Genomic DNA, 487,587 nt, shown 5'->3' with positions numbered 1-487,587 from the left:
TTTCAAAGTAAAGAATACCCACGATGTGCTGCGACCGGCCAGCCAGGATCCCACAGTAACTGACTAATACTTATGTGATCCTCCTCGCCGTTCTCTGCACATGAGGTTATATTGAATGTAAACAACACACATCATAATGCTTCAACATACATTGCCTTCGTACGTTGCATGTTCAACATCACCTTCCTCCTTATGTTACTTTACAGAAAAAGAAAAAACTGCATGCTAACATACAAGTTAATACACTATAAAATCTTTAAACTTTTCTTTTACTTTTCACATGACCCAGCTGGTGTCCTGTATTCTTGACTCCAAGGAAAAACAGGATTCGAGAGAACAGTTGCAGACATCCCCGCATTAGCACAAACATTTAAACCTTGTACCTGCGGATCAAGCACAGGTTGCAGTCGCGGCTGGGGGGGTCGCACGGGGGGAATTCGCGGAGGGGTGTCGCGCGGGGTGGGGAGTGTTAAAATACATTTATTAAAAATCCTACCTGAGGTCCTCAGCATGTCCGCGCCACCTCGGGTCCGTCCGTTGGCGCCTACAGCCCCTCTAGTCTTACCGCTGACCGCCTCTGCTCCTGGTCCGCGTTGGCGCCTCTTCAAACTGGATGGAAGTTGAACAGCACGTCGTCACGTCACGTCAGCACTGCAGTGGCAACCCCTCAGCCAATCCTGGCACTGCTGCAGCGCCAGGATTGGCTGAGGGCACAGCCTACTCCTCGCCCGCCACCTGCCCATTAGGAGACCGAGGGGCTCCTAATGGGCATGCGCAAATCTGTGAAAACACAAGTGCGCATGACTGGGCACGGGTTAAAAACTAGCTCACCATGCCCACTCATGCGCACTTGTGCTGCAGTGCTGCCTGGTCTGACAATGCTTGTCAGTCAACAATGACGCCGGACCGCCCACGGTCCGACGTCATGCTGACTGACATGCATTGTCAGTTGAGTTCTCCCCACCCTCGGCATCGCGAGGGAGCTACGGGCGGGGCATCGTGAGAAAGCTACTGGCGGGTGCGCGCGGGCGTGGGGGCTATGCCCCCACGCCCCAATGGACGCACCGCGCCTGTGCTGATAGTGAGGCCTGGAGGGAAGATCTTGGCAGTGAACATGGAGAATTAATGGTCAAAAGACGACTTCTGTTCATCATGTACCAAAACAGAGTGATGTTCAAGGTGGCAAATGACAGCCCAAATTCCGATGGGAAACTGAGGGGATGTTGCAGATACTCTTCTCAAGTAACTGATTGGTTGGTTCCGATGTTAGAGCACACTGATGCAGTCCCAAGGATAGCAATCGTAGTTGTAGATAGCAATCGTAGATGTGATGTCAGTAGTCTCAAGAAAGAAATAGTTTGATTTGGGTTCCGGGGGATTACCTAGTGGATGAAAGAGGCATGAGGAGAAATACAGGATACGCTGCCTCGGTATTTGGCAACCACAAACATTAGGCCCGGCACTGGTTCTTTTACACAGTAAGCCCTGCCCGACAGCACTGTCTTGAAGTGATGCAGTCGTCTGTGATTGGTTTATAAATTGGTATCTCGTGCACTAATGTGATTATTGCATTGCAGCTATTACCTGGCAGAAAACAATTTAAAATAGAGCTCTTGGATATGTAACCACACTTATTTATGTCTTGGGAGAATATTATTGTGTGGTGCAAAGATCAAAATAAACAAGACCTCATAGTTTCTTGACTGTGAAAGATTCACATCAACAATATACAGAGAGAGTTTGATCAGCACACACTAATAGTAATGAACAACTTCACAGAATGATTTTTTTACGAATGTTCCTTTAATCTTTATTCTTATTTTCTTCACAGGGTGGCCAACGCGTTTCGTCCTTTTATAGAACTTCTTCAGGGCTCGTCCAAAATTCTTTCAAGTACACAAATATATGTGCTCCACAGGTTCAATGAAAGACAAAAGGCTTCTTCTGAGCGCATTTGGGGCTTCACTGGACCAGTTGTATAGGTATGAGGTATAACTCAGGTGCTATTGTCAAGTTGAAAAATGTGCTAGGAAAGAGAATCCTATTCTGAGCACACATTAGGTTCCAGAGTTCCGCTATTTACGTATATGGTATACTGACTGCCATCACATTCCGGTTTTATAGGTCAATGTCGACCTCTGCATCTATTAGATGGAATTCAGGGCATATGTCAACCCTTCTACAGCTTTTCACGTCCTTTGGTGATTGGTTTATAAATTGGTATCTCGTGTACTAACATGTGATTATTGCATCGCAGTTATTACCTGGCAGAAAGGAAACATACATTTTGCCGTACGATTTTACACTAAGATAATATCCAATGTGTCCACTTTTCACCTCTTGTTTACAGTTTTGAGTCTGGCATTTCTTTTTACAACTCATTAAATTATTGACTGATGTTTGGGGTACCGGAGGTGCTTCAGCACCCCTACATAACCTACAAGTATTTTGATGCTTTTCTTTTGCCAGCATTTGCAGTGATTTTATATACAAATTGAAATATCAGGCAATATTTCTCATGAACTGCAGCTAGTTATTTAATCATATAGCCCAGTGGTTATTCACCTATGGTCCGAGGACCCCTGGGGTCCACGAGGCCTACTCAGGGGGGCTGTGACTGTTTTACAAGAATACATAATATTAAAATGATTCAATTAAAATGAATGAAGTATATACAAATAAGGGAGCAACAATGACCATTTGAGGACTTTTGACATATTTTGTTAGGAATTACACAAAACATTTCAATATTTGAGCCTTTTTGGTGTATACTTGTTTTCGTATTTTGTGTATTGTTCTGAGGCTCAAATCATAGACATTGCTTCGGCCAGGGGTCCCGGTTTCCATTGATGACTCAGTGGTGGTCCACACAAATCAAGAAGTAAAGTACCACTGGTGTAGCCCTGTCTTTTATTAGCAGGATGAATGTGAAAGGAGACTGCAGCACCTGACCTTATGACCCAGAGGTCATTAAAACATGTTGGAAAAAAAACGAAACTTAAGTATTTTCAACTATCCAAGAAGCATACTGAACATATGACAAAGAAAAATCAGTTAGATTCAAAATCAACCAAAACACTCACAAGGCTAAAATTGCTGTGATTTCTTTCTATGTTGTTATTGTCTCATTTTCATTTAAAATGAATGTGTTGATAAAACCAAAATTCACCGTATTTTGGTCGAACAGGCAGTTTCTTCTCCTCATTGACAGAGTAAATCGCAGCTCCCATCCGACTTCCGAATACTAGCGTACCTCACACTGCCCAGCCACGATCAGACGTGTATTTTTGAGAATGAGGTTCAAAACCTACCCTTGGACTCTGCACTGCCCCTCTGGGGCACTCACTCCTCGGCAGGTGTCAGAATGTTCACAGCCCCTGGGCCTTTAGTGGGGTGACACTGGCGGCCGGCACCCTGCTCTGAAAGGGTGTTGCGCCATCACCGCCCCTCAAACAATGCTCGGGGATGTGCAGGGCAGCTTTAAATCTCACCACACAACCAGGAGAATAGCTGTAAAGTGGCAACACCTTTCCACGGCCCACGTGTGATTCCTTCACTGTCTCCTCATTATTTCCCAAACAATGGGGTTCGGTTGATTATACAACCTATTATTAGAGTTTGTTCGGCCTATTATTAGACGTCTGGGAGGAATAAAAGGGACCGGCTTCCTGGTTAGCCCTCTTTCAGCCGTATCGTCGTCGGGAGGAACGGCCTCCCTCAAAGGTTCCTGCAAACACCGCAGCGCGCGCGCATTGAGGCTGTTCCCTCGCGAGGATGGGGTGGAGAAACCTGTCTCTACCTGGATGCGTCAGGTGCTATCGAAAGAAAGACAAGGTATGTGCCTTTTAAACATGTTCATTGACGTTAATGGAAAGCAAACGTTTCTGCGGAAGGCAGCTTTGAGTCTAGGTTCTAGTTTCCAAACTGTTGTAAAAACAAAAATGGTTTGTAAGTTTTATGAAAAGAATTCTACTCTAGTTTGACCCCTTTCAAAAATAAATACATATGGGAGCACATATGCAATATATACTTAGAACGCCCCATTATGTAATATTCTGTCAGGGTGGAAATTGGATTTACTAGAAGAATTAGTGCTGAGCAAACAGGGCTGTGCCCAGTTCGTTCACTGTACCAGTGTCTTCCAACCTCACCGCACTGAAGGCCCAATTACATGTTTGAATGCCACACGGGGTTTCCTCATTGACTCATTCACCCCGCGGGGGCGCGTGGGACCTGAGGGCGGCGCACTGACTCACCCAAGCTGAGGGAGGTGCACCCAACTGGCTGCACGTAGTTAAAGTGGTGGCTGGTCAGCTCCCCACAGTCACTTTTCATCTGCTCAGAATGCCGCCGTTCCTTCTTACAACTGCATGCCCTCTTTCGGGGCAGATTCACGTTTCCTGGTGCTTCCCTGCAAATCAGCAGGGATGCGCCAGGAACGATGCGTGACTCAAGTTTAGCCTTGCGCCACCACAGATGCGCCGCATTGTAAATGCAGCACATCATGGCACAAGGATAAACAGATGCGTGTCGCACCTGCCAGCGTAAGGTTGGCGCAGTGCTGGAGTTGTGTCGCGGGCGCGACGCTACTCCAGCGCTGTTCCATCCTGGCCTATTCTCAACATAGTGCTTCAAGCAGGCGCAAGGTTTTGACGCAGCGGCGTCGGAAATGTGACTGAGTGAAATCTTGTAGATTTCACTCAGGCACTTTTCCGAGGCGTTCCTGCGAAGGAACACCCCCCTCTGTGCCGGAACACCCACATGAAGCCTGACGCAGGTTTCATGTGGCGCAGGGCTTTACAACATGACGCATCTCCCTAGATGCGTCACGTTGTAAATAGGGCGCAAAGTGGCGCATGGTTTACGCCGCCACTGCATCACAGCAGTGACGCAACGGCGGCGCAAATGTGGCGTACGGGGCTCGTAAATCTGCTGTTTATAGCTTGCATCGGCTTCTATGGAAGCTGGATGTTGGTTTAAAGAGCAAAGGACCAAGAGGATGGAAATGCGCAGCGAGGCCTGGAGAGCAGGGGGAGCAAGCAGCGCTAGGGGGTAGTGCTCTCTTACTAGGCACTACTGAGGAAGATACAGACCGATGACGGTAGCCAGGCCTAGTCATGTAACCAGCAGCAAGGGAGGGGATGGGAGGCGGAAGTAATACGAGGGCTCTTGATATGATTTCCATATAATAATAAACATTTAAAGAACACTGCGCTCAATGTTGTGAATTGTCTTTTGAAAGCGCGTTCCTATTGTGTCTGCTTTTTTAAAAACCAGTTCCGGTGATCAATGGAATCCTGCCTCTAATACCGAGTTTAGGCTTAACGTGCTGAACTATGGGGATGCTGCCCGCACTTTAACCACCGGACAGCAACGCCATGCGGAGTTAGGAACACAAAAAACACCACCGACAGCCTTGTGCAATTACCAGCTGGCCAGTTATAAATGGTTTCTACTGGATTCAAGTGAGAGATGGGCTCAAAAGTTAAAAAAAACACGTTCTACCAATGAAAAAGAAATAGTAAACGAAACTGATAGACACCATTGGATAGTGGATACCAACAACCAGTCCCAAGAGTCAAATAGAATCACCCGAGCTTTTAACCACGTCTGAAAAACGCCCGCACTTGAAGGCTGAATCCAGTAGACACCACTAGTGACTGGTGAACTGGGGTTTGTAACAGGCAGCAGCTTCCTGCTGTGATTCACACTTGGGTAACGTAAGCCTGAAGCACCCGATTGTTAGCAGTTTTACATAATGTGTGTCGAGTCAGCGTGTGTGGATTGTATTACGGCACCTTGGCCGAAGATGTCATTGACTAAGTTTTCAAAACAGACCGGTTTGTGAAGTAGTGCTGCCCGAACCTCCTAGCACTGTATATTTGAAAACCTAAAAATAAAAAAAAGTATTTGTCATGACACCATTAGAATTAAGAACATTGCACATGCCCTCAGAGAGTGCCAGGGTCGGCTTTAGCACTGGTGGCGCCTTGTGCGACAATGTTTGTGCCCCCCACAGACTTTCTCACTACTACCCTTTAACAGTGCCCCCTCAAGTCTCCATAACCTCTCTCTGATGTATTTAATTATTTATATAGCGCCACCTATGCCAGTGTAGGGTGCCAAAGCACTTTACATCACATACACATTATACAGAAACAATCAATCAAATGTGTGTAAATCAGTGTATAGGAAATGTTACATAAGCTAGAAGACTACAAGGTGAGTCACATGTCATCCATACTGGTAGGCATTATAGTTTAAGAGTTCTTGGTCTGGAGAAGCACAGACTCAGAATTTAAAATATAACTCCATGGTTGGGGGCTACATTTAATAATACGTTTTAAAAAAATCCAAAGTGAACCCTTTTTGAAACATTAGAATAAAGAAAGACGGAGGAAAACATCACAATGCTCTAATCTATACCGTGCAGTTGGCATGCAGCTCTTTGATGACAGTTATTAGCTCCCTGATCCATGTTAGGATTTTAACATGAACACTGCTAGTAACAAAATGATCTCTCTGACAAAAAGCCCTGACCTATTTAAACTATATGCATTTTGTGATCTGCATGGTACGGGGAACATCCTTTACAACGCAACTTTTACAACGCACTACACTTACAACGCAATTTTTACAACGCAACATCCACTACAACGCATTCCATTACATCGCATGACACTACAACGCATTTTTAAAAACTACCTTTACAACGCATTCCATTACATCGCATACTACCTTTACAACACATACCATTACAACGCATAATGTTAAATTGCATTTAAGGTAAGTAAGTATTTAAGGTAAGTATTGGATAGTATAGGGGTGCAACAGTAGGGTAAGTGTTGGAGTTAGAATAGTAATTTTTAACCCCTACACTATCCAACACTTACCCTACTGTTGCACCCCCTGGAGTTAGAGAAGTAATTTTTACCCCTATACTATCCAACACTTACCCTACTGTTGCACCCCCTGGAGTTAGAATAGTAATTTGTACCCCTATACTATCCAACACTTACCCTACTGTTGCACCCCCTGGAGTTAGAATAGTAATTTTTACCCCTATACTATCCAACACTTACCCTACTGTTGCACCCCCTGGAGTTAGAATAGTAATTTTTACCCCTATACTATCCAACACTTACCCTACTGTTGCACCCTCTGGAGTTAGAATAGTAATTTTTACCCCTATACTATCCAACACTTACCCTACTGTTGCACCCCCTGGAGTTAGAATAGTAATTTTTACCCCTATACTATCCAACACTTACCCTACTGTTGCACCCCCTGGAGTTAGAATAGTAATTTTTACCCCTATACTATCCAACACTTACCCTACTGTTGCACCCCCTGGAGTTAGAATAGTAATTTCCACCCCTATACTATCCAACACTTACCCTACTGTTGCACCCGCTGGAGTTAGAATAGTAATTTTTACCCCTATACTATCCAATACTTACCTTAAATGCAATTTAACTTTATGCGTTGTAATGGTATGCGTTGTAAAGGTAGTATGCGATGTAATGGAATGCGTTGTAAAGGTAGTTTTTAAAAATGCGTTGTAGTGTCATGCGATGTAATGGAATGCGTTGTAGTGGATGTTGCGTTGTAAAAATTGCGTTGTAAGTGCATGCGTTGTAAAAGTATGCGTTGTAACGTCATACATCCGCATGGTACACATTCTTTGCAGGAGGCACATTAACCCTCTGTGCTACCATAAAATGAGTTAAAACTCCCACTTGACAAAACTCCTTCTCTCTCCAGGAAGAAAATTAATCACTGAGTTATCATGACATTTTTATTTCTGTATGAAAATTGGGGAGGCCAGCACTGCAGCAGCGGGTGCTTTTAAAGCCACAAAATAATTCCAAACACGGCGCCCCCTCGAAGAATCAGTACCCAGTGCGGTGACACCGGTCGCACCGCCCTAGAGCCAGCCATGGAGAGTGTCACCACAGCAGAATAAAATAATGTATTGCTATAAGCATTGACCTGATGCTAAGAGGGTTTCTGTTCCACAAGCGTAAAATGTGCCTTGCTGACTGCCGAGCCTTCCGAAATCGTAAACATCTGTTTGCTTCCCCCGCTAGGCTGGTTCAAGCACAGTTTATTAGATATATTAAATATAGCTAGCTCTATAATTATCTTAGTGCTGTGGTCATTTTTCTCCTGTTTCTAACCATGTAAATGCCTTCTTTAGCATGTCTGTTTATATGTTCGCCTCAGCACAACATGCATACTTCAATATTATCAAACAGAAATAGTAACCTGGGGCCGGGCAGTAACAGGAACGCAGGGCTTTAATGGCTGCTGTCATTCCTGGTGGTAGGCTGCACACCAGCTACAACACTGCACCTATCAAAGCGACATGTCCACAGAAGCACCTCCTGGGAGACCTGGGGGGACACCTGGGGTGTTAAACACCCTGGTACCTCTAGGCATGATGGTGTGGATGGCTGCAAAGGGTGCTGTCAGGGCAACACAGCGTCACAGTACAGAATCCTCATATGAATATTGAGAGATATGTCTTTATCTCACTAAGAGGTTATCAATAAAATAGTTGCCTAGTTGGAAGTGTATTTTTCATACTTCCAACATAATGACCAGGTTCCACCACATTGCATTATTTTACACAACATAGTGGGCATTTCGGAAGCATAAAATGCACACCTAAGACGGCCCTTGTGGCGCACTATGCTTCCTTGTGTCATGCCACATTGCATCTGGCCGAAGGCACTGGGGACAGCCCTAACACCCACCGACCACGCACACAACCTGGGAATCATCCTCGACTCAACGCTCTCCATGACCAAGCAAGTTAACGCCATCTCCCCCTCCTGCTTCAACACCCTCCGCATACTCTGCAAGTTCTACAGGTGGATCCCAACAGATACAAGAAGAAGAGTCACCCAGGCCCTCGTCAGCAGCAGACTTGACTACGGAAATGCCCTCTACGCGGGAGCCCCGACCAAGCTCATCAAACGACTGCAACGCATCCAAAACGCCTAGGCACGACTGATCCTCGACGTACCACGCAACGGCCACATCACCCTCCATCTGAGAAACCTGCACTGGCTGCCCGTCAACAATAGGATCACCTTCAAGCTCCTCACCCACACACACAAGGCACTCCACAAGACCGGCCCAGCCTACCTCAACAAACGACTTTCCTTCTACACCCCCAACCGCCAGCTCCTCTCCAGTGACCTCGCACTCACCACCTTCCCGCGCATCCGAAGAACAACCACCGGCGGAAGGTGTTTCTCCCACCTCGCCGCCAAGACCTAGAACACCCTCCCACTTAACCTACGACAGACACAAGACCTGCTGACCTTCAGGAGGCTACTCAAGACCTGGCTGTTCGATCAGTAGCGCACCCCCCCCCCCTCCCCAGCGCCTTGAGACCCTCAAGGGTATGTAGCGCGCTCTACAAATGTTGTTTAGATTTGATTTTGATCTGGAGGCCATCTTGGAAGTATAATAAACACTGAAAATTGAGCTGCATGGCACTCTTGGCTTTGCCAATGCTAGTGCAATTCTAGAAGCACCCAGCATTGACAGGGCCAAGAGTAATGAGTGACAGGTGAGTGGCAGACGGTGAGAGAGGGTCATAGAGGGAGCGGGACAAATGCGAGTGAAGGAGAGTGACAGACGGTGAGAGAGGGTCATAGAGGGAGCGGGACAAAGGCGAGAGAAGGAGAGTGACAGACGGCGAGAGAGGGTCCGTGAGGGAGCAGGACAAATGCAAAAGGAGAGAGACAAGGAAGAGAGAGAGTGAGATCATGATACCAAGCTGCATTAATATTGATGTCGAAAGGGTGGGAGAGTGAGACAAAAGGGCGGGAAAGAGCACAGTTGTGCACTCAATCTGGCGTGGTGGGGGGCCGGGGGAGAGAAAGAAGCAAGGCACGTGATGCACTTATATGGAAAATACTAGCAACACTCGATGTTTCAAAAATGAAAAAATAGTCCACCCCCATCAGCAGCAGAACAGTACACTCACCGGATAAACACAAAGACAAAACCTAAATGTTCAAGAGACAGGACAAGCACGAGCATAGTGAAGAAAGCTATAAGAACGGGAGTAGAGAAGTTTAATAGACAAGGAAGTCAATTAATCAGGAGTAACTGTAAGGCACATAGAAGGATTGAAGTACAGAAGTATTGCTCTCGGTGCCATCTGCAACAGGCAACTAAAGCTCTTGAGAGTGACAACAAGGCTGCAAACCCGTGCTATGCTCATTTCTCGACTCAAAGCTATTTTTTGTTTGTTATCCATGCATGTTTTTGATAAATGATTTGATTGTGAAGTCTTCCAAAGCCACTTTCCTTGCAGTATGTAGACACTCCAAAAGGGCTCGAGGACAGAACTGTCTGTTTCTTGATTCAGGTCACCGTTCATGAATATTAAATATGTTTCTGATAATAACAGGCCCTGTTGGACTACTCCCAGGGTGCCTCTGGCTTGATTAGGTTGAGCATTCAAGACCTCTTGTATATACTTTAGTATATACTTATATGTGTATGTACTTTGTGGGCTCTGGAGATCTGCCCTTGGACTTGTCTGCTTCCGCTTAGGGACTTTTTTTTCTGTTCAACTGCCTCTATTTAACTGTCTTAACAGAAAACGACCAGCAGAGGTCAGTAAAATACCATAATTTCTTTCTGCTTAGGGACTTTCTTTTTAAAAAAATTTCTGGCAACTGCCTCTATTTAATTTTCTTGATAGAAAACGACCAGCAGAGGTCAATAAAATACCAGAATTACTTTAGCATTCTCTAGATTCCAGTCTATAGCAATTGTCTTCCATGAGCACCCATAGACAATACATTTTTTTGCAAATCTTGTATTTTCAGTGATATGAACAGCAAAGGGACTATTAAAAACAGAGGTTTGGACTATACAATTTCCTGCTGAAAGGCAATATTTCCCTCCGTGAGTTCCCATACCTGGCGTGTCATGCAGTTTGGTGCTTATTTTCCCTCCATGTTAAAGAACAGTATATGTTTCAGCACCCAGGTTAATGTGCTGCATAGCTAAACACATATAAATAAGGTCCCAAATGCGAGACCAATTGCAATGCAAATGCTTGTTTTTTTTATGTACTGCTAAACCCAAATCATGCTTTTGCGCTACGCTACCAGTCCATTTCGGATCATGAATAGAAAACGGGCATTCACTTCTCACAAATGCATGCACACAAATGATGCCTTTTTAGGTCGAGCCGCCGCAGTGCATGCGCTGTGGCATGCTGTATTGGAGTATGGAATAGAAGCTCCCCGCCCATATTTGTTATTGGCTTGTGTCATTGTCCTTTGTAAATACTGGCTTCTGATTTATCAATAGCCTTGTTAGTCCCTTCTAAGTACTGCCTTGTCTTCATTTGTAACCCCCCACGAGGACTGTCCCTTTTGCTTCTGTGTTACACAGTATGTCTTCTTTACTCTGTAAGCACTATGGGGCATATTTACAAGGCGGCGATAGAAAATTATCGCTGCTTTTGCGGCCGTTTTCGTCCGAAAAGCGGCGATAATTTTATCGCCTAATTAGCAAGGTCACGCTAACGCGTGAAATCTTGCATTAGCGCACATATTCTTAACGCCCAGCTTTGCATCTCTAATGAGATGCAAAGTGGGCATTCCTGACCTGACATGACAGGAGAAATGTCGCTAAGCGACATTTCTCCTTTCATCAAGCCCCACGCTATGAAGCATACCGGCAAGAAAAGTAGCGATAACCCCTGTTATCACTACTTTCCTTACGCCTGCTTCAGGACTGACTTAGCCATGATATCCTATGGAAGGTGGATATCATGGCTAAGTTTGTGAGGCCCTATCAACAAGCTAACGCCACATTTCGTAAGATTATCGCTGGGTTTCCAGCGATAATCTCACGTTAGGCAGTCAGCGCTAGGATTTTTATCGCTTTTGAGATAAGCGTTGCTAATAGCACGCTATCTCAGCGATAAAAATCCACGTTAGCCGGCGATAATTATCCTAGCGCTAAGTGCGCTTAGCGATAATTATCGTCGGTTGTTGCTGATATGCCCCTATTTTCTTTCATGAGTTTCTCCTACTGAAGGTACAACATGCTTTCCTGCAAGATTCAGTGCACCATGCACGCTTTCCCTTTCCGAGCAGCCAGGACAATGGTGGCCGCTTCTTTGAATAGGTCTCGCCTTTACAAGAGTTTGAGCTATTGTCATTGTAAATGACAATGCCTTTTATTTATGTGTTAATTAGCAAAACAGATATATAAAAGGCATTGTCATTTACAATGCCAATAGCTTAAACTCTCGCAAATGCGAGACCTTTTGCATTGCAAATGCTTGTTTTTAAGAGTGGGGAATCCCAGTTCTGATCTCAACCTTGTTAGCAGCAGGTGCGCACAGAGATGCTCGCTTCTGTTGCAGCTGGGTTCTGGACCCCCTCTTCGCAGCAGCGTGTACCTGGTGCTGTAACACCCGCAGCAGTGTTTAGGGTCGATGCCCATACTAGCAGCAGCAGGGTGCTTGTTTCTGGGTCAGGTGCTGGCAGCCCGAGGTGTACTCAATGCTGCACCTCACTCTGAAAGCAAATATGGTCTGCTTCCATGCATTCTTAGCTCTGGCGTTGGCCAAAACTTTGTTTTTATTATAACAATACATACTTACAGGGGCTTTCAGCCACCCCTCTTCATCAACTGATTTGCTGTAGCATCCCTCACAATTTACTTCCGCCCACCACAGCATGTGGCAGCGGGATCCATTGGTTAGCATGACTGTCTGTGATGTGGCAGCGTCATCCATTGGCTCGCATGACTGTCCGTGATGGCATCTTGCTCTTGCACATTGTGCTCATCTGCCCAAAGATTAGTCCTTTTCAACGGCAGGAACTACTGGTGCAATGTGTGCATTTACTATACATTTGTGTGCATGTACATGTAGCTGTAGTCTAGTGGAAGACTGTGAAGCAGGAACATGCCAGCCATTGTTATGTATTCTGGATTCTGATATAAAATAAGAGATATTAAAAAAAAAAAATTGTGTCAGTTACATGCGGAGTGCTGCCTATCTCTGTTGCCGCAGATTACTGCTTGATGGGACCCGAGAAGACAATGTTTGCTTTAATACAGTGTGTGCCTTCATAGGAAAAAAATGTTCATAAAATAAGCTTTGGCAAAGTCAAAATGTTGGCAGTCAAGGCCACCATTTATTGTCTTTGCCAATGGTTGTTTAACAGGCTGGGTGTTCCTTTTCCCACTGTCCACACCATTAGCCGTGCGAGTGTTTGGTACTGTGCCCTATACTGGCTGCAGAAAGGGTCAGCTCTGTACTCGTTTTCTGTTGGAATTGGCAGCTGTCTGTATATTTACCCTGGCAGCAGTGGGTGAGCCTATGCCATACCTCAGAATGGAGAAAAGGGAGTACTCGAGGAACTCTGTCAGCTGGTGCGCCTTGCCACTGCCAGTGGTGGGGTGCTCGGTCTCTGCGCTATCCCGTCTGTGCTTCCTTCTGTACATTTAACCCGCGGAAGGGTGCTCAGTGCTGCACCCTTTCTCGGGAGTAGGAGCAGCATGTAATCGTGTTCCCAGAAACAAGAAACTAGACAGGTTTTGTGTTTCGGAGTGAATGGAATGGGTGCCGCAATATACATTGGCCGCAGCATGTGGAAACTGGTTCTGTAACCTGTCCTGAAAGGTGCGGCGTAACTGGATCTGAACTGCGTCCTGACAAAAGCAGTTTAAAAAAACAAAAAACAATATTCTTTGTGAAGTACGAACTCCTGGCATATGTTGTGCTAAGAGTAATACAGTTTCTTGTCAGCCAGAGGTGTGATTAACGTGTGGCTGGTCGTGGCTACATTGGTGTGACTGGTGTTGCCACTTGATATAGGATAGCACTAAGTCGCCTGTGGCAAAGATGTGGAGACCGAAGCAGTGGCTGTACTCAGCACTGGACCCTATCCAGTGGCAGAAAATGCTCCCTTGATGGTCCCTGCCAGCAGATTTGCTTGGCAGAGTTTTGAGTGGCAGCTCTTTGCCATGTTGACTGAAGCAGCTCCAGAAACGTAAACAGGCGCATCACACCACGGGGGCAGCATTATGAGGGTAGCTGCACACATAGTCACCTGATACTGAGCCTGGAGGTGACCACAGTGGTTCGTGGACAGCTGATGGCATTAATTGTTTATACACTGAGGGAGCCGAACCCCAATAATTTATACAGCACGATTCCTACCTCAGACAATCCGGTCCGTTGTTCTTCTTGTTAATCTAATAGTAACACCCCCCCTTCTCAACATTAAACATCCTGGTTTAGCAGAGTAAAATTCAAATAGGAACTGAATCCGCTCAGTAACTGAGTTCTACATCGATAGAGCGTTTTGAAGATGTATTGCAGAATGTTTAATGTAAGAGGTGAAGAAAAATGCATAGATTGCCATGAAGGCTCGGATACGGAACTCTTCATCCCAAATCAGAACAAATATCACTATTTAAACATTTAATCTCTCCAGATTAGGGGTTTTAATTAATTAATTTATTTATTTTGAGTGTTTTGTATAGCGCGAACAAGACCCTTTCGGGTATCAGAGCGCTTTACTAGGCAGATATAGGTGGTAGACATAGGTGTAAAAAACTGTGAGTTAGATAGATACATAAATGTTATCAAATATAAATAAACACATATATACATGAATACAAAATAGTTCAGGCGAATTTGGCCAAAAAGATGGCTTTCACCTCTTTTTTGAAAAATTTCGTGGAGGGGTTCCGTCTTGTGTCAGGAGGCAAAGCATCCTGGGGGCCATTCCTGAGAAGGTTTGGTTATATGTCTTCTTCTTGGAAAATCGTTGTGGTTTCAATAGAAGATTATCGGAACTCCTGGTAGTTCTGGTACCACCCGATGGAACCAATTTCTCCGCTAGATATCTTGGGGTTTTGTGGTGCAGTGCCTTGTGTGTCATGCAGGCCATTTTCAAATGGATTCTGGCTTCGAAAGGTAGCCAGTTCAGGGCACAAAGGTCAGGGGAAATGTGAGAATTTCTTTTGGAGCCTGTGATGAGTCTAGCGGCTGCGTTGATTGAGGCTCTAAGAGTGGCTGTAATAGATCTGGGAAGGCCGCAGAGAGCGACACTCCCATAGTCCACTCTGGGAAATACAAGAGTCTGAACTGCCTGTTTAAAGTAATTTGCGGGTATGAAGGGTTTCAATCTTCTCAGCATATTCATCTGGAAATTTGCTCCTTTCGTTGCTGCGCTGATGTGTTTCTGCATAATAAGCTTACTATCCAAAGTTATTCCTAGTGATTTCACAGAGTCTACAATTCGGGGTTGGCCGTCGAGTGCAGTTAGATGCTTCATCCACTCGCGATGGTGTTTGTTTGGCTGGGGGGGCGATTAGAAGGAATTCTGTTTTGAGGGTGTTTAGCTTTAAGTGGTTTTTGGTGAGCCAGGTCTTTGTTTTCTGTAGCGTTGAGTTAAGGGATTTGATGTCTTCCAATGAGTGGACCCTAATGTAGAGTTGTGTGTCATCTGGTACATGTGATATTGGACATTTGAGGCGTTGAGAAGCACGGTGAGTGGTTCCATAAACAGTTTAGAACTATTCCAGATAGTCTCATTCTATGATTCAGGAGGTCTAGTAGGTTTTCGTGTTTGACGGTATCAAAGGCTGAGGATAGGTCGAGGAGGATTAGCAAACAGGCTTTGTTTTTGTCCAATATAATATGTGTCATGGCTGATTCGGTGCTGTGCCCGGACGAAAACCAGATTGGAATTGATCAAGCAGGTTGAAGTGTTCTATGTGATTGCTAAACTGGTTGTAAACACACTTTTCTAAAAGTTTGGCCAGGGTAGGGATGTTGGATATAGGGCGGTAGTTATTCAGGTCAGATGGGTCCGCCGAGGGTTTCTTCAGGATGGGGGAAACCTGTCCAGTTTTGAGGATAACTGGGATGGCTCCTTGGAGAAGGGAAGTGTTTATTATCCTAGTCCAAAGGGGGACTAACATTGGAATGAAGTCTTTTAGGTGGGTTGCAGGGAGAGGGTCAATAAAGTGATTGGAGGGATTCAGAGACGTGAGTGTTTTTAGGATATTTTCTTCGCTGTAGATGTCGAAGGCGATCCAGGAGGCATTGTTTTTGAGGTCATGTTTTGCGGGACAAGTAAGCAAGGTCGTCATTGATGTCAATGATGTTGCCATGGGTGGGTCAGTATGGGATAGTGGATCGTTAAGGAGTTCAGTATTTATGTTGTCGGTCTTGGTTGTGAAAAAGGAGGCAAATTCTTTGCAATTGGGGAGAGTTTCTGAATCAATTTGGGGGGTGTGGGCGAAGCCCTTAGATCGAGATTTGATTATTTCGAATAATCCTTTGGGACGATTCTTGGCCTGGTCTAAATGTTTGCTAATAAAGTCAGCTTTAGATCATCTCATCTTTCTGTAATAGGAGTTTCTTGTGCTTCTTAGTAGTTTGAGGTGGTCGGAGGATGGTGCAGCTCTCCATTGTCGTTCAATTGCTCTAAGTGATCTTCTGTCTTCATTTAGAAAACCGTCATACCAGGGGCTTCTTACTTTAGAGGTGACTCTTTTCAATTTTAGGGGAGCTAGATTGTCTAATGCCAAGTTCATAGCGTGGAAATAGTGATTAGTCAGATCGTGAACATCCTCTAATTCAACAGGTGGGGACAAGAGGTTTGGACAGGCGATTAAGAGTGAGACAGGATTTACGTTATTTAGATTTCTCTTCCAGATTTCCGATCTCATGGGTTGTACAGAGAGAGGTTTAATAGCTACATTGATATGGAAGGTGATGATGTAATGGTCGGACCAGTCACAAGGGAGGATCGATTCCAGCTGGGTGGAGTCTGTTTTGGAAATGACTAGATCCAAGGTTGAACCTTTTTCATGGGTGGGATTATCACAAATTTGGGACAGGCTGAGGTCGGAAAGGAATGCTTTGAGGCTATTTACCTCTGGGTCATCAAGGTCGGTCCAGTGGAGGTTGAAGTTACCCAGGAAAATCTGAGAGTTCTGATGTCCATCATTAGTAGCTAGGATATCCATTATGTGTTCAATGAAGGTCAGGTTATTGCCTGGTGGATGGTAAAATGCATGTAGTGAGCATATTGGCTTGTTATGGTTAGTGACGTCTAAACATAGGTATTCGCAGGACGAGAGGACAGGTGAGTTGGAGCGGGTCACAGCGAGGTAGTTTCGGTGAATGCAGGCGATGCCCCCGCCTAACCTATCAATTCTATCTAGTCTTGTGATGTGATAGTTTGGGGGAACTAGAATGTCTAAGATAGGTGTGGATGCTTCATTAAGCCAAGTTTTCATTAAGATTATGAGGTCAGGTTCATTGGTCAGTATGAGGTCAGCTATTTCTGCAGCATGGCGTGCGGCCGACCTACAGTATAGTAGGATACATTTTAGACTGGTATTGGTAGGAGTAGTGTCTTGAGATTACTTTCTATAATACCTATGGAAATATGTCTTATAGCTCTAGAGGCATTGGGAGGGATAGATTGAATTAGGGATGATACCTGTGTGTTATCCGTGGGAACAAAATGAGGGGAGGGTTGGGGGTTTATAAGAAAGTAGTAGGGAAGTTAGATCCTTCGTTGAGAGTGGGTTAGTACTTCTGATTGGGCGGGATGAAGCATTGGGGAGAGGTAATATTTTCCATCTGTCGAACTTCTGTGGCGGGGAGTTACCTCGATGCTGATGCGTGATTTTTTCATGTGTCTTGGGTTGTTGCCGGAACAGGTCATGGAGTGTTTGAATATCCTGTTTGTTTTGCTGTAGGGATAGTACTATTTCGTCCAATCTAGGGTCCGGTGTCAGAGAAATCGTGTCCATATCCTGGGCTGTAATTAGGTGAGGAGGAGGAGGAGATCCCACACAGGTTATTATTCGTGTGGGGATCTGTGACGTTGGGTGAACCGGTTCATATGAGGAAGTTTTATCGGGGTGTAATCCGTGGCAGGGGGGAGTAGAGAAGGGAGGTGGGAGAGAATTGGTGTGAACTGTGGGTGGGCGGATGGTGATATTCAACGTGAGGGGGGAAGGAGAGGGTGGGACCATTGATCGATCGGGTGTAGGGGTGTGGGGGGGCAGGCACAAAGTTTGTGATGGGATTGCTGAGCATGGATCTGAGGGGAGTGTCGGAGGGAGAGTGTCTAGGTGGGGAGTCAGCTAGGGAGTCGGGTGGGGAAGCGGCTTGATGGGGAGGCGGGATAGTGGGTTGCAGCCTTGGTTTTGATGAGTGGAAAAATGTTGTCTAGTACCTTTAGGGTCTAGTCTGATGCTTGCATGAGTATGATCCCATTATAATAGATGGTAATTGTAGCCGCCACGTTGTAAAATGGGGAGGGAATGATGCGTAATGTAAATCCATGTGCTGTTTTTTTAGAGGATGCAATCGAGAATAGGGCAAGGCAGGCTTTCCGCCATTGGGCTCTTCTTTTGGTATAGAGGATGATGTCATTCGTTAAATGCCCTTTGTTATTGGAGTAGTAAGGGTCGGAGATAGGGGTTTCTGGGTGTGATTTTAAAAGGCTATGTTTGTGGCTTTTTGCTGCTTTTTTTGTAAGGTTGGGAGGGTAATTAATGGCATAGGTGTGTAGACCCATGAGTTCCATAGTATAAGTGTAGCTTTATAAAAGGGGTATAGGATGTCAAAGGGTGAAATCATGAGCAGACAGAGGGTAAATTAGGTGATATAAAAGTCATTCTAAGATGGCTTCCTATTTGATTCCATAGTAAGTTCGGGGTTGTTGTCCTATCGCTCTTTCCATGAATCAAGTATCAGTGTGTATTGTCCTTTTTCCCTTTCTAGAGAGATCATTAGAATAGTTGGTCCTTTCTTTCTGTTTAGTTGTAAATTGATCATGGTAGTCCTACTTCTATACCCATGAGTTGATGTGGATTAGGTAGTTCTGTTTCCAATCAGGTAATTATGAGTGCCATTTTGAAGGGAGGCACTGCAGGTAAATTATTCCTTGGGGTACAAAATGGAGGCGTTGTACTGGAAAACGGGCCATCCAGGTGACCACTGAGCAAGTGAGGCACTCAGCATAAAATACACAGTGATGTACAAGAGCATTCGATCAAGACCCCAAGGTCTTCGGAATACTGCCAAGCAGGATTGGTTGCTCATTACACAGGTCAGCGCTCTAGTGCCATGCAATTGTAAGCAAAGTGCATCTCAGTCTCCTAGAATCATGAGGAAAGCAGCCAGAAGTCAGCGAGTTGCAGTTCCGGGACGAGTCCCTTGCATTTTCCGCCGAGAGCTCAGACCCTGGGGGCTCACGCCCAATGAGAGGGAGGGAGGGCTAGTCCAGACGGTAGCGATCTCAACGCGGTGACTCCCGTGGGTTTAGGGTCTGTCTATGAGTCTGAGGGGGATCGTAGGCAGGGGGAGCAGCGCCCAACAATCTAACCTTAGCTCAGATCGCTGGCGCTGCACACCATGGTTCTCAGACGTGGTGACGCGGAGCTAGTGCGCCGGGAAGAAACCTCCGATGGTGAAATCCCGTGACTTGTAGCTGCAGGTATATCGTCCCACGGCGCATTCACGTAGGCCCTCAGTCATTCACTGACGCTGCGGGAGAACTCAGTGAAGGGAGAAGTTGTTCACCGCCAGGGTCTGGGCTCTTTCGATCGTAGGCATTAAACGGACCATCTCTGGCAGATAATCGATCCTCCACAAGGTCAAAAATCTTTCCGTGGCAGAGCACTAGGATCCGTGACTCCTGCCTTTGTAACGGTGCTTTGGGGCGACGGTCTCGCTCGGGCTATCAGGGATATTTTAGCAAGTTACAATCCCTAGCCGGCGGAGCTCATTCCTTGAGCTCTTCACCAGTTGCCATCTTGTCTAAGTAATGATTGCAGCAGTAATGAATAAATAAAGCAGTCTCTCCAGGTTTCAGGTAGGCTTTCTGGAGCCCGCCCTCTGCCGGGGTGGATATATTAGCAAAACTTATTCAGCATGACTTAATGAGGGTTTGGTTGCATTGGCAAGTCAAAAACAACTTTGTAATAAATAAAACTCTTAGCACTAACCCATTTCTTAAGGTAATAGGAAATCTTCAGCGTACAATACATTATGAAACATTTCTTAAACAAAACTCCTAGGATTATGATTGTATGCAGGTCTACATGAGGACCAGGGTCAAGACTGATTTGCATATGGCTGGATCTGAAATGGAGTAGCGAAGTGAGCTAAAGAACGATGATGGATTCAACCCAGATCTGTGACTGTTGGTGAGTGTCTGAAAAGTTTCAGCACTCAGTCAATCCTCTCCTTGTGTTTGCAAAAAACTTTAACAACCTTCACCCTCTGATTATTTTTAAATAATCACTAAAAACCCAGTTAGTAAACTTTATTAATCAGCCATTAGTTAGGAGACGTCTTTATCTTCTTGGGTAGTCTGACATTCTCCTCCATCATTTTTAATTGTTGACACACCTAATCCTTTTTAGTCTTCCATTTCCAGATCCAGTGATCTTTTCTTCTTTTTCAATACATTATTCGTACTATTATATATACTAATTATACACTCCAAGAAGTATACTAAAAGCAATAAAAATAATTGCACAAATCATTTTGATTATTACAAGTGTAAAGACTGATTGAAGAGCACCACCACTAATATTACCTAACCATTCACCTACTTTACTCAAACTCCTTCTTAACTCATTTATTCAGGATCATAGAGCTTCAAATAGACCTTGGCTCCTCCAAACATCTGATCCCATGAGTTAAATTAGTTATGTTAGTAATGACACAATCATCAGCTCCACTAATATTAAGAAAAAAAGTACATCTCTTAGCTTTAATTATGTAAAAAACGTAGCCTACTTTCACCAACAGAGGGGCATTCTGACGCTAAACCGGCGATAATGGGCTTGATAATATGCCCTGGAGAATTCCCATAGAAGCCCATGTTCACACCAGAACATGGGCTTCTATGGGAATTCCATAGAGCATAATATCAAGCCTATTATCGCCGGTTTAGCAGCAGTTTTCTGCCGCTACACCGGCGATAATTTTTAACGCCGTCCTTGATAATATGCCCCAGAATATCTAAAGTGAGACGATTCTGCATGACCCTAATTGCTACCATTTCTACATGTACTAACCTAAAAGACCCTGCTGTATCTGTAGCAAGTCTATCTACTTCTGTAGACAACCATCTAATTTTCACGTAATTCATTGCCTCACCTATAGAAGGAATAAAAACCCCTAAAACATCTGAAAAGTCTAGTCCAAAACTTTGTTTCACTCTCCTCAAACTATATTATCACCCAACTCATTTACATGATAGATTCTAGGAAAAAGTAAAGCCAAATAACATAGTCACCCAATTTCTTGGCAGGCTAAAATAAGCAGTCTGCCCACAGACATAATAGATTCCTCTCATAGTGAGCTCCCCTCCTGATAAACGTTTTCCACTAACTTCATAAGATCTGCCATACACACTCCCACCTACACACTCTACTTTATTATTTTCCATAGGTCTACACCTCACCATACACATTTCATATTTTCCTTTCCTGGCCCATTTTCAATTTAGGATGTAAACCTGAAAACCTTATGACTTCTTATCTTATTTCTTCCAAGGTGATTTTCTTCTGTACTAAATTCCTTAGTATTTTCACTCATCTCTCATTATATTCTCCAATTAAATACCGTTTCTCATTTCTCAAGAGACACAAATAATTTGTATTCGAGTTAGTATCTTGCCTGTTTTGAGCAACCACTCTCAAATACTCACCATACATAACTTTTCTATTATTCTCATTGATGAGAAAATTCTTTAGAGACACACTAAAATCAATCAAATAAGGTGAAAAACAATATTCATGATTAAAGATTGCAAGAAAAATATCACATGATAATGCTGATATAGGAAGGTAAGTACACACATAATCAACATTATTTCAACATATTCCCTAGTCATTAAGATAAAACACTCATGAATGCCCTTCATGTACTGGCATCTTTTGTTTAAATTAATCTTGATTAGTTCCAACGTTAACATTGCTATTTATATTATCTGAAACATATCCAACAGTAATCCGAATGTACGCCAACAGACCAACTAATGCTAATAGTAAATGCGTATCGTTTTAAAAATTAAAAATCAACAAAAAAATGCTTTAAAACAATATTTTCAACTTTTTTTTCTTATTTTATTAAGACTATAATCCCCCCAAAAATTAATTTGCTGCAAAAATCAGTATTAGTTTTGAAGTCCTTTTCAAATGTTCATGCATTGAAATCAAAGCAATTTTGCCATAAATCGGGTAAACTCAGCATCTTATTTCAGTTTTCAAAATAATTCTTTCTGTTTCAGTCAATGTCTCATCTGATCTAAAATCACTGTTATTCAAAATCTCTATTTTTAGTTGATTCTTCCTCAGTCTCAGTCTCTGAGTCACTCTCAAACTTATATCACACTTGTTCACCAAACAGTAACCCTCCTCAAATCCATCTGCTCCTTCTTTTTCTGGTACAGTGGCTAAATACACCCACTCAAGTGAGACATATTTTCAATTCGAACCTCTCCTTCTGGTTTAACATTTAGATACTGATGATTCACTCCCACCTGTTTCTGAATTCAGCTCTAAATTTATCTGTCTCTCTAAACCTCTTTCTGGCTTACAGTGCTCTCATTTGCAAGTTTTCTTCCATGGAATGTGTTAGAAATGGGGGTCTCTAGTTGACCTTTGTCCACGTAGGGACCCTTACTTCTAGTCAGGGTAAGGGGGATACACACTTTAGATAACTCCAGCTCACCCCCTTGGTAGCTTGGCACGAGCAGACAGGCTTATCCCAAAGACAATGTGTAAAGTATTTGTAAAAACACTCACAGTAACACAGTGAAAACACCACAAATAGACACCACACCAGTTTAGAAAAATAAAGTATCTTTATCTAAACTAAAGAAGACCAAACCAACAAAAATCCAATCATACACATATTCAGAGAAAAATGTCTTTCAAAACGGATGTTACCAAAAATAAACTGGTAGACTCTGTATTTCTTCAGGCAAATGCAATTTCAGAAGTTTAAATCCCCTTTGGCACTGACGTATGGAGCTCCTGGAGTTACTGGACCCTTCACTGCTCTAAGACTGGCTTAGCGGTCAGCGACAATGTAAATATGCCCCCAAATGCTTTGTAAATAAGAAGGGATGCGTAACACAGGCCCCCGGTATGGTCAATCCCTTATATCCAAGAACGGGTCATTGGGGTCACCAGGAGAGGAGGCCCCGTTGTTAGATGGCAGTCAGAGCAGTCCCTTGCAGACCCGCAACCCACCCCAGGTAGCGACACACGCAGCGACTCAGGACTTTGGTCCGAATGTTACCTGGGGGTTGCTCTTTTCTTTCTCTCGCGGCTGACGTCCTGCTGGGCAGTCCCGTCGGCAGCAGCTGATCGATGCAGGGGAATCCCAGTTGCCAGGCAACACCTCGTATCAGCTCAGGTTACGGCGCTGCTCCGTTACTTGCAGTCGACTCGGGTCGGCGGCACTGATGGGCAAGCAGCACTTTCATAGTTCACGGCTCGGGCCAGCGGTGGTGAAAAGTACGCAGCACTTTGTTGATCATGCTACAGGTCACAGTGCTGGCAGGGCTGTATACAGACACACGTACACAGTGCAGGCTTCACGGCGGTCTCAGGGCAGGCACGTTTATGTCCCTGTGTTTCCGCAACAGGAGGCCAGCTCAAACAGGCCGTTGGAGACTTTTCTTCAAGTAGAGGGTGGACCCAGCACACAGCAAAGTCCCTTGTTCTTTCCTCAGCAGCAACAGCAAACTGCAGGCCAGCCCCAGACACACAGCAAGGGTAGCACTTCTCTTCAGTCTCTTCAGCTGTCCTCTTCGGCAAAGGCTCCTCTTGATCACGAAGTAGTCTAAAATTCAGGGGTTTTAGGCCTGATATTTATACACCAAAATGTCTTTGATCCGCTCTGAGCCCAGTCCAAACCAGTTCTGGGGGGCACTCTGCCAGGGCACAACATCTTCCTTTGTTAGTGTGGGCTAGGTTCTTCAGATACACCAAAGAGGGGTGGAACCAGCATTGTGGAAGGCAGGCACAGCCCTATTCAAGTACAGGTGCTACTCCTCCCACCCCTCCCAATGCAGATCGGCCTATTCAGCCTAGTGCTGACTCACCCAGACTCCTGGAGTCACGACACCTCACCAGCCCCTGTCACTCCCAAAGCCAGACAGTCAATCCACAACCAGGCAGAGGCACACAGAAAGGTTGAACAAGAAAAATAGCCACTTTCTAAAAGTGCGATTTTCAAACACAGAATTTAAAATCCATCCTTCTTAAAAGATGTGTTATTAAATTCTGAGTTCAGGGATACCAGACTCCAATTTTCTATCTCACTCTATGGGAAGATATGCTTGTAAAGCATTCCCCATTCTGTCCTATGGGCAAGATAGCCTTTCAATAGTGGAAAACGAAATTGGTACTATTTCACTATCAGGACATGTTACCCAACTCAGTACATGTCCTACCTTTCACATACACTGCACCCTGCCAGGGGGGTACCTTGGGCCTTCCATAGGGGTATCCTATGTGCAAGGAAAGGGAAGGGTAGGGCCTGGCAAGTGGGTACAAATGCCAGGTCGAGATTGCAGTTAAGAAACTGCACGCAGGCACTGTGGTGGCCGGCCTGAGACATCTTTTCTGGGCTACGCATGTGGGTGGCTCAATCAGCGCTGCAGGCCCAAGGGTAGCACTTGGTTGACTAGCCCTGGCACACGTGTTGCAGTTTACTAGGGACCTACTAGTAAACCCAATATGCCAATCAGGGTGACCCAATCATAGTCACACTTTACACAGGGAGCACTTGCACTTTGACACTGATCAACAGCAGCGAAGTGCCCAAAGCATCTAAGCCAGCAAAACGAAATCCAGCACAACATCAAAAACACATGAGGTAGAGGCAAAAAGTCAGGGAAAACCACACCAAGAGAGCCAGGTCTAACACATGTCCCCTTCAGCTGAAAAGTGGGGAGAACTATCCACCCTCTTGGGAGTTCTCATCACTAAGGCGGAAGAATCTGGACAGACCGTCAGCATTGGAGTGTTCTGTACCAGGGAAGTCTATACCCTGTATGGAGATGGATCACCTCAACAGTTTCGGATTCTCACCCCTCATCTACATTAACCATCTGAGGGGCCTGTGGTGTGTCTGAACCCGGAAGTGAGTCACAAACAAGTAGGGCCTTAGCTTCTTCAGCACCCAGACCACAGCAAAAGCTTCTCTTTTAATTGCACTCCACCTCTGTTCCCTGTGAAATAGCCTCCGACTGAGGAAAGCTACAGGTTGGTCCATGCCCTCGTTGTTCAATTGTGAGAGTACTGCTCCCACACCATGCTCTGAAGCATCTGTCTGCACAACAAATTTTTTGGAGAAGTCAGGCACCTTGAGCACGGGTGCCGTGCACATGGCAGATTTTAGGGAATCAAAAGCGGTCTGGCAGGCTTCAGTCCAGATCACCTTCCTGGGCTGCTTCCTTGAAGTCAGCTCTGTCATGGGGGCAACAATGGTGCCGTAGCCCTTGACAAACCGTCTGTAGTACCCGGTGAGACCTAAAAAGGCTCTCACCTCTGTCTGGGTCTTGGGGGGCTCCCAAGCCAAAATGGTCCCAATCTTCACCTGTAGGGGCGCTACCTGGCCACTCCCTACCTTGTGTCCCAAGTACACCACAGATCCCTGCCCTATCTGGCACTTACTCGCCTAGATAGTGAGGGCTGCCCTTTGCAGAGCCTTCAACACTTCACAGAGGTGTTGCAAATGTTCCTCCCAACTGGAGCTGAACACAGCAATGTCATCCAGGTAAGCGGTGCTGAAATGCTCCAGCCCAGACAACAGCCGGTTGACCAGTCTCTGGAAGGTGGCAGGGGTGTTTGTAAACCCAAAGGGCATAACCCGGAACTGGTAGTGCTTTTCTGGTGTTGTAAACGCTGACCTCTACTCTGCCCCCCTCGGTCAAGGCAATCTGCCAGTACCCAGACGTCAAATCGAATGTATTGAGGTACCTGGCAGCTCCCAACCAATCCACGAGCTCATCAGCTCTGGGAATGGGGTGTGCGTCAGTCTTGGTGACCGCATTGAGCGCACTGTGGTCCACACAAAACAGAAGTTCTGGAGTGACACTGGGTGCAGCAGATTTTGGCACAAAGACCACTGGGCTAGCCCAGGGGCTGCTGGAGGGCTCAATCACCCCTAGCACCAACATTTTGGAAACGTCTTCCTTAATGCTGGCCCTGACTTTGTCAGCTACCCTGTAAAACATCTGCTTCCCAGGTGGACTGTCCCCAGTGTCCACATCATGGACGCACCAATTGGTGACTCCTGGTGTCAGGGAGAACAGGGAGGCGAACTGTCTCAGCACCTGGCGACAGTCCCTCTGTTGCTCTGGGGTCAGGGTAGGAGAGAGGGTCACCCCATCCACCGACCTATCATGCTCCTTTGCTGACAGGAGGTCAGGGAGAGGCTCACTCTCCTCCTCCATTCCATCATCTGTAGCAAGGAGCATAGTCACATCAGACCTCTCAAAGTGTGATTTGAGGCGGTTCATGTGTAGGACCCTCAAAGGGTTCCTGGGAGTCTGTAAGTCAACCAGATAGGTTACCTCACCCTAGCGCTCCACCATCTCATATGGACCAGCCCACTTGTCTTGGAGCGCACAAGGCTCCACTGGTGCCATTACCCACACTTTCTTCCCAGGTTGAAATTCGACCAGAGTGGCATTCTGGTCATACCATCTTTTGATTTCTTCCTGGCTAGCTTTCAGGTTTGCCTGAGCAAGTTTCTTGAAGCATTGAGTCTGGTTCCTGAAGGCCAGCACACAGCTGAACACATCTTGTGGGGTCTTACTAGGAGTTCTCTCCCAACCCTCTTTCACCAGACTCAGAGGTCCTTTCACAGGGTGACCGTACAGTAGTTCAAAGGGACTGGACCCTAAGGACTTCTGGGGTACCTCCCTGTAGGCAAACAACAAGCATGGCAAAAAGATGTCCCACTTCCGTCTCATGGGTTCTGCAAGACCCTTGATCATTACTTTTAGGGTTTGGTTGAATCTCTCAACCAACCCATTTCCTTGAGGATGGTAAGGAGTGGTGAACTTGTAAGTTACCCCGCACTCCTCCCACAAAGATGTCATGTACTTTGAAATAAAGTTGGAACCCCGGTCGAAGACCACCTCTCTGGGGAACCCCACACAGGAAAAGATCCCGATCAATGCACGGCCCACCAGGGGGGCTGTGATTGTCCGGAGAGGGACAGCTTCCGGGTACCGGGTGGCATGGTCCACCAAGACCAAGACTTGTTGCCTAAGGCTGTCTTGGGTTCCAGTGGCCCAACAATATCAATGCCCACCCGCTCAAAAGTGGTGTTCACCACAGGAAAGGGTTGGAGGGGAGCCTTACACTTCCCTCCACTCTTGCCACTTGCCTGGCAAGTCTGACAAGTCCTACAATGTGTACCCACGTGCTTTCTCATTTGGGGCCAATAGAAGTGTGTGACAAGCCTCTGATAGGTCTTGTCGCACCCCAAATGTCCTGCAAGAGGCATGTCATGAGCCAGACCCAGTAGGAAGGTCCTGAAGTGCTCGGGTACCACCTGCACACAGGCTGCACAGGGCTCAGAGACCTTAGGCTCACTCTAGAGTAATCCATCGTTCCAGTAAATCAGATCTGATCCGAACTGATCACCTGCTGCCTGGTCTGCAGCCTGCTGCTGCATACCAACAAGAGTAGGGCACTCCATCTGCTCCTTGCAGAATTCCTCCCTGGAGGGACCCCCTTCCTGCTGCCAATAGGTCAACTCTGGCATGTCTCCCAGTTCGGCTACTTGTTCCCCTGTAGGTTCCAGGGCATCCCCCTCAGGTTCTGCCTCCTTCTCGACCGTGGGAACTTCGGGGTCTGGTTTCCCATGCCCCCTGCCCCATCTCTTTCTGGCAGGCACCTGGGCCACTGTTTCAGGCTCCAGGTTCTCTTGATTACCCCTACTGGCTGCCATTGACCGAGTGGTCCCACAAACCCACTTGGGCAGACCCAACATCTCCAAATGAGCCTGGCATTCCACCTCCCTCCAGGGGGAACTCTCCAGGTCATTTCCAAGCAGACAGTCTACAGCCATGGACGGGCTAACAACGACCTTCAAGGAACCTGAGACCCCCCCCCCCCATTCAAAGGGAACTAGCGCCAATTTACAACAGTGCTCAGAGTTGTCTGCTGCAACTACAGGGTGAAGTACACTGGGAATAACCTGCTCCTCAGTCACCCAATAACACCTGACAGATGTCACACTGGCTCCTGTGTCTTTCAGAGCCTCCACACTCCTCCCATTGATGGTTACTGTTAGACCTGACATCCTTGGCGTGGGTTTTTCCCCTATCTTTTGCCTCTGCTACATGGATTTTTGATGCTGTGCTGGATTTCGTTTTGCTGGTTTAGATGCTTTGGACACTCTGCCACTGCTAATCAGTGCCAGAGTGTAAGTGCTCCCTGTGTAAAATATCGTATCGATTGGATATACCTGATTGGCATATCTGTATCACCATGAAGTCCCTAGTAAAGTGCACTGTGTGTGCCAGGGCTGGTGATGACGGATGCTACTAGTGGGTCTGCAGCGCTGATTGCGCCACCCACCTGTGTAGCCCTAAAACAGTGTCTCAGGCCTGCCGCCGCAGGCCTGCCTGCAGTTCCCGGACTGCCATGTCCCCCTGGCCAGTGTCCACACTGGCCGGGCCTAACCCTTCCCTTTTCATACACGTCAGTCATCCCTATGGAAGGCCCAAGGTACCCCCCTGGGCAGGGTGCAGTGTATGTAGAAGGTAGAGCATGTACTAGTGCAGGTAACATGTTCTGGTAGTGAACACCGGCCATTTTGTGTGTTCACTACTGCAAGGCTATCTTGTTCCATAGGCTAACATGAGGGAGGCGGGTGCCAATGGCTATCCGCCTATCTTCTCATACGAACAAGATAAGACATGAGTGTTTGATATCCCTGAGCTCAGCATTTAATAACACATCTTTTAGGAGAGATTGTTTTTAAATCCTGAGTTGGAGAACAGTACTTTTTAGAGAGTAGCTGTTCTCTTGTCTGACCCTTCTGTGTGCCTGGGCGCGCTTGTGGATTGACTGTCTGGTTTGAGAGTGACAGGGGCTGGGGATCCCCCGGAAGGTTGGCTGAGTCAGCCCTCTGCTGAATGGCGACAATCGCAAGGAGAGTGGAGGGAGGAGATAGCACCTGGGATTGAATAGGGCTGTGCCTGCCTGCCACTCTGCTGGCTCCACCTCCTGCTGGGCGGCTGACGACCTTGCCCCTCGCTCTGAAAAGAATGTAGGAGCCAGGAAAACAAAGTGCTCCAGCAACACCCAGAACTGGATCAGACCGGGCTCAGGACCCACTTGCACAAAGACTTCAAAGACTTCTAGGGGTATAAGTACAAGACCCCTGACAACAGATTTTTAGATTCGACCATCGAGAGGAACCTCTGCTGGAAGACGGACCGCTGAAGAACTAAAGGAAGATTGCCGTGCTGTGTGCTCTAAAGGCTGACCTGTTCTGGCGTACAACTGAAGCTAAGGAGAAGAAGGGGTCCTGCTGTGTGCTGACCCTATCCACTTGACCAAACAAGACTTTGCTGTGTGCTGTGTCTTCAACTGAATCTCCAAGGGCCTGAGAAGAGTTGGCCTCCTGTTTCGCAACCCAGGGATAGAAAGGTTGCCAAGAACTCAAGACTCTGCTGTGTCCCACCTGCGCTGCTGTGTGCCGCAGGGACCGTGGACTGTTCTACCAAGCTTCTCAACATCTGCCTGCGAGGTGGGCTGGCTGCTCTCTGTCTTGCTAGAGAGTACCACACCGAGCCGGGCCCGACACCGGTTGCCGCATCAAGAAGATCGACGGGCTCATCGGCACGTGCCTTGCCGCGACCCGGAGGCCTGAAGCAGATCGAGAGTCGTATTTCCCTGCTCTACGAAGCCGGGCTGTGAGTGGCTGACTCCGGTGACGTCGACATCGTCACTGGGGGCTCGTCGAGGGAGTTGTGGAATCCTTGCACCGAACAGCCCGAGGAGCGCTTGTATAACGAGCGCAGTGACACCGCCGGAGCAACGTAGCCGCCTAAAACATCGAGAGCCTACAAACTGATTCATTCTCAGTGAGTATCGAATCACTCAAGAAACTAGAGACTATCGTCTGACGGTCCCGACCAACTAAGAAAGCGACTATTGTGTAAACCTGTGATGCTTGATTTCAACTGCGGAAACTAGATAAAGATATATTATTTTTGATATAACTCACCTGTGTGGTCTAAGTTTGTGGTGTGCGGAGGAGGGGTCATTGTGGTGTCTACGTGCAAATACCTTACACATTGCCTTGGGGATAAGCCTGTCTGCTCGAGCCAAGCTACCTAGAGGGTGAGCAGGGGTTATCTACCGTGTGTGTCCCTGTACCCTGACTAGAAGCAAGGGTCCCTATTTGGTCTAAGGTGAATACCTCTGCCAACTGGAGACCCCCAGATCTAACATTGGTGGTCAGCGGTGCGGATTAGAACCAGTATTTGCACTTGACCTGCAGTGACTCTTTGTACATCACTAATCTAGTAAGCAGTTGCATCGCACGAAGTTTTTGCGAAGACTATTCTTGGAGGATCGACGAAGCATCATGTCTCTGAACGGAGTAGGCGAGGAGCTGGAGTTGCAATTCGAGGTGAAAAAGTTGCTCGAGTATAAGAAGGAGCAACTAAAGCAATTCTGCAAGCAGCTTGGATGCCCAGCGAAGGGCAGCGCCAACAAGACGGAGCTACAGAAAGCTCTGAGGGCCTGGTGGGAGGCCAAGAATGGCGCAACCGAGGAAACTACGGAAGGGGATGGCACACCGGAGCACGGATTTGGATCCGATGATCTGCCAGTGAATAGGCCAGCGTCTAGGGCTGGCAGCGCCCATTCCAGTAGGAGCCTCTCTCCAGAGGAGCTGGAGGAAAACCAAAGGGTCAGAGCCCATGAGATTGAACTTTTTAAGCTCAAGGCTCAAGCGGAAGAGAGGAAACTGCGCCTTGACAGTGAGAAAGAGGCGGAGGAGAGGAGGAATGCTCTTGCGTTAGAAGAGAAGAAACTCCAGTTGGCTCATGAGTTGAGCATGAGGGAGCTGGACATTAAAGCCAAACAGGTGGCGTCCAGTCCGAATGGTGGCAGCGCACAACCAGTACAGGCGGGTAAAGTATACATACCGAAAGATTTGGTGCAGAATTATCAGAGGGGTGAGGATATCTATGCGTGGTTTAGATCCTATGAGCTTGCCTTGAAGATGAATGAAGTGCCTGAGAAAAGTTGGGGAGCGGGTTTGTGGAAGCATTTTGAGGCCTCTGGGAGGGATGTCTTAGCACCCTTAGAAGCAGCAGGGACCTTAACCTACCCCACGATGAAGGAGGCCTTATGCCTCAGGTATGGGCTTACACCAGAACAGTACCGACAGAAGTTTAGGAACTTCAAGAAACTTGATTCGAGTACGTGGGTGGAGTGTGTGAGTATGTACACGCGTGCACTGGAAGGTTGGATAAAGGGCAGCAAAGTTACTGATTATGTGGGGTTGTGTCACTTGATTAGTTGGGAGCACTTGAGTAGTCTATGTGTTCCAGAGCTGCGCCAGCATCTTTTAGACAGCAAGTTAACTGATCCCAGCGAGCTTGCTAAAGAGGCAGACCGCTGGACTAGCACCAGGGTCAACAAAGGGGTGGTAAGTATGCCAGCCAAGGGTGGACAGGGTCCCCAGCAGAAAGGTGGGGAGGACAAGGGTAACAGTAAGGAGTTCTCTAAAGGGCCCCAAAACAGTTCCCAGGAGAAGGAGTCCCAAGCCCCCAAGCCGAAGAGGTCTTGGCCCCCTAAGGGCAACAGACCACCGCCTACTTGCTATGCTTGTAGGGAAGTGGGGCACATCGCCCCTAAATGTCCCAATAAACCCCCAGCACCAGCTGCTGCTCCAGTCCCAGGGTTAGCTAGTGTAGCTTTGGGAGGGGATTTGATTTCCAGTGGGGAAGCGGGATTAGCTATGATGACCCTTGTCTCTTTAGGAGACCAAGAGATGGTCCAGGATACCTTGATACCCGCTAACACTAAGAAATACGGGCAAAAGGTGACCATCAATGGGAGGGAGATAGAGGCTCTGAGAGACACCGGGGCTAGTGTGACATCTGTCAGGTGTCAGTGGGTGTCTGAAGAGCAAGTAATTCCCAATGTGCTCCGCCCAGTAGTGGCAGCTGACACTTCAGTTCGCCTCTGCAAGATGGCGCGTGTTCCCTTTACATGGGGGGGAGTCTCTGGTACCTTGGAAGTCTGTGTCAGTGATGCCTTGCCGGTAGATTGTCTGTTGGGTAACGACCTGGAGAGTTCTCCATGGAAGGACGTAGAGCACAGAACTCACTTGGAGATGTTAGGACTGCCAGCGTGGATCTGTGTATCCACACGTGCCATGACAGCCAGTAAGGGTGGATTGGTAGAACTGGAGCCTGGAACGATGGCCCAGGAACCTGCCAGGAGGGGAAGGGGCAGAGGGCGCGGGAAACCGACCCCCACTGTTCCCACGGTCCAGGAGGAAGCGGAACCTGAGGGGGATGCCCTGGAACCTACAGGGGAGCAGGTGGCCGAACTGGGGGAGTTGCCTGAGCTGACCCATTGGCAGCAAGAGGGTGGCCCCTCCAGGGAGGAATTCTGCCAGGCTCAGAAGGAGTGCCCCTCTCTCATTGGTGTGCGGCAGCAGGCTGCAGACCAGGCAGCAGGCCTAGGGTCCAAGGAACATTTGATTTACTGGGAAGATGACTTACTGTATAGTGAGCCTAAGTTCGCTGAGCCCGGTGCAGCCCGTGTGCTGGTGGTACCCGAGCGCTTCAGGAACTTCTTACTGGGTCTGGCTCACGACGTGCCTCTCGCAGGACATCTGGGGCAAGACAAGACCTATCACAGGCTTGTCACCCACTTCTACTGGCCCCAGATGAAGAAGCACGTCGGTACCTTTTGTAAGTCATGCCAAACCTGTCAAGCCAGTGGCAAGAGCGGAGGGAAGTGCGTGGCGCCCCTCCAGCCGTTTCCTGTAGTGAGCACCCCTTTCGAGCGGGTGGGCATTGATATCGTAGGGCCCCTGGATCCCAAGACCGCCTTAGGCAACAGGTTTATCCTGGTCTTGGTAGATCACGCCACTCGGTACCCAGAAGCAGTCCCTCTCAGGACAATCACAGCACCCGTGGTGGGCCGTGCATTGATGGGGATCTTTTCCCGTGTAGGGTTCCCTCGAGAGGTGGTCTCCGACCGGGGTACCAACTTCATCTCTAGGTATATGAAGTCTCTGTGGGAGGAGTGTGGAGTAACGTATAAGTTCACCACTCCTTACCACCCTCAAGGAAATGGATTGGTTGAAAGGTTCAACCGCACCCTGAAAGGTATGATTATGGGCCTAGCGGAGCCCATGAGACGGAAGTGGGACGTCTTGTTACCATGCCTGTTGTTTGCCTACAGGGAGGTGCCTCAGAAGTCCTTAGGGTTCAGCCCCTTTGAACTGCTGTATGGCCACCCTGTTAGAGGACCTCTCACACTGGTGAAGGAGGGGTGGGAGAAATCCCGTGGGAAAACCCCCCAGGATGTGTTCAGCTATGTGCTGGCCATCCGCAACCAAACGCAGCGCTTCAGGAAGCTCGCTCAGGAGAACCTAGAAGCCAGCCAGGAGGAGATGAAAAGATGGTACGACCAGAATACCACTCTGGTAGAATTTCATCCCGGGCAGAAAGTGTGGGTGATGGCGCCGGTGGAGCCTTGTGCGCTCCGCGACAAATGGACCGGGCCATATGAGGTGGTAGAGCGCAAGAGTGAGGTGACCTACCTGATCAACATGAAGACTCCTAGGCAGCCCCTTAGAGTCTTGCATGTGAACCGCCTCAAACCCCACTTCGAGAGGTCTGAAGTGACGATGCTCATGGCTACAGATGACGGTGGGGAAGAGGATAGTGATCCACTCCCTGACCTCCTGGCAGCGAAGGAGCAAGACGGGTCAGTAGATGGTGTGGTCCTCTCGCCCACACTGACCCCGGAGCAGCAGAGCGACTGTCGCCAGGTGTTGGGTCAGTTTGCCTCCCTGTTCTCCCTGACACCAGGTGTCACCAATTGGTGCGTCCATGATGTGGACACTGGAGATAGCCTGCCTGTGAAACAGAAGTTTTACAGAGTAGCTGACAAGGTCAGGGCCAGCATCAAGGAAGAAGTTTCCAAGATGTTGGCGTTAGGGGTAATTGAGCCCTCTAGCAGTCCCTGGGCTAGCCCAGTGGTCCTCGTTCCCAAGAAATCTGCTACACCCGGTGGCCCGTCAGAACTTCGGTTTTGCGTGGACTACCGCGGGCTCAATGCGGTCACCAAGACTGACGCGCACCCCATCCCCAGAGCTGATGAGCTCGTGGATCGGTTAGGAGCTGCCCGGTACCTCAGCACCTTCGATTTGACTTCGGGGTACTGGCAGATTGCCTTAACTGACGGGGCAAAGGAGAGGTCGGCATTTTAAACACCAGAGGGGCACTTCCAGTTTCGAGTCATGCCCTTTGGATTGAAGAATGCCCCTGCCACCTTCCAGAGACTGGTCAACCGGGTACTGACCGGGCTGGAGCAATTCAGCGCCGCATACCTGGATGACATTGCTGTGTTCAGCTCCACTTGGAACGAACACTTGCAACACCTCTGTGAAGTGTTGAGGGCGCTGCAGAAGGCAGGCCTCACTATCAAGGCTAGTAAGTGCCAGATAGGGCAGGGATCAGTGGTGTATTTGGGACACCAGGTGGGGAGCGGCCAGGTGGCGCCCCTACAGGCGAAGATCGATACCATTCTGGCTTGGGAACCCCCCAAGACGCAGACAGAGGTGAGAGCCTTTCTAGGACTCACCAGGTATTACAGACGGTTCATCAAGGGATACGGCACCATTGTTGCCCCCTTGACGGAACTAACCTCTAGAAATCAGCCCAGGAAAGTGAATTGGACCGAGGCCTGTCAAACTGCTTTTGATGCCCTGAAAACTGCAATGTGCACAGCACCGGTGCTTAAGGCGCCTGACTTTTCGAGTGAGTTCGTAGTACAGACAGACGCTTCAGAGCAAGGCGTGGGAGCAGTACTCTCACAGATGGACGACGAGGGCGGGGACCAACCCGTAGCTTTCATTAGTAGGAGGCTACTTCCCAGGGAACAGAGGTGGAGCGCTATTGAAAGGGAAGCATTTGCTGTGGTCTGGGCCCTGAAGAAGCTGAGGCCCTACCTGTTTGGGACTCACTTCCGTGTTCAGACCGACCACAGGCCCCTCAGATGGCTAATGCAGATGAGGGGTGAGAATCCAAAACTGTTGAGGTGGTCCATCTCCCTACAGGGAATGGACTTTACGGTGGAACACCGTCCCGGTACAGAGCACGCCAATGCTGATGGTCTGTCCAGGTTTTTCCGCCTTAGCGATGAGAACTCCCAAGAGGGTGGGTAGTTCTCCCCGCTTTCAGCTGGAGGGGACACGTGTTAGACCTGACATCCTTGGCGTGGGTTTTTCCCCTATCTTTTGCCTCTGCTACATGGATTTTTGATGCTGTGCTGGATTTCGTTTTGCTGGTTTAGATGCTTTGGACACTCTGCCACTGCTAATCAGTGCCAGAGTGTAAGTGCTCCCTGTGTAAAATATCGTATCGATTGGATATACCTGATTGGCATATCTGTATCACCATGAAGTCCCTAGTAAAGTGCACTGTGTGTGCCAGGGCTGGTGATGACGGATGCTACTAGTGGGTCTGCAGCGCTGATTGCGCCACCCACCTGTGTAGCCCTAAAACAGTGTCTCAGGCCTGCCGCCGCAGGCCTGCCTGCAGTCCCCGGACTGCCATGTCCCCCTGGCCAGTGTCCACACTGGCCGGGCCTAACCCTTCCCTTTTCATACACGTCAGTCATCCCTATGGAAGGCCCAAGGTACCCCCCTGGGCAGGGTGCAGTGTATGTAGAAGGTAGAGCATGTACTAGTGCAGGTAACATGTTCTGGTAGTGAACACCGGCCATTTTGTGTGTTCACTACTGCAAGGCTATCTTGTTCCATAGGCTAACATGAGGGAGGCGGGTGCCAATGGCTATCCGCCTATCTTCTCATACGAACAAGATAAGACATGAGTGTTTGATATCCCTGAGCTCAGCATTTAATAACACATCTTTTAGGAGAGATTGTTTTTAAATCCTGAGTTGGAGAACAGTACTTTTTAGAGAGTAGCTGTTCTCTTGTCTGACCCTTCTGTGTGCCTGGGCGCGCTTGTGGATTGACTGTCTGGTTTGAGAGTGACAGGGGCTGGGGATCCCCCGGGAGGTTGGCTGAGTCAGCCCTCTGCTGAATGGCGACAATCGCAAGGAGAGTGGAGGGAGGAGATAGCACCTGGGATTGAATAGGGCTGTGCCTGCCTGCCACTCTGCTGGCTCCACCTCCTGCTGGGCGGCTGACGACCTTGCCCCTCGCTCTGAAAAGAATGTAGGAGCCAGGAAAACAAAGTGCTCCAGCAACACCCAGAACTGGATCAGACCGGGCTCAGGACCCACTTGCACAAAGACTTCAAAGACTTCTAGGGGTATAAGTACAAGACCCCTGACAACAGATTTTTAGATTCGACCATCGAGAGGAACCTCTGCTGGAAGACGGACCGCTGAAGAACTAAAGGAAGATTGCCGTGCTGTGTGCTCTAAAGGCTGACCTGTTCTGGCGTACAACTGAAGCTAAGGAGAAGAAGGGGTCCTGCTGTGTGCTGACCCTATCCACTTGACCAAACAAGACTTTGCTGTGTGCTGTGTCTTCAACTGAATCTCCAAGGGCCTGAGAAGAGCTGGCCTCCTGTTTCGCAACCCAGGGATAGAAAGGTTGCCAAGAACTCAAGACTCTGCTGTGTCCCACCTGCGCTGCTGTGTGCCGCAGGGACCGTGGACTGTTCTACCAAGCTTCTCAACATCTGCCTGCGAGGTGGGCTGGCTGCTCTCTGTCTTGCTAGAGAGTACCACACCGAGCCGGGCCCGACACCGGTTGCCGCATCAAGAAGATCGACGGGCTCATCGGCACGTGCCTTGCCGCGACCCGGAGGCCTGAAGCAGATCGAGAGTCGTATTTCCCTGCTCTACGAAGCCGCGCTGTGAGTGGCTGACTCCGGTGACGTCGACATCGTCACTGGGGGCTTGTCGAGGGAGTTGTGGAATCCTTGCACCGAACAGCCCGAGGAGCGCTTGTATAACGAGCGCAGTGACACCGCCGGAGCAACGTAGCCGCCTAAAACATCGAGAGCCTACAAACTGATTCATTCTCAGTGAGTATCGAATCACTCAAGAAACTAGAGACTATCGTCTGACGGTCCCGACCAACTAAGAAAGCGACTATTGTGTAAACCTGTGATGCTTGATTTCAACTGCGGAAACTAGATAAAGATATATTATTTTTGATATAACTCACCTGTGTGGTCTAAGTTTGTGGTGTGCGGAGGAGGGGTCATTGTGGTGTCTACGTGCAAATACCTTACACATTGCCTTGGGGATAAGCCTGTCTGCTCGAGCCAAGCTACCTAGAGGGTGAGCAGGGTTTATCTACCGTGTGTGTCCCTGTACCCTGACTAGAAGCAAGGGTCCCTATTTGGTCTAAGGTGAATACCTCTGCCAACTGGAGACCCCCAGATCTAACAGTTACCCACTGCCTGTACTTTTTAGTGTTCTCAGGTAGATAGGACTCCTGGACCATCTCTCTGACTCCAAATAAGACAAGAGTCATAACTGCTTATTCCTCCCCTTCACTAGGAACCAATTCCTCCTCTAGCGCTACACTCACTAAACCCGGTGACAGAGCGCCAGTGGGTGCTAGAGATTTTGTGGGGCAATTAGGGGCAATGTTGCCTCTCTCACCACATGAGTAACACTTGGGGGGACCCTGGTTGTCACGCCCGCCCTTAGGGGGGTGGGATGTCTTAGGCTTGGGGGACGGGACTCCTTTCCCTCTGAACTGTTTTGGGGCCCTTTAGAGAACTCCTTTTGGTTACCTTTGTCCCCCCCACTCTTCTGCTGGGGACCCTGCCCACCCTTGGCTGGGTTACCCACAATCCCCTTGTGGACCCTGGTGCTGGTTCAGTGGTCCGCCTCCTTAGCAAGCTCACTGGAATCAGTTAGCTTAAAGTCCAAAAGATGCTGGCGCAGCTCTGGAACACACAGACTACTCAAGAGCTCCCAACTAATTAAATGGCACAACCCTTTATAATCAGTTACCTTGCTGCCCTTTATCCAAACTTCCAGTGCACGCGTGTACAGGTTCACACATTGAACCCAAGTACTTGACTCAAGCTTCTTGAAGTTCCTAAACTTCTGTCTGTACTGCACTGGAGTGAGCCCATACCTGAGGCATAAGGCCTCCTTCATATTGGGGTAGGTCAGGGTACCCGCCAGCTCTAAGGGCGATAGGACGTCTCTCCCAGAGGCCTAAAAGTGTTTCCACAGGCCCGCCCCCCAATTCTTCTCAGGCACTTCATTCATCTTCAAAGCAATCTCATATGCTGTAAACCATGCATAAATATTCTCACCCCTCGGGTTATTCTGCACTAAATCCTTGGGTATGTACACCTTACCCCCTTGCACTGGCTGTGCGCTGCCACCATTTGAACTGGACTCCACTTGTTTGGCCTTAATGTACAGTCCTCTAATGCTCAACTCGTGTAGTTTGGGGGTCTCACTTTATTTTAATTCTTTTAACTCTTGTGTTTGCTCACGTTTATGGTCTAAGGAATTTTTTGTGTCCCCTTTGTATATATGCTGAATCCCTTGATTCTTCCGGATGTGTTTTTATTATTTGCCCAACACACCTCCAAGTTAGCATCTCCCCTCTCCTTTTGGACCCTTCCCAGGGTCTATTTTTCAGTTACCCAACTTAAACTGAAACCAAAATCTCTTTCTTACGTTTACAAATCATACTGTAAGATTTATTGTACATCAGCCAACGGAATGTTTGACTATTCAGAAGATGCTTTTTATATCACAGTGCACTTTTTAAAAATGTTTTATACTTTGGAAATGACATATCTATCAGTATCCTAAGTGGTGAGTGCAACATAAAACACTTAATAGAGATGAAAGTTTGACAAGCTCTGTTGTAAAATATTTGCATATTTTTACTATGAAAAATGGTGACAGTGATTGTAAACACAGTTATTACAAGGTTTTCTCCGACTGCTAAGCCTACTCAATGCTGGTAGTGAGAATGTTTGGAACTGTGCTCATGTTTTCGGTGGTTGTGTGGGGGGTGTAGGTGGTAGTGTCGGTGCTGGTGGTGCTACTATCTGCGTATAATCTCCTGTTGGCTGTGAAAATTAATCGTGGCATTTTGCACCTGTTGCCACTATCATCTTCATGGCCAAGTAATTGTGTCTTACACTCTCTTCTCTAAATGTTCCTACATATTCTTGGTAGTTTGCAACATTATCCAAGGCACGGGTCTGCCTGCCAATCATCAGCGGGAGTCCTTTAAGTGACTCTGCAATCACACTCAGAGTAGTCCCCATATTTATCCTGCTGCACTTTACTCTGCTGCTGCTAAAACTAATTCTCCCAGTGTCACATGAGAGATTTTGACGCATGAGGAATGCCTGCGCCTCACCAGGGATGCACTCTTCCTCAGATGATTGAGAGAAGACCAGAGTGCTTTCACGGGAGGAGTGTATAGGAGATTGTACAGAGAAAACTGTGATGTGAGTGCTGTGTGAAAGTGATTGCTGCATAGGCGGATTCAGCATCTGTGGCTGCTTGGCTAATGGATGGGGACTGGCAATCCTCAGAGGGGATTTAGAAGGATTACGGTTTCCCAGCTGTGATGTTGAATGCTTTACGATTTTATGTGTAGGGGCAACAATGCCCTCCTACTTTGTGAAGGTACTCCTCTTCTTCACGAGCACCTCTGACTGCAAATATTATTGCTTAGAGGAGGATTGGATTCTCTCCTCAGATTACCTGCCATCCGCCGCTTTTAGATGGTTCCGCATTATCGTCTGATAATTACAGATGAAGTCTATTACATCCAGTTATGTGTCAAATTCTCAATACAGTCTTTTATCAAACATTGTTCTGAAAGTAAGACAACAATCACTATTACGGTTTGATTCATGGATGAGATTATAATAGCTCAACAATGTGAACTCACCTGCTCCTACCAATGAATGACTGTTTTGGAGATCATCCATGCAGTCAGCTGTTAGACCTAAGTCCTTGTAGATGGCGATTTCAAAGAATGTCCACATCCAGCAGCTACAAAGATAAGATGTAGGTTCAATTGATATTGTCAAGCTAACAAAGTCATCATGACCACTCTTGAATATACATTAGATAGAAATGCATGAGCTTATTCACAACCATGAAATAAATCTTTCAATATTTTATATACTAACAATAAAAAAAGAAAAACAAAAGTTAGTGAAAGGACAAATGATGAGATGTAGACTTTAAGACAGAAGGTTACCTGAATTACCTTATGGACAGATGGCTAAGGGCCTAATTGCTGCTGCCAGGATGTACCCTGATGTCCATGCTGAGATCTTTTGAAGGTTGACACCACAAGCTTTGGCTTGACGGAAGCTGACAGGAGAAAGAGAAGTACATGGAAGAGTAAGTCATTCTAAATCAAAGAAAAAGATGTTGGGTATGTAGTTTCACTGCCCATATTGAGAGAGCATTCAAAGAAATAAACGGGACTGCCTTACATAGTCACGCATGGAACTGGAAAACTAAGCAGCTATGGAGTATATGAGGCTGGAGGGGAAGGGCTTATGATCTTAACCGCACCGCGACAGTGTTGCCCTGAAGTGGTAGCCCATATACCAGTAGGGAGTGCATTGTGGAGAGAACGTTTCTCTTGAGGTAGGTGAGATGGAGATGGGCTCCAGTTGGCCCTCCAGGGTGAACTTCAGCCAGCTGAATTCTGGAGAAATTCGCCATCACCTGCCTCCTCTCATCTTGATTTTTTTTTCTTAATGTGCCCCATGGTCCAAAACTGCTCCCTAATAATTTTACAGAGTCGGTGACCTCATACCACACGGCTGCCCTCTAGGTTCAGCTGAGGAAGAGAAGAGGCAGCCATGTAGTTGCTTTGTAGTATTTAACTTAAAATGTAACTTCACCAGTTGTCTTCTCAGTGAAATTTCACTTCCTATTCAACACAGGCAGCATCCTTGAGGTAAAAAGATGCAGTGGTGACTGCAGAAATAAAAAGCTGAGGAGGAAAGAAACAGATCCTTTGGTGTCGATAGTATTTATGTAGTTGTAAGGGATGGTGTTAAAGGTGTGTCTGATTTCTTTTGAGTGTATTGAATTTTCATGTTCACAACTATGCAGACGTCTCCAATTCACTGCCATGTGCGGGTCTACACCCTATGAGTGGAGCTTTTGCCCCCTGCATGGAGGTCTCCTAGTCACTACCATGCAGATTCCCCACCCTGATGGCAGAGTCTCCTTCTTAAATGCAGAGGTTCTGGCAGATGTAAAATGCAGTCATCAGTTACATTTAGTTACATTTAGTAACTAGCCGGTCATAGATTAAGCCAGTCTGCGCCCGTCCGCGCCAAGGTAGGGCCATGGGACCCTCATGCTGCCGGTGCTGATCCTTTACATCAGGGTCCGCTTCCATCAGGGCCTCCTTACTCTAGAGAGGTGTTGATCCAAATAGGGAAACAATTTGCCGACAAAGGAATACTGTCTTTTTCACCCTCCTCCTGCCCCAGAGCTGTTCTTTGTGATGATGTTTTGCATTGTGGGCTATTAAACGTCAGGTCTCTGCCCAAACACTGCACAGAGATCCAGATTCTTATTGACTCACATGCACTTGACATCCTCTTCATGACAGAAACCTGGACGCGTCCAGACTGTCTGGTCGATCCGGGATTCGCCTGCCCCTCTGGGTTTAAGTTTATTCACATTCCTAGGCCCACTGGCAGAGGCGGAGGCGTTGGAGTCATTTTCAGAGCCTCGTGCAGCATTAAAATCCTTACCCTTGACCCGATTCTGGGCACCGAGCTATTAGGACTCTCAATTCAGACCCATGCTGGAAGCATCGTCACAGGGATTTTGTGCTATCGTCCACCAGGGGCTTTCAGCCTTCAACAGCAACAAGCACTCATCACTACCCTAACCAATATCGCCATATCTCATCAGAAGCTGCTGATACTAGGTGACTTTAACTTATGGCTAAACGGCTGCCTTGATTCAGCTCTCAAGAACCTACTTTCGTTCTGTGACAGCTTCGGCCTCTCTCAGTTGATCTCCAATGCCACCCATAGTGCAGGGCACAGGCTTGACCTATTATTTGCGGCACCTGACTTGGTGGTAATGGGTGAAACTCTTCCAATGGACTGGACTGACCACTCATTGGTTAAATTCCTACTCCACAAATCAACTGACCCTTCCAAGGCCTCAGTCCCGGCCAAGGAAATTAAATGCAGAAACTGGAGGGCTCTCTCACGTGCTTTTCCGTCTGGTGAACTGTTCCATCTGCAACACCTTTTTGATGTGAACAAAAGCACAGTCAACAACTACCAGTCTCTTGTCTCTAGGATCTCTAGGGTGGTCGACATCCACGCCCCCCTTAAGAACCGGACCTGTAGGGGCAAAGACTCTGCCCCCTGGTTCAATGCCGACCTAAAACTGCTAAAGCTGGAATGCAAACAAGCAGAGAGAAGGTGGAGACGCGATTACAATAAAACTTGCAAAAACACGTGGAAAACCAAGGTCCACGCATACAAAACTCTTATCAAAAAATCCAAAGCTGACCACTACGCCTCCCTGATCTGTAACACCACCAACAATGCCAGGAGCATTTTCAGCATCCTTAATAGCATCACTAATCCGGAGTCCTGTAAAAATGTGATCATCCCGTCCCAAGATCTTTGTGACAATCTGGCCATCTTCTTCAAGGAGAAAATCGAACTTATCCTTAAGGATCTGGATACTCCTCTTAATGCTGGAAATCCCCCATCCTCGAACATTGTCACTCTGGAGAATCCAGCACCTCCCTTAAGGGTGTCTCCTGAAGAGTTCCTCTGCAAGTTTCCACCGCTCGCACTCGAACTTTTCATTAAGATGGCTAGAGGGATCGTGTCAGGGTCTCCACTGGACCCGGTACCCCCGAAAATCTGGAAGGAATTCGAAACAGAACTTTTTCCCCCGCTCCATCTAATTTGTCAGCAATCCTTGATGACCGGCTCTGTCCCCATCCACTGGAAACAAGCACTAGTCTCCCCTCTACTGAAGAAACCTTCCCTGGACCCTGACTGCTCAAAAAGTTACAGGCCCATCTCATTGCTGCCGTTCCCTGCTAAAATAGTGGAACGGGTGGTCAGCAACACCCTCTCCAACTACCTGGAACAGCACGCTCTATTGGATGGAGCCCAATTCGGTTTCCGGCCTGCTCATGGCACCGAAACTGCCCTTATTATCGCCATGAACGAACTTCAAAGGCGAGCAGACAGAAGTCAGGCATCTTTTTTGATACTGCTCGATATGTCTGCCGCCTTTGACACGGTGAACCACAAGATCCTACTGAGTCGCCTTTGGGAGGCGGGAGTGAGGGATACGGCACTGCAGTGGTTCCACTCTTTTTTGCAGGACAGGCAACAAGCAGTCTCTCTACCTCCTTTCCAATCTACCTTCTCCTCGGTAACGCACGGAGTCCCTCAGGGCTCGGCCAGTAGTCCTATACTTTTTAATATTTACCTTAGACCACTTATTCGTTTGATCAATAGTTTCGGTATCCAAACCATTAACTATGCTGATGACACGCAGATGATCCTCTCCTTGGAAGGTGAGGACTCTATCTCCATAGAGACCTTACACAATTGCTTGCTGGAGACATCAAGGTGGCTGAAAATGAATTCACTTCAGTTTAACGCAGGGAAAACCGAGGTACTTTTTAACTGGCTCGAGGACTCCCGGCCCATTCCCCAGCAATTTCTGGCCCCCGGAAACAGCTTCTAAGGTACAGCCTGCTGTCTCTGTCCGCAATCTAGGGGTCATGTTTGACCACCAGCTCAGCATGGAGACCCATGTTCAGAAAACCTCTGCCTGTTGTTATGCCATTTTGCGCTCTTTAAGGAAAGTTCTACCCCTCCTACCCACCCAGGCTCGCGCTCAAGTAGTCAGATGCACTATCCTGAGCAGGTTGGACTACTGCAACGCCCTCCTGCTCGGGGCCCCGGAGTATCTACTAGACAGGCTACAAAGAGTCCAGTCTGTGGCTGCAAAACTCGCCTTGGGGCTCTCGTCAAGATCTCATGGACCTTCCGCCTTGGCACAACTACACTGGCTTCCCCTTAGACAGAGAGTGCAATTTAAGGCCCTCTGTATTGTTTTTAGGGCTCTCCACGGTCTCGGTCCTGCCCCACTTCAATCCAAGTTTGTGTTGTACGTTCCTACCAGAAAACTCCGTTCCTCGGATGCCAAACTGGTGGTCATCCCCAGATTCAAGAAGGTACGTTCAGGAGGCAGATCCTTTGAGGTGACTGCCGCTAGACTCTGGAACTCTCTCCCCGCCGACATTAGACATACCGATGACCTTCTACTTTTTAGAAAAAAGATTAAAACATGGCTCTTCCCGGGCTAGCCCTAGCCCCCCCTGTCTCCTCCCCCCTTCCTCTTCAGACTCTGTCAGCGCCAGGATGCCTGTCATGGCGACAGTTCGCGCTTTACAAATTCGTAAAATAAATAAATAAATAAGATTATTCTGACGTGCAAGTCTACACTTTCGAGTAACTTTACACTCAGGTATTTTGAATAGTTCAAAGTAGTAAAGTACTCAGCAGTTTAAGTGTAAATTGCAAATTTAAATTATGACTCAGAAACTCAAGTTACCTTTGTGAATAGCCCTGCAGGAATTCCAAGTCTGAATGTAGATCAATAAAGAAAGGACCTTCTGTGAGAGGCTTACTTATCAGGACTTTCAATCTCTCAGACTCCGGTCTCTTGATGGCCCCGTTCCATCTGATATGTGTACTTCTCACAGTAAAAAAAGATGCCATTCTAGACTATGTTTACATAGCAAACTAAATATTGTAGCTAGTTTAGTGTGGCACCAATGCAGAGAGTGACCATCATCCTTTGTCTGCCAATTTCACATATGACCTAAAGAATGTTGTCAACATGGTGTACACAGGTGAAGTTTAATTTGTAAATAAATAAAAATAATAAAATAAGTGCATGTGGCCAACATTTTCATGCCACAGTCTACTTTCACCATTGGTGTCACACACTTCTACCATTGGAACTATTTAATTACATCACTGGCACTGTCCAAAGTGGAGATTAATTAATACCTGACAATGAGTGTTCCTGCAGCACTAATGATAACTATGTCCATCCTAATGTATGTAAGAGAATCTTGCACTGCTGTTACAAGTGACGAATACGGTTCTGTGTGTAGGTGGTGAGAGCGTTGTCTGAAGCAAGGGGCTGCCGTAGGATTTGAGTTGGCCAGTGCAGAGCACTTTAAGTTTAAGGGCCAGATGTACGCCCCTCGCAATTTGCGCTCGATTGCGAGACGCAATTTACAATGTCAGAGACACTGATTACGATTCCCAATGGGGTCGCAAAATGTGAGGCTCATGAATATTAATGAGACACTCACAATTTACGACCCCATTGGGAATGGCAGGCCCTCCCAGATATGGTGGCCTCCTGGGCTCAGCAGACCACCATGTCTGGGACAGCTTTTAAATAAAGCAGATTTTTTTAATGCAGCCCGTTTTCCTTTAAGGAAAACGGGATGCATTTAATAAAAGAAAAATTAAACACGTTTGTTTCATTTTTTAAGGGCAGGCACTTGCTGGTGATGTCAGCAGCTCTGGCCATTACACCACATCCTCTCCCCACTTGTAGGTTTTCATGGCTTCTGTTTTAGGCAGAACTAAAAGGAGGAATGGCCTTGTAGAAGCTGCCTCCTGACAAGAGGCCCAGCACATATTGTTTTACAAATTAACTACTGTGACAACTGCATAAAGAGTAGGTAGGTGAGCATGTACAGTGGTACATCTGGTCTTATACTGCCATCTGGAGGCATCCAGCTGACGCTAAACTAACTCTGAACACACTGGCATTGAACTGACATGGGGTAGCTTCTCCATTGGAGCAGAGAAGTGTCGCCCCACTTAAATTATCCCCAAAGTCCCAGAGATGAAAAATACAATTTATTGCCATTTCTTTTTCATCCCCTGTCCCGCGCAGAGCGTCAGGACGGGTGAGGCATGCTGTTTGACAGCAGAAGGTAGGAGGGTGGACTGTTTCTACACTGTTTAAAGTGTGCATGCCTTTTTGTCCAGCCATCTTGCGATGGCCTGCTACACATGTGTGTTTTGAACATCTTTAACCCAGCTGTCTTAAGACAGCTGGGTTAGAACAAGTGCAGGCCTCCAGAGCGCTGCGGAGTGCCGAGTGGGGCCGCTCTCTGCAGTCAGCGCTCTGCTCTCATGCTGCATGAGAGCAGTACCAGAATTGGTCAAGGGAGTTTCCTGGTGGCCAGGCTGCAGTTGAAGAAGGAGAAGAAGAGGTCCGGTGCAGAGGACTCAGTAAGTGTTTAATTGTATTTATTTTATTTGCGCTTGGGCATGTCGGCCCCCATTCCCCGTAGATGCCAGCCACCAAAATAACTGACAGGCGTCGCACTGCCTCTTGGTCCCGATCCTTTTTAGCTGTGAAGTAAATTATCCTGCTGAAACTAACAGGCGTTGCAATGCCACCTGGCTCCAATCCTTTTTTGAGAAAATAATTATCTCAACTGTGAAGTTGATTATCTCTGCCGGGAGTTGCGGATGTAAATAGACTCTGTGCAAATCGCATGGAGTGATCGTCTCGACTATGTAATCTGTGGCAGGAAAATCATTTCAACTGGGATCGTGTGGGAGAGTTTTAAGTGTGCTGGCATTGCTGAAATGGAAAACGACCTGTACAACACGGTCGTTACACCGCGGTATGTTTACATCACGGGCGTTCCAACCCAAGTTGTTACAATGACTTGCGCTGGATGGCGCTCTAAGCTAAGGAATAGTATGATTTACTATTCTAACACCTTCCCTACTATTACGTAGGCTGGAGTTGGAATAGTAAATTATACTATTCTTAAGTCCAGCGCCCTCCAGCGCAAGTCGTTGTAACGACTTGTGTTGTAACGAACTCAATGTAAAATACCGTGTTGTGAATTTATGTGTTGTAACGTCATACATTCTGCTGAAACAGACAGGCGTCGCATTGTCAACTGGCCCTGATTTGCCTTGGGAATAAAATTATCTCAGCTGTGCTCTCTGCAAATGGCTTTTGGGTCAGTGATATTTAGTGACACTACTGGAAGTCTTCCCAGAGGAATAGGGCAAAGGCACAGTACACAGCTGGAAGTAAGCTCTCTTGCTCTGTAGTGATTGTGAGCCACCTCCCTGTTCCTGCATACCCTACAGCATACCTGTTCCGTAATAAGGTAGAGAAGATAATTACAACCTGTTTACATTGCAAAAGAGAATTTAAACTTAGCTGTTGCTATATACCCCCACATCATACATACACAGCTGCAGCTGTTGCTATATGCCCCCACAGCCTACATACACTACAACAGAGTGCAAGTTTGATCCATAATTGAATTAATTGGGAGAACGCCACCATGGGCAAAGCCAGTAAGAAGAAAAAGACTATTGAAGCTGGCCCTTCTTTAGTTTGGGATACAAATTCCTAAGAAGAAGGGAGCTTGAGTGGGGAGCGCACTGTCCCAACTCTGGAAACAGTTCTACAGGCTATCGCTGCCTCTAGGGAAGTGCTTGAACTAAGAATAAATTAAATTGTAGCAGGTATGGGTCTGATGCAAGATGGTCAGAGGCAATTGGGCGAACATGTATCCACCACTGAATGTGCTTTGGGTGACCTCTCACCTGAAATGGCCTCACTGCAATCCAGGCTTTCTAATATGGCAAAAAAAGTTAAAATCCTTGGAATCTAGAGAAGAAGATGCAGAAAATAGAGCTCAACAGAATTACATCAGAATCACTGGGGTCCCAGAAAGAATTGAGGTCACTGCCGCAAATTTGATAAGTTTCCTTGAAACATGTCTTAAAGAAAAAGTAGCCCCGGAGTGCCTCGCCCTGCATTTTGCGTTGGAAAGAGCTCATTTTTCGCCCCCCCTGCGCCTGGAGCTGCTCCCAGATCGATAATAACAAAGCTCTTACATTACAGAGACCGTGATCATATCCTGGTGCAGGACAGGCTCTGTAGTGACATTAGGTTTGAAAACCATAGAATTATGCTTTTCCCAGATTTCATGGGAGATGTGCAAAAGCCGAGGGCTTCGTTTTCTGATGCAAAAAAAAATGCCTTTGCCTGCTTGGCATCTCATATGCTATGTTGTACCCTGACAATTGAAGGTGATCAATGACAAAGAAGTGCAGTTCTTCACATCTCCGCAGTCTGTTTGAGAATGGATATATCATCTTCCTCAGCAAAAACGGTATCTCAGGCTGAAGAGAGGTCAACGTAACCAACAAGCTCCTAAGAAGTGCACAAAGGATCCCAGGGTCCCACTCCATCACAATTGCAAGTGTTTTATGAACAGCAGCAAGTTGTGGAGGCAGTAGCTGCTTTCAGTGGTGGGGCGTCTGTACCAATGTCTGTTGGTAGGAGATCTGCAGCACCGTCTGTTAATGGGGAAAGTGATCTTCACAACTTATATTCTAATCAAACATCTGCCTCTTCTCAGGATTCTGCAGAATAATTACTTGTCAAGTACTATAAGAACCTGTTACAGATTTGGATGGGGGGGTGTTAACTTCTAGTGCTGGGGAGTTGGGCTAGTTATTTTAGATTTAGATTAGACAATGTGTGGTCTGTCGTGAATTGTCCCTGTGGTCTCTTAATATGGCGTCCCCTGTGAGGTACTACTTCGTCTCCTGGAATGTGTGGGGTCTTAAAAGCATGTCTAAAAAATACAATGTGTACTCATATCTTAAACAATGGGGTACTGCTCCAAGAAACCCATCTTAATGGTTCTGAAGGATCGACTCTGCACAAAAGATGGCTAGGCTAGGCATATGCCACATCTTATTTGGCCTTTGCCAGAGGAGTTTTATTATGGCTGAGGTACCCTTCCAGAAAACATCAGAATTAGTAGATCCAGAGGGTAGGCAGGTGGTCATCTATGGGAGGTTGGCTGGTTGCAACTTAGCTATTGTTAGTATTTATGGTCCTAATGTAACACAGGGGGAGTTTCTTGCAGACCTATCCAGAGGTTTGGGACCTTATCTAACTCAGACTGTGCTGCTACGGGGAGATTTTAATTATGTTGCAGATCCTGCGCTTGATCTTTCACAGCCAGCCCTGGGAGATTCCTGGGTATCCCGAATGGCTCATCCATTTACTATTTGGCAGTGGCAGTGGGGCTGGTAGATTCGTGGAGGCGACAGCACCCTTTGATGCTCGACTTCTATTTTTACTCAGGCTTGCATGAACTGCATGTTCGTCTTGACACTTTTTTGTGTTCCCTGACTGTACATGGTGTTATGTTATGTTAATGTTAAACCTTTATTTCTATAGCGCACGGCTACTCCGTGGAGTGTCCCGGCGCTTTATCGAGGCAGCTCAGTAAAACAAAAACATAAAACAGACAAAAGAAAAAGACAGAGACACCCTAAAGGTTAAAAAGCCAAGTCTAAACAGAAGGAGAGAAGAGGAGGACCGTAGGTCCAAAGGCAAAGAGTTCCACAACTGAGGGGCCCTCAAACTAAAAGAGCGACCCCCAGTGCGGGCCTTCCTCACTCGAGGAACCACCGCGAGAAACAAAGATTCCGACCGCAGAGATCTAGCTGGGCGGTAAAAAGACAGTCTCCGCTGTAGATACTTTGCTCCGACGCCAAAAAGCGCTTTCTGCGCCAGGGTCAGTGCTTTAAACATAATCCGCTTCCGGATAGGTAACCAATGAAGCGATCGCACCAGACCCGAAGCTCTCGCTCGCCTATGGAGGCCAAAAATAGCCCGGGCCGCGGAGTTCTGCACAACCTGCAGCCGCTGAACCAGATATTCCGGAAGACCTACATAAAGGACGTTCGCGTAGTCCAATCTGGAGCCTATCAAGGCTTGCACAGTGATCTTTCTATGCTCTTCTGTGAGTAAAGGCAGGAACTTCCGGAGCATCTTAAGAATGCCGATACAGGTACCCACCAGGCCAGAAATATGTGAGCTCAGTGACAAATTATTGTCAACCTTCACTCCCAGATTCTTAGCCACGAGCGATGCCTGGGCAGGGGAATCCATACCTAATGGCCACCAGGCCTGCCAGTCAGGGTCCAGAGAGCAGCCGAAAAACAACACCTCCGATTTACTGGAGTTTGCCTTAAGGCTGTTCCGCTGGAACCAGCCAAAGACCATCTCCAAGCAACCCCGGATGTTCTCTCCATCAAAAGCCTGATCTTTCCCACACGTGAAGAGCAGTTGAGTGTCATCAGCGTAGGATACGATCCGGGCCCCAGAGGACTCCACCAGTGCCGCCAAAGGTGTCATAAAGATGTTGAACAGAGTCGGGCTCAACACAGAACCCTGTGGAACACCGACTCCCAATGGCGGCATCTCGGCGGAGCTCGAAGAGGCCCAGACCGTTTGTCGGCGGCCCTCGAGAAAAGATGTAAACCAATTGAACACCGTCCCCCTCAGACCGATGTCATAAAGTCTGGAGAGGAGCACCTCATGGGGGACGGTGTCAAAGGCCGCCGACAAATCCAGCATGACGAGCATGGCCCTTCCTCCAGAATCCAGTGTCTCCCTGATGATCTCAGACACTTCCAGAAGTGCCGTCTCCGTACTTAAATTAGGACAGAAACCGGACTGCGATGGATGGAACAAATCATTGGATTCGAGAAAGCTAGAGAGAACGCCATGTACATGCTTCTCTGTAATCTTAGCCAAGGCCGGCAGAAGGGAAATCGGCCTATAATTGGCCAGAACCTCAGAGTCCAACCCAGAATTTTTGAGGAGGGGGATCACCATAGCTCTTTTCCAGGGCAGCGGAACCCTCCCCTCCCTCAAGGACAGATTCACCAAAGGGTTGACTAGTGGGTTAACCACGGCCGCCATCTTGGCCAAAAATTTGGCAGGACAAGAATCCAATGGTGAGCCCGATTTAAGGTTGGCCAGAAGAGCTAAAGAAACATCGGCAGAGACAGGAGGAAACTCAACAAGAACCGCACCCTGCGCGGACGGGGAGGACAATCCGGCCATTGGACTGGAACACACCTCCACAGACCTCACTGGGAAGGAGTCCTGGATAGATTTTATCTTATCCGTGAAGAATTTGGCCAGATCACAGACCCAGCGCTCCGATGGAACACTGTGGGACACGTTGGATCTGGGCGCCGTAAACTCCCCCACCACAGTAAAGATCTCTTTACAGGAGTTGGAGGCAGTCTCAATCCTCTTGGCCAGATAATCCTTTTTCTCCCGGAGAATATCCTGATGATAGGATTTAATCATTGTCCTATAAGCCAATCTAGCTTCCGGGTCATAGCGGAGGCGCCATGCCCTCTCGGCCACCTTACACTGGGCACGAGTAGCACACAATGCCTTAGTGAACCATGGGGCTGAAACCCTCTTAGCCATATCCCGAGGGGCCATTGCGGGGGCCAGATCATTCAGCCTCTCCAACAGCCATCCCTGCAAGGACTCCACATCCTGCTCTAAATCCCCTGAAAGAGGGCAAGGATGGTCCATAGCAGCCTGAGCCAGCAGCTCAGGTGTGACTCTGTGCAGAGCTCTGTGGTTCACAATCTTGAATATTTATGCAGAACCATTTCAGATCATAACTACGGCTCCCTGTTTTCCGTTTTTACTGATTTTTATAGATAAATACAGACTGAAAAACATTTATTTTCCTGTCTGTATTTATTTTTGAATGCAGATAAAAATGGAAATTGAGTTTTTTTTGAGTGATTAGAAAGGCTGTCAATCATCACTGCCAGGCCAATAGCTGCACAGATTGACAGGCAAGGGGATTGAAAAAATAAAGGAATTTCGGTAAAGAGCCTTACACAGAAGTAGATTTACACAACCTTGATACTAAAATTTGTATGCTTTCTTATAAGTGCATATTTTACCATCTGAGTGTGTGTACATCATTGAAACCTGTCAGGTGTTCAGGACATAGTGTACATTCACTGCTTAAATAAATGTAGAAGTATACACATTTCAGCTTCATTTTTTCACAAAACCTCAAATAAATATGGATAAATACAGGTAAAATTAGCAAAAAATAAATATGGATAATTACAGACGGCAAACACAAAAATATAAATACCATAAAACCGGGAGCTGATTCATAACCCAGTACTAATGCCCCTGAATTGGGAACACGTGCATTCTTGCATCCCGATTTGGCGTTTACGAGTGAGGGCACTAGAGGATCAGGTCTTTGGAAACAATATTGGAGAGGCCATAACTGCTTATTTTGTTGACAACGCAGGGACCGCTACTTCCCCTTTAATTGAGTGGGATGCTTTGAAAGCAGTGATTAGGGGTCGTTGTATTCCAGAGGTGGTTGGAGTGCATAAACATTAGTAAGTGAAGTAGGATCTCAGGAAAAATTACTCCGGAATCTTGAGCAGAGTAGACCAGGAAATCCTACTCTTAAGTATCCGTTATGGAGGCTAGGGAATTATTGGCTGCCCAAACTGAGAGACTGTGTTGTTTTGATTATAGGAACTATCTAATTAGGATGTATGCTGAGAGTGATAAAACAGGTTCCCTTTTGGCGTGGCTCATTAAACCAAATATTACGGACACCTTGGTTTTGGAGTGAGACTCAGACGGAGGTGAACCTCTATACAGCCAAGCCACCACAAACACAAGATTTTGTAGCACTAAACTTCCCTCTCTACATCAGCTCCTAGGTTACCCTCTAGGGCCATTGAAGATTTCCTGGCCATTGGCCAACTGCAGGTACTTTCATGAGAGAATGCAGATGCGTTGGGGGGTGAAATTACTGTGCAGGAGGTGGGAACAGCAATTAAAAGTATCACATGAGGGAAGGTTTCTGGAGCTGATGGCCTACCTGTGGAGTTTTTTGCTGCCTACAGGGATAGATTGGCTCCCAAACTTGTTGAACTTTACACTGCTGCTCAGGTATCAGGTCACCTGCTAGTATCTACATGCGAGCCTCTGGTCATCCCACTCTTGAAACCGGGACGACCATCCATTGATGTTAGAGCCTGCAGGCTGTTATTCATGCTTAATGTGTACTATAAAACTTTAAGTCGAATCCTAGTGGATCGCCTTCAACCTCATATGCCCTCTCTGATCCATATAGATTAAGTGTGTTTCATTCCTGGGCGTAAGTCAGCGCTAATTATCAGGAGACTCATCTCTCTTCTGAATGAAGAGTTCTTGGACAAACGGTTAGCAACTGTTGTGGCAAAAGATATTGAAAAGGCCTTCGAGAGTCTAAGTTGGGTATTTTTGTATCAGGTAATGGCTAGAATGGGCCTGGCTCCTTAGTTTATTTGTTCGATTAAGCTCCTTTACGCGGGTCCCACTGCATGGGTTCACTCTGGCAGAACAATATCTGAGCCTTGTGATATGGGGCGTGGAACTAGGCAAGGGTGCCCAATTTCTCCTCCAATATTTGCACTCGCAATGGAGCCTTTGGTCTGCTGTACTCATACTGGAGAGTTTTATCATGGGTTACAGGTTGAAGGGCTATCCCATTATATGGCGTTATATTCTGATGACATGCTATTTTTCCAGAGAGATGTTGGAGTGGAATTGCCAGGCAAATAAACTTATTGAGGTGCTTTGGGGCCCTTTCTGGCCTGTACATTAATTGGCTAAAATCCCATTTGAGTACACTTAGTGGTGATGTTATCCCTCCTATGAACCTGAGTGGGCTTACCTGGAGCTCTACTTGCATTAAATATTTGGGAGTTAAAATATATCATAATCAACAAGACCTACTGGGTGGTAATGTTGGAGCAGCTATCAGAGCCCTAAGCAATAGTATAAAGTTTTGGACTACTTTACCTTTATCTGTGAGTGGCAGAACAGCAGTGGCTAAAATGGTGATGTTGTAGAGATTGCTTTATTCCATTTCAACACTACCGCTGTTGGTGCTTCGCCGGTGGTTCAGGAATTTGGAAACTCTATTGTTGGAGCTAATCTGTGGGACGGGTAGACGCAGAGTAGCCCTGACTAAATTGCAGCACCCTATAGCAGAGGGTGGTCTAGTTGTACCTGATTTTGAGTCCTATTTTATAGCAGCTTAAATGCATTGGTTAAATCATGGATTTACAGTAGAATTAACCCTGGTGAGGATATAGTTGGCTCGCCGTCTGTTTTGCGGGACTTATTACAAGTCTTCTTGTTTCCTCAGTGACGGTTGCCAGTGGCTTCTCAGGAGCTCCTAGTAATACAAAAGTGCTTGAATCGCTGCTTACAGCTGACACGTGTCCCAGCGCACTATTCGCCTAATTTCTGACTTGGATGGATGAAGTCGGTGGCTCGCGTGGATGCATTGGGAAGTATTGAGAAGTGGGCGGATTATGGGGTTACTGGTGTAGGGGATTTACACCAAAATAAAGCATTACTTTTATTTGAAGAGTTTCCAGAAGTGTTTGATGTTCCTGGTGGCCAATTTTTGTTGCATAGGGCAGTGGTTGCCACGGTTGTAAATCACTGGGGGAATGGAGGGACTTAGGCTGTAACATCAAGTTTGTCAAGTACTCTTTACTACGACGGGCCATGTAAAAGCGGTTTTGTGCCTATCGTGCTATACATGCTGGTGTTCTGAACTGAAAGAGAAATGGGAGACGGACCTAGAACTCCAGATTACAGATATGGACTGGGAGAGGATCCTAGCATATTTCCCTGGTGTCTTGTGAAATGCCAGGTTTAAATTAATTAATTTTTACATAGAACATACCTTACACCTGGCAAAATCAACCAATTCTGTGACTACTGCTGTGAAATATCAGAGATGTGGGGAGTTGGGGGCAGAATTGTTGCACATGATTTGGTCCTGCTTGGGTTTAACTGGGTTCTGGGAAGCGGTTGTGAGTTGTGTAATGACATACCTTTACAGGTAATCATTTGTACTCCCTTAACCTGCCTTCTTGGGGGATATCTTCCCCCTACAAAGAGGAAAATCACTACTAAATGTATTGATTTGGCATTGATTCTAGGTAAAATGGAATTGGAAATGCACTGGAAGTCTGTGCGTGGCCATCGAATAACTATATGGAGAGAAGAACTGGTTAAATGGGCAGGACTGGGAAGTGCTGTGGGGAAAGATTGAAAATGCACCAGCATGGGAACACCTTGTGGACTATTTGTTCACCCCAGACACTGATATAAAGACACCAAAGAGCCCCCTGATATCTCAGGAGGATTTACAGGGTCGAAATAACTGACTTTGCATGAGTTCAAGGGTGGGACTTTGAACTACTGAACTTTGAGATACTGGCCATTAAGACTTTCTATATTTGGCATCTTTACAGGGGATAACAATAGGTTGGGGTACTCGTTGTTACTGACTGCTAGTAGGAAGCGGGAATAATTTGAAGGTCGTTGCACTATGTTTTACACTCTGATTGTGTTTATTGTATGTACTAGTGTTAGCTTTCAAACCCATCTATTACTTGAATTCACGTACTTGAACATTTTAAAGCTAAATGTTTAAATTCTTAGTTATTACCAAATATATGTATTATTTGAGAGCTAAATTTAAAACTATTATTTATTTTCTCTTCATTATATGTATTTGCTTGACAACCTTTTTCTGTGCACTTGCAGCTTCTGTTTTATGTTCAATATTGAAAATAATACAATTATTTCAAAATAAAATAAGGTTCTGTGCATAAGGAAACTTTGCACTGACATGTCAGTGCTATAGCTCTTCACAGTGTTCAGCGAAGCTTGCACTGTCCTTCACATCAGAAACATGAACATAATGAATTCCTTCACATTGTACAACACAATTCTTGACTATTTTTCCTAGTGAGAATCGTGATCTAAAAAGATGTATTTTCTTTTTAGGAGAGCCAGTATAGTGCTGCAGGGTTCTTGTGCTCAAATGACCTTTCCACCTGGTTCCATTTATTTTTTGGTTTCCATTTCTGAAAAGCATCGACTGGAATAAGTGGAGCAGGACACTGGAGAACCTTAAAACTGTCAACAGACACTCTGCCTCTTTGAACTCGTTTATTTAGCCTTGGTGCCTAGATTAAATATACTGCTAAAAGAGTCCAGTCCCTTAAATTATCTGCCGGTGGTGTCCGCCAGCAAATACTAGTGCAAATTAGGTACTGTGCATATGGCATACGACGAGTGTCGCACATGCCACTTCCAACGAATTAAGTAGATATCAATTAGAGCTGAAAAGCTTTTTGAGTGTTATCTATAGTATCACTTATTGTCTTGAAGTTTCATCTTGGAATAATTTGTTGATGGCATACAGAAAGGCCTAACAGATAAGAAATGATCCGCTGATGATAGAGAGCTAATTCGGCACAAACCCCCTGGTGAACAAAGACTTTCAAACTACAAAAGTCTTCCCTTTATAGGAAATTAAGAGCTTTACAAAGGCAAATTAAAAGTCCCATTGTTTACAAAGAAATGAGAGATCCGAAGTGGCAGTCCTGTGAGCTAATGTATGCAGCACGGTTGCAATACAGGTTGGTTTGTAACTTTCACAGTTGATCAGCAACAAGTTATATGTATGAATTGTGATTTGTCGGAGAATGATCTTCAATGCAATTATGTATATATAATTTCTTGTAAAAGATTATTTTGCTAAAAGTGTAAATATCTTTAAAGGGGTCAAGATATTCGAGGCCTGCAGACAAATGAATTCAGCCACGTTTTAGAAACACATCAATTCAATGGATATTACTGTTTCAAAGACTGGAATTAATGCTGTGCCATCCAATCTTTGGGAGAATTACATTCTAGCGTTGTACATTGACACCGTGAAAGCCGCTGACTTGTTGAAATATAATAAGAGCTATTGGGCGCTGATGCTGTCCGGTCAACTTGCACAATGCTACTTAGTCTTGCAAATTCCCAGGTGCTGCCATGGCTCCTTATTACATTCCTATTACAAGAGAGGTGGCACGGCAAAGCCAAACCACTGTAGAATGATAGAGCTACTCAATGCAGAGACAAAATAGTCTGCCAAAAGTATGATGGGCAGGGTAGGTCAGAAAATATGCCCGGGCACCAAAGTGAAACGGGATCCCATTAGCAAATCAGATAGCTATAAAAATGGCCCACATTGTGAAAAGGGGGCCCCAGGGGGAGCGGAGAAACAGTCTCCCCCTGGGGCTGTTCGTCCGAATGGAACGGGCCACGTTAGGGACGTTAGAGAGAGGCGCGCGCGCGCTGAGTTAATTTATTCAGGTGCGTGAAGAGTAGGGAAGCGCGAGCGAGGGCGAGAGGAGGAAAACGAAGTCCCACCCTCCCAACCCCCCAAAAAAAAAAAAAAAAAGCCACTATTAGACAGGTTACACTTGGGCAATGTTCATTGGTAAAGGCAAGGTTTGGGGTGTGTGAGGCAGGAGTGGTCTTACCCGGCATCCCAGGAAGATGGGTAGGGAAAAAGGGGAAGATAAGAATGACAAGGTAAAGGTAACACAGAGAAGTTGAAGGTTGGTTTAAAGTTTTGAAATGGGCAAATGTGATTTTAGAAATGGTTTTGGCTTAGTATTCTAAATTGTAAAGAGAAATAAATAAATAAATTTGCCGAGTTATTTGAGAGTTTACCTGTTCTAAATAAAGTGACCTTTCTACTATACAAAGATGTGTGAGGGTCAGTTTGTTTTGGGCGATCAAGGCAGTTTTGAAATTGTACAGACACTCTGTAGAGGTGGTTTGCAAGGTATGGGAGACTGCTTGCACTTGTGCTTGCTGCACACAATATTTGTGGTGATATCAGGGAAATCAACAGTAACAATCCGCACACCAGACCATAAAACAGTCACACAAACAGTCAAAAAACGCTTACTAGCCATTCGGGTACTGCCACATTGCCCTACAGGTCAGTCCACCACTGCTGTTGGGGGAACTACGGGTCTGCATCATCAAAAGTCATTCCTACACTATAAACAGAGTGTCATCCTACCCGTAGAATGACTGATAATATTACAGCCAAAGCTTTAATCATCCATAGTTATTGCATAAAACTAAAGTTTGCCTTTCCTGTAGATTATTGATGTTCAGTTGGATTAGAATAGGCTGTTGGGAGAACTGAAAAAATACATGATTGATGCTAGGGCAATACAGCTTTTACAAAATGAAACCTGGGAAGAGGTGGAACTAGATATTGTGAACATTATTTCCAAATGGTTACAGAAAAGCATTGTTTTAAAGTAAGACTGTGCACTTGCTCCCTCACTTTTCAACTTACACACATCTCCTTTACCAATTTATCTGGGAGAGAGAGTCACTAGTCCTCTCCCTGTTGAGACATATAGGATCTAATTTTCTTCAATATATGGATGATATTGTCATCCTCTCTCTCACCAGAATGGCCTGTCAAGGTATCATGTATGCTTTGTAAATATTCAATTAGTGTTGGGCCTGGCATTTTTGGCATGGGCCCCCGGGCTTTTTGCTCTGACCTCCTGTTTCTGACTGATGGATTTCGTTTTTGCTGCTTTAGGACTCTGGGAACTTAACTACTGCTGACCAGTGTAAAGTGCAAGTGCTCCCTGTTTAAAATGTAATAGTATTTAGTTTCTCTATGATTGGCGTATTTGATTGACTAGCAAGCCCTAGTACGGTGCACTAAGAGTGCACAGGGCCTGTAATTCAAATGCTACTAGTGTTCCAGCAGCACTCATTGTGCCTCCCACATGAGTAGCCTCACAATCATGCCATCAAGCTTGCCACTGCAGTGTCTATTTGTGCACTTTTAAACTGCCATTTCGACTTGGCAAGTGCACCCACTTGCAGAGCCCAAACCTTCCCTTTTATTATGTGTAAGGCACCCCTAAGGTAGGCCCTAGGGAGCTCTAAGGGCAGGGTGCAGTTTATTTAAAAGGTAGCTCAGATACTGGTTAATTTGACATGTCCTGGTAATGAAAAACTGCTAAATTCGTTTTTCACTATAACAAGGTCTATCACTCCCGTAGGTTAGCATTGGAGCTGCCTTGTAACACCTTACAGGTGTATCTTCCAATTGGGAGCTGATAGAAAATTGGAGTTTGGTGTCTCTGGACTCAATATTTAAAAATACATCTTTTAGTGAAGTTGGTTTTTAAATTGCAGTTCTGAAAATGCCACTTTTATAAAGTTGTCATTTTCTGTCCCCTCACAAAGCAGTCTCTACTCCCCTGTAGTGTGTCTGGAACCAGAGCCAGGAAGGGCAGGGTCTTGTTCACTTCAAAGATCTTTCTTTGAAGTTCGCCTACCTCAAAGGCTGAAATGGGTATAAGTACTGGACCTCTGACACCATATACTCAGAACACTTCTGCAGTGAGGACATTCTGCTGGGAAGAAAAGCTCTGTTGCTATCAGGAGGGACTGCACCTTTGCTGTTTGCTTGGCTGAGCTGTAGCTTCTGTCCTGGGAGTGAAAGGACTGGGTTTTGCTTTCTGCATCCTGCTTTCAAAGTTTCTCCAAGGACTTGAGTTGAGCTTGCCTCCTGTTGGAAGTCTCAGGCCATCACAAACTTCACCTGCAGCACCTGGGCTTTTCTGCTGAGAGCCCCATTCTACCAAGTGGTGTCAAATCCAGTTCCTGAGTCTTTGGAAGTGATGTTGCTATGTTCAACAAGAAGAAACCAGCACATCAATGTACATACATATTTTTTTTCTTTATTTAGTTTTATATAGCGCAAACTTGACTCGAGGGCATCAGAGCACTGCACAGTGTTAGCAGCATATACTTGAGATACATTTGGAGTAAATGCAGATACACAGTGTGAGATACATTTGGAAAAAATGCAGATACATAGTGATAGAAAGTGATGAGGTATACAAGGTATGAAATTGCATAAGCCAAAATATATAAGATACATTTGGGGTGCAAATAGATATGTGGTGACATTAGGTGACGAGGTGTACAAGGACATTGTGGGAAGATTGTGATATAATTTTGAGGTAGATAGGGCATACACAATACATATCGCTTTGAAGAGCACGGCTGCAATTGTACAAAATTGCCAGTGGAGTAAAATAATAGCAGCAAGACACATAGTATCAATAAATACAACAAAACAGGCTGAACAGACGTAAAGACAGGCGTTGTAGGTCGGTGGTAGCTGGGGATAAGGCCTCTTGTGGCTGGGGTACCTGGAGGCACAAATTTCCCCTGGGTTGTGGTGCACATATTTATTTTGAGGGAGCACGGATTGAGCCCGCAGGCTAGGCAGGAGCTTTAAGGTGGGTTTAGGTATTTGTTGAGGAGGAGGAGAAGCTTTAGTTTCTTCGTGAAATGAGGGAAGAGTTGATGTTCCCACAGGTCGAGGGCAGGGAGTTCCGGATTTTTGGCACATTACCGGAGAAGGAGCGGGTGCACGATTTCTCCCTCTTCATTTTTGGAACAACCAAGGGCAGTCTGTGTGAGCTTCACAGTGGTCTCTTTTGGCTGGCGTTTGATAGTTTAATTGTGAGGTAGAATAGCTTTTCACTGTAGAGTGCTTTGTGAGTTATACAGGCAGTTTTTAGTACGGCCCGTGCCTCGATTAGTAGCCATTTGAGTTGTTTGAGGTTGAGAGTAATATGATCAAAAGAGCCTTTCCCCCTATACAAGTCTAACCGCTGCATGGAGAGTGGCTTTCAGTGGGGCTAGGTAAGATTTTGGGGCGCCCGTAACCATTGCTTTGCCACACTTTAGCTTGGTTAAGACTAAGGATTGTACCGCTGTCTTTAGGTCTTTCGCTGTGGATCAAGGGTTTGACCTTTTAAAAATATTTTTCAGCATGTTGAATGCACTTTTTGCAGAGGCATTGAATAGGTCTTTCATGCTTAGCTGGGAATTGAGTGTAATCAACAGGGATTTAACAGAGTTGGAGATGGGCAGTTTGCAGTTTAGGGCTGTGAGATGTCAAGCCGGCATTCTCTGGGAAAGGTTTTTTCTTTGGGATGGATGAGAAGGAGTTCAGTTTTCCTGGGGTTGAGTTTGAAGTGGTTGCTGGTCAAACAGGCTTGAACTGCAAAGAGAGTGGTATTTAGGTGCTGGATGTCATCACTTCCGAAGTGTGACTTCGGAGACTGTACCGCTCTTCGACATCTTGCCGTGCCTGCAGAGCCATGGTCCCCACTCAACGCAACAACTTGCAATACAGGCACTATGCCGCCGCAGCGCCTCAAAAGAGCCGCCACAGAGGGAGTCCCAAGTACCATGTCACAGAAGTCCGAGACACCCGACTCCTCCACCGCACCTGTGGCCCCGTGGTGTGCCATTGAAACTGCAAAATTGATGCTGCGTGGCTTGACTCTCAACACTTCATCGACCCCGCACCACCAGCGGAACTGACATCTTGCCACCAATGCTGCATCACCTCTCTGTGCCTTGCAATGTTCCGAGCACCAACATGTCAATGACCTGCAACAACAGTAAGGAACAGACGCCTCACTGGCCGCAGCGACGCCGCAGCGCCGCCTCACCTCCCCGGTGCCTAGCAACATCGTTGTCCTGTCAACGTTTCCAAGGTACTGTAACTGGGGTCTGTACGACTCCGTAACAAGCCCGCGCCCCATCGAGGTCAGCCCCGAACTTTGAGATTCAATTCTGTCAAGCACATTGTTATAGCCCAAGTTGGATCTATTGTGTTTCTAAGCCCTATTTTCTTTAAGAGTTCGTATTTTGATTTAGGTGTGTCGGATTTTTGTCATTTTGGTCTTGTTTTACTTGGATAAATACTTGCTATTTTTCGAAACTGGTTAGGAGTACATTTGTAGTGATTTCACCGTGTTACTGTATGTGTGTACAAATAATTTATACATTTCCTCTGTTGATAAGTGTGACTGTTCTTGCCAAGCTAGCAAAGGGGTGAGCACAGGTTGTTATGAGGGTGTAATTTACTTACCCTGCCTAGAGTAAGGGTCCCTGCTTGGACAGTATGCAAACTACTGCCAACCAGACAACTCATTTATAACAATGAGGACAATAGATGAGGTTCAGACCTGGCATCCCTGCCGTGATTTTCCCTGCCTTTCTTGCCTTCTGACCTCCTGTTTTGCTGACCTCATTTTTGCTGGCCTTAGTATTCCGGGTACTTTACCACTGCTAACCAGTGCTAATGTGCATATGCTCTTCACCTAAAACATACAGCATTGCCTTATCCACAATTGGCATATGTAATTTACTTATAAGTCTCTAGCTAAGTGCACTACATGTACCCAGGGCCTGTAAAGTAACTGCTACTAGTGGGCCATCAGCACTGATTGTGCCACCTACTCAAGTAGCCCTTTAAACATGTCTCAGGCCTGCCACTGTAAATCCTGTGAATGCAGTTTTAAACTGCCACGTCAACCTGGTAAGTTAATCATCTTGTCTGGCCCAAACCTTTCCTTTCTAATACATATAAGTCAGTCCTAGGGAAGGCCCTGGACAGTCCTAGGGCAGGCTGCAGTGAATTTTAAAATTAGGAAAAATACCTGCAGGTTTTACATGTTCTGATGGTGAAAAACTCCTAAATTTGCTATGACATGGGGACAGGAAAACAGTTGATGTTTGGTGTCTTTGGAATTGCAATGAGAAATCATTTTATGGCAATACCGAATCCTAGATTACACTTTTGAAAAGATCACTTATAGAAAGTTGGCATTTTCCTGCCTTAGCCATTTAGTGTCTGCAGACTGTCTCTAGGTACATGACTGGGGGTAGTTGGCAGTTGGGGTTTGTGTATTTCTCCTTGACAGCCACACACAATAGAGAGCTTAGGTGTGCCTGGATGGGCCCCCAGTGGCAGGATGGGAGGGCAGATCTGGGCACAGCCTATTTACACCGAAACAGGCTGTTTTCTGCCTTCACATAAAGGATTGCATACCTCATAGTTAATCTGGAGCCAAGGCAGGGGAGCTAGGAAACCTGAGCACTAGAAGTTTCTCCTACTTCAAAGAAGGCACCAGGAATAAATATTGGACTTCCGAAATCAACTCTTCAGGTCACTCCTGGACCTGTGGACAGCTGGGCTGCTTTCCTACCAGAAGGTCTGCCACTTTGCTGCCCTGATACTCTACTGCTCTGCTGCCCTACTTTTTGAGAAGGAAGATTGGACCTGCAATTTTCATCCCAGGCTGAAGTGATTCTGAGGGTCGGACAGCTGACCTCCTGTTCTGAGCTACAGGGATATAACAAGCTCCAGATGGTGCCCTGTAACTGTCCAGCTGACCGGCTGCCTGAACGTTTAACTGGACATGCCTGACCCCTTCTGGCCTCTCTTGTAGTTTCAGACCTCCAAGTGGTGCCCCTCAGGCCCTGGATCCTTGATTTGGCCTCAGTTGAACACCCCTGAAGTTTTTGGGCTCTTGGCAAATATGAACAGGCCAGTTCATGCCAAGATCTTGCTGCCCACACCACCTACCAGCACAATGTGCCGGCAAAGCTGACTCTTCACACTACAGCTACCACAAACAAAGCCCAGCAGTGTGAGGTCCGCATTTCATGCCATAAGCATCGACAGATAGCGGTGACCACCAAAAGGAAGCCTCAGCAAGGACCATCTGTGGCACCAACAGGAACTTCACGCTACTGCGACAACCGTCCATGACGCCCAGCCTGCTCTTTGAGCTATATCGATGACCATCTGCAACACTCTCCCTGCTCCTTGTGGGCCCTTCCACCGTAAATGGAACTCGTTGAGCTGGACTTTGAAGGTACCTCTTTCAGCAGAACTAACCTGGGTACTGCATCCACCCCACACTCCATCGTGGTTGGCCTGAACTTGTAACTTTCACCCTGTCTTGCATAACCAGATAGCCACGAGTGGCGATTCATGCTTTTTGGTGCTATTTCACTTACATTTTTTAAGTTGCATATTTCCGGGTCTACTAATTGGATGTTTGTTGTTTTCGTGTCAAATTATTTAATTCTACTCTATTTATTAAATTTCTCTGAGATTTTTCTTGTGTCATGTTTTTACTTTATTACTGTTTAAGTGCTGCATAAATACTTTACACATTGCCTCTAAGTTAAGTTTAACCGCTCTGTTCCAAGCTACCAGATGGTTCAGCACAGGCTAATTTTTGATTGGCTTGTAATTTCACCCTGACAAGGATTGTGGTTGCTGCTTGAGTAGGGCTCCGCCCCCTCCCCCCTCAACCAGTAACCCAGTTTCTTACAGTGTGAACAGGTTCTGCCAAAATAAAAATATTTTCCTCCTGGAAATGTTAAAAAATGAATGCATTTAGGGCAATCCAACTGATTCCTTACAATTATGCACTCAGTAATGTATACCTGCTACATATCTACATTTGCTAGCTGGGTCAGTCACAGTTTTCTAGTAGTATATCACTGCTTCAGCAAATTTTCAAATTTCTTTGTGAGTTGAACCTATGATGCTAATCTTTCAAACTCATTGGAGGAAGAATCTAGACATTTAAAGGTATATTCTTTGAACACATCTGATGACAGATTACAGAAGTGACCCAGGGAATCAAAAAAGTATTTGTGCTCGCTTCTTGGACCCACAGCATGATCAGAATTACTGAGATCTAAGCTGAAGCAAGCACTGGTACAGCCAATAGGTCTGGATCTGCATGAATGGAAGTGTCTGGGTATAGTTGGGTGATGGTATATGTTGCCCCAGGTTTTCCAGAGGAAAAATCCCTTGACGAAGTAACATCCTAGACTAAAACAATATTGAAGCTGGGTCGAGGATCCACCTACTGAATAGAATTCATTTTTTAAATGTTATTACTTTTATTTGCAGTGTTATGCAGTGCACACTTGGCCACAGTGTATTAGAATACTCTATGTAAAAACAGGATTAAGTTACACATTTGTAGGCATGGCTACATTGAGTGATTTCCCCGGAATCACAGTAGGTTGAGCAATGCTAGCACTCAAAACTGGTTCCCCAATTCCAAAGTCTGCAGCTCTGGCCGTTAGGCTACATCTTTCTAATTCATTGGCAGAGTCAAGCAGCTCCCCCAAAAGAAGAGTGTTATGAAAAGGAGCCAGGTCATGGGCTTTGAACAGCCTGTGGTAAAATTAAAGAGCTTACACTGCAAAATGTTGCATAGTTAAAACTTGTGACTAAAAGCCAGCATTTTTGTTGAATCTTGAAGAAAGGCAATTTGTGTACCCATCTTTATGTTATGTTATGTTATGTTATGAGCATTTGTAGTGCGCACAGCTGCCCCAGCTAAGGGGCGTCCTGGCGCATGACAAGGTAAACATAGCAACACTCAACATAAAAACAGAGAAAGACAAAAAGAGCACAGCAAGTAAGGGGAAAAATTAAAATAAAAAGGTTTTTATAGCTTTATGGAACAAAAGAAGGTCTTCCATCAAGCGAATCTCGATCGGAAGAGAGTTCCACAGCACTGCTGCTTTTACCCGGAAGGACCGGCCCCCAACACGGCTGAGCTTAAACCTCGGGACCACCGCAAGCGCTTGGCCCAATGATCTCAAAGAGCGGGTTGGTACATAAGAGGACAGAAGATTCGAAAGAATCCGGGGGGCTGATCCCTTCAAGATCTTAAAGGCCAAGCATAAAACTTTGAAGTGAATTCTTGATTTAACCGGTAGCCAATGCAAGGATCGAAGAGTACTGGAAACAGAGCAGGACCTGGGCAAGCCAACTATGGCTCTAGCAGCGGCGTTTTGTACACGTTGAAGGCGAATAATTTCTGCCTGGTTTGCCCCTACCAGGAGGGAGCTGGCATAATCTAGACGAGATATTACTGTTGCCTGAACCACCAGCTGCCTGGTAGGGGGATCAAAAAACTTCAGGACAGGTCTTAAGCCTCGAAGGACCCCAAAACAGCAGGCCGCGGTTTTCTTAGAGTGCCCCACGAAGCTAAGAGTGGGCTCCAACCACACTCCCAAATTTCTCAACTCCGTTACCGGAATTGGAGCCGGCCCAAGCTCCGGTGGCCACCAACTATCCCCCCAGAGCTCCTTCCCCTTCCCGACAACCATAACCTCAGTCTTCTTAGCGTTGAGCTGGAGACAGTTTGCATTCATCCAGATCGCCACCGCCCTCAGTCCACTCTGAAACTTAGGGGCATCTTGCTCAACATCCCCGCTGATAGTAACCGCTAGCTGAGTGTCGTCAGCATAAGAGACCATAGTCATGCCCCACTGCTTGACGACATCAGCCAGCGGTCTCACGTAAAGATTGAATAACGTGGGACTCAGCGAGGATCCCTGCGGCACCCCCAGGCCTAGAGGATGAAATTTGGACTGGTACGGTGGTATGGCAACGCAGAAGGAGCGGTCATCGAGAAAGGAACGGAACCACTGTAAGGCGAGCCCACCAATGCCTATCTCCTCCAGGCGATGCAGAAGGATGCGGTGTGAAACAGTATCGAAGGCGGCGCTCAGGTCTAATAATACTAGCGCCGCCGTCTGTCCCACATCCAGCACCATACGCAGGTGTTCGGCCATGGCGAGAAGGGCTGTCTCCGTACTATGCCCAGCACGGAACCCATTCTGGGTAACATCCAGAATATTGGCACGGGTAAGATGGTCAGAGAGAGCCTGGTTGACGTGGGCCTCCACAACTTTTGCCGGCCAGGGAAGCAAGGAAAAGGGCCGGTAGCTCTCCGGTTTTGAAGGATCCAATGAGGGTTTCTTCAGGATAGGAGAGACCACTGCCCGCTTCCATTTAGCTGGAACCGTGCCCGTCGCCAGCGAGATGTTAATGAGGGAACACACCATGGGGCGTCCTACAAAAGACTGATCCCTAAAGAGGGCAGGTCTTAATGGATCCAAAGGTGATCCAGATTTAATTTTCTGGGTCACCCTATCAAATTCCTCAGGTGGAAGGAGAGGAAGAGAGTCCATAGTGGGGAGACCCGGGATAATATCCAGGGTCCCCAAAGGTGGCCCCGTAGAAGAAAAAGCCCAGTATATGCCTTGCACTTTCTCCAGAAAGAAGGATGCCAAAGCCTCACAGTGAGAGTTAGAAGCCAATGCCGGGGAGGAAATTCTTTTTGCCAAAAGATCTTTAAGGGCCTTAAATATAGATTTAGACGGGTTAGTACTGTTGCGGAATTCTAACGAGTAGAACGCCGCGCGGGCTCTACAGATGGCACGATGATAAACCTTAACGGAGGCCAAATACAACGCTTACTTAGCCGTGTCGTAAGACCTCCGCCACTCTCTCTCGGCCCGCCTACAGTTGCCCTTCAAAGCACGAAGGGCGCTGTCATACCAGGGGCTCAATTCTCTGGAGCTAAGTTTACTTGCCGTGATGGGAATCAGTGAGTCAAGCGCCATGGTAATCCATTGACAAAACTGGTCATAACCCGTTTCAACATTATCCAAAGGCCCCAGCGGATCTTCAGCCAAGACATGGTGTAGGTCCTCTAATCTGAGCTTGTTCCAATGCCTTCTAGGGACTGATCTAGACGGAAAAATAGAGGGAGCCTCAGGCAGAGGGACCCGGATAGCCACTAGAAAATGGTCCGTCCACCCCAAGGGTGATATGGAAGAGACTGTGGCTTCCGTGAGATTGGTGAAAAAGGGATCCAGCGTATGCCCTCCTACGTGGGTGGGTTGTGCTACCTCTTGAGACAGTTGAATGGCCTCAAGATCAGCTAAAATGTTATTGACAGCCGGCGTGCCCTGATTGTCAAAATGGAGATTAAGGTCTCCCAAGATAGAAAAATTGGCGCAGCCAATTGCCAAAGAGCTAACGGCATCAGGGAAAGCTTCTCTGAGCGCAGGAACGCTCGCAATGGCGCCCGCCGGGAGATCGAGAACCCAACCAAAGATGGCGCCCAACCAGGACTACCCCGTGACCCGGACCCACCAAAACGGCAGTGTTTTTATGCCAATTAAATGCGGTAAGAGGGAGGGAAGAACCCTACCTGATCCCAGATTAATAACAGGGGCAAGCAAATGAAATGAAAGAAAATACAAAAACGGGAGAATTTAAAAATCACACAGCGTTAGCAGCGCGAGCGCAGCTATACAATACCTTGTCCAGGCTGCCGGCGAAGAGAAAACCGCCTTAAATAGGTGTCCCGCGAGGCTGTCCGAGCGCAGGACCGCTCACAATGGCGCCCGCCGGGAGATCGAGAACCCAACCAAAGATGGCGCCCAACCAGGACTACCCCGTGACCCGGACCCACCAAAACGGCGGTGTTTTTATGCCAATTAAATGCGGTAAGAGGGAGGGAAGCACCCTACCTGATCCCAGATTAATAACAGGGGCAAGCAAATGAAATAAAAGAAAATACAAAAACGGGAGAATTTAAAAATCACACAGCGTTAGCAGCGCGAGCGCAGCTACACAATACCTTGTCCAGGCTGCCGGCGAAGAGAAAACCGCCTTAAATAGGTGTCCCGCGAGGCTGTCCGAGCGCAGGAACGCTCACAATGGCGCCCGCCGGGAGATCGAGAACCCAACCAAAGATGGCGCCCAACCAGGACTACCCCGTGACCCGGACCCACCAAAACGGCGGTGTTTTTATGCCAATTAAATGCGGTAAGAGGGAGGGAAGCACCCTACCTGATCCCAGATTAATAACAGGGGCAAGCAAATGAAATGAAAGAAAATACAAAAACGGGAGAATTTAAAAATCACACAGCGTTAGCAGCGCGAGCGCAGCTATACAATACCTTGTCCAGGCTGCCGGCGAAGAGAAAACCGCCTTAAATAGGTGTCCCGCGAGGCTGTCCGAGCGCAGGAACGCTCACAATGGCGCCCGCCGGGAGATCGAGAACCCAACCAAAGATGGCGCCCAACCAGGACTACCCCGTGACCCGGACCCACCAAAACGGCGGTGTTTTTATGCCAATTAAATGCGGTAAGAGGGAGGGAAGCACCCTACCTGATCCCAGATTAATAACAGGGGCAAGCAAATGAAATAAAAGAAAATACAAAAACGGGAGAATTTAAAAATCACACAGCGTTAGCAGCGCGAGCGCAGCTACACAATACCTTGTCCAGGCTGCCGGCGAAGAGAAAACCGCCTTAAATAGGTGTCCCGCGAGGCTGTCCGAGCGCAGGAACGCTCACAATGGCGCCCGCCGGGAGATCGAGAACCCAACCAAAGATGGCGCCCAACCAGGACTACCCCGTGACCCGGACCCACCAAAACGGCGGTGTTTTTATGCCAATTAAATGCGGTAAGAGGGAGGGAAGCACCCTACCTGATCCCAGATTAATAACAGGGGCAAGCAAATGAAATGAAAGAAAATACAAAAACGGGAGAATTTAAAAATCACACAGCGTTAGCAGCGCGAGCGCAGCTATACAATACCTTGTCCACTGTTGATGGATGTGTACAGTATGTGGTACAGTGCTGGCATAGTGCTAGCTCATTGCAGTGGCGAGTGAAGCTTATCGTGCAATTTTAGATGCACTGCTGCATGCAGAGATAGGTTTAGAACTGCTCTATCGGTAGGTGGGAGTGCATTACTTGTGCACCAAACTGTGTTTAAAGTTTGGTGCAATGCAAAACGTACTGGCACAATGCAAAGCATGCTGAGTACATCACTATGCAGTTTGTTAGTAGTGGGTATTGAAATATAATATAGTTGTTTTGCATGACCTGCACTGTGACACATCAATCAGAAATACCCTAAGCACCAGTTTCAGGCAGGACTGCTAAAGGGAGAAAATACGCACCCTGGAAATAGTACTTCATGTTCAGTACAAAGAGCTCTCAAAAACCTAGCACTTTCACAACTATTTCTGTTAAATCATTCCAACACTCAAAAGCATGCATGGGTTTCAATTTTAAATTTGTGATTTTAAAACATGCAACTGTATATTTTCAAATCCATATAAATGCTCGTACTATGTTTCTTGCTGCTGAGATCTGTGAGTGATTTTTAGATCTGTGGCCAAGATGGAGCACCAGTCCTAAAAGTAGACATCCGTGTTAGCAGTTAGAATGGACAGAGAGAGAGGAAAGCTTGGTGAGGCAAACTGGGAGGGCAGCACGTAACTTTGGATATGGCGGAGTGTCCTGGGAGCCGTCTCCTGGGCTGTGGAGCTCTGGATGGCAGGGGGTGAAAAAGTGGCAGGTGCACAAAATCATATGCAATGGATGGAGGTCATGCACAATACTGCAGGGTAATTAAAGACCATCTTAAGTAGGTGCAAGGGAGACAGTGTGATACTGAATTGGCAGGTGCCCATGGATATCAAAACAGGACTACAACTCATACTCTTTTAAGAAGGCCTCGGTTCTCCACTTACTTTGAACAATAGAAAATGAAGATCATGGCCATTTTGAAGAGCATCAGTTTTTAAAAGCATGAATATCACACCTAGCATTATGGAGGGTGACTGCAGTCAGGGACACTTAAGTATCTAGTGTCTGGTGTGCATATTCTTGCAGTGGCTTTTCGTTTTTGTGCAACTCTCCAGGGTATTATGCACGCCTGGACAGAAAGTAATTAGAAATGTTCCTTTTCCATTACAGAATCAAACCCATAAGTGAAATGCAATAATTGCTAAAGGTTGTAGCAATGCTAAAAGTCAAAATGTCAACACAATTTATGTTTCAGAATACTTCTCTGTATTACCAAACTGTTCTTCAGCAAACTCAAAGACCGTTTAAGGAAGCAACTTTATTGCAAAAAGAAAATCTGGAATTTAAGTAGCAAGGTCCTGGCTGAATTGTGGCAGGATTGCTTAGCATGAATGCAGTGAAACACAAGTAAAGTTGCATCCTCTGATTCAAGGTGGCCTCTACTTTTTCTAAACAACGTGAAAGCTCAAACACTGCTGGGGAATGTAGTTCATCATCAAGGCACCAGTGTAGTATATTCTCCACATTCATGAAGCCTTACGCAAGGCAGCACCGACATTCTGTGAAGACCACCAGCTTTTCCTTCTCTAAAGCTGAAGCCATAAGCAATAAGTTGCAAGCCAGACCTCCCTAAATGCTTCCTCTCAGTGGGCCCAGATCAAATTCTTGAAGCCATCCACTCACCCCTGTAGATGCTATGATCTATTCCAAGGTTTCAAGCTACTTTCTTGGGGCAATAATGAAAATGAGAGAGGCAAATGATAAAGTAGAAACATTGTCTACTGATCCACAAAGGCACTTCATAAGTTAGCATCAGAGTAGCAGCAACTGTAACCTTAGGGACAAAATCGCCAAGATGCAAGTCACAACATATCTTCCCGTTTCAAACAAAACACAACATAGTTTTCATTAAGAAGGTGATTTTATGGTTTGTTTAAAACGTAGGTTGCCCCTTGAGGACTGTACAAAATTTGGTGCTCACTTAGGGCCCGATTACGAGTTTGGCGGTGTGGGAGCGGGACCGCCATGCCGCCACCCTGCTCCCATACCACCAAAATCATGTGTGCGCTGCCCACCAGATTCTGACTTTTACAGTCACTGACAGGCGGTTCTTTAGCCGTGCCTCTGAAATAGGCACAGCAATGGGAACGTCAATAGCAGTACCTACACGACATGGACTGGTGCAGTCCATGCCGTGCAGGTACTGGGGTAGATCACACAGGGGGGCACAACATCTGTCCCCCTACATGTACCCCATGACCCTGAGGCAACAGGGGGCCCTTAAGGCCCCCCTTTGTTTCCTCTCTGCCACAGTTTTCACAGAGAAGGAACCGCTATAAATCCGTCGCAGAGAGGAAACTCGTAATATGCTTGACTGCACTGCGGCAGACACTCCAAACATATTGCAGCCTCAAGACTGCCACACCAGGGAACTCTGAACCCTGGCGGATGCGGCGGTACAAGGGCAGCCCAACTGCCCAAGTTGTAATCAGACCGCCGGTGCAGCGGTGTCCACACTGCCACCGGGGCTACGGTGGTCCACAGCACTGTATTAGTCATAATTAGACTCCAAGTGTTTACTGGAATTTTGTTAGTGTTTATTCTTCATGCAGATCTGTCCGGAGGGAGTTATGGGTGATTGAACAGAAGTAAAAGAAAATGTATTCAATATCCCCTAGGAAAGTTTGCTCCATGCGCAGCAAAATTTCTGAATGCAATTACTGCAAGTATGGCACAAAATAAGAACTTTATTCAGAATATTCAACTTTTAGTTTGGTCCAATTCTTTTAAATAAATTCTGATATATCTACATTATAAAAAAGTGCTCAATTAGAATGGTTATTGAGAGAAAGCCTTTTCTATATTTGGACCATTTATGTGCAGGAAGTTTACAAACCCAGATCGTGGACTCCCACACCGTCAAATTCATAATCAGGCCCTTGTCGGTAAATTGCACTGTGGATTATCCTCAATACAACATTTAATATGTATCACACCTTGTACTGTGACATCACAGATTTGCACACTGCCAAAGGACCTAGGTTTAATGGACACAACACTCTATGTACCAGATATATCATGTTTAATTCAAAATGGCAAATCCCTACACTGAAACAAATGTTTTAGTCACATAAATGTCATGATTGAAACATCTGTTCCTAAATCCTCACAAAATTGCATTCCAATGATCTTCAAATCTTCCACACATCCAACCACATTTATTTGTTATACCCCTAATAACATTTCCAGAACAATGTATTTTAATGATCTCCATAACCTGCTCTAATATTCTCTATTTCAACACCAATAAAAAAATGACTAAAATATATCTGCCGTTTTGTGTGACACTAACTTTACACTGATTCCACTTTCCTAAGTCCTTCTACTGGCATTCCGATATCCCCGAATTTAAGTTTTTGAACCTCCATATGTATCTGCCTGCATCTGGCTACAACTTTAGATCCTTCCATCTCTCATCAATGATGTCGAATGAAACATTTATAATTAAAAAAGAATAATTATTAATTAAAAATGATCTGTCATTAACAATATGCTCAAGATATTCGTTTATTCATATTATGTATCAACTTGAGTTTCTTTTTTTATGGCATTAGCTTCTTCCACATCGAAGACATGCATTGTTTCCTACAAGAATCATGCTACCTGACTTCTCATAGTTTAATGACCTCCAGTGTTATCCTTTCATTACCAGCTACACCATTTACATAAATTTGTTCCAAGCAATTGTTTCGTAACTCTTTGATATATTTGGTAAAATTACCCACCACACCGCAAGACCTCTGCATCCACACTGCTAGCACCGTGATCAACTTGTAATACGGCGTTCTTTGGACTGCCAGCGCTGTGAGCTACTGGCAGGGGCAGACATGATTCTCCGGCGGTAGTACCGCCAAACTCGTAATGAGGCCCTTAAGCAGCTTTCCAATTCAAACACACTCATTAATGCTTCAGTTCACACATTTTAACTAAGTGTGACTAATCCATCCCATTCCTCTTTCTTGTCAATGAAAGAATTGAATCAAAAACAAAAGGCAATGCAGTACTGAGTATAGAAAAAACTGAGTGTCACCCTCAAAGGCAAATGAGATAAAGATGTTTCTGGGTTCATGAAAGAAACCTTGAGCCCACAGGACAGTCAAGTGGTTCTGGTTCATAAAAAGAAATGTATTTCACTATAGATCATTTCAACAGGAGAGATGCTCAATTAATCCCAAATATTGTTAAACTGATTGACAAATTGGATGGTTCCAATTCTACCAGTATCTTCACATTACCAGTGGCAGCCTGTAGATTACTCTGACGAATGAAGTGAAGAAGTGACCATCAATCTCCACACTACATGAGCATTAACTATTTAAGATTATGTTTTCTGATTAAGAAGTATCCCAGCCACTTTCCATAAACTACTAAATAGACTGTTGGCTGCAATAGATCACTAATGGGTGGCATATCTGGATGATGCTAATGAATGTCTTCCTCACGGTGTTGGATTAGCACTAGAAAACAACCATATGAAGGTGCTAGACTATTGTTTGTGGAATGGCTTTTACTCTGTGCCCAAGAGTAAGACTTGTGGCTGATACTAGTGAGATCTGGTCAATGACTGACACCAGCTAATCCCTCTTGAACCACTCAAAATGAGTGAATTTAGATTGGAACATATAAGGGACATCTTCAAGGATAAATAGTTAGCTTTACATGTTATACATCATATTGAATGACAATTAGAGATTTTAGAGTCATTGTAGTGGGATACAAAGAATGTGAATTTTTATGTTGCTCTAAATAGCTGGGAGCATTCCGGATGTCCGTCCGATGGGAGGCAGGTCCAAAGTCTTGGTCAGCGACATAGAAGCATTTAGCTCCTCTGCGCCTGTGCTTGGTTAGAGGGAATATTACAGTTTTTATTCAATAGAACTGAATGGATAGAAGGGCCTGCATCTATTGTTGTATCTTTGTCTGTATGTATAAGTGGGCAGACCGTTCTAGGCATTTATGTATGAGGATGAAGATCTCAAAGAACAAGCCAATTAAGATTTTTCAAGTGTGCTGATATGTAGCATTTTTTCGTTAGGCCAAATGTGAGACTCTAGGGCTAGATTTAATGCAGGAAGCACCCTACTACATGGGAACAACTGGGGAAAGTCTGATGTGAATATCTGAGAATAAATGCCCTTGAGTACTAGCACTAAAGAGCAGTCACACCGTTGTGGAATTCATTCTGGAAGAATAAGTCTCACAAAGAGGTTAATAGAGAGTTATGTTGTGCAGGTTTATAAGAAGGTTTGTAGTAGCTTGGGCTGGTGTTTGATAAATGAGTCATAGTTAAGGATGAGTTGGACGCTTGATTTTAAGTGGCTATATGATGACTATTTGTCTTGGGGGCTTGAAATAAAGTAGAAGGAATTATAGAGAACAGCGCCACTCCTGCTTTCTGAGTGCCCTGATTATGCAGAGTAGGTGATTTTCCTAGGTAGGAATATGCCTTTAAAGCCTTAAGCATGGATAGCTGGATTCTTTTTTCCCCTTAAATGATGTTTATTGAAAATACAAGCAGCAACAAATAGAATAATTAACAATTAAATCAGAATTAACAATAAAGGGAAGTACTCATAAGGAAAAAAACAAACATATGGAATTAGGAATTTATCATTTTATGTAAAAAAGAAATAGAGAAAGAGAAAATAAGACAAAGGAATAGAAAGGGAGTAAGAGGAGAATGAGGGAGAGAAAAGAGAGGAGAAGAAATAAATTAAGATATTGGTGAGTGCAAAGAGAGGAAGGTTTTGAGAGTAACCAGAGTATATTAGAGTTAATCTTCTGATTTATTGTTAATGAAGATACAATATGTATTTTATGTTCATCACATATGAAATTCATCCACGTTAACACGGATGATTCATAAACATCTTTCCACCAAGAAAGTATAACTTTAAAAGTGAGTGCAATAAAGAGATCGAGCATTAGAAGTTGGGAGAAAGATTTTCAAAGGTAAGTGATAAAGAGCTTAGGAAAATATTCTGTAGGGTTAGTGGTACATTACAATTAAAAATCATTAAATAATGAGACCGAATTGAGGTCCAAAAAGTGTTAACATGAGAACAATTGTAAAACATATGCATTAAAGAACCATTGTATGTACAACATGGCCAACATATTGGAGAAGCAGATGAATTTAAATGTTGTACATAAGAGTGGCTTTAGGGATAGAATCATGGTGAATCATATCTAGAGGTATCACAGGTACAGGTGTAAAAGAGGTAGGATGTAATTGGCGTGTGAAAAAAAAGGAAAAATTAGGATATTAACTTGTATTCCTTCAAAAAGAAATAAGGTAATTGATATTGTAGCTGTGTGTATTCAAAAAGTACAATAGAGTTACCTGTCACAAATTGGTAAACAAACATAATAACCTTCTTCTTCCAGTATTTGAAGTAAAAAGATCTATGATAAAAATTAATGAATTTAATGTACCAAATGGAAGGCTATAAAAAAATATTGTTGAAAATCAAGATGACCAGAGAATAACAAATGAAGCAAATGATGTGAATATTTTAAAATGGGATTCTCGGAGGTTAAACTACAATTAGACATATGAATAACATCCTTAAAGGACAAATCATTTATTTAAGATCATTCAAATGTAATCCACTGTAGAGTAGAAGACTCTTGAAAATCATTAATCAGAGAATAAAACTGATCAGACTAAATCAAAAAAGCAGAGTGATAAATCTTAAAATCAGGAAATCGCACTACCCCTTCACATTTTGGGTGTTTGAGTTAGACTGGACACTTATTACTCCATAGGAATTTTGTAAAAATAGAATCAATTTGTTTCAAGTAATAATTTGGGATCTTAAAGGGTAGTTTAGCAATAGTGCAAGAACATGTGGTACAACTATCATGTTAACACTAGCATGAGGGGGAAGAATATGATAATTTTATAAATGAAATAAATTAGGACAAAAACCAAACTAGTGAAGGGTAGTAAACAAAAATTGCCAATTAATGTGGTCAAAAGCTTTTTCTGCACCAAGAGACAAGGCTGCAAGGGGAATATCACTTTTTTTCAGCAAAGCAAGAATGTTAGAAAACATGCTGACATTATTTGCAGCAAGTCTGCTCTTAATTAAACCAGATTGATCAGGCTTAATGAGAAGAGGCACAGCAGTTTCTAACGGGATGCTACGATCTTGGCAAAAATATTGAAGTCACAGTTGAAGAGGGAAATGGGTCTATAATGTTTGCAAAGAGAGTGATCTTTGTCTGGTTTAGGGATAGCGAGCGACAATCGAGGTTTCTAAAACTTAGCAACTAGCCTTTGAATAAAAAAGAAAAGAGTTAAAAAGCTCTAATAATTTGGGAGGAAAAATGATTAAAAGGAAGAAATAAGTTCATTAGAAAATCCATCCAGATCAGGTACAGTAACTCTTTTGAGGGAAGCTCTTTTCAGAGATTTGATTGCATCCAAAATCTCTTGGAGATAATGTCAGCTTTCAATTAATCAATTACATTTGAAAGGGAAGGAGGTTTGGCGAGACTGTTGAAAAAGTGTTGTATTTTCAGGTTCCAATGTTTTATAAAAGGACTGGAAGACATTGCAGATATCTGAGCTGGAGATTGAAGTGGTTTTGTTAGATTCATTGAGAATGCAGCAAACAGTCTTACGTTCTGTTTTTGTTTTAAAATAGCTAGCTAGCATTTTACCGGCTTTGTTTTGACCTCCATGAAATTTAGATTTAACTTGAAGCAAGATGCTGCATGCATCAATTGTTGCAAGTTTGTTAAGATTTATTTTGGCTCTGATTAAGTCATGCAACATTGAGGAAGATTTGGAGGTACAGTAAGGTTGTTCACGCATCTTAATTTGTTGAAGTAAAGTGAAATATTGATTATTCAACTTTTTTTTATTTCTGGCAGAATTAGCCAAGTTGAACGCTCTGAAGGGAGCCTTAAACGCATCCCAAATATTAGAAATGGATATGTCAGTAGATTTGTTCATTTGAAAAACAGTGACTTCATTTATGAAATGTGTATCTGATAGTAGGGAGTTATTAAATCTTCATCTGTAGGTTTTGGAGTCAGTTTGGTAGAAATCAAAGGAGGTTGGTACTGGTGCATGATCGGGTATAAAAATGTAGCTTATTTTGGAAGATTGTACAGCAGAGAATAGGGATTTTGTAACTAAAATATAATCAATTGTAGATAGTGTATGATGTACACTACAAAAAAAGTACATTTGAATTTATCAGGATTGTAAGTTTTCCAAGCATCAAATAATGGGCCAGATGTAATGGGCGATTGGAATGCCTTATGAGATTTGTCTGGGTTAAATTTACAATTAGGCTTTTGTCCATAAAGGGATTGAACCATTGGTTAAAATCACCTGCTATAATGATATTGGGGTTACAAATATTAGCAAGTTTTACTTGATTATTATGTGAACAATCAGGGTCAGGTTTGATTGGGCCATAAATATTAAACAGGGAAATATGTTTGTTACGAAAAATATTATTAACCAATACCCATCAACCATCTGTATCACATTCAGTAGATACAACCTGTACTTACAATGTTTAATGACAGAGAATACCAACACCACCTTTGAGATCAATAGCTAGAGAAAACAAAACCTGGCCAACCTACTGTCATTTCAGTTTAACCGACTCAGCATCATTACAATGAGTTTCTTGTAAAAAGGCAATTGAGAATTACGCTGAGATAAATGAGAAAGTAGCTTTTGTCTTTTAACCGGATGCCCAAGTCCTCAGACATTCCATGAGACAATATTAAACATATTGGATACATGAGGATAAGGGTACAGGAATATGTGACAAGCTGTAAAAAGGAAAAGTAAACACAATGCCACCATTTATTAAAAAAAAGACAGGGCATGAATGGGGTGATACATCAATACTTGATGTCATATAAACACTCACAGAATACGGATTGAAAGAAAAATAAGACATAAAGGAGAATAGAGACATAAAGAAGTAGCAAAAAAGGCAAATCAAGGATAAAAATCCAGATTTGAAAAGAGAAGCATTAACAAGCACTAACAACTATGTTGACACCATAAAAAGAACTACAGCAGAGAAAACGTAAATTAAGTTATGAATAAAAAGGCATTATTCAGGAAATGGGGAGGAATAAAGAGAACAAGTGCAAGCGAAAAGTCTTACGATTTTTTAACATTAGTATTCATAGCATGAGATGTAATGGACTGAAGAAACTTTCAATTAACTAGGTCATCAAAAGAACTTGAAGTACCCTCATAGGTAATTTTGCATAAGCAGGAGTGAAGTATGTTGTAGCGTATGTTCAGTTGCCTCAGCTGAGATTGCATAGCAAGGAACTCCTTTCATCTGGCATGTGGCACATTGGAGATGTCTAGAGAGATGAATATATTGTGGCCAGACCAAACAAGTTGATGTTTCTCCTAAGCCGCTTTTAAGACATGTAGAAGGTATTGAAGAAAAAGCGATATAAATCCTCGAGTTTTAGATGAATGAGGATTGAGTGAGCCCAGCCGATGGGCTCATTGCAGGTTAATAGGAGGAGACATAGGGAGGCCAAGAACTTCTGGAAGAAATTTCTTCAGAAAGTCAAGTAAATTAGGACCCTTAAAACTCTCGGGAAGACCATGCAGGCAGAGATTATTACGTCAATACCTATTTTCAAAATCTTCTGTATGGATTTTAAGTTTTAGATTCTCCTGTTCAAGCAAAGGAATCTTATTATCCATATCCTGAAGAGAACTAACACGCTGTTCCATTTCAAGCATTGTACCCTTCATAATAATCCATCAATCCTCAATTTGTTGACGTTTCTCATTCTTGGCACACATTAATAGTTGTAAGCCCTCACCTCATCAAGGATGGTGTCTAAAACTGGATTATGTGAAGACATAATAGGCAATGGAGGATCATTTTTCACCCTCTTAGATTTTGTGCTGGAGGCAGTTGCTTTAACTGTTGCAAGGAGGTCGCTGCCCATTTTGACATGGTGTGCAGGATGATAAAGTATTTTTTAAAAAGATTTTGTCCTACCCATATGATGTGATAATGACTCAGGCAGTGTTAGGGGATATGAAATGATATGAAATGTATGATGGCAGCCAGCTAGATTGATATTAATGGATATTTGTATTTTGAACTGAGGAGACAAATAGGTTGTAAGTTCACATTTTTTAAATGCCATGGAAGCTCTTTGAACCATTGAAGACTAATCGCCACCTGATTATGTGAAGTGAATTAGAAGAAAGAGCAAAGGAGACTTACAATATGAGTAAAGCTGCAGAAATATAGCATCAGTACGAAAATGTAGTCCTTGGTATTCCTCTGTAAATAGCCAGGGCATGTTTTGCAGAAAACAAGTGAAGGAGCTGAGTAAATGAAGTGCGAGTGGCACGCTGACAAAATGTCAGCCACTCGAGTCCAGGCAGAGAAACAGCAACCATGTGATTGCCTGGTAGAGATCAAACCAAGCTTGACGGCATGTCCGAAAAAGTAAGCACAGGCAACAGGTAGTAGTAGATGAGGAAAAGACTCTGTAACGCGCCGTTCTCAGAAGCCAGCTGCTATCTTGAATGGCAGGGAATCACGCCCCGAATTATTAGAATCTAAACCTCACTGCTCTGACATAGCAACAGTTCCCACTGTTGGTAAATCATAAATAATTCCAGGCTGCTCTGAAAAGGCTCTCTGAGAGTCTACCAGTACGTCGCTGGAGAGTAGAGTACAGCTTCAAGTGGGGAGGCCGAGGAAAGGCACAAAGGGCAATAAACATGTGTAGCAGGACACTACATTTGTTGTTTTAACTGTGGAATGGAAGATCATGTTATGTATGGCTCCCCATGACTTCTTCCTCTCCGTAGATGTTGAAAGCATGGGCAGATGATTTGGGAGACGGGGAGGCATACATGACACAAAATTAAGATGGGTACAGTGTGAAAAACAGGGATTTTATTTCTCCTTGGAGTTCTGAGTGACATCATACATAACTTGAGCTTTACTCTTGGTTATTTGAATTCACTTAAAACTCCTCTGTGACAAACATTCCATTTATTTACTATTACCCTTCAATGATTCTATATCACATGTGAATTGGATCCTTTATTAAATCACATTTTAGTGAGCCATAAACTGAAGGGTGGGTGCTGTTAATTATGTAGATTTCTTATTCCTTTAGAAATGGTAGTCACTTTGGAGTTCGTGTGGGAAAGGAGAGGATTTTATATTTGTTTTTCTGTAGAAGAAACATTGTTAGTACTTAGTTCGCATTTTAGAATTAGTTGGATTAATATATTCTGATTTTGCTTGCTTTTCAGGAGTTGCAAACTACAAACAATGAAGACACCATTGATCAGAATAACCCAGAAAGGGAAATTTGGTCCAATAAAGCAGATTATATTCTGTCATTGGTTGGATATGCAGTGGGATTAGGAAATGTATGGAGATTTCCTTATCTTGCCTATAAACATGGAGGAGGTACATTGCATTCTTATGTTTTCTAAAATGTTTTGTAAACTTTCATTGTTTTCCTTTTTGTAAACAAAAATCTGTTTTCTTTTTTTGGAACTTTTGTTTGTCATATTTTGATTAAATGTACAAAAAGATCATATCCACATTACATTGGAAATGTTACAAAGGCAAACCCTCTTGGGACCTCATATACTGGATAGAAATATCTGCTTACACCTATTCACAAGTGTCCAGAAGTGGAGTGCGGATGACAATGGGAATTGCCACCTTCCGCCATCTTCCAGTCTTCCCATGTTATGGCCAGAAGGACCTATCTCGATGCCCAGTCTGGAATCAGGTGAGAACCATCCATCTTCAGACCACAGAACTCCCTCCATCAACCCCATCTTTTCTCATATTTCTTGGGGCAACCCCTGGCAGTGCAGACCACCTTTTTGGCCCTCCATGCAAGCGTCCATCCCTGCAATCCACGGTTCCTTAATGGGGACCCCCATACCCTCGCCAAGTCCCTTTTAGCCACCACCAAGCAGAGCGAACAAAACAGTAGCTACTTACAGACCATGTCTATGTCACCTGCACTTCCAAAAGCACGAAGTGGGGGCTAAGTAATATCTCTTCTTCTAATAAGGCCTCTAGTTCTGTCAATATTGTAGCCCAGTATTTTTGTATTTCCAAGTATTCCCATATGGTATGCAATAATGACCCAACAAGTGCTTTGCAGTGCAGACAGGTGGATTTTGGGGTCTTCCCATCTTCTGCAGCCTGTCCCAAGCTATGCAGACCCTGATTATGATTTTAAGCTGTGTCAAGCAGAAATTCACCCTAATGGTCACCTCCCAAGGGTGCATTAATGCTGCCTCCTAATCCACATCCTTCATATCTCCTATGTCTCATTCCCAGCACTGCTGGGTGCCTCCAAGGCCTTAGGGCTATTGTTGAGGGTTACTCCATACATGAATGATATTGCTCTCTTCCCCTGTAGTCCAGTAAAGAGGTGGGACTCCAGTGGGGACTTGTTTGACAAGGAAGCTCAGTCCATCATCTCTCCATGGAGGGCATGTCGGAGATGGGTGTATTGGTAGTGCCGCATGTGTGTGAGGCCATATTCCTCTCTTAAAAAGGCAAATGATTTAAGTGCCCCATCAACCATCACATCCCTTAGGCAGACTATTTAACTTGTTTCCTGCCAACCAAAGCCTTGTAGCTTGCTTATTTCATGCAGAGTTTCCCTCACCCAGAGCGAAGTGGTCCTAGTGCTCTTTCCCTTCCATCCCATCTGGGACTTAGCTTTGCCCCAAGCTATCAGAGTCGCCCGTGCGAGCATCAAGAGGCCTGGTCGACCCTTTCCATCATGCACCCAGTACCTCCAGGTGCTCCGTCACTGAACTTCTGTCCAGGCATATCTCTGGACTGTCTCTCAGGGCACATGCCCAATCATTTTTCACCTGTATCTGTGAGGCCCAGTAGTATGCCCTAAACTATAGGAGGGCGATCCCTCCATTCCACACTAATCAGCAGAGGATTGGCAAAGCTATCCGAGGGCTCCCCCATCCCACAGAAGTCGCCGGACCTCCCTGTCCAGGAGGCCTAAGAACATTTTGGGTATGGAGAATGGCATGTTTTGTAGGACATATAGTAGTTTAGGAAGAGTGATCATCTTGAGAGTAGCGGCCCTACCAAGGAGCATAAGGGGGAACTTGTCCCATCTGGCCACATCTAAGTGCTCCAACTGTGGATCCAAGTTTTCCTCCCAGAAATGTTATGGGCCCTGAGTAATTTAGATGCCTAAGTATCTGAAGCCCTCAGTGGTCACCCATGGAGGGTGCAGGAATTTCTATACCTTGATCTCATTACCCTACTTGAATAGAACTGACTTGCACCAGTTTACCCTGTAACCAGAGTAATCTCCAAACACCTCCACCCTTCCCAGCTTGGGGTTCAAGGATACCTCCGGGTCCAGGATATACAGCAGGACATCAGCTGCGTACTAAGAGATCTACTGTGTCTGCCACACTTCCAGGCCACCTCCCATGTCCAGTGCAGTGAGCCATCAAGATAGAGGTTCCATGCACAAAGGGGTCAGTAGACTGCCCTGCCTGGTACCCTGCCCCAGCAGAAACAATGCAAAGGTCACACCATTTATCAGCACTGCCACCATTGGTTTTGTATATATGAGGGCCGACCAGCTACAGAGGAGTGGGCCAAAGTCAAACTACCTCACCACTGTGAAGAGTACAGGCTAGTGGATCGAATCGAATGCCTTCTCCACATCTGTGGAGATGACTGCCAAAGGGCGGGGGACATCTCTCACCTTGTCTAGCCAGAGGTGAAAGCATCTGATGTCCTGTCTCATTGAGCAGCATTGTATGAACCCCAATTGCTCATAACAGATCAGCGTAGCTGTCACCCCATTAAGCCAGGATAGTGGCGAAGAGCTCAGCATCAATGTTCAGCAAGGAAATGGGATGATAGTCAGACCCAGCTTTCTTTTATAATAAATTACCATTATCAGGGTATGCCGCAGGTTGGTGGGAGTATACCCCGGGCCCGGGAGTCCTCAAACACAGCTAAGGGAAGGGGGACCACCAAGACTACTAGCCTCCTGAATAATTCTGCAAGTAACCCATTGGCACCTGGGGCTTTCCCACTGCTCATGGCCCTTAGTGCCTCCAAGAACTCACCAAAACTGAGTTTCCGCTCCAGCATTTTCACTGCATCACTGTCCAGTTGCAGGAGTTCCAGTCCTCTCAGGAAACCCCCTATCTCTGCTTCCTCCCTATGCAGCCAGGGTGCTTAGCAAGACTGGTAATAGTGCACAAACGTCTGGACTATCTCATCTGTCTGGGCATTCTTATTCCATGTAGTAGTAACTATTTCCTCTATCCATCTAGCTTCCTCCTCCCTGTAGCTCAGCCATGCCAACAGGTATCCAGCATTGTCTCCAACTTCATGGATCCTTTGCCGCATGGAGCGTCAATGGCCGTGGGCTGACTCCTCTGTTGTATTGCGGAATCTGTTCTGGTTGCATTCAAGAGTCATCACGTCACCTCTTCCAGACACAGTACAATTTAATGCTCCAAGAGATGCACCAGCTCAAGTATTTTACCATGTTTGTCCCATTTCTTATGGGCTATCTTCATCTACAAACAGTCTCACAAGACCACTTTGTAGGCTTCTCATACCAACCCAGGCGAATCCACTGAGTCTTTATTTTCCTGAAAATACACTGTTGCATCCCGGATCTGTGTCACCATGGCTGGATCTTGCCAGTTACCAGGCATTAAGGCACCATCAAGGGCTGTCTAGTTGCCCTGTAGCCCCGGTAAAATCAGTAGTGGGGAATGTTCAGAGATTCCCTGCACCAGGTAATCTACCCCTTTGATCGGTGGTATTAGTCCTGTCGGCATGAACAGGGATCCAGCCTTGTGACTGTCCCAGAGTAGAAAGAGTAGGCCAAACTCCAAAAACATTCGAGAGCCCCAGTGCTGGGATAAATCACACTAAGCGCATGTAGGGGAGCCACATTGCCTTTTCCCAGTCACGACCTGTCCATGTCTGGAAACAGTACATCATTCCAGTCCCCCCCCCCCCCCACAAAAGGGAACATTCGGCCCGATTCTAACATTATGGGGCCTACCTTATCCAGTGCTGTCTTCTTGAGCCAGAGCAGGGCATCAACAGTTATGAGTGCGTAACCTTGATCATTCTTGGCTCCTTGAATCCCTAGCAGCATCCTTTCGGGGTCCTCCCATTTCCTTGTGACCTGAAAAGGGATACTCTTCTTTTCCAAGACTGTAACCCCAAATGAGCCCTTCACGAATCCTGTGTGGCCCAGCGATAGATAACAACCTCGCCCCAGAAGTTGGCAGTCATTACCCAGCAGGGAATTTCTTGTAAAAAGACCACATCAGGGGCCACACATTTTATGTACTGAGATACAACCATTCTCTTTATCTTGACCCCATTGACCATTCACATTCCAAGGAAGGATTTTCAGGGTCACCTCCACCCACATCATGTGGTCCTGGCCCCTGCATCCTCCGGGCTTCACCTTTATGTCCATCAGTGGTCGCAATATTTTTGTTGCCTGAGCTTCTGATCAGTAATTTAGCAATCCCCAAACTACCATGAACTACCCCTCCCCACATTTACTCTCTTTAAGCGGAAACTTGCTTATACCCAACTCAGGAAAGGTGTATCGCCCCCACACACAAACAACTCTGAAACTAACTTGAACTTAAGTAAACGGTTAGGGCACCTAGCTGCTGTCCGTAGCAACCCTCTAAGAAGAGTGCAGTGAAGGAGTGTCTGTGACTTACCAATGGTAGTTCGTGACCCCCAACCCCCCTGCCCCAGCTTATACAGGTGAGATAAAGCATATATGCTCCCCCTCCAATAGTCCCGGCACCTAGCATCAACGGGTATCTTATGGGATGCAGTGGGCTCCTTATACCAAAATCAGGGCAGGTGTTCTTGAGCCACTGTTCCATGTAGAATTCTGCAGTTGGCCCCTCTATTCATTCAGGTAGGCCTGTCATCTACATATTGATGTGACTGGAGTGGCCCTCCACATTTTCTGCTTTCCCTTCACCAAGGTCACTTACCACATCGCATATGCCACCTCTGTGACCCTGGAGGCCAGTTCCCAGTGATCCATCCAAAGCAGGCCCAGACCTAGGGCTAACTCATCTATCTTGGCTACCAAGGATGATTTCAAATCTGTGATAACTCCCAATATCTTCCCCACCTGGTCAGGGTTTGCCAAGGCGTCTCCCATCGACCTGAGCGTAGGCTCTCCACTCACCTCCCTGAAATGGTGAGGCTGAGATTGATGTACTTTCAGCGTGGGGGACTTATCTTGGCTGGCCTTTACCATGTTGGGGCAAAGTCAAGATTGACTCTGTCTATGGACCCCCAAACTGGGTTTGTTCCCCCATCTCACTTTAACCCGGAACAGTGTGCAATCTTACGTCTCAGTTCCAGCACCCAGGGTGCCCACTTCCTCTCTACCACTGCCCTCCAGCAGTCTTTCCAGCGGGCAACAATCCTCCCTGCTGTTCCGGGTTCAGGGGAGGGGTGCCGCATGTTTTGTGGCCTCCGAGGAGTTCTCCCTGGTTTCCCAAGCACGGACATGGCCCGACAGTCTGATGTGACCAGACTCCAGGTCTGGCATTTCATACTCCCTGCCGCAACAACCTTCAGGAAACTTTCGGCAAGGGGAGGGGACCCTCCTTCGCCCAGCCCGTCTTCCAGGCCTTGTGCCCCATGGCAGGGCAGGTCTGCTTTTCATGTCGGACAGGAGGAGTCGCCACTGCCCCTATTCCAGCACTGACAGGCAGCCTCCCACACTGCTGGAAATGGAGGGTTACACCAGCAGAGCCATAGCGCCTCCACACCCAGTGCGATTCAGCATCTCTCCGCCATCTTGAAGTAGGAGTGTCTCATCCCTCTCTTCAACCCTCAGTCATTCTGCCAGTATTTCTCTTCAGCAATGCATTCCAGGGACCCCAGGCAATGTCTCAGAGCCAGGGGATGTCTCAGGGGGAAGGGCTCACTTGCAGGATATCAGGCCGGAGCAGGGGTCAGCCACAGGAGAGCTTAGTACTTAGAAGACCATAGGGCTCCTCCTTCAAACTAACTGCATGTTCATAAATACTGTTGTAGCAGTATCATGTTACAATAAGTATCCATAAAAGAGTCCTAAAAACTTCTTTCATCCCTATGGACTACCCATCTCCGAGTCCTGGAAATTCCTTACTATCCCTATACACTACCAATTTCTGAGCCCTAAAACTCCTTACTACCCTGATACACTGGATATTGGGGACGAAAGACAAAGCCCTTACTTTTGTTAAATCATTTCTGTCAGACAGAATTCAGTTTGTTGCCGTTGATGATTTTAAATCCTCCTCCTTCTCGCTCCCTTGTGGCGTCTCCCAGGGTTTGTCTCTTAGCCCAACCCTTTTTAACATCTATGTAGCCCCTTTGGCCAAAGTTATTAGATCTTTTGGGTTCTCTGCTTTCACTTACACAGATGATATCCAATTAGGTATCTCAGTATCATCCATTGTTTTAGAGACAGCAAAGCGTTTTTACAGCTATATGCAGGAGATCGGAAAACGGCTCTCGCAAAATTTCTTAAAGTTGAATTCAGGCAAGACCGGAGTATTGCTCTTTGGAAAGGATCTTTCCTTTTAGTCCCAAGATTGGTGGCCACCTGAACTTGGCCAATTTCCATTGCCAGGTACATGGGTAAAAAACCTTGGAGTTATCTTTGATAATCAAAGGGCACGTAAATGCAATCACGTCTACCTCCTTCTTTTATTTTTTTAATTCTTTTTATTAAACATACTCAATATAGAGGTACAGTTCCACTCAGATCAGTTACAGGGAACACAGCAAAACCAAGGTATACAGACATTTTAGGATGATGCTTGGAAGTTACGGTGAGGGGGGACTATCACATTCGGGGTCACCTGGGGGGGGTGCATATGTTGCCACGGTATGTGTTCCAGGGAGCCCAGATCCTAGACCACTTTCGGGGACAACCCCTAGCCGCATATACTGTCTTTTCCCGCAGCATACACCAGTCAAGATCTGTCTCCCAATCCACGACCCTTGGAGCGAGTGTTGCCCCCCAGAGTTGAGCAATATTTCTCTTGGCAATCATGCAGCCCAATGTGACCCATTATATAGCGTGTGAGTTAAGGTCAGTAGGTTCTCAGATATTAAGGAGGCATCTGGGGGCCTCTGGCTGTATAGTGAGTTCCAGTGTTTGACTCATAATGTTGTGAATGTTGCGCCAGTAAGTCTGTATTGGGTCGCAGTGCCATATTATATGTATGAACATGCCTAGTTGGGTGCATCCCCTTCTGCAAAACCCATCCGTTGGACCACCCATGTGTATCAGTTGGGGGCCCGTGATGTAGACTCTATGCAATATATTTAGATGCACGAGATGGCGGCGTGCTGCGATGGCAACAGTTTTGGGGGAGGAGACTGCGATCTGCCAATATTCGTCGTCCAATTCAATACCGTCTTCAACCCATTTCTCTCGTAGGGACAACAATGGATCATCCATATTGTTGATGAGTTTCCTATAGGTTAGGGAAATGGCTTTCTCGGATAGATAACCATATAGTAGTCTGTCCTCTAATGGTGAATAGTCAGGTGGGGAGGTGTCACGGGGCAGAGCTGTTTGCAATGCGTGGCGTACTTGTAGGTAACGAAAACGCTCTGACTCTGCCATGGCATATTGACGCTGAAGGGTGTCAAAGGACTTAACACCATTTGTATCCCAAAAGTCTCTGATGTGGGAGATGCCAATTAGGTCCCATTTATCAAAACCCTGTGAGTTGCCCAGGTCCCCGAGTCTCTGGGGGTCCCACAGGGGTGTGGATAGGGTCAGTCTGTTGGTCCAACCCAGCGATGCAGTCGCCGCGTGCCAGATATGGACAGTGTGCTTAGTGGGACCGGTGAATGGGTATCTGTTGGGCTTAGAGTACAGGGCCCGGGTAAAGGAACCGTTTGGGAGGAGCAGTCTGTCCATGCTAAACCCCGGGTTGTCGGGTCGGCCATAGTTGCTGTGGTTTATTGCCGTTAGGTGTGAAGCCCAGTAGTATTGCTTGATATCGGGCAATCCAATCCCCCCATCGAACAAGTTGAGGGTGAGTTTTTGTAGAGCAATACGAGGCCTCCCGTCCCAGAGAAGGTCTCGTTTGTGCCCCTCTATTTGTTTGAAGTATGAGTTTGATACTGGGTCCGCCGAATTTTGAAGAACATAAAGGAAGCGGGGTAGGGACATCATTTTGAAAAGGGCCGCCTTGCCCAGCAAGGAGAGAGGGAGTGATTTCCAATTTACGATATCTTGCTTTAGTCGTTGTATTGGGGGAGCAAGGTTTTGGGTAAAACGAAGAGTTTTGTCCAGCGAAATGAAAATACCCAGATATTTAAAGCCTTCTGAGATTATTGGTATGGGGCAGTTTCGGGGTATTGGGGGGGCCTTTCCACACAGGACGTAGAGGAGAGATTTCTGCCAGTTGATGCCAAATCCGGAGTATCTACCAAAGACGGCGAAGATGTCAAATACAGCGATAAGAGATCTTTTGGGGGATGCAAGGTATAATAGTATATCGTCCACGTACAGGGATATACGGTCTTCCCAGTCAGCCGACCACCGCAGCCCACGGATAATTGCATCCCTGCGGATCCAGGCCGCAAGGGGCTCAAGAGCTAAAGCGAACAGTAATGGGGAGAGGGGACACCCCTGACGGGTCCCTCGGCTAAGTAGAAAGGATTCAAATTTCCTGTTATTTACAACTACCTGAGCCATTGGAGAACTGTATAGTAGCCGTACCCATTGATTGAAGCCCGGCCCAATTACCAACTTAGTGAGTACGGCGAAAAGATAGGGCCATTCAAGTGAGTCGAAGGCCATAGTGGCATCCAGGGAGACCACGATGGCGTCTTCACGCAAAGTCGATGCCCTGCCCAGGACCCCATGCAGTCTATGCAGGTTCAGAGCGGTGTTTCGCCAAGGCATAAACCCCGATTGGTCAGGGTGCACTAGGCTCCCTATCACCTTAACAAGTCTGTTGGCGAGCACCTTGGCTAATATTTTGGGCTCGGCAATCAACAATGAGATAGGCCGATAGGAGGCACAGTCAGTTTTAGATTTCCCTTCCTTCTGGATCGTGACAATGGTTGCGGTTCATTGGTCAAGGGGAAGCGACCCCTGCTCTAGACTAGTCTTAAACATAGATTTCAAATGTGGTGCTAGTCTGTCCGGGCGGAGCTTGTAGAGTTCGATCGGGATGCCATTGGGACCAAGCGCCTTGCCAGGGTGGAGTTCGCTAATTGTGGTTGCAATCTCGTCAGCAATAAGGGCGCTATCCATAAACGCGCGGTCGCTGTCGGATAGTACCGGCAGAGAAATGTTACGCAAGAGTTCAGATGAGTCTGCTTCAGTATATGGTGCGGCGGAGCAGTAAACTGTACGGAAGTGAGCTGCGAAGTGGTCAACTATGTCTTGAGGATCCACTATGGCGGATCCTCCAGAGCTTCTTAATTCAGGAACTAGTCGGCTAGCATGCTCCTTTTTGTCCAGCCAGGCGATTAATTTCCCGGCCTTGTCTCCCCAGTCGTATACCTGTCCAAGTCTATCTTGTCCTAGCAGTTTAGCACGGTCGGTGACCAGGGCCGCGGTATTCCTCCTGACGGAGTCGTAAGGCACGAAGAGTCTCCGGCAAAGGAATCAGGGCCGAGGTCATTCTCAAGCTGATAGATTTCTTGCTCTATGTCGGAGACAGTCGTCAGCTTGTCTTTTTTGGACCCCGCTATTAAGGAGAGGGCTTCGCCCCGCACTACTGTTTTGAAGGCTTCCCACAGTATCTGTGGGGAATCGACCGTATGTTCATTCTCCCGAAAATAGTTATCGATGGATTTAATCAGACCGGTCCGTATTTTAGGGCTTTTAAGATACCAGGGGTTAATTGGAGCAACGCGTCCCACCATGGAGTTGTCGAGGACAATGTGGACCCAGAGGGGGGAGTGGTCGGAAATGCCTCTAGCTAAGTGCCGTATCTCATGTATGTCCATCACCTGCGGGGCGGGGACAACAATATAGTCTAGTCGCGAAAGACTATTGTGGGCGCCCGACTGGAAAGTATGTTGGACCTTGTCAGGGTGATATGTCCTCCAACCACTCGCGGATCAGCAGCCGGGCCTGTGGTGGCGGCTACGGCCGCCGTGGAGATCTGGGCCGCTCCTCCCCTTTCAGCGCCGACGCCGCGGCCTGTGCCGTGGCTGTGACCCCCCCCCTGCTGACGCTGCCGGAGGGACTCTGCCAGCTCTATAGGAAATGGTGGCACTGGTGGTCCTGCTGAGCATCATCAGGAGCCGTGAGTAACCCCCGCTGAGTTCTGAATTGAGCGCGCCGGCCGCGGGCCTTCAAAATGGCAGCGGCGCAGCTCTAGTGGCGAGACCTCCCGTTTGGTGCCTGAATTGAGGGCGGCCTTTGGTGGTGGCCCACGGAGGGACCCACCTCTACTATAGCGGACACTACATCCGGATTAGAGCGGTCGGTGGGGCTGCCGGAGCCCTGCTTGAGCACGGACCTCGCTGCATGGTGCACTGGAGGGAATCCTGGGCCTACAGTACTGCTGCAGGTGCGGTATCGCGACACAACTCATCTGACCCGAGGCGCACCAACTGGCGGCGCTCCCCTGATGCTGGCGGCCTGCTCTGGGTTATATAAACAACAGGGGATTGATTAATTTAAGGTAAACAGAGGTTGGAATCCAAAGACTAGTAACAACACATGATACCTCTGTCACCATAAATCAAAAGGTCGATTTCTTAAAGTGGATTTTTATTTTCCACCTTGTACATGTAATATTCATGGACTATATTTCATCTTTTTCATCAAGATCTGTTCAGTGCTGTACAACTTTAAATCAAATTACAAGAAACATTTAGAAACACTTAACAATAAAGACCAAATCGACAATTGGACAATCATGTGCATCAACAATATTTACATGAAAAGACAAGGACAATTCTAAATTCTACTTTTTTGGACAATGGAATGTAGAATATTCAACAAACAAGGGGAGTCCTACACATTTCGTATAAAGTACCTGGGACCTATTCTTTTAGTCCTCACAGACTAACAGTATTTTTTGAGTGCCAACAGGAGGAAGCCTCCAGAAAGTAGGGAACAGGTTTTCGACACTATACTTGGGTGTCTGGCAAATGTTTTTTAAGGACTTGACGTCGATATTGTTCCTTGGGGTTCTTAGTACGGCTTGCCTCCTCTAGAAACCAACGCGTTTCGACCTTCTATGTGGCACTTGTTGAGGAAGGTCTTCATCAGGGTGAACACATGTTTGTGCGGAGGACTGGGTGTATCGTTGAGATGTCCTATAGGAGTCTGATATTTAAGTTTCTTACGGCTCCAGGGGTAGACGCTGTTGGAATTCAGCGGGAAAGGGAAGGGGAGAGGGAGGGGGGGAGCCTCCAGACAATGGAGGTTGAACACCCCGGTACCAACTTATGCCGGGGTCAAAAGCTCTCCTGCGAATCGGTGGCTTGAGAGCGGTGGAGCAGCGCTTCACTTTCTCGGATGGATAGCGTGGCAGTACAGCATGCAGCTCGGGGGCGACGGCAGGTGTCTTAGTATGCTTAGTGGAGAAGTGTGGCTCAATGATTGGAGCGGCAGACCCTGATGCAGAGGTCTAGCCCGGGACCAGGGTTCAATTCCCCGCCTCGGCGGGTCTTGGGCTCAAAAATTCCACGGACATGATAATTCTCGCCTCGGTGCCATTCCAATCATGGAGTCCCACTCTGCAACTCTGGGCAATAGCTTGCTTAATCTCCACAACGGCCCCCACAATGCTAAGGATGCCTGGCCTCCACCTTGGGGGTGCCCAGGAGTGGACGCCTCACAGGGAAAGCCAGGATGGGTTCCACAGCGGTATTCGTACAAGCGCCTTGAGACCCTTGTGGGTGAGTAGTGCGCTATACAAGTATCAATTTTACATTTACATGGCAACTGAACGGAGTGGCATTGTGGCGGCCCTGGCGTGTTGTGGAACTGCCGGTAACTGCTCACGGAGAGGAGACAGTGGTCTCACTGCGATGCTTTCTTGAATACACCCCACTCACTGACCTCAGAGCGAACTGAGGGGCGCCTAGTGTGGGCCGCTAGTGTGATACACCATCGACCCGGGGGGCGACTCCCCCCTCTTCTTGCCCGCGGCTGGCAGATTCGTGATTTGAGGGGCCCCTCTTCTGGCCCCCCGGGCCGTCTTCCCTATTGGTTTGATTGAAGGTGGCCTAGAGTGCGGTGCCCACTCCATGCGCCCGGTGAGGCTCATCCCTTGGGACTGCGGGGTACCTCTTGACCCGTGAACTGACCGAGCTGTCTTCCGCCTGCGGAGCGGAACTTCGAATGCATGGGCCACTGGTGCAAAGCTACCTGTGCTGATCCTGACACCCCGGTCGGGGAGCTGTGGGCTTCGCCTCGCCTGTCCGCCCCCTCCATTTCTTACCTTGCGATGACTCATACCTGGCGCCATGACGGATCATGTAAGGGGGTCCGGTAGCAGGGCAGCGAAGCTGGTCCAAACAAACAAACTGGACAGGTACACAATATCTAAGGACCTGCAGCGAGGGCTCCAGCCTGAAGTGGGCAAGCGGGGAGGGCCTGGATCTGAAGAACAGGAACTCTCCCTTAAAGATGTCATGGAGGCAATAACAGGGGTCAGGACCTCTTTGGACTCAGTGGCTATTGATGTCAACCTTATCAGGACCGATATGGGGAAACTTAATGAAAAGGTGAAGCAGGTGGAGATCATGACTGCCAGCCTGGTGAGTAACGTAGCGCTGTTGCAAAGGGAGGTACATGATCTGCGTGACTCCCGGAGCCTCACGGACCTCAAGTTGGATGACTATGAAGGCCGTCTTCGCCGCAACAATCTCCGCATCATAGGAGTTCCGGAGAAATCAGAGGGGCAGACTCCTGACCTGTTTGTCGAGGAACTTATCCTCAATCACCTGCGACCCAAGGGACTCAGTAAATTCTTTGTGATCGAACGGGCCCACAGGGTCCCGGGCGGCCGATCCAAGCCGGGTGCTCCCCCACGGCCCATGTTGGCCCGTGTCCTGAACTATCGAGACCGAGATGTGATCCTCCAAAATTCCACGACCGGCACCCCCCTCCGATATGAAAATGCTGATATCTCCTTCTTCCCGAACTTCTCGCAAAGGGTACAGAAACAGCGGAGACTATTTTTGTCTATCAAGCGCGTTCTGAGAGAGAAAGGCCTAAAGTACTCGATGCTGTTCACGGCCCGTCTCCGGGTTGAGGCAGAGGGGAGAGCTTGGTTTTTTGATCAGCCTGAGGACGTAGTTGATTGGATTGAGTACCGTGGTACTAAAGGCCCTGCGTTGGGGGGAGCCGGAGGCCCTGATGACGACCTGAGGAGGAGCCTTGATGAGGACAGGTTTCTTTGCAGCTTTGGGGTGTGGCGGGGGGATGGGCGGGGGGGGATCCATGGTGCCTCACTTAAACGGGACTACTTTATTAATGGACATATGTCAATTGTTTACTGGTGGTGCGACAGTGATGTAGCTTAGGGCATGGACACAGAGCTCCTTGCTTTTCCCCTTTGGATTGTTTTTTTCCTTCTTTCTTTGAACTTGTTAGGGCAACAGGCACTCTGCAAGTTGTTTATGGGCAGTTTCGAGCCCAGAGGGCAGGGCAGCAGGGCGGGGGGTTGTTGGGCTAGGGTCTTCTTTTTGCCTACCTGATTTTAGGGTTTTTTGTTTGTTGTTCTTGACATTATGATGATGGTGCAGTTTCTATTTTCGGAGGGTTTCACTGCTATAATCCGCACACGTGTCAATTGGAATGTGAACGGGCTGGGGGACAAAATCAAACGTAGTATAGTATTGCAACAGGTCCGGAGGCTGTCACCGGATATTGTTTTACTTCAGGAAACTCACCTCATTGGCCACACTTGTAAAGCTATGCACAGATGGGGCTATGCTATGATCACCCATGCAGGGTTTGTGTCTAACTCCAGAGGGGTGGGCATTATTCAAAATAAATCATTCCCTTTCTCACCTACTTCCACCTACGTTGATGACCGAGGTAGATATGTGGGTATCACGGGCACATGGGAGGGGTGAATCATCACCTTCATGTCCATTTATGCACCCCCAGGGTTGCAGGCCACCACATTCTCCGATCTCAGCGCTGTACTGTTGGCATTGCCGGAAGGGCACCTTGTGCTCGGGGGAGACTTCAACTCCGTTGTATCAGGTACACTGGATAGATACCCCCAACGAACGCTCCCTTCCACCGCACAATCTTTCTCTAGTTTCTTGGAGACGATGGTAGGCCGCGATCTGGGAGAGGCGCCCGCTCCCTTGTTGTTGATCGTCCACGCGCCGGGCTGGGATGGATGGGCTCCGCCAGTGGTCCGACACACGGGCTCGTGTCTGGGCGCTACGGATCGGTGCACAGGATAGTTGAGGGCTAAGGCGGACGAAGGAGCTCACATACTATGCGGCCATTCCCAATCCCTGCTTGGCCACGCCCCCTCTACCTCCTTCTTTACTATGAAACTTCTGAGAAAGATCTTTCCCTTCATTCCAAAAGACCTGCAGAAAACAGTAATTTCCGTGCTGATATCTCGTAAACATAAGAAAGAAATGTCTAAATAAGCTTCAGGTCCTACAGAACTCAGCTAGCCACCCGCCTTTTACTTGGCATATCTAAAAGAGAATCAGTATCAGCTGTCTTTCTGCTTCTCCAGTGGCTCCCTATTGAGAAGAGTATACAGTTTAAGAGCCAGTGCATTGCTTTCAGGGCTCTTCATGGGGAAGGCACTCAAGTGTTTAAGCTTTGGTTTCGTTGGTACATTCAGCCAAGATCCCTTTGGTCAGAATCAGTATGTAATATCATAGTCCCTAGACTAAAAAGAGCACAATAGGGCAGGAGAGGTTTTATAAGCAGCACTTCCCATAACTGGAACAGCCTTCCCTTATTCCTGTAAAAGGAAATGGACCTCCTCTTTTTTAGGAAAAAAACAAAAAACTTGGCTCTTCAACCTGTAGGGAGCTTCTTAATTCCAGCCAGCCTCTTGAGCTTGGCCTGCTCTGTTCAAATCAAATCAAAACCAGGCTTTATTCGATTTTAGGAATTAAAATCATAAAAGCAGACATATTAATAGAAACATCAGTTAAAAATCAAAACATAGATTACATATAAAATACGTCGTTACGCATCAAGTGGAAATATGTTCAAGGTAATAAAAATAAATTCATAAAATGCATGTAAGCCATAAAAAGTTTCTTAGGCAAATAGTGTCGCCCTGACTAGTTCCAACCTGTAACGGATTTAACAGTTTAGTTATTTAAACATTTTCTGACTCGTGGCACGCCCTTTAAAAAACCCATCACTGAACCAGTACAGTAGCAATTTTCCAGCTTCTGTAAGTACACAAGGGCTGGGCGGCATTGCCTCCATCCACCTTGTTTTAAGAAAGGAATCAACCATCTGCGCCTTTCGTTAACATAAAATTTACAGAATAAAATTACATGTAATGTGGATTGCGGTGAAATATTATCACATGGGCAGCAGCAAAGTTCCCTCGACCAGTCATTAATATTAGGGTGGGTAATGAGGCGATGAAAAGACCCAAATCTGAATCTGGATAACAGGTATCTGTCGTATCCTCCGGCGACGCATGATAAATATGGTTGAATCTCACATGTTACAGTAATAATTTGGTGATTAATCACCGTGATTTTGTTCAGTTCCAGGGCTAGCCTAATTTCTTCTAAATGAGTCATGCAAGTTTTTTTAAGATCCTTTCGATTAATAAAATTCATATTATCAGGTGAAAAGTAAAAATCTGGGCGTCCAATATCCTGCATGAACTTTTTGACATATCTGAGCCAGGATATTTTATCTACATTAACCAATCTCATGGCGTCCGTTAATACTTCCCTATTAAGACCGGTGCTAGCTGATGTCCAGATTCTGTGCCATAGCAAGATTGGTTGAATTTTAATTAGGTCGGAAATATAGACGACTCCTAGTTCACTATGGCAGTTAAAAACTGAGGTGCTAGCTGGAACTCCCAGGATGTACCTTAAGAACCAATTTTCAATACATTGTATCGAAGTACAATCCTGAAAACCCCATATGGCTGCCCCGTAAGTAGCTATACTTAGGCATTTAGCTTGGTAAATTTTTAGTAGCATTACGGGCGGCCGTTTCCCCAGTTTTATCGAGAAGTTTTTTAGAGCGGCAATAGACTTCATAAAAAGTAGGCTCCTAGCCTTAACTGCTGCAGTCCATGAGCCGGTTCTATTGAAAAGGACGCCCAGGTAGCTAAACAGGTTGGTGGTTTCCACCCGATTCCCACCCGCCTGGTAGCTTCTAACTTTATTTTTCATCCCCCCACAAGTCATGACAAAACTTGTCTTTGCATTCAGCTTTAGGCCAAGCCTGCTCTGTTAGAAAACGTGCGCGCCTAGACACCCAGGGTAGTAGTGCGCGTTTATTATACATTTTTATTTGATTTAATTTCATTGCCCCTCTTTAAGGCCTAAAAACTCCTTACTAAGTCTATGCACTACTCATCCCTGAGCCCTAAAATACCCTACTACCCTTATAGACTACCCATCCCTGAGCCCTAAAATTCCTGAGTACCCCTATACACTAGCAACCCAATAACACTAAAAATGTTGCTACTCCTATACCATGCCCAACCCTAACCTGCAAAAGCGCCTTACTAGCTACACACCCTTAAACATTTTTATATTTAATAATGTTGAAAGCATTAACCCACATTTCATTCTATTTTTTAAAAAGAATAATTACTATTTCATTCTTATTTCCATTATTTAACTTAAAGTTAAATTACTAAAAAGTCTTTTGTTACAAGTTATTCACTTTTACATTTAATGACTTAATATTAAATTAATTTTACCTAACAATTAATTAAATGTAAGTTACATTTGATTGAAATTTCTCTTAGCATCTTAAGTGTCCTAACCTTAATATATGTGAATGTTGGTTTGTGCACACACCCACACACATACACTTTAACGGTTTCCTGTGAAATACAGATTTCATCATCATAATGAAAGCTCCCAAACCACTCTGAATGGCTTTACCATTGCCTGGGCTACTAGTATCATGCGTTACAGACTGCCAAACTATGTGCTACGTCCTAGTAAATGATGGGGCAGATTTACAAGCCCCTTGCGTCTCCTTGTGCCGCCAGTGTGTCACTTTTGTGATGCAAGGGCGTCGCAAACAATGCAGCAAATTTATAACGTGATTCATCTAGGGAGATGCGTCATGTTGTAAAGCCCTGCGTCACATTATACCTGCACTAGGTATAATGTATACAGGCTAGGCATTCCCATGCAAAAAGCCATGTAGAACTGACGCAGTGAAATTTACAACATCACTCAGCGCCTTCAATGCCTCAAAATGTCTATGACCACTTAAACCAGGCGTAAGGAATGACACATGGCTTTTTGTATGGGACTAACCTATCTGTAGTGGCACTTTGCTGGAGTTGCATCACTTTCACAAGCAACTCCAGCAATGCGTCAATTTTGTGCCAACAGATGCGTCTGTTTTTCTGACGCATCTGTTAATCCTTGCGCCATGGAGCACAGTATTGTAAATACAGCGCATCCATGGTGGCACAAGGACATTTGGCACTGGCGCAAGGAAACTGACGCATCTATGCAGATGCATCAGTTCCTTGTAAATCTGCCTTGTTGTGTTTTTTAGTGAACATATTTATATTGATATCGATATGCTACCTACTGGCAGTTGCCAGTAGATAAAGTTAGGACGACGGGCGGGAATACCATCAAAAAAGCGCCGACCGGGACCGATCCACCAAGATCTAAATCAATTCCCAAGTTTCCATAGGAAAACTGTTTTTTGTGCCAATAACATCTCTCCATGAAATTTTCAAAACTAGTATGCATTTGAGCTCATCTGCTGTGTGAAAAGTTTCGGGGTGTTTTGTCAAGTGGGGCTGAGAAAAGGGGGGAGGGTCCTAAAACGCATTTTCCCCATGCAATTTCCCATAAGGATTTTAGACATGACTACAGCTCAAACTGCTGAAGTCAATGACACCAAATTTGTCACATAGCTCGCTCTTGGTCCAGAAAAAGCCGTTTTTGTAATTTGGTGCAAATCCTTTCAGTAGTTTTGGAGTTATTAAAGGAAAAATATATATAGATATCTAGGGACTCACATATCTCATGCTAAGATCTGATTGTCTGTCAACACTACAACCAGGAATTGTTCAGAGCCATCTTGGAACTCGAGACTGAGGCCGAGTCCCACCAAAAAATACACTAAAATAAACCAAAATGCGCAGGGTAGGAATACCATTACTTCCTAGGCCTGGTGGTGGAAAACCAAAAACATTCTTTTTAATCTTTACCTCGAAAATAATGCTGGATCCGTGAATCTTGACAGAAATGTTCCAGCACTTGTTTAAACTTCAGCCCCAGGGACACCTATTTGGTAGTGGTTCCTGGGAATCTGTGAAGAACACCCTCTGTAATTCTACTGGACCCTGTACAGAGTCCAAATATCTCTGACGTATGGCTAGGGATGAAAGATTTAAGCTATGGTTACTCATGAAACCAATGCTAAAAAGGCCTTAAACACTTTGCCCACTGTACAAAGAAGATGCACTGCTTAATACTTAATAATGTACCTTTAAAAAAGAAAAAACAGACAAACATCTCTAATCTTGTTGGGAACCACTACCAAATAGGTGTCTATACAGGGCAGGACCCTTGGTGGCCGTGTGACTACAGGGCTACCCTACGCATAGAGGTCCCACATGAGGTTTTTCCTCTCCTTAACTGGGATGGAGTGAATTTATCAACAGAACGACAGAATTAAGGAGCAGCTATCTGCCCTTATTGCACAATAGTATAGGGAACTTTCCTTGTACTTTCTTAAACTTTCCAGGGGGTATACGCCCTGAAGAATGTCCGTGCACCCTTTATGGGGCAATAAGGACAGAAACATGTTGGCAATAGGGTCCTAGGACCATAATATCCCTGGATACCCACTTCTTTTGTTGTTACTATCAGTGCCAGACCCAAGAATAAAGGGATACTGGGGTCTGACACCGTTTTTTAATCTTTAACCCCCTGGCCAAATATCATCTCAGTAAGTGCTCCCTAAAATATTGGTTGAGCCCACCCTGACCTTTAGGCGTCGGGGTGTCCCGATGATGAAGCATGACACCACTAGGGTGTGTGAGGGAATATAATAACAAAAGGACTTGCTTCCTTCCCCACACTTAGGTGGTGTTATATACTTCAGATAGGGCATACCATCATTCTGGTCCGTTGTAGTTAGCGATAGATAATAATTGCTGACTGGTCTACTACAGGAGTACTTATAGTGATCAAGGGAGGAGCTAGCCACAGGAAGTTTTACTGAGGGTGCCCGAGTCAGCCTGTGGGAGGGTGGGCACCTACCCCGTCTCCACAAGTATCAGCGTGAGGCCAAAGCGGCATCCGGAAGTCAGGCAAGCTTATGCCTGCTTGTAGGCGGGGCGCCCATGTACCGGTAAGAGCCCCACGAGTCGTGTCCTGCCAGGAGAGACGCCGCTGAGCTTCCCCCACGTTGGAGGAGTCCCAAGAAGGGGATCGTAGGAGGCAGAGAGCATCAACGAAGAGCCCCGGTGAGTGGGGCTCACAGTGGGCATTGTAGCACTGATGCTTCATCTTCCCAGCTGCACTGCTGATTCCGGGCAGCTGCAACGATGGGGCACTTTGTATTGCTACCTGCTGTAAAGATCACCATGTAAATTTCAGGCCCCTAAGATGCCTTGGCTGATAGTGCATCTGTTGTATAACTCTCCTGTCTCAGACGAGTGCCGCTATCATAGAACTTGAGACATGTAAACTTCTGGCCACAGATTGGAACCCGCACAGCATCTCACAGTGCCTTCAGCAGTGCTTTGTGTGACCTTCAGTTAAAATACTCGGTTCTTAGGGAGAGCGCAGCAGGTGTTTGCCTAGTTATTCAAGTCTTCTACTTCTTGTCATCTTGCTTATTATGGCTCCGTTCTTGTGCTAGCGGTGCGGTCGCTCTTCATACTGCTTATATATTGTATTCATTGTGTGCATCATCTTGAGGATTACAGTGAGTTACCGATGTGTGTTCGTGTGGAACAGCTCAGCGCTTATAGCAGGTGTAGTAGAGTATTGTAACTCTCTTCTGGACGGTCTCCCCAAAACTCATCTCACCCCCTTCAAATGATTCTACATTCAGCAGCGCTTTTTGTCTGCGGGCCGATAAGAAAAGACAGCATTACCTCCATGCTGACCACTCTCCAATGGCTGTCAACTGAAGCAGAGGATGTCTACAAGTCAATGTGAGCTAGAATGCTATGGCAAAATCATGAATAACCAATTAGAAGGATCTTGTCGTGAGGTACATTAATTCATGCTAAGTGCTATTAAGGTCTCCTGTGTCCAGCTTTCCACACACTGCCTGCCACTCATACTACCTACCTCCTCCATGTCCTTCTGCCCACACAGAGATTGGTCCATAGAAATTGTCTTCCACGCGCACCCGTAGATAATAATATTTTTCTCATATCTTGTATTTTGAGTGATATGACCACAGAAGGCCCTGATTCTATATTAAAAACACAGCTTTAGATTATACCATTTCCCGCTAAAAGGCAATATTTCTCTCATGTGTTCCCATAGATGGAGTGTAACGCAGTTTGGTGCTCACTTTCCCTCCATATTAAAGAACAGTACATGTTTCAGCACCCAGGCCAATATGCTGCATTGCTAAATACATGTAAGGTTTCAAAGACGAGACCGATGAATTGCAAATGCTTGTTTTTATTAGGTCGAGCATTCCAGACCTGTTTTTATTTCTCTTGTGGGCTTAAATCCATCCCACTCCCTTTGAATGTTTGTTTCAGTGTCCTTTAAAAATCCTTGCTTGCAAGTGCTCAGCCCTTCCTCTAATAATCACAGAAGGCATTTAGCAGTAGTAAAGTTAGGATTTTGTCTTAAGTCTGTCTTAAGTCTGTCTTAAGTCTGTCCTAAGTCTGTCCTAAGTTTGTCTTAAGTCTGTCTTAAGTCTGTCTTAAGTCTGTCTTAAGTCTGTCTTAAGTCAAACTTAAGACAAAATCCTAACTTTACTACTACTAAATGCCTTCTGTGAATACCAAAAGTAGTAGGACAGACTTAAGACAGACTTAAGACAAACTTAGGACAGACTTAAGACAGACTTAAGACAAACTTAGGACAGACTTAAGACAGACTTAAGACAGACTTAAGACAAAATCCTAACTTTACTACTGCTAAATGCCTTCTGTGATTACCAAAAGTAGTAAGTTTAGGATTTTGTCTTGAGTTAGTTCTGTGAATCGGACCCTCAGTACGTGTGTGGATAAATTCTGCAATTGAGGCAAGCATACATTTTAGGCACAGCATGCTGCACACAACAAAAGGAACAGGTTTCGGTGTGGGGCACATTAGCAGTTCTTTCACAATCCATCAAAAGTGTGGTTTAATGCACACAACAAGTTACTTTTGCACTCCTTGAAGCTAGCTGTCATAGGTGTGCTCCTACATAACTCCTACCAGATACTTAATCTACAGGTTCCATTGCTAACTCGAAGGCAGTTTTTGAGACAGCAGTGATAACATCCCCAAACAAACGTTGTGTTTTTTTGTGCAGACATAATTCAACAATAACCCACATAATTGTACTCAACAACACAATTACATAATACACCATATACATTCTGTCCACGCCACATAATTCAACATCATACCACAAAATTCAACACCACACTACATAATTAAACTCCACTACATAACACTCCATGACACAAAATTCCATTCCACATATTTACACACAGAATGGATTTCGGCGGCACGGCGTCTTGGGGCTAAGTTAAGGATTTCAAGGTCTCCATATAAGGTGGAGAGAACACAATTACAACAAGTCCTGGTAAATGCATTTTAGGTTTCGCCTATGTGATTAATACTAAGCTATATTTTTTTGTAACTTGTAGCTTGGTGAATAGTTGTGCAATATAAGTTACTGAAACTGACTTGTCGTTGTAGTACTATTAAACAGATTTATTGTTACTATTACAGTGTGGCACCGTTCAAATGAAGGTGGCTACAAGCAACCCATTTGTCTCCAACAATTACACCATGACAAGCTCAAATGCACAGTCTTTCAAAAGCCAAAGAAATGGGGGTGAAGCGCATGGTGTTCCTTTAGAAAACCAATCATAGCCTGAGTAAAGTGAAAAAGTGCAATAACTTAACTGCTTTAATGCCTCGTCAGGGGTAGCCAGCGCTATATAAATGAAATTCCAATGAAATGCAATCTGTTTTGCCATGGGCAGTGGCGCTACTTCTGAGTACCAATAGATGTTATTTGAGGTGTGTGCGATTTGCCTTCATGACATTTTTGCACTTAAGAGGCGTTTAAAGAGGATTCAAGTGCCCCGCTGTTAAACTTGATCCTCAACAGGTAGAGGCATCTGTGAGTTAGAGAGGAAACAGAAATTAAATGTGTTGTGCTACAATGATATGAAAGCATAAATAAAAAACAATCCTTTGTGAATGTGCAACATACAGTAACTACATACATTTAGTAAGGCAAACAGAAGGCAATATGGTAAATGGCAGAGGATATTAATGAAGTTTACTGGACGCATATGTGGCATAAATAAATATGTGCGATTTCTGTGAGTTTTAAGGGTAATATAGAGCAAATGCGTGTTGGGCTGATATTAGGCAAATATAAAGAAAAATATAATAACTATTGTCCGGGAGTAACATAGAGTAAATGCATCCAGATAATGTGAGATTATCTAAAGATATGAGGATAACCCCAAAAAAACACAGCCAAGAAAGACACTTTAAATGTGTTATGCCATAAGAAGATGAGTTAAAAGGCGTTGAAAGAGATTAATATTTAAAAGGTGTCAGAGACTGTAAGAAAACCATACAGCTGTTAAGGTCATTTGAGATCCGTGTTGACAGAATGAGATTAAAGAAATGAAGTCCTGCAATGTACAAAGCATGCAGTGTAGAAGCACACTTGAAATGTGTGCTGAGGGGAAGTGATAAAGTAAATAAAGTGTAGGAGAGACAAAGAAATGTAGCTGAAAATTGCTTAATTACATATGTTTGAGCTCCCTGAGGTGAAAGGGCAATGCAGTGAAAAATGAGTGTTGAAATATCTTTATTTATAAATTTGTATGTAATAACTGATGTCCGGGAGTTTAATACTCAACTGAGCTAATGGGCTAAAGTATCGTATGTTAGGTTATTCCTAAAAATTGTGAAGCAAAGTCTTGTGTTTTTATAATTCTATATTGTTGCTTTATCTGTTCATTGTTATGCAGCTTGGCGCTATGCTTCAACTGTGTGCTGAGAGAAAATAATGAAATAAAGAAAATGTAGCATAAACGAAGAAATATAGCTGTGTATGCTGGCACGAATAAATGTCTATAACGCATGACATAACTGGGGGATCAAATACGGCGCCAAGCATCTAGGCGGGCAAGGCAAAGGGTAAACAAGCATTTGCAATGCAATAGGTCTCGCATTCACACGGGTTTGAGCTATTGGCATTGTAAATGATAACACCAAAATAGGAAGCATAAGTCAAGATGAAATAAGAACAGCCCTTAAGAACAGCGCTAGTGTTAAAGCGGCTGGCCCCGATGGGGTCCCAATAGATGTATTTAAATATAATATGGATTTTTGGGTATCCGTTTTGCATAAATTGTTTAATGCTACAATTGACGGGGTGATACCTGCCACTTGGGCAGAGAGTCTGATAGTTCCCATGTTTAAAAAAGGGAATAGGAGTAGTGCCAGTTGCTATCGCCCAATATCTTTGCTTGACTCAACATCTAAAGTCATGGGTAGATTGTTGTTGGCCGGACTGGAGCAATGGGTAGAAGAAAAAAACATCTTATCTGCAGCTCAGTATGGCTTTAGGCGAGGTGTTGGAACAATTGAACAGTGTTTGAACTTAGAACTAATAATAGGAAAATACACCTTCGCAAGGGAGGGCTGCCTTCACCTCTGCTTTGTAGATTTGTCAAGTGCTTTTGACTTCGTAAATCATTCAAAGTTATGGGAGACGTTGGGAGGGATGGGTGCCCCCGAGGACATTATTAGCTTCTTATCTCAAATTTACGCTCGTCTGTCTGCAAAGATACGTTATGGGAAACATGGGGAATGCACGAAGCACTTTAATATTACACGTGGGATAAGACAGGGCTGTACTCTTGCGCCTCTTTTGTTTTCACTTTATATAAATGGTGTTGATGTCTTATTACAGAACTTGGGGGTAGATGTTACTAAGGTTGGTAATTGGCCCACGCCCCTTTTATTGTAGGTCGATGATGCTGTCCTAATTTCAAGGACAGCGAACGGCCTACAAACCTTGATGGACAATTTTACTAGTTTTATGACGGAATTTTTTTTTTAAATTAATTTGAGTAAGATTTTAGTTATGTCCTGTGGCAAAAGGAATATTAAAACAAAAACACATTATATTAATGGGACACCGATTGAGAGAACATTTAAATTTTCCTATTTAGGGATTCTTTTTAACAGTAAGGGTACTTGGAACACACATATAACTCTATGCAAGTTGAAATTCGTGAAATTAGTGGAGGCCATTTTTAGATTCTTCCCAAAAAATGGTAATAAACCTGTACAGGAGATTCTGAAGTTATACAGAGCAAAGTGCATTACAGGGAGTTGTTACGGGGGAGCCCTATGGGGCCAGGCAGATACTATGCAGATACAAACCCTTGAAAATAACTTTTTAAGACGCTTGCTAGCCGTACCTGCCTCTACTCCTTCGATTATTTTGCATAGAGAAACTGGAATATCATATATACATGACTTGATTAGTATGGCCGCTTAAAACTTGTGGCACCGTGTCTGGATTAGGGAAGAAACTCATTTTACGAGGGATATTATATTAGACTGTTTGTCCCAAAACCGATGTAAGAAAATACCTTGATTAAGTTATATCAGAGGTCTTTTAGAAGAATGCAATCTGGCCCTGAACTGGAATCAACCTGAAGATATACAAAAAATTAGTAAGGCTGAATTAAAAAGGAGCCACTTGAATGCTAGGACAGCGTCAAGAGACAAGGTGTCAAGTATTTGCCCATGTGATGGTAGGTCCAAACAAAGCACCCTTCATTTTGTACTTTTTTGTAATTTTTATACGGAAATTAGCAAACTTTTCTCCGTGCAATTTTTAAAGATAATTGCCTGTAGTCCTATAAAGCTGGTTTTAATTGTTTACAAAATTTGGAAAAAATATCTGTCTGTAATGCAGTAATTTGCTATATAATGTCGGACACTAAACAAAGGAATGAACTCGTTCACTTAGAAAACCTGAACTATGAAACAATATAAAGTGTATTGTCTTTATGATATGTATAACTGTATAATGATTATGCGTATTTTGACTATGTTATGATGCTATTTCTTCTTGATATTTTTGGGTCATAAATGGATTTAATTGTATTTTATAGTATGCTTTTATGGACATTTTCTATGATCCGAATAAAGCTTGTTTGATTTGATTTGACAATGCCTTTTATTTATGTTTTGGGTTTTAAAACATAAATAAAAGGCATTGTCATTTACAATACTAATTGCATAAACTCTCGCAAATGCAAGACCTATAGCATTGCAATAAAGGGCCTTCTCGACCGTTGTTAGATTGTAAACAACAGAAGAAGATACTTTGAGGACCAGCCTGTGACGTCTTCAAAGTAGTGATAAATAGTGCAGTGAAGATGTTTAAGTGTTGTAAAATACACAGACACAAAGGGTGAAGTGAGAGTTAGATATGATCCGAGCTATCAACACTAACAAAGCACTCCAACACCTTTCGCTCTGTGATTACACTGTTGTGGCTCAGGAGGAAGAGCGGAAAGGGGGGCTATTTCCTGCACTCTCCATGATTTGAGTGTGCAGTGTGGCATTGCTTGATTTCATTGCTATCTTTGGCCTTATAAAAAACACTCCAGATATAGTAGGACCCTGGCTTCACCTCCTGGAGCAGGGCGGGCTGTGCTTTATGGCAGGCATGGAGGGAAGCATTGTCTCGGAAACAGCTCCAGCCTCGTACAGTGCCCCTGCTAGCACTAGTGAGCGAGAGGCACTAAGATGGTGGTATTGGGATTGGTGTTGGTGGTATTGGTATTGGTGGTGCAGGTATTGGTGGTATTGGTATTGGTGGTGGTGGTAGCATTGGTGGTGGTGGTGCTAGTATTGGTGATGCTGGGATTGGTGGTGGCATTGGTGGTATTGGTGGTGGTGGTATTGGTGGAGGTGGTGCTATTGGTGGTGGTGGTATTGGGATTGGAGGTGGTATTGTTTCATGATATTGAGAAGCATGAGAACATTTCTACACATACTGCCGATGACCTGCCGCAGGTCCGTTGTTCACGCTTTAGTGCTATCGAGGCTGGACTATGCAAATAGTCTTTACCTGCACATCTGATCAAGAGATTGCAGATGGTGCAAAATGCAGCTGCGAGATCGATCAAAAGATAACCTTTTAGCCATCACATCTCTCCGCACATCAAACAGCTCCACTGGCTACCTGTAGCCAAACGGATTGAATTCAAATCACTGACGGTAGCTTTCAGGGCTCTGAGAGGCGACTGTCCCAGCTTCATTAGGACACGTATTCGTCCCTATCTTCAACAACGCTTGCTAAGATCAAACTCCCAGAACCTTCTCTGCGTACCTCAATACGCAAATTCACGTATTGGGGGCAGATCCTTCACAGTTGTTATGAGTAGATTATGGAACTCTCTTCCAGTCAAGCTTCACCAAATTCAATTGGAATCTGAGTTCAACGGTGAAGAACTGGTTATTCAACCAGAGTTAGTCTCTCTAGTTTTTATGCCTGCCTGCTTGTCTGCATTAGCGCCGGGACACCTCTGTTAGAGGTAGCTGTTGCGCTTTATAAATGTACTTTATTATTATTATTGGTGGTGGTGGGACTGGTATTTGTGGTGATACTGGTATTGGGGATTGTTATATTGGCGGTGGTGGTATTGGTATTGGTGGTGGTGGTATTAGTTGTGGTATTGGTGGTAGCATTGGTATTGGTGATGGTGGTATTGGTGGTGGTATTAGTGGTGGCGGTGGTATTGGTGGCGGTATTGGTGGTGGTGGTATTGGTTGTGGTGGTATTGGTAGTGGTGATATTGGTGGTGGTGGTGGATATTGTGGTGGTGGTGGTGGTGTTAGTGGTGGTATTGGTGGTGGTATTGGTGGTGATGGTGGTATTGGTGATGGTATTGGTAGTGGTATTGTTGGTGCTGGTGGTATTGGTGGTGGGGATATTGGTGGTGGTAGAGGAATTGGTGGTGGTGATATTGGTGATGGTGGTATTGGTGGTGGTGGTATTGGTGGTGGTGGTATTGGTGGTGGTAGTATTGGGGGTGGTAGTGGTGGTGGTGGTATTGGTGGTGGTGGTGATGGTATTAGTGGTGGTGGCGGTATTGGTGGTGTTGGTATTGGTGGTATTTGTGGTGGTATTGGTGAAGGTGGTATTGGTGGAGGCAGTATGGGTGGTGTTATTGGTGGTGGTATTAGTGGTATTGGTGGTGGTGGTATTGGCATTGGTGGTGGTATTGGTGGTAGTATTGGTGATGGTATTGGTGGAGTTGGTATTGGTGGTATTGGTGGTGGTGGTATTGGTGGTGGTGGTGTTGGTCGTGTGCTATTGGTGGTGGTGGTGGTATTGATGGTGGTAGTGGTGGTTTTGGGGACAGTGGTATTGGTGGTGGTGGTATTGGCAGTGGTACTGGTAGTGGTTATATTGGTGGTGGTGGTATTAGTAGAGGTGGTGGAATTGATGGTGGTGGTATTGGTGGTGATGATATTGGTGGTGGTGGCGGCGGTGTTGTTAATAAAACAGGCTTTTGAAACAACCCATCAGGTGGCTTTAGTACAGATGACATGTAACACAGATGTGCTGTTGTCAGCTTCAGCCCATGAGCACAGGATTATGTGCTGCCTGGAATTCCCGTGACTTAATTAGCTAATTATTTCTAAATCCATTTTACTAAACACTCCTCTGCTAAGTAAGAATTTAAATAGCTTAAATTGGTCTGCCTTGCTGCTAATCTCACGCCTACAAATTGCCAGTCTGCACTTTTTTTATTCACAATGATTTTATGGGGCCAAGCCTTAGGTATATCTGTATTTTAAAGCTTTTCCTTCCTCTTTTAATATAGCGGCTTTTACTTGTTTTAAACTGTCACTACGAAAATGTGTTATGAGATGTATGCTTGTAATGGTTTTAATTAACTGTACAATAAACTTACTTACTTACATTTAGGGGGCGGGGGTTTGAAACAGACACAAGATAATGCAGGGGTAATGTGATTGAAAGCAGTCACCCATGTTATGGGGGCAGCTCTGCTGCTTAAAAAACACAAGCGGTTTCATCTGAAGCAGCGTATGTCCGGCCTGCAGTAAGAGAAACTCAATAAAGTAAATAGTGCTTAGAGACTAAATAGAAGGTCCCGCGAAACAACCGAAGAGAAGGGGCCAGTCGCCATGGGAGGGTACAAATAAAGGCAACGCTGTCCTAAGGAGGGACTAACAAGCCTATTAACGAATCCGAAGGCAGCATTTATGAAAGACAATGACACAAGCCAATGAAAAATATGGGAGGAGAGTGAGCGCGGCTTCTCTCCCATACTCTACTAAAGCAGCCTCGCAGAGCAAACAGCGCATGTGCGCTGCTGCTAGGCTGGTCCTAAAAAGAGAAAACATAAATGGAAGCTCATATGAATCATTGAAATGCAGCATGCCCGGAAAAGTACAAAAAGCACCATGAATCCACAAAATAGTGCATTTGTGGGAGCTGTAGTCTGCTCATCTCATGTGAACCGCTAGAATAAAAGATAAACGCCTGACAACGGTGATGTGTCAAAGTAAATACATTTATTTATGAATTGCAATTAGCGTGGACATTGCCCTAAGGCTTTAAAGCACTTTACATGAGTCCAACAGTTGGACCTGTAGAAAGAGGCATACAGTAACTGTACCTTGCAATAATGTGCTGCCAGAGAAACCTGCCGATTTTGATGCTCACTGGGGCTGGGTCTTAAGAAAAATTAAAAGATACGGATCAAATACTTTGCTTGTAACCTAAATGTCAGGATCAATCTTGAAAGTACCTGACCAAGCAGCACCGGCAGCACTGCCTGTGTACGCCTCTCCACAGTCCTTGTTAACAGCAACGACAAAAAGAAGCAACATTGCACACTGCACGCTTCGATCTCCATGACAAAAATGACCGAACTAGGGGGGTTCACCTACGGCCCCACGTGTCTGGGGGGCAAGGCAGAGGGTAAACAAGTACAGCTCGTTGCAGAAAGAGGACACTATGATATTTCAGATGTCAACATGTCCAACAACACAATCAGGTGCTTCAATCCGGTGATCTGCAGAGTACCAAAATGGTTAGCTTCTGGAATGGGTTCTGGTGTAGTATTCATATTGCCCCGTCGTGATCCAGCACAATGTTTAAAATTTAAAAATAAATACCTCTGCAGGCACGCAGGGAGGAGGGTTGTGATAAGCTACTTGTAGATAGACGACCTGTGTTTATTTTGGCTGAGGGGTGTTTACGCTAGCAAACAAGTGCCAGCCTCTGTTGCACTTGGGTGAGGGCCTGCTTATGCGGGTGGAGGGGACTGGAGAGTGCTCATGCGCATTGCAATGCAAGGAAACGCTGGCCTCTGATGCCATCAAGTGGGTCCTTGTTGAATGTGCCAATGTGTAACTTAAATGGAGCTCATGTTGAGCATGTTAAGGTGGGACGACAAAAATAAAGAACAATTGATCTGCTGAGAGAGAAAAAAAAGCACTGTGAATGCAAAATCTTAAAAAAATAGTCCCACCAAAGTAGATGTTAACAGTATTTCGATAACAGGAAACTGATAAGAGAAGCAGACGAGGAACAAGCATTGTTAAATGCAGGAAAATATTGTACAGCCAATAAAAATAGAGGAAAAGTGAGTGGCAAGCACAGGAACCAATAAAAAGCCAGAAATGCAAGGGGGCGGGATGAAAGTCCATTTTAATTTTATATTAAAAACAATAGATTTTACATGCACAACGCAAGCGCTGTACAGGCAAAACCTAAAAATGATGAAAATATGGGTTAAACATTAAATATAAGGGTAACAAGGTGCTGGAGTTCAGCTATGCTGCAGAGGGACAACTGTAAGTAGCCCTGGCGCATGGCATACCCCGCACAGAAGCCAAAGATGGAAACCCAAGCTGCAGAAACATGCACTAAATGCTCTTTTCCCTCAATCTGCACAAACATAGATAGGAAAAACACAGTTCTATGATTCAGGCCCATTGGTCTTAAATAACTGCATGCACGCGCTACTCTGGTGTCTGCAAATTCCATTCTACAGCCACTCTTACTTTGAGCTACATAGATCTGTCTTGTTTAGAGTGTTTTTGTATTATTTTCAATTAATTAGATGTTGGAAGTTTAGGTTGTGGAGCTGAGCAATCATTAATGTGGGTCTATGTAAGCACCCATGAGTTGTATGAGGGTTACAACACACATCCTTAAAGTGCTTGATTCACAAAATGTTTGAAGCATATAAGCTACAGTAAATTCCACACCATACTCATGGAATCGGAATTTGGAAATTGTATGATTGCAAAAACACGTTCATTCGGTGTAGCAAATTTAGTGTTTCAGGATAGGCCCCTTCAGTGAGAGATAACCACACAGATTTATGTTTGTGGGTATTCATAACCTAGTATATAAACCTAAAACTTGTCTTCTGAAAGCAGGGCTCTGTTCCATTCCAGGTGGAAAAAGGGGATACAATCATATTTAATAGGAATATGCATTATGGGGTTTCTTCATTGACTAAAATTATTTTTTTTGTGGAGCACAAACAAAGACATTGAGCAAATGCACTAGTCTCCAGATTTACTCATGAAGTTTATTAATTTAGTGAAAAAACTGCATGGGTTACTATTTGGATTTGGTGCATACCTAGACATCTATAACTGCTGTGGATACGTAAGAGTGCTCCAGTAATTCTTAGTTAGCCCCATAAAGGTTGGAATCCTACTCCAAACTAGGAGTAAATCTACAAGACTTTCACTTCCAGTGTGCGGAAAGATCTGATTTGCACAGAAATGGTGCTGGACTTATTAGTAGCCCAGACTCACTCTTCTTAAAACACATGGATCCCAGGTTTAATGGCTGGAAATTTGATTAATGAATTGGCTGTATCTATAGTATGTATTAATGCATGTTAAACACCATGGGCCTGATTCCCTAATTGTATTTGTTGTACAAAAATTAGCACTACGGTAGTAATAGTTACTTACTACAAAATCCAATTCACAGACCTACAGGTGGAAATCTCCAAATGTCCTACAGTAAATGTGGGAGGGACCAAAGGGCAGGAAATGGGGAATACATACTATTAGATGCTACTAAATGGAAGGGGTTTCAGGAGGGCTAAATTAACACATGAATTTATTTTAACATTATTTACTGTGGCGTTCTGTTTTAAGTCCTGTCCTCAAATATTTTCCAAGGGAGTGTGTGGTAGGTCATGTGTGGTGCTGGACTTACTTCAGGTCTTAGCTGGATTACCATTACTACTGTTTTGGATCTTTTTTAGAAGTACTAACTTTATAAGTGCAGCTTGCGTATAGTAATGGTCTTATTCTTTTGTAGGTGGGTGTCAGTCCTTCTCTAAACCCCTCCTTTTCTCACAATAAACCCCTCCCATTTGTATTCCAGTGTTCCACCCATTCCCCTGGTCCCTCACACATTTGCTACTAAGTAATAAACGTACATGTATGAGGATCCCCCCATAGAAAAGAAAGGAGAGATAGAGATGGAGATTTACATGTGTGCGTCTGTGAATTTTGTAGTAGATAAATAGTATTACTGTAGTGCAACTTTACATACTACAGAAATGCAGTTTCTGAATCAGGCCAAAAGTGTCTACATTCTGAATTCAACACAAAATTTGTTTACTACTCTTTACCTCTATTTTCTCCCCTCAGGTGCCTTTCTCATACCGTATGTAATCATGCTGGCTTTTGTTGGATTTCCTTTGTTTTTCCTCGAATGCTGCCTTGGACAGTTTTCCAGCTCAGGAGCTATTGCAACATGGAGGGTTTTACCAATTTTCCAAGGTAAGTGTTACTAGATTATAGCTCATAGCTCAGAAACTATCTGTCCTGCTGCTATTTATGAATATTGAAATTACTCTCTCTAGATTTGAAAGTAGACAAACATGGGTCTTCACTTGCCAAAATCACTTAGAATGTGACAAACAATGTATTATGATGACTTGAAAGTATATATGTATACGTACATTCTTAACAATTACAAAGGTTAAAGTGACATTCTACCTAGGTTTTAAAATAACACAAAAACAGTTTGAAAACTAACCAAAATACTGAAGTTCATCTGTTATAGTTTACTGAGCTGACTCTACTGCTTATTACTTCAAATATTGCATCATTCATGATATGTTAAATCACATCACTGATGACATCTCTGATGACAACTCAAATTAAATAATTGATAATATCACAGATAACATCATAATCATATACAGAAGTGAGTTACTGTGTAAGCATGTGTGGGTGCATATCATGGAAATAGCATTAAGTCCTGGACTTAATTAAGTCCTAGAGGCAAGTGTGGTTGTGCATGGCAAATAATTTCTGGCACCCTGTTTACAAAACACTAAAGTTTGGGGTGCAATTAGCAATCCATGTTAAACAAGGTAAAGGCTGGGTTCACCCGAGTGCTTTGCAGAGGTATGTTTTAAGATAGATTATGGCTTAAGTCAAAGCCTGTTCTGAAAAATGTATGAGAAAGTGTTGGGAATTTGCCTTTTCGGAATGATCACCCAAGAATTTTCAGCTTTTACTGAACCCTATTCTTGCTGACATCAGAACTCTGTGCACTTTAACCCTGCTAACCTGAAGGGAAGTGCCTGTGCTCCCCCATTAAACATGGTTAAATTGGCTTATTCCTGATTGGCACATTTAACTTGCCCCTAAGCCCCTACTATATGGTGTGGACAATGCACTCAGGGCCTGAAAGTTAAATACCACTTGAGGACTGTAGCACCTATTGTGCCATCCACTAGACTGGCGATGCAAATATTGCCCCAGGACTACCCTCTGTAGCCTGACTACAGCAATATAAAATCTGCTGTGTGACCTGTCATAGTAACACTTTTTAACAGATAAAGACTTTTCTTATAAACATAGATAAGTCCCTTACGTAGGCTTGTAGCCCAAAAGGCAGGGTGCATTGTATTTAAAAGTGGGACATGTAGAAATATAACAGTACTGTGTTCCTAAGGTGACAAGACCCACAAAGCTATTTTCGCTGTGGCAAGCCTATCTGTCTTATGTTAAAAAAAAAAAGTGTGGCAAGAAATACAGTAATATTTTACCTCTGTAATGGGACCAGCTACAAAAATAATGAAACCACTATTTTTAATAGTTATTAAAAATACAATTCAATGGCATAATTGGATTTTTAATAAATATTAAGTACAAATAACTTTTAGAAAGTTACCTTTAACCTGCCTGGAGCTCCTGGAGGATAATTTGCATTAGCTCCGCTGCAACTCATAGCCTTTACTTGGCCTGAATGAGGTGTGAAATTCTTCCAGACAGTGTGCATAATAAATCAACTTGATAGGGCAACCTGAATTGGCAGGGATGACTTCTCTGAGCTCAGCCTAATATTCATAGTGGGGGATGTCGGCCTTCTTTTGGCACAGCAGTGTCAAATCCTGGCTGACAGGTCTGTCTAAAGCACATGTAAATTTTTTGTGCACGAAATGGATCAAACACGATATTAAAACAATGATTGTCTATCCCCTATGTGGGCTATGAGGCACCCTGCTTTGTTTTACTAGACTTCCATTTCCTGGTTTGTGTGGGTCTAGCATCAAACTGTTGTTTAGTGTTAGATCTGGGAGGATACTGGTCATTTCCCTATGGCAGTACCACACACAACCCCAACTCTCAGAGATGAAATTGAGTGTGGCTGAAATATTTTGCCATTTTTAAAATGCCCTTTGCTCTTGGCATTTTAGGCCTGTTTTCAGTAAAGCAAACAGGATCTGCTAAAAAAAAGTGTATATGGTTGCTCCTGGGACCTTGCACTCCATTTGTTAGGAAGTGTCCAGGAGTCACCCCCACAAACCAGCTGGTGCCAACCATAAATGTGGTACTCCAAGTACCAACCTCAGAACACTTTCTGGACCTGCAGAAGATCAGAGGAGGACTGGACCTGTTAGGAGCCCTGAAGGAGTTGATCTTCTCCCTCTTGTCCACAGGACAAAGAAGTGGACTCCAAGGGTCAGTTGAATGATCTCTTATGGCTACAGGGACACAACAAGCTAAAAAGGCCTTTTTTTCTGAAATATTCAGTTGACCAGTTTCAACGGGACCTGGACTGGTCATTACTATTAGCCTCAGTGTGGCACCCTGAGAGTTTCTAAGTGCCTCCCCTGAGGTACTGGGGGCCTTAGAAATATACACCTGTGGTTGTTTGGGCACCAGAAGAAACTTTTCCTAGAGAGCTTTAGGGGCCATGCAGAAAAAAATATCCAACTGCCAGTTCCACAGATTCTGATTGAATTTCATCTTCATTCCCCGACACTTTAAAAAAAACATCCGGTTAGAAATGGGATTTCTGGTTGGCTAGGGCTTGCGCCAAAGCCAGGCATAAACCACCAGTCTAGTCAGGGCTGGGGAGTTACACGCCAAAGATAACCCCTGCTCACCCCCTTGGTAGCTTGGCACGAGCAGTCAGGCTTATCCCGGAGGCAATGTGTAAAGCGTTTGCACGTGCAGACAGCAACAACACCCTAGGCCCACCACAAAAGAAACTCCACACAAGGTTATATATAAAAAAATTGCCTTTGTATTATAATAAACACATTAAATGATAATCACATAATTTACACTGTGCCTACTGGCACTGGGCAGAATTTTACAAGGGACTATTTACACAAGACAGGGCCACATGGACCACTGTCAGAATTAGCACAAATCACCAATTGTAAATGTAGAACATATACCAACTGTAACACAAATCAACTGTAGAGCACAACCAGTAACTACTGGCGCAATAATGACCTCAGCGTCATCACACTAGCATCAGGTATAAAACCTATCCTGCATCCATCACAGGGGCATAAACACATTATGCAATTTCTCATAAGTCTAACGGATTAGACCTAACCACCTAAGTATAACTACACTAGGGGCGTACATCACACAGGGAAGTATAACCTCCCTAACATCAACCTAAACAGGTGAAACAACCTCACAATCATAAGACCACATTTGGAGGTATAACACAGGGTGCGTAAAACATACTACATGAATTACATTTCCTAGCACCAAAATCACATTAGAAATCTAAACGCATTGGACACTAACATCCTAATGATAAATCACATTTAGGGCCAGGCGCCCTACAAACCTAACGATCCCCCTGGCCAACTGGCCATCCCAAAGAGGGGCTCAAATGCCCTGTGTCCCAAAAGTCAGGGCGCACTGCCTATGCAGCGCAAGTCAAGGGTGCGCACTTTTGCGTAGACCTAAACGTTGCAGCTACCCACTACTTGCTGGGCAGCTGGGAAAGATGGCCAGCGAAAACAAGCCCTGGCACTAAACGTGCATCTCAAGTCCCACTGGGGCTCTCAAAACAATATGGCCCCTACACTGCTCCAGGCACCGACAATGTGCCTCGGGGGAGCTCATCTGGGGCCGCCATCAGGCCCCACCATACACTGGAGCACACGGGCTCTCAGGCAAATGCACCAACAAAAATAACTTGCCCCCTCTGCTGCCTTTAAAGAAATATGGCCCACGTTGGAGCCACATAGGCTCTAGAAATAACATGTCCCCACACGAGGAACTGGCACCTAGCATTGGAGCCACGTAGGCTCTGTAAACCATAATGCCCGTCGTTGGAGCATCCCGCTGCCAGGCGGGGCCGCTCTTACTCTGCCTCTCCCCACCCGGACTCCTTCGTACCACTCACCGGCTGGGGGGCGGAGGCAGGACTCCTCCGGTCGTTGCCCTGCGTCTCCTCTTCACTCGGGGCTCGGGCTTCTCCCTCACGGCATTCACTGGAGAGCCCCCGCTCCTCGGGGACTCTCGCGCTCTCGGTGCATGGCGGGGGTAGCCTCTTCCTCCCATCAGCCGCGATCCCTTCTCACTCGCGGGGCTTCCCTCCTCCTTCGCGGAAGCCCCGCCCACTGGAAGCAGAGCCTTGATCCTCTTCCGGGTCGCGCTGGGCAGCGGCCCGGACAGATTCCTCTGGCGGCTCGGGCCGCGATTTCTTTTTCCACCAATATAATGCGGAGTGGGCACCCGCCTAAATTAACATATAAAGCGGGGTGGGCACCCGCAAATTAAAGTAAACAGAAGCGGGGTGGCACCCGCAATTTAGAATAAAGATGGAGCGGGGTGGGCTCCCGCTCGGCAGCCATTACGGGGGAATCCCTACGATGGGGATTCCCTCTACACAGACGGCAGCCCAGCGCTGCGGAGCTCCAGCGCTCCTCTGGCTCGAAATAAATCATGATAGCGCTCCCAGGGCGTTAGAAGAAGCAATTAATCGCTCACCAGGCGCTAGAAGTATGCAAAGGTCCTGGGACAAAGAAGATAAATCCAAGCAGGTCCCAGAAGTCCATCAGGCATCCAGGGGCTGGGCAGGGCCCAGGGAGGCAAGCCTTCCCCTGGGCCCCAGCAGCAACACGCCCCTGGCAGATTCAAGTCAGAACAAGAACATTTTCATGGGGTCACAGCCCCCCTTTTATACACCAAATCCTTTGTCTCCAAAGGTGCAGGGAAGGGGCGAACCAGATGCAACTGGTTCCTGAGCACTTTGTTTTGCTCAGCCCCTCTCCCTATTCACAGGACAGGCCAGGGACATTAGACGCACCACAGGGGGTGGATCCAGCATTGTGTGGGGAAAGCCCAGCCCTATTCAGGTCCCAGGTGTGCTCCTTCCACCCATCTGGCTGCTGACCTCCCCATTCACCACTGGGTGACTCATCCTGACTCTGGGGATTCCCTAGCCCATCACATGACCTCAGCCAGCCAATCGCCAGACAAGGCACTCATCTCACATTGCACACAGAAATGCCAACTTCTAGAAGTGGCACTTCCACACTAGGTACATTGACGCCGCACACATCATCGCGCAGCATTTCATCACACGAGACCGCACATACCAAACTCGCACCTGCACTCCCCACGCATCAGGAACTACCAGGGACACATACGTTCCCCCATGCATTCCTATGGGAGGGCAGGCCAACCTCACTACACGCACGCACTTTACCCTGGGACACAGTGGTAAAGTGCGCAGAAGCCAAAAATCACTAACATCAGGTCACCATAAAAAGCAAAAAGTTCAGGGGTGAACCTGCCTGAAGGGCGAGTCCAACACATCCCATTTGGGGTTTTCAGCTAAAAAACTCCAAACCTCCTGAGGGACCAACCTCCTTCAAGTATCCGGTCTTCAGGTCCACAATGGCGGCTACAATTTGAGCAGCAGCCTGCTTCAATAATGATTTATTTCTTCTCAAAAAGTGGCAAGGTCCCTTTCTGCTTTTGGACTTACAAACTAACTCTTTTGAACTATGTTTAGGTTCCAGACATTCGCGGACAGCAATCTATTTGGTGTATCTAAACAAGGCTTCATTGCAGTTAGCCCCATTCTGCACCAAGTTCCCAGTCTACCACTTTTACAGACTCTCATTGGCTCTTTGTGCTTTTTAGTGCTTTTTTCTCCCAAAAAATGTAAAGTGTTTATTTCCGGTTCCCATTATTGGATTTTTGGTGTAATTTTGTTTATTCATATTTACTCCATTTTTCTAATTCCGTTTGAGATTTTTATTTCCCAACACATCTCTGGCTTTGCGTGGCTAGGAGCCGGCTCTTCGCTTATATCCTATGGATTGATGCCGATGCATTGCCTGCTTTGCTCCTTGCATCACGCCCTCACCGTAGATGCAACCGCAAAACAAGTTACTGTTTCAGCAGGCCAAGGCTGATCCCTGTATCCTAACTGCGCTCCATCGCGGTCAGCCTGAATTTTGGATTTGACCCAGACCAGCATTACCAGATAGCCCTGGATGTGTAAAATTCTGCTGTTATGTGAAACCCAGAACCTTGAGCTGCTATTCTGTGAGCATATATGTGCCGCAGTAGGGCTCTGTGTTGTGTTTGGATGCTACTGGTTTAGCATGGCAGAACATGGAGGATATTACATTTGAAAAAACCACAGGCAACCAGTTCTGAAACCTTGGAGAGTGGATCTAAATCCCTTTTCTGGATAATGTATTTAAAAGTAGGATATCAACCATATTTGTTTATTATAGTTCCAAGCGACGAAGAAAGGGAGCGCTCTGTGGAGTACTCGAAAGATTGCTCTGCGTCCATGGCTGGTGTCTGCATGACAACTGTCTCCCAGATGTGAGGTCACTTAGTTTTTCACTGCATTTGGGGCTGAAAGAAGACATCTCTTCCAATACTCATGTTCATGTAGACTCTTCTCCATGAAGAAATGGAACTAGTAAACTTGCAAATACTTTCTTGAATTTTACTTTACTTTCCTAATCTTACTTATTTCAACATTTCAGAAGCGGCAATGCCGTCATTTTTTTTTTATTTTGTGCAATCTCCGTAGTGGCAATGTAACCATAGGTTTACATTCCTGATACTGACAATTGTGTCCCATGCATCATCATGTCTAGAAGTGTGAAACACTGGTGGGTCTCTAACTGGAGTTAGTGTAGGTGATCATCAACAGCAGTCATGGTTAATCTCCAAACTGTTGTCCATACCCAGTGCTTAGTCACTCAGCATTCCCAAGTGTATGAATACAAACATGCAAACCTTTTCTCCAATTAAAACTTTAATTTCTTAAAGAACTCAGATTTGTTGTCATGCTTTGCCGGTAACATTAAGAGGCGATATAGTGCACCTGCACCGATATTTCATGCAGCTGAACCTGATACATACAGATACATGTAAAATGAAACTCTTAACAGTTCCTGCTTGGCCACTGACATATAGGAGAATTAGGAGAATTAGTTAGAATAGTGAGCAGAGGTAAAGTTGCCTCTCATGCTACATGCCATGCTGCCTTGCTCCTATAACTTTTTCATAAGCACAACGGGGCATAATTATGAGCCCCTTCGTGTCGCTCCTGCACCACACAATGTGGGCCAGGAAGGCTTTCCATGGGTGTTGCACGGGTGTTCCCATGCAATATCAATGGATTTTGACGCATTCACAGATTTACAGGAAGGGGTATACCTGGGAAAGCACCAAAAAGATACACCTCCCTAGAAGAGGCCTAAAGAGGCGAAAATGTCTTTATTTCTCCTCGTTTTTCTTCTTTCTATGTGTGGTATGTACTGCATTCTGCAGCACACATAGAGAGAGGAAAAAGCCTCTCAGGATTGATTTTGAGCAGAAAGGCTCGTCATCCTGCAAGAAAACAGCCCTGCATACAACACAGGCACCCCAGGAACCATGGTACAAGGGTGCCTTCATTGGCGCAAGGTTGCAAACCGGCACAAGGGAAAAAGACAGGAATGTGCCATATTGGATAAGTACAGGGCCTTCTTTCCCTTTCCCTGTGACACAAGTCAGCGCAGTAAGGTGACTTGCTGTACTGCCCTGCGCCACAAAAGTCACACTATGCCCCAAAGTTGTTAACTTCATTAATAGTCACCTCACACTCATTCTGAAATATTTACTCTCCAAGAGGCCGCTCATTTCAGTGTGAACATTTATGGTATCAAAGGATGCATCAGTTATTTGTCAGACAACTAGAAATGTTCTGTGTTAATACATGCATGCCTGAATCACTCTATTCATTTACAAATTCAGGCATTTCCATTTGCAGCCCTCGGTCCTTTCTACCCAATAACGTGTTCACATTTACTCGAACCTTAAGCTAAAACGGTTCAATGAACCTTGACGCATGCTGGCACTCTATAGTTCAGAATTGGTATAAAGTCTTGCGCATGACATGAACCACATGACCAAGGACAGGTTATAATACTACCTTTGCACTAGGGAAATGCACTACAAAAATTTGCTCCTTTCAAACGTGTGACCATGCAGCCATACAAATAACTGCGGAGATGAAAGATGCTCTCCTTGCATCTTTTGAGACGGAAATATTGCAAACAGGAATTATGGCACGAAAATACACTCAGTAAGCCTAACGTAGCACCCAACTGGACCCTGGACTGATGGAGAAAGCTCATGTCTTTCGCTGACATCACAGATGCTCATAACTGGCTCATTAAAGGGGTGTGCTATCAGAGCCAGAGTTGTGTACACAACGCCAGCATATGATCAATGCAAGCCGGTGCGCATCCTCTTCCCCTACAGGAGTTAAGGGTGCAGTCGTTATTCAAGGAAATGCATTTACCACTCTGACTGTATCCGATTCCGGACAGGCCCGACCTGCAGACCAAAATGGACAGTTTGGATCAACAAATTGAATAGCTTTGTGCAACTGAAGTAGGGTCAGCATGGCATAGCTTGTTTATTCTTGTCCACTACTTGACTCCATCAAGAAATCAGAGAATGCACTGACTGAGGATCAGGCATGTAAGTTATTTACTCAAATAATCAGTAATCACATTTGTTATAAAATTATTGAATACCTCATATTTTTTATGAAATTTTAGGGAGAGAAATTGATATTGTATGCCGCCATAGCAATGCATTCAAGTGGTATAGGCTACGTCTAGTTCTTATAATCAGTGTTTTAAACTGAAAAAATAACTTGAAACAAAACGCACCAAAGAAAATTATATTTCCCCTTTCTTTAGAATGCAGTGAATAATGCGCCCTTACATTTTCTTTTGCAGGAGTCGGTGTCACTATGGTCGTTATTGCAACTATAATCGCAATTTATTACAATGTTATCATTGCCTATAGCGCCTACTATTTATTTGCTTCCTTCCGAAGTGTATTACCCTGGAATGATTGCGGTGATTGGGCAGATGAAAAATGCAGTAAATATGCTGGAGGTAAGCTGTAAAGTACTTTACTCTGCGTGAATGGGATTATCATGTTGGGGTGAATTCATTCCAGCAAAGAATGCTTTTGTCTTCCTACAAAATGTCAGTCAAGGAATGTCAACGCACACCATTTTGTAAAGATGTCAATACTGTTCCCACCCACTACAAGTGAAGTCATGTTTAATGGTCAGAATGCTGTTAGAACAAGAAATGCATCTCTACATAAATACATAACACATTTTGCAATTCATTGCTATCTTGATTGTAAGCAAAGATTGGTGGGAAATGATTGTGAACTCTCCCCGATTCAAAATCCTGCTTAAAATACAGTGCCTTGCGCATTCATGCGACATGAATGGATCAAACCGAGGTCAATAGGCGGCCCCTTGCAAAGGCTGCCATAGACCTTGGTTTGGTCCGTTCCTGTTGTGGGCACTAGGCCGAGCCACAAAGGTGGTGCAGCATTCTTATCAGCACACAAGTGGGTTGATGTTGGGTGGTAGCAATTTTGTGGATTCCTCTTGATTCTGGACATTTCCATCACAGAAATGCAAGGAAAACACGTGATTTCAGTTACAGTTTGAGGTTTGTAGCGCAAGGGCATTGTGGGTAAGAAAACCTCATGGGATCTACACAAGGCACTTCATCCTGGAATCATCTGGTTGTCTAGTTTTCAAAAATGTCTCTGGTTTAAAGGTTTGCATGGGTGGCACCACAGCAAGGCCCCAAATACCACCTCTGCCCCTATTGCTTATCTATCAATGTAGCGCTTTAGTACCTTGTGTGTCATGGTCTATTGGGCTAACCACACAAGTGGGGTACCATTCTTATCAGGAGGCATGTTGCAAATCAAGGTGGTAGGAAATTTGTGGCTCCCCCATATTCTAGAACATTGACAAAAATGTTTTTTTTATTCAAAGTTGGAGGTTTGCAAGAGATACTGGGTAAAAAAAACTGGTGAGAGCCACGCAAGGTACCCCAACATGGATTCCCCAGGAGTCTAGGTTTCAAAATTGTGCAAGTTTGCTAGGAATCCCTAGGTGATTGCTGAGCTAGGGCCCAGAATCCACAGCTACACACTTTGCAAAAACGGGTCAGTTTTGAGTTGAAAAATGGCAGGTATTAATGCACTCGGCCTATCCATACACGTGAAGTACCATTTTTACTGGGAGACTTGGGGGAAAGATGGCTGGAAGGAGGTTTGTGGCTTCCCACATATTCCAGAACTTTTCATCACAGATATGTGAGGAAATGTATTTTTCTTTAGTCAAGGATTGAGTTTTACAAGCCATTCTGGTTAAAAAGACCTTGTGAAAGCCATAGTAGCCACCCCACCCTGGATTCCCCCAGTTGTCTAGTTTTCAAAAATGTGCACATTTGCTAGGTTTCCCTTGGTGCCTTCTGAGCTAGGGCCTGAAATCCACAGCTAACTGCTTTGCAGAAAAACAGTCCATTTTGAGCGTAAAAATGTAATGTATCCTGTAGCAGGCACTAGGTCTACCCACACACATGAGGTACTATTTTTATTAGGAGACTTGGGGAAATGCTGAGTAGAAGGCAGTTTGTGGCTCCATGCAGATTCCAGAACTTCCATCACAGAAATTTGAGGAAAATTTGTTTTTAGTCAAAGTTTGAGATTTGTAAGGGATTCTGCGTAAAAAAAAACTGGTAAGAGACATGCAAGTCATATCACCCTGGATTCCCCTAGTTGTCTAGTTTTTAAAATGTGCAAGTTTGCTAGGTTTCCCCAAGGTGCCTGCTGAGCTACAGCTCAAAATCTACAGTTACTCATTTTGCAAAAAAACTGTTATTTTTTAGTAGAAAAATGTGATGTATCCATGTTGCGTTTTGGGCTTTTTCCTGTGAGGTACAGTTTTCATTGGTACACTTAGAGAAATGCTGGGTGGAAAGAAATGTGTGGCTCCCTGCAGATTCCGGAACTTTCAATCACAGAAAAGTAAGGAAAATGTGTGTGTTTTAAAAAAAATCAAAGTTTGAGGTTTCCAAGGGATTCTGTGCAAGAAACACATGGTGGGGGCATGGAATACGTACCGAGGCGAGATCTGTAGTCATCCACATAGCTCCATCGCTGATGACCTGCCTTCATCATAAATGTTGTATCCCATGATATACCACTGCTCCATACTTGTGAGCACAACGATTGTCACTATGCTAATTGAATTCTTCCTAACTGTAAATTATTCACCTGGTTCATGCAACTACACCGATTCATGTTGCTTAATAAAAAGAATTATAAAATAAAAAAAAATAAAAAACACACGGTGAGAGCCACAAAAGTCACCCACCCTGTATCCCCCCAGGTGTCTAGTTTTTGGAAATGTACTAGTTTCCTGGGTTTCCCTACGTGTCGGCTGAGCTAGGAGCCAAAATCCACAGCAACCCGTTTTGAAAAAAAGGGTTCATTTTAAGTGGAAACATGTGATGTATTCATGTTGCATTTTAAGTCATTCCCTGTCATGGGCATTAGACCTAACCACACAAATGCGATACCATTTTTATCGGGAGACTTGGAGGAAAGGCAAGTGGATGGAGTTTGTGGCTTCCCGCAGATTCCAGAACTTTCCACCACAGAAATGTGAGAAAAATTTCTTTTTCAGTCAAAGTTTGAGATTTGCAAGGAATTCTGGGTACAACTACCATGCAAGTCACCTAACCCTGGATTTCCCCAGGTTTCAGCATATTTACTGCATTTTTTCAGGTTGGCTAGGTTTTCCTAGGTGCTAGCTGCGGTAGGTCCAAAATCGAGCTACCCACAATGGAAAGAAATGGTAATTTTTCAGGCCAAAAATGTGATGTGTCCATGTTGTGCCCAAAGCCGTTTCCTGTTATGGGCACTAGGTCTACCCACACACGTGTGGTATCATTTTTTATGGAAGACATGAAGCATAGAATAGTAGAAAATATTTTACTACCAATTGGATTTTGCTGCATTTGTGCCTTCCAAATATAAGTCAGTGTGTAAGAAAGAAGACATTTTGAAAAATACCCTCTAAATCAAATGCTAGTATGAATATCCACTAATTCCAAGATGTACAAATAACCACTGCTCCTAAACTCCATATCTTGTGCCCATTCCAGAAATACATAGGTTTCCATGATACCCATTTTTCACTCTACGTATTTCACCATATGAATCAATCTATACCTGGTATACAAAGAAAAAACACTGTACGGTGCAGCTCAGTTGGTTTTGGGAAACTTGGGTTCTGGGAAAACCTGCAAACCCTATATATCCCCGCAGCCAGAAGGAACTAGCCGGCATACTGGTATATTGATTTTGTAAATTGGCCACCATGGCAAAAAGTCACAGATAAAGCATTGTCACAAATGGCTGTTTTTTCCTACTCATTTTCAATAGTTCTTCCTTTCAACAGTTAGTTTCTTTGGGAAAACCTTGAATGAACTACACATATGACCCCTGGCTGATTTCAAAAGTTTGTCTACTTTTCAGAAAACTATAGCTTTCTTGGATCAACCATGTGTTTCACACTGGTACACACTAGTTTGTACCACAAACTGGAAGTAGGGTGAGAGCACAAAAAAAGAAAAAATTGGCTACCTCTTTGAAAAATACTGTGTGGTAAAAACTTAGGTTTTTATATTCAGCTCTGCATGCTCCTGAAAGCTGGGGCGATGTTGACTTTACCGCAGCAAACTGTTTGTTCATGCAATTTTAGGAAAAGAACAGATACTCTATCTGGAGCACTTTTTTTCTAATTCTTCCCCAAAAATATTACATTTAGCAAGATTAAGCCTATTTTCTGTGTCCCTCTAGGTTAATCGACAAACCCTGAGTACCTTTAGAATTCCCAGGATGTTGGAAATGAGAACACAAATTAGCATGGACACCTTATGAGGAAAAAATAGTTATGCAGCCCTACCCCAAATAGCCAATAAAGGGCTCTGCAACATGGGGGGAAGAGGGGCAGGGGGCAGCATGTTAAGAGGTTAATTTGGTATGCTTTTTTTTGGTTCAGATCAGCCATACGCTTTCAATCTAATTTGAGACAGAATAATATATCACCATTGGCTCTTGGAAGCTAGAGTTAAGTGGCACTAAGGGCAGTGCTCGAAGGTGCAAATACAGATAAGTGACTTGCATATTCTCTGTAAGTTCTGAGCCTTATTCCCTTATCCTTGAATCACAATTTACCATTGGTACTGGAATGCTACCTGCTAGAGACAGAAGTTAACTACATTTATTCTTACGAATGTCTTTCAGATCGTGGTCCCAAACGTTCAGGTATCCTATTTCCTCTTAACTTCTAAGCCCTTGACATGTTTCACAACTATTCAGATATCAAGCTTGATAATGCTTGATGATTATTCTGAAATACGGTCACTCAGAAGAGAATTAGAAGAAACAAAAGGGTAAGTACTAGGGATACAGGGGAAACCGAAAAAGAAAAATTGATAGGTGATGAGGCATCTCCAGTCAGCACCTGCAACTCCACTTGCCCCACATGCTGTATTTTGTGTTCTGGTCCCACCTGACAACCTGCACAACAGCTGAAAATCTTGGGTAGGCATGTCATTATGGATACTATACCTGTTTTACCATCTCACATTATTTAATACCTCACTTAACAGGACATTCCCTCTTCAGATTTAAAAGACAAGGAAAGATCTCAAACTACTCAGATTTTATTGAAGCTCAAGAGAACTGGAGTATTTGCTCAGAACTAGTTAACAGCCCTCCAAAATGTCAAACGCGTTCTCCTTACTTGATGTGTCAACTTTTCCATGGTGCCTCTATCCCTTGATCCCCCCACTGTATCCCTCTCAGGAGTAGACTCTTCCAGAATTGAGCCAAAAATTTAATGTACCAGGCACTAAAAGCATATGCATAATTTTGGGAAAGTTCATAATTTCCAATTCCAGTGTGGGATGTCGAACACTACTTGGATTGTATCCAAGATGAGGCTCGTATCTGTGCCCTCTTTAATACTTTTTAGACTCTCCTCTGAGCTCTCCAATGTTCCCACAGCATTTTTTTTTCCTCAAGTCTCTCAACGGAACACTTACAGGGGTAAAGTTTTGAATGAATCCGGAACAGTAACTGGCCATGCCAAGGAATGAAAGCACCATAGAAACATCTCGTGGGGGATCAGAATTTGACAGCGCTTGTACTTTAGCCAGATCTGGTGTCATATCCCCATAAGAAAAGATATGGCCAAATAATTTTAGCTTTCTCTTATGGAACTCCCACTTATCTGCATTCAAAGCCCAAACTGTTTCAGCAAGTAAACGACATACTTGTGTAAGAGCTTTATCATGTTGTTTTTGTGTGGCTCTGAAAACCAACCATCTCTGTAATTTAATGTATTAATGACAGGCTGTATGATACACCGAATGACCTCTTGAAACATTTCAGCAGCGGATGACATATCTCAAATTAGTCTTTGGTATCGAAACAGACCAACATGTGTAGAAAAGATTGTAATGTACCTTCAATTTTGAAGCAAAGAGGTACTCCCCCATGCTTTTGTTATTTCCTTATCTTCAATCAACATGAACCCCATACATTGTTGTTTTCCTTCTTCCCAACCTTTCCATTTTCCCAGTGTTACATCATTCCCTTTACAGTACAATGCCACCTTCCTTTTGTTCCATTCTTCTCCGTTATGCAACGCCACATGCCACTCATGGACCTCTGGTACCTCCATGTGGTCCGAAAATCTGTTGATACCATCACTCCTTCTTCCCAACTCGATTTTCACATAATCACCTTTCTAAATCCTAACTCCATCCATATGGATGTCTATATCCATCCTTCCTACACTCTTCCTCATCCATTGAGGCTACAACTTAATGCTGGCTTCTCTCCCTCTCATTCTCACACATGGTGTTTCACCCAGCACACCATTTTTAGTGGTATTGTACACCCACATGATTCTCTCCACTGCCTCACTCACACCCTTTCTGCCTCTCACGGATATTAGTATCGTACCTTTAATCATACAGTTGGCCCACTCTACCACTCTGTTTCCTTGTGGGTTATATAATGAGGTGCGAATATACTAAATACCATGACCTTTCAAGAAGCCTACCATAATATTACCTGATAGCCTCTGAGGCGGAAGCCGGAGGTGTTTGTAACTCGCTCGCTTTTAAATTGTCACTTAAATAACTTGTATTCACTGCTCTTTTTAAGCATACAAACGCTCTGCCTTACCTACTGGAAGCGCTGCTGACACGCGCTAATCCAGCTCATCAGCCTCGGGGAATCGCCATTACCGAGAGCACGCCAAAGGCGAAGCCACGCCCCCTGCGAGGCCACGCCCACCGACCCAGCCTATAAACGCTCTTCTAGCGCACCGACCCTCATTCACCTGATAGCCTCTGAGGCGGAAGCCGGAGGTGTTTGTAACTCGCTCGCTTTTAAATTGTCACTTAAATAACTTGTATTCACTGCTCTTTTTAAGCATACAAACGCTCTGCCTTACCTACTGGAAGCGCTGCTGACACGCGCTAATCCAGCTCATCAGCCTCGGGGAATCGCCATTACCGAGAGCACGCCAAAGGCGAAGCCACGCCCCCTGCGAGGCCACGCCCACCGACCCAGCCTATAAACGCTCTTCTAGCGCACCGACCCTCATTCACCTGATAGCCTCTGAGGCGGAAGCCGGAGGTGTTTGTAACTCGCTCGCTTTTAAATTGTCACTTAAATAACTTGTATTCACTGCTCTTTTTAAGCATACAAACGCTCTGCCTTACCTACTGGAAGCGCTGCTGACACGCGCTAATCCAGCTCATCAGCCTCGGGGAATCGCCATTACCGAGAGCACGCCAAAGGCGAAGCCACGCCCCCTGCGAGGCCACGCCCACCGACCCAGCCTATAAACGCTCTTCTAGCGCACCGACCCTCATTCACCTGATAGCCTCTGAGGCGGAAGCCGGAGGTGTTTGTAACTCGCTCGCTTTTAAATTGTCACTTAAATAACTTGTATTCACTGCTCTTTTTAAGCATACAAACGCTCTGCCTTACCTACTGGAAGCGCTGCTGACACGCGCTAATCCAGCTCATCAGCCTCGGGGAATCGCCATTACCGAGAGCACGCCAAAGGCGAAGCCACGCCCCCTGCGAGGCCACGCCCACTAACTTCCAGCACAAATGTGTCGACCCCCCCAGCGCAGCGGACGAGCGCAGCGGGAGCGCCGTTTGCGCGCCGAAGGCGCGCCTAAGGCAAGCCCGTCTGCGCCCGTCCGCGCACGACCGGGCCTAGGGCCAGACCCCCTGGCTGCCAGAGCCTCCGCCAAAACCACATATTCCCGCCGTGACCTTTTAAGCCTCAGACCGTCTACCGCCCCCTCATGCAGATATATCCATGATATGGATGGACCCTTTGTCAGCTGCACGAACTGCCAGCCAGCTCAGCTTCAAATCCCGACACGAGTACTGAAGCATGCAACCCTCAAACTTGCCTCACTGAACTGTCGCTCTCTCCCTAAACACGCGCCACAAATCCACCACCTTATAGAAGACTGCGAGATTGACATTCTCTTCCTAACGGAAACGTGGCTCACCCCACACTCTGACTCGGACACAGTGTCAGCCACACCTCAGGGATTCCTCATCCAATCCCTCCCCCGACCACTTGGCAGAGGGGGAGGCATCGCCATTATTTACCGTGACTCCTTCACCTGCAACGCCAGCGATGCACAAATCCCAGACTCGGAAAGTCTTCAATTCTCAATTAAACTTGACCCTACGAACTCCCTTTCAGGGATTCTAATCTACCGTCCCCCCGGCCACCCCGGCCCTTTTTCCAATGCCCTCCTAGACATGGTAGCAACACAGGCTCACTCCGCCACGAACTTCATCTTAGTGGGAGACCTGAACATCCACTTTGAAGACACGGCAGATTCTGGAGTAGTCGACCTGATCTCCGAACTAGCGGTCTCGGACCTCCGTCTCATTAACTCAGGAGCCACCCACACCAAAGGCCACCTGCTGGATCCAGTGTTCACCAGCACCCTCGCGATGCAAGAAATAGACTCCATTCCCCTTCCCTGGACGGACCACTTCTTGGTCCTATTCCAACTCTCAGGACCCCTCAAGAAACCTCAGAAACCTCCCTCCTTCACTAAAGGCAGGACTTGGTCCAAACTACCTATTGAAGAATGGGCCAACACCCTGACATCTACCACCCCTACTCTCGACAATATCGCGGACAACGCCGATAGCAACTTCAGAAATTGGATCACGACCTCCCTTGACTCTGTGCTCCCACTCAGAATGCGCGAAGATAAGACCAACAACATCGGCTCTGCTCCGTGGTACACCCCAGAACTCCGCCAGCTCCGCAAAAACTGTAAAAGAGCTGAACGGCTTTGGAGAAAAGACTGGCACAACGCCAGCAAAGAGGCATACCACTCCTCAGTCAAAACCTATAAAACCGCAATCAAGCTCTCCAAAGCCTCTCACTATGACACCCGGATAAAGGAATCATCCAATTCCTCTAGGGAATCTTATCTCATTGTGAAGGAGCTTCTGAAAGTTCCCATCGCTTCCTCGCCCACCACCCCTCAGGTAGATAGAAGTAATGACCTAGCCTCATACTTCAACAACAAAATTGCCCGCATCCTCACATCCCTCCCTCCCCCCAGCTCCCCTTCCCTCAGAAACACTATTCAGCCCCCCGATGAGACGGGATTACGTCCCCAACTCGAGACATTCAAGCCGATAACGCCCAACGAGGTGGAAACGACATTGAATAAAATAAAAAGTGGATCTCCTTTAGACCCTGCACCTCTGAGATTCCTCAAAAACGTGGCCCCCGCTATCACCCCTACAATCACGGAGCTTATCAACTGCTCACTTGCTCAAGGATCAGTCCCCCACAGCTGGAAAAAGGCAGTGGTGAAGGCACTCCTTAAAAAACCTCAGCTCGACCCTACTGATATGGCAAACTACCGGCCCATATCACTCCTTCCAGGGATTAGCAAGATCACCGAGAAACTGGTGAATAGTCAACTCTCCAGATTTCTCGAGACTAATAACATCCTGCGGCAATCCCAAACCGGGTTCCGTCCGGGACACGGCACAGACACCGCCCTGCTTGCCGTCATCGAGGAAGCAAGGCGCATTCTAGACTCAGGGGGATCAGTGGCAGTGATCCTCCTGGATCTGAGTGCCGCCTTTGACACGGTCAATCACCGTGTCCTTCTTCACCGACTGGCTGCAGCAGGGCTCACCGGGATGGCACTCAAATGGATAGAGTCCTTTCTCACTGAACGCACGTTCCAGGTTTGGGATGGCGAATTCCACTCGGCCACACTCCCACTCACCAGCGGGGTTCCTCAGGGCTCCTCTCTGAGCCCCACACTCTTTAATGTGTACATGGCCCCCTTGGAAGATGTGGTAACACCATACGGGATAAAAATCGTGAGCTACGCTGACGACACACAATTGGTCGTCTCCCTCTCCCAACTTGACGACCACCCAGACAAATTACCAAACTGTCTCACCGAAATTCACGGGTGGATGTGTGAATCGTCATTAAAACTCAACGGTTCCAAAACCGAGGTGATGCTCATGGGCAAACAATGGGCGACCATCCCCCCGGCAATTTGGCCAGACGTGTTCGGGGAAATCCCCACCCCGAAACACGAAATCAAGACCCTCGGAGTCTGGCTAGAACCCGCTCTCTCAATGAAGACCCAAGCGGCTAAAACCGCCGGAATCTGTCTTGGGCTTCTGCGAACTGTTCGCAAAATTCTCCCCCTTCTACCACCCGTGTCCAGGAAACTAATAGTACAGGGCCTCATATTGTCACGGCTAGACTACAGCAACTTGGTCTACCTAGGTGCGCCGGAAGCCACCTTAGTGAGACTGCAAAGAACCCAGAACGCTGCAGCCCGCCTAATCATGAGCGTACCTCCTAGAGTATCCGCTAAACCCGCCATCAAGGCGCTGCACTGGCTGCCAGTCCGCCAAAGGGTGGAGTTTAAGGCCATGTGCACGGCCCATAAACTAATCAACGGATCGGGACCTGCGATCCTTAGGGGTCTGGTCACCCCCTACATTGCACCAAGGGCCCTAAGGTCGGAGAACGAGCACCTGGCCAACATCCCTAAATTCAAAAGAACACGCACTGGAGGCCGACGCTTCTCTGTGAAAGCGTCCACTGGTTGGAATTCTCTCCCACGCCCCCTCAGACTGGAACCCAACCACCTGACATTCAGGAAAAAACTTAAAACCCTTCTGTTCCCTAAATAAACCCCCCACCTCTCTCCCCCTCAGCAGGACTCAATATTAACAGCGCGGGGATGCCCTCGGGTCACCAGGCGCTATACAAATTGCTAAATAAATAAATAAATATTAGACGTGAGTTGCATTCCGTTGTCTGACACCAAGATTCTTGGACTAACTTTCCTCCTAAACACCTTTTCCAAAATTCTGACAACACTCTCCATCATTATATTCCTCACAAATTCCACCATCACCTACCTTGAAAACACATCCAACATCACCACTGCAAAACGCCCCTCTTCATTAAAATAATCCATGGGAACAAGTACCCAAACACCCCTTCATCTAGGGGCTTTTCCCTTCATTAATAGAACCCAAACCCTCACTTGTAATCTTAAACTGCTTCTCGCTCTCCATACACAACCCATACCTTTCCACCCACTCATTCACTTCCATGTCCCCCGCTTGTCACCAACATTTTTCTTTCAAGCATTTTTTTGTAAGCATTTACCCCAAGTGGCCTTCATGCGCCAACATCATCAGTTTTCTTTTCAAACTTTCTGGAGGTACAAATCTCTCCTGTGATTATTATAGCATCAGTGGCCTATTTTGTCAAATCATCTTGCAGTTTTTCATATCCCCAGAAAAATGGTTTAACATCTCCTTCTCACTTCCATTCTTCACAAATATTCTTTCCAAACTCCCTAAAAACCCCATCATCTCGTACAGCTTGCTCCAATTCCTCACGTGTGTTGGACTTGTATTCAACTTCTAGAGCATGCTCTAGCCCCGCTACATACATACCATCAAAGCGTCTGTTTAGTCTTCATTGTCCACACTTAATGGCAACCTCAACAAGCATTCTGCCCTTAAATTCCTCCACCCACCACATACTCCACAGCATATAGATATCCTTGTAGCCAGGATCCCAACCTGGCCAACCTAGCAGACACTTTGTCAATCCCCCCGGTTGCAACACCTTTAGCAATGGTATGTGGTCAGTATGGAAAGTGAAATAGACCCCCCATACATATGTGCAGAAATATTTCCTTCACCTCACTACTATTGGCACCTTTCGCACCTTCCTTTAACTTGATCTCATGCACATATCCCTTTAGGGTCCCAACACAATCACTGGATACCTCCCCAAATGTTCTCAATTTTATGTGCAGTCCCTACTCATCCTGCACCACCAACACTTATTTGTTAGAACTGGGGACCAGTATCACATGCAAATCATATTGCTGTATCCATCCAAAAATTGCTGGGCCCTCCCTGGACACATAAATTTTCCCTTCAGATATTCTTCCCTTGAATTCAGATTTTGCACAAACAAAACCCACTACGTGAATGTTGGCATCCCCATGTTGTTTGAGCTTTATGTAGATCGACTGCAAAGACACTCCATGCCACCCTTTTTCAAATATGTTTTTCAGGCCAATTGTATATATTGATCCAGTGGCGGCTGGAGACATTTGAAAGTGGTGTACGTAAAAATTTGGTATGACTTTTATGTAGTGAGCGACATGGGCAAGCTTAATAGACAAATGTGGGGTCCAGGCTGGATCCTCGTTCTGAGGAAAAAAATTGAAAAAATGTAAAGCACATTTATTTAGAGATAGTGCAAGGCTTATAAAGCAGTGGGACCATACAGTTTTGAAATATTAAACACATAAAAAACTGCCCTATATCTTACTGCATTAATATGTTCAACAGTCACTGTAATGTGCACATTTGTACACTTCAGACTTTTAAGGTGTGTGCTTGCCCAGTGTTTTTCACTGCATGCAACATCAACTATGGAATAAAATGCTCTAATCAGGCTTCGAGAAGAGCTCACAGCTGCTGATTGCGAACAGCCATTTAAGAAATATGTGAATGCAGGTCTTTAAGTGGGATGAAAAATGGGGGGACTCTCTAAAAGGGAACACGTAAAATCAATTTCTATGATTCCCCTAGTGTGCTACCTGACTGGTATTTTGATTTCCCTCTGTGATGTAATTGCATCCAGCTTTATAACACCACAACTGACCTACACCTAAAACCTGTCAGTACGAATGGCTTTGTCAATGGTTGTTAGCTTTTTAACATAAATGAGTAACAAGCCTTTGTTATAAATAATTAATCTTCAAAATGTTTCAATTCTAAAATTTCAACAGTATTGAAGCCTGTGGAACGAGTTTTGGTCTTCAGTTATGTGCGCTTTATGTTAGATATATATGTCCTTTTTCTCTGCACATATCGTCCATCTGCACATCTTCAACCACCTCTCTTTCCTCTTCAGCACCCTCGTTCCACCTTCCTCTAATTCACTTCCTTGCATCTCCCTCGCTTCCAAACATACACTGCACTCACTCCCATTTAAGCAATTTATTTACTTTTGCTTTTTCCCTGTAAATATTGTACCATTTGTGCAACCCCTCAAACACATTTTGACAAAATTGCAATTACAACTGGAATACATGACCATTGTTCTGTGTGCTATGCAGACAGGCACTTTGTTTTGGGGTCAGTGTCAAAGCTCTCAATCAAAGCCCCTCATAAACACCTGAATAGCTCAAAGTATGCACAGAAAACAAATACAGAAAGAACCACAACATGATTAAATAGCTAACTCTTGAGGAAGGCAAGATTAAGTAAAACTTGAAATAAGAGGAACTAAATTGCTGACATGCAGTACCTCAACATTTTTAACACTCATTGTTTGTAAATCAATCCATGCTTTCGGCATTAATGTTGTTAAGGGCATTAAGATGGGGCCAGTTTTAACTCCTGTATCCTGGTCAATAGTAGAAGAACCAACAACAAAATAGACAATGCTATCTGGTATAGGGTCCTCTGTTGCTTTACTAGATTCATTAGAAATGTAAGTTGCACAGTCATGCGCATCATCCCCCAAATCTAATATGGGATGGATAAAGAAGGTTGCAGGATGTACTGTATGACACTTCACAACCTTCAAATATGTTAGTGACAGTACCACCTCATATCCTGACACTCTCTGTTTAGTTAGAGTAGTTTTAGCCTTCTGAATGATGGCAAACACCGCATGCTCTGCATAGAGCGTCAAAGGTGCCCCAAAAACAGCGGGGGTGCTTTTCTGCACTGCAAAGCTGCAGTGGCAAGAGCTTGCTCGCAAGGATGATGTCCTCTCATCACTGAATACAATTGCCCCCTAAAATATACAATGGGTTTGTGTCCTAAAAGAAATTTCTGCGTAAGGACAGCTGTCATCACTTGACCATTGCAGTGACATAAGAGATAACACTCATGGTATAATTAGGAGTTCCCAAAACTGAAACATTTGTTATCTCAGTCTTCAATTTCTGAAAAGACTCTCTCACCTCTGATGTCCATGCTGTCTTGTCATTTCTGCCTTTTGGTTGCTTGATAGAAGCTAGCCAAGGTGCTACTAGGGTTCTGTATTCAAAAACTCATTGTCTCACATAATTACAGAGACCAAGAAGCTTCTGCCTTTCTTTAACATTTTCTGGCTCCGTCATTTGATGTATGGACGCTGCTCTTTCAGGGGTTACTCGTCGACCTGGAGCTGACAGTAGTTGCCCTAAATAATGGAATTCCTTTTAACAATACTGGACTTTGTCTCTCTCTACTTTGTATCCTCTCGGTGTAAGAGTAACTAGAAGAGATATGGTATTTTTCCTACACTGATGCTCTGTAGGACTGCAAACTAGTATGTCGTCGCCATACTGCGACAATGTACTGTCACACAGGAACTGTGAATAAATAATTTTTCATCACTGTTAAAAATGCTACAAGACTCACAATCCCCTTGAGGCAAACAAGAATACAAATACTGAGTCCCGCTATAGGAGAACGCTGTCAAATAAGGGCTGTCTGAATGAAGAGGAATGCTAAGAAAGGCATTCTTTAAATCTATAACAGAGAAATATTTAGCACCATGAGGAATAGAATAGGGAATTCTGGTACTTCTACATTGTTCAGGAGGCGCAGGTCTTGAACCATATACCAAGTAGTGCCCTTAGATGTCTTAATTGAGTAAATTGGAGTGTTATAAGGAGATACTCCATGATAAATTGCTCCTTGTTCTAGCGAAGCCTGTATACTAGGGATAAAACCCTCATATGCTTCTTTAGAAAGAGAATACTGCCTTACTCTGGCTAAGATAGCACCTTCCTTTACTGTAATAATAAATGGTGAAGCAGGACGGATAAGGCCTACATCATGGGGACCCTTAGTCCACAAAGTGTCTGATACTTGGGATAGATCTGCTTCCCTATCAGAATCAAAAGCTTTACCTGGTGTGGGCGTCCTTCCATCACTGTCCTCAATGGTATATCATCCTCAGAGACTACAACTCTTTTCTTGGAATCATCATCATCAAACAGTTGGTCATCCAATATCTATCTAACCATTTTCCCTGGCTCAATGAATATAACACATGTCCATAAGACATGGTTATGATCACTGGCTATCAGAGCGTCATAAGTAGGTGTCATGTCTAAAGCCTCTATTTGCAATATTATCTCAGTATCAGCCCTCCAAGAATCCTGCCCTTGTCACTGGAAAAGGAATTCTTTAGATAACTGAACCTCCCTTCCCAGTAACTTTGGTGTCTCGGCTGTGACTGTATAAACTGCTGTGGTAAATGCCTCCATATCACCAGGTCATGCTCTGATTTGATCACCAGTAGAGGAATCTACTGTTACTGCCATAATCCTGGAAAGCTGCAACTCCAAGGGTAGAACAAATCATAGTACCATCAGACTGAAAATGAATGATCATATTTAACTTGACCATAAGATCTCTCCCCAACAGACTGGCTGGGGCAGCTGGAGAAAACAGTAAACAAACATCAATGTTTTTTCCTTTTATTTCCATCTCTACTGGTTTAGTAAATGGAACCCTTATTACTTCTCTGGAGAATCCTTGTGTGATCTTGATCTATTAGAAATTGGAAGGTGTCTTTTTCTAATACAAGATCAAGGTGCTCCTGTATTCATGATAAATGCATATTTCTTGTTATTGTTCAAGTTCAAGTTTATTGCATAATTAATAAAAATGATTACAATTCACATTTAATACAATAGAAGTACGTGTTATAAAACTTACATTCGTAAGTATTTAGTTTCGTCTCTTTTTTTTTTTTTTTTTTTAAACCGTATCACATGGTCCCCAAGAGATTATTCTATTGGTTTCTAAGTCTTGGTCTAACGTGTTTGAGTTCAAGTCACGTGATTAAACGTCCGGCCTTGGTCACTGTTTTCCACTTTGAATCTAATGTAGAACTACTCATTTGTCCCGGAGTAGTTTTTTTACTTCAGTCATAAATTTGAGCCCCCGGCAGGCTAGAATGGAAGAAGAACCACTCAACCAGGATATTATCGCTTGCCGGCATGTTTTTAGGTTCAGGTTGATCAAAATAGCACGTAAGTATTTCCTTCTCAATGTCATTAGCGCTGGGCACACGCAGAACAGATGACTTAGGGCTTCGTTGTGGTATCCACATAGTCTACATTGAAGACTTTCTTTCTGGTATTTCCAAGACGGTCTTAAGTCTTTAGAGTAATGCAAACCCAATCTGTAGTCAATGAAGGTTTTTTTTAGATGTTGACTAAAGTGGGTTGCTAAGTAAGTCTGCGGTTTCTGATAGGTGTAGGAAGAAATTACGGTCCAAGCGTGGCGACGAGTAGCCAGTGTTGATTTATCCTCTAGTAAAGATTTTCTTTTTGCCACTCTATTGGCTATTTTACAAAAGGAAACATGGTCGATTGCTTTGTTCCAAATTTCGAGGAGATCAATTTCGATCAAACAGGAGTTCAAGTAGGTTGCCCAAGAATTTCCATTGGGCTCTCTGTCTTGGGTGCTTATCTCTTGCCGACAAACGTGGTCCATGGACTTAGGTTGGGCTAATCGAAGTTTGTGACACCATATTGCAAACCTTGACATTGAACGTAGGTGTTGGTTTTGTAATCCAAATTCGAGACGGACTTGGGCCGCAGATGCTGATTTTGGCAATTTGAACACAGATTTGTATATTTTGGTCTGTAGTTCCTCTAAGATTTTGGCCTCACCTCCCAGCCAGGTCACTAATCCATATGATAATGTGGGTTGAATTTGGGCAGACATTACCCTAAGGAGGTGTGTATAGTTTGGACCCCCCATTTTTAGTTGGAGCTGTCTGTATGCATAAATTAGCGTCTGGGACTTTGCTTTTATTGCCAAAATGTGTTCTTTTTTTTTAATTGCCTTTCCCGATCGTCACGCCTAGGTACCGATAGTGGTTCTGTTCTTCCAGTGCTGACTTGGCAATTGTCCATTTAAATTTGATCTGCTTGTGCTTCACTAGTCGGACTATTTTTGTTTTTTCCCTGTTTAGTTCCAATTTTTCTTGTTCCAAATAGGATTGAAGATTGTTTATTAGGCGTTGTAAACCTATTGGCTTTTTACTTAGTAAAAAAACATGTCATCGACAAACTGCAGTATTGGAATGTGGTCGTTCCCTAGTTTAGGTGCGTGACTGTTTGTATGTCCTAGGTTGCTGCCCAGGTCTGCCAAGAACAGGTTAAATAGGCACGGGGCCAGGACGCAGCCCTGCTTTAAGCCATCCTGAGTTTCGATTTTGGATGTTAAGCTCGATCCCTGGCCTAGTTTAACCCTTGCCCATGTGTCGGTGTAAAGGCAGATTATTGCGTTTAATAGCATCCTGGGCATCCCCCACTGTTTAAGCTTTTCCCATAATCTTGACCTGCTCACTCGGTCGAAGGCTGCTCTTATGTCTATGAAACACCCATACAGTCGTTGGTTCATTTTCTCGGCTCTCTCCATTAGCAGAGCCAGTGTCGTCAGGTTTGTTGATGTCCCCATCCCCTGTCTAAAGCCAGTTTGAAAGATGGGAAGTAAATTGTTATTTTCTACCCATTCTTGAACCTGCTCCAAAAGGCATGAGGCGTACAATTTTCCTTCCACGTCTATTAGAGAAATCAGCCTATAGTTCCCTGGGTTTCTTCTATTGCCCTTTTTGTAGATGGGGTGAATGATGTTTCCTTTCCACGATGTTGGCATGCGGCCAAGGATAAAAATTTGATTAACCAAAGCTGTTAGATGGTTAGACCAAAAGCCCTCGTTTGATTTAAATACAGCAGTCAGTAGTCCGTTTGGACCGGGTGCACCCTCGGGTTTTAATTTCTGTATAAGTTTTGTTACACTTTTGCAGGATGTCAATACTGACTGGTCGTGTTCCCGAATTTCGTTGTCCGGGTCGTTAAACTTTTTTAGTCTTTCCTGGGAACCCTCTTGATTACCCTGAACCGATTCTTTCGGAGCCCATAGCATGTTGTTAAAAGGTCTAATGTCCTTTGTTGCATAAAGGCTCCTTTTATGGTCTTCCCAGCCATCTGCAGTGATACCGGGGTCATGAGACATCTCTTCACCTTTGTTCAAATTGTTTATGATCCTCCAGAAATCCCGAGAGTTTTGCTTTTTAATGGCTAATAGGAGCTTTAGCCACGTTGATTCTTTGTGTTTGGCCTTCGCCGCCCACAGCTTTTTTCGGTAGTTCTTTCTCAAACTCCTTAACAGAGTGTGGTTTGATTTAGTTCCATGTTTTTTGGTTGTGTGAACGATCCGTGGCTCCCTGGATATTCTTTTTTTTTCCAGTCTTAATTCTTCAGTGAACCATGTTTTTTTTAAAATTTTTTGAGCTTTTGTGTATGGCTGGGAGAGCAGAATGCTTTTGGATTAAAACCTCAACCATGTTTTCCCAGTGTTTAACGTGGTCTCCGTCTTCTTGTTGTTCACGTTCTGACATAAATTTGCTTGCTGTTGCCTGAATTTCTTCGGTTTTTCCACCTCTCCATCTGATTTTTCGCAAGTTAAATTTCTCCGGTAAATGAGACTCTGGGCCCGATTCACAGAACTAACTTAAGACAAAATCCTAAACTTACTACCATTTTGGTATTCACAGAAGGCACTTACTCATTTTGGTATTCACAGAAGGCACCTACTCATTTCGGTATTCACAGAAGTTAGGAGCCCTAACTTTAGGACTCCTAAATGCCTTCTGTGAATACCGAAAGTCTTAAAGTTAGGATTTTTCTCAGTTTAGGAGTAGCAAAGTTAGGACTCCTAAATTTTGGACTCCTAAATGCCTTCTGTGAATACCGAAAGTCTAAAAGTTAGGATTTTTCTCAGTTTAGGAGTCCTAAAGTTTCCTAATTTTACTACTCCTAAACTGAGAAAAATCCTAACTTTAAGACTTTCGGTAGTCACAGAAGGCATTTAGGAGTCCTAAAGTTAGGAGTCCTAACTTTACTATTCCTAAACTGAGAAAAATCCTAACTTTAAGACTTTCGGTATTCACAGAAGGCATTTAGGAGTCCTAAAATTAGGACTCCTAACTTCTGTGAATACCGAAATGAGTAAGTGCCTTCTGTGAATACCAAAATGGTAGTAAGTTTAGGATTTTGTCTTAAGTTAGTTCTATGAATCGGGCCCAGGGAATTTATCTTGATGGACCTGGTCACCGTAGTTTTCATCCTGATAATTTGGGGAAAATGATCGCTTTCTGTACGCTGGACGATGTCGTAGTCTACTATGCTGTCTATAATGCTCTTACTAATTAGTGTAATATCAATGGTGGACTTGACTTTCCCGCTTGTGTAGGTTGGTCCTGTTGTCGAGTTTCCCCTTTTCTCCCTGCTGAGGATTGTCAAGCCCTGTGTTTCTAATTTGTTCAATAAAGTTGCTTCATATCCCAGTCCGGATTTTGTGGTCTGTTTGCAACTAGGTGTCCCGTCTCTTGTTAGATTGGAATTAAAGTCCCCTGAAATCATCAGTGGGCATTGCTCGTTTGATTTCTGTAGGACTTTAATAAGTTTGGCTAGTGTTTTCATTTTTTCTTCTTTGGTTGACCGGTCGGGATGAATATAGACGTTTATTGTTAAAAATTGTTGAAACAACTTTCTGGTAATTTTTACTACTTGAACCCAGCTTAACCCCACGTCCAACATCTCGGTTTCCCAGTTGAAGTTCTGTGATACATATGTCGATAGCCCTCCGCATGGGTGTCCAAACTTGGACGGCTTCTTGGCCAATATGTGGTGTTCTGCAAAACCTGAAATTGGAAGGTGTGTCAGGTTCCAGGTCTCTTGTAGGACAAGTATGTTGTGTTTTTGTAAAAAGGATTGGGCCTCGTGGTCCTGGTCCATACTACTAAAACCGTGTGTGTTCCATGAGCACAAATTAATTGTTTCTCGAGGACCTTTTTCGGTATGTAGGTTATGGATAGATTTGTTTAAAAATAATGTTGCGTTTCTTTTAGGGACTCTGTTGGTTCAGTGTCGAGGGGATCCACGACCAGTCCTGGACTAAACTAAGAGGACCTTTTTTGCAGGGCTGGGTTGCAGGAGTATACGTTGTGCCAGGGGTTTTCTCCTGGGTAGTGGAGCGGACACCTCGAAGACATGATTTGTACTTACGGCCAGTTGAATCAGTCCCTTTTGGTGAAGAAGTGCCTCTAGTTAGGGGATATGGATATCTAGGGCGTCTGTGTTGAATCAGAGTTATTCCCCAGTGCTCAAACGATCCTTTATTAGCAAAGATTTTTGCTGCTATGTCCTTTGAGGCCCAGGTGGTCACGGAGTCTTCTATATCTGGAGAGTGTTTGTTCTGTCGAAATTCCACGGCCACCATGTCTTGAGAATCTATTCCCGTTAGCTCTGGAATTGCATTGATTAGTTTTATTATGTTCCCTCTGTTGAGTGTGTCCTGCCTGCCTTTTGTTACGTATTCAGGTATAAACGATAGAATTGGTTCTATGTCGTCTTTGCGATTTATTTCACTTCCTCGGGAATCCGACTTAAGAGGTTCGCCTTCACTTGTTGGCCTAGTTGGAGCCTGTCCTAAACTTCCTACCTTTTTCTTATCCCAGAAGAAAGTCTGTTCTCCTTTTGTGTTTTGAAAGTTTTCGGCTTGTTCTTGGCTTTTGCTTTGTATTATGCATTGGCGTTCACGTTCTATTTTTATGATCTTAATTGGGGTCATGTCCCTTGTAAATCCCTTCACTCCCGTTGGTTTTGTCTTGGTTTCTGCTTGTACTCGGACCGAACAATGCCTGGTGCTTCCCTTCTTCGTAATCTTCAATGGGGTCAAATCAAGCTCTTGGTTGGCAGCCCTAGTTTCGTGTCTTGGTTGTTTGGAGATTTTATCGTGTGGTCCGCCGCCCCTTTTTTGCATCGTCTCTATGAGACGGTCCTTTGGAGGCAAACAGGCCTCGGTAGATGAAATTGAGTCGATTGAGAGTGAATGGTGGTTTACTAAGTGTTTATTTCGTACGTCCTCGACCAGCGTGGCCGTTGTCGTTGCTTGTTTTCCAGACCTTTCTGTCTTAATTCTGGGTGTTAATGGTGACGGACCCTGGGTTAAGCTCTCAGAAGGCGTAGAGTCTAGTTCTTGAAGTGACTCCAATGTCATCAATTTCTTGTGTGAAGGGCTTGCTCGATCCGGCTCGGGAGCCTTCGTTTTGTTGATCAAAATGTTCGGAGGGTTGTGTGACTTTACTAGTTCGGTTCTTAGGTAGTTCCTAAATATCGGAAAGAGGTGATCTGAAGCGGATGGTTGGTTGCTTTTTGTTTTTGACCTTCCCTTCCTAACTCGTTTCCTTTGCCTTTTTGTTAGTTTGAGTTGGGGTTGAGGGCTGAGATTAACCGGGGATTTAATTGAGTGAAGTTCGAGAATGGTAGGTTCCTTTGACTGGTTCTCAGCAAGGTCTAATTGGCTAAGTGATCTGTCCTCTCCTTTACTGAACTATTTGCTTTGAGTAGTTGAGTCAATACTTTTGTCTTCTCTAAGTTTGTTTTTTTTGTTGTCTGGTAAGTCTTGGTTGGTTTTTCTGTTGTTAGTTGATTTTACTACTCCTAGTATTTCTTTTAAAATTTCTGGGAGAGATGCTAATTTCTCGATAATACTCCCACATTCGCAATTAGTTGGTGAAGGGTCGATGTTTCGTTTGTTGGTTAAAAGTTTGTTTAAGGTGTGGTTTAAGGAGTTGTTTGAGGGACCCCCCGCACTTGGTCTGTTTTCCAAAATGGATATTATTGTGTCAGTCTTGGAGCTAATGAGTGCAATATGCTCTGCGATTACATTTATGAGGTCAATTTGGACGTCCATTTTGTCAGACTGGTAGTTGAGCGCCCTTGTAGCCTGATCAAGCGTACTTATTAGTGCGATCCCCCAATGAGCATTGGGCTCTTGGCTACCTGTGCGCCCGTCCAGTTTGTCTGGAAGTGAAGTCTTACTTGCTGATGAGATGGAAATAGGCAGCTGCATGTTTTCTTTGCTGGTTATTCCTCCGTAAGTGATGCTGTCTTCTATCCAGATTCTGTGGTTGTCGGTATTTTCCGCCAGATTGTGTGGTGTGGAGGCGGCGGGGCCCAACCTAGTCTCCTTGAAAGGTGGGTCCTGTGATAGAATAGACCCTTGTGCCGATATTTTGAGAATGCTTGTACTTATTGTTTATTGTCGTTTTAAATCGTTTGTTGCTTGAGGGGAATGTGACCAAACGTCCTCCCCTCCTGTTCTCAGTTTTTGTGGTTCGTTAATTGCTCCCTGGTGTAACTCTTTTGACAAGTCACCATTGTTTCTGTGACCGTTTGTATTCGTTGTATCAGAACTGTTGAAGATGTTCTCTAGGGAGTCGTTTCCTATGCTTGTCAAAAAAATCGGTGATGGTTGTTAGTCACTCTTCGTGACTCTTTTACTTGTTTGTATCTGGTCCTTTTGTCGCAAAGGTGTCGAGTTGATTTCGGGCGCAGGTTGATTTCGGTTGTGGACTTGGGCCTGCGTAGATACCAGGCAATTTCCTGAAAGTTGGTTACCCAAGTGATCTACAGGTAAAAATGGAAGAGCTCGTACTGTATCGTCAGTTGATAGTTCGGTTGGCCATTTGCCCGGGATTGAACTTGCCAAAGGTTTGGAAGGCTTTGGCTTGTCTGGCTGAATAGGGCTCTGTAGGTTTTGCGCCTCCTCTGTTGACGCGAAGAGTGCAGAAACTGGATCTTTTAAAAAAAAGAATTTGTTGATCCTCTGCTGTTTTCCTGGGTTATGACCAGTTTTAGCGGGTATCGAAGGTGTTCCCGCCGTCGTTGTCCTCGGGACTGCTAGCCCTCCCGTTTGTGCTGTTACTAGAGTGTGATGTTCGTGGAGGGTTGTGTCAGAGTTTAGTTTGAATTTTTTCGCCTTCTTGCCCCGTGAGGCTTTGCTCGGTGGCTCTTGCCTGTTTGTACCTGATCTCATTTCCTTAATGCCCGCTTGTGGCTGATTGTTGACTTTAAATTTGGTGCCAGCTACCGGCGCTCCAAGACGCCTTCGCTCTCCTGGGCACTGCGCTCCCAGTTTACTGCAGTCCCACTGTTTCGCCGCCTCCGCCTGTCAGCAGGGACCAGGACTTGCCACCCCAAGCGGAGACCACGGGCCACGGACTCTAGCAGAGAAACAAGAAGCCCCCCAACTCAGAGCTCAGTGGGTCGGTGGATCAGTGGATCGGTGGTGTCGTGGGCGGTAAGACCCTGACAACCACGGCGGCAACCGCTCAGCGGTGAGATCGCAAAGGAGGTCGGAGAGGAACTCCCTCGCTCCCACTCAGTCGGTCGCTCACACGACCTCCAACGTCTGACCTCTGGCGAGCCGCAAAACCTGGCCTGGACTGGGACCACTCAGTCGCTTCGAATGGGGCGAGGACCCGTTGGAAGTGTCCAACAATGTCGATCTCCAACGGCTTCTGCTGGCGCTAGGTGCTAGGTGATGGAGAGGTAAGTAAAGGTGCAGATATTACAGCTATTTCAATTATTTTGGAGCAAGGAGTGGACTCCACCGCTCTCTGCTCACCTCTATTTTCTTCTGCTTTCATCAGTACGCACCACCACTGGTCCCACTGGTGCTGCGGGGGCCGGTGCCAGGGGGCGCAAAGGAGCAGGACAAAAACCCCGGCTCGTGTGGCTCTCGTCGCTTTCTCTCTCTCTGCAGGATAAATCGTAGCTCCCTCACCAAGCCGCGCCAGCTGCCCCAGCCACCGCGGCGACACACCTGCCTCTTGCTACCGCTGCAAGGACGCTCTCGCGGCTCCTACCGCTGCGGGTTCTCGCCGCTGCTGGAAGCACTCGAGCTGGAATACTCGGCGGCTCTTCTTGTTATTGATAGCTACCATCACAGTGGGTTCCTCATCTGGTCGGTGCATCGCTGACAATACTGACACATAGAAATACTCTGAGGGCACCCTCATTGTGTATATCCTTCCACATAATTCACCTGGGAAGGATTTCCTCCCATTACAATTACACCTCCCTCTCCACTTTGAGGGGGAGTCCCAATTGGGGGTGTTTGGTAGTGTTGCTGTGGCTGAACTTGTTGTACCTGAGGCATTTCTGGTTGCTGCACATTTTGTAATGGCATTTGGAACACACATTTTATCTGTGGGTTTGACTGCGATTGTACTGCTATGTTGCGTGGCTGATTATAAACTCATATCCTTCCATTTTGCTCTTCCCATCTCTTAGTTCTGCAGTCTATAATAAAATGTTCATATCTCTGACAATATTTGGCGTATTTGATCCATTCTCTGGGGACCTATCCAACCTCTTCCTATTCCTTCTTGTCCTCCTCTACCCCTTTCATGTACCCTTACATTATCTTTTTGCTGTGGGTACTGCTGTTGTGTGGTCCCTGTGGCCAATCCTATAGACACTGCAATCATCTGAGTGGTGGCTGCTACTACAGCTCCTTCCACTGCTCCTTTCTTTGCCAACTTTTACTGCACTAACTGGGCTGCTGCTTTCTCTGTCACCTCCTGTTTGTTTATTTGTTTCTTCTTCTTTTTCTTATACAAATAGATGATGCATGCCTGTATCTCAGTCCAGGGCTTGGCATTCATGGCTTTGACTATGTTGTCAAGATTAGCCTGCACATCAGAGGGCAACCCTTTCTTTACTACATTGTAAAATAACACAGCATTTCCTCCCGTTACTTCTCAACCCTGACCTACTTCTTGGGTCAATTTTTCCATCGTTCTACTAAGAAACTGAGTAGGGTCCTCAATTGGCTGCATTGATTGAGCCATGAAGGATCTAATGTCTTGCCTGTCAGGATACATTTTTCTCAGCTGATCCGAAACTACTGTCCTAACCAAGTTAAAGGTACAACAAATACTTCACCTGGCCTTGATGCTAGAGGTTCTTTGGCCAGGGTTTACTATATTGTGCATCCTGGGGGCAGACTTACTGGTTCCTGCACTGGCCAGGAGGCCAGGAGTGGTGGCCCCTTGAGAGAGGTAGGTGCCTCAAAAACAATGCCGACACCTATGACTTCATCGGATTGTTCTATGGCTCGCCTTCCTGTTATTTGCCTGCACCCTGCTTCATGCCAATACGTGGTTATTTTAGCTATTGTCCCTATCCTGTCCCCTGGTGTTACTGAGATTTCTGGAACACTATTATATTGGTGGAATAACAATTTTAGACCCACACAGAATTTATATAATGGTATCATTTTTGTGCGTCGGCTGGAGGGAGGGTGGATTGCCCTTCTACCCCGCCAGTTCCAAGGAGATTGTATTATTGTCAACTTCCAGAACCCCAAAATTGCAGCTTAAATCATGTCCCAGGCTAGGTTAAGTTTATGAATTTTGAGGCAATAAAAGCTCTTCCAAATCACTTCAGGACAATCAGATACTTTGTGGTAACAGATATATGGCCCTTGTTGACCTTGAGGATACTGAGTATTTGCTAGTATCAAAGCAGCATCACCCAAAAGCCCGGTCCTGGTGGCCAGCCTTAATTTGACATGTCCACTCTTTACTGATTTAAGGCAGGGTCCCCATGAATGGGATCAGAGTCAACATGCTTTTTCTACCGCTTCATGTGGCTTACCAGTATCCTTGGTTACGTGTCTGTCTGGCACTGACTTAATTGGGAGACAACATATGTCCAACAATTGGGTGGGTAGCTGGCTGCCACTGCCCATTGCTAGTGTTGTAGCTATAATTAACCTTATGACTAATTCTCACCTTACTTTCTTAGCTGGAACATTGCTGGTTTGTCTCTCAAATTGTCCAATGAAGAATGGTGTAAATTTGTTAAAGCTTATGAAAGGAAACACAGGCACAGGACGAAAATGTGGTTTGACAGATATGCTTGTTTTAACCTGCCCGCATCTCCTTCTATTGCAGGGTGTGCCAGGGATGGCCTAGCCGCATGATTTAAAGTGGGAATTGGTTGTAAAATTGTACCCATCATGCCTGTAGGGGACTATAGGCACAGTTTTAAATCAAGGTGGGTTCCTAATTTTGGTGTAATAATGATCAATTTCTATAATAATTATTTTTCAGGCCAGGAACATGTACTCCTGAGGGGAGTTTTTACTCACACTGAAGGGATGGTGACTGCACATGTGATGTCCTTGGGTCCTTTTAACCTAATTTTGGCCGGAGACTTTAATGCAAAGGTGGGAACTTTGCCCTCTCTCTCATCTTCCACCTTTTCACCTGATCTAGATGAATTAAGTTATTTAGAACAGGCGAACATAGATACCAGGGTGTTAGAGTTGGCCCTTTTTGCAGGGTCCTCCCAAAACTTTTTGCCTTCCTCCGGTATTTTTTCTGACCTGTTGTTGGTGGTTTTAAGACTCTGGGCACTTCATCGCTGCTGTTCAGTGTTAAAGAGCATGTGCTCTCTATGGTAAACTCGGTAAGATTGGTCTACACCTGTTTGGCATATTTAATTTACCTATCAGTCCCTTGCTCAGTGATATCTCATATACCCAGAGCCAGTTAATTAAATGCTACTGGTGGGCTTGCAGTGCTGCTTGCGCCTCCCACCAAAGTGGCCTTTCAAACCTGTCTCAGGCCTCTGCCATTGCAGGGCCTGTGCGCGCAGGTTACTGCTGCTGTGACGTCGCACATAAAGGGGTTGCTACGTCCGTGACTACCCTTTTACTACATATCAGTCACACCTAAGGTAGGCCCTAGCTAGCCCAATGGGCAGGATGTGGTGTAAGTAAAAGGTAGGACATGTGCCTTAATTGTGTGGCATGTCCTGGTAGTGACAAACAGCCTATTTGGTTTCTCACTGCCGTGAGGCTGCCCTCTCATAGGAATGCATTGGGAATTCCTTGATATGTGTTTCAGTGGCAATTCCTGACATGAGAGGAGTAGCGCAATCAAGTTTGGTATGTCTGTAATAGTGGTGATAAATGCTGCATACTGGTGTTCACAGCTTTATTATCACTATTTTAGAAATGCCACTTTTAGAAGTATGCATTTCTGTGTGCTATGTGTCTTTGTGCCTACCTGTTGTCTATTGACTGTCTGGCCTGAAAGTGACAGGGGCTGGGGAGGTGCAGTTGCTCCAGAGAGTCTGGGTGAATCAGCGCTAGGCTGAATAGGCCTGATCTGCATTTGGAGTAGTGGGAGGAGTAGCACCTGAGCCTGAATAGGGCTGGCGTGCCATCCACAATGATGTCTCCATCCCCCTGTGGTGTGTCTGGGGCCAGGGCCTACACTAACAATGGGGAGTGCTGTGCACTTGACAAGTGCCCCCCAGAATTGGTTTGGACTGGGTCCAGGGCCCTGTACCAGGGCAGAACAAAGACCTTGGGTAATGTAAATATTGGGACTGTGACCCCATGTGAACTGATCGAACTTGGAACATAAGATACTGCCAGGAGGTACCGGCGTGGGACCCATTTGCTGTCTTCTGCTGGGAGGCCCTACGTGCTGTCCTGCCTGTGCCCTGCTCTGCCCTGTGGGATTTTTGGAACTTAGCACCGGGCAGAGAGCTTTATCGTGCTTGCCATGGGCCTGGGCTTGAAGCGCTGCAGGGTTCTTATGTGTTGACCCCTGGCGTGGGCTCGTGCCTCAGCAGCGCCTGGTGAGCACTGTGCTTTACATACTGCCCTAGAGCATGAAGAGCGCATTGTGCTGACTGCACCCCTCAGCAGTGTGCCGCACATTAGAAGCGAGTGGTGGGCACTTTTTATTTATATTTCCCGAGACAAGGGCTCCAACTTCGCTCATAACAAGCACCATGGCCAGGAAGCCGCCGGATGTCAGGCAGCGCTTGTGTCTGATTGTGGGCGGGGCCCACGGCCTTGAACAGAAACAAGCCGGGAACAGCAGCCGGAAGCCAGGCAAAGGCTAAGCCTGGCTGTGGGTGGGGCTCCCGTGAGGAAAGGGCCAACCCCCGTATGTTGCCAAGTTGGAAGTAGGTGGGGATGAGTGGGAACCCGTTCCCCAAAGAAGATGCCAGCGGAGCCCAGGGAGACTCTGCTCTGTGTCCTGCCCCTTCTGGCTCAACTGAGGGTAGCGACAACGCTTGTGGCTTTCCGGCCCGACGGGACCCGACTGGAGTCTTCCTATGACCAGTCAGTGAGGTGAGGAACAAGGACGGCATCGTGACTGGTAGGCCGCCCCCACAGAGAAGTTACCGGCGAGAGATCCAAGAGGGGTCTTCCCGTCAAACGGTGCAGAGGAGCTCAGGGTGAAACCTCGACAGAGGCCCCTGAGCAGAATTGCTCTACATTACTGGCATGGTTGCAGCTGCGCCGCATGATCGTGGGCAGCTGCATTCTTATCGCAGCACCAGGGGCATTCTTCAGTGAAGGAGATAAGGGTGAGCTTCCCCCTGCCCCCTTTCTTTTTTTATTTAACTTTTTATTAGCATTTACTTAATAACATATTACAAGCAGTTTACTCATCACAATAGATCTTTGAACAAATTATACAATTCAGTACAAGACTTTCCTTATACCAACACATTCCGGATTCTGTTTCAGATTATTTTACCAGCCCATGATCTAACACCGATGGGGAGGTACAAATATTGCCACGGTATGTATTCCATTTCCCCCACATCTTGTCCCACTTCTTAGGGCATCCTCTATTTGTGTAGACTGCACGTTCAGCCAACATGCACCAATAGACATCCCGTTCCCATTCAACTATAGTTGGCAACTTGGGAACCCCCCATCTGCGAGCGATGTTACGCGTCGTTAGCATGAAGCCAGTGGTTGCACATGTTTGGTCCATGCAATGAAGGTCTGCAGCGTCCAATATATTGAGAAGACATATCTTGGGGGATAATTCTAGGGCCGTCCCATACACTTCCCCGACCACCATATTGACCGCACCCCAAAATGATTTAATCAAGGGTCATTCCCAGAGTACATGATAGAACGTGCCTGTCTACCCGCATCTTCGCCTACAGTCTGTGGAGTTACTCTGGCCAATTTAAACCAATGCAGTGCATGTAATGTATGTGCAGTGCAGGATTTTCAATTGGACCAGCCAGTCGTGATGGTATGGCCACCTCACGTGGGGAAGACAGCGCATGGCGCCAATCCTCTTCCTCCAAATCTCCCACATCATCCTGCCAGCGCATATATATAATGGGTTCAGCGGTTCCCTGCCCCCTTTCTTGTGGCACTGGGCGGCGGGGACATTCTTTAGCAACCACAAGGGAGGTACGTGTTTATCCTCTGCCTCGACCGGATGCATTTGGGCCCTAGTATTGCAGTACATGTCAGGTGCCTTCACAAGGGACAGAGGGGAGACAAAGGTTACAGGTCATGTGCCTTGAGTTCAGGCAGTTGCCTGATGGGGAATGATATTTTCCTAGTATGTACAACTGGCCAGGGTGATACTTTGGTGCACTGTTACTAAATCTGTGAGTTGTGATGTTATGACAGTCGCCCAATTGGCCCTGTGGTGTATATAATCCCTGTAAAGTCATGCCAAGTGCCAGATGGCACAGTGTATATATGTGATTAGGTTCTAATGTGTTCTATAGATAATACAAAGGCTATTTTTATATAACCTTGTGTGGCGTTTCTTTTGTGGTGTACCTAGTGTGTCGCTGCTGTGTGAGTGTGTTGCGCAAATGCTTTACATATTGGCTCTGGGATAAGCCTGACTGCTCTGCCAAGCTACCAAGGTGGTGAGCAGGAGTTATCTTCAGTGTGTAACTCCCTTGCACTGACTAGAGCGGTGGTTTTTGCCTGGCTTAGGCTCATGCCCTAGCCAACCAGAAATCCCATTTCTAACACAAGGGATGGTTATTGTATGCTTTTGTACTCTCCCATGATCTAGTAAGTGTTACTGCCCCTTTTGTCACCACTAATGTTCTAACTTTTATTGTCAGGTGTCGTGATTCCGAAATAGATTATATCTTTGTTCCACGAAACCTGACCCCCATAGTTGTAGATGGAGGGTGCTTGTTTCAATTTTTAGGGATCATAACCCGCTATCCCTCATGATTGCTCTAAAAACAGGGATCAGTCGAACCAAGGGTAGGCAGCCTTTGACCACTGAAGACCAGGGTCGAAGGCTTGATTGGCGCTGTGCCACTATGCATAGTGTGTTGGAACAGCTGATTTGTGGTGACGCTAAATTGTAGGTGGGTGTTTCTCTAGTTAATCGAGCCCTTCTGACGTTGTGCTGAGCTCTGTTGACCTTACCGTGCACATTAGGTGGCTACTATCCAAGACCGTATATTCCAAGGGATATATTGTCAAGTCTTGGTTTACTAAAGCATATAGGTTGGCTAAGGATAAGTTGCGATGGGCCCTGAAGCAAATATCAAGGGATCAGGGGTTGATTGCCACTTGTAGGAGGGAATATTCCTTGGCTCAGAAAAAGAGAAAAGGAGAAATTTGAGATAAAAGTGGGAAGACCTGGTCAATACATGTAAGTTGAGGGCTACCCATGCCTTTTGGAAATCAGTGCATGCCGCCCTTACCAAGGTAGCTTCTGTGGACTTGATGGGTACCTACATTACTCCCGACAGATGCGTGGAACATTTTAGCCTTATATAGAAATCCAGTATATCTGGTAACGTGGATGGGCTGGCAGATGTCCCCCTGCAGCAGAATTTCCCATTTTCAGCCGAGCAAGTGTTCAGGACCACACAAAATAGTTTGTCTAAAAAGGCACCAGCCCTGAGGAGGTGCCAATGGACATCTTTAAAGCATTGCCAGAATTTTGGTCTCCTTTGCTAGCTAATGTTTTTAATTCTGTCTGCATGGCTGGGTTCCCCTTTCCTACATTCAATGTATTATTGAACTAGTCCATAAAAAAGGGTCAAAGCAAGATCCCAAGTGCTATCAGCCAATTTCTCATTTGGATTCCTCTACCAAATTCTTTGGCCGCATCATTCTGGATCATTTGCTTGAGTGAACCTCTGATGAAAATATAATTTCTCCTTTCCAGTAAGGCTTTAAGGAGGGCCTTGGCACTATTGAGCAGGGCCTAATCTGCACTTGCTTGACTGCAAATATAAACCTGTTCCCACGCTTCATTACACGGATGATGCCTTCCTGTTGGTCAGGGCGGCAAATGGCCTTAAATCCCTGATCTATAGTTTTGTTGCATTTATGAACAAACCCGATCTGCAGACTAACTTTACTAAGACTTTTCCTATGGTCTGCGGCCCTAACAATACCAAGACATGCTTAATCCTTATAGGGGGTAAGCTTATAGAGCGAGTCCATAATTACCTGTACTTAGGACTGACGTTTCAGGAGGCATGCACTTAGTCTGCTTATATTGGGAGTAGGATTAGCCACTACACTATTGATTTTGGTTCCATATTTTCATTACCGGCCATGATAGGAGGTGAATAATCACCCCATTATTGGAGATTTATAAAAGTAAGTGCTTACCATCCCTGACATATGGTCCAGTGGTTTGGGGATACAGAGACACTACTAGGGCACAAGCTGAGGAGAATAGATTTTGTCAGAGGGTTTGAGGAGTTCCTCCATCAACTCCCCACTTTGTTGCTGATCAGGAGCTTGATTTGGAGTTTGTAGAGGACCAATTAAAGAAAGCTCCATTATTGTTTTGGTGTGCTGTTTGGTCAAATGGAGAGTCCCGCAGTAGACCAAGAGGAGAATGCTCTCTCCCAAATACAGGAGAGAGAGATGTGGCTCTACCACTGCAGGTTCCAGGAGCGGCAGGCCCATGAGGGGATCCTCTTGGATATCTAGCAGTGCACCGGTGGCAGCTGGAGGCTTCATCCTGAGGGCAACAGACTCAGAAAGAAGGGTCTTGGGGGCTACCTGATATACTGAAGGATGGTGGTCTAGCCCATAATGGGACTATGCTTTTCCTAATGGTATGGATGCACATCTCTTGATCACATATTTTGCAGGTATTTCATTCCTATTGATGCTCCCTTAGTATGCCAAATAAGGTCTGCTCTTCTCCCTCTCAGAATATTTTTGCTTCAGAGACCTCAGTTTCTTTTCCTCATTATTTCGTCATTCATGAGTAATGCTTCAAGAGCAAGGTTTCTCATCTGGAAATCTGCTGACATGATTTCTTGAAACAGTTATTTACCCCAGTATAGTCAAAAGCCTTCTCACATACATATGGCTGTCTATGAAGATATGTGGAGTAAACCGCATTTTGTTTTTAAGATGCTTTGGTTCCCTTGGTTACGAGCCCACTCCTCCTAATGTGGAAGATGTGCTATAGGCATGCTTACAGGCCTTCTCTTTAGGCCATTCCTCTTAATGTGGCTGACTTGTGCTACAGGTATGCACACAGGCCTTCTCTTTAGTGAATCTGACAGGGAAATCTAGTTCTTGGCTGCGCAGCCTGGTTCTGTGCACTTGCACTTAATGTTCTCAGGCCTTTTACCTGCCACATCGGTCCTAACTGGTAACATGTGCCAGCACCTCTCTCCCATCTCCACCAAAGGGGCGGACATAAGCATTATTGATTTAGGGGTTTGGTTAAAAAGCCAAACAGCTCACTGACTTCAGACCTCTGCATGAGGCACCCACAGCCCCAGTCGTCATTAAGATTGGCATTCAGCCTAGTACATTTCCAAACATTGCTTGTCCAGGGGATAGGCTAACACCTCAGCACTGCCTACTGAAATCTAATATAGCCTCTTATTCATGGGTCTTTATTTTTCGATTCATGGGGATAATGCCCCATATGCATGTCCAGGGACTGCATGGCCTCTTGGAATGCTGCTTGGGGGTTGGGTCTTTACCTTCGGTGATTGGCTTTTAGATCAACAGAGGTATTCTACCAATCATTCTCACCATGTCCCAGGATAGGGGCTATTTATCATACATTTTTATTTGAGGGTCCAGCAGCAGAATGCAGAATAGATTCACTTTGTGTCCAACGTTCCTGCACCACCTGTAGACTTGTTTTGCTCTACTGAGTAGACCCTAGAAAGTGAAGAAACAGTTTTGTTTGCCTGAATACACACTGAGCGAAAGGCTGATCCATGTGGTCCCCTGACCACCTTGGAACAAGAGAGCTTCACTTCTTGCCCACGTATTAGCTTAATCTTAGAATATGAGATGTCCATAGTACTATGTGCTACCTGATCAAAAGTCTTCACAGAGACTCATTACCATTCATGTGATTTTACCACCTGGTCATTACTTTGGGTAACGATAGATCCAAATGTAGCGAGGCTTAATTTGAGTCTGTGTCTTTTACATAAAGCTTAAACAATATGTCACACTAACGTTTTCTAACTCCTCGATGCTAAACAGGCTATCTCTGTAAACTGGTCGCTAGGACTGGTCAATATTCCTATCTACAGTACTAAAGGATTTAACACTAGCTGGTTGCTTACTGGTGTCTGACATAGTTCTGCTTCCCTTACAAAAATATTCAATGTACTGCAGCTAAACACCACTATTTAAAAATAAAAACAATTTTTACTAATTTAGCACCAAATATCCATACTGAGCATTTGTGAAGGTTTGTGAAGCATACACCGCTGCTCACAGCACTTTCGCCATGTAGACATCTAGAGATTTTAATCTTCCCGGGTCATTTAAAGAATAGCTATGGCATCTGATCCCCTGGTGGAGAGCAGTCCATCGGTTTTAAAGATCCCAATCATAATATATGTGCAGGCAGTTTGAGTGCCTTAGTGGACAATAAAGGTGGTTAAATCCATTTGGTGAACAAATTAAATGATTTGCACGTATATAGGCAACCCATGCGGACAGCTTTTGTGATGACAAATGGGTTCCTAAAACCCTCTCTCCCTTACTATTTTCTCCCATTCTATGTCCTAATTCTCTTTCTTTCAACCTCTTCCAGCCTTTCTGTCACCTATTCACCCACCTAAATATGAACTAGCTATTTCACCAGTGATGTTACTGACTTTAATGTCCTAGAGAGTGTGGCCTATGCAGATTGCTAAAAGAGCCATGTCTTTAAGTTTTTCTTGAACAAGAGGAGATTGGAGGGAGTATGTAATTCCAAAGGGGGTTTGTTCCATGTAATCAGACCAAGATAGGAGAAGGATCTACCTACCACCTGTTCTGAGCTGACTGATTTTAAGAACTTTCACCAGATGTTCCAAAGACGAACATGGGGTTCTGGGGGCGACATAGTCATGAATCCTCTCCCTCAGATAGCCAACTCCTGAGCCGTACAGAGCTTTGTGTACCAAGACCATGGATTTAAACAATATGCTTTTTTATGGGAAGTCAATGGAGGGCCTTTAGATGAGAGGACATGTGTGTTCTTAGGAGGAGATTGAGATGCTTCCTGGCTGCTAAGTTCTGTACTACCTGAAGTCTGCCAAGGAGGTACTTTAGGAGACCTAGGTAAAGAGCATTTCCATAATTCAATTTCGAAGTTATTAATCCTTGGATAACAGTTTTTTGGAACACTCTGACAAAAAGGGCAGACATTTTTTCAGCATACAAAGAAGCACGAAGCAGGAGCTCGACAGCGCCCGGATCTGTGGTTGGAAAGAGAGGGCACTATTGAATTTAATTACTAAGTTCTTTATTGTGCCCTGCTGAGAGCCTGGGAGGGGAGCGTCCTCCTGCCAGAAAGATCTCCATAGGTCAGATGCAGATGAAGACCATGATCTCTGTCTTATCCAACAACTGAAACACCTTAGAGAGGCAGTTTTTAATAGCCTCCCCAGCAAACTCCTCTCCTTTCTCACAGAAGAGAAGCTGTGTATCATCTGCATAGGAGATTACATTAGCTCCTAGAGACTCCACTAATACTGCTAATGGTGTAAGGTAAACGTTGAACAAAGCAGAGCTCAGAGCCAAGCCCTGTGGTACCCCAACCATCAGTTCTCAAACTTTAGAAGAAAAAAGAGGCATCCAAACCTCTTGACTTCAATGCAGCAAAGATGTATCAGGGTTTATACTACTTGTAGTCCAAAGCTCAACTTTAAAATAAAAGTTTGGTAAATAGCATGCCTGATGCAACCAATCTTTTCCATATAAAATTAATTTAGCCACATTTTTCAACAAATGGATGTCCCCGTCACATCTACTGCAGTCAACCATTTTTGACCTCATGGTTATAGGGTCAAATCTTAGTTGGTCCACTCCGCGTTTCATCCTTTTCTGGCCGATAAAGATAACCACTAAGTTGGGTAAAAAAAATTCAGATTTTCATGATCAAGACAGATTTCTGGGTGAACGTACACTTTACAAATGTATATTATGTCATGATATGAATTACATTAGCAATACTATCCACTAGACTCTAAAAAAGTCATTTACATCTGTTGTTTGGACTCTGCCCCACAAATGACGAATGCCACAAGTCATAAGCTTCCCCTCCTTTTCTCTATGTCTAGTGCCAGTTCCCATTGCACATGATGAAAGAAAGAGCACAGCAGGTGATGTGTTCTCAAAATTTAGAGAGCAATTGTAACAAGCATTAGAAATGCAATAGGTCTCGCATTTGATTGAGTTAGAGCTATTGGAGTTATAAATGACAGTTTCTTTTTCCTATGTGTTTTAGAGTGTATGTATCTGGTGTTTAGAGGAATTACATGGGTTGAATTGGAATTGTTAGTTGTGGTATTGTGTGGTGTGGATTTTTGTTTTGGATTTTTGTGGGATGGTGCAAGGTGGAATTATGAGGATAGTAATTATGTGATATTGAGTGTACTAGAATTATGTGGACTGGGATTGTGTGCTATGGAGTGTAATTATGTGGAATGGTATTTTGTGTTGTGGAGTGGTATATAGTGAGTTTAATTATGTGGCGTGCTGTTGAATTTTGTGGTCTGATGTGGAATTCTGTGCTGTGGATTGGATGTATGTGGTGTGTTGTGCAAATTGGTTGTTGAGTTGAATTCTGTTGTTTGGTGTTGAATTATGTGATGTGATTCGGAAATGTGTGAAACCAATAAATGGTTAGCAATGGGTGGGCCCCAAGTCCCTTGTGCACAATATTTCTTGCATGCTGTTCTATACGAGACCCAACAAAGTAGATCAATTAGAGGGACAAGAACTTACAATAAACTAATAGGATGAAACAAGGAGTTGAACAGCATAATAAAGGGTACAAATTATCACTTTGCTCCAACTGCAGCAGAGACAAGAGGCAATCGGTAATTTAGTCCAGCAGTTCTGATTTAGAACAGAGGATATTATAGCCAACTTGGCATGGTACTGATATTTTCTGTAGACTGTGTAAATCCTCAAAGACCTGAACTGTACAATAATACGTTCAACGCAGAGCTTTCTTGTAAAGGCTCCAGATACAAAGCGAGATGCAGTGAGACAAATTAAGTCAGCCACTGGACATTACCTTGTGCTGCCTTCCAGTCAATCATTTTTAGCGCATCTGTGACAGCCATTGGCACATTAGCATGAGCCCTTACCCAATAAGAACACTTAGGCCTGAACTTTTACACCATGTCCTCACTTAACAGTTCACTTGCACTTGGCTTCCTCTGTAAAATTCAGCTTGAGTCTGATATCCAATGATGAGAGAAGCTATAGAACCCACATCTCTTCACAATTAGGCCCACTTAGCAACAACAGAAACAAGTCATGACATGCATTTTTATCAGGTCCAAAGTATCATTTGGAAAAATGCCAGTGCAGTTAATAATAGAAAATCTACACTGAATGGGATGTATATTATTTTTGTGACCAACATTTCGAAAACACTAGTTATGCCCAAGGGCATTTCTGAATATGATGGTCTGATTTACAACCATTGACAGATACAAAAAGTGCCTTGATGTGGCTTATTTTAGACAGTCAAGTACCTTCAGTGCATTCAGCTGTTACTTCATATCCCCTAAAGGAAAATATAAGATGAACACGTTTTTATCTTTCCAATATTAAGCCCAGAAAATAAGGTACACATGTCAGCAGTTGGTAGCTCATACCATTGTAGTCTATGTTTAGGACTTTCAAGAGATTTCCCTTAAATAGGCTTTTGTAATCTAAAAGAGGAAACAGATTAAAAACTGCATAAAAGTCAATGGTACTCCAGAAACATTTGTAAACATACACTGTGGGAGCTTCTGTTCCGCAGATGATGTTTGTTTTGATAAAATGCCATTGTTATATTTTATTCCTTAAGCTCTTCTCAAACAAACTTTTAGTATTAGTATCCGCCCAGTAAAACTCTGAAGGAATGCTTGTTATGCTTTACAGTTTAGCATTCCATGCTAGGGGTCCACCTCCCACCAGGTCATTAATATCACAGTTTCCAGTCCTGGACTTCAGTATGATATTCAGGGTATTGCAGTCTTTTATGCTTCCATTGAACTAATTAGACAAACTGACCTAAAATCAATGATTTGTAGGTAAAATCTTGAGAACGGCAGATGGTTCCTGAAGTACTTGAGTGAAGTGATGGCTCTATTCAATGAAAACATAGCACTGAGTAATTACTGGTACCTTTATGTTCATGAAGAAGGCTCATCACACTCGAACCTTTGCACATTAGATGTACACTTCTAATTTGATAGCATATTATGTTATACATTTGCTGGGGACCAATAAATCTTTCACAATTCTGACTTCTGCTCAATAAATCAGACCCATAGTATTGAGCCACCGAATGACGGCATCTTGTACAAGGTATTTGACCAGTTCCACATAATATTAAAGGAAACAAGGACTGATTAACCAAGCAATTGTTCAATCTTATTAGTCTTCTAATGATGTGTTTATCAATGGTCAATTTTCATCAGTAAGCGGTTTCCAAGAGAGCTTGCAGTTTCTGAAAATCAAACTATTGCATTCTCCAGGTTGTTCAGAGGTTTGATTCTTTAAATATTGTGGTTTTAGATTAAGAGTGATTGTTAACTTGCAGTGAGTTGCAGACACATTAGCTAACCCAGACAATACATCCGCTGGCCCTGGAAGTTACTAAGACGGCCAAGAAAAGACTGGTATCCTCTCCTTGGTACTCAGCAGAGCTAAAAACTATAAAAATAAAATGCAGACTCAAGGAACGCATTTGGCGATCCTCTTACAGTTCGGCGCATAAGACCGAATACGGCTCAGCACTAAAGGAATATAAGGGAGCAATAATATCAGCTAAGACAGCTCATTTCACATCTAAAATTCTAGAATCCACAAACTCCTCCAAAGAACTGTTCAAAACAGTAACAGCACTGTCTCGACGTCCGAGAGACACTGTCTTTGTCCCTGACCAAGCCTTTGTGGATAACCTTGCGGTTTTCTTCTAGACCAAGGTCAATATGGTCTATGAGGAACTTCTGAACTCAGTGGAGGTTAATAGTACGAACCTCCTAGAGACATGGGAAAAACACTCTTGCCAAGGTAGTCTAACCCAATTTACCAGTCTGGATGAAAAGCAAGTGGTAGACATACTTTCACTAACCAAGTCAGGGTCTCCACTTGACCCCTGCCCCCCATAAATTTTACATTTAGCTAAGGATGAGGTAGGCACAGCTCTGACCCCTTTGTTAAATCTAGTTATTGGAACAGGGATCTTCCCAGCAGGATGGAAAATGGCCTGTATTAGGCCTATTTTAAAAAAAACATCACTTGAACCTTTGGAGGCTAAAAACTACCGCCCTATCTCCTGTTTACCTTTGCCCTCTAAGGTCCTGGAGAAAGTCATTAACTTGCAACTGACTGCTTACCTTGAGGAAAATAACCTTCTGGATCTCACCCAGCATGGGTTCAGAGCTCGACATTCCACTGAATCAGCTCTGATCATGGTAACAGAGGAGATTCGAAGGGTGCTGGACGAGGGTGGCAGGGCCGCCCTAATATTGCTAGACCGCACGGCAGCTGTTGACACTGTAAAACATACAGTGTTACTAAATAGGCTGCAGTCCGTGGGAGTCAGCGGCAAGGCCCTGACCCTTCTCACATCTTTCCTCGACTCTAGGGAACAAATAATACATTGGGAAGAGCTGAGATCGGAACGGTTCACCCTCCCGGGTGGAGTTCCCCGGGGTTCGGCACTTTCGCCCACCCTGTTCAATATTTATGTAACACTATTGGCTAGATTGATTAAAAGTCATGGTCTAGTGCTTGTGTCTTATGCCGACAACACACAACTGATGGTGTCGGTCACTCAAAATGACAGTATGTCAGCCGAGCGGTTCTGTGATTGTCTTTCCTCTGTGATGTCATGGATGAATGTCAATTTTTTAAAACTTAACACCGAAAAAAACGAGATTCTGGAATTTGGCAAGAAACCTTCAATCCGGAGCCAGTGTTGGTGGCCCCCTGAAGCCGGTTCATGTCTGTCGCCGGTGTCTAAGGCCAGAAATCTCGGTTTCCTCATCGATAAGGATCTCACTTGTGCCCCCCAAATTAACCAAGTGGTTTCTGCCTGCTTTTTTACACTCAAGATATTGCGAAAAATTCTCCCGTTCATCCCGTTTTCCCTCAGGAAAACGGTGGTTGGCGCCCTTATTCTATCAAGGATAGATTATTGTAATGCCCTTTATTTGGGTGCTGGAATGACACAGCTCAACAAGCTTCAGTCACTTCAAAATGCTGCAGCTCGAGTTTTGTATGGTCTACCCAAGCATCACTCCACTTCGGCCAGCATTAAACAACTACACTGGCTTCTGGTGAGATGACAGGTGGAGTTCAAAGCTCTATGCCTAGTGCATAAAGCTCTGTATGGAGGTGGGGCGGAAGATGTACAATTATTATTCCCCCACTACATCCCATCGCGCTGTTTAAGGTCTATGGACACTGGGCTGGTCCTTCCTCCCAAGATGAAAAGGGTCAGTTGGGGAGGCAAACGATTTTCATTTTTGGCAGCCAAATTATGGAACTTCCTCCCCGTCTCACTCTGACTTCAGCCATCACGGACCATTTTCAGGAAAGCTATTAAAACCAGGCTCTTTACACAATGCTAATCACAGTGCAACTCTCAGACCACTCTACTTAGCGCCAAGACACCTCGGCATATGTGCGCTCTACACATACCCTCAGTCAGTCAGTCAGTTAGCTGCCAAGCCAGTCAATAAGACGTTATAAGCTTATCGTTGCGTGACACTGGGATATAGTACAAATCAACTTTGTGTGGGATACGATTCACCTTCAGCACTTACAATTTTGTCAGAGATGAGTAAGTTAAATAAAAAAAGGTGCAAGGAGGAACTCCTCCTAACTACTTTGCCAGTATGTACATATGACATATAGGGGCATATCAACAACAACCGGCGATAATTATCGCTAAGCGCACTTAGCGCTAGGATAATTATCGCCGGCTAGCATTGATTTTTATCGCTGAGATAGCGTGCTATTAGCAACGCTTATCTCAATAGCGATAAAAATCCTCACGCTAAGTGGCTAACGTGAGATTATCGCTGGAAACCCAGCGATAATCTCACGTTAGCTTGTTGATAGGGACAGGCAAACTTAGCCATGATATCCTCCTTCCATAGGATATCATGGCTAAGTCAGAAAAATACCAGACGTAAAAAAGCAGCGTTAACCGCGGTTAGCGCTGCTTTTTTTGTCTCTAACAGGGTTAGCGATATTCTTGATAATAGGAGAAATGTCGCTTAGCGACATTTCTCCTATTATTTTACTCTGGAAGGCCCCCTTTGCATCTCATTAGAGATGCAAGGGGAAGCGTAGAGTAAAAGGGTGCTAACATGCAAATTTGCATGTTAGCACCCTGTTGTTGATAGGGTGCTAGTTTTATCTCTGCTTTTTTGGCTTTTAAAGGCAACAAAGCAGAGATAAAGCCCTTGTTAATATGCCCCATAGTCTTTTCTAAACATTATGCTGACAGTTGAAGGGGTAATGCCTTATATAGTTGGATATCAGGGCAGCTTAAAGGAATTCAAGATTGTTTAGGGAGAGGCAATTGTAGTCAGGCATCGTGTCCAAGCAACGTAAGGACACATAGCAACCAGTTTAATGTGGCTGTGTGGCATGCCCAATATTGTGAAAAAAAATTAATTTCTGCTCCAATAAGTATTTCAAATGCTCACTCAAATTAGATTGGTTTGGCAGAGTGTATCATTAAAATAATTTAAATTTCAATAGAAGCAAGCAGTATGTTGCCTCAGTTGTCACTCCCCTCCATCCAAACAAGATCACCCTGATTTCCTCCAGACATTTCAGGTGTAATTTCAACAAAATATGAGCCAGGAAGCTGCATTAACAACATCTTCAGGCCCGAGAAGATGGCAGCAAATTACATATAAACATACATTGTAAATATATAAAGTTGGAAAGAGGAGCTAAACGGACTTCAGCCGAGCACTGCTTTGGCGTGCTCTCTGTGCACATAACATGCATTAATCAGGCTGCAGTGTGCTCCATAGCGAGGGAAGACCCAAGTTCTTCCTGGTTACTAAATATAGGGATCTGGGTTCGAGCGGAAGTCTTCTGAGGGAGGGTAGGCATCTACGAGGTTGAGCTTAAGCGGGCAGTGAGTGCATGGGTGGCACAACGCTGAAAACATTCCTGGCTAGCACCTCTACCTTGGCATACGAGTAACTTCTGGAGAAGCACTTCAAGATTTCCATGTCCATGCAGGGCCCTCGCCGCTTCCCCTAAACTGAGATCGCCTGCTCTGGATTTCCCAACAACTGCACGTGAGAGGCTTGAACTGTTTGAAATAGATGTCTGACCTCACGAGTTTTCATCAATCATATATATCAGGAAAAAATGTAATTTCGGTCCCAATTTACTGATGCTTTATTTTATACATCCTAATTATTTACTACTAGTGAACGGGATTGTTACTTTAGTCTTCTGCTTGGAAAGGAACATTTAAACGAAAGAGTTCGTCACAACAACAGATCATGAAAACAGGCGTAATAACATTGTACTTGGCCGGTGCGCCTCAGACTTTACCGGAAGTGAGGTATTGGTTGTGTGTAAGAGTTAGAAGACAACAAACAAAAGCGAAGCAGGAATTAACCAATGGTAAGTAGAGGCGGGAATAAGTTGTGTTTAGTGATTACAGCAGGTCTTCCAGACAGCGCATGCTCTGTAGGCTCGACCTAAAAACGGAGGAAGCTGCAAACAAAGATGGCTTAGCACAGCTTCAGTCAAACCAGCTATGCACAGCATCTGACATACAGAGCAGGCTCTGGGCACAGGGCCTGGCCTATTGCTTGACCCAAAAAACAGTTGTGCTCTTCCAGTTCTGGGCTGAGTGCAGCTGACTATAACAAGCCCCTGTTTCCCTCACTGTATTTTTATGGGGAGTGCGATTTAACCATGACTACTGATTAAATATCGCTCACTATAATCTATGCCTTAAAAAAAAGGATAACGATTCATGGCAGTCTTTGCAGAGAGCATAGAGAAGTAGATGTGAAAGAAAGTGCAATGTAACTATAGAGTTCATATTTTTCAGTGAATTTACACACACACACACACAAGTATACATGTACACAATATTACTAAATTACAGAATTGGCTACAGTGCCCCTATAGTTATGTTGTTATGTATAAGTTGTATGTGTAGGTCTACTGTGGTGCCCTTTGACAAGGGTATGTGACGTTTTCACATGACAAGTTTTATTAAAGGTTGGGGCAGTAAAAAAAGAAGGGAGCATTTTCAGTTTTAGGTCTAATATGAAGTATACCAAACGTGAAATGAAAACCTTAGTCTAAAAAGACCTTTTGTCAGTTGGTGTAAATGTGTTCAGTAGTTTTTGTGATATTTCCATTACACAAAATTGTTAGGCCGAGTTTAAAGGGTTAAAATTAGGTTTAGGTTTTGTTTACTTTCTTGCATAGATTGCTTATCACACACACACACGTATGTGTATATGTATCATCAGAAAGAGAGAGGGAGAGAGCTACAAGAGATACATACATGAAATGTAGATAGATATAGATTGATTGAGAGATGAACATACATAGAGATATGTAATTGCAGTTATAGCTCGGCGTGTATGAGTGATCATTTGCTGGCTAATGAAAATATTTCATTTTTACTAAATACAAATGTTGACCATGTACACTTTTTATTCACCTAAAACAAAGAGATTGGCACTGTACATGTAAACTAGATACAAATTATGTATTATATCATGCATGTCCATAATTTTGTCTTAATACAGTTCTATGTAATGCAACAGTAAATGTAACAGCAGTGACAGAAAATGTAACATGTACAAATGACACTGGATCTCTGGAACTCCCAAGCCAACAGTTTTGGAGGCAAGTAGACAATGTTTAATTAACCTTAAAACTGGTGTAAAAAGAAAGCCATTATCTGCATTATTTGAGTGCACATATCGGATGACATCTGAAACTCAATACAATCTTCATTTACAATATGTATTTATTTAAGAGTTTTGTGAAGCATGTACAAGGGAGAAGAAGCATCAGAGCCCTGTATGTTACCATATAAGAGAATGTATAGATGTGTTCAGAACAAGAAGATCCACAAGAAATGCCCATTCACTGTAGAGATTACATCATAAATACAGTTGACCATTTTCAAGGCAGGTACATCGAGAAAGAGCCAAGTGAAAATGACAGTAGTTGGTGACCTCCTGGAAAAGGAGAAATGGGGGGAGTGTGAAAGAGGCAATTGTAGTAATAGGTGAGGTAGGTAAAAATAGCAGTGTGATAAAGTGGCCTGTACAGAGATGTAGTGAAACAGGAGAAGAGAGGATAATGGCATGTGCGAGGAAAGGAATGGAAGAGGAAGCAGTACATTATGTTATATCCAGGGATATTAATGGCACTGGGGAAGAGTTAGATCCATGGGGGCAGATCGAGGTAAAAAGTGACGCTTTATCTCGGGAGTGGTCAGTGTTTTTCAAGGAAGGATTGAAATTAAGATTTTATATATTAAGTGAAATGTAGACTCCAGCTGACACATTCAAGTTATCAGCACATTCTTCTAGCATGCAGTATGCCCTTCCAAACATATGGGTACTGTTTTGTCAAGAGGTTGAGGAAATGCAGAAGGGTATCATGTTTACAACTGACATTGAATTTAGTGTATTGTGCTGTAGAGGCACGAGGAAATGGTGCATGGCACGATTATGATGTCGGGTGGATCGCAACCAAGAGGCAGTCAATGGCGGTCTATCTGACATCTGAGGCTGCGTTCTGACAGCTGGATAATGATGCTGTCGGTCAGAGCGCAGTGGGTGGAGGGACTGACTGATGTTTCCGACAAGGTCGGTAGGAGCGTAATCCCTACACTGGGGGCGGTGCCTACAGAAACACCACTGTAGGGATTACAATGTACCTTTTCCCTCTGCCTTTACATGGCAGTCCGTCGCCATGTAAAGGCAGACTGAATGGGACTTTGGTGGCCCCTAGCAAGGCCTGTGTCCCCCGTGGGCCTCAGCTATGTGGCCAGGAGGGTGCATGGATGTTTGGAAACATGTCCTTTTTAGGTCTCGCCTGACCCAGCTCATGCGCTGGTCTGGCGAGACTTATTGAGAGGGCTCCAAAAAGTGCTACCAGGCCAGCATAGAGCTACAGTGCACGTGCGCCGCGCTTTACTGTGATTACTTTCGGTTTTGCGGTTGCTTTGATGTTTGATCGTGATCGCGATCACTTCTGCTTTGCATAGCCAATAGGTCTCGCTTTTGGGACCTTATAAGTATTTAGTTATGCAACTGTTGCATGGCTAAACACTTATAAGGTCCCAAAGGCGAGACCTATTGGCTATGCCAATGCTTGTTAATTATGGCTTGTGCTGCAGCTCTTTTCTGGATTGCAACACAAGCGACAATTGAAAAAGGCATGTTTGCGACCGCCTTTACAGCGGTCACATCGTAAAAGGGCAGGTGGAGCCGACAACTACATCTCGGGCAGTATCCATCTCGATATGATGGCGGTGGGACACTTGTCCAACCACCATTATAATGACAGCCTATGTGTTATGAAAGCTTTTGTGGTGCGTTCATGTAACACCTCCTCAGATTCTTCCATAGCTCTAGTTTTGAAACATGGGACCTGGGCCAAAAACAAGAGACATCAGACTACCCAAATTGCAATAAAATACGAAAAATACAAACGCAGCCACCATATCCATGTTATCAGTCCATTTCTCTGCCATACAGGATGCCCAATGACAGGCTGGTTCCCTAGAGCTTATGAGACTCAAGGGCATTAGGACAATCTTTGTAACGAGGGCTTCCACTGTAATTGGAAACACAGGAATCAGTAACTACTGCAAAATCCTTTAAATTCCAAGTAGCTTTGATTTTCATTGGGCAGCAATGTCCAACTGTAAATGCTTGCTCTTGCAGGGTGGTGTGGGACAGAAGGCCTAGTTCATGCATCATGCATCGTATCCATGCAGTGTTATTCATTATGATTTTATTATCATTAAGGAAATATGAGCTGTAACCTTATTGAGTTCGCATGGAACTTACCAATCCTCTGAAAAACATATTCCAGTTACGCTGTCATTTCTTTGGGCCTTATTCATAAAGTTAACTTACAGTTTTGAGTAATTCACACTTATGTGCAAGTTAACTACTTTCTGCTTATTCACAAAATTCCGAATGCACATTACTACCAACAAAAATACAGTAGTAGGTCCAGCACCATACATGACTAACTACTGGTCCTGCAAAACACTCTGACAGAAAATAATGGAGGTAAGGAATTAAAATAAAACCCCATAGAAAATGATGTTAAATTAAAATTATTTAAAATGGTTGAACATATAAATGAAGATAATTCAAAGTTAAAAAAATATAAAAATAAAATATATTTATTATTCATAAAATAGTTTAGTTACACTGTTTTGAACAAAAAATTAATTTAACAATAATTTTATTATTATGTAACTGAATTAGTTTTACCTATTTCTATTCGCATCTTTGAATAATTATTAAAGCATAACGTTTTTTTTTCTTTAGCTGGGAGCTTTTTTTTATTCAAACTTCAGAAAATACTTTTAGTTTAATTTAAGGTAGTTTTGTTAAATAAACGTTTATTTCAAAATGAATTTGCTGTAGCATTTATTCTGTTCTACATTTAGAATAAATATTTCAAATGAAATTACATTGATAATAAATATAAAAATATGTATAATATTTATTTTAGAGGTAAATATATTTTTACATGTTTCCCTGTACTTTACCACTGGAAGACTCAGCGGAAATCTCCACATAGTAAATTATAGGGGAAAGTAGACAAGTTGGACACAAAAATAAATATTAACATTATTTTCATGTTAAATATTGAGGTAAATGTAATGTACAAATGTAATTTCAATGTAGAATTGTTTAAAAAAAATGCAATGGCACTGTCATAATTTAAATTAAAATATAAATTACCAACTTAAAAAACAAAATAATCTTTTATTATGCATCAATAATGATTAAATTGTTCCATAGAAACAATTACAATTGATTTAGTTATATTTTATCAAACGTATTGTTGCATTCATTTTATTTTTTAACTATTTAAGATAATATTACATAATTGTACATTTCTTATGGGGTTTTATTTTAACTCCCTAGCTATATGATGTTCTATGGGAGGGCATTGCAGTACCAGAGGTTGGCCATGTCTGGTGCTGGACTTACTACTGTGTTGTTTTGCTAGTAACTTATAATCAGATTTTTGGAATAAGCAAAAAGCAGGACACACTCAAAAGAATAAAGTGCTGGCTAAGATCCTTGTAAAACACACAAAGGAAGTAATTACTAACTAAAACTGATCAATCAAGCTTCATGCTCAATAGGAGTACTAGACTAAATCTTAAAGGTAGTATGAATATATGACTAGCACAGTAGAATAGCCAAACCCAAGTTCATCTTCCCATTGGATGCCTCCAAGTCATTTACCACGCTTGAATGACATTATATATTTGCAGCCCTCAAAAATATAGGATTTGGACCGAAATACTTGGCCTCGAGTAAGTTTAGCCATAGCCAGCGAAAGAGTGAACGGAGCACTATTGGATCTTCTGTATCTGAAGAGGGACACCAAACAAGGATGTACCCTGCCCCCCAAGATCATTGTCCTAGTGTTGCAACCACCAGCATGCTAGAACATGGAAGATAAGCTGGTGAGGGGCACTAAGGGTGAATGGTTGCTCCATACCTTTTATCATCAACAGAGGTGCATCGATAAACATCATGAAGGCAGAAAAATACAATGAACTGCCTACGGTGCCCCATCTCACACCGTCGGAAAGAAAGGTATACATGTAGGCTGCCTCCGTGCCACTGCAAAGTCAAGGATCATTTTTAGCAACACAAGAAGACGAAAGTACAAGCTCCAATTCAAGTTCTTCATGGTACTTCGTAAAGTGCATATTTACTCAGATTCAGTAATGCTGCTGACATGGAGCTGATTTCTATAAATTTTAACTTGAATGAACATTCTGAAATAGTGAGTCAGTTCCCCTAGTTATTTCATGAACTAGGAAAGCTTACGACAATGAAAGTGCAATTTCACATTAATAAGGACATTCATCCTGTTGCTCAATGACATCGTAAAATTGCTTTCCATCTACAGGAAGCTGTTGAGCAAGAGCTCTAAACGCTGTTAAAGCATGATATAATTGAAGGGTCTCCAGATCCGATGCCATGGGTTATGCCCACAGTGGTAGCGTCAAAAAGGACAGTGGAATTGCTGTGTACATTTTTGTTGATATGTGCCAAGCTATGAAGAAAATTGAGAGAAAATGACATCCAGGTCCCCACATTGTAGACATGATTACACGGCTGACTTGCGCCAAAGTCTTTTCCTGCCTTGTTCTGAACAAGGGGTATCATCAACTCGAGCTAGAAAAAAACTGTTGGTACACTACTACCTTTTCAACCCATGTGGGTTTCTTCAAATAATAAAGACTGAGGGCCTGATTTAGATCTCGGCTGACAGACTACTCCGTCACAATGATGAAATATATCCCATCCGCTGAAATATAAATCTGAAAGGATATAATGAGATTTATATTTAGTGACAGAATAAACCTTCCGCCAAGATCTTAATCAGGCCCAGAGTTTGGGATGTCATCAGCTGCAGAACCTTTTCAGGATGTCATTTGTCGCATAATACAGCCTGTCACACATGCTTTTAAATACAGTAATGATATACTGATATTTGGGGCCACTCGAAAGGAACATGGCACAGCCCTTACACAAGTATGCCATTTACTTGCTGTCGCAAGTCTCACTTTGAATGAAGAAAAGTGGGATTTAACAATACTAAAGTCACATTTTTGGGGCATATTTTCTCTGAAACGGGGGTGACACCAGTTCCGGCTACAATGCAAGTCTTATTATCCACTTGTCCACCACAGGATGTGACCATTCTGCAATCTTTCTTTGGCATTGTTAGTTACTGTTCCAGGTACACTTGTGACTTTGCCACAGTCAGTGCCCCATTGAGAGAATTAATAAAATGGAATGCTCTGTTCAAGTGGTCACATTAATGTTATCAAAGCTTTAAGAAAATCAAACATGCAATTGAGAACGAAACTGGAATGGCCCAATTTGATTCAAAACTGAGATTGTGGTAGATGCAAGCCCCATGGGGCTGGGTGCGGTTCTCACACTGCACAATGGACATGGCAAGGCTCAGAGACACATTGTGGCTTATACGAGCAGGAGTCTGTCGCAGACCGAAAGTGATTATCACCCACCTGAGAAAGAAAGCCTAGATGTAGTGTGGGCTTGTGAATACTTCCATGTGTTTCTAAACGGAAATAACTTCACCCTTGCCACTGATCACCAGGCGTTGCTCACCATATTTGGAAATCCGAATGCCAAGATGCCTCTCACACCGAGAGGTGGGGTTGCGACTGCAAGAATATAATTACACTATTGTGCATAGGCGAGGGAAAAATCTAAATCCCGCTATTTTTACGAGTACCATTGCAGAGTCACATTACAATGTCTAAAGAGGCTTAGGCATATATTACCTTTATAGTCAAGTCTAGTCAAGAACAAATTCTTGCTGCTACCAACACTGATCAAAATATGCTTGCCCTCAAGGACATCATTTCACAGCAATCCTGGAGGAAACATACTTACGGATGACTTTGAATACCAAAAGTTCAAAACTGTGAGAGAGGAACTTTCTGTTACTTAAGAAGGCATTATATCACGAAGTTTGAGAAGAGTCATTCCCAAGAGTCTGAGAAAAGTCATTGAACTATCACACTAGGGTCATCGTGGCATTGTCGCCACATAGAGATCTCTCCGAGACCGAGTGTGGTTTCCTTGCCTTGAAAGACAATGTGCAACTTATCTCCCCAAAACACAGCATCTATTAGTTATGCCTGATCTTTTGAAGCGAGTGTGGGACAGGACTGCAGTTGATTTCTTTGGACCTCTCAACAATGGACATCATCTCATAGTAGTCATTGATATGTACTCATGATTTACACCACCAGACATGACAAACTCATTGGCACATTAAATGATTTTTCTCATCATGGGATGTTCCCTCCATTCTTAAGTCTGACATCCCCCCGCCCGCCCACCCACGCTTACCTGGACTGACCACTTCTGCTCTTTCCTACATCTCATCAACTTTACACAACGAGATCTAGAAAATTGGTTCGAGCACCCCAACGACTCATTGAGGAACTATAATGTAGATAAGTAATATTTTTATTTTTTATTTATCAAAGGGGAGATGTAGTGTATTGTCAGTGTCAATAGCAGTACCCTTCTGGTCCCTGATGGACTCTGTTGGAGAATGACGTAATCGGTTGGGTGTGTCTGGTTAATGACACAATGCTTGCAGATAACAGTTACACTCTGAAGAATAAAGATGTGTACTACAGAGTGCCATGTGTGGCAAGGTCATTGGCAAGGTAGCATGCTGGGGAAGATGCTACACCCAGGACTGTTTCCAAGAGGGAGAGGTTGAAAGATTATTTTGCTTCTTTGTAGTTCGCACAGCTGAATAGAAAAGGAATGTGATAGAAAGTGTAAGAATTGGCCATACTCTTCAGATATAAAATGAACCGTAATACATCCCAATAGAGGCACAAATTTACTTACGGTGAACAAAAATGAGGAAAGGCTCAAATACTACTGTGGACTGATCCATGGCCTTATTGGCAATGTTTCCAGCCAATGGCTAAAGGATCCGGAGACAAAAAAATCGAATGCCTAAAGGAAGCACACCGAAAGCCAACTATATGTGTATATTGCATACAAAAAAAAGTTTGTGGCTTATGTGTCGCCCAGAATGAACTACTAAACCTCCTCACCAATTCAAGTTAGGAAGAATGGCAGAAATGTAGCCATTGGGTAATGCTGTGAAGTGATACCTAAACATGATGTACAACAAAAGAAGCCAATGGTTAATTAAAGACGACTGGCACAAACAAGTTAATGGCTAAAGAGGACCTACCAAAAGCCCCACTCTGTATATTATATGTTGTGGGTCTGCTGACATGAGATCATATAGGCAGCTAAAGATGTTTTCAGCCAAACTAAAGATGCCTGCAGCCAAACATGAAAAATAAATGTTTGTACACTTCCCCTTGATGTTTGAAGCCGACCTACTTTTAAACAACAAAGCTGCTGGGATTCATTGATAAAGTCTATATGTATAACTGCAAATAATTTTAGAAACAGTAAGTTTTTTTTCCCAGTATGACACCACATATCGCAATTCTGTCTCTTCTAAGTGCTGTAAATAATGGGTGTTACTGTTACCCAATTGTATGTTACTTAATTTGATAATCATGGAAGGATGGAAGGCTTTGTAAGATTTACTAGAATATTAACTTGTAACTTCCTAAGTGCCTCATTTCTCAAAGGTGGGTGTTTGGGTCACTGAGTCATTGGGTGGAGGCAACCTGACCAGATAACGATCTGTCTGTAGCATTCAAGTTATCTAATTTCATATTTATCTCCATGTATAACGATTTTTTACATATTCGTTCTTTTTCAAAACATTGAATTAAGTTTTGTTCATGGGAAAGCCTATTTAGGTGAATGACAATGTGCGAATGCATTTGTTTCCTAGTAATGAGGTACTTAAGCAATCAAGTGGAATAGAAGAAACTGGCCAAATCTTGTGGTACCTTGTCCTGTGCCTTCTTATGGCATGGATACTAATTGGAGCAGCACTGGCCAAAGGAATACAATCATCTGGAAAGGTAATGCACGTTCATATAATTAAGGTTTTCATACAGCGCTAAAAAACGTACTACAGTTTCCTAGTTGTTAGTTAACATATGTTACTACCTCAAAACTTACGGAAATCAGAAAATGCATATGCAATGCGCCGTGCAACGTTAAGTGCAATTATTATTTAAGCACTAACCAACACTATGGAATGCAAAACAAAATAATGTACAAACTGAATAGTGTCTGATAGGAAAATAAGCCCATTTCATAGTTCAATAGTGGAGCTGGAAAAAAGCCATAAGATTCATTAAATAAATGCATAGTTTCGATAGTTGCCACCGTCTATCTAATGATGTTGTGTTACGTTATGCTTATAATATTGAAACAGCAGGTACAAAGTGGCAATGACGAATACATAAAAACAACTTCAGTAGGTACAACACTAGCAGGCACAACACTGCAACTCAAGGTCGAGTGTATAGCACCTTCTGTCCAGCCCTCAGAGTGGCTGCCTATCGAACATCGGTAACCTTCTATATACTCTGCATAACCCACAGAGCTTAATGAGATGGGGGCTTGGAATACCTTCTGTAGCACATACCTCACTACAAGCCACGTGGATACCCAAGAATGGGACCAGATGACGTGTTTAACTCTGAGGAAGTCCCCATATCTGGTGTGTAACACAACACACTGTAAGTAGTGTTTTCTGCCACGAGATCCGGGACCCCTGGCAATTTATTACCTTCCCCTATTACGTCATGGCCATTACCATCATGATCATACGTAACGGGGTTGTTCCTTTGAAACCTCCGCTCGAGAGGACATTCCAACCACCCGAAAACGTAACAAACTCTGCTCCTTTCAATGCCATTAAAAACTTGGGAGCAAGAAATCCTGTGCCCTCGATCAAACTGATTCCAGTTATAAATCAGTAATAAAACCATCACACTTCCAGAGACGAACAAGCTGTAATTACGTCCACGTCCCTCTCGCTTATCTCTATTATGCAATGAGGCCCCTGTGCCTCGTAGACACCCCCACTACCAACATAAAAAGGTACTGCCCCCTCCACAATACATGTTCTTTTGTGTCTGTAGACTCCAGCGAAACTTTGTTTGGCGGTGTCAGTTGCTGCCTTTTCACTGCACTAGGCGGCGTGTGGCTGGCTTCCTGCTGCAATGTTGGTGGTGCTTCTGGGTTGGGTACGCGCTTTCTGGTGTGCCCTGACGTTCCTGGTGGTTTGCTTTCCTGCAATGTGGTGACGGCCGTTGTAGGGTCCGGCTTCCGCGATCTTCTCTCCTGGTGCCGGCTTCTTGTGGATTGCTGTGGGGGCATCTATCTTTCAGGTTAGGTGGGGAAGGGTGTCTGCATTTGGGTGTGGAGCCCCTCCCTCGTTCCCTTTTCTTGCCAGGCCGAAGGCAGTGCTTTAAATGGAAAAAAATAAGTGCAGGTACTCACCAAAAAGGAGCAGTGGGTGGAGTTTAGGACGGGCACAAGGGCGGGCACAAGGGTGGTGCTAAGGGGGAACAAGGGGCTGGGTTAGCTTTTTGACCGTGCCAAGGTTGTATGCACGAAATCTGCAGGCATTGTTTGAATGTGGGATGTATTTGTCCATTAGTTATCTCACAAATAACTATATATATGGCACTTACAAATAAGTGTTTATTACTATCCAAAGAAACTTTTCTTTTTTTAGCAACTTTAAAAAAAGAAAGTATTGAGGAAAACACAGCAAGTTCTAAATATATGCCTTCTTGATTTGCAGTTAGGTCCTTGCTGCAGGTTCATAAATCACTAAGCTATAAGACAGGGATGTTAACTTTTGACCTGCAGGTAACACAAGGCTCTATGCAACAAAACCTGTAATCAACTAAGCTATCTACATAAAACAGCTAATCTGCGATTTACATGTTGCATGCTGTGCTTTCCAGCATACACATTGATCCTCTATGCAATCTCATGGTGAGTTGAACCTTTGATTAGAATGTACACAGATCTTTCAAGCAAATGCATTAACCTCCAGAGTTATCCACTTTATTGTTACTTATGATGCCCCAAGCTCACTTACTTATGCTTTCTGGTTCTCATGATTGGTGAAGGCGCAACTGCAAAAAGCGAGGAATTCATCAGGCAGTCTTTTCATTCACGCCACTAGTGAGTGTTTCTGTCAAACCTGGAAACCAGAGATGCTTTCGAAGAGACATAGTGTGTAAAACTTTAGTGAACAGCATATTCTCTCTCTCTCTCTCTGCCACTGGATGAGAAATGCGGACACACAGACAATAGCGATGTTGCTGTTGGTTGCTCAGCCTTTCAACATTCCATTTTATGTGGTTGAAAGGAGTGGTGGAATGAGTAAACACGATGCAGATGTGATATCAGAAAGAATAAAGTATCTACTGGGCTGATCTGGCTGCACTATGTGTAATAAAAATATACACCATGATCCCACTTGTGTTAATTCAGCTAATAATTGATATTATAGGCCTATATACTTACTATAATAAATGTCGATGAAATACATATTGCAAAGAACTTTAAATAGTGTTCATCCGCTGCTCGCGTTATTATTCAGATGCTATTTCTTGCCACGTCACTGCACTTTTTAACCTTCCCCCGCCCTCCTCCATCTTGTTTCTTCTCCCCTCCACCTCTCCCCATCCTGTTTCTTCTACCCCCTCCCACTGCCATTCCTTCCATGTTTCTTCTGGCCGCTTCATAAAGCTTCTTTTTAACTGTCCCATTACAAGACCTATTGGCTTTGCCAATGCTTGTCTTACTTCTTTCTCCCAATTCAGTTTATTTGTTTTTTTGACAACTCAATAACCCCTTTATCTTTGCTGTTAAACGGTTGCACACTCCAATTTCCTACAGGGTGGTAGGCAGATTTACCCACTCCTGCTCATTTACGGTTAGAAGGTTTCAGCTTTAAATTGCCTCCACTGTCACTTACTATGACTTTAAGTAAACCTTCCCTTCTGAATACAGCATCCACAAAGTTCAGCTCAGCAAATATTTTACCATTTGCTTTGATTTTTTAATCTGTACATAAAAGTAGTACTTTTTTAAACTGAACCACTCGCGCTTGCAAACGGTTTGAAATAAAGTTTGTAATGTGAAGCTTTCCAAAGAAATGAGAACAGATTATGTATCAAACCTCAAGGTCTGAATACTAATGAGGTCATTGCATAACGGACTTTTCGATTATCTAACTAAAACGGATTCATTTTATCAACCGCCTAAAGATGACATGCAGCGTCAGCCTGCCTTAAATCGAACCGGTGGCCTACAGCCCACTGAGCCATCTGTCTAGTACACGAGTCTCTCCGGGAACATTTGCAAACCTGAGTTAGGGCCAGAGCTGACCATGTTTGTATTGGGGAACCAGGTGCCAATCAGGTGCCAATCTCCACTTTTTTCATTGGACTTACAATCTGTCCAAGATCGATAAAATAGGAATCAGAGAGTTTGGTAACTTGATCCCTTCTTATTTAAACATGCAAGAAGGCATCAATTTTGATGCGTGGCGGCGGTAAAAGCATTAGCTTACGTTCTTTTGTTATATCCTGAACAGTGCCTCCCACCGCCACCCATTAGATTTTACAGCCCCCTCTCAGCCCCACTGTGAAAGATCAATGGATAAGCGAATGAGTCTGCAAACACACCCCTGCTCTGATGACTTACAAAGCAGCTCACGCTGTGTCCTGGTGACGAGCTCCTGTGATTGATTCCGTGCAGTGCTTGATAAAGGTGCTGCCTTGGTATCAGTTGAGGGATTAGGAGAGCGATGCCCCAGTTATAGTCAGATCCCCATGAGTAACGGTACTCTCTTCGTTCAGAAAAAGTGCCGGTACTCAAGGGGAGAAAATGAAAAAGTGCCGGTACTCAGTACCGGTGAGTACCGGCCCATTTAAAGCACTGGCTGAAGGTCTGCGAGGCTTGCCTCTGGGCCGGCTTGTGGGCATGTGCGGGGACTCTGTTGTTCCCGCTGAGTCGTCCTCTCGCCAATTTTTCTTCCTGGCTATAGTTCGGCAGTGCCTTCCTACGGACAGTGGGGGGGGGCGTGGTCTGTTGCCGAGGCTGGTTTCTGACGGCCGGAGGTCTGCTGTGCATTTCTACGGCCAGTGGGTGTGTATCTCTAGATGGTGTTTCCCCCTGGCTGGGGTCGATGGTGCCTTTCTTCAGTCTGGGTGGGTGTGGCCTGTTGCCAGGGCTGGTTTCTGCCGAACAGAGTTTGCTGGGCATTTCTCCGGCCAGTGAGTTTGTCTGTCCGTGTGGCAGCGGCCCTCGGTTGGTCAGTGGGGGGCGTTTGATGGCACTGATGCGGCGCATGGCTCGGCCTTCTCATTGCTGTGCATGCGGTATTGGTGCAGGTTAGTTGTGTGCATGATGTGTCCTTGTTGCCCTAAATCGCGCCTCTTTGTTCCTGCGGACGATGTGGAGGTGGGGGACGGCTGCTCGGTTTTAGCATCTTCCAGGCTGTTGGGTTCTTGTCGGGGCACGTGGGGTGGTTGCCTCTCTCCTTTCATTGTGTGGCCTGGGGTGCAGGCATGTTTCTCCTGTAGCCCATGTAGGGGCGGCGCCTTGTCACAGTGGGGTGGGCTTTTCCATCGTTTGTGCTTGTTTGGTTCTCTTGGCCAGGGGTCTGCTGTGCCTTTCTCCGGTGGAGTGCTGGGGCCGGTTTCTCTCTCCGTGGTGTTCGGGGGGAGTGTTTGTGGATGCCTCTGGCTTATTTCTCTTTGGGGAGCCAGTGTTTGGTGCGTTTGTTGGCTGTTAGCAGTGCAGCAGCCGTGTGCGTTCTTCTTTGCTCCGGTCTCACCCGGCTGGTGGGCTGTGGTGCATTCTCTGGCCTGGGTGTGCTTCTGGGGTTCTTGGCCCTCTGGATGTCAGCACCTTTTTCTTGCTGTGCTGTGATGTCTGTCATGGGTGGACCCTCATGCAGCTCTCTGCATTGGATCCAATGGTCTGGCGCCTATCTCTTGCTTGGGTTTGGCATTCGTGCTGGGAGTCCCAGTCCTGCCATGGGGGTTTGTGCAGGCCTGCTCTGCTGCTGGTTTGTCGGCCTCTTGGGTACCTAGCGCTTGCTCCATGTGCTGCATTTAGTCCTAGGTGTTCCCGGCTCTCCCTTGTCTGTGGCATTTCCTGGGGGGTCTGGCTTGTTTTTTGGGGTCTGTCCTCGCCAATGGAGAGTTCCTCACGGACTTCCCAGACATTTCTGAGACTGGAGTCGATGTGCTTCTTTTCCGGCCATCCTCATGTGACGTACTGCTTGACTTGGGATAGTTCCAGGTCTTTCGTGTAGGCTTCTGCCCCGTCCTGGGCACTGATGGTGTGTTCATGATCTGCCATGAATGCGACGCTGTATTCATCCTAATCTGATGATGTGACAGGTTCTTCCATGGCTTCTGCCCTGCTCAGGAAATCCGCCACTCTGTTCTGCGGCCTCGAGATGTATTCCACGTCGTAGACGAAGTCCAACAGGCGCAATGTCATTCTCGCGATGCGTGGAGTGGCTGTCACGTTGCCGCTGGATGTGAGGACCTTGATCAGGGGCTTGTGGTCTGTACGGAGTGTGAATCGTGACCCCCACAGATACTGTCGGAATTTCTCCATCGCCCAGATGGCGGCAAGCATTTCCTTCTCAATTACACTGTACTTCTCTTCACTGGGGGTGAGGGATCTTGACGCGAACCCCACTGTGGTTTCGGTGTCATCTGAAGTCCTCTGGGAAAGGACTGCTCCCAGTCCCTTGTCACTGGTGTCCGTGGTAAGGATGCTGGACGCAGAGCCGTCAAACCCATGTAAGGGAACCGCCTTGCAGATGTCTTGTTTGATGGTTAAGAATTCCGCTTCCGTCTCCTCTGACCAGGTGAACTTATTCTTTTCCTTGAGCAGTTGGCATAGACTGTGCATCTTAGTAGCAAAGTTCCTGACAAATTTACTGTAGAACTCCGCCAGCCCCAGAAAAGAGTGAACGTCGTCTTTGGTTTTCGGGGAGGGAGCCGACATGATGGCCTCCACGTTTGCCGATTTGGGGGTGATTCCTGTGTCGCTGATTTCATGTCCTAGATATGTGACCTTGCAGAGACCGAATTTGCATTTCTCCAATTCGGCCGTGAGGCCGTTTGCTGCGAGCGTGTGTAGGACGGTGTGCAATACGTCGTCGTGTTCAGCTTTTGATTTCCCCATGACGAGGATGTCAACTTGAAAGTAGAGAACTCCCGGAACTTGGGAAACGGCCGCCGCGAACACAAGCCCAAAGGGCAGGCGTTTAAACCTGTAGCATCCAAAGGGTGTGATGAAGGATGTAAGTTTTCGGCATGACGGGTGGAGAGGTACTTGGTGGTAGGCGGCTTTAAGGTCGATGGTGGAGAACCACTTGATATCTTTGGTCTGGGCAAGCAGTTCGTTAATCTTGGGCAATGGAAACTTGTTCACAATAATGTTTTTGTTGAGTTCCAGGAGATCAATGCAAAGACGGATCTTCCCGCTGGGTTTGCGCGCCACTACCAACAGCGCAAGCCATTCGGCACATTCGATCGGCTCAATGATGCCGCCGTCTTCTAAATGCAGTTTAACAGGATGTTCCTGACTTTGTGGGTGACTGGTACCGCTCCATCTTTAAGAACGATCTTGTGGGAGAACTTGCACATTTTCCCAATTTGGTTGCTGAAGACAGTGTGGAATTCTGCTTGGAGTGAGGACGGCATGGTCGTGTCTTCCATCAGGAGTACCTGCGTGTCGCCATCGGGTTTGAGCTGGATGCTGAGCGCTTCCTGGTCGGCCCAACCCAGGACCGATGGGCCCTTCTTTGCCACGTACAATTTCGCTGTGGTGTGCCGTCCTTTGAACTCGAACAGGAGCTGCCGGAAACCAACCATGGGGATCCTTTCTCCCGTGTATGTGACTGGATGGACGTCCGTGGGGTGAAGCTGGTCGCCCACCACTCGGGCAAAGTCATGGTCCAAAATCTGGTTCTGGATGATGGTGTAGGGCGACCCGGAGTCCGCTACCATGATGATGTGGATGCCCCCTATCGACAGCTGGCATGAGGACTTTTTTGTTGCCACGCCTCCGATGCCCAGGATGTGATTCTCAATGCAAAGGATGCTTTCTGGATCCGAGAGATATGCTCCCTCTTGATCATGGGAGACGTCCTGGACGTATTTGACTGCAGCACTCCTGGGCCTCTGTCAGCATACCTTGCCAAAGTGTCCAGTGATGCCACTGAACAAGCATTTTACGTGGAACGCTGGGCATTTTTTGTCATTACCCATGTGGGAGTGGCTGCAGCATCTGTAGCAGGCACCTTGTTTACCCTGCAGGGTATGCCCGGGACCTCTGCCCTTAGACGTCGATTGAAAAGGTGAGGCGGAATCCGACGTGGTCTTTGGTGGTGGTACCTTGCGATCGGAGATTTTACACACCGTGGCTGGTGGTGCTGTGTCTTTCTTGGCCGCGAGAGCGCATCGCTTGGATAACTCTGCCTGTTTCACAATCGCTATGATTTCTGGAAGGGGCGCTTCGCCGCTAACCCAGAGCTTCTCTTGGACACTTGTGTGGGTGCAGTGTATGATGATTTGGTCTCGTATCAGGTCGTCGTGCAGGGTGCCAAACTCGCAATTGATGGGCAGTTTCTTGAGGGCCGCCACGTAGTCCTCCACTGACTCCGCTTCCGACTGTTTCCTTTAGAAGAAGTTGTAACGGTCAATGGCCGTGCATATCACAGGCTGGTAATGGCTGTCCAGGTCTTCGAGGGCGTGTTGGAAGACGTCGTCGTCGGTTGAGACCCTGGCCTTTTTCACCATCTGGTCATAAACACGCAGGCCCTCCGGCCCTAGATTTTGTAACAGGATCTTTTTTCTTTCGCCGCTTGCTTGAGAATTCTTCCTCGCCTTCGTCCTCCAACACTGAGAGGTAATTCAAGAAGTACCCCTTCCAGTCTGCCCATTTCATGGCCGGCTCCCCACGTTTAGGCAGGAAGGGCACTGGGTTGGTTAAGGAGAAGGTCTGAGCACACATGGTGCGTGTTGAGAGGACAGCCATGGAACCTTACGATATGCGTAGAACCCAGAGGCCACAGCTGACTTGGAGGAGGTACACCCCGGAGTGGTTTAAGAGGGCACCGCCTTCTGGGTTGCAGGCCACCACTTGCCGTGACAGGGCGCCCCTCGTACTGGTGGGTAAGGCTGCTGTGTGGCCACATGGTCACCTGGGCTGCAGAAAGCCAACTGGGGGCCCTTCTGTAGAGCAATCGGCAGAAGGGAAGGTGCACGCGGATGTGCACGCCGAGCTGACCGCTTGCTGGGGGTGGCTCCTCTTGATGGTGGGCCTGGGGGAGATTTCCTTTGCACACAGCTTTCCTGAATATTGTTGGCAATCCTAGTACCAAGGCCTGGCGGTAGTTGCCTCTGGTGCCCCACGCTGTGCTGTGCAGAGGCTGGCCCCACTAGAAATGGCACTGGTGGTGGTAACCCCTATTGTAGGCAGCGCCGAGTTAGGAGGAATGTGGTGCTCGAGCCGCGTGCCGAATTGCGTGCCGATTGTAGGTGGGCGTGGTCCACGCTCCACGCTGGACGGTGCGCCCGTGCTGCACTGGGATGGTGCTGTAATGAGGAACAGAGGCAAGGCGGAGCGGGAAAAGCAGTGCGCTCCCCCCCTGTCACATGTATGGTGCTGGCTCTCTGCTACCTGGATGCAGTTGGGCGGTAATGTTCCTTCCGCCTCGTCGCCACTGTGGGGTAGGGTTGTATGCCCCTCAGAATGACTTGCAGAGACTCTAGGTGAAATACTGCAACTCTTTATTTAGAATGATACTTTTTCACGGAGAGAGCCATCCTCCGTCTCACTGTGCCGCGGTCGGAATGATCGCCCCCGCGTCACGTCCCCCGCGCGCACTTGCCACGGGTCACGTGTTGCGGGAAGGCTAGACCCCAACACCACAGTGGGTGCTTGGCTCCTGGTCTTGTCAGCGGCGGTGCTCTGTTCAAGTTGCGGGGTGGGCTGTGCACGGGTTCCTTGGTTTTGGTGACTCCATGGCCTGTGGCTGTCCCTGGGCTTGTCGCAGTGCTTCTGAGTGTTGCTCTGACTGTCGCTGTGGCTGGATGGGCACTTTGGTGCTGTTGGATTTCTGGCACTTTGGTTTCGCTTGTTATGGGGGGTGCTGTGCCTCTCGGCGTCTGCAGTGGGGTTCTGTCGAAGGGGGATGCATTGCTTCTTGTCGTTGGTGTCTCTGTCCCTCTGGTTTAGACGTCCTTTCTTGTTTTGGGTATAGCTGTGCTATATTTTTTGGTTGTGGTTGGGTTTGGTCCTGGCCTGTGGCCTGTCCTTTTCCCCTTGGCTGTCGGTTTTCCTCTGTGTCCTGTTTCTGCACCTGCGATGCTGTGCTTGCAGACCTGTCGCTGCTTTTTCTGAGGGCATCTCCCAAGCAGCAAGGCACCCGTGCTCGATGCCGGGCAGTGTCTCGTGCTGGCCCTGCCCCTGCATTTCTGTGCTTCTACTGTTTTCAGCTTCCTGTGGGCTGTGGTGGTGGGTGCCTTTGGGGAGGGGTGCGCTCTTGCCATTGTCCCTGTTTGCGGCCTCAGTGTCTGTTTGGGCTGTTGGTCGCCACTCTGGGGGCCTCTCTTTCATGAGGTTTCTCCCTCTTGGGTATTGCGGTGGTCTTTGTGTTTTGCTTCCCCTGCGCACTGTCTGGTGGGGTGCCATTGGTCTTGATTCTGCCTGTTAGGTTGCTTCTTGTACTGGAACTCTTTGCCTGCTGTTCTGGGGGTTTGCTGTTGGATGGTGACTTGTCGGTCGTTTGCTGGGCTCCTGATTTGGTCTGGTCTGCCTTGCTGTGCCTGTGGGGCGTGTGTGATGGTTTCCCATGTGCTGTTGTCCCATCCTGTGGTCTTCCTGGGAGTTGCCTCTGCAGTTCTTGTAAGGGGTTTCTGTGTCCTGCAGCCATGCAACCCTGAATGCAGCTGCTCTCGTCTGTTCTCAGATGTTCAGCAGCGTCGGGCCTAGTTCATTCCTGGTTGGGTGGCTGCCAGGGTTTGCCGGGTGCTTTAGTTGTAGCTGCCTCCTCTGCTCTCCTGGCCTGTGGTCTGTGTTGTGTGGCTTTCTGTGGTATGGGTTGGGTTTCGCCCTCTTCGGTTCCATGGTGGGGCAGTGATCTCCAGCTCGTGCTTCTCCCGTTTGTGGATGGTTGGGGGCGGCGCTGTGGCCCTGTGCATTCTGCTTGGTTCCTTCTTGGCCCCTCTTGTTGCCACAGCTTCTTTTGGTCCGTGGGGCACTGGTGGCAGCCTCCTCTGCTATCCTGGCCTGCTGGTTCCTTTTGTTGATGGTGGGCAGTTGTGGCTGTCCCATTTTCCTTTTCTTTCCTCGTCCTTGGGGTGCCTGGATGTTTGGTGTCCGGTTGTTTGGTTTCTCTGGTGGTCTGGCTTAGTTGCCCACCTGGTCCTGTTGGTCTTCTCCCTGCACCTTTACACGATTGCCTGCCTGGGTCCACTGGGTTCTTCTTGCGTGCAGTTCCCCTTTCCTCTTCCCTCTGTGGAGCGGTTTCGGCCCGGATGGGGTTGGCAGCTGTTTTTCCACCATGCTGGAGGTCCCTCAGCCTATGCTCCTGGTTTGGGTTGTCCAGTGAGCGCCTGTCCTGTGGCTGGTTGGTTACAATGGTTCGTCTTCCTGGGGACTTGCATTTCCCTTTTGGGGGTGTGATGGATTGCTCGGGGCTCCCCGCTCTTCCTTCCTCCTGTTTTGGGGTGCCTGCTCCCTTGCCTCGGCGGGCTGCCTTGGCTCCGCCGGGTTTGGGTAAGGGGTGGGGGGTTTGCCGTATTCACAGGGGTCTTTTTGCCTGCATTCATTTTGCTGGTTGTGTTTCTGCGCATCCCAGTTGGTTAGTGTCTTCGGCTGTTTTTTGAGGGTTCACTGTGCTGTCTGATCCTTTTCTGGTTCCTATGTGCGGGCAGTTTCCTGTGGTCACCTGGGTGTGGGTTGCCTTGGGGGCTGTTCAGGCGCCTCCTTTCCACTGTTACCGGAATTTGTTTTTGGATGTTGGGGGGTGTCAGTGTGGGGGTGGTTGCCCTGCGGTTTCCTTGGCCTGCAGGCCTCTTGGTGGCTTCGCCCTGTTGACCTTGTTCCAAGGTTCTGGTTCAGAGGGTTCAGTGTCCAGTTGCTCTGGTACCTCCGGCCTGTCCTGTTCCTTTGGTCCCTCAGTTCATGCAGGGTTGGGGATTGGTGGCTGCCGGTGCCTTGGTCTCTCAGCTTTGGTCGTCACTTCTGTGCGTGCGCCCTTTGGGGGACTGCCTGGTCTTCTTGTGCTCTGCGTTGACTGTTGGTTGGAACTTGTTATGCCCTTGTGCATGTAGTTCCTTTCCGTTTCACTGCCTCTGCACTCCGGCTGGCCTTTGGAGGTTTTGCTGGGGTCTGTTGGTCTCCGTGGGTCTGGTCTCCCGGACCTTTGTGGGGTGTTCTTGTCCTCAGTGGATGTGTCCCTCTTTGGGATTTTCCACTGGTTTTGAGGACTCTCCGGTGTTCCCTGTTCTTTTTTTCATCTGTGGGAGTTGCACCTTCTGGCTCTGCTGTTTTCTTCCTTTTGTTTTCAGGTTGCCGTGTGTGTCGGCATGCAGGCTCGGGGGTCCTTGGCTTTTTGTCATGGGGGTCTTCTTCTTTCCGGGTTTGGGGATAGGCGTGCCTCTGTATTTTGGTCCACTTTGTGGGACTCGCCTGTCTTTCCTGTTTGTTTGCCCATCCTTTGGGCACATAGTTGTGATGCTCTGGGCTGCTGCTTGGGCAGTTGGGCGGGTTTTTCCTTGGCTTGGTATGTCTCATTGTGTAATGGAGACAAGCGAGAGGGACGTGGAGGTAATATTTATATTACTTACCGGTAATCACATTACTTCTAGTCCTACTCTCGCTTATCTCCATTACAACCCGCCCTCCCTCCCGGTGGTCTGGCCAACTGTGTCTACGGAGGCTTGGTACATAAGGTATTGCGGAGGGGGCGGTGCCATTTTATATTGGTGGGGGGTGTGTCTACGAGGCTCAGGGGCCTCATTGCGTAATGGAGATAAGCGAGAGTAGGACTAGGAGTAATGGGATTACCGGTAAGTAATATAAACATTGCATTCACTATCAACATTATCTGCTTGTTTTCATTATTATTATCCTTGTGCCTTTAAATGGCATGTAGCACCATTTATACAGGGCATAACATCATAAACTTCAACTCTAACCTTTCTAGTCTAGTCAGTCCAATATACAGTAACAAGATTTAGCCACCTGGCATCCCACATTCTATGCATTTTGAAAATGTAAGAACTGATGTAATATACTACAAAGGAGTTTGCAATTAGCTCAACAATAATAGATAGTATGCTACTGGTTATAAAACTGACTAAACGCCTTGATCTGGATAGTTGCAAAATTAAATTTTTAACCTCAACAGGGACCAATACGAGGTCTGTCCATGTGGCATGAATAATTCCAAACCTACCCAGTCACCAATAGTAGATTTACCTGTAAATTTGGGCATGTGGTATTATTGGCGGAGTTCTGAGGTTCCCCTGAGCAATGATGAGTTACAGTCAAATTTATATTTTCAGACTCCTCTGGTAAGTCCAATTCCCCCAATACTTTCAGCAGCAAGAGTACCCAGGCAACCACCACTGGGTTCACGAGCATCTCTGATTGGTGACTTAGACATCAGCAATATAATTCAGCGCCAAAAAGTAATGTTGCTTATTGTAGGGCATTGAGGCCCTCCTATAGGCATTGTTCTTACCGTTTCTCTCATTTTCCTTTTGCATGCAGTTAACACAACAGTTTTTTCAGGTCCTTTTCTCAATAACAAATGTTCACAGGCAGCATAGAATATGGGTTGCAGAATTTAAGTGAGAAGGGGGCATTATAAGTGATAAGGACTTAAGATAAATTGACTCTTCTTCTTGACCTATGTGCTGGCTTCAAAACCATCATCCGTTCCACAGTTGCGAATATTGTTGTAGACCACATGGTCATTAATGCTACAGTGGCCTGCATTATACTTAACCAACTGATTTCAGCAGATTATAAATGTCAATTTCAAGCCTCTCAACCTTCTGCAGGGAGTAATGTAATTTACCCTTCCGGCACTTAACCTCTTTAACCTACAGCTAAACCTCTTGGTGCCCTAAAGAACTCTGGGATCTAATATCACCCACGTGCTGATGATACTCGACTCCACCACAATATCTCCCCACCTAACTACATCTCAAGCCTTGCATAGAACTTCAATGCACATCATGTTTGGCATAGTCCACCATATGAAACTCAACCCAAAAAATAGAGTTTTATCTAATTGTTCCTATGCACTCCAAAATCCTTGTGCTATCTTCAATCAGCTTTTGCAACATCCTTGTCTGTAATATGATGATCAAATATAGCTCAAAATCACTAAATATCATTCTGGACAAAAGATAACTCCAATTTCATGTTAATGATATGGCTAAATGTGCACAATATCAGACAGTTTTAACTGGCTTAACAAGCGTACGCCTGCCACCACTGAAAGCGGCTTTTATGCATCTGACTGATTTGTTAGTGGTGGGAAAAGATTCAGTCATATCACCCCCATTCTACCCAGAAGAATGAAACGTATCGTGCAGGACAAGGGGAGGAGGCACCTGCAATACGGAAGAGCAGACGCTCAAATTCATAGGCCTAAAGCACATTACATTCTAACAGCAGTCCCCCCGTGATTAGTGCCAGTCTGACTGGGGAACAAAAAATGGTGGCACCTGACATCGGTCTGTGACAGAGGAGGGCCCTATGAAGTATGTTCAATTCTTTCACACCTCGTTCAGGGCCTGAGCCCTCAGAGGGCTTCAGCTAGAAGCTTATGGAAATTAACCTACAGAGGCATTAGACAGGAAAAAGCTAACTTTCAAAAAGTATTTTTGCTCATATGTATTAACAATCCAACTTCACCATTGAGTTGGACTTTTAAAACACATATAAAAATAAAGGTTTAATCACACTTCTAGCTGGTCCCTTCACTGAGATAGCCGAATATTTTAATATTGCTTCCCAGTGTTTCTCAATCGGCCAGCCTGCCTGCGTACAGTGAAAATAGCTCTTGGTACTTAGGGGCTCATTACAATGACAGAACAATTGCCACCGCCGGGCCGGCGGTGGCGATCATTCCGCCATCGTAATGAGATTTACCCACCGCCATATTAGGATGTCGGTGGGTATCACGGTGGACACAAAGTCCATCCGCCGCTTGTGTGCCGGTGGCAATCGTTATGATTGCCTGCCAGGCGGAGCTGGGCCACTAATATGGTGGCGGTGCCTAGCAGGCACCGTCCGCCATATTAGGATGTGGGTATTGTAGAGGCCTTTCCTGGTGCACTGGGGGGTACCATACCCCCCTACAGTTCCTTGCACCAAGTGGCAGGTACCGCGTGGTGCCTGCCACGTGATTCAGGGAAATGCTGTGCATGCTCTTTTTTACCATTGCGGACGGTGCTGCAGCCAGCAGCACCGTCCGCAATGGTAAAAGGCCAGTATGCGCCTGCCAGTATGGTGGGCGCATCCTAATTGCACTGGTGGGACCGCCGCACTTCTGGCGGGCTGTCCCGCCTGCCATCATAATTAGCCACTTAGTCACTGAAGGATTAATTAACATTACATTTGTACACGTCCTACTTTTAAATATCTGATACCGTGCCTTATGGGCTGTGAGCCCTATATAGGAACAACTTATTAATATATAAAGTGAGTGTTTTGACCTGTCAAAAGGGTTTATTTTGACAGGTTGGATTGCACTTGATACAATGCTACAGTCAAGCTACAATGGTAGGCCTGAAGCCATGTTTGCACTGACACTGTAGTGGGTGTCAAAATCAGTGCTGTACTCCATTTGTGACATTTAACTCGTAGATCGTGGGGAACACTTTGTATGATATACTAGGGACCTATAGGTAAGTTAAATATGCCAGTTAGGAGTGTACCAATTCAACCATGTTTGAAGGGGGCACAATCACACTTTACTACTGGTTATCAAGTTGTATAGCCAGCAAAAAGAGATAGGGCAAAACTCTGGGGCTATACCACACAGAAAATGATAATGTCCTACAATTAAGTTATGTGTAAACAACAAAAAATTTGAAATCATTCTCAGTTGCTTAAGCCGGATGAAGCATTTACTCCTATGGTCTGAATCAAAATGGATAGCAGCCTGTTTTGCCAGGCTATTCAATTTTGGACAAAAACTCATTGATGTTGGTAATATACTGTGTTCTCCAAGAGAGAAATCGTAGGTGAAATACAGTTATCCTAGAAATTATAATTATTTTTACTTATCCACCATTTTACTGCTGAGTGAGTAGACATAGATTTGGCTAACAAGAATCCACCCTTGTCCTTTAAACTAAACAAACAGGAGTTTTTAGCATATATGAGCGCCTTCAGACCATAAGAATGTAGCAAGGAAGCTATAGGCCTTAGATGATAGTTAAAAGGGAGACAGGAGATGTCCAATACCTCTAGCAAGACCTCAGGGACACATCTAATTCACACACCATGGCCATATACATATGCTGAGCAAATTGGGAGAGTGAGGCGTATTATTAGGAATATCCCGGAGTGACGGTGATATAGTCCATTTTAGTAGATCCCAGTTTGAAGATCTATCTGTTGCAAATTAATGGTGTTCAATGAGATAAGATGTGGCACCTAGAATTACAACATCAGATCCAACTCCCTTGTCAGGATCACATTTCTCTATTTCCATATGCACCTGCACAACATCATGGTTACTAAACAATCAGTGTGGTAATTTGTCCAATGCCTCTTCATTACAAAAGTGTTATTGGTTTCAAGCAAAAGTTAAATTGTGATTTCACTTTGTGTTTGTAATATGGTGAGTGGTATAATCATTATCCTGTATTATGATTGGCAGGTGGTGTATTTCACAGCTCTGTTCCCGTATGTTGTTTTAATCATACTCCTAGTACGTGGTGCTACCCTAGAAGGTGCTGTGGATGGAATTAACTTTTTCATTGGAGCCAAGTCCGACATCTCAAAACTTTATAACGCTGAGGTAAGGTTTAAAAGTGAATCTTAATATGTAGCTATCGTCAGTATATCAACTGTACTCTTGTTTGTGAAAACAAATGAAATTGTACAAATACTCATATAAACCAATTTTTGATTTAGAGTTGGAAAGATGCAGCTACTCAAACCATCTTCTCTCTTTCAACTGCCTGTGGAGGTCTTCTGGCTCTCTCATCATACAATAAATTTAACAACAACTGCTACATCGATTCCCTTGTCATCTGTTTTATTAACCTTCTGACTAGTTTGCTGGCTGGATTTGTGATATTTTCTATCCTGGGACATATGGCTTTTGTGTCAGGAAAAACTGTTGACACTGTAGCAAAAGAAGGTAAGTTATACTATCACCATGATTACAGTCAATGTAATATAATCTGGAGATATGTTGTTGCATAATTTGGGTACAGACAATTGTGTTTTCTTTTTAAAGTTTATGATTGCCATAACCGGACCAGGTACAGTTTCACAAAAACCCCATCCACGTGTTTTCGAATTGTCATGACAATTAAAAATATCTGTTTGTGGACCCTCTGAACTGATATGGGAAGCCAGAGCAAAGGATATATTTGTCCTACCTGCTTCTAAAACATATGCATGTGATTTTAAGTCATATGTTTTACTGCTGGCCTCTGTTGTAGGACATAGTTCTGCCTTTGTCTTCAAACAAAATAATAAGGCCCTTTTAATTTGTAATTTTGATAAACAAAAAAGCTATCAAACCAAATTTGCAATCGATCGGTAAACCGGGATGAAAATACCAGTGGCGAAGTTAGATTCCAGTTACCAATTACCATTACAGAAATTACGTACTAGATCTGAAATATATTCTGCTGACCTCAGTAGTAGTGCAATGCAGTGGCATACAAGTGTTTGGAATGATACTAACTTTTCGTGCAGTCTGTTCTCGTTTTGCCACCTCAAAGGACTGGCCACATAGTGCCTAGCTTGGAAGTGAGGAGCATCTTAGGGCCTGCCAAGTGGGACTTCTGTAACTGAACAAAATCTATAGAAATAAATTTACCCAATTCAAAAACAGAGGTCAGGAGATTCTGTCAAACTGTGCCCTGCATGAGGCATAGGGCAAGTGTTGGTTGAGGGGAGGAGTTTCCTGTTAATGCTCAGGGATGTCTTGGCTTTTTACTGACCCTCCCAGTGCAGGTATAGGAGAGATCTACAGTTAACACAAGGGGTTACTATTTTGGATTTTTATGCTTGGACTTCAGGGATATTTTGATGTTAGTAAGCATATATCCAGGAGAGAAAATGCATCACTTCGCTGAAAGACGCTAAGTGGGGAGATGTGATTTTGTTTTAGGATTTGTTGGAAATGTGCCCTTTCTGCAGAGTGACCCCATATTGTTTGGCTGTAGGACTCAGTGCATTTTACCCCTGCTAACCAAAGGGAAAGTGCATGTGCCCTCCCATGACAGGATGGCCCATGGGGTTGTACCCAGGACCTTACTGAGCTTCAAGGAATGCCTACCTTGCCACTGGCAGATGAAGCTCACCCCTAGGCTTGCCTCCCCTTTATCTCTCTTGTCAGGATGGTACCAAACCCAGTGGGGGTGGAGAAACTGTCCGGAACTGTTTTAGCTTGTGGACAAAGGCTTGCCCTCCAACGACAGGTTGTCAGTTTGTAAAAAAAAACAGGACCCCAGAGATCTCGCTCAGAACCCTCCTGGACTTGTGAAGATCAGAAGGAGGACTGCCCTGCTGTCTGAAAGATTGAACCTGCTTGCTTTGAGCAAAGGCTTCCAAAAGTGGCTCCAAGTGTCAGTAGGCATACCTCCTCTTTGAGCTACAGAAACAAAACAATCTTCCAGAGGCCCTTTCCCTGCAACTGCCCAGCTGACCAATACCAATTAGACATGCCCTGCACCCTGCTGCTGGCCTCTGTTGGAAGGTGTCCTAGCACTCAAGTCATTCTCCCCATGTCATAGACCCTGTCCACTCTGCAAAATCTGAAACTTAGAAACTGTTTGCCAACTTTCAGCTTGGAGAAGCGACCGAGACCGGGATCACAGTCGAAGTCATAACCATTGGCATCAAATTTACGGTTAGAATCAGCTTGCTGGTTTGACCTGCTGAAGGAGAACTAGCTCCCAGAAAGTTTTAGAGTCTGAACATAGAGGGCTTCATCAGGACTAATGCCGAGTAGCAACCCGTCAACATCAATGCCTTCCTAGGTACAACATTTGAACAATGCCTGCTCAGAGATTTGCCTCCTTAATTGACTACCACACCGGCACCCCGCTCTTGAGCAATCAGTGTCATTGAGCCCCTCTTCAATTTCAGCTTGCCCCTCGGATAACTCGTTGACAAACACTTTTTCTCTTGAAAAGTTTCTAAGTACAAAGTTAAATCTTTCCATAGGGCCGAACCCACTTCCTGTATCTAACCCGTGCTCCATTGTTGTTACCCTTAGCTCTTGACCTTGCCCCGGTGTACCACAACCAGTAAACTGCGGTTGGCGCTTTGAGCTTTTAGGTGCTATTTTTATCTCAAACTATAAAAATGCATATGCTTGGCTCCGCTTACTGGGTTTTTGTTGTATGGGTGTCATGTTATTGATTAAAACATTATCTATTTTTTCTAAATTGGTTTGAGGCAGTTTTTGTGTTGTGTTTTCACTTTGTTACTGTTTAAGCGCTGCATAAATACTTTACAAATTGCCTCCAAGTTAAGTCTAACTGCTTTTGTGTCAAGCTAACAAAGGGTTAAGCACGTTTTTTAGTAACTTTTGTGCTTTACCCTGACAATTATTGTGATTATCAATAGAGTGGGGCTCTCATCCCTCTCAACTAATAACCACATTTCCTATATTGATATTCAGCGGTGGGATTCAGCACTTGTGTTTGCGGAGTGCTACTCAGTGATTTGTGTAAAACCAAAAATTCCAAGTATAATCTGACATAAAAATTTATGTTTGATTTTCAAGTTTTCCTTGATTTATAATTGGCCAATTTTCATTTTACTTTTTCCGAATTAAATTCCTGCTTAATTCTTAGCAACCATGACTTTTGAAAGAATGTAAGGCGATCTCAGCAACATCATTGAAGGCTTCACTGTGGTAGAGCAGAAAAAGTAGTGGTAAGAGAGAAGGATGAAGCTATCAAAAGGCACCAAGAAACTGTAGCACCAGGCAGCCTTCACAGCCTGGGAAAAGGTTCGCAGGCTACATCACAGAGGCAGGAGGATCATGATGATGTTGAAGGGGAGAATAAAATGGAGAATGAGGGACATAATCTCCTGATCATGGCCTCAGAGCCAAAGGAAAGCCCACAGGCATTAGGCTTCCTGCCAGATCCAGGGCTGGGAGTATTGTACCCTAAAGTGACTTGACACCTGAAGAGTTAGAGGACATGGAGGCTGGGAGAGAACTGAAAATGCAGCTACCTAAACTGAGGCTGGCTGCTGAAGGTTAAAATCTGGCCATGGAGGAGAAGAGGTTAGCTTTGGAGAAGAAAATGGCCTTGCTAGCTCATGAAGTGTGTCAAAAGGAAATGGTCTAAAAGACAAGACCAGTGATTATGGTGGCATCAACAATCAAGTGCCTAAGGAAGCTAAACGGCCCCACAAACCCTAAAACCTGGTGCCTATCTATGTGGTGGAAGATGATATTGATAAAAGGTTTGAAGACTTTGAGGTGGCCTTAGAGATGCACAGAATTCCTGTGGAGGATTGATGGGCTAGTCTTTTGAAATATACACCCAATTCAGGGAGGGGTACCCTAACAAGCCTGAGAAAGCGGAACCAGATGAAGTATGCCCGAATGCAAGAAGCCCTGGTTCTGAAATATGGTCTTACCCCAGAAAAGTACAGTTTGAGGTTTAGAAATGTTCATAAGCCGTCTAACCAGTCTTGGATGGATTTTATGGTATAATCCTATGGCACTGGATGGCTGGGTGAAGAGCAGTATAGTGTGTAATTGTGATTAGCTGTACAATTGGTCTTTTGAAAGAGCAACTGTTTAGTAAAGATTTTCCAGAGTTGTGCCAACACCTAGTTTATTCCAAGCTCACTGTACCTAGAGTGGTTGCCAAAGAAGCAGACGTCTGGCTCAGAACCAGGCTCCAAAAGAAGGTACCTGACGGGGATCACCAAAAGGTTGAATAGGGTCCCTACCATAGGCAAGGGGGGAGCCAAGGAAAACCAAAAGAGCTCTGAAAAAGCCTCCAAAAGAGTTTTTAGGGAAATAATTCCCAGTATAAAAAAGATAGGTGGTTTTAATTGAAAGAAGCCCCTGTTCTACTTACAGCCCAAATACACTGAGTGTTACCAATATGGACACTTTAAGGGGGATCCCATTTGTCAGCGAAGGAAGCAACCCACCACTGGTGGGCCTACTGGAGGAATGACCAGTGTAGTTCTCAAGAAGGAGGTGTCCCCAGTTAGTGTTGGGGGTAATACAGGGGTGATCCTAGTGTCTTTGGGTGACAAGGACATGGTGCCAAGGTCTTACATACTTGACAATCCAAAAGGTATAGGCAGTGGGTCACCAACAACAGCAGAGGCTCTGAGAGACACGAGACCCAGTATGATTATAGTTAGGTGTCACCTGGTAGCCTCAGAGCACGTAGTCTCTGATGCAGTCCACCTGGTTGTGACAACAGACAACCAAGTGAGCCACTATCCAGTGGTTCTAATCAATTTGAATGGGGGGGGTCTCAGGATCCTTAAAGGTATCTGTAAGCCTAGCTATGCATGTTCACTGTCTGTTATGGAATAACCTAGAGCACAAAACCTAGAAAGAGGTGAAATTCAGATCTCACCTGGAGATGTTGGCATTTCCTGAGTGTGTGTGCTTGAACACACTGACCATGACAGCCAGACAGGGAAGGCAGAATGATCTAAAGCCTGGAAAATGGCCTAGGTACCTGCCAAGCAGAGGTGGGACAAGGGGCATGGGTAACTCACTCCAGATGTTTCCCCATCTGTGAGGAGGCTGATCCCCGGACCCTACAGGGGAAGACATAGCTTCCCTGGGACACCGCATAAGTTATCCAGGTGGCAAACTGAAGGGGGCCAACCCCAGCAGAGAGGGTCTATGATGGTAAGCCAAGGCCCAGGCAGCTGTCGACATTTCTAGTAATCATCTAATCCATTAAGAGAATGGTTTCCTCTACTATGAGCCTATGGTTCCTCAAATCCCATGTGTTGGTGGTCCCCCAGTGCTACCTGGCCTTCCCTCTGGAGTTGGCTCATAATTTCCCCTATAGAACATCAGGGGCAGGACAAAACCTTTGACCATTTGGTCACCCACTTTTATTGGCCTAGGATGAGGATCTAATCAGATGCATTCTGCAGATCCTCCATACGCTGCCAAGTCAGTGTAAAGTAAAAAGTAAAGCATTAGACCCCCTGCTTCCATTTGCCATTGTGGGAACACCCTTTGAGAGGGTGGGCATTGACACGTTTGGACCTCTCTACTGCAGAACTGCCTTAGGCAACAGGTTCATCCTGGTCTTGGTGGATCATGCAACACAGTGCCCCAAAGCCATACCCCTGACTTTGGTGACTGCTCTGGCAGTGGCCAGGGCACTGATGGAAATATTTATCCTTGTGGGTTTCCTCAAGGAGGTTGTATCTGACAGGGGCACCAACTTCATGTCTGCCTACATGAAGTCCATGTGGGAGGAGTGTGGGGTAACCTATAAGTTCTCCACGCCATCCTACCCCAGACCAATGCACTTTTTGAGAGGTTCAAGAAAACCCTGATAGGCGTGATTATGGGGCTGCCAGAATCCATGCGGTAGAATCTCGAATACCATGTCTTCTCTTTGCATTTTGGAAAGATCCTGGGAAGGGTGTAAGGTTCAGTCTCTTTGAACTTCTGTTTGGAAACCCTGTATGTGGACCTCTCAGCCTTGTAAAGGTGGGGTGGGAGCAGGCTCCAGAGAAACCCTCCAAGTTTTAGTGAGCTACATTTTGGCCCTCCAGTCTCATATGAAGTGTTTCTGGAAAGAGGCCACTGAGAACCTAGAGGTCAGCCTGGAAGCCTTGAACTACTAGCATGACTATGAAGCCACTGTGGTGGAGTATCGGCCTGTTCAGGAGATATCGGTGAAGGAGCCAGTGGACCTCCAGGCCTTAAAGGGCCAGTGGACCGGGCCCTATGAGGTGAAGGAACAGAAAAAGGATGTCACCTACCCGGCGCACCTCAAGATATCTAGGAACTGCATGCAACAAACCTTAAGCCCCACTTTGAAAGGTCCAAAGTCACTATGTTCTTGGTGACAGATGATGGTAAGAAGGTGAGAGAGTCCCTCCCCGACCTTCTGTCTTCTAAAGAATGAGATGGGTCAGTGAAGGGAGTTGCTCTCTACTCTACTGGCCACAGAGCAACAGAAGGAATGTCTCTACTTGTTGGCACAGCTCACCTCTGTTTTCTCAATGGCCCAAGGACTCACTGATTGGTGTACCCATGACACTGACACAGGGTACAGCATGCCTGTCAAGAATGCAACCCATAGACTTTCTGACAAAGTGGGGGCCACCATCAAGTACAAGGGGTTCAATAAGTTAGATTTGAGGTATGATTGAGCCCTCCTATAGAAAATGATCCAGTCCAGTAGTACTGATACCCAAGGCTGCACCACTGGGTGCCACCCCAGAAAACTGGTTCTGTGTGGACTACAGAGGACTCAACTCAGCCACCTAGACTGCTGCACATGCCCTCCCCTGAGCTCATAGAAAGGTTGGGAGCTGCCAAGTTCCTATGTACTTTTGATTGGACCACTGGGTACTGACAGATTGCCCTAACCCAGGGGGCCAAGGAGAGGCCACCATTCTCAACCCCAGAGGGCCACTTCAAGTTTAGGGTAATGCCTCTTGGGTTAAAGAATGCCCTTGCCACCTTCTGGAGATTGGTTAACATGTGGGTCAGTGCCAACTACCTGGATGAAACTGCAATCTTCAGCTCCAGCTTAAATAACCACCTGTTCACCCTCCAGGAGGTACTTCAGGCCCTGCAGCAGGCAGGCCTGACTATTAATGTCAGAAAGTGCCAGATAGGGCAGGGATATGTGCTCTATCAAGGACACCAAATGGGCAGTGGCATGGTGCAGCATCTCCAAGCCAAGATTCAGACCATCCTGCTTGGGAACCCCACAAGACAGAGACTGAGGTGAGGGACTTCCTTCCTAGGCCTCACTGGATACTACAAGAGGTTTGTCAAAAGCTATGGCACCATTTCTGCCCCCTTAATTAAGGTAACTTCTAAAAAGCAGCCCAAGAAGGTTATCTGGACAGAAACCTGCCCGAAAGCCTTTGACACCCTGAAGGAGGTTATGTGCATAGCACCAGTTCTCAGGGCCCCTGACACCTCCAATGACCTTTTCTCTCCAGACAGACACCTCAGAGCAAGGCATAGGAGCTGTGCTCTGTCAGCTAAATCAAGAGGGGTTTAGACCAACCAATAGCCTTCATTAGGAGGAGGCTAGTGCCCAGGAAACAGAGTAGGAGTGCAATTAAGAGGGAAGCCTTTGCAGTTGTCTGGGCACTGAAGTATTTGAGACCATACTTGTTTTGGACCCACTTCCAGGCTCAGACAGACCACAGACCCCTCACATGGCTAATGCAGATGAGAGGTGAGAATCCCAAACTGTTGATTTGGTTCATCTCCCTACAGGGAATAGAATTTATCATGGAACACCATCCTGGGACTGAACACTCCAGTGCCGACGGTCTTTCCAGGCTATTCATCCTTACTGATGAGAAATACCATGAGGATGGTTAAATCGCCCTACTTTCAGCTGGGGGGTGGGCACATGTTAGATCTGACATCCTTTCTGTGGTCCTTCCCCAAAACATTTGCCTTCACCCCTCCTGTTTTTTGAATTTGGTTTTGCCGGTAAGGACTTTGTGCACTTTACCACTGCTAACCAGGGTCAATTTATTTGTGCTCTCTCCCTAAAACAGGGTATAATTGCCCTACACTTGATTGGCATATTTAATTTACCTAAAAGTCTCCAGTATATGGTACTAAATGTCCCCAGGGCCTATAAGTTAAACACTTTAGTGGGGCTGCACCAACCATTTTACCATCTACTGAATTAGCCCTTTCAAATATCTTCCTCCGGTTCTTCACATTAAAAATTCTGAAAAAAATCCTTCCTTTTCTTCCTTTAGAGCAGCGAAAAACAGTAATTTCAGTGGTGGTAATCCCAAGGCTATATTACTGGAATGCTTTGTATGTAGACTGCCAGCAGCACTTACTGAGCAAATTACAAACTCTTCAAACTGGTGTGGCTCGAGTGTTGTTGGAGCTCCTACATTTAGCTCTATTTCACAGAGCATCGCAGACCTGCAATCACTACCTATCACAGAGTGGATTAAGTTCAAGGCCCTGTGTTGGGCCTATAAAGCCCAACACAAGTTTGGCCCTCGCTCCTTCCAAAAAATCTTTAAATAGTTTGTACCTACTCGCAGTCTACGGTCCACTACTGCTAACAAGGTAGCTGTCCCTAGAATTAGGAAGGCAAATTGGGGAGGAAGAAGCTTCTCCCATCCTATATGTATATGGTAGAATGCATTATCAGATCATCGCAGGGCGTAGCCCCATCTGTTAAATATCAGAAAACAAAAACGTGGCTCCCCCTCGAGGCCACTAATTAGGTCCCGTTTACCCAGCAATTATTTTCAGAATACTATATATTCTCTAGCGCCAAGACGCTATTTATTTTGGCATTCGCATGCTCTATAAAAATATTAACATAACATGTCTTGAACCTACCACTGCAGCCCGTAGTGCAGTTTTAAACTGCCAATTCGACCAAGCAAAATAAAACTTTTGTCGGGCCTAGGCCTTCCTTTTTAATACATATAAGCCACCCCTATGGGAGGCCATAAAACCCCATAGGATAGGTGCATCGTATTTAAAAAGTAGAACTTGTTTTTTTAAGTTTTACGTGTCCCAGTTGTGGAAATATGGATTTTTCTGACCAGTTATGTCCCCTATCTTGGACCCCAACGGTTCCATGTATGAATCACAAGTACATGTATGTTCCCTCCAGTTCCAGTTATGAAGACGCAAACACATGTGCGTCCACCGTCAACATGTCCTCTGTCAGATCCGCCATGAATAGGCCGGATATTCCATTCCTAAGTATGAAAGGCCACCGGCTTTATATGGTTCACTTATGCCATTTTACAGTCCAGGCAAGTAGGCCCTGACTTTGTCATCGAACTCTTCTTGCCTTCTGCCTCTGAAAGCTCCAGTCTGAGCCTGCATCTGTGACCATGAACTTTGTCTCCTTCTCTGCGCGGCTCACGAAGCCTGACATCAGCCTATTCTCTGCCAAAAACTGTATTTCACCTTCGAAATTATCTGCTCCGTTCCCTGCCCGATGCATTCCTGTCTAGTAGTTTAAGTAAACATTCTTCCAGCTACCGAGCAAAGGCCCGGCTTCTCTGTCTTTATGCAAGTAATTCATAGCCCTATTACTATGGAAGATTTCCGCCCTCGCATCTAGTGTAGACACTTAGACGCTTGTACACGCACTAACAGTCAGTATAGTCAGTATAGAATAAGATTCTACTCGAAGAGACCTCTCTTTTGGATAACATAGTTCTTTAAACATAGGATGTTAGATATGATTTGGGATTAGGTTGACTTGACCCTCCAGACTTCTGTCGCCACATGTAGAGCTAAATGTCAAGTCCCCTTCACCCCCTAGTTGCACGTCAATTACACGTCATGCTGCTGCGCGCGCATTTCTGCCAAGTATTTCTGCTGACATTGCGAAATTCTTTCATAGAACCACCCTCTTATGACATCACATCTGATGACGTTCTTTAAATCACACCCAGTTACGCCTATTTTTGCTACGCACGAATATATTATCCATACTATCAATTGTTACGCCTCTTGTATTTGTTTCACTGTAATGCATATTGTATAAAAGTGATTGATTGTCAATAACGTATGTACTTCACTTCCTGAACCTTCGTGGTGATGGAACTTGGAGCAACCGATTATAATCGACCATTGGAATAAAGCCCATTCCGAACCTCTAATACCACGGATTCTGCCTCTTATTTACTGAGCTATTTTATTATGTTTCTGTATCAAATTAAGTCCCGGTAATTAAATTATTTACCACATGAATGGCGCCCGAATAGGGACACTTTCTCATCTCACGCGCCGGCGGTGCGTTGCAGGCCCGGTCTCCTGCCACAGCTGGACGGACAATAACGCGTACCAGCAGGATTTCCTGTATCTCCCTCCGGTCAAGCGGGGGCGACTGAGGCTGCGATCAACACCCAGACGAGGCGGTGAGAAGTGCGAAGTATCCCGACCAGAGCCTAGCTGAGAGAGCAAGATCCGAGGTATACAGAGGCCCACCAGTTTCCGAAGTCCCGAGTCGAGTCCAGTTTCCGAAGTGTTCGAGTCGAGTCCAGTCCGGTTCAAGTTCAGTTCAGTTTCCGAGGCCTTCCGTTTCCGAGCTACCCGGTGAGTACCATTACTGGGGAGGCGTTCTGACGTGCACATAGGTTGTGCCGGTCAAGACGGGTTTGGGTACACAAATCCGGTCTGCACTGTTTCAGCAGTGTATCTGTACTGTTTAGCAGTATATCTAGTATATCAGTATATAAATTCAGAATAATTCAGTTAATGTCGAGTATTATGTTTAGTGATTAAGTTTTCCTTAGATCGTCATCATTATTGTTGTTCAGGTAAATGTTAAATGTTAAATGTTTTAAGTACGTTCTGCATATTGTGGTGTGAATGACTGTTCATTATTGTGTTTACTGTATTAAGTTTGTTCAAAATCAAGTATTAGATCAGTTTTCAATATGCCGCTCTTTTCGAAATTAAGGCAGATCACAACAAGAAAAGGGGTACTCGAAGAAGCCGTTCCTATTCCTCCTAGGGACACTCCAGGGTACTTCATGTATCATAAACATGGCTTAGACGCTATATTATTTCTTGATTTATGGGTAGACTACACCAAGGAATTACCAGAAAGTCAGAGGTGGCCCGCAGCTGGGACCTGGGATGCAGAGTGCATCATGAAAGTAGAGGAAGAGTTATGGAAAAGGAAAGTCAGACAGTCACAGAAAGACGCCATTGAGTTATGGCGTAAAGAATCTCATAGACGTACAGAAAAAGCACTCCGACAGGAAGAGAAGAATAAAGAAAGTTCAAATAAAGTCCGAGAAAATCTATTAATTGAAGAAGGTACACGAGTGAAATCAGAACAAGTAGACAGACAAAGAAATGCCCTTATGAATGGTATGTATCCCCTTCTGGCCGAAGGATTACCTAAGGCTACTCCGGAGATACCAAAAGACTTGCCAACCCCATTGTTTCCAATAAAAGCACATCCTAAGGGGCATCCTAGAACCGCAGAAGACGTTTTTCTTTCCTCATATTTAGATGACGCAGCTCCCGAGTATGCTAATCCCGTCCCACATAGACCGCCTGCCAGGGAGGTTCAACGCCAAGATCCAGTACCCGTATCTCTACAGCAACAAGTCCTGACACAAGTTCCGGCAAGCACATCTGTTTCTACATCTGTTCCTACAGCTACTTCTATAGCTGTATCCACACCTATAGTTGCTGTATCACGTTCAACGAATCCTTTCACGCCCGATACCCCAGACGGGGCTACGGGAGGTGCTACCAACATTTTTTCTACGCCACCCAGAATAAATAAACTTACCTTTCAAGAGTCAGCACATTCACGTACCCCCAAACTCATAAATGCCCGTACGCTTAAGGAACTTCTTGTAGATTGTAGATATGACCCTGTGCCCGGCAAAGAGGACGAAATGATCATGGCATCATTACGTATCAGACGAGCCGCGGTGTATTTAGGGAAGTTACCAGGAATGACTGCGCATCTAGATAATATATATCATTTTGTTCAAACAGGGCGAGATTCTGAATGTATTAACAGAGCTATGGAATACCAGAAAGTGGAGATACAGGGGGAACTGTTACGTTTCCTCATAAATTGTGTGATCAGAAATCAAGAACGACCGGGGGTAGACCCGGAAGCAATGCAAATTCTTACCAGATGGAGCCAGAATATATCAGAAGGGAGACATGATAAGCAAAATTGTATAATAGCCATGTGCCGAAAGATCCGTAAAGAAATAGAACGTTTACATGAAGAAAGATTAGCGGTAGACCAGTTCGAACAAAGCGAGGAGGAAGGATCAGGACTGCCCACAGGACAGTCAGACACCATAGCCTATGTAGGTAGAGGAAGATCTTGTAATAGTACTAGATGTCTTATTGACCCGATACGTCCGATATGTCCAGATAATAACAGGAATTTCCAAACACCTATAATTAATATAAGGTCTAACGAGCATTCATTCCAAGCAGCTGACAAATTACTCCGAGAACGAAGGGGTTATCATTTTCTCGATTCTATGGATGAACAAGAATTAGCCAGGTCAGCCGTCCATTGGGTTGCCAGTCCCGGAAAGTATGGTGATGATACAGTAGCGCACACATTTTTGAATCTCACCCCAGATGAACAGCGTTTAGCTGGGATTTATATGATTCAACAACTCCTTATACTATATCAGAGTCAGCATTCGGATCCTGGTCCCTTACCTGATATATTGACTGAATTACTCATGAATAGATGGAGAGGTTCAGGTACAAAATTAATTAAAGAAATACTAGAATCAAGAAAACAGTACATTCTTTTTGTATGCCCAGAACATGCCTCATTGCCCATCAAGGAAAGAACCACGTATTACATGGACAGACAGAATCCCTTACGAGAAGTACACCCAATAAAAGGCGAGGACAATGAGTTTAAACGCGTATTTGTATATACGCCCATATCGAAAATAGAATTGTTAGAAATGAAGAAAGTGGTACCCAGTCATGACAAAGACCTAGCAGGTTTTCACCGAGAAATTAAAGACATGTTACTCATGGGAGAGTATACCTATCCCGACATTATGACAATATTAAAGGTATTAATGCCTGCTGGCATTTATGAAAAACTCAGGGAAAAAGAGTGGGAGGTAGGAGACCAAAAGATAGAATGGTCAGCATTAGAAGCAGAAGAAAAGGCCCGAACTGCAGGAGCAGGACTTGGGGATAAAACTAAAGCACTACCAGGTTTACTAGTACAGGTACTGCCACGTTTATTAACTACGAAAAAGGAAGATTGGGGTACAATTTCAGCCTGTAAACAGAAGCAAGATGAAGACACTAGTGATTTCTATGCCAGATTTGAAAAATGTTTTGGTATAAATAGTGGCATAAAAGCAAGTAGCGAATCATACCCACATCTGTTTGTGACAAAATTAGTAGAAAATGCCTTGCCTCAAGTGAAGAACAGAGTATTAAAATTCGAGAGTACCTGGCAAGGTAACACCCCATCACAAATGTTACAAATGTTACAGTACCATCACAATAGAATTAGAGAGGAACAAGAACATGAACAAAGACGCATGAAAGACACGAAAATGAAAATGCTAGTCTCCCAGACAGTTCCAGCTGAAGGACATAAAAAGGGTACGACACATTCCAGTGATTCAACAGGGCCTGTAAAAGGGACATGCAATTATTGTAAAAAGCCAGGTCATTACGTACACGATTGTCCAGTTTTGAAACATAATATCGCCATAGGTAATACAAAAGAAAGACCACGGCCACCTAGACAGGATCAGAATGAACAAGGAGCCCCGCAGCATGCACAGTCCATGCCAGCTCCACCACAGTCTATACAGTTTGTGCCAGCTGCACCAGCGCTGCCTGTTGCTGCCACACAAACCACGACACGACAACTGTACCAGACCGCACAGTATGACTATCCTGATTACCAGCGATACGCATGAACCAGCCTAGAGAGGGAAGTTGACTTACCCCTTATCGAGGTCCCTGTAGACCAAGAAGGACCTTATGTACATAGTGAATTATTAGGCCAAGACAGAAAATTTTTACTCGATACAGGGGCAAGTCGAACAACTATAAAACGTAGTGAAGTTCCAGGGGCACCCCTCTCAGGCTCACAGAATATTTCCCTTGGTTTTTCAGGAAAACCTATTGTTAATGAAGTGTCACAACCTCTTCCACTTACGATAGGACCTTTGACCCGAACTACAGATTTATTGCTTACTAAATCATGTCCAGAAAACTTGTTAGGAATAAAAACACTGAAAGCTCTAGGAGCTATAATATGTTGTTCTCCGGAAGGAGTAAGATTGTTTTTACGTGATTTTAAAGGTCACTATGTGTCTAGAGACATGGATCCCCGACTGCAGACTTTACCTACACATCTATGGGCACAAGGCCCTACTGATGTTGGTTGCATGAATATTACACCATATCGAGTCACACTAAAGGCAGGAGTGGTACTACCACGAATGCGACAATACAAGTTACCACCAGATGCTGTAGTGGCTTTACTGCAAATCATTGACGAGCTCATTGCCCAAGGAGTGGTTGTGGAAACAGACTCCAATGTATGTAATTCACCGATAATTCCGATTCTTAAACGAACAGATCCGAAGGCCCCGCCAGTATATCGATTGGTTATTGATCTGCGCGAATTAAACAAATGCATTGTGCCACAATTCCCTGTGGTCCCAGATATCTCATCATTACTGACAGCTATTGATTCCGAAGCAACATTCTTTACTGTAATTGATCTCAAGAATGCCTTTTTCAGCGTCCCAATAGATCCGGAAAGCCAATATTTGTTCGGATTTAGTTTAAATGGACGTAGCTTTAAATTCTCCCGCGCACCTCAAGGATTTACAGAAAGCCCCAGCATCTATAGCCAAGCACTGAAACGAGAACTCGACAGTATCCACATGCCAGTTAACACTGCCTTGCTTCAATATGTCGATGATCTGCTGATCACCGCTAGAAGCGAACCCGAATGTGAGAAAGCATCACTGACAGTTTTACAATTTCTAGCCGAAAAGGGGCACAAGGTGTCCCCTTCTAAGCTGCAATTCTGTGTCCAGCGAGTTGTTTATCTTGGACACTCGCTGTCCAAGGAGGGAAGGCAGCTTACACCCGACCGCATTCAGTTAATAGCTAACATGCCAATACCAAAGACACAAAAGGAGGTGCGGGCTTTCATAGGCCTCACTTCATATTGTAGGCAGTGGATCCCTCAGTATGCATTTCTAGCAAAACCACTCATTCAATTGACAACACAGGAGGCAGCCACATCGACTGTTCTCCCTTGGACTCAGGAACATACACAAGCTTTTGAAAGCTTAAAGAAAGCTTTATGTCAAGCACCTGTCTTAGCAACGCCATGTTACAGTAAACAGTTTACACTTTTTGTTACAGAACGTGAAGGTACTGCCTTGTCAGTACTCACACAGGAACAAGCGGGAGCACACAAACCATGTGCTTATTTTTCTAGTACATTAGATCCCGTAGCTCAGGCTTTGCCTGCGTGTCTGAAATCAGTGGCAGCAACAGCTTTAGCAATCAGACAAAGCGATGCCATAGTGTTAGGACATCCATTGACAGTTCAAGTACCACATGCAGTAGAGGTCCTTGTGAATAGAACGCAAACACAACACTTGACTATAGCGCGACTTACAGGGTACGAGTTAACATTGTTTCAGCCACATATAGAAATCAGACGTTGTAACACATTGAATCCTGCCACACTTTTGCCAGTAATCGGAACAGACCCACTAGCCCATGACTGTATTGAAGTTATTACAATCACGACGAAACCCAGACAAGACTTAACAGACGTCCCATTGTCAGACCCAGACCTGACGTTGTATGTAGATGGTTCATGTATGAGAACAGGTACAGGAGAGTTAGTGGCTGCTTACGCAGTCACAACAGATACTGAAATCATTGAAACAAATCGCATAAATACCTTGTCAGCTCAAGCCGCAGAGCTCATCGCTCTGACACAAGCCTGTATTCAAGCCACAAATAAAAAAGTCAACATATACACTGATTCACGTTATGCATTCGGAGTTGTACATGACTTTGGCGTGCTGTGGCGAGAGAGAGGTTATTTAACTTCCCACGGTGCCCACATTCAGCACGGACCCCTCATTCATGCCTTATTAGATGCAATACATCTACCCACTGCAATATCAATTATGAAATGTAAAGCTCATACGAAAGTTACTGATATCATTTCTCAAGGCAATGATCTAGCTGACAGAACAGCTAAACAGACTGCTCAAACTCAAACATCCGACATGACAAAGACAATAGTCCCGACGCCAACACATTGTATGACGGTTAAAGATCCTACTCTTGACGTAATTGACATACAGACACATGCTACACCAGAGGAAATAAAGAAATGGACTGAATTAGAGGGATCCAAACGGATCAAGGATGGATGATGAAGGAAAAGTCTGTGTGGTTCCTTCCTGATTCAATGGTCCAGGTTATAATTAACACTGTACATAGTCCCGCACATCTAGGAGAAAAAGCTATGCTAGATAGCATTCAACACATTTGGTTCAATAAACATTTACGAGCAGCAGCCAAACAAAAAGTTCGTACCTGTATGATCTGTTGCCAGTTCAACCCAGGAAAAAGCGTTCCCGTAGAACAGGGTGGATTTCAACCTCCTGATCACCCTTTTGAAGTCCTCCAGATGGATTATATCCAGATGGAACGATGTAGAGGATTCAAATATGTTCTCGTAGTTGTTTGTGCTCTTTCCCGTTGGACGGAGGCATACCCGGTTTCAGATTACACTGCCCCGACTACTGCCAAACAGTTGGTTCGAGAATTCTTCCCACGATACGGTTTACCACGTGTTGTTCACTCAGATAACGGCCAGCCATTCTCATCCGAATTAATGAAACACGTTTCACTTTTGTTAGGGTATCAGTGGAAATTCCACTGTGTCCGACACCCCGAGGCAGCAGGTCTCGTAGAAAGACATAATCAGACTCTGAAAATTAGGTTGTCCAAAATATGCAGAGAGAAAGGTGTCGACTGGGTAGTAGCATTACCAGTTGCACTCTTTTACACAAGAATGGTAGCACACTCTCGAACAGGGCTATCCCCGTATGAAGTGATCTTCGGCAGACCACCAAATATGTGGGGGACGCCTATACCACGCAAAATAACTGATATTGACTGTAATATGCTGACAGATTACTTGGCTTCCTTGATGTCTGCACTACAATCTTGTCGTTCACAGGTAGCTGCAGCTTTTCCTGACAACACTGAGGTGAAGCCCCATGACGTAATTCCAGGCGACCTGGTCCTAGTGAGGAACTTTGATCGAAAGACTCAGCTGGATCCTAGGTGGAAGTCGCCTCAGCTGGTTTTGCTCACCACAAGGACAGCCGTGAAGATCGAGGGCAGAAAAGGTTGGATTCATTCAAGTCATATCAAGAAATTTCATGGACTACCAGCAGATGTGAATACCACACCTCGTGTGTCTTCACTCATTGACTCAAAACTTCCTTTTGTTGAAAAGAGTAATTCCGAACATTATAAACTAAAGCTCAGGTTCAATCAGTCAAGCAATTTGATTGTTTAAGTCCTCTCCAAGGTGAAGCGGTTGAATTGTCTCTGACATGTATCCCTTGGACCTGAATAGAAACCACACCCGAAAAATGTTGAAACGACAGGCGTACTGTAAATCACTGCGTAGTCATTGCACAGTGACGTTATTAATTTTGTTTTTCTTAAGTCTTTTAATAATTACTGCAAGTATATTGTTGCACATATATTATCCTATTTCTAGACATGTTTATAATATTACTACTGAACATTCTTTTAGTGAATTACCTCCGCTTGAGTTGTCTTATAGATTTGCGCTGCGCAATAACACGTTTATCAGTATGTTACATCATTCCCATCAGATTAGCAATGCTACAAATTGTTGGATATGTGGCCGAATCCCTCCCTATCAGAGTTATAAAGGAATTCTACCTCTCTTTCCATACCCGTTCACACACAACGGCTCCTGTGGAGCATGGTTTAGTTTAATTAATTCCCTAGATTCAAATTCTGCAGTTTATCAAGATAACTGGGTATGGGGAAAGTTGAACTTAGTTTTGCTTAAGGTCTGCTACCCTAACAAGGAGGGACTTCCCCAGAGAACAGGAACTGATCTAGAAAATGAAGTGTATGGATTAGGTAATTTTACGCTTAATCTTATGATCCTAAATGTTGAATCCGAAGCTACTCCAATTTTGCCCGCTATGTCAATATTTCCAGTAAAAGGTGAATTATGTGTAAGAAAGAATGGTTCCATACACATGGGCCACAGTAGATGCACCACTGTAGTAGACTTTAGTGATCAAGGCAAGTCTACATTTAGAGCTTCCCGCCATTCTTATTTCATATGTGGTCAGACGGCATATGTACGTTTGCCTCTAGATTGGGATGGTACTTGCTATATTGGATTCCTTTTGCCACCTGTTTTCCTAGCTCCTCCTGATTATCACAGAAATACTCATTTAGTATATAATAGAGTAAGGAGAGATCTCCCAATAGTCGATTACACTGAAACAGCATGGGAAAAATACACAGATTTCAATAAAGGTCTCTTTCCCTATATAGGTACCGTTACTAATAGTAAGCTGATACGTAGATTAACTAGAACCCTTGAAGCAGTAGTGAACGAAACTATTTCCGCCTTAGGCAATTTAACAGAAGAGCAGTCTGCCATGCGGATTGTTGTGCTTCAAAATCGTCTTGTCCTTGACGTCATCCTGGCCGATAGGGGCGGAGCTTGTAGGGTCATCGGATCAAGCTGTTGCATTTTCATACCAGAAAATTCGCCATCTGTATATAAAGCCATAACTCGCCTTCATAAGATTGTAAGCCAGATACACCAGAACCCAGGCACCTGGACTTGGTCCGGTTGGTTTTGGAGTGTATTATCTACCTTTGGATGGAAGGTCCTATCTTTCCTAGGTATTGGCCTTCTCATACTATTCAGTTGCTGTCTATGTCTACAATGTGGACCAGCGATCTGTGGTCTGTGTGCCACATCGTGTATTCCACCACCAGGATTTCATTCATCACGGAAGAAGAAAGAAGAACAAATGATGCTATATGAACAGATCAATGGATTGATGAAGATTGATATCTCTTAACGGGCAAGTAGGGGACAAGGAGGGAATGTGGAAATATGGATTTTTCTGACCAGTTATGTCCCCTATCTTGGACCCCAACGGTTCCATGTATGAATCACAAGTACATGTATGTTCCCTCCAGTTCCAGTTATGAAGACGCAAACACATGTGCGTCCACCGTCAACATGTCCTCTGTCAGATCCGCCATGAATAGGCCGGATATTCCATTCCTAAGTATGAAAGGCCACCGGCTTTATATGGTTCACTTATGCCATTTTACAGTCCAGGCAAGTAGGCCCTGACTTTGTCATCGAACTCTTCTTGCCTTCTGCCTCTGAAAGCTCCAGTCTGAGCCTGCATCTGTGACCATGAACTTTGTCTCCTTCTCTGCGCGGCTCACAAAGCCTGACATCAGCCTATTCTCTGCCAAAAACTGTATTTCACCTTCGAAATTATCTGCTCCGTTCCCTGCCCGATGCATTCCTGTCTAGTAGTTTAAGTAAACATTCTTCCAGCTACCGAGCAAAGGCCCGGCTTCTCTGTCTTTATGCAAGTAATTCATAGCCCTATTACTATGGAAGATTTCCGCCCTCGCATCTAGTGTAGACACTTAGACGCTTGTACACGCACTAACAGTCAGTATAGTCAGTATAGAATAAGATTCTACTCGAAGAGACCTCTCTTTTGGATAACATAGTTCTTTAAACATAGGATGTTAGATATGATTTGGGATTAGGTTGACTTGACCCTCCAGACTTCTGTCGCCACATGTAGAGCTAAATGTCAAGTCCCCTTCACCCCCTAGTTGCACGTCAATTACACGTCATGCTGCTGCGCGCGCATTTCTGCCAAGTATTTCTGCTGACATTGCGAAATTCTTTCATAGAACCACCCTCTTATGACATCACATCTGATGACGTTCTTTAAATCACACCCAGTTACGCCTATTTTTGCTACGCACGAATATATTATCCATACTATCAATTGTTACGCCTCTTGTATTTGTTTCACTGTAATGCATATTGTATAAAAGTGATTGATTGTCAATAACGTATGTACTTCACTTCCTGAACCTTCGTGGTGATGGAACTTGGAGCAACCGATTATAATCGACCATTGGAATAAAGCCCATTCCGAACCTCTAATACCACGGATTCTGCCTCTTATTTACTGAGCTATTTTATTATGTTTCTGTATCAAATTAAGTCCCGGTAATTAAATTATTTACCACACAGTATTGAAAAACTCCTAAATTCATTTTTTACTTCTCTAAGGCTGGTCTCACATTAGAGATCTTTGAGTTACCTTATTACGTTTAATAAGATCTAACCTTTGACTGAGAGAAGATAGAGATGTCAAATTTGCACTCAAATGATTTTAAGACACAATACCACTTTTAGAAAGTTGGTCATTTATTCTCCTAGCCATTTGGTGCCTGCTACCAGTGTCCTGTGTCACATGACTGAATAGTTCTGCTGATGGACATTGTGTATTCCTTCCAGACCGTGAGACAAAAGGGGACTAAGTGTTGGCAGGATGGGCCACCTTGCCAGGATGGTGGGGGCGGAGCTGTACCCTGTCCTACTTACACTTCAAAGGGCTACCTCCAGCACATCCACCAAGAAACCTGACACTGGCCTGTTGTCACCCTAGACGTCTTGGACCCTTGGCAGGGGAAGAAAGAACTTTCCAGAACTAGATGAGGGGGTAATCTAGGGAATACCCCCACTTCAAAGGCTGGCACCAGGTATAAATACTGGACCCTCAGAACGCTTCTGTGCGCTCCTAGACCTGTGGGCATTACAGAAGAAGGACTGCCTTATTCTCCCAGAGAACTGCCCTGCTGATTGAGGCTTGCCTTGTTTCCCAGAGGACTGCCCTGATACTACCAGAGGACGTCCTTGCTGCTTGAGGCCTACCTACCTGAGTGACTCCATGTGTCAGTTGACTGACCTCCATTTCTGAGCTACACTGACACAACAGGCTCCAGAGGCCTCCCTGCAACTGCGCAGCTGACCTGTTGCAACTTGACCTGTAACTGGACCTACCTGAGCTCTGCTGTCCTCTGCTAGAGTGTGCCCCTGATACCCAAGAGGTGCCCCCAGGTATTGGACCCTTGGCTGGTATAAGACTGCAATGCTCTTCAAGATAAGGAGAAATCCTGAAGTATTGTTCTCTTTGTGTCTGCAAAGGGGCCCATTTGCGCTGAGACTCTGCAACATGACGATCCCCAATGTGGAGTTCTGGTGTGCCCGACTCTTTGCACTACCCCGACCACCAGCGATGACTGGCAACACAAGATCTGCACTTCGCGCTACCGCAATGACAGCCCACTGTGACCACCAAAGTGAAGCTCCAGCAACAAATGTCCAAGATATGCGACTGGATCTTCACTCTCTAGCAACGATCATTCTCAACACCAGGTTTGCACTTCGGGCTTCAGCGATGACCACCTGTGACATTCTCCCTGCTCCTCGTGGCCTCCTCCACAACAATCTGGTATGTTCACACTAGACTTTGAGACTGTATCTTTGTTTTAGCTGGACTAACCTGCTCACTGTATCCGGCCCATGTTCGATCGTGGTCGACCGGAACTTCTGACTTACCACCAGTCTAGCAGTCCTGCCAAGTACCATGCATCAGGGGTTACACTAATGCATTTTAGTGTTGGTGTTCGTTTCACAGCACTAAATTGCATTAGTTAGGCATTTACAGAGTAACTTGACTATGTGGGGATCAATGAGGGTGCAGAGCGCAGCACATACTGTGTACTGCGGTGGCGTTCCGCATCAGGCTGCCTTCCAGGCAATTTACATCTTCATAACCTGTTGACTGCACCTGGATGAACTCACCTGAATGTTCTCAGATTCTCAGTGCACCTGAACTCGGTGTACTCAGCATAGGCTATGATGATGTGCATGTTAACAAAATAATGTACCTTCTACTCTGCTGCCATTGTAACAGACCAAATATTTCACATGTGCCAGAAATATTGCATTGCACATAGACAGAGAGGTCCAGTCTCTCAACACTGTGTGTTTGTGAGCATGAATTTCAGACAGCACTGCTCAGAAGTGGAGAGACTTAAACTACGCTCATTTGTTTTTTAGTTCTTGGATAGTGTTGCAGCGCGAATGTGATGCCATCGCTTTGTGAGGCATGCAGTATACACTATAGTGTGGAAGCTTCGTGGAATCTCCGCCCACTCTCTCTTCATTGGCTTAGGTTATAAATGCTGCCTTCAGATTGGTTTTAAGCTTGTTAGTCCCTCCCCATAACAACCATTTGTATCCTTCCATGGCTACTGGCCCCTTCACTACACAGACTGCTTTCTTCCCGTGCCCCCCTCCCCCCTCGCTTAGGTCTCACCTAGTGTTGCAGCGCGAATGCGCTGCCATCGCTTTGTAAGGCATGCAGTAAACACTATAGTGTGGAAGCTTTTTGGAAGCTCCGCCCACTCTCTCTTCATTGGCTTAGGTTGTAAATGATGCCTTCCAAATGGTTTTAAGCTTGTTAGTCCCTCCCCATGACAGCCATGTCAGTCATTTGTATTCTTCCATGGCTACTGGCCCCTTCACTTCACAGAATACTTTCTTCCCGTGCCCCCTACCCCCTCCCGCAGTCTGATGCCTTCTCGTTGCCCCCCTCCCCCCCTTGTGCCTCGTTGCTCGGGAACTAGCAGCCACGCGCACGCAATCCCTGCCTTTCAATTTCCAGGCAGTGCGTGTCTTCGGCATTGTTGTGTTATAGCATGCACTTTACAGTGCCCCCGGGGGCACAAGCAGGGACCAACTACAGTGCTCCTGTACTAGCACGCAGTCCCGGGGCACAAGCAGGCATTAACTTCTGCTTGCTTTTTTTGAAGTGTGTGTAAGGGATTTTTCTCGTAAGCAGCTGACAGGTTAGTGAATTAAACAACAGAAGAGTGAATCCTGAATTCAGAATGAACTAGTGCTCACTGTGTTTTAAAAGAACCCTCACTCACCAAACTAGTTAGTGACATGCTTCATCATTGGGTTCCCACCAGAGAGGCCGAGTGCCTCTCCGGTGTGCTGCGACGCCTGAACAACAGCGGAGCTGTTTTTTTCTGGGGAGACAGTGCAATAAGTGATGATAATGTGAAAAGTGAAGTTTAAAAAGGTGTCACAATTTTAACCAAAAACAATTTTAATGATGGAAAACTGGACACAGTTAAAAGCAAGTGTTGGAAGCGTAAGAACTAGTTATAATAGGCCAGTTGCATCCTAGATTAAGTGAAAAGAGGACAACATGTTTCTGCTTCTAAAGGGGTGAACAAAGCATTCGTCAGGACCTGGGGGGACTACCACGGCGGTGTACGCACGCTAAGGCGCACCCTAACCTGTGGAGTCTGGGACTGTTTAGACTTACGGTTCTAAATGACAATCAGGACTTCTGAAAGCTGCAATTTCTGTTGAGACAAAGAAAAGGAGATAGTCGAACATAATAATTCACAACACAAATAATGGTCAAGGAGCATGCCTCAATCGTTGGTGTGTACTCCAGAAAGTCGCATGCATACCATATATTGTGCTCTCACATAAACAGTGGTATGATTGTGCTAGCGTACAGTGATTCGCAGTGTCACTGTGTAAAAATGATGTCAGTATATTGACCGCACATCCCAAAGAATCGCACTCTCGCAGGTATATGCAGAAGAAATACCCAAATACATTGAAATAACAGTGGAAATCAATCGTAATGTAATTAGTTCAGAGTTTGGGACAAAACGATTGACAGATGCCGTCAGGAGATACTCAGTAAAGTAGGCTGAGTAGAACTGGCGAAGGCAGACTTTGCGCAAAAAACAAGGAAAAAGGCAGGGCTTGTCATACATAAAACAGACTGAGTTACAAAGAAAACGCTACTTGGGGGCTTACGTGAAGTACTAGTACACCTCACGGCATGAGTCCTGGTAGGGGGCGGGACTTGTAGTCAGACACTGTGTACACAAGAGGGAAAAGGGAAGGGAAAGTAATTAGATCCAGGTGAAAATTACCGCTATAGTCGTGAGAGTGCAATAGGCAGAGGCACTTACTTCGTCAATGTCTTCCGCCCGCCCGGTACCTGTCTTGACCCTTCAGAGGACTCGTATAGTGATGACCTTCATACGGGGAAGGTATCATAAAGGAAGTGGACGGTACTGGGTGGGAGTGTTCATATGGGCACGCTGACGCGATGACGTGGAGCCGCTTCCGAGGCTGAATCGCTAGAATGCTAACATATCGGTCAGCGTGCGGAACAAGGGTGAATAAGCCTCCTCAGCGTAGTGACGTAGAATCGCTGCGGGGAGAATACGGCTAAAAAACATGGATTATGGACAGCGTATAAAATAAAAATTATCTATTTTGAGAAACACTGATGTATATCCATTGATTTCTACAGGCATTTAAATTGTAACTGTACGAGTGGGAAACATGAAGGAAAAAGGGGGCGTGCAATGACACATGCACGTTTCACCATGATTGCGGGCTGCCGAAAAAGGATTAATCCCAAATTGCTCAAAAAAGGGATAAAAAAGATTGTATGCAAAGAAATTGGAATGGGAGCTGTACTATTCAAGCTACACAATGCCCATGCAGACAATCATCAGAAGGTTAGAGGTCGTGTGTGACCTGTGGTGGATAGGGGGATTGAATATCCCCTGCAATGAATGGAAAAGGCTTTGTAAATGAGGGTCTAATGTCTTAGGACTGAGCCCCAGGGGATGTTATCATTAAAACCTTGTATGTTAGTTGAAAGACGATAAATCCATCTTTGTTCCTTCTCGAAAAGAACGCTGGCTGATCTGTTACCTGGTGTGATTTGTTCAATCACAGTCCAGTGGAGGTCGTTCACAGTGTGGTTCATTTGTGCGAAATGATCGGTCAGTTTGGTTACGTTCTTTCTGCAACGGATGTTACTTCGATGTTCAACAATCCGCTGCTTAATTTTACGTGTAGTCGTACCTACATATCTGGTACCGCAAGGGCAGGTTAGGAGATAGACCAAGTTGGACGAATTGCAGTTGGTATGTGCGCGTTGAACCCAGATTTTACCGGGTTCCAGGTCGAGGGTCTTAGAGGCTGTGGTCAAGTGGCACACACTGCAAGAACCACAGGGGAAATGCCCTGTTACTTTTGGGAGGCCCAAAGAAACGAGGACAGAGGGAGTATTGTCATTCACTGCAAGCCTGGATCTCGTGTGGACCAGGGCATCTTTTATTCTCCTTGCTTTTTTGAAAGAAAAAAGTGGTTTCTCCCATTTGATGTTGTTGCTTTCCAAAATACGCCAATGCTTGCGGATTGACCTTGTCACTGCATTAGATGCAGTACTATACTTGGTGACACATGTGAGTGGAATGTCCTCCGTGGGTTTTGGTTTTTCTTCGAGTAAAGCTTCTCTATGCTGGTTCCTCGCCCTTTTGCAGCTTTTTTTGAGGATCTTCTCAGGATAGCCTTGTTTTTGGAGTTTCTCGGTCAGGCCCGCTGCTTGTAAACGGAAATCTTCCAACCTGCTGCAATTGCATCTTAGGCGAAGGTACTGTCCAAAAGGAAGATTCTCTCTCAGCGGTCTAGGGTGGAAACTGGAGAAAGCTAAGAGATTGTGTTTAGCGGTTGGTTTATAATGAGTTTTTGTAATCAATTTGCCCTCTGATTTTGTGATGACCAGGTCTAGGAAGATCATTTCGTTCATGTCAAAGGCATAAGTGAACTTGAGGTTTGGATCACAACCGTTGATCCATTCAAAGAACTCCAAAAGATGACCCTCAGGTCCTTGCCAAATCACTAGGACGTCATCTATATATCTTTTCGAAAAAGATATATAGGACGCAAAAGGGTTGTTAGCGGCCAAGATGTATCTTTTTTCAAAATCATAAACATAAAGGCCAGCCACACTAGGAGCAAAAGTACTGCCCATAGAAGTACCTGTGGTTTGCAAAAAAAGGCTTCCTTTGTATTCAAAGAAGTTTCTCTTGAGGGCCAAGGTGGCACACTCGACAATAAATTGTCTGGGTGTCTCGAAATCCCAAGTACTGGCTTCTAAAGCCTCACTGATAACCCTAATGGTGTCGTCCTGGGGTATACTCGTGTACAGACTCTCGATGTCTAGGGAGACCAAGAAGGTGGGATCCTGGTCCACCCTAACATCTTGGAGAAGTGTCAACAGGCTCTTTGTGTCTTTTAGGTAGGTGGAAGTTGCCTGAATCAGGGGTTTTAGAAAGAAGTCACAGTATTTGGAGAGCGGTTCCAAAAGTGAACCAATGCCCAAGACAATTGGGCGACCTGGCGGGGGGTTCTGTTCTTGTGGGTTTTGGGTAGGGTAAAAAAGTAGGGGATGGTGTCCTCACCTTTGTGAGGAAGTCTGCTTCACGTCGGCTTAGGTGTTCGTTTGCTTCAGCTTCCTCAACTAAAGTGAAAATGGTTGTTCTGAAATCTGTGGAGGGGTCAGCTGGTAAAGGTGTGTAATTTTTCTGGTCGTTAAGGAGATGTCTGCACCCAGTGTCGTAATATGCAGTGTCCTGGATGACCACCCCACCACCCTTATCTGCTGGTTTTATGACGATCTTAGAGTTGGACTGGAGAGATTTTAATGCCTCAAATTCGCTACCACTCATATTTTTAAATACGTCTGCCTCCTCGAAGGATTCTACGTCATTGAAGACTGCCTGTTTAAAGGCAAGTAATTCTGCTGGGACAGTGTGGGGTGGAGGTGTAAATGTGGATTTAAGGCGTAATCCTGTAACATTGGTGTCTGTTAGGGGGTCACTAGATTGCTGTTTTTCAAAAAAAGATTTTAATTTAAGCTTTCTGAAAAATTCTGCCAATTCACAATGAAGACGGAAACGGTCGAGGCGTGCCGTCGGCACAAAACCTAGGCCCTTTTCCAGCACTGTGTATTCTTTTTCGGTCAGAACCAGTGAAGAAAGATTGTTAACTAATGTCTCTGATTACTGGGGCCCGCTTGTTGGACTCCGGATTTGCTCCGTGTGTTGTTCCCCACAGCCTCGTCTTGGTCCCAGTGTACCTGGTTTGTCCCTCTCCTTTTCCCCCGACCTCTCCGGAGGACGGTACATGTTTTGAGGGTATTGAGGGACTGGCATGAAAGGAGGGTTCCAACCCATAACTGGGAACTGATGCTGTTGGTATTGATTTTGAAACATACCCCCATGGTCGGCCTCTCTGGTGGGAACCCAATGATGAAGCATGTCACCAACTAGGTTGGTGAGTGAGGGTTCTTTTAAAACACAGTGAGCACTTTTCTTTAGCTAGTTCATTCTGAATTCAGGATTCACTCTTCTGTTGTTTGATTCATATAATCCAGGGGGATTAGGAGTGGCTCCAGTAGCTTCCCTCCCTCTCTTGTTGTTGATTTATATTTTATAGGTTGGTGAATTAGGCAGACTATCAAAGGCCAACAACATGATTAGAGACTAGACCAGTGCACATCTAACAGCAGACTTGGGCAGGGGCGAACAGATGATAAACAATGCAAACCGGCGGGGGAGGGGCCGGGGGAGGATAAGGGGTGAGGAGGCCATGGGAAAAGTGTGGCAGCAATCACCGAAACCCCGGGTTTCCGAGTCTCCTGAATGGCACAGGAAATAGGATTTTCTCCGCCAGATGTGATGACTAGTGATGAATACATTATGAGTAACCCTGGGCAAAGCACTAAGCTACACTCGCGTAGTTTGTGAAGTTTGCGCTACTTCACACTACGCGGATTGCACGTAGCACAGTGCAAACATTTTTTGCTTGCTCGCGGACCTCAACTGTAGTTGGCGACCGCGAGCGAACAAAATGACATCCCAGCGAGACTTTTTCCTCATTCGCGATCAGCAACGTCAAGTTGCCGATCGCGAGCGTGGAAAATAAACCTCCCGGCGAGATTCTCAACGCGGGGAGGTCAGGTTTCTCATTGCTAGTGGTCACGTATGCTCGCGACCGCTCGCGATGAAAAACCACCAGTGCTGCTGCTCAAGTACAAATCTACTCAAGCGGCAGAAAACGACCGCTTGCACTGTGCAATATGCCGTTTGCAATGATTGCACAGTGCGGACAAGCATCCGGCACTGTGCAATCATCGCAAACAGCATTTCCTACCGCACTACGCAGTTCACGTAGCTCGCGTAGTGCGAAGTGCACTTCATGTAGCTACGCGTAGCGCTACTACGCGAACTACTCCCAGGGTTAATAATGAGAGAAGCAGGCGCTTGCTTCCTTTTTGAGCAATTCCTTGATGCCACTGTCCCACGAGGAAAGCCTGTCCTCTCCCATATATACTAATTACTGGATAAAACCGTCAAACATGGAGGTTGCTTTGTTTGGTTTTTGCTTTACATGTAGTGTTTCCTGTGCACTATAAAACCCAAAAAAACACTTATTGGCACTCTCCATTTAGGTTTTACTCGAGGCAAAACACCCATCTCTCAATAAAACGATAAAAATAATAACTTTATTCATATGGTTAATAAAAAAACATTTGAGTGTAATATTACAGAACACTAAAATGTGTCAAAACCGCAACAGTTAAATAAATTATCATCTGACCAACAGCAACCTGTGTGATGTAAAAAAAATTCAGGTTAAAATGACTTCACAATAAAAGGCAGATTCCATACGGAGCAAAAAATGTCCAGTTCACCTTCTACCTCTTAGAGTACAAAACACTAACAAAAATTAACCCTGGGCGTAGTTCGCGAAGTTGCACTACGCAAAGCTACGCAAAGTGCACTTCGCACTACGCGAGCTACACAAAGCACTTCGCGAACTGCGTAGTACCCTGTTCGCACTGTGCAAGATGTCAGTTTCAATTATTGCACAGTGCGGACAAGTATCCGGCACTGTGCAATCATTGAAAACGGCATCTTGCACAGTGCGAGCTGTAGTTTTCTGCTGCTCGGGTAGATTTTTACTCGAGCGGCAGATTTCTCAACGTGGACTGGTAGTTTCTCATACGCGACCACTCGCAATGAGAAACCTGACCTCCTCGCGTTGAGAATCTCGCCGGGATGTTAATTTTCCATGCTCGCGATCGGCAACTTGATGTTGCTGATCGCGAACAAGGAAAAAGTCTCGCCGGGATGTCACTTTGCTTGCTCACGGTCGCCAACTTGATGTTGAGGACCGCGAGCAAGCAAAAAATGATCGCTGCACTACGCAATGCTACGCTACGCATGTTTGCACTGTGCTACGTGCAATTCATGTAGTGCGAAGTAGCGCAAACTTCGCAAACTACGCGAGCGTAGCGTAGTGCTTTGCCCAGGCTTAACGAAAATGAATGCAGCAACAGCGGGACAGCAGTGACTTAATAAAACATTTCATCGGACAATGACTAAAAAGCAGTAAAAGCCATCATTTGGAGAAGTTAACGCTAATTAAATAGCAACAGCAGACAACAATAGCTTGATAAGACATTACATCATAAAGCATTAAAACCAATCGTATGAAGAATTAATATTTCATGCAAATGGCTATCTCAGCCGACTTGAATCCCCTGTTGTCTTGCTTTCGCTAATCTGTTTTCCACCAGCATCATAAACTTCGTAAAAGTAATGTTTAGATGCAGATTTTTCGGATCCAGGCACGGAATAGGTGCCTGTCTGCAGGAGAGTAAACCCTTTTCGTGTAGCTGTTTTCTCAACAGGGATCTCCGTTTAACCAGCAAACTAATAACCATGAGAATAAAGGTCTGGACTGCTGAATTGCACAGTCTGCAGTCATTCGCTTTCCTTAAATTTGATCCAAAGTGGAGCATAATCATTTGATCGTAGGCCTCCAAATCTTTAAAGCATGAACTTAGTTTAAAAAAAAAATAATAATAACATACTCCCAGATAAGACTGATGATTAAAATTAAAAGCTTGCATTGGAAATAGTACTCGCAAAATAAGTTAGGGCTACATATTTTGTATTGGTTAGTCAGATTGTTTTTTTTTCAAGACATATCGGCAACATCTGATTATCGTTTTCTAATGGATATGTTTTTAACAGCTCTGTAGGAGATAAATGAATGTAGGTCTAAAAAAACCACACACATTGCAATAATTGAGCCCTACTGTGATTTTTAGAACTTTAATACATGTAGTCGGCTCCAAAAATGTTGTATGGGCCCTCACAAGTTCCCTTTAAAATTTGAACTGGGGCAGAAACGAGTGTTACCTCCCGAGTGGAATTACGAGTCACTGTGTAAATCCACACCTTTGGATTTTTCCTTGGGCATATTTTAACAATAAAAAGCAGTCGGAAAATATCGGGGAAAGGTCCTTAGAACTAAGAGAAAACATGCAGAAATTGATGTGCAAAAACCAATTTCCACTGTTATTCCTCATTCGGCTTGCCTAAACTCATTAAGTTGTGGTAATACTGCAAGTAGGCTCATAGGTATGCAGTTCGTGTAGAAAAGAAAAGCAACGTCTAGAGAAGTCCTAACAAGTGGTGTGCGGAGTCAAGGGGATGGTTCCCTTTTGGAACCACCCCCCTTGAGTCCGCACACTACTTGACTTGTTAGGACTTCTCTAGACGTTACATTTCTTTTCTACAGGAACAGCATACCTATGAGACTACTAGTATTAGTTTGGAGCATGTATGCTGGATCTTGATGCGCTCTTGGTCCCCCCTCCCCTTTGTTGTAATTGTAGTAATAATGCACCCAGTAATTACTGCATTCCTGTGCTATTGGGTATTCTGGCCAGTGTATCACCGCATCTGGAATCGTGTGCAACCCGCAATGAGGGCCTTAGTTCCTTATTTAGAGCTGGGTGGATTATTGACACCTGCCAAAAAGTGGTGGATGTACCAACCATTGTATTAAGAGTGCCTTAATGTCAACAGTGGCATAGCACAAAATGATGGGGTCTCCTAAAGAATGTATTGAGAGTTCTCTGAGTCCCCCATATCTCCCAGATATTCATTGCCCTTGGTCTAAATTAGGGTCTCCTGAAGGTTTGGGGTGGGGGATCTTGAATGGGTGTGGCCCTCTGTGCCACCCCTGGATGTCAGTACTACTCTAAATACTGTGGATAGGAGATCTTCCAATTTTTGGCATGTTACGCTCTGCTCTACTCCAACGAAGGCTCTTCGGCTTACATTGTAGTCTTCTGAAATGAAGTATCTACCTATTCATTTTCTTTGCTTTTGGGTATAATTCAAAATTAGTGGATCTCTGTGAATCTTTGTGAAATGCTTATGATATTAGCACTGGAGTTTCCTAAAACAGGGTTTTCACTACTATCCTCTTGCCCTGCACCAAGGGTATTCTGTGGCTTTGTTAGACTCCAAGGTCGGTCTACCGGGCCAAAACCTTGCTCGAGTTTCAGCATACCCACATATAACACACATTTACATAAAATTAATGTAAAAGGAGTTTTAAACATAGCTTGTGAGGCCCCAAAATGGAATTGCGGATGCTTGTTTTTGGCCACTGCATGCCCAGCTTTGACTTGCAGACAACAATCTCTCAGTTTGCAGAGGCTGCGCAGTTTTAATTTCCTTTTGACACTTATTTTGTTTTCTCATATGCCGGAGGGCTTGGCCAATGCCATTTTAATTATCATGATTTCTAATCCTCATTTGAATGCAGGTGCTTTATTACTTAAATTCAGTTTTAACGATGATTAAATGTTCTCCTTTTTAATTTTCCCTAAAGCTACCTGGAAGCTGGAGTGGCTGAGCTGTATCGCTGTTAAACCCATCCTCCTTTTCTTTTTGTAATTCCCTTTATTTTACTTGTCATTTCTCATGATGACGACGGCCTTTACATTTTTTTCATCCCTCCACTCACTTATTGTCAAACCAATGTCAGCACTTCCATGGATGGACTACAAGGCCATTTAGTTTTCGGTGGGTCTTCTTAATGTTTTTATGAATCGTATACTCCCAATATTCTTGTGGCATTGACAAAAGGTACCTCTGACCAGCTTAATAGGACACTAATTCTACATTCTGTTTCCATACCCTACTACCACCTTGCAGAAATTTATTGATTTGATCTCTGCAGCCTTATTGAACTGATTTCTGTTACGATTTTTATCCCTCACCTTACTTGTCCTTAACACCATGGCATTCTCCAGGGCTTACAAAATCACACCAATTTTGTAAATGTGCTATCCCCTCCAAAGCATGGATTGTACCAGTGCTTCCCAAACGTTTAAGAACCACGACCCAATTTTTAAAATAACAAACTTTTGCAGCCCACCTAATGTTTATAGACATGAGGCAGGCAATTTTTGAAGTCGAGCATTCGAGACCTCTTGTAGATACTTTAGTGTATACTTATGTGTGTATGTACTTTGTGGGCTCTGGCGATCAGCCCTAGGACTTGTCTGCTTCCGCTTAGTGACTTTTTTTCTGTTCAACTGCCTCTATATATCTGTCTTAATATAAAACAACCAGTAGAGGTCAGTGAAATGCCAGAATTGCTTTCTGCTGAGGGACTTTTTTATTTTTATTTTTCTGGCAACTGCCTCTAACTTTCTTGATAGAAAACGACCAGCAGAGGTCAGGAAAATACCAGAATCACTTTAGGATTCTCTACATTCCAGTACATAGAAATTGTCTTCCACAAGCACCCATAGACAATAATATTTTTTTCAAATCTTGTACTTTCAGTTATATGATCACCGAGGGCCCTGATTTTATATTGAAAACAGAGCTTTGGACTATACCATTTCCCGCTGAAAGGCAATATTTCTCTCCATGTGTTCCCATACCTAGCGTGTCATGCAGTTTGGCACTTACTTTCCCTCCATGAAAAAGAACAGTAGATGTTTCAGCACCCAGGCCAATGTGCTGCATAGTTAGATACATATAAGATCCCAAAGGCGAGACCGATTACATTGCAAATGCTTCTCTGAACTGAACTGTCTGCAACTCAAGCACTAACTCAGAGGAATTCTGAGTTAAATGTATGCAGTATGCGGACACAAACACACACATTTAGTCTGGATATGTGGTGCAGAATAGATTCCATATTCTTATCACTGGTATGCTTTACAACCATCCTTTCAGAATTGGACCCAGTCTTTACTTTTGACAACAATTCAAAAGCACGAGATATTGTTATGGTACTTGCTTAGAATCAAAGGATTATGTAGATATGCAAATAATTAAGATTTGCTGCATCTTGTTTCTTTAATAGGATTCGAATTAGCATTTGTTGCTTATCCAGATGCTTTGACCAAGTTGCCAGTTTCCACACTTTGGGCCATTCTTTTCTTCGTTATGCTCTTCACGTTGGGTCTCGACTCCCAGTTTGCTACAATAGGTAAGTGATATATTTCTAATGACGTGTAATTAGTAAATTGAAAGAAGTGGTCATCCCTTAAGAATAGCGACAAGGGTTTCAAGAACGTATGTAAGTTAAAAAAGAACACTCATTTAGATTTTTTTGTTAAGTGCGTCGGTGAATGCTTCTGCCTCTTTGAAAACCGTCTATATATGATTCTGACCAGGCAAGACATTCTCTTTAGAATATGAAGCATTGCAAATAGATGCAAGGCCCCTACAAGCCTGTAGCAAAGAATTTCGGTTTTAAACATTTAATAGGAAGTGCATTTCTGAAAAAAGACAGCTGCTAACAGAGTATTTCGCGAATTTGAGATTCGTTTAAGGGTTACTTCATAATATATATGTGTGAAAATGCCTCTTTTCGCATGATCACCGTTATGTTTTTGAACTGAAGCTTTTGGTTTTTGGACCCTGTGTACTGGATAACCTGCACACCGGGCCCCAGTGCATGTGATCTGACCCCTAAAAACGTGCTAATTGATTAAAATTCCTACCTGTCACATTTACCTATTCCCTAGTGTATGGTACCTAGTGTACTCAGGGCCTGTAAGTTAAATATCACTAGTGGACTGCAGCACCTAGTGTATCAACACTAAATTGACAATGCACGGCATATCTTCAGGCCTGTCCTTGCAGCCTGAGTGGGCAATTTTAAAACTGCAAATTCGACCTCGCAAAATAAACCTTTTGCCAGGTGCCATTTGGTGTTAGAAACACCTAAAACTTTGGAAAATCATATTGAATATTATGTGGACAAATGAGATCAATTATGACCGTCTAGTATATGTAAAGCGATCCCGTAAGGAGAAACGTTTTTATGGAAAACTAGGCTTCCACGAGATAACCAGATAGCCCAATCTATTCTTAATGTCTCTTGCGCCAGAAGCAATCATTTTAAAATACTATAATATTTTATGTTACACATCATATATAGACTGAACAAATGGGGCCTTAAAGAAACATCCACATTTTTTTAGTTGCCACTGTACAGAAGCAGATATGACCCATATATATGCTTTGTGTCCTATTACTTTGCCTTATTGGACTGACGTGCACTCCCAATTCAATTATTTAAAGAAGATTAATATTCTCTGGGAACCTAAGTTGATACTTAAAGGTCACTCTGTCAGAATCTGAATTTTAAGTCAGGGATCATCTTTTTTGCTATTACTGTTGCAAGATTAGGTGTTGCACGTGCCTGGTTACAAGAGGAAGCCCCGGATTTTAAAGCCTGGTAGATAGCATTCATATCTCTTTGTGGTTTAGAAATCAGTGGCGTAGCAAGGTCAGGTGGTACCCGGTGCTGAACATTTCTTGTCACCCCCGGTTTGACAAAATGGCAAAAGGATGTGTTTGAAACTCATATATTTGCGATTTTGTCACCCCACCTCAGTGATGACACCCGGGGCGGCCGGCACCCACTGCACCCCCCTTCCTACGCCACTGTTGGAAATATCAAATAATCAAAACGATCCACGTTGCCGTAAACTCAAAAGAATTTGGGACTCTGCAATAGATTGACTCGGCACACTTATTCCTCGTTACTCTACTGAAATTATGTGATAAATTATTACTGTGTTTGAATTGATTTGTTTTAATGATGTATCTGAGCTAATAAATGTGTACAAGGCATTTGAATATCTTATTTTTACAGCTATGTATGTTTGAAACTTTTCTAGTTAAAACAAATAAAAAAAGATTAGAAGCATTAAAATAATAGTACAACAGAATGTTGTTATGTCCATAAACATTATATGTGGTCCCCCTTTTTCTGGTGGCTTTCCTCCGCTCTTCAGCACAAAATATTTTCATTAGACATTTTTATTTTTGTTGTGACTGGTGAATCCATTGCCGTCAGTGGGCTCTCGGGGTCCTGTGGGTGCATCCACCACAGTAAATGTTCAACCACAATGGATGGATTTCAGGATATAGGCTCCTAAATTGTATGTACTCCGTGGACTCTATGACAGATACTGTAATTCTACTTCATCTGCCCCTATGAACAAGAAAGAAAATGGTTGGGCCCTAAATTTATGTCTAGACTCCGAAAGCAGGAACTATGCCTTACCCAGACATTGAACACCAGGCCACCTGTCACCAATGACTTGGAAACTGGAACTCAGTAATACCATACATGATATCAGTGAATCCCTTTGGGTGGGGTCTTTGTTGTTTTACTTGTAAAAGGTCTTCACAAGTTTTAAGACCTTGGGATTTTTAAACTGTATTGATTTTTGTGCTGGCAACTCATCAGCTAAATGTTCAGCCATGGACCAAATGTTCCTCAACAAGACCCCTTACACAAGCCTGAAAAACCAGCAAGGCAAAGTCGTCACACAGAAATAGACACTGAATTATTTACGAAGATCCCAGAGTCATCCCAGGTTAGTTTACCCATTGGGCTAACTATGAGACAAATCTAGGGCTCAGCACATCTGAGCTATCAAAATCTTTAGAGTCATCTAAACTCTGCAAGTTGCTGACACAGTCTGGTTACCATTGTAGATCCTAATTTTAACTGTTCCAATTCCTACCTGTAAAAAGTAAATTTCCTTTTTAAAGTTAAATCACTGACTAGATACTGAGGGGCATAAATATGAGGGCTTTGCCTCTTGCTTGCACCACACAACGTGGTACATGCATGACACAAACTACTAAGTCATATTTATGAAGTCACACAAAGCCACTTTGCGTGGTTTTAAATCCCTTCAAAAATATGGAGTTATGCAACGTAGCGCAAATCGCCGGGTTGCATTGCTCTGCGCAAGGGAGGAATTGAGGGGGTGGGGGTGTTCCGTTGGATGTTCCCATGCAAATCCAATGTTTTTGGGTGCATTCCTAGATTTACCAAACCTGGTAAACCTGGAAATGCACCAAAAAGATACCCCTCCCCAGGTGAGGCATAACGAGGAGAAATACGTTTATTTCTCCTCGTTTTTTCCTCTATGTATGGATTGTTTTTGTGCTGGAAGGAAAGGTAGCCCTTCCTGCACAAAAAAACCTGCCTACAACACAGGCCCCCTTGTACCATGGTGCAAGGATACCTGCATTGGTGCTAGGCTGCCAAAACAGCACCAGCACTGGGGGAAAAGGACAGGAATGTGCCATATTGGACAAATGCGGCGCATCCTGTCCTTTCCCTGTGGTGCAGACCAGCGCAGCGCAGCAGGGTAACTTGCTGCACTACCCTGCGCCACAATTCCCGGAAATGCGCCCCTGAATTAATTGAGTGTTATTTACTGGTATGCTCTATCTGAGTTTTCAACCTCTACCACCTCCTACAGTAAAGCTGACAGACTGCGCTCACTATCTAGAAAAAGTGAAGTGCCCAAAGGGAAATTTAGTGTACAAATAGGATAATCCCAGGTAATTGGCGACTGTCGCAGGACCTTATGAACATGCTTCATGGAGCCATTTTTGGAAAGTAAAAAGAAGGAACATATTTGGTTTGTTTGAGTCTATTTTTTATTTTTGAAAACGCATTAAAGGTACAGTGTTACAAACAATGCAAACCTTTGGCATCATTTTACTCTTAATGTTAAACTCAATTGTCAGTCAAACAAAATGCAGGAGAGGTCATATATTTATGCTTAACTGTGCTATGCCTTTAACGCATTTGCAGAGGATTACGGATGTGTTTTTCAAATTTGCATTTAAATGAAGCATTGCTGCTTGATCTCCGCTATGGCAAGGACATGCGCATTGATGATACGCTGCTTGATACGTATGTGAAGCACAGTTCATTTATTCCACTGACTGAGAGTTATCACGTGGAGTTGTTTTAACTTCTTTTCTCCCATCAGCAGTTTTGGCGCTTGACTCCTTTGCTTTCACCTAGGCACTCTTTTTGTGTAATACTGATTTTCTACTGTAGCTACCTATACATCAAGATTCTAGGCCCAGGCTGCCTGGGCCAGACCTGGGGGGGGTATTTACCTCACACGGAAAGTAATTGTTATCAAATTGAAAGTTAATTACCACGTTTATTAAATTCTTCCTACTACAAGTTTTCCACTTGGGAATGAGGCTTGGCAGATATGGACAGTCACTGTTTATCCCACTGAATTTAACTGGTTTTGCCTTTTTCCAGTCATTTTCCTCTGATAATTTTCAGCACGTTTAACGTACACAAACCTGTCAAAGGAAAACAGCGGGTGTGATAGCTATTACACAACTTCTGCTTGAAGAAATAAAAGTTCAACACCCAGCTCATAATCAGGACCATAATACTGAATATTATACTAAAGCGTTTTTTCTTATCACATTCACCATTATGAGATATCAAGAGGGGCTACTACGCACGTGCAAACTGGGGTTCAAGTGTGAATTTAATCCCAAGATCAACCAAACCAGCGCTGCCACTTCCTTTTCCCCTTCTTTCCTTCCAAATCAACAAACTAATTCTGCCAACTGGGCAACCATAGACCAATTTTACACGAACCTCCTAGTGCTACCACAGTGTCTTGGTATCCATTCCTAGAAACAATTCTAATAAAAAAACTCATTAACATTCCTGGAGGGATTCTACAAGACTTCATACTCTCAATCTTACTCCTTTTGCATCATAGTAATTAAATATTGCATATTACACCACACACATTTAATAAGAACCACACATATAAATCACCATGCCATTGGAAGAATTATACTTTTCTCTGTGGCTGTGTGCAGCAATGAAAAAATCAATGACCTGTATTGTTCTTGTTTAAAGCTTTTATGAATGTATAGATGAGGTATTCATTAATATAAAGCAAACTTAGCCAAACAGCAGAGAAGCACTGTACAGGCTCCAAGACAAATTCACAGTTAACATGAGATTGGAACATGGACTGATTCTTAAGAGAAACAGTACACTGTCACTGCTTTATGTAGCGTCTTTTAAAGAGATGTGTCTTCTGCTTCTTCCTAAACTGGAGTGAGGATAGAACAGTGGGTACACAGAACGCAGAGATGGAAAGGACCTGTCAGCTTGTCTTTGCTTTGTTGCACGTCTTCACCTCCAATATTGTAGTGTCCTGGCTGTGGGTGCGCCAACAGCCGGCAGAGATTGTGAGTTTAGTGGCCAGATGGGCAGGAGTGCTGCTAAGTAAACTCCGAACACACACATAATAATTAGGTTTAAAATAGAATTCCTTAAACGTTGACCTGCTGCAACCATCTACAGCTTTCGATATGCCTTACAGTCAAACATCTACCTCAAATGCGTTTGAAGCTATGACCACTCTTGCTGAATGTGCTCCGAAATATGTGTTATCTGTAAAGGCCGTGTGTATGACCACTGTAAACCATCTGGCCAGGGTGGATATTAAAAAGGTCTTGTCAAAAATCTTGAGAAAACTCAGTAGCTTCAGACCACTGTGACAAATCTATTATGATGATCACTGCTCCTTGGCCTGAGACGCAAAGGAGTGTTGGGAAGAAGGATTGTAAAATCTGCAAGATACGTAAGTTGAATTTAAAATCATGCCTGGGTTGTCCAACAATGGACTATCAGACAAATATCTACTCTCTGATCCTGTCCGGCATCAGAACTGTTGGAATCATAATGAAGGTGTAGACGGTGCAATGGCAGTCCTTGTTCTAGCTGTTCCGGAATTCATCTGTCTTCTATTTCCTGATCCAGACTTTTAATGAAGTTTGCCACAAATTTAAACACATGCAGACAACCTTGCTTGAAAGGCATGCATGCAGAAGCCAGTTGCAAGAAAAACGTGGTGTAATCTATTAGATGGTCACAATTCTAGTCCACAGTCACATTGGGCAGGGCCAGTAAAAACCCCACTTGAGGGGAGATGCAATTCTCCCAGCAGTGGTGCCAAAGAAGAACTTGGTGTCAAGATAAGGACTTCATAAAGTCTGCAAAACACCACAATTATGAGGAAAAATCAAATAGTCCATACAGAAGGAAATTAAACAGAGGTACAATATCAGCAGGTCAAGGATCATCTGCAATCTGAACAACTCAGGATTGAACAAAAGATTTATAAGATAAATCTCGCACAATTAAGATATGATTGTCAAGCTGCAAAGCAACCTGGAATGATCAGACTGACAAGCTCGCCTAGAAAATAATGAGGTTAATAAAACTAGATAAAAGCTAAACATGCACAGCAAAGACAACTCTCTCTAGAAGCAAACATTGCAGAAGCACGGAGAAAATTGAAAATCTGGAGCAAAACAAGTATTTTCTACCACTTGATTGCCCACGTGAAAAATAGGTATTATATAACAAAACAGTACCCCAGACAATATGTGACTGTTCGAAAAAAAAGGGAAAAAGAAAAAACTTGCAATAACTGTGCAGAAAGGAGAGTGCTTCCTATATCAGAGTATTGAGGCAAGCAAAGAAACAAATAGCACCTAATACTAGAGGACAACACATCTTCAAGTCAGCTGGCTAGTAGGAAAATAAAATGCTCAAACAAAATACAACATGCGACTATTTAATCAGCAAGAACAGTGAAATACAATTTTTTTTTTATAGACCTTTGTGATCTGATGAATCATACAAGGGCCACTGATCTGCAACTGCAGACTCAGGTCTTTAGGCACAAGCGTAGCTTTGTCAAGCCTTCTGCCAGGGCAGGATCTGCCAGGGCAGGACTAAATCTGTAATCATGTGCACAGAAATGGGAAAGTCATGAAGTCCTGCACATAATACCAGAAGTGCACACTGCCCACTATAACAAAATCCATTAAAATCAGCATCTACGTGATACATTTTAATAAAAAAAAGAATATAATATTTTCAAGTCTATTGAAGGAAACCATGCCAGATCTGCACCCTCTAAGACCAACCAGTGCAACGCTGCACGTGCTGAAACCTCAGAGTGGTCTAAAGGGCACTTAAAGTAAAAGTAATGGGACCCATATCCACTAAAAGACAGGAAGTGGCATGGCAGAAGATACGTGCCGCCAGAAGAAAAGCAAGGAAAATAAATGTCTTTCACAACGGGATGAAGGCGGTTGCCACCTATTGAGAGACAGCTGCCTGAAGCTCAACTCAGACAAGGCCAAAGTCCTCATCCTGGGGCCCTACACCTCTGCTTGGGATGACTTCTGGTAGCCTGCCAAGATAGGAACCCCCCAACACTCACTGACCACGCATGAAACCTCTGCATCATACTGGATTCTTCGCTCACCATGGATCAACGCGTCACCTCATTATGCTTCCACACCCTTCGCCTGCTTCGGAAAACCTTCAGATGGCTCCTCACTGAGGCTGGGAAGACAGTCACCCATGCACTCATCAGCAGCAGATCTGACTACAGAAACGCACTCTACTCAGGCACTACCCAGAAACTCCTCAGAAAACTTCAGAACGCCTCAGCCAGACTGGTCCTCAACCTTCCCCACTGCAGTCACATCTCCAAACACCTACGAGAACTCCACAGTCTCCCAGTCAATGAAAGAGTCACTTTCACGCTCCTCACACACGCCTACAAAGCCCTCCAAGATCCCGTACCAGCATATCTGAACCACCGCCTCTCATTCCATGCACCCACTGGACACCTCCGCTCTTCCCAAGTGGCCTTTGCCATCGTCCCTCAGATCCACCAGACCAGGACCAGAGGAAGATCTTTCTCCTACCTTGCCACCAAACCCTGAAAAGCCACTCCTTTTCACCTCAGGCTGACCCCGTCTCTGACACAATTCAGGGAGAATCTCAAAACCTGGCTCTTCAAATGAACTATAGTGCTCAGTCGGACCTGAAACCCCTTCTTCTCCACTCGCCTCCCCCCAGAGCCTTGAGACCCTCATGGGTGAGTAGCCACGCTTAGCAAGCACTGATTGATTGGTTGATTGCTATATCTCAGAAGGGAATGCTACAGCAACAAAGTCATAATATGTAAATGCAATTCCATGGAATCTCACAGCAGCTGCAGCAAAAGAATCTTCACGCACATTTAGCTAGCAACAGCCATTGCAAAACTTGGAAGAACATAGAAACAGAAAGACACCCAAAACCTTTTAGGCACTCATTATAAGTACCCATGTATTTCCGACAGAGCCGTTAACAGTAGTTACTGCCCCATCAGAATTGCAAAATAAAGAGGAAGACCACTTTCTTGCTCCACCTTTCAGATAATACAGAATCTCCCACAAGGTGACTCAAACACGGTGAAGCAAAACGTAAAACACAACAACACCAATGAAAGGGTTTACTTTACAAAATGCAAAGACTCTCTGTTTGGAATAAGGCTTGGGGTTTATTTATGGAATGCTCTCTAACAGAAAAGCTTTCCCAGAAGCCAAATTAAATGTATATAGAGATACATATTTATATGCAAGCAATAATAACACACTTGGTAAAAGCAACAGTTAAATGCATGGGTAGTACTAATGAATAAACGAACAGCAAATAATATGAGCTAAGACTCAAGCAAATATATTGGACGTCCTGCAAGAGATAAGAAAGATATATATACACTAGATACATCAAATAACTACTTTGGATGTGCACTCTGATCCATTTACACATCACAAAGAAAACACCTCAAATGACCACAGCCACTGGAACCATGCATCACAATGGCACTAGTCAGAAACAAGTCACCTTACCCGCTCGTTCACTCGACATTCTTGCCAATTCAAGCTGGGGGGGCCCCTTCACAGCTGGGCTTGGACACTCGACTGGGACACAGGTTCCGTTTGTCTTACAGCAGTACGTCTACTCTGTAAGTGAGCTCCCAAACTTGGCTGTCAACAATCCTCAGCTTTATAGTCTCAAAATACACACTAGAAGGTTCAAGAGTCCTCCCCTCTGCTCCAAGGAAACTTACTGGAACTGCAAACCTTCCACGCAGGAAGGAGTTCCCACATTCCCTCTACATTCTCGCATGTTCCAGCCTTTACCTTGATGAAGCTCAGGAAAGCCTTCCAGGGTACATTAAACAATCTCTCACAAAAATAATCTTTGAACGTGATTAACCCAAACAACTTGCAAGCCTGGCTGTGCGCGCAGAAAACACCTCAAACAAGGCAGACTCAGAATTCAGGAGGCCATGTCAAAGCCAATAGTAAGAACTCAATAATATTTTCCAATGTACAACATATTGCACATTTGTGCACCACTGCTTATAGCATCACATACTTCATCTCTCAATGTACAACACAGTGCACATTTGTGCACCACTGCTCATAACACTGCACTTTAAGACCAAAAAGTACATTCCACACCTCTCTCTCTCTCTCTCTCTCTCTCATGCTTTCAAATGCACATCCCACACGTTCTGTTCTTGGCAAGGCTGTTCTACTCTGTGACAGCTCCCATTTTAAGACTGCAAGATGACAAGAAAGAAAACCTTTAAAAGAAACAAGGCATATTTAGGACGTCGTACATTCCGGCTAGGATAAAATAACACACCAAAGTCAATTAAAATAATGGTAGTCAAATGTCATTACGTGGTGTCAGACCACAAGAGTGCCTCTAGCATTACACACCACAGATCTATAGTTGTTCACCCAGAGATTTCTGTTGCTGAAGGTACAGGGCAAAACTAAGTGTAATCGGGGGAACTGGATATTTAACTCCAGATACCATTCCTGTATCATTCCTCAGTGGACCCTCAGGATATGTGTACAATGTAGCACACGTGCAAAGTTGGAAAACGAGGATAAAGTAAAACATTTCTCCTCATTATGTCTGCTTCGAGGAGACAAATTCCTCACTACCAATGTTTGTAGATGGGGATTTGCATCAAAACCCATGGATGGTTGCATGTGAACTCCCATTCACCTCCCATGGTACGCCCATATGACTCAAAATAATGCAAAGTACGGCACAGGGCAATTTTGCGTTACTTTGAGATACTAACCAATGCAATTCAGGATTTGTGTTGGATATTAACTTCCACCTTAACACAATAGTAACACAGACACAGTGCAAAGCGTTAGTAAACTGGGGCCCAAGTGTCAGTAAGTGTGAGTGAGATTAACAGTGAATACAAGTGAGTGAGTGAGAATAAATAGGAATGAGTGTAAGGGGGTATAAGAGAGTGTGATGCGCGGAACTTTCTTTCCTGGAAAAAAATAAGGTAAAGGGTGATATGATGTCACTTCCTGTGATGTCATTAATGTCAAAGGGTAAGCGATGTCACTTCCGCTACCCCTGGCATGTTCCTGTAACTGTAAAACGTTATCAGTAGAAGTACGTACACCGGCATGTAAATGACCATTTGCAAGCAGCACAAAATTGAATCAGAATCAGTAACAACATCCTCCAAATGTAACTGGGTGGCCACAGCCTTTCTGTCACAGTTAAACCCTAAGCATCAAGGTTTGTTTTGAAAATAGATTACCTTGGTTAATACTGCACATAAATCACAACAGTCAATAAGCGTTGTACCTTTCCAACAGGGAGGTCTTGGAAAGTGTATGAAAAAAATCTTTTGTGATCCCTTACTAAACAGTGTCTTATGCTCCTGTCTGCCTTTCACACCGTTTCCATTTGTGACTTACACTTTGTCACTTTGTTCTTGTTGTTCCCTGTTTTTTCTCACTCAGATTTTCTGTTTTTGCATTGTTTTACCCCGTCTTTCTTCTCTTCTCCTTTTGTCTAGTTATTTTCTGTTGTTTTTTACGTTGTATTAACTGTCCCAAAATTTTCCTTTACCCAACTTTTACCCTTTGTTTTCCTTATTTCTGTCTTTTTAACTACAAACCTTTACCAGAATCAACGGGTCTTGCTTTAATGATCTAACCGATGCCAATAAAGGCATTTACAAATGCAGTTTTTAGGATTTAGCACATTAAAGTCAGACCAAATGGCTTTGACAATGCTTGTTTATACTTCTAGTTAAGTAGTGGTTGATGACCTTTTTGTTTTGTAGTTCAAACATTTTTCTTAACGTAATATTTTACATAGGATTCTGTAAGAAAACAAAAAAAACTCGATCATTCAAATTAACTTCTCGTAATTGGAGACATATACAGGCAAATAAATTGGCAGAAAATGTAGTGAAAGCAACTGTAATTACTAGCGGTAATCTAACCTACTCTAGCACAGAAGCAGACTGGAAAGATTGAATATGTTAACATTAGCTTTTGCGAGATTTTTAGAGAAAGCGGCACCAAGCTATTTTGTCCCTACAAAGCTTAAATATAATACCTGTAAATGGTTGAATGAAGATGATCTAAAATTAGAAACAAATGCTTTTAGGATGTTAGAAATGTGTAAATATAATCATATGATTAAAGTTGTCAAAAAGTAACATTCTTGGAAAATAATGCATCTGCTAATATACCTAAGGGATCCTTAAAGTTCTGGAAAGCTTAGATATCCTGGTTCCTTGTCAAATGAGGTAATTCCCTTTCATGCATTGGTTAAAAGGGTTCATTCCCTTTTCCATGAATATGGGAAAATATTGGAATGACTTAGCTGGCTCAACATATAAGAGTAGATCCTACAGTTATGCTTTTTAATCTCTATAGCCTTTGACCAGGGCCGGACTGCCTACCGGGCATTTTGGCATGCTGCCGAGCTGGGGGCTTGAGTTCGTTGATGGGGACCTGCGTGTGATGAACAAAATTCGTTTTGCTTTGTTTATTTCGAAGCACACGCAGGTCTCCATCAACAAAATTACCCCCCACTGCAGTGACATCAGCCCCCAGCTCGGCAGCATGCCAAAACGCCCGGTAGGCAGTCGGGCCCTGCCTTTGACTACATCACTGCGAGCATTTTCGTTCACATTCTATGTGTACATTGTTGACAGCCACATGTTCAGTTTGAAGGAGAAGATTCTGGGTGTTCAAAGACATACATCTGATCTATGACCGGATGCATTATAATATCTTAGAACTTAACCCATCAAAGACAAAGATCATGCTAAAAAACACATTGTAACTTGTGGAATACCTCACTTCCACCCTCTGAGAATCATGAGAAGAATTTATCATCTTTCCCTCAGAACATTATGGTTTCTTGCATTTTCACCCAACCTCCGACTGGCTTAAGTTCTTATTTAGGATCGCTTCTCTGCCTTAGTGGAGGAGCTGCCACTGGTCTCCCGCCTCCTGATTCCTGCATGCAAAAACCCGATTACTTAGCGACAGGGACTGGTCTTGTGTGGCTCAGAGTATTTATGCACTGCTTGTGACCTGCAACTGCAGGTCAGTGCACAACATTTTTGGCACACTGTCAATACTTGCCAGAGCGCTTTCTCCATGCTCCTGGCAGGTAAGGAAATATATACATATATATATTTCTGATATCCTAGCCTGCAGCAGCACACTTGCAAGTCCCATACATGACAAAAGACCCAAATCAGGCCACATGGATACTTCTCATTTTTCAACTAAAAACCAATCCATTTTTTGCAAAGTGGGCAGTGGGTAGCTGTGGATTTTGGGCGTTAACTCAGTCAGCATTTAGGGAATCCTAGCAAAATTGCAAATTTGACAAAACTGGACACATGGAGGAATCCAGGGTGGGGTGATTTGTGGAGCTCTCAATAGGTTTCTTTACCCAGAATCCCTTACAAAAATCTAACTTTTAGTAAAAAACACATTTTCCTTGCACTTCTTTGATGGAAAGTTCTGGAGTCTGAGGGAAGTCACAAACCATCATTATCACAAAAGAGACTGGTGGAGGATAATATGCCCCCGACAAAAAACTTTTTTTCTTAGTTTTCTTAGAACCAACTTAATAGGTCAACCCTAAATTTTAGGGGATACTGGTAATCTGGTCAGGGAGGGGGTGGTGTCCTTTGTAGTTACACATTCATCAAAAGGTTCACTATGCCCAGGGACCTAGTTGTTCCTGCTCCCTCACGCTGGTACCGCTGGTAACGGTTTCTTTGGTAATGTAGGTGCATTACCATATAGGATAGATTAAGCATACTGTCTAAATTTAGGGATCCTAGAGCCCTGATGAATGCCCCAGAATGGATAGGCTAGTTACTGTGGGCAGAAACATGGTGGCTAATATAAAATGCTTCTGAGTCAATATTCTCTGTTAACCCACCTGATACAGTGATTTTAGGGATACCAAGAGTCCTCACTAATAAAGGTATAAACTGAGGAACTGTAAGGTATTTTTAGATTAACTGGATCCAGTAGTTTAGTCCAGTAGTTTAATTCAAGAACTTCCTTGTACCACCAAGTCTTCGAGGAGGTTGAGTCCGCCCTAGTGATACCATCTTACCAAGGTGGGGAGAAGATGTCGATGATGCATGACACAATTATGTGTGTGAAGCATCCTCCTCCATTAAGGATAGCTTTGCCATTTCGTCAAAATCCTGCTATGTAAAATTGTGTTCAAGTGCTGAGCACTTTCCTAAAAATCTATGAAACCGTCTTCTTGTGACTCTTTGGTTTATCTTCTAAGCCCCGGTACCTTGTTGGGAGCCACAAACCTCCTTCCACCCAGCATCCCTCCGAATCTCCTGATAAAAGCGGCACAAAACACAACATGGATACACCACAGGAACGGATTACACCAATGTCAATGGAAGCACTTTCGAGGACTCCCACTAACCGCGGTTTGATCCGTTCTTATTGCGGGCACTTGGTGCAGCCACTCAAGTGGTGCAACATTTTTATTGACACAAGTGGAGTAACACTGGGTGGTAGGAATTTTGTGGATTTTGGAAGGTTCCGTCACAGATTTCAGGCAAAGTTTGAGGTTTTCACAGCATTGTGGGTAAGAACACCTTGTCGGATCCATGCAAGGCACACCACCCTGGAATCATCCGGTTGTCTAGTTTTGAAAATGTCTGTGGTTGGTAGGCTTTCATGAAGGCAGCTGAGCACAGCCCCAAATCCTGCAGCCACCCCTATCGCTGACCTCTACATGTAGCGCTATGAGGCCTTTGTTTAGAGGTATCTTGGCCCAACTAGACAAGTGAGATACTGTTCTTATTGGTAGACTTGTCGGAACTCAGGGTGGCAGGAAATTTCCAGATGGTTTCCACACAGAACTGTGAGCAAAATGTGTGTTTTTAGTCAACGTTTGAGATTTGTATGGCATTGTGGGTAAGAAAATGTTGTGGGATACACATGAAACACACCGCTCTGGACTCCCCTACATGTCTAGTTTTCAGAACTGTATGGGTTTAGTAGGTTTTTCCAGGAGGCTGCCTACCCAGGCCCAAAAAGTGAAGCCATTCACTTTTACAAGTGAGACGATATTGGGAGATAGCTGCACTCTTCTAGCCTATAGGTAAAAACAACACCCAAAAAAATAAAATGTCTTCTCACTTGACTTGGGTATGGGAGCTTTAGTCAGCAGAAAAACAGAAAGACTGGGCATAAGTTCTAGTTAGCTCAGGTAACTATAACTGCTGAATTTCTATGGTTTTGTGCAGGTGAAATCTGAGCCTAACTAAAATGTCCCTGTAACCTCTGTTTTTTCTGTGAAATTCTAAGATTTTTTTAAATTCTATTTCTTAACTATAATGTTCCTGTAACCCAGAGGTCTTCGAACTTTTTTACTCTGAGCCCCCCCTAAGCAAAATGTTTTGAGGTCAGGCCCCCCTACAAAACTTTATGACAAGGATTGGGGGAGCGGGAGGGACATGGCTGCGTGCAGGGAGCGGGGCTTATGAGATGATTTCAGGAATACTTTTTCTATAGCTTATGAACTGCACCAAATATGAGACTTATAAATGTTATGTTATGTTATGTTATGTTATTTATTCATTTCTATAGCGCACGGCTACTCAAAAAGAGTGTCCCGGCGCTTTAATGGAGAAAGAGATAATACTGCAACATAAAAAACATAACACCAATTAAAACTAACAAAAGAATGGGCCAAAGATTCACGGAGAACCAGCTACTGAGAAAACAACCAGGTTTTAAGGCCTTTCCTAAAAGCTAATAGGCTGCTGGCTCCCCGCAGGGCCAGTGGTAAAGAATTCCACCGCTGAGAAGCCAGCAATCCAAACGAGCGGCCTCCGAGGCGCGCTTTCTTGACCCGGGGGACGACAGCAAAATGCAGGGCTTCCGACCTCAGGGACCTGGTTGGATGGTAAAAAACCAGTCTCTTTTGGAGGTACTTGGCTCCCTCCTTGTGAAGAGCTTTATAGGCCAAGGTCAGCGCCTTAAAAGCAATCCTCTTACGAATAGGAAGCCAGTGTAAAGTTGCCAGCAGGCCCGAGGCCCTGGATCGCCTGCTAAGGCCAAAGATTGCCCTTGCAGCGGCATTTTGTACCACTTGAAGCCGCTGCAACAAGTACTCTGGAAGGCCCAGGTAGAGAGCGTTGGAATAATCCAACCTGGACCCAATCAGAGCCTGGACAGTCAGCGTCCTGTGTTCCATGGACAACAGAGGAAGAAATCTCCGCAGCATCCTGAGGACGCCAAAGCAGATGCCCGACACCCCCAGGATCTGGGATTTCAAGGTAAGCCTGTTATCCATCTTCACCCCCAGATTCTTAGCAACCTGAGAGGAACAGGACGGAGGGAACATATCCCGTGGCCACCAGGCCTGCCAGTCTGGTTCTGTATCACACCCAAAGAAAAGTACTTCGGACTTGTCGGAATTGCACTTAAGGCTGTTTAGATGGAACCAATGAAAAACAGCCCCAAGGCAATCCCGAATGCTCTCCCCATCAAAGTCGCCTCCTCTCTTACAAGAGAAGAGGAGCTGGGTGTCGTCCGCATAGGATACGATCTGGGCACCATGCGACTCCACCAACGCCGCCAATGGGGTCATAATGATGTTAAAGAGGGTCGGGCTTAAAATAGAGCCCTGAGGGACCCCGACTCCCAGAGGCGGCATCACGGCGGAATCCGGCGGGGCCCAGATCGACTGCCGGCGGCCGGCAAGAAAAGAAGAAAACCAGTCGAACACCGTCCCCCGTAGGCCTATCTCGAAAAGTCTAGCGAGAAGACCAACATGGGGAACGGTGTCGAATGCCGCCGACAGATCTAACATCACCAGCATGACTTTGCCCCCGGAGTCCAGAACCCCTTTAACGGTTTCCGAGACCTCCAGGAGCGCAGTCTCAGTACTGTGATGGGGACGAAAGCCCGATTGGGTGGCATGCAGGATCCCATTAGATTCAAGAAAGTTGGAAAGCACGCCATGGACGTGCTTTTCCAGAATCTTCGTAAGGGCCGGCAGCAAAGAGATGGGCCTATAATTAACCGGGGCCTTCGGATCCAAACCAGATTTTTTGAGCAATGGAATCACCATCGCCTGCTTCCAGGACTGCGGGACGACACCAAGCCTCAGTGAAAGATTTAAAAGCGGATTGGCCAACGGGTTGATCACCTCCGCCACTTTCGCCAAAAATTTAGCAGGGCATGGGTCAAGAGGAGAACCCGATTTTAAATTGCCCATAAGAGCCAGGGAGTCCGGAGCAGAGATGGAGGGAAACACACTCAACGTCGCCCCTGGCCCGGCCTGTGGCAGTATGGTGATGTCAAGTTCAGCCTGGCCGGCAGACACTGGTGCAAGGAATGACTCCTGAATGCGTAAGATCTTGCTCGTAAAAAAATCTGCAAGGTCCGTGGCCCAGGTACCAGATGGTTTTTGGTCCGAGGCGTTAGACCAAGATGAGGTAAATTCTCTCACAATAGAGAAAATCTCTTTGCAAGAGTTTGAAGCCGCATCGATTCTCCTGGCTAAATAAGCTTTTTTTCCTAAACGGATGTCCCGGTGGTAAGCCTTAACCACCGTTTTGTATGCCAACTTGGCAACAGTGTCATAATGTGCCCGCCAGGCTCTTTCGGCTACCTTGCACTGCTGCCGCGTAGCCGACAGTGCAGCGGTAAACCAAGGCGCAGAGACCCGTTTTGGTGACGAGCGTGATGTTACTTCCGGGGCAAGATCATTGAGCCTATCCAGTAGCCAATCATGCAAGGTCTGCGGATCCCTGTCTAGATCACCTGAAAGAAGACAGGGATGGGCCTCAGCTGCCTGGGCCAGCATCTCCAGGGTAACGCAATGGAGAGGCCTATAGACACGACCCTGATGATGTACCGGAATGGCCGCAGATTTAACTATGCCCTTGATCACAAATTTTGCAAGGAAGTGGTCAGACCATAAGACAGGAGTGATCTCAATACCCTCGAGAGGCACAGACGAAAAGACCTGATCGAGGGTATGCCCCTTCTCATGCGTAGGCTCCTGAAAATAGGGAATGAGCCCCAACGGGGTCAGTGCCTCCGAAAGTTTGGCGGCCGCCGGGTCGGATGAATCATCCATCCGGAAGTTGAAATCGCCAGCCACGATGAAATGTTCGGCTTTCAGGGCCAGCTCCACCAGCACCATATCCAGATCTTCAAAAAAGGTGCCGGGGGAGCCAGGCGGTCTATAAACAAGCAATCCCTTAAAGGATTGGTGGGGGGACAAAGTGATAGAAAAGGCTAGGCTTTCCGAGCCACGAATGTCAATAGCTGGCAGGATCTCGCAAGGAGTTCCTTTCCGGACCACTAGCGCTACTCCGCCTCCCCTACCCATGGCTCTATCCTTTCTGAAGATGTTATATTCGGGCGGGATTGCCAGGACGACATCAGGGTTAGAGAAGTCGCCCCACCATGTCTCAGTGAGCATGAGACATAGTGGTTTATCTACATCCAGAAGCTCATAGATGTCCTGCGCATGTTTGCAGGCTGACCTGGTGTTCAATAGTATACACCCGAAGCCCATACTAGAGCCATTGGTGCTCGGCCGTGAGAGGAGCGAGCGGGTCGGGCGCCAACCACAAGCCGGGCAGCGGGTTTTCCCATGATAACGGCCCGGGAATACTGTACGACAACCATTGCCGAGAGGACGGAATGAGCGAAGATCGCCAGAGGAATAGCGCAGAAGAGACCCCGGGGAAATCATCCCTGATGGTAGAGTCCCACCCGCCGCTCCGCCCGCTTCCGGGACGCTGACGGGCGCAGACGGGCAGGACTCTGGCTTGACTCCGGCGAGAGTCCGGCGCTCCCGCTGCGCGTCACCGCTGCGCGCAGGAGGCGAGCTTTAAGTAGGGCTCACCTGTGTTACAAAAGAGCGCTAGAGCGCTCCCACAAGTGGCACACTCGCTCCACACTACCCCCAAGATGGCGCCCAGCACCAAACACGAAGGCTAAAAAGAAAGTGACATAGCTCCGCGAAAAGAGCGGTGGGGGGCCCAATTTAGAGTGCAAGTGAGAAGGCACACTAAGAAGAATCTAAAAACAAGGTAAATACAATTTAAAAAGCAAAATGCAAAAGCAATTGTTTAAAAGTTACAGCAGCGCTGATAGTGTAAATTTCAGCAGAATAGCGCGCGTGCGTGCTACTCCCTCTCTCCAGGTCGAGCTACTACCTAGCTCGCCTTAAGTAGGGCTCACCTGTGTTACAAAAGAGCGCTAGAGCGCTCCCACAAGTGGCACACTCGCTCCACACTACCCCCAAGATGGCGCCCAGCACCAAACACGAAGGCTAAAAAGAAAGTGACATAGCTCCGCGAAAAGCGCGGTGGGGGGCCCAATTTAGAGTGCAAGTGAGAAGGCACACTAAGAAGAATCTAAAAACAAGGTAAATACAATTTAAAAAGCAAAATGCAAAAGCAATTGTTTAAAAGTTACAGCAGCGCTGATAGTGTAAATTTCAGCAGAATAGCGCGCGTGCGTGCTACTCCCTCTCTCCAGGTCGAGCTACTACCTAGCTCGCCTTAAGTAGGGCTCACCTGTGTTACAAAAGAGCGCTAGAGCGCTCCCACAAGTGGCACACTCGCTCCACACTACCCCCAAGATGGCGCCCAGCACCAAACACGAAGGCTAAAAAGAAAGTGACATAGCTCCGCGAAAAGCGCGGTGGGGGGCCCAATTTAGAGTGCAAGTGAGAAGGCACACTAAGAAGAATCTAAAAACAAGGTAAATACAATTTAAAAAGCAAAATGCAAAAGCAATTGTTTAAAAGTTACAGCAGCGCTGATAGTGTAAATTTCAGCAGAATAGCGCGCGTGCGTGCTACTCCCTCTCTCCAGGTCGAGCTACTACCTAGCTCGCCTTAAGTAGGGCTCACCTGTGTTACAAAAGAGCGCTAGAGCGCTCCCACAAGTGGCACACTCGCTCCACACTACCCCCAAGATGGCGCCCAGCACCAAACACGAAGGCTAAAAAGAAAGTGACATAGCTCCGCGAAAAGCGCGGTGGGGGGCCCAATTTAGAGTGCAAGTGAGAAGGCACACTAAGAAGAATCTAAAAACAAGGTAAATACAATTTAAAAAGCAAAATGCAAAAGCAATTGTTTAAAAGTTACAGCAGCGCTGATAGTGTAAATTTCAGCAGAATAGCGCGCGTGCGTGCTACTCCCTCTCTCCAGGTCGAGCTACTACCTAGCTCGCCTTAAGTAGGGCTCACCTGTGTTACAAAAGAGCGCTAGAGCGCTCCCACAAGTGGCACACTCGCTCCACACTACCCCCAAGATGGCGCCCAGCACCAAACACGAAGGCTAAAAAGAAAGTGACATAGCTCCGCGAAAAGCGCGGTGGGGGGCCCAATTTAGAGTGCAAGTGAGAAGGCACACTAAGAAGAATCTAAAAACAAGGTAAATACAATTTAAAAAGCAAAATGCAAAAGCAATTGTTTAAAAGTTACAGCAGCGCTGATAGTGTAAATTTCAGCAGAATAGCGCGCGTGCGTGCTACTCCCTCTCTCCAGGTCGAGCTACTACCTAGCTCGCCTTAAGTAGGGCTCACCTGTGTTACAAAAGAGCGCTAGAGCGCTCCCACAAGTGGCACACTCGCTCCACACTACCCCCAAGATGGCGCCCAGCACCAAACACGAAGGCTAAAAAGAAAGTGACATAGCTCCGCGAAAAGCGCGGTGGGGGGCCCAATTTAGAGTGCAAGTGAGAAGGCACACTAAGAAGAATCTAAAAACAAGGTAAATACAATTTAAAAAGCAAAATGCAAAAGCAATTGTTTAAAAGTTACAGCAGCGCTGATAGTGTAAATTTCAGCAGAATAGCGCGCGTGCGTGCTACTCCCTCTCTCCAGGTCGAGCTACTACCTAGCTCGCCTTAAGTAGGGCTCACCTGTGTTACAAAAGAGCGCTAGAGCGCTCCCACAAGTGGCACACTCGCTCCACACTACCCCCAAGATGGCGCCCAGCACCAAACACGAAGGCTAAAAAGAAAGTGACATAGCTCCGCGAAAAGCGCGGTGGGGGGCCCAATTTAGAGTGCAAGTGAGAAGGCACACTAAGAAGAATCTAAAAACAAGGTAAATACAATTTAAAAAGCAAAATGCAAAAGCAATTGTTTAAAAGTTACAGCAGCGCTGATAGTGTAAATTTCAGCAGAATAGCGCGCGTGCGTGCTACTCCCTCTCTCCAGGTCGAGCTACTACCTAGCTCGCCTTAAGTAGGGCTCACCTGTGTTACAAAAGAGCGCTAGAGCGCTCCCACAAGTGGCACACTCGCTCCACACTACCCCCAAGATGGCGCCCAGCACCAAACACGAAGGCTAAAAAGAAAGTGACATAGCTCCGCGAAAAGCGCGGTGGGGGGCCCAATTTAGAGTGCAAGTGAGAAGGCACACTAAGAAGAATCTAAAAACAAGGTAAATACAATTTAAAAAGCAAAATGCAAAAGCAATTGTTTAAAAGTTACAGCAGCGCTGATAGTGTAAATTTCAGCAAAACAGCAAATGCATCAAACAAAAACAGATATCCCAAACAAACTGCTCCCCATAATTGGGGTGTTGTGAACCTCTCACACTCTTTGACCCCAATGCAACTATACCTGCTGCACTAATAATAACTGCAGTCCTGGGTAGCAGGCTATATCTCCTTTACCTCTTTTACCTCTTCCCCTCCATGATGGATCATCACCTCTGTCCTAATGCTTGAAAGGACAATAAGCTCTGATACCCCTTTTTTTTAAAGGTAGACAGTCATAATTGTGATTCAGTGGGCCCCCAAAATCCCTGGGCCCCAGTCCTGCTGCATCTGCTCCTTTATGATAACCAGCAGTGGCCACTTACACACTTGGCAGCAGTACCAGCTTCACTAATGAATGTCCCTTTTAAAAAAACAAAAACACTTATATTGTCCCCTTCTTTGGGGTATCTCGCTGAAGAAGCTGTCTCAGACCATTTGTAAACATAAAAATGAGTCTGCATACAGTGCTCCCTATTCTGGGCCTTCTCTTTGACAATATCTATGAATCTCGCTCCTTTCCTCTGTCTCCTAGACCATTACTGTGAGGCCCCAGGGGTCGAGTGGATTAGGGCTCTGCATCTGATTGCAACCCTGCTGGCTTTCTACCTGCTACCCCATGGACTCAGCTTTCACAAAAAAACTGCCCCTGAATGGTTAATACTGACTTTGAGATGCCTCTGCCTGAAATTGAAGTGCGGGTGGTAGTGCAAAAAGTTAAAAAAGAAACCATGGAATTATGAGTTTCTGCAGCAGCGTTTTCCACATAATTATCAGTGTATTGCATTTGCTACATAATCTGCAGACTTCAACAAAAAAAACTTGATTGTAGCTCAAATGGAACAAAAGTTACTTAAAGCGTGACAAAGTGTTCCGGAGCAGTGGAAGGCCCTTTGCAAAGATTGACTGGTAATCTTGTGGTTGCTTGATGCGGTATTTGGGTGCAACACTGGTACTAATGAGGTGTAATATTTCCCCTGACAGTGTTGCCGTGAGTTACAATGACAAAATAATGAAGTAATGCTAACCACAAAATGTGGCGCATTGTGCCACATAATTTACCTTTTCTTGCTGCATAATTTAGTCAAACCTGCCGCATAATGTTGTCCTCTTCTGCTGAATCATTCCAGTGGATCTGCTTAAAGCTTTATGGTGGCAAAGTTCTATTCTTTTTAAGATGTAATGTAAAGGAGTTATCAGCTGGGATCTTGATTAGTGGAGACACTTACAAAAATGTCTGCATTTGATACAGTTTGATTACTTATTACTAAAAAGTATGTTTTGTAAGAACTTGTTTTATCTCAATCACTGCATCATGTTGCCGCTGCCTAGCTTAGAGTATGTAAACACTGTTTTAAAATAATGACTTGCATATTCACAGTGCTTTCTGCCACAGGCTGAGACCTCATAGCACTATATACAGGGCCATTGGAATTATGCGGCAGGAGAAGACCAAATTATGCAGCATGGTTGACTAAATTCTGCAGCAAGCAAAGGCAAATTATGCTGCATATTTTGTGATAGCATTACTGCACTATTTTGCTATTTTTACACTTGTTAACATTGTCCTGCCCTTTATTGCCCCTCATAAGTACCACATTAACACCCACATATAGCAGTAAGCAACAGAAAGGTGACCAGTTAACATTTAGAAAGGGCCTTCCACTGTGAGGTAACATGTGTTGCTGCATTTTTCAATCTGCAAATTATACAGCAGGTGATGGATTGTGTGGCAAATGCGGGAACACCATAACTATGCGCTGTGAGTGCAGGGTGAGAATGAGGAGTGAGTTGTCTGAATGCAGGGTGAATTCCCAGACACTTTAAGTTAATCAGCATGTTATTGACGGGCGTAGGGTTTCAGATATAAGTTAAACTATTGCTACTATGGAATTAAATCAGGGAATCGCGGGTGAAGGAAATAAATAATGTGCTGATCCTGCAACAAACTTCCAGTCTTATGATTAGGGTTGCCAGCTCATTATTTTGATGTTGCAGACGGTACAAAAATAAACAGTCACCTAAAGCCCTATTTTCAGCACGTATCTGTGCATACTTCGAAAAGCAAATATAAAGCACTTTTAAATGTGTTCTAGGACTGCCTGAATGTTTCATGACTGAAAATAAAAGGAACAGACAGAAAGTCAAATTACAAATGAATACATACTTTTTTATTTGAGACCCTATTTAGTGTCAAAGCAAGGTCTTTGCAGGCTCTTTAAACATACATGGCTGGCCTTTTTTCTATTGGCAACCCTTTTTTATATTCATTTTCATGAAATGCATTTTCACACTACTGCAGTATATGTAAAATACAAATGTGAGTAGGAATAGGCAGACTCGGGGCCCAGGGGGTAATGGAAAAAGAAGAAAAAAAACAGCCTCCATAACCAGTTTCCAAAGGTATGCAAATGGTCTTTAAAGACCTGTGAAAAACCGGGGCCTGCTGGAGTCTTAATAAGACTCCAGACACTGCCCAGCCGAGCCCCAAGCAGCACACTCACTGACCTCTGGCCCCACAGCACTCTGAGGGCTCCGGAGTAAATGAAGACAGCCTGGAAATGCAGCAAATAAACATCGCTGCACTTCCAGGCGTCTTCATTTACATGTGCTTGCAGAGGCCTTCGCGCCCCCCTGGGAACCCATCCACGCGCCCCCAGGGGGGCGCGCCCCACAGTTGGAAGAACTGTGCTGTAAACTTTGAATTTTTTAGTGAATTTCCAAGGTTTTTTAAATTTTATTTCCTAACTGTAACCTTTGAGAGCAGGTGTGTGCGTGGCTCTATAGGTCGATGAATGGGTGTGTGGGTGCCTGTATGGGTCTGTGAGTGGTTTTGTGGATGTGTGAGTGGATGTGTGAGTAGCTGTATGAGTCAGTGAGTGTGTGTGTGGGTGGCTTTATGTGTCTGTGAGTGGGTGTGTGAATAGCTGTATGGGTCTCTGACTGGGTATTTGAGTGTCTGTAAGGGTCTATGAGTGGGTGTGTGAGTGAATGTATGGGTGTAGGACTGGGTGTGTGAATAGTTTTGAGGGTGAGTGAGTGGATTTGTGAGTAGGTGAGTGGGTGTGTGAGTTGCTGTATGGGCTTGTGAATGGGTGTGTGAGAAGCTCTGTGGTTATGTACGTGGGTTTGTGAGTGGCTATATGGGTCTGTGAATGGGTGCATAAGTGGGTGGGTGTGTGAGTGGCTGCATGGGTCTGTGAGTGATTTTGTGGGTATGTGAATGGCTGTATGAGTGCTTATCTGAGTGCAAAGTGAGTGTATCGGACTGCGAGTCGGTGTGTGGGTGGTTTTGTGGATTTGTGAGTGGATATGAGTGACTGTATGGGTGTCTGAGTAGGTGAGTGCGTTGCTGTGTGGGTCTGTGAGTGGATGTTAGAGTGGCTGAATGGTTGTGTAAGTGGGTGTCTGTGTGGGTGTGTCAGTAGCTGCGTAAGTGACTGAGCCAGAACAGAACCTCAACTGCCCCTTTATCCTACAAGTTTGCACAAATCATCTACCTATCTGGAGTACTTTCTATTGGTTAATTAGTAAGTGCTAATTCATTGGGTAAAAGTCTAATGCATATTCTACACTACAGCTGCATAATGGACCAGGAGGAAATGCCTACAGTGAACTTCTGTGCATTTAATTTTGGCAATGTGATTGTTCCTCATGCGTCTTCTTCCAGAAATCTATGATATCATGAATCCTTCTATAGAGAAGACGTAGAGACTACAAAGAGGTAGATCTCCACCAAACAATGGGTACTTCCTTTTAACTATATAAAGTAAGTGCTTCTTTGTTTGGTGGAGATGTTCTCAAATTCCTCGACATCAAGAACGTGTCTTCAAAATCGGCTGGAAGCATGCTGTGGGGTCTTTTGGTAAGCTGTCCATTAACCTTGGAAAAGGTGTGAAGACCTCTTGATGCTACTAAGTTGGACAGGGCAGGGCCAAACAGAAGAGCTTCCATGTGGTTTTGCACATTTGCGTAGTCGTAGTAACTTGAAGGGAGAACCAAGGACTCTGCTCTCACCAGGAGAGGACAAGAAATAACCCACTCATCACAGTCAGATTGCGCTCTGATAGACCAACAATGCATTCACCTCCATCAAGGATTTCTGATTGCTTTTCGATGTGGAATTGCTGAGAAAACACACTTGCTTTGCCTTCGCCAAGCTCCTCCCCATGTGGATTTTGACCCCGGCCACTTGATGCTGGGTGCCATGGAGCCCACCCAGGGCCTCCAGTGAACACTGTGGGAGAGTGTGGGGGAAAGCCCAATGTCCCACGGTCCCTGCCGGATCCCCACCTCCAGTGGGAGCAGGCATTGCTCCCACATGCAGACAGCTACCTAAAATGCTGCTGTCTGCGTGTGAGAGACATTCTTTCATGTGTTTTCCTGCCCGCTTGATAGCAGGCAGGAAAACAAATGAAAAGTCCCGTCCTCATTCTAAAATTGGGCAAATTTATATTTGTATGTTCCTCTGGGACCTGTCCCACCCAGGGGCTCAAGTAGAAACAAGCGCGGGAGACCACGCTTGGTTTTTTCCCCCCCATTTTTACCACAAATTTGCAGATCGACCTGGAAATTGTGGCAAAATTGAAAGAAAAATATTTTTGGCTCTAGTGGGCCCCACCACCAGACCAAGGGGGTCAGGGTATTCCTACCCTACCCCCTGCCCCTTCTCTCTTTTTTACGTTTTGTTTGCGACTCAGCTGAGACCAAGTCCTAAAATGGTTTCCAACACTTCCTGGTTGAAGTGTTGGTAGCCAATCAGATCTCAGCATGAGATCTGTTGGAACTGCTAAGGCTCCACGCTTCTCTGTATATACATTTGTTTATCCTTTAATATCTCGAAAATGACTAATGGATTCACACCAAATCACAAAAAGCACTCTTTCTAGATAAAGATCTAGCTTTCTGCCAAATTTGGTGTACTTCCATTCAGCAGTTTGGGTTTTAGTTGAGTCTAAAATCTTTATGGGAAATAACATTGGAAATGCAAATTGTTTGACTCCCTTTCCTCGGCCTCTGCTTAACGGATAACCCCAAAACTTTCAATGCTCATCTAAAAACAGGAGGTCACTTTTTTAGGAAATGTTTGTGAAGATTCGCCAAACAGTGCCAAAGTTATAAGCAAACCCAAATATATGGAAACTAGGTCTTAATTATAATGACCGCCAAAAGGTATACATATACACATTCACACACACACATCACATTTAAGCTGTGAAAGTAAGCAACCTACAAACTGGTCGCTTCAAACAGGAAAGAAGAGACAAGCTTTGGTGCAACCTCAGCCTATCTAGATTCTTAAATGACTTCCAAGAAAACCTTGTCTGAACCTTCCAGGGGAAACTTACTATCCTGTTATGTCAGTCCTAGTCGATTAAAAGTGATGAATATGCTATCTTATAATGAACAATCACTGACCTTTTGAGGATGCCTAAATGCTATAGGAGGTCAAACCTAGGGTGCCAAAAAGTAGGGAACATGAGATATAACATTCGCAGATGGTATTTTAATACATTTCACAATCACTCTGAGCATGCCGCTAAAGGGTAAATGGGTGGAAAAAAGAGTGAACCAGTGAGGTTGGTGTCTGAGATAATTGCTAGTGTGAAGGACAGTGATTACTCTATCCAAGTGGTAAATGGTTTAACACAAAGCACACCAGGTTTGTGAACGCAGAAACAATTTATTAATGTAGGTTTGGAGTGAGAGTGCAGTGCATAAAGTCAAGTTCACCAATATTTCAGTCAGGGCCATCCTTTTTGCATGTGCTGCAGAGGTTTATTCATTTAAGAGTGGTGTGATGTCGAGCAGCAAATATATAAGGCATATATCTCTTAGTTAGCTCATAATCATTTGATGTTTTGGAGGCCTAAGTGGCAAATATATGTGCAAAGCCAATGGGTCTATTTTTTAAGAAGCAATAGCATTCACATTTTCTGAGCCTTTATAAGCTGCAGTTGGAACTTTCCAGATGAAGGCTGCAGCATCTTACATCATTTCTACTGATGCTAGCAGCATAATTTGCCCCTTTTTTCACAAAAAGGCCACCTTATGGCAGGCATAAGGGATACGCACTGAACAGGTCGAGGGAAGCTAGGGACACAAGGTTAGGTGCGCTAGGTCGGTTAGGAATGGTAGTTTAGGTCTGGCAGGTAGGCTAAGTATTGTACATAGGTGTGGTAGGCAGGTAAAGCAGCTAAGTATGGTAGGTAGGTATGGCAGGAAACGCTAGATATGTTAGGTTAGGTTGGTGGGTAAACTAGGTATGGTAAGTGGGTAAGATACAGTTATAGTAGGTATGGAATTATAGTAGGTGGTATGAAAGGTTAGGTATGAAAAGTAGGTACAGTCAATAAGTAGGCATTGTAGGTAAGCTTTATTGTTATTTTTCTAAACAAATTTTATTGATTTGCGATAAAACAGTGAAAACCGCCCGCAGGGCATTGCGGAGGACAAGACATACATCTCAAGTTTCAACATAGCGGGATACCAAAGTGCAAAATAGTCCAGCAAGTGCAATTGCCAGCCCACCTGTCGGGGGAATATAAGAACGCACATCGTAATCCTATGCCCACCCGCTACTCACGAGCCTGTGGAGCTTACTAGTGTACTCCATGTGTCCAAAATCCCACTGGGTGCCCCTGCAGGGATAACAAGCAATGACCCCCCTCCCACCCTCCCAACTCCCTCCAAACTTCCTCTGAGCCCTCTCCCTCCCTCCCCACCCCCCAGGCATTTTGCTAACTCGGCAAAGCGTCTATGCTCAGACATTAGTCAAGTCCATCATGCATAAAGGACATTGTGTCCCACGCTCTTGATTACTGGTGCTAGTGGATGGGATGATCATCCTGTCAGCCCATCTCAGGAAGACCGACAAGGCAACAATGCAGCCCCTGGATCATTACCCTGTTACAAGGTCCCCCTTCGCCGGGACACCGTCAGCGTCATCTGTCGGGTGTTTCAAAAAGTCCACCAATTCCACCCATGCCCATGCCATCTATAGCGTCCTCTCATTACCAGTGCGGTTGGCCATCTGCAGTCGGAAGGTTCCCTCGCAATCCGCCCACTTCTCCAGCTCCCTAGTTCAGCATGTCACACTTGGGCCGTTTTTCGTTTTCCAATTACTAGTAAGTTCTCTCTTAGCCAACACCAACCCCAGATCTATGAACTTACTAGTAACTTTATTCTTAACATTGTGAGGGAACCAGTACAGCAAACAACAACCTGGCGTCAATGCTATTTCTCTCTCCGTTACAGCTGCTAGTCTAGTTGTTACCTCCCTCCAGAACTCTCCCAGAAATGGGCATTCCCAAAACATGTGGAGTAACCCTGCACCCTCCAGATTGCATCTCGGGCACGCAGTCCTGGCCCCAAAGTATTCATTAACCTAGCCCGGGGTAAGGTACGCCCTGTGCAGGACATAGAAGTGAATCAACTGGAATTGTGCATTCCTAGAGCTCTTCCAGGCCCTTTCCACAAGTTGCCCCCATGGCTTCTCATCGTTAACCTCACCCAGATCTTCCTCCCATTTGAGACGCAGTGTAAATGTAAATGTAAATGTATGTGTCTTGTAAAGCGCACTGCTGCCCTGAGGCGTCCTGGCGCTGTAGACCGCTGGGGAACCCGTCCTGGCTATCCCTGTGAGATGGTCCCTCCAGGGTATCTCCAAGGTGAAACCAGGCATCCCCGGCGAATGCAGTGCTATGAGGGGCCGGCATAGTCCCTGTATGATGCGCCTGTAGATGCAGGTGACTGCCTTGATAGTACCCGCCGTCATCACCACATATTGACAGGCCAGGCAGCTCTGTGGCTCCACCATCCCCCTAGCCAATGTTTCCTGATAGCTGCCGCAAAAGCAGCGTGCAGGATGAAATCACCTCTGGGGAGGTCATATATCTCCCGAAGATCATTAAAAGGAAGCAAGGTGTTGTCTTCAAATAAATCTCCTATGGTGAAGATCCCAACCTCAGTCCATAGTCCTAACTTGCTCCAGTCCCCTCCATGGGGCAATGCTGCACAAACAACCAACGGGATCTCAGGCACAAACGAGGTCCGCACCCACGCTTGTCTAGCTAGCCTGTTCCAACATTGGCACACCGTTTGTAAATCTGGGGGGAGCTCCCCCACCCCCACAGGAAGACGCAACAGCACCCTGGAAAGGAGGGTCAGGCTCAGGTCCAGACCATCATGGTCCTCTGTGTTTTTTAACCATCCTGCTTTTTATTTCGTGTACCACTGCAGCTGCATGATAGTAGGCCTCAAAATCTGGTACCGCGAAACCTTCCTCCGCCCGGGGTCTTATCATAGTGGTTAGAGCCCCTCTCCGCCTCCCTGTACCCCATAGGAAACCCGTGAGCAGTGTATTGAGTTGCGCAAAAATCTTGGGTGGGATCCAGAGTGGTAGCGTCCCGAAGAAATAGAGAAGCCTGGATAATGTACCCATTTTCACCAACGCCACCCTGCCCACCACCTATAAGGGGAGGGTCCCCCAAAACTCAAAGTTGCCCTTCGTGCTACGCACTGCGTGCCCTACATTACCCTCCAGCAGAGCTACAGGGTCTTGGTATATCCGAGTGCCCAGGTAAGGTAGGCACCTAGGGCTCGATTCACAAAACTAACTTAAGACAAAATCCAAAACTTACTATCATTTTGGTATTCACAGAAAGCACTTACTCATTTTGGTATTCACAGAAGGCACTTACTCATTTTGGTATTCACAGAAGGCACTTACTCATCAATGAGTAAGTGCCTTCTGTGAATACCAACATGAGTAAGTGCCTTCTGTGAATACCAAAATGGTACTAAGTTTAAGATTTTGTCTTAAGTTAGTTCTGTGAATCGGGCCCCTAGTTTCCCAAGGCACCCCCTCAGCTTCCGCAGATCCGTCTCTATTGGGCCGCGTAGGGAAAAGACATGACTTGATCCAATTCACCCTAATCCCCGCGACTCTCCCCAGGACATCTAGCAGCCCCTTAGCTCCTCGCAAGGATTTCCCGAGTCGGCCAGAAACAATAGGAGGTCATCCGCATATAACGCAATGTGCTGCAATTATCCCTCCACCATCAGCCCCTGATAGTAACGCCCTGACCTGGCATGCGCAGCCATGGGTTCCATCGCCAGTGTGAACAGTAAGGGCGAAAGCGGACAACCCTGCCTCGTCCCTCTGCCCACCATACAAGCCTCCGAAATCAACCCCCCTGTTCAGACCCTGGCAGTAGAATTTTTGTATAAGAGCGCCGTCCTCTCCACGAAGCGGTCCCCCAGGCCAAAAGCTCGCAGAACCCCAAAGAGATATGGCCATTCTAGGCTGTCAAAAGCCTTCTCAATGTCGACCATAAAAATACATGCCTCCTCCTTGCAATAGGTGTCTGCCCCCAATACGCGCAGCAGCCTAAGGACATTCATCGCCGTGTTCCTGGATGGGATAAAACCTGCCTGATCTACATGGATAAGTGTCGGTGTTGCATTGTGGAATACAAAATCCCTCCCTCCGTCACAGACCAAAGATCTCACAAACACACTCAATCAATACATTCGCTGGTGGGGCCCATAACACCAACATTCACTCATCATCGGTCTGTCTTTCTCGGGAGATGATTGTTCCATACGCTGACATGAAAGGAAATACCTCTTGACCCTAATGAGCAATAAATCCACATAATCTTCTTCAACTCATTCGGCCCTAAATTCCACCTTTGGTATTCCTTTCATAGGATGGCGATGAATCTGCTAGTTGCTGGTTAGGTTAATTTCTAATTCTCTATTCACTTTGAATTAATACATTTTCTATGAATAAACAACCCAACTCATTTGATAATTAATCAAATCAATCTTTATCTAATTAATGCAAGTTAAATCATTTGTTATTCAAGCCGCCAATCATCATATTTACCTATTCTGGCTAATCGTTGTCCTCTAAGTCAAATCCAGCAGTCATCTGTCAATCTATGCCCATTAAATTTAGAAAGTTCAGTTCATCAGGAAATTGGGCATCAGTTCAGTCCGTCAAAGATTCAGGGAAACAGCTGTCCTGCAGCGTCACCGTCCTCTCCGTCAGCATAACGTCAGGAAACAAAAAAGAGCGATATCGAGATGCAACCTCACTATTCTACCATAATTTATAGTAAAATCACTGTCAGAAAGTAACAAATATTGGTTTTCGGCTTTTCTGATTGGCTACTCAAGGGTCGTCCTACAAAGTTCTCATGAAGTATTGTCCCTTATGTCATCACACTTGCTGGTTCCGGTTTTTAAAGACCATCTATTGTTCTCAGGAAGCTGGCAGGCTTCCCAGGGCGACCTTGATGGGTACAGTCTGGCTAGGGTCAAGACGATGCCACTGTTGCTGGCGTTAGCGCTGGCGCACTTCACCCAAAACCTCGTGGAGCGTCGTTAGTCACGTCAAGTGCAGGAGGCAGCCATCTTGTGGCAGGCCCAAATGGTCAACTTAAGCAAAACAAACACAAAACGTAATTAATACATAGAAATGGCTAATCAAATGTTATTCCCTCGCTAATACCCATATGTGTGTGTATTTATCTAGCAGAAAGCAACACTCAAAGCGGTTTATACTCACTTAATAAAGCACAAATCACAAATACATCACCAAAGCAACATATATCATGCAATGTTCTAATTCTCTAACATTAGTATGCATACATATTTTAGTTTACGTATTAATTAGGCCATGCAAATGCAAATCCCACGTGTATTCCAGTTATTAATAAGGTTGGTTAATACTTCGCACTTCAAACAATTAACACGGTTATAATTAATTCATTTATCTAATTAGTATAAACATGCAAATTGGGGAGGGTATACAAAATTTTGCATTACCCGCTCCAGCAATCCCCCCTTTGGTGATTTTATCACCATACCAACAAAAATGTTGTTTTTCTTTTATGGAAAACTTTAATGCTTTCTTGCTCTTAATCATAATTCAGTTTCCCCTACGTCTCCTCTTTTTGCTGATTCATACATGCTCTCCTTCCACTCTTCCAATTCTATCTCCTCAAATTCTCTTTCTTGTTTCTTGTCTTTTCTTCTTAACTTTTCTCTTTTTAATCTTTTTTGGTTTTTATTATTTCTACAACAAATACAACCTAATCTTATCACTAATATTATGAAGATCACACATGTTAGTGGAAACAATATTCTACCTATAAATGTACTACCTAACTTGACTAAGACATTTTTAATAGCCGATCTTTTCTTTCCAATCTTTTCCCAAACACCTTCAACCTCCAGTGGTACAATTTCGTCATGCAATTCTGTAATGTTTCTAATGTAAATTTTCAGATCTTTACTTTCATCAGGAATGTAAGTACAACAATGTTAAACTTTCAGCATTCCACAGACTCCACCCTCTTTTGCCAATAATATATCAAGGGCAAGTCGATTTTGCATTACCATAGCACGCATGGCAACCCTTTCAGTGTCTACCAATAAGAATCCTCCAGCGGTGCTTGTTGACAAGCGATCCACTACTGTTGATAATTTTCTAATCTTGTTAGCATTCAGAGATATTCCCACTGCTGGTATCAATGCTCCAAATATATCACCCACAAGTTCTGTCCAAGATTCTCTCTTACAACGTACTAAATGATTACCTAAACTATGTACACCATCTTCTCCTCTATCCATATGAAAGATTTTCGGAAAATCCAGGCCTACGTAACATGTGCCATACCAATGGTCTGGCAAACAATATTCTGCCCTGTTCCCACAAATAAAATATAATCCAGGAAAGACTGGATCTTTTCTGCCTTTAAATCCCCATCCACCCATGATTCGGTATGTATCATGGCACTCACTATTACCTACAAAGTAATTATCCTACACAGTTTGATTCCTTCTAATACATAATTTCCCTTTCTGAGGCCAATCTAAAGCCATAGTTGGACTAGCTTCACCCTGTAAGTGTTTTTCCATCTCTACATCCCAGACTGTTTTCTCCACCTTTCCTTCAGATGCCTTTCTTTGTATTTTCAGTCTCCTTTCTTCAACCATGTCTAAGAATGTCTTTTCCTCTTTCTTCAAACTGCACGTCAAATTGTTTCTAAAAATATACTCTAATGTTAGTTCTTTAGTTTCTAAGAAAAATTCGCCTAATACCTTAGCAGGTTTTACCTTGTTTAGTTTGTTAATGGCAGGCACTTGCGCAAAAATGCTATCTACATCTGATAAATAGTATTCTAATTTTCTTGTCTGATAAAATAAACTAGCTATTACACTACATGTTATTCCATACGTTGCTGGAAGGTGATGATAAGTCACTCCTTCTGAAACAGAGGCAGTTAACTGCATGCATACGTAGCAGTCCCTTACATCATCTGTCTTCACGTATTCATACAATATTTTTGAAAACACATTGTTAGAAAAATCAGTTATAGACCTGTCTTTATGTAAATAATTATTATCTATTCTAGTTGGAACTACCTTTGGAACCTTCCCTATATTAGTTATGTTTTCAGTATGTCCTTCTTGTGTGTCTAAAGTAACCTTAAAAGAAATCAGAAGAGCAAGTATGCTCCACAGAAGCATTAATAATCCTGTACAACAGCAACACATTTTACACCATCTTTTCATGAATGTACATCTACCTTTGCTACTATCTATGTTAGCCATCTTCGTTAAAATGGACCGTGTATTTTGACTTAGCCTCTTCTACTTCACAACTAGTTTTCTAACCCAAGGTTCTAAGCACCTATTTGGTTCTACCAGTTTCTATCCTTTGACTTATTTTATTATTTCTCCATCAACAGCTTTCTGGATATAATCAGTTTGGCATCTCGTCGTTTTTCACTTTCCTCTCGTCATTCAAATACAGAATTTCCTGAACTTCCGTTTCTTCTTCCCCAATGTCGGACAAGAAAACTCTCAAGATTTCTGATTCTTCCTCTTCTTCAACCACTTTCAGTACAGTCTCCTCTGGATTTCCTTGACTATCTGCCTCTTCTCCTTTTTCAGTCAGAGCCACGTACGTCCATTCCGGTGACTTATACTTCTGGTTAGGTTTCCTTGTTCTTCTGATTTCTTTATTCACAATCGTTTCTTCTCCTTTCGATTTTTCTTGACTTGTCACTTCATTCACCTGTTCAGCCTTTGGCGAATTCACTCGTGTCAGCCGATATCTCAATTTCTTTATTTTATTTGGTCACACGTCATCTTTTGCAGCTCTTTTCAGTTTACTCCCTTTGTTGTTCTTTTCATTCCTCCAAGCTCTCTTTCTTACAACTCGACCTTCAGGTATTTAATTTTTGCATTCTTCAGACTCTGTCTCAACTTGCTTTTTCTTTTCAACAATTTCCTTTTCCACCACTTGTTTTGTTTTTCCTACTTCTGTCCCTCCTCGAGTCTCCGACACGCAATCTTCCTGCTGACTACTTGTCCCTTCACCTAACTTGATGTTGCAGTTCCCTACACCTCCTCGGGGGTCTTCCGCAGAAATCTGCCCCTCTCTCTCTGTGCCTGTCCCTTGTTCACTTAATTTGGTTATTTCAGGTGAATTTTCTCTCAGTCTTTCATCTGGTACTTCCTTTTCATGAATTTCTTTTATTGTTTCTTCATTGCCTTTTTCTGTTTTCTTTCTGTGTTCTTTTCTAGAACATTGCGTTCCTTGTTTGTTTTCAGAATCTGAAGTGGTATCAGAAATCTGCAATCTTCTTCTCCGAGAACTACTTCTGGGGACTAAAGTTAGATTTGGTTCTGTTTCCCCCCTTTCAGAGTTTTCTCGTGTTTTTGACTCTTCGTCGTCCGACTCAGTACTTGATTCTGATTCATCGAAATATTCTTTTTCTGTGCTGTCCACTGGATTTGGAATTCTCAATGTATGACTTGCATGGATCCAATTTTTCAGTCCAGCACACTTCACAGCTGTTGTCGTGGTCAGAATGACTTGTCTTGGTTTTCCCCACCTTGGAACCAAACAATTTCTTCTTCTGAGGACCTTTATCCTTACCCAGTCTCCTGGGCTCAGATCATGGGCTGGCTTCTTTTCAAGAGTGGTGGCATCCACTCCAACCTGAAGAAGCACAGAATGAACTGCGTCAGCCAGGCTTTTACAGTATTCCAACATCATGTCATCAGTTATAGTCATCAGCTTGTTGACTGGTATAAACACGTGTCTCATGGCGCGTCCCATAATTATTTCATGAGGTCTTAACCCTGTAGTTCTGTCTGGAATTGATCTAATAGTCATGAGTACTAGAGGCAAGACATCAGGCCATTTCATACCTGTGGCCAAACACATTTTCCCTATTCTATTTTTGATGGTACCATTCATCTGCTCAACCACACCAGAAGCCTCTGGTCGGTAGGCACAATGTAGTTTTTGTTGTACGTTTAATGCTTCACAAATTAATTTTACGATCTCATTATGGAAATGTCCTCCTTGGTCTGATTCAATTGTCACTGGGAACCCAAACCTAGGGATGAACTCTCTCAGCAGTAGCTTGGCTACCGTCATCCCATCATTTCTTCTTGTTGGAAATGCTTCCACCCACCTAGAGAATAGGCAGACCATAACCAAAAATATACCTCAATCTGTTACAGGGAGGCACCTCAATGAAATCTACTTGCATTCTGGTAAAAGGCCCTCCTTCTCGGCCTATGGTTCCTAGACTCACTACTGTCTTTCTCCCAGGGTTGTATTGCTGACATATTAGGCATCTTTGACACAAACTTTCTGCTACAAGTCTGAACTTTGCATTGTGCCAGGTCTGCTTAAATGACCTGATCATGGCGTCTCTCCCTATGTGTCCCTGGCCATGATACATCCGCGCCATGGTAGACATCATGCTATCAGGCATAACTGGTCTTCCATCTCGATAGACCCACACATGATCCTTCTCTCTTGGTGCACATCCTGCTTTTACCCACTGTTTCATTTCCTCATCTCCTGCTTCTTCTTGCAACTGTCTTACTTCTTCCCAAGTTCCCACAATGTTAGTAAACATCAATGAGCAAGAAGACATTTCTCTTTCCTTAGCCCGATTGACCGAATTCTGATTGCGTGCACAATATTGTGCCATGTCATTTGCATATCTGTTTCCCGTGGCGATATAATCACCACCTTGACTATGAGCAGCACATTTCAGAACAGCCAATTGTCTAGGCAGCTGTATCGCCTCAAGCAACTTTTCAACCACCTCAGCATTCTTAATAGGAGTTCCACTCGAGGTTAGGAAATCTCTTTGTAGCCATAGTTGGCGAAAGTCGTGGACGACTCCAAAGCCATACTGGCTGTCGGTTATCACAGTCACTCTCACACTTTTCCCAATTTTACATGCTCTAGTTAGGGCCACTAGTTCTGCTACTTGGGCTGATTTTACTCCTTTCAGATAGGATGCTTCCATTACTGCATGCTTCCATTACTGCATTACTGCTGCGACTGTGCACACTGCGTATGCTGCACTCAGCACTCCTTCATCTGTTCTCAAACAAGACCCATCAACAAACATCACAAAATCACTTTCTGGCAAAGGTACATCTTTTATATCTGGTCGTGGTTTTGTGCAACAATCAAGTACATCCAAACAATCATGATCTGCTTCATCTCTGACTTCCACATTCTCAGCATCAGGCAACAATGTTGCAGGATTCACATTCAAACATCTCGCAAGACTCACATTAGTTGCACCTAATATGACCTTTTCATACTTAGTCAGCCGACTATGTGTCATATACTGAGTACGACTCCTTGTTAAAAGGATCGCCACATCATGAGGTACAAACACTTTCAATGGATATCCCATCACAATTCCTTCACTCTGCTCCAAACTTCGGCATGTTGCAGCTACCGCTTTCAAACACCCAGGTAAAGCTACAGCTACTGGATCAAGCATCTTTCCATGCTTCTGTATCAACACAGATAGTGCATATCCCTTTCTCTCACTACAATACAACTCAAACTCTTTCTCATAGTCAGGCATACCTAATGCAGGTGCTTCACAAAAACCATCTCTCAATCGTTTAAATGCTGCCAATTCTTCCTTGTTCAACTCAATGGGATCTTTTACATCACTTCTCGTCAGTCGTACCAAAGGTTTTGCAATCAAGGAGAAATTGCTAATCCACTGGCGACAATATCCAACCATTTCCAAAAATATTCTCACCTCTCTTTGTGTCATGGGAGCTCTCATTCCTTTTATGATTCTGATTCTGTCTATTGTTATTTTTCTTAGTCCTTTCTCAATGTTATGCCCTAAGTACTGTACTTCCTTTTTGCAAAACTGTAATTTTGATGGTGACACCTTTAGTCCTCCATCTGCCAAATGATTTAACAACGCTATAGTGTCTACCTCGCAAGCTTCACGAGGTTTCGATGCCACAAGGAGATCATCGATGTATTGAACTAACACTGTATTTTTGGGCATTTCTAGACTCTCCAAAGACTTCTTCAATAGCTGATTAAATATTGAGGGGCTTTCTGTATACCCCTGAGGGATTCGGCACCATGCCAAAATACGCTTGCCAAAACGAAATGCAAAAATTTGCTGACTGTCATGGTGCAATGGGATAGAAAAGAAAGCATGGCACAGATCAATCACTGTATACCATTCTGCATCATGAGGAATCTGATATAAGATCACTGGATTTGGTACTATGGGACAACATGACACAACAATTTTATTCACCTTTCTCAGATCTTGCACTATTCTGAATTTCCCATTAGGCTTTTTCAGTCCCATTATTGGTGAATTACATGGACTACTCATTATTCCTCTCAGGATCTCTTGCCTGATCATTTTCTCTATTACTGGAGTTACTCCTTCAATTATCTCAGGTGTCAATTTATATTGGGGGACATTTGGATAGGTTACTCCTTCCTTTACGGTTATTTTTATTGGATCTACATTTCTCATTAGTCCTACATCTTCTCCAGTGAAATCCCAAACTTCTGCTTTTACAGACTGTTTCAATTCTTTAGGTAATTCATCAGGGTTGAATACAGCATATGTTTCAGTAACCTCATTTTCTCTGTTAGCTATGGTCATCTTATACAGTACATCATCATCTGGTGTTTCAAATGCTATTCCATCCGGAGTACAGAATATAGTGCAATTCATTTTGCACAACAGGTCCCTACCTAATAAATTCACAGGGCTAGTATCGCACACGACAAAGCGGTGCATCTCTGAAAATTTCCCTATGCTAACCTTCACTGGTTCTGTAAGGTAAGTTTTAATCTGTCTGTTGGATACACCAACTACTTGGATCATTTCATCCGAGAGAGGAAGATTCTTAACATCAGCTGATCTAACAGTTGATCGAGTAGCACCAGTGTCAACTAGGAAAGTAATATTTTCATCATTAACCTTCCCATCTACAAATGGTCCTGTCTGGTCTACTTCTAGAGTTGCGACAAGTACGCACTCTCCTTCCTCCCTTCGGCACCATCAATAGCTTTCCTCTGAGTCACTTTCATCACATTGCAGCCAATACTGCGAAACAGCGCTAGCGCGTGGCAGCTTATTTACCTGTTCTTCATTGTAGAATCCCGTCTCACTACTATACTTCTGAGAGTTTCTGCTCTGTGGAAAAGGCGGTTTTGGCACCTGATTCTGTGGTGTAACAACCTGCTGCTGTTGCTGCAGTTGACCGCTCACCTCATGCTGCACCTGTGGGTTCAATGATGGATTTTCATTGTTAGTACTTGGGGGAAATTTACACTCGGATTTCCAATGCCCTATCCTCCCGCAATTATGGCATGAGAACTTCTTTTTAGCTTCTTCTATATTGCCCTTTCCTTTTCCAGGACCAAATCTCTGTCTTGTTCCTGTGTTATTCCCTTGTTCCACTAATTGAGCTTCCTGCCATTCCGCTACCTTTACCTGTGCCACATAGCCTTTTCTTTCAATTTTCGCTGTTTTGCTTCAATCTCATCACTAAAGTATTTAGCATGTCTCAGTACTTCATCTATTTTCTTATTTTGCCAATCAACAGTATGTTGTTTAATCATTTCACTAATTTCTGAACGTAAACCATATACAAATCTGTATACAAAATGACTCAAATCCTTTTCACTCAGATTCTCATCTCCACTAAACTGTTTAAAAGCTAGTATTAGCCTTTCATAATATGCATGTACTGACTATTTACTTTCTTGATGTGTTCGGTCAATTTTTACCCAGTCTGTCTCTTTAGGAGGTACCTTGTTTTTCAAAAATGCCATAACCTGTTCATATTTCTTCATTACCTCGGGGTCTGGAGCTCCTGTTTTAGGATCCCTAGGGTATTCTTGAGTTGGCCAATTTATCATCAGCTTGCATTCTGTGCATAAATTTGCTGGTACTATTATGTCAAATAGGCTATTCAAATCAATCCATAATACTTTGGACAATTTTACAAATCTGTCTACCTGCCTGTACCACTCGACGGGCTTCTCGCGCAGTCGAGGGAAATCATTCGTAAAAGACAAAATATCCTGTCTCGTCCATGGTACATGTACGTATCCTCCTCCTGGAATCTCTCTCATAGGGCATTCTGTCACTACCTTTTCCTTTTCTCTTACAGGGAATGCTGCAAATGTCTTGTCTGAGGCATCATCACATTTTCTATACCACCTGCTTTTCCATTTATCCACATCTCCCCATTTTCTCAATAAGATAATTATTTCCTTAATCTGACCTATCCGTCTTGTGGTGTTCAAATTTTCAATATCCTTTTCCGTGAAATCAATTCGATATGGTTTTTGCAAAGCTTTTACCTTCTCAATGTCTATTCCCATTTCATTTGCTACTTCTTCTAACCTTTCATGTAGGTTTTTCGCTCTCCATGTCACACTTTTGCACACAAATAGTAATTCCTCATCCTGGTAAGTTTTTAATTTCTCTGTGGGGATAGTCCCTACTATTAATTCTTCCAATACCATTCGTAACTTGGCCACATCAATTGATTGGGATTCTTTATCTTTTCTCTGTAAACTTCTTAACCATTCACTTAGTTCTTCTATAGATGGTCCTACTGGTTTCTCTAAGCTACCTTGTTCTGAATTCTTTTGTGGTTCTAATAATGATTCTACTGTCATTCTACTCTTTTCAGGAAAATTCTGACTTATGAATGGATTGTTTGAAACATTTGGTTCAATCATACTTATCGTTTGTCTCCATGGATTCTCATTTTGGCTCGGTTGTGGCTGTTCAACCTGTTTATGGCTCTTATAAGGAACTGTTAAACAATGTTCACTATCTTTTTGTTTATCGAAAATGGGCATTACTGGACCTATCGTTACTGGAACTGTTACAGCTTCTAAATTTTTAGTCAATTCCCTTATTTTCTCTGTTAACTCTAATGTGGTTTTTGCCAAATCTGCAGAATTTTCACCATTTGTTCTATTCTCTGACTTTCTTTCTACCTCTCTAATGGAGTTACTCTTTTCTAAGTCTTGCGACATAGGTTCTGTTAAATAATTTGTAATGTTTCTTTCATTGGGGCACTTGGTGTTAATATTTCTGGTTCGGGTCGATACGGTGGTGGATTTTTATAAAACATGTCGTCAAGAACATCATCTTCTGATTCATTCACTCCATATCCTCTCAATTCTACATTATGTCTTTTCTCGGTACATTTTCGTACTCCATTATCCTCTGCAGTTCTTACGGGAAACAAACCTTCAGTCATACTAGCATTCCGCCACCTTCTCATCCGATCATCGTGACTTTCGTGTCCGTACTGTCGACCGAACATGTACCTATATCTTCCGCCACTTCTCTGTCTCTCTCGTTCATGCATCTCATCTTCCCACTCTGTCAATGCCTCAAATTGTGTTGGTCTAGGTCTTGGTTCTAAATTCATCATTTTCTCTCTCAAGTTTCTCAAAATTGCCAAATTAAATGAACCATGTTCTGGGAAATCTAGAACTCCGTCGTCCTTTGTGTATTTTACCCAATTTTCTAACCAAATACAAGTGTGATATCCATATTTTGCAACCATAAAGGATGCAGGGGTTTTCGGTGGAGGAAGTAACTGTCCTTCCCTTGTCACAAACGGTTTGTCCTTTTTAAACCACCTTTTAATTCTACCAAACCATGACTTTTTCTCCTTTTCTGGTGGATCGTAATACATTTTCCTGTCTTCCGTGTATTGCTAGTCTCTCCTTACAACTGTACTGCTATTCTGTCCAATTGTAGCACGACTCACACTAACGCACCAATCCGGAGCATCTACGTCACCTCTGTAGTTTTCCAATCCCAGCGCAACTTACACTAACGCACCAATCTGGAGCATCTACGTCACCCTGTAATTCTCCACTCCTAGCGCGGCGTACACTAGCGCACCAATCAGGAGCGCCTACGTCTCCAGCTAATTGGCCAATCCCAGCGCGATTGTTCTGACGTCAGCAACCGCTGCGGTAGCTTCTGCTCCTGTCTACCCCTCCTTTACAAGCTTTCGGTAAGTTTTGTTTCAAATTTACAAATCAGTTAGTAACTACATAAAAACATCACCATTGTCTGCTTCGCTAACCAAAGAATAGTAAAAGACCTTTCTCACGAGAATTCCGTCTTTCCCGAGAGCAGCGCTTACCTCTGCCCTACTACGGAATCGTTACTTCCGTTGATAAAGTAGCACATCCCTCTACTTTACCCTTCTAACAAGCATCAACTAACCGCCTCTCTAGAATTAAGACACCTAGTTGGAGATCCAATGCTCCTGAGAAATAAAAGCAGAGTTTCGCAATTAATTGGAATGCCTTTTCATACACACACTTCCACACGGAAAATGTAGTTTATTCACACAGAATCCTGTCTTTTCCGAGGACAGCGAACAGTCTGTCCTGCTACAGAATTATAACACTCGTTAACAAAGTAGCGCTTCCCTCTACTCTGTCCTTCTATCAAGCTCAGAGAACACCTGCTACCTTTTCAGTGACAAGCGTTATCAGAGTACCTTCTGGCCTCCTGGTACCTAAGACCAAACTTCACAGGTAACCTTTGCTATCATACACACTTTTCTCACAAAGAAAATGTCTCTAATGGCAACACACGACGATGCTACCGAATCGAACCCAGACAATGCGTCGTGCAACTTCAATCGTTACACGTTTAGCCTGTGTACCCACAGGGCAACAACAATTCCGTCTTTCCCGAGATCAGCGCTTACCTCTGGTCTACTACGGAACTGTTACAAACTTCCGACTTCCTACATCCCAGAAGCCGTGCTAACAACATTAAACTCGACGCAACTTAACATAGAGTGTTAGTACATAAACCAATACCAATCAATAATCAATAAGCAATGTACAAGCAATAATCACCAAAACAATAACAAACCAACTCTGCTACCAGAAAAACTGTTGCAGCGTGGAATACAAAATCCCTCCCTCCCTTGATTGAGTGTGTTTGTGAGATCTTTGGTCACAGACCAAAGATCTCACAAACACACTCAATCAATACATTCGCTGGTGGGGCCCATAACACCAACATTCACTCATCATCGGTTTGTCTTTCTCGGGAGATGATTGTTCCATACGCTGACATGAAAGGAAATACCTCTTGACCCTAATGAGCAATAAATCCACATAACCTTCTTCAACTCATTCGGCCCTAAATTCCACCTTTGGTATTCCTTTCATAGGATAGCGATGAATCTGCTAGTTGCTGGTTAGGTTAATTTCTAATTCTCTATTCACTTTGAATTAATACATTTTCTATGAATAAACAACCCAACTCATTTGATAATTAATTAAATCAATCTTTATCTAATTAATGCAAATTAAATCATTTGTTATTCAAGCCGCCAATCATCATATTTAACTATTCTGGCTAATCGTTGTCCTCTAAGTCAAATCCAGTAGTCATCTGTCAATCTATGCCCATTAAATTTAGAAAGTTCAGTTCATCAGGAAATTGGGCATCAGTTCAGTCCGTCAAAGATTCAGGGAAACAGCTGTCCTGCAGCGTCACCGTCCTCTCCGTCAGCATAACGTCAGGAAACAAAAAAGAGCGATATCGAGATGCAACCTCACTATTCTACCATAATTTATAGTAAAATCACTGTCAGAAAGTAACAAATATTGGTTTTCGGCTTTTCTGATTGGCTAATCAGGGGTTGTCCTACAAAGTTCTCATGAAGTATTGTCCCTTATGTCATCACACTTGCTGGTTTCGGTTTTTAAAGACCATCTATTGTTCTCAGGAAGCTGGCAGGCTTCCCAGGGCGACCTTGATGGGTACAGTCTGGCTAGGGTCAAGACGAGGCCACTGTTGCTGGCGTTAGCGCTGGCGCACTTCACCCAAAACCTCGTGGAGCGTCGTTAGTCACGTCAAGTGCAGGAGGCAGCCATTTTGTGGCAGGCCCAAATGGTCAACTTAAGCAAAGCAAACACAAAACGTCATTAATACATAGAAATGGCTAATAAAATGTTATTCCCTCGCTAATACCCATATGTGTGTGTATTCATCTAGCAGAAAGCAACACTCAAAGCGGTTTATACTCACTTAATAAAACACAAATCACAAATACATCACCAAAGCAACATATATCATGCAATGTTCTAATTCTCTAACATTAGTATGCATACATATTTTAGTTTACGTATTAATTAGGCCATGCAAATGCAAATCCCACGTGTATTCCAGTTATTAATAAGGTTGGTTAATACTTCGCACTTCAAACAATTAACACGGTTATAATTAATTAATTAATCTAATTAGTATAAACATGCAAATTGGGGAGGGTATACAAAATTTTGCATTACCCGCTCCAGCAATCCCCCCTTTGGTGATTTTATCACCATACCAACAAAAATTTTGTTTTTCTTTTATGGAAAACTTAAATGCTTTCTTGCTCTTAATCATAATTCCCCTACGTCTCTTTTTGCTGATTCATACATGCTCTCCTTCCACTTCCAATTCTATCTCCTCAAATTCTCTTTCTTGTTTCTTGTCTTTTCTTCTTAACTTTTCTTTTTAATCTTTTTTGGTTTCTGATTATTTCTACAACAAATACAACCTAATCTTATCACTAATATTATGAAAATCACACATGTTAGTGGAAACAATATTTTACCTATAAATGTACTACCTAACTTGACTAAGACATTTTTAATAGCTGATATTTTCTTTCCAATCTTTTCCCAAACACCTTCAACCTCCAGTGGTACATCATCCCCCTCTTCTCGTTCCGGGACCACCACAATATGCAGGTTGTTCCTGCGCGAGCGGCCTTCGCTGTCCTCTGCCTGCAGCTCTAGCACCTTAACCTTGGCTTCAACTGTTTTCAGAGAGCGCCGTAGTGTGGCATTTGCCTCCGGGACCTCCTCCAGGGTCTTCTCGTTAATCTTCAGTCGTTCCTTAAGCTTGCGATGGTTGTCCTTCAACAGGTTGAGATCCGCTCCTATGGAATCCATCCTCGTCTCCAGCACTTCTCGCGAAGAAGTGATGGCCTGCATGATATCCACCAGAGTGGTGCCCTCCGGAGCGCCCTCCTTCCGTCTTACCGCCACCTCATCCTCATCATCAGTATGCGGTCCCGTGTGCTCCACATGCAATATGGCGAATCCTTTCTTCCTGGACACTCTTCCCATTGTTAGTGGTGGCACAGTTCCACAAGAGTCTCCGGAGCGGCGACAAACAGATGTCCCAATCACCAATGTCGATCTTGGGAGCAGAGAGGAGCGGGCCGGGCCACACCCTCAGGCCTCCTGCCCTACCTTCAGAGCTCCCTGTCGTGGCCACAGGTCATTGGCGTTGGGCACTAGTGTGAGTAAACACCCCTGCCAGGTATCACCATCCACTCGGGGCCGACTCAGGAGGAGCGCCAAGTGAAGCAGCAGCCTTCCACTATGAGGATGCCCTCCTTGCACCTACGGTTCAGCTCGCAAGCGGGCCCTTTGTGCTCTCACCTTCTCCTCTCCAGCCGCACTCCATCTTGTTGTGCTCTCATTCAGGGACCTGAACTACAGAGCCCCATCACAGCGCCACCTCCCGCCGCCTTAGTCCCACAGCACGGCACTCAGGGTATGTGCCCCAGTCCTCTGCAGCAAACTGTTGGGAGCAGGGCAATCCGCAGCTGCCACCCCTGTGCTGCACTCCCACAAACAGTCTCTTATAGCCTCGGCCGGCAGGGCCCGGTCTCACCGCTCGCGTCTGCCATTTTGTGGGGGCAATGCACCACCAAGTTCAGAGGAGCGCACCTCGTACGCCACATGTGTCCGGACCCTGCGATCCCCAAGGCAGGACCCCAGCTGGCTGACGTCCCTGTCGCTGGGCTGTACTCACTGCGGGCCTCTGGTCTCCTCGGCAGTGCGCGGTTAAGGCTGTCGCATCAGTGCCCGGCCGCCATCTTGATTACTCCACACAGGGGCATAACAATAGCTCCCCCAAGCTCCAGGGGGCCCCTCCGGCACTGTGCACCATGGCTGGACAGGTCCCGGGAGGCTACGAGGGTGGAGACCGGTTTCGTTTCTGTAGGCCGATTTTGCATAGTTAAAAAATCGGCCCCAAGGGCCAGTAACAAAATCAGCAGCACAGTCATTTTCCAGCCCAGGTGTCAGGGCAGTGCAGGCGTGAGTCCGAGACAGAGAAACCGAAGTCCGTCTTTCATTTCCACTACACCAGTCCCTGTGGAGATAAAAGACAGACAACGGCCTCTGTGCTCACGTGCTGACAGATGGTGATGCAGGCAGGAGTATTACACGCCCGCGGCAGTGAACCGTGCTGACATTGAGCACGCACCATCACGTGGTGGTGTGTACATGCCTCTAATGATTAAGAGGAACAGAACCAATTCTCACTTTTGGGACATGAGTGAGTGACTTGTCACTCTGAGTGAGTGAGTCGGTTGGTCCTCGGATGTCGGGCCAGGGCAGATCTTGTGAGAGTGAGACATCAACTCTCGACTTCCCTTGTGGTGGTGCGTGAAGATCTTTGGGAGAATGAAGCAACAACAAGTATGTTTTCTCCATTGTTCGTGCACTGTTTTTGATGGCGACACGTCAGAAAAGAACGAAATGCGCGTCACTCTGGGGTGTGAGGTTAGGGAAAGGACACTGCACCAAATAGAAGTTCTTCTATGCGTAGAGGGAGTGTGTTGCAGGCTCTGTCCTTGCCCATGGACAATGTTTTAAATGGGCCGGTTCTCACCAGTACTGAGTACCGGCACTTTTCAGTTTTCTTCCTGTGATTACCCAAGGTTTTGATTAGACACGACGAGCACCGGTACTCACAGGGTCCTTATAACATGCACGTTTTACCACCTCCTTATCTGTCTGTGTCTGTATCATAGTTCACCTAATTGGCTGACTGCAGAGTGTGATCGCGCAGAAGAGCTTGCGCTGCAATCACCAGAGAGCAGTGTTGTCACTTGACTCTATGATCGGACAGTGCGCACGTTAATCGTGTCTTGCATCGCCTTTCTGCACACCACCGCCAATTCCCATTGCCTTATTATGTCAAGAGGAGGGTTGATGCGCACAATCTATTTGCCCGTCCTGCTCTGTGCAGTGTGCCTTGGAGCAGGCCAACTGTGTGCCGCGCCATAGGGCACACTTTAATATCCACAGGAATTCTGGTTGTGGCTCTCAGCAACACTAATCTTCATTGAGTTTTGTCTTTCCTGTCATGTTGGCCAGAGAGGAAAGGGGTAGTCCTGCTCCTCTCAAGAGCAGTTCGGAATAAAGAGAGAGAAAAAGTAAGAGAGGTAGACGGAAAGCATGATGCAGAAAGAGGACGGAGTGAGAGGGAAAAACGTGGAAAAGAAGAGATGAAAGAAAATAGAAATACAAGAGGAAGATAAAGAAGAAAGGCAACTGAGCGAAGGAGGAGAGAAACAGACAATGAAGAGACAGGACGAGGGAGAGTAAGAGAAAGACAAGACAGAGGAGAAAAAGGGGGACTGGATAAAGAAAATATATGGCAGGGAAAACAGGTGCAAGACGTGAGGGACAGGAAAGAGAGATTGGGAAAGGTTTAGGTATGTGAGACAAAAGGCAAGGGGAGAGACTGAATGGCCATAGAAAAGAGAAGTTTTGTGGGTAGGAGGAGGGGAGACAGCAGGTGGTGGTAAGGGAGCAGGAAAAAAGCGAGGGGGAAATGTGTGTGGACACCACGTAGCAATGCACCAGGAAGGGAGACTCTAGGACAGGCTCTGTTTTTTTTGTTTAACTTGATCATCTGGCTACTCTAACATAACATTTATGTGGTTCAGTATTTAAATATGAGTCCTGCAAGAATTTTGTAGGGGTGCAAGTTTCTTTTATCAGTTCATATAGAAACTAGAGCTTTCAGCCCTCAATTGAGCACTGTGAATCAATTATTGAAACAATTAGAATATGTTAGTAAACGCGAAATCAATCAGCGTCTACATGCTACAACTTTAATTCATTATCATAGAAATCAACGTATCCCTAGAGGTCTCAGAATTGCTTTAAAACCCATGCTATGCAGGAACAATAAAGTTTTCCTCAATAAATGGTGAGGAAAATGTTACTGTACTCCTGCATGAGCATAACATTACCATCCCAATCCAAATTGGCTGAACTTGCAAGATCATTTTATAACAAATTGATTTAATTGGATTTGCTTAATAATATTGTTTATGGCATATAACCACAGTATATCAGTATGTTAGACATACGTAAATTGTATTTTTATGTTTTTATCATGAGATATCCCTTAAACCTCTGAGCGTTTTATTCGATGTTATATTTCATTTGAAAAGTAAAATATTGTGTTTACTAAAACTTTTAGGAAGTTGAACAGTGTGTAATTCCAGTTTATATATCTTTTTTGCTCTGATTGGGATCAACCGCGACTCGTCAGCGCGTTTTGAACCAATCAGGAAGCAAATAAATAGTGAAGGCATACGGAGGTTTACAAACTCATCTCTGATTGGCACGCGGAAAAGCGGGAGATTTTTATACGGAAGTAAGTGTAGAAGGCGACACGCTATTAGAGCACTGTTATGATACTTAATGATACAGTAGACTGAAAAGTTTAGAACCATCAGAACAGACTTACAAGTTGGTTCCTTTTTGTGCAAGTAAACGCATATAGAAAGACAGTTTTAAAATACGAAGGAGTCGAGTATACCGCTTTTATGAAACACCGCATGAGTATTACATCACCAATCTGGGTATTTAACATCGTTATAGAAAATATGAATAATAGAATTTGGTTGCTTTTGATGAAAACTGTCATATCATAGGTGGTTGTCATACTTTGATTTTCGCTTGTTAGCGACACAGTTACGATTTAAGTTTGATCCAGATAGTTCAGCATTTTATTATGTTGGGAACTGAGGGATATGAGGAATGTGTGATTATTTCAATCATTGAAACACAGTTTATTCAATAGAGAGTTTATGTATTTATAACAAAGTTGAATAATGTAATGTTTTTGAAGAAATGGCTGAGTAGCTCAATATATTTTCTTTGTCTTTTTCATTTATAGACCCCTGAGGAAGGGTCGTCTTGTTGACCCGAAATGCATTGGGTTTTTGTAAACATGTAAAGTAAAAATGCTTCAGCAAAGAAGTAACTTGTGATAAACAAAGAATGGAAACACAAATGGAATAAAATACTATGATTTTCATATCAGATTGAAATTTTGAAAGAATCGCTTTATTGAAAGTATGAATTGGAAGTAGACCTTGATTGGTCCAAGTATATTTGTGCGCGCCTCCAACTTGGAAGTGGAAACCCCACTTTCTCCTAATTCACTGATTCAGAGACAGGGGTTCGAGACAAAACACTGGGAGGGAGCAGCACATAAAGAACAAAAAGAAAGAACTTTTTGGATGGACATAGTTCACAGGAGTGCCAGATGGATAATTAAAAGACCTTTAAATTGTGCCCACCACCACCCACTAGACGGTCAACCGGGACCCTCAGTGATTGAAGGCCAGGTGCAAGTGAGGGCTAAGTTGCTTGCTATTTTTAGGCTGAACTGTCCATGGGGAAGAATCTGGGCTGTGCACAGCAGAACTATCTCCCTACGTTCTGCCAGTGCCAGCTGCCTGCCAGCAGCATGGCCATAGCGAGCACACTGTGAGAGTCACACAATGCTGTTTGTGTGGCGAGCATGGCAACAGGAAAATACATCAAAATTCAGCCACTGGCTGGGATCATCATTGCAGGCTTTCTAGTGATGGTAAAGAAGAGCCAGATCCTGACTGTTGTTTATGTTCTGCAGTGACACCAGATGACCAGGTGGAGGGAAAATGTATTTTAGCTGCAGCGTGGAAGTCATATGTGTGTTTTCAGAGAAGGTTTGACACTATAGGTCACAATGCTGCTCCCTAACAGCCAGAGCAGAGTCAGGTGTACGCTTCTAATTGCGGGCGGCACAACCAGTACGCAGCAGGTGCTGGTAGTGGCTGCTTTTGTTCTAATATGAAGAGCCGTGTTGTGATTCTCCCAGGAGCTATAGTATGTGTGACTAACTCAATTTTGTGTGGTGATGCGGATATCAGTACAAAAAAGCTTTGGCCCTACCCCTGATGAGTGGTTCCTGGCAGGACTGTAATATGCCTATTGCAATGGACCTGCGCCATGCATATCAGAGAACAAAATTTTGTGTGCACAGCTCAATGGGTTACTACTTTTGGCACAGAGATTCTGATAATGTGCAGTTCATAAGTTACATTCGTAATCTAGCACAGTGAGCTATGAACCGCTATCTAAGAGTTGCATCCTACAGGTTAGAAAGTTATATTTTCTTTCTCAGTCTTTCTATTGATGTTGCTAAGAAAGGTTTACTTTGGTAGAAATAAATTCTTATTAAAGTCGACCCTAACCACTGTGTTATGTTCTGAATCCTGAAACCCATCTGCTTCTTGCCAAGACTGAGGCCTTTAGTCTAGCCTTTGCTGAAACACCAAGGCAATGACGTAGGTTTTGTTTAACTGTTAGCGCCACAGTAGATGGTTATGGTAAAATACTTTGAAGTGGAGGGCAGGCAGTATTCAGAATAAGTGACTCTCCAATTTGGCTTTTGTACATTTTAACTGGAGGGAGTGGGCCTCTAATCGCAGCTTGCCAAACAAGTTGTGCTGAAATTCCTTTAATGCCAAGATGGTTACTTTATATGTGCATCATTGAGTGGTCCTGCTTGAGGAGCTTCATGACATAGAGTTTCAACTTTCCAGCATTTGGACTTTACTAAAATGGGTTACAGTCTGCTCTTGTAAAGTTTGTTCATCAATGGCAGGTTTGGGTTTGTGGTGAACAAAGTAACAGGTCCAAATGGGACCGATCTTCAAAGTCAGTAGTTACTAATCGAATTGGAACATGATTGCAGAAGTACATAGGGGCCCATTGAACCTCCTCCCACTATAAGCATATTGAATAGAAATTCGGATTATGCCTAAAATGTTTCTTGAAGACTGATTTTGTATAAATTGAGGGTGGCAACTTTGGGCTGGTTTTTGGGCTGAAACTAATCAGCGTTGGGCTGAATTTGTGCTAGAATTTGACAGCATTGGGCTTGGGACGGGTATCAAAATCTGGCAACACTGAGTAGAGAATAGAATGCCATTGCTTCACTTGACGGGAGATGGAAATGCTGCCACCTGGTCATACGAAGGTGGAACTGTTCCTTGGTCAATTTTGTATCGTGGAATGAGATCGGACACTGGTGGGTAAGGGATGGAACACATTTTACTTTTTGTCTTTGCAGGCCCTATTTCCTCCCTCCTAATGCATTTGAGAATATTTTCTGCATTACCTTAAGTTATACGTATTGAAGCATGTCATCAAGTTCATTTGAACGCTGTTCTTTTACTCTCTCTGTGCCTCGTTAAATTGGCACTGCCCCCTTGCTACATGAAGTCATCCATAGTGTCACTTGGGAAAAGCTCTAGATACTCCCTTGTGTGCACTGTGTGGGGTAGCAGTTAGAGGTGAGCGAGCCAACAAATTAAGCGAGTGAGCCAAGTCAATGGTCTGGCTTGGCCCTAAGAGCTCATATACGAGCCAATCCCTAAAAATGTTTCCATGTCAATCATGCCATAAACCTCACGTAAACAAAGTCTTTTCAGAGTTCTAAAAAGTGTATTTCTTTAACGTGCGGTGCTTTGGCATTACATTATATCACTGTACTGATAAGGTACTCATTAAAAGAGATATTTTTAAAGAACAAACCTAGGATCGTTCCTGCACAACCCTGGGAACAATGTAATTAAGGAACTAAAAGGCAAGTCAGTTATGTACACCCTGTATGCCGCCCAGATTCTTACAGCTAAATGCAACATTATTGTATTTTTATATTAAACACAATTATTTTTACTACTGCTGGTATTCTGAACTTGTGTATTTGAAGGTGCTTTCATATGCGGCAAGAATCGAGGAAATTACATATTTGACAAAGACCACACAATTTGGTTAAATGGGGAAGCTAGGATTAATCCCATGTTTTCTAGTTTCACTTTGAACAAATCAGCGCCTAAATCGGTGTCTGTTGCTCCATTTTACCTCAAATATTAATGCTTTGCCTTTAACTCTGTGTGAAAGAGGATATAGCGAACGCGTAAGGCAGAAACAACATGAAAACTGAGCTCATTTTGGGCTTATGCTACCACGAGGACCTCAAGCTGAACCAGAGCCATGCATATGGCTCGAGCTTTAAGTTGCTCGCCCACCTCTAGTCATAGTTGTGCTGCTCAGTCTTTTTGTGTTGTGATGATCACCACCTCAGCCATCACTGATTGAGCACTTGCTTCAGAGTCACATCCAGCGCTGGACTGGCAGTAGCAGGTACCAGACCTTACCCTAGGAGGCAGGAGGGTGGGTGGGGGTAGGGTCGGTTTTGTGATGGGGGCTGATTTTGACTGAATAGGGGCCGATGGGTGGCCGGCACCATTCACTTTCAGCCTCCAGGTGACTCGAGTGAGTCGGGCCAAATTCTGCGCTGCACAATACAATCCTGCCAGCCCGGGGCATATTTACAACAAAGTGGCGGTGCGTGGCGTTAGCATCCTTGGCTTAACTCCACCCTCCGCCACTTCTGAAACGCAGGGCTGCACCATATTTACAACAATATGGAGCAGCCCTGTGTTTCCTCTTGCGCTGGCACTAAATTTAGCAGCCTAGTGCCAACACAGACACCCTTGCACCATAGTGCCAGGGTGTCTGCGTTGAGGGGGAGATTGTTTATGTGCAGGAAGGTGTCCCGCCCTGCACATAAACAATCTTTAAATGGCATTTAGTCACTTCCGTGTGTGCTGCTTAATGCAGCACACATAGAAGTTACAAAATGTCTTTTGTGTTTTTTTAAAGATTCTTTATGTCAAGTAAGGGACACCTTCCTGCACATAAACAATCATTGGCATGTGGCTATTTCTATGTGTGCTGCACAACGCAGCACACATGGAAACAGCAAAGACGAGGAGAAATAAAGCATTTCTCCTCATTTGCCTTTTTTAAAACAAAGGTTTCCCTGGTCTTAATTTTGGTGCTGCCTCCTATTTATGTTGCCCTTGTAATAGGGGGCAGTGTCAAAATCAATGGGTGTTGCGGTGGAATGCCCACCGCAACACCCATTGCGCTCCCCTTTCACGCTAAGTGTAGCGTGAAAGGGAGCCTTAATTACAAGGCAGCGTAATGCTGCCTTGTAAATAAGGCGAAGAACATATTGCCACAGGAACGTCACTAAAAGTGACGTTCATATGGCGATAGGGTTTTGTAAATATTCCCCCCAGTATCGCATTTAGAGGTCCTCCAACTTCCTCCTCTGCTCATATTATTAAGGTTAGTTAGGGAGCATTTGTTCTGAAATTCGAATCGTATTAAGCTCGCTGAGAGTCATGTAACTGTAAAGTGTTTCTATATGACGTTTCATATCCGGAAAGCAAATGGCTTTCACTTTATCACTTAATTCGAGTTAATTGGACTAGTACAAATATCAACAAATTAATTAGTATAACTATGAACTGTGGTTCCAACATTGCAGAGTCCTCCTTGCTGTGGTCAGGCCCGCTCACTGCGATTGCTCGCTGCTTACTATATAGGGGCTATGCTGACAAAATTTGCCAGGGCTGCTTTGAGGTCCCACTCCTGCCCTGCTATGCATGGCGGCAAGCCACTGGCCTGAGAGCTCCTTACTGGGTTCGTAGCATGGGGGGCCTCACTCCATGTACTTTGCAGCGGGCCCCCCTAAAGTTTTGTTACGCCACTGACTCCACGCCCAGAGCCGTCGGGAAGATGATCAGCGTTTTCTCCGCCGTCAAGACGCCATCACCCCTCCGCAGCCGCTCAACACAGGAACCAGTGTTTCCACCACCAGTTTCGGGGATAGGGACCCCTTAGCTTATCAGGATCGTTGCGGTCGGGGGGAAGATATGGATGGAGCCCTGGAGTCCGTTTCCCCTCACATCGGCGCCTAGCCACGCCCAAGGTAAGCTTTATTGGTATAGTAGATCTGATAGTAGATGTCATAGTTAGATGTGGTAGGATAGTATGGGAGGTAAAGCATGATAGATTTTGCTGGGTATGTATGGTAGAATACATTCTCAGATTATTAGACAAGAAACAAAACTGCAACTCTGATAATATTGGACCTGTCTGCTGTGTTAACACAGTAGACCACATTATTCTTATCCAGGCAATCTAAACTTTCAGGGGAATGGAGGGCACATCACCTTCCTGGATTCAATTATTTCTTCGCAATTGTACTAAACAAATTTATTTGGGGAAGTCCACATCAGACCTGCTATTCAATGAATATCTCCACCCCTTTTCAGATATCGGGAAACTTGGGATTCCATTCCAGAGGAATGCTTACAGATGGCACTCAAGTCCTGATCAGACTCCAAAAAAACAATCTCAGCACTGACAACACCTCATGTCTCATTTCTATTAAAGAATTGATAACATTAAGTAATTAATGCTTATAAAATCTAAAACCGAAGTTCTAATCCTTTGTAACCTGAACCTGAGTCAGCTTAGATTCAAATGGAGAGAATAGCTGTGGGAAACTCCCTGTCGGTGCAAAGCAAAAACCCTGGTTGCAAAAAAATATTTTTTCTTCCCAAGAGAATGCAGTGGCAAGGAGCACACACTTCCACCTCACCCTTAGAATATCCCCAGGTGCTAGACTGTATCCATACAATGTAAAAAAGGATTGCTCCCACATACTGGTATGTGGCACAGTGCAGCTCTGCATTGACTTCCTGTCACCCCAAAAGAGATGATGGAGCCGCTTATAATCGCAGACGCGCAAGCATCAGTTTCTTTCATGACTCTGTTTGTGCTGTCAAGTGTGAAGTCCAACAATAATCAGAGGCATCAATGTGCAGATCTCTAGTTTAGGACCTTTTGAGATATGAAAACGAGACTATGGAGTCTAGAGAGGATTGAGCACACTGCAGTTAGATAGAGTATCCACCAGGAAGAGTGTTACCGAAGGTAAGTAACTTGTCCTTGTCATGAATACTGCTAACCGCTGATTCCTTACTTTTAGAATAGATATCTAAGCAGTATCTCTCAAGGTGGTGGGACCATGGAATGGTTCAGAGCAAAAACGTCCTGCAGAACCAAATGGGTAAAATTCCTTTCCCGTTGGATCTAGCTGTCAAGGCAGCAATGCTTTGTGAATGTGTGCAATGATGTCCATGTAGTGACCTGACAGATATCCAGAACAGGCACTCTGCATGCCAACGCAGTGGTAGCAGTCTTGGCCTCATGGAATGGGCTCATAGTCCCTCTAGAGGCTGATTCTGAGCAAGTGCTTAGATTATCTTAATGCAGGGACTTTCCACATTGAGAAAGTCCTTTTCCATACCTACTTGCCTTTCTTTAACTAGAGAAGCACACAAATAACTGATCATCCACCCGATGCTCTTTAGTGCAATCAATATAGAAACTCAAGGTTCTCTTGGGGTCCAGCTGATGAAGTCTGTTCTCTTTTGAGGGTTGGCATGGAGGAAACAGTGTTGGAAGGGTAATAGATTGTCCAACATGAAATGGAGTCCTGACTCTAGACAAAAAGCCTGCTCTTGTCTTCAAAACGTTTGTCTGGAAAAAAGGTGGTCTAGAGTGGCTGCACTGAATGAGCCTGAAACTCACTCATGTGGCATGCTGAAGTTATTTCAACAAGGAATATACTTTTGAAGTCAGGAGATGCAGACAACAGTTGTCATCGACTTAAAGGGAGTGCACATGAGGGACTTGAGGGCCAAATTAAGATCCCACTGTACCATCACAAAGGTGTTGGGGTGAAATGTATCTGTTAAACATTTTATAAACCTCTTCACAACAGGTGCTTTAAACAAGGATGGCTGGCCCAGCAAATGCAAAAAGGCTAAAAGCGCAAACAAATAACCTTTGATAGTGCCCACAGCAAGACCTACTGTGCCACAGCAAGACATCAACAGTTTGGCTTGTGATGGGTATGTATTATGAGTGCCACACCAGGCCACAAATTTGTCCCAGCATAAACAAGCTTTGCCAAGTGACGTCTGACAATAAGGATGGAATCCACAACTTCAGCAAGGAAATCAAATGCAGTCAACAGCCTCCTCCAAATTGCCATGCCAGGAGCCTTAGATTGGGTAGTCCTGGGTGCAGAGTCCTGCCATGCAGCTGTGACAAAAGATCCTCCCAAAGTCGTAGCCTATTCAGATGATAGACTTTCACGCCCACAAGGTCAGGGAACCACACTGTCTTGGCATCATCTGAAGCTAATAAGATGAGCTTGGACCCGTCATTTCTGATCTTGTTCAGAATTCAGGGAAGGGGAGGCAAAGGCGAAAATGCATACAGGAGGTCAATGCGTCCCAGAGACAGAACCATCCCGGAAACTCTAACGTGCAAAAGGTTTGGCATTGCACGTTTGACGTGGCAAAAACATCTAGCAAGGATTCTTCACATTACTCCCTGAGGTAGCCACCATCGCCATTTGTGATCCTCCAATCACTGACAGCTGAGTTCATCCATCCAGGTGTTCAAAGATCCCATTGTGTGGGTCATGGACATGGAAAATGCTTTAACGCTCTTTCCAGCTCCAGAGACAAACAGTCTCTTAACAAAGGCCCAATCCTGCACTGCTTGTTTTATTACCACCCAGTGGTGGTGTTGTCTGTCAGACTCTGAACCAGCCTCCTCTTGATGGATGGTAGGGAGACATTCTTTCAGAGCTAGATGAATGGCCCACAGTTCCAACAAGTTCATGTGGTATCCGGTCTCCTCCAGAAACTAGACTCCTCTGATTCACACCTCTACCAGGTGACCTCCCTTGGCTAACAGCCATGTAGCAGGCACTACTGTCAGCTCTGGGTGTGGCAGAGAGAGGGGGCTGCCACCAGTCCAACTGTAGTTGAGTAGACACCACTTGAGATCTTTTGCAGTCTCCTCCCAAAACTGGATGGACACTGACAAATGTTTCTGGGGCTGGGCCCAGTGACACTCCATGTTCCACTGCAAAGCCTGCATATGCCACCAGACATAGTGACAAGCAAGATACAGGAGGCCAAATGGCAGAGAAGCCTAAGAGCTCCAATGTCCTGAACTCATTGTGATTGAGGAAAGGCCTGGAATTGCATTGTATCCAAAAAGGCTAGTGTGACTTCAGCACATTGATAGTGAACATCAACGATGCCAGAAGGTTTACTATCATCCGCAGGTGGTCTGCAACTGGCTGTAGTGAGCCCACCTTCAACAGTCAGAGGAAGGGAAACACTGGAATGCCTAACCTCCACAGGTATGCTATGACCTCCACCATCACTTTCATGTACACCAAAGAGATGCTGGTAAGGCCAAATGGGAGCACTGCAAATTGAAAATGCTCCTGACTGACCTTGAGACACAAGTAGTGCCTGTGAGACTGCAGGATAGGTACATGAAAGTGAATGAAAGTAGGCATCCTGGTGGTCCAAAGCCAAGGCAGGCAGAACCTGGGTCAAAGTGAGCATCTTGAATTTGTTGCTCCATAGGAAGACATTCAGAGGGTGAAGATTTAAAATTAGATGAAGTTCTCCATCCTTTGTTGGCATGAGGAAACAGCAGGAGTAAAAGTCAATCCCGATTTTCTAGACTGGCACCCTCTCTATTGTTCCTTTGTTCAAAAGAGCTTACACCTCCTTAAGCAGGTTCAAGAGATGCTCCTCTAAAAGTCGTCCTGATGTGGGCGGAAAATGTAGCATATCGAAAAGGAATGGCAGGTCATAGCCCTGTTGAACAATCTGAAGGACTCACCTGTGAGATGTTATATTTTGCTACTCTTGGAGGAAAAGTCTGATCCAGCCTTGTACAGGGTGGTTGTGTGCCACCAAAGGCAAACTAAAGCTACTTAGAGGCAAATGCCGAAGGGGGGATGAGAAGTTGCTGCCTCTGGTTATGTTGGTGTTGTCTGCTTGATCAGTGCCCTTTGCCCTGACAGGATTAGGCTGTTTGTTATGGTGGCAGGCCCTGACTTTGCCTGCACAATAATTCTCTGGAGCAGCCTCGAAGGCATGGAAGTACTGAGAGTACTGCCATTTAAGAGTAGAGTCTGTGAACTCCATGACCTGGGTTTCTTTGAAGTGAAGTGCTGAATCGTCATTCTCGCTAACCAGGTGAGATCATTCAAACGTCATATCCATCAGTGAAGACTGCACATCACCAGAGAAGCGAATGGATCTTTTCAAGTCACCACATCAGTGCCAACTGCACCACCCAAGCAATCAATAGATTCTAGTACAGATCAGATTATGTAGTTGGCCACATCCTGATCATCCAGGATGGTTCTAGCCAGATTGACCGAAAAACCCTCAGTCCCATAAGGCGTGATAATACCTCCTCAGCAAACAGCTGCCACTGACCAACAGAAGGGCTAGGCTGGTCAATGAAAACGTTTGTTTCTGAAATGCCTCAATTCTCTTTGACTTTTTGTGGGGGTTATAGTGAAGTATTGGGATTTACCGTGCTGGTAGAAGCCTGAACCTTCAGCTTTCTGGTGTAAGGTGTTGTCTCAAGTTGTCTGGGGTGCCTGGCATCATCCTGTGGTGCCTGGCTATCTGTCTTTTCGCCAAGGGGCAAGAACAAGGCTTAGACCCGGTGACCATTAAGCGGTCAGTCGGGGCTTCATTGAATGGTAGTAAAGGATCAACAGAACCCACGCAGGTTTCAAAACATCTGTTAGTTTTTACGTTCATAGATAGTATCTGTAAATATAATACCTCAGTTGCACATTCTATGACTACAGTAAAAGAAGCACTCTCTTTCATTAATGGTGTAGGGGGAAAAACCAATCCAGTGTTCAGGGACGTGTCCCACTCACTGCATCCTGCAATCCATGTACAGATTGTCATCATCATAACGTTGGGGAAATCATCACCATCATCTGCATCATCTTCATTGAAAGCTGGTGGACTCTGATCAGAGCAAACACACGGCGATGATGGACGGAGTACTGAAACTTTTCAGATACTCACCCCCAGTCACAGATCTGGGTTGAATCCATCATTGTTCTTTAGCTCCCTTTGCCACCCCAGTTCAGACATAGCTATATGCAAATCAGTCTTGACCCTGTACCTCATGGGAACAGTCCAGCCCGAACTGTCAAGCCATGTCTTCCCTGGACCGGAAACAAGTATCCTGGGACCGGTTTCAGGCTAACAGCCCTTATCAGCCAGGATAGCTTGAATCCAGTGGCAAAGTGAGCAAGGAAACTATGTCTGGGTTTACCCTTCCAACTTAGGGCGAACAAAGCAAATAAAAGGAGATGATGGACGGAGCGCTGAGTCTTTTCAGACACTCACCCTCAGTCAAAGATCTGGGTTGAATCCATCATCGTTCTTTAGCTCACTTCGCCACCTCAGTTCAGACATAGCTATATGCAAATCAGTCTTGGCCCTGTGCCTCAGGGGAACAGTCCAGCTCTGATCAGAGTCTGGCCTGAGAAGTCTTTGGAGTGCTGGAGGGCGCCTCCGATGTAAAAGCATGGTTCTGCGTGACTTGAATTGAACTAGGACCAGTGCATCAGTAGGGATTCAGGATGCAACCTCGGTCGAGGCAAATTTGACTCGGAGTCTGACACGACTGTTGGTGTGGAGTCCTCCTGCTGCAGCATAAGGGCCACTGAAGATGTCTAAGGGACAGGTGTGGATTTTGACGCTGGAACTGAAGTTGACTCTGAAGCCAGAGCCAAACCCGAAACAGGTGAAGGAGACACAGACTGCTTTGAGTACAGAAGACCCAGCTGAAACCTGACTGGATGCCCATGCAGATCCTTTGGTCTTTAAGCATGCTAAAAGAGTCGGAATAGTGCAAAGATTCACACCACAGCCTGTTTAAAGACTTCAACCTGTTGCAACGTCCCTGATGGCCCCAAAACGTGCATCGTAATCAGTTGTGGATTTGTTTCCTTGGTAGGGGATAGGGAGAGAGATTGAGAGGCACCCTGGACTCATCACAAATTCTCTGCCAGAGAGTGGTGGGCCGGGGTTGAGTGCCGGTTAGCCTTCTTGTGCTACTGCTCTAACTTACCGGAAGACATGGACCACGGTGAGGACCTGTTGATTGGAATGGCCTGAGAATGGGAACAGGTCTACACTCTCGACTGATGGGGAGTGGGTATTCCGGGAAAGTTCTGGGTGTTTGGTAACATACAATGTCAATTCACATTCCCGGATTGCCTTTGGATTTATAAGGCCACACTCATCGCAGGACTCAGTGCCATTAACTGAACCCATGCAAAAACAACAGTTGATGGACAGAATGCAGAACAATGTCATACATTCACTCCAGTAAAGAGATCTGGGCCTAAATCCATCGTTTTTTTGCTCACCATGCCATTCCAGTTTGAACCCACCCATATGCAAATCAGTCTTGACTCTGTGCATCATGGGAACAGTCCAGCCTGAACCGCCAAGCCAGGTCCTCCCTAGACTGGAACCAAGCATCCTAGTACCGGTTTCAGGGTTTCACCCCTCTTCAGCCAGGATAGCTTAATTCAGTGGCATGGAGAGCATGGGATTCACGTCTGAGCATACCCGCCCCACTCGGGGTGACAAATGCAAAAACAACAGTTGATGGACAGAATGCAGAACAATGTTATACATTTACCCCAGTACAATACAAAGATCTGGGCCTAAATCCATCGTTTTTTTGCTCACCATGCCATTTCAGTTTGAACCCATCCATATGCAAATCAGTCTTGACCCTATGCCTCATGGGAACAGTCCAGCCCGAACTGCCAAGCCAGGTCCTCCCTAGACTGGAACCAAGCATCCTAGTACCGGTTTCAGGGTTTCACCCCTCTTCAGCCAGGATAGCTTGATTCCAGCGGCATGGAGAGCACGGGACTCACGTCTGAGCATACCCGTCCCACTCGGGGTGACAAATACAAAAACAACAGTTGATGGATAGAATGCAGAACAATGTCATACATTCACCCCAGTACAGAGATCTGGGCCTAAATCCATTGTTTTTTTGCTCACCATGGCATTCCAGTTTGAACCCAGCCATATGCAAATCAGTCTTGACCCTGTGCCTCATGGGAACAGTCCAGCCCGAACTGCCAAGCTAGGTCCTCCCTGGACTGGAACCAAGCATCCTAGGACCGGTTTCGGGGTTTCACCCCTCTTCAGCCAGGATAGCTCGATTCCAGTGGTATGGAGAGCACGGGACTTACGTCTGAGCATACCCGTCCCACTCGGGGTGACAAATGCAAAAACAACAGTTGATGGACAGAATGCAGAACAATGTTATAAATTCACCCCAGTACAGAGATATGTGCCTAAATCCATCGTTTTTTTGCTCACCATGCCATTCCAGTTTGAACCCAGCTATATGCAAATGAGTCTTGACCCTGTGCCTCATGGGAACTGTCCAGCCCAAACTGCCAAGCTAGGTTCCCATGAGGCACAGGGTCAAGACTGATTTGCATATGGCCATGTCTGAACTGGGGTGGCGTGGTGAGCAAAATAACGATGGATTAAACCCAGATCTGTGACTGGGGGTGAATGTTTTGCCAATGAGCAACATTCCGTCTATCATCTTGTGTGTTTTGCTGTTCGCCCTATGTGGGAAGGGTATGCCCAGACGTGGGTCCCGTGCTCACTACACCACTAGAGTCAAGCTATCCTGGCTGAAGAGGGGTGAAACCCCGAAACAGGTCCTAGAATGCTTGAATCCGGTCCAGGGAAGACATGGCTTGGCAGTTCGGGCTGGACTGGTCCCATGAGGCACAGGGTCAAGACTGATTTGCATATGGCCATGTCTGAACTGGGGTGGCGTGGTGAGCAAAATAACGATGGATTAAACCCAGATCTGTGACTGGGGGTGAATGTTTTGCCAATGAGCAACATTCCGTCCATCATCTTGTGTGTTTTGCTGTTCGCCCTATGTGGGAAGGGTATGCCCAGACGTGGGTCCCGTGCTCACTACACCACTGGAGTCAAGCTATCCTGGCTGAAGAGGGGTGAAACCCCGAAACCGGTCCTAGGAGGCTTGATTCCGGTCCAGGGAAGACATGGCTTGGCAGTTCGGGCTGGACTGTTCCCATAAGGCACAGGGTCAAGACTGATTTGCATATGGCCATGTCTGAACTGGGGTGGTGTGGTGAGCAAAATAACGATGGATTAAACCCAGATCTGTGACTGGGGGTGAATGTTTTGCCAATGTGCAACATTCCGTCCATCATCTTGTGTGTTTTGCTGTTTGCCCTATGTGGAAGTGTATACCCAGACGTCGGTCCCGTGCTCACTACGCCACTGGAGTCAAGCTATCCTGGCTGAAGAGGGGTGAAACCCCGAAATTGGTCCTAAGATGCTTGATTCCGGTCCAGGGAAGACATGGCTTGGCAGTTCGGGCTGGACTGTTCGCATGAGGCACAAGGTCAAGACTGAATTGCATATGGCCATGTCTGAACTTGGGTAGCGTGGTGAGCAAAATAACGATGGATTAAACCCAGATGTGTGACTGGGGGTGAATGTTTTGCCAATGTGCATTATTCCGTCCATCATCTTGTGTGTTTTGCTGTTCGCCCTATGTGGGAAGGGTATGCCCAGATGTGGGTCCCGTGCTCACTACGCCACTGGAGTCAAGCTATCCTGGCTGAAGAGGGGTGAAACCCCGATACCGGTCCTAGTATGCTTGATTCCGGTCCAGGGAAGACATGGCTTGGCAGTTCGGGCTGGACTGTTCCCATGAGGCACAGGGTCAAGGCTGATTTGCATATGGCCATGTCTGAACTGGGATGGCGTGGTGAGCAAAATAACGATGGATTAAACCCAGATCGGTGACTGGGGGTGAATGTTTTGTCAATGTACAACATTCCATCCATCATCTTGTGTGATTAACTGAACCCAAGCACCAGAGGCAAACCTTGTGGGGGTCTCTCACGGACATTTTTTGAAACCCTGCAATTTTAGGAGAATAATTTGTTCCCCTGTACACTAGAGAAAGAAGAATTTTGAAAAAAAAATTCATCAACTAATGAGAGAAAAACAAGGAGTGTGTTTGGGATTTGCGTACGAAGGAGTTGAAAGAAAGGAATGCAGAGTTGGCCCTTATATATGGCTCCATCATCACTTCAAGGGTGAGAGAAATTCAACATGGAGCCCACCAATCGGAATGTAGGAGCAATGCTGTTTTAAATCTTCCAGATCTAGTCTGATTCCTGGGGATGCCCTAAAGGTGAGGATTCTGTGGTTAGAAGTTGTTAGACTTGGTACCATTGGCGTGGGTCTCCCTTCCATTTTTTGCTCTTGCCTCCTGTATTTTTGCTATGCGTTTTGCTGGTCTAGATGCTTTGGGCACTGTGCCACAGCTATTCATGGCCACAGTGCTAGTGCTCCCTATTGTAAAGTGTTGTAATGGATTAGTGACACCATGATTGGCTTGTTTGATTTACTTGTCAGACCTATTACAGTGCACCATGTGTGCCCAGGGCCTGTAAATCAAATGCTGCTGGTGGGCTTGCATCACTGGTTGTGCCACCCACAGAAGAAGCTTGTAAAATGTGACTCAGGCCTGCCATTGCTGAGCCTGTGTGCAGGCTGGGGCTGCCATGTTGACTTCGCAAGTGCACACACTTGCCAGTCCCTAAACCTTCCCTTTTCTACATGTTAGTCACCCCTAAGGTTGGCCCAAGGGCAGAGTGCATTGTATGTAAAAGGTAGGACATGCCCGATGTGTGTGGCATGTCCTGATAGTGAATTGAAGCCAATTTCGTTTTTCACTATTGCAAGGCTACCTTTTCTCATAGGCCAGAATGGGCAGTTTGATTATAACATCTTATAATCCAAACTGACTCAGGGAACTAGATAGAAATTCGAGTTTAGTATGCCTGATTCAGAATGATAAAATACATCTTTTAGTGAAGTTGATTTTAACATTCTGTGTTTGAGAATATCACTTTTAGAAAGTAGGTATTTTATTGCCTAACCATCCAAGCCTGCCTCTGCTAAGTTGTGTATTCCATGTCTGGTTTGTGAGTGACAGGGGCTGGGGGGCTCCAGGAGACAGGGTGAGTCAGCACAAGGCTGAATAGACCTATCTGCATGAGGAGTGGTGGGAGGAGTAGCACCTGGGCCTGAATATGGGTGTGCCTGCCTTCCACAATGCTGGCTCCACCTCCTGTGGTGTGTCTGATGACCCTGGCCCACCCTGACAAAGGAAGAAGTTGTGCACTGGCAGAATGCACCCAGAACTGGTTTGAACTAGGTACAGACACTCTCTGCCTTCAGAGACAAAGGATTTTGGTGTATAAAAGGGGGGACCCAGACCCAAAAACCTTAGAACACTTCTGGGAATCAAGACGACCCTTTGCCAAGGAGAAGAACCAAGGAAGCTGAAGGAGGAGACTGCCCCTGTGCTGTGCTGTTGGGGTTGGCCTGCAGTGGTTACTTTATTGCCAAGGAAAGGAGAAAAGGAACTTTGTGTGTACTTTTGCAATCTTGAAGAAGAATCTCCAAGGGCTTGAACTGAGCTTGCCTCCTGCCTGAAGTCTCAGGGATACAAGACTTAACCACCAGCTCCCCTGAATTCCCTTGCTGTGGAATTTTGCCTGCAGAGAGGTGCCTTCTGTTGTTTGGGCCCTCTGAAGAGACTGCGAGTCGCTGGGAGCTGGAAGTGCGACGCAATGAGGAGAAGCGTTTTGCCGCCGCAGCAGTTGCCGTCACACCACCGAAGAAGCATGCCGCCACTGCAGCTGTTCACAGTCGCATCTTCGACGAAGCGCGTCGCATCACCGGAGAAGCGTGTCGCCGCCGCAGAGGTCGAGGTCGCATCACCGGTAAAGCGTGTCGCACCTCCTGTGGTGTGTCTGATGACCCTGGCCCACCCTGACAAAGAAAGAAGTTGTGCACTGGCAGAATGCACCCAGAACTGGTTTGAACTAGGTACAGACATTCTCTGCCTTCAGAGACAAAGGATTTTGGTGTATAAAAGGGGGGACCCAGACCCAAAAACCTTAGATCACTTCTGGGAATCAAGACGACCCTTTGCCAAGGAGAAGAACCAAGGAAGCTGAAGGAGGAGACTGCCCCTGTGCTGTGCTGTTGGGGTTGGCCTGCAGTGGTTACGTTATTGCCAAGGAAAGGAGAAAAGGAACTTTGTGCGTACTTTTGCAATCTTGAAGAAGAATCTCCAAGGGCTTGAACTGAGCTTGCCTCCTGCCTGAAGTCTCAGTGATACAAGACTTAACCACCAGCTCCCCTGAATTCCCTTGCTGTGGAATTTTGCCTGCAGAGAGGTGCCTACTGTTGTTTGGGCCCTCTGAAGAGACTGCGAGTCGCTGGGAGCTGGAAGTGCGACGCAATGAGGAGAAGCGTTTTGCCGCCGCAGCAGTTGCCGTCACACCGCCGAAGAAGCATGCCGCCACTGCAGCTGTTCACTGACGCATCTTCGACGAAGCGCGTCGCATCACTGGAGAAGCGTGTCGCCGCCGCAGAGGTCGAGGTCGCATCACCGGTAAAGCGTGTCGCACGGCCTGCCGCGGCTCAGAAGTTACCGAGTTCGCCATCGGGCGTGCACGCATCACATCCAACGTTGTCGCATCGCATCAAGACGCCATTTTCTCGCATCGCACCAGATCGTCACATCGCATCGAGGCGCCATGTTGTCGCATCGCACCAGATCACAGTAAGAAACCAACGTATCACCTCCTCTCGAATAAGGAACTAACGCATCACCTCCGCTGCGCTGCAGTAAGGAACTGACGCATCACATCCCCCGAAGCAAGGAACTGACGCATCACCTTCCATGTGACCCTTTTGTTTGTATTGCGTGATGCATCTAAGGTACTTTGAGAGTTAAGTGTCGCATTTACCATCTACATTGAACTAAGCTATTTCTATAATTTTAAAGCCTATTTTGGGATTACAGTATTGTGAATTTTTGTCATTTGGTCTTGTGTTAAGTCTAATAAAGATTACTTATTTTTCTAAACTGATGCGGTTTCCATTTGTAGTGTTTTCACTGTATTACTGTATGTGTTCACAAATGCTTTGCACACTGCCTTTGAGATAAGCCTGTCTGCTCATGCCAAGCTACCAAGGGGTGAGTAGGGTTATTTAAGAAATGTACCCCCTTACCCTAACTAGAAGCAAGGGTCCATATTTGGTCAAACGTACCTACCTCTGCCAACTAGAGACCCCCAGTTTTAACATTGGTGGTCAGCGGTGAGGACTTGGACTTGCATTTGTGATTCATATACAGTGCTTGGTGTAAACTCCTAGTGAGTGCAGACCATAACGCGACCACATACTTTTTTTTAGATTTTTCCTTGGAACTGCTTTTTGCTTTTTGATGAACTACCAACTGTTTTTCACCATGAGTAAAGCAGCATCCGTTGCACCTATTGACATTGATTTTGAAGAGGATAGGATTGATACCTACACTGTGCCAGACCTCAAACCTGCTTGCAAGAAATTTAAAATCTCTATAAAGGGCCTCACCAGGAAGGAGGAATACCAAAAGGCGCTGAGGGCCTGGGAAGAATCTAGGAATACCAGTGAGCATCCTGAAGGGCCTAGAGAGGAGGCAGGGAATTTAGATGGGCAGCTAGAGGGGCCATTGGGCCTGGTTGGGAGGAAAGTGCCTTCTAGAACAGGAAGCAGTGTTTCTTCAAAGGGCCTGTCACCAGGAGAGCTGGTGGACAGGGAGAGAGTCAGGGTGCATAAGATGGAGCTGGCCAAGCTCAAAATAGGTGGGCAGATGGAGAATGTTGAGGGAATTGGAATTGAAAGCTAAGAGTTGAGAGATCTCTCCCTCTGGTGGCAGTGCACCATCCGTGCCTGTATAAACAAGAGTGTTCATTCCCAAGAATGTTATTAAGGAGTTTCATAAGAATGAAGATATTGGGCAATGGTTCAAGGCCTATGAGGTAGCTATGTCCTCCCACCGGGTCCCTGAGAAGGATTGGGAAGCGGGGTTGTGGGGGCGGTTCCTCAGTGATGGGCGGGACACTTTATTAGATTTGCCCTCTGAAGATCAGAATTCTTATGTACACATTAAAGAAGCCTTAATGTCCAGGTATGGGTTGATCCCTGAGCTTTATAGACAAAGGTTTAAGAACTGTAAGAAGCTGGAGTCTAGCACTTGGGTAGAATATGTTTCTTTCTTTGGCAGAGCATTGAATGGTTGGGTGAAGGGTAGCAAAGTGAATGATTTATAATTTGATTGCATGGGAGCACTTGTCAAATAATTGTTTTCCAGAGCTACGCCAGCACCTTATTGATAGCAAGCTGACTAACCCTAGGAAGCTTGCTGAGGAGGCGGACCGCTGGGTGAGCACCCGGGTCCAGAAGGGTTATGTGGGAGACTCCGCCAAAGGTGGGAAGGGTCCCTAGCAGAAGAGTGGGGGGACAAGGGTAAACAGAGGAAGTTCCAGAAAGAGCCCCAAAGTAATCCCCAAGGACACCCCTTGAGAAGAAGCCCGGGGCCTGACAGGTAAACCTATTCATAGGGGAACCCTGAAGTGCTTTAAGTGTGGTGAAGTGGGCCATAGGTTTTATGATCCCCAGTGCCCACAGAGGGATAAGACAGCACCCACTGGTACACCACCCCGGTAGATGGCGAGTGTAGCCCTGGGGGAGGAAATGGGTGCCTAAGGTGGGTGGGGTCCCGCAGAGATGTCCCTTGACTCTTTAGGAAACTGTGAGGTGGTCCCCAGGACCCAGCTGCCTGGTAATACTAAAAAGTACAGGCAGCGGGTGACCATCAATGGCCATAGAGTGGAGGCTCTTAGAGACACCGGAGCCAGTGTGACAGCTGTCAGGTGTCACCTGGTGTCTGAAGAGCAGGTGGTCCCCAATGCATTTTACCCAGTTGTTGCCACTGACAACACAAAGAGCCACTGCAAAGTGGCCCAGGTTCCGTTCGAGTGGGGGGGTCTCTGGTACTCTTCAAGTAGCTGTGAGCCCAGGCATGCCTGTTGACTGTCTGTTGGGTAACAATTTGGAGAGCTCCCCTTGGGTTAAGGTTGAGCGAAGTGCTCATTTGGAGATTTTGGGTCTGCCTGAGTGGGCGTGTGTGACCACACGGTCCATGGCAGCCAGCATGGGTATACAAGAGGACCTGGAGCTTGGAAGAGTGTCCCAGGTGCCTGCCTTAAAGAGAAGAGGCCAGGCGCAGGAAACCTGCCCACATATTTCCCATGGTCCAGGAGGAGGCAGACCTTGAAGGGGATGCCCTGGAACCTACATGGGAGCAGGTAGCTGAACTGGGGGACCTACCTGAGCTGACCCATTGCCAGCAGGTAGGAGGACCCTCGGGGGAAGGGTTCTGTGAGGAGCAGAACAAATGCCCTTCTCTTGTGGGTTTGCGGCAGTAGGCTGCAAACCAGGCAGCAGGTGATCAGCCTGGATCCCATTGGATCTACTGGGAGAATGGTCTCCTGTATAGTGAGCCTAAAGTTGCTGAGCCTGGGTCAGCCCATGTGCTGGTGGTACCCCAGCGCTTCAGAGCCTTCCTACTGGGGTTGGCTCATGATGTGTCTTTTAGTAGGACATTTGGGGCACAACAAGACTTTTGAAAGGCTTGTCACCCACTTTTATTGGCCCGCAATGCGCAAGAGTTAAGACACTCATTCCAGGACCTGTCAGACTTGCCAGGCAAGTGGAAAGAGTGGGAGGAAGCACAAGGCTCCTCTCCAGCCATTCCCTGTGGTCAGCTCCCCCTTTGAAAGGGTGAGCATTGACATTGTGGGGCCTCTGGATCCCAAGACGGCCATAGGCAACAGGTTCATTTTGGTCTCGGTGGACCATGCCACCCGGTACCCGGAAGCCATCCCTCTCAGGACAATGCCGGCCCCCGTGGTGGGACGTGCACTGATGGAGATTTTCTCCCGTGTGGAGTTCCCCAGAGAGGTGGTGTCAGACCGTGATACAATCTTCATTTCTAAGTATATGAAGTCTCTGTGGCAGGAGTATGGGGTAACTTAGAAGTTCACCACTCCTTACCACCCCCAAGGTAATGGGCTGGTTGAGAGATTGAACTGGACCCTCAAAGGCATGATTATGGGTCTTTGGGAACCTATGAGACTTAAGTGGGACGTCCTCTTGCCATGCCTTCTCTTTGCTTACAGAGAGGTGCCACAGAAGTCTTTAGGGTTCAGCCCCTTTGATCTGCTCTATGGTCACCCTGTAAGAGGACCTCTGAGTTTGGTAAAGGAAGGCTGGGAGAAAGCTCCCAGGAAACCTCCCCAGGAGATATATATATATATATATATATATATATATATATATATATATATATAGTTCCATGCTGGCCTTCAGAAACCAAACCCGGCATTTCAGGCAACTTGCCCAGGCGAATCTGAAAGCCAGCCAGGAAGAGATGAAGCGGTGGTACGATCAGAATGCCACTCTGATTGAGCTTCAGCATGGTCAGAAAGTTTGGGTCATGGCCCCCGTGGAGCCCTGTGCGCTGCAGGATAAGTGGACTGGACCATTGGAGGTGGTGGAGTGCAAGAGTGATGTCACCTACTTGGTGGACTTGTGGTCTCCAAGGAACCCTTTGTGGGTCCTGCATGTCAACCGCCTGAAGCCCCACTTAGAAAGGTCTGAAGTGGGCATGCTCTTAGCGACAGATGCTGGAATGGAGGAGGAGTCTGAGCCTCTTCCTGACCTCCTGTCTGCAACAGAGCAAGATGGGTCAGTGGATGGTGTTAACCTGTCTTCCACCTTGACCCCTGAGCAGCAGAATGACTGTCGCCAGTTGTTGGGACAGTTTTCTGATTTGTTCTCCCTGATTCCCAGTGTGACTGATTGGTGTGTCCATGAGGTAGACACTGGAGACAGTCCTCCTGTAAAGCACAAAACTTATAGAGTGACTGACAGGGTGACAGCTTGCATCAAGGAGGAGGTCCCCAAGATGCTGGCATTGGGGGTGATTGAGTCCTCTAACAGTCCTTGGGCCAGCCCAGTGGTCTTGGTCCCAAAGGCAGCCGCACTGGGTGCCACGCCAGATCTCCGGTTCTGTGTGGACTACCGAGGGCTCAATTCAGTCACCAGGACTGACGCGCACCCCATCCCCAGAGCTGATGAGCTCATTGATCGATTAGGGGCTGCCCGGTACCTCAGCACGTTTGGACTAGGTACAGACACTCTCTGCCTTCAGAGACAAAGGATTTTGGTGTATAAAAGGGGGAACCCAGAGCCAAGAACTTTAGATCACTTCTGGGAATCAAGACGACCCTTTGACAAGGAGAAGAACTAAGGAAGCTGAAGGAGGAGACTGCCCCTGTGCTGTGCTGTTGGAGTTGGACTACAGTGGTTACTTTATTGCCACGGAAAGGAGAAAAGGAACTTTGTGTGTACTTTTGCAATCTTGAAGAAGAATCTCCAAGGGCTTGAACTGAGCTTGTCTCCTGCCTGAAGTCTCAGTTATACAAGACTTCACCACCAGCTCCCCTGAATTCCCTTGCTGTGGAATTCTGTCTGCAGAGAGGTGCCTACTGTTGTCTGGGCCCTCTGAAGAGACTGCGAGTCGCTGGGAGCTGGAAGAGCGACGCAACGAGGAGAAGCGTGTCGCCGTCGCAGCAGTTGACGTTGCATTGCCAAAGAAGCGATCCGCAGCTGCAGCTGTTCGCTGTCGCATCATCGCCGAAGCGCGTTGCATCACCGGAGAAGCATCTCGCCGCCGCAAAGGTTGCCATCGCATCAACGGAAAAGCGTGTCGCAGGGCCTGTCGCGGTTCAGAAGTTACCAAGTTCGTCGCACAGCCGTCGGGCGTGCACGCATCACATCCAACATTGTCTCATCGCATCAAGACGCCATTTTCTCGCATCACACTAGATTGTCGGATCGCATCGAGGCGCCATCTTGTTGCATCGCACTGGATCACAGTAAGAAACCGTCGCATCACCTCCTCTCCGGTAAGGAACCGATGCATCACCTCCCCTGCACTGCAGTAAGAAACCGACGCATCACCTCCCCCGAAGCAAGGAACCGACGCATCACCTTCCCTGCGACCCTTTTGTGCATTGCTTGACGCATCTAAGGTACTTTGAGAGTAAAATGTCGCATTTACCATCTACATTGAACTAAGCTATTTCTGCCATTTTAAAGCCTATTTTTGGATTACAGTATTGTGGATTTTTGTCGTTTGGTCTTGTGTTAAGTCTAGTAAAGATAACTTCGTTTTCTAAACTGATGTGGTGTCCATTTGTAGTGTTTTCACTGTATTAATGTATGTGTTCACAAATGCTTTACACACTGCCTCTGAGATAAGCCTGTCTGCTCGTGCCAAGCTACCAAGGGGGTGAGCAGGGGTTATTTTAAAAGTGTACCCCCTTACCCTGACTAGAAGCAAGGGTCCCTATTTGGTCAAAGGTACCTACCTCTGCCAACTAGAGACCCCCAGTTCTAACAGATGTATCCATCAGGAAGGCAGAATTTGTGTGGATCTTCATCATGGGACATTCTGCCCCATGGCATCATCGCAACCACTTCACATTCAGGAAGGAACTGATAACTATCCTTTACCACCTAGCCTTACCTGAGAAAGTACTCCAAGATCTGTTTGGATCCTCCATCACTACTCTAGATCTCTCTCGCACTGGTTTTCCCCTCCCTGTTCTTTCTTGGGTTTTGGACTCCTCCTTCGATTGGTAGTACTTTTCTCCTGACTTTCTGGTTCTCTAATGTCCTGTCTAGGCTGAAAATTGAATCTGGCCCCTTTTACACTGCTGTCTTTCTGTGGCTGTGGTTCCTTGCATTTCTCCTTCCTCTCGAGTCTCCTCACAGTTCCTCCCATATCATCACTTTGTAATGGGCCGCCGCATACAGTGCTTTGGAAATCATCTAAATAAATAAATAGGTATATGGTATTGAATGTAACACATGGTAGGTTTGACATCTTTCTTCTCAGCATTGCTAATGAAAAGCCCAGGCATGCGCTATTATTAACTAACCACACTTTTTCCTAATAGGTGAGTGGCTTATTATATCTGGTTTTGTCATATGTTTATGCTTGTTGCATAAGTGAACAGTAGGAAATCTAAGAAGTGTAATCATGTAGGTGAAGAAAAATAATGGTTCATTAATAGAATTGCACGTAGGTGCTATTCAATAATAATAATGCTAATAATCATCTTCATTACCATTTAATAAAGGGCCCTCTACTGGACAGATTGCAAAAGTAAAGTTACGCTGCACTCTCAGAAGAAGTGCGTTACAAAATTGAGGCAGAAGATGAAGTTTGCTTTGTGAACTGTACAGCAAAGTATTCCATTGCAGATACTTTTGACAAAGGGCCTGTATTTTCATCATGGTCGGATTGGTAAGGCGGGCACATGGGAAATGGCCGAAGGGCCGGTAGCCAAGTTCCAGCTGTGGGCTGCTCCTTTGGGCAGCCTGGGGGCTGTCTGTGCTGCTAGGATGCCGCCAGCGGCCCAGTGGGTGACTGAGTGGCCTTTCTAGAGGAAGATGGGCGGAGGTATCACTCCCTCTCTCTCGCTGGACCATCCCATTAATGTATGCTGATTGAGGGGGGGCAGGGGCCCTGTGCAGAAGTGGTCCCACTTGCATTCCTGTGTGGCTCACCAATTTGAACTAATCAGTGCATTTTTTTTTTTATCCAAGTGAAGTTAATAAAACATGCCCCCCACCCTTTTCTTTTAATAAAACTGAAGCAGTATTAAGTGGAAAGGCAATACGCACATTTTGGCCACTTTTCCTTGGTGTGCCCTGGCCGTTATTTATCCCAATCCAACCCTGGTTTTCATTACTCTTTGTGTGCAGCACATCGTTTCATTTTGATCTAATATTGTGAATCCACAAGGACAGCAAAATGAAATAAAGGAAAGCGCGAGGTCTATTAGTGAATAGCAGTATTTCTTTCATATTAAGACAGGCTTAAGCATCTAAAAGCAAGCAGTAACCTCATTCATCAGCAAAGAAAATGTTGTTGCACCATGAAATTAATTACAGCAAGAACAAAAACTGGGTCTCAATTCAAGCTACATGCCTGCCATGTTGTATCTGCAATTTAACAAAAAGACTATTTGATGCCTTCAAATCTAAAGCAACCACAACAAGCATTTGCAATGCAACAGGTCTCGCATTTAAGAGAGTTTGAGTTATTGGCATTGTAAATGACAATGCCTTTTATTTATGTTTTCGTTTTTGAAACATAAATAAAACGCATTGTCATTTACAATGCCAATAGCTTAAACTCGCGTAAATGCGAGACCTATTGCATTGCAAATACTTGTTATACAGGTTAACGCCATCTGGCCAAAGGGTTCTACTCATTAGTACCAGTTTAACATCGGAATACAGCTATAAGCTACAGAAAGGGGGCCCACTCAACCATTGCAAATTGGCTTCCAATGCGCGGCAACACTTGTTGCCGTGTTTTTTTATACTAACTTTGAGCTATAAACAATTTATTTGTCTTAAAATCTGTAGTTTATGCTCATATTATCGAGTATTGTGGCAAATGCGGAAAATCCATAATTATTCAGGAAACGCAACACCCGCAACATCGCATAATTCCAGTGGCACTGATTATTGTACAAATTGGTAATTTCTAACACGCTCATTCCGTCCAGGAACATCTGATTCAAGTCAATTATAAACATATAACAGCTAAAAAAGTGTTACTACGTGTCTTTTCTTTTTCCTTTACGATCCACGTGGCCCACTGAGACAACAAAGACAGCAACAACAGTTGTATGGTTGAGACCTCTGACGTGATGAAGGGTGGCTGCCAGCAAGTGACTGTTAAATCCGGATTGAAGGCTATAAAAACAAGCATTTGAAATGCAACAGGTCTTGCATTAACTCGAGTTTGAGCTATAGGCATTGTAAATGACGATGCCTTTTTTGTTTTTAAAACATAAATAAAAGGCATTGTCATTTACAATGCCAATACCTTAAACTCGTGTTAATGCGAGACCTATTGCATTGCAAATGCCTGTTATAATTACCTCAGACAGTTGTCGTAATCCTTGCGTCGGCTCAGTTTAAAGTGTAAATGTCAGCATATTTGCTGCGGTCATGGGGGTGTGGCAGTGAGCGGAGGGCTCAGCCTTGTGGATATGGTAGAGTTATTTTTATTTCCCTCAGTGTTCTGATTTCAAGTCAACATGTACCGTTAATGTCATAGCAAGTCGGTGCATTATGTCATGACCGAGGTAAAGGCAACCTCCGACCATTATTGATGTAAATTGTTGAAGTGCATCAACCAAATTCAATAGAATGTGCTAAATATAGACTTTGAAATGCCTGGTTTCCTCGTGACAATAGCCATTCCGCAGCAGCCGCGCCACAAGCACAGCCTGTTGGAGAAGTCACTTGCCTGAAATGTGCGGTCTTGGCTTGCAGTAGCACATCAGGAAGTGAGACAGTGCAAACAAAGTTCAGGACTGTCCTGCCCCATATCCAGGGCGGCTCAGCCCAGTTGTGACTGATATCCGTCCCGTAAAAAGCCAAGATTCGCAGAAAGATATCACGAACAACGTTCAAACCAGATAAACCACCTGGGTGGGCGAATAGGTAGAGTGCCTAAAATGGGAAAGGTGAGGAACTAGAAGCAACAAGGGTGAGTAGGTAACACCAAGAAGGGAAAAAGGGGGCCTGAGATCAAAAGGGGGCGGGGCACATACAGCGAGAGTTCTGGCTGTGGGGAGAAGGCATGAGCTTGGGGTGAAAAGAGAACAATGAGGGTATTCACTGATGTGTAACGTCATACTACCCATCCACTAGCCCCTCGAGGGCACCCCGTGAGCACAAACTCGACCCACCCCCAATAAATAAACCAATCGCGGCCGCTAAAGTCAGCAGACCGCGCTCCAAATTAATTACATAAACAAACAAGCGCGATGAAAGCGGACAGCCACCGGCAAATCAATTAGATAAACAAGCACGGTCCCTAAAGTGAAAGAGGACCCTTCTGCAAATAACCAAAACAAGCTAGGAGAACACCCTCCTACCTCACACCAAACCAAGATGGCAACGGCCTGTCCAGATCGGCCATCCTAAAAGTGGACAAAGTGGTAACCCCAAAGCCAGGTTTTAAATCACGCGCCAGCGTTTAACATAAACGATTACGCGTGCCAATTGAAAACAAGGGCGGGGCTTAAAGTCCCTTCCGAAACTGTATTGTATTGTAAACGGTGAGACAGCGCATGCACGCTGCTAACGCCAGGCGAGACCTAACAAATGTTTACTGTAAAGGACGTGACCACACGTACATTTGTTTTAGAAACGGACAAGCACCATCCATCTTCTTTTTAGCCAGACTACTGCAAACAATTTAGAGCCATTTTGGTGAACTAGACATATTAAGATTAATTAAAGAAGCCCGTATTGATTCATTGAACATGATTTAAAATCTTAGTAAACACAGCACAATCCGCACAATGGATGCATGCAACTAGACCTCTTAAGTTAACAACTAGGCAGACATTAAACAGCATTAATAGCCAGGCACTTAATAGATCAATTCCCACTGTTTGTGTAATGTGGAAATAAAAAAGGCTTATTAAAGGACAAGCTTTCCCTGGTTTGGGCTAATTAATTATACATGGCTTCTGAATGCTAACTTAGTGGGGAATGCGACACTGAGACGCGGGTACTGCGTGAACTTGGCCTCACTACCATCTAATTCTGAACTGCGTGCAGCTGCGCCCTGCCTCTGAATGAGGACAGAATTAAGTTACCGCACCAGACCATCAATTTAATAAGTGTTGGAGCAGGTGATTGGAATAAGGGCTGCATTAGTATTTCACCAGTGCACAGCTAACAGCAGCTGACGTTTCAGACCAGGGAGAAAATCCTTTAACACATCTAGAAGGATTAGAAAACACTGTGATAAATAGACACTGGTAAAGAGGGCAGCGTGGGCTTTTATATAGCAGTTAACAATTCGTATCCCAAACCTTACCTCTCATCTGGGAGGTCTACAATTCCCATAATCCCAGTGGCACAGTGTTTGTTTCTGTGTACTGGAGGCCCACAGCACGGGAACAGGGAAAAAGACATAGCCCCCGTAAAGAGTACTCGCTAAGACCACTATGAACCCGATTAAACCACCACAGGTAAAGACACGAGATGCATAGTAACCACAAGACAGTTAAATGCCTCCTTTCTGTTTAAAGCACAGGAGTAAAAGAGTACAATAAATTGGTACTCACTGATGGGTGAGGCCTATTCTACCCAGCATCCATTCCGCACACACTAGAAGTAAAGCTCATGTAAAGCACATATTTATTGCTAATGAAAGTCGTTGTAATTCCCCCCAGTGTCCAGCGTATAAAAAAACACTCACATTATCGGAAATGCTGCTTTGAGAGCAGGAGTCCTGTATTGTATTGCCTTCCCTTCTATGAGGGCTTCTGTAAAGGCATTTGCCAGCCCCATCAGCCTTGCGGCAGCTTGTGAAAGGCCCGCCTATGTGCTCTGGCAAGGGAATTGCAAGTTGAGTCTGGGTTTTATTAGATATCCTGAATGTACCGGTGTGCTGCTGATTGCGTGCCTTCACCTCACCTGTTAGTTGTGCCCGTCTGCTTTAATGAAACGAAAATAGTAGTGTGTGGCCAGAGAAAGCAACCTTGCACGGAGGCGCTCAAGAAGACTTGGTTGGTGTGCGTCGTGGTAATCATCATGCAACAGTCTCAAGTATATTGCTAAAAAGAGGGGAACGCCTACTGACATCTTTTTTGCTAGTCAATAGTAAGTAATGTTGAGCTCCCAGATGTTTCTACTTGACAAAAATAAAGATGAAAATCATGCTAACTTTGTCAACAGGATATGTATGATAAGACAACGAAGATAACATTTTGTGCCCCGTGGCTCTACCCCAGTGCCAAGAGCACGCCCCTCAGCCTCAAAAATGGGAAGCGCTGGGAGGGAGTTGTTGTACACTCGGTTGCTTTGCGACTAGGGGTGGCACCACTACCTGACAGCAGTTTCTCTTTTTATGGAGTATTTGAAAGATAGCGTGAAGCCTACTGAGCAAGAGCTGGGAACCTCCCTGGGTTGGCTTCAGAGAACGGGGTCATGTGTTCTGAGGCTGACAGAGAAAGGCATGGTATGTGCGTGACAAACAAAGCGCAGTGCCCGGTATGCACGTGGCGGAGAGTGAATCACGTGCCATGTAAAAAATAAGTAAAATACCTTTTCCAAAATGCGCTGGTGATGTCAGCAGCCAGCTTGGAGGACTGTGCAGCGCGAGTCCTTTGGAAATGATTCAGCACACAGGTTTCCCAGCAAGGAAGGCACGCTGAAGTGGATGCCTGCTTGTGCCCCGGGGGGACCGCAGAGTGCGTTCTGATAGAGAAGCACTCTAGTTGGTCCCTGCTTGTGCCCCAGCACAAAACTGAATCAGTGACTCGAGTGCCATGCTAAGTGGGAATTGCTCACTCCGTGTCGGTGTAAAAACCAGCAGTGTCTCGAGGCAGATTTGAACAGCAGGGGTCCTTGCGCTGCCTGAGGCTAAGTGCCAGAAAAAGCAAGCCCAATCCTACTATAAAAAAAGCCCAAATTACGATCGACATCAAAAATTGCTAAAAGCCTAAAAAATATAAGCAACGAAGAAGGAGGCATGGCAAAAGACATACCCCAATACAACTGCGTTATTAGGAGGGGGTGGGAGGGAGGAAAACAATATTTAAATATAATCAGCGATGGTGCCGAAACTACACACAGGCAAACAGAAACAGAGCAGGAAACCAAGAAAAAAGTAGTCTCCCAGAGAACAGACAAAGAACTGTAGTGTGATGAGATAGTACTTAGTGCCTGCTGCATGGGGGGAATGGAAGAGCGAAAGGAGGGACAAAGAGGCAGGACTGACCACTGGCAAACAAGGATTTTTTAAGGACACTGACACAAACAAATCAAAAGCTGGGGAATGGCTTTAACCCAACATAAGAAATTACAATAGGTCTCGAATGCTCGACCTAAAAAGGACATTGTAGCCATCCTCAAAATGTCGGCCTTGAAATACAGTCCAACCAAGCAAAGTCAAACCTCGCAAAATACATTAAAGCCAATGGCTGAAGAAGGCAGAACCAAACCCCACCCTCACCATATGTACTTTGCTTTACATATTTTTGATGTGTTGATGACAAGCTCTCACAATACAGCGAAAGCTACCAATAACAACACCTAACTAGCATTTGCAATGCAATAGGTCTCACATTCACGCGAGTTTGAATTATTGGCATTGTAAATGACAATGCCTTATATTTAAGTTTTGGGTTTTAAAACATAAATAAAAGGCATTGTCATTTACAATACTAACAAATGCAAGACCTATCGCATTGCAATAAAGGTCCTTCTCGACTGCTTTTTAGATTGTAAATATCAGAGGAAAAGACCTCAAAGTAGTGATAAATAGCGCAGTGAAGAAGATGTGTAAGTGTTGTAAATTACTCAGACACAACGTCTAAAGTGAGAGTTACATATGATCTGAGCTACAAACACTAACAAAGTGCTACAACACCTTTCGATCTGTGATTACACTGTCGCAGCTCAGGAGGAAGAGCAGGGGTGGCCTACGTTCTGCCCTCTCCGTGATTTGAGTGTGCAGTGTGGCATTGCGTAATGTCATTTCTATTTTTGGCCTAATAAAAACACTCCAGCTGTAGTAGGGCCATGGCATCACCTCCTGTTACAGGGTGGGCTGTGCTTTATGGCAGGCATGGAGGGAGGGAGTGATGGTCTCGGCTGCAGCTCCGGCCTCCTACAGTCCCCTGCTATTACTAGTGAGCAAGAGGCACTGAGGTGGTGGGATTGGTGGTGGTGGTATTTGTATTGGTGGTGGTGGTATTGTTGGCACTGGGCCAAATGTATTTTGGGGGCCCCTGTTTGAAACAGCTTTGATTTTATTGTCCAGTTTCAGCTCTTTTATGCCCTCTTTGGTAAAATTCCAACTGTGTCTACTTCTGATATTCAGGGATAGTGACATATGTTTTCAATATTGTAACAGCAGCAGCTCACTACTATTACTGCAAAAAATCTCTGCGACACTCTCGCATTTCTCATATGTGAGGTCCTGTATTGATTTAAAAACTTTTTATATGGATGTTTCATGAAACAAACACATTTTGTCTGTGCTACAAAGCTGTGTATGGGTATGATTGCAGTGCACTGTATATAGGCATGGTACATTCATCCCAATGAAATGGATGAATGGCATCTTCTAGTTTGCGTTTGTGTGCTATATTAGTTGATCAATAGTTAACTAAGAGGATTGGAGAGTGGTTTCTTGTTTTAGGGCGTAGTAATATTGCAAAAATGAACCAGGTTGCAAATGTGTCAAACATCACTTTGCATGTAAATTATTGACAAACCAGAGAACCTGCTTTTTAAAAGCAAGTTACTAGGTACTGTCAGTGCTTAATTTGATGCGGATGAGGCACACATTTTTGGGGACCGACACACATTTTTCCTCAACACGCTTTAATCCAGAACAAGAGAGACAAAAACACAGAAGGGGGAAAGAAGGAGGACGTGAAAAGGCATGGCAGGGAGGACCCCAGCTCTACAGACACTCTCGACCACTACACAAATGGTATCATGACAATGCAGAAAGTGTAAATACTAAATATATACACTACTAAAAGAGCTACTCACCACAGTACAATCTTTCATCAAAACTGACTTAGGGCTGCCTCACGCTTATCCAATCAAAACATAGTTACTTTGCTGAACTACTTCTGAAAGTACTAGGTCCAGTCAATAAGTCATAGTCTGGGAAAAGGTGATCTACATGTTTGCCTCTGGTAGCGATTCATGAAGTATCTCTCAGAATTTTCAGTGTCCAAAGACGTTGCAATAGCGTGGTTTTGTGGGGTAGGCTCCCTTAAATCAATGTAGAAAGCATTTCCCAGTCCTGCTCACACCAGTCCAGTCACTGGGAGTATGCCTCGAGCCACTAATGCACAAGCATGCACCAAGTGCAAAACTGCTGGCTGTATTTGAAGCATGGCTTAAAAATACCGCTCGGAGGCGCATTGATTGGCCTGCAGGTAACTTAATGGATCGCTGCCACCAGATTCTGAAGTGAAACTAGGAGGCAGTATTGGACTTTAGAGAAAAAAAAGCGACCTTCACGGTGGCAGAGCAGTACATATCATGTTGCATTGTTGCTGAAACTTAACAGTGGACATGAATATAAAAAAAGGACAATCCGTGCTGGCTCCTAACAAAACTGTGTCCATCTTAAACACCAGCCAAACGTTTTTCTGTAATGCTGATGTTGCCGATTAGTCTTGCAGAGTCTTGCGAAACGGTTTATCTTTTCAACGTGAAATTAAAACAATGAAGGCATCCTCTGGTATATTTAGAAGTATAACTGGTGCGAGAAATTGCAAAAATAAAAAACAGGATGGTCTCGTGCTCATGTTTGACTAAATTAAACACATGTAAATAAAATGCTCTATAAATAAGGCACTCATCCTTTATAATTTATTTAATGGGTCTGAGCTAAATCGTTGGGATATTCAATATTTATACATCTCAGTCGCATGTTTCAAATGGCTTAGCTCGTTACGCAAGCCTGTCTTTGCTTTCTTTTTTTTCCTTTTTTTTAAATTATTTTTTTTGCAGAAAAAATACCAGGTACAAACATCAATAAATATACTTTGCATTGCATTATTGTTAAAAATATCCAATATACATGAATGTAAGACAAATACAATTATATAAGATATAAACTGGAATAGGGCTTTCTAAAAACAGTTAAACCTGAGAAGGAATAATATTTCATTACTTCGGGATACTGATGCAATAAAATCACTTTACAGGAGCGGCTTATTTCAGAGGTCAGTGTATAGTGGGAACCCTAGCCTGTCTTTGCTTTCAATGCATGTCCTCCGCTCTAACCGACAAGAGCTCGAAGGGTTAACATGACGTTTGAACTGACATCTGTCATATGACAGACAAGGAAACCTGGTGGTAGAAAGAAGATCCTTAAGAGCGCACTTGGGTAGGTACACTACTGGTGTGTTTTGGGAAGAAGTCAGCGCATCTTGGGGGAGACATCATTTCTGAAAAAAGCATTTGCAATGCAATAGGACTCGCATTTACGCAATACATATTTCATTGGAAATGGGATACGGGCAGGCAAGAAGGTACGAACAGGAGTGGGGAGTGGCGGGGGGGCTTGAAGTCACGAACTGCGGGAGGGGGGGAGACAGGGAAGAAAATAGTGTTCAGAGTAAAGGGCCAGTAGCCATAGAAGGATACACATGAGGACATGGCTGTCATGAGGAGGGACTAACAAGCCTAAAACCAATCTGCAGGCAGCATTTAGGACCTAAGCCAATAAAAACGATGGGCGGAAAGTGGGCGGAGCTTCCACGAAGCTTCCACACTATACTGAATACTGCATGCCTCGCAAAGCAAGCAGTGCATGCGCTGTAACGCTAGGCTCGACCTAAAAAGCAGAGAACTTGGGCATGTTGGCATCTATCATAGCACTACATGTATATGGCACCATTTAATGCTTTCCTTGGTTTAATTTATGAATGTTCAACCTACAGAAACAATAACAACAGCCATACAAGACGCCTATCCACAAGTGATGAAAAAAATGAGAATCCCCATTACTGCCGGCATCTGCATCATTTTATTTTTACTTGGCCTTCCCTGTTGCACACAGGTATGGTTTTCTCTATCCATTAACATTTACATGTATATTATATATCTTAGTATGGAACTAAATGTGTGACACTATTGTCCAAAGTCAAAACTATTTACTGAACTTTCAATGCCAGCTTTCATTGGAGGATTGAAGCTAAATGCACAGTTTTAAAGTATGCACACATTTAAATAGTAACTGAATGCTAAGGCTTTTTGAATGTCGCTTTGTAGCCTGGTGTTTTACGTTATTAAATATAAATTCTGACAAAGTGTTTTTTTAACCAAGGTTTGCACTATCATGTATTTTATTTTATGATTTATTCTTGCTAAATCTTCTGCAGTCCTTGTGACACTGGATCTACTAAATTGTGTGCTGTTTTCTAAAACCAACTCTTTGGGAATCATGTTTGCCAGACTTGTTTTTGCAGCACCACCATGAACTGAAAAGACTAATGATGATTTGGTGGACTACATTTAGAAGAGAAAAACACTTACAGAAACAAACGGTTATGTACGTAACAGCCAGTATATGTTTGAAAATTGATTCACTTACAGAAAAAAACGGTGATGTATGTAACAGCCAGTGATATGCTTGAAAATTGATACACTTACAGAAAATCTTCCTGCTCGGTCCTTCATAATGGAGCATCTCACAAATGTCCACTGGGTTCCTATTCAGAAAAAAGTCTGTTTTAAAACTCTCTGCTTTGCCTACAAATATGAATATAAGTAAGAGCCTACCTCTCTCAATAAGGAACTCTACTTTTACTCTCCAGCGTGTTCCATACACTTGACCTGTCTTTTCCAGGAAAGTTTCCCCAGCATTCGGCACAACAGGTTTGAGGGCACATTTTTTCCTACTGCTGTTTTTCAGGGTTCACCCTCTCTCCGTGCCAGGGTACCCTGATAGAGTAGAAGCTGGTGCCATACACATCTACATAACATAGATGTCAACAAAGAAAACTGCTGCTTCATAATGAAAAAGAGTATAGATCTGTAAATGAGCATTTGCCTTCTATGCAGAACTCAGTGTATATAACAAAAGTGATACAGGTAACTTGCTTTCTGTTTAATCCCTGTACAAAGTCACAAACCCATTGTGAAGTAACGGGGTTTGCGATCGCAAAATGTCTTTCTTCTGTGTAAAACCATTATGCGAGTGACTTTTTAGAGGCTTCAAGCAATTCTGGACATAGAACTCTATTGATGCAGTGATTTTACACAAAGTACCTTATAAGCGTCAAAATTCACAAAGAAAAACAGCCGGAGAGAAGGGAAGTGTCGGAAAACACAGCAATGCATTGATTCCTGAGTCCCTGGGGAGGTGATCCATCAGTTCTGCTGCATGCAGGAGAAGTGTTGTGTCGAATTCGGACTGTAAGGGGAAGCTATGCTAAATCCAAGGCGGCTCTGGTCTGAGGGTGATGCGTTGGAAAATTTGGCACACATGTACGATGCATGGAAATCTGGATGCCCTGGAGGTCAATGCGGCTGAGGCAAACAGGCGCTCTGTTGATTTCTTCAAGCCAACATCCCATGATGCGTCAATTCTTTCAACCACACAGCAGGGCCTGCATCGGAGTCAGTGCGGGGGGCACAGACTTCGGAGACACTGTGTGCTGAACTCGGGCTGTGGCTGTTTCTTCCACCACGGGCAGGAGCTGCGTCAATTGTCTTCGGCCACACGGCAGTGGTTCGTGGAAACGTTTCCCGCACAGCGGTGCTGCGTCAGAAAAACAGGCGCAGGAAGGATTTTGTAACTTTTTGCAGCAGGAACAACCTCCAAGGGCCCAGAAATGAAATTGGCAGCACTTGGCAGGTCAGAACTCCCAGAAGTGGAGTTCAGGGATGCAGCAGGTGAAGTCTTTGATGGCCCTGAGGCTTCTTAACAGGAGGCAAGCACACACATGCCCTTGGAGAAACTTCACAAGCAGGATACAAAGCAAAGGCCAATCCTTTTCCTCTCCAAAGCAGAAAAATCAACTGCAGGCTAACCCAGCAAAACAATACACAACAAAGGGGCAGTAATCCTCCTTACAGCTCTTCAGCTCTTCTCCTTGGCAAAGTCTGCTCTCGATCCAGAAGTATTCTATAAGTCTGGGGTTTTAGGTCCAATTCCTTTTTGCCATTGAAGTAGGCCTTCTTCAAAGGATTGTCTTTGTAGAGCACAAGTTTTTGCCTTGCCTAGTCTTGGCTCCAGACACACTCCAGGGGGTGGAGACAGCATTGTGAGAGGCCATACACAGCCCTATTCAGGTGTCAGTAACAACTCCTTCCACCACTCTAGCTCAGGAAGGCCCATCGGACTGGTGGTGGGCCATCAGGATATGCAGGGAACACCTAAACTCCCTTTGTGTGACTGTCTAGAGTGAATGTACAAACAGGCCCCTGTCAGTGTAAACCAGATATTGATTCCACAGGCAGGCAGAGGCGCAGGATGGTTAAACAAGAAAATGCCCACTTTCTAAAAGTATTACAAAACAAGGGAATCCCAATCTTTGAACCTGGGGTGTTAGATACATTTTGCAAAAAATGGTTCATATAAGGCAATAGGTCCTAAAAGAGAGCTATATTCAAAAGGAAGTTTTAATCAATTATCTTATGGTATAAGGCACTTTACTAGATAAATATAGGAAGAGACACAGGTAGACATTGAAGGTAGTTCATTTATTTAACAATACTAATATTTTCATAACAAGGGGATTATAGATCCGGTGCTCACAAAAAAGTGAAATGGAACGTGATGTGGTGAGTGAAGGAAATATTTCAAAAACTACATCGCAATGACAAGATAAGCAGAACTCCTTAGTACAAATTTTTTAAGAATAAAGGAGTTTAGTTGTAAAAGGAAGTCAATGGCGTTTCGTTCTCAGTGATTTGAGATAGTCATCAGGACATTGTTGTGAGCATGTAGTATTTAGTAAAACCGAAGGAGGTGATTTGGTTACTGGTCAGGCGTAGCAATAGGGAATATCAAGGCTTGAGAGGGTTCAGTCTGTAAATATCAATGCGAAACCACATAGATGTGGTCCAGGGGCTCCGTAAAACTTTTACCTTTGGATTCAGAAACTTTTCTGGAGCTTTTTCGGCTGAGGGCCCTCGCTGCTTTCCACCAGTTTGGATTCGGTGAGGGTTCGCCAGCCTAATTTTCAGGGAGCTCCGGGTCAAACTCAGGAAGTCGGACCTCCGTAGCTCTTCAGCGGGACAAACCTGGAATCTGGGCCGGGTCGTGGTTGGAGGTGGCCGGCTTGGGCTCTCGCAGTCGAGTCGGTCACCTCCTGGAGCTTTTTCCAAAACATTTACCAAACTTCTGGCGGTCCTTCCAGAAAGTCTCCTGGTAGGTTCCAAGTGTCCAAAACACAAATCCAAAGAGTCTGGAATCTCCTAGATGGTCCTTGGCAGGCCTGGACTTAATTTCCTACAATGCACTTGGTCAACCCCTTAAGACGCCACTGGACACACTCCTGGAGGGGGACTCTGGCTGGAGAAGGGTCAGTTAGGCTCTGTTAACCTGTAGCTGTAGGTAGTCCACTTCGTATTCCTTCTTGATGCAAGGCAAAGTCCTCAGAGCTGTAGTCCCAGATCATGCAGCAGGTGCAGACTTCACCAGGCAGGCCCCTAAGTGCAGGTCATGATTCCAGCTGGGCAACCCTCCTTCTTCTTTTTGTTTCAGGCAGCAGAACTGAGAGACTATGCACCTCTCACATATTTAATCTCAGGTTCTGGGCATGACCACTTCCATTACCACAATCCATCATGGTTGAAATCTCAGCAGACCAACAACAACTAACTAAACCATCACTCAGTGTGGCTCATACCATAGCTCTCCGACCCTAACGTCTGAAAATTCCTTCCTTAAGCCTGCTAGCTGGCTGGAGCACAGGGATATGGGGTAGGCAGGCCTGGCATTCCCTGCCTGTCCGACCTCCTTTGAAGCTTCATGCTTTATGACCCCTCTGCCCTGCCCTGGCATTCATGTGTAGCTGCAGAGCTCTCTCAAGGAGATAGCCTCTACCCTGGATAGCCACTTATCACCTAATCAAGGCAGACTGGCAAAGCCTGTTAGAACTGACTAATCAGGGAAGACTGCAGGAAGGCTGGATTTTGGCTTACAGACATGAAAGTGTTATAACTTCTTTTCTGCGTAAGTTAGGATAAATTCAATAGAAACAATCGGTTGGGTTTTTAGTACCATTTGGTTAAGTCTTTGAATGAAATGTTCATACTTTCCTAGCAATAATTATGCATCAATAAAATATTGCCATGTTACACTATGAGGCCAAGTATCTTCAATGGGGAAAATGAAGTGTGCACTTTCTTTCTCACTAGGGTTTATAAAACCTCTTTTATAAAGCCTGTGCTGATATCTACAGGAGCCCCCACCCCTGGAACACCTGGGGGGTTCCTAACATGAAAAAAGGATTTTAGTTATTCACAGTGCCCATAGCACCCACAGCACCAACGTTGACTTTGTACTGAATTTCCTGCATTGGGGGAAAAAAATGGGCAGCTTTCACTCTCCCCGGTTTAGAAAACATCTTTTATATGGACCCTGCTTATAGTTACATGACCCCCACCCAGACACCTAGGGAAGATGTTGGGGGTACCCACAATGTGAAAATAAAGGAGATTATCACTTTTAAAGTGCCCATACCACCAAAGTCAAGTTTGCAGTTAATTTTACTGTTTGTGTTTAACAGAGCATTATCCCTGGGCCTGACTAGCAGAGCTTAGGACACAGTCAAAGTCAGCTACCACCAGTTCCATTCAGTACAAAACAATGGGGGTGAACAGGCCAAAAAGGGTGCTCTTCTAACAATAACACACTAAGGTAAAATCACCCGCCCCGAAGAAATTATTCCATCTCCTAATGTCAGCAAAAGCACAATAACTACAGACACATAAATACAAAAAATATTGTCTCCTACACAGCCCAATACCCTTCTTTCTTATTTTCTTAACTTGCAATACAAATTTAATAAAGAAACAAATGTGACAAGAATGCAACTGTTGTGAAAACATCAAGGCCGGCCTGCACTGTACAAACGTTAATGGTTTTAACAGGTGTATGATTTATTTTTTCCTTGGAACAGCATAAAAATCACAGAAGTGTACATTGATCTTAAAATGTATCACATGGCCCAGGAGGTAATTGGCTATAAAAAGAATTTTCATAGTTAAAACCATATAAATAATGTACGGTATTCATCCGAAATCTAGTCAGTAAAAACCTATGTTGTTGGCTCTGAACCATATTAGGATAATGCTGTTTTGCCAGAGCTGTTATCAGAGGATCGTGAGCTACCACAGAAGATCTACTTAGTTCTCTAGTTTCCATGTCTTCTGTTCTCACTTTAATAATCATGGTAGTGAGTTCCCTTTTAGTTATTCCAATCATGGATTCAGTAGCTAGGCATACCTTTACTCTCACATGATTTCGTAATATAGTTCAGCAAAGATATGTGCAATGCTTCCTCCAAAGCCAAGCAATCGCCAATTATTTTTAAATTAATTGAGGCAGCCTCTCCTATCCACACCGCTGTCCCAGCTTGAGAGGGGCTGCATACATGTTATCTTCAATAAAAGGAACGCCTAGTTCAGCATGACAAATATAATTAGAGCAACCGTGGGGGGCTGCACGCATCTTTTTCAAACACCTATTTCCAGCTTGCTGAATCAGATCAACATTAGGATATTCCCAGATGCCAGCCCTGTGGGTAGCCCCAGACACACTTACTTCTATACATGGTAATCATCTCTTTGAGTGGCTTAGTGCCCAACCTAACAGTAAATCTGAACACAGCTGAGATGGCTTTACCTATTTTCAATCTTGTATTCTCCAACAAAGGTTTCCAATTGTTTTGTGCACTAAAATACAGTTGAACATTAATAGTAGATGACATCTTTTTGCAATTCAAGAAATAACCACCAGCTGATTTCTTTCCCTTTCCATTATACATAGTAAATGAGTTCCCACTGTTTACCTTCGAACCCAGTTTATCCGTAAAATGAAAAAAATAATGTATTAAACTCTGAAGAGCATTTCCTGTCTGTGCCATCAGGACTACATCATCTGCATAGATCAGTATCCAGAGGAGGTGGTATCCTACCCATGGCATCATGTCTTTTGCTCTTTCAGCTAAAAAGCTGTCTACGTTATTAATGTACAGTGCAAACAGAAAAAGTGCTCGAATGCACCCTTGCCTATCTCCTCCTTTAACATCAAACAATTCAATGCATTCACCTTGTCTGCCGTGACAAACCCTGGCCTTAGTATCACCACACAGTTGATGCAGGAAATCAATTAATGGCTTATCCTACCCCATGTCTGACAGGAGCAACCCTGAAAACTGATTGATTTACACAATCAAAATCGGAATCCATAAAGGCCATACAAAAAAACATTTTGACTGTAGTGTATTTACTGACCAAAAGACTTAAATTCAGACACTGCTTCACAGTGCCAAGTTCTTTATGGAAACCATATTGTGAATCACAAATTGTTATTATTTATGATATTATTTTCCTCTTACAGTGTCCACGGCTGAGCAAGCCATGTGACTAAAATAAGGTGCATTGATCACTTAGTATCTTCCCAGGTTTTCTCTTCAATTAGGTTTCCCTACTGGCAATAGTGAGTTTGTATTTCCTTCTGCATTTTCTAATCAGCTCTCTATCCCATCGCCATCTTTGGTGTTTTATGGGGCTTAGTACATGATGCATCAAACCAACGTTTACTCCTTAATTGATATACACCTGGTTGTCTTGTCAAAGAATGTTTAATATAACCCACTAGCTCCCCAGAGGCTGTCAAGACTGCTTCCCCTTCTGCTGTAGCATTTAGGCGAATGGCTACCGGATTGCCATGGGTCCAATCATGTCTGTAAACAGCCTGCAGCGTCCACAGCTTCCCACCTTAAAGTAACCCCATTGCTCCTCCCTTCTCTTATCTCCCTACAATGCTGTACAGATGTAACCCCTACATATAGCTGGTTCAGAGATACAGCCAAGGGGTTCTGGTAACGCAGGCCGGATGAAAGTATCTGAAACTTATCAACTGAAGGGAATGCGGTCCTCAAATATTAATTTAAATCTACAGTACTGCTATGTCCATTTCCTATAAAAGTTGGGGGTGTCGATTGTGGAAGGGGATGGGCATCATTTAAACAAAAGTAGGTTGGCCTTCATAAGGAGCCTGTTCAGAGCTTCCACGTAAGCACTATTAAAAAGTGTTTCAAATCCCCAGCTCCACAAATCCCCTCAGCTTCAAGTACAAATTAACGAATGCTACAAACTCCAAGGCAGATTATATAAAGCCCCTTATCCCTAATCTCCAGAAATCCCTTCAAATCTTTCAATACCAATAGCAGAAGTAAAATGTTGGTATATAAGTAATATTCACGACAGCCTTGCCCCGCTTAAGATCATACCTAAGGAGTTGATAATGTGAAGAATCTGAAATATTCTTAAACACTTTTTTTGAAAGGGTTCTAGAAATTAAAACCGCCTGGACTCCTCTAGCTCTGTCATCAGTTGAGCTAATAGCCGGGGAGCAAATGAAAGTAAAATCATCAACATAAAACAGGCCGTCGCATAGGTTTCTGGGAGGCATACAAAAAAATGCTTTCTTATCAAATTAACCCATTCTGGATTATCTAACTTGCTTTTTACTCCTGCCAAGTTCCAAGGTAATATCTTAATGCTGTCCTCCGCCCCCAAAGGCTCGCTATTACACAATACTATTCCATGCTATTCTATACTGCACTTATATAGTGCATGGCTACCCCTACCCCTAGGCATCCCAGCGCTGTAGTATACCACCTTAATTTACACCTTATTTCCATACTTTCCACCCTACTATCATCATTATTAGTGTTCACCTTTCTATGTACTTCTTGAGCCTCCTTTATCAGCTGTTTGTCAGTCCCGACCCCTCAGGGCGTTCAGAGGGGTGAACCGGTTGTGGATGGGCAACGGGGTCGCAGTAGCCAGCGTCCTCCTTTGCACTGCAAAAGCCCATTAGCCTTTCCCTCAACAAACTGCCGTGCTAAATGCCCCACATGTCAACCCCATAATTAAGTCCATAAAAAAGCTTAAAGGTACCACTACAATTTGATTGGCATGAAAGGATGGGGGTGCTAGTATCCTCAGTGTTCTTTCGGCACAATAATATGTATGTTGTCCCTTCTTTAAACGTGACACCCCCTTTAAAACAATCACCAACGGAGTGGCTGGCATCAGGTGGCAGGTGGAGGTGGGAATAATTTGAGTAGTCTAAGTTTCCTATACTTCCTGCTCTTTGGTGAACACATGCTGTACTCCCCACATATTATTATTTGAAAGTAAAGATTAAGTACCTTCTTAGGGGGTCCACTTGATCCTAACAGATCCACGCCTATCATGGCTTAGTGTAATCGAGTCCAAATAGGGTAGCCACCGCAATAATATGGATGGACGCTAGATGGCAGTATTGAACAGCTTAAATTAATATCAATAAAGTCGAATGAAAAAGAATCTTCACTCCCTTAGTGGCCTGGAATGTCGTCCATGTCTAAAATTATGACAGTGAGAAATCCAGGAGCCGACGCTAATCAGTGTCGGATTGCGATTACAATTAGGCCGGGGGAGTCGCAAAAAAAAGTGGAACTGCTCTCCTTCCTGAAACACCATTTGGACACATTTTTAGAGAAATGTTTGGTAAATTATTGAGCATTTCTAATCTTACAGAGCCAGTAACATTGGCGAATACTAGAAGAATTACATTTTGGCCAGGTGGGCAAGGTGAAAAAAAGGCTGAACAGCAACAACACCTGATGAGTGTTCCATTGGGTACACTGACAGAATATCGAGACCAAAATATCTTGATACAGATAAATTGTGTCAAAAATATTGATCACAAAAATATAGTTTTCCTATATATATAATTGTAAGTACAAATATATTGAAAAAAAACTATTGATGTTCACTAATATCGAAACAATGTATGAAATAATGTTGTTTTAAAATATATATATTGTTAAAACAGTAAATATAAAATATTTTAACATATGACATTCATATAATAATAACTTATTTAAACCGACACACACATATAGATGAGTGTGTATGTTTATATACACACATATAATATAAAACAATAATAACAAAAAATATTAATTATAATCTATATTTTAATTTTCTAATATTTTTAAGTATACCTATATTATCTACTGGCGGTCGCCAGTAGATAGTTATAGTTAGGACCGTGTTTCCAGAGGAAATCAGAAAATTCTATTTTGAATAACTTTGGCGCCGGTTGACGAATACTCGCGAAATTTTCAAAACTAATGGGGCGCTCCGCTCAGCTCCTACCCTGAAAGTCTCGGGGGGATTCGTCAAGCGGGGGCCGAGAATAAAGGGGGGTCCCAAAATGCGTTTTCCCCATGCATTTTCCCATAGGACCTTTAGTCGAAGGTACAGCCCGAACGGCTGAACAGAATTTCTTGAAATTCGGCAAAGAGGTAGTCCTCAGGTCAGGGATGTGCCTTTTGCATATATGGAGTCAATCTGTTCAGTAGTTCCTGAGAAAATTGCAGTTAAAGCACATAAATATCTATAGCCGCGCACCGTGCGCGCACCGTGCACGCAGGGTGCGCGCACCCTAACGTGCGCGAGCGTAATTCTGATTGGTGGTTACATGTCAGTCAACGTTCGAATCGGTCGAAATCAGGAATTGTCGGCCGCCATTTTGTTTGTTTTGATTGCGAGAGTGAAAAAGGAAGGTGGCGAACGTGAAAAGGGGGCAGTGTAGAGAGTTCCTGACCCCCTAGCCTTTGTCAGGGGGTCCCTGAAGGACCCCGAAGGCAGAAAAAAACATTAAATTTTTTTTTACAAAAATCGCGGGGTGCGCGCACGGTGAAAAACCATAATTTTTTTTTTTTTTTTTTAAACGTAGTTTATTGTAAAATAAATATATAAAAAATATAATAATAAATACATAACTTAGCATTTAAAAAAAACGTACAAATTCACTGAAAAAACCATAGGTTTCACACACGTTATAGTTAGTAATTAGCATTTAAAAAACCTTGCAAATTCACTGAAAAAACCATAGGTTTCACACACGTTATAGTTAGGAATTAGTATTTAAAAAACCTTGCAAATTCACAGAAAAAACCATAGGTTTCACACACGTTATAGTTAGGAATTAGCATTAAAAAACCTTGCAAATTCACTTAAAAAACCATAGGTTTCACACATGTTATAGTTAGGTGGACATTTCACTCGTAAAAAAACAATGAAATTCCCCGGTTATAGTTAGTTGAGATAACTATAACTCGCGCGACCGCCACTCTATCACAAGGATGATGTCATCAGTGATGTCATGAGTGATGTCACTGACCATGTCATGAGTGATGTAATATGTGACGTCATCAGCAGTGGATTGCGGGCGCGCGAGTTATAGTTATCTCAACTAACTATAATGGGGGAATTTCATTGTTTTTTTACGAGTGAAATGTCCACCTAACTATAACGTGTGAAACCTATGGTTTTTTAAGAGAATATATATATATTTACATAAACATATAAATATAGTTGATAAATATAAAAAATAAACTACAAAAAAGTAATATATTTCTAATTTAATTATACATAACACAGTAAACAATATATACAAATATGTTCTAATAAAACTATATTTAAAAGTACATACATTTATATATACTACTATAAAATTAAATACATTAACACATAATAATAATAAATATGTAAACAACACTAAAAATACAATTAAACTCCAACAATAATAAATATACTACTCCCACTGCAGTATGTGCAACAGTAGGGAAAGCAATGGACCCAGGAGGGATTAAATTTACTATTCCCACCCCAGTAAGTGCAACAGTAGGAAAAGCGTTGGACTCAGCAGGAGTAAAATGTACTATTCCCACTTCAGTGTATGCAACAGTAGAGAAAGCGTTGGACTCAGGAGGGGTAAAATTTACTATTGCCACTCCGGTGTGAGCAACAGTAGGGAAAGTGTTTGACTTTGGAGAGGTTACATTTACTATTCCCACTCCAGTAGGTGCGACAGTAGGGAAAGCATAGGACTCTGGTTGGGTATAAGGTACTAGACCACTCCACCATGTACAGCAGTAGAGAAAGTGTTGGACCAGAAGGGGTAAAATCTACTATTCCCACTCCACTGTGTGCAATAGTAGGGAAAGGGTTGGACTCAGGAGGGGTTACATTTACTATTGCCACTCCTGTAAGTGCAACGTTAGGGAAAGCGTTGGACTCTGGAGAGGTGAAATTTACTATTTCCACTTCAGTATGTGCAACAGTAGGGAAAGCATTGGACTCAGGAGTGGTTACATTTACTACTCCCACTCCAGTAGGTGCAACAGTAGGGAAAACGTCGGACTCTGGAGGGGTTACATTCACTATTCCCACTCCAGTAGGTGCATCAATAGGGAAAGTGTTGGATTCAGGAGCGGTGACATTTACTATTCCCACTTCAGTGTGTGCAACAGAAGGGAAAGAATTGGACTCAGGAGGGGTTACATTTACTATTCCCACTCCAGTCGGTGCAACAGTAGGGTAAGCATTGGACTCAGGAGGGGTAACATTTACTATTCCCACTCCACTATATGCAACAGTAGGGAAAGCGTTGGACTCGAGAGGGGCTACATGTACTATTCCTACACCTGTAAGTGCAACAGTAGGGAAAGCGTTGGACTCAGGAGAGCTGAAATTTACTGATCCCACTCTAGTGTGTGCAACGGACAGTGTTGGACTCAGTAGAAGTTAAATTTACTATTCCCCACCAGTCGGTGCAGCAGTAGGGAAAGGGTTGGACTCAGAAGGGGTAACATTTACTATTACCACTCCATTCACTGGTACAGTACAGAGAGAGTACTTCACTTCTAACATATTTCACAACTCTATAAAATATCCAAAAATACAAACATAATAAATAGAAAAATTAAATATCTTAATTGTAAATTTTATTTTAAAAATAATAGAAATATTACAAATGTTAATAAATATTATCAATGAACACAAATATTATTAATATCATTACAATATCACACTATATTCCTGCAAACATAGCAGGCAACAATTAAAATGTAATAAAAATAATCAAAGTATAACACAATTAACATATGAAATAATATATATTTTTTAAATAAATGAATACATAAAAAAAAATTATGATTACTTTAATAACGCCCCATTCCTTTACCAACTAAACAAAACACGCCTAAAATATAACTTAAAAAATATTATATGTTCACAATTAACATAATTATCAATTAAATAATCAGTAATAAAGTAATAATTATCAATAAATGATTTCTTAATTAACCCTAAAAACACAACCCGCATCTAACATTCATTATCAATTAAATGATTAATACTTTAAATTAATTATTAATTAATTATAATTAATGTACGTCCCACACTCTACCCCTACAAACCAAACAACCCACACCTGACATATAATTTAGAAATTATCTTAATTACACAATTACCTTAATAAATTATCAATCAAATAATTAATAATAATTAAATACTTAAATTACTTCCCACCTTATGCCCCTACAAACCCCACAATGCGCAACGAGAAATTAACTGAAAAGATAAATTAATTGCACTATTTACATAAATAATAATCAATTAAATAATTAATGACTGAAAATGTTATATTTATTAATTATAATTTAATAACTTACCCTACTATACCCTTCAGCACCCAGTACGACACTAAAATTACAATAAACAATTAAATTAAATAACAGCTAAACCTTTACAAACAATATTGAAAAAACATTAGCAATGATTAAACAAACAATTTGAAACACATACAAAAAAAAGATATAGTAAAATACATAAGGGGGGCGTGGCCTGGTGCATGAAGATGGCGGACGCGCTTTAGGCAGGCTCACGGCAATCCGCCCGTAATCTGCATATTATCCTGCCCACAACGCTAGATTCGGATCAAACCATGCCGCCCACGGCCTAGGTACGGAGACCAGGAGTAGCTGGTGGGGTTGGCGGCTTCGAAGAGGACTGGGGGCCATGTAGATCTGGTAGCGGTCTTGCCTGTGTGTTGTGGCCTGGCCTCACATTGCTGGGGCTGCAGGTGGTGCATGGTGGTGCTAGAGGGGAGAGCAGCCCCTGTGAGATCCAGAGTTGCGGAGCTCCCTGGACCCCGGAGAGGTGCGGGGGCCTGAGGTGAGGAGTGTCCTGTGCAGGGGCTCGCCATGAAACCACAGCCTGGGGCTGTTGTGGGGCTCACAACTGCTGGGGTCAACCCGGGACGCGGTCATGGTGATTAGGCTGGGAAGCAGGCCTCCGCTCCGTTTGGTATTGGCCTGGGTGTAGGGGCCTCACTGGCACGGTGTGAGCTGCAGGTGTGCCTCCCCTCTTCTTCTGTGTCTCGTGGCTGCCCGGGGAGGTGGCCAGCTGGGCCCTTCAGTGGACTATGTGTGCTCTGTGGCTGGGCGCCATTGCCTCCCCTTCTCCTGGAGAGTGTCGTGGAGGGCTCTGGGAGGATATCTGCTGGCGGAGTCCGGGGCCTTTGGCAGTTGGCCCCCTCCCTGCTACATCTTGCCCCTGACTGGCTTGGTGCACCGCTTGCAGTGGCTGTGGATGCCATTGGGGCCCCTACTCTTGTGAGTGCACCCTAGTCCCGGCCGTTGCATCGGCCCCTAGCAGTAGGTCAGACTGGGTAGACATCTTGCCTCTGTGCTCCGTTAGGGAGTGTGGTGTCACAGTTTGCTCCTGGTTGTGGAGGGGGCCAGGCCAGCTCCTGGTGCAGCTTATGGCCATCGCAGACTGGGCCTGAAGTGCTTGCTGCAGGGTGGTAGCTCTTGTCGCGCTTTGGGGGGCTCTGGAGTGTCTCCTGCTTATATGACCTTTACAATTTGCCTACAGTCAGCGGATTGTGCCTGACGCTGTACCAAGCGTTATTCTCCTGTGGCATAGTGCGTGAATACTTCTGCCATGTCCAAAGACAAGCCTGCGACCACACAACAGTGAACTATGGACCAATATGCCAGCGCCAGCTCTGGGGGTGCCGATCGTGCAGGAATCCCCGATAGAGTGTCCCAACAACACTGCACTGCTCATGGCCATAACTCAATTAAGAGATGTATTGGAGACTAAGATTGGAGCAGTAGGCTCTAATATCACATTGCTTTGTCAAGACCTGCGGAAAGTGGTGGATCACATAACGGAGGCAGAGACCAGGGTGTTGGATGACGAAGACTCATTGACAGCCCTGCAGAACAAGATCACTACTTTAATGGCACCAACCAAGGAACTAGTGATACGCATCAAGGATGCGGAGGGCACACTCGACGGAACAACTCACGGGTCGTGGGCTTCCCGGAGGGTTGTGAAGGTGCTTCCATGGATGCATTTCTGACACAGTGGCTCAGATCGGTGGTGCCAGTGGAGATCCTCTCGTCTTGCTTTGTGGTAAAGACAACCCACAGAGCCTTGGTAAAGAAGCCTCCATCTGGAGCCCGACCCAGACCTGTTATTGCGAGAGTTCTTAATTCTCTATATAGGGACGCTATACTCCGACACGCTTGTATCCAAAGTTAAATCATGTTTTATTCGGTCTCCATAATGATTTTTCTGCATCATACCAACATGGTCCAGCAAAAATGCCAATCCTTCCTATTGGCGAAGCAAAGACTACGGGACCTTAAGATCCCATATATGCTACTATATCCCACCTGCCTGTGAGTGGTCTACCACTCCCATACATTATTTTTGATATTCCAGAAGCAACATTCCGATGGATGGACGAATCGGTTGTGATCAAGCCTCTTACTCCACCATGTGTAGACTGATTCCTCTCAAAGTGACATACACAACCACTCCAAAAAATCCACCTCCAAATGCAGCAATAAATCGCGCTCCTCCTGGAGAAGTTCACGTAATGAAGATGTACATTGACCATTGATATATGCTCCTATCTACGTAAGGATATGTCACTTGAGACTGGTATTGTATAATGTCCATTGACTATTATTAACCACATATTAATTACAGGTCCGGGCTTTGTAGAAATTGCATGTCATCTTCTTTCCTGTAATGTGTTCCTATGCATTTTGCTATTGTGCTTTTTCTACCTACAGCTGTGGTTTTGTGCATGTGCTATAGGCGTTGATAATGTGGGTGCCAAATTATGACTGCTACTCTAGAGAGACATAGTCAAAGGTCCTTTCTAGAGACCATGTTTTATGGGTGTTGGGTATTTGGGATCAATTGGTTGTCTCCTCCACCGCACCTCCTGTTGGGGGTCGGTGGAGACACAAAGCGCAACAGATACTTTGTGGTCACTGAAGTATGGGGGTGGCGAGAGGAGGGTGGTAAACAGTTAATACAAAGTTCTTGCAGCCTATCTCTTCTTACAGTTTTGTTGCTCATGCCTCACCTGATACATATCCGCCTGCGGCTCCTATATGCCATTGACACCCATGACTGACTCTATCCCAACAGGTGCGGGAGGTCTTCTCCAAATCCTCACATGGAATGCTACAGGGGGCTAGATAAGATTAAATGCTGTGCTGTTCTCCGGCATGCAAAATGACTGGGTGTTGATATCTTACTTGTGCAGGAACCCACCTTATGGGCTCTAAGATTCTCTGCTTAGCTCGACATGGTTACACACAAGTATAGGCGATGTCTAGTGAAGTAAACTCAATGCAAATATTTTAATTGGATTAGCCAAAGTCGGGATGGGATCGCTGCCTCGTGTGGGGGCCATCAGGGCCTCCGCCCAATTATCATCGTCTAGTGTGGGTATGTCCCTCAACCATGTCTCTTGAAGGGCTGGAAGTGATGTTGCGCTATGTGTTATTAAGGATTGATAGATCTGTTTAATCTTGTGTGTGCCCAAGTCCCCTGTTAATAATTTACCTTCCAAAGAGTTAAACTCTGGTAGAGCATGGAGATCTCGGAGATAGGGATTTAGGGAGTTAGAGCATGGCGCAGCTGTAGATATTTATAAAATTGATGACAATGCAACTGAAACTCAGTCTGTAGCTCTTGAATGGACTTGAGGACTATTCCTAACATAATATCTCCCAGAGTAGAGATATCTATGGCTTCCCATTGCTAAAACATTGGCAGGGACACCACTCAGCCAATGAAATTCCTGCCCCAGAATGGTGTAATCTGAGTCAACTTTCCCCACCAACCCATCTGCTGGAGTAATCGTCTCTACAGGTAAACCACTACTTGTGTTGCATAGATAATGGGATTTACCATTTTCCTGTCATATAGAAGGTCTAAGATCGGCACTTCAACCATTGTCCAGCACTCTGTCACATATGCTGAGTCAGTCTGCGACGTATACCACCATTCATTTATGAATAATAGGTGAGACGCGGCAAAGTAGGAGTAGACATTTGGTGTGGCAATGCGCTATTATAATTAGACTGAAAACAGGTTCGGAAGACGATGAGCGCTGCTCTGGAGGAACTGGGTCAGAACAGTATTCACCTGTCTAAACCATGCCTGTGGGATTGCAAAGGGATAATTTTGTAGGTGGAGTAAAATCCGTGGCATTGAGACCATCTTAAATATCATCAAGCGGCTTAAGTAGAGATAGAGGCACCTGAGACCAGTGTTTGGCCTCCTCTCTCACATGGGGTGAGATTGGGGCTCTTTTATGAGCGCAGGATGTAGCTGGATCCGGATCAATATTGACACCCAAATATTTAAACCCGGAGATAGCCAATGTCAGCTCAGATGCCATGGTGTATCTGCAACAGTTTTGTTAATAAAAAATGCCACTGACTTGTCAGCGTTAATATGCAGCCCCAAGGTAGCACCTAATATACGAGTAATTTGCAATAGACGAGGGCCAAAAGATTCGGGGTCAGTAAGAAAAAATAACATGTCATCTGCCTATACGGTGTTTCTGTCCGACAGCTCCATGGACCATTCAAACCCTCTCACCAGTGGATCAGAGCGCACCCATACCGCTAATGGTTCTATCGCTAGGGTGAATAATAAAGGAGATAGCGGTACCACAGTCGGGTTTCCCTGCCTAAATGAAAGGGAGCAGAGGTCGGTCCAGCAACCTGAACCGAGGATGATAGATTGGTGTATAAGAGCTGGACATACTCTAAGAAGCGCAGACCAAAATTGATCCTACGAAGAAGAGCAAACAAGTATTGACAACTGACTGCATAGAAAGCTTTCCCTATGTCAGCCAGTAGCACGGTGGCGGGCCTCCCCAATTGGTCCACCATGGGCAGTGCATTGTTAACTCGCCACATGTTATGCGTTGTAGCCCTTTGAGGCATGAAGCCTGCCTGATTTGGATGGACTAGGTCCGGCATGTGCTGCATCACTCTGTTGGCCAAGGTTTTGGCAATGAGTTTTACCTTAAAATTAAGAAGAGAAATTGGCAGATAGGACGAATGGGATCTGGTAGACGTCCAGGATTAAGGAAAACAATTTTTTTTGCATATCACCAATCATGCAGGAGTACAGCATTGTATGACGCTACATGAATAACATTCGGCAAAGCACTGCCTAATTGCGGCATAAATAAATTTCAAAATTCACTGGGAAAGCCAATGGGTCCAGGAGCCTATCTGGTTTGTAGCTCGGCCAAAGCTGACGCCAGTTCCTCTATGGTGATCTTTTCCTCCAATTGGGTGCAGGCTGTGGCCGACAAGGATCATGGTGGGATACCCCTATGGAATATTTTCACTAAGTCTATGCTAATTTGGTACTTCTCGGCAAACAGCGCACTATAGTATGCTGCAAAGCTCTGTGCGACCTCCCGGGGGCCTGACTGCAGCTCTCCATTGGAACCCCACACCACTGGCACCAGCGGCACTGTATTGCTTGCTTGGCACAGTGTATGGAGCATTAGACTAGATTTATTCCCTTATTGATATATGCAACTTTGTGTAGATTGCCATGCCGTCTTTCCCTTGTTGAGAAGGTGTTTCTGGTATAGCTGTTGGGTCCGGCTTAACTGAGATCTTGCAGCCTCACCTCCTCGTCCCCACCAGTCTCCTTCCAATTTCGCTATTTGAGCTTTGAAGTCTAATCATTCTTGGGCTCTACGCCTGCATTCTCCCGCAAAAAGCTAATGTCAACTCCTCTAAGAGTCGGTTTAAGGGCCTCCCATCATATTTCTTTGGAAGGTGATGTGGCCGTATTAAGTGAGAAAAATTCTTCGATTGTGCGCTGAAGAAGATCTCTATACTTCGGGTTCTGGAGGTGCCATGATGACATACATCAGCAAAACCCACAGTGGCTCGGGCCTGCATGGAGCTCCAGCAACACGGGGGAGTGATCAGACAGCCCCGCGTGTGAATATGAGGTGTTGATACTCCATGTAGATAGGTACTGGGAATAAACAGGTAATCTAGTCTGAAAAAGGAGCCATGAACTACTAGTGAATAGTAGGTGCAGCCTTTCTCATCAGGATGATAGGATCTCCAGGCATCAGTCTGACCCAAAGTAGTTACGAGAGCGGCAAGTCTGTATTCCAGTGGTCGTTTCGCCCACCTTCAGCACACCATCTATCAAGCCCAAGTTCATAACATCATTCCAGTCCCAACCCACCAAGGAGAGACCATTAGTTAACTCACCCCTTAGTCGGATAAAACACCCAATGAAGGAGGCCCCCAATGGGGGGGCATTGACACTGCCCAGTGTGAATTGCTCCCCGTAGATCGTGCCTTGTCACCATGACATAACGGCCATAGTCATCGGTCCACGCCCCATGGGGCTGGAAGGGAACCCTACGGTGGACCAAGATGCACTCACCTCCTGAACCCCGTGTGAATTACCTCAGCAGTATGCCTTCGCTGTGGTGTGAATGAGGGCTCCATTTTTATATATATGGTGTGGGATTGCACGGCCCTAATGGGCTTTTGGTGGGAAGTGGTATCATGCCTGGAAGAGGTCTTGTCCTGGGAAGTCCTGTTCAGTACCAAGATGATACTGCTCTATAGTACAGAGGGGATAGGTGGTAACAGGTATGAAAGGCAGCTGCTATTTCTACGCCTAATGCTGGCGAAGAGAGACATTGCTAAGTTGTGGATAGATGCAATACCACCCACAGTGGGTACTCGGAAGAAAAGGATGGGTCATTTTATGGGGATAGAAGTCCCAGTATATCGGGCATGGGGGTGCCCACATAAACATTCTAAGATTTGGCAGCAGTGGGCTGATTAGAGGTGTCTGGCTTGGGCCCATGTCCTCGCTGTGGATTCCCTCCTCGATGCAGAAGTACAACAATATATTGTCACGCCATGAGGTCCTTGGGAGCTCTATCAGGGTTGTTATACACATTGTTGTCATGATTGGCATGTGAATCATGGGTGGGGTGATAGAATTGATTGATGTTTTTTTATAACGGTATCACTGAGTATGGACAATGGGTTTCTGCTGCCTTATCTGTATTGGTGGGCCATGTTGGTCCACATGTTTTGACTGAAAACTCAATAAAATGGGTTGTGAAAAAAACCCATAAAAGTAATTTAAAAAAAGGATTAGGCCTGGGCAAAGCACTATGCTACGCTCGCGTAGTTTGCGAAGTTTGCGCAACTTCGCACTACGCGAATTGCACGTAGCACAGTGCGAACACGCGTAGCGTAGTCTTGCGTAGTGCTGCGGTCATTTTTTGCTTGCTCGCGGTCCTCAACGTCAAGTTGGCGACCGCGAGCAAGCAAAATGACATCCCGGCGAGACTTTTTCCTTGTTCGCGATCAGCAACATCAAGTTGGCGATCGCGAGCATGGAAAATAAACCTCCCGGCGAGATTCCCAATGCGAGGAGGTCAGGTTTCTCATTGCGAGGGGTCGCGTATTTCTCGCGACCGCTCGCGATGAGAAACTACCAGTTCACATTGAGAAAGCTGCCGCTCGAGTAAAAATCTACTCGAGCTGCAGAAAACTACAGCTCGCACTGTGCAAGATGCCATTTTCAATGATTGCACAGTGCCGGTTGCTTGTCCGCACTGTGCAATCATTGAAAACAACATCTTGCACAGTGCGAACATGTTACTACGCAGTTTGCGAAGTGCTACGCGTAGCTCGCGTAGTGCGAACTGCACTTTGCGTAGCTTCGCGAAGTGCTACTTCGCGAACTACGCCCACCCTTAAAAAGGATATTATTAACACCAATATTATTGTAAACGATATTAACAACATACAGCCTCATGCATCAACCCAAAATCCAGTCGGTAAAATACCGATTCGGTAATAGCTCCCGGTATTAAGTAAAAAATACCCAATCCCAATGCATCAACCCAAAAGCAGAAATCGCTATTTAAGGAATCCTTAAATAGCGATTCCTTAAATAGGGATTCCTTAAATACCGATTCCTTAAATAGCGATTGCATTTAAGGAATCCCAAAGTGAGATTCCTTAAATGCAATGCATCAAAGTTAAAAAATTAGAGATTTCGCTAATAGGGGGAGCAAATTACCATGAAGATGAACTGCATGGTAATTTGCAAAAACTTTGAAAAATGCACTTTTGTGCATTTTTCAAAGTTTCATGTTGCGCACACACATGCCCTTAGAGCATGTGTGTGTGCAACATATGTGCACATATCATTTTCAGGGGTGCAACAGGGTGTCCTTTTGACACCCTGGCACCCTTGAAAGTGCTCCCGCTATTAGCGATTCGGTAATACCGAATCGCTAATACAGACTGGCTTTACATTCATTCCTATGGGCCTCCAAGCCCATAGGAATGAATGGGTAGGTATTCCTTATTACCGATTCGGTATTACCGATTCGGTAATAAGGAATATTAAGGAATCGCTATTTGAATAGCAATTCCTACATGCATAGCCTTTTGCTATTCCTTATTAGCGATTCCTTATTTTTCGCTAATAAGGAATCGCAAATGGCATTGTTGATGCATAGGCCCCATAGATATTTAAAACATTGATATTAACAACATAGATATTTTTGTAAATTATATCAACAACATAGATATTTTTGTAAACGATATCAATAACATAGATATTTTTAACATCAATATTACTTACCTTTTTTGTTGAAAAAAATAAATATGGCCCTCCCAAGGCCTTAATCAGCCCCGGGGACCCCAACCCCCAGGACATGGCCTTTTTTTTTTTTTAATTCTTTAGGAGGGGGGCTGCGTTGCCCCCCTCCTCAGGCCACTTATGGTCCCGGGGACCCCATCCCCCGGGGCCGGCCTTTGTTTTTATTATTTAAAAAAAATATATATTTATAGAAACACCTAGGACATGCTGGACAAACCGTATGTATGTATCACCATGACGATTTGCGTGATATTCATTAAAAGGCGACTATGCATACAATGAATCCACGTGGAATGTATTTACACCACTAGTGAAGCTCTGACGTGTCTGACGCCCTACCGTGCCTACTCTCCAAGTAGACACCCTTGTCGTTTATTTATACAAACATGGGTAGCTATTGACGGGCACATTTAATACACACGCACACCAAGCCATTCAAAGGGGATTCAAAGGGGATTCGACAAAAATTCGACCAAACTATGCAAGAAACCCCCCGGATGTGTAATACTTTTTATTTTACTCTCTGGAAAGGAGACAAACCTCACTTGAGAGTCACAGCGTGCTCCTGGCTGAGCCCAATGCCGTGTTACACCCACCAGTGCCCGCCGAGTGCCACACACCTCTGTGTTGTATTCCACCAGCTAGTGCGTATGCTATGACACTCTCTAACCCATGTGCACTGTAACACTACCCCGTGAATATGTCATGCCACACTTGCCTTCGCACGGGTTATATTGCCCCATCTAACGTGCCTTTCTCGATGCCTATGTTATAACGCACAGCGCTCTGCCATACATATTACAATCTGGGATCCATATCTTTGTCACAGTGCATATGCAACGTTACACTCCCCTATTATTATTAAAAACTTGATATGTTTGCATCTCAATATTTGTATTTAGATATTTTGTCTGAACACCATGGTGATGACATTGGGAGATTTCTATTATATATGTCCTAAAGCTATGGAATGTTGCAAACCAACTTATGGTGTGGGGTGTAGAATGTTGGACACTCTGACTGGAATGTTGGTGATCTTACTACGTTGTTCAGTCGCTGTCTTGTGGGCTCATAATACTGTAAAATAAATTCAAATTGACTTAATCCATTGTGTATCCTGACCATTACTACAACAATACAATTTTGGTAAAGAGCTGAGGAAGACAGACCACACTGTATACCCACCTAGATTTAGCGCGGCCTACTGGAGGTAGAATTTTAGGCCAAAACAGGGGAAATCGCCATCTACCCGGAATAGAGAAGAAAACCAAATCAGAGCCATCCACTAATGAGACAGTAACTAATGAAGTTAGTTACAATATGCCATGTGCTTACATCAAAAGAGTCCTGCTATGACATCAGCTTCTAAACACAAAAGCAACATTTAAGAAAAAAAAAACACCGGCCCTGATGGGCACTACCTTGTGCGCTGATCATATCATCTCCTCCATAAAGTCATAAACTGTAGAAATATACTATATATTATGAGCAGTGGTATTTGGCATGACAATAGATTTTAATACGTCATAAGAGAAAAGAGGTCTAGGCTGGCCCAGACATCAGTTGTACAGGCACATTTTGCCTAGTATGATGTACCATGGTTGATGGACTGTGTAGTGTGTTTCAAAATTCTCCAGCAATTCATTAGGTTATGATAAATTTGGTTAGGTGTGGGTCACCCAGAGAACTCAAAGTAGCAGAGCTTTGGTGAGGGTTTACTATGTGTGCACTAGTGAAGAAGTATAACCTGGCTGTTTGGAAAGCTTTCCTTGTACAAAGAAGACAGATGATATGTGTCAAGTATAAAATAAGATTAATTTCCCATTGCAATTTAATAGCTGCAGTAAAACTGAATAGATGGAGGAGAGGAATAGAGCTTAACTTTGCTGATTGCAACTTGTCTTGAGAGTGGAGGGGAAATGAACAATTGTAGAGAATGAGGAGAAAATAGCAGTCCAATGAATTGATTCAGTCGTCATATTATGCTTTAGCGTTTGGTTTTAGACATACGTTTATTGCAAAGTTTAATATGTGAACAGCAGTAACTTAATGACTAACTGTTGCGTTTGTTGCTTTTTCCAAAGGCAGGAATTTACTGGGTTAATCTGACTGACACTTTCACTGGCGGATGGGGACTGCTGATCGCGGGAGTATTGGAGCTGATGGGAGTCTGCTGGATCTATGGTAAGTGCAGCTATTCATTTGGGGCAGCTAGTTTCCATGCAACAGTTTGTTGGGGAGAACAGGGGCTACACTCAATGAAAACCTAAGATTACAGAGGAACCAAACTGAACAAAGAGCCAGATAGGAAATGTATCAAATATATTTAAACATTATGTACCTTTTAAAAAAACCTTTTCAGCAAAATATCCTACTTTGGCCATCCATTTCCTGTCACATATAATTAGCAATCATGCAGTCCATCATTTAATTTAGGATTGGGTGACCTGACTTGGTGATCTAGTGGGACCAGCAAAGCTCTGAGGAAGATTTGTGCTGAGTCACCAATATTTACAAACAATCTGACAAGTTGCTGGCAGATTCCGGTACAATTGCAACACTATGCAAACCTTCCAAATTGCTGACTCTTAGTTACAGATTTGATTTGATTCAAGTAGGTTACCTATGAAATGACGTGTATCGAATCCACCGTGAAAATTCCTCAATATCTGTATTCAAAGAGGAGCGAAGAATGTGCTTAAATACACAGCACTATGATTTCCTCCTTCCGTAAATAGCACTGTGATTTCCTACTTCATTCGTACCTTGGATCAAGATGCAAGAACATGAAGGAGAAAGAAACAGCATAAAAGTATAAGCAAAGATGGCTCTTTTTACTGACAGTATATTCGAATTGTTGGGTTGGTAATAAATGGTCCATGCTTCCTTAAACTTAAATTGGTAATACTTGACTTTCAATTTTAGATTTCAGCTTAGAGCTTCATTTATAAAGAGAAGGTGTTCAGAAAGATCTCTTCTTTCAGGGGGTGATTAAGATGGCAGCTGATAACAACCCATCATGAGCAAAGGAAGCAGGAAGTGCTGATAAGTGTGAAAGATACACACAGGAGTAACGTTTCAGCAAGACCATGGAGCAGCTTTCTGTTTCCAGCATGGGTGAATGTGTAGGTGTGGGAACATTTTGAATTGACTCAGTGAGTATGGGATTTCTTGTGTGGTTTACAGCTTTGAGCTTCTACGCATCTTAGACTGGGTGCTTCCACTTCCATGACACAGTTATATTGTATGTAGTCAACTTAAGGCCTTCATGTAGAATTTGAAATGCACACATGCAGTGGAGGCTGGCATAGGGTGTGCTGAGGGGCGGTGGGGCAGGGGAGGAGCAGGGTGGGGGGTAGTAAACTCGGACATACGAACGAATGGAGGAAAGTAATTATTACTTTCCTCCGATCCGTTGTATGTCCGAGTTTACTACCCCACCACCCTGCCCCTCCCCCGCCCCACCGCCCCGCAGCATGCCCTATGCGAGCTGCCACTGCATACATGGGAATTGGAGAGTCTAGTGCTTATCAGGTGGTGGCAAGCAACCAAACCTCCAAACAACCTGGGTGACACTCTTGACCTCATCATCACTTTCATGACCATTACTATTCTATTCTATGAAGCACTTATAGAGCACCTAGCTACCTGTAGGCATCCCATCACTAATAGTGCAGCACAGGAGCATCAAGAGAATTGAACTATACACAATTAAGAGGAGATGTTCTGGAATAGCCATGTTTTAGGCGTTTTCTGGAAGGGGAGAAGCTGCTTTTCTTAACAAAGATAGAGAGGGATGGAGTTTCATAGCCTCGCCACATTGTGTGAAAAGGAACACCCTCTAAATCGTTCCCTTCTAAGGGCCGGATTCCGATGCGGTTTGGAAATCTTCCTGAACGAATCGGTTTGGGAATGGTTTCCGACCAACTCGGATCGGGAGAGTCCGACCCGCCAAGTACGATGCATCCGGATGCTTCCTGATGGTTAAACTCCCATTGACTTCAATGGGAGCCTATGTTCCGACTGAATGCATAGGCTCCCATTGAAGAAAGGGGTGGCTGGGGAAAATGAGGCACCCTGTGGCGTGCACCTCCTGGTGCCTGCCACACTGTGCATGCGTGGTAAGGGGGAACCCATGGGTACCGCCACAGGCCGGATTGGGAAGGCTCCAAGTGGAGGGGGGCCCACTACGGGCCCCCAAAGTCTGTTTCCGACCGCCGATTCGAGTCAGACATCACGTTTCGGAAAAGCTGTCCGAATCCAGCATCATAATCGGTCATTCGTAAACGCAGCCCAGACAGACGTACGATTCTGCTCCGTACGGCTCACTCATTCCGAGTGCTGTCAGGTTCGGATATTCCTAACGCCTAACTCGCATCGTACTCAGTAGGTCAGAAACCTTGCCGATTCGGTCGAAAAGACACGTTCCCGATCCGATAGGGACGGAGGAAATACCATTAAGAGGTCTTCCAGACCGCATCGGAATCGGCCCCTATGTTGGGGGACTTTGGCCAAATAGGCATTAGAGGGACACAAGGTTATTAGGGTGTGGTAAGAGGAGAGTAAAGGATGGGAGATCAGAGGGCACGTGTCAGAGAACGTTCTGTGGACGATACACAGAGATTTAATGTTGATCCTCTCAGCCATTGCAATCCAGTGAAAAGAATTTAATGCTGATCGAACAGATTGGTGCCTAGGTACATTGAACAACAACCGTGCAGCACAATTCTGTACCACCTGCAGTTTCCTTGTGGTGGTCTTTAGGGCTCCCAAATAAAGGGAGTTACCATAGTCCAGGCGAGAAAAAATAAGGGCCTGGCCTATCATTCTCTTTATAGTAAAAAGGAGAAGAGGGGGACATTACCACATTACATAACATGTTTTTCTGTAAAGCCCATGTTTGCTCATAGCTATCTTGGCATTACAAGATATGTCTATTTTAACCCACCTTAATTATATTAATTTTCACAATTTCAGGAAGAGAAAAGGCTAAGTGCACCCATACAAATACACTGTTTGCTCTCTTGTAGACCGATTACATTTTGACAGCAAATGTTCCACCCTCCAACAAGAAGAGGAAAATGGTTCAAATCTTGGTCCCAGAATGATCTTATTTATTATTTATTTATGTGGTATCAAAGAAAACTTCAGTACTCTCAATCAGTTCATCAATCAGGATTTCTAGAGCTGCTTTTCTCATGAGGGTCTCGAGGCGCTCTTGGATAATTCTTCTTTTTCTCCTGTTGGTTGAACATCCATGTCTTGAAGTCCTTCCTGAATTGCTGGAGCGATGGAGAAAGCATCTTGGTTTACCGACGAACTTAAGAGCTCCAAGAAGAACTGCCGGGCCCTCGAGAAAGCCTGGCGCAGAGACCCAACTACAGACAACATGACCACCCTCAAGCTCGCCACTCGAAGACATCACCAGCTGATCCACGCCACCAAGAAATCCGCATTCAAGGAACGACTGGACAACAACGCCCGCAACAGCAAGGAACTCTTCAACATCGTCAAAGAGCTCTCGAACCCCAGCGCCGGAAACAACAACATCACGCCCTCGCAAGACCTCTGCAACTCGCTCGCCTCGTTCTTCCACAGCAAGATCGCAGACATACACAACAGTTTCAGCACACAGCCAACGCACCCTACGACCTGAACAACGCCCCCCACCACCACCCTCCGCGCCTGGACCCCAGTCAACACCGAAGACACCATCCGCACGATGAACTCCATCCACTCAGGATCTCCAACCGACCCCTGCCCTCACCACGTCTACAACAAGGCCGACTCCGTCATCGCACCCCACCTGCGGGACATCATCAACGCCTCCTTCGACACCGCCACCTTCCCAGAGAGCTGGAAGCACGCCGAACTCAGCGCCCTACTGAAGAAACCATCAGCGGACCCCACCGACCTCAAAAACTACCGCCCCATCTCGCTCCTTGCTTTTCCGGCCAAAGTCATCGAGAAAAACGTCAACAGACAACTGGCCGCCTTCCTCAAGACGAACGGATCCCTCGACCACTCGCAGTCCGGCTTCCGGGCCAACCACAGCACCGAGACCGCCCTCATCGCAGCCACCGACGACATCCGAGCTTTGCTCCACAACGGGGAAACAACGGCCCTCATCCTCCTGGACCTCTCCGCGGCATTCGACACAGTCTGCCACCGCACCCTAGTGCAGCGCCTCAACAACATCGGTATCCAGGAGAAGGCACTGGAATGGATCATCTCCTTCCTCGAAGGAAGAACACAGAGAGTCCGCCTACCCCCCGTTCAGATCCGAGGCCACCGAAGTCATCTGCGGCGTACCACAAGGATCATCACTCAGCCCCACCCTCTTCAGCGTCTACATGAGCCCCCTCGCAGCCATCGCACGCCAACACAACCTCAACATCATCTCCTATGCCGACGACACCCAGCTGATCCTCTCCCTCACCAACGACCCCGCCACCGCCAGAACCAACCTACACGAAGGGATGAAAGACGTAGCCGAGTGGATGACGAACAGCCGCCTGAAACTGAACTCAGATAAGACGGAAGTCCTCATCCTGGGATCATCACTCTCCGCCTGGGACGACTCCTGGTGGCCCCCTGCCCTTGGCAGCGCACCCAAACCAACAGACCACGCACGCAACCTGGGCTTCGTCCTGGACTCCTCCCTCTCCATGACCAGACAAGTCAACGCCGTCTCCGCATCATGCTTCAACATCCTACGCATGCTACGTAAGATCTTCCGGTGGATCCCCACCGAAACCAGGAAGACAGTCACCCAGGCCCTCGTCACCAGCCGACTGGACTACGGCAACTCCCTCTACGCCGGAACCACAGCCAAACTCCAGAAACGACTCCAGTGCATCCAGAACGCCTCAGCACGCCTCATCCTGGACATTCCCCGACACAGCCACATCTCCGTACACCTGAGAAACCTGCATTGGCTCCCTGTCAGCAAGAGAATCACGTTCCGACTCCTCACCCACGCACACAAAGCTCTCCACAACCAAGGTCCAAGATACCTCAACGACCGCTTGACCTTCTACACTCCCACCCGCCAGCTTCGATCAACCAGCCACGCCCTCGCCACCGTCCCCCGCATCCGAAGAGCCACAAAAGGAGGAAGATCCTTCTCCTACCTGGCTGCCAAGACGTGGAACTCCCTCCCCATCCACCTCCGCCTGACCCAAGACCACCTCTCCTTCAAGAAGCAACTCAAGACCTGGCTGTTCGAGCAGTAGCGGACCCCCCTCCCCCAAGCGCCTTGAGACCCTCCGGGTGAGTAGCGCTATACAAATGCTTGATTGATTGATTGATTGGAGAGGTTCTGAGGTGTAGGGGGAGGTCATTCCAGGTCTTGGCCACAAGATGGGAGAATGAGCAGTCTCCGCTGTTTGTTCAGCGGATGCGACGGGCGGCAGCTAGGGCGAGGGATCCAGATCTGACTTTCCTGATGGGCTGGTGATAGGTCACTCGTTGATTGAAGTACGCAGGTCCTTCACAGTGTAATGCCTTGTATGCATGGGCGAGTAGCTTGTCCTGGCATCCCTTCATGACTGGTAGCCAGTGAAGTTTCCTGCGGTGAGGGGTTATGTGCATCTGTCTGGGGAGGTTGAGGATGAGCCTGACTGCTGTTTTCTGGATTTTCTGGAGCTTCTTCATGAGTTGGAATGTTATTCCTATGTAGAGAGAGTTTCCATAGTCAAATCCGCTGGTAACGAGAGCGTGTGTGACTGTTCACCTGGTGTTGGTCGGGAGCCATCTGAAAACCTTCCTGAGCATATGGAGTGTGAGGAAGCAGGTTGTGGGATGGCGCTGACTTGCTTCTTCATGGATAGCTGGCTGTCGAGGATAATGCCGAGGTTGCGGGCGTGTCTGGTGGGTATAGGGGTTGGGCCCAGCTCTGGGGTCCACCATTTGTTGTTCCAGTGTGTGTCCTTGCCTTTCCCAAAGATGAGTACTTCTGTCTTGTTGGTGTTGAGTTCGAGACAGTTGTTGTTCATCCAGTCGGCAGCATCCTTCAAGTGTTTGGAATGAGTTTGTAAAATGAAGACCCGTGCCCCCCTTATTCTTTTTTCCAATCGCACAGCAATGAACCCATCATTTAATCATCTTTTAAACCTTTTAAACTTGTCCATTCAGATTTCTGCAGTCCTCAGCTGCTGGAAACAGGCCAAATTAATTCCCCTCTTTAAAAAGCTGACAAATCTAACCTTTCCAATTTCAGACTAATCTCCTTGTTGCCGGCCTTTGCCAATATTTTAGAAAAGCTTATTAACCTCCAACTTTCTGGTTTTCTAGAGCAGAATAAGCTATTCCACCGTTCCCAGTTGTGCTTTCACTCCGGCTTCAGCATGGAAACCACTTTGTTGGAGGTTGCAGACACCATTAAGCTAGCGGTGGATATGGGAAAGCATGTGGCCCTTGTTCTCCTCGATCTAGCTGCAGCTTTTGAACCTATCTCCCACCCCGAACTGCTACAACATCTTGGTGACATCGGTATCTGTGGCCCTCCATTAGCCTGCTTCCATTCGTTTTTGATAGGCACAAATCAATGTGTAGGGATGGCTCCATACATCTCAGAATCTAAATCTTTTAATGTCTATGTGACCCGACTGATGACCCATGATAAATATTACAGTGTACAAAAAGTTTTGTATGCCGATGACACGCAAATGCCCTTCACCCTAGATTAAAATGCCCCTAACACCTTGAGCAATTTTAAGTCATGCATTTAGGCTATATTTCAAGTGGATGCCCTCTAGCAACCTACAATGCAAAGCCAGTAAATCTGAAATTCTGCTCACTGGATTACCATCTCCCAGCTGGCCAAATGATGATCCAACAGCCCCTGCCATGGTGGCTCGCAATCAGGTGGTGAAATTTGAAAACTCTGCCACCGTCTCCCTCCAGGTGGCCAGTGCAGCAGTGTCCTGTTTTAGACTCCAAAAAATTGTAAAAAAGTTCCACTGCCTTCTCACTTTACCTCAGCAGAAAACATTGATTCAAGCCCTGATTACCTCAATGCTAGACTATGCCAATTCCCCTCTATTGGGGTCTCCTTGCTTATCTTCTGACTACAGCTGGTTCAGAATGCTGCAGCACGGCTGCCGTTGAAACTCTCTAGGAGAGTCAACATCCAACCATACCAGAAAGAACTGCACTGGCTTCCTATCAAAGAACAAGTTTGATTTAAAGGACTAGTGCTGACAAATAGAGCTTTCTATCACTTGGGTCCACAGTACCGGTCTAATAGAATTACCCCTATTTGACCATACCAGAACACTCAGTTCCTCCAGTTCCTTGTTGGTGGTGATCCCACAATTCAGATGGAAGAAGTGGGGTGGAAGCTCCTACTCCTACCTGGGTTCCAGGGATTGGAACACTCCCCTGCTGCATCTCGGCACCACAGAGAATATCCTGGTTTTCAAGCTTCTCCTTAAAACGTGGCTCTTCAGGCTCGCTTTCTAATCACAAGTTAATAAGTGGATCAGTTGTTTCCCCAGCGCTGGGAAACTCAATGAGTAGCTGTTGCGCACTAGAGATACCTCAGCTAGATCGAAAATGTATTTATTAAAAACTGTGATCACAGAAAAATCGAGCATAGATTTTCCCAACAGATGCCTTGGAGACGAGCTGCCCAGGCAAATAAGAATCTACTTGTGTAGAAGCCTCAGAAACTTGTAAAATAGGGCCATATCGCCAAATGTTTCCAATATCTGTGAAGCATGCCATAATGAGATCATGAGCAAGTATCAATTGTACCTACACTTGTGACCCGGCTCCTCAAGCTGCTCACATAGCAATTTTGAAACATTCACATCTCATGTGTCAATTGCAAGCGTCCAGTGAGTACATTTAGTGAAGACTAATAAAACCCACTACATGTTACGGAGTTGGGCTTATCATGTTGTTTTATTTCAGTAGCACAACAAGATTTTGATTAGACATGTTTTAAATAATAATGATGGGACACAGATTGATGAGAGTGGGGCACTAAAGAGTTTTGAGACATGAGGAAAAGATTTGCAAAGACAAACAGAGGTGCATGACAATCTATTTCTGTATCTTAAAGAAAATACACTGCATGGAAATACACGTATTTATAACGTACTGGGGAACCGTTCACTCATTTTTAGGTCTCGGCTCGAAGGCTGCGCTTGCGCAGTCTCGCTCCGAGATTTAATGTTAGGAGTGGGGCTTTAACCCGCCCCTTTTTTTTACCTCTTATCCATTGGCTGGCCTCTGAAATACTGGTCAGCCATTGGAGAAGAGCATTGTCTCTCCAAACAAGCCCTGTCATTTTCGGATTCGGGGGCGTGTTTTTTCGATTCTTTCTCTCCTCTGGAATGTAACCATTCCAGCCAATGGCAAGAGGAGAGATAGAAAAACACGCCCCCGAATCCGAAAATGCCGCTCCGTTTCTCTGAGGCATTTCTGCTTCACCTCGGAGAAACATGGTTACAAAGTCGGCGGGGTTCCTGGGGTCGGTGTCAGCCATGCCATCCTGACACTCTTACGAAAGCTGAAAAGTGAATGTACTTAAAGAAGCATAGAACGCCTGTATCTGTTCCAGTGATACAATATTGTTTTTGTTGAATTAAAGTCGATCGCGTTATCAAAGATCCTCCATTTCTTAGCCTGACGATATTTATCCATCGAAAAAAAATTCTCGATTGCCTTCCGATTTTGGGTTGTCTTTAAGCGCATATCACAGTTGCGGCGTGTACAACACAATGTATGTATATAGCATGGCGAATTTTAAGTGTAAAATCTGATAAAATGTGTTGTTTATAGTGTACTCCCTAAGGTCAGGCGTCACAGAAACTACATTTCCCAGAATACATGTGTCCGAGAACACTCGTATGTTGGTGTTACTCTTAAAGACCCGGTGTTCTTAAAATGTATGGCGGCGAGACAAATGTTAGTCTTTGAGATACTTCCATCAGTTCACGTCGAACTCCTATAAACTGTACCCCCATCTAAAACATTCGCTTGCCTCTATGTTTTAAAAATAATTCTGCTCCACTTAAAGAGTGGTCAAACTTGAGTGGCGCCACATAAATTCGTATGACAATTACGCAAAATACAGATGGGCAATTAATCTCGCTTACAAAATCTCTAATACATACTTCACAGTTCCAAATTACTTCAACAATAAACCTCGTTCTCTCTAAACTACTTCTAGAAAACACCAGTACCCCCGTGTTTCCAACAGAGCTGCCTGATTAGGCGGGACCCGGTGCTTTCCACTGCAGCCTCTTTTCCGCTGCCGGAAGTGCCGGTTGAGGATAGTGGCCATTTTGTTTATCACTCCTTTCAAGGGTACTATAGTGGGAAGTGCATCCGGTGTCCCTGCTCTCTGTGCAGTCATGTTTCCTCTGGCTAGAAGTGCTCTCTCGCTGTCTGGTAAGGACGGGTGACATTGCATGGACGCGTTCGCTGTGGTGCTTGAAGTCCAGACGGCCGCTGTTGTTTTTATCTCTTCCGACACGAGTGATATGCTTTCGGGGTTTCGCTTCTGTCAGTGCAACCTCACTCTCCGTGCTCTCAGTAGCCGAGTATACTTTATGCAAACACTTTAATGGGAGAGGAGGACATTTGCATAACTGCAGTTTTTAAATGCTGGATAACAAGTATTGTTTTATTCGCGTAGTAAAGATATAGTCCAAAGGCTATCCTGCTTCCTGTATAGAGCTGGTTTTTGTCCGACCACTAGACAGAACTACAATCCCTTGCTGCACCAGCCGCTTATAAAACTCTTGACATTTCTGACCTGCCTTTGTTCCGAAAAGATTAATTCTACGTTATTGTGATACTGAAAGGGCCTTGTATCCTGCATCTGTTAAAACCGGTAATGTCCTTTGCATGTCAGAGGTAAGTCGTGCCCTTGAGCATGAAGTTCACCTTACTAATGAAAAATGCAGGGTTTGTTAACTAGCACTCCAGGTCCTTAAGGGCACCCGGGCAGGCTCCTGATTTCTATATTCAGACATTTGACAACATGTTGTTACTAATTTGGCTAGTTCTGATGTGGCCACCGCGGAGATGTAACAATGACTGACATTTTTAATATAGCGATTTATAATACACTGCTGCCATGTGTAATCACTCCTTATCTCTGTTGCGTCCACTATTTAATTGTAGTCTTTGTAGCGACACCTGAAGGATGGTATTCTGAGTCAAGTGTTTATCTCGCTTCACAATACCTATGGCTGAAGGAACAATGCCATTGCAACCCCTCATTTTAGATTCTGCAACTATAGAAGCTAATCCATCTTGCACCTACTTTGCCGTTGCCTAGAATTCATGTTGGCACGCAAACTATCCCTTAAACCAATGTTTCTAAAAAAATAAAAATGGGATATTTCTCAGAGGGTTTAAAACCCGTATTCCATCTGAGATATCCCGGTTTGTCAAATTTATGAGCATCATATTTAATAGATTTAAATCTTTTAATAAAAATGTATTTAGCTAAGCATCAACATATTTATCCATCTGAAGCAGAAGCCAGAAGAGGAAGTGCACTTTCATAGACACTGTTAACATTTATATGAATATATCATGAATATCAGTTCCTGAATATTCAATGGCAAACATGTTTGTGAATTGAGGAATTTGACCCTAAAACACAGTGACCTCAAACAAGACCTTAGTTTAACAGACCGTGGTTTAAGTTGTATTTTAATGAACTATAACTTTTCTTAACCTCTATTTTTTAGTCTTATGGGATTCTTTGCTCTCTCTTTATTTTAGCATCCATATTTTACTAATTGTAATATTTTAAGCAACTTGAAACAATAATTAAATTAGGGATTCAGAATTATTTGCGAACTGCATCAAAGCATATTGCCAAAATAGTCACTTTAAAAGCGGGCATGAAGAGAATTCTGTTTAAAAAAGATAATTGTATTCACTTGCACCCCATAATGTTTTCTGGAAGCAGTTTCCTGATGCAATTCTCACACCTGACAAAGAGAAATACCGGTTAACGAGATGGACCGAAAGAATAGAATGATTTCATAAGAAAGCGTGGTGTTTGTTAGTCTAGAGTCTGAACGAGAAACATAATGGTTTTTAGACTGTTTACAGGAGCACTGATATCTAGACCATGTGCTCTGACCTAAAACATGTTGAAATTGGTTATAATTCAAAAATATTGGTATGTTTATTTTACCAAATTCCCTAATATATGGTACAAAGTGTACGCAGGATCTGTAAGTTAGATTCCACTAGTGGAGTGCTGCATCTATTGTGCCGGCCACTATACTAACAGTGTAAACATGCTTCATGTCTTCCATTGTAGCCTAACTGGATGTGTAAAAACTGCAATTCACCATGCCAAAATAATCCCTTTCAAGAGGTCTAAACCTTACGCTTAACTAACAATGTCACCTCTAAGTAGTCCTTATAGCCCCTCAGGCAGGGTGCATGGCATTAAAAAGTAGGACATGTAGCCTCGAATCCTGTCCCTCTTTAAACATTTAGGTTTTGATTGCCAAGTTGTGCATTGCAACTGTAGCTTTATGGCTTTCGTTTTAACTTTTTACATGCATCTATCTGTCAGGTCTGACGTGAGTGGGTGGCTCTGTGTGTGGGTGGGTGGCTCTGTGTGTGTGTGGGTGGCTCTTTTTGTAGGTGGCTCTAAGCGTGGTGGCTCTGTCTGAGTGTGGGTAACTGTGTGTGGGCAGGTGGCTCTGTGGGTGGCTCTATTTGTGTGTGGGTTGCTCTATGTGAGTGGCTCTGTGTGGGTGGCTCTGTGTGTGTGGGTGGCTTTGTGTGTGTGGCTCTGTGTGTGCGTGCAAATGCAATAGGTCTCGCATTTGAGAGTGATTAAGCTATTGACATTGTAAATAACAATGCCGTTTCTTTAAATGTTTTAAAAACAGAAACATAAACAAAAATAATGTCATGAGCAATGCCAATAGCTCTAACTTTAACAATGCAGAGACCATTGCATTGTAAATGCTTGTTCAAGTTTCAATAGGTGTTCTTGCAGTAAAGAGAAGAGGCTACACTGATGTCTGCTTATGGGGGGACTTGGGTGCAGCTAGAAAATTGGGGAGGATGGATCTTAGGCTGCAACTGGTCTTTATTTGGATAAAATGTCAGAGAGGTACTAAGAGGCTAGACATTTAATGTATTTCTTACTAAGTATCAATAACTTGTTAAAGACCCTGGGCCAAATGTACAACTCTTTTTTGAGGCCGTAAAAAAGAGCAATAGCATGTACAAATGCTATTTTGCGAGTCACTGACTCGCAAAATAGCATTTGCCACTCTCGCTATTAGGAAGGGGCGTCCCGTCCTAAGAGCGAGTCAACATGCTATGTACTAGTGTTTTGCGACTGCATTTTCGGCCGCAAAAGACTCACATTTTACCACCTACTTCAAATAGGTGGTAAACCACTTGAAAAGGGGAAGGCGTCCCCTTTGTGAGTATGTTGGAAAATACTGCCCTTAAAAAAATTAAACTGAAAAGTTTCATTTTTCTTTTTTAAATGCATCCCGTTTTCCTTTAAGGGCCTGTCATTCCCAATGGGCTCGCAAATTGCGAGAGGTTCATTAATATTCACGAGCCTCGCAATTTGCGACCCCATTGGAAAACGCAAACAATGTAAAACACACTGTTGTGCATGCAAAATAGCGCATCGCAAATTGCGAGTCTCAAATGACTCGCAATTTGAGATGCGCTATTTTGCAAGTCGTACATCTGGCCCCCTGTTATTGGCAGTCAGCCACCCAAGGTGGTGAAGCTGATGCAGGGCATGTCTTGGAAGTATTCAGGTTAAGGGTTGTGCCTAATAGGACAAAGGTGTAGTTTGGGAGCCCAACTAGAAGATTATACAGTCTAAATATGGAGTGAAATGTGTTTCAACGTTGTTAAATAGTATATGTGAAAGCATTCCATTTATATTGAGTAACTGGAAGCGGTCAGTGGTAGCATGCATCCCTGATAGATATGAAAGCTTCCTAGATTTCTGTCAGAAGAAGCAAGTTTCAGAGAGTCTTGCAAAATTGGATTCACTAATTGAGAAATGTGGGTGATGAGGGTTTCAGTGCATGAGTGCAGTACATTATGCAGCGCAGAATGGGACGTTTTCAATAGCTATGTTATCCTATGGGTTTATGTGTAGTAGTAGAAGGTAGAGACCTCAAAGATACAATTTAAACAGTGATGTCGGTAAGGTCAGCAGCATAAAATGTCATATCAACAAGGGGTAGCAAACAGAGAGCTTGGGAGGAGATGAGAAAATGTGAGATATATAGAGTTACAGGAAGACAACAGGATTGCAGTAGTTAACCCCTTCGCTGCGGCGCGAATTCCGCCGCAGCGCTGGGGGGGTTTGGGGGGTTTGCGGCGCCGCCATGCTCATGACGGAACCACGCCGTCATGAGTCACGGGTGAGCTGTGCTCATGACGGCGTGGTTCCGTCATGACTCCACCCACTTGCGCTGATCGCCCTCACAGGCGGGGAAACAGCGCCGCGTGGGCGGAGCGGCCGTCAACGGCCGCAGCATGACGGAACCACTCCGTCATGAGCACACGGCGCCCGTGGCTCATGACGGAGTAGTTCCGTCAGAAGCATGCAAGGGGTTAAATAAATGTTGTGGATACGTCTGCCACCCGTAAGGTCAAATACAAGGAAAGACATCTTCTTTGGAGAAAAGATTAAAATGTAGGCAATGCCTCAACAGCACTGATCAAACCACTACTTGGTGCAACATATTCAACTTGTCTAAACTTAAGATGCTCTCAAATAAAGACATCACAGCCACCCTCATCACACTCAAGCCACTCATCTATAAAGGCAACACAGCCATCTTGACTATTCTGGAATCAAATATCATCAAGTATTCTCATCACTTTTAATCAGTGCACAACACACTAAGTACCTCTGTCCTAAAAGGCACATTTCCAGAGACAGTACAATGAATTCCCATCATACTGAACTATCCTAAACCTCATTGATCTGGCAAATATTTAACAAATAAGCCAACAATCAAGCTTAGCAGGGAAATATCAAATGAGCTCTAAGAGTAAATGTTGTATATTAGGACTTCTTCCATGTGAATTTGGAAATGAAAGTTAGGGAGGTTGGAGTCTGGAGCACAGAGAGACCACACTCATGGTGGTTGTACAATTCAGTACAATAAAGACGTATTTTAAAGTTCTGGTGTCTTTGAGGCAGAAACGTCCCCTACATTGCCGTGCAGAGCATGCATCCCTGCCCTATGCTGATCTCCTGACAAGTCACTGTGCTGTCCCTGTTCTATTTGGAACAAAAATGTCTCCTACATGGCTGTTTATGCAGAGTGTGCATCCCTGCTCTGTGCTGATCTCCTAATAAGTCACCGTACTGCCCCCTTACGATTTTGATGTTTCCATCATTGAGCATGAATCATGCAGGCTCACCAAGGAGTCTTCCAGTTAAGTTGATTGAGAATCTAGAGGAGGCACGCCAATTAGTTACTGCTGTCTCTACCTGGGCTTTATGTTAACAAACATATTGAGAACACAGATTATAGTGAAAGGACAACCATTTCGACCAGTCTGCTGCAGGCCTCCTCTATTTAGAAGGTCATGACAGTCTTTTATAACTGGCGACTTTCAGTTCGAGCTGCGAGAAACGTATATGCACACTCTTGGTGCAAGATGAGTCTGGAGCTTGTTTGTATGTTTGACTTGATGCAGGAGGGATTCCTGCATGCATATGGCAGAATAAGACAGTTGGGAGCATGTTAGGAGACGTTTAATTCCTTCCCCAGTGTTTTCCCGTAGAAAGTTACAGTGGCGTGGTGTGGGGTGGGTCTGATCCCTCCACTTCTGTTTGCCTCCTGTTCTCTTGCGAGAGTGCTCCTAGTTCACATGGAGGGTGGGTTTAATATGCATCTGTACTAGTGCTAGTTGAACCAGTTCAGGAAGAAGCTCCTGTGCCATTTGATAGGAGGAGACCGCCCACATTTGAACAGCGCACAGGAGCTGATTGACCAGACCAGTGTTTATAACTGAAAGATGAGGAACTGAGCACTACTGTAGTTGACAAGATCATGTGTTCCAAGATCATGACCTTCTAATTGTGGGTTCCTACAAGGATGTGTGCCTGGAAATGAGTCCCTGCTAGATGTGCTGCTGGAATGCCTTGACTGAAGGAAAGCAAACAATCATACATAAAAGAACAATGATACGGAGGAATTGATATGTTACTTTTATTAAAGTGTAGGGAACAATCACTTACCCTCACTTTAGTCCTTCAATCCTATAGACATGTATTACCTAAATTGATACAGGGCACACATACATGATGGGACCGATCTTCAAATAGAGATAACATTGAATTATATAAAGACATACAAATGTACATGGAACAAAATATATACACAACATAGACAGTAATATAAACAACGTAATGTTACCAAAACCCTAAAGTATATTTCTAACGTTAGTGTCTGCCCATTTATTTAAGGCAGTCCATTTGGAGGTAGCCAAATGGTGTGTGCACAGAGGCAAAACAACCCTTTTCCTATAGCTCTCTTGTGTCACAGAACGTATTTTATAGAATACTCATTTAGGATTCAATAAGGACTCCTCCACAGTAGTATCGTCGACGCAGACGCGTTTCAGCCTCTGAAATCTTATCGGCCTCCTCATGACGAGGGCAAAGGACCAATACTAAATCAAACGATACAAATATATATATATTAATATTTCCATTCATATACATATCTTGTCTCTTATTTGTACAGAGCATGCATGTGAGACACCCAGTGTCCAGAACCCTAGTGCAACCAGATGCCAACATGTGAGGGCGTGACAGGGCAAAGACACTGATCCACAACTTACTGGCTTTTCAAGAGTGTAATCCGTCGTGTTGAACACCAGGACCAGCCACCAACTACAATATGTCAATCATGCAAGTGCAGCATTATAATTATAGTGCAAAGATAACCTAACTCCAAGCAATCCAAAGCAAAAAGTTCAAAACATTCCTTAAAACTCACATCACCAGGTTCTTTTAGAGGTCATATACATAAAACCCTCGAGCTGCGCCTCGATGGCCCCTGATGGGCGCTAAAATTCGAAATAAAGTCCCCTACAATGATAAGACACGTCAATTATTTACCAAGCTCCATTAATGTGATCTCTCTATTTCAAAAAGTCAACCTGCCCTGCACATAAAGTTTGTATAGTACTTACTTATCACACTCGTAGTGGTCAGTCTCTCATGGCTGAACTAATCATCCGATATAACAATCGCCTCCCTATGAAAAAAACGACACTTGCTTAAACTCCAGTCTGACCCAAATGACGACCCACAAGAGAAATCCTCATGTTAATACTACGGGTATCGAAATATATGCTCACCGGTCAGCTGTAAAGATTCGAGCCAGTCAGTATTTACGGTCGTTTTTCCACGACTCCGCGTGTGCCAGACTTGCACAATCTGGTCCTCACGTCTAAATAACAAAGCAGCTCGTAGCGTGAGCCTGCACGCAACGTCCCGGAAATTAATATTGAGGACGGACTCTATAGTGTGCAGGCTAAAAAGGGACTCTGAGTAGTTTATATGTCATTATCTGCATTAAAGAAGAACTCCACTACTTCTGTGGGGAAATGGGGCACAGACGCTAGGGGGAATCATAATGAATTTTAAAAATCAGAGGCGCTACAGTCCACCTGCCCCCAATAATTGCTCAGGACTTGCGCTGCCTCCGAGGGAAGAACACATCTATGAGGACCCCTTCCCATTTACAAATGAGTTACCACCTGCTTGAAGTAGGTGGTAAAATGCAAATGTTTTGCAACCGCAATTGTGATCACAAAACATTCATACATACCGATGCGATTCGGTATTAGGAAGGGACGCCCTAAACACGCCTCTTCCTTATACCGAATCTCATACCCATTTTGCGATTGGGTAACAGGTTACCGAGTCGCAAAATCAGGTTTGCTACAAAGGAACAGTAATTTTTGCATTCGCAAATGGGCAGATTCGCAGAACCCAAAAAGGCTCGATACATCTGGCTAGATGATCTGCTTTTTTTAGGGTCTTAGTGTGGTGTAGGAAACACCTTACTTCTGGCTTGCCTCGTTGACACTGACTATAACTTTTCTGTATCAACTTTCTGAAACTCTGCCAATAATGTTCGTACCAATAAAGTATCACACGCCTTTTAAAATACAGTTGTAAAATTATCCAGGATCAGTGCCTCCACAGACTTAATAACCTTTAATAGCTTCAGGAATATCCTCCAGCACAAGCATCTCCCCAAGTCTAAATGTATCCTCTGCCAACCTGATTTGTACTACATGATCCAACTATGTCTAATCTTCATCAGTAGCGGCTCCTGCAGGTAGTGCTGCGGGCGGTGGGGCGGGGCGGGGGAAGGGCAGGGTGGGTTTAGTAAACTACGGCACACGGCAGCACCGAGGTAAGTACATAAATAAATAAATAAAATGAATTACATTGTGCACGCTGCATCGCCATTTGGCGTTGCAGCGTGCGCTATGCAATTCCTTTTATTAATTTATTCATGTACTTACCTCGGTACGGCCGTGTACCGTGGGTGGGGTGTGCATCTACATGGCTCGTGGCCAGAGACTCATCATCGGATCCGGTGAAAATCTTCGTTGGTGGGTTACGGGGGCCCGGACCAGTCCACAGACACCGGTATTTTGCAGGCAAGAGCGCATGTCCCTTAAGCGCTTGTACTTAAGGGCCAACTTGACCCACTCATGTCGTCTGGAGCGCAGAATGGCCTCCGCAGGGGAATGAAGGTCACAAGGCCTACCTTGAGAACCTCACAACGTGCTGAAATAACTATGTGTCGTTATATTGAAGGGAGCACTCTCCTGTGAACGACTTAAAATTATGGCAAAATATACAAAGTTTTTATTGGAGAAATTGCCTGAGGTATGGGTTGGCAGCCACAGAGAAAGATATGGAAATTTGGAGACACTGGCTATTAAGTCTGTACGCTGTACTTCAGGGCTTCTACGATAGAATCATTAGCCCTGATGAAGTTAGTGGTATCCCTGCCATACATGAAACTTGTGTTGGCTACATTTTCGTTTTGGATACATCAGATACATATGAAGATTGAAAATAAAGAGAACAGAACTACATCTACTCTCCGTGGAGACTTGTGATTTGGACATTGGGGGCTCGGGATGATTTTGAATATGTTTAGGATGCAGTTTTGTCTTCTGCTTGGAAGCCTAGAGTTGCCACTTCATATCCCTTGAGCACCATTTGCACCTAATGATCTTGAATATTTGATACGATTGGGTGCAGAAGTTACACAGCCATATAATTATTGTAATTGCTCACAACGCGCTGAGCCTGCAGTGACTGGCCAGCTCTGCTGCTCTTAAGAATGCAGGTTTTGGAGCAAAAGAAGGAAGCGCTCAGCATGCTCTGCTTTGTGGTGAATAAATAAATAAAGAGAGAAGCGCTCACCGTGCATGCGATTACAGTGGAAGCCAAGGAACAAGAAACAGCCCTCCCCATGCACTGGGTTCCCTGGAAGGCACTTGAGAGCCATGAAGGGACAGGCAGACTAGCACAAGAAGCAGGTAGCTTTATGGCGACTCTCCCGGCAACTCAGCAGGGCTGAATGCACCCAAAGTCAGGGAGCAGCTGGCAGCAGGGCCACAAGCAGAAAAGCAATCCAGTGAGTCATTTGGGTCCCCCAGCAGATAGCAGGCAGCAAGTCAATAACAGAAGAGCAGTCCAGATGTGACCTTTGTGCAGAAAAGTCGTACTTTTGACAGAGGTTCAATCCCATTTCCATACGTGCTCTAAAAAACATGGGGTCAGAGCCCCTGTACTAATACTCAAATTGTCTTTGATCTAGGGGGCCCTTCAAAGGAAATCTTACACATGCACAACACTCCCTTTCAATCCCAGCCCTGGCTCGAGAAGTACAGTAGGGGGTAAACAAGCCTTTTGTGTGAGGGAAGGACAGACCCTATGCAAATGTAAATGCACCCCGCCTCCTTCTCTCCCAGCCCAGGAAGACTATTGGTATGCAGATGCCTCTCCTGTCACACCCTGCCCTCCTTGTGTAGCGGCTGTCTAGAAAGCATTAACAAAGTGTAGCAGTCGCTCTGCCCTAGATGTGGATTGGAGTCAGGCTGCAAAGCACATAGAGTTATAAGCACAGAGACATGTTCACTTTCTAAAAGTGGCATTTCTAAAATAGTAATAAAAAACCCACCTATATCAGTAAGCATAATTTATAACTACCATTTAAACATACCAAAGATGGCAGTGCAACTCCTTTCAAATTAGAAATTACCACTCAAACATAGATAAGGGAATTACTAATGCTAGCCAATGAGAGGGGTAAGCCTCACAGTAGCGAGAAACAAAATAGAGTGTTTGTCACTACCAGGACATGCCACACAATAAGGGCACATATACTATCCTTTACTTACACAGCATCCTGCCCATAGGGCTACCTAGGGACTACTTTAGGGGTGACCAATATGTAGTAAAAGGGGATTTTAAGACCTGGTAAGTAGTTTTAAATGGCAAGTCAATGAGGCAATAAACTGTGCACGCAGGCTCTGCAGTAGCAGACCTAAGACAGGTTTGAAAGGCTACTTCTGTGGGTGGCACAATCTGCTCTGCAGGCCAACAAGTAGCATTTAATTTACAGGCCCTGGGTATATGGATACCACTTTACAAAGGACTTATAAGTAAATTAAATATGCCAAGCATGTGTAAATCAATCATATCAAGTTTTAGAGGTGAGAGCACAGGCACTTTAGCACTGATTAGCAGAGGTAACGTGCCCAGAGTCTTAAAGCCAACAAAAAGAGGGTCAGAAAAATAGGAGGAAGAAGCTAAAAGGTTTGGGGATAACCCTGCAGAAAGGGCCAGGTCCAACAAGGTGTCTAACTGTTTGCAAAGAACTGGGTGACTGGCTCTGGATAGGACTCCACATCCCAAAACAATACTGGTGGCTTATTTTCATTAGAGTGCGGTAAATAAAGGCAGCAGGTGAAGAACTCTATTGCCTGGTATGGGATTTGACAATTGAGCCTTTATTTTCCACATGCTGGGTTTGTGAGGCCATTCCTCCCTCCTTCAGGCAACACCAGATGGAAACACCTTGCACCCTAGGCCCAAGATATTCCCACACTGAATTGGAAATTGCAGTAGAGGAAGAAATACGATGGTCCCAAATTTCTCTAACCCTAGATAGTTCACCAGCTAAAACTTGCTGATATTTTGAGAAAGGAAATTGATACAAATAGGACTTACCACACAAATCTCTTGTAGCAGATGTGATTCCTATGGTAATTCCTTATTTTTGATAGTGCCACCAGAGTCCATCTCGAAATATAACCGTGTTCCGGCTTCCTGGAATTACATACTGGCACAGTAATGTCAATTCCACCCGCAGGATTAGCACATCAGTATTCCCAGCCTCTTGGAATGAGTTCAAAAGGCTATATGTCTGGTAAAAGGATGTCCTACAAATAATAGTCGTATTACTAAAAACTATCATTGGCAAAACCTATATAAGAGCAGATCAATAATTATGTACAAATCACAATTTGGAATTGCGGGCCAGAGCTTCAGAATACAATTTAACACGTGCTGCTGTTAAAAATCAGTATACACGCACTTAAATCGCCTGATGAGGTTTTTCTCAACCTGAATTCACTGTCCAAAGTATGAATACCTGAAACAATGTGATTAATTATATCACTAATTAAAAAAAAAAAAAGAGGTACAATAAAGAAGTTACATTTACATTTCCCACCAAATAACCGGGAGGCAAAATGTACATCTTTACATACAAGATGAGTAGTTATAATTGTCCCAATACTTGCAACAGTAACCCGTGAAACTTCCAGAGGATGCCAGTGCTGTTATAGCGCCTTCCTACACCTGAGATCCAGAAAGCAATTAGAAATATCCTAACAGAATGGCGGACGGCAGATTGTCATTTTACATAAAACTCTTATTTGGGCTGAACAGACAGTAAGGAGACATCACTTTCAACACGCATCAGTTTAACCAAATGAAGATTCTACTAGGCCTGGAGTAATTTTAATTACGCTGGAGTAATCGGAGTAATTCTGGTAATTCCATGTTACCTTTGACGTAGAATTGCCGATAATAACGCAATGATATCTGCTCGCATAGTAAAGAGTCATTTGGGGGAAAACAACACTACCACAAGAGCACATTTAGCAACCGCGAACAGCTGCTCGCTATTTGTGAACTGCTGCATTTAGTGATATTTCTTAATGCAAAATGCATCCATACATTTTGCACTAAGAAATTAGCGCTGGATGCAGGAAGAAAGTTGGGGGAAAATTCTATCCCAACAGCACATTTAGAGCTATTTCTTAACTCGAAATGCCTTCTCACTCCCATTTTGGATGCTAGGTGGGTATTTTGCGATAACAGAGTAGCGCTAAATGGCAGTGGGTAAGTTGAGTGAAATCCTACCCCAAGAGCGGCTGCTATAATGTTCTGTTGCATTTAGCACTTTTTATTAGAGAAAATTGTATTCTCGCGTCCATTTTGGACGCAAGGGGATCATTTTGTGTTAAGAAATAGCGCTAAATGCAGAAATACTTCTCTTGCGTATTATGCGTCATGTCACAGAATTTTGTGTTACTTCCTTGTGTTTATGCTACACTGAAATTACGCGAGTTACGCCGAACCCTAGATTCTACCTCTAGATGGTGTAAATTTTCCGAGTGAAAGAGAAAACTGATTTTGACAGGATAGTTTGCCAAGCAGTGCTGTGTCTCTGAGTCACTGATTGGCAGTTTCTTTAACCAGTGTTCATTCCAGAATAGCCCACAGTGATATTCTGTAGCTTATTCTTGATGCTAGAGTGGCCTTTCTGCATCTGGACCACGTAGCCAGTTTTGACCAACTTAATGAAACGAAGTGGAAGCACTGTCTTTCTAGCAAAAGTTAAGCAACATTAACAATCTACAGCGAGTTATAACGTAACTGTGATGTTTACAGCAAATACTGATGCTGAGATAACGTAATTATTTGCAATCTTAAATATTCAATATACCGCACCACAGAAGATACATTCTATTTCAATGTGTAGAAAGCATAAGCCTCTTTTTGGGTCAGTGTTATATCTATTGGAGCGCCCATTCATTCACATCTTTTGATGTTGCCAAAATAGGTGACCAGAAGGAGGCTCTACCAGATAATTGATGAATCATTTGTTGCAAGCTTTGTTTTTCTTAAACATTGCATTTTTCCATCAAATCTGCTAAAAATCAGTTAAGAAATCAGCATTGAAATAGTCAGAAATTAAAATGTATAAACATTAAAAATTATCTGTGAGAAACCTAGACAAATGTGTTTGACTGCTGTTTACTCTGCTTTTGTTTGTTGACAGGAACAAACACGTTTATTCAAGACATAGAGATGATGCTTGGAAAAAAGCACTGGATCTTCTGGGTGTGGTGGAGAGTTTGCTGGTACTTTATTTCACCTGTACTTCTAGCAGTAAGTAATGTGGTTGCTTATATTTATGCTGATCATTATCAAGATGCACTGTAATGCTTCGTTCACCAGTAAGAGAAAAAAAAACATGGCTGAAATCAATCCAGTGCAGTCTGACAGTGGCACGGATGAAAAACATGAAACACCTAACTTGAAGATGCATTATTAGGATTTCATGGATAATCTAAGCCAATGTAACGTTTATATAAATCAACAGGATGAATGAAGGACTTGTATGGCAGAGGTCTGTAGAATTAATCTCAATGTCAGTCGCAGCTGGTGATCTTTGAAAGTGGTGAGGAGTAAATTCCAAAAAGCGACTGAAGGGAGTGAGCTTGACATCTTCAATGAGGGACCTGAGAGGTTCTTCCCCCTCAGAGAAGATGTAGAAAACAAATAGGTCAAAAGGTGCATTGTTAAATAATCTATTTCACATAAACTTACAAAAAACCATAGGACCTGAAGGGCACTCTTTAAATATTCAAGTACTTTCATGGTACAAATGAAGGCTACAGCCCCCCTTCGCCTAAAGATGACCCAATTTGTTTTCAAAATGTGCAATGGGTGGATAACCCCCCACCCCCACCCCCCCTGTGTGTGTCAATAATTACCTCCATTGTGAAAAGGACGCCATTTTGCCATGGGTGCCCCAATTTGAAGGGATGCCTCCTTATGCCAAGACTACCATAACATATGCTAGTGCCAGAATTTTTCCAATGATGCCGTCCAAAACCATGGGTGATGCATATGTCAAAAATTACTACACGTATGTCAGGGCCAGCATTTTATCATGGTTACCGGACGCCCCATCCCTCAGGAGAGCCAGTTATAGAGAATACATGAAGGGAAAAGTTCGGACTGGTCACACTTTTACACGGAAGTATGACAATCCTCAAAACGGTATTTTTTCAACTGAATGTAATCAATATTCCAATAATCAAGTATACAAGGTTTTTTATTTTCTTTGGAAACTTAAAGTATGCACAAGATATGATCCTATTTTCTGACAGAAATTAGCAAAAACCTGCACAAACATGATTTATATAATTTCATAGTCGTTTTTCAGTTTCAAGCTGAACCACCATTTCACCAGTTTAACACTACGCCACTATGTATACTTTTTAAACATACATTTACAGCTGAGTTACAAAGGGGTGTAGCTGTCACTGAATGTGCCAAAACGACTTTGCAACTTCTCTTGACACAGAGTCCTGGCCTGTATTGCTACATGGTTGTTTCTAAGCCAGTGTTTCAAGTTGTGCTCCATATATGAGTGGAGAAAGCGTTTATGGAACTCCAAGTTTGGCCACTTTTAGGAACTGACTTTTAAGCAACCTAAATGCCATTTACACAAACATTTGAACTGGCTTATTAAAAAGTCAAAATGTGCTAATTTTATTGTAAATAACAACTGCCTTCTTAACAGGTCTGTGAATTTAGAAGTGGGTTAGCAGGTTCCAACCGCTGAAAACAGCAGCTTTCTAACATTCAAAAATTAGAATAATTCAAGGAAATCACAGAGAGAAGATGGATTTCCTATACTATTTCACAAACTTCGGTGAAAAAATGTGGATGTCTGCTCTGATAGAATTAAACCTCGAGTGAATTTCTGACTTTTTAGTGGTTTTGTAATTCAGTAAAAAACACAAGTCACTTACCTGTGGTTCTCCAGTATTGATATCTTTTATAGATTCACATGCTTGAATCTTCCCCATCTTCATGGTGGGAGTCCCAGGATAACAGTAATACAACTAAACAGTGCTAATGTATTAGGATTAAACTCCATTGAAAAACAATATACATTAGTGGCCAATTCATATTGATTTAATACATCCAAACTTCAGCCAATCAAAGCACAGACCCTGAAGCACTCATTCCGTACAGAGTCACCATACCTCAGATTTCGAGCAGGAGTGTAAATAAAGGAACAGAGGTATACAATTGGTGAGCCTTAACGGGGAGGAGGGAGGATCGCATGTGAATCTATATAAGATATCAGTACTGGAAAACCACAGTGTACAGGTAAGTAACTTGCTTTTTCTCCAGTATTGTATCTTTTATAGGTTCACATGCTTGAATCAGACTAGTTAGCAGTATCTAGTGATACTGTAAAAAAGCATTGCAAATACAAAATAGCAATAAGCAACAAAAAGAAAAATAATGAAAACTGTTAAACAACTATGAAAACAGAATACAATTATGAAAACAGCCATCACAGGGTAGCCTTTCCAACTGCCACATCTGCCTTACTCCAGGAATCTAAACTGTAATGCTTTGTGAAGGTATGGGCATTCGCCTACTTTGCTGCCCTGCAGATGGTGAGTATATATTTTTTTACATTTTAACTTGTTTATCTTTTAAATTCCTTCTTAAATTTGTGATTTTTGCAGGCATTTGTGAATATTATGTACACTTTGGCATAGCTGGGTGAGATTTCGGCTCCTAGCTCACTTACCGAATCTCCAGCGGCGCTATCTTACTTTCGCTGCTAATCCTCCCCGGTCCACCACGGCTTCTGCTGATTGAGTGGAGGGAGGATTACCAGCCTCATTCCTCACTTTTGGTTCACCACACAGCGGCTACCATTTTGGGAGGGAGACGGTCTAGTCTCCTCCCTGTCCCAGAGCATTTGGGTATTTAACCCGGGCATGCTGTGGAAGCGTGCAACGGGCACGCTTAAGGCACGCCCGTCTGCGCCCGTCAGTGTCCTGGAGGCATCAGGTGCAAGCCATACTGCCCGTCGCTCTGGTGAGTCAAGAAATATCATAAAATACACTCGTGAAGCACTACTGGACTCAGGCAACTTCCACAAATGTAGGAATATCATGGCAAGCATGAACAACATAAATTCATTTATTTGCTCTTTATGTAACTGGCCTCCAGTCAAGCGGTGAGGGGATGCGCAGTTGGTACCAGCCCAGAGGGAAACGATTACTAGCGCAGGCAGTCAGGGAAAGCAAGTCAAAGCGGCACTTCTCAATACTCGCTCCCTCCAAAAGCAGGAAGCTCAAGGCCATGACTTTTTATTGGATTAGCTTTCTGACCTCATGTTCCTTACCGAAACATGGCTTTCAGATTCATCCAATCATACGATTGCATCAGCATTCCTGTTGAGAGTGGACAGGCAGTCGGCGATGGGAGGGGGAGTTGCCATGGTCCACAAACAGGAACTAGTATGCTCCCCTATTCTTCTTGACCAGGTGGAGGGCGCGGAGTGTCTAGGGTTTCGCTGCAAGGTCTCACCGCACCATGCATCACTGGGATGCTTATTTACAGACCACCGGGCGCACCAGAGAATTTTATTAATTCTCTACATGAATGCATTACTTCACTTGCCCTAAGATATAAGCATCTTCTCATTCTAGGGGACCAGAACTTGCATTTTGACAAGCCCTCGGACCCCCATGTGATGGCCCTGTTAGAAATCACAGCAGCCTGCATTCTTTCGTTTTAGGTCCTACCAACAAATTTGGACACACCTTAGACCAAATTTTCTGTGACTTACAGGTGGTGGTGAATCCTTCAATACAGCTAATTTGGTCAGGCCACTTCCTGGTAAACATTCATGATACCAGTCATAGGGAAGCTCAACCCATCAGGGGAGGCAAAGTCAGAGCTCACTTATAGAGCTTTCCATAAAATAGATTTACCTTCCCTTCAGTATGCGCTTGACACCTCTGCCCCCTCTCTGGTGGGCAATCCCAAAATAGACGCTAACTCTTTAGAAGATTGGCTGAGGACAAACATTGAGGCAGTGCTCCAATGACCAAATGCACGTCTAAGAGAACTGGCCATTCGGCACCGTAGTTTGACGAATCTCTGAGAACCAGCAAAAGTAAATGCAAAGGATTAGAAAGGAAATGGCGTAGGCAGTATCTTGTAGAGGACAGAACTATTTATAAGGCAGTGCTGAAAGCACACTACAAACTGACAAGGACGACCAAAATGAGTTATTTGCAAAGTAGAATTGCAAATACTAACAACAGGGGCAAGGAAATCTTTAAAATTGTTAAACCTTTCACGTCCCTAAAAGCAGAGAACAAAGAAGCACCGCCATCAGCTGATTGGGCAAAGCAGGTGGCCCTCTCCTTTCATGACAAAATAAAGATGATCCAACAGTCATTTTCCATGGAGATGGAAGAAGTCACATCCTCCTCTTACTCTCAGGTGGGATGCGTCTTTCCTAGGGGGCACTCTCACAAAGCCCGCCACTGTCACAAATCCCTGCCATCAAACCTGAAGACTCACTTACATATCTCTTGGGTCTCAAGACTGGATCACCTACAAATGCGTGCCCTGCTAAACTGATACCGGCACTAGCGGCTACCTTAAACGCGCCTGTCAATAAGGTACTCAACTCCTCGCTAGTAACGGGCGTCATGCCACTTATCAGGAAGCAGGCGAAAATCCTGCCTCTCCTAAAGAAAGCAAACGCGGACCCCAACACTCCTACTACCTACAGACCAATTTCCCTTCTCCATGCTTTTGCCAAAGTAGTGAAGAAACATGTCAACAAAGTACTCACGGAGTAAGCGGAGGTTCACAATATCCTGCACCCCACGCAATCCGGATTTACCGTTAACTACAACAACAAGTCTGCCCTGCTGGAAGTGACTGAACACCTCAGAGATCAGCTGGATGGTGGGGGAAGAGCAATGCTTATCTTGCTAGATCTGTCAGCGGTATTCGATGCAGTGCCCCATAGGATGCTCTTAGACAGATTAAACAGCATGGGCATAGAAGGGAAAGCATTGGCATGAGTTACATCCTTTTTGGAAAACAGGGAACAGATCATCTGGACCCCTCCATTCTCAGCCACAATGCCAAGCATAAAGGTGGGAGTCCCGCAGGGCTCCTCTCTAAGTCCTACTCTGTTCAACCTGTACATATCACCACTAGCATCATTAGTAGCGGCTCATGGCGAAAAAATTGTCTCTTATGCTGATGGTACACAGCTGAATTTTACATGCAAGAAAGGGGTGGATTTCAACAGGCATGCAATTAGATCCTGCCTCACCAAAGGTTTTAAATGGCTGAAGCAGAACCAGCTCAAGTGCAATCCCAACAAAACTGAGATCATATTCCTCAGCCAACCAGTGGAGGACAATTGGAGTCGGTGGTGGCCCGCAGATCTCTCTCCTCCCAGCACTGCCCAATCGACAGTGAAAAATCTGGGTATCTACATCTACAACGAGCTCTCAATCCGGTCTCAAGTTCAAGCCCTAGTAGGAACCTGTTTTGGAGTACTGCCGATGCTGCAGAACTTTCTGCCGCTTCTCCCCCTGGATTCCAGGAGGATATTGGTTCAGGCATTGATCACGTCCAGACTGGACTATGCTAATGCCCTCTATCTGGGACTGCCGGACTACCTGCTCCAGCACCTCCAGGTAGTGCAAAATTCAGCAGCAAGGGCGATTCTCAAACTGAAACCCAGACCACATATGAACCCCCCATCTGAAGTCCCTACACTGGCTCACAGTAAGGGAAGGGATAACATTTAAGGCTCTGGTTATTTTTTTTCAAAGCCTTCCATGGCACAGGCGCCGCCTACCTTAGAAACCATGTCAGTCATTACGTTCCTACCAGGACACTCGGATCATCCTATGCTGACCTGGCCTGCATCCCCAAAGCTCACCTGGCATGCAGAGGCGGTAAATCTTTCGGCTTTCTAGGAGCCCACACCTGGAATAAACTGCCGGTAGCTCTGAGAGCATTAACAATTCTCTCCCACTTTAAAAAACAGCTGAAAACATAGCTGTTTAAAAACTAAGCCCTGGCAGGGTATGCACATGTGAACTGTCAGCGCCGGGACACTGCAGGCGGAGTAGCTGTGCGCTATATAAATACTGGTCATTCATTCATTCATTTAGAGACACTCCTGCAAACGGGGCTGAGGACACTGCAACCCTTCGAGTTGAGTGAGCCTTCACTTTCGCAGCCACTGGACGTCCGGCTATTTCATGGCAGAATATTATAGTCACCGAGACCCTGTGAGCACTACTAGCCCGCGATAAGACTTGGCCCTTTCTTGGAAATGAAAATAGAGAGAGTAATTGACTTTATTTTCGGACTGTTTTTGTTCTTTGCAAGTAGAACTTCAAACAATGCTTAATCTCCAGAGAATGCAAAGCTGTCTCTGCAGACAAGGATGGATCGGAGAGAAAAGAAGGCAAAAGGATTGGCTCATTCAGGTGAAATGTTGATGGTACCTTCGGGATGAGTGTAGGATTAGTGCGCAGTACTAATCTGTTTTCTTTTAACTGTAGGTAAGGCTCTTTGATTGTGGAAGCCTGAATCTCACTAATACGCCTGGCAGATGTAATATCCAACAGAAATGCGACTTTTCATGAAAGGAATTTCAATTCACACTAGTGAATAGGCTCGAATGGAGAGCCCATAAGTTGCGATAAGACTGTGTTCAGCTGCCAAAGCACCGTAGGTGGCTTGATAGGAGAGTAGGCTCCGAATAGACCATTAATGAACTCCTTCATGAGCCAGTTGGACTATAAAGATAATTTCCTAGAACGTCAACTGTATCTACAAATTGCTGCTAGGTGCACCTTAATGGATGGATGTGTAAGGCCTGATTTAATGAGATGTAGTAGATAAGGAAGAATCTGTTCAGGTGTAGACAAAAAACTATGGTAAGACTGAGAAGTGCACCATGAGCAAAATCTTTTTCATTTTGTAGAGTAGCATTTGATTGTAGAAAGACCACCTGCTTTATGAAAGAATTGAATTGCATTATTCAGATATTGTTAGAGCTCCACATTCAGTGTGGTGAGAAGCCAGTCTGACAAATTGAGAGTGTGAATTTGCAGGTGAACCACATGACTGGTTCATTGAGGAGAGAACCTCCGTCGGCTGGAACTCAATGTGTGAGCACTCTGAAATGCGAAGAAGCTGAGTGTACCAGTACTGTCTTGCCCACTCCGGGACAATTAGAATTAGTCAGCAAAGTTCTCTTTTCATTTTCTGTAAGATTTTCAAAGCGAGGGAAACAGGTAAGCGAACATCCCTGCCCATGAGAAGTCAAAGGCACTCCCCCAAGATCCTGGCTGGGGGAATCTGCTGGCAGAGAACTTGCATTTTTTGTTGAGATATGTGGCGAAGAGATACCGGATAGAATAACACCAAGACTGAAAAATGTTCCTTAACTGAGTCTGGTTGAGCTCCCGCTTGTGGCAAATCTTGTTTGCTCTGCTGAGGGAATCCGCCCATTCGTTTTGCACTCCTGGGACATGCTCTACTTTCAATGAGATGTTGTTGGCTATAAACCATTCTCATAATTATTGTGCTTGGGTTAAGAAAACCTGTGATCTCATCCCTCCCTGCTTGAGTAGATAAAACATGGTGGTAGTGTTGTCTATTCTCTCCAGAACAGATGAGCCTTGTATCCTCGGAAGAAAGGCTTGAAGGCCGAAAAAAGACTGCTTTCAAGTCTAGGAGATTTATGTGATATAATGCTTCCTCACTGGATTGCTTCCCATAAATTTCTAAATCCTGCAGGTGAGCTCCCCATCCTTCAAGGGAGGCATCCATTGTCATCACCATCTGGGGCATCGCAGACAGGAAAGAAAGACCATGGGATATGGTTGTTCTGATCATCTACCAGGTCATCGCCATTTTAATCTTGGGGGTTATTGAGATCATGTCCTCGAAAGATCCCCAGCATTGTGTCCACTGTGCATCAAGCTGTTCCTGCAGAAGTCTCATGAGCAGGTGACAATTCAGGATTAGTGGGATGCAAGATGACATCATCCCCAGCATGGATTTGTATGCTCTTACAGAAGCGCACTTTTTTGAAGAGAGGGATGCCGTGATTGCATGTAAGCGAGAAATCCTTTCTTCTGTGGGAAAGACTTTGACAGCTTCGTATCCAAGATTGCTCCTAGGAACACCAGCAATCTGGAGGGAATAAGAGATGATTTTTCCCTGTTGAGGGTGAGGCCCAGGGATTAGAAAAGTTGCATCTCTGATTAACAAATCATTTAGGTGGGGGAACACCTGGTGACCAGAACATCTGAGGAAAGCTGCCACTGGTGCCAATCACTTGGTTAATACTCTGGGCGCCAATTTTAACCCAAAGGAGAGCACCTTAAACTGATACTGCCACCCTGCCACCCTGAACCTGAGAAACCCTCTGTGTTTTGGATGTTCGGAACATGGAAATATGCCTCTAGTAGATTCAGGGAGAAGAGATAGTATCCCAAATTCATCAGTTGCAAAAACTGCTGAAGAGATAGCATCCTGAAGGATTGATTTTTGATGAACTTGTTCAGGAGCCTCAACTCCATAACCTGCCTCGACATTCCTGACTTCTTCTTGATAAGAAAGAAATAGGAGTAGAAGCCTTTCTTAGAATGGGAAGATAACAATGTGATGCCTTGTGCAGAGGATGATTTGGTGGCTTATAAACAAATTTCAGGGTGTGAGTATGCAGAAATATGTCTAACACCCATCTCTCGGAAGAGATGAGCTTCCATTGATCGTAGAATTTGGTGTATGTTTGAACTAATTGAGGTGGGATGAGGTGCCAGGAGCCTACGTTATTTCATTGTCTTCTGTTGGCATCCTGAGACTCCTCTTGCTGCCAGACGGCGATGACATGGCTGTAGAAAATGTGGTTGGTCTGTAGGACTGGGCTGAATATTGCGAACGAAACCCTTGCTGAGAGTAGTGATGAAACCTGTTCTGGGACTGCAATTGGGCGGCCCCTACCTATGCCCGAAAGGACTGGAAACGCCTATGCTGCAAGCTTCTCAGCAACGTAGCAGCGTCTGTATCAGACTTGATTGACTGCAAAGCATCGTCAGCGTGTTTTCCAAAAAGGTTTTTTCTGTCAAAGGGCATATCTAATATCTTGGCCTGTACCTCCAGCCAAAATGCAGTCGCTTTAAGCCATCCTTGGCATCTCAATACTGCTGCTACAACCATCTGCCTGAAGGCTGTGGAAGAAACATCCACGGCCATATCTATATTTTTGGACGAGGCATTTTCACCTTCTGTAAGGATCTCTATTGCCTCTTTCTTCTTGTCCTCTGGGACATATTCCAAAAGAGATAAAATGTCCGACCACATTTGGCAGTCGTATCTCCCAATGATAGCCAGACCATTGAAGGCCCTGATTAAAGTAGCCGGGCTATATTATCAAGTCTGCAGCCTTCTTTATCCGGAGGAGCTGTTCACGGCGAGGAAGGATTTTTTGCTCTTCTCTGCGCTGCTTGCATGATGACTGAGTCTGGTCAAGGATGACCAATGAGACACTCTCTCAAGCAAGACGTGGAAACTACCAATATCTTCTGGCGGAAAATCCACTGTCAGAGGAGTAGAAGAAGCTGGCATTGGTGTTACATAATCATCTCACTCAGTTTGAACAGTAGGCTCCAACTGGATCGCTCCCTCTTCCAGTGGCTGGTCATTGCTGTCATGGAACATATAAGGAATAAATATTGGAGACGGTATAGGTCTTTCTGTTTGAGACCTAGAAATGCTATGTGGAGCAGAAGTGGCGTAAGTGGCTTTCTACCTCGGTGGGGTCTGCTGAGCGGAGTTGGCATCAGGGAACCTTTTGCAATAGTCCTTTAAAATCATGCGCAAGTCTGTGAGCGATGCAATTGGGATAGTGATTGTGGGTTCCTCTAACTGATGCTCCTTATCTTCTTGCTCCTGATAAGGATAATGCTCCTTGAATGTATTGTATTCCCAAGCAGAATGTTGTACCCTGTCAGAGAAATATATGCAGGGTCAAAGAGTCCCTCATGCTCAGATTTCTATAAGTCTAGGAGACGTGCTGGTGGCAGGGGTGAAATTTTGGAAAACTCTCGAGGCAAAGATACAAAATGTCTTTTTCTACCGTCGACAGAATCGTCGACGGTTCAGTTGATGGGGGCGTTGACAACGCAGCACTGACATTAACTTTCGTCGACGGCACAGCAATAGATGCGGCCTTTGGCGGTGATGACATCAATGCGGAAATCTTCACCTTCAGAGATGGCCTCATCGATGCCGATGGCAGTGTTGTTGTCACAATTTTCGACGATGTGGCAGCTGTCATTGTCTTGATCGTCCATGTAGTAGAAGTCGCCGTTGACACCGACGTTGGTGCGGATATTCATAGCAACATGGATGCTGTAGACGGGAAGATCTTCATCAACGGTGCCATTGACAGACACGTTTTCTTAGTAGCGGACTCCTTGAATGGGGTATGAGGAGCAGATGCAGGTAGCGTGGCAGATCTGTGATGAGAGGAGGAAGGGCCAGGCAGCTCCTTGCTTGTTCTCTTTTCCAGACTGGTCTCCCTGCTTTGAGACCTGGATTTTTTAAATGATGATGAGTATCCCTCTTTCCTCTACCTTGAGGAGGAATGAGCCCTCTCCTCACCCTCTGAATCTGAGTCAGAGATAGTCTTCTTTTTCTGCAGCCACAGAAGCAATTTACCCTCCCAGTCTATGAGGGTTTTTGTAGAAAAAGTACTGCAGCACTTGCATTCTTTCGGCTTATGTTGTGAGCAAAGATTATATAAGCTTTCTTTATGTTGATCCTCAGAATAGAACCTGGATTTTCCACGTGTCTTGCAAGGCCTGAATAGCCTTTTTTTATTTACTCAGACATTCAGTGAGAAAACACAGACAAACACACTTCCAGCCTGTACCTCAGATTTTGGTAGGAGGTTTAGAGGTGAACTGGAGAAGCGTAGGTCAAAAGGTTAACAGTGAAACACTGTGACTGAGCAGAGCTCAGAGACTCCCTATTATGCAACGTGCAGTAAGAAATCTGAGGTATGGTGGATCTGCAGGGGATAAGTGCTTCAGGGTCTGGTCTCTGAGTGGCTGAAGTTTGAATGCATTAAATCAATGTGAATTGGCTACTAATTTCTACTGTTTTTCAATGGAGTTTAACACTAATACTTTAGCACTGCTTTTATTAATGTTACCGTGGGTCTCCCACCATGACAATGGGGAAGTTATAGAGCCTAATTATGGGTTTCGGCGGTGCGGGAGTGGGCGGGCAACCACCGACATGCTGCCAGCCTGCCTGCCACCATCCACCAGATTACGACTTAAAAGGTCTGGTGGGCAGGCGGCATGGCGGTCCCGTGATGGTGCCTTTGAAAAAGCCACCGCAATAGGATTGCCACACAAGGTTCCTTGATGGCATGGACTGATTAGTCTATGCCGTGTAGGCACTGGTGTGCATGCACACAGTGGGGGACTTGTTATACGCCCGGGTGCATCCACATGGCATGACGCACCAGGGGGCCTGCTTTGTTTCCTCTCACGCACGGTTTGCGCCACCACCAGGGAACGGCGGTCCCCAGACTTGTAATTAGTCCCTTAAGCATGTGAATCTATAAAAGATACAATACTGGAGAAACATTATACATCGATTACACAGAGTTCAAGAGGTCCTCGGATGTTAAAACATCCTGGTTGTCTGGTTCATTTGACTCTCCACATTAGGGGCCGATGCCCCTGAGAACTGCTTTTCATTGGTACACCCCTAAGACACTGCTGACGTCATCATCTTTTAGAAAGGTGATCATTCCTAGATTTTGGAAAACGAAGTGGGGTGTTTGCTCTTTTTCAATTTCAGATGCTAAACTGTGGAACACGCTGCCCACCCACATTGCGAGTTTAACCTTCCATGCAGCCTTCCATAAGCAATTGAAAACCTGGCCTTTCCTCCTCCTGTGAGTGTAGCGTTTCTGATCTCCATTGCTAGCGCTTTGACACCTTTGAGTATAATGTGCTGTATAAATCTTTAAATATAATAAAATACACAGGTGTATGTATTTGGGCATGCAGGACTGTAAAATGTGTACAATTTCGGATGCAGAAAATAATTGCAAAATCTCCGCGGGAAAATGTTTTTCCTGTAGGGACACCTGTACTCATTGACCCCTATTCATTTTTTACGTATTCTTTTCCCACACAAACTCAGAGGCACCATTTACTACTGTCCCTGCTCACTCACAGTAAATCTGCAGATTTTTCCAGTGTGGGAACCTTCCTGCAAATAGTTACTGAATACTCACAAAAACATGAGTTTTTTTCGCTAACCTTTGAAGGAGGATCTATGAGGTAAAACCAACAAACCAAGGGCAAACACTAGATGTGCTAACACAGAAAATACCACATATTAGTGGAATTATGTGCGAGCATACCCCAGTTCCAAGGGTACAATTGTCCGTTTTTGATTCTGTGAATTAGAAATATGTTGTCCTCACAAATGACGTTTTTGCACTCCTAAAATGAACACTTAATAACTCATGAATCCAGTTTCTTGTTATAGAAATGGAAAGACAGGTTAAGATCCATGGGTAGAAGTGCCAGGGTGCAAACACTCTATCTAATCTAAATTATAGGTATTTGTGTCACATTATATTTTTCTGGACAACATTTCAAACATGATTTATTTTTGCGTGATAAGAACAGGCCTAGACACTACGCGTTTTCTGTTACACCTTCCTGATTATGACTGTTTATTATTCAGGAAATGTTTATGTGCAAAACGGTAGAGAATACTGATTGCTTGGAGGTTTGCAGCTATAATGAGGAATAGTATTAAAAGGCAGGCAAGGAAGACTACTACCATTGTCCAACTCATTCTGACTTACTACACATTTTAACACTGCTATTAAGTAAACAATCTGCCAAGATAGTAAAAACATTTATCAAAATTAAATACGGTGTGGTTCAACATTCCTATATGTATTTATGTTTTTTAGAGAACAGTTCTTGTCTTGCTCAGAAACCCAGTACATTATGTTCTGCTCTTCTTGGCTCTCTGTGATCTGTCTCCAGCAGGCTGTGTGCAAGCTTCTTAAACATTGGCAGTGCTTCAACGTTTACAAGCACAGCCTGGGGAGCAACTGGTCGACTGCTTGCACTGTAAACCCATTGCCTATCGAGCCCATAACGGGTTGTGTTGCTAAGCTTGATTGGTTACAATTACCAGTGATGGCTATGAAGAAAAACAATGAGAAAGGTTCATGTACAAAACCTGGATACTACTGGTTAGCAAGACTGAGGCTGTTCGCAAACAACCAATGAGAAATATTCATGTTAGAAAGCTTGAATACTGTTTCTTATCATGTCAGAGACGGCCTGTAGAGAACAATAAGACTTCTGGAAAAATAAGTGAAGTTTATTCTAGGAAGTTTGAATATTATTGCTTAGTCCTACAGAGCCAGATTGTAAGAATAGAAATAAAAACGGTAGATAAGACCTTGCATTCTACGTGCATGAACAACAATAAGAAGAGTTTATGTTACACATCTTGAATATTATTGGTTAACAGGCAGAGATTGTTAAGGTTAAACATATACCAACTGTAACTAGCAATTAAAAACATAGCTAGAAGGAAATCCTGCTGCACATTAACATTATACATTTAGGGACCTATTCACGAAGGTAAATTTAGGCATAAAGGTGCGTTTACAACCGAATTTACGTCAACCATGCCTGCCAAGAGTTCTAAAAGAGACCAAATTTACCTTAGCTCTGCCTGGCAGAAATGTAAAAAGATATTCTTGGATTTTACGGGTGCAGAGATCTCTCACTCAGGGGCTGGGATTGAGGGCATCTCTGGACATATCAAGCTTTGGAGGTTTGGAAACACCCACAAAGGTATGTTAGTGGGCGTTCACAAATTACTATCATTCCACTTTCCAGCCTGGAAAAGGTCTATATGTACTCTGCCAAGTGTTGAAGTAAATACATTTTCCCTTGTGGGATGGGGAAATAATCACCCTCAAATTTGGTGGCGGTGTGAGGAAAAGGGTTTCTCCATGGGGGAAAAATAAATCCTGGTACAGGAAAAAGCAACAAACAAATGTTAATTTGGGAATCCATTCCTTGTGTGCAGAATTTCCCGCCAAGGAGAAATTCGTACAGAGGGAATGCATTTCCAACAAAACAATACCATGATTTCCCAAAGAAACCACGTGGAAAACTGTGTCAGGTGCAGCTTACCATGTAGATTTCTTGAGGAGATTATGAATTTGAAAAAAATACTGTAAATCTACACTTGAAAATAGACTTAAAATCAGATGTAGTTTTAATAATTTTTGTGTGACTAGGCCCTTATGAATTCATGTCTGTTGCAAAATGAATGAATGGATGGTTAAACAATAAAACACTCAAAGAATGATTTTCATAGTGGTATACCACATAGCTAGAAATCTATGTAAATTAGAGAAGTTTAGATTATAAGAAAGACATTTACGGCACGTGAATCAAGGATCTGAAAGGGGTGGAACAGAATAAATCAGGCATGTTGAAACTACTTTCTGTCAGGCAACTATGATTTGGGCATCCATCCCAGTACTTCACATTCATCGTACATCTACTGGTCAAGTCCTAGTTCTCTTCTCCTGACAATCCTTTTTTCTTTTGAAAAGATCTTGTTAAGGAAAGTGTTCTGTTCAGAGCCTGGGAGTTAAAGCTGGTCTCTAATGTTAGAAGCTTCTTTTTGAGATTTTCTTGAACCTTGTTTATGTGACTGTGTAACATTTAAGATATCTCCAGTGGCTGATCCTATAGTTTAGGAATGCTGTTGCTCAGCCATAAACAATGCCAAACTTCAATCTGTTGGTTATATGATAAGTTGCAGTCCAAGCCTGTTTCCAAGAGATGAAATAAGCCAAGGACATCTCGAACTAAATGTACTTCAAGTAATTTAATGGCTGACTTACTGGCACATTTAGGAATATAGTTCCACCAGGCACTATCAGCTGTTTTTGTAAAAACTTATTGTATGTATAGGGTATTTATTGCCTGGGGACAGCTTGGCCTCTCTGGGCTTCAACCATAAACTATGTTTAGAATATCAACAGAAACAGTGCATGTGCAGACATCGTCTACGTAGTCTACTTATGCAGGACAGATGGGTCAATTTGGCATACAAAGCAGAAAGCAGTGTTTCACTTGTTTAAGAGTGGCATTCTCTGCAGTCACATTTCCTGAAAGGGATCCAGCTCCTGCCCGCTAAGCTTCACAACTATGAATTCCCAGCTGAGCCAACCTCCATACTCGGTCCTTGTCTTTTGGACTTTCTACTGAGCCTTTTGTTCGTCCTCTCCTTGCTTCCGTCTCTTGGTCCTTTTCCTTTCTCTTCGTAACAATGACCTCTTATCTTCCAGCTCCTGTTGTCTCCCTGCTTCATTTTTAGGTTCCAGGTTATCTCCCACGCTGTAACTAGCCTTCATTTTCTACTTCTCAAAAGCTAGCTTCACAATCAACATTGGTTCGTTCTGTGCAAGACGTTCCTCAGCCATTCCTTGCTTACTTGCCACATCCCTGAGCAAGAGCCTCTTCTTCCATTCCTTCTCTACTCACCTAAACTTTTGGAGAAGCTCTTCAACCATTAATGGCTCCACTCCCAGAGGATTTCTACTTCTTGAGCGGTGTCCTCAGTCTTAAACTGAAAGCTGCTATTCCACATCTGCACACCTGTTTGACATTATTATGATGATGTAGGTGGGGTCGAATCACCACTTTTGTTAGGTCGTGACTTTAATGTTGTTCTTAACCGCTGCCTTTGGCTCAAGGTTGAGTGTCTATGACTATGTCTGCGTATTTGACAAAGCAGCTTTGACTTCACTATTCTCTGGTACAGAGCAAATGATAAGCAGGCTACATTTATATGTTTCATATAAAAGACTGCGTTTTTCCAGTCACTAAAACACTGAAATAACATCAAGCTACTTCCTGGGATAAAGATTAATTGTGCATCTATTGGTATAGTGCATAAACTGAAGCCTACTTGCAAGTACTTTGGAAAGTACTTATTTTGGAGATCGGAAAAGATTTATTGGTAAACATATTAGGATTTATAGTGACTGTTCCACTGAAGGATTAGCTTAGGGTAACCTTAGTTTTATTATGTTATGTCCATTTGTAGAGAGCACTACTCACTTGTGAAGCTACCCAGGCACTTCAGTACCTGTGAGACCTGTCAACCTTAGGGTGGTCTTTCCCCCAAACCTTTTGCCTCCTTACCGCCATGTCCCTACTGAAATTAGCTTTTGTTGGCCCTAGAAATCGGTGCACTTTACAACAGCTAACCAGTTTAAAAATAGCTTGCACTCATTCCCCTAAAAATGTGCTTGAATTGGTTTACATCTGATTGGCATATTTAATTTACTTGGAAGTCCCTTGTAGAGTAGTATATCATATACCCAAGGCCTGTAAATTAAATGCTACTTGTGTGGCCTGCAGCACATATTGTGCCACCCAATTAAGTAGCCCCTTAAAACATGTCACAGGACTGCCACGGCAGCCTGAGTTCAGTTTTAAATTACTAATTGGACTTGGCAATATAATCCCCTTGACAAGCCTTAAACTTCCCTTTTATGGCATATAAGGAGGCTCTAGGTAGCCCATAGAGCAGGGACCATTGTAATTAAAAGGTTTGACAGGCGCTTTTAGGTTTTACATGTCCTGGTAGTGAAAAACGACTAAATTGACTTTTCACTACTGTGAGGCCTACCTGTCCCTTATGATAACATTGGGTTGCCTTATTAAATTTAATAAGTGATAACTTTTGATTGAGGACAGATAAGCATTTCATGTTAAGTATCTAAGAATTGAAATAAAAAATTCTCTGCAATGTTAAAGACAGATTTGTAATTACAATTTTGAAAATATCACTTTTAGAAAGTTCAAATTTTCCTGCCCTTAGCCATTTGGTGCCAGCAGCCTTCCCTGGGTCACATGACTCGGTGTAACAAACAGTTAGACTTTGTGAATTCCTTCCAGACAGTCACACAATAGAGGGATTAGGTGTACCTGAATGAGCCATCTGCTGGCAGTATGGGGGTGGAACTGGGCACAATTCTGCTTGCAACTGAATAGGCTCTGTACTCCCTTCACACATATGACTTGTCACCGCCACATTGTGGAGCCAACTTGGAGTCTGGGAAGGTGAGTCAGGAAATTCCAAGCACTTCAAAAAGGAACCTCTAGAAAATTCTTCCAACTTCAAAGAAGGCACCAGGTATAAAAATAGGGCCCTCAGACCCACTCCTCATTTCAATTTCTGAACCTGCAGAAGGACTTTCAGAGTACTGTCTGCTGCTGTGTCCTTCTGTTGCTGGCCTGCTATACTGCCTGGAGCCTGCTCTGAACCATCAGAGGCCAGCCCTGTGGTTTTAATCCTGCATCTTTACCTGAACCCAGGACTACCAGAGTAACTCCAAGGGCTAGTGTGCAGGCCTCCTGTTCAGAGCCACACGAAACCCGCCCTTGGACCCAGCCTGAGTGAGTCCTGAAAACCCAAGTGATGTTTCACCAGTCCAGGACCCTTGGTTGTGGTGGTAAATTTGTCCAGATAGCCAAAATCCCGAACTTGGGACTTAGAAAATGATTGGCTAGAAACTGCTCTGATATCCGAGGGAAGACCAGGATGAATGTGCTCATTGGTCTGTCCAAGTGCACCGCCGGTCGGCATGACTTTGCACTGCTCCCGCTACATTCTTCTCCACACCAACAAATCCTGTTTAGCAGTCCTTCGCCAAAGGGTATCTAAAGTCCTGGAACTGTCTTAGGGCTACAGCCTCCTGCCTTGTCCCGCTGGAGATTTTCAACTTCCAAAAAAGTGTTTAAACGTAGAAATCTTCACTGCGACTTCATCCAGCGGCTCCCTGATGACAACGCTCCCTACTTGGACACCACCTGCAGCCTTGGCCCACTGAACTGTACCTTCTCAGAACATTTTTCTTGAAAATTCTTCTAAGTCTGAAGGTAGCCACTGACCAGGCCGAATGCAGTTCTTGTATCTGACCTGCCCTCCATCGCGGTCAGCCATATTGTTTTACTTTGACCCAGTATCACGCAACCAGATGTCCATGAATGGCGCTTTGATCTTTTAGGCACTAGTTTGTACTAAACACTTTAAGAATTCATAGCTCTGGTTCTACTGATTGGATTTCTGTTGATTTGGTGTCAAATAATTTATTAAAATGTACTCTATTTTACAAAATTGGTGTGGGATTTTTCTTGTGGTATGTTTCCACTTTATTACTGTTTGTGCAGTACATAAATACTTTACACATTGCCTCTAAGTTAAGCCTGACTGCTTCTTGTGCCAAGCTTCCCAAGGTTAAGCACAGATTAATTTTGTGACTTTTTGTGGTTGACCCTTCCCTGGCTTGTGGCTGTTGTTTGACCAGGGCTGCCACCCCAGTCAACCAACAACTCAAGTTCTCACATAGCTCTGATATGTTGTGGGAAGTCGTCCCATGCTTTCGGTGCGATGTAGCAGAACGATCGACCTCCTGATCTGTTTTTGTGGATTTAGGAGTTGTGTGTGAGTGAGAGTGAGGCTGAGCATATGTGTTCAGGATGCTAAGTAAAGTGTATGCCTTTGTTTAGGTATGCTGGTCTGGTGTTGTACAGAGCTTTGTAAGTATGTGTGAGGAGTTTGAATTTGCTTTGTTTGTGGATGTGTAACCATTGGAGTACCCTGAGGTGAGGTGAAATGTGAGTACAGTGAGGGAGGTTGAATATGAGTCTCACAGCAGCCTTCTGCATGGTCTGAAGTCTGTGTAAGAGTTGCTTGCCGATTCTGGTGCAGAGTGTATTCACCTAAGCCGAGTCTGCTTGTGAAGAGTGTTTGCGTGATAGTTCGGCTGGTGGTTTGTCGGAGACACTTGAAGAGCTTTCGCAGCATACGTGGGATATGGAAACAGGTAGCAGTTACTAAGTTGACTTGTGGCGTCATGTTGAGTTTGTCATCCAGTATGGTCCCGAGATTTCTGACATGGTCGACATATGTTAGTATTGGTCATAGTTCTGTCGGCCACCAGGTGTCATCCCATGGGAAGGTCTAATTTCCGAAAATCAGAACTTCAGTCTTGTCGGAGTTGAGCTTCAGGCAGTTGGTTCTCATCCATTCAGCTACCTAGGTCATGCAGTTGGTGGATTTGGTTTTTGTGGTGGTTGTCTTGTTTGTCAGGGAGAGCATGAGTGTGGTGTCTCAGCATAGGAGATGATGGTGATACCTTGGGATCAAAGGATGTTGGTGAGTGGAGTCATGTAGATGTTGAACAGGGTCAGGCTGAGATACAATCCTTTGGGGACTCCGCAGATCAGGTTCTTTGTCTCCCATATGAAGGAGGGAGTCTGACGTTTTGGATTCTTTCCGTCAGGAAGGAGCAGATCCAGTTGACTGTGATTCCTTGTTTTCCGACCTCATGTAGTCTTTTGATAATTGTGCTGTGGGAGACTGTTTTGAATGCCGCGGAGAAGTCAAAGAGGATGAGGGCTGCTGTTTCTCCTCAGTCCATGATGGTGTGAATGTTTTCCGTGGCTGCGATGAGGGCAATTTTGATGCTGGTTTTTTTCCCTGCAAACAGATTGATTGCCCATGTTAAACTTGTCATCCTAAAGGGTGGTCTTTCCCCAGACCTTTTGCCTTCTGCCTCCCATTTTTGTTAATTTGTTTTGTTGGCCTTAGGACTCTGAGCACTTCACCACTGCTAACTAATGCTAAAGTGCAAGTGCTTCTCCCCTAAACATGATGGCATTGGTGTATACCTGATTGGCATATTTGTTGTGCTGGTAAGTCCCTTGAAAAGTAGTATACCATATACCCAGGCTCTGCACTCCAAATATGCTACTAGAATGCCTGCAGCACAAATTGTGCCACCCACAACGTAATCTTTCAAACTCAGATTTGAGAGTTTACTGCCACATTGACTTGGCATTTAAGACCACTTACCAAGCCTTACAATTCCATATACTTCACCCCTAAGGGTAGTGGGCTATGTAAGTAAAAGGTAGGACATGTACCTTTATGTTTTGCATGCACTAGTAGTGACAAACAGCCTATTTCACCACCCCTCTCATAGCCAGTATTGGGAGTTTCTTAATACACTTTTAAGCTGTAAATCCTGATCAGAGCAGAGTGGTTTTTTCATTTTTTATATGTTTGAAATCGTTTTGATAAATCCTCTTTACTGATGAAGTTGGATTTAACATTACTGTTTTACAAATGCAACTTTTAGAAAAAGGAGATTTCTCAGCTCTTAGCTTTTTTGTGCCTAACAGCTGGTCTCCAATACACATCTCGGTTGGGTGAGAGCTACAATTTATTTGTTCTCTCTAGACAGTCACAAACACAGGAAGGTGAGGCTCCTCAGCATTCTGAGTACTCATCTCCATTCATATGCATTCCGAGGGGTCTTTCTGGGCAGAGAGGAATGGGAAGGGCTGACACTTACACTTCAATAAGTAGTGTCCTGTCCACAGACAAAGCACTGATTTAATCCCCAGGATTATCCTAACAGACAGGACTGGGTTGGAAGGGATCCTTGTGCACTCCAGAGAGCTGCTTTCAAGTCACCCTACATCAAAGACACTTTTGGGTATAAGTACTGGGTCTCTGACCCCCTAAAATCAGACACTTCTGGATCTTGAACTGAACCTCTGTCAAAAGACGGCTGTGCTGCCTAAAGGACTCAACTGGACTGCTTTCTTTTCTGGAAGAACTGCTTTTCTGCTTGTTGGCCAGCTGCTCCCTGACTCTGCTGAAAGAAGAGCTGGACTCTGCCCTCCCTCCAAGTGATCTCCAAGGGCTTTCTGGCTTGCCTCCTGTATTCTGAAGTCTCGGGGATCATGTCAGGAATTACCACTGAAACACATATCAGGGAATCCCCAATGCATTCCTTTGAGAGTGCAGCCTCACAGTACTGAAAAACCAAAATGGCTGTTTGACACTACCAGGACATGCCACGGAGTTAAGACACATGTCCTACCTTTAACCTACAGCGCACCCTGCCCACAGGGCTAGCTAGGGCCTTCCTTAGGGGTGAATGATATGTAGTAAAAGGGGAGTCATAAACTTGGCACCCACTTTATGTGCCAGTAAACTGTGCACCCAGAGCCTGCAATGGCAGAGGCCTGAGACATGCTTGAAAGGCTACTTTGGTGGGTGGTGCAAGCAGCGCTGCAAGCCCACCAGTAGCATTTAATTTACTGGCCCTGAGGATATGATATACCACTTTACAAGGGACTGATAAGTCAATTAAATACGCCAAACAGGTGTAGACCAATCTTACCACGTTTACCATAGGGAGCACATGCACTTTAACACTGAACAGCAGTGATAAAGTGCCCAGAGTCCTGAAACCACCAACACCAGGTCAGAAAGAATACCGGGAGGAAGGCAAAAAGTTCAGGGATGACCCTGCAAAAAGGGCCAAGTCCAACGCAACCCCCTTCCAGCCTAAAGCCAAGGTAGCCCAATCAATACCTTGATAAAACACAGACACTGGCCTGCAACTGCAGGGGCACACTCCAGTTCCACACCAATCTGAACCCATGTGGTTCCCTGTGTCGAAGCTCCCAGGACCAACTAAGCTACCCCACTGGGACTACCTAGCTGTCCGCAGCCAGGGCCAGGCCCTAGCCCTTCCAGATGTCTCTGGTCCTTGCCATCTCACAGAGTGGGGGGCAGTAGCCCCAGGTACATAGTATGCATTCTCCACTCTACCTCTCATCAGTGCAGTCCTAAACTGCCACTGATCCCTCAACCCAGGGTCTGCACCATCAGGCTGACCAGGAGTCACGGGTGAGTATCTCCTCCCCTACACATCCTTCTGGGGTCCCGCACTCTCCTCCTAGGAGAGGCACCCTCAGAACACAAAACTGTCATGACGCTGGAATCTGCCCTTCCACACAATTCTCCCACCAGTTCGGGATTTCTACCCTGCAACTGGTCTACCAACCTAGGGTCTAAACCCTCAGGTTGAACCGGGGCCAGAGGCGAGGACTCCCTCCCTATGCACCCCCTACCAGAGTTCTGCACCCTCCCACCTGGAGTGGTACCCCTAGAAGACGAAATGGTAGGGACACTGGTTACAGATGTCCTTCCCTCCAGGTCAGGCATAACCTTCTGAACATGGCCTCCCAAGCCAGGGACTACACCCTGTGGTTGCGCACCTGCCTGGCACACTAGGACATCCTGGGGAGCACACATGCACCCCCAGGGTAACCCATACCTCATGTGTTGCGTGACAGTCTGCCTGGAGCTGATCTCCCGACCCCTGTCCATCTGACAGTGTGCGAAGACCCACCAAAGCAGAAGTGGTGTCACCATGTTCACTCCTAGGAGGCTGGCCCCTGACCCACTGGTTCTCCCACTGGAGACCGCATCCCCCTCTCACTCCTCCATCTGGACTTCTGCACCCTCCACTCAGGAGTGGCACTGGCAAACACCAGAACTGGTGGAGCTATGCTTACAGATGCTCCAAGTTCTCCTGACACTAGGAGATCCCACTCAACCGATGGCCTACCAGTACAGCTTAATGTCCCCACCTGGTGTTCCCAGAAGGAACCCTCCAGGCCCTGAGACTGGGTTTCGGACACCTTGGGATAGTGTGTAGTTGATAGAATGGTATAAGTGGATTATCTAAGGTGCAATTTTCTATATTAGTCCAAAGAGAAAAATCTTTTTAACTACATAGTTTCTGGTGCTCTGTCCCTTTGGACTTTAATGAGCCCCTCTCCTTGTTTTTCAAGCTGCTCTAATCTGAGCCTCTCCAAAGCCAGCTGATGCTCCCTTTCTTCCCTCCTATCCACCCACTCCTCTGGGGACAGGGAAAGGGATGGGGTACTGCTCCCTGCACTGGACCCAGCAAGGGACTCCCGCTCTACGGGGTCCTCACTATCTACTGGCATCCCTGCCCTGTCATTTGCTCCCTCCTGTGCAGACTCTTCAGGACCACCCTCAGACCCACCACCCTCTTGATGTGCGGACTGGGGACCCGTCCCCTCATAGTACTCATGTCTCCATTCATCCTCTTGCCATTGGAGCAGGACTTTCTGAAGGCTTAGCTGGGTGTCTGATCCACTCACTGCTATGTCTCTCTCCTCACAGAACTCCTCCAACTCCCCCCTACTGTATTTGAAGAGATCACGATACAGAAAGGCAGATTCCATTTTGGCAAGGCACTAAGACACAAGTGCAACACGGGAGACCAAAGTGTAAGAGTTGCAACAGGAGTGCACAGTTCAAAAATAACACTTTTGAGGAGAAATGTAAAAAAATCAGGAGAAATGCTCAAACACGTGATTTTGTCTAAATGCAGAGTTTGTAGTGCAACCATGCGTCACAGTGGTAAGGGCAAGCGTCTAAGCCAGGTAGAAACCACCACTCTAGTCAGGGTAAGGGAGTTACACACTAAAGATAACCCCTGCTCACCCCCTTGGTAGCTTGGCAGAGCAGTTAGGCTTATCCCAGAGGCAATGTGTAAAGTGTTTGCACAACACACACACTAGGCACACCACAAAAGAAACTCCACACAAGGTTATGTAAAAATGTTATGTTATGTTAGGAGATTTGTACAGTGCATGGCTGCCCCAGAGATGGGGCGTCCCAGCGCTACCCAGGTAACACGTTGCGCAGTAGAGAAGCAGCAAGGAAGTGCGATTAGGATGGGAATAACCAGGTTTTTATAGCCTTTCTAAAAGCTAGATTGTTCTGAATACCTGATAGTAACCGGAAGAGAATTCCAGAGTACGGCGACCCCCGGCTCTAGCGCGAAGAATTCGGAGGAGTAAGCTAGAAACTGGTTGGCTGAGCGTAACGTCTGTCGCTGTGGATACGGCGCCAGCAGATCAGTTAGGACAGAGGGGCGCTTGTTTGGTCAGAATTTTGTGAGCGAAGCACAATGTCTTAAGCTGGATTCTTTTATCAACAGGCAGCAAGTGTAGCTTAGGCAGAAGCTCTGACGCTGAGCAACATTTCGGGAGAGCAAACAGAGTGCGTGCTGCCGCATTTTGTGCCCTTTGTAGGCGCTGGAGCTCAGATTTATTAGAGCCTAGGTAGAGGGAGTTACAATAATCCAACCTCGACAAAATCATAGCTTGGATAATGGTCTGGCAGGTTTGCGAGTCAAAAAACTCTAAAAGAGGCTTGAGTCCACACAAAAGCCAAGAACAAACCCCATGACCGCTTTAGATTGGGCTTCAAAAGACAGCCAACTGTCCATCCATACCCCCAAATTTTTCACTGTCCACTGTCTCCTTAGGCAGAGGTGCAGGCCTCAATGCATCTGGCCACCACTGCTCTGACCACAGATTGCGGTCCCTCCCTAACAGTAGAATTTCGGATTTCCTGGTGTTTAACTGCAGACAGCTTGCTGTCATCCAGTCTGCAATAGCCAGCAGGTGGGTGGTGCAAGCAGCGCTGCAAGCCCACCAGTAGCATTTAATTTACTGGCCCTGGGTATATGATATACCACTTTACAAGGGACTGATAGGTAAATTAAATACGCCAAACAGGTGTAGACCAATCTTACTACATTTACCATAGAGAGCACATGCACTTTAACACTGAACAGCAGTGATTAAGTACCCAGAGTCCTAAAACCACCAACACCAGGTCAGGAAAAGTACCAGGAGGAGGGCAAAAAGTTCAGGGACGACCCTGCAAAAAGGGCCAAGTCCAACAGTTGATGATGTGGATGAGGAGGGTGCTGATTGGCCACTCTTCGAGGCTGCAGATGTGGTGGGGGCATGGATCTTTTGGGACCCCTGAGTAGATGGTCTGCATAATCTTCTCTGTATCTTCTCTTTGAGAGTTTTCCATTCTTTCAGTTGGCTGTTTTAGAAGATGATGGGCAGGTTTGGGATGAGATCTCTGGGATCTGGTTCGTGAGTGACGTTGTAGATATTTACGATTTTTCTGAGGAAGTTTGATAGCATGTCGTAGAGAATTTCGGAGGGGCTGATACTGTTGACGTAGGCTGAAGGTGTAATGAATGCCTTCTCAATCGAGAAGACGTCCTTGCATCTGTTAAAGCTCCCTTCAATGCGTTCAGCTGGCTCTCTTTTCTTGGGTCTCTCAGTTGCTGGTGGTCACATCTGAATGCTGCCTTGTAGGTGGTTGTGACGGAAGTTTCTTGGTTGGCTCTCAATTTGCTTTCTAGCTGTTTTCAGTGTCATTTGGGGTCTTCGAGGTCCTGATTTTTGGTTCTCCATTGATTGTTGGATTTGATGGGTGTGAGGGAGTCTGCTCGTGCTGTTGGGTTGGCTGACATTGATGGATGTGTTGGCTTGCAATGTGCTGATTTGGAAAAGGATGATCAAGTGGTTAGTCCATGTGAGTGGTGGAGTGGAGATGTACTTGATGCTGTTGCTATTGGAGAAAATAGGGTCTAGGGTGTGTCCTACAATGTGTATTGGTTCCATGACTAGCTGAGTAAGTCCGATGTTGTTCAGGCTTTCGAGGGGTGTTGTGGAGCATAGGCCATTTCTGTCTTCTAAACGGAAGTTGATGTTGTGGAGGGTCAAGAAGGCTTGGGAATCGATTTTCACCTTTAGGTGACTTAGATGTCCCATCTTCGTCACTAGCCAGCTCAAAAATAATTAAAAGCTGTGGGGTGTAAGCTGGGTGGTCGGGCAATTGGAATCTGATCTACCGAGGGTAGCTTGACTGAACACTATAACACGAGTTTCGCTTATTTGCCAAGAAGAAGACACCAGAGACCCCCCCATGCCAGCAACCAAATTGGCAACTTAAATACTTATAAACCATCAATGGAATCTAATGCAATTATGGTAAGAGGAGTAAATGGAGAACTCTCCAGTAAAGTTTCTTTGGTAAGCTTGAACATCTCTGGTATTACATCTAAGATTAATGTTTTAGATTGGGGACACTTCATGGATAGTTTTGATCTTTGTATGATGCAAAAAACCTGTGCCATAGACACTCCTCACAGAGATGTCTTTAAAACCGAAACTCTTGCGCAAGTCGGGTATCAGGGGCTTATGTATCTGGGATGAAATTAGAATGACCTGGTCAAATAAAACAGATTTTTACTAATTCTCCAGATATACTGGCCCTAAAGAGTAACTACATGACGTATATTTTTATCTTTTTATACTATCTGAATACTTGAATTGTAAATATATATTTTATCTGATGTATTGGTGATTGATTTTTTCCAGTGTGGCAATATAGCAAGTTACTATCAGTTAATGGCCACCTACTCCTGTTTCACTTAAAAGGGAGAGTACTAGCACGCTACAGCAGGTGAAAAATGTTTAATTAAAGAGTACCGACACTTCTTAGTTCCAAAAGTCTATTCTGGAATAGTGAGCACCTGCTCTTCTAACTTTCCACTTCAGGCACTGAAAAGAATCACGCTGGATCTCTAATTAAAAATGATAAAAGATATAGGATCAGAGTTTGCTGCATTTCCGCAGCAATTATATGCTAGGTGGCAGCCCTTGCCAGAACCTACAGAAAGTCATAAAATCATTAATATGAGGCTGTCCTGCTGGTGGTCTGCTTACAGAAGTGAAGCTGGCCTACAAGCACCCAATGATGAATCGGGAGTGGTGGTATCTCTTGCAGTGTCATGACTCTGAGAGGCCTGGAAGTCCTCCTATCAGGTTATAAATGTGGAATTAGAATTACACTCCTTAACATTGACACATACAATTGAGGCATAACAATATTCAGTCTTATGAAAATTTCATTAGACAGAAGAGGCTTATCTTTCTGAGCTGATGATTGCCATCAAGGTTCTTCAGTCAATCAATCAATTAATCAATCAGTCAATCAGGGAAATTGTAAGTGCGCTACTCACCCATGAGGGTCTCAAGGCGCTGGGGGAGGGGGCCGCTTCGGTCATTCGAAGAGCCAGTTCTTGAGGGTATTCCTGAAAATGTGCAGGGTAGGGGCATGTCTGATGTTGATTGGCAGCTCGTTCCAGGTCTTGTAGGATGTAGAAGGTTCTTTCACCCGTTCTTCGTCTGGGGATGCGTGGGGGTTCGGCGAGGTCGGCGGATCAGAGGTTCCTCATGGATACATGGAAGGAGATTCTGTCACTGAAGAATTGGGGTCCGGTCTTGTTGAGGTATTTGTAGGCGTGGGTGTTTATCTTGAAGGTTACTCTTTTCTCGACAGGGAGCTGGTGGAGGATTCATAGGTGTTGGGTAATTTGTTTGTGTCGTGGGATGCCCAAGACGAGTCTGGCTGTGGAGTTCTGTATGGTCTGGAGTTTGCGGAGCAGAGACTTGTTGGTCCCGGCTGAGTGTTTCGTATTCCAGTCTGCTGGTTATGAGTGCGTGGATGACGGTCTTTCTTCATTCGGGGGAGATCCATTTGAAGGTCTTTCGGAGGATGCGGAGGGTGTGGAAGCAGGTGGAGGCAACGGCATTGACCTGTCAGGTCATGGAGAGGGAGGAGTCAAGTACGATGCTGAGGTTTCGGGTGTGGTCCGTGAGGGTCGGGGGCTGCCGAGGGAGCTGGGCCACTAGGAGTTGTCCCATGCAGAGGGGGAGGGTCCGAGGATGAGGACCTCTGTCTTCTCCGAGTTGAGCTTCAGGCAGCCGCTGCTCATCCAGGATGTGCCCTTTTACATTCCTTCCTGGAAGTTGAGTCTGGTGGTGATGGGGTCCTTGAGGAGGGAGAGGATGAGCTGGGTATCTTCGGCGTAAGATACTATGCTGAGTCCGTGCTGTCTGACTCTGGCAGTGAGGGGGGCCATGTAGATGTTGAAGAGCGTGGGGCTGAGCGACGATCCTTGGGGTACTCTGCAGTCGATTTCCGTGGGTTCGGAGAGGAGGGGTGGGAGTCTGATTCTTTGGGTCCTGCCAGTGAGGAAGGAGCGGAGCCAGTCGAGGGCGGTTCCCTGTATGCCGGCTCGGTGGAGTCTGGTGGTGAGTTGCGGTGGGAGATGGGTTCAAAGGCTGCTGAGAGGTCAAGTAGGGTGGTGCGGATGTCGTCTTTTATGGCGAGTAACATGGTCTCAGTGCTGTGATTGCTGCGGAATCCGGATTGGGAGGGGTCGAGAATGGAGTTTTCTTCAAAGAATTTAATTAGTTGGATTTTGACTGTCTTCTCTGTGACTTTGCCGCAGAGGGAAGGAGGGAGATGAGTCGGTAGTTATCCGTGGGATCTGCTAAGGGCTTCTTGAGTAGGGGTCTGACTTGTGCACGTTTCCAGTCGTCGGGAAAGATGCCAGTTTCGAAGGTGGCGTTGATGGTGAGACGTAGTTCTGGGGGGATGATGGCGGCAGCTCTGGGAAAAATGCGCGGGGGCAGAGGGCCATGGGGGCTCCTGAGTGGGTGCTGGTCATGGTTGATGCTGTGTCTTCGGTGGCGACTGGGGTCCAGGAGGAGATGCTCGGCTGGCTGGCGTTGCTGGAGGATAGAGTGGTTTCAGAGTCCAGTGTCTGGTCGTTGAAGTTGTCGTAGAGGCCCTTGATCTTCAGATGGAAGTAGGAGCCGAGCTTGTTGCAGAGGTCCTGGGAGGGGGTGATGTCCGTAGTCAGTATCCTCTTTGGAGGGAACGAGGATAGATGCCTCTTTTGTAGTGTTGCCCAAGGCAATGATTTGGAAAGCACTGTTTTTTTGCTGTAGTTCTTGACGGCGTACATATGGACAATTTTGCAACCAAAGCTCCTAACATCAGATATCTTGATGTTAAATGAAGCCTCACTTCAGACGTAGATGTCTTTGATGTTAAGCACTATAGTGACCAGGAGCACCAGGAATGGCAAAACCGGTGATCTTTTTTCTTTTTCTGAAATTGCTCTTTAATGTTCCTTGCCTTTGAGTTTGATGAATGGTGTTTGGTAGACATGGGGCTCCTGTATGGAATATGTTTCTGGAGTCACATTTTCCACAAGATGGGCATTGGGCAACCAGTGACGGCATGCAGGCTTTTGCAAAAGAGAGGAGAAAACGTACTATACCCTTCAGAAAATGGTAGAACCATGCCTCAAGATGTGCAATTAAATGAATTTCAGTAAAAAACAAACTAAAATCACATCTGTAAGACAAACGGACGGAGCTACATGTTCAGCGATCCAGACTCGAGGATGGAACAACTGTCTCGGTGTTGGAACTGTGCCCTCTTATATCGCAAGGGTGAACCTGGAACTTTGGAGGCGCTGTGTTTTGAGGATCTGCATGATATTTCTCAACTGCCTGGCATTTGGCAACATTCTGGCATGTTTATTTTTATGCAAGAAGGGGCTGGTGTGGGAATTCTACAAAGAGGACAAATGTTGGGTTTCCCATGCAAGCTCAAAATGCTGAATGGAATTACAATAAACTTGGCGTGAAACTAGAATATTACTTAGACTAGAGCCTTTTGGGTTTGGTGTGAATCTGTTCATTAGTTTTTGAGGTACTTGTGCTACAAAAGGTGGTGGGTTGGCTTCCGAAGTTTAATTTAAGGATTACTATTTTATATCTTGACCACTCATTTGCGGACTGTATCTGAACCCAGCTCTGTGGTCCTGACCCTGGGCATAGTTCACGAAGTAGCACTTCGCGAAGCTACGCAAAGTGCAGTTCGCACTACGCGAGCTATGCGTAGCACTTCGTGAACTGCGTAGTACCTTGTTCGCACTGTGCCAGATGTCATTTTCAATGATTGCACAGTGCGGACACGCAACCAGCACTGTGCAATCATTGAAAATGGCATCTTGCACAGTGCGAGCTGTAGTTTTCTGCTGCTCGAGTAGATTTTTACTCGAGCTGCAGCTTTCTCAACGCGAACTGGTAGTTTCTCATCGCGAGCGGACGCGAGCATACGCGACCACTCGCAATGAGAAACCTGACCTCCTCGCGTTGGGAATCTCGCCGGGAGGTTTATTTTCCATGCTCGTGATCGCCAACTTGATGTTGCTGATCGCGAACAAGGAAAAAGTCTCGCCGGGATGTCATTTTGCTTGCTTGCGGTCGCCAACTTGAGGTTGAGGACCGCGAGCAAGCAAAAAATGACCGCATCACTACGCAACACTACGCTACGCGTGTTCGCACTGTGCTACGTGCAATTCGCGTAGTGCAAAGTAGCGCGAACTTCGCAAACTACGCGAGCGTAGCGTAGTGCTTTGCCCAGGCTTAGTCCTGAGCTTAAAATAACCTGGACCTGTTCAAAAATGTAAGAAAGCCCTCATACAAGTCCTGTAGCTGCATGGCACGTGTGGCACAAGGCTATTCGCATCAGGGGTTAAACACTTGCAGGGGCAGTGAGTTCCCTGGGCATTCAAAGAAGTCTTAATTCACTATTTTACCAGCATTATTAACAGACTAACTAATTTAAACTGCCTCTCTCCAGTACGTATTTTTTATTTTAGAAATATTTTTCAAATATGCATTTATACAGCATTATATATCTTATTTGAAATGTCACTTGTCCTTCCACTACAATACAAATGATGTGGATGCAAGTATTGACCTGTTATCACAGTTTATGCAAACACATTAGTTAAATGATTGTCTTATTTGCATTTTATGTAAAATACCATGCAACAACAAGTGAAAGGAAGTTAAACAGTCAATATCTCTTTTCCTTAACAGATCATTTTCGTCTGGTCTTTGGTGACATTTGTTCCCCCCACATATGGTAAATATGTGTATCCTCGCTGGGGTATTGCACTTGGCTGGCTTATGATTATTTTTTGCGTCATGTGGATTCCTCTCATTGCCATCATACAAATCGCCAGAAGTGAAGGAAACCTGTGGCAGGTAAGCACATCACATAAGGCTTTCTACAGAGGCATGCATGCCCTGAAACAAGAAGCACCTCTGCTGGAGTTAATATAGCATGAATCTAACATAGTCATGTGCTCTAAACACTGTGAACTAATTTGTAATTCAATGTAACATGCGCATAGCAAAATGTCACCACATCTCAAAGTTCCTTTCAAATTGCTTGGGAAACATAGATGTCTAACAAAAAATAAATGTGTGTCCTCATGTAACGTAACTGGTGCTATGTAAAGCGCTCTGATACCTGATTGGATTCGCGTCAAGTTTGCGCTATATAAAACTCTGCAAAAAAAAAAAGAGATGGATCATCTTTTATAGGTTCGGATGTGTCATATGGATGTATGTTTTGAGTAGGTAGTGCTCTGGTAGCAGATAGGGTTACATTAATCAATAACTGTTCATTCTATTATTAAAAATAATCATAAAAGTGGTTATCTGACAGAATATCATTGCCAAAAATATCACAAGGGCAGAAAATCGTGTCGAAAATATCAATGACCAAAACATCAAGAAAGCAAGTGAAAATAGATGAGTATAGATTTACTATTCTTAACTCCACATCTACGTACTTTGACGATATTTATGTATATCCTCAAGGTGCATAGATGTGAAGCTGAGTATAGTAAAATTGGGTAAGCATACCCATAGAAACCGACCTTCACTATATTTTTGTCCTCAATATTCTTGACACAATATTTTGCCTGCACTGTATTTTGTCTGCTATTTTGTACATACAATAATAAAAGTACTCCCCAAATTAGTGATCATATCAACCCACAGAATTACATAGCGGAGGATTTTATATTTACCAATGGGTTGTGGGGAGTATGAAAACAATTAAGAATCACAACCAGAACAAAAAAGACCAAACTAATGTCAAATACTTTCTGATGCATTTACTTAAAGTGTCTGTAATCCTGAAGCCTCATACATAAATTGAAACATATTTTCGTACACATTATATTACTTTCGAAAGCACCAGTTTATACATGTAGATCCAAAATAAAAAATATTTAAACTTTCATTAGTGTTATTTTCAGACAAATGATGCATAAATTGCCTGTAGCTATATTCATGGCAAAACAGTCCTGCAGATGCCTCTATACAAATGATACATAATTTGCTTGAAACTGTACTCATTGCAAAACCGTCCTGCAAATGCCAACACGTGTAAATCAGCTTCATATTAAACCTCTGCTAGTAAGTATCATTCAATACAAAGGAACCAATGTCTTGATCAAGACTGTGCATCTAGAATCTCCATATTGGTTCTTCATATTTCAAACTAGTGACCATTCCCTATTCCAATTTCAGTGCGCTCATCTTATCCGTCAAGCTGCCCAAAACAAAACTCGAATTAAGTTCCCGCACTTCCACCACCTTGTTCCTGGAGGGTCTTTCAGAGACCATAGAAAATAAAGTGCAATATTTGTGATGAAAGTTCATTGCAGGGGCAACATAATCCCATAAAATGTTGTTTTTGTTTATTTCCTCGCCCCCTCGAGTGGATGTCACATACTCTTTCAATTATTTTTTTACGTAGTGAAGCCCATTATTTCTAATACAATTGGGGGTGGCATATAATTCCAGCCTACGAAGCATTTGAGCTGTGTGTTTAATAAGCTTGAGCCAAGGGATTTTGTGCCATAAATCGCATACTAGGCAATCTTGTATGATCTTTCTGCTTAGAGTGGCTTTTGGATTAACCCATGCAGACAGCCCGAATTGCATTGGCACCAGTTTTATAAGGCCTCCCACATACCACAGCCCCGGTTTTTCATGCAAAAATAGGTTCAGCTGATGTAGACCGAATTGTAGTGACGGCCCTGGGCGGTCACGGAGGACTACAACGGATCTCTATGGCTTTGCAGTATAAGCTGCATCTTGCAATAATTGGACACCAAACATGGGAACTTACTTGACTGGACACACTGGGGGAACTCACTCCTCAGCCCTCGTTCACTTTATTTATATAGTCCCCGGAATCCGGCAGGACTGTTGCATTGTGCTCTTGCACACAGGTGTACCTTACTCGAACACGCCACTGACATGGTGGAGTTGGTCAATTACACCAATAACAACCTCAAAAACTGTTCTTATCCACTTAAAGGTTATTTGATGGGCAATACCCCCATAGTTCTGCCCCATAGGTTAATATTGTAAAGCAACTTTACTTATAGATTTCCAACAAGTGTGTGGTTGGTTTATTGCTGATATTCTGGGCAAAATTAAGCAATGCACCAACCAACTGGGCGAACTTTTGTCATCGTATGGAAAGGCCCTGATGCCAAGAAATTGGGGGGAATGATCGACCTTCCCTACATTCTCCCAATTGATATTCATGGCTCTTGGCTTAAAGTTCCTTGTGCCACAAGCCATATAAAAAGTTTAGTAAGGTTAGTATCAGGATATAGGCTACCCATGAACTCTACACATTTATCATCGAGGATCTTCAGGCCATTAGGAGTCTGGGCCGTTAACAGCATATCATTGGCATACTATAGGACTGACATAAGGGTGGTACTAATCTTGTGCATGTCTTGTTCATGTGTCATAAGAGTAGCATGAAGGTTGTTAATATACAACAAGCACAAAATAAGAGCTAAGAAGCACTCCTGCCTAACACCTCCATTTAGAGCAAAGGAATTTGATCATTAGTCCACTCACCATATCTAACTGAACCCTAGACTTGTGTATGTAGGCCATGGAGACACCCAACTAGGTCCTTGTTCAAACATATATTAGTGGTTAGGGTAGGCCTCCATAATTAAAATGATACTGATCACCTTGTTTCAACAGAATGTTAGTTATACACAGTGATGATAATATAAAGGACCAATCATATTGACTATTTGAACATTTGTAATACAACATAAAGTCAGCTTATTTAACTCATCCTATTGTGCTGCGTTTGTAATACTACTTAAAATAGCTATGGAATCCTGGTTTAATTTCTGGTGACTGGCAGCCTTAAACCTAACTCCTGCATGAGCAGCTGGTGATTGTTGGATCCATAAATTTAGGGCGCAGACCTTGTCTGCTGTGTTTGCTCCCCTATAGCTCTGACAACTTAGATTGCTTTCAAATTTAGCATTTCATAAATTGGGTACCTATGGTAACCATCATACAAAGAGAGCAAGTCATTTTTCCAGGATCACATTCTGAAATCAAGTGGAAAACCAACAAAGGAATGCAGACCTAGGAGATCTTTATTCAGAAAGTTGGCCACATCTTCCAAACTTCCCACATCTATTCCTCTGCATGTGTGACTGTTACATTTTCTGACATTCAGCAAAAGATCATTAGTGTGTTATCAGAAAATTATGGACCATATCAAAATGCATATTTCAATGTATTTCCAAACCATGTAGACAAATCCAAAAGATGAAAGACAAAACTAGAGCTGAATAATGTGCTGTAAATGGATTTTACTCAAATAATTCTTTGTGCACTATGAGAAGATTAATTATTTGTCAGGCCATGCCCCGCAAACATAATATTACATTATCTTGGTAGATTACAAAACTGTTCAATGGAAAAACTCTACTTAACTCCTGGAAGCTATGCTACTGGTTTCAGCAGAGACAACTGTCTGAGAGGGCTACCCTGATGAAAGTCTTCTCCAATATAAGGCCTTACTTGGCAACTGGTCCTCAGAGTTGGCCATTAGACAGTCTGTTATTGTTCACTCCCAACAGTAACATTCCTAGATAAGTGATTAATGAATACTGCCCCCCATCATTTCTGCTCTCACAAGCAGCAGCACTATTCTACTGACAGTGAAGCTTTTGCACCCCAAGGTGTAATAACGGAAGCAGTGAAGTCCAATAGAGCTAAATTAATTACTAATGGAGGCTTTTGGGCAGCACAAAGTAGGATCTTCTGAAGTTGCTTTTCCAGTACAGTTATGAAAAGTATCTTAAAAAATTGAAGGACTTAACTAACTGTCTCCGAGCATGAATTGTGTTAAATTAACTTTGAATCACAAATAGGCCTCTCAGTAGGAAAAGGTCTATTTATAAATGAGGCCAAAACAGTTTGTTTGCAGCTGGTTGATTTAGGGACATACTTTTCTTATTATATGCTTCACTTTTATACATTAAGCAAATGGCATATGGACTACAGATCATGCTTAAGGGTGTATGAAACTAATGTATACATATAGATTTTCATACATGTGTGAGGTCCTCCCTGTGCCATGTCTCACTGCAGGATTTTAAGCTGCAGATGGCCTGGCAACAATGGTGCTCCTGAAGCAATGCTTTCCAAGTCACACATATGGGCTGTGTAACCGTATACCAAAACCAACACTGGAGGTAGGCCGAAAGCAGTAAAGCTGGGCCTCTAATAATAGATAACAACAAAACTGATAGTACTGCAACTAATCTTAAACCTCAAATTCACTTATGAGGGCACATCTTGGGGAACAACAAAATGCGTCTAAGACCTTTGTTTTCGTCGAATTTATTGATGAATTTATTTATTTTTATTTACATTTTTAACCTTCCATTTTCCAGAAAACATCAAGGATTACACCATCCATTAATGGAACCTTCTTTGAACGAAATTCTTCACACCATTCATTTGTTCACTCCAAACACACTGATCTCACACACCATTCACTAATCACATTCATCCATTCAAAAACATACATGTACAAAATTAGAAAAATTTGACTTGAAAAACACGTTGAATTCTTTTTGTCTAGACCAGAGAAGAAAATACTAGACTAAGTAATCCCTATATTTGTTTGTTTTTTGAAACATTCAAAATTCTTATGGTCACATCACAAGGTCTACGCGTTTCGAGACCCCTTCATTCCTGGGGCTCTCATCAGGACCTGTAAGTTAAAATGACAAAAAACCTTAGGGAAGATCACAAGCACTGTGAGACTGAATGCAGTGTCGGGGTGCTCAGAGTCACAATACCAACAAAACCCCGGATGAAAAAGTTATGGGACTATTATAAAAAAGATCTAATTTCTCAAAGATGCCCACCTAGAATGTGGCCCGTGGGGAGAAATAGGGGAATACTAATTGATCACTCTCCCTGCACACTCTAGCTTTCTACTGTAAATGGGAGACCCATTTAAGGCTACCAAGTTTCACCCTACATTAAGATTCAGAAGGAAAACTAAACATAGCAGAACACAAGAAAAAAACAGTGCATCAATAACTTGACAGCTTCCACAATTCAGAATATATCGATAAAGAGCTTGTACATACTGAACTTTTTCCTTAGGAAATTATGCTTCCTCCTTCCTTACGTATTCATGCTAATAATGTCTTCAGTTAGTTTTAATTAAATATAACATTTTATTAATCAAAGAGGCAAAATTGATGAACTGAAGGTGTTCTGCGGGGCTCTGGTTTAATCAACATTTGATTTAGAGTGATGGAGGCAATAATTAAGGCAGGCTGAGCAAATGTTTGCGATATGTGGACTTTATCATTAGGCAAGACCAATATATTAAAGTTTATGTAGAAACTAGAAGAGTTTACATTCAAAGTAGGAACATGTTCCAATTTCCAGGAAAAATGTTTGTGTGAAGAGGCTTCTTGAAAGCTACAAAGAAGTAGTATACACAAAAATGTCCATGTTTTAGCCCAACTGAAAGAAATTAATAGCATGTCGGCTGCCTTCTGACTGGAAAGCAATTGGTCTACATTAAGATACATTGACAGCGACGCTTCTCATACCAGTACAAGCAAGTCACTCCATGTCATTGATTAGTCTGTAGCCTACTAAAGTTAATAGCAAATTGTTTTCCTGGTTCTTACTAAAAAAATAAAAAAGTTAAATATCTTGTGTGACAAACATCAAAAAAGAGGGTTATTGTAAGGACATAGATTGTTACACCTTTGGACAGAGAGACCTCTATCTTGATGTGCATTTTCACTGACCTGCAACAGGACAAAATCAAATCAAAATAGCACCTAGAATTAAAATAGGTCTCTGTGTGGGATCTCAAGCATATCCTTGGTTGTTTGACAAAAGAAGAAAGACCTGCGTCATACAAAGGTCCATGCAGAAGATGCCCAAGAACACCAAACCTGTATAACAGGTATAAAATAAATAAGTTAAAATGCCCAAACCAATTTAGCTGAAAGACACTAAAATAATTTTAAAAGTGTGCAGTAATTACGAGTAAAATATATTATAAAGTGTCCACATAAAACCATTAACATCAACAAAGAGAAAGGCAATGGCATGCAGGAAAGCCTCTATTTAAACTCTGCTTTGATCAGTGTCAAACTTCACTTGACTAGGCTATGCAAATATAACTGTTTTAGTCATTTGCTGAACTTAAAAACTCTATGGTTAAGTGGCAGTTTGTGGAACATACAATGCCAACTTTGATGGTGCTCTCAAAATCTGTATTTTGGAGCAATTAACCAGGCTATGGTATTTAGAAATAAAGAAATAATGAACATATGGCTTTAAATACTACAGCTCATCTACCTATTGTAAGATGAAAACCCTCTGCACTTACACTAATCTCCTTTTTAGCTAAGAGCACTTAAGTTGAAACAGAAGCAACTTTATAATTAGAGGAAATATTCATAAAAAAAGACTGGACTTAAAACAAAAGAGTATCATCTGCCATTGTAGAAATGTGGCAGAAGTAATGAGTGTAGATATGGCAGGCATGCAGGAATAACCAAATCTGCTAAAAGTCAATACATGGACAGTCACAAAAAGGCTAGTAAAACGATAATCACAGAGAATACAATTCTGAAGCTGACTCGGGCACATGCAGTTGAGGATGGCGTAGTTGAATAGAGAATGCAGCTTCAAAAATATACACATTATTTAAAGTAATAGTATACTAAAATACTTTATGTGTACAGCTTTATCTTAAAACAAATACATATTCGGCTCCTCAAAATATACTGGACTTAAAGAGTACTGCAAACTTAACCCTTTCAGAGACTGCATTATTAGGAAAAGAATTGTACACAGAAACTACAGCAGCGGAATGAATTTGGCCTCGATTAGATTGAAACAGAGTGACAATAGTTTGACGAAATCAATCTTTAGTGCTCCCAGAGAAAATAATGTGCATCTTACTTATGAGCTGCCCAATAAATGTTTTTTTAAAAGCTGCTGGATAGGTATCAATCTGCCTACCCTAAAATGAGCAAACAGAGGTTAGTGGAGGAACTTACAGGATTGATTTAATTAGGAATACAGTTTCAGACAAAGTCATACCTGTAAAAACGTATCTCTTCGGTTGAAAGAGGGCTGTAATTGAGCTCCCACACTGCCCAAAGAAGAGACAGAAAAGCACACTAATATCTCCTACGTTCACCTAATATATCACCTTCGGTAGTGTGTGGTATAGAATAAATTTCCACACCAAGTTTCAAATAAATGAACTGCATATGAATGCCTTATGCCAAAAGCAAGTAGACCAACCAACATCTGCAGGCAATTGTCTTTGATATCGTGTTAGAAGGAGGAATTTACCATCTTTCATGGAAAAAATGTAACAGAGTCATGAGGTTGAATCAAGGAGCAGTGCCAGTCATGTTTAGGTTCTCAGAAGCACGTTGGGCCACTCCTAGTGATAATAATTGGCAGGAGTTTTTCTTTTGATTTTCCTATTCCAATCTTCGTTAGTTTTTCTATAGTATCTATTGTCCGCTAGTTGGCGCTGTACTTCCAACTCGTATTTTTCTCTCAGCCAGATAACAATTCCTCCAGGAACTAGAGGAATTAACTTACTTCAGTTCTTAGAGATATATAGAAAATCGGACAACTTAGTAATGTCAAGAATTCTTGAATTGTATGTTTTCAATTCACTTTGATTTGTGTATAACACGTTTACAAGTCACTGTATAAATGTATATATTTGTCACTATTTCACATGCAAAATATTTGTTTTGAAAAATGAAGTTGTGTTCGCTCAGTACTGAAAATAACAAGAAAGTATAATAATCTATTTATAAACCGCAGTCATTAAAAAGGCTAGCTGGAAAAATACATTTTGTGATCCATGGTGTCAGAGGTATATGTATGTTATAAAACGGTATTATAGATTCCAGCCTCTGATCACTTTATCGAATCTCCCCCAATTTTACTTATTTCGAAATCAGAGTATTGGCATAGCCAGCTTTGGTTCAAATCATTCAATGAAGGCAAAGCCAGTAGCACTCTCCCTCTACTTGGTCGATTGGCGAGGACTGCAAAACGCTTTGGGTGGCATGGATTACTGACTCCTTGCCGTAGTATAAGTGCCATTCTTGAAATAAAGCTGTGCTAGAAGCAGCAGTAACTGTTTCAAGCAAAATCTATACCTGCCATACTACCACGCAGTCATCTGAATCATCAATGTAAGTACGGTAATTAAACATGGTGTTCTAAAATTAGTTCCGGGACTAAGACCTAGCAAACACGTATAAATTAAGGGTTGTCCTCAAAATCCGAAAAAGGAATTCTCACAAAGAAGAAGGAGAGAGAGTATGGGAAAAATTCACGTTGAACTGATCAAGGAGAATAGCCCTAAATACATGCGGCTGACAATACAATCAAGGACAAATCAGATCCACCAACCCATCTCCTTGCATTTGAGTCAGAATCCTTTAAAGCTAGTGCAAAGGTAAGTAAGTGGTCAGCTATGGATACATCTTAGCTAGTTTCCAAAGGTAGCAGAAGCACAGTGACAAAGACTACAGGCTGCGTGCACCAGCACTCTTAGGCTACTGTAGCTCCTACCTGCTTTGTCACCACCTAACAAGGCTCAGGGCACCAATAACATGCCACTGCTGTATGCAGTGTAGCAAAATGTATGCTTTGGGGACGCCAGGGAAGCATCACAACCTGGGTCACCACTCAGCAGAGGTTGTGGCTCCTATGCATGGTATTGCAGGCTCTTGTTTAAACCCCCACTGGCTCTTGTACTTTGAGCAGGCACTATGCAGTTGGTGAATCGCAGGTGAGTGGCAGCCCTGGGCGCTATCTTCCAACTCTTGAACAGTAATCTGGTTGAGCTTCATACATTAATTGTACATAATCTACTAGCAATCCTTTTAGTCTAATGTGGCGGTATGTTTGCACTACCCAGGACTGTCAGGATGCCAAGTAACAAGATATCTGTGTTGCCATTATGTTCTGTTACTTCTTAGCACCATCCACAACACGCTTTCTCAACTCGTATACTAACTTTCTCTATCTCAGTCTCTTTTGCTGCTCAGTTTCTAGTTTCACTTTCTCCCTCTAGACTCTTTTCTATTTTTCCTAAGCCATCAGAGGCAGCAAAGAAGCTTCCAAACTGGTGAACAGTGGTTGGAGACTGTTTACAGCGTATGAGACATGAGGCCCCTGGCCAGATGACCTCATTTCTATTCCAGATGGGGAGATTTTCCAAATTGCAATTTGTCAATTTGAAGCACCCATAAATTGGTCAAAATCAAGAACTAGCCTACAAAGGTTTCCCTTTCATGTCTTCAGTATTCTAAATATGTTCAATTATTTCCATGGTCCTCTCCAAATTTTAAGTGAACGGAAATAAGAAGAAATATCTTGATCACAATATTAAATGAATCTTATACTGCAGTTTCAATCAGGATTCAATGGTATCCTCTTAAACGAATTAATGTATGAACAATTCACGCTGGGATAACACGGATATAGTGTGGTTTCTTCTTATGCCGCATGTAACAATATGTTATGATATCCTAACACCTTCAGTTGTCCTATGCCGCAAGCAAGACATTTGTGGACCAAAAGGAGTGTAATAGCTCATAACCCTCTTTCTCTGCAAGAAACTCCCGAAATTGGTGAAATGTACATTGATATTTCTCAGTCAGTGCTTCAGACTCTTAATAATGGCAATCACCATTTAGATCAAATTCAAATTTTACTGCATTGTTTGAAGGAAAACCCATAACACTGCGACACATGCACTTGGAGGTGCAGCTGACTATGTAAAGACATTGTTCGTGTGTCTTCATGATCATGATAAAGCTGGATTCTTATCTATCTTACCATCACCAAGAATCCTCTCAGGTCGCCAGGATCTTTCTATCTGCTAAATAGTGTAAATGGGAGAAATTCCAATTTTATCACATAATCAAGATAAGTAAATTTGGAAACTCTAAAGGATCACTGACTCCGAAGTAAAATTTTAGAGGTTTATTACAAAGCCAAAAATAACTGCACATACAAGCACCTCATCACGAGGTTAAGAAAATAGATGGGCACTAATACAAAAAAGATCCTACGCAGGAGTCTCATCCGACTCAGAATAAGAAGAAGTGTTAACTCCAGAAGCATTAGGCAACCAATAACAGCTCCAATCTCTATATTAGAACTCATTAACATAAAAAGGTAAAAGAACGATTAGTCTATCCCTACACTAACTTAAAGATGACATCCCTACTTAGCATTTTCCCAGGCAAGAGAATAAAGGTGTCAGTAGTGAAGACTTCCTTAGAAGTGCACTCACTTTGGTTAAGTCAGTAACCAAAGCTACAGAGCTCGCTCTAAGATGCTCCTTCTAGCTCCTCACCTAATCCTCGACTGCTTAACCCTCGGGGCACTGTCCCTAATTCAATCAATCAATCAATCAATCAAAGCATTTGTATAGCACACTACTCACCCGGAGGGTCTCAAGGCGCTAGGGGAGGGGGTCCGCTACTGCTCGAACAGCCAGGTCTTGAGCTGTTTCCTGAAGGCGAGGTGGTCCTGGGTAAGGCGGAGGTGGGTCGGGAGGGAGTTCCAGGTCTTGGCGGCGAGGTAGGAGAAGGACCTTCCTCCTGTGGTGGCTCTTCGGATGCGGGGGACGGCGGCGAGGGCGTGGCTGGTCGATCGAAGCTGGCGTTTGGGAGCGTAGAAGTTGAGGCGGCTGTTGAGGTATCCTGGGCCTTGGTTGTGTAGGGCTTTGTGTGCATGCGTGAGGAGACGGAAGGTGATTCTCTTGTTGACCAGGAGCCAGTGCAGGTCTCTCAGGTGTCCGGAGATGAGGTTGCGGCGGGGGATGTCCAGGATGAGACGTGCTGAGGCGTTCTGGATCCGCTGGAGTCTCTTCTGGAGTTTGGCGGTGGTTCCGGCGTAGAGGGAGTTGCCGTAGTCCAGACGGCTGGGGACGAGGGCCTGGGTGACCATTTTCCTGGTCTCGGTGGGGATCCACCGGAAGATCTTACGTAGCATGCGCAGGATGTTGAAGCACGCCGAGGAGACGGCTTTGACTTGTCTGGTCATGGAGAGGGAGGAGTCCAGGATGAAGCCCAGGTTGCGAGCATGGTCTGTTGGTTTGGGTGCGTTGCCTAGGGCGGGGGGCCACCAGGAGTCATCCCAGGCGGAGGGTGAGGAACCCAGGATGAGGACTTCCGTCTTGTCCGAGTTCAGTTTCAGGCGGCTGTTCTTCATCCATTCGGCTACCTCTTTCATCCCTTCGTGTAGGTTGGCTCTGGCGGTGTCGGGGTCGTTGGTGAGGGAGAGGATCAGCTGGGTGTCGTCGGCGTAGGAGATGATGTTGAGGTTGTGCTGGCGTGCGATGGCTGCGAGGGGGCTCATGTAGACGTTGAAGAGGGTTGGGCTAAGCGAGGAGCCTTGAGGAACGCCGCAGATGACTTCGGTGGCTTCTGATCTGAATGGTGGGAGGCGGACTCTCTGTGTCCTTCCGGTGAGGAGGGAGATGATCCACTCCAGTGCCTTCTCCTGGATTCCGACGTTGTTGAGGCGCTGCACTAGGGTACGGTGGCAGACCGTGTCGAAGGCTGCGGAGAGGTCTAGGAGGATGAGGGCCGCTGTTTCTCCGTTGTCGAGCAGGGTTCGGATGTCATCGGTGGCTGCGATCAGGGCGGTCTCGGTGCTGTGGTTGGCTCGGAAGCTAGACTGCGAGAGGTCGAGGGATCCATTCGTCTCGAGGAAGGCGGACAGCTGCTTGTTGACGGTCTTCTCGATGACTTTTGCTGGAAACGGGAGCAGCGAGATGGGGCGGTAGTTCTTGAGGTCGGTGGGGTCGGCTGATGGCTTCTTTAGTAGAGCGCTGAGTTCGGCGTGCTTCCAGCTCTCCGGGAAGGTAGCGGTGTCGAAGGAGGTGTTGATGATGTCTCGCAGGTGGGGTGCGATGACAGCGTCGGCCTTGTTGAAGATATGGTGGGGGCAGGGGTCGGTCGGAGACCCGGAGTGGATGGAGTTCATCGTGCGGACGGTGTCTTCGGAGCTGATCGGGGTCCAGGCGCGGAGGGTGGTGGTGGGGGGCGGTGGTTCGGCCGTGGCGTGCGACGGTAGAGTGCTGAAGCTGTTGTGTATGTCCGCGATCTTGTTGTGGAAGTAGGAGGCGAGGGAGTTGCAGAGGTCTTGTGAAGGGGTGATGTCGTTGTTTCCGGCGTTGGGGTTGGCGAGCTCTTTAACGATGTTGAAGAGTTCCTTGCTGTTGTGTGCGTTGTTGTCCAGTCGTTCCTTGAATGCTGTCTTCTTGGTGGCGTGTATCAGTTGGTGGTGTTTTCGGGTGGCGAGCTTCAGGGCCGTCATGTTGTCAGGTGTTGGGTCTCTGCGCCAGTCTCTCTCGAGGGCTCGGCAGTTCTTCTTGGAGCTCTTGAGTTCGTCTGTGAACCATGGGGCTTTCTTGCTGCCGGGTCTGCTAGGCGGGGTCCTCAGAGGGGCGAGGTCATCTGCGCAGTCGCTGATCCACTTCGTGAGGTTGGTGGCCGCTTGGCTGGGGTTCGTTGCGCTGGTGGGTGGGTTCTTGCTCAGGGAGGTTGCGCGCTGGTCGGCTGTGATCTTGTTCCAGCTTTGGCGTGCAACCTGTTGCTGGTGGTGGTGGATCGTGGTCCTTCTGAAGCTGAAGTGGACGCAGCTGTGGTCCGTCCAGTGGAGTCCGGTGGCGTGGCTGAAGGAGATGTCCTTGCTGGATGAGAAGATGGCGTCGAGTGTGTGTCCCGCGTAGTGGGTGGGGGTGGTCACCAGTTGCTTGAGTCCGAGGTTTGCGAGATTGTCCAGCAGGGTGGTGGTGTTGCGGTCGTTGTTGTTCTCCAGGTGGAAGTTGAGGTCCCCGAGGAGGAGGTAGTCAGCGGAGGCGAGGGCGTGCGGGCTGATGAACTCGGCGATGTCTTCGCTGAATTGTGTGCGTGGTCCTGGGGGTCTGTAGATGAGGGTGCCTCTGAGGGTGGTCTTGGGGTTGATGTGGATCTGGAAGTGCAGGTGCTCGGTGGGTGTGAGGGTGTCGTCGGTGTTGGTCGTGATACGGATGGTGTTCCTGTGGATGATGGCGATGCCTCCTCCTATCTGCTGACGCGGTCCCTTCGGATGATCTTGTAGCCGTCTGGGATGGCGATGGCGATGTCGGGCGCTGAGGAGGCGTTCATCCAGGTTTCCGTGAGGAAGGCGACGTCTGGGGCTGCGGTGTCGAGCAGGTTCCAGAGTTCGATGGCGTGTCGGTGGACGGAGCGGGTGTTGAGCAGGATGCACTTCAGGTGGCTGTTGCTGTTGCTCGTCTTGGTCTTGGTTGGTGCTGGTGTAGTGCAGGTCTGGATGCAGGTGAATTTGCAGGCGTTGCAGCAGAAGGGTCCGTGGGTGCGTCTCGGGGTGGCTTGGTAGCAGCTCGGGATTCGGCCGGCGTTGAGTGCGTTGAGTTCGGTGGCGTCGTAGGTCCGGCGGGTGGGCGGGTGACTGCGGGGGCCAGGGGTCCTGGCACTGGGCGCGCTCCAGGCGCGGACGGGCGCAGACGGGCTTACCTTTGGCGCACCTTCGGCGCTCAGTCGGCGCTCCCGCTGCGCGCGTCCGCTGCGCGATCGCTCAGGGGGCGTCATAAGTAAGGAGCCGGGGGGAGGAGCAGCTGGGAGGCGGGAGCGGGGTGTCCAATGGGCCGGAAGGGGAGTCGGGTCAGCAGGTTCAGCGGCGGGAAAAGAAGTCACTGGGCGGCGGCGAAAAAAAGCGGGAAGCAGGCAGCAGGAAGCGGCAGGCAGGCAGCACTAGCAGGGCAGAGAGGGCGAGGAGCGACCGGCTGTCAAAATCACAAAATCATAGAACACGGCCTCGTCACACCTCTTCAACCAGGTCTTTCCCCGGTACTTTTCCATTGAAACTCTTACTTCATCCAAGACGGTTTGGACTGACCTTGGGACCCAGGCACCTTCTCCACTGAAAGTATCAAATCTGCATTCCAGTGTACTCCCATGTTGGCTTCTCCTACCATCCTAACTCCTAAAACAAAGGGTTAGTCTTTCTAAAGAGCTAGATGTCCTTGCACCTGCAACAGAAACATGGGAACGAAAAACATTCCACTCTTTGAGATGCACTAACTTTCCTGAGACCCAGAGCCTTTCCAAGGGAAAACAATTTTCGACCTACAATATTCAGCTAACATAAGAAACGTATAGGCCTTTCTCTTAAACGTATATGCGATCAGATTTAAACACACATTTCTAGAATCACATTATAAGCATTGATTTAATTACACTCCCTACATGAATAAGCAACTACAAGTGCAGACTTTAATATGGTGCACATTTAAACCTAATACATCACATTATACGTGAACTAATTCCTTATGCATTATTTAAAATACATTTTCGATTAAACACTACATTGAACTTCATGAATGACATGGTTACATTTCTATTGGCACTATTATATGCTAATTTTAGTACTACATTTCTATACCCACACGTTAATATTTCACACTCCAAATATATGGGTGCGGACTACCGGTGATTATGATGCACTCCTACAAATTCAGAATAACATGGCACTCTATCAATCAGGTACCAGCAAAGACCGAGGGCACAGGCATTACTGTGTTAAGTGCTAAAAAGCAGGAACTGAAAATCCCTCTAATACTGAGGATTTATTTTAGGATCGCCAAGAATTATCACAATGTTTGAAAATGTATCTAAGTGCATGAACCGTTCATTAAAGGTTCAGTTTCCTATTAAGAAATGGCTAACTAAGACTTGTCTGATGGAATTTTTAAAATACACGTCAGGACTTGGGATAAGTTAAGTCCTATTAACCGTAGACACCAAGCGAACTAAGTTGAAATCATTCAGATTTATTTTCTTGAATTTCCAGCAACTTTATTACTTTTATTTCTAGAGAACGATCAGGGAGGAATCTGGCTTTTTTACTTGATCTTGGAGAATGTCTATGGAGTGTGCCCCATGATTCAGTTATACCCTTTGCTCAGGCACTTCTGAAATCTGGAAAAGAAGTCTGTGCCTATGATGCAAAGTTGAACTGTAATTGTCAATGATTAAACAAACCCTGCACCACTCCTCCTCCCATTTTATCTTATCAATGAATATGTACATTCAGCACCAGACAGGGAGAAATGACAAATGAAAGGACCCAATGTTATACGAATGAGGAGATTCATTTTGTTGAGTGATAGTACTTTATGAAATTACTGAAAAGCTTAAAAATAAACCCAAAGTTAACCATGTGCATTGCAATCTGTTGCCACCTTGGGCAACACGAGATAGGGAAATGTATTGTGTATAAATTAATAAATTAACTTAAAACTGACATAGTGTTGTTTTCGACTGTGGCTCACAGAACCATCTGGGAAAATATAATTAATTACTATGAGAGGGTACGAAAGGAGACACATGGGACATGATTCACAAAGGGCCTTGGCACTCATGGCGGAGGCCCCGCAGTTGTGGGGGAGTCTCCAGACTCTGGGCGAAATCTAAAATTCTCATTGAGGAGAATCCGCCCTGAGTGCAGACTCCCCCACGACTGCGGGCCTCCATTGCGAGAGCAGAGGCCCTTCGTGAATCAGGCCCATGATGTTCAACATTCAACCTTGAAGATATCTTACCCTCGCCATGCTACTTTTTAAAATCCGTGTCACTGCAAATACCACATGAAAATGAAAAAAAGCACTGATGCATCGGAAATCGAGAAGTGTGAGCATGGACTATTAGAGCATTAGCTAGCTGTGCATGAGATGTTCATGTTTGGCCTCTTACACAACAAATTAAGATTGACCTGAGTAACAGTTTTCCCAGCGATATGACAGATCCCTTGCTCTCCCCTGCACTGGCACACAATTAGCTGCCATGCGCCGACATAGGCACCCTGCACCATAGTGCAAGGGTTCCTGCGTTGAGGGGAATGATTGTTTACGTGCAGGAAGGTGTCCCTTCTTGCACATAAACAATCTGAAATGGTGATATGAAACTTCTCTGTGTGCAGCACACATAGAAGTTGCAAAAAGTTTTTAAAAATTAATGATCGTTTATGTGCAGGAAGGGACACCATACTGCACATAAACAATCACAAAAGGTGATTCCCTCATTCTATGTGTGATGCAGAATGAAGCACACATAGAAAGAGGAAAAAAATGAGGAGAAATTAAAACATTTCTCCTCGCTGCACCTCCCTACGCTTCCCCTGGGAAAGGGTAGCATTCTGGCGCATTTCCAGGTTTACGATTTCTTGTAAATCTAGAAATGCGGCAGAAGCCATGGGTGTTGCGTGGGAACACCCACAGCAACAACCATGACACTCCCCTTTCGCGCAAAGTGTTGTTTGTAAAGGGGCCATATTTACAAGGACACAAAAAGCCACGCAGGGTGACTTTGGGCCAGATGTGCGACCATTTGCTTTTGCGACCTACAAATTGCGAAAAATTGCGATCCGCAAAGCAAATGCACAACAGTGTCAGAGACACTGTTAGCGATTCCCAATGGGGTCGCAAGAGGCTCATGAATATTAATGAGCCATTTGCAATTTGCGACCCCATTGGGAATGGCTTGTCCTCCCAGGGATCGTGGTCTGCTGGGCTCAGCAGACCTCCATGTCTAAGACTGCTTTTCAATACAGCAGTTTTTTTTAAATGCAGCCCATCGTCCTTAAATGAAAACGGGATGCATTTAAAAAAATAAAATGAAACGTTTTCGTTCCATTTTTTAAGGGCAGGCAATGGTCCCTGGGACCACTACCTGACCATAAAAAACTATTTTTGGAGCCACTCAGAAAGGGGAACAGGTCCCCTGGGGACCCCTTCCCATTACCAATTCCAGTAACACCCTCTTGAAGAGGGCGGTAATTTGCGAGTGTTACGCGACTAACATTCTTACATAGGGTTGAGACTCGCTATTCCTAATTAGCGAGTTGCAAATAAATTGCGACTCACTAATAAGGAATTGTACATGGCCCTGTAAACATTTTGTAAATATTAGGCAGCAGGTAGCGCTGCTGGTGTATTACAAAAAGTGATGCACCGGCAGCGCAAGGGGCTTGTAAATAAGCTCCTTAGTATATTGTCAGCTGTGAACTGCGAATTATTGCGACCGGCCGGGCGGGAGGTCCATGGGCTGCTGCTGCTACTCCATGCGCTCCCAAGCCATTCCCCCTTAAAACATCCTCTGCTCTAATGTGGAATTTGCAAACTTCTGAAATAACTCTTTTAGTATCCCAAAGAATAACAATATTAATGCCTGACCACAGCTGTTTTGTGTAATAGTAACCAAGTTATGAACAACTGTGAAATGAAACAAACACCAGGTAACCATTACAATATATTTTGTTTTTATAGCGTATTGTCAAGTGTTGTAAACCAGCTGCAGACTGGGGACCAGCATTGCCACAAAACAGAGGTGAAAGATACAAGGATATGAAAGATCCTAAACTTGATAAAGAGACTAAAGAAGACCTAGAGCTACCAACGTTTGTGGGCACGGATAACCCCTCTTTTCAAAGAGAGTAAATGTTTTGGACTATGCATCAGTTTCACTGAAGAGGAAAGGATACGCAGTATGCTTTTCCAGATTACCACTCACAACCGGAAATACCAACACCTTTAGCTATGATTTTATGAGGATAACATCATACAAAAAGCCAGTTTACATCTCTAACCTTCTGGAGAAAACTATGATGAGTCAGTCCTGGGTGTGATGTTCTATGAATGTAACTTGTCATTTCCGCAACCTTATAATGACTATCTGTGAAAAGGACTACCTTTGTGATCAATGCATACGAATATAAGGCAGTTAAGAACATATTCTACAATAGGCATTATTTAGAACATTTGCCCTAGATGGCATCACACAAAAATATATTTTAAATAGAAAATTCCAATTGTCACAATACATACAGTGACTACAGAATGTATCCTAATGCTGACTGGATACACGAAATCCCAGTACAGTGAAACTCAGTGTTACCAACGGCTTAGGTCATTTTGCTATTAAGTTGTTGTTAATGAATATCATAAGCTATTGGGCTTCCTTCAATTTGCTTGCACTTTTGTTTTAGTATTGAGTCTACAGATCTTCTGAAATGTGACTGCTTTTTCTAATTCACGTCACTATGACAAGACTAAATTTGTGAGTTTAGTTCTCTCAACTCAGGGAATTTAGACTTCAATCCTGCAGGCAGGAGTGTTAATTTTATTACATCTTTCAGGTAAGAAGCATCGCAAAAAAGGAGTATAGCCACACTCCATTGCCAGAGTAATTTTGTATTTTTTAAAATGTTTATAGCAGTTAAATATTATACTAAGTTTATCTTCTGTCAATATGTGTGAAAGAAGGACATTTATTATAAAAGTCCAGTAATTGTAATAAACCTAATAAACAGTTTTCCAAAGGTCAGCCTTGATCAGTTTGATACCTCTAAATCATTTAAAATTGTGATTTTTCCTATTTAATGCGAAACTAAGGGGCAGATGTACGAAATTTCCATTCACCAAAATGATTGCAAATTATGCACTGACTTTATGTGATTGGAAGAGAATTTTAAGATCAGACCAATATTCTTATAGGCCAGTTTACACAATTCTGAATTGTAGAGAGTCACAATCCAACCTACATTATGAATATTCATGAGGTAGGTCACAAATTCTGACTAAGATCAGATGCCATAACAGGGATAGTGGCCTGCTAGAGACAGCAAACTGCCATGCCTGCGATCACATTTAAATAAAGTAAACTTTCTTTTTAGGATTTAGCCCAGTTTCCGTTTAGCAAAAAGGACTGCACTTATAAAGATTTTTTTTTTTTTTTTTAAGTTTGGGAGGTAGTAGTAGTCTCCTGAACCAATAGCTGCTTCCCAGCATTTTTTGTTTTAGGTTGTGTGATCCAACAACATCTCGTTCCGGTCCAGAGAGGGATAGTAGCATAGGATAGGTCTCTGGCCCATCCCCACATATGGGGCCTTTGATAGGAAATCTTCTCAAAGACGAGCATGAAAAGTGCAGATTAATCATGGTGTGAACAAATAAATACATTTTCAACAACTCAGAACATTGGATTAGAAAGTGTCATACACCTAAGTCCTATCCCACTACATGAATACTGATTAAGGCCCCTCTGAGCTAATGTTGTCCGGAGGTGTCAGAACAAAGTAGTTGCAAAACAACAGTGAAGCATTGTGAATGAATACAATACTGCATGATAGAGGCAGCAGAACCTTTGAGAAAAGACACATTACTGAACCCATGCTATAGAGTCTTCTTCAATAACAGTGTCTTCCAGCAGGGGGCGTGGCTTAACAACATGGCCGGTTAGACGTGTTTTCTTGCTGCTCCTGCTCCAACGGACGAAATCCTAGGACTATCCTGGCGTGATGGTGACCCTCACTAGCCTGAAGTGCAATCGAAACCCCCCCTGAGTTTGAAGATCCTGGCGGGGGCGAAAAATAGCACCCTGTCACGACGTGACGGGTGGCTGGTGACTTGGTGCAATCCTGAATCCCAGCGCACAGCGGCCGCCATGTTGTGATCTCGGCGAAGGACGGCGGTGGACGGCCCCTGAACCTGGTAGCGGGCGCTGGAGATGCCCGTGACCCCAGGCGAGGCCCATTAACTGTGAGTTGTCGGAGGGGTCGCCTCGAGAGGAGGTGCCGAGGGACGGCCGCTGCACCGAGAACGGGCTGCCGTGGTCAGGCATGGGGCGAGACGGGAGCGGTGAGGCCTACTTGCCTCTGCCCGATAATTCTGCAATACTGGTGCGGCGGCCCCGGGCGACAGAGGGGTACCGCCGTGAACTGCCTTGGGCCTCCTGGTGAGCTGGGAGGAGGCCCGTGATCCTGAGGGTGCCCTGCTACTTGGTGCAAGGTGACTGCTGCCTATGTGACAGAAGCGCCTGAAGCAAACCGAAATGTGCCACGGGGCCTGCACGACGAGTCTGGGCATAGAGCTGCTGGCCTGTGACGGAGGCCCCAGCACAGAAGGTGAGGGGCCCGCTTACCCCCCCCCCCCTCCCGGGGTACATCCTGAAACGCCCGCTCCTCTGGCCCACGTTGAGGACTTGAGCAGGGGGGGGTGAGGAGACACCCACCCCCATAGCGCAAGAGATCTCTTAGTGCCTGAAGGACCACGAGGCGCACAGACAGGACTTGGGTTATCCGCCCCAGCCGGTCTGGGACAGAAGCTCCTCAAAGACATAATATGCAGGCTCCCCCAGTGCCAGAGGGGCTGGGTAGCACAAGTAAAGGTCCAACACACTTGCCTCGCGAATTGGCGGACCCTGGAGTTGCACGAAGTGGCGGTCCGTGTAGAGAGGCCCGGTGGGGGCATATAACAATCCTGGCTAGAGCAGGGCGAGACCGGGGACATAGCGTCAACACTGAAGACCAGGACTCTGGTTTGACGGCGGGTGTGCGCCTGAGGGCAGATCCCGTGGAAATCCACACGAAGTAACTTACCTAATGGGACCCCAGGAAACGGCATACCGAGGTCGTGCTGGGTATGGGGAAGGACAGGCCCCTTCAAGGTGCCCAAACAAATAAAATAATGCAATATACGGTTCCGGGCCTGGCAGTGGCGGATCGTCACAGAACAGTCTCAGACCACGAAACTCCACAGGATGCAGCGGCCCGAGACAAGGCAGACATACTGGAAGCAATTTGTGACTCTAGAATGGTGCTGGAATCCAAAATGGACAGAATGACCATGGACCACCTGCGCCTAGATCTCAGAAACGTGGCGGATAGGGTTACCACAACCGAAGGTGACCTGAATGCTTTGCAGACGGAGGTCCGTCAGCTAAGGGAAACGGTGACGGGCCTTCGGGACCACACGGCTCGGCTGGAAGATAGGGCAGACGATGCAGAAGGCCAGTGGCGGATAATAACCTCCGTTTATTGGGATTTCCGGAAAAAGTGGAAGGGCCGGCAGCGGACCTATTCCTTGAAGTCTGGATCTGCACAACATTTCCAAACCTCCGCCTCTCCAAAATATTCGCTGTCAAGAGGGCCCATAGGTCGCTTGGGCCGGCGCCGCAACCTGGAGCCCCACCTAGATTCATGTTTGCTCCATAGTTCAACTTTCGAGACAGGGACGCGATCCTGCAACATATCCGCACTACTGGGCCGCCCAGATTTGAAAACCAGGATATCCATATCTTCCCGGACTACACGAAAAAGGTGCAGGACATGCATAATGGCTTCCTGGGTGTCAAACGTCGGATGCGAAGCCTCAAAATTAAATATAGCTTAATGTTCCCGGCTCGGCTTCGAGTTCAGTATGACGGCAAGGTGCATTTCTTTGATAACCCAGCAGAGGCAACGCACTGGATGGACTCGCTGGGCTTGTCCGGCCAAGACCAAAACAACAGCTGGCAGGAACGAAGGAAGCGAAGTGGGCGACAGCGGAACCGACACCGACGCGAGGTGGAACAACGGTCGAGAACCCAGGAGCAGACGGATGGAGGATGTATCATGGTGGGACCAGATGGCACACTCCTCATGGAACGGGAGGCGATTCCCACGCAGAACCAGTTCTCTCCACTGTGCCTGGTACAAGAAACACAATCGGACCTGGGGGGTGCCACCGGCCAGGTGGGGGGAGGACTCTGATGCTGGCTGACTGGCGGACTGGGAGCTGTGATCGAAGGGGTCTGGGTCACGGACACTGTGAGTACATGCCCTGCACCAAGGGGCACTGGACTTAATTGAGGTACTTGAGTGGGGGGGCCAAAGACCCGGGGACTCAATGGGGGGGGAACAGGAGAAAGGTTTTTGAGGGGGTCACACTATCCCGCTAATGTATCTGTTTGGAAGGGCCAGCTGTAGTGTGCTGAGGTGACCCGGCTAGACCATTGGTCAGGCGGGGCCACGCGGTGCCAGGTAGCCGGTTACGTTTTGGTGGTTGGGAAAGGGGTTTCTTCTCTTGTGAAAGTCGGTGCTTTGAAAATAGTTACTTCAAGTTGGGTGGGGTGAATTAGGGGGTGGGTGGTGTTTTGTGGCGGGGTTCTGAGTCCTCAGACCAGGAGTGGGTTATGAGAATGAAGTGCTACTGCCTGTGGGTGGGGGGGGCTGAGGATCTACATTTTGGTTCTGTTGGGGATGTTGCCGGGTTTGGGCATTGTTGTACGGGTAGAGGTCTGACACGATCATACTATGGGAGGTTATGCTACAAAGCGATAGGGGGTCCCCTACAATATTATGGGGTGCGACGCTTCCCATGAATAAGGAGAGGTAGGCTCAATGCGACTATATGCGATGGAAAATTGGGGACCTTTGGGACTCACTGGGCAAATACAATAAAAACCTGAGCAGGCGTCGTTGGTATACAGAGGGGGATAAGGCGGGTCGGTTGCTGGCACGCCTGATTTGGGCGGAGACGCAACCCCTCCGGATTTTGGCACTAAAAAATGACCATGGCAGAGTGGTCAATACGCAGCACGAAATTAACGATACATTCTGGACCCACTTATGTAGAATATACTCTGAGCCTGACGGCCCTGTGGCCCCCGAGTTGGTGGAGACTTTTCTGGCGGGGGTGGAACTGCCCTGTGTGGACCCGGAGAGTCAGGAGGCTCTAGGAGCCCCCTTTAGGGGGGAGGAGATACGGGCGGCATTCGCCCATCTGAAAACTGCTAAGTCCCCAGGAATGGATGGTATGGCGGCCGAACTTTATAAGGAATACGGGGGGATCCTGATTCCTAAATTATTGGAAATCACGGAAGAGGCTGGTGAGTGCGGACGGCTCCTAAATTCCATGAGGGAGGCATTGGTAGTAATGATCCCCAAACCAGGGAAGGATCTCCTGCTCCCCAGTTCTTACAGGCCAATTTCAATGTTGAATGTAGACCTTAAAATTATAAGCCAGGTATTGGCCAATAGGCTCCTTCCATATCTGCGGCGACTGGTTCATGAGGACCAGTCCGGTTTCGTACCGGGCAGGAACACGCTACGGGACATTCGTCGCCTCGCCCATGTTATGCAAACATTGGAGGGACGGGCCCATCAGAGCACCTTAGTGTTCCTAGATATGGAACAAGCGTTCGACTCGATTAGATGGGACTATCTCTGGTAGGTACTTCTAAAAATGGGTCTGGGCGAGGGTTTTGTCAACTGGGTAAAATTGCTTTATACCCATCTGGTGGCGAGGGTTCGCACGGGACGGTATGTGTCGGACATAATACCCATAGCAAGGGGGCTGCGGCAAGGGTGCCCGCTCTCCCCCTTGCTGTTCACCCTGGCTATGGAGCCATTAGCCTGCCACCTCTGCGAGGTACTTGAGGAACAGGGCATACGGATTGGGGGTTCGGAGCATGTTGTGTCCCTGTATGCCGATGATGCGCTCATCTACCTAACTCGGCCAACCCAGTCCTTGCCAACCTTGATTGCTGCACTAGCGCGGTTTGCTGCCGCCTCTGGGCTTTCCATCAACAAGATGAAGTCACAACTCTATGCGATTGGATCGGAGAGTGATTGGGAGGTGACCCAGCGTCCGGTGATGGAACTCCCTTGGGCGACGGACACGCTCCGATATTTGAGGATATGGATCTGCAGGACTGAGGCCATATTTTATCAACATAATATGGGAAGGATTATCAATGGGCTGCGGGGTAGTATTGCCTTTTGGAACATGCTTAACCTCTCCTTAATGGGGAAGATCACCTTGATAAAGATGGTGGTCCTGCCTCGCTGCCTCTATACGATGCAGGGGTCCTTTTATGAACTCCCGCACAGAGTATTGAAGCACTCCTGGTCCTATTATTGTGGAATGGGAAGAGATGCCGGGTCAGTCTTGAGATCATGAAGCACAGGTGGGGACAAGGGGGTCTAGAGGTCCCAGATTTAGAGCTTTACTACTTCGCAGCGCAATTACAACATGCTATAGTCTGGCTGGACACGGACCACTCCTGGGAGAGGTCGTTACTAGAGGGTACTTATGGGGATCAACAGCTAGGAGCGCTCCTCTGGCGAACGGGGGGACAGCGGGATCAAAGTCCTTCATTGGTGAGACTCGTAGCGGCACTGTGGAACCGAGTGACACGACGCCTGATTCAGGGTCGGCCGTTTGCCCCGGAGGCAGACTTCTGGCTCATGCCACCCTTTGCTCACATAGATCAGGTGATGTCCACGGATAAATGGAAAGACGGGGGCTGCCTGATGTTGTCTGATCTTTACCCGGATAATAAATTCATTACTTATCAGGAGGTGGTGAGTAACTTTGAGCTGGGATCAGGGCAGTTTCTGCAGTATGCTAAGATAGCGGCAACAGCGCGGCACCTGTGGCCCTCGTTCCCAGAAGCCCAAGAGCACACTCACACCCTGGTCACTATGCTCGCCATGGCTGGGGGGCGTGAATTTGTCACTCACCTCTATAGGGCGTTACGACAGGATAAGAAAAATAACCCCTCAAAATAGAGGATTCTTGGCAGCGGGTGTGTCCGCAAGAGATTACGACTGGAGACTGGGAAAAGATACACAAAGGGGTCCGGAAGGTGTCAGTATGCAATCGCTTTAAGCAAATTCAATATAATATATTACATATGACCTATCTCTCACCCAAACGGCTCCAGGCCATTGATAATTCCAGAGACCCACATTGTCCCAGATGTCGCAGTGCTCCGGCGGATTTCCCGCACATGGTGTGGTCATGCCCAACAATCCAGACATATTGGTGAATGGTCCTAGAGGACCTGACCAGGATAACGGGTTGGGTACTTGATCTGGACCCGCGCGCTTGCATATTGGGCCTGATTCCACAAGATCCTAAGCGCAAGACGAGTAGGCGGTTCCTGGTTCTGGGCCTCGTGATCGCCAAAAGGCGTATCGCGATCCATTGGCTAACCCAGCAGGGGCCACTAGTGGCGATGTGGAGGACTGATTTGAGGGAGTAGGCACTTGCAGAAGAAGTGCATATGCGTAACACCAGGAGAGATAACAAACTACCGGAAGTGCTGCTGGCGTGGGGAGTTATGATTCATGAGATAGCAACACACACCGCACAAACCACACAGGCATGTTCAGAGCCGCCGCCTTCTGCGGGGGGGACGACCCCAGGTTCTAGGGAGCAGACGCAAGGGGACCCAGTATAGGTGATACGACACATGGACATCGAGTTACCCAGACCCGGTAGGATGGGGGGAGGGGACGGAAGGGAAGGGGTTCAGGGAGGGTTAGTTGGGGAGGGGGGAGATAAGTTGCAGTTAAGTTTTGATGATGTTTATAACAATGAATGAGAACAATGACGAAAAGTGGAAGGGAGGACTCCTCCACTGATAAGACTTGTGGTCTAATTCCTGATTTGTATTATCACAAAACCGTGCTCCACCTCGGCTGAGGCGGACATGATTGCTGTTGATTGTTGTATATTGTTTGCTGATCTGGAGGAACACTTAATAAAGAAATCCCCCCCCCCCCAAAAAAAAACAGTGTCTTTCAGCAATAAACAAACATGACTTGGTTGACTACTTGCCGCAAAAATAATAAACAGCTCATAAAGATGATGAGACATCCATTTTTAACAAGATCACCTCGAAACCTAGCTGAGGCATAGTTAGCATAAGCTGAATTTTCCTGGCTTTAACTGGTCATAGCAAAATTGTTTTAAAGGCAAAGCATCATATAAATGTACATATGTGAATGTGAGTGTGGATTACTATTGCATAGATTGTTAATAATGCACAATTTTAATTAATGCACAAATGCTCTGACATGTTCATGTCTCCCTTGATCCACAAGCTAACCAGGTAAGACAGGTTTGATATGTGGCTGTTTTCCCCCCTACAGGCTGACCATTGGGGAAAAAAATATTATTTCTAGTTAATGCTATCAAAGAGACAACTTCCTGTCCAATCAGAATGGGTCACCCTACCTAACACGGGGGTCATCAAAGACAGTGCCAAAAGGTTCTAGGGTATCACATTTTTGTACCTGCAACCTAATCCTAACCATACCAAGCGTGCCCCCTACACAATGTACTGGTAGGCAGCTAGATTGCATTTGACAGTATTCATCTTAAGACTTAAAGCGGGATAAAGGACTGCTGTCAAGATGAAAAAGGCCAAAGGTAGTGGAGAAAGTAGTCTTGCACATATTAGAAAAGTGTAGTGGAACCTGACAATACCCTTTTGTGAAATACAGGGTATTGATATACTGAAGATCTCCTAGTCTTTTTATCATGTAATCTACCGTAGGGTGCTATAAGCATCAAAGGTTATCAAAGCACTGACTTGCCTAAAATCTATCCAAAAAGTAATTGACTGATCAGGTTTAGGTGATGCAGCTCAAGGGGCAAAATTTACAAATTCTCCCTATGTCACAGATTCATAATCACAACAACTCATCCATACACCCCATTCATTGGTGGGGCCCATAACACTAACACGCACTTGTCATTCAATAAATCTGACTCGAATCCGCACACAAGAGAAAAGCGCTGGACATGTGAGTACCTTTTTACTTATCAGGATTACATTTCTTTACATTATAAACATTTTATACATATACACCTACAGAATCCTGACCTTAACATCAAGGCACTCGACCACTTGGTTGATGGACCAATTAGTTGGACTGGTTGATGGTGAATTAGAACCAGCTAAAACACAATTAAAGCCTAGGAAACATTTGATATTTTCTGTAATTAATTAAAGAACCACAAACTCATTTCCTATTATTTCAACTTTTGTTTATCTAATAATAATTCTCTGCGTTAGCATTTATTCACTACAGCTCCTAATATAAACTCAGTTTTATTTAAAGAGAAAACAGGCATTTAGTAAATAAGCATGAATTTAGAAAACGCAGTTGATTAATTACCAATTAGCAAGCGTCGACGACTTTCTGATTAAACAGAGAGTTATCCACATTCTCTGGTACCATTCCCAGGATAGGCTGTCCAACCCACAGCAAAAGATCAAACCGCCAGATGAAATATAAGAGGCACTGCAAACTTCTCTCCCGAAAACCAAAGAAACCCAAGGCAAACCAATTAAAATTGCCACCAGCTCAATGCAGACCCAACGCCATGAAAGATCAAGCCGATGACCACCCCCCTTTGGCGGATGAGGGCTTTTTATACCCTTTTTCCCTCTTACTTCATATTAACATGCAACATTTTAGGGGTAGAGTAAATGTTCTGATTGGACAGTTCGGGGTTATCTGTAAGGTTCTAAAAGTTTCCCAGGGTAAACTGGTTCTTCGTGAAGACTTGGCATAGAAAGGCGCACATTTTATAATGTTCATTTAGCTCCTAGGCGAGAGCAGCGAATGTAACAGTTTGAGGAAAAGAAGTCATCTTTCCACAGGTTCTGTATTGTCCTTTCCGCTGTTCCCACACCGTCGTCAGTTGGCAGGCAAACAAGTTCCTATCCTTGACAGGGAACATGGTGTCATAGATTTGGAGAGATTTGGAGATCTCCAGAGCCATCCGATTCTGCACAGAAATCATCGCGCTCACAAGGTGGCGTCTTCTTCAGAGACTCTATCTTGGGTACCGCGGCCTAATAGGCCCGAATGCTAACTTAAGCAAAAACAGACACAACAGTAATTAAAATATAGAAATGGAGATTCTAATGTAAAACCCACACTAATCCCTATGTATATTAGTATTTCCCTAGCTGTAGCAACATTTAAAGCGATAATACTCACCATTTAATAGTTTTGAAAGCACAAACAATCACAAAGCAACATAGATCATGCAATTTCCTATTTCACCACAATCTAAGGTTAGTTTGCGTACCATAATTAATGAGTTAATTATTCTGCCATGCAATTAGCATTTTAGCCCCACGTGTATCTTGTGTTTATCAAGGTGCAAAAGTTGATAAGTAATTTTTCACTGCAAACAGGTTATTGTAAATTAATTTTTAGAATGATTACGTAATTCATTTCATGCAATTTAGAGGAGGTATACGAAATTTTGTTTTACTTGCTCCATCAATCCCCCCTTTGGTAATTTTAAACATCACCACTATTCACTAAATTTTCTAAATTTCTCTACGGAAATGGTTTTATTCAGTTCCACTTGCATTTGTTAGTTTAAATCATTGTATTCTCCATACGGTTCTCTTTTGTTTTCTTGTATACATTATCTTGCAACTCTTCCAGTTCTATTTCTTCTATCTTTCTTTCTCTTATTTCCCTCTCTTTCCTTTTCTTGTTTTCTCTTTTTATCTTATTTTGTAATTTTCTTCTTTTCATGCACACACATCCTAATCTCAATATTAACACTAAAACAATCACAAAGGTCACAGGTATCAGTATTTTTCCCACAAAGGAGCTACCTAGTTTTGTTAATATATTCTTAATATTGGAAAAACCCTTACCAAGTTTCTCCCATATACCTTCAACCTCCATTGGAACAATTTCTTCATGCAAATCAGTTATATTTTTAATATATTTCTTTAGGTTCTGACTTTCGTCAGGAATATAATTACAGCAGTGTTGTACTTTCAGCATTCCACAGACTTCTCCCTCTTTGGCCAATATAATATCAAGAACCAGTCGATTTTGCACTATCATCGCTCTCATGGCAACCATTTCGGTATTCGATTTGGGAAAAAGGGGGTGGTGATGGACAGAGTTTCTGAATGATGCAGAATACTCTTACCAAGTCAAGAGATCATGGTTTTAATCCATCACCGTTTTTTAGCTCACTGCACCATCCCAGCTCAGAACCTGGCTACATGCAAATTAGTCTGTACCTGTCCCAGTGCATGATGGGAACAGGGCAAACCAAACTACCAAGCCAATTCTTATACTGGGAAGGAAACAAGCTTCCGGGGATCGGTTTCTGGCATCACAGCCTTCGTCAGCCCGGCTTGCCTGAATCCTGATGGTGCAATGAGCAAGGGACTCACGTCTGAGCATACCCTCCCACACTGAGTGTGGATAAATTCGATTTGGGAAAAAGGGGGTGGTGATGGACAGAGTTTCTGAATGATGCAGAATACTCTTACCAAGTCAAGGGATCATGGTTTTAATCCATCACCGTTTTTTAGCTCACTGCACCATCCCAGCTCAGAACCTGGCTACATGCAAATTAGTCTGTACCTGTCCCAGTGCATGATGGGAACAGGGCAAACCAAACTACCAAGCCAATTCTTATACTGGGAAGGAAACAAGCTTCCGGGGACCGGTTTCTGGCATCACAGCCTTCGTCAGCCCGGCTTGCCTGAATCCTGATGGTGCAATGAGCAAGGGACTCACGTCTGAGCATACCCTCCCACACTGAGTGTGGATAAATTTGATTTGGGAAAAAGGGGGTATGCTCAGACGTGAGTCCCTTGCTCATTGCACCATCAGGATTCAGGCAAGCCGGGCCGACGAAGGCTGTGATGCCAGAAACCGGTCCCCGGAAGCTTGTTTCCTTCCCAGTATAAGAATTGGCTTGGTAGTTTGGTTTGCCCTGTTCCCATCATGCACTGGGACAGGTACAGACTAATTTGCATGTAGCCAGGTTTTGAGCTGGGATGGTGCAGTGAGCTAAAAAACGGTGATGGATTAAAACCATGATCTCTTGACTTGGTAAGAGTATTCTGCATCATTCAGAAACTCTGTCCATCACCACCCCCTTTTTCCCAAATCAACCATTTCGGTATTCACCATTAAGAATCCTCCAGCTGTGCTTGTTGATAAACGATCCACAACTGTAGAAAGTTCTCAAATTTTATGTGCATTCAGAGATATTCCAACTGCTGGTATCAGTGCTCCAAAGATATCACCTATAATTTCTGACCAACTCTCCCTCCTTCTACCTGTTAGCTGTCTACCTATTTCGTGCAATCCATCATTTCCCCTTTCCACATGAAATATTTTTTTAAAGACTAGGCCTAGGTAACAGGTCCTGTACCAACGGTCCGGTAACCTATAATAAGCTCTGTTCCCACAGATGTAATATATTCCAGGGAATACTGGATCTTTTCCTCCTTTAAATCCCCATCCTCCCATGATTTTGTATAAGTCATGGCATTCACTTGCACCTACAAAATAATTATCATATACAGAATTATCTCTACTGATGCATAACTTCCCTTTCTGGGGCCAATCTCAAGCCATTGCTGGATTTGTTTCTCCCTTCAAATGATTCTCCTTCCCAACATCCCAAAATGTTGTTTTCATCTTTTCCCCAGACACCTTCTTTTGCACTTTAACTCTCCTCTCCTCTCCGCTACGATGTTCAGGAAAGTTTTCTATTCTTTTCTTAAACTACAAGTAAGGTTATTCTTAAACACTTCTTCTAAAGTTAATTCTCTTGTTTCCAGGAAAAATTCACCTAGTATTCTACCAGCAATCACTTTGTTTAGTTCAGGAACTACATGAATCTGTGAGAAAATATTATCTACATCAGTGTAATAGTATTCTAATTTTCCTGTTTTATAAAACAAACTAGCTAAGACACTACAAGTTATCCCATATGTCAAAGGAAGGTGATGATAAGTGACACCTTCTGATACAGATGCAGGTAACTGCATGCAGACATAACAGTCTCTAATCTCCATTGTTTCACATATTCGTACAATAATTTTGAAAAAACATTAGTAGAAAAATCGTTTATGGACTTATCTTTGTGAAGTTCTGTTCTATCTACCAGTTTTGTAACATGACTTTCATCAGTCTTTTCATTATTAGTTCCGTTTACTGTGTGTCCATCTATATTTTCGAATGTTACTCTAAATGAAATTGTTATTGCTAATATGATCCAGACAAGCATTAGTAATCCTGTATAACAAAAACACATTTTACACCATCTTCAGAGAAATCCACATGTTGGATTTCTATTTTCATTTTTTGCGATTTTGGTAATGATCAGTGTCTTTTGACTTAGCCTCTATTCTTCAACAATTTACTTTTGTCTAAACCTAAGGCTTTGGTTGCCTGCTTGGTTCTTTTCTGGTCACGTGTCTTGTCCGGGTTTTAATTCCTTTTGATTTCCTTTGCCACTCAATCCATGTATAAATTGTCTTTGTCTTTGGGTTCACAGTCTTTGTTCAGAATTTCCTGATCATCCGTTTCTTCTCTGGTGTCAGACAAGATACTCTCAGGATTTCCGAATCTTCTTCTCCTTTGTCCACTTTCTGTACAGTCACTCTTAGACTTTCTTGGCTATCAGCTTCTTCTTGTATATCAGGAAGTGCCACATATGTCCATTCCGGTGACTTGTACTTCTGGTTTGGTTTCCTTATCCTTTTTACTCTTTGCAAGTGTTTCTGATCAGTGTCCTTTTGTTTTTCTTGACTAGACACTTCATTCACTTGTTCAGCATTATCATTTTTTATTCTGGTTAGTCGGTATCTCAATCTCTTGATTTTGTTGGGCCAAATATCTTCTTTCAAAGGCCTTTTCAATTTAGATCCTTTCCCTTCTCGCTCTGTTTTCCAAGCTCTTTTCCTCAAAGTTCTTCCACCTTTGCTTTCTTCTTCACTTTCTTCAGATTCTGTATCTGTGTGGATTTCACTTTCTTTGGATTTTATCTTCAAGATTTCAGGTTCACTGTCTGTATCTATCCCTCCTTGTGTTTCTTCCACGCAATCTTCCTGCTGACTGTCCCTTTTTCTACCTGTGTGTGTTGTGTCCCTACACCTCCTCGGGGCTCTTCCACAATTACCTCACCCTCACTATCTGTATCAAATTCCTGACCTTCTATCTCTATGATTTCGGGGGGAATTTCTCTTGTCCTTGTACTCTGGATATCTTTTCCAAAGATTACCTGTTCAGTTTTTCCAGTGTCCTCATCTATTCTTTCTTGAATTCCCACTGGTTCTGTCTCAGATTCGGAACTGGTATCAGGAATTTCAAGGCGTCTTATTAGCGATATATTTTCTTGTCCAACAATTTGACTTAAACCCGTCTCTCCTGCTCTGGGTTTTGTCTTGCTCTCATTTCTTCTGATTCCGATTCGGAACTGGTATCTGATCCTTCTAGTTGTTCCTCTTCAGATTGATCTTCCGGATTTGGGACTCGAAGAGTGTGACTGGCATGAATCCAATTCTTCACTCCTGCACACTTCACAGCAGTTGTTGTTGTCAGAATCACTTGTCGTGGTCTTACCCAGCGTGGAACCAGACACTTTCTTCTTCTGTGTTCTTTTGTGCGGACCCAATCTCCAGGACTCAAGTCATGAGCTAGCTTCTTTTCAAGAGTGATAGCATCTGGTCCAACCTGATGAAGCACAGAATGTACCATATCAGCCAATCTTTTGCAATAATCCAAGACAAAGTCATCAGATATAGGCAGCAGTTTGTTGACGGGAATAAAAACATGTCTCATCGCTCTACCCATGATAATTTCATGGGGGCTCAGACCAGTTTTCCTATCAGGAAGTGATCTAATTGTCATTAGAACTAGAGGCAAGACATCTGGCCATTTCAGACCTGTGGCCAAACACATTTTTCCTAATCTGTTCTTTATGGTGCCATTTATTTGCTCCACCACTCCAGAAGCCTCTGGTCGGTAGGCACAATGCAGTTTCTGTTGTATATTCAATGCTTCACAAATCAATTTTATAACCTCATTCTGGAAATGTGTTCCTCTATCTGTTTCAATCGTTACTGGGAAACCAAACCTAGGAATGAACTCTCTCAGTAGGAGTTTTGCTACAGTAACTCCATCATTCCTTCTGGTCAGGGAAGCCTCAACCCTACGTGAAAACAGACAGACAATCACCAGTACATATCTTAGCCTGTTACATGAGGGCATTTCAATGAAATCAAGCTGCATTCGAGTGAAAGGACCTTCCTCCCGTCCTACGGTTCCCAAGCTCACCACAGTTTTCCTTCCTGGATTAAATTGCTGGCATATGAGACATCTCTGACAAAGGCTCTCAGCTATAAGCCGAATCTTTGCATTATACCAAATCTGTTTAAAAGTCTAATCATGGCATCCCTGCATATGTGAGCCTGCCCATGGTACATCCGTGACATGTTAGAGATCATGCTATTAGGCATTACTGGTCTTCCATCGCGGTAAACCCAAACTCTGTCTGCTTCTCGTGGTGAACATCCTGATTTTATCCACTGTTTCTTCTCCTCTTCCTCTGCCTCTTCCTGTAACTGTCTCACTTCATCCCATGTACCTATGGTGTTAGTAAAAAGCAAGGGACATAAATCCATTTCCTTCTCCCTGTTACGATTTAATGAAGTTTGGTTTCATGCACAATACTGTGCTAGATCGTTGGCAAATTCATTGCCTGCTGACACAGTCAGTTCCCTTTCTGTGTGCACTACATTTAATAACAGCAATCTGTTTAGGCAGCTGTATCGCCTCAATTAATTTTCCAACTATTTCTGCATTTCTGATTGGAGTTCCACTTGACATCAAGAACCTCTTTGGGACCAAATTTGCCCAAAGTCATGCACCACTCCAAACCCATACTGACTGTCAGTAATCACAGTGACTCGCAAATTCTTTCCCAACTTGCATGCTCTAATCAGTGCAAACAATTCAGCAACTTGAGCAGATTGTACTCCTCTCAAACAAGATGCTTCCAATACAGTCGCTACAGTACACACAGCATATGCAGCACTCAAAATCCCTTCTCCAGTTCTTAGGCAAGACCCATCCACAAACATCACATAGTCACTCTCTTTCAGAGGCACATCTTTTATGTCAGGACGCGGTTTGGTGCAAAAATCAAGCACTTCCAAACAATCGTGATCAACATCATCTTTCACCTCCGCATTCACAGCATCAGGTTGTAATGTTGATGGGTTCACATTAGTGCATCTTACAAGACTCACATTTGTAGCACCCAAAATCACCTTTTCATACTTAGTCAGATGACTATGCGTCATGAACTGTGTTTTACTTCTTGTCAAAAGGATCGCCACATCATGGGGAACAAACACTCTCACAGGGTATTCCATTATAATTCCTTCACTTTGTTCCAAACTCTTACAGGTGGCTGCCACAGGCTTTCAAACAAACAGGCTACAGCTACTGGATCTAGTACAGCTGAAAAATACGCAATCGGTCGTCTCAGTCTTCCATGTCTCTGCACTAACACAGAAAGAGCACACCCATCTCTCTCACTGCAATATAGCTCAAATTATTTTTCATAATCAGGCATTCCAAGAGCCGGTGCTTCACACAAGCTGTCTCTCAATTGTTTAAAAGATTTCATCTCTTCTTTATTCAGCTCAAGGGGATCCTTCACATCACAATTTGTCAAACGTACTAGTGGTTTTGCGATCAGCGAGAAATTGCTGATCCACTGTCGACAATATCGCACCATTCCAAGAAACATTCTGACTTCTCTCTGAGTCATTGGTGTTCTCATTCCTTTGATTATTCTAATTCTGTCCATTGTTACTTTTGTCAGGCCTTTTTCAATCTTATGACCTAAGTATTGTACTTCTTTCTGACAAAACTTTAATTTTGATGGGGATACTTTAAGTCCTCCATTGGCCAAATGATTTAACAGCGCAACTGTGTCAACCACGCATGCTTCTCACATCTTCGATGCCACCAATAGGTCATCGATCTATTGGACAAGCACTGAACTTTCTGGCATTTTTAAATCTTCCTGTGACCTCTTTAGAATCTGATTAAATATTGAAGGACTCTCTGTATACCCTTGAGGGATACGGCACCATGCCAAAATACGCTCATGTGTTGGCTATCAGGGTGCAATGGAATAGAAAAGAAAGCATGACACAAGTCAATGACTATGTACCATTCTGCATCATGGGGAATCTGATATAGAATTACCGAAGGGTTTGGCACAATGGGACAGCAAGGAACAGCAATTTTATTCACTTTTCTCAAATCCTGTACTAACCTAAAGGACCCATTTGGCTTTTTCAAACCCATGATCGGAGAGTTACATGGACTGCTCATTATCTCTCTCAGAATTCCTTGTTCAATCATTCTGTCTATTACAGGTATTACTCCTGCAATTATCTCTGGTGTCAATTTATACTTAGGAATATTCGGGTAATTTACTCCTTCTTTTAAAGTTATTTTCACAGGATCTACCCTTTTGATTAATCCAACATCCTCTCCTGTGAAATCCCACACTTCAGTTTTAACTGTTTCTTTCAACTCTTGAGGCAATCCTTCCGGATCAAATACAACAAATGCCTCAGTAATTTCAGGTTCTAAGTTTGCCATTGTCATTCTATACAGTATGTCTTCATCGGGAGTTTCAAAGGCTATGCCATCAGGTGTACAAAAGATGGTGCAATTCATCTTGCACAGTAAATCTCTCCCCAACCGATCTACAGGACTAGTGTCACACACGACAAATCGATGCATATCAGTGAATTTCCCTATTCTAACCTTTACAGGATCAGTAAGATAAGCTTTTATCTGTCTGTTTGAAACTCCAACTACTTGGATTGTTTCACCCGAGAGAGGAAGATTTTTCACTTCAGCTGATCTAACAGTTGAACTAGTAGCACCAGTATCCACGAGGAAAGTAATGTTTACTTCATTCACCTTTCCATCCACAAAGGGTCCTGTCTGATCTACCTCTAGAGTTGTGCCAAGTACGCACTCCTCTTCCTCTCCTAGGCACCGTCAATAATTTTCTTCTGACTCACTCTCATCGCGTTGCAGCCAATACTGCGAAACGGCAGCATCGCGCGATAGCTGTGTTACCTGTTCTTCGGTGTAGAATCCTGTCTCATTACTGTATCTTTGAGGATTTACGTTCTGTGGAAAAGGTGGCTTTGGGACCTGACACTGTTGGGTAACAAACTGCTGCTGTCGCGGCGGTTAGCAGCTCACCTCATTCTGCACCTGTGGATTTAATGATGAATTATCACCATTAGCACATGGTGGCAATTTACACTCGGATTTCCAATGCCCTAATTTTCCACAATTATGACATGGCCATTTCTTTTTAGCTTCCTCTATGCTTATCTGTCCTTTTCCTTTTCCAATAGTAGGCTTTTGTTTTGCTTGCCCCAAACCATCAGCTTGCTCGATTAACTGGGCCTCTTGTCGCTCGGCTACCTTAACCTGTGCCCACATTGCCTTTTCTTTCAGCTTACGCTGTTTGGCTTCAATTTCACCACTAAAATATTTTGCATGTCATAACACTTTGTCTATCTTTTTGTTTTGCCAATCTACTGTATGTTGTTTAATCATTTCACTAACTTCAGGCCTTAAACCATAAACAAATCTGTACACAAAATGACTCAAATCCTTTTCACTTAATTTCTCATCTCCACTGTATTGTTTAAAAGCCAACAATTACCTTTCGTAATACGCATGCACTGATTCTTTAGCCTCCTGGTAAGTTATATCAATCTTTTCCCAGTCAGTGTCTTTCGGAGATACTTTATTTTTCAAAAAAGTAATTACCTGATCATATTTTTTCATTACTTCTGGATCAGGGGCTCCCATTTTTGGATCTCTAGGATATTCTTGTGTTGGCCAATCTATTTTAATTTTACATTCTGACCATAAATCTGCAGGTACAATTATATCAAAAAGACCATTCAGATCTATCCACAACACCTTTGAAAGTTTGACAAACCTTTCTACCTGTCTGTACCATTCAACGGATTTTTCTCTTAACCTTGGAAAATCATTGGTAAATGACAAAATATCCTGTCTAGTCCATGGAACATGCACATATCGTCCTCCAGGAATTTCTCTCATGGGACATTCTGTTACTACTGGCTCCTTTTCTCTCACTGGGAATGCTAGAGAGGCCTTATCTGTAGTTTCCTCTCTCTTCCTAAACCATCTACTTTTCCACCGATCCATATCACCCCATTTTCTTAATAATGCAATCAATTCTTTAATTTGGGTCAGTCTCCCTGCAGTATTGAAGTTTTCAATATCTTTTTCTGAAAAATCTACCCTATATGGCTTTTGTAATGATCTTATTTTCCTTGCTCTTCAAGTTATGCTTATACATAAAAACATTAACTCCTTATCTTGGTATGCTTTTAATTTTTCTGTTGGAATTGTTCCTACAATTAACTCTTCTAATGTTACTTTTAATTTTGCTACATCTAAAGGTTGTAGTTCTGTATCTTTTTTCTGTAAACTTCTTAACTAATCACTTAATTCTTCCAGTGTTGGTCATACAGGAGTTGTCTCTATTTTCATTTTATCTGTCATTCTCTCTGGGGTTTCTGTTGCTGATTTTGTTGTCATAGGTGTCTCACTCGCTGGACTTTGATTTACAGTTACATTTTTAGGGGTACTTAATCCTGATATTCCTGCCGTAATCTTCCATTCATTTTCTCCGGAACCACTCCTTTCTTTCTCCTTTTGCATACCGAAATTATACAGGACTGTTAAACAATGCTCACTATCTTTTTGTTTATCAAAAACTGGTATCACCGGTCCTATAGTTACAGGCACAGTGCACTCGGCGTCACAAACGCAGAATCCTGTTGATATGGAGGTGGGTTTTTATAAAACATGTCTTCTAGCACTTCATCTTCTATTTCACTCACTCCATATCCGTAACCTTCTGACCCTGTGTTATTTCTCTTTGCTGTGCATTTTCTGCCACTCATCTCTCCAGCGTTTCTCAGAGGAAACATACCATCAGTCATGCTCACATTTCGCCATCTTCTCATCCTGTCATCATGACTTTCTTGACCACAATGTCTACCAAACATATAAATATACCTTCTTCCACTCTGATGCCTTTCCCTTTCATACATCTCTTCTTCCCATTCAGTCAAAGCCTCGAATTGGGTAGGTCTGGGTTTCGGCTCCAAACTCATCATTCTATCTCTTAAATTTCATAATACCGCCAAACTAAATGAGCCATTTTCCGGAAATGCTAGCACTCCATCATCTTTGGTATACTTTGCCCAATTCTCTAACCAATTACATGTATGATAATCATATTTCGCTACCATAAAAGATGCAGGCGTTTTCGGTGGAGGAAGGATCTGTCCTTCCCTAGTTACAATCGGCTTATCCTTTTTAAATAGGTCTTTGATTTTTCCAAACCATGACTTCTTCTCTTTCTCAGGTGGATCGTAGTACATCATTTTTAATTTTCAAAGTTCTTAATCAACTAAACTTTGCTAATCACTTCTTTCACGGCTTCTCCGTATTCTGTCCAATCCCAGCACGACTCACACTAACGCAGCAATCCTGAGCGTCTACGGCACTCCTGAAAATCTCCAATCTCAGCGCGACTCACACTAACGCACCAATCCTGGGCGTCTACGTCACTCTGGTAATTCTCCACTCCCAGCGCGTCTCACACTAACGCACCAATCAGCTTCGTCTTTCTACAGCTGACCAATCCCAGCGCGGTCTTTCTGATGTCAGCCTTTCTCACTACTCCTGCTCTTGCTGACCCCTCCTTTACAAATGTTATCAGCAAACTTTTCTTACATTTTCTTTAATCAAAATCTGTTAGTAACAACATAAAACATCTCCATTGCCTGTTTCGCTAAACCAAAGAGATAGCTTTGTTCATTTATACAAGAATGCTGTCTTTCCAGTAGGCAGCGCTTACCTCTATCCTACCACAGAATTTTCCGTTACACCGATAAAGTAGCACTTCCCTCTACCTTATCCTTCTATCAAGCAAAAGGCAAACTGTTTCTCTGGGGATAAAACACATGTAGAGACTACAATGCTCCTGAGAATTAAGGCCAGAGTTTCACAAGAGAACCTATTAGCATGCCACTCACACACATTCACACAGACTTTTCCCTAACATAACACAATTCCGTGGGAGGGGAGAACATGGCGTCCAATGGTCGGGGTGTTAGGTATTGATTCTCTGCGTTTTTTCACATGAACAGTGGCGTTTCATGCTCTTGCGATAATTGAGAAAATGCGATCGAATTTTATTCCGTTCAAACTGAAGCTCAGTATAAACTGTAAGATACAGGAAACGAGTGGAGGCTGCGGAAGGAGGGAATATGGATGGAAGCGCCATTTTCCAGCAAGAGAAGCCGGGTGCGTTTGGTGGAGAGAAGTGGATACATCGGAGGGGAAAAAAACTGCATGAACAGGTAAGATCTGTTTAAATCTTAACCCCGGACTGGCGGATTTTTCTGGGGTATTACATGACACAATCTTTTTTTGAACCCGTGATAGAGGTGGCGGGATCAGAAGTTTCCCCAGTGTCGGCTTCTGTGGGTGAGAGCCGTGGAGAAAGCCGAGTTGAAAACCAGGAGGTGCAGGTAACTCTGTGGACACGGGCGGCTCTGGAAATTCGCTGTGGAAGGAAAGCTACGGCAAGGTTCCCGATACACAACGGGAAAGGCAGAGATGGTAAAAGCGAGAAACCGGGTTTCCCACAATCCACCAGCTTTGAAATAGGAAGAAAAAGACGGCAGGAGAAATCTGAGGATACCGCTACGAGGCGGCTACATATTGTTAGGTCAGATTGCATGGAATCAACTTATTATGTACGGTCTGAAAAGGTCTCTAAAGAAAAAAAAAAAAAGAACCTTTAGATTCTAAAACGAAATATCGATATACTTTAAGAAGCACTGGCAGAACCTTACCAGACTCCCTTAAAGCAACAGGGTGGGGGTCTATTAGCTGATAAGGACATTACTGAATGTGAGGTTTTGAGCACTAAAAATCAAATAAAATCAGTAAAATCAAAGAATAAAAATAAAAGGAAGCCAAAGACAGAAATACAAAAGCAACCAAATGTAAACCTCACACCTTCATTCAATGATTATTTCTAAGCTGTTCCTAACACATTAATTCTAAAACCTGTAGAAACTAAACTCATTAGAGAGGAAAACGGTCATAGCAGCATATGTATGGCATCCCAATTCCCGGATGATATATTAAGCCCTAATAAATTTCAACTATTAGCAAGCATGGCTGCAGAAGAGGGTTAGAAAGAAGTTCTGATCCCAGACCAGGGTGATGATAGATCAAGTAGAGGGCAGTCAGTGCCTGGAGAAGGAAGCAGAACATATTGACATTACAAGCTCTTCCAAATCTCGTTCAGTTTTAGATCTTTTGCAGACATTAACTGAAGAAATAAGCAGTAGGTTTAAGGTATCTGAAAAAAAAAACTGAAATGAAAGTGTTCTGTGAGAAAATGGAGGACAAACTAGATTCTTTGACATTGAGAACTACTGCCATAGAAATTAAGGTGGAGGAGCTTACTGTAAAAGTAAACGAGAATGCCAAAGACCTCACTATATTAAAAGAACACGAAATAGGCATACAGGATAAACTTGAATCTATTGAAAATTCTCAGCGAAGGAATAATTTGAGGTTACTTAAAGTTCCAGAGGGAGCTGAAGGAGGCAATATAAAATAATTTGTGGTCAAACTGATTAAAGAAGCAACCAAAGTTGACTGCTCAGAACAAGTCTTAGCAGCAGGTATTCAGAGGGTGCATAGAGACCCATTTAGACTAAGTCCCAACAAAACAAGGCCCAGGAAAATCTTGATCCACTTCCTGACTTATAACCTAAAAGATGAGATAGTGAATAAAGCATTAAAATTAAATACACTAAGTGAGGAAGGATTTTCTTTTCAGATCCGGTCCGATGTCTCCTCTATTACAGCATCTAAACAGTGGGAGTTGGGGAAATTAATAGATCCTTTTAAACAATCAAGTGCAACAGCTCAGCTTAAATTCCCTGCAACACTAAAAGTGATGTTCAACAATAAAATGCATGTTTTTAGGCGAGGTGAGGAGGCTGAGGCTTTTCTGCAGTCTATTTCAAAACAAGGAAGTGGAACAATGGCTTTGTAATCTGCTTGGCTTTAAAAATACCTCTTTTTAACTCTCAAAATGTTTCAAAAATATCACGTATATTAATTAGAGACTGACTAACAAATTAACTGCAGAGAATGTTAGTTAACAATTATATCTGATTGCTTCATCGTCCTGACCATAAGAGGGAGGTCTCATGGGCCAGGGTAGGGCCACAAGAGGAGGAGTAGGGGTTCTCCGGGTGAACACTTGGAGGGGTGATGGGTGGGACAGAGATAGGGCACTGGGTGGGGTGCATAGGGGAAAATACAATAAAAAAAATAGTCAGATTCGGCACAATTATTTCTACATGATGTCTCATTGTTATACAAAAATAACGATGATGGCCACAACTGACCCAGCAATATATCTGAGAGTGAGGTCCTGGAACCTAAATGGACTTAGGGTAAAACACAGGATGGAAAGAATATTCCAATATGTTAAAGATGCCTCAGAGCAAATTTTTATTTTCCAAGAAACTCACCTTACCGAACAAGAAATTAAAAATGTATGCAAGAATAAGAGATGGGTCCACAAAGTAATATGTACCTCACAACTGAAAACAACAAAGGGGGTGGCCATAATCCAAAAATGAATTCCAGCCCTATCAGTGGAAAGTTTTAAAGTCGACAAAATGGGAAGATGTGTTATAGTTAAAATAAAGCTTCACACATATAAATTTACTGTTGCGGGTTATTACGGTCCTCATTTAGATGACTTATTTCCCTTAAAAAAGATCGTTACTGAACAATATGATGAAACATCTTGGCTGGATAGACATATGGCGGGAAAGAATGGGCACCAGGAGAGGGTACACCTTTCATAATAAAAAGTATGGTCATAAATCCAGACTGGATTTTTTTTTACTCAGTATAGAACTGAGAGATAAAACATCTAAGGGGACATCTATCAGATCATGTGCCAGTCACTCTAAGTTTGAAACTCCCAAGTGAATTGATTAATAAAAGATGGACATTAGATCGGGTGATTTTGTTAGATCAGGATGTAATTGTTAGCCTAACGACCGATACAAAGAATTATTTTCAGACTAATCGGGAAAGCTTACCCATTGAAATAGTATGGGATGCCTTCAAAGCCTACTTAAGAGGTCGGATAACAGCTATTCAGATCACCAGCCAGAAGAAATATAAAGCAGAAATAGGAGAAATTGAACATAAAATTCAGAAATTAGAAAAATAATCTATCCCCCAGGTAGAGGTTCTGCAATCTCTTAGAACAAAACTGACTGAGGTGTTAGATGCTAGATTGAAAAAAAAATGGGAGGCAAGTAAGCTGGCCAATTTTGAATATGGCGAAGGCTGCGGGAAGCTGCTAGCTTGGAAAACTAAAAATGATATTGCAAAAGCCAACATAAAAGAAGTAGTCTGCGACACAACTGGAAATCTATGTAAAATCCCTCAAGAAATTGAAGAAGCTTTTCAATAGCATTTTAATAATGTTTATTGAGAAGATTTAACTCCACAGGCTAAAGCGATAGAAGCATGGTTCGAGCATATCCCCTTTAATAAAATCACCGATGAAAAATCCAATAATCTTAACAGACCAATAAGCCAGAATGAAATTAAAATGGCAATAGAGTCAGGAAAAAAGGGAAGGCGGCAGGACCGGATGGTCTTCCGGCAGAACTGTACAGAGTATTAGGAGAGGTTCTCATCCCCGTAATGGTTCAATTATTCTCCCATATTTTCAAAAACGGAGGGAGAATGCCTCCCTCATGGGACAAAGCTACGGTAGCCTTGATACTGAAACCATCTAAGTCGCCCAGACAATGTAACGCGTTTAGGCCGATTTCTCTGCTAAATCTTGACTACAAGATTTTTGCCAAGATTTTAGCAGAGAGAATGAATGGAATTATAACCGACCTAATACATGAAGACCAAAAGGGATTTGTGAGAGGGATCAAGATCTAACATACAATTTAATAGGGGCCGTAGATATGGCAACATTATATAAAATCCCAATGGCTATTATCACACTCGATGCTACGAAGGCTTTCGATCGGGTCAACTGGGCCTATTTAACTTTTATCCTAAATAAACATAATCTCGGGAAAAGATTTTGCAGAGCGATCTCTTCAATTTATCATACACCAACAGCAAGAATACTGATAAATGGTAACCTCTCTCCCCCAGTATAAGTTCAAAGGGGGACTAGGCAAGGATGTCCTCTTTCGCCCTTGCTCTTTAATTTGTACATAGAACCGCTTGCCGAGAGGATTAGAAGACATGAGCATATACTCCCTTTTAAATATAAAAACTGGGGGAAAAAAAGTATCATTGTATGCAGATGATATGATGATATTTATATCTGATTTAACAAAGGCCATCCCCTGCATATATAATCTAGCAGAGCAGTTCGGAAGTTTCTCGTGATACAAGATAAATCAATCTAAAACTGAATGTATGGCCTGGAATATCGATGTTCGCCCTTTCACATACTCATAAAAAAAAGAAATAAGGTATCTAGGTATCAGAATCACTCAGAATATTAATGATTTAGTTGATACAAATTTACATAGGGTTGACAAAGAACTCTCGGATTCTTTAAAAACTGGGCTTACTTACCTTTGACATTAATCGGTAGAGTTAACTTGGTAAAAATTATGCTTTTGCCAAAACTTATTTTTCTTTTTCAAAACATACCATTGGCATTTAAAGAAGTCGGACTGAAGAAAATTCAGGCAAAAATAAATTATTTTATATTGGCTTCCAAAGGAATTAGAATTTCGTACAAAATGCTTCGGCGGAAAAAGAATGAGGGAGGCTTATGTACGCCGGATTTATTAATTTATGCATGGGTATTCTTACTAAAAGCAGGAAAATGCTTATGTGGGAACCAAACAACTCAGATATAGGAAGAATGTTTAAGGAAATGCTGCAAGATATAAAAGGAGGAGATCAAGCTTTTTTATATAAATTCGGAGATCCACGTTTTTTCAAGAAGGTTCGTCTAAAGATTTTAAAAGATTTAGCCAACACATGGTATAAAATTAGGAAACTTCTAAAGATCAGTTATTACAGCGCGTTGGCTCCCATATGGGATACACCAGGCTCTCCTGAGTGGACTAAAGATCTATGAGTGGCACCACTAAAAGCAGCGGGAATCAACTCATGGGCCCAACTCGTTCTGGAAGGTAGTATAATATCATGGGAAGATCTCAAGGAAATAACGAACAATCAACTTTCCAAATTTAAATATATACAAATAAAAAACTGGTACCAGTCAATCGGCATCACTGTTGGCTACAAAAATGATCTAGAGAAAAATATCAACGGAACAAGAAAGAAGTGGCAACGTTCTACTGGCTTCTGATTGAATTGGCAGATGAAGATTTTATACTTCCAACACAACTCTGGGCCGAATGCCTGCCGGCATCCAGCACAGAAACGTTATGGAAAGTATCTTATGATTTATTATACTCCACAGTACAAGCTGCCAATTTAAGAAGAAACCATCTCTTCCCTCTTCACAGAGTTTATTGGTCACCTTATAAGCTTTCCAAGTTTGCGAAGGGAGCGCTTCCCTGTTGTCCAAGGTGCCAGCAGGATAAAGCAGATGATAAGCACATGTTTATAAGATGCCAAGTTTTAAATCACTTTTGGGGCTCAGTTATTCGAGGTATGACAGAAATATTCGGTTTTGACATACATGTGAGCATTCCTCTGGAATTTTTTGGTTTGTTTTCAAATTATGAACTATTAACATTAGATAAAAAGAAGCTGTTTCTATATCTTATTATATTAGCTCTGAGAGAAATTTGTAAATGTTGGATTAAATCCTCACCCCCTACTTTTTTAGAATGGATACATTCTATCAAATATGTAATGAAATTAGACACAGCCGTAATGACAAATGAAAGCAAAAAAAAGAAAGTGTTCTGGTTACCATGCAAGGTTTGGTTGGATAATTTACGAAATTTAAGATAAATATGTCCAATGATTAAGCCTCTCCTTAGAAATACTTTACTGATCGGGTCAGTTCCGATGGTCAACCAGTTAGTAGAATGGGACAGGCTGAAATCGAGTGGCTCTGTGTAAAGTGCTTCCATTGAGACCAGAGCCTTCATAGTGGCGCCAGCCAGTTGGGGGGGCCACAGAGGAGACCAAATACACTCTGGAATTATCAAATGGCGAATGAGGACTATAAAAGAATTTTTTAAAAAATATAACACAATTCCGTGTTATCACAATTCTTGAAACCAGACAATGTTCAATTCCCTGTGACTTCTCTTGCCACACAAATCCACTCCCTACTTCCCGGAAGCTTCCTATTTCCGACTACATTTAACATAAACAATACTCAACATAAGTGTTAAACATAGATCGATAATCACCAAACCAATACAATAATAACCATCAATCTGCTACCAAGAAATCTGATGCAGCCATACACCTCATTCATTGGTGGGTCCCATAACACCAACACGCACTCGTCATTCGAAAAATCTCACTTGAATCCGCACACAGGAGAAAAGCGCTGGACATGTAGGTACCTTATTACTTATCAGGATTACATTTTTTTACATTATAAACATTTTATACATATACACCTACAGAATCCTGACTTTAACATCAAGGCACTCCACCAATTGGTCGATGGACCAATTAGTTGGACTGGTTGATGGTAAATTAGAACCAGCTAAAACACAATTAAAGCCTAGGAAACATTTGATATTTTCTGTAATTAATTAAAGAACCACAAACTCATTTCTTATTATTTCAACTTTTGTTTATCTAATAATAATTCTCTGTGTTAGCATTTATTCACTACAGCTCATAATATAAACTCAGTTTTATTTAAAGAGAAAACAGGCATTTAGTAAATAAGCATGAATTTAGAAAATGTAGTTGATTAATTACCAATTAGCAAGCGTCAACGACTTTCTGATTAAACAGAGAGTTATCCGCATTCTCTGGTACCATTCCCAGGATAGGCTGTCCAACCCATAGCAAAAGATCAAACCGTCAGACGGAATATAAGAGGCACTGCAAACTTCTCTCCCGAAAACCAAAGAAACCCAAGGCAAACCAATTAAAATCGCCACCAGCTCAATGCAGAACCAACGCTATGAAAGATCAACCCAATGACCACCCCTCTTTGGTGGATGAGGGCTTTATAAACCAGTTTTCCCTCTTACTTCATATTAACATGCAACATTTTAGGGGTAGAGAAAATGTTCTGATTGGACAGTTCGGGGTTATCTGTAAGGTTCCAAATGTTTCCCAGGGTAAACTATTTCTTCGTGAAGACTTGGCATAGGATGGCGCACATTTTATAATGTTCATTTAGCTCCCAGGCGAGAGCAGCGAATGTAACAGTTTGAGGAAAAGAAGTAATCTTTCCACAGGTTCTGAATTGTCCTTTCCGCTGTTCCCACACCATCAATGGCAGGCAAACAAGTTCCTATCCTTGACAGGGAACACGGTGTCATAGATTTGGGGTCATTTGGAGATCTCCAGAACCATCCGATTCTGCGCAGAAATCATCGCGCTCACATGGTGGCGTCTTCTTCAGAGACTCCATCTTGGGTACCGCGGCCTAGAAGGCATGAAGGCCAACTTAAGCAAAAACAGACATACCGGTAGTTAACCCTTTCGCTGCAGCGGGAATTCCGCCACAGCGCTGGGGGGTGCCGGGGGCAGCGCGGTGGCGCTGTGCTCATGACGGAGCCGCTCCGTCATGAGCCACGGTTGAGCTGTGCTCATGACGGAACGGTTCCGTCATGACTCCGCCCATTTGCGTTGTCCCCCCGCTCAGGCGGGGAAACAGCGCCGCGTAGGCGGAGCGGCCGCCAACGGCCGTGACATGACGGAACCGTTCCGTCATGAGCACACGGCCACCGTGGCTCATGACGGAGCGGCTCCGTCATGAGCGGGGAAGGGGTTAAAATATAGAAATGGAGATTCTAATGTTAAACCCACACTAATCCCAATGTATATTAGTATTTCCCTAGCTGTAGCAATATTTAAAGCGATAATACTCACCATTTAATAGTTTTTAAAGCACAAACAATCACAAAGCAACATAGATCATGCAATTTCCTATTTCACCACAATCTAAGGTTAGTTTGCGTACCATAATTAATTAGTTAATTATTCTGTTATGCAATTAGCATTTTAGTCCCACGTGTATCTCGTGTTTATAAAAGTGCAAAAGTTGATTAGTAATTTTTCACTGCAAACAGGTTATTGTAAATTCATTTTTAGAATGATTACATAATTAATGTCATGCAATTTAGAGGAGGTATACAATATTTTGCTCCATCATAGGTACCAAGACAATTGGACAGCACCATTCACTTTTCAATGGTTCTATAATGGTAATAGCTAGCACATACTGGATTTCTAGTTTTACTGCTTTCCTTCATGCTTTAGGCATGCAATTAGTTCTACTCTCACAAATCCCTAGAGAATTAGACCAATTAGAGATTTATGCCAATTTATTTCAGCATTTGCCTATTTATGTCCCACCTTCTTCATAGGTGACCGTAAATCCTTTCTCTCATTGTTCACTTGGAGTTTCCTACTAAGTTCTTCCATGAAGAAGGATGATGGACTGGGAACATGTGTTTGTCCGAAGATGAAGATGTCTTGACAATGCCCCTAATCTTGGAAGTTTCTATGTTTCCATTTTTTTTTTTAGAAGATTGATAGGATCAATCTGAGATGAGTGTTTTCTGTCAGTTTGGGCTAACCTATACAAGAGCTTAATTTATCAAGGACTTTGCATAGACCATACAACTTGGCCAACATTTATTTCCCACACATGGGTAGGCGTAACATAGCCTTATCTCACACTTATATGCAACACATTCAGGTGTTTTTATTAAATTGTCTTTGCTGCCTGGTTGGAATGCAAATATGTATCTGCCACCTGTCGGCAATTCCAAATGTGTTCTTAAAGGATAAGTAAATAATCAACCAGGGATCAGTCCATTTTTCCAATTCTATTTCTAGAACGGTATGGGGTGGCCTTCCAAACCCCAATTCTTTGTCAGGACCGGAGGCTCAGTTTATGCATTTCTCTTTCATTTTATTCACTCAGTAGCCCATGACAATAACTTTAAAACTTGAAGAATGAATATCCTATGGGTCTTGCTGTAAATTCAAAACAACAACAACCTTGAGTAAGTCCCATATATTTAACATCAAGAAAAAGCACTTCCTCGTTTTCCACTGCTCCACAGCCAGATAAGTGATTTTCCTAGTGCTTAACTATGAGTGGTTTAGCATTTGTATTATGTTCCTACACAGGGAAGCGCATTAGAAAAACTGTGCGCACGTAGTATCCCTGTTTGAATTTTTCCGCTGTGTGTTTTCCCTCGCTGAGGGATTTCAAATCACGTCGCTCTTGTGCGACATGGTGTGGCAAGCTCACCTCTAGAAGGCTTGGGCTGCTGAGAAGACTCACTCGCTGCAGCTAGGCTCGCCGAGTTCGGCCGGGCTCTTTCAGGGGCAATGAGGGATGACATGTGTCCTGACAATGGAGGATGATCTACAAAGTTAGTGTACGTGCACAACCAAATTCAATGTGAATAAAGTATGTTCAACGATCAAATGTATTTTGATGTGCTCCCGGGGTATCGCTCTCCGGTCCAGAGCGCGAAGAAACAGTCAAAACGAAAAGCACCCCCACAATGGGGTGTGTCCCCCTAGGCACAATCCAAACCCTGTGAGGGGTTTACTTCAACTTCATGTGAAATAAAGAAGATAATCCAAAATTCATCATAGAATGTCTTATATTTCTTGTATTCTTTTCACAAAATCAAATATACTTCAATTCAATCCATGAATCCAAACTTGACAAAAGAATCATCCTAAATGCATTATAATATCCTTCAAAGTTTTCAGGGTCCCAATGCATTTCAGGCATTTCGCCCTTCGTCAGGGAATAGCTAAAGATAGCTATAAATGTAGAAATAAATCTTTGTCTGAATTTAATCCATGCAGAATTTCGCTGTTCAACAAAATAATTATGTCACATGATTCTAATCCCCTGAGCTATAACTCCCTGTTGCCACCCCTGGGGTTTTGGGGAATAGCGTCAATCACATAATACACCAGTTCATTTGCATTGCCCTGATGATGCTCATGGATGTGCCTAGCCACAGGATAACTCTTATCATCCTTGGTATGGCCTCTCAGGATCCTGACGTGGACCATGTGAATGGTACTGCCTACATATAGTTTTGGACAGGTATCTCTAGCACATAGACCACGAACTCACTCCTGCAATTAAACACCCCATGCATAATTATAGGGTTCTCACGCCGGGGTGTCTGCATGGTCTTGGTGTTACGACCATGATGACAAGCTTTGCACCTTGAGCATTTCTGACAACCCCTACTGCCTATCAACCAGTCAGATCCTTTCCTGCTTTGGGGAACGTGCAACACTAGTTGGTTATGCATGGATTTAGCCCTGCTGAATGATATGAGGGGAGTGCGGGGTATGTCCTGACCTATCAACGGATCACTTTTAATAAGCTACCAACGCCTGTGCAAAATACTATGCAGTCCAGCATGGTAGGCTGAGTAACCTGTAATCAGCCGAATATGGATAGTATCAGTGCTTTATGATTTCTCCTTCTGCGGACCAAACACAAGTTCTTCACTTTTTTGGCTTTAACCTTCTTCTGCGCTGTGTCTAGCAAAGCCTGGCTATAACCTCGCACCCTAACTCTCTTGTGCAGATCCCTTTGTACCTCCCTGAGTATATCATCACTACTGCAATTCGGCTTCATGCGTAGATTTTCCTGCATAGGACTGTACGATCACCCTTTTTAAGGAGGTGTGGCCTATCAAAAATGTCCGTGCAATCAAGGGAGCGGGCTACCGATTTGATGTAATTTAACCACAGTATCTTTAGACCATACGTACATTCCATGCAGTCCTTAATCATACTCCTGTTGAATCACAGGCTCTCATTAGACCAAACAGAAATCCATAGTAACAATGGAGCCAGTTTAACCTGGTCCTCCACGTAGTTTAAAACTAATGAGGAACTGTTTGGACCCACCCCCAGGAGTTTCCTACAAAATCGATCTTCCTCCAGCTGGATTCCTTTGCACTTACTGTACTCCCAAATAGTAGCTGGGAGAAATTTCATTCTAAATATTTGCAACAGGGGCAGAACGGGCTTGTTACCTACTGACAATGAAAATCTAAAAAAGGCACAACAGGTTTGGGTGAATTTAGAGCAGCAACTGGAAATACGGGCAAGCCAGTTATTCTGGTGATCCCCAGGTAAGGAAATGTGGAAACCCTGGTGATGTGTTGCCCTTTAATATCAATAGGCCTCGTCTTGGATATCCTCCTCCCACAGACCATATAATGCGTCGTACAGAGGTTAGTATCTAGGTCCAAGTCATCCATGAACTTCACGAACAGATCCACCAGGAGTTTTAGCCCAGTCTAGTGCCAAGATAGTGTTTTAAAGTTCTGATTCCATCTTCATGTCTTATACTCGTATACAGAGCCATGACATCCATCGTCATAAGGACATAGGAGTCATCCCATGCTACATCATATATTGTGCGCAAGTAGTCTCCTGTATCCTTTACAAAAGAGCATAGTGAACAGACATGTTTCTGAAGAAAATGGTCAATATATCAGGATGTGTTCTCAAAGAGTACTCTTATTGCCGAGATGATGGGTCGGCCAGGTGGATTAGTGGCACTCTTGTGGATTTTTTGGATGAGGTATAGGATGGGGTAACGGATGTTCCACTTTCAAATAACCTAACTCTTCTAGTAAGATTAAACCAAGGCCTCTCCATTTATAATGCTCACTGTGGAATTTGTCTTTAGTTTCTTTTAGACATGCAGGATTGACATTACAGTAGCATTCCCTGTCTTGTGGTTGTCTACATGCCTCATTTGTGTACATATGAATGGGCCAGAGCACAATGTTGCCCCCCTTGTCAGACCATCTCACTACTATATAATTTCTGTCTTTCACTTTTTCATAACCTGTGTATATCGAAATTTTACATTGGAATCTGAGTGTAAAAGCCGCTGGCTAGATTCAATAGCCAGTTGCTTAAGATCTGTAATCACTGTTTCCACAAAAATTTCTATTGAATCTCTAAGCATCACAGGTAAAAAAACAGATTTAGGTTTAAAAGGAGTTCGTACACTGCCATAAATGTCCACTCCCAGTGGATCTGGCCATATTCCCTTGTTGTGTCCCACTCTGTGGATTTATCAAGGTCATGTAGTAGTTGCATATCTCCTACTGATAGGTGTCCCATTGATTGGAGATCTTGGTTCTTATCCCGTGTCTGACCGGATCTGACTTTGAAATACTTGTGTAGTTTTAATTTTCTCACAAATTAAAAAAATTCTATTCTAGTTTGTGCATAGTCAAAATTGGTAAGGGAACAATGTGAAAGTCCTAACGATAAAATGATTTTCTCTTCAGGGACCCAAAGAAAAGTATTGGGGGAAAACACTCTTGCCTTATTCTCAGGCATCAATTGGATGAGCCAGTGCTTGCTGCCCAATGCTCAAGGTTGGTATGCAGTGCCACATGGGTGGGGAGTAAGTGATCTGTGAATGCACCCTCTTTTGGCAGAAAGCTAGATGTTGGTCCAGAAAGCATGCTTTTTGTGATTTGGTGTAAATCCGTTCAGTAGTTTTTCAGATATATAATTTTAAAAAACCTAGATATCTGGGGAAGCGAGTCCTTCCAGTGGGCTCGCGGATCCTACTAAAATTTGATTGGCTGCCAACTCTTCAACCAGGAAGTGTTGGCAGTCATCTTGGGACATGGCTTGAAACCGAGTCCCAAAAACAAAGTCAACAATAAAGAAAAGGGGGGCAGGGTATTCATACCCTGCCCCCCCAGATATGGTGGGGGTAGAAAGCATTTATTTTTCTATTTTGGCACAGACTTGTGGGTGGATTCACGAATCTGCTGCAATTTTTTTTTTGTTTAAAAAGACATACAGGCTCCACTGCATTTTTTTAATGAGGCCCCCGGGTGGGCCAAATATCGGGGCTTGAAGTGTTGCTAATGGAGCCCCCCTGTCAGGCTTTCAAAAATCCCGGGGGACTGCCACCTCTCTGGGGCTTAAAACAATAAAAATACAAGGGCCCAGCTCTGCCCCCCGCTGCCCTGGGGACGGCCACCTCCCCCGGGAAAACTGTTTTACTGGAATGCGGGGGAGCAGCCTACCCCCCACCCCCGCAGCCCCGGGGACATCCACCTCCTCGGGGCACACCGTTTTTTTATTGGAATGCGGGGGGACTTACTACCCCTCCTGTTACCTTGAGTGAGTCCCACACTGCGGGATTGCCGAGAGGTCTCTGTGGCCCACCACCTTTCTCTATCACTCTGCAAACACGTCTCCTGGCACACTACTAGTTGAGCAATGAAGTCAACTTGGCTGCTGAGCGTTTTTGGGGGGTGAACAACCCCTCCTGTTACCTCCAATAATTTCCACACAGCGGGATTGCTAAGAGGTCTTCGGAGGTAACGCCCCCTTTCTCCACCACTCTGCGAACGCATCTCCTGGAGCACTACTAGTTGGCAAATTAGGTCCTCTTGGATTCTGAGGGCCCTTGGAGCCAAGAAGCCCTACTGTTACTTTTTGTAACTCCTACACAGCAGGATTCGTGAGAGCTGGTAAGAGGCCCCGCCCCCTTTCTCTACCAATCTGCAAACGCCATTACTACTTAAAAAAACCCATCGAAATTCACTGAAAAAAACAAAGGTTACAGGGACATTATAGTTAGGCTCAGGCCGCACTCGTAAAAAAACAGTGAAATTCAGCGGTTATAGTTAGCTGAGCTAACTATAAATCGCCCCCGCAATGCACTGCTTATGATCTCATGATTTTGTCGGGGCAGGTAGGGGTCACTCTTCCGGCTGGGCATGCAATTCCTTGCCCCCCAAGCTCTCAGTCAGATGCTCGATAAAATGACAGGACCAGAGGGTTTTTACCCTCCAGAGGCAACGGCAGAGATCATAGAGGCAAAAGAGCCTTCCGAGGAGCCAGCAATGCACCAGGAGGAGCAACTGGTAAGAAATATCCCTGCTTCCCTGCAAGAGGTGGGAGGCAGATTGCAGAGGTTCATTCACACTTGGACGTGCATAACTGGGGATGCATCGGAGCTTCAAACAGTGATGGGTTTCCACATAGAGTTTTATGGTACCCCCATCATTTCTTCCGCCCCATATCCTTGGTGTTCTCTCAGGTAGGAATGCAGGTGGTAGACCGAGAAGTGTCAGGGTTTCTGGAGAAGGGAGCCATTACCCATTCTGTTCTTCACCCCAGGGAATTTCTAAGCAACATCTTCCTGGTGGGAAAAAAAGAGAGGTTATTGGCCTGTAATAAATTTGAAGGCATTAAACACGTAGGTAGTGTATTGCCATTTCGAAATGGAGGGCATCCACCTCCTCAGGGATATCCTGTTACAAAATGATTGGTTAGTGTCACTGATGGCAGAAATCTACAGGGAAGACTCAAACAAACAGCATACTGGCAATATAGACATCTGAGGGATTCAAGTGCATGGAAATTAGATCCCTCTCTATTTCAGAGGACTGATGGGGTCCATGTTAGATGACTCACTTCACATCAAGATTCAACCGTAAGCTACCACGCTTCTTCAGTGGGCCTCCATACTCTCTATTGGAAGTGACGGATTCCTTTCTCCGGGATTGGTGTCAGATTTGGCAGTTATGCGTTTTCTCCTCTTTCGATGATCACTAGACTCATGGTGCTGGTCAGATGCCAAAAAGCGGAGGTGATCCTGGTGACACCATTATAGAAATTGCAGGTCCGGTATCCAGTTCTTCTGGAACTTTCTACAGATTTTCCAAACCTCCTTCTTCCGACTCATCTTCTGACAGACTCTTCAGGACAGAACTCTCCTACTGATGGTTTGGAAGATTACAGGGGATGCTGGGAAGTCCCAGACCTTTCCACGCAGGCTGCTTCTCTTATCAGAATAGGTTGGGCCAATTCTATGGTCAAGAGATACAGTTTAGCCTGATGTAGATGACCACAATGGTGTCTGGGAAGTGACCTTGATCCCGTGGGGGCAGATGCTGTCCGAATGGTCAATTTTGTGTCGGAATTCGCTGTGATGGGCAGGCAATCAATCAATGCATGCAGATCTGTGCTTTCAGCAGGCCATATGCCTGTTCATGATATACCGCAGGAAGAACATCATCTTTTATGTCGACTATTATGTTTGTCTATTCCACCTGAAACATGTTATTCCTCCCTCTGGGATGTCAATGTGGTGCCGAGAATGCTACAATCCTGGCAAGATAACACATTTTCACGTAAAGCATTAACAGGTAAGTTGGCAATGTTGTTATATCTCACTTCTATTAAAAGAGTGTCTGATGTTGGGGAAATAGATATTAAAGCACGTATGTTTACCTCAGATGGGATATCATTCACAATTTCCAGAATAACTAAATCCAATACCAGGGTGGTTCACTATCCTGCTTTTCTTTGCCATCAAAAGCTGTGTGAAGCTTGCTGCCTGAGAGCGTACAAAGCCATGACAAAGGAGTATTGTCCTCCGGGGAGGGCTTAACTATTCACAGGTGCTAAGAAACCTTTTAAATTGGTTTTGGCTGCTACTTTTGCCTCATGAGTGAGATGGGTTTCATAAGAAGCTGGAATGGACACCTCTTCCCTTAGGGCTCACTCCACAAGGGGATATCCTATGCCTAGAATTACTCTTGAGAGCAGCAGATTGGTCTTCCGACTCTATATTTAAGACCCTTTTACTTTAAGAGGGTCACAGGCATGGCATAGCTGGTTGTCAGTCAGCGTTAAACTTGCATAATATGAGTCTCCGGTCCTGACTAGAATATAAAATTTCCTAGCTATTGTGACGGAAAGTTTAAATTCTATTATGGACAAGTAGGCGAACTCCTTTAAAAAAAATCTTTACGCCATGGAAAACTTTGTTGAGACATTTGTACTACCAGTCCCCATATCCAAAAACTAAAACTGACATACCAAAGTTTCTTTGGCATGCTGAGGTGGCTTAGGTGCTGTAACTACACCAGGCTCTCGTGGGTGCTTCACAAGAGGCATACAGGAATTATCACAAGCCTCTCGCGAGAGTAATGAAATACCTTAAAATAGATTTACTAAGTGAAAACTCATTCTATACATTATTGAAAAAATTGATTACCCTCCTTTGAATTATAATTACAATTTTAATGTAAAAAGAGATACGAAATCTATGAAAAGTATTGTATTAGAAAATTAATGAACTTGCTGAGATGTCTCAATATGAGAGTTACAAGAACTTAGAAGAATATAAACAATCTAAACACAAATATTGTTGTACTACTCTGTTTTTGTACTCAGACATTATGTTCCAGAACCATTTTACAACTTGTGCACATTTCCTATTATATCACAATGCAGAAACCATTCCCTTTCAAAATAATGTCTGCACACACAATATATTATTCAGTTAATCTGCCATAAATATACTAAAAAAAGAATTAATTTACTTTAAAAAAAAACTTGAATTTCACTGAAACAAAATAAGGTTACAGTAATATTATAGTTTGCTGTATTAAAAAGATGTTTTTGTTTTGAAAAGCCCTTAGAAATTCAATGAAAAAAACAAACATTAAAGTAACGTTATAGTTAGGTGCATTCCTCAGTTACAACATTAATGCTTTGAACTAAAAATAAAAATTAAAAATTCACAAGTTATAGTTAGCAGCGCTAACTATAACCTGCACCCCCACCATGCACTGATTATGACCTCACATTATATCAGTCATGACATGTTCTATTATTTCATTTCTGACATCACTGATGACATCTCAAATGACATCATTGATGACTTCACTGATGACATCATCCAAGCTTCGTTTTGCCGCATATTGTTCTATAAATTACTATGGCAGTAGAGGCCTGACAGTAAGTACAAAATATCTCAGGAGAATATCAGCCATCATAGACACAACTCCATTAGGTGTAGAAAGCATGCATTATGTACAACATTGAGTATGGTGTCCAATCTGTATAAAGCTTTTCAGAAAAAGCCAAGTTCCTAAAAATAGTCAGTCAGTTCCAAAACAAATTACTTACTATGGACAGCCTTTATGTGTATCAAACACCTGAAAACTCACTGAACCTACATTGACAAATTAAGTTAATCGCAGTAGAGAACTGGGTACTGTAAACAGTGCTTGCTTGATGGAGAGAGTTTACGTTACACCACACTGTTTGAAAACAGAGGAACTTTTTGGGAAAGACACCACAGAGTATTAAAAAGTATCTACTAAGAACAGTGCAACAGCTGTCAAAAAAGACACTGTTTGCTAACAATAGCAGCGGTGCATCAGTGATGAGGGTGCTGGGGGTATATCAGTTTTGGGGGATGCTGGGGGCGCTTCAGTCATGAGGGTGCTGGGAGAACACTAGCCATAAGGGATGTGTGGGGTGCATCGGTCATGAGGATGCTGGGAGATCACTAGCCATCAGGGATGCTGGTTGTTAGAGGGAACAGCAATTATAAGGGTGTTGGGGGTATATCAGTCATTAAGGATGCTGGGGAAACATCACTCATGAGGGTGTTAGAGAAGACATCAGTCATGAGGGATTTAGTGGGACATCAGTTATGATCCCATAGCGTGCTATAGGGCGCCATAGGGATATGGCAACATGAGCCCTGCATGCTAGACCACTATGCACAGCACGCAAGAGGGGGTTGTGCTAGAGAGAAAGCAGGAGGGGACCATTACACTACACACCTATGATGCATTAGGAGCATATGTATTTTGTAAACATTTACACCCATTAGCTGGACCCATGCTGTACAGAAGTAGGTAGACCAGTAATATGGTACTTTACTGCCACTATGCAAAATATAAAACAAACTAGAAGTCATTGCATGATGTCATCAGTGATGTTATTTGAGATGTCATCAGTGTTGTCATAAATGATGTTATAAGACATGTCATGAGTTATGTCATATGTGAGTTCATAAGCAGTGCATGGCGAGGGCACAAGTTATAGTTAGTGCTGCTAACTATAACTGGTAAATTTCTGTGTGTGTTTCTTTTTAGTCCAAAACATTTATGTGGTCACTGAGAAATTCATCTAACTACAGCGTTACTTTAACCTCTGGTTTTCTCAATGAATATATATATCCACGAACACGCATGAAATGTTCAAAACTAGTTTGCCACTCACTTCAGCTGCTGTCTTGATAGTTTTGGTGTGATCTGTTAAGGGGGGGCTGAAACAAGGGGGGGTCCCAAAACGCATTAACCCCATGTTTATTTCCATAGGAACTTTTATAATAATAATATGCATAATAATAATCCACATTTGTAAAGCACGAACAATCACCCGTAAGGTTCTCTAGGCGCTGGGGGCCGTCGGGAATATTAAGCAAGTTATTGCCCAGAGTCACATGGTGCTGGGATAATCTGCCGCTGGCGCAGGGGATCGAACCGTGATCCCAAGATTCCGGAGTCAATCGCCCTGGCCGCGGCGCCACACCTCTTCCCTCGCCCTGGCCGCGGTGCCACACCTCTTCTCACTTTTGGCTACAGCCCAAACTGCTGAAAGGAATTACACCAATTTGCCGGAAAGGTAGATGTTGGTTGGGGGCGGAGCTTGACAAGCCTGAAGATGGCTGCTCACTGAGAGCACTCCTTCAGCCGCCACAACAATCCTACACTATCCTTTGTCAGTATATCGCCAAAACAGAACTACGCGATAGCTTTTACCCTGCTGAGTTCCATGGCATGCTATGGGTCTAGGAATCGACAGACAAACCTGCGGTATCAGCTGGCGGTGTGAGGCCCTTGCAAACTTAGTGGGGAAAACCGCAGTGCTGCATAGTGCCAGTGGACTCCAGACTGCAGTATAAGACGACCTGAGCAGCACATGAGTCATGCTGTGTGCCATGGTGGGTCTGCTGGTGACAGCGGCAGAGACCCCGAAGTGGAAGGCAAGCACGCTTGAGACTGCGGACCTGAGCTGTGATACGGAGGAACTGAGGCTGCGGAGACACTGCGTGACCTCGCCTGAGTAAGGGCTGAGAATGGCAGAAGCTGCTGGATGGCCCGAATGCCGAACAGCTCTCCCACGCACGACCAGAGTCGAGGTAAGAACCTAACACATAGGTCTCCAGAGGCTGGGCGGGAGTGGATACAGATGATCAGAGCTGGCTGACCGTGGGTTCCTCTGGAAATACAGCTACTGTCCATGAGGACGAAGGCCGCCCGACCACATAGGCCGCAGCGCGAACGCTTGAAAATCAGTGCAGAGAGTCCAAGACTGGCGAGACCCCGCCGGGCCCTGGAGTCAGAAACACACCATACAGAGCCAGTGCTTCACCTGTGGAGGCCTGGAGGAGCAATCGGTAGGTTGAGCAGTCGCAGGGCCTACCCATGGAGGCTCCTCACTGGGAAACACTGTACAGATTGGACGCGGTATTTGAATAACATAAATGGCAAGGTTGCTGGGAGCACTGTGAACTGAAGTGCAGGAATCTAAACTCAGGCGGAAAGACAGTATATACCTCATCACAACCGGGAGGGATCATTACCGTTAACGCTGCTGCCCCATTAACCTACCTCTGAAACTGTGTAGCCCAGTTAACCAACAGAGAGGGTCTCAAGGCATTCTGCGCACAGGAAATAAACCCCGGCTACGCGGAAACGACATTAGCACAACATAGTTGCTTTGGATCAAGTTTACTGCTAAAGTGCCGCCAGTCACTGCCGAAGCCACCTCTCACCGGCCAGTAATTAGCCATGGGCAAAACAGAAAAACTGCAATCAAGATTACAATTTGATCAGCGCAGGTCATCTGAATTGCGAAGCGAAGATCAGGAAGCCAGGAGCACAAATACAACCCCCCCGGATGCAGAGGTAAGGGGAGACTTGCACCAAATGCTCCCAGCGATTCAAACCACACTCAATACCATTGATGGCAAACTGGACTCTCTGACATATCGAGTCATCGGTATGTCTGAATGACTAGATAAACATTCAGAGTGACTAGACACTGTAGAACACAGAGTATCTGAGGTAGAAGACACTCAGCACACAACAGTGGAGCGTCACAGCAAAATGGAAAAAACTCTGTCTCTACTTCAGGCTAAAGCAGAAGACCTAGAAGCGCGCTCCCAGCGCAACAACCTTAGAATAACGGGAGTTGCAGAGTCCACAAACATGGGCAACATGGAGAGATTAATAGAAAAACTCCTCGTAGATCTACTAGGAAGAGAATCCATCTCAGAAATCTTCATAGTGAAAAGAGTGCATAGGACACTGGCGCCTCCTCCTCCCCCGGGTGCCCAACCCCGTCCAATTATAGCGAAGCTCCTTAACCATAGGGACAGGGATGCAGCACTGCGCTGCTCAAGAAAACTGCAGTCTTCCAGATATGAAGGTACAGAGATTTCCATACACCCAGATTTCATGGCGCAGGTCGAGGAAATGCGGAAGAAATTCCTAACGGCGAAAAAGAGACTCCAAAAAGGAAACATCCCATACACCATGTTATACCAGGCCCACCTCAGGATATCAGCCCATGGCAAGGCAAAAATATTTGGGGACCCAAAATATCTGCAGCAATATCTGCAACAGCGTGACAAAGCGACTACCCGATGATGATCCCCTGGATGGGGGGGAAACCGGTGACCCGGATCTAACTACAGGACTAGAAGACGATGAGTAACATCTCTAGATGAGTAACATCTCTAACTATGGGTCGCTACCACAGCCCGCATATATGCATATTTATACCATTGTAATTACTCGACATAGAGTTGCAGGGGTCCAGAACCCTTCCAGTGTTACTGACATATTGTAAAACTAGATAAGGGGTCAGCCCGCAGATTTCATATGTGGCGCCTTTGGCTGGCCGCTCCCTCCCTCATGGTCTGCTCTTCCGACATCAGATTCTGGAAACCCTGCTCTCACGAAGTAGAAATCTTATCAGGAATTCTCCGAGCATGTACGCCAGGCGAACACCACTTTGACGAAGTGAGGCGCCAGACGCAAGTGTGCTGAATAAGCAAGGAGACACTCTGGAGAAATACGGCACAATGGAATTCGCGAACAAAGAAATATCTGACAGATATCGACGAACCACTACCCTAACTAGAACGACGCAGAGTAACCTGAGGTTCGTGTGGTCCAGTCAAAATCCCAGGTGAAGTGCACCAACGTTCTACTGTGAGCGCTCCAAGTAGAATTCTGTGAAGCAAGAAAAAGACTAGAACTACTCTCTCCCTGCATCGTCGGCCATCTTGGAGTTGTTCAACCTCCAAGCTTCTTTCTAAGTAATGGCCTTTACTTCTGCGTGTCTGAGATGATCTGTTATTGCCTTGTTACGAAAACTGTAAGGTTCTGATCTTTTGGAGTCCTGACACTTGGTCATTCTCGGTCGGCTGCCTGTCTAAGATCACTGCTAAAGAAGGGCAGTGAGTTTGCTTGGTCTAAGATCTGTGAGGAGGAGTTTCTTTGTATCAAGAAACACCTTAATGATGCACCTTGTCTAGGTAGTTTTGACCCCACATATATCTCTTATCTTATGACTGATGCAAGTGCATGTGGTTTGGGTGCTGTTCTGTTGCAGAAGGTTGATGGAGAGGAGAAAACCATTTTGTTTATTTCAAGGCCGTTGAGGGGTGCAGAGTGTAATTATTCAGTAGTAGATAAGGAGGCTCTTGGCATGTTCTGGGCAGTACGCAAGCTAAAGAAGTTTTTGTGGGGGAAGAAATTTAAGATATTTACTGACCACAAACCTCTTAAGGATGTTTTCTCAAAGAAGGGAATAGACTTTGTTTCCCATCGCATACGGAAATGGGTGGTAGCCTAACAAGAATTTGATTTTGACATTTCATATTTGCCTGGTTCCAACAACATCTTGGCAGACTGTGTTTCAAGACTCTGCTGTGAAGATGGTGATTTGATAGATGATGTTGAGTGGTTTGGTGGTTTCATATTTGAGGGTGTATGGAGAGAGAATCTTGTGTCTTACCGAAGGTCATTTCCTTGGTCACTGGTGGTTGGTGTGAGAAGGACAGTGAGGAGGGGCTCAAGGGGTTTTGGAATGTTAAGGAAGATCTTGCTGTGGTGGATGGTCTCCTCATGCGTGGTAGCAAACTTATTCTGCCTGTCACCCTGAGGGACATGTTCTGACGCTCATGCGTCACACATGGGTATTACAAAAACCAAGGAAAGGATCAGGGAGGCATACTGGTGGCCAGTTATGGATGTATACGTGGAGAGATTGGTGCCTGAACGCACAGAGTGTGCATGTTCTGACAGGGTTCTGAAATGCAGGACCAGCCTATGGTCATTAGAGAACAGGCCTCTGGTCAATGGACTGACGTTTCTATAGACATTTTGGGTCCCGTACGATTTAAAACTCAGGACCGCTACGTCATTGTATGCATTGATATGTTCTCTCAGTGGCCTGGCATCAAGATTGTTAATTCAGTTGAGTCTTGTGTGGCAATTGAGTTCCTGGAAGAGCTCTTTGAACATGAAGGTTTCCCACTGACGCTTTTGTCGGACAACTCAAGTCAAGGGTCATGGAAGAGTTTTTAAGCTCTAGGGGAATTAAGCACAAGAGGGCTGGTCTTTATCACCCAGAATGTAATGGTGTTGTGGAGAGATTTATCAAAGTTCTCAAGGAGACCATGCAACAAGCCGTTGCATGTGGTGAAAGTTGGGAGTTGGCCGTAAAAAAAAAAAGTGCAACAATATAGGGTCACTTCCCATTACTACACTGGAGTAGCTCCCTTTCGTTTGTTTAAAGGAAGGGTACCCAACATAGAAGTGGCCCTGTTGTGGGTTACCTCCAAGAAGTTTCTGGTGGATAATGAAGTAGGCAGCACAGAAGGCTGGAAGCAAAGAGAAAGAGATGGGATGACTTCACACAGACTTCACCTAAAAATCAAGCACTCTGGACTGACTTCAATCTCTATGACGAAGACTCAGTTTCTAAAATCCTATCATCCCTAAACCCGAATAACCATTTCTACGACCCGCTCCCTTCCAACTACCTGACGGCCGTCACCCAGTCCATTATTCCTAGCTGGACTGCAATAATTAACGCCTCGCTCCAGCAGTGTTCCATTCCTGACTCTCTAAAGCCGACCAAGTCCTCCCCATTTTAAAAAAGCCATCGCTGGATCCAGCCTTCCTCGACAACTTCAGACCTATCTCCAACATCCCCCTCCTAGCTAAAGTGTTGAAGAAGTGTGTACAACAGCAACTAAGTCAGCACATCAACAATTTCCACCTTCTCGATGACTGCCAATCTGGATTCAGACCTGGGCACAGTACTGAAACAACCATGCTCCACATCATTGACGATGCCCTCCAAGCCCTGGACCAAGGGAAAACGTGCCTTCTAATCCTCCTAGATCTTTCCTCGGCCTCCGACACGGTCAACCACGAAAAACTACTTGAACGCCTCAAACTCAGGATGGGTTTGGATGGCTCTGTTCTAGAATGGTTTAGATGCTTCCTCCAAAACCGATCCCAGCGATTCCTAATCAACAGCAACCTATCTGCTCCCTCTCCGGTCACGGTCGGAGTCCCTCAAGGATCAACCCTGTCCCCTACCCTCTTCAACCTTTACCTTGAACCACTTGCCGAAGGACTATGCACAGCGAATATCTCCTACCATATGTATGCTGACAACACTCAGCTCTACATCAAAGCCTCTTCTCTCGAGGAGATTCTCTCCCTGAATGAGGCCTTGAAATCAACTGTCCATTGGCTCACCTCCAATCAACTCAAACTCAACGCAAAGAAAACAGAATTTCTCCTAATTTCCCCTCCAAAAACTAATCCTGAGATGCAGATATGGATCAAGGCTACCACAGCCTTAGATTGCCCACCGACCATCGTAGACAGCAATTTGAACATGCGAGATCACATCAATTCGATGGCCAAATCAGCCAGATTCCACTTGAGCTACCTTAGGAAACTGAAACCCTTCCTTGACGCTGCCGACCTAAAAAGTGCAGTCCAAGCACTAGTAATCTCCAGACTGGAGTATGGCTGTTCTACCCTCTCAGGTTTACCCAAGATCTCCATGGCACCCTTAAAAGCCTGCCTTAATGCTGCTGCCAGACTTCTTACAAGCTCAAGAAAATTCGACCATATCTCTCCACACCTGAAAGCTGTGAACTGGCTTCTCCTCGAGGCCAGAATACAACTCAAACTGGCCTGCATCACGCACAAGGCTTTATACTCAAACTCCCCTGCTTACCTCGCACAGAAACTTGTGGTATCCGGCGGAATCAGAAACTCCCGGTCCACCAGCGACTTCTTACTACAACCTGCACGGTTCTGAAAAAAAAAACTTTCAATCGGGCTTTCTCTGGAGCCGCTCCAAGAATATGGAACTCTCTCCCGCCCGCCCGCCATCAGAAGAATCCCGTCTCTGGCACGTTTAAAAAAGGAGGCCAAAACTTTCCTGATGGGTAAATTCCCCTCCTAAATGTTGCCTCCTACCAACACAGAGACCCTAACCAACTTCTGACTAGCGCCTCCCTTCGGAGTATCGAGCTACCTCACCAAGAATCCTGGGGCCTTATTTTGAGGAACTTAATTGTAAACCGTACATACGTGTCCTCTATCCATTATGTATCCAGCACCCCCAACCCCCCTCTTTACCTTTTGTATACTTTGTGATTTCATGCCTATTGTACACTGCTATGATCCCTGTAAAGAGCTCTGATACCCTACCGGGTCAAGTTTGCGCTCTCTAAAACACTGCCTCTACTGTTCGTGTGACTGCTCTGAGTTCAATATCAGTGGAGACCATTGTAAAAGAAAGAGGTGGGAGGCCTTGTTGTTTGAGGCGCATTCTTCACCACTTACAAGATTATGTTTCTTAAGATCTCTTCTACCTGCACTGTTTTGTTATGCACATTGTCTGCACTGTTTCATTTATTGTTTTGGTTACTGTTAGTTATGTTTCTTTCTTTCTTTTGCTTTACTTTCTTGTAGCTTTGTTTGGGAAATTTGTACAAAGTTTGCAACTGTATTTTGGATGGTAAGGGGGAGGAAGTGTGGAGTCCTGAACCTTCTTGTAACTCACAATCTCCATGTTCTGGAATGTGGGGAAGGTTGCCAGGCAGTGGGTTTGGAACTGCTTGTTTGGCAGTTAAGCTGGTCCTTTGACTGGATGGGGTCTCTATAACTTTGTGTCTGAATAAAGCATCTCTACCTCCATAATTGTGTCTCCTGCTGTGCTTGGTGAAGGGGCCCACCTTTACAGGATGGTATGGAAGAAAGAGGAATGGTTGATCTATGGAAACTGAGGAACCCGAAGGGGCAACAAGGCACATGCTTCTTAACTGCGCACAACAAATGGTTGAGAATAGATTATTGGATCGCAACACGAGGGGTTAGTACATGGACTGATACAATAGCACATATGCCCAAGACACTATCTGGTCACACGCCTGTCCATTTAGTGCTGTCACTCCCTACACACACTGCCCGCCAATTTGCATGGCACTTCCCGGTGGCTGCTATGATGGATCAAGTCTATAAAGCTGATTTATGGCATGCTATAGTAGACTTCTTCGACCACAACTCTGGGTCAGTTTATAGCGCTCAAATACTCTGGGAGGCATTCAAGGTAACGATAAAGGGGCACGGTATTGGCAAACACACTGGTATATTGCAGGACATACGCCAACAATTAAGCAAGTTAGAGAATGAGATACAGAAGCTAGAAAAAGAATATACCCGAACAACGTCAATCACAATACTTGCCGATATTAGAGGCAAAATGTCTGATTACCAGCAGTGCGGAAAGCGAGTTAAAATACCTTTCACGTAGGCACACCGCTAGGAACTATGGAGAAGGGGGCAGTCCCGGTCGCTCCCTGTCAGCCAAAATACAAACCTCCAGCACATACTATGACACACAAACCATAACAGAGAGATTTGTGGATACTATACACATTTATACTCTACCCAGCTGGTCACCTCAGAAGGAGAGATCAGTGCATACCAAGATGACATCGCACTAGCTTGGCTCTCAGATGGCCACAGAGAGTACTTTATGCAACCCATAATTGAGGACGAAATCAGAGGCAATAAAAACCTTGCCAAATACAAAGGCACTGCGAACAGATGGTCTCCCAAGCACATTTTTATAAAGAATTTATCAGCCTGCTGTCCCCTCACCAACTTGCAATGTATACAGAGGCCTATGAAAGAGGCAAACTTCCTCTCTCTTTACGCAAGGCCCTCTTGATAACACTACTCAAACCAGAGAAAAATCCAGACTACTTTGAATCATATTGACCTCTGTCACTCATAAATACAGATGCCAAAATACTAGTTAAAGTAATAGCTCTTATTCTGAATGGAAGGAATCCGACAATGTACCATTAATGGCAATTCGGGCGGTAGGGTTAGAGTAGAGTGCCATCACCATGTTGATGTATGATTCACCAAGATTAAAAGATACCATACATTGCTTTAGGAATGACCATGATACCCTGTTGAACGCTTTCTCTGCATCCAGGGTAATGGCAATGGAGGGGGTGGCCGTTATCTTGGCTTTCTCCAGAATGTGACACAGTAATCTAGTGTTGTCATTAGACATGCGATATTTGAGGAACCCCATCTGTGAGTTACTGATCAATTTTGGAAGGTTACTGGCACATGCATCAAGCAAAAATCCAGTCGGTAAAATACCGAATCGGTAAAATCACCCGTTAGCGAGTGACAAAAACCGAATCCCAATGCATCAACCCAAATCGCAAGAAAATTAAGAATCGCAAAAAAAATACCGGAAAAATAACTAATCGCAAATAACAAATCCGCAAAAATACAGAATCGCAAATTACCGAAGTCGCAATCACCGAAATCACAAATTGCTCCCGGCAAGTGCCAATGGCTAATAACGAATCGCTACACAATGCAACAAAACTCGCAAATACCGAAAATCCCAAAAATCGCTATTTTGCATGAGCAGATTAAGGGGAATCAGAACCTGGAGGTAAAGTAACAAAACAAAAAAAAAAATTCAAAAAAATGTCCACATGTGCAACTGATCGTAACAATCAGCAAACCCTTAAATGTGGGCCAGGAGACCCTGTTGGCTAGCACAAAATGGCAGCCCTCTACGTGCTTGCAAGGAGGATGCGAATCAATGCAGCAGGACAGCGCAGGAGAAGGGTACAGGAGAGAGTATTCCGAGTGCGCATCACCTTGCTGGGACAGAATGAGGACGAGGTGTATGAGAAGTATCGACTGAATCGTGCCATGATCATGCGCCTCATTGCAGACCTCAAACCACTGCAGCACCAGACACATCGGACCAATGCAATCCCTGCGCACGTCCAGCTCTTCTGCAGCCTGCACCTACTGGCCTCAGGAAGTTTTCAGGGGGTAATCGCCATAGCCGGAGGCGTATCGCAAAGCTCACTCTCACGCTTCTTCCAGAAATTCATAGATGCCATGCTGACAATGATCCACACCCACATCAGGTTCCCCACAACCCCACAGCAGTTGGACCGCAACAAACAGGCATTCTACCAGGTGGCCCATTTCCCCCATGTAATTGGATGCATCGACTGTACGCATATCCCCATCTGTCCACCCTCTGCCAATGAGTACATATTCCGGAACCGCAAGTCCTACCACTCTATCAACGTGCAGGTTGCGTGCGATGCCAAGCACATCATCACGGACCTAGTGGCACAATTTCCGGGGAGCACACACGACTCCTACATATTCCGACACAGTGGCATCCACAGGCGTCTACTCAACGGAGAATTTGGAGAGGGACTCCTGCTTGGTACGTACATATACCTCTTCCACACATGAGCACCACACATGTATGAACATCACCGTTGCTAAGTCTTTGCTTCTATCTTGTAGGTGACAGTGCATACGCCCTGCGGGAATATATACTCACCCCCTACCTCAATCCAGCAACACCACAGGAGCAACGATACAACGCGGCCCACATAAGCACAAGGAATGTCATCGAGAGGACCTTTGGGATTCTGAAGAGTCGCTTTAGAATCCTACATAAAACTGGCGGTGCCTTGCTATACAAACCTGATACCTGCTGCCGGATTGTAGCTGTATGTGCTATGCTGCACAACATTGCGACCAGAAGGGGGATACCCATAGAGGTGGACAGGAATCACGACTACCGGGATGACCAACCACCCGCCCAACACCGACAGGCACACGTCCCTAACACAGCAGAGGGCCATAGGAGGCGGACATACATCATGCAACATCATTTCTGAACCAGGTAAGAATGAAAGATGACAAATTATTGGTGGTGCTACTATTTAATGCACAGGAGCACTGAGGCATGTGCGACCAAACAAGCAATAAAATAATATATCCCCAAATAAACTGTTACAACAAAAGGCCGTTTTTGTCACGGCTGTGCAGCGTCAAATAGGGGAGGACCATGGTTGCCCCACCACGGTCAAGTATGACTGTCAGTTAGTCTAGTGGCGCTTGCCATGAACGCCAAGCCTCCTCTCAGGTGTCTCCTCCACCTCACCACGGCCTGTCCCTGTGGAGCAACGGGAACTGCGCCGCCTGGTGCTGGCCTCTGCTACCGACACACTGCTCACACTTGAGGCAGCCTCACTGCCGTCCTCTCCTCCCAATGCTCCAGCACTGAATGTGCCGCTCTGCAGGTGTTCTACTGCAGCGGTGACCTGTCCTAAAGCCCTGGCTACATCCCCGCAAAAGTGTCCTAGGTCCACCTGCAGTGACACCGAGCGGCGTGCCAACACTGCGGTGCTGTTGCTCAGCCTGGTGATGGCCTTTGTAGAGGCTGTGGACCTGACCGAGTTCTGCCGGTGCCTCCTCCTCTCGCTCTCATGGCCTTCCCTCATGGCACGGGTGAGCTCATGTATGTCCTCCCTCAGGTACCCATTGCCCTCTGCCACCAGAGTGGTCATGTCCCTCACTGCCGCTGTTATGGCACGCATATCTTTTGCAAGGCGCACTATGTTTGAGCTAATTTTAGCCATATATCTCCCCTGCAGGCGCTGGACACGCAGCATCCTTTCCTCAATGCCACCATTTGGGGAGATTGCAATGTCGCCTGAGAATTTTGAACAGCGCAGAGACCTGCGGTGCTGTCTGGGTCTGACACGTGCTGGTGGTGCAGCAGGCGGTGGGATGCCTCGCAGACTTTGGCCCGATGGTGTAGCAGGTGTTTGGCATGTTTCCATCACCTGCATGGGTGGAACTTGTGACCTGCGCCTCCGATCTTTAGTTGCAGTTGTTGCGGCAGCAGGTGTTGCTGGTGCTGGTGGTGGTGGTGGTGGTGGTGGTGGTGGTGGTGTGGTTGCTGGTGGAGCTGGTGAATGTGTATCTTGCGCGGTATCCACATCCGAATCGGCTGGTGTCTCCGAAATGATCAGCCGCCCGCTGTCGTCGGAATCCCCAGGAGATGCATCTGTGTGTGAAACAGTGCATGGTTAGTAGGAGAGTTACACCTACGTAGTATTGTTAACATACATGTCCCTATGTGATCCACTAAATAAACAGTCTATATCCAGCTTCTACTGATGTGGTGATTTTTACATCTATTTTATCCTGTGCATGCACACCGGGCTGACTTGACTACAACTCCCATGATGCACTAGTGTTATGAGTAAAGTTGTGTGGGGCAAAGCTGCATGCACACTCTGAACGTGCTGGGAGCTTGGGAATGGATTAACGCAATGCTGGGTATGGGCACAGGCATGCATCTTACCTTGGGCACTCGTGGCTGCGCCGGAGGTATCCATCTGGGTCACTCCTACGACGGCCTCAGGCTCGATGGTCCCTTCCACCAGCTCCTCCAGGGCAGTGTTAGCTTGCACTGTGGAAGGTCCGCCTCCCATTCTGGATGCCTCCCGGAGCCTCTCCGCAATCCTCTCCTTCGCACGCTTCCTCAGGTCGTACCACCGCTTTTTAAGATCGTCAATGCTGCGGGGCGTCACTCCAACTGCATTTACCCTTTCTCGGATGCGCAGCCATATGCGCCGCTTCTCAGACTCGGGCACCTTTAGGGACAGCTTCCCAAACAGCCGATCGTGCTTGCTGCTCACCCCCTCTATCAGGTGCTCCAGCTCCCGGTTGGAAAACTTGCGTTTCCTTTTGCGTGCAGCTTCTGCGCTGGATGGTGCATCCTTCTCCATCCTGGTGAGGGTGGGGTCACAGTCCTGTCAGGGGTCAATCTGTGGGATCAGGCTTGCTCCTGTTGCTCCTCCTGTGTGCTCCTCTGGCATGTGAATGAGGGTGGGGCAGCTGTACTTCCTGGTGGTGATGTCATCAGAACGTTCCCGAGCGACCCGTTTTATAGCGAAATCGCTATTACCGAATTCGCTAATACCGATTTCGGTAATTGCGAGATCGCTATTAGCGATTTCGCTATTACCAATTTCGGTAATTGCTAATCAGTGTTTTCACTACTCGCTAATGTGTATTCGGTAAATAATAGCGATTTTTAAAGAATCGCTATTTTTCCGCGAATCTGTTGATGCATTCTGAAAAGCGATTCCTTTCTTACGATTCCTTATTTATCGCAAATAAGGAATTGTTCTGAATGTTGATGCATGTGCACCTTAGTATTCAGTCTATTGGCTAGAATTTTTGCATAGATCTTGCAGTCCAGGTTGATGAGTGAGATCGGTCTATAATTTTTTGTTAAGAGGGGGTCTTTACCTTCTTTCGGAATGATGATAATATTGGCTTCTCCCATTGATTTGGAGACACAGCCCTCCTTGGCTATAGAGTTGAATAATTTTAGTAAAGTGGGTCTTAAGGATTCGTCAAACTCCTTGTAAAAGGTGGTCGAGAAGCCGTCTGGGCCCGGGGCTTTATTGTTTTTGAGGGATTTGAAAGCGATCGAGAGCTCTTTTTCAGAGATGGGAGTCCCTAGCGCATAGCTGTCTGATTATGATAGTTTTGGTAGGTTCAGTGACTCTAGGTATTTATAGCACTCCACCGGGTTCATTGTTTGTTTATTTTTATATAAATCTTCGTAAAAGTCCACCCTACTAAAGATTGACAAACACTTAGACATTAGCCTTAAGCAATCTAACCTTGAATCTCTGTGGAACAATCATAAAATACTCTATAAGGGGAAAACCTTATATAAAGAATCATGGGTTAATAAAGGGATCTATTTCCCTCAACAACTATCTAATGGGGCCTACCCTCTCTCCTTCAAAGAATTACAGTCCAAATACAACCTACATTCGCTAGAATTCTATAACTTCTTAAAAATAAAGTCAGCAGTGACCAAAGCAAAACTTTCAGCATTACCCCCTTCCCTCCTGAGTTACCTATCAAAATTACACAAGCTAGGTCACCAGGTATCCTGGATCTATAAATTAATACGTCCACAACATTTTACCCTCAATAATAAACTCACATCCTTCTGGGAATCACATGCTTCTTTTACGATCTCGGAACTGGACTGGACCGAAACTTGGAAATCAACCATGAGATATAAGATCAGCCCAGTATTATCACAGACGAAGTTCTGGTTGCTACATAGGGCCTTCTGGAAAACAGCCAGACTCTACATACACAAAACCAGGGATGACTCCACCTGCTGGAATTGCAAAGACAAAACAGGGGACCTAGAACACTTGTTAATTCAATGTGAATGCGTGACACCCTTCTGTGACAAGATCTTCAAATTCATATATAAACTCTTCTCATATTCTCCTAGTAGGGATCTCCTGACACTAGTATTCGGTTTCCTCAAAGCGGGGTCACTCAATGAAAATGATCGGGCGCTCCTAGACTTCGTACTAACAGCTGCAGTCAAGATTATTCTCAGCAACTGGAAAGACACAAGCAACGCTTCCTTTAAGTGCTGGCTAAACTGGGTCACTAACCTAAGAGGGGCTGACAATATAACGCTTCAGAACTCTCCATGGAGGTCTTCCACCAGACACGTGGGACACTCTCGACCTCTACTTTACCTCACACAAGCCGCCATGAATCTCACCATTTATAGTACTATCTCTCTACAAGATCTCTTATACTAGTGTTCCTATGCCTGTGATCTTCTGTCCCTGGATGAGAATTTTTCCTATGGTCTGAACTTTCTGCTAAGTTCTCCCTGATGTTCTCGAGATACCGCTCATGAGAGCGATGACGGATATAGCCGAACAAGGAGCGCTACACTGATACTACATGTGTTTAATCTGCAAGGTACCGCCATACCATTTTGTCTACTAGTGACTTCTACTGGCCGTGTAATCATTGATTTATTCCCAATGTTTACTTTTGTATGTCTATTGTCTATTTTGTTAGGTCCCCCATGTATTGTACATAAGGTTTTTATTTGGAAACAATCAATAAAAAACTTTTTGAAATATAAAAAAAAGAAAGTAATAGCTCTTAGACTACAACCCCTAATGCAGAACCCAATATTAGCAGACCAACCAGGTTTCGTTCCAACGCAATCGACAACACACAACTTACGCACTATATTCACGCTCTTTCATTAATTAGATCCAGAATTATAGGCTGCTGCTGCTGCACTTTTAGATGCGGCCAAAGCCTTTGATTCGATGGAGTGGCCATTCATGTTCACTGGGTCTCCCACGAACATTCCACCACTGGATTCAGTTATTGTACACAGAGCCATGTGCCAGACTCCACATTAATGGCAATACAGCCAACCCTCTACAAATCAGCAGAGGAACTAGGCAAAGGTGCCCATTGACAACATTATTATTCACAATAGCGCTTGAACCACTGGCCTGTAAAATCTGTCAGAAACGCGCACACACAGCGCTGCAATTCCATTCATGATCACTTAGCATCTCATTGCACGTAAATGACATGGTTTTAGATACTCGACACCCAGAAGAAAAGTTAAACCCCCTAATCCAAGAATACGTAAGCTTTGAAAGATACTCCTTACTTTGCATTAACTGGTCCAAATCCATGATAATCCCATTAACTTCCTGCACACAACAGAGCCCACTGGATTTTCCTCTACAGTGGCGGACGGACCTGGTTGAATACCTGGGCATCTGGATATATCGTGAACCAGAGCAGGTGGTATGTGAGAACTACCGGAAGGCAATTACTAAACTAGAAAGCCAAGTGGCTTTGCCTGCCATTGTCACTAGCAGATAGAATAGCACTTCAGAAAATGGTAGTGCTACCGCGATTCTTATACATTTTCGTAAATATACCTGTTGTGATCACGCAACAGTTTTTCATGAAATTACGATCATGCCTGAACACTCTCACATGGGCAGGCCGACAGCCCAGAGTCGACTGGAAGGAACCTACACGCTTTTACTCCCATGGTGGCTTCGGAGCCCCTGACTTATGTCTTTATTACCTTTGTGTCCAGGCACAGCATGCACATTTCTAGATGAAATCACACAACTACCTACCACACGTAGCTGTAGAAATGGAAAATGCCCACCGACTCCATTAATCACTCTTATATCACAAACGCAGCAGAACAGCGATAGACTCCATACATAGTACTACAGCAGCGTGGCACATATTAGTGCATAGTGCTAACAAAATACCAGTATACGTGCCCGCCATCCTGCTAACACACTATTCCAGAATCACAGTGACACAAGAACAGAAAATGCAGAAACTGCTACATGGAATGGGCCTGCGCACAATAGAAGACATGTTCCACAATGGCCAATTTAAAATCTCATCGGATGTGTTGGCAGAGAGAACTTACACACCACTAATGCTATTTGCATACCTCAGGCTTCGTGCAGTGATTAAGGACATCTACCCCACATTTCCTCAAGAACCGCCTATTCATAATACACTACAGTTGCAAGCTGCTAGCCATAGCCCTACTACTAGCCAAGAGGCACGTGGCTACCAAACATTAAACAGTGGATATCTAACATGACATATTGCAAGGAACAACTTGTAACTTATGCAGAAGAATTGCCAGCAGCCTCACACCCTAGAGAATTCCGGGGCCCATTTGTACAATACATACAATCTGACCATGTATGTAACATCAAGAAAGTAACAGAAAAAGACAATAGTATGACTAACCTTGCTATGCGCTGCATTTATGATCATCAAAATAATTTGTACTGTGCTGAAAAGATACAATGTAAAACTGTACTCATTCTCAAAGATATTGTGAGAAAATGTGGAATTGTGTAAGTGCCCAACTGTTGTTAAAATTCAATTAACAGAAATAAAAAAAATAAAAAGGTAGATGTTGGTTCAGGGAAATGGCTTTTTGTGATTTGCTGTCAATCCATTCAGTAGTTGTGGAGTTATTAAAATACATTTTCAGTTGTACATATAGGGACGCAGAGGATCAGTGACTCCTCCCAATCTCGTACTGAGATCTGGTTGGCTGCCAATACTTCAAACCAGGAAGTGTTGGCAGCTGTCTTGGGACTCAGCTTGAGCAGAGTCACAGAAAAAACATTGAGAAAATAAAAAAGAAAAGCTGGCAGGGTAGGAATACCCTGATCTCCTACGCCTTCTGGGGGGTCTCACAAGAAGCTTGCAGGGGATAAAAAAGCATTTTTGTAAAAAAAAAGAAAGCATCTGCGGTAGTCACCCGTCAATCCGCTGCTCCCACCAAAAATGGTGAAAAACAGAAGGGAGGGCTCCTGCGCTTCTGTAATCTTGAGCCCCCAGGTGGGCCAGGTAACGGGGGATGGGGAGTTATAAAAAGGTGGGGGCACACAGGCCCCCCTCCTCCAGCTTATAAAAGCCCTGGGGACCGCCACCTGCATGGGGCCGTTTTTAATTTATGTGGGGGTTGCCTGCACGGCAACCCTCACACCCTGGGGACCACCACCTACCCAGGGCACATCTGAAATTAGCACAGAGAGGACCCATGCGGTGCCGGGGACCACCACCTCCCAATATAACATCAATACGAGGGTGCCGTGCGCCCTCCCCCCCCCTCAGCCCAGGGGACAACCACCTCCTTAGGGCAATGTAGTGCAATGGAGTGGAGCCACGCGGCCCCCCTCCTGGAGCCAAAGATCGCCCTGGGGGCCACCACTCCCAGCTCCTGCTATGTCCCAGGGTGCCCTCCCCAAGGACATCGCTGTTTGCTGTGGCTTGGCAGGAGCTTTACCACTCCAGTGAAGCCAGAGCAAACGCTCCACTTCCAACAAGCGAGAGCTCAGAAATACTCTTACTTGCTGGAAGTGGAGCAGAATTGCTTTCAGACAAAGGGAGCTTCATGTTTAGCACCTCCCCATGTCTAAAAGCAATGCCAGCTCCCGCAGGAGGCGAGGCTCTGACAGGGACCGCAGGGACATTCAGGTTCCTCCGTGGTACCAGTGGATACTGGGTGCCCTGAGGCCACCCTGCAGACATGACGGGGCCCCAGGGAATGGAGTCCCCATGCTGAAATTGGCCCATGAAGGGGGGCTGCATGCCTCCCTCCAAAAAATAAATAAAGGTCTGGGCCCAGGGATGGGGGGACACGCAGCGCCCTTTCCCTAATAAAGTAAAATAAAAATGTTTTGAAAAAGGCCAGCAGCAGGGGAAGTAGCTGGAGGACTCGTCCCCTTTATCAACAACTCTACAAAGGAGCCTCCTAGTGCACAGCTGGTTGACAGATGAAGTCCCCTTGGCTGCTAAGGGTCCTTGGGAGCCACCAACCCTCCCATTAACTCCAGTAAGTTCCACACAGCCGGATTGCTGAGAGGTTGTTGTTGGCCACGTCCCCTTTTTCCACCACTGATGACCACGGTATTGTGGAATGCCCTCTCAATGCAGCGTCGAGTTAATGGGTCGGTTACCAGACTGGCATCCAGCAAAAGTCTTAGTCGGGGATTCTCATTTCACAGTACCCTGCTAAATCTCCAGATCGCGGATGCGACTGACCTTAGATAGTTGAGGACTGTTATGTCCCGCTTACTCCGTTGAGCAGAGCACGTTTTTTTTTTTTTTAAAACACCTGCATTGTTGGTGTTGCCTCGAGAATACATATTTCACCCATTCAGCTAGGTCTTGAGTTGAAGTTTACATTGTTATAGTCTGTGTCCCTGTACAACATTAATCAGTGTGAGTTTAGGTGGCCCTGGTCCCGCTTCGTCCTGAGGAGTCCTTAAATGATAGGCTAAAACGTGTTGACCCCTATTTCCCAGGATCAACATCCATCTTCCAAGAACTGAAAAACATATATGTAACCCACTGGGCCTTTGATCATAAAGATCCTATTTGAGACAATTTTTCTAGCCATGTATTAGATGGTCATACCTCGATTAGACATTGGTACCTGAAGGTGGTATTTTTCTATAGTCAATGCCACAATAAGGGTAGATAATCCGCCCTTGCGGCTACTTGTGTTCACCTATATATATTTTTATCATAATGTTATTCTGTCTTTGTACTGTGTTGTTGTTGTGTACATATATAATGGTGTTTGTCACGTTATACTATGTCAAAATATTTTGGTCATTAAAAACAATACTAAAAAGAGAACAATTAAATAGCTGTGCTGTGACTTTCCGCACAGTAATGCCCTCTGACCGCTAAGAGATCCGTAATGTTTTCTAGGAAGTTTTTGAATTTGTCCTGTTAGAGCTGTTTTCTCCTTTTTGTCAACAAGCTCTGGCAGCAGTAAGCTCAGCTGGGAGCTTCTTTGACGTCTGGAGGTCCAGGAAAAAACAGTAGGAGCTTGAAACTTCGTGGAAGGCCAGAATACAGTTACCACAATGGACTAGTCCAGCTGGATCCTGCTGATCCCTCAGAGGGCCTGATGGCCAGCGATTCTTCTGATCCCGAGTGTAGTTTTACCTGGAGTTTGCAGGGGACTAGCCCTTCAAGTCCAAGGGAGTCTGAGTTTGCTTCTGGCTTTCCTAGGGGTCTCTCAGTCTGGGGGAATCGGCCTTTAGCCTAGGATGAGCCTCGTTCATTCAGTTCCAAGAAGTGTTGTCACAGGTTAAGAGTATCCTTCTCTTTGTTTGTGCATGTTCCTGTTGTCGCTGACACAGGACCTTTCTGTGTCCTCTTTGATGCAAGTTGTATCGAACCTGAGATTCTGGGGTCAGGGGTGTTCCTTCAATACTAGATTTAGGGGAGTGATGGATGTGGAATGAAGTAGCCCATGGACTGCTAGTCCCTGCAGCTAATCCGCCCCTGAGGTGACCACATCTGGGAGTATAAGTCATATTTTCTACCCAGAACCCTCTATTCTACCACTCCTAAAGATGCCAGATATCTAATTTTAGTGTACAGACCAGACTGCTCACCCTGGAGGTAAGGCTAGCCTACTGGGGGTGCGCACCTTCCTGCCCAAGCCTTTGTTCCTGACTCCTGGGAGTGATTTCACTGGCTGGCAGGGGGTCAGAATCCGTCTTGGTGGCAACAAAAGCAGGCTTGCCTGCCAGAGCACACAGATGCTGGGGTAACTGGGTAAGCATCCTGTAAGGTAGCCATCTGGGTGCATGCCACATCGCCCTTGACACAAGACTCGTGTCATGGGTGGGAAGGCACATTGTTTGATACCAAACATGACCTATTTAGGGGGTACCATAATGGAGCTGCAAACCTCGGATTTGCCTGGGTGCAAGCCTGTGTTATCATATGGACTGTCTATCCCATATAGGGTTTTTTTAATGGTAAAGGGCACAATAGAGTCATATAAGTTTGGACTTACATGTCCGCACCTTTTATATAAGGCACACTGCCTCCTGGGCTTTTAGGAGGCCTTTCTTAGACGTGACTGGCATATATCAGAGATAGTGCATTGACTTTTTCATACATAGTTGAGGACAAAGTCGAGTTTGAGCAGTTTTCACTGCTCCTGCAGTCTGCAATGGTAGGCCTGCTGTCAGTAGTTTACTTGGGTCACTCAGGATGGCACAAACAGGGTTGTAAGCCCTGGGGATCCCTTTACTGCCCATGCCCTGTGTACCCCTGGTAGCATATACTAGGATTTATAAGGGAGACAGAATCTTAGTCAATTAGGTTTACCAATTTACACATAAGAGTTTTATGGAGATAGCAATGGCACTGGAGACTGGTTAGCAGGCTTAAGTGCAGATTCGAAAACCAGCATCTAGTAGTTCAAATCGGGTAAAAGATTGGGTAGACATCTACAAAAAGCCGTATTGTCTTACACCCAGCATACATGCCTATATCTGCTCATACAAAAATCTACTGAATGATTCCAAATTCACTTTCCCTACACACCCTTGGTTCCCATGCTGGAAAATGTTTAATCCTGCCCTTTTCAGGAGTCATTTTCCATCCTTTTCCATTGTGGGAAGAGATTGGAGAGGAGTTAATGAATACCCTTATCCATGTACATTTGTGGGTCTGCACTGATTCACAGGGCATTCAAGCTCTGGAACTACCACTTCCCACCTTCTTCTAGGTCCTGTATGTAATGTAGATTTGCAGAAAGAAAGCAAAATCAAAGCCTTGCTAGAATCCAAACCCTGAAACAATATGGGCCCTAGCATGATTAGTGAGTCTAATACCAGAGCTCTAGAATAAGGAGAACGCTGCCATAATTTGTCACTTTACTGCCTTGCACCAAAAGAACGATTCCATTTTTTTACAGCACAAGTAGATTTCTGAAGCAGTTCATTCCTTGGATGTTGGACATGGTCCTTTTTGCAGGGTGATCCCCAAACTTTTTGTCTTCCTCCTGCATTTTGCCTGACCTGTTTTGGTTGGCTTTAGGACTCTGGACACTTTACCACTGCTATTTAGTGATAACGTGCATGTTCTCTCTTCTTTAAACATAGTATGATTGGTCTACTTAATTTACCTGAAAGTCGCTTGTACAATGGTATCCCAAATACCCAGGGCCTGTAAATTAAATGCTACTAGTGGGCCTGTGGTGCTGCTTGCACTACCCACAGAACTAGCCTTTCAAACCTGTCTCGGGTCTCTACCGCTGCAGGGCCTGCATGCGCAGTTTACTGCCACAGTGACTTGGTTTTTAAAGTTAACTGCCAAACCTGAAGCGCCCCTTTTACTACATATAGGTCACCCCTGAGGGAGGCCCTAGTAAGCCCTATGGGCAGGGTTCTGTGTAGGTAAAAGGTAGGACATATTCCTTCATTGTGTGACATGTCCTGGTAATGACAACAGCCTATTTGGTTTCTCTCTGCTATGAGTGCTGCTCCTCTCATAGGTTAGCATTGGGAACATCCTAATGTTTTTCAGAGGTAATGTTGGATCTGAAAGGAGTAGCCTTGCCATATTTAGTATGTTTGGAATAGTGGTGATAAATCCTCCTTATTGGTGTAAGTGGATTTTTCATTCCTATGTTAAAAAAATGCCACTTTTATAAAGTGGGAATTTCACTGTGCTTATGACTCTTGTGCTTTGAAGCTGGACTCCAATCCACGTCTAGGGTAGAGTGACAGCTGGTCTTTTATACTTTGCAACAGCCATCATGCAAGAAGGGGTGGGTGTAACAGGGTTGCATCTGCATACTGAATGGTCTTCCTGGGCTGGGAGAGAGGGAGACGGGCGCACTTACATTTGTAAAGGCTGGGCCCTGCCCTCACAGGGCTCGTTTACCCCCTACTGATGTCTGGGGCCAGCACTGGGATTGAATGGCAGTGTTGTGCACTTCTAAGATTTGTTTTGAAGTTACCTCCTCATCAAAGACATTTTGAGTATAAGTACTGGGGCTGACCCCGTGTTTTGAGACACTGCGTGGACTTGAAACCAGAATTTGCTGGCTCTACAGACTGAAATTTGCCAGAAGGAATTGCTATGCTGCTAGAACTGCCATTGGATTTACTTGCTTGTTGGTCTGACCTGTGGCCTGCTAGGCTGAAAGGACTGTCACTTGGCTACAAGGACCCTGTGTGCTGTCCTGCTGCTTCTTGTTTGCCCCTAGTGATCTACAAGGAAATGAGGGCTTGCCCCCTGCTTGTTTGCAACTCCAGGGTCATCAAAAGTTGCTTCTATACACCTCTACAGTGGGGCTCTTGTGGTCTGTGAGCCCAGCAGCAGTGTGGATTACCAATGGAGCTGTGCTGAATTGCTCCCCTTCTTGCCACACCATTTTTACAGCCAGCGTGTGGTGAGCGCCACACTCCTATTACCTTGTGGGCTTCTAGCGCATTGTGAGCACTTAATTTCTATGCCCCACGTAACCGAAAGCAGTGCGGGGTGAGCGCTGCTCCTAATTCCGGGCATGCCATGCTTCTACCATGACAAGGGGCTCAGGAAGGATCTGCAGTTCTTTTTGCCCAACTCGTGCTGCACAGACAGGGCGACGTGTGGTGACGAGCCACCCTAACTGAGAGGCACATTGCCAAGGTATGGTGTGCCCCGCTTACTTCCTTGCCAGCAGGAAATACTAGGACTGATTGTTCTGGTATGACAGAGCTTGGTATAGATTAGATTCCACAGGCCCCGCTCCCTAAGCCCGCCGACGTCTGCTGCATGGCTCCCCAGAGTCCCCTGTGGTCTCTGGATCTCCCCCCAACCTGAGAAGGCACTACGGGCGGGTTGGGCTACGGGAAGTCTTGAAACCGCACTGTGTCCCGCAGCGGGCGGCTCTGCATCAACCAAGGAGGCTGGTGCAGCTCTGAGGGCATTATTTATTCTTTCACAGGGGCATACCGCATATGCGGGGGACTTAGAGAGGTCTCCCCACAGATACGCCGGCAGTGTGTACACCTCCCCCCTTTGTTGGTGCATACATTGGGGGGCCCTTGGTTGCCAGGGAGGTAGCAGGATGGGGTAAAACCCTTGACGGAGGTTCTGATCCTGTTGAGGTAACAAACCACCATAATATCGTTAGGGGCGCAGAGGCTCCTGTATCATACAGGAAATCTCTAAATTACTGCATAATATTTAGTAGGAGTGTAGGTACACCATCTCATTTGCTCTTTTGGTGATTTTCTGTGATCTGGGTACTGCTGGTGGTATTGGGAAAGCAACATATCATGCCCTGATGATTAATGTATATTGTTTACGACTCACAATGTATGCATAGTAGTCATGCTTTATATTCCTAACCTATTGCATTTAATGCCTGGAGGGTCTAGGGCATATTGCTTTGATTCTTGTACTGTTCAGGAAAATGGGTATTACAGTTTTTTATGATGATTTAATTTTGGTCTATGTTGATATGCACAATATACTATATATTTTTTATATAAATGTGTGACATTTCTTTTGTGGTATATCTATTGTGTCACTGGTGTGAGTGTGTTGCGCCAACGCTTTACATATTGCCTCTGGGAAAAGCCTGACTGCTCGTGCCAAGCTACCAAGGGGGTGAGCATGGGTTTTCTTTGGTATGTAACCAACTCCCCTACCCTGACTAGAGTGGTGCGTTCTGCCTGGCTTAGGTGCATACCCTTGCCAACCAGAAACCCCATTCCTAACATTGGACAAGTACATAGTTCACACCCATAACAAAGCAATGCTTCTGAAAGAAAAAATGACTGCAGTAGGCCTTCTGTAAGTAATTTGACAGAACTAAAATGCCCACACCCGGACGGCCTAAACTAAACATGGCTACCAGAAGTCTTACAAGATAACCAAAAGCTCAAATCTTGCAATACTTTTGGCAGCCATCTTTGAGCCTGACTGTCCAGATGTCAAATACAACATCCACCTGCTGCTAGTGTCAGGATTCAGTTATTCTGTCACTAGGTAGTATAACACACAGGCACAAACTCTTTATACCCAGACACGGAACTATGGTACAGTATAAGAAATCTAGAACATTGGTTCTGTGGATCTTATTTTGACAGGTCTTGTCCATACGTGAGAATCTATGAAAAAAAGCTTGTTGTAATAAATTAAAAACAAAGACCTTTTAAAGAGCTAAACTGTTCTATTCTTGTTTGCCCCTTTGTAAGTGTAACAGTGTGCTACAGTACTCAAAAGTAAAAGTGCTGTGAAATCTAGAATACAATAAACATACAAACACTGAAGCCAGCATGAGCAAGAGTCAAAACAAAAGTAAGGTAAAAAGCACGGGAACCAATATAAGATGGTGCTTTATCCTGATTATACTTCAAGAGGCGAAAGGGGCCTTTTAATAGAGGGAACATCCTAAAGCTCTATGATACTCAACTTAGCCTGGAGATAAGCTCGAAGCATATTGATTCTGTAACCTTCATGCAATCCACAAGGGGGGAGATAAATGAACGCATGGAAAACATTTTCACCAATCTTGCCCCAGTTAAAGTCCTGAAGGAGAATGAAGCCCTACTTGAACAATTGGAATAAAAATGATAAATTCAGCCGAGGTAAAATATCCAGCAATGTTCATATCCAAGGAGTTTATAACAGGTGAAAGGCCAAGGCATCATGGATGCAGAACAGGCTCACCCAGATAAGATCAGTTACAGGAAAGCCCTACATGCCAGGAAAAAAGTGAATGAAGCAAATAAGTGGGCTCAATCCCATGAGATAATCAAGTCAGAGTTCCAGAGGAAGTTCTGGATATGCTGATTGCACTCCTTGATACAGAGGGGAAGTGCTATGCTAGCATTTGCAATAGGAGTTCCAAAAATGGCCGACAGAGAAGAAACTGATTCCCCCCATTCAAACCGAATTTCAAAAGGGCTGCCAAATTGAGGATAATTTGTTTTGCATTAGCTACCTGATTGAGGAAACAATTGGGGTTACAAATAAGGCCCTATAGGTCTATAAGCCTTGGATAGTGTCTCAGAGAGAAACTTTGGACGAAACGAAACAATTGCAGTTCTCCATCTCTAAGTCCCGGCTTCAGCAATTTGTATGTCTTTCAGAAGGCTGCTTGCTCTAAATGCATTCTAATATTTCCACTTTTACATTTCCAACTATATTCCCTCCTGAATTGATAACACCTTAACCGTTTGCTAATTTTCTCCTCTACATGTTTTGGGAGTGGCTTTATTCTCACAAAGAATAATTTTAAAGATAGCCACCAATCCCATGCTCAATACAGTTATGTCAGGCTAATCTATGCCACGTATGAACTGCTGACACATGGATACCACAGTACCTATAATTTTATAAGCATCGACAAAGCCAAAAGACCTGGATATAATGTGATGTGAACACAGACATGCAGAAATAAGGGTCCCATGTGATGGCACATTAAATGCAAGCCTACTGACTTGGCCATAGATTGGTAGTGGGTTTGGAGGTAGTGGAACTGGTATTGTGGTGGTAATACTAGCAATTACGGTAGTGGTGGTGGTATGGTATAGGTAATGGAGGTATAAGGGGTACTAGTGGTCGTATTGGTGGTATTGATAAGGGTGGTGGTGGTATTGGTAAAAGTGAGGAAGGTGTTATTGGTGGTCATGTTGATATTGGTGGTGTTGTAGCATTTGTGGCTCTGATAAAGTATATTAACATGTGTACATATCATAAAAAGACATCCTAAATACTTTTTGTTTATCACACTGGAATTTCCTGAACCCAGGATAGATGTTCAACGTGATATGTAAAAAGCAATTAGGAGGCAATGATAGAGTAAGGTTTGCATTAAATTAATGACAAAATTATATTAAAAATACCTGCAGTACTAAAAAACAGAAAATTCTTTCTGGATATCATGCATAGTAAAGATGTGAATGTACCAACAAATGTGATGGATGAGTGTCGTTTTTACATGTAAAATTGTCCCCATTGATTGCAATAGAAGCACCTCGTAACAGGTGGAATGATATACCAAACACCCAATAGGCTGATCTAAGATGTCCATGACAATGTCTCAAGCCAATGGTTGTAAGAGGCAGATTCAAGTAAACCAATGGTTGGAGTGGGGTGACCCAAAGCACTCTACATTGTAAGCAACAGTTCTAGTAGAAAGCGGTGTGGTCCACCTATACGTACAAACCATAGCACTGGGACATTTCTATTTGTCTCCAACTCCCAAGTGCCATGTTCTCACTATATCGTTGTACATCACAAATGAAGACCCAAACAGGATCCCATACAGAACAATTCTTCAAAGAGAAAGCATCATTTTTTATTAACTGCATCGTGTGTACATTTTCTGCATTCTTTGAAGAATGCGGTAGTATCAGATTTGGCAGGCTTTAATCCCTTTCTTTTCAAAAAGCGCTCGAGGTCCAACAAATTGCGTTCTACAATCTTCAGGTTTGCCAGTATTCTTTTCTGCACACAGATGGCGTTCTGAATATCACTTAGGTTCTCTCTAGAAAGTCCACTGACCGAAAGACCTGTTTCACTACTGGACTTTGATCCACTAATAGTTTTTCTTCTTTCATTCAAAGATGTTCTGTTCTATAGAAGAACAACATGACAACGTTTTAGTAAATCTCATCCAATTGATACTCACGTTTGTACATTTTTTTGTTTTCCAAATTAACATTATGCAAAGATTCTTCAACAGTTTTCATCCTTTCACTTTTCTATACAGATAATTTGGTATTGTCAAAATAATTGAGACACTTTATTAAGGAAAGGCTATATCTAGCTCTACACCGTCACTCGTGATGCAAAAGTGAGAACTAATGCAGTCTTATATCAAATGGAAGGCTATTTCACAGGCAGGCAGGCAGGCCAAGGGTTATTGAATACGGGGGGAGGGCAGGGGGGGATGAAAAGGCTTTGCCACCAGACGAGGTATTTCTAAACGTTAGCTGGTTTAGGAGGTGGGCTCTAAGATGAACAAAGAGTTGATGGGGGCTTACATAAACTCAGTTTACTTTTTAGGAATTTAGGCGCCTCAACCTATAAGCATTTATGTACCAGGCTACCAGGCATAATGTCTTAAAGGGGGATGCGATCGGCCAAAGAACTGAGCAGAGTTACTTGGAAAGGTGATACAGCAGATGAACAAAGAGAACTTAAACAGAAAGCACTAATAATCTCAACAGCTAGAACACTGAGGAAAGATTATAAATAGAATAAGCACTTGTTTTTAAAATGAATGAGGTATCAACAAAAACGAATTAAGACATGGATAAATCGTGCTTGGAGTAAAAGGAAATATAGCAAAAGGACAAGCAGAAGGAGAAATCAAGCAAATGTTCAAAATTGATGCAAAGGGTATATATCTCCTGGAAATATTCACACACAATGCTAAGCTACAGTTGTGTACTTGTACATACCAAAACATCCCATGAGCGACATATGTCAATAACATCTTTGCAACTGTACACCCCAAAAAGGAGCCCATGAACCAGATGCAAATTAAGTGCTGTGCCATCGTGTAGGAAGCGCTATACAAATGCTGCAATGCAATTGATTTAGCCTTCATACCGCTCAATAGATGTAAACACGCACAGTACACAGAAGTCCTTCTATGAAACATGTTGCCTCTAGTCCCAAAAGCAATCAGTGGCCAAGGAGGTGAGATTGCCAAGACTTCTTGCTGCTGAAATTAGGACTGGGGACCCAGGTCCACCAGTATCCCATCTGGGTGATGGGTCATCACCAAGGAGGCAAGAACAGTTGCACTGTGCCTGGAATACCAGCATTCTGCCTTCCTGCCAAAACCAGTGTGCCCTTTGAGGAGTAGAGAGCTTGGACTGAGCGACACCCAGCAGAAATCTTGGCAGGTGGATCCTGGTGAGCAGAGTTTGAGGTGCCCAGTCCAGTCAGAACTGCTGTTGCAAGATAGCCATCCTCTCCCTTGCAGAAGTCGGTAATGCCTGGTGTGGCTGCAGTGAGGTTGAGGGCTGTTGCTCAGTAGCATTGATGGGTCAGGAGGGCCACTGAGATTGTCAGGGTCTGCGCCCGTGCAACTAGGACTGTAGCCATCACCCATGCAACTGAGACTATGGGCAGTCGCCCATGTCTGTGACCCCTGTGTACCAAGAGGGAGCCACTGAGGCTGCTGGGGCTGTTGTCCGAAAGATCTCATTTGATCAGGACTGTCACCACATTGGTAATCCCTGTATGCAAATAGGGGGCTACAAGGACAGTTGGGACCATTACCATGCAACCAGCAAGTCCAGAAACCACCTGTAGCGATGCCGCTGTTTCGCTAACTTACTGGCATGCAGTGCAAAGAAGAAAGAGATCCTGCATCTGGAAGCCGTCGCCCCCTACGACCACTTCAGAACGCTGATCCCACCAACTGTGGAAAGGATGTGGTGTTAGCTATTAGGTTTGGAGCAAGAGGAGAGAGAAGCATCTCCGCTTCTGGACTCTTCTGAGGCTGTGGTTGGAGTACGATGGAAGCAGGGCCTTTGGCCCATGTGAGACTTGTAAGAGCTTAGAGGTTTGACGCCGAAAGAGCTGAGAAACTTTCAAGACCAAAGCTGGACTTTGATGTGCATTGCTAGGGTGGGAAACACCTGGGATCACCTGTTGGAATCCTCCAGGGAAGCAGAATATAGCATGGAGGAAGAAGGGGGAGAGAAAGTGCCCACAGGGGACTTAAGAGACCAGTGTGTGAATTATTTAGTGTGTTGTGTTCAGTATGTGTAAAAAATACTGATTTGTTTGCACAAAAGATCATTATTGAACTGGACAATCATCTTATTGGGATTACGGGGTATTTTGAGTTATGAGCCCTGACATATCTTGCAACTAGCTCCCCCTGAAAAGTCTTGGACTCCTCATTTTGTGCTACCACTGAGAGTAGAGTGCTGATGAAATAGTACTTCACCTAGTTACTCATGACCTATAGTAGGTCAGGCCCTGGGACATCAGGAGGAAACATGTCACAACATCCATGGTTGGGTCCAGTATCTCTTGCTTGCCCAGTGACCCTCTGAAAGAGGTTCTGACAGTAAGTATCATCAGGCAGCAATAACGCAGGCATATGCAGTTCTCTACCATTTAGCCTTTGTCATGTATTGATGGCGGTGGGGATGGGAGAGAGGCTCCATTAAACCACTCCACATGTAGGTCCTTACTGCATCGCCTGTCCATGTCTGGTGACCATTCCAGCCCTCAGAGGTCAAGGCGAGCTCATCCCTAATTGTAGTTAACTAGCTAGGAGGGCTTCACCATTTGAGGGTGCATGGGGATTGCAAAGATGGCCCTTCTTTGATGTCTATTGGCAAGACTGGATTGATCCAGTTTTCTGCAAATACATATGGTGAGGATACCCACTGCTCAGCCCAGAATACACACTCAGTTGAGCTGCTATTGAAGGTGCCCTCACAGAAAATGGAAAGAAGGAGTATCATAGTCAATTTTTATGGCACTCATACATCAATATATTTGAGTTCAAAGACTTTTCTAAAAATGGATTTTGGTTAATTTTGTAGTATTGTATTGTGACTAGTGTTCTGCTCTGTCCTATCGGTCCAAAATCATGAAAAGCGCAGGGAAAATACCAAACTATGCGCTGAACTGAAAAACAATGCTGCTTTTCACACCAAGAAAAATGCAGATTTTAAAGTTTTTTTTACTCATTGGTGCCTGGCGTAGGTTAGTCACTGATAGTCTGTTTATGAGTAATACACAGGTGCAGATACATTGTTCCTGCTAGGATCCCAAATACGTGCTTTCCACCAATCTTGGTGAAACGCTCGCCCCCCAGCCCCCATCACCCGTTGTAGTTTTTGTGTGAGATGAGAGACCAAGTGTGTGCCATGGGCCATGACACTATTGTGGTGAGTGGTGGGAACTCAGGGGGCTCCGCAGCCAAAGGGCGGATCGCAGCAGCCAGCAACATACACGTTCTGTGCACCAAAAAGCGATCCAGCATAGAGATGTAACAGTCCTCTGTCAAATTCGCCATCATGCACATCTGACCATCCCTGAACATGTCACCCACGGTCTAAAGCCGGCAGCAAGCGAGTGCTTGTTTTGTTAAGGTTTCGGTGGTGGAAGGTATCCATGGATTATCCATGAGCAGCAAATGCAGAGAATACAGATGATCAGCCTTCAAGTATCTGCGAAGGCGGCCCCAGTCCCAGCAAGTAGTCTGCAAGGTATGGATCTCCGCCGGGGTCCTGGCAAGGCCCCGCGGGAGAAAAGGAGAGAGAGGATAAGGACGGGCCTGTCTGTGGGCAGGCCTCAGAAATTGCAGTCTCGCATCCGGATGGTACCAGAAATAAGCATAGTGTGCCTGCACAACCAAATAACATAAATGAAAGTCGGGTACACCAAAGCCCCCCACGAGCGAATGGCTGAGTGAGCGTCTGCCAGCCAAATCGTGCCCGACCCCCAGCCCATACAGGCTGCGTTAGCATGCCCTGAAAAGTATTAAAAAAGGTGACTGTTAGCGGAATGGGGATATTTAAAAACAAAAGTAAAAACCGTGGCAGGACAACCATCTTGATGATCGCAATTCGACCAGCAATTGATAGAGGAAGTGCTATCCAGCGATCTGTCTGCCCCGCAAGACAGTCATCAGCCGGGCCGTAATTGACACGTATAACCTCTGAGGTCGAACGATGCAAAAGAACTCCCAGGTATCTGGGGGTCTTCAAACCAAAGCAGGGGAAAGTCCAACACAAACGGGGGTGGTGTCCGTCAGGGTAAAGTGTCTGATCAATTGCATTGCTGTTGGCTAAAAGACAGGTCTCATTACACTGGGGTGACATGGCGCCTCTGCTGGTGAAGGCCTGGTTGCGGGACCTGATGAACTGTGACACCACCAGCGATGTTTATGCTTCTCTGCTAACCTCCGCCACTCGCCCTAAAAACATATGGCAGCCCCTCTGCTCTTATTTGCAACTTCACCCTGAGTTTACGGATTGATGGGTCTATTTTGTAAGAAGCAACCACTGTGACGGGCTAGCCGATTGTACTAAATTCAGTGCTTCAGATTTTATTATTATTGTATGTACCTGCAGGGTTGTTTAAATGTTATTGTTTTATTTGATATAATTTTTCTTCTCAGGCACTGCCATTATTAAATAATGTCCTGTATGTCCTTGAAAATCATAATAACAGTTTAAAAAAAAAATTACAAATGGGTATTTAAAAGACTGAATAATAAACCAACAATATGCCATGTGGGTGGGGACGGCAGAGAGGATGTATGTTAATAAACCACTAGCATTACCACTACTTCAATAAAGCTAAAGCAGAGGGGGAGGGTAGTCCTGCACTCACTTTAGCTAATACCAGATTGCTAAGGCTGTATTAAAAAGGCTTTGGAGCCAGTCCCCTCATTCCAAGTAGCTCTGAGTGACCGATTTACGCCAAAATAGGAATCGCTGCCCAAGTAAGGTATTCCCAGATAAGCAACATTATATTGGATATTATCACATCTTTTTCCTGAACAACTCCAGCAACTCAAGGAACTCTTCAACATCATCCAGCAATTCACCATGCCCCACAGCGAAGTCACAGACGTCACTCCCTCCCAAGACCTCTGCAACAAGCTGGGCTACTACTTCCACCTGAAAATCAAAGCCCTCTTCGACAACTTTAGCGAACAGAGTCTAGAAACCACCATTCCCTCCAGCAACGAGAAGCCGGCCCACCATCAGCACCTGGACACGGGTCACCACCGAAGATACCACTACCACCATGAAGAGCACCCACTCAGGAGCCCTCACGGACCTCTGCCCTCTGCACATCTTCCACGCAGCTGCAGGCGCCATTGTGCCCCAGTTACAAAGCACCATCAACACCACTTTCGAAACCAGCTTTACTAGATGACTGGAAACGTGCAGAAGTGAAGCCCCTCTTCAAGACACCCTCCGCAGACCCGATGGACCTGAAGAACTACAGATTCATCTCCCTCCTTCCCTTCGGAGCCAAAGTCACAGAGAAGATAATCAACGCCCAGCTGACCAACTTTATTGAAGAGAACTCCATCCTCGACCCCTCCCAATCCGGATTCCGCAGCAACCACAGCACCGAGCCTGCCCTCCTCACAGCCACTGACGACATATGCACGCTCCACGACCAAGGCCAAACCGCAGCCCTCATCCTACTCGACCTCTCCGGAGCCTTTGACACCATCTCCCACCGCACCCTTACAGCCAGACTACACAACACCAGTATACAGGGAACTGTTCTCGACTGGCTCCGCTCCTTCCTCACCGGAAGAACCCAAAGGATCAGACTCCCACCTTTTCTCTCCAAACCCACTGAGATCAACTGCAGAGTACCACAAGGATCTTCTCTCAGTCCCACGCTCTTCAACATCTACATGGCCCCCTCGCGGCCATCGTCAGACAGCATGGACTTAGCATTGTATCCTTCGCCGACGACACCCAACTCATCCTCTCCCTCATGAAGTCCTAGTCCTCGGACCCTCCCCCTCCACATGGGACAACTGGTGGTGGCCCTCCACCCTATTCACCACCCCCATGGACCACGCCCGGAACTTCGGCATCATACTTGACTCCTCCATCACTAAGATCTGACAGATCAACGCTGTTGCCTCCACCTGCTTCTAGACCTTCCGCATCCTCCGCAATCCTTCAAGTGGACCCACACCAAGGCCAGAAAGACCGTCACCCACGCACTCATTACAAGCAGGTTGGACTATGGAAATGCCCCCTACGCCGGAATCAACAAATCCCTGCTACGCAAACTCCAGACCATCCAAAACACCGCGGCCAGACTCGTCCTCGGCTTCCCATGGTATGAGCACATCACGCAACACCTGTGAAACCTCCACTGGCTCCCCATCGAGAAGAGAGTAACCTTCAAGCTAATCACCCATGCCTACAAATCCATCCACAACAGCGGACCCAAATTTCTCAACGAAAGAGTCTCCTGCAACATACCCAATAGGAATCTCCGCTCCGCTATCCTTGCCCTACCTGAAACACCGCGCATCCGCAGAACCAGAGCAGGTGGAAAAGCATTCACCTTCATCACAGCCAAAGCCTGGACCGAGCTCCCAATCAACAACAGATGCTCCCCCACTCTGCACACCTTCAGGAGGAGCCTCAATACCTGGCCCTTCGGCTGATCAGGAGCTGCATCTCCCACCCGGTGCCTTGAGGCCCTCACGGCACGGGTGAGTAAACCCCCTGATTAATTGATTGATTTTGCTAGCTACGTGAAGAAATGGTCATTAATGAATTAAGTCTCCCTAGTGGTGAATGGTGCCAATTATATTGGGGCTCGAAACGCGTCGGCACCATTCACCACAAGGGAGACTTACTTAATTTTATCCAGTGTAGGGAATAGTACTAAATGTCTATCAACTACCAGGTCCAGCAATATTGTTCCCCGTGGTCAAGTAGCTTCGTTATTTCGATAAAGAAATTGTTTGTATGATCAGCTCATTGGTTGCTTCTTGTCATAAAAAGAGACTAGTTCAATTATGTATTTAATTCTTTGTGTATAATTGACTCGTTTTGTTTGTTTTGTAATAATCTAAGTTCAATGTATGTTGAATGCTGGGAGATATGAGGTCTTTCCCATGCTGACTCAAAATCTGAATGAGGTATATCCTAAAAAAGATTAAATGAATAGTAAATAAATACTTCAGATCATATGATTCACTGAATGGCCTGAGTCTGTTAAAAATGAAAGCAGCAATTTAAACATGACGGTTAATTACATTTTGTTATTGAATAATGTGAGGCCCTTCTGATCCTGAGTCACATGTTTAGGTGTGGCTGGCAGTTGGTCTTTGGGTGTTGCTCCTAGACAGTGAGACACAGAAAAAATAGGTGTTGGAAGGATGGGCCACTCTTGCACATCATAAAGGTTCTGTCCCGGCACTCTCACGAAGGGTATGAAACCATTTTTTGTCACCACGGCCAAACTGGGTCAAAGGCAGAGAGCAAGGGAATGCCTGACATCTCGGGGGTGAGGTGGTGGAAACCTCTAGAAGCTTCACTAGAAGCTTCCTCTATGTGAAAGTCCTGATCAAACTGGACAATTTTACAGCCGTTTCTTACATCAACCGTTTGGGGGGAGCAAGATCTATGATTTTGGCAAATCTAGCCAAGAAGATTTGGTACTTTTGCTGGAGTCAGAAAATTATACTGAGAGCAGAATTCATTCCGGGCCATCTAAACACAAGGGCAGATTGGAATTCAAGATTCCTGAGAGACTCAGGCGATTGGAAACTGAATCCTCTAGTTTTCCAGAGAATTCAAGATTTATGGGGCCCATTCGAAATAGATCTATTTGCCATCAGAATGACCTTCCAGATAGATCGATTTTTCAGTTGAAGACCAGACCCCTTAGCAATTGCGGTGGACGCACTTCTCCAACCTTGGAACACTCTCAGTTGTTATGCCTTCCCCCTTTCGCTCTAATCCAGAGAGTTCATCTGAAAGTTTGTTTGGATCGCTGCCGCATTGTTCTAATTACTCCCCTTTGGAATTCCCAAATTTGGTTCCCAGGTGTGATGGAATTGGCGATGGAAGTTCCACGTCCTATTCCAGGGAGTTTAGATCTCCTTCAGGGTCTAGAAGGAGAAATACACCCTCTTCTTTTAGAAGGAAACATGAACCTTCTTGTCTGGAAGAATTCAGGGGTTCTTCAAGATACTCAGGCCTTTCAGGAGAGGCTAAAAGCCTTTTGGATGAGTCATGGGCTCCGGGATCAAGGAGAAGATACACCGGTGCATGGAAAAGACGGTGTGGTTGGTGCATGGAACGGGATATGGATCCCGTGGAGGCACCTGTAGTAGAAGTAGCAAACTTCTTAGCGGATCTTTTTAATTCAGGACTTTGTTATAGAACAGTTAATTTCTATAGCTCAGCAATTTCTGCAGGACATTCTTTGTTAAACGTTTTTTCTATTGGTACCGACCCCTTGATTCGCAGAGTAATGAAGGGTATAAGACTTAAACGTCCTCCTAAACCCAAATATGATTCCTAATGGCCAGACAATTCCTTACTTATAAGGAAACAGTTATCCATTAAACTAGCTACTTTACTTTGTCTTATATCTTTTAGGAGAGTATCCGATGTTAAGGCTTTAGAAATATGTAACAGGTTTTACTCCCCAGATGGAGTATTATTCGAAATATGGAAAAGGACCAAGACCATGTCTGAGAACATTTTCTACCCTTATTTTTTGGATTTTCCCAAACTGTGTGTGGTTAATTGCATGAAGGTATACAAACAAAAATTTTTATTTTTGGACCTTGCAATGAAAACCAATTATTAATTTATTTTGTCAAACCCTATAAGGCTGTTTCTTCTGCTACAATTTCTAGATGGGTAAGAACAGTGATGTTTGAAGTGGGAATAGATTTGTCCAAGTTCGGCGCACACTCCTTGCGTGGCGCTATGGCCAGTAAAGTATTTTGGGGTGGGGCATCCCTTTCTGATATTCTCAAAGCACCAGATTGGTAAAATGCCTCAACTTTTGTAAAATGTTATCTTAAACCTGTAGAACATGTAAGCAATGTTGCATTGAAAAGCTTTGAACTTGCATAATGTAGCCTCCGGTCTTGTAATGAAATGACGATTCTCCAATTATCATACAGAGTGAATCGTGATTTCATTAAAGACAACGGAAGCTGACATTATACCTCCCACCACTTCCTGGTGGATGTTTAATTAAAGTATGTATTTTATGATTGATTACTTACTCGTTATTAATGTCTTTTACATTTAATCTTTTGTCCTTTCCGGGAACAAATATTACCTTTTTACTTTTTTTTTCAGATTCAGCTTCGTTATAAGCTTTTTAATATCGTGGAAGAAGTTGAATCTACAGTTACTTTTCATGGCAGCTCTAAGAGGAAGATTATTGGTTGCCATGGCAGTTTGTTATGCTGTATAGAATGTTTTTATTTATGATGTAATTGTTACACTTTAAAGGGCTGCATATCTTGAGCGGCAATAAAAGTTATTGCATAATGTCAGCCGCCATTGTCTTTAATGAAATCAAGATTCTCTCTGTATGATAATTGGAGAATCGTCATTGTTAAACTTCGCAAACGTGTGAACACATTTTTATATTGGGACCACTGTAAGCAGTGCAAGCTAAGCTTAAATCATTTCCTTACTGCGCTCGTCATATTAAAATAGATTTAGCATTAATGAACCACAAACACAAGTTCTAACAGCATGAATTTATGGACATAAACCTTACCTCAACTGAGGAAAATGTTCTTTCACAGATCCATAAGATTGCACTGTGAACTAGCAGTCAATGGGCTTTGAGCTGCAGGTGGTTAGGCCTACTTGTACAATCGACAAAATAGACATGAAAACCTTAAGTCCTTGGCTCCAAATAATATGTCGAGGCCACTGGGCAAAAGGAAGGCAGCAACCCTGTTAAGACCTTCCTCATTCGTTATCCTGTTTTATTCACACCATCAGTCTGCTTCTCTTCTTCCCTCTCCTTTCTTCTCTCTCAGTAAGTTTTGTTCATACTAACTCTTCCGTTAGATGACCTGCACATAGTTTAAGCTTTTCTGGGTTCTTGTTTGAACAGATGGAATCCTGGATGAAACACTGGTTATTTATTTAGCGCCATAATAGACAGGACTTTGCTAAATATGAGTTTGTTAGGTTTTATATAGCATGTCTTAATACACTCCTGCTATTTCTACGTGTGGTAAATAACATGTTATTATAAGCACATGTGATGCTTTAGGGTTACCGATCTCATTTGGATACGGGGCTGAGTTGGATGTGGCAGCATTAAACTCACGACCTGAAGATTTCAGAAGGTAAAGGCTCTTCACTGATAAAGTCCATGATTTACAAGTCCAAGTCATAATATGGTCACCCCCAGCCTTCCATACTTCTGATGTCAGTCAATTAAATACCATTATATTGGGTAATGGTGCCTAGAAGTGTAGTTTAAAGTGCTATATAAAAACAAGTTAATACTATTGGTGCTACATTTGTACAAGTGCTGCTGAGTGAGCATACAGCTTGGGTTAGCATATTGATGTGCTTCTGTATCTGTAGGGAAATATTTGATAATTTCGTACACATAGGATAATCCAGCCCCTATGCGTACGTTGCTGGATCACCACCTGACCATAACATGAGTTTTATTAGGTCGAGCATTCGAGACCTATTGTAATTTCTTGTGTTGGGTTAAAGCCATCCCCCAGCGTTTGATTTGTGTCAGGGTCCTTCAAAAATCCTTGCTTGCCAGTGGTCAGTCCTGCCTCTTTGTCCCTCCTTTCTCACTTCCGTTCCTCCCATGCAGCAGAGACTAAGTACTGTCTTACTCCACTATGTTTCTTTATCTGTTCTCTGGGGGACTCTTTTCTTTCTTGGTTTCCGGCTCTGTTAGTGTTTGTCTGTGTTCAGCTTTCAGGGTCCTAGCTTCTTACATTTAAATATAGCATTCTTCCTCCCACGTCTCTTAACACCACAGTTGTTTTACTGCTGCCTCACCTGCCCTGCCTCCCACTTGGTTGCTTGTTAATAATTGCCGACATTATCTATAAGAATTATCTATCATCGCTGCTAGCATTTCACCAGCACTGTGCTGGTTTCATTTTTAATGTGTATTTCCTGGCTCCACTTTCTCTGCTCTCCCTCCCCTCTCCCAATCAGTCACTGGGCTTCAGCCGCCTCACAGCAGAGCCAGGCCTCAGAGCAGGGGGCACTGCTGTCTGTGCCTGGTCTGCTCCTCGCAGCTGTCATGGCTGTGGACTGGCTCAGGTTTCTATAGAGAATGGCAACTTAAAAGCAGGTGCTGAGACGCGTTGCTATCGGGCTCTCCAATTTTGCCTTCACACCCAGGGTGAAAAAAATAATCATAACTCTGCAGCAGTACCATCGTTTGCTACCTTTGATGTAACTTGAAAGAGACTCATTCTAGTTTTAATGGTTTCCTGCTCATCACCAGTAGCTATTTTACTTTTTTGGGGTACCACGAGGCATCCAAAAATAGCCTTGTTTGATAATCATTATTGTTTCTAATCACATTTATTTGAAAACAACGCTTCCACACTCACCAGAAATTTGCTCATTCATGTTTGTCACAGTCTCTCTTTTCACCACCCCAGACAAACAGATGAAGTTTTGTTTACGATGTTCTTTGAACAATATCATTGCTCATGATTGACAATAAAGCATACCAGACCTCTATGGGTATTTACAGGGATGGGACAAATTAAGTTTATTGCTATAGTCATGGTTTCTAAAACTTCAACCTTCACCCTGGTTCACTGTCCTTGAATAGGGCTATTTGTCTCTGCTACATTAGATTTTCTGGAAGAAGCAAAAGGGCAGTTCTGTGCATTAAATGGTATGTAAAGCAATACTGGTTTGGCAAATTCTCCATGGTTAATACCAGGCCACTGAGGCAGCTGTGAAAGATGGTTCCGAGTCATCCAAAAAGGGCGCAGACGGAACCTCGGAGTTTACAGGGGGATTCAAGGTCTGATACCCTCAAAGGTCAAAAGACCACAGTCCCTGCGGGCTACACTCTGGCGCAGACACCTCGTCCCATCACTGGCGCTCATGATCTCATTCCCACAAGTATGTCAGATCTGTCTGTGTCCAAGGGGGCAAAGGGCACGTCAATTTGTTCACATTTCACGCAATTCACTTTGAGCTGCTCAGGGAGGTTTCCAATCAACTGCGCAGTATTTGTGGCTTTGACTTCATTCAGGAGGACGGACAGAAACAGCTGAAAAAATCATTTGAGTACTCGTACATGCAGGCATATGAGAACAAAACAGATAAATATCTACATATTACCCTGAAGCCTATAATACGTTTATAAACATATTTCGTTTCTAGGTTGCACATGGAATTATACCTGTTATTAACCGGGTTGTTTTCCACGAGGGCCTCCTAATGACATTAAATTGACAATGGTAGCTAAGCTCAAGTTGTCTCTGAAGTCATGGTAATTTTAATTTGTGCATTCTCCCACCCACATTTGTACTATCCAGTAAGCTGATCCTATGAAGCAGCTATGCAAGAGGAGAGAAGTCAAGGGAGTATCACACATAATACTGTAGAAGTAGACCTCAGCGAGGCCTACCGGTGCTAGGGGTTCGCCCTTCTTTGTGCACTAGTCCTCAGACCAATAAGTAGATATTGGCACAGAAGCTGGAATATCAAGAAAACAGTTTATTATTGAGATGGAACTACATCCATACAAAGCCCTTCGGCAGTGTATGAGGTAGCAGAAGGAATACTGAGACTGTGGGTATTTTATACCCACACAGGGCCTTAAAAGGAGGCAGTACAAGTACACATGAGAAACGTTACACACATAGATGGTCATACAGAAAATGCAGTCAACAAGTAGGAGGAGTAATGAGTTGCTGACATCAGTTAGAACAGCCTGACAGTTACAGTCTAAGGCAGGTGCATGAGCAGCTACAGACTCTTCTGAGCATGTGCAGTATTGCAGGAGCTAAATATAAACAGTCTCTCAGCAAAGCAACAAGGGTAGGCAACAGCGAAGATGGAAAGAGCACATGGCAAGCACATGGTCAACTAAAATAGCTCCCACAAACAAGATGGATTCAGCTCATGATAACAGCGATCTCTGCTAAATTCCCACAGACGACCCTTTTAGCATTAGCTGAAGACATCTATAATTTAGAAGAGTCCAAATATACATCACATACATCTATCTGCATCATATCATTAACTCCATAACCAACCGGCTAAAGTCCATGTTCCAGTATCGGTGAATCTCAGCAGTGATTCTATGCAATTTAGAGATCGCATCAAAAACTGAAGGGGCATGATCAGGGATGAAGACACAACAACTACTCCCGATGATGCGACATGCACCACCTCGACCAGTTAGAATGACATCCAGGACCATACGATTTTGGAGAACCACAATCCTCGCAATCTGTAGTTCTTCAGTGATGTTCCCAAGTGCCATAACTGTCTGATTAGTTACAGCCTCTACGACACGTGTCAAAACTCTAATCTTTTGGCTATTCAAAGCAGCCCCAACAAAGAAAAACAGCCCCAAATTGAAATCAACATATTGCTGCAGCGTAGATCAGTCTGATCCACTTCATCATGACTTATTGTCCTCTTAAATCTATTTTTGGAAATGTCATTGAACAGTTTGAAATCTCTATGATATGATGCAGGTGCTAAGAACACAGGTGGTAATGGAAAGGACACAAAACATGTTCCTGACCAGCCAACAGGTAAATTATAGTATCTCTTATTCTCGCAAATAACATATGTATTGTGCGATGATGTAAAACTGCTGTTATTTACTCCAGAAATATTTAAAACCAAAGTACAATCACTTTTCCCTACAGGAATTCTGCCAACCCTGTTCACACACAAATCTGCACGGGCTCTAGTCACAGCTATAACAAAGGGTCCATTGCCCTTAGCAGTTCGAATGTTCGGAAAAACATAGTGTGTAGAAGAGTTTCCTTTACACGTCCATCTCCCATATAGTTCCTTTAGCCTGCAGATCACCTTCATTATCAGGATAGCACACCTTATTCAGCTGATAGTTCAATCTTCCCACACCATAATCAGTGAAATTAGCAACATGGGTGGTCCAGAGTAGTGCAAACCAGGCCCTACAAGAACCATTGTGTGAGAATGGCAAAGGAATAAAAGGTGTTCCTCCCTTTTTCTGATAAGCTGGCATCATTCCACACACCCAACAATTGGTAATGTTCGTAGCATTATGTGTGTGGTGTAACATCTGGATAAACGTGTTGTTCAGATAGGACTGTTGATGCTTCTGCTCATGATAAGGGAGAGTAAAGTAGTAGGTGCTGGAGTAGTGGCAGTCAAAACTCGTCGAGCAGGAGCCACTTCCTCTACAACCCAAGAAATTACTGCCATAATGATCACACTGACAGTAAACCCAACAACGCACATAGCCTTCTTATCGCAGATTCTCGCAGCAGTCGATGTCTCTTTCATAGGCATGCTTATCTTGACGTTGAAATAACAAAGCAGTTGGAACTCTGGGCAGCCGTTGGTTTCTTCTCTGAGTTTGAGACGAGTGTCACTAATAGATTCCCCCACCCCCTTTGCAGCTCAGTTTTTCACTAACCCAGGATGGTTGCTCAACCAGTCTCTTTCAGCAATGCAGTTTCTCACTGCGGCTGTAGCTGATATCCAGATATACCAGGGATCGTGTGGTCCGGGAATACTTCCTCAGGTGATATGGCTTGGCCTCTCTCTGTGTCCAGGATGTCTCGATGGTTGGCAAGTGCAGCAGGTTCCACCGGGGCAGATGGCACCTTTTTACAGTGTGTGGAGTGAACCCAGGTCTTCCGATTGGTCCCTCGGACGGCAGTTCTTGTTGCCAAGAGCACCTGCTCAGGACCGCGCCATCTAGGCTCCAAGCTATTCGACCTCTGCAAGACTTTGACCATTACATGGTCTCCAGGTCGCAATCCATGGCCTTTACCTTTCGACCTGTCAGGAAGAGCTTCTTGAACCTGTTGATGAATCAGGTTATCAGTCAACTGTGATAGATAGTCACTCAAAATACAAGGTACATCATGTATGGGGCGTGGCTTAGGAATCCCCCAAATATTCATAGGCCTCCCAAATACCACCTCATACGGTGTAAGGCCAGATCATGAATGTGGCACTGATCTAATGGACAGCGATGCCAAGGGTAATGCATCAGGCCATTTCAAAGATGTAGAAGCCTGAATCTTAGCTAGCTTAAGCTTGAGGGTAAAGTTGTACTGTTCTACTAGTCCTGCTGATTGTGGACGGAAGGCAGCATGAAACTTCTGCTTAATCCTTAAACCTTTCAGGACATACAAAACAACTTGCCCAATGAAACGGGGTCCGTTATCACTCCACAAAAGTTTGCAAACACCAATTCTAGGGAAGAATTTCTTTAGAAGCACCTTCGCGGTAGTAAAAGCTGTATTATCTTTCATAGGATATGCTTCTATCCACTTACTAAAGGCACATACCACTATTAGAACATACTTTAAATTATTACAGCGTTCAAGCTGGATATAATCCATCTGCAGAACCTCAAATGGTGCAGTTGGTGTAGCAAACCCTCCTGTTGGAGTTTGTGTCCCTTTTCCAGGATTGTACTGGAGACAAATCAAGCAGGACTGCACTATCTTTTTAGCCGTGCCAGCAATTTCTGAATGATCCCAAAACTTGCGCAAGCAACTTCATTATTGAGGATGCTCCAACATGTGCTGGCCCATGTGCCATATGAATCATAGGATGTAAATAGGCTGTGGGTAGTCTCCACTTAGTCATGTCTTTATTTCCCCAACAGCTCTCATCACCCAATGTTCCCTCCTTGGACCATTGCTCAAGTTCTTCTGTGGAGGTAGATCGCTGCATATCAAGCACTTCCTGCCTGGCATCATGCCAACTTTCAGCCTGTGACTTCACAATGTACACTGATGTGGTGCTTGACTGCATTGCAGTTTCGCGGGCTGTGCGGTCTGCAAAGGCATTACCTTGCCCTATTTTATCTGTCACTTTCTTGTGTGCGCTACACTTAACAATCGCTATCTTCTTCGGATATGTCAAGGCAGTCAGGAGATTATGCACTAATTCTCAATGCATTATTTGCGTTTCATGTGATGTAAGAAAGCCTCTTTCCTTCCAAAGTAGCCCAAAATCATGAGCCACTCCAAAAGCAGAGTTACACACATAGATGGTCATACAGAAAATGCACAGTCAACAAGTAGGAGGAGTAATGAGTTGCTGACATCAGTTAAAACAGCCTGACAGTTACAGTCTAAGGCAGGTGCATGAGCAGCTACAGACTCTTCTGAGCATGTGCAGTTTTGCAGGAGCTAAATATAAACAGTCTCTCAGCAAAGCAACAAGGGTAGACAACATGGAAGACGGAAAGAGCACATGGTAAACTAAAATGGCTGCAACAAACAAAATCGATTCAGCTCATGCTAACAGCGATCTCTGCTAAATTCCCTCAATACCATTCTTAACCTTCACCTCCCTCAGGCTCTCACCCCCTTACACCCTTCCTTCAACCCTCAGCAGCAGGACCTCCCAAAGATATATTTAAACAAGCATCTGCATTTCAATGGGTCTCGCATTTACGTGAGTGATTGAGCTATTGGCATTGTAAATGACAATGCCTTTTATTTATGGTTTGGTTTTTAAAACATAAATAAAAGGCATTGTCATTTACAATGCCAATAGCATAAACTCTCGCTAATGCGAGACCTATTGCATTGCAAATGCTTGTTTTAAAAGATAGTGTCACTCTATATTTAATTTAAATATATTGAGTATTCTGGAAAAAAAACAGGAACAAGGCACACAGAGTACACACTGCTTCAGGGCATTGGGACAAGGCTGTACTCCAGCACTCAGAGAATGCTGTGTTGCATCATAAAGGACAGATGTCTAATGTTGCACACGAAGAAAAGCATGAGAAATCAGGGTAAAATGCAAATAACAACTTGCTCTCATTTCATACTCGAGACATTTCCAACCGTATACCAAACTCAGAATGACAGAAAGCAGCTTTGCCAGGATTCAAACCAGTGAACTTCAGACTGCCCCATCTTTTAGGCACATCTTTCAGCAGCAAGCTTTCAATTCACTCCAATATCCTGCTGGATATGAAGAAGGTGAAGACGTACATGGAAGAGCAAGGAAGTATATGTCGAAATTGCAATGTGGCACGTATTCGGAGTGAGGATGGCACACAGGATGCACAACAGTCATAGACTAAAGGCCTGAATATATGAAAAACTGGCAGCACAATTCTGGTTGCAAATTGCCACTGGTGTTTTTGCAACCCATAAAGAATTTTAAAAACTATCCTGTGTATTAATAGGTAGTATCTTAAAATTCCTAATTGTAGTCAGTCGCAAACTGACCTATCTCATGAATATTAATGAGGTAGGCTGTACATTGCTACTCACTACAATTGGAGGCCATCACAGGTATAGTGGGCTTGTCTGTTTCCTTTTAAATAAAGAAAACAGGGCTGCGCTTATACACAAAAAAGATTTCTTTTCTTTTAGTTTGAGTCTTTTGGACCACTGCCTACTCCCCAACAATAGTTTTTTAAATGTACTAAGGGAATGTGATTGCAAGGGGGTCCCTTCTCTTTACTGAAAATTTTCAGTGTTTTGCAACTGGATTTCGGCTTTGACACAAACAGTAGCAAAACGAGCTCCTGTGCCAGATTGCCTAAATGTAGTAAAAATTATTTGATTTAGTAGATTTTGTTGGCATTTTTACACCAATTGGAATGGTGAAACTGACCGAAACATCCATGCAAGATATAAGGTGAACTACCCCCGTAAATTAACAGATCCAGTGCCGGACCATCATCATGAAGAGGCTGTGACCTCGCAAACTGAGTAAAATCACTCCAGGGTCCAAGCAAGGCCAAGCAAAGATCAACAAGAACCCCCAGGTTTCTGGTGCTGCCAATCCAGAGGGAACGGCAAGCTGCCCCGCAGATGCCATGAGAGCACCATGGACAACTCCTCTGAACTGATTGATAGAGTTCTGAAACCTCATTAATAGTGAACATCTACCCAACAAAGATATTATTGAGTGGACTGAACGCATAGGCGCCAGGGGCCTTGACTTGGTCCATTCCTGACCCTGGAAGATCGGTGGCCTCCCCCTCTTCTCTGTGCACAAGAAATGGCCATCTTTGCTCGCATTTTGATGACTGAAGGCAGCCATTTTGCCGACTATTAGGGGCACTGAATACATTAATAAACTAGCAGTACCCTCTGCTGGCATCCTGATAATAATCATTTTTGTTTCCTGGCCTCTATGGTTCCTAACAATTGAACCTTATGCATAATTAAGATCACTACTAGTACAACACCACTCCTGCAGTGAATTGAAGGGCACTTTTCACAGATACTTACCTGTTAGAGATCCAACTTAACAGGCTAATAATATGCAAGACGAGGCACCAATTATAACCAAATCAGGGAAGGGACCCCTGACACCTCGGGCCTCTATGAAAACTAAACTAACCTAAATATAAAATAATCCTGCAAGCTCCTTTCATGGAGGAAGTTGCCAGCCGGACCAACAAATCCATGTGGCAAATTTAAGGGAGCAACATGGAAAAAGTAACTTTGAAGTCCCTAATGTCAGAACTGAAAGGCATGAAAATATCAATAGCAACAGCAGAGACACCCACTGCATTCACTAACAGGAACTTCAAATTGATACAGGAGGAACAGCAGGATTCAAGACGTAGTTAAAGTAGTCAGATAAACGCATCAATGACCTGGACACGACAGACTAGGGCCACGAAATATGAAACCTTAAAAAGAGGATAAACGACCTTCGAAAACAGAAGCAGAAGAAATAACATCAGTATCTTTGGTCAGCTGGAGCCCGGCAAGTGGACAGATATTATACACCATCTAGAAGACCTATTGCCCACACTAGTTGACCTAAAATTTAACACCCCAACTGGAATTTCAAAGAGCACACTGGCCTAAAAGGAGGCCATATCTCTCTAATAAAGCAACTATTATCACCTGCCTACTAAGGGACCAGCATGTATGACTACTTCTCAGTGCCTACAAGAAACATGTACTGTATCAACATAGTAGTAATGAGATATCTTTCTCAGCCAATTACTTCCATGACACAAGCATAAGCCTGAAGTAAATTTCTAGCTTTATGTCCACAACTTAAAAAACCGAACGCTAAATATTGATCATTGGAGTTGGCAGCAATGATTGTGACACTGGACGGCAAAACAAACAGATTCCAGGACACAGATGAGGTAGAACGTTTCATCCTGAACAATCCAACAATGAGATGGACACCGCAAAATGCTGATGACGCACAATTGAGAAGTCTCCATAGAATGAATCCTCATAACCTGGAAACTTCACAGCAGAAAAATCCATACCTCAGAGACAGGTTAGAAGCAAAGGAACCCATTAACTACAAGACAAATCCAGATCACCACTAAAGTTATAACCTTGCTTTTCTTGATGCCTTAAACTCAAGGTGCAACATATCAGTTCTTTAGCAAAAACTCCTTCAATCACAAACAACAAGGAATCATGCTACTCAAGGGAAAGAGACGGGCAAGGTAAACAGCAATATAGCCCACCAGATTAAAGTTTTAATAGGTGACTGCCCACTGTTCAGACATACCCCTTTATTTGCTCATCCATACTACACATAAACTCAACAGTTATGCACAAATAAAATCTACTTCAAGGATTAACTGTGCCAAATGGTATATGGATCACCGTCAAGGCCCTCCGTGGAACCAATTATAGACTGTCTGGGAGAAGACAGTGTTAGTGTTCAACATTTATATAAAAAAAGAAAACTCTAAATTACCAAGCAACCTTGAAACCTGATATTGTATTATTGCAAGAGACACATCTCACACAGGAAGAAGCAGATAAACTTAGAAGAGACTGGATGGTAAGGTCATTTAGGGCCATATGCATGAACACACTTTCCCATAGACACAGAATGGGCAAAACCCTTTGATGCATCTGGCCCATACTCAGCAGGTACCAATGCACTGACCCAGGAACCAAACCCAAAACAAACAGTATGATTTTCACATTATGTTAACCATAATTGTTTTGTATTGTAATTACATTCACATAGCACTTACTACCCGGACGAGGTGTTAAAGCACTTTTTCAGTGAGTAGCACGCTACTCCGGAATCCAAAAAGTATTAGTGGTGAATTAGTATAGTGAAATATAAAAGTCATTTGAGTGGTGGATATGTTAATCAGTTATTTGAATTGAGAAGGATAGTGGAGGGATAGAAGAGGGAACAAGGTTTGCATTTATATAGCGCTTGCTACCCCTGATGAGGTGTTGAAGTGCTTTTTTGGCGAGTAGCACACTACTCCAGAATCCATAAAGGAAAAGTGGTGAATTAGTATAGTAAAATATGAAAGTAATTTGAGTGGTGGATAGGTTAGTCAGTTATTTGGATTGAGAAGAAATAGATATTGGTCTAGAAATGTTTATTTTTTTTGTTTTAGTTTATAGCCATAGGAGGGGATTTGGGGTGAGTAAAGGGGAGGTGGGGTGGAGTTAGTATAGGAAAATATTAAATTAATTTGAGTGGTGGACATGTTATTCTGATTTTTAGATTGAAAAGGAATAGGGGAGGGATAGAAGAGGATAGGAGGGATAGAAGAGGAAAGGATCAAGATAATTGTTTTTGAGGCCATAGCACTAGGAGGGGGGTTGGGATGATTAAAAGGAAGGTGGAGGGTGAAAGGTCAGAGGTAAGGGCTTAGAAAGGCTTGTTCAGGAGATCTGAATAGTAAAAGAGGTATGAGATGATGCAAGGAGGGGTAGAGTAGGGGAGAGTCTAGAAAGGGTTATTTTGGGGCTCATAGTAGTGGTATGGGGTTTGGGGTGAATAAGAGAGTGGAGGTAGAGGATATATTGATAGAGGTCTAGGGTGAGAAATAGGGTAGTGTATTGGAAAGAATAGTAGAATGAGGTTTGAGGTAGAGCATATATTGAGAGCAGTATAGGGTGAGAAATAAGACAGTGCCTTGGATATGCTGAATTAGAAGAAAGGTAATAAATATATAAATACATAAGTACATGAAGGTATACATATGCATAAGAAAGGTAGTATATGTAGATTAAAGATACGTTTAATAAAATCCGGCTTTCAAGTGTTGTTGTATTATTTTTGTTGTAATTCAATAGTGAAGCAATTGTAGATAAATAGTTATGATAAAAGATTTCCTTATTTATGCAGTCACGTATATACATGTTAAAACAGACTAATGTAACTATCAGTAATATTTACATTTGTTAAGCAGAACTATAGAAAATCTATATTTTTAAAAACAATTATTGCACATGTTAATACAAAGTGATACACATATATAGGTACATATTTATAGTCAAAATAAATGCTTATTTACAGAGGGATATGCTGTATATTTCTGTTTGTGCATGGTGGTTATATGGGGAAAAGCCAATTCTTATGTTGGGGGGTAAAGAGTTCCATAGTTTGGCTGCTTGAACTGAGAAGGATGTACCACCTACAATATTTTTCTTGTATGTTGGGATTTTGAGGCAAGGTGCCACTCTAGAGCCGATGTTCCTTTGTTGAATGTGTTTGGTGATTTTATTCCTAATGAAGAGAGCTCCTGTTCCATGTATTACTTTGTGGGTAATACAAAGCAGCTTGAACGTGGATCTTCTGGCAACCGATAATAAATGCAGGTCTTTCAAGGCAGGGGAGATGTGATCATGTAGCTTTATATGTAAGAGTAGTCTGGCAGCCGAGTTCCGTTGTAGTCTTTTCATAGTCATTAAATGTGATATGTGGTAGAGGCTATCAGTGTAATCAAGTTTGGACAGAACAAGGAGAGATGGTAGCCTGGACTTTGTGTGGAAATCCTCCCAGATGGGAGAAGATTTGATGCAGAGGTTTTATAGTAAAAAAGCTTGATCTTGCTAGTTTGCCCACTAGGGCATTCATTGATAGCTTGGAGTCCGTGGCCATTCCAAGGTTTCTTACATTCTTTGATACTTTAGGCGGTGTTCCCAGATCATCAGGCCAGGCGGCGAGGGGGGTCATAATTTTTCCAATCGCCACACATGAATATTTCTATTTTGGAAGCATTCAATTTGAGATGGCACCATGTCATCCATTGATCCAAGGCTCTGAAAATTGACGATTGCCAATATGTTTGGGACATTCCAGTTGAAGGAGTATTTGAGTACCATCTGCATAGTTCTAGCACGTGAGGTGAAAATGATTGATCAGTGCCGGTAATTACTTCAAGTAAATGTTGAAAAGCATGGGTGAGCTGATAAATCCTTAAGGGACCCCTGCTTTTGTGAAGTACGGTTTGGACGAGAAAGGGGGGGTATGGATTACATTAGTTCTGTTGCGATGGTAGATGGGATCCAGTCTAGAGCAGTCCCCTCTATGCTAACTCCGTAGAGTCTTTGGATTAGATTGTCATGGTCAACTGTGTCAAAGGCAGCCGAGCGGTCCAAGAGAAGTAGCGCAGCAACCCCTTTGTGGTCAACCGTGTTCTTCAGGTCATTCCAGATGGCAATTTGGGCAGATTCTGTGCATCTTCCTGAACGAAATACCCTTTGAAAGTCTGAAAGTATGACATTATCTTCAAGGAATTGTGACATTTGGGCAAATGCTGCTCTTTTTATCAGTTTGCCCAGGAAAGGTCCATTTGTAATTGGTCTGTAGGTGTCAGGGTTCAGCGGGTCCAAGTTTGTTTTCTTCAGTAATAGGCATATGTATGACTTTTGAGTTTTTCTGGAAATATTCCAGTAGTTAAAGAATTGTTGACGATTCTACTTACTAGTGTGGCAGCAGAGGTTGTTAGAAGAATTCTCTTGAAGGTCTGCGGTGGACATGCAACAAAAGGGTTGCCGGCATCCTGCTTGCTTTGACCAGGTCCAGAACTTCATCATGTGAAATGTGTTGGAAGGATCGAAGAGGCTGGGTTACAGTATTCTTGAATTGTTGTTTTGGAAAAGGGTTGTGCTGGTGCATTGTCTTTGTTTCAGAGTCCAACTTGTCTGCTTTGACTGTGTAATGATTTGCTAGTTTGTCTGTGAAATCTTGAATAATGTGGAGAGCTCCTTCTAGGAAATTTGGTTTATGAAATTCACTGAGAATTTAATAGAATTATTTATTTGCATATTTGGTATTTTGAATTGTATCTGAATAGTACCTTTTCTTCGCAATTTGATCGTGGACTTGTAAAATCTGTAGGCAAAGTTTGTCTTGATCGGTGTTTTTTTTTAGCCAGGCAAGTTGCAGCTTTCTAATTTGTAGTTCTATCACTATATTTCTCAGAATTGCTAGTTTTCTTTTGTTCCGTTGTGTCGTTTTTAGTGGTATTAGGATATCAAAAGCTTCCTGTGGCCACTCGTATAATTTTTTTGAGGAATTGATTGTGTCTAGATCTGTACTGGATGTTAGATGCGTTTCTAGGTTTTCCAAATTGAGTTTGTTCCACGGTCGATAGGTGGATGCACATAAGGTGGTTTTAGGTGTGTCGCTTTGTGTTGTTTTATGTTGGGAATTAAGCAAATGGTGGTTTGACCATGTGACCGGAGTCATTGTTTGAAAGGTAACTAGTTCTGTATTTGCAAAAATGACATCTAGCATGTGTCCAGCAATGTGTGTAGGTTTGTGGACGATCTGATGCAGGTTCAGTAGGCCAGCGATGGTTGTTTTCGAATGGGGCAATTGGTTTTGCTAAACCAAATGTTGAGGTCACCCAGAACGCATAGGTTGGAATGTAGTAATATCCGGTTTCAAACTGTGTCTTGAAGTGTTTCTGGGAATGTTGCAATGCTAGATAGAGGTCTGTAAAGGAGCAGGAAGTTACAGGAGGCAGATGGTGTAGGATTGCATCTGGTGATAAGGGTCTCACAATCTTTTATGGAGATGTCATCAGCTTTAGTGATATGTAATGTTTGTCTGAACATAACAGCTAGACCACCTCTTCTTTTGCCTATACAATTTTGGGTGATAGTTTGATAGCCTAGAGGAACAGCTTCCTGTAGGTCTGGAGTCATATCATCTACCAATCATAATTTAGTTATGAATAGTAGGTTTTGTGTCAGTGCGAAGGTCATCGATGTGACGTTTGTTTTTAGAGAGTGAGCGAGGATTTATTAGTAAACAGTTTAGAGAATGTGCTTTGGTGATAGTGTGACCTTGTTTTGTAGGAGAGTGAGCAGTATTTTCTGAGCTTTTAGCAGGTGTGTTTTTAGTATTGGTATTAGCTGTATGTGTTGCTGTTCTCGAACAGCAGGCTAAGAATGCATTTTGATGGGTCTGCGTATGTGGGTGGTGGCTGAGAGTGAGTTGGTGGCTGTGTTTTTGTAGAGTAACCTTGTTGTGCAATAGACATGGAGAAGCAAAGTTGTAAGGTGTGGCATGTTGTCTATTTTGTTTGCATCTGTTTAGGGTGGCAGGTGTATGAGTTAGTGATGGTGCTGCAGCATGAGGGTCATGTAGTTGGGTTTTACATTATCTAATGGATGTGAGGTGGTTAAAAGAGAGTTGCTGTGTTGCTGTATATGTGTTATGTGTGGGGGAAGAGAGAACGGTTGACATTGGTGTCTGTTCATTTGTGTAGTCTGAAAGGTGGGTGCATGTTGGTAGTTTATGATGGAAAGTAGTATGAGGTGTTGCACGTTCGAGATTCTGTTTAGCTGGTGTGCGTGTTATGTTTCATTTTTGAGTAGTAGTGAAATGAGGTGCTGATATAGTACTGTCTGAGAGTGGAAGTTTTGTAAAGGGGTGTTGATGTGTTTGTGAGTAGAGTGTATGGTGTGTGTAAGAAGGGATGAAGTAAAGTTAGGGGTCTGTTGGGAGTAATTAGCGCAGGTAGTGTGTGTCTGGATGGGATATAGTTAAGTATGGTGTGGATTTGGACTGTGTTAGTGATGAGTGGATAGATTAGCGGTATTGGATAGAGTTGTGTACTGTTTGTAGGTGATGGTGCAAATGTGTGGTAGCTGGGATAGAAAGGTCTATATGTATGATTTATGGAGTTTTGTAGTGGATGCTGAGACACTGAACTTTGTCTGGGGTTAGTTTGTAGTGAATGAGTGGAGTGCATGTGCTGTGTGTTAGTATGGTTGTGGATGGGGTAGGGTGGGTGCTGGTGTATATGAAATTGGGCAGCATTTCTGGCCCTAGTCTTGACCAGCATCGAACAGGCTCAAACAGGCAACTGCCCCTGTCCTGTCTGACCTTAACTTCGACACCTGGGCTGAGATGCCCTGAACCCTAGGCTTAAATAGCCCCAGTAATCAGGTGACCCCTTGGGCCAATGAGAACACTAGCCCTAACCAGTCACAACACTAACCCTAAGTCCTAGATCCAATAGGACACCAGCCTCTTATAGCCAATCACAGCCCTAGTCCCAGCAGCCAATCTGACACCAAATCCTAAACCCTATGTCCAAAAGAAAACCTAGCCCCAACCCTAGTCCCAACCGTGGTCCCAGAAGCTAATCATACAGGAAACCCTAAGCCCTACGTCCAATAGAAAGCCTAGCCCCAGGAACCAATCCAAAACCCTAAACCTATTCACCAATCAGATCACAAACTGTCCGTCGGTGGTGAGACCAGGGTTGCTGTGAGAAATTCAGCAGTGCTCCCTGTGGTGCGTTCAGGACACAGAGCCAGCGACAGAGTTGGTGACACAGATAGCTGCTTTTCCTTTCTCTGTGGCAACTGAAACAACGGTTCCAGATGTGGTACCCAGATGTTAGTGAGGTCTTTGCAGTCCCTGAGTCTTCAGAACAGGAGGCAAGCTCTACTTCAAGCCCTTGGAGATACTCAGCACACGTTAAGAAAGTTCAGTCCAGTCCTTTCACTGCCCAAGGCAAAAGCAGCAACTGCAGGCCAACCCAACAAAGCAACAACACAGCAAAGGGGCAGTATGCCTCCTGGCAGCTCTTCCAGCTCTTCTTCCAGGCAGGTTCCTTGATTCCAGCGAGTTCTCAAGTTCTGGGACCCAAAATGTATACTCAAAACCCCCTCTGTTCTTTCAGGCAGAGTGTGTCTGTGCTTAGTCCAAACCAGTGTGTTCCTCTCTGGCCCAGCTTCCCAGCAGGGGATGGAAACAGCAATTATCTACAACAGACCAGGCCCATTCAGGTGCAAAGAGATCTCCTCTGACTACTCTCAATTCAGCCCAGGTCTATTCAACCCAGCCCTGACTTATCCAGGAAAGGCAGGACACACCTTAAGATCCCCAGCCCCTTTCACCCCAAAGCCAGACAGCCAATCAACAAACCCAACCAGGATAGCAAAGCAAGAAAATACCTTCTTTCTAAAAGTGGTATTTTCAAACACGGAACATAAAAATTATCTTTAATAAAAGATGCATTTTTCCATTCTGAGTCCAGGCGTACTAAACTCCCATTTCCCTATCTTGTCCCAATGGGAAGATATGCTGATGTTATA

The 487,587-nt window shown here is 44.5% G+C and overlaps 1 protein-coding gene across 1 annotated transcript; it reads left to right on the top strand.

Moving 5' to 3' along the window:
* Positions 1 to 3,674: 3,674 nt before the first annotated feature.
* On the top strand, positions 3,675 to 396,710 carry LOC146829236 (sodium- and chloride-dependent neutral and basic amino acid transporter B(0+)-like). Its single transcript, XM_085607866.1, has 14 exons — positions 3,675 to 3,834; positions 80,797 to 80,956; positions 112,640 to 112,771; positions 121,528 to 121,689; positions 164,218 to 164,317; positions 172,076 to 172,208; positions 188,105 to 188,245; positions 188,362 to 188,590; positions 221,412 to 221,537; positions 301,995 to 302,113; positions 325,227 to 325,326; positions 347,532 to 347,641; positions 377,968 to 378,135; positions 395,654 to 396,710. Exons 1-14 carry the CDS (start codon positions 3,775 to 3,777, stop codon positions 395,822 to 395,824), a joined length of 1,911 nt encoding a protein of 636 aa, XP_085463992.1. The 5' UTR covers positions 3,675 to 3,774; the 3' UTR covers positions 395,825 to 396,710.
* Positions 396,711 to 487,587: the final 90,877 nt, after the last annotated feature.

This window comes from Triturus cristatus, chromosome 5_2 (genome assembly GCF_964204655.1).
Source record: "Triturus cristatus chromosome 5_2, aTriCri1.1, whole genome shotgun sequence".
Lineage (NCBI taxonomy): Eukaryota > Metazoa > Chordata > Amphibia > Caudata > Salamandridae > Triturus > Triturus cristatus.
This window is presented reverse-complemented; position numbering and strand designations above follow the sequence as displayed.

Coding starts and splice junctions, on each gene's coding strand:
- LOC146829236 (XM_085607866.1), top strand. CDS start 3,775: ATGGGGTGGAGAAACCTGTCTCTACCTGGATGCGTCAGGTGCTATCGA. Junction 80,957..112,639: donor TGCCTATAAACATGGAGGAG/GTACATTGCATT, acceptor TTCTCCCCTCAG/GTGCCTTTCTCATACCGTAT. Junction 221,538..301,994: donor CTCCCAGTTTGCTACAATAG/GTAAGTGATATA, acceptor TTCAACCTACAG/AAACAATAACAACAGCCATA.